Below are 576,716 nucleotides of genomic sequence, written 5' to 3' on the forward strand. Positions count from 1 at the left end.
GTGAATTTAAGGCATGGATGAAGAGTGCATTAGTCAATACACTAAGCTGTATCGCAGCCATACATACTATTGTCAGCTTGTACTCCAGCATTCAGGCACTTAGCTACAGAGGGCTCTGGAGAAATGACTTTTTATAACCATGTTTTGTCAAAGGGATGGAATATTGTCAGCACAGCTTGCAAGTGTCATTACTGGAAAATGTAGAGTATTTCTACAGCACCCTTCACTTAAACCCATCCACTGCAGTAAGAATTAATTCACTTTAAATTGACAAAAAAAAAAAAACAAAACAGAAAACAAATGGATTAAAGTAATATAAGACTTCCCAAGTCTTCAGCCTACGTGACCTAACAGTCTGTCAATCATATAGACATGTTCAAAAGGATCTAAGGCTCTAATGTCAATAAGACATCTATGGTAAATCCTGTTTGACCTTTCTGGGGGCAATGCACCTCACTCCCAGCTACAGCTGTGCAAGTCTTCCCCAGGAGACATATCCAGCCTCACTTTGCCCATCGCTTTGGGCCATGCTCTAACAGCTTTTCATAAATGTATTCCTGCTGTAGAAATAGCCCTTTAGGGCAGGACATAAAGAGCATCAGCTCCAGTCGGAGCTACAAGCAGAGCATAAAAAGCAGCCCATAACATCTCCTCCAGCCCTTGGGTTTGCCTTTGAGAACATGCCATCCAAAACCTGATCCAATCATAAATAAGCCCAAACTTGCTGAAGTGGAGAAATGTGGCCCGGAGCTGGAGGCACAGCCCCAGGGGAAAGCCTGTGGAGCCGCAACTGTGCCATGCAACATGGGATTGCAAGGTGGAATTTTGGGGTGTGGGGGATCTAGGGTGGTAAAGCCTTTCAGACCCCAAGAAGCTTTGGACCTGACAAGATCACAGGTACTTTATGCATCTCATGCAATTGTGGCAAAATATCTAGGACTGAGGAAAAGAAAACAGTCCCAGCTGAAAGCTGTACCTGTATGTAGAAAAGGATACATACATAAGGTTCTCCAGCCTGTGCAGATAGTAAATCCAGTGATGTTCCCTGTATACAGAGACTCTGATCACCAGATCCTTTTTCTGTGGGCATACTTTTTTCACACGGGACATCCCACAGGCTTCAGAGAGACAAGTCATTCTGATTTGAGATGGTGCCCCACTGCTGCTAGTGTGAACAAGTCAAAGGCAACAAATAATGATTCCAAGCCATCTTTTGGCCATCCCCGGCTGAAGCGAATGCCTGAATCATCTCATCTCACATTTTCACTGCTGTCAGCCCCCAGCCCTCACAGCAGAGCCAACGGAGTGACTCTGGTGCAAAAGTGGAGCGATAGCCGAGCCCCCAGGCCCCCCACGCACACGCTGTCGGAGGGAACTGGTACCAAGCTCCGCTGTGTAAACAACCAGGGCAAAGGAGAAGGAGGTGGTGGTGGTGGGGTTAAATATCTGCTCTCTTTTACAAGACCACCTACAAAATGTTGCAAAGACCCCGCAACAAAAATAATCTGCCACGATTCCAGTGTTAGGCAAAATATAAACAAGTTAAGTGCTCTGTTAAAGAGAACATCTGGGAAGTTGCAGGCTGTGCAGATGTTTTCACAAGTTGTTTTTTACAGAAAAGTAACCCTGCTAAGCTTCCTGCCTCTTCCATCTTGTCTCTCTTGACTGTGTTTATCAAGCCAAGATATAAACACATTAAAAAACCTTTAGAGGCCCGTCTTGCATTGTATTATTAATTTGGGATTGACTGAAGGTTGACAGCTGGTTTCAGTTTGACCCCTGGCTCTGTTAAAGTCACACCACACAAATAATTAACCAGTTTTATGTTGATTGGATTTTACATGCGTATTTGTATATACATACACACGGACACACGTCTATATGCAGTATTTTCCCAGAAACGACCGTTAGACTCAGCACCCAGATGACAGAGGGTGCACTGGGGCCCTGGGCATCCAGGAGGATGGGTGACCATTTTGGGAGTCCAGGGTGGGGAGGCAGGGGCTGGATGGATTTGCCAGAAGAGTTGCTGGATGAGGAAGATTTATTGCCTGGGGAGGTACAAGGGGTATGGTGCTTAAGGCAGCTTTTGTTTTAGCATCGGGCTCCTGCAGCACGGAAAGAATTTAGAATTTTTAGATTAAAAACTCAATTAGAATTTTTAGAAAAGGACTTGCCTTTTCATAATTCTGTAAGAAAAAAAATCTTCCATCATTAAAATATAAGAAGTAAATCAGAAAGGCTAATTGGAAGAGCAAATAGCAAGATCACAAAACACAAACATACCTATTCCTTCAAATACATGGGAAAATAAATTTGTCCACCAGGTCACTAGGAAGCAGAGCAATTAACCAAAGTGCTAATCTTATTGCTGAATAGGTATCTGATCCCTTTACACACTGGTCTTTTCTACAGAGGGTGCTGGAGGGGCTTGCTACACTCAGCTAATAAAAATCATGCACGAGAAGAACCTGAGGTGTTGAAAGAGGAGGTGCTGAAACAAATTAATAAACTAAGTCAGTGGACCCAGATGGTAAATACTAACAAGAACTGAATGAAGTGTTGGAGACCTCAGTGACTGAGCTAACAAAAACGTGCTCCCTCACTAAAACTGGTCCGCGTCCTGGAGGAGTAGCAAGCGGCGAAGTCTGGGACCATGTCTTCGAGCCAGCATCTGCAGTTGAGGAAGGTCTGGGTCAAGTGGCTCTGCCTCAGATCTGCTAAACTGGTTGAAATCCAAATTAAAAATAAAATTTTGAGACACCCGAACAGTGGTGGTGGGTGTAGTGACGTGCAGTGGGGTCTGCTGCTGGAAGACTGAGCCTCTCTGCTCTGGTCAGCGAGCTGGCCAGCAGCATGGCACCCCAGGCTGGTGGAAACGATGGTCACAGGCAGTGTAGGGTCTCAGTGTTGTGGTCGCACTGGCCCCACTATCCCCAGCAACAGCTTGAGGGAAACCGGGGAATTACTCTTGCTGAGCCAGAGGTGTAGCCAGGACTTCAGGGCTGGTGGCTGCTTTGGGTGCAGGTTGATATCACCATGGACATGGTCACCTCCATGGCATGGTGAAGACCTCAAGAAAACAGGAAATTGCCTGGCAGTGACACTGGGCAGACTAAGAGGTGGGAAAAGCAAGGGAAGAATAAAAAACCACAACTGTGGAAAGCATTTGAGATGCTTTATGGTATTTCACTACTGGTGATGTAAAAGTATTACTAGAAACACTATCAAGAGGTTGCATTTAATGCTTGGGTTTTTCCATTTTTTGCTCTTTATAGTGATGCTTCAAAAACCAGGTGTCATCAGAGCATTGCTGTTGGGACTGTGTGGTGAAACCTGGGAGCTAGTGTGGAGGAAGAGCAAAGGGGCTGCATGATGATGAGACGATTAGTGTAACTTGGAAAAATGAAACAAATAAATTTGTAATAAGCGAGACAGCAGCTACCTTCACACTATATTATTTGCTCTGCTCCTCCTTGGTCCAGAGCCTTCTAGGCTGTCAGCTTGGTAGGGATTTTCACCAGTCTAGGGGGAATGGGGAAGCCTCTGCTGTGTGGCCAACTCGAGGCGCCTTAAAATAAGTCTGATTTTCTGCCTGTGGCAGAAATATCTATTGGGATATAAGCTGGTTCCTCTGGAGAATTAAGGCATTAAAATAAATGAATGAATAAACAAATATTCATATAAATGTATGTATATAATGTTTTATTATCTATAATATGAATGTTTTATACACACTGTATAAAACTAATCTTTTTTTTACAGCCCCAGCCTGCCTTCCTCGGTGACCAGAAGGTACCCTCTGCAGCTTGGGCTCCTTTGCAGTCTACATGAGGTAGCAACAGTCATTCAGCCTTTGACACGTGCCCCGTGACAAGCTGGATCTTCAGGAATTCCCAGCTTCTCCGTGGCCAGGGCTGTGGGGAAGCTCTTGCTGGGCAACAGCACTGTGTCCCAGCCAGCTCCTTACATTTCGGTGAATGGCTCCTAGCACTGCAGGCTGCCGTGCTGGAAATTCAACCCGCGGAGCAATTGCCAGCCCCCCGTTTTACTGTGGCTGGCAAGAGACGAGAGGCATGTGGAGCACGAAGCTCTCAGCCTCCAAAGGCTGTGTAGCTCACACCTCCCCGCTGAGTGAAGCCAGGCCACCAGTAATGAAGTGGCAGAGATTAGCTGCAGCCTGGGAGGATGCAGAGTGGAGTGGGAGCTGCCAGCATGCGTGGGAGGGGACGATGCTGTGCCTGAGTCCCAAGCCGCCATGGGGACATGGCCTCCAAGGGGTATTGCACAGCACGGCTCTGCCTGTCGCATGCCTGCCACAGGCACCTGGAACCAGAAGATGTAGTGGGGCATAGGAGCGAGGCTTTTTGATAGCACCTTCCCAGTGTGAATTATGTTTGAACATGGCTCTCAAAATAAAATCCATTGCAGTTTTGTGTTGCAGAGCACACGGAGCCTGAGGTCTGTGCCCCGGCTTGTTGGGGGCGAAGCCAGTTCATAGGAGAAGGCAAAGGAAACACTGAAACTGCTTTGCTGCTGTTTGATGAACAACTTGTCAGAGCAGTGAGGAAACTCTAAAACCTGCATATTTGTCTCTTGATTTTCTCTCCTATCTCAATTCTGGAGCAATCACAGCTAGTCAGGGATTTCAGGGTGTGATGGCCACTTGTCAGCTCTGCATAATGGCCTGGTGACAAAGGGATCTGCCCATCTTTACCAGCCTCCTGACATTTTAAAAATTCACTGCACTCCTTTTCTCCCAAAGGGACAAGCAAGAATCAATTAAATTTGCAATCTGAAAGGGTAAATATCCCTTTCTCTCCAACCTAGGCATAGGAAGAAAAAACTGATTTCTGCCTTGTTGACTGCAGAAGGAAAAGAAAGATTTGTCTCTTTCTCTCTTTTATTTTATTCTGAGCTAGGTTAGGCAGTTTTGGATTTACCCTGGTGCAAAGCAAAGTATGATCAGAGGCTAAAGCAGAAGATTGATTTACAGTTGTGAACATCATTTATCCCCAGAGACACTGAGCAGTGGGACCTTTGGTTTGCAGAGACACGTGGCACTCCTGGCTCTGTTTCAGACTACATGCTTGACTGTCTCCTGAGTCCCATGTTTGCATAAACCCTCAAAACTCCAAGACAAATTCGAACAAATCCACACAGTTTGATCAGGTTTCATCATGCATCTTGGAGTTGTGCTGTGGATGTTCAAGAGATCACCAAATGATGTGGACTGCCTTGTTATCAGGGTCCCTTGCACATTTTACATAGTTGGGTTTGTTTGCATTCATCTTTTCTGTCAGCCTTGTGCCCAAAGATCAGATCTTGGCATCACTGGCCACGGACAATTACATTTCTTTTGCAAAATCTGGACAAGTTCACTTCAGTGTAGTTTTGCACCAGGGACAGAGACGGGAACTTTGCAGTAAACCTCACTGAACTGTGATATAAACTCAGAGGTTTTGATCTGGAGATGGAGGGACAGATCTACCCCAGTGCAGCTGATGAGGCGATACCTCTTGTGACCTGAAGAATTGCAGTGTGCTTAGTCTGGGCCACGTGCTATACCAATGGGTGACGATTGCTCTCTCTCTGTCCCCCTTCACCAGGGTGTCTGCAGCCAGCCTGTGAATTTCTGCATCCTTGGGGCCTGTGGGAAAATGCAGAGAAAAGTATTTCTCTTTAAATTGCAGCCATCTATAGAAAGGGACTGTGCAATTGTTTGTGCCGAGCACAAAAAGGGCTCAGAGCTGAGGACTGGCGCTTGGGGGCTGCTGCCACCGCTGGAACAATAACCAGTGGCAGCAAACAATGGCTTTTGTCAGCTAACAACGGTTAGTGGTAGGGATGGGGGCAAGCAGCCCGCACCTCTTGTCTTGCTCGCATTTTAGGGACACGGAGCAGAAGAGATCTCTTTGAAGGAATCAGTGAGGGCAAAATAACTTGGGAAATAAAGGGATTAAAAATTCTCAGTGTCACTCCTTCCAATCTACTTCTTTAATGGTATAAGTAAACTGATGGTAAAGCCCCAGATTTCCACCAGAGCCCTCAGCTTGCTGCTTCCAGGCAGCTCTGTCCACCACCTCCCAAAAAGTACATGTCTTTTCTAGTCTGGAGCATGTCCGTGAACCAGTTCATAGCTTGGCTCCACACAGATTTCTTGGTGAAGAAGTCAAGGTGGTTTCTTCAGGCGTCTTTGCCACTGCGGCAGGCTCTCCGGCCACCAGTGTTGGTTGCATCAGCAGGTTCGTGGAAGGTGACTGGAGCTTTGTTAAATATCCTCTTTAAAATCCATTTCAGTCCCGAGTCTGTGAGAAATCATGGCTCTGACCTCTGGGAAGCCGCACGATGGGTGAGATGGGAGGCAATAACTAACAGACAGGAAAGGGGACATTTGCACTAATATCCTACCGCTGCTATTTCGGGCAATGCAGGACCCCACTGGTAGCAAAGGGACCTGATTTGCATAATAATCTGTGTGCCTCCACACTTCCACCAGAACCATTTATTGCTTAATTGGATGTAGTAAAAATGGAGATATCAGCAGGTCGCATCGTTAGCCTTCCAGCCACTTACTCCCCATGGTGCCAGTCACAGCCCTCGCTGTCCTGTAAGGAGAAAATGCCAATGTAAAAACGCTGCACGCAGGGGACAGCCCCAGAAAGGCTTAATTCAAGCCAGTTCCTTCAGAGTGACCTGGGTGCAGTGGAAGGGGGCAAACAAGAGCCAAGCTGAACCTTTGCTCAAAACTCATCCCTGGTATCATGCTTGATTCCTCCTCTCCTTTTTATATGGCTTGTGCTTGCACTTTACCTCTCCAGCACCTCTTACGAGGCTCAATAGATGGACAGACACTGAGGAATATAAAACAGCTTCTCCAACGAGCTTCTTGGTAACTCTTCCCACTCTGTTTTCGTAAGTACTGTGAGATGGACAGCTTTGCCCATAAGCAGACCTTCTAAGGCTGGGAGACAGTTCCCACCCTGGCTGCACCCAGTACTTTCTCCACAAACTTAGGAAATCCTTTAAGCTAGCTGGGCCTCTTTCTCCCGTCCCTAACCCATGGAAGCTGCAAGATTTTACCATGTTTCCTCTACTAAAGAGACATAAAATCTACGAATGGAAGCTGCTAGAGTGGTATAACTTTGAGATCGGTCCAGCCCTAGATTGCAGGAAAGCTTGCAATCTGTTTCTCCAAACGGAAGGTAATCCATGCTATTGTTTTTGGGGATTCATCTTTCTTTTTAAAACACAGCCACAAAATGTCATGTGAATTTGAACCTAATCCTCAAAAAAAAAAAAAAATCATGTTTGCACAGCTGAGCAGAGACTCCACTGAAGATTAGTGGCGTGTTTCAAGCAGACTACAAGCACTGAACGGGGACTTGTCTTGTCCATGAAAAACACCTGCTTCTTTGAGGTTCCTCTGCCTGCTGTGAGAAAAGGGGTAAGCAGCAACCCTGCCTTAGAAAAGCATGACTCAGGAAAGCTTTTTCTGCTCCTGTAGCTGCTTTTCACATGTGTTGTATATTAAAAAGGATATGAGATTGATGCCGCCTTGTTCCCAATATAAAATGAAATTTTTATGTATTATTTTTATTGGATTCAGCAGATCCCCAGTTTTTGGCCAGGGTCATGTTGCATTAGGCACGGTACAAGCGCAGGGCTCAAGAGCTTATTGCGACCGTAAGGATGAAGGATACCACTTTGATTTCAGCATGGGTTTTAACGTCCTGCTAAGGAGCACAGTTAAGATTTGTAGCTGGGAAAACCATACACATGTGGCTTAACCCAACAAGAGGGAGAGGTAGTTTGATGTAGTCCAGGAGTTGTTTTCCACAATGTTTTGAGAAGGTGGCATGTCAAAGAAAAGCAGCAACTTCAGGCAGTGCCTGGCAAGCAGTTCTGGGGTGAAGACAGGCTGAAAAAGCCCAGTCAGATCAGTTAATTGCTGAGGCACCAGCATTTTTAGCTCCCATAAACTGTGTTCTTGCTGCTGTAACTGCAGAGACTGTTCACCTGCTCTCACAGTCTCAGGCCCTTTGGACACTTGCTGCCCCACAGGCTTCAGGGTATTGGGGGCTGTGAGGGTTGTGCTGCCGGGACAGCAGGGTTTACCCACAAGTACTGTGAGAGATAGAGAAGTGGGATAACTCTGCTGTTTGAGCTATATGAGAGGTGGGCACACTCCTTACTGTCCAAATAAAAAAAAAAAAAACAAAAAAAAAAACCAAAAAAAGTTTCAGCTGCATGTGCTCCTGGGTGTAAGGAGCACAGAGGCAGCAAGGAGTTGCATGGGCTGGTGAGGTTTTGAGAGGGTGGGAAACCTCAAGGCAGAGCCTGGCATGGGATGAGGGTGGGACAAGGTTGTCCCCATGCAGAGCATCACTAGCAACTCTAACATTGTCCCCAGCTGTCAGTGCTGGGAAGCAGCTGGCTGGGCATCAAGGGCACATCGGCCCCACTGCTGAGACACTGATCCCACAGCACTTTTGGGACAGGCACCATCACAGGCACAGGCAACCCTGTGGTCCTGGGGCCAGCCTGAGCCTGAGCTGCACCCATGGCCGGGCTGCTGACAACATCACTGTCCCTGGCGTGAGCTGCTTGCTCATTTTTTTGGCTTGAAGCACAGGAGGGAAGTGGGTCTGCCCACCAGACAGTTGTATCAGGGTGCTGCCCTGCAGATTCACCCCCTGCAAACATCATCAAGCCACAAGCAAGCTGGCTGTACTCTGGCAAGCAAATCATGTGCATAAAGGAACTAATTTACCCCCTTTCTGGGGTTAGGGGACCCTTCTACACCACCACACCTACAGTCCCTACACCCTTCCCTGACTCAAGTCCCAGGACATCAGCACATTCTGCCAGAAAGCTGGGGACAGAGCCAGGATGGAGCAGAGCCTGCCATGCCCTAGCCTGCCCCGGCTGTCACCCATCTCAGGCACCACCTGGGCCAGGCAGATGCTGTGCTGTGTTAGGCTGCATTAACCAAGTGTTTTAGCAACTTCTGGGGCCAGTGTAGCTCCTCGAGGAGAAAACCTCTGACCAATGAATCCCCAAAGCCTGCTTTTTCCAGTGATAAGTGCATGCTGTTTTCTTCGGCAGTTAATGCCTGTGAGGTGCTTGAGAGGGCTGGTGACTGTTGTGGCTGCTAAACAGGACCAGGGGAAACCTGCTTGTAAGGTACCTTGTGCTTCACCTACCGTTTCTTGCTTTTATTTCAGGGGCTCGGAGAGTTTGGTTGCTGGCTGTTACTACTGGATCTGTGATCAGCTGGTGATCTGCAGTCTCCGGGGAAAGGATTTCTAATGAGGATGGAGGCCCCAAGGCTACGATGTGAAACAGACTGCTGCAGCACAGCAGAGTAGATAAGATCAATAGGAAATGCAGATTGGCAACATGTTAGAAATATGACAGCTTCCACACACCCCCTGGGAAAAGGATTTTTAAATCTTTTAAAGGAGTAGCAGAAAGACTACATCTCATATAAATTTATATCTATTTACATATGTAGGTATGTGCATAGCAGTAAGAAGCAATCTGCCACCTCACCTCTAAAATATTTGCTGATGCTCAGGGAAAACTTTATCGGGCTGGTCAGGTTACTAAACCAGCTTTGTTTTCCTGCAGGAGACCTAAGCTGTACCGATCCACACCAAAGGAAGCCCTGACACAGAGCGGGAGACGCGTCCCGCAGAGCCCACCTCACCAGCACGGCAGGGCACTGCAGGGCTGCACGCCTGCTCGCTCCCCGGGGAGCATCGATGGATGCTGGAGGGGTCAGAGGCGAGAATTTGGGTCTTACCCACTACTTTTAATTCCTCAGCAGGTTACAGAGCACTTGGCAAGCCAGAAACTGTAAGTTGAAAGAGCAATGTATGAACAAGGAGCGAGGTGCCAGTTTTTAACAGCTGTGGTAAATAACTGCTGAAAGCATTCACTGAAGGATGGCATGAAGTTGCCACCACTTGAAGCCTGTATAATTCAAGAGCAGATCTTCTAAATCATCACTAAAATTCAGCCACACATTACTCAAGCTGGTGGAGTAAAAACTGAGGTGGAATTCCTGGGCTGTTTTACACAGATGGACTGACTAGGTCATTGTGATACTCTCCTGGGCTTTAAGATCTTTAGTCTGCTGCTGTAATGTACCAGAAATACCGCAAGGTGTAATTCAGGTGTTGGCATCTTATCACCTGGTCTATCAGCGCCTGCTTTCTGGCTGCCTGCTGTGTTAAAGGTGCAAGAGATACCACAAACTACCTGAAATGTATTTAAAGTCTTGTTCGTGCGCTCTGTCACCTCCTGCAATGAGTTCATTCCTGCTGGGAGGGAAGCTGCAACCTGCCTGAGGGCTGGGTGCAAGAAATAACTGCTACCCATAAATGCCTCCTTAGCAAAGGTGTTCCTTCTCAGCACAGCCCCATAGGAGGAGGGCCTGAGATCCTGTAAACTCCCACCTGACTGCAACTCCAGCCCACTACCAGGTGCACAAGGGGTGATTATCCATTTGGAGATACTCCTCCAGAAAAACAGGTTCAAGGAAACTTGCTGTCGTTCACACTGAAAAAATCCTTGTGCTCTGACACCAGAGCATGCCCCTGCAGAAGTGCAGGTTTTGGTTCTGCGAGGGGTGAGAGGAACAGAGCAAGGGGTTTTGCATCTTTCCCTGATACGAGCTGCAGATAACCTGGTACCTCCAAAGCCAGTTGCCACCGTCCCATTCCCTTGTCACCACATCGTGGGGTGTCACCACGTCGCGGGGTGTGCTCCCCTCGCTGTAGCTGAAGTCACGGTGATAGCCTGGACACCCTGTGGGAAGGAGATGGGCTGTACCCCATCACGGTCACCTGTACCTGCAAGGAAAGTTTGGGGCAGCTCAGCTCTGCAAGAAGCACAACCCACTCCTCTGTCTGCTTCGGGGTTGGAAAGGGTTAATCTGTAATTAACAGCAGCTGACGTAATTTTCATGATTATGTTATTACCAGTAAAGGAACTGATGTTTTGTCCTGTAACACACAACTATTGAGCTCCTATGTAGGGACTAGTGCTGCCAGCCTGCCTGGCATGGCTTCCCGCTCCCGGAGCCGAGAGCAGCTCCCCGGCGATGCCAGGCTCCCTGTCAGCTCCTGGCCAGCCACCTGAGCAGGGAGCTCACACTTGGCAAGCACCCTACACATGTCTGTCGCTTTTCCTAGCAGGAGCCGTGGTGATGTGTCCTGCAGCCCTGCAAGCCAAAAACTAAATGCACCAGACAGTATATTTGCAGCTAAAAATAACACCAAGCAATTTGCCTGAGAAAGGAGCCTGTCCCCCCTGCTCGGCAGCCAGATGACTTTGCTTCAATCACCCCAGCCAGAGCTGCCTTGCACAGTCCTTGTGCAAAACCGTTTCAAATATTATAGCATGGTAACATTGGCAGCAGAGTTTAACCTTCCGCAGAATGGAAGCTGTGAGTGCTAAATCCTGGCGCAGGGAAATGAGTCCAAAGCGCATTCCTTCAGCGAGGCGATGGAAATGTGACCACCAGCTCAGCTTTACATGTTTATGTCAAAGTTTACAGTATTAAGCAGGTTCTCATTCTGCAATCTCTGTTCATTTAGAATGTTTATGGTTGAGGGAATAGCGAGTGAAATGCCCATTCATTCATCAGATCACTGAATTGTCTCCTAAATATGTAATGATTATAATACATAGCACTTTGGCAGTATTTTTTTATCCCAGAATTTCAAAGCACTTCAATCAAACCTCCTAATGCTGCTGAGAAGTAGGGCCAGGAATACACCCTCACAGTTAAACATTACTGAGTTTGGAGTACATGATATATAGAGGTTAAAAATAACATTTTGTGAGTATAATACATGATCTTGATAATACACATAGAAATAATCCTGTTCACAGCTGGGCAAAGACCTGATGTTAGAACAAGGACAAGGCTGCCTCCTGCAACCTCACCATTTCCCATCTCTCAAAAGCAATGGGACCCAAGCTGTGTAAGCATCTCAGAAGAATCAGGGAAAGCTTGTTACTTTTATAACCTTTCAGGCACCAGTTGAATTTTGAGAGAGAGCAGAGGTTTTTATCTGCAGGCCACCTCCAGGGCATCCCACCAACTTGCCCTGTTGCTCCCCTGCTGCTTCCTCACCTGCTCGGCCAGGCAGAGGGGCACAGCGCTGGGGCGAGACAGGGCTGGATGGCCCAAGCTCCTCTGAGACTTTCTGGCTCCCAGAAGATTTCAGCTGATGTATGGAGGCAAAAAGGACAGGACAGATTGCATTGCCGGTGCAGCGCTGCCAGCTCTTGTCATGAGTCGTAGCCTGTTCTCCTCCAAGCCCTGCTATCCCCAGGGAACGGGTTATCCGAGACTCTCCCCACTCCCAGGAACAGCAGCACGGACCTAACTCACCCTGAAAAATAAGTAGCATGGAAATAGCAGACTCCTAGTACCTCCAGGACCATAAGCCAATTAAAAAGACACCTCTCCGTATGATTTTCAAGCGAGCTTTTTTAAATATATGGCATTGGCAATCCAGCTTTCACTACCAAGATGAAGGCAGACTTGATGTACAACTAACTCACAGATGTACTGAAACTATTTTTCTTTACCCTGACCCTCAGTCCTCAGCCAGATATAAATCCCCAGCTGTGAACCGATGGTATTTAATGTTCTCCCATAACTGGGCTGGAGCTTATCTCCTTCTGCAAGAGCAGCAGTGTGCAGGGTGCAGTGGTTTGCATTTGTCTCAAGAAAAATTGCCGGTATGGGAAGCAGTGAAGCCAAGGGACCAGGTAATTGTGCTTTTGGTGGAGTAAGTTAATGTTTGATGGACAGGTGATGGAGTAGGCTAATATTTGAACCTCTGGAGTTCTAACTTCAAACACCCGCCGAGATTTGAGTCAGCTCTGATCTGTTATGGCCACTTGCCACGTCAAAGGATTTCTACACAACGGGGCAGACTTCAGTCAGGCTGGCAGTGTCACCAGCCATCCCCGCCTGGCTCGTGGAGGGCACTGTGCCCCCAGTCACCTCACAGCCCCGTCCCAAAAACCAGCAGACTGTCCCAGGGCTGCTGTGACAGAGAAAGTGGGAGTGAATTGACTCCAACACGTGAGAAAGGGGCAGATCAGCCATGCTAAGAACGAGCTGGGGGGTCCCGGCGGTCCTGCTCAGTGCCCTATTTCTAAACCATTGATTTTCTCTGGTCGGAGGAGGTGGTTTGAAATAACAGTTCAGATGCGTGCCCCAAGGTAGGAATTAACTGAGCTGCACAGGGTTAGCAAAGTGCTCAGGGCAGAAAGGACTTTGGCATAGCAGTGTTACCCTTACTTTACTCATGCTTTTGTTTTTGAGGAAAAAAAGATGGTTTCAAACAAGGATTTCTAGGGTTCAGGGTTTCTCCTTGAATTTGCATTTGTTTGATCTATATTCCTCTGCTTCAGCACAAAGCCGGTCTAGTTTACTCCACGTTCTGCACCCCCATCTCTCGGGCTTTGATGAACTTCAGTCGGAATTAGCAACCAAAGCTCCAACTCACAGAGATCTGTTTACTCAGCCCAAATGATCATAAAACAGGGACATGCCTTCTGGGCTTTAGCCTCTTCTGGCCACTCTTGCTAGGAGAGTGTGCCAGCTCACCAGCTTCTTACTCTGCACTCAATACTTTTCTTGCACGGAGAGACCCCCAGGATGCACGGAGGGACAGCGGAGCGCTCCCTTGCATAGCTCCCAGCGGGGAACACTGCCAGAAGAGTCCAGAAACCAAGCTGGGATGTGGGACAGTTTGCACTGGGGTGAAAAGGATGGGTTTGGGGTTTTGCTGTTCTTATTGCGATGCTGCACTTAAACATGGCTTACTGAGAGAGCAGCATATGACCCATGTGTACCTTGTCACATTCAATAGACCTCATGTGAAAAGCTGAAAGCTCTCAATAGCAGCTGGGCCCCGGGGACCGGCGCAAGGCTGAGCTGCGTGAATTAAAGAACCAAGAGCAAAGCCCACAGCTCTTCTGACAGAGCCAGAACCCTGCCAAGAGTGCGGGGCTGCTCCGACCCTGCCCTTCTCTTCTGGCACCCACGGGACCGGACCTTCCCAATATGACTCTCATTGCTCCAGTGACTCCAGAGAAACTACAATAGTTTAAATCAACACTGTGTCTGGCCCTTTGTCTTAAATCTCCCACCCAGACTTGATTTTACAGACGCTCAGGGTCACGACAGAGTGCTCATCTATCACAGTCAGGTTGCTCCCCTCCTACCCTAAATCAAACAAGCCCAAGCGAGGGCAGCTCTTTTGTGGAAGGCTTTCTGGGCTGGTTCCCCCTTCTTCCCTCCCTAATTGTTCGTTAATGTACGTAAATGATTTAACCAAATAGAGGCTGGAGCTTTCCTCTGCCGTAGGAAGGGAACGCCGTTGGAGGAGGGGACGATCACACAAATAGATTTATCTGTTTCTGATTCTGGGTAAATATTTATTCTCCTTTCCCTTTCCTGCACCCTTCTCATCCACGGGAACAATGACAGATTCTCCCTGGCCATGGGGCAGCAGGGTAATATTATTGCTCCCATTTTACAGATACACAACTGGGGCAAAGGTGACTTAATCTCAAGCTGGGGAAAGTCAACGGTGCTTTTACCACCAAGTCTGAGGGACTTTGAACAGGAGCAGCTGGAGTAAACAGCCAGAGCCAGCCTGGCTGCGGGCAGGAGCTGAGCTCCCTGGCTGCATCACCAGGCATCCCGGGAAGTGCCGCTGTCCTCCCTTGGGGGCTGGGGCACCACCGGCCTGAGTCACCGTTCCTCTCCCTGACACGGCTCCTGCAGAGACCGACTTCAGCCCCTCTGACTTACCTTGACGAAGTGCTGGGAAGTTTCATTAATTCACATTTGCAAAGCCGATTTAGAGTGCTGCCTACAATGAATCCTTTGTAGCAAGAGCTACAAGCACTCAGCAAGATGCAGGGTGCAAATCACTGCCCTGTCTTTCCCCACCCCACCCCCTTTCCTTTTTCTTTTGCAAAAGAGAAAAAAATCGACGTTAGACTTTTCTTACAAAACAACAGACTACAGCCACCCTTTTTTCCTGGAATAATAATAATGCATTACGTTAGGTTAGTCAGTAATATTCACTAATCCGCAAGACATGTACTGCTGACCTCTGAGGTAATTTTGGATCATGCTCAAGCCAAATAAAGGCAGATTTGTGGCTGCAGGTGAGAGATCCTCTGAAAAACCATAAACGTAACCACAATGTCCTCTGGTTTGATGTGAACTCAGCCTGGCCTTCATCAGCTTTTCTGGCACTAGTCCAGAAGCAAGACAGATTAATGATTTAAGGGCATTACACTATGATATGATGTAACTCAGCACAGCGTGGTGGTTTTGTGAAGATAGTTAGCACTATGTAAGTACCCAGGGCAGCAAACTGTAGGCCACCCCTTCTGGATAGTACCTGGCTCCTTGGAAGGCATTACGGGCTCAACTGGAACCATTCATGGCATGATGTGTCCAGTGATCATAGGGGCATATAAACGTGCTCTTCTACAGGGCAGAAAACGCCCCTGTGAAACGATACACCCCATTTTCTGCCTCCTGAAGGGACAGCAGAATGGTTTGTGGCTTTGGTGGATGATGAATGGAGTCAAGGGAGAGCCGGGTGAGCCTGTGAGGGTGGTGGCAGTGCCCATGCCCATGCCATGATATGACACGCTGCATGCCCAGAGAGCAGCTTACAGCTCTGGCAGCACTGACCCAATGGCATGGCATCTTCTGTCAGCTCCCCAGCCATTGCTTTTTGGGCTTATTAGATACATCTACCAGAAGTCCACTTACCCATGCTGTAATCCCTTCTCTGGGCAAGGTCTGAAGCCCCCTGTGTTAATCTTGAGCCTGTACAGAAAATATTCCCCAGCCTGTTATGACTACAGGTCTGCTTGAGTGCTAATAAATCAGCACGGCTCCAGTGGAGTAACACAGAGCTTGAGGGAGTGCTGGGTGGGGAAATGTATATAAAAGGCAGTCCCAATCTTCCTTTAGCAGCCATTAATTACAGCCAGTGATGGGAATAGGAAACAGTGATCATGCTGGGATGCTGCTGCTTCCAGCTCAGTCAGGGGAAGGCTGAAACCTGAAGACAGAGAGGATAAGCACTGTGTAGTGGAGTGGGGAGATATGTGAAGTTTAAAAACAACCTCACCTTGAAATCAAGGGTTAATGCTTGTTTAAGTATTTGGTCTGTGAAGTGACATCAGTAAGGTGAGGCACAAGCCCCATCATTGTACGGCAGAGGGCCAGAAAAGCGGCACACATGGGAGCACATCAGTAAATGGTGCCAGTCCCGAGAGGCAACGTATTGACGCTGGCCAAGCAACACCCCGTTTCCTCCACTTGAAAAGGCACTTGTGTGCAACCGAAGTCAGCAAGGACTTTGCCAAGGAAAGCAGGTTTCCTGGCTCTGAAGCTGGGGCAAGGCACTCGGAGCAGGGTGCTGAGCTGAAGCAGGTGAGGGAGCCGGGAGGCAGTGAGGAGTCAGGCTGCTCTGCAGCTGGACATTCGAAACCCTTGGGAAAGATCCTTTTATATTCATCAAACAGCTCACAAAGGAGCTTAACCAGTGCCTCTACAGCGATTTGACACCAGTGGCACTGCGACTGTAATTATTAACAGGGAAGGAGAAGTGAATGGTGCAGCAGGCTTGAATAGCAGCACTCTCAGGAAAGTGCGTTCAAATCAGTGGTCAGATCATGGCCCCTGCTTCATTTAATCAACACCTGCTGGTGCATTTCCTCCCTCAACAAATAACTTTCTTCTCACCGAGGTCTAGGCCAAAGCACCTTCACCACCCAGCTGGAACAAATCAGGAGCACAGGTACAGCCTGTCCTGATGGCCCAGCGGCTCCTGGCTGAGCCACAATGCCTTCCTGGCACACCGCCTTCCTCCCACCAGGGTCACCCCGCTCCCACCAGCACTGAAACAAAGCTGTGTGACAGCAGAGGCTGACATCCAGCTCCAAAACTTGGCGTTATCCCATGATTGCTTTTCCTGACGTTCGTTCAGGCCAGCCACGGACTGGCTGCTTTCGTACAGGCAAATGTGTTATCAGCAAGGCAACTTGGTGCTTTCTCTGGTGTGGAGGATTTGTCTTTCCACCTCTGGTTCAGTAAATTTTCACGTTGGCTTCATCTGGTGTGACTCCACTATGGCTGGAGTGGTCCCACTGCCTCTGGACCTCTTTCCTGACCGCGGCTGCCTTTGCACAGCACGGGACACCAGACCTGAGTCTGCTGCCCTGGGAGAGTTTGGAGTCTGGAACCTCCTGAGATCTCTTAGCAGATTTATGCTTAAAATATCTCTGGGCTAAGAAGGTGTTAGGCCGTCTCAGAAGTGCTCTCTCCCCCATCTGCTTTTTCATGTAAAAACTAGAGGTGCCAAAATCTGCCGAGAGGACTGTAGAGGAGCGGCCAGGAAAGATGCCTGCAGTTGTCCCTCAGGCTCCTGCACAGACAGTGTTTCACAGATGTGAAGTCATGAGTACGGCCATAAACATTTTAAGACACACCTGCCAAATAGTTCTGGAGTTTTCTAGTCAGAGAAAACCTTGTGCATATGTCAAGGGAAAGAAAATCAGGAAGATCCTAATTTTGTGGGTGGATCCAGCGAATTTGCTTTCTCTATCTGTGATGAACACAGACTGTCACCTCCACCTTCTCCTATAAGCTCACTAACATTTATTTAGCAATGTAAACCACAAATTACCAGAATATTAAAGAGAATGTTTCTGTCATGCACATGCTCTACCATTCTTTTTTTTCAGTGTCTTTTCCTATCACACAAATGGGAGTTAAAACAGATGCACGCATGGGCTTCCACGCTCTGATTTCTCCCCTTTTAGGCATCGTTATGGCACCTCACCAAGTGCAGCCTTGCTCTGTGAGTTATGCTGGATTCACCTTACCCTTTGAGGCAAGACTGTCAGCACAGGTGGCTTACACACGCACACACACATCATGCACACATCCACACTTACTTCTCCATTCCTACAATGAGAAAGAGCAGCGAGGGAGCTGCCAGCAGGGATGGGATGGCTCCCATCTCCTTGCAGTGCAGGTGACCCCATCCCAACAAGGCTCCCGCACGCTCGCCTCACATCTCCACCCCAGTGCAGGTCTTCTCTAATAGCCTAACCCTGGTGCCTCATTCCACTAGACCTGTACACTTAATTATGGGAGTATTTGGGTCCTGAGACCTAGGTCTGTAAGCAGACAGATGCCCACCTCTAACAACCCAGCCCCTAGCTCTTGCCTTAATGTGATGGAGAGAATGCTCCTTCCCCCTGCATAATGCCCCATAGCTTGGGCCACCTGCATTTTTAATTACAACTGAGTAACCACCAGACCGGTGGTGGCTGGAGGAAATAGGACTCCTTAATCTTCCTGGTCTTAGGTTCGCTCATCCATAAAACGGGAACGGTCCCTCCTGGGAGCATCCTCCTGGAGCCCTTCCCTTGGGCAAGCTCGCACTGTGCTGGGCCAGCACAGGGCTCGGGGTCGGGGGGAGTCCATCTGTGGGGATGTAAGTGTCACCACCTTCTGCCGACTAAATGCCTTTCATTAGAACCTTGGCAAAAAAAGCCCTGAGATGCTTTAACCACATCTGAAGTGGTTCACATCCTGCTGGGCAGAGAAATGGGAAAATATAAGGAGTGCTGCAGCAGGCGCAGTGCTAGCACTGTAATTAAAAGGTAGGTCAGTATAATTACATCGGTCACGGGAATAAAAGAAAAACATACTACCTCCCTAACCTATGCTCTTGTTAGTGTTAGTTATACGGGCAACTACATCTTGCTGCTGATACAACTTATCCCCATGGAGGAGCAGCTTTAGCCTATGTCAGCAGGACAATCTGGATTTTATTTGCCAGGATGAGGCTGTATTTTCACCTGGATAGCCCAGCAAGCCCTTTTCACCATAAGCAAGCCCTCAAGCTGCTGGCTGTCACCTTGTAATGGTGAATAGCCTTAATACCTACCCTCTCCCTTCCTCGTGCGCGTGGCCATGCTGCAGGGCGGGGGGAAGGGGAAGAAAGGGTCTGTGAACTGTTTCCAAGCACCCAGCCTGAGGTTCAAGACTTTCCCTTCTACAGCTGAGGGTTAGGTTTCTTCACCCTTGTACTGTGGTTTGGCTGGCTCTCAGTGCTCCTTTCTCCAAGGGGTGCCCTTCATGGAAGCTTGGAGATCATCCAGCCTTGGCGGGCAGCCCGACCTGCTGCAGCCCCGCCAGCTGTGCCCATCCAGGCTGCAGCCCCCTTCCCAGAGGGGCTTGGAGACCCGAGCAGCGAGTGCCCATTTGTCCCCTCCTTGTTCTGGGGGATAAGGAGCTGATGACCTGGGCACTGCTCTGGACAGCATCCCCCCGCTCCCGCTCCCACCAGCTCATCTGGTCCCTGGCAGAAGCTGAACCCCTTTCAGTCACTGCCCCCCTTCCTCACCCACGGGTGAAGCTCAGCGTGAGGCTGGTGCTGTGGAGGTGCATACCTCCCGCTCCTCACCCCTGCTCAGAGGCAGGCAGCCCCCGCAGCCCTCCTGCTCGGACAAGGAAGCAGTGTCTAGACACAGATTAGGCAAACAGCTAAAGCACAAGACCAGAAACTGAGAAACCAAAAGAAAAAGAGCTCCCCAGCTCTGTCTGCCACCAGTTCCTATGAGATTTGGGGCAAGGAAGGGAGCATCTTTACGTCTTTGTCTTCCTCACCTGCCTAGTATGGGATAATATTTCCCTTTCTGGCAGGACTGTGGTCAGAGTTAATTAGCATTTGAAAAGGGCTTTGAAACTGAACTATTATGACTGGAATTAAATGAGTGGCTCGCAGGGTAGGGAAGCATTTCACTTCTTTTTCCCTGTGGGTAGAATACCCTCGAAAATATTGGGATTTCTTCAGATTTATTCATTATTCAAGCATCTAGTACGTATTAGGTGTCTAAAACAGAACTCAGTTTGGATATTCATTCCATGAAATATTGGATGGCAGGCACATGAAATCCAAGCTACATTGTCCAGACAAATAAATCACATGACACTGGGGCTCTTCCCCTACTGGCACCAGCTCTCCTGGTGTGACTGCCCAAGGACGGGCATTTAAAATCTGTTTTCCATGACTCCTCGCTCAGGATTTTGAAATGTACTCTAGGTCTGCCAGTAAAACAAGCTCTTGCAAGAGTCTCCAGCAAGCAAAGCAAGGGCCCTGAAACAAGTCTATGTAAAAATATCAAATGAATGTACTTTGTTTTGTCAGGCCATGATTCTGCAGGATGTTTTAAAGTATTAATTTGTAGTCTCATGATTAATTCCACTGAAGCAAGTGGAACTGTTTCTGGGCAGAATCAGGCAGATGCTTACATACCCTGCTGAATACGACTTCCAATAATTATTTCATCAGTCCACGTGCTCTCATACTGTATTTTAAAGACGTCCTGTGTATTGTTTCACTGTCTTCCCCTGTACACTCTAATGCCAATTGCTGCTGAGCCTACATTGGAAACACCACCTCTGCTACCCATGAAACACACATTAGTCTTTACAAAATGTGTTTTCCATTCCAAGAAATGTCCAGTAAATTAAAAAAAAAGTTACGGGGCACAGTTTTAAAGTCATGCTGGCTTGCAGGGGTGGTGGTTCTTAGCTCCATATCTCTCATTAACTTCAGTTGAAGTTGCCTGTCTACCTGTGCAGCTGTGGCATCACACTCTGAAAATTCTACTCAGAAAGAGGTGCCCTTTTAGAAACAGAGTTGTCAAGTTCCTGTGTAGACACAGCGGCTGGGATCGATGCAGAGCTTGCACATCCTGAGCCCACCTTGTCTGGATTCCATGGAGCTGGGTGGTGTTCCCCCAAGTGACTCCTGAATGTACACAGGTAAACCATGTGTATTTCAAATGAATAAGGACGTGACACAAGTATCTAGCAGATCCCATTTAGACAGGAGATTTCAGGTTAAATCCATCTACTAATCCAAACCTAGGGGTTTCTTTCCTTCGGCTGTACCATAGAAGATCAGTATCCGGCCAGTCTTCACTGGATAACAGGCTCCACCTCACCTAGGAGCAGTGCTGAACATGGCATAATCAGAAGATGCTTAGACTAAATGCATCCCCTCCCTGGCTTGATGTGTGTCTTTTTTGAGGCTTGGGGTAAGACACCCACCATAAACAGACATGGGCAAGCCCCACAGGTTGCAGCCACCAGCCTGCAGCCTTCACCCTGTGCTTGTGCGATGCCACACAGGGAAGAGGCCAGGAGGAAGATAGTGGTCAGGGCTCTGGACGGGTTGGCATGGTGGTCTGCAGGGTCACTACCTCACATTTCAATCTCTGACGTATTGATTGCAAAGGGACCTTTCCAAAGGCAAGCCCGGAGGTACGGCTGCACACCCAGGGGAAGGTGAAAGCCACGGGCACTGTGCCATAGCTACCTGTGGTGACTGCCTGCATTCATGGGTTGTGTCATAGCACAGCTGGATGAGAGGCTCCTTAGCTGGCTGAGCTACTTGCCCCATCAGTGAGCAGGTGGCCATGGGCATTCACCACAGAATAATGCAGAACATGGCAAATCCAATGCAGGACACTCATGTACTCAGCCCCTAAGCCTCCACCTGCCTTCATCTTTTCCCAATAATTTTCTTCTGAAGGGTTTCCATGGAGTTAGCAGAGCTGTCTTCTGAACTGTATCTAGGACTGGCGGCAGGAGAGCTGCTGATGGCTCTGTGTGAGTAGGGGCAAATGCCATCACCTGTCTGTGCCACAGCAATGAGGTCTGTAGGGCAAAGCAATGTTGGCTGCTGTGAATGGCAGCCCAGGAGGTGCCCAGGCTGGTGGTGGCCAGCTCCTGCGCTGGTTCTGCTACAGGAAGATGTCTGCAGCAGCCCAAATCTGCTTGGAGCAGCTGGCACAGCACAGGGATGCCACACGGCTCCCATCGCAAGAGCCACTAGTGAACCCCCTCTTTTTTATTTTGCTTTCTGCTGCCTGATCTTGGACCTGAGCCCCTGTGAAATGTCCTCTCTGCCAAAGTCTCTGCTTCCCCTAACAATGCTGCAGTGCTGAGCTGGATGGAAAGCAATGTGAACACCGAAGGAAAGTGGTACGAACAGCTGTGTCTGAGGCAGCTCCATCCCTGTTTAACTTTTCTTGGGGACATGTGCCTCCCACTTCAGCCTCAGAGGCAAAGATAGGTAGTCCCACTTTAAACCCATGGCTCCTCTGTTCCTCTGACTCGCAGGCTGGGTTGTACATGCCAGGGTGTGTTTTCTTCCCACTCCTTCTGAAGCTTGCTCCTGCTAGCAGTGACAGGAGTGCAAGCCTGCGTTATCCACGGGAGACCCAGCTGCTTGCTGTTAATGTTTAATGACAGCTCTGCAAGCTGGAGATATTCTCAGACTCTATTTTAGCTGGTCAGGTTTCATACAAACTGTTTTCAGCAAACACTGTAAATCTGCAGAGCATTAAGTTATTTAGTAACACTGGGCCAGATTCAGAGGAGACTAAAGAAAACTTGATGTGACTTAGTGCTTCCAAAGGCTTTCCTACATCCAGACAATATTTTTCACATATGCAAAACTCACTGTCTTTTGCTGCATGTGTATGCAACAGTCTGCACCGAAGGGTCAGAGCCGAATGGGACACAGACACCCTCCCCATCTCTCCCAGACAGGTTATTGCTCAGCCAGCATAGTCCTGCATGAGGAGTGGTATCATATGGTTTCCTAGAGTAAATTCATGCAGCTCCATTACGTTAAGCCAACTGATATCAGCAGAGAATTCAGACAGCTAATTTTTAACCTTCTCCAATTTCCCTTTGGCTCATGAAACCATTTCCTGCCCCGGGTCCCTCTGACAGTCCCCTGGTTCTCCTCCAAACATCTCTCCAGTGGAGAGACTAAGCTAGACATGAAGTGTAGGAAGCTCAGAGCTTAAGGTCATGCAAGCAGGATCTGAGGGACTCTGATGATCCTAAACTGGTATTACTTATATGCCCAGACTTTGAGGAGAAACAGGTCAGCTCAGCTCAGCTAGGAATTTGAACCCTTAGACCAAACTTCGCCTTCATTTAAATCTGGTTGGGGCTACAGAGGTATTGCAGCTCATGGGGAGTATGATGCCTCCACCCTCCACTTCTACCTTGACCACTGATCCGAGGTGCACAGATTTTCTGCAGCTATCATTGGCAACTCACACCCAAGACAGACAATTGTCACAGAGAACAACCGCCTGGAGATTTCAAAGCTCAGAATTTGGCCCTGGCTCCCCTGATGTTCTGTGAAGACCTTGAAAGACCCTGACGAGGTCGTTGCTTTGACTTTGTGAAGAAGGTGGCTGGTACAAAGATTTAGGGTGCTCTGTGTGCATGGGGCAGTACAAGGGAAAGCTGGGGTTTGCCAGCCCTGGGCACAGGCATGGCGGGGGGGGCCAGGCCGGTGCCTTTTGGGTGCAAGGACAAAATGGAGCAATGGCTGCCCAAGCCATGAAAACAAGTTTAAACCCTTTCCTCCCTTTTACCTTCCCTCCTTAAAACACTGAAGGCTAGCAAGTGCCTGCCAAGGCATGTTCCATCCCTAACTGGAGAGGGGGCTGAACGGTGATGTTCTGAATATGACGGGAGGAAGGGCAGTGACAAACCCCACGCAGGCAGGCTGTCTGCAACCACAAGTGCTCCTGGCCCCACATTGCTCCAGCAGCCAGGACCTTCGCTGTGCTCCTCATCAGCACTAACAGGGACAGGGTGTAACTCCCCACATCTCCTGTGGAGCTGCTCCCAGTGACGGGAAGAGAGAGGTCCTCTGCGCACACAGAGCTGCACGTGCTCAGCTGCCCGGTGCTCACATGTGCAAACCCATGCTGCACTATTGCGGGAACAAGCTGTGCCTGGAGGCTGCTTGTCCTGCTTGCTCCAGGGCACGCTGGAAGCGTGCAGGGCTGCCTCATCTCTGCTCTTTACAGACAGCAGGCAGCAAAGCATGAGGGTGGATTTCCATCTACCTGGAGCTGAACCCTTCAAAAGCCCAAGGGTGTTCTTTTTGTTTGGACGCAGAGTTCATAGGCTCAAACTTGTGCCTACTTCTGATTTTAGATCACAGCAAGGGAGAGGCTAACAAGCACGGTGCAGAAGGCAGGAGCTGGCTGGGGTGGGCAGTGGGAGGTTGGCATCATGGGGAAGCTTCTGTGGACGATGGTTTTAAGACTTATGTTCGGCCCCAAGTGAAGGTGCCCGTCTGTGTCAAGAATGCAGAGGATGCACCCAAAGTGTGCTGCTACTCCCAGTCTTCTTTTTCATTCCCTGAATCCTGTCTAAAAGCATCCCTTTTGCAGAACAAGATGCTCTCTGTTACACTAGGAGTGCTGTCAGCAGCCACTGTAAATAGCCATAATAATCTGTAAGGCAATGTACAGCTCTGATGTGCAAGTGGGATTCAAAGAAGCCTCGCTAACGGGATAACGCAGGCAGTATTTAAGCTGAGTTTCAAACTGATCGTAACGCTTCACTTGACAAATGTCTGGTTTTGAACTTTTTTAAGCCTTTAGGGCTTTAAGCAGAGAATATCAGTCTTCTGCAGAATAAATCCTTAATATTTTGGGCTTTCACTTAGGAAGAGGAAAAAAAAACCTAAGCAGAGAAGAAGCCAGAAAGAATATCTGATTTCATTGCTTTCATCATACAGCACAAGTTACCATTTATTTTCTCTCAGAAGCCAGGGGCATATCTTCCCTAAATATTTACCTATTTTCTTTCTAAGGGCATGTCTGCAGTGCAGTCATCGCACTGATTTGTGTTGTAGACATACCCACCTTACTTTTGATCTAATGCATCTAATACATCCAGGGTCTAATAGCAGGCTAATAAAACCAAGGTCTAGTAGTTACAGTGAGGTCAGGGTAGCCTGCAACATCTGCTGGGAATATCTTCCAGCCATTGCTCTGTGCCGAGCCAGGCACCCTAAAGTTGCACTGCACTGCATTGCAGGTCTTGCAGTGAAACTGAGGACAAGCGGGCTTCACCAGGCATGGAAGTTTGGCTGCAGGAAATCCTTCAGCCTCACAGCTCATTAATGCCTTTCCAAAATGGAGCTGCATCTGCCGGGTCTCTCTCTGCCTCTGTGTTTGCCTGACAGTCAACCCAGACAAGCAGAGGCTGTGCTGCCTCCAGTTCAGGAGCCTTTCAAGCCCCAGCTACGTCAAGCAGCCTGACCTGGCCTGACTTCAAAGCTGTCCCGGCTTTGAGCAGGGGTTGGTCTAAAGACTCCTGAGATGCCCCTCCCAACCAGAATGATCCTGCAATCCCATGATCCCAGCCCAGAGATACCCTTCTTGACTTCTTGAAGGGCTCTATCCATCTCTGTCCAAGCAACAACGAGAAGGCTTTGTACTCTGAGCATTTTCTGCCTCAGCATCAGAAACTGAAGGTGTGACTGTATCAAAGACATTGTTTTTCCTCCCCTCACTTTCCCACAGGCAAGCAGTATTGATCTCTCCATCCTGGAAAGGAAACTAAGGCATACTCAGGTGGCATAAGATGTCTCTCATTGGGGAAGTAAAAAAAGTCAGTTAGTGGATGATTGCAAGGCTCACGATGACTGTCTACCTTGATCAGTACTGTAGGCAGCCTCTGCCATATCTTAATTGAAATCGAACAGAGATTCCTGTTCAGGACACATTCACACGGTGACTGCAAACCCTGGTGCACACCCCACTTGTCCTCAGAACTGCTGATCACCTCAGCAATCTCCCTGCAGCCCTGCACAAGCAATGTTTTTAAATGTTTCTTGCAGTTCTTTGACCCTCATGTCTTCCTGAAGCTGTACCTGTATCTGGCTGTGCGCCATGCTGTGCAGGTAGTCTGAAAGCCTCCGTCTTCCAGCATACGCGGCCCAACCTGCAGGACGAGGCCTTGGGAGCTATAGCTCTGATCCCAGTACTGCCATTGCCTTGCTTTGTGTGAGCTGACTTACACCAGGCCCTCTCTGCCCTGCCCTCTGTAGAAGGTGGAAACCAGCAGCGACCAGCAGCGATGTGAGGATGGGAATGTGTGCCCTGAGCTGGAAGGTGCAAGAGAAGAGCACTCGGTGCATTGCAACAACCCCACCTCCTTACCCCCTCCTCCTGAGAGGACAGACCCAGCATTACTAAACCTCCTGCCTAGTTACGTTCCCTCCATCCCCCTGCATTCCAGTTGCACCCTGTCGCATTTTTTCCACTTCAGTCGCGTACCTGCTCCAAAGGCAGCCCCAGCCAGCCGTTCCACCACGCCGTCATCTTCCGATGACCTGCACTTCACGCAGAACTCCTGCTAGCCTTTTCTTTTCTTTCCACTAGGCACTCTTGCAGAAACTTTGGGGAATACTTAGCACTTAGCTGCCTAGACATCCTGGCCCTCCTGCCTCCGGGAGCTCCACAGCAGGTGCCCAGCAGATAAGCTGGGGCTGTGCTGCAGCTGCCAGCACTGCCCTGTGAGCTCAGCCTCCAGCGCTTCACCCCAATGGAGAGACAGAGATAAAGACTTCCACCACCCTCTAATTAATGTAGGGGAAGTTCTTCAGGAGCCTTAGAAGCCCTGTCTTCAGTGGTTTCCATGAAATTTAAGAACTTATTCACTTAGCTCTTTGTAAAATGGGGCTTGGGTACTCTTGGGAAATTGGCCTGCGGTCGCTTCCCAGACTTTGCAGTAGCTTCATCTGAAATGTCTTTACACGTGAGTGACATCTACATGTGAGCCAGACACCCTGGGCTCAGTTAATAGAGATAAACAGGCATTTACAGGAAACAATTCATCTTCTCCTATGGTAGATACCTAAAATAACCCACAGCAATCACAAAACAATTGCTTCCCTCTATAAACTATAAATTTAATCTGGAAAAGCAGCTCAGCCCTCGACACGCGTTGGAGGATTTGGTTGCCTGGTGCTTTTTGAGCTGCCCTACCTTATCAAACATTCGCGCGAGCAGGCAGGTATATACATATATGCACAGCAACCTGCAGGAGACAAATGCCCTTCCCACACGCCACCTGGAATCCAGGTGAAGGATCCTGGATTCACTATCCTGTTACCAAGAAGATGAGTATTGCTACTTTTGGGGTAGCTGGAATAATTTCCCTCCATTGCACCCCCTCATTTATGTCCTGTAACATAAATGGTCCATGCTGGAATAGTTGAAAATCAATAATTTGGCCCACAGCGCTACACAACAAAGCAATGATTAATAAAATAATAACTGAATTTGTTAGAAAGAAAGCAAATCGACTGAGTTACGTGGCATCATGGCAACTGCCAGCGCAACGTGTGGGGGTATCATGCCGGTTCTGCAGATAGCCACCCCAACCAGGAAGTGTGTGCAAGATGTCAGCTACAAGTATTACATCATCAGGAAAAAATCTCAATGGCTGATAATCGCCTGAGGGGAATGTCAGTGTTCCCAGCTTGGTGCAGAGAGAAGCCTTATAGGAATTAACTCTTTCCTAGGGGATTCACAACGCTAGATTTTACCAGTACTTCTTCCACCCTGTTTGTCTAAAATGAATCCTTATTCTCTTACTTTCCGTTTTTCTCTCTCACTCAAGTCATAAACAATGTGACTTTACAGTGACAGCTGTCTGTCACATCGGCTGCGTGACGGAGCATGTTTTCTCTTCCACCTCACTAGCAGATTTCTGGTTGGACACTGGATGTCCACCACACATGCCATTCCTGTAGAAGGCGATAAATGTTATCAGTTAAACACACCCCAGGCAGCCTCCCCGTTGCCTGGGGAGCAGCCTGTCGTCCTACATGAAGAAATACCCTCTGTGCATTGCCAAAATGACCCATCCTGTGGTAATACCCAAGGCGGTGTGAACATGGGTCTGTTTTACCTGAAATACGTTCTGGGAGATGCAATGATGAAATGGGTTTTTACCAACTCATCGACGACACACTATGGCTGGTTACTGCTGAGATTCAGGAACCAGTGCTGCAGGGATCGATGCCCTGCACAGCCCCATGCCTGGGCAGGGCAGATCCTTCCCAGCGACGAAATCCCCCCTTGTCTGAAGGAGAGGGAAGTGGTAGTGCCTTCCCCCGAGTTTCCACAGGCTCCAGGCAACCTCCAGTCTCATAAAAATGTCCTTTCCAGTCAAGGGGACAATGGATATTATATATTTCCTTCTCCTCCTTGACATTTTGTACATAGAGACGCTGTCCTCAGCCCTCAGCTGGTGCCAAGGCATCTCAGCTGTTCTTCACGCTGGATTGCTGTGGTTTGTGCCTGGAAACTGGAGTTCAAACAATTCCTGCTATTAATGATCTTGTTGAAAGTTCACCTTTGTGCCCTGGGCCAGGCTCACTGGGCAGCAGGAGGTCTCCTATAACCTCTTCCCTCCCACCTGCATTTTCTCAGTTGTTTTGCATCCCTCTTGTTCTCAGTCAGGTAGAACAGCAATTCCTAAGTACCTTGTTTCAGTTCACTCTTTTTTTCCTGATGCAGAACTATGCCGCTGCACCTCTCAGGCTCTCCAAGCCAACTTTGCATGGGCAGCACAGTCCACCTCCCCACTCCCATACACTACTGACTCTCTTTTTAAATTATCTTAAACCTTCAGACTATGTCCAGAAACTCACAGCTTCCCAGTTACTCAGTCTGGCACTGGCACGTTTTTTGCCCTTATACTCACACCGAGAGGCCCCCTAAACTTGTGCTTACTTCTTCTAGAGGTCTTCCTCACTTTTGTCCTCTTCATGACACCCTTCCCCTCCCCCCAGCTCCTGAAGACACTCTCTCCCTATTGCCCTGCATTTCTTTCCTGTGCGCTCAAATACTATTCCTCTCCTCAGCCCATACATGCCTCCCCCCTCTCAGCTCCTCAGCTGTTATCTCCTCCCAAGCTGTGCCATGCTGCAGCCACCGAGCAGAGGCTGGGGTGGTTGATTTCTCTTCCCTGCTCACTGCCACCGAGGCCAGACCTCACAGACACCTGGACACTGCGGGCCATCAGTCCTGACACAGGGGACGGGTCCCCTCAGCATCTCAGCACCCCCCTGCAACACCTTGCCTTCTTCCTTCCTTCCTTCCTTCCTTCTTTCTTTCATTCTTTTCTCTCTGTTTCCTTCCTTCCTTATTTCCATTTTTCCTTCCCTCCTTCCTTTCTTCTTTCTTTCCTTCTGTCTTGTTTCTCTTTCTTTTTCCTTTCCTTCCTTCCTTCCCTCCTTCCTTCCTTCTTTTTCTTTTTCTTCTTTCTTTCTTTCTTTCTTTCTTTCTTTCTTTCTTCCTTTCTTCCTTTCTTTCTTTTCTTCCTTTCTCCTTTCTCCCTTCCTTCCTTCTTTCTGTCCTTCCTTCCTTCATTCATTCATTCTTTCCTTCCTTTCTTCCTTCTCTCCTTCCTGCTCTCTTTCTTTTGTTTCTTTCTTTCTTTTTCTTCCTTTCCTTCCTTCCTTCTTTCCTTCTTTCTCTCAAATTCAATTCTTCTATTCTCCAGAGGAACTAAAGCCCCCCCCAGCACAAAGTACATACAGTGCTGCCCCTGGACATCTCAATTCAGAAAGCTTTGAGCTCCCATTGTTTGCAGTTCACAGAGTTCACCTGCATTTTAGTCTCCTCATCTATTAAAGAAAACAAAGTGGAAAGAAGAGAGAAGGAGAAATATGGCTGTAAAAGCAGCAGTTGGTCAGAGAGCCCGCACGTCCCTGGTACCAGTTGTGGTCCAATCAATCAGTCTCAAACAGCTCACTGGAGAATAACTGACCAACTTACCCAAATTTATTTTCTTTAATAACAGAATCCTCCTGTGACCCTGCGGTTACTGCTGACACAAAGCAATGCCCGCTTGAGCCCGATAGCTGTTCCCTTGCTCCCTTGTTTTCTTCTGCCATCGTCCCCTTGTTTTCTGCAGACAGCAGCTTTAAATCACTGCCGGCCACTTCTGCCTGCGAGGGCCGGGAGAGACTTTCCTGCACAGGTCACTCACTTGTGACTTGGGTATGTTTGCCCATGCATGCTCAGGGAGATGGTAGCTTTTTCCGTTTTCTCCTTGCTCAGTAAAATAAAGGCGAACATGCCTGGGGATGCCTGCTGACTGTTTGGGTGCTTGGCCCTGCAAGGGCTCTGAACGCTGTTCAGGTGATGCAGGGGCTGGACCATCCCACAGATACTTGGCTGCAAAGACAAAAGCGCTGTAAAACCTCCACACTCACACTCTGGCTGAGCAGCACTGCTAGCCAGGAGGCTCGTGTGCCCCAAGCAGCCAGTCATCCAAGTTAAACAAAGGAAAATGGAAACTTCAGGATTACAGGGCAGGTCTGCATTGTGGGCAGGGTCTCAGAGCACAACATCCTATGTAACACTTCTATTGCAAACTGTGATCCTTCTTTGGAGGGTGTTCAAAATCCTTGTGAGAAAGGTGGAAGCATGTTTTCTGGGAATTCTGGAAGAGAAATCCTGCTCAGCCCCCCAGGATGAACTATAAGGTCGGTTTTTGGAAGGTAAATGAAAGTTCTTTAAAGGGTAAATTAAGGTTTCTCAAAGCTGACATAAAACCCACATTGCTCTTAGTGGTAAAAAAAAGGTCTGTTGGATGGGAGGAATAAAAAAACTTAGAGACTGAAACCTGCCTTTTTCAAAGAAAGGCAGGTTGTTCTCCGTGTTTTATAAACTCAGAGGAGATGCTCCTACAGGCTTTATCCCAGGTTTGAACCCTGCAGTGCAACCTCAGCACACGAGTCCAGGTGCTGCGTTACCTTCTTGCAAAGACCTGGTCACCCTGGAGGAGTCTTCTACTGCTAGCTGGAAGGCTCAAGGCACTCTAAGAAAGCAGCACCCACCAGCTTTCCCTCGGGGAATCCCAGGTGCTGGGTGCAGGGCATGCCCACTGCCTCAGCCATCACCCTGGCAGGGCACAGCTCCTGTCCCAGAGCCCTCCCTGCCCCCATGCCACCCTCTGCTCTGAGCCACCCTGCGATGGCCACACGCCGTGGGAAGACCTCGTCCCCGGGGCAGGATTGTGGCAAGCTCCTGCCTGCCTGGGCACCCTGGGAAAGGGCAGGGCTCCCTGTGCAATGCTACTAGGACGTATGGCTTCCCCCAGCTCCTGCCTCCCTGCCAAATGCAGGTTTTCCCTGTGGAACCCAAAGCCTGTGTTATCACCAACCATACAGGTGGTCTCAGCAGGACGAGTTAGGGCAGGGGCTGCCGTGGCCGTGGTGCTGCCTGTTGCTGAAAGGGAAATTTCACATGTTGCTCACACACCTGGTCTTTCTGCTTGACAGCACTTCAAGGTTATACCTCAGATTCATCTTCGACTTAAGCTCCCACCTCTGAGAACAGATCTGCTGCCCAAGGATGGAGAGAGAGCATTTCACCCACCGAAGGAAAGAGAGGTTTTTGACACTTGACTTGTTTCATCTGGTGAGGGGGAAGGTCTGGGTTACATTTTCTGAGCATGTAGGTATAAACCAAATCTCCTGTTACAGTCCATTGGAAGAAGGATTTGACCCTGCTGAGACAGTAGGACCAAAATGCGGGTCAGCTTGGATGCTTCGCTTCAGTCAGGGGTTTTAAATCCTTCCCCTTTAAAAAGCTGCATTTTTGCTAAAGCTCACCGACTAATTACAAGAGGAAATATCTGCCCTACGCCTGTACTGGAGAGCAGATTCTGGGAAAGGAAAATCCACTCCAAAACTGTAGCGATAGCCCCACAAGGCAAAGTTTCAGCCCAAACCCAAACCCTTGCACGGTCCAGGCGAGGAGGTGCTTCCCCTGGGAGGGGAAGCCAGGGCTGAGCCCCTGCCCTGCCAAGGTTAAGCAAGACCAGAAGTGAGGAGGCAGAGCCGAAGAGCTGGAGTGCAGGGAGGGGAGGTCACTGGGGGTGCTGGGGAAGCCTGTAGTGAGGAAGCACGTGTAACCCACAGGTATTTCAGGTATTTCCAGGTGAGGCAATGCAGTCATCTTCTGTGCTGCGTGGGCAGGGTGTGTGCTGCAGAAAGCCCCGGGGGGGTCCTGGGTCACACGGTGCTGCAGGGACTGGGTGTAGCTGGGGCGGCACTGGGAGCAGGGAGCTCGGGAATTCATCCCTGTCCCCTGTGTAGTGTAGTCGTAATGCAGGGATCCAGGCAGTTTAGACTGGGCACATCCTGCTGACAGCTAAATATCCACAGTCCCTCCTGGGTTGGGCAGGACGGGGGTGTTTTTGCAGGACACGTGAGCGGGCAGGGCTGCAGGCGTTTTGCTCTCCTGGCAGGGCTGCTGCTGCCCACCCAGCGCTCTGCGAGTGGAGACCCATGGATCTGTCCATGGGGATGTCCTGTCATCCTGTGACACATGGAACAATGAATGGGCTTCAGGCTAAAAAGTTGTCACAGTCTGTGGACATATGTGTTTTTCCCAGTCGTTATCGTGTTTGCACCTGGATGCAAGCCAAAATGTATAAACCTTCCTGGGGACGTTAATTGGCTTCTAATTGCCTCTCCCTCAATATGGCAAGGGCCGCAGAGCTGATGCTGTTTGGCTTTTCATAGGTTTGCTCAGTACCCTAATCCTATGTGAAAACTATCTGGCACAAGTTCTGCAAGTCAGAATGGCAAAAGTATAATTAATTCCCTGTGAGAAGTGAAAACAGCCAATTTTCCACAGCGTCAGCTTGAACATCAACAAGTCATGGAAGTAATATGCAAAAAGCAGGCAACATTTGCACACAGACAGCAGATACACCAATTTTTTATGGGGCAGCAGTGCTTTATATGCTGCTGCATAAAAACGTCAATACAAACCTGAAGTGCTCTTCATTCCCTTTATGTATGCAGCTGAAAGTCTGGAACAGTCTATAAAGACAGCCTCCTTTTCTGATCGGTAAGTATCTCAACACAAGGAGTTTGTTGAGAATGTATGCTCACGTGACATTTTTTCTAGACACTACCATTTTGCAGACAGCTCCCCCCCAGATATTTCAGCGTGGAATGGTAATTATTTTTCCCTAACCAGGAGTAGGGATTTAAAAGTAAAACATTTCTGAAGCCCATGGCCATCCCTTCCACTACCTGAGGCTTTCTCTCCCTATAGCAGACTCCATGCTCATGTGCTGTCTTCCTTCCCACTTCATGGTCGCTCCCACCTTGCTGGTCAAGGTCTGGGCCCCTGGACCATTAGAAATTCATCTGCACAAAGTGCACCTGACTTAACAAACTTCAATAGCTCTAATAGAGGTCTTCATTCCTTTTTGATCCCCTCAAAACACATAGCAGTCATCACAGTCTGGCTGGCCTGGAGACCTGCTGGCATATCTGGAAGCCAGCTACAATGGTCCCTGTGGGCTAATCCTTGACCCTCCGACCGCTGGTTGCTCTGCATGGCTGATAACTTGATTTGGAGAGGACGGGTCTCCAAAGGAAAACCCGAGCTGTTGACACGCCGAGGAAGCCACGCTGCATTGCTTCTCGTAATGAGTGGTGTTGAAAAGCACCTCTCAAGTCTCCATCCCACTGTTTTGCTACAGGTGATTTGCAAAGCAAAGAGGAAAAGCAAGTTATGCTCAGATAGCGTCAAATACAACTTATTAACCGGGCCCTGGTGAGTATCCGGAACAGATGTTACAGATATACGTCTCACCTCTCCGAAACCCTCTTGACACTTCCTGCTACATTCTGGGCCAGCGGTGAAATTAAATATTAGCACTGAAGTCACAAAAGCCAGCATGTGCAAACAGTAAACTGAGATGTCCTATCTTTTTTTTTTTCTTTTTTCTTTTTTACCACTATACTTAGAATAATGACTAGGTAGCACAGGTGTAGGGTATATGTTGGCAAATGTGAATTCTTGGGTGCAACTACCCCACTACGTATTACAGTGACAGTGTTGGTGTTCACAGTGTCATTTTCTTTGACACTGCAAACCAACAATTTAAAATTAAAAGATCTAATAAAGAGGCTGTGTATGCACTATTTTCTTCTCCCCTACCTGCATATGGCCTTATTAGTGGGAATAACAGAGGGAGAAACCCATCTTCTCCCTTGCACCCCTTTTTACTTTACACTTTGCACATCCCAGAAGCTTCCTCACCGTCACAGGGACCGCTTCTTATGCCTCTCCTTGCTGAACAATTCTTAGCGAAAGGCCACGATAGCTCTTTGTGTATGTAAAATGTAGCAGAAATATTAAACCCAAGATCAAAGGCAGTTCTGTTCCTCAGATATTTTCCCTGACCCTTTAAACTGGCTAGGTGCAGAATGAATAATAAGGACCAGACTCTGCCATCAATTACTTGGAGTTAAATCTAGAGTGGGCTGTTGTAAATCAGCTGTCTTTGGAGTAACTGGGAGCAGATTTGGGACCTGAGTTGCAGGCCAAAGAACCAGAGCACAAAGGGAAAATCCCACCTCTCCCCCTCTTCGTTTCACCTAAACTCTCTGGCTCTCCACATAAGCAGCCCCATCTGCCTCCTGAGACAAGCACACAGCTAAGCCGTCCCAGGCTACCCAGCCAGAGCGATCCCGCCTTCAAGCAAAGCCAAAAGGATCACAGATAAATGAGGGTTTCTATTTAACTAATGTGGCAACATGCAGCCCCAAAGGACCAAACAACACCTAATTTTTATCAGCAGCTATAAAAAGTGGAGGGGAAAGGCTTGAACTGCTGGGGTGCAAAGCTTACTGGAGGAGAAATAAAACCAAAAGACTCAAGTGTTGAGTAAAAGGTGTTTGGAAGAACATTTACACAGCCAATTCTCTCTCTTTCTCTACCCATTTCATGACGTTTCTCCCCCTCACACAGGCCTAATGCTTTAATCTAACTAAATATTTGCAAATTGGCTCAAGACAATAGAGGAGAATAAGCAAAGTGATGCAAGTCATGATATACTTCTCATTACAGTGATAGCGTTTCACAAGATTAAAGGGGATTTCTTAGGCAATGGAGACAAATCCAGCACCAGCTTTATTGAGCAAAAGTCGCAGATGCTTCACCCGTTAACATGTGGTAGCGCAAAGCAGATTATCTCCTTTTCCAAATGAGCACCATCAGTGCTGCTATTCCATTTATTACGCATTTTCCCACTCAAGTGTTCGCTTTGGAAAGGCAACGTGGGCTGATTGTGGGGACCTGGGAAAGCCAATGGAAGAGCCTTTGAAGCAGAAGTCGCAGCCTGATTGCAGCACCTGGGGAAATTATGGGCAACATCGCTTTTGGGAGTAACTCTGCAAACCAGGATGAGAAAAGGAGAAGGAGGAGGGGGAAAGCAACACCAAGCCCTTCCATCACAGGGATTTTACAGGCCACGTGTCCTGAGAACCTCCACTCTGGTCCACCCACTGAGACAAAGCTATTTGTAAACACCAGATTGTGCTATCTTTTTGCCACCTTGATTGCTAATTAATCAGAAACAGAAGTGCCTGGGTGAGAACTACAAAGTGTCAGGGGAGAAAGAATGGGAATTTGTTCAGCGACTGCTGTTCTCGCTGTGGAAACACCCCTCCGAAACCAACAGACTGGGCTATGAAGCAAATGGGGGCTTGCGTTAAACCTGGGCCCTAGAATCTAGCATGCCCCAGCCCCAAACATCTTTTTTCCTGTTTATGACAGAAATGACAACTGTCAGGGCTGTGAAGGGCCCCAGCAGCCCCAGGGCACTGCTCGGCTGCAGCCTTGACTCTGCCCGCTGCCACATCCATTCCTCTCGCTGCGCCCCTCTCTCCTCTGCGGTCTTCTGCGCCCAAAGTGTAGATCAAAATTTCAAGCCTCATAAATGTTTAGACTCTCAGCTGCGCAGCAGTGTGACACAAAGGACCCATAAGGAAGCTGCTGTGGCATGTCGATTCCCTTTGAACTGTCGCAGATCGATGAGGATCTGGGGCTGCTTCCTGGTCGGCCAGCCCTGGTTCACGCCAGAAAGCTTGAACCAGCCAACACAGCCTCCAGTCAGAACAACCTGGTCCCAATTAGGACTGATCTGTGCCACTTTAAAGGGGTTTAGTGACTGCTTTAGCTGACCCTTCAGATGAAGAACTCCAAAAATCTGGACTGGATCCCAAAGAGTAACGGTGCTTATCGAGGCTTCCTTCTATCATCAGGCTTGCCAAGTGCCTCCTGTCCATTTCTCTTCATTATTTTGATGCTGCTGTCCCCAAAAGCATTGAATGTCACAGTTGCTTCTCTGGATTCACAGGGGTAAAATACGCGACCATCTCTGCAGGCTGCACCTTGCATCCTGACAGCAAGCTCCCAATGTGACAAGTGGGAGTTTCACCTCTTTAAAAATCAGGTTGGAGTCCAGCCTGCTCGCTTCTTTTGCATTTTCCTGGTAAAGGTAGCAGTTATAATAATGTCATACTCCATTTTTTTCTAACCTGGAGTAACAGTGTACCAAGCATCCCTGTTGCCTGAAGTCAAGCAACAGCAGATATACATTGCTGAAAGCCCAGGATCACAATCTCCCAGAAAATTAGGAATATTTTAAAATGACTAGGCCAAATCTGCTCTCTGTGATCCCACTACAAACATTACATGTGCACAAGTGCCTTTCACAACCAAATTTATTATGGGAACGTTTTCAATGTCACCTTGATAAAATTTACCGAGTTTCCATTCTAACTGCATAGATGACACATTCTGCACAAAATACTTGCCCAGTGAGTCAAAATCAGTTTTAAGTTATGCTTTAAAGAAGGACATGGAGACCCCTTTCTCAAAGTACTTTGGCAGGAGAATATTATTTTGGTTGTTGCTCTGCCTCCCACCTAAGGCACCTCAAGGATTTGTGCCCTCCTAAGAGCAAAACACAACTGAGGATTTATGCAATCAGACCTGGAATAAAATGATAAAGGTACTTGCTTTCCACTGGGTCAGTGATCAGCAAACCTGTTGAACAATAAGGTTGGCGTACTGCAGCCTTATGGTACTCCAGTCCAATAGGAATTTTCATTATCCATGTCCTCTAGATGGAGGGGATGATGAAGAAAGCAATAGCTTGACTTTTCATACTTGGTAAAATCACAGATCCATAGAAAAATTTGGATCAGAGGAACCGCTGGGCAGTTTCTCCTTCCCAGAGCAGTACTGCTCTCACAAAAAAAGACAGTTTCCCTTATGTTCACATGGAGGCTAGATGCTACAATAAAGAGTAACATAATGGACCATGTGGACAATACAGTCTGCTGGGAAAGTGCCAGTCTGCCTTTTCTGAAGGGAAATCCTTCTGGAATGCTGCTGCTGTTATAAGGGGTGAAGGCAAGCTTAGGAATAGCGGGGGTCCCAGGGACACAATATGGCTGGATTTCCAGAAAGCTTTTTACAATAGTCAAGACCAAAGCTTGTTGAAACACTGCCAATAAAATGCTGGGCATTACCAGGAAGGGTGCTGAAGAACAAAACATGGGGCTTAGACTTTGCCCGTGGCTCTGCTCTCTGTTCTTCAGGAGCGGGATGGTGAGGTCAGCAGAGACCCAGAGGGGCAGCAACTGAAATGATCAAGTGGATAGAGTGACTGTCCTATGAGGAGATACTAAAAAAAACTGGGATTCTTCAGCTGGGGCAGAAAAAAGCAAGTATGAGGGTGGTTTACAAACCAGAGAAGGCAGTAGAACAAGTCACACCACTGTTTAGCTGGTCATCTGGCCACCTATTTACCTGTAAACTGCTCTTTGCCACGTCCTACAATGCTGGAGCTAGGAAGCATGTGATGGAATGAACGGGAACTCAGTTTAAAAGAAAGAAAAACAAATACTTCTTTACGCAGTGGGTGTGGGACCTCTGGGGCTGGTGCATGCATCGGTGAGGGAGAAGGCAAATTCATGAATAAGAGCTCCATGCAGATACTGAAAAGACCAGGCAGGGATGTACCCACCAATGCCAGCCTTGTACAACTACAGGCCGGAGTCAGATGCTAGAAAACTGATTAATTTAAACTTTAAACACCCGAGGTTTCACATTACTTTGCATTTTTCTGCTTGAATCCCTGCGTATCTTCTCGGGTGTCAGCAGCCCAGGTTTTGACATCCTTCTGGGTTGCCCAGCCTAGACAAACATACGTGCTGCCGAAACTGTTTCCAGGAACACCTTCCTCTCCTTGCAATCTCTTATCTCCCAGAGGAGATTGTCAGAGGGTACTTCAAAGCCCTTTGAAAATGGCCAGGGCTCTGCCTGTAGCCCAGCAGAAGCCAACAGCGGCCGCGCCGGCAGGCGTTCAGTGCCGCCTTATCAGCACCGCAACAAGGAGCAGCAGGAGAGCCTTCACCCCCTTGCTATCGCCACCCCATCTTCTGTCTTGGCTCCGCGATATGCTGGCCGTCTTCCCTCCGGATTCACCCAGCTTGGTTGTGGTAGATTACAAAAATGAGGGGAAAGAAAAAGGAGTGGTTTTTTCTCAGCCCTGAGGAACGGGGAAGCCCGAAGCCTGCTGAGCTTGTAATTAAAATGTGGAAAGGCCATGACAGAGCTCAAAAGATGGAAGAATGGGACACAGGGAGCAGAAAAATGCTGAGCACCAGGCTTTGGGCAATGCGCCGTTTTGAATTAAAAATAAATGAGAAAATTGCCTATAGAGAGGGGAACGCGGGGGGAAAGGCAGCTGTGGAAAAAGAGGATGACTGGGGGTGGGGGGGCTATTGTTCGAGCGCTGTCCTCACCTCAGATAAATCTTGTTTGGCATTCCTCCACTGAGAGACCACGAGGTGCAGCGAGGCAGAGGAAAGCGGTGCAGCTGTTCCACGTGTTATCACCCCCGCTGAACCACGGAAGACCAAGCGCCTGCCAGGACAAAAGACAGGACTCCGCGCATGCAGTTCTCACTCCATCAGCAACTTGAAAATGGAAACGCAAAACATAAAAGCCACATTTCCGCCTGGAACTTGTTTTCTGCCGCTGTTAACAAGTAGCATCACCACAGGGGCCGGCATTAGGGACACAGGTGAGGTGGCCACAGAGGGCCCATGGCACACACACAGCCAGGGATGTCCCACCGTGACAGGGAAAGTAGCAGCTGTCTGAACAAGGGCCCTGCTTTATCCTATGTCTTATTTATCCCATCCATATTAACTCCATTAGGCCACTGCTGCTAAAATTACTATCCCAGAGAAGGATTTTAAAGAGATGTTTGGAGTTAACCAAATCAATTGTGGACCAGGAGTCAGAAAAATCAGCCAGGTACACAGGGAGATGGGTGATGACAACACACTTTTTAGAAAGGGTGAGCAAAATAATTTGCAAGAGGTGTTGGGTTGGGATTGCATAAGCCAAGTGATTAAGCCTGTCCTCTGATGAACGATAACCAAAGGACTCCTACACGACTGTGAGGCAGACACCGAAACTAGCTCCCTTGGGTAATGAATGGTTATGCACAGAAACGGCAGGCTAAAATATACAGGGGGCTTGAAGGAGGTGGGCTGGACCCAGGGGACCATCAAGATGAGCAAGACTTTGAGCAGCAGTAGAGGATCAATATTCGCCCCTCCCAGTGAAGTGGGGGGGAAAAGCCATGTAGAGGCAATGTCATTGCAAACACACCTGCAACTCCAGAAGCTTAACAGGGATCCCTGCTTGAGCCTTTGTCAGGCTAGATAAAGCTTTACAGGTCTGCAACTCTGCTGACCTTGGTGAAATGATCCCTCTTTTGCTTCCAAATAATAAGATCAGGATCCAACATAAATGTAAAGACCTAAAGAGCAACAGACACCTGGGGACACTCTTGCACCCACCACTAGCGTCTGAATCGGTGTCTGCTGCAGGTCTCCTCGCTCTGTGCCGAAGAGCTGGAGGATCTCCTCAGGAGGTTGCTGCAGTCCCCTGCAGATCAGCAGGGCTGCTCCTCAGGCTTCCACTAGACACATTTCCCTTGCCGAATTAAAAAAACAACTGGCCTGAATTAAAAAAGCTGGGGCTTTATGCTTTTTTTCGTACACATCAGATTTATCCATCCCATTAAAAGACTGGGAGGGGAAATAAATCAGTAACGCTGAAGAATACTCCACATCAAATGGTAAAATTCATTGAATTACACAACTGCCTGTTCCCCAGGTTATACCGTAGAGGACTGCACTGAATGGGTAACGAACAACTCTCATCACATTACGTCTTACCACTGGCTGCCAGCAATGTGGGAAGCTCCAGTTTCAGAAGGTCCTACTGGATCTTGGGGCCCCGCTCTTGGCCTGAAACCCATCCTGCTTTCAAAAACATCACATACATTAGGACAGTAGTGCTGGTTGATGCCAAAAGTCCACATCATCCCACGTCCTGCCCCTAGCCAGCACAGATGCTTGGGGAGAGAGTACAAGAACGGAGCAAACGCAGTGATATTTCCCTATAGTGTGCAGTGATCCTTCCCCCAGCTTCCAGCTATCTGCAGCTTTGACTCCCTAAAGGGTGTATTTTGGTGTTTAACAGCCCTCCTTGGGACTGTTCTTTTCCCCACAGCTTTCTCTGACTTTTCATCTGCTTATGCCCAAAGCAGGTAAAAGGAGTTTCTATCACTCCCCATTGCCCAAGAGTCCCTTTGCCAGTTTTTCTGAGACTTATTATGTCTCACTCTTTCCTGACGAGTTGGTTTTCCCGTCTCCCCACCTTGCCATATGCCAGGGCAACACTGAAGGCAAGAGCTGACAGAGGTCTCTTCTGCACAAACCTCCGGGCACGTCGATTACCTACTAGAGCTCAGAAAGGTTGCTCAATTGTAAGGGCACTCGCATGCTTCAGTAAGGTTCAGTGTTTAAGCATAATACATATGACAATATTAGGTCAGCTGCATGTGGTCGTGCAAAAGGGCCATCTCCTGCAGCAGCCTCGCCCTTTCTGTGGTCAGTAACTGATGTCTAGCAAGAAAATAAAAAGCAAAGTAAGAGTGTGGTGAAGTTTCCTTAGAGACACCCTTTCTCAAAACTGCTGCGTCTGTCAATGTCTCAGCTCCAGTCAACCCTCAGAGGTACGTCCAATGCACAAAATACAGGGGGATAAATGGTAAAGTTCAATGAAATAAAGAAAAAAGATCAATTTTTCCCAGAGCACTTTAATTTGATATGAAAGAAAACAAAATCCTCTCTTGGGAACTCCCATCCATCACAAAGCAGCAGTGATTTCAGCATTCCTGGAAAACCTTATGTACAGCAGAGCTTACTTCAGGACGCTCTTATCAGCCTCAGCTGCCAGCCCATCCAGTGTCTGAAGCAGGGCAGCCGAAGGAGCCTTTTGATCATAGCAGCGCACACATCCACAAAGTTACCCTGGCATAAAGATGACCTGGACGGTCTTAGCCCTCTCCAGATGTCGGGATGTGTAGGACAGCAGCCCGCCTCAGTAGAGAAGCAACACCCCACAAGTAGCAGAAGGACTTTTTTGCCGGGATTTGGCAATGGCAGACTCTGGGCTCTCACCTAGTGCAGCCCCTTTTCCTGCAAAGTCGGTGGGCGAAGGTGGGGTGACTCGGTCTCGAGCGAGTGCACCCAGAGCTCCCGCTGCCCAGTGCACAGACCCAGTGGAAGCGATTTTTCAAAGGCATCAGCGATGGCCATGCTGATTCACCCCAGCACTGCCCAGAACGGAGCCCGCGGGCAGCTCGGGCACATGGGCAATGTTGCCGTGCCACAGGCACGACTAGGGGAACAAGCCTCCCCACAGTCCCCAGTGTGTTGGTTAACAAAGCAGAAGAGAAGCCAAGATCTTGCTTCAGTGAGGAATCGACCAAGGGGGAAAAGGAACAGACATCAGTCTCCTTCCTCTGCTTCGTGCAGGCAGCATGCATTTCAATGGTTCAAAATGCATTGGCCGTATGACTTGGGAGACAGGTGGCACAGTATGCCAGCCCAGTGTGCCTGCTCCTCTCGCCTCCCAGAAAAACAAATGCAATGGTGACAGCTTACAAACCTTGGTCCAGAGCAAAGCTCCTTCTCTGGAGCGGTTTCATAGCAGGACCACTGGCTCTGCAGGGATGCCCAGGCATCTCGATGCTGCTCCCCACTCAGCGCCACTCCCTCAGGGCTACCATCATGGCACCAAAGGGCAGAAGGCCCCCGTGCCATGGCCACCCACGGGCTGCCCTGGGCACAAACAACTTCAAGCCTCGCACGCCTGGGCCCTAGCATGAGGGACAGGATCCAGAGAGCGGGTGACAAGACCCTTGGTGCCAAGAGGGAAACATTCCAAAAATGTCCTCTGGCTCCCCAGGGCATGTGTGGCACAACGTGTGGCAGGCAAAACGCCACCAGTCTCTGTGTCCCCCCGGCTGTCCCCTGCCAGGCTGTGCTTCTCTGCTGCTCGCCCCGCTTTTGGGGGCCAGGCACAACCAGCCTGCCCACACCTTGCAGGGCCACGGCAAGAGGCTGACGTGCTGCCAGGGAGGCAGAACCCCCCCATCGCACCTTTCCCATCCATGGGCATGGGGCAGCGCAGAGTAAAGTCTGTATTTTTTAACCCAAGGTCTTCTGCTGGGGCACGGGGAGCGCAGCCCTGGGCTGGCGGTGCGGCTGTCTCCTCCATGCTGGGTATCAGCACGGTGCACGGCCAAGGACTGCCCTCCAGCCTCCCCGAGCAGGCAGCAGAGGCAGACGCATACACAGGTCAGAATTTATTTCCAAATACCTCATTTATATCATTCTCACATGAAATATTTCTTTCGGAATATAGCCTACACTTAGAAAACAGAAGAGAGGTTGTTGGTGTTTTTTTTTTATAAGGCACATCAGATTATAGACTACATAGAGCCATCTCCCCCTCACTTGCACTCGTAAAATACTGGTGATTTTAAAAGTAATATTTCTAAAACCTAGACCCTGTGTAGCCCCGTGTAGAGCAGTATTCGTAAAGTTATTAGACCTCAGTTTACACACACCTAGTAAAGGGCTATAACAAGTTGTATATACATCACATTTTCAGAAACAGTCACAGCTGGCTACATTTAAAAGTAATGCTACCCCAGACTATGAAACAGGCTGCTTATAAAATATAACCTACTGCTTCCCGTACGGCGTGATGCAAAGCAATATGACCTTGCAGAAGAAATTTTGTTATTTTTGCAAATGGAAGCTGCACAGATTCAAGCCTGTCTCCTCCCCAAACCCACATTTTTGATTGACTGAGACCGTTTTACAGAGAAGCAAAGCACCCAGGAGAAATGTGGCTTTATGTTTTTCTCTGAGATGATGGTATGACTGCATATCTGAAATCGTGTCAAAGCATTCGAGAAAGAAATATAAAGGCTCAGATGTTAACTTCACAACCAGTAAACATTAAACCATTACCAACCAGATGCAATCAAGTTAAATGCATCCAGCTTCTGTGCTATGGAAACTGTTTTTCCAGGCTGTTCCAGTGCAGAAGCCAACACATTTTTACTGAATTAGGCCCTAGGTAAAGGTTTCCATCCCATTTTTGAGTTTTCAATGATGGAACATTACCCATTCTGCACTCCTTTCGCTGTAGAGGAGGAAAAAATACTGCTTGTGGAGCCTATGCCAATACAGCCCAGAATCCATTTACATAGTGTCATTTTCTTTTATGGGCCAGGAGGTAAACTGTGGTCAGCTTTATCAACTCAAATGGCTTCCACAGTTCTTTCTATCAGGCATTGATTCATTTCTGATGAAAAAAAGGTTCCGAAATTTCTGTCACTGCAGTTTAGTTTAAGACTACGAAAAAGGTCACTTCAAGGCTATGGCCAAAGGGGCAAAAAATAAAATATAATCCGATCTTGAAATATCTAGAGAAAAAAAAAAAAAAAAAGTAGTCAGGGCCATAAAAAGGCAGACAGACAGACAGCACAAACTAAATATCCTCTGCAGAATAAGTTAAAATACTGATTCTTGCAGAAAGTCATGTTATCCCTCCAGTCTCTGGAATTCGCCAGGCCTGGGACTAGGCTTAGTTTAGTAGGAACCAGATTTAATCAGAGAACAGGTCACACTCAGGTCTGCACTATGTTCATCACTCAGCTACATTTTAGGCACATTTCAGTTTATCTGTTGGACTGATCTGGGGGGAAAAAAATTATCAGGTAATTTTCTGGGGTGGACTCAGCCAATTTCACAACTATGAGCTTGGAGAAGATTTAACCACAAGTGACTGTTGCCTTTAGAAAGGAAACATTAACTCGGTTGAAAACAGCATTGTGAAGAGGACACAGCAGCCTCAGTTTCTAGAGTCCGGTTTGTTATAAATCTTGATCTGCCTGATTTGTTATTTGTTTAGCAGCCTTAAAAGGTAAGGAGGGGCATCCTGAAATTCTTGGCTGTAGACTTAAACCCAGATGTGGTTTATATGGTGCTGCAGGGATATTTGTTACATCTCTGTAAAAAAATTAAAAATTAAAAAAAAAATAAAAATCCTCCAACACAACAGCACGTACATTCCTTTCAGCTGAAACAGATGAACTGTCGTCACGTCTGCAAAAATACAGAGGAAATCGCCACTGCTCGAGGTAGCGAGGTAAAACTCGGTCGTGTTCTCAGGCTTCCACTCGGCTTCCTGGGAAGGGCAGGGGAAGGAGGACAGAAAGGACTTTCACGAAGTCAGGAGGTGACAAACGAGATGTCAGCTCCATAAGGGATTAGGTTCCCTCACCACATGCTGAAGGTATATTAATGACCTTTCCAGCCATGGCATTTGCGTATAGTTTACACCTCTTGCATACCCTTTTTAAAGCGATCCCTAAGAGCAACGGCTTGGGAAGACACAGAGGAGAGAGCAGGAGTGGGTTTTTAAAGCTACAAATGTCAGTTAGGAGGCACAGTGTTATTTTTCCCTTTGATCGTCCATGTTCAGAGCTCTACGTCTCCACCATTGCTCACGTGTTCCTCCTGTGAAGCCCTGGCAACAAAGGCCTCTGGTGTGCCCCTCCCTGTCACATACACCTTGCAACGCAAGAAGCTGAATCCTTTGGACAAATCCTTCCAGCCTCACAGACATGTGGTGCTTTTCTTCCTTAACAAGAGGTTTTAGTCACGGAACTGGATGCCAAACCTGATTTATAGCAATTATTTAACTAAGAATCCTTCCGCCACCCTCGAAAGGGCAACCGAGATATCCAGTAGCAACATATACACATACATACAGATCTACACTATACACTCGGGACGACACAGAATGAGATTTCAGCTAATATAGCCTCTATTTGATTTCCTCAGAGCAGCACTCAGGTCCTTGCAACCCCTATACAAAACAGCAGTATTTTTTCCACCAGGATTTGGAGAGGTTTTTCATCTTATCTGGAGTCCTACACTTGGATTTCTTTGGTTGCTGCTGGGTATCCGAGTACTGAATACCAGCCACGATGGCCGCATCAAAGACCTCCTTGAGGTTTTTCTGAGTCAAAGCAGAGCACTCGATGTAGGACGCAGCTTTTATTTCCTCGGCACAGAGCTTCGCAGCCTCCTCCGAGACCGGCTTTTCTTTGCACTTGTCCAGCTCGATGAGAACTTTGACATCCTCCCGGAGGTCCGACTGCGTCCCAACCAGGATAATGGGAGCCTTGGGGCAGTGGCATCGGATTTCGGGAACCCACTTCTCACTCACGTTCTGGAAGGACGAGGGGCTCACCACGCTGAAGCACAGCAAGAAGATGTCCGTATTGGTGTAGCACAGAGGCCTGAGCTTGTCGAATTCATCCTGCACAGAACGAAACCACGTTAGCACCCCACGGAAGAGCACATCGGCCCTGGAGGACTGGTATGCTCCCAGCTCCAGCCTGCCGCTGACCTTTGGAGAAGCTGAGGATCACCATCTCAAGAAGCACCTCAACACGAGCACCCAAACCACCCAACCAGATGTGTTATGAGCAGAAGTTGCCCATACCCAGCCCGAGGTCTCAGGGCTGCTAGCCAGCGGGCACCCTGCCACTGTCAAGCACACAGGGCAAAGGTGGTGGCTTTCCTCAGTAGCTGATGGTTTTCTGACTAACACCACAGCTTGTTTCGAGTGCCTAAATATTTCCTTCGCTCTTTATACACAGGCCTTCTGCTCTATTTCAGCAAAGGAGCGATGCTGCGGGAAGCAGGTTACGGCACATGAGCAATGAAGCCAAAAATCCAAGTGTGGGAGGGAGAAAGTACTTTCTACAGGTCCACCTCGTCCAGGGGTGAGTCAGTGAGCTGCTCCGATGAGGAGCAGCTGCGTACCTCAAAGCTGCTCTGTGAACACCCCTACCTCCAGATAGGGCAAGAGCGAAGCAGACAAGAAGCAGCAACCTCACCTTTCCTGGAATCCCTGACTACTTAACAACATCCTACAGGAACTGGGAATAATTTCCCTGCCATTGTGCCCAGGGATTTAAATCTGATGGCAGCAATAATGACTCACAATGTGCAGGCTTAACATGCCAATGGCACAGAGTGAGAGCTTTACCTTCCCCTCCCACCCATGCCACATCAAATAAACTGCAAACAGCCCTCCCAGTGCTACCTCTTACCCCCCCCCCCTCCTCCTTTTAGTGCAAACTCCAGCAAAGCAAGGCTCTTTTGCAGCTTCAGGAACTAGCCACAAGAAAGCCAAACACCTCCTGGTAACAAAGGCGTGCTGATCCTCAGCAAAGAATGCAGCAAGAAGCAAGGGTTAACTCCAGGCAGGCTGCTTTTATGCTGACAGCAGGATAAAACCAGAGTAACACTAGCAGCCTGAACAGGTAGGATTTGCCTCAGCGGCAGTGACATTTTAATTAAAACGGACCGTGTTCTGAAAGTGCAAAGAACACACACAGCTGAAAACATCTCTCTGGTACCAGCAGTTTACTGCTGAATTGCAAGTTCCACGTTAATTTTCCAGATGTGAAATTTTGCTTTAAAGCCTCTGGAGGCCCAGGATATGCAGTTTAAAGCCCCCTGGAAGCCTCAGAAGTCTTGTTCCGCTCAAATGCATTTCTTCCAGCAGTATCTCCAAGAGAGACAGCGATTTATAAAACACGAGTCAAGAAAGCAAGCTTCATTAGCTCTCTTGATTCTCAGATTAAGCCTCAGAGGAAGCCAGGCTCTCACCGCGTGGCTCAAGAGAAACCCCGCATTTACTGAGAGATGCTGCTCTGAAGGACAGGGCCGTTCACAGAAAGGCACCTTGCCATGTAATTGCCTCTTCTTGCTAAGTGAGAAACCTCAAAAGGGCTCGATTCAATGGGTTTGAAAGCCAAACCCAGATCTTAAGGGTTTCTGCCGAGATGAAACAGTGCCCTTTATATCCCAAGTACCCTCCTGCAGTTTCAATGGTAGGTGCGTGACCTGCAGGGACTCTGCACCTCTTTGGGCTAGTGATGCTGAAATACAACTTCCCTCTGCCTGGCATGCTTCTTTAGCTGCAGATTTCAGCAGCCATCTCACAGCAGCAGTTTTACCAAAGCATCCAGCTAGGTATCTTTTTATTTAGGATGACTTCTGTCAGTTTAGATAACCCCTTCATTTTTAAGGCAGCGACGCTACCACCCATTCCAGCTGCACTCGAGCAGCCAGAGCAAACATCTTAACACTTAGTGGCAGCGAAGGTAAGAGGTGACTTGCCCATCCCTCCCCTGCAGCTCGCAGCAGCGTTTCCACAGGCGCTGCCTATCCACAGGCTGTCACCCGATGGCAATTCCACCTGCCACACTCTGCATATGAATGCGCACAGCCAAGGCTGTTGCGGTGCAACCTGGCCTCTTCAGCAGGGCACAAAATCATGGGAAAATTCTGGCTGTTTCACCTCGTATTGTTACCCACAGAAGGCTGCTTGAAGGATTTTAGCTTCGTTTTTTAGGGCACACAGGAGCCCTACACTGCTGTCTAGGGTTGCACAGCCCTTCAAACCCCTTTCCTAAGTAGGGCGCCCAGCTACAACTCATCTAAATAGGTTTGTATGTTAAGGCTACTGAGATTTTTCAGCGTGGTTTTGCTGAAGGCGTGGACCCAGATCCACAAAGCTGTGCAGGAACCGAACTCCCAGTGCCTTCAAATGCCAGCAAGGTAACAAAATACTTTTAGCTGCTTTTGGCTATCCAGACTCAACCTCAGCCCCTGGCAAGCAGTGCTGCATGCTGCTCAGGGTGGTAGAAGCCAGGGGCTTGCAGAAAATATAAGGCGGTAAGAAATGTGCTTTTTTTATGTACCAGGCAAACTAGGAGCTGAGAGGCATCTGCCACCCTCAACGCTTCAGGACTTAAGATTACTGCAAACCTCGACTTTGGGGCGGCAGCACTTTTTAAGGGGGTGGGAACGGCAAATACGAAGTGTTCACAGGCAACTCCCAATAGGACTTTTTTCTCCCTCAAGCTTCTGCCCCTTTCAAAAACACAGTCTCTGTCTCCCGACACCTACAGCTGTGGATGCTTTGCATGAGTACATCCCAAACACTGTAATTCTTAAGCCCGCAGTTCTTTAGCAAAAATAAAGACAGTGACATCCACTCAAAGAGAAAACCAGGTGGCCCTTGAATCCCCAATATGTTCAGCCCTTCTAGTCGGGCTCAGGGAAACAGCAGCTTGAGCCAGCAGAGCAGCAGCCCGTGCCCAGCCCCTACACAGAACATCCCCCACCCTTCCACAGACAGCGGGCAAAGCAGCGGGTTAAGCAGCAGTGAAAATTATAGCAGTTTAATAAGATGATCAAACACTGGGAATCCTTTCAAATCCATGAAGTCATTAGCAGGACTACTTTGCCCAACAACTTCTCCCCTCCCGCTGTCACTTAAATAAGTGGCTTCACTGACCTGACCAGCTGTGTCGCAGAGCTGAAGTCTCACCGGCTTGCCATCGACAGACACGACAGCTTTGGAGGGAAAGGAGGGAGGGGGAAAAAGTGTGGTGAGACCAACTTTACACGTTTTCCATTAAAAAAAAAAAAAAAAAAAGACAGAAAAAAAAAAGGAAATAAGATTTTCTATCCCTCAGCTCTCTTATCGTCTTCCCTTCAATTAGTTTAGAGTTCACAACTTAACAGCGCTGGCAGGGAACCCACCGCTAACACTCGGGCACACACAAGCCCCCGCGGCCCCTCCGACCCGCAGCGACGGGGCGGGCAGCGACCGCGCTCACCCCCCCGGCCGGCAGCGGGGGGGGGCAGCCAAGCCGGCCGGCTCCCGCTCCAGCCGCCAGGGCTCCAGACCGTCATCCCCCCGGCCGCCTCCAACACGGCCGGGACACAAAAAGCCCCCGCCGAACCGCCAGCACCTCCCGCTCCGCGCCGGTGAGGCAAGGCGAGGGCTGAAGGTTCCCTTTCGGGCGGCGCCCTGCCGGCCCGGAGCCGCGCGCTTTACACCGGGGAGCGCACGGTTAAAGCTCGGCTTTGGTTGCCCGGCCGGGCGCAGCACGAGCCGCCAGCCTGCCTCCGTTACACGGGAGATCGGCCGGTGCCGCCGGCTGCCGTCGGAGCCGACCAGCCCCGGTGCCGCCCGACCCGGGTCCTGCCCCACGCAGACACAGAACGCGGTAACGGCCCCGGGGAGCAGCACCGGCGGGACGCGCCGCTCCCCGCGGCGGCGGCACCCCCTCCCGCCGCCACGGTCCCCGCCGCCGGCCCTTACCGGAGAAGTTGTCGAAGGCGGTGGGGATGTACTCGGTGGGGTACCCGTTGGTGGTGTAGCTCACCACCAGGCTAGTCTTCCCCACGGCGCCGTCCCCCACCAGCACGCACTTGATGCTGCGCCGCGGCTCGCTCCCCGCTCCGGCCCCGGCTCCGGCCCCCGCCGCCGCCCCGGCCCCCGCCGCCCGGCAGCGGCCGCCCAGCGCCGCCCCCAGCGCCGCCGCCGCCCGGCCGCTGCGCACCCTGCGCGGGGGCACCGGCGGCACCTCGCAGCCGCCCGGCACCGGCTTGCTGATGTAGCCCGCCTCGCCCTCCTGCTGCGGCGGCATCCGCGCGGCCACGCAGAGCCCCGCCGGCCGGGGGGCGGTGCGCGGCCCGGGGCCGCCGGCCGGGGAGCGGCGGGGCGCGGCGGCGGCGGCGGCGGGCGGGCGGTGCGGGGCCCCGGCGGGCCGGCAGGCGCGGCGCGACCGCCGCGAAGCCAGCCCCGGCGCCGCTGACTCTTCCCGGGCGCGGGTGGCGGCGGCTCCCGGAGCGGGCGGCGGCGGGATCCCGGCTGCGCTGCGCTGCGCTGCGCTCGCCTCGCCCCGCGCTACCAAGTCCCGACCGCCGGCCCCGCGCCTCCGCGTGACATAGCGCCGCGCGGGGAGGAGCCGGCGCCGCACGGCACGGCACGGCCCGGCACTGCACGGCACGGCCCGGCACGGCACGGCAGGTGGCGCCACAGCGCTCCCACCGCCCGCCCCGACGGCCGCGGGCAGGCGGGCAGGGGGCGCGCCTCCGCCGCCGCGCGGGCACGCCCCTCATTGGCCAGCTCGCCCCGCCGCGCAGTGCGGCGACGAGCCGCGGCTCGCCATTGGCTGGCGCGGCGGGGGCGCGCCGCCCGCCCTGTCGGGGCCCCGCCCCCCGGCAGCGGCGCTTTCCCGGCAGGGCCCGCCGCCCGCCTCGGCACCGCGGAGCCGTGGGTCACCGGCGCGGGAGCGCGCAGCCGTGGCGACGGGTCGTGTTTGCCGTGGAAGTGGCGGGCGCACCTGCAGGCCCAGGGGGGGAGGGGCGGGGGGCTAACTGGGCCACGTGCCGTGGGAGAGGGAGGATGACGTTTTTAGCGCCGTGGGAAGTTTTGCCGTTGAGCACAGACGACGAGGGGCTGCTGAACAGTTTGGCTCTGCCCTAACTGGGATCATTATTAAGACGTTTCTTCCGGGGAGCTTGGCAGCACCGCACTGACACCGGCGGTGCCACCCGGAGAATCTGGGATACAGGTGTCCGTATCCTCGTTTTGCAGACAGCAAGTGCAGGTGCCCTCAACAACTTGCCCGGATCGGTGCTGCCGAGCCCGTGGAGGAGTCGGGATTTCAGTTCCCCATTTTCAGCACCTCTGAGTCCCTAGCGCTCTTTTCCCATTTCCCTCCCTGAAATGGAAACCCACACGATGCAGCTGGTTTCGTGCCGCAGCACACGCTGCAGCTGTCCCTGGTGCCCCGGCTGCCTGGCCCACGCTCACTGGAGGAGCTGGAAATGTCAGGCCTATGGGGCTGTCACCTTCCTGCCTCTACGAACCCTGGAGCCGCGTGGTCTGAGCACCAGAGGCCCTGCCAGGGCTTGTGCCTCACGGAAATCAGCACTTGGTACAGCTGATCTTGCTTTCCTACGTGCCCTGGCCTCTTCCATAGGAACAGCTGCTGTGGCTCTCCATGGGGCCGTGACACACCTGCACTTAGACAAGATGTTGGGCACCCCAAAGCGGGGCCAGAGCCAGGGCAGCTGGGGAGACCCCAGGTTGGATGCCCTGTGCATGCAGCTGACGTGGGGTGGGGGCGAAAGAAACAGCCCCCTGGACCCCTGCCCCGGGGCGGCAGCACTCTTCCAGTCCCTGCAAGGAGCACAGCCAGGCAGGGACGGAGCACAGGAGCCAGCAGAGCACAGGGGCTCAATGGTGACCCTCGTGCTCAAGACCCACAGGGGCCAGTGACCCTTCCGTGGGACTCCCCAGTTCTGCAGAATTTATGGGAATAAATGAACAAAGCCAGTGCTGTATGGAGTGAGCGCCAGAGAGAGACATTACAGGGCACCCAGCTACAACCAAGATGCATTTCCCCATCAGGTGCTTTCACATATTAATCTCCCTGTGCTGAAGCCTGAGAAGAGGAGATCACCCAGGCAGCTGAGCTTTGCCAGGATCGACCGCCAGAAGGACTGGAGTGGGAGCCTGCCTGTGCTCAGGCATGTACCACAATAACAGAAATGGCTTAATACGTACCTTTGGTTATTTTGGTGCAAGTCCTCATGGGGATGCCTAGGTTAGAACAAAAGTGTTCTATTTTAATTTAGTGTAATTATAGGCTGTCTACCTAGAAAAGCTGAATTGCTTTAACAATACTGTTACAACTGTCCCCACAGTATGGATGCAGTTGTGCCAGGATAATGCTAATATGTTTAATTTTTGTCAGGAAAGGGAAAAACATCATGTGTGTAGGGGCAGGCTCGCTTTATAAAACAGCTGTGGCTGTTTGAAAGGTTACCACCATGGTAACCTGTTGCCACACTGGTTCCTGGAGTTGCTCCCTCCATAGCAGAGCCCTAAAGCCTATGTGCTTCACAGCCACCTGGCTGCAAAGTCACAGAATTTGATCCAGTATTAGGCAGCTTCAGCCCAGCAGACGTGTCCCTGAAAGGGCTGAGAAGCCTTTGTGAGGCTGCTCTACTGTAATGGTTGAGGGGCCTCAGAGCGCCCTGTAGTGTGGTAACATCTTGAGCAGCGATGCTTTTTCAACAGTGAACAGTAGGAGTGATACAGATGACAAATCACACACCTGATCAAAATCAGGTACTGATCCCTGTACCAAAAATTGTTCGAGGTCCTTCTTTTCCTTCAATTGAGCCAAGAAGAAAATAGATAAATTGCAGAGACATGTGTCCCTTCTTCTGAATGAAAAACAGATCACTTCAGTGAAACTGGGAAGGTAGTCAGGATCTATGCAAGACAAGGAAGAACATCTTCAGTCGTTTCTGAAGAACTGCACGGAGCATGGACACTAGATGCTGTTATGTCTGATGCATTTGCTCCCTACTACTCTGTGCAGGGCGCAGAGCCACATTTTCAGTCCACTGTCTCATTTTTATTCTGTATGGTTCTGAATGTATACATAGCTGCATCTCTACACAAGACAGGGCAATGCGAATGAAAGGCATGTACGATGGGAAAAGGTATGGCTTTTAAGACTGTTTCCTTCTGAGAATTTATTCTTCAGGCTCTGAGCAGTGCCCAAGAAAGTTGTCTCCCACACACATGAGCTTTGATAGAAAGGCGTGTTGTGCCTGAGGAGCAGAGCTGTCAAAAGGAGTCTCCACCTCCATGCCCAGATGGTTGTTAGTCTTCTCCTGCCAGAGCCCAGCAGTCAGTAGTTTTCCATCTCTAGAAATCCAGAGGAACTTTCCACCTGGGGGAACAAGAAACTGGAGAAAAGTCAATAGACCAGTCTAGGTTCATACCACATTTATGCAAGGAAATAAATAAAAGGAATACTGTAATTAAGTTTTAACTATATTTTACTCTCAGCAGCATCCCATAAATTGGGTACCTTGTTAGTACTGTGGAATGGCATGTGATGCTGGAAGTCAGCATATGGTAAATACACTGACGGTAAATAGGGTAAGTACTGTGTGCTGGTTGGCTTTGGCCACCTTGGGCAGCGTGTCACAGCATGCTGAAATCATGACAGCAGACGAATTTCTGTCCGTTTTGGGCAGTGTGCCAAGTGAATGAAGCAGATGTACTGCAGTCTCTGACGCCAGGATGGAATATGACCCAGCTGAGGGCACAAGAATACCTGAGCAATGTCACCGCTTATCTGTAGTGACAAATGGCAAATCCATGGCCCGTTTCAATGCTGCAATAAGAGCTCATTAAGAGAAGAGATGCACAACCACAAGGAAAACTGCTGGAGGTGGGAGATGAGAGGGCGGGCAATATGCACTGGGTGACAACCCGTTTGAACGGCGTTGAAAGATGATGTGAGAAAGCTCTTCATGCAAATGCTGCAAGCAAAAAATGCCACATGCACATTTTTAAACACCTTCAGCAGACAAATACAGTCAATGCATTGAGCTAAGTAGGCTCCAGTGAGATAGCTATAACGGGTTGCATTGTTTCTGTGCTCGGGGAGGGGGGCGTGAGTGGATTCAGAGCTGCATGGTTGCCCTATACTGTAATGTACCCTACCAAATACAGTAGCCTTTTGTGTGAGAGGATGAGCTAACTGGTTGTTTTGCGGGGCGGGGGGGGGGGGGAAGCTGTTTGCACCACAGCAGCAAGTCAGAGCAGCTCCCGGGCAGCCGTGCTGGCGGTGGGGTGAAGGTGCATTGATGGAGGGATGCTGTAACAGATAGCCGAGAAGCTTTCAGCCTCAACCCTATCACATGCACACATCTTACAGGTTTGAACCCAATTGTTTTCAGAGCTCTGAGCTGGGGGATAAACAGGCTTAACTCCACGTAGGTCAACAGGGTGGCAGTTGTCTGTCTCGGGGCTGAATTTGGCACATTATCAACCAGTTCACAGAAAAGCTCTCACTCTATCTTACATGCTCGTGTTAGTCAAATATTATTCTTCAAGAAAAATGACAGAGAGAGGAAATTATTTTATCAAGACGTGAAGTAGGTCATTGTTATATCCTGGCTTATCATTTTCCCTACGATATAAAAAATACAAACTGGATGCTGGCCTTATAGAATGAAAGCTTTCTTCTTTTTTTTCTCAGTTGTAGAAACTTGAAAAGCCTGACACGGAGAGAGGCGAGGGAGTGAGGCAGCGCACCCCGAGCATGACGTGATACGCTGCTGCTTGTTCAAGGGAAGGGTACAGCCTGCTCTGCAAGGCTGTCGCCGAGATCCTGTTCTTTGTCAAGGAGACCAACCCCAAGGTCTAGAAATAACCCATCTGCGATGCACCCCTTCATTCTCCAAAGGACAGAATTGCAGCGACACGGCTGAGCTGGCCGGCGGCAGGGGAGGCAGGGAGAAAAGAAAGAGGAAGTTAGAGGGAGCAAAGAAAGGGCAACAACCTGGGAAAGAAGAGGCAGCTTGTATAAAGGATGCCTCTGACCTGCTCCGACTCCAGAGAAGTGCTTTTGAGGCTGTTCTTTGAAAACTAGGAGGCAAAAGGGCTAAAGAAGTACAAAATATTGCTTCTTTTATTATATATTTGATCTGTAATTAACATATACATATATATATACACATTTGCCAGGGCTTTTTTTAAAGAACATTTTCATGGCCCAAGATATCGATCTCAGGGAAGTTTTCACTACCTGGGGAAAGGCGTCAGTGAGCGGCACACATTATTAACACAATAAACTCTCACCACCCCTCCAGCTAAGTTCTGATTGAGAAGAGGCTCCCAAAAACTCACAGGCAAAAAGGATTATTGAGATAAACCTGAAAAAAAAACCAAACCCCAAAACAAAGCACAATTGCTTCCAGCCTCCCAAATTCCTAGTTAATTCAGAAAACAAATTAACCCTAACCTCCTATCTGCATTGCCTCTGCAGGGGAATCACGGTGGGAGGTGAGCCCTTTATCTCGCTTTCAAAATCCTTTTCAGCTGATCTGGGGTCACAGCTGCTGAGAAGTGCTGCATGTCCTGTATTTTGTGTGATGGTCACCAATTTGCCTGCTTGTCCTGTAAAGCCCCTCACTGCCCTAGGGCTGCCCCACACCCCTCCGGGTGCACTGGGGGCAGGAGCTCTTCCCAGGGCTCTCCCTGCCAGCCCTGAGTGGGGACCCCAGCAGGTCACCTGGGCACTGCTGGGGACAGGCTGGGTGAGATCCAGGTTGGTAAGAAAAATAGCAAAGATACTAGTTTTGACAAACTGGACGAAGGAACTGCCCATGCCCTGTGACATACCACGTTTCATTGCCCTCCTGCTTGCTAGGATTTATAACCTGCCATGCCATTTCTGCCCCAGGAGCCCCAGTTTACAGAGACAATCTGGAGAGAAGGAGGTAAATCAAGGACGAAGCTGGAGGAGAAGAAAATATGGTTGGGCAATGTGCTGCACATTGGTAGGGCTGGTGAGAGTGGCAAAGGAGAGAGCTGAGCAGGGAAAGGACAGCTTGCCTCTGAGGAGCCAGGGGCCGAGAAGCTAGCATTCAAAACAGGCACGGTATCTGCAGCTCAGATGCTCTTTGCCACACTGCCCATCAGCCCACATGTGAATCCCCTTACTAGTTCTCCTTAGCTCCCACAACCCCACCAGTTCCCCCAGGTGGATTCCCAAAACAGCTGTCAAAATCCTGGTCTGCGCCACGCTCCTGATCTCTAGGAGCTCTTTCTAGCAGCTGGGAAAAACTCTGCTTCCTACTACATAACCCCCTCCCTGTCAGGACAGACTCTGGGTAACTTTTCTGCCACAGCTTTCCTGACATTTGTTGCACCCCTGGGAATCGTGGAATCACAGAATCATTTGGGTTGGAAAAGCCCTTTGAGCTCATCAGGTCCGGCCGCTACCCCAGCCCTGCCAAGCCCAGCACTAACCCACGGCCCTCAGCACCGCGTCCACGCGGGCTCTAAACACCTCCAGGGATGGCGACGGCACCACCGCCCTGGGCAGCCTGTCCCAACGCTTCACCACCCTTCCCGGGAAGAAATTTTCCCAATGCCCAACCTAAACCTCCCCTGGCGCAACGTGAGGCCGTTTCCTCTCGTCCTGTCGCTCGTTATCCGGGAGAAGAGACCGACCCCCGCTGCCTACGGCCCCTGTCAGGTGGCTGCGGAGAGCGATCAGGTCCCCCCTGAGCCCCCTCCTCTCCAGGCCAACCCCCCCAGGTCCCTCAGCCGCCCCTCACAAGGCTGGTGCCCCAGCCCCTGCCCCAGCCCCCTGCCCGGCTCTGGACACGCTCCAGCCCCTCCACGTCCCCCTGCAGTGAGGGGCCCAAAGCTGAACACAGGGGTCCAGGGGCGGCCTCACCAGTGCCCAGCGCAGGGGGACGGGCACTGCCCTGGTCCTGCTGGCCACGCTGTCTCTGCTACAAGCCAGGATGTTCTTAGCCTTCTCCAAGTTCTTGCCCACCAGGCAGCTTCCCAGCCGCTCTTCCCCAAGCCTGTAGGATGGGATTGTTGTGACCCAAGTGCAGGACCCAGCACTTCTTGTTGAACCTAAAAAGAAGAAACCCTGAACCCTAGGAAGAACCGTCCTGGCTGCCTCTGCCAGTTCCTGCTCCAGCCCTGCTCTCATGCCTGCTGTGAGCACTCTCTTCTCCCATGCTTGAGCTGAGGTGACCTGCATTCATGGGCATCTTTGCATGACCCCACAGATAGATCTTCATGGCCTTCATGCCCAAGCCTAGACTGCAATCCATCATCTCCTGTGTACACTCCTACTCCAGTCTTCCGCATCGTAATCCGTGTTCCTGAAGTCATCTGTATCTCAGAGGTATTTTCTGTAGAGCAGATACATTTTCGCTTCTCAGCAAGCTAAAAGACCTCAATAATAGTTTTCCTCTCAGGATTATGCCAGGCATCTGTTTTGTTTTCACAATGGTTAGACACCCAGTGTCTTTTTGAATGGGGAACCCCAGCAGCCTGTGTGCACCGAAGTGCATCACCCCACTCTGTGCACCCCACCGGCAGGCTGTACCTGAGCCCCTCGTTTCGCCAGAGTTTCAGGCCTCCGGGCAGCTTCAAAGGGGAGCCGAGTTCCAAAGCAGCCTGTCAGACCTGGGGTTTCCTCCCCGAAATAGTGGCATGACAGATGTAAGGAGCCTGATCTCCCAGACCTGGAGAGGGGGAGCTGGGAGGTGCCAGGGGGACACCAGCTGCACAATGGGAGATGCACAGCTTGTGTCTGGACCAGGGAGTCCTCAGTGGCCAGACCTAAAAATGCTGATGCTTTTGCATATTGATAAGGTAAATGCAGGGATATCTCTGCATTTTGGATGCGGGGCTGTATTAAAAAATAAGTTCCCAGTTTACAAATGAGTTGTGACAGAGGATAATGCGATCAGACCTGGCTGGAGGACTGGGAAAAGGCAGCCAGAGCCTGGGCTGATGGGACAGAGCAGTGAGCACAGAGGGAGACAGTCAGCAATGAAGCAGGTGGAAGGAGGCAGGTTTTGCGTGCCTTAAACCCAAATTCAAACATTGCGAGAGGAGAGGGAATGCAAGGGAGTGGACAGTCCGTGTCTCCCCTAGGCATAGAGAACCAGGACACTGAACAACCTCATAATGCTGAACGGTGCTTGTAAAATATGCCCAGATAGAGCTGCTAGCCAGGGTGAACAGAGATCAGTACTCCCTGGAGAACTCTGCTGCCTCCCCACCACCATGGGATGTCCCCAGGGACACCTCTCCCTGGGCCATACATGTCCTTGCATGAGCTCACATTCCCTGGGGGGAGGGGGTGAGAGTAGCTTCCTAAGAGGGGACTTCTGTCCACAGTGCTGGGAGGTGAGTGGGGCAGAGAGACCTGTCTGCTCTGTAGGTACATGCTGACGCTTGCTTCTGCACTCACCCTCCCCAGTGAAGCTTGCCCCAGTCAGTGGATCTGTGCTGACCTGCCCCCTTGGACAGTCTGGCCTGTGCATTTTTAGTTGGTTACTCTTAAAATCTGAAAAACAATGATTAGTCCTATTCTCTTTATTCCTAATCTCTCTTGGAGCCGACCACTTCCTCTTGGTATCAAACTTGGAAAAAACCCATGGCCACTGCTGAAAAGGCTTTTCCCTTTCCACATTTAAAGATCTTTTCTGAAAGTAGTTGCTGGGATCTTTTTGGTGGGGATTAAAAAGCTTGGAACGAGTCAGCGCAAGTGTCAGTTTTATTGAAAGTGAGCAGGCTGTTCTTCCCTGATAGCTGCCTGACTCCGAGGGTGGATGTTGCAGGACAGCATCCACGGCTGGTTCTGGGGCAGCTTAGCAGAGGGGGGGAAGCCACAGCTTTTTCTGTGCTGCATGGTAACACAAAGGCTGGAAAGCAAAGAACATGATATTCTTGGTGCAGAGCAAAACTTGCTGTCCTAATCTGCACTGTCCTGGCTCAGGTGTTTGTACGTGCTCCCTGATCCCCAGCCTGGCTGAGCCGGCTCAGCGCTGAGTCCAGCCCACCACCCTGGAGCTGGCAGCCATAGCTGGGCAGGAGCAGGTACATCTCAGCACACTGTGCTTCACCCCACCAGAAATCTGCTTTGGGAGAGGAGCTGTAAGCAGGTTTGGGATACTGGAAAGCAGTTACCCAGGCATGATGCTTCTCTTCTTTTTCAGAGACAGGATGAAAACCTTCAGTTCCCAGGTTTTCAGGCCAGAACTTTTCAGCCACAATAGGTATACATAATCAGACATAGAAGCCAGCCACAATGTAAGTTATTTTCTCCCTTTCAAGCATCCCATCTCTACCTGTGAGTCCCTCGCTAACTATTTTGTTAGCAGCCAGAGTGTCGCCTGGTCAGTGTACAAGGCCGGGCTCAGGAAGCTGCCATTCTAGTCCCCGCTTTCCTGCTCACAAACTGCCCTCTGCCTGAGGATAGGGCTGGATTTAGAAAGAAAGAGATGCCAGAACAGTACCACTAACACAGCTCTACAAGGCAAACCCTTCCAGGGCGGTTTATTTTCACGCAAATGTGTTTTTACCAGCCTGGCTTAAAACCATTTTCTAAACAAAGTTAAGATTCCAAGGGGTCCTTTGCTGGGTAACCTTGCCAGACTAGTGTCCTCTCTTAGCTGGGGAGAAAGTAGGCAAAGCTCATGTGCCTAAAAACATCACTCTACAGGAAAACTTCTGTTGAGTGGAAAATGAGCCTCAGTTTATCGGTATATGAGAAGATACTTCTTAGATGTCTTGAAGTCCTCAGGTTAAAGATGTGAACAAGGGCAAAGCGTTACTGGTAGAAGATGTGTTCCTAGCTTAGACCCTACTTCTCCTGCAGCTGTACAGTTCTCCATATGTTTGAAAGGGAGTGCTAGAGCAAGAAAGATGAAAATGCTGAACCTCCCCAGCTCCAGCAGTTCAGGAGAGGGGTTTTCACAGAGAAGTGACCTAGGGGCTCTGAGCACCAGGCTCTGTTAGCTGTAAATACAAACCACTAAAAGGCACCAGAGCTTTCCCACTGGAGTAAAGGCATCGGGAGCAGGAGATTAATAGGTTGCCAGCTGTATCGGCATGATAAGCCAAGCAAGGACCCAGACGCTTTCAGTCCAAAGTGGATTGAGACCTCAGCAGGGACACATGGCAAATTAGCCAGAAGCCACAGATGGAAAACTGAGCAAGGCAGCACAGGCAAACATTTCTTATCTTTGCTTTACGTCAATAGAAATGGCATCGTAAAAGAGGCAGCGCAGCATTTGCTGGAGAGGAGGAGGAAAAAGTCCACAAGCTTTTTTGGCTGTACGTGTGGGTTTTAAAATGCTACTGTTTTCCTTAGAAACTTGTCATTGAAAATGAGCAGGCAACAATCACCCAGCGACTTCTTCCAGAAGGCTGGTTGGTTGCTTTTTTCAGAGGCTTTAGCCGGGCTGTGCTGGCAGGAATGCTGTCTGCCGCTGCTGCTGCACTCCAAAGGCAGGGAAAGTATGACCACTTAAACCAGCCCAAAACACAGCTGCGATAATTACCCCATCTACCCTGATTTGCCATGAAATGGGACTCAGGGGAGAGGCAGACCTCAGAAATCTGGGACTCTCTGCAAGGTGATGCTCTCCACAGCCATCTCCCCATTTCCCACAGCTCCTGCTTCTCCAGCAGCCCAGCCCGATTACCTCTGTCAGCTTTTGCTTTGCTTTCTGGTTTTATTGTTTTCTTTAATAGTAATTAACAGAAGGGTGGATGAGGCCCAGATTTCTTGTGTGAATTGGTTTTTGTCGGTGGTACTTTTCATTTTGCTGAGTTTTCTTTTTGCTTTTAAGCTGTTTTGATAATACAAGAAAAACATCATTCCTACCAGAGGCAGTACCAAGCAAGGAGAAGACTCAGCAAGGAGAACAGTAATTAAGCAAAGGCCATGAGCAGGTCTCACCTCCTCGGTGGAGTCCAATTTTGCAACCCCACCCTGTGTGGGTAAGGGGCCCTCGCTGCACCTCTGCTGTCTGTGCGCTGAAGCAGGGAAAGGCACAAATATTCCCACCACGCTGGAGGTGTGCAGGTGTCAGTGTGAGGTGAGCCGGGGAGAGCAAAAGGCTGGGATAAATACAGCTGAAGCCTCACAGCCTGGACCCATATGGCCCCTGGATCCATCCCTGCCCCACAGAGCCTCAGGCTGGCTACTGGCCAGAGCAAAGCTCCTTGCCGGGTTGTGGCCAGGCGTGGGCTCGCTGCAGGTGGGTGGCTTGGGGCAGGGCTGCCCATCACGCTGCCAGGGGGACCTGCAGCTCCTGACACCTCCCTCCTGCCACAAATCCTCACCCCAGGCACGCAGGGCTCTGCAGGGATGTTAGGCTTGTGCCTGGCAGCTGGCCGTGGAAACCTGAAGGCGCTCTGTCAAAAGGTCTGGTTGTGACTGTTCAGTTACCAAAATAATGGTATTGCTTACAAAATAAAAATATCTCAAAATGGGATGGTAGATAAACCAGTGCATTTTCATATAATGCCTTAATTAATGAGCAATTATCTGTATTTGAAGTCCCTGACACCATGGTGATGGGTGTGATCCAAGAGCAGAGACAGATGACCCAGTAGCTAAAAGACTGATCACCTCCCTGTTAACACAGGCATGGGGAAAATGACCATGGAAAATTCATGATGCTGAACTCCTCTCTTTTTCTCAGCAGAGGAACTTCAGGCAATGTGGCTGTTAAAGCGCTGAGCACCCTCTGCTCTTCCCGACCCTACCAATTTCCTCTACACAAACAACGTGTATGGATTTGATACATGGTCTCTGAGTGGCCCCAAGGCCTTGTACGTCCCAGTAAGCCAAAGTATACAGGGTAGAGGAGCCAGGTCCCTGCCTAAGCTTCTGCAGGTCCCTAAGGGTCAAGTTAAGCATAAGCCTGACCCTGTTCTCAGGACCAGACTTGCCCGGTGTGTGCTTTAAGCCGCCCAGTCTCACCAGGCTGAGTTTCACCTCAGCCGCAGAGCTCAGAGGAGGTGGCCCTGTCTTGCCCCATGTGGTCTCAGGCAGCTCAGCATCCCCACCAGACCTGAGGCAGGTCTCCTTGGCTGGCTCATCCTCACCGGCCCAAGGGGCTTCAAGCCCTGGGGATGGGGCAAGGGGGCTGGGAAACAAGCAGGCTGCGGGACCTGAAGGCTTCCCTGGAGCCACGTTGCCCTTTCGCTGTCCCCATGGGTCTGGTTTTCCCCAGACCCAGAGGCTGAGCAGCACTTCCCTGCCCCACAGGGACACTGGGATGAGTAAACCCATTAAAAGCTATGCAGTGCCGAGACACCAAGGCTACAGTTATAGAAATTAATAGGACAAGCCAGGGAATGTTTTCTGCCCCCGAGACCCATCAGCATGCCCAGCCATCCCCAGAGGAACAAGCTCTTGTCTCCCCGGCACAGGAGAGCTGTGCCCAAACCACCCGCTGGGAACCCTCCCTGGCCCACCCCGGCTCCTGAAACATGCCTGGGCATCAGCTGTGGGAGTATTTGCTTGGTCTGGGACAAAATCCTGCGAGGACAATGCCAACCATTTAACTGTACGGGTAGCCGCCTGGGCCTGTGCCATGCCTCCACTTTGTTTATTAGTTTATTAGTACCTTGCTGCTAGCCTACATGAGTAGAGACAGAGCGCCGGCCATTAACAAGGGCAATAAAGTGCCTAAGAGGGAAAAGTCCAAAGCATTTCACCTGGTTTTATAAGAAAAAGGTGCTTTCTCATCTGGGATTCAACCTCTTTTGTCCTGGTCACTGCAGGACTGGGTTTGGTTGATGCAGGTAGTGTGATTTTGTGTGCGGTGCCTAGCAGAGGGAGCCGTGGCTGCCATGCATCGCTGCCATCCCGGCAGATGCTGCTGCTGTTACGGATAATAATACGGCCAGGCTTAAGACAAGCCTGCCTTGCAGGGATGTAATGCTCCGAGCGGCCAGCTTACTGAAGGCAACAAAGAAATGATTATAGGGTCAGGGAAAAATAAGGAGAAAAAAAAAAGCTAAAAGAAAACAAAGAGCCATTGACAAGAGGCACAAATTAGTTACATCTCAAGTGTCATTCCCCATCTGATAAAACAAAAATGTCCAGAGCAACAATTAACAAAAAAATATAAGGGGTAGAATATCTCTGTTTAGCTCCAGGTACTGATTATACACAGAGCTCTTTTTTTTTTCTTTTTCTTTTTCTTTTTCTTTTTTTCTTTTTCTTTTTCTTTTTCTTTTTCTTTTTCTTTTTCTTTTTCTTTTTCTTTTTCTTTTTCTTTTTCTTTTTCTTTTTCTTTTTCTTTTTCTTTTTCTTTTTCTTTTTCTTTTTCTTTTTTTTCTCTCTTGCTTTGGGTTATCTTAGGTCTTGGTTAATGTGGAGCAGGTTGCATGTCAGGGGGGTGGGGGTGGGGGGTGGTCCCCTTCGGTTTGCAGGGAAGGGCAGCCCTGCGGAAGGGAAGCAAAGGAGTAAAGCGGGTGCAGAGGAAACAGGAATGTGCTTTGGCTGCTCCTGGATAACACAGCTCAGTGGTGGGAATGAGCTCTTGAGAAGGACTGAAAACTAGAGGCAAATCCAGCGGGTGGTTAAGGTTGGAAAGGCAGCACTGAATAAAACCAATGCACCAGAAAAGGAAAGGTGCGGAGACTGCCACTGCTGTGCTGTACTGGGGCGAATGGTCAGTGCCGGCTGTTGGGCAGGCAGCGAGGCGAAGGAGGGGTGGGCTGCCCCTGCCGAAGGGCCGTACCAACAGCTGGAGCTGGGCACAATTCGGCTTCGCCACACTGAAGAGAAAGGGAATTCAAGGCCAGGCTGGATGGGGCTTTGAGAAACCTGGTCTAGTGGAAAGCGTCCCTGTCCCATGGCAGCGGGGTTGGAAGTAGATGATCTTTAAGGTGTTTCCTGACAGTTGCTCTTCCAACCTCACTTTTGGAAAATGATCCAAGAACTGAGCAGTGCTCCACGGTGATTTTCTCTGACAACAGAAAGGAAACCAGACAAAGCCTGGGATACATTTCAGTGGTCTTGCTCCCTCTCCATAACATTTGTTTACAGGTGTGGAAGTAGATGCTCCTTGGTACATTCACTTTTTCTCCATGAATTTCACTGACCACCTCCTCTTGTCCCGTGGATGACCAGTGTGCCCCTGAAGCACAGCCTCAAAACCACAGGACTGGACATCCTCATGGGGAGCCCTTTTGGGTCCCTTCCCTGTGCAAGCGCGGTCGGCTGCCCAGCACCAGGCACTGCCTGTGGCCAGGGGGCTGCTCATCCCGATGAGCGAGGCACACACCGGTGCTGGTGCTGAGCAGAGCCCTGCCCCGCTCGTGCACCGGCTGCTGCCCAAGACCCTGCGAGAAGACATAGTCAAGAGCTGTCAGGAGTACAGCTAGATTCTGTTAAGTGCTGCCTGTCCTGGATTTGGGGTTGCTTTCTATCAGAGAAAGATCACAGGAAGAAGAAATGGCACTTGCCTCTTACAGTTTAGTGTTTGGAAGCAGCAGTTGTTCTTAGTTACATTACATAGTTTACATGTATCACACCATCTCTGTATGGTCTGGCTGGAAGCGTCCCCATTTGGTTTGCAGTGATTCCTCTTTCCTTCCCTGCTGGATCAACAGACTCAACTGGTACCCTCAAAATTGGTCTGATTTCCTTCTGCTTTTCACAGCATCATAGGTTATTCAGTCAAAGTTTGGCCAACAATCTTGTTGCCATGGCACAAAGCAGAAGGGAGCAGCCCTATCTTTACTGCTTTAGCTTTTGTAGTGCAAATAACTAATTTTTTTTTTTTGTCAGTAAACTGAGGAAACGTGAATTGAAGATGGACTAATAAAAATCTCATTTTTTTTTCCAATGCAGTAAGGACTGGATTCTGCAAACCCTCGTGCAGCTTGCTTCCCTGTTAACCCAAGCGTAAATATTCTGGTGTTCAAGGCCTCTCTCCCCTGACTGGAGTTCTTCTGCATGGCTTGTCCTTCAAAAGCCAAATGACGATAATAAATTGTCCTACGCAAACAAGGGACCTATTTCACCTTTTCACTACACTCATAAAAAAATGGCAATACTAAATACACTTAAAGATCAAAAGCCTGGTATGCAAAACAGGTCCTGTGCACCAAACTGATGGACTGCTTAAGGTTTTGTTGCTATGGTGCTGTTGCCTTGACAAGTTAAAATATCCCTTGTCAGCCTGCATGGGAGCCTAGACAGAAAAGTAACCATCAAAAAATACCCAAATGCTGTCTTTGACTATAGTCACTGAGCAGTTAATTTTATTTTAAGCTTTAATCACCCTTGACTTCATGTTTGGCTATTAACCCACCAACTGATCATTAACTATACAGACTGAATGACTGATTTCCAGAGGATTGGTCCAAAGCTGGGTTGGGTTTTGATTTTTTTTTTCTGAAGGACTTTAATATCTCCCACCAGCACACAGACAACCTATTGAATCCCCTGTAAAACTCCAGGGCTGAGCAGGGACGTACTTGCAGGTTATCTGCCTAGAAACACATTGCTCAGAGCTGATAAACTCACTGAGGCTCTATTCTGCTTTGCAATTTAACTCAAGCCTGGCTAAGCAGCAGGAGTAACCTGACTGAATTGTTGGGGGTCACAGCTTGAGGTCTTTAATCAACATTCCCAGCTTAATCAACAGGAGTTTAGCTGGCCTGAAATGCAAATCAGGATATTTTTGGTGTTTACCCTGGTGCTTGTCCTTTTCCTACCAGGACAACTGGTTATGGATAAATGTAGTGTTGCTGCATAAATGATCAAATGTCAATTGGATTTGGTATTTTTTACCCCCTCCAGCTTTAAAATGCCTACAGCTGAAAATTTTCTAGTGGCAACTTGCTCAGGCTGGTCTAAACATCTGCTAATAAATGAAAAGAGCAATTTTTCTTTCGTGAATAAACTCTTCTGACTCACAGTCCTTATCCTAAGCCACAAGACCATCCTTTCCTCCTGACTTAAGATCCGTAAGACCTAAGAAGCTGACTCTGACTCACTGGAGAAGGGCTGGGATTGGACTGTTTCTGCTATGTGCATCTTCCTTCCGAACACCGCACAGCCAGAAATAAGATGGGAGAAAACCTCCGCACGCTGGCCCTGATTTCTCTCTGGGAATCACCGAGGTTTTGATTGCTCCTTCTGGTATGAGAATGAATTCAGTTTGGATTTGTAAATAGCTGACTAACCACCCCTGTGCTGACAGGCACAAATGCCAGGAAATATGTAGTTAGTTCCACTGGTGCTGCATCTTTGAACTTTAATTGTAAGTACCTCTGTCATACCAGGGGAAGCAGAACAACACATCTGGAACTAAAAGCTTCCAGCTAGACTTTCCACACTAACTATTTCCAGCTTTTTTCCAGATAGGAGTTTTCAGCAAAATATTTTCTAATTGAAAGATACCGATTTCTTAAAACTATTATTTTTCTTGTGGGAGCTACAAAAGAAAACATGCCCAATATGTTTCTCAAATAAAAGTAAGAAGAAAAAGAAATTACAAATATCAAAGCATCACAGTTTTCCATTGTTGACATTTAGATTAGTGTTTTCTTTATTCAAATGCCTTCTACAATTTAAATGATTTTACTTTTAAGTGATCAAAAAAATCATCTTGAAAGTACTGAAATGAAATGTTCCCATTGACTTGAACTGCATTTTTATTGTTTGCCTGCACATATTTTCCATGGCTTGATTTTCTATCCTATTTTGTGACTTGAGGGACTTTTTCCATTTCAAGTACCTTCTCTCCGCCGAAAATAGTAACCAGATATTTTGTGCCTGAATAAAAAATTAGGATGAAGTTCCATCTAAGGCAGCCAACGTGCCTTTGGAACATGTTCACAGAGGATCAGCACACCTGTGCCATTGCTTCGGGTATACAGCAAGGCTCTGCTGTAAGTCAGGCAGGAGACGAGCGCTCCATCAGGTCAAACATCCTACTGGCCTCCTGCAAGGAGGGTGAGGCTCAGCAGGACAAGAAAGTGGATAGGAACAATCCATAAACTGGGAAAGAATCCTTTTTCTGCAAATATTTATTGAATTTTCCAGTTGCAGAAATGCAATCACGTCGATTCACAGTCAGCAGGATGAATGTCCTAGCGTAACAAAAGCGCCAGGTTTCCAGCATTCATTTCTAATGCTAAAATCTTGCAGAAAAATCTGTTATTGTGCATAGGGAGGGACTGTTCCTGATGGGGACAAAGCTCACAGTGAAGTACCAGGCTGTAACACCCCAAGAAGCAGCAGAGGCAGCTCTGCCTTCCTTTACTCACGTTGCATGCCTGCCTCCAGCCCTGCACAGCAGTGGGACCAGGAGTGCACTGGTAACTTGGGCTGCATCCTGCACGTTTGTAAAGCTGCGGCAAGCCCACACTAGAAAGACTTTTCCAGCTCCCAGGAATGAAATAGCACCTCTGCCAGTATGGGTTATAACAGGGCTTCAGGCAAAATGCCACAGTATAACTCCAGCCACCTCCACAGTCACAGTTGTCCTTCACCCTGAGGACTGAAATCACAATAAAACGTAGACCCACGAGCAGCAGCACTGTGCCAGCCATGCTTGCTGCATGGCCTGGGCTGGGATGCGGAGCTGCTCGGGATGCTGAGCTGCTGGGTGTGGGGCTGTGGGGGTGCTGAGCTGTGAAGCTTTGGGGCTCCGCTGCAGCTTGGCTGTCGCTGTGGCTGGTGTGCTGTGGGGATGCTGGGTGGTAGGGCTGCGGGACTGCAGGACTCCCGGGCCATAGGGCTGCAGGGATGCTGGGATGGTGGGATGCTGGGATTCAGGGATTCGGGGATTTGGGGCTGGGTGCTAGGCTGTGGGTCTGCAGGGCTGCAGAACTGGACATTTGGATGCAGGTCTGCTGGTGACTTGGCTGTGGGACTGCTGGGGCACTGAGCTGGGGCAATGTGAGGCTGCTGGGTGGTGGGCACATAGGAACGATGGGCTGGAGGGCTGCGGGCTGGCTCCGAGGCTGCAGGGTGCTGGGCGGGGGGCTGCGGGGCTGGGTGCGGGGCTGTGAGGCTGCTGGGCTGAAGGTGGGAGGGGGTGCGGGGCTGGGTGCGGGGCGGGTGCGGACCGACGGGGGGGCTGGGTGCGGGCCGGCGGGGTGGGGGGCTGGGTGCGGAGCAGGGTGCGGGGCTGTGTGCGCGCCTGGGTGCGGAGCGGAGTGCCGTGCGGGCCGGCGTGCGGGTTGCCGCAGCGGATGGCGCCCCCTGCTGTCAGTGCCGCCGCGGCGCCCGGCCACGGCCCGGGGGCCGGACGGGGCGGTGCCCGTGCCCGTGTCGGTGCCGGTGCCCGCGCCGCTGCCCGTGCCGGTGCCAGCCTGGCCCCCGGGGGAGCCTCTCCCGGCCGCACGCCGGTGTGGAGCCGGTGCAAAGTGCGGCGGCCGCCGCGCTCCCCGGGGAGCTGCCCGCTGCCGGTGCGGGGCCCCGCGCCGCCTCTTGGCCTTGGGGCCCGGCAGGCTACGGGGCCGCCCGCTCCCCCCGCCCCGGCAGCGGCCCCCTCTGCCCGTAGCTCCCGCACCTCCCCTGCCCCCCGCTCCGGCCCTAGCAGCGGCCTGAATGTGCAAAATCCCGACGTATCGCGGTTATTTCCCCCGCCTTTGCGCCTACAGCTGGCGACAAAGGAGCCTGCCTGTTCCGTGTGAGGTGTCCCGTGGTGTCAGCAGGTTACTGATTTACACCGTCAGTCACTGCTTAGAGATCACAGCACCACGCTCGGGGGTATTTGTCCACCCGCTGGCGTCACTCACAGGACACCAAACCTTGGCATCACCCTCGCTCCTAGCACGCTGCGGCCCTGTGCGTGGCAGAGCTGCCGGCAGGAATGGCACCCGGTGCCCTCAGCACCCCTCTTTTCCGAGCTGCCGGGCATCCCCATTAAGCAGCACCATGAAGTTGTGGATGGATCTGACTTTCCCCCCCTCGGGGACCACTGGGACATTTATACAAGCACCTCAAACTTCCCCAGCCCCCCACCATGGGGATGGGGTTTATTTACCTATTGTCCATTTTTGCTTCCTACCCTATAAAACCTCCACCATCAGAAATGTCCTGGTGTAAGTACAAACAGGCCATGCTGCACTCATTTCTTCATCTCCTCTTGGGTGAACTAAATAATTACTCACCTGGTTAACTACTTCTCATCAAATATAGACAGTGCCAGCCCCTAGGACACTGCGTGCAGTACAGCGAGTTTCACAGAGCTGTCCTGTACCACTTTGGCGGTGTTAGCGGCACAGCTAGAGCTCTAGGGGCAAGACCCAGTACAGCATGTTTCACAGCCCTCACATGCTCTGTGGACCACTTTGGGAGTCTTTTTAAGCAAGCAAAACCTGATGCTTGAACTGATCACGAACAGCAGGAGGAAAACACACCGGTTTTTATCCAATTTTAATTTGCAGACCCTAATATTTTCCAGCGGAGGTGCAGACCATCTGTCATGAATTTAAAGCAACAGACAACAGGGTTGATTTTCTTAGCTCCCTTTTCTCTACAGATAACCCACAGATCCCTGCAGGGCCTGCAGACAATAGGTTGCAAACTGTTGGCATTGATAGATGAGCTTCCTCCTCTTCCACACAGCCTGGAAAAGTGCTTGCTTGTCTCTTCCTTAAACAAATCAAATATTCCAACCCCAAACAATGCTAGAGCTAACAACGGAAACAGGGACCACTTTAGGACTTGAGGCTTCTACCTCCTGATCCTTTCCATCCCCACGCCTCTGCTCCAGCACCCGATTCTTAGATTTGCATTTACTAACAAAGTGCACAGACATGTGGATGTGTGTGTGCGTGCAGGCTCACAATGTTAACCAGAACATCGGAGCGAGCCATGGGACAAAAAAATCATTCCAAAGGCATCAGTGTTTCAAACTGTGGCCTTGATGCAGGGTTTGAGCTGTCAAGGTGGGGAATTAGTCTCCTTTACATCAGCAACAAAAAAAGTCACTTTCTGCCTTTCCTACTCCTGAGAGGCTCTTCTGCCTCAGCCAACCGCTATCCCCCGTATCAGCTCTCAGGGATGGAAGCCTGTCACAGGCAGAACCAAACACGTATAGCTGCAGCACCAGCAAGAATACAGATAAGAGAGAAGCAAGGACACATTCAGTGCTGTAGACTCCTGGAGGCAAGCTTGGCTTGCGGCTCCCATACGCATGTGCCAAGGTACTCATATCCACTGCAGTATGGACGTGTTCAAACCCTTGCACTGCAAAACACTGGAACTGTTTTAAGGGTGGGAAAGCATCTGGCTAGCAAACAAGCTTTGTGTGTTTGGGCCTGGCTCATTTAAAAACCTTGTTTCTTCTAGAATATTGGAAGTAATGAAAGTGCCTGCAGTAAAATACCCGATAAACCTCTCCTCCTCTATAGAGAGGGTAAATGCATGTCATTTTCCAATTAGCTCTTGCTCTAAGCAATTATGTTGATCAAATAATTGAATAAGTGACAGGAATGTGAATTCTGGAGACAGTTAATTTCTTCATCTGCCAGTTTATAGCTTGACTTGCATGAACACATAAACCAGACTAATGTGTTATTTATGACTTTGAAAATACAATTATAATAGTCAAACATGAAGAGCTGTGTGTGCAGAGAGGAAGGTTTCTGCTAGGAGATTATTATAATAGCATAATGAGGGAGTTTGTCATTTCTAGCCAGCATGTGGGACAGGAAGGATGTGTGGCTTGTGTTTGAAAAAGCAAACAAGGTTGGTGTCAGCATTAGCAGAGGAGGGGAACGGCCCTGACCTGAACGAGGGGCAGAGAGGCAGCTGAAGCCTTCCCCTCCTGTGAGACATCGTGTACACACTGCCCCAGGGGCTGTCCGTGAAGGCTAAACATCTCCCCAGCTTTCCCGGCCCTGCTACACGTACACCTCTCTCAAAGTGAAGCTGAGCATTGTTTTTGAGAGAGAACCAGGACTGTGACCCTTTGCATGGAGTTGGGTGCAAAACAGACAAATGAGGTGTTTCCTGCTTGGGCTTTGTCTGGGATGAGTACCAGGATACTCTGGAAAAAGCTCCAGTCCAGCGTGCTCGACATCAAGGTACTGGAACAACCCTTGCGAACCTGGTCCTGACTTCCATCAAAAGCATGAATCCTGCTTGCAAGTTTTCTTCAGAAATAAGAATAATAACAGAAAAAAAAAAAAAAAAAAAAAAGAAAAAAAAAAAGCTCAGCAGGAAAACAAACCATTCGCTTTTCTCCTTAAAGCTCATCTTTAGATTGTCTTAACTGATTGTACCTTTTATCTAAACCCCCTCTAGCAACCTGGCCTACCATCTAACAGGAACTAATTAGCAGAGATATACAGTAATAAAAGTAGTGCACAGGCATGAGCCATCGCCTCGCAGGGCGTATTACCTGGTTGGGCACTATGCTGACTGCAGGGAGGAAATTTGTGCAATTAATTGCTTCCTGATTAAAGGCATTTGCAGTCTGGCCCTTAAACCTTCAAGGCCTAAAAACACAGACTGAGTTAAATACAGAATTTGCCCACAGTAGTCAAAAACATTGCCCCAGACAGCAGGATTCAGCGCTGTAATTTTGGTTGGGAATAAACACTCCCCTGTCTAAGCGTATTATACCCCAAGCCAAGTACGTAGAAAGTATTCCAGTCAAAACTAAAGGGCCACAGAAGGTCCTGCGTGGGTTTGAAACAGTTTCTAAACCAGTTTAGTTGAACCCGTACCATTTTCCTGTGAGGACACGATCTTACAGGAATTAATTACACAGAGTGTGAGGCAGCAGAGTCAGAAACCCCACAGGAGGTCTCAGGCTGGAAGGCTATTTAAATGGTAATAAACTTCAGGGGAAAACAAAAAATGGTGACTGATTACAGGCACACCGGGAGAGGGGCTATTTGGTGTGAAGATGCCAGGCAGGGGCGCAGGGGCCTTCTGCCTGCTGCGCACATCACTGGGCGCCCAGCAAACAAGACGGGGTTCAAACCCACCAGGAAGGAGGAGACCTATTCAGGCCCGGTGGGCAGCAGGAGAGGAGCGTGCAGGGTGGGGGGCTCTGGATTAGCCACAGGAGGCAGGACAGGGTGCAGCAGGAGGCTGGAACTGCTGCTCCTGGTGCCAGCCAGCACCAGTGTCAGGCTCAGGTGGAGCCACATCCTGGAACAGCAGCTGATCCAGCCTCACTGTGCACCGCTCCTTAGCATCACAGTTTTCCCAAGGGCGTTTCCTTGTGATGTGATGCGGTCCCAGGTATCACACCTGGTCAGATGAAGCAACTTTATTTCAGCATGTCCAACTGCATTATGGCTGCCTCCTGGGAAGATGCAACACTGGTGGTTTATGGAGCCTACTGCACCTGCTGAAGAAGGGGAAGGCTTTGTTTTGGGCCATGATTTGTCACAGTAGAGTTGAGGCGTCACAAAAACACACGCTTTGTTAGCTCATGTGCTGCTGTTGCTTTAGCATCACCCCCCTATTGCTTCTTTGCCAGTTGGTTTTTCGAAATTCAGAAGTTTACTGATGCTCCGCACATCAAAACCACTTTAACATCTAATTAGCTTTGAGTATAGGAGTGGGCCTCTCAAATTCAGGGCAACATTATGCCCTTCACTGTGTGCTTAAGCACCTTGCTGGGTGGAAGTTGGAGAGACAAAGATTAGAGACCTTTCCTTGCAAGCCTCTCAGCCCCTCTCCTCCCCACATACATTGTCATTAGCGATGGCAGCAGGGAGGTATATGGCCTGAATTACATTAAGACAGATGCACAGACTGTAATTTAACATGCAGTTTGGCCTCCTTCCTCCACAAAGCCGATCTGGCACCTCTGCTGGAGCAGTTACATTGTGGAGTGGGAAAAAAATCAATCCTGCCAATTGTTAGTCACGGGGAGGGGGGAAAAAGCAAACCAGAAGCTGCTTATCAGAGACCTGCATTTTGAGAGAAAAATTCCCCGGATCCTGAGGAAGGAAGGATTCTCTGCAGAGCTTCAAGTACTTTTCTGACAATCCCATCCTGCAGGAGCTGGGGCAGGGAGCTGGGCCCCTTCCTATTGTGAAAACTGTGTCTGGAGAACTGAAAATGGCCATAATAACAAGAGTCCCCAGGCTGCAGCAGTGCCGTAAAGCTGCGATTAAAAAAACCCAAAACAGGTTAGTTAACAAATCTGACTGGCACACAGACAGTTGTCTATGAATTGTGATTTTAGAAACAGTAGGAATGACTCAAAGCCCAGAGAACTTGAAATCTGGAAGTGTTTGAGGCAAAGTCTTCCCTCTGCCCACAGTCAGGCTGGGGAGTGTCTGAAGCCCGGATCCCAATTTTGCCCAAGTCTGCAGGTGTTCAGAATGCCTTGTATCACAAAGGATTTGGCTAACTCTCTCTCACTTTCATGATAATTTTGATTTTGTCTGGATCAGCTTTCTGGGAGGACAGAGAAAGAACTGAGTATGTTGGTGCAACTAGCCGAAGAGCTGCATGACTGATTTTTTTAAATTCACTTGAAATGATCATTAATCCAAGCATCTCCAAGGACTTCCCAAGCAGCAGTGAAGTTAACGCTACCTGCTTGTCTCCCTGGTCTACCTCCCTAGTGCAATACATTCAATAATCACATGCACATCTGAACAAGATTCCCAACAGCTGCAAGGCCAAATTATGTTTTGGGTAATCTAAGCCAGTGCCTGAGAGTCCAGCTCCTGCCATAACATGAAGAGTTTCATACATGCTTTTCGCTCCTGTACTGCTCTATGAGAACCAACTGAACGCAATCGTATCTGTTTGCACACGCTAGGGGATGCCTGTTTTCCCTGCGCTGAGGTGATGCTCACCAAAGCAAAGCTCTTGTGGGACCTCCGCTGGTAACCATGTGCCACCACAGCTCTCTTCGTCATTTGGGGAGCAAGGTTCTCTCCATCCTCCCATATTATCTTCTGTTTGGGCGAGACATGGGATGCTCAGGCCATGGAACAGAGTGCACCTGTGATCCAGCTACTGTATGGGGAGGGAGAGAGGGTAAATACTACGGGGTCACAGAAAGGTGATCTAAAATTGCCTGAAAGCTGTCCTGACCAGTCACATAAACCACTGGGAAGGGGAATACTGCTCAGGAGCCTGCACAGACCAGGCCTCTTCCTAGTAATTTCTCTCTGCTGCAGCAAACAGAGCACATCTGTAGAACAGAATCTAGTTCAACCTGTAACCCTGAAGTTAAGACCTGTATCACAGGGCACGTTGAAGCCACTGAAGTTGTATTAGCAAAGTTTCCTAAATACTCCAGAGACAATTACTCTGTGTCCGAGATGACTCAAATTCTGATCTATTACTCTAGTCAGCATCCCTTGTAATTATAAAGGGTGTAAATCTATTTTCACCACAGTTCGCAGTGTTTCTCCCTCTACCACCTTTCAGAGGTTGTAGAGATGTGAATGCATATCACAGCTCTTGAACCTCTGGGGAAAAAGATGTGTCTACAGGCAAAGCTCAAAAAGCTCCTCGACAGACAAGCCCCATTCTGGGTGTGATTTTCTTCAGAGAAAACAAACGGAGAGTTTGCAGAACGATGAATATTTTTAAGTAAAAGTAACCATAATAATAATCATCATCATCACCACCACCATACTATCATCTGTGCAGCAAAGGGAATGTAAAGAGCAATTAAGTTATGAGGATTGGTGGTGGGGACTTTCTGCATTACTGTGCTGGTGTGCAAAGCTGCATTACGACCATGAGCTCTCATTGGAATTTCAGGCCAATATTGAAGTAAAATGACGAGAGGTCACACAAGCTTGACTTTAAGAAGTCATTAAGCTGCACACTTTACACAAGACACTTGAAGCTGGGACAAGCGACTTTTCACATCCCTGCAGGGGCTTGCAGTCTAGCAGCATGTCTCTCAGGCGGAACAGAAATCACATGTTGGTACGTACCTTTAGAAAAAGTAGAAAGCTGAGATCCTCTGCAGGCATCCTGCAGAGGGTACAGAAACACAGCAGGAAAGGAAAACATGAAGAATTAAGAAATTAACTATACTAAAATTAGAAAACATAGAAAATAAGCACTACCAAGGAAGAAAAAGAGTTGACCCTAACATCTGAATTATTTGGTGCAGCATCTTCGTTCCCCAGCACGCTACAAAAACATCCTGAGCCACACTGCAAGGTAGCACAGCTTTAACGCCTGTGCCTGCCCATGGCATACTTAAGTTTCATCGGACAAAACTCCACCTAGTGATGAGATGGGCTCTACTGCACACTCAGCATCCAAGGGAAGTATGAATGGAAGCCAGTGACAAAATAATCTCTGCAATGTAACAAACCCTATAGCTACACTGCCCCCGTGTTGATACAGCCTCACCTACCTACCCCAAGTCCCCTTAGAGTACGGCCTCTGCTCCATTTGACTCAGATACAATGTTGAGAAACATTTGCTTCCAGCTTCAACTTATTCAGCCACATACCGACTTTGTAAGAATGTAACAGAAGTGACATCACCTGGCTGCCTCTTACCTTTCCCCCACAAACGACTGACCTGAAGCTTTATTAGTGGACTTGAACTTTGAACCAACGTCCTCTTCCTGATGATGATGTAATAAAAACAGAAATACATCACTAGTGTTGTATGTCCAAAAGTTTTAATACATGATCCTCACTGTTCAGAAAAGTTATTGCATTAAATTCTAATACATAAATTCATCTGAATTAGAAAAAAAAACCCAACCCACCTTCATTTTACACATTACAATTTTGTCACAGCAGCTAAAGAAAACCAGATTTTATATGCAATTGTCTCAGAAGAAAACGAAAAAAACCAACCCACTAGTCTTTGCTCAAATCAAGAAAACTGCTATTGTACTATTCAGTAGTTACTGCAAATTCCAACTTGAACACTATCCCCACAAGTATACAGCCCAGGAAAAGAAAAGTGCCATTCCAAATTACCATCTGCAAATCTGAAATTTATTGAACGATGACTCTCAGCATATGTTGAGTTTTCCTGTTAACTGAATTAACACACAAAGCATGATCAATTTAATTGCACACCATTTCCCTTAAGTTACTGTCTTTTATTATGACTTGAATAGATTCACAAGTTACAAAATACCAATGCTACCTACAGCAGTTTATATAAATCCACACCTGTGTCTGAATTGTGACAGGCACACAAACACGGTATTAGATCACCCAAATGAAAGGCCACATTCCCTGATCCTTTAAAACCAACATCCACAAAAGTCCCCTGCTCCATCGATAATGGCAGAGACAAAATGAGTAGGCCCTGCATGCTGTAAATATATCGATGAAAGGAGCGGTGACAGAGGTGTAACAGAGCACATGGCAGAATGACATTCTGTATTTCATCCTCTGATTAGTATAAAATGCGCTACACCAGCCTGCAGCAGAAGCGTGACGAGGGCTCTTTTCCTATTCAATCTTATCCCAGAGCTGGGAATCACGAAACTACAATTCAGCTTACACAAAATCCTCAAGCATCACAACAATCAAGAGCATTGAGCTGCAGTTCCATAGCTTACAAATAAATTACATAAGGCTCATCCATATTTAATACACTGCTTTCTTCTGCTGTAAAGAAAACAATAAAATATATCTGTCTTCAGAGGAAAAACACCCTCCCTTCTCCCTCTCCTCCAAAATACCTGTCATCATGGAGAGCTCTCACTTGTAATCCACTTGAAAGTATTTCTCAGATTAAGTAAGGCCAGGTTGCTACCTTCGCCCACTCTCAACGGATGACAGAGAATATATTACTTCGATATACTTCACTAGGTTCTGGTATTAAAAATAGTTAACTAGTGAAAAAAAGCCTGTGTGGCTCTCTATGGACATAACATGTTCACACAAGTTCTAATTCTCACTGTCCCTGTGCCTTAAAATAAAACTATAGCTATTTCAGTGGTTTTCAATCAGTTTTAGTTAAGAGTAATGAGTTACCCTTTAAAACCATTTTGTATGGGTTTTTCTTGTGATTTGCTAGCAAAGGGTCCAAACACTGGAAAGCAAGTGAGCAGAGACAGCAGGATGCTTTCCAAAATCTGTCAGTTCAAAAGGCATCCAAAGAGCAAGACAATAAAAACTGGCCACTACGGTGAAAACTGCACTGAACTAGCACCGTGAAAGTAAGCAGACATGAAGAAGCTCCAGTGTAAGCAGCAGTTACGCAGGATGTTTTACTAGCGGTATCTTTTGTTTGTTCAGGCAGTCACAAGGCATTCATTACCACGATACAAAATGCAAAAGCTTTCATTTGAAAGTGCAAGAGGACTAGGACACTCAATTATTCCAGTTAAGAACACTTATTGAGAGTCTAATACAAGATTACTTAGCTGTAACATGATTTCCTCACAACTAATGAAGTCTGCACCAAAGGGGAAGAAGTTTACACAGGTTAGAAGATGATGCTGACAGCCTTCTTTCAGCCAGCCTTCACACAGGACTTAGCTTACTTTATTTTCAAAGCCACACACTGAACGAGATAGCCATCACCATTCAATCCAAACTTACAGGCATTTGTGTAACCTTCCCTCATCTACATTAGAGTTCCCAATCAAACACAGCCCTTGTGTTTTCTGCAAAAAACATAGTTCTTCTTGGTTATTGCTGTATTACAGGGAATGACACTAATATTTGCAGGAGAGACAGAGCATGTGTTTTGAAGATCACATCATTTACAAAAAGCCACACACCCAGGCTCTTCATCCTGAGCTGCTTCTGTACAGCAAAACTTACATTCTGTTTCTTCCAAACTGAAAGTACCTTCAGACCCTCTCCCTGCCCTGCCCATTGCAAGACCATTTATGCCTCTTCACTATGGTTCTTACCAGTAGGTAATGGCCCATAATGCATTTATGACAGCACCTCAAGCAAGGGTGCACACTTCATCAAATGAATTTGACCCTAATGAAGTCCAGGAGAAAACAAGGAAAACCAGGAAGGTGAGCATAAAAGGGAAGGGAAGAAAGTTATTCTCACTTCTTCTCTGAAGGGAACAAATGTTTCTGACAGCAGAAGGTTTGTTTCCAGAGAGCTGTAATTTAAGCTGACAGGTTATTAAACAGAAGCAGCCCCTTCACCCAAACATAAAAACTCTGTACAAAAATCTTTTTTTATTTTAGATCTGCCTCTGAAGTGAATGAAGAGAATTTGAATGCCGGAGAAACTGAAGAGTCTGCATTGCTACCAAACAAATCAGACTGTGCAAATCTATGTTGTTTATCTGCAGTGCTGAGTCACATCTCGATGGTGGATGTGCCTCACCGAATACCACACCCTGGGAGGGTTTCGGCACTTCCCTCCTACCAGAATGCTGCCTTAAAAAAGAATTCCTACAGTGATGTCACGAGAAGTGATCATTTCCTGCCATACGGTGTACATATATTTAAGACTTCCGCAAACATTTGGCCAAAAATTGTATATCATAGTATTTCCCAAGTCACAAACACTACACAAGCCATTCTTACAGGATATTCTGCCTAAGGAAGTGTGACCTCGACCTTAATTCTCACTCCCCTACCCCCAATCCACCAAGAAAAGCATTGCATCCTTGCAGGCTTTGGTTGTAAATCTCCAGCTTCTGGAATGCAGCAGTTAAGACTTCTGCATTTTTCAGTGACTCGGCACCCCCCCACCCCACTCCCCTTAGTTCATATATTCAATGTACAACATTTTCATTAAGTGCTTTCACACTCTGTTCATCAGAACAGTTAGGTCACTTCACACCACAGAGGTGGTACTTTCTGGATTTACACGCATCAATCTTGAAGCATTTCTCAGATCCTGTAGCTGCTTGGCTGGCTTTCCAACTCCTTCCTCAAATCTTTTTTCCACAACAGGAAGGACAGTTTCATACAGGAAGGATGCATTCTGCCTAATGAATGCTTTTTTCTCAGGGTCCTGTTCACACCGTAAACTGTAATCAACATGCTGGACAGCCACTAGGATGATTTCCACGAGACTCTCCAAAAGAACCATATGCAACTCCGGAAAGTAAAGCTTTAACGCCTCCTCCAAGAAGGCCATAGTCTGCTTAGTGAAAGCTACCACAGTATAGCTAAGGTTGACCCAGCAGTCATCACCCGTGTATTGATCAAAATTGCCTACCCCACAGCTCCTCATCTCCTCCCTGAGTTTTCCCAGCGCCTCCGGAGTCATTAGGTTCATCCTTCTCCACATCTCCTCAGAATTGCGGTGCTTGGTGGCCTCAATGATGATATCCTTGTAGCTCTGTAAAGCACCTTTGATATCTTTCACCAGAAGGGCATGAATGATGAAGGTGAGATCCAGTCCGATCTCGCTAAGCTGCTTGCAGTGCTCTTTAGCTACCTTGGGAATTAACAAAAAGTGAAAGGTGTTACTAGTGTGCAGGCCCCCTTTACATCTTACACACTTACCAAATTTGTCATTCTCACAAAACGGGGAAGTGTTAGTCGGTTATTTCTCCTGCTTGAAGAAATTCCTTACTAATGAGAAATCCATAACTGAAAGATAAACCCTGCCTGTCAAAAATACGCTGGACAATGACATTACAACCCCACCCATGCACCCACCCACTTGTTTCCACCCGCACCCCCCACCTCCCTTATTAGCAGCTGAAAGAAACCATAACCTGAGAAAGTTAGTCTTGAAAAAAATTATGGAAATGTAGTCCAGGACAGGCTTGGAAAACAAACAGAAAGTCTTCAAATATTCATCATTCAGATGGAGCTTACGTAAATCTAAGGGCAGGGTTTTTCTTGCTGTGTATTTTCATCTTAATGTTTTCCTCTGTTAGAATGAAAACACCCAAACCAATCCCAAATGAATATTAACCTTTCAGCTAAGGAAACCTCTCTGGAGACCCACAACAACTGAACTAGGGTTAGAAAAGAGGATTTTATAAGCTGTGCAGCCTTTACTTTGGTTATCGTGTCACACCACCCTCTCTTCAGACCCTCTTACCTTGACGCACTCTGCCGCAGTTGACAAGCTCTCTTTACTATCAAATACTTGCTTACTGAAGGCATCTACAAACATCCTCATGGAGGAGCGGGCCCAGACAACAAAGGCCGAGTAGCAGCCATTGTTGCCAGCGAAGTCCGTCTCAAACTCTCTTGCTGTCTCCAGAAGGCTGGTGAAGAAGACATGGCAGAGCTTGTGGATGTAGAGCAGCGTGGCGCCCTCGATGCGCAGCTGTCGGATGGCTGTCTGCACCGCGGCCGCCCGGTTCTTCAAGAAGAGCTCACACGCCTTGGTGGACTGGCCCAAGCGAATGAGCTGGGACACGGCCCTGCGGGTGGCCCGTGGCCCTCCCCGCAGCGAGCGGTCTGGAGACAGCTCAAACACCAGCACGTCTGTAAGCTGCCGGACCCGCTCATCCACCTTGGCCCGCAGCTCCTTCACGGGCTGGCTCACGGGCTTGTCCCCCAGGTACTCGTTGAGTTTATCCAAGAGGTCCACCGCCCCCTCGAAGTCCCGCTGAGCGATGCAGACGTCCAGGTCCTCAGGCAGCTCCTGGATCCACTCCAGAGAGAGGTCGACCACCTCCTCCTCCTCAGAGTGCTCCTCTTCCTCCTCCTCCTCCTCCTCCTCAAAGGGGTTGGTGGACTCGGGGGGTGTCGGGGCAGGCCGGGGCAGAGCCTCCTGCTCCAGGCGTCGCTTCTCGCTGAGGGCCCGGTTGCGCTTGGTCTCCTCCAGCACCTCCAGCCACTCCTTCTTGATCTTGGCGTTCTCAGCCTGGAAGATGCGGCTCTCGGGGAACATGAGCAGCTTGAACATGTCCTTCATGGGTGGGTTGTCCTTGACGTTGACCACGGCCAGCCCGTCGAGGGGGTACAGTGCGTCGTAGCGGTAGGCGCCGCGGCGGTTGGGCAGGGCGGTGGCCACCAGCAGGCAGTCGTTCATGAGGAAGGCGTGCACCCGCTGGATCTGCGCCATGTGGTCGGCATCATACTCCACCAGGTCGCCGTTGTAGACCAGGTACTTGCCGGGGCTCTCGGGCAGGAGGTCGCGGCAGCCCTCCACCTTCTCCAGGAGGGTGGTGAGGGTGCGCTGCCGGCCCTCCTCGCTGGCCGCTGCCTCCTTGGCCGACAGCGGCAGGAAGGGGTCGGTGGAGGCGGCGCGGCGGGCGCCCAGCGCGGGGTCGTCGCGGTCGGCCTGCAGGAGCAGGGCCTGGGTGACGGCCTCCATGATGCCCTTCTGCTCGGTGAGGATGTGGCTGAGCTGGTACATCTCGCTCTCCAGGTAGCTGATCTCCCGCGCCGTCTCGATGAACTGCCGGTAGTTCTGGTAGACGTTGCGCTTCAGGCTCTGGGCCGTCTCCTCGCTCAGCGCCTGGATGCGCTGCCGGTGCTCCTGCAGGTCCCGGTCGCCGTCCGACTGCTGCGACAGCTGCTTCACGTACTCCCCCGCCGCGAAGCCCCCCGACTCCAGCTGCCGCCGCAGCCGGCTCCCGCCGCCTTCGCCCAGCGACAGCGCCATCGCCGCGCCCCCGCCCGCCGCGCCGCCGGGCGCCCGCCCAGCCGCCGCCGCCGCCGCCGCCGCCGCGGACACCGCGGCCGCGCCTGCGCACAGCGGCCCGTACGCCGCCTGCGCCAGCATCGCCCGCCGGCCGCGCATGCGCAGGCGGAGGCTGCCGGCCGCCGGCGGGGCGGGGTCACGCATGGCCGCGCCGCGCGCGTGCGCCGGGCTGGGAGGGGCAGCGCGCATGCGCCGTGGGCCCCGCCGGCCGGTCGGGCGGGTTTAGGGCCTGGCCGCCGGGGCGGGCCCGCAGTGGCTCTGCGCGGGATGGCGGCGGCGGAGGAGGAGGAGGACTTCGTGCTGGCGCTCCAGCTCCAGGCGCTGTGGGAAGCGGAGGATAAGGAGGCGGCGGCGGCGGCTTCTGCGTGCCCCGAGGCCTCGCCGGACCCTTCGCTCCTCCGCCCGCTGTCGGTGGTGGACGAGGCCTGGGAGCTGCTGGACCCCAGCCCCGACGTGCACGGCCTCTTCCTGCAGTTCAACGAGACGCTCTTCTGGGGGCGCCTGGCGGCCGTCGAGGTGTCGTGGAGCCCGCGCATGACCCTGTACGCTACCGGGGCGGGGAGCGGCGCCGGGTGGGCTCGCAGGGCAGCCCTGCGGGGGGGAGCGGGCCGGGGGGCGGCCTCCCTGCGGGCGTGACCCGGCCGGGGCGAGGGGCGGCAGGGGGCCGGGGGCGGCTGGAGCCGGGAGGCGCCGGGAGCGGGGGGGGCGGTGGGTTTCAGGAGCCGCCTGGCGCTGAGCGGCCCCCGGTGCTGGGCCAGAGCTGCGGGACAGGCTGTGAGCCGTCCCATAAGCAGCAACTGGATCCATCATCCAGCGGGTTTCGGGGCGGGGGAGGAAAATCTGTCATTTGTCCCTCAGGGCTGCTCCCAGCTCTGGCTTCGTGGCGCGGGATAGCAGTGGCGCAGCTTCTCTTCCAGATATCTGGATGTCCTGCTTTTCTGACATAGTTCATACCCCAGGTCGTGGGTTGATCACTGTCACTGTGTTGCCCTTCGTTTGTCGTCCTTGGCAGCCGTAAATGGCTTTTTGCATGATGCAGGCAAAACCGGAGAGATGTTGGCTTGGAATAAGTAACTTGGTCTTGAACTGTGTCTGTCGAACCTTGAACACACTCATAGTGCTGTCGGTTTTTTTGTTCTCGGTCTTTTGATAGTTTTGCAGCATGGCAGAGAGGCAGGTATGAAATTACAATGTTATATTAACAAGACTTAGAATAAACCAGGAAGGGGAATATACAGGAAATCTGAGATGAAAGAAAAAAACAGCTTTGAAGCCCAGGCTGCAGTGATGCCGCACACAGCTGATGCAATTGCTGCCTGCTGGAGTCCTGCCCCCCTCTTGTCCTCCAATGGTTGCAGTGTTCCTGAGGCACTTGAAAATATTTGGATACTGAACTGGTAGAGGACTAATTCGGTAACCCAAAAAACCCAAAACAACACAACTGCTTTCTGCTGGATTAGCATGCAGAAGTGATGATATGTAAAGGTTTAGTAAGAGCCAGAAGTTGGGGGTAGGGTGAGGAGTGAAATTGCAGCAACCAGTGGTTAAGTTGGTGTTAGCTGTTGTGAATCTCCAGCCTCTGTTTTACGTATTGTGTGCTCCATCAGGAGTTCTAATGAAAACAATCCTCTGCCTCCTAAACAAATCAGCTTGGAACAGTCCACTGTGATTTATTTTTTCATTTTTTCCCCCAGGATTGCTATCTTTGAATTAAGTGATTGCAAGAAATTGAATAAATCATAGTTTCACTTTTGCTAATCCTGTTGAGTTTTTCAAGTAACTGCTCAAAGTGTTCTTTCATGTGAGTTACCGAGCGTGTGTTGGAAAGGGATGGTGGTTTAACTTCAATTTTCAACTTTCTTCATGTACTGCTGAAGTAGCTTTTCATACTTGTTTTTTCCTGTGTCTCTTTCAGTTGTGCTGGAGTGTGTAGATATGAAGGAAAAGGTGGAATGTGTTCCATTCGTCTAAGTGAGCCACTCCTAAAGTTAAGGCCGAGGAAGGATCTCGTTGAGGTATTTGAAGACTGTTTGTGACTCTCCACATAAAATGTATTGCGTCTACCCTACCACTTTGTACAAACATTTTACATTTCATAGTGGGATTCTTGTAAAATAGCTTGTAAAACAGCTTGTAGAATAGCAGTAGCTTTATTATTACATTTGTGTTGCTTGTGTTGCAGTATCGTGGTAATATTTGGTTTATGTTTCTAAATGGGCAACTCTGAGTAGGAGTCTAAAGTAATTTGTTTATTTTACTGACTTTATAAAGAAAAAACCCTACTTTTTTATTCCTAAATTATCCTCTTAATATTAAGCCGAACATTTGCTGAAATCAGAATCAGAAAATGGCTGTAGTTTCATCTTCTAGGTCAAAAGGCCAACAACAGAAAATAAGAATATAGGATATGACAATAAACATAACTTTGTGCCTCTGTTGGGGCTGCTGCTTTGAGTTGGCTTAACATTTGGATTTTCGTAATGAACAAAATGTTGTACAGTTTCAACTTTCTCACAAGTGTCTTCCCCCCTCCCCCCCCCCCCCCCCCAGTGGCAGAGGGGATGGTCTCTTTAAAGGTCTGACTTAAGTTTGAGGATTATTTCTCCTTTTTGGATTGTCATTTATTGTAGTAATATTCTCCAGCATGTTTTGCTGGTATGGGAATAGAGGTAATTTGATTTGACAGGTAGAATAAGTATTATGTTTTTATGACCCAGACTGAACATATGAATGCCTGAAGATAAGATCAGTACCCAGATAAATGCAGAGGAGTGAAATACTCCCAGCTTAATCTTGAAACTGTATGTAATGCTTTTCGGTAAATAGGTAATGATTTGCATCGTTTCAGACATTGTTGCATGAAATGATCCATGCCCTGCTTTTTGTTACTAATAATGACAAAGATCGTGAATCTCATGGACCAGAGTTCTGCAAACACATGTGTCGCATTAATCGCTTGACTGGAGCCAATGTCACAGTAAGCATAATCCACTTAACCTAATTTAATAAAGATTTCTTCCTGATCTTTTTTTTTAGTATGCCTGGCGTGGTGTGAGTAATAAACTTACTCCTGTTGGACACTCCACGGTTGGTACCAATACAAATTTGCATCCAAGTGTATGCCAGTGCCATGGTTAATTTTGTTGGGGATGGTGGTGCAAACAGGTTGAGGAAGATGTGGTGAATTGTTAAGTCGTACAGTTTTCAAGTATATTCTCTGTAACTACTTTCCTTTAAACTTTTGTTTGAATTTGAAACAACTTAGGGACAGAATAGCTCCATGTTCAGAATAATATTTGGGAGCAGTCTCTTTTAGTTAAGATTCATGTGAGTAGAGGCTAATGGGTTGACGATATGATGTATCTGATACCATCAACTGAGATAATAACTGGAGGGAGATTACAATACCGGTATTTACAATGCATTCTAAACAGTATGTAATTTGGGGTGAAACTGTAGATAGATTTTGAAAGTGATTTTATTGCAGGTCAAACAAGATAAGCCATATTCCTACACATCCTGTCTTTTTTTAAGGCTTTATTTTAATGGTAGCTAAATGTTGATCAAGTTATACCCAAATTCAGCTCTTTTAACTGGTAATGTAAAAATCACAGCAGTAATGGAAGGAATTAAATGGTAATACATTTTAAAAAAAAATCGTAGAGCTATTCACATAAAATTAGAAACTTCCTGAATTACTGCTTGTTTGTTTTTTTTTTTAAACCTAGATTTACCATACTTTTCATGATGAGGTGGATTTGTACCGCCAGCACTGGTGGCGATGCAATGGCCCCTGTCAAAACAGAAAACCGTACTTTGGATATGTGAAACGTTCAACAAATAGAGCACCCTCGGCACGAGACTTTTGGTGGGTTAAGCATCAAGAGACGTGTGGAGGTACGTTCACAAAAGTAAAGGAGCCAGAGAACTTCTCAAAGAAATCCAAGGAGCGAACTGGGGCAGCAAAACTTCCGAAGTCCAAGTCAACTAACAAAGGTATGTAAAATAATTCTTTTTTTCTTTTCCAAACACTTCCTTGAACAAATACAGATCAACCACTAAGCTTTGCTTAGCCATTACTGTGATGTAGGCAAAGAACAGGGCCCATTTGTATTTGTGCATTTCTAGGCTTCTTCTCAATTGTTTGCAAAAGGTTTAGTTTGCTGCACTACTTCCAAGCAGCAGATTTTTCAGGTGAAGTACGTAAATACTAAGCCCTTGATTTATATATGAAAAAACTTACTAACTTTTCTTATTTTCTTCTCTCATTTTGCAGGCAAGACCCCAATGCATGATACACAAGATCTGGTGCCTTTTAGTGGAAAGGGTTATCGGCTTGGGGGAGACGGTGAACTCTCAGAAAAAAGCATAGATTTCAGCAGCAATGTTAGTTCACAGCATCGTTCAGCAGTAAGGACGATACCAATCCCTAAAAATGAGATAAAATTTGAAAAATCACCCCGTAATGGCATCTTCTTTCCACTTTACACTGATGACACCTGTGAGAAAATCAACTTAGCCTCAAAGCATGAGTTTCCCAAACCCTCTGTCGCTAATGCAAAAGCTTACAAGAATGTCAGTGGATCGCCTGTTAAAATTGCTGGTGTTGTGGAAGAAAAATCAAACCAACGTTCTGCAAATGGCAAGAGGGTTATGCCTTTTTCTAACAGGCCATCGAAACAGATTTGTCTTGAGCAGACAGCAACAGCTCAGGTTGCACCTGAGAAAAAACGCTCAGAATGTACTAATGCACTACAGCAATGGCCAAAAATGGAAGACAAAACTGCCTTTGAAAACTATTTCATTAAAAAAGGGAGTACTGATGTCACCTTAAGTGTAAATGCTCCTGTGAAAACCAAAGCTGCATCTACAGTGTCCTCTGCAAATTCCAGCACTGCTGTAAGGCAGAATGAAAAAGTCAGTTGTCCTGTTTGCCAGACTGAGGTTTTCAAGTCTGAAATAAATGAACACCTTGATTCTTGTCTTGCATAAAAACTTTCAGAAAGCTGTCTCAAAAAGATGAACCAGGGCTGAAAACATGGCTTGAAAACTGCTTTGCTTAAGGTTTGCAAACTGGAATTTAAAATACTGTCAGCACGCTGAACATCAAGTTGTGTGGAGTTATGCATCAGTGCTGACTGGGAAGCTAGCTGCTACTTGTGTTCCAAAGAATCAAATACTCAAGTTTTAGTTGGTGGATGGTTGTGCCAACATTGTTGCTGCATTATCTGGGTAATAAGAAAGTGGATACTTGCTGAACTGTGTAGTTTTGAGGCAGTTCTTAAAACTAAGACATTTTTAATCCTGCTAATTTGTCTTTGTTTTCAGGACCCCTTTGTGTGTGTGTTTTTTTTTTTTAAAGTGTCTTTGACCATTCTTAAAGTTAACCACCTATAATAGATAATTACACTGCAGTAAACAGAAGAATTCTTAAGTGGCATGTATTTTTAGAATAACAAATATTTTGCATAAGCCACAATTACACTCGGGTGGTTCTTCTCACCTGTGACCTTTTTGAAAAGATGGATGAGTGAGAATCTCAAATACGAGTTTTTGTCAAAAATGGGAGATGGACAGTCATCAAAAACATAGCAAAGCATCCATTTAGGATTAATGGGTAGATTGTTGCAGGAAGAGAGAAAATCCAGAAGGGTGATGAAGTGCTAGGAAATGAAGCGCAAGATACTTGGCAGATGAGAAGGCTGTACACTTAAGGGCTCAATTAAAAAAAAAAAAAATCATTTTGAGGAGTTTTTTTCAAAAAGGATTTAAAAATTAGGTACACTGTTAAAAGTTGGAGTGGTCAATTGGAAGCTGATGAACTTCAGTTTCGTGTGTCTTTTTGGTCCAGGGTCCCAGCTAGGTTCTCCACCCGCTTTTTTTGATGGCTTGCACAAACTGTTGAAAGTTCTCTCGTTTTCTAGCGTATAGGTATTATGTGCCTACGAGTAACTGACCCCCATATCCTGACACTAGTAAGTAAAAGTTGTGAGGAGTATTGGTAGCAATACTGGTAAAGACTGTTCTTGGCCATGTCATAAAAGCCTTTGTGATTTTTCACTTGATGCTGTTTTGACCTGTAAAGCACTGGAAGTTTAAATTGACGTTAGCTGACAGCCTTTATTTGGCTTCTTCTGGAAACCAGCCAGCTCGGTGGTTAGTATCCAGCAAGCTGCTCAGTTGAGTGCTAAAAACAATTATGCTGTGAAACGTTATTCTATATAAACCTTCTGAAATTTTAACAATTCTCTAGTTGCACTGAAAGTATTAACTGGTTAAAAAGTTAACAGCTTGTTTCCTTACTTGTAAAACTGATCATAAGTATTTTTGTTACCAAAAAATATAAATTCCAATATTGTTGCTACAACTGAAAATGGCTGTATTAGCCTGGGATGCACATGTATTTGCCTCTGTACAATCCATTACTTGCTGCTTCCTTTTAAAATTGGGAAATAAACTGCTGTGCAAATTTGGCAAATGATACACCAGTGTTTAAAAAGAGTTAAGGTGTTTTGTGAACACTGATGCTACAGATATTTAATGTTTGTTCTTGTATATTCTGAATAAATTGGTACTTAATTTTAAATTTTCATTAAGCAGTTATAAGTTTAAATTTTCACATGGCAGTTGTCACTGTCTTGTGTTACTCACCAGTGGGCTCACCTGTATATCTAAGAAGTCTGTTAATAAGTTCCTTTATTAACAATTTTCCTTCTTAGATTTCCCTGTAAAAACAGGTGTTGGTTGACTGCGTCAACCCCTGCCTTCTCCATCATATTTTTAGTAGTTTCACTTTTGTTGCATTTCTGTGGAAGACTTTACAAGTACTGTTTCTAAAACTTAATTTGACAAGTTCATTTTCCATACTTCCTTCTAAAAATGGCAGTATCTGGCAATGTTCCCAGTGAAACTTGACATTTACAAGGATGGTGTGACTCGGAGGTATTTGTACTGTCATGTTTTTAAGGTGAGGACTGGATTCACATCATGAATGGTCTCACATCATGAAGCAATTTTTTGAGAGCTATTTCCTTTACTATTGTTCTCGTCAGTTTCCTCACTTGTCTTTCCCACTGTAACCAATAAGAGTAATGGAGAAGGGAGGATTGTGGGTATTGTTAAATGAATTATTTTTTTTTCCTAATGTCTTCTTTTACATCAATAGTGTTCATTTGAACAACAAATAGAAAACAAATGGGGGAATTGACCTGTAGAATTCAGTGAGCAGTACAGCCTGTCGGGGCAGGCAGGTCGGGGAACTTAAGCTATAGGCAAGTCCTGTCTCAAATATACAAATGTCCTAAAATAGATCTGTTTCCAAAACAATTGAGCAGTTCTGGACCAGCTGTGGAAAAACATCACCTCTGCCCATGCGTGTTTTTACAATGAAGTAGTATGGTGCCAAGATCTCTTTTATACAGAGATAAATGTGACAAAGAGCAGGGTGGACAGGCTTTGCGGTTATTACCTATTGCAGGCTATTATTAACAGATCATGGCCTTGTTTTTCGAGGTATGTTACTGTGAATACTGTTTCTGTAAGATTTTGTTCTTGAATACAGTGTCCTTCCCACAGTTACAACAATGACTACCCGTATGTTTTTAAAATGGACCAGTACATTTGGGTGAAAGGTGAGAAATTTTGTCTTCTCTATCAGTTGACTTTGTCCTGAGTGAGTTTAGATACTGTCTGTGACAACACAAACAGACGTGATTCACTGATCTGTGAAATAAGTTGCCTGATTGAGAATGTAAGAAACAGGATAATATACCTCATTTCTGAGACAAATGGGATATGGGCAAGGTCAAATGTGCGCGTGCTGTTTGTGACTAGATTGTTGTGCAAACTGAGGGCAAAACCAATCCCATTCTGTGGTGACCTACTGGAATTGCTCGGAATGATTCGGATGATATTTAGGTAGTTTAACCTATAGAAGTGAGGGTTACTTGGCTGTTTCATCATTATAATAACAGGCTGCTCTTTGATTGCCTTGAAACTGTTATCAGGCAAGGAATCTTGAAGATAAACATTTCCATAAAGTAAAAAAAAAACAAACTTGAAAATATTTATCTAAGAAGTTTTTGTAATACTTGATGAGTTCTGATGAAAGAGTGGAAAGTAGAGTTTTCCTTTGGGCTAAGAAAAATTAATTTGTCTTGCAAGAAGATACGTAGTAGCAGTGTGCTTTATAACATGTTTTAAAAGTGATAATGTGCATTCCTTTACCATCTCCAGTAGTCCAACCACTGTTTGTTTTCACTTGGGGTATCTAGGTCGTGTGGGAAAAGTATTCTTACAGCAAGTCCAACCCTGATGCCTGTGCCTAAGCTGAGGAGCAGGCTATTTATGTCTCCGTGGAAGTACATTACTGAGGCAGGGCAGGTGCTGCGGCTCGGACTGTAGGAATTAGTTACCTGAGCCGCCTTTCTAGGAACGTTTCACAAGAGAACAACTACATGTTCATTTGGAACAGGCTGTTCTATCTGCCACTGGATCGGTGTTAGTAATAAAGCATACGAGGTAATAATATTTCATGAAATCAAAGGCTAGAGAGGGCTTAGTCGTAACTGGGTAACTCATGAATAATTCCTGAAATGCAGAGTAGCTGTTGAAGCTTCTCTTGCTGCAGCAGTAGGATGTGCTATGGAGTAAATGGCTTGTAAGGGTTTACTTCTTCCTCATGTGTTCTTCTAGAGTCCCTCGGTTCTGTGGTATTTTCCATGCACACAGCATCCCTATACATCCTTAAAGTAAAGCAAGTTCCACTGTACTGAAGGGTAACAGCGAGAAAGAAGGAAGGGTGAGTTTCTGAGAAAAGGTGAGACGGACATCTCTGCTGAAGCAGCTGGAGCAATTCATGGCGATGATGGGATGGTGCAGACTGCTCTGGCTGGAGAATGCCAGGAAACTGCCCCTACAGCTGTTTGCTTCAGCACTGCTCGATCCGCTTGGCCTCGAACACGGTGTCTGTGCATCAGCTGTCGCATTTCACCACCTTGAATGGAAAGGCCACTAAAAGTTCCCACCTTCTGTGGTTACATCTGACCTCTCTTCCCCTACGAGCATGTGATTGTTGCTGCCTGACCCAGCCGTAACAGCAGTGAGACAGCCACTCTCCAGCGCCTGCGCCTTACCTGCTCACCAGCATCCGTGAATTTCACACTCCAAACTAAAATACCCAAGTTCTTACTTGCATCTGGATTATTGCCACTGTTGGAGTGTTGAGTTTAAAGAAACAACTGTTCGCATATGACCATAAAGACTCTACGTTAAATTACCCTTCAAATGTGGTTTATGGGTACAGAGGCCGTGAAAGAGGCTTGCGTTTCGGTATGCGTGAAAATACACTCTGTGCGTTTTCCTGTACTTGTGTGTATGGCAAAAAAATACCAAGGCACCAGGCGGGGTGGAGCTTTGGGATTCTCCCACAGGCCATTAGGTGGCAATGCTTGCACTTAAGGAATACTTATTTCTTCCTCTTCCCAACCTGTGCAGGGAAGGAACAGAAAGTCCAGAATTAGCCGGCTGGTATCCCCCCCCAGGGCCGCGCTCCGGGCTGAAGGTGGATCAGCGGGAACACTGATGGACCACAGGCAGGGTAAAGGAGGGGGAGTGGAGGGGTGCGGGGGCAGGGCTGCCACTAGCTGGGATGCAAAGTCAGTTTACAAGGAACTAACGGGGTTTTCTGTGTTTCTTTCAGCTTTGCAGCAAGAGGGACTTAGAAGAGGAGGCAGTAGTTCCTTTTTCTAGTCCAAGGCTCAGTGAATAACACAAAAGGTACCTTTTTGTCATCTACACCTACCGCACCGCTTGCATCCGTTGTGTGAAGAATTGTTTTTCTGTCACTGCTTGGCATCAGCCCAGCTCTGCAAGAGAGGCAGGACAGAGCTGTAGGAAGTCAGAGCGGGCTGTAAACTGCAAAACTTCACTCCTGCGCCTCGGCTAAGCTGGGGAGCGGGAGCGGTGTGACAGGCCGAGGGATGGATAGCTGCTGCCAGGCCAGGCTGCTTTAAGACTGGATTAAGAAGGTGCAGCACCTTGGCCTGAATAGCTCGCCCTGTCTCAGGCCCATCCATCCCCTATCGTTCGCATCGCTGCATCCGCTCTTTTGGCCTAATAAATCTTAGACCTGACGTTTTATAAACCGCATAACAATGTTTGGAGGAGCAAAAACCAACAAGCCAAATATTTGGCTCCCCTATTGCTTAATTTAGAAGTGGCAAATACTTTATCTTTTTCTTGAAATGACATCAACCTTTGGACCATAATTTCTGTGTTGGCTGCAAGTGCTTTCCCTTCAGGGAGCTGTCACTGGTTGCACAGAAGGTCTGGGGTGAGCTGTGGGCTAGAGCTCAGTGAAGTCCCGGTGTCTGAGCTGTAGGAATATGGTTTAGTTGGGGTTTGTAATTCTAGTAGCTTCATTTGGCAACTTACTGATGGGAGGAACAGCCACGGAGCCTCTCTGCTCTTACTCTGCTTCCTCCCCACTGCTTTGCTCCCCTGCCTTTGCCTTCCCACTGACCACCCTGCTCTCTCCCCAGAGGCATCCCAGTAATTACCTGCTTTCTTCCCAGGAGGCTCTGCTCGGTGGGTGTGCTGCCACCCATTTGTAAGTGGGTTTTGATTGACCAGGAGAGCGTGGGTTGCGTTTTGAGAAAGGCATGAAGCAAAAAAGCCAGGCACATGCTTTCTGGGGGGGTTGCCCACCTGCAGACGCTGGTGCAGCCCCTGCAGCACTTGCCTGCAGCCAGTGCACGGCGAGACGCAGGCTGCCCTGAGGAAGCACCGGCCGCTTTGTTCAAGGGCAGCACTTCTCAGAAGCAAGAAATAATTCAACCAGAGCAGTTTATTTTTTACCAATTCAAATGCCCCTTCGTTTTGAGCACTGCATACCAAGTCCAGTGGTTTTGGCCTGTTTAACGTGTAACCTGGCACACACTTTCTATTTTACAGGCATTACTCCCAAGACCCAGGGGCTGTGCTATCCATAGAGCACAGCACATCTTATACTGGCTGTTTTTCAACCAACAGCAAGACGAACTTCCTGATGTGACAGAACCACACAACTTGGCACAGGCTGCTCCAGATAACGCAGTGGTAGAAGGATATGATACAAAATCAGGGCTGTTCTGGCAGATGGCAAACAGAAACGCATCCAAAGGGAAGAGTCATCCTGAGGATAAACACCCCAGGGACTTCAGAGAAGATGGCACCTGCACCAGGTGGGGTATGGAAAGCTGCGAGTAAGGGACTTCAGTCTTAAATCTGCTGTCTTCTGCAGGATATGTTGCTAAGAATTGAGTTAGTCCTTTGATTTGCATTTAGCAATACCTCTAAGAAATAACTTCATTACAGTGAGGGTGGTCGAACACAGGAACAGGTTGCCTGGAGATGTTGTGGAGCCTCCAGCCTTGAAGACACTCAAACCCCAAAGGTCCTGGGCAGTCAGCTCTGGGTGACCTTGCTCAAGGGCAGGGAAGCTGGACCAGACCACCTCCGGGAACCCCTTCCCACCACCATGGGTTTCTGCCTAACAACCCCACGAACACATCAGGACAGAGTGAAATTACAGCGGAGGGCAGTTAAGATCCATCTGCCTCCCCTTGCGCTGGCCCAGCCCAGGAGTGCTCGCACCACTTCTTACCATCAACTTATTTCCAGCTGCACATTTCTTCCTCACCCTGGAAGGTTTGGCAAGGGCAGCTCTCGTCACTGCCACCACCCAGACCGTGTCCATGAGGGGTGTGTTCCCCACCCCATGCATCAGAGCCTGGGGGACTTCGGGCAGGAGCTAGGGCCATGCTACAATACAAAGGGAGAAGACAGGCAGGAGGATGCCCTGCCATGATGGCCGGAGGAGCAGGTAGCTGGGTCACCACCTCTTCCAGCCTGCCCTGGAAAGGCAGGTTTTAATTGCTGCTTCCTTGCCAAGCCACAGTGGGGGCAGGGGGGTCGGGATTATCAGCCCTGCAGATGGCATGAATTAAATCTCAGACGTAATTAACTCTGAATGTACCTACAAGAAATCTAGAAGGCAGGAAAAGCATCTGATGACAGGAAAGGGGAGGTATTTCAGGCACTGCAAAACCCTAAGAGACTACTCAAGCTAGCTGGCAACATTTCCCAGGGGATCTGGCAGAGTTAAGGGGACACCACCTAAGAGGTGTTCCTGCTAACGTCTGGGCTGGTGCTCGGGTCTCGAAATTTGTTAAGCCAACTCAAAGCAGCAGCCTTGCCGGAGGCACAAGAAGCAATATGAAGTTATCTTTATCGTCATATCCTATATCCTTATTTTCTGCTGTTGAAATCTGGCAGTTTTGCCAAAGCAGACACCCATCTCAAGTGGTGCCACACCTGTGGAGCTGTTTGCAAGGCACTGTGGACACAAGTGTCCCCTGAAGGAATGAGACCTCAGTTTGGAGGAAAACACTGACAAGTTGCCTTGATGCAGCCTTCCTCTTAATCCCTTTACAGGCCCCAGGGATGTTCCCTTTCCCATGTCCCTCCCTGCAGCGGGGCACTCCCGCAGCACAGCACCGCTCTGCACCCTCAGCACCAGAGCCACGCATTGGGTCACGGCCAGCCCGTGCCCACCCTGCAGCAGGTCCTGAGGGCAACACTGCCTTAACTTCTTCGGGGAGAGGGGTTGGAGGCCTCTGCTGTTGGACAAGCATCCTCACCCAGCTCCGAGTTGTTAAATGACTGGTCTGGCCCAGCCCCGAGTGTATTTTCACCTGTGGCTGTGGATTTGTGTCAAAGTGATACCATTTTCAGGAGACTGACAAGGAGGTGTCCTGTTTGTGAATCCTGCACTGGTTTCCAGTCTCCTTGCATCTTTCCCTTTTCTTTCTTCAACAGAAAAACTACCCAAGCCTGGCGTGAAGCTGCTCCCGGGTGGTGCTAGCGTGGTTAATTACACTGACTCGGGCCTGCTGAAGGGCACGTCCCATGAGCTGCCACGGTTCAGCTGTGTCATGTATAATCCCCTCACCCCTGCCAAAAGAGGAGGAGCACCCTCAGCAATTCAAGATCAGTTTGCTTCCCCGAGACAGTCAGCAGCTTGTCACACTGAGCTTCTGCCAAGCAGCACCAGCTCAGGGCAGGCGGCAGCAGCCAGAGGCCACCACGCTGGCCATGGCTTGCTTGGCTGCTCCCCTCCAGGCATTTCTTGCAACTCTCAGCCAAGGGCTCAGGTAGCAGCATCCCACCTGGAAAGGCAGGCACCGGGCTGCTGCCAGCCTTTGCCTCGGAGCAAGAATTCCAAACATTTTCTTGAGCCAAGTATTTTATAATTTAATCCAATGCTCACACCAGGGTGTAGCACCAAAGCGGGCTGACAGCACTGGGGGAGCCAAGGCAGCCTGGCAGGGCACGAACGCGTGGGGTTAGCAAGGGGCAGGAGAGGAGCAGGAATGGCAGGGGAAGGTGCCAGGCAGGGCAGTAGCAGAGCTGTCGCTCTCAGTGCATTCTCGCACAAGGAAAAGAGAAAATTTGCAAACCCATGACAAGCCCTGGAGGTGTACCCAACCACCTCTCACCTCACCTGCTCCATCCCTGCACTGGTAGATGTTTAGTTACACATAAACCTGCCTCACGAGCATCTAAACAAGAGCTTACACCATCGTACTCAATAGCAAAAAAAGCCTCCCAACCAACCAAAACACACATCCTTTGATAGCTACAAGTTCAAATAACTTTTCTTTGTGCAGCACAACATCCTCCACCTAAAATAGAGCGATTTGTCTCTTTGTCATCTCCGGGACACCAACGACACGTTTTTCTGCCCGGACAGACGTCTTATCCTGGTGATGGCACCAGGGGGACCCAGCCACTCGCCCTTGCTCCCCGCTGGCCCTGGAAGCAGGCTGGCAGCACTCCCGCATCCCTGTGCCTGCAGTGCTCCCGCACCCCTGCCTCTCCCACAACAAGGACCACACAGCACCCCCTGCATCCTGCTGTTTTCCTGGCTTCAGAAGCCTAATTTTTACCGTAAAATACATGCGCTCCCTGGTTATGTCATTGCATAACATTGCATGGTTTATAAAGTTGCAGCAACTGTTAACTACATGCATTTCCTATTTGTGCTATTTTAAAGGTGGTTTTTTTTAAAAAAAAAAAAAACCCTAAACTTGTCATAGTGCAGGTGGGGAAAAATAAAAGTAAGCAAAGTAGTTTAGAAGTTGCTACCTACATCCCATTGAAAAGTTTAACATATAACAAAAATTTAGGACCACAGAGTTAACACAGCTTTTGCTTGTTCATTAAAATATGACTGCAGAACACATGCCCCGCACCATATCACTTACTGTTATGTCGTGGCTGGGGAAGGGGAAGCGAAGGGAAAATAAACATGCCCAGTGTGACAGCTCAAACCTTGCTCTTTGCTTCAGGAACATCATCAACTGGACTCCAATCTCAGAAAACAGATTCTGTTATTACCCATGGTCCTGATTGCCAAACATTAGTGTTCACAGTCACATTTTCCTTAGAGAAATATTTTCTCATTGATGTCCAAAGAGGCTGCCAAGTGCTCAAATAAAAAAAGAGTTCTTCTGAAATATCTTTCAGTTCCAGTAACTGAATGCTGCACTCACCAACAGCCAAGACTCTCCTTTTCAGGTTTAGGGGTGGTGGTAGCTAGTTTGTTGCTAGCTAGCGGTTTGGTGGGGTTTTTTGACACGTTCATTCCCATCATCACTGTATGGAAAAACTTTCCAAGATTGCAACAGCAATTAATCAAGCTCCAAAATTCTAGTTTCCTTGTTCTAACAACACTGCACCAGCTACTAAAAAGAAAATTAACTCTATCCCAGATGAAACCAGGACAGAGCTGCAATCATGTCTTCTGCTATAATGCAATCTTTATTAATAGCTTTACAAATCTTGCTTACATACAATAATGTAAGAAGGATACATTTACAACTTAAGTGACCTGCCTTAAGATAGTTCTGCTCGTTTCTTTGCTTGACTTTTTGTTTGACCCTTGCTTTCTTCAGGCAGTGAAATACTAGCTCACAACCCAATACAGTATTTAGATACTAAGCTTCCCGATTGGGAGTAGGAGTCAAATCTCTGCATTTTAGTTATTCCAGATTCTTCTTTTATTTAAAAGCAAAAATAAAATTGAACCACACCAGTCCTTGAAACGAGCCCAGGTCAGGAACCGGTTCCACCCTAGCAAACCACACTGACAGGCCCACAAGGAGCACTGGATCCACACGGCGAATATTTATAGAGATGAAATTTTACTTCCCATCTCCAACAGCATTTGAAAGAAATAATGGGTTTCTGGTTTAGACACTGCCCTGAAATAGCCTGTCAGCTGTGTGTGACACTGACAGGTTGTTGGTCCATCCGTGTGCTTTACATCCCTCCCCACCCTGATGCCAGGCATGCCCTGCAAACTTTTAGCCATGTGAAGGTGCTGGTACTGGGTTTATAGGCTAAAAGAGCCAGTCACCTTTTCAGCATTTATCACCATGTTATATGTAAGGTAGTTACAGTAAATTCCCCAAAAGAACCCATAAACCATTGCCAAGAGAAGTTTAATCCCAGGCTACATATTTATTAAGAAGGGGGGGGAAAAATCCCCAAAGTCCAACGAATTACAGCTGGAAGACAGACAAGGAAACCAACTCCTCGCTCAAGCAAAAAGTTAGGAACGTCTCATCTTCAGAGGTAAAAATAAGGCTATTTTGCAACACGCATCCATGAAGAGAAAGGATGGGCAGGATGCATCAACTGTCTTTCCTGAGGCAAACACATTGTGTATTCTTCCTCCTCACACTTCGTGTTCCTCCCCAAAGCAGACACCTACGATGGATTTTTACTTGGCACATCCTGTGTGTCCTATACGTGTTTTATCTTGGTCTCTTGGCCATCAGCCTCTTCCCATCCTACTTCACCGCTTCTGTTCAACTCCTCCCAGTCCTGCTAAGGACTTGAGTCTATCCCCAGTGGGTCGGTGTCTTGCATCTCATCTGCCCTGCCCTTTCAATTTTAGGGCCAACTCAGTCCCTGGCTCATCCGTTTGGAAGCTGTGGGCTTTCCCCTCCCCATTTCGGAAAGGGATAAATGTGCTGTATATTCACTCAACTTCAAAGATTTGGGGAAAAGATTGATGGCACTAAGTGGTAGCAAAAGTCAAGAGAGCAAATTCGCTGGAACTGGTTTTGTCTGGCAGGACAGAGGACCTTGAACCTGCTTCTGTCAGCTGCTGTCCGCCCCCACCAGACAGGGTCAGGCAACTTGGATTTAGCAGACCTTCCAAAGTGAACACAGCTCCTGCAGCAGTGTAACAGCACAGACTTCAGTGCATTTGCAGTAATTGCTTTGCATTCAAGCTTTACTTTACATTCACAGAAAAGCTGGGTATTTTGTATGAAAGCTGATGATGGGAGACCCAAGTTTCTGCAGCTCCATACACCACCACATCAATTAAAAAAAAAAAAAAAAAAAAAAAAAAAAAGCTGATGACATCCAAATCCAGTTAAGTCCCTTGAACTTCTTCAAAGTCTTTGCTGCTCGGTACTCATAAATTCCCACTAGGTATTTGCAAGCGTGTGCAGCTGTGTATCTGCATGCCTGCAGGCAGGGTACACACTCTAGGCTTCCAGGGTTTCGAGACTCTAAGCTTGCTATTGTCACAGCACAATTTTTTTTTTCCTCCCCTCCTCTTTAAAGCATTCAGCAAGCACAGAAATGGTACTTTCCAGTCTGATTATACTTAGCAGGATGACTTAGCAATGTGATCTTTCCACTCCTGACCTTCAAATGGTCAGCACAACCAGATGTTTTATTTAAGACAGAGGCTGTCAGCCAGCTTCCCCTCAGATTTGCAAGCCTCTTTCTTTCGAGAAACACCCAAGACAGACTTCATCTTTCCCTGGTGCAGTATTTGCCTTTACTATGCAAAACAATTCCCCTGCATATCACGCTCAACAATGTGATAATTAAAAAATAAAAATAAAAAATCAGGTCTACACAGGAGGGTTACAAGTGCTAGAAAGGCTGCTTCCTTGTTCCATGTAAAACAAAGACAGGGAAGAGGCTATTTCAAGAGAACATGTAAGAAGCAGGGAAAAAGCCTCAAAGCACTTTGGGATCAGCGCAGTGCTGCTGCACTTAGGTTTCAGCCTCACACAGTGGCAAGAACCATCACCTCAGAGCAGAACTGAGCACCACAAGTACCCAAGCTCCATGAAAGGTGCACTAAGGCTGGCAGACTAATCCGGAGATCCAGGTAATTCCTCCTGAACCAGCACAAGACAGCAAGCAACGCAGCGGGAGCTTCACAAGAGTTATAGCAATGACAGGAGCACAGCCAGCCAGATGTTCCCTTGATAACCATACAGTCATTACCAAGCTCATCAAAAAGATTATGGAAATTGTGTGGCACCTTGTATGGGTTGGCATCTGTAGACTCTACCATTTTTCTGCCATCTTCAAAGGGCTCATAATTCATTGGGAGCCATGTAAAACTGAAGAGCTACTGTTAGACTTTACAAATCCTGTTTGAAAAAGACTTTCATTTTCCACCTCACATACCTGTCACAGTGGTGAAAAAACCAGAGCTGCCTCTATGTCCATCATCACTCTTCAGCCAGCCTAAACTTGGTGATGTTTTTGAGGGAGAAAGTAATCATGAAAATGATCACACCCAGGCAACTGTAGGGAGTCTCAATTTAAAAAAAAAAAAAAAAAAAAAAGACACAAAAAAGCCCAAACCCAAACCAGATCCTACTCCAGAGCAGAAATAGCTCTGATAAAAAAAAAACCACCCAAATCCAAAAAAATCCACCCCACCCACACAAACCACATGCCCCTTTTACCAGGGGGCATTTATAAATTAGTTGGCTACAGAGCAGTTTTAAAAGTTACAAAGATTACAAACAACCACATCGTTTTCAAGAACCTTTATACATCATCTTTTTTAATTAGATTAGCTTTACAAGCAACTTGAGAGCTCTTTCATAATGAACACTGCTTTTCAAATTACACAACTTTATAGGCAACCTGTAAACGAATCCTGAATTTCTTTGCCTGCTATAGATAAAGGTCTCGTATTTCACAGCCAGCTAACATCATGAATAAAAATAGCATTATGAAGCTTTATCTTTAACCAGGACTAGACACATACAGATCATAAGACAGTTTAAAAAATAGTTTTAAAACAAGGACCTGCTTGGTGATGCTCAAGACTGAATATTCAACCGACGTGAAATGAATGGTTCCTAAAGGACATGGAAGAAATGGCTGACCTGATTTGTTGACCCTATTGTAACGACTTACATGGAGTGAAAAAATAAGCACTTTTTAAACCTGTCTGGCAAGCACAAACCTACAGTGTGATTAGAATTTGATACGCCGTGGAACTGCAAAAGTTTGAATTACAGAGGGGCTAAGATGAGTTTAAAGGCTTATGCTTACATTTCTAGAACAAAACCAACCAAACCTCCGTTAAAGCAGTACTAAAGAAGATGAAGTAGAAGAGGTGGCTTTTTTGCTTGTTTCACTGGTAGCCTAAATGCACTGCAGATCAGACAGTAATGAAGATTTGCACTCCTTGGCCAGGTTGGCAGAGGCACTTACAGTAAAGGTATCCTGTCTGTTTTTCTGGGAAGAAAAGAGGAAAGAGGAAGAGAACTGTAAAGGGCAAGAACTTACTAAAAAAAAAAAAGGAAAAGCAAAATCAAAACAAAACTGGGAATTCTGTTGGTTCTCCTAAATGATATACCAATACTGAATTTTCCCCCCTTCTGTCAGTTTGTTACTAAACAATTAGCTTTTTCATGTTTTACATGAACAATAGTAATCTTTTTAATAAAAAATTACTGAGCTTTCCATAGAAAAGGTCTCTAATTGAATACAAACTATACAGATGTTAAAATTGTCACAAGTTGTAATACATACAGAAATATTTCTGTACACTCACATTGTTTTGGCTAAGTAAGGAAGTAAGGGACAGATAGAAAACTGCAGCAGGGAAGCTGATCAACACAAACTCCTGTAAATATGAACATAGTTTGCTTTTGTTTTCTTAAGCTTTTAAAGCTCAGGGAAAAAAAAAAAAAAAAAAAAAAAGAAGAAAAAAAATCACTGTCCAAAACATCAATTTCTTAAAAATAAGAATATCAAAGTTTCTGCACATCTCACTTTTATTCTGTGATGTCCCCTCTCCGTGATAAAATGAAAACAATGTAAAAGAAAGTAAATGATTTCTTACTAAATATATACCTCAGTACTGATCAAAGGGCAGTGCCTCTTTGGGGAAATCCTTCAGCACAGTGAAAACCTAAAGATGTGTTGCACAAGGAGCCTACAGTGATGCACTTCAGCTTCAGTGTGCTGACCATCTCCTTGATACTATATAACAGATCAAGGCGTCAACTTACAGACTGCATGGGACATCAACATTTGAAAATAATAAAAAAAAAGTTAATTTTAGATATTCTATTAACTTACACACAAAGGAAAGGGGGGTGGCAAGTATTCTTTAGAAAAGGGAGAATGCTCAAAAATTTCTGTCAAGTACATAAGGAGGTTCTGGGTACCTCTAATAGCCTAGGAAAGCCCTTGTATATTCTTGTAACTTGATGGTATTTACCAGGTCCCCAAAGCCAATGATAGCAACCGATAGTGTCAAGTTCACTTAGTGCCAGTCACTTAAAAAAACCCAAGAAAACAAACAAACAAAAAACCCCTAAAACAAAAAACCAAACAAAAAAAAAACCCAAAGAAGAGACAGAAACTTCCCCTCTGTGGACTCAACATACAAAACCACAAACTGAATGTTACTAATAGCGAGATACTGATTTGCTTCTGTTAATAAGGTTCAAGAGGACATAGTCAAAAAAAACAATACAGCAGCAATCTTTAAAAGTTAAGATTAGTGTGAGATATGATATAAAACAATCAGGTCTTTAGCTGGTAATTAAAGTGCTCCTTTTCTGACTTAAGGTGTAAAGAAATTAAAGTGATTATCAGTTACTGGCAACCCTTACTTTAAATTAGGTCTTTCATGGCAGAGGAGAACAGTATGAACAGTTTTACAAAAATAGATCCATGTTATTTTGGAGAATACTGTAAATTTTTTTCTTTTTTTTTTTTCAGTTTTTCTTTTTTTTTTTTTTTTTTTTTTTAAGACTCAATTTTGATAAACTGTACCTGGTCATACAAAAATTACCCAAAATTCAAACTTTTACCATATAAAAAAAGGGAGAGATGAACTGGATTCAGCTGGATGACAGGTCTGGCAAAATATAAGGATGGGCAAATTCTATGTAGGGCACTTATTTATGTCCAGATGCATATGCTGTTTCTTACTGATTGCTTATCTTCTTCACATAAGCAGTCACAGGCCTGGAGTCACAATCACATAGTACAATGCTTCAGCAGTCAAAGAACCTTCTATTTGATGCAACATTGAAACACTGTTTGCTTCTTTATTAAAATGTTGGTTTGTTGTTGATTTTCCTTTATCTTGTTATTCACATTCAAAAGTTAATAGATAGCATCAAGATTTATCAGGGAGAACAGCAAGGGGAGTTGCTAAATCAAAGGCTTATAAAACGTCTTTCCCAACTGAGTCAGAAGGTTTATTAAGTTCAACCCTCACACCTTTTTCACCTGCAGAAATACGAGAAGGAAGTCAGAATTATTTTTCAGTATTTATCAAAGTACAATCCACAGAATTGCTATGCTGCTTTTCAGGTTAGTTCTAAGAGAGTACTTCAGAGATTGTCTAGTACGTATGATCTAGCAGTATAGATATTTTTGTATGCATGCTCTGTATCCTGTGCTGACTAAGATTAACGAGCTGTGGTTACTGATCATCTGCAAAAACAGGCATGTATTTGGCTGCCCAAGTAGATGACTGCATGCTTCACATCACGCATGCAGTTCTGAAGCTCATCATCTCAGCCTTTATAAAGGTAAGCTTTAAGAATGATCAACTGAGAATCTGAGAATATTGCCCATTATGCTGTATCGGAATATCCAGAATTTCTGGGTATTTACCTCTGTAAAGAAACTCTGAGGGAGTTTTAAAATGCAACATTCCATTTGACTCACTGCTAAAAAGTAAACAAAGCCACCAACCAACCCATACCTCTTCTGTCCTTTTTTCTAAAAATTTACCTACATAACCTCAGGTACCCTCGAATAAAAGTTTGACCATCAAAATATTAACAGATGTGGTACCTCATATTCAAGACAAATTCACACATACTCTGCATGGCTTTAGTTAGACTGACACTGAGCAAAAAATTAATAGTTTCCTATTTTATGACATTTTATTCTAAAATCTTACATTTTATTGTCAGTAGAAAATAAAGAGCATCTTGCACAGTTCTTGCTGCAGATACAGAGCAAGGAATAACGCAATTTTAAGTGCAAATGAAAATGAAATCACAACAATAAAATAATGAAAATAAGTAACAGGGCAAACTGCTACTGAAATTTAAACAACCCCTCCAACTCAGCCTTCTTTCCTTCCTTAAGTACCTGCAGTTTATGGGGACCCTGGAGAGGGAGGGGGGCTGGGGGGGAGCAGCACACAAGCCCACCCACTCACATCCCTGCACTCTGAGGGCAGCAGCTGCGCAGAGCCCAGCGGAACAGCTCTGGTCCGGCCAGGCTGGCTGCAGGGGCTGCGCAGTCCCACGCGTGGGACACGAATCCCGGCTTACAGACAGACACAGGCTTCCTGCGGGACCAGGCGGGCGTTATCCCGCATTCCCACTGCCTGCGAAGCCAGCAGCGGGACAGCCCAGTCGGACTGACGGACCGACTGTTTCTCTGCGAGCCTGGCCGGAGCCGCTGCTCTTACTGCTCCCGAAATGCATCAATTCCCCAGCTGCACCAAGGGGGGCTGAACTGAACTGCAGCTCTGGCAGCCACTGGATAGCTCTGGGGCGAGTTATGAGCTTCAGACGATGAACAGCAAATGAATGGAAACCTCATTCGTAAATGACCGGCACACGTCTTCAGCATCATCGGTTTCAGAGCTCTGGACAAAACTGTGGATAAACTGGCCCTGTGGATGTGTGTGCTTAGTGGTATACCTGATTTTGGTTTATTTTTAAACTGCTGTAACAAACACAAAATCGTGATGGCAATTACAAGCATGACAGAAGTCCTAGGCTATTTCTCCTCATAATGCTAATTTGAACAGGAAAATTAGATCAACTTCCTCTTGAGGGAGAAGCCAGTAAAGGAAAACAGATGCTAGATATGTGGAATTGGAAATGGAGGAAGTAACTCCATTCTCCGATGCCAGATTTTAATTTTAGACTTCTGTTTTTCCAATATAGAGACTCTGATCAAGTTAAGTTGTATTCACTTGCTGAATCACTATATTTGATCAAAACTATTTCCAGGGCTCTCGGTTCTGCAGTGCCCCAGTCTCTGGTGTGTTTACCCTCCGACACCTATTAGGGAGACAAGACTAGGGAGAAGCTGCATCCCCCATATAAAAATACTGAGCAGCCTCAGGTCTCAGAGGAAGCGTCAGCAGGACAAGGCACTGACCTGGATTTCCCAAGTCACTGTCTAGCATCAAAATCAGTGGGTCACCTTCCCTATAAAACCTGACTCCGCTTTTCTCCCGCTTTTTGTGCACAGGGTGGGCCAAGGAAACGAGGCTGGATGGCTTAGCTATTTTTTCAGAAAAAAAAAGAACACAGAAGATACTAACAAGAGATTACCTGTTAGATATTTTACTTTAGCTCGTGCTCTTTCATCTGCATCAAAATACCACACTGTTATTGCGTACCTAGGGAAACGGATGGAAAAAGAACTCCTGAACTACGAAGAAAACAAAACAGTGAGGCACTTGACATAAAACACAACCTAAACAAGGTGATACTTGTGCAGTCTGACAGAAGAAAGATTTCATAAAGCACAAAGCAAGCATGTCTTTTTTTTTTCATTAGTAGGTATTGTCTGAACAGTCACTGAAAGAGTGACATTGATGCTGTAAGTTTACCCTTCTTTTTCCCCAATGAGCTGCTACTAGGGTTCTTGCCAAGAACCTGTAACGCTGTCTGCATCACCTTGCCCTGTGACCTCATCTTTTACTTTACTTAAGTCTACTACTGAGTCACGCTGCAAGAACCTCTTCATTTGGACATTCGCCATAAGGGAAAGTTAACCACCCCTTCTTACACAGCTCCTCTGGTTTTCCACTGCCCGCAGAGGATTTAAATATGAAATGCCAGATACTAAGAGAAGACTTTAAGGAACTTCAGTAAATGGCATTTCGCTCCCTGACCCTGCTTGGAGCATAAAGGGGGAGGGGAGAGCGGTACAGCCTCTTGAAAGGCTCCAAGAGGATGCGCCAATGGCAGTTTCAAGTTACTTCTTGCAAAAGTACTTGTGTTATCTCACAGCTCCAGTCAATGTTCAGTGCTCCTGCCATCCAAACCTGTTGCAACATGGGCAACAGGAAATCTGGATCAACAACTCAACCATTTACCTATTAACTCTGTGTGGAAACGCCACTCAAGATGTGGGGGCAATGAATGCGAGTACCTTTAGCATCATCCACTGCCCTACACTGAGGGACAAAGGAGACACCAAATTCCCCCTGTGACTCAGACTGGGGGCAACTCCTCTACCACCCCAGAGAAAGAAAAGATTGGTCCATCATTGGTGGTTTCTGCCCCACAGACCTCTCCCAATTCCCAAACTAAATTGTGGTTTACCGCAAGTTTGAATACCACTATTTTCTAACACCTCCCTCCCAACAAGAGGGGAGGTAAAGGCTGCAGTACCTGGTCAATCTTCCAGTAACACAGGAAGGTGTCAGGACAAAGGGAAAGGAGGAGAGTGTAAAGTCATTACAGAGAAGTAATGAAGACAGCGCCCCTTGGCTAAGGTGGGGTCTGCTTATGGCTCTCTGTGCTGCTACCCAGTTCTGCCAAGTACACTATCAGAAACTTCTGGCGTTTCCAGTCCCCCCTCCTGCCTACCCAAGAGGATGTCTTCTCCTAAATAAGGGATCAGACATTAGTACCAACTCAGAAGCACAGCGAAAGCCTAATGAATCAGCAGAAAAGAACAGTCTTGTCACAATGCAACTCAAAGTGTATGTGGAAAGACCTGGGATCAGGTCATAATTCACAGTTTCACTTATTTCTTATTAAGATTTGCTCATGTCTTGATTAAAAAAGCATCATGCAATATATGGAGTCCATTAGTCCTACCTTGTAGCAAATGCTGGCTGTACTTCATGAGGGTTGCGGCGATCAGACCAGAAGAATAGCAGTCTATCGAATTTGGGTTCAATATCAGCGAATTGGGCTTTACCTTCTGGAAATATCCGAAGGATGCCTCCACTTACCTACAAATTAAGTATTTAAAACCAGTGCTTGAAAACAATGTCTCACCAAATATAGCATTTGAAAATATTTCAGACACTTGGAACCAAAACAAAAGCCTTTATCAGATACTACAGAAATTATGAATCTACGGCTTTTCTGTTGATACATTTAACAAAGTGTTTCACACATTTTTCAATAAGTAATTTCTGACTGCTTCCAAATATTAAACCTCCATTCACATTTAAGTAAACAGCTGTGGGTTTAGATCGGTTGGTTTTTTAGCCGCATTACCTACTTGAAAAAACAGACAAGACCGACTGATGTTACACAGGTGGCTAAAAATACGCTAGCAGATAAAACATTGTATTTCACATCCAAGTTTCACCCTTCCCCATTAACGAGATTGTTTTATTTAACAGCAGCACAAGTTTATCATGTTTCTGTAATGAAGATTAGGAAAGACTAGGAAGCTTCAAACTAAAGTTTGAATTTTTATTACTGTTGGTCAATGTAGATCTCTTCCAGGCTTTGAATATGCATGCCTAGAGAACAGCACAAGTAGGTGGGGTTAATTATTTTTAAGTCATATAACCTTCTTCCTAGTGATGGCATTGATGTAGTTAGATTTAACTATAGATAGCCACTGTAGGCCCTCATGGGAAAGTTGTAACTGTGCAAGTACTAACAAGGTAAGTTGATATAAATGACTGTTTTTTTTAATTGTGATCTAAATCAGCGAATGAGAAGTGATAATTCAAATCAACTTGTTTTCCTAAAGAAAATCTGAGCTTCTTTCTTTGCTAACCAATACACCTCGTAACATATTAATTTGTAATTTAAAATAGATTTTGCAGGAAATGCAATACCTTTGTTCATAAATCAAATATTCAGCTAGTAAATTTTTCAGCTATTGCAAAAATGCAATTTGCTTGACTTTGACACTCTGGTATGTATTCTTTTTTTTCCAGGAGAGAAACCATAAATAATCCAAAAATGCCCCAAAGGTACCTTTTAAGATGTTCTGCCCATCTAGCACACTTATATACAAAGATGCTATCACGGCAAATAAGGCTAGTAATTTATTTTCTAATTGAAGGATCAAATTTGACATTTCAAAAAGCAAGTCAGAAACAGAGAGCTTGAACTGCATCAATTTCTGACTCAGCTTTCCAATCTACCAATTTTGAGTATGTTATCAGTTTCCTTGTCTCATCCAGCTCTCAGAAGAAACAGACAGCACTCAAGAAAAGAAAAGAAATGAAAAAAAACCCAAGGAAAAAAAAAAAAAGCCCTCAAGCTACAACTTGCGTTATCTGTATCTGGTGCACTCAATTCACACGCAACTTCCTAACTACAACAGAAGTATTAGTAGTTTTATCTTTTCTTTTTCATATACAATGAGAATAAACTTCTCCATAGCTAGCTGCACAGCAATCAAGAAATAAACAAAGCTATCTTTGCATTACTCTCTCATGCTTTCAATACAGCCAGTTAGCTAGGTCCATTCTTTAAATCTAGCTAATGCCACTGAACCGTTAGAAAAATCCTTATTTAAAAGTTACTTTATCATAGTCACTATATCTATGGAGAATTTCACGTCACTGGTAGTAAATTCTTAGACCACTTGAACTGTATTATAAATCCTTAACTATTTTACACCCTGTATCTACAACGATACAGAGACTTGTGCTGCCTTGAACTATACTGATACAGCAGTAACTATAACACTTGGCTTATTTGAAACTGCTCCCAAGCTACAGCATCTTTCTCTTTAGAAGCAACTTAAGTAATCTAGTTGCACAAACAGTAAACTCAAGATTCAACATGAATAAAAGGAGAAATAAACTAAAAGCAGCTATCTTTCAAATAATCTTTATTTACTCTTTGTGTATGTATATGGGTGTTCACCATACAAATAATGTACGCGAAATTGACTAATTAGGTGTTTATGAAACTTTGGACAATAGCAGATACTTGTAAGAAACGTACACGAAAAACATGCAACTTTCCTTCAACCTCACAGTTAACATAATGTAAGAATGCAACTAAGGCACAGAAATAAGGACACAAAGACCTGTAGCAAAGGTGCACTAGGAAGTACAGGTTTAAAAAAAAAAAAAGTTATATAGGAAGAAATTATTGCATACCTTGGCATCCCAGTCTTTATTAAGATAATATATACACGTAACACATCTTCCGTCTCCATTTGGGTTATCAACATGGCGCACATATCCTGTTCCATTGCCTGGATAACAAGCCACCATAGCCTAGAGTCAAAGAATCAAACACGATAATTAATTTTATCTCTGTGTGTGGGAAGAAGTCTATGGTTTATCTGTATTAATTCCTAAGTAATTCATATATAAGCAACAGAAAAATTAAGATAGAAATAAGGGGAAAATAATTTTATCTGTGTTTCCTTTATAGTTAAAAAGTGGTTTAGATCCCAGAAGAAGTGGTTTTGATCCCAGATGTCTACAACAAAAGCATAAGACACACCGACAGGAACACTGTTAATTAAAGTATGGAAGGTGGGGCTGCTCCCATGTTGTGACTAATCATTCAGATTTCCCTCCCTTGAATGAAATACATGAGAAGAAAAATGTCTTGCGCATAATTAAGTAGCATGCACTTCTCCTTATGGTAAGAATACTTCTTTTCCAGACTCAAGTTCACAGACAGCGATCTTTTGGTTCAAAAATCTTTATTTCCATATATAGTCTACTAAAGGAAGCCGCAATTCTTTGGTAGCTCGTTCTAGGCAGAAATCAGAACACAGTATTTGCCAGAAGTTGCATTAACGACCAAGAGGTCATTAAAAAAACCCCTAAAAGTTAAGCCAAACTTCATTCACATGAGATGGAAACAACTACACTGTATGGAAAGTACTCAAAGCTACAAAATTCAAATATACTTATATTTTTGAGATTAGGCACTTCAGCTTCTCAATGCCTGTACTATAATCATAGCGTAGTCATCCTTATAGGTCTCACATTATGTAAACATACTACATGTATCAAGTAATGTGACCTAATATTTGGCAGTCATTACTTAGGAGTTTTGCTGCAGGAAGAAAAACCCACAAAAATCAAAACAGTGAGTTAGAGACCAAATAATGTAATAAGGGTTCTGTAATTTCCTTTCTTAGGGAGAAAAAAGGAACAAAAGTGAAGCTGGGCTGAAGAGGAAGATATTTGGTTTCCACTGAAAGCCAACCCTCTTGAAAAAAGTCCCACGTACACCCCATCCAAGCTCTCATGGAGCATAAACAGTGCTGAAAGGAGATCCAGGTCCAGTCCTGCAACAGCGTTCCTAATAACAGGGAAGTTTTAATTTAGGGGGTTTTGCTGAGAAGTACATGTAAATTAAACCCTGACATTAATTGTTGCTCAACATCTGTGTGAAACAGCTGCTAAAGCTCATTCAGAATGAAGAAAACATTGAGACCTGGTAACTAGAGCCATGTCACTTCTCGCTGACATCACAAGGAGGTAGTCTCAGATATGAAAAAGTCTTCAGGCATATAAATGACCTAAATATCTTTCACTCAGCTAAAACACTTAGTGTTAAAAGTTTAGGACAGTTCCCAGGTCTCTCTGGCCAACACAGGGTTTTTTTCAAGGGCATGCTTGGTTGCCGTCTGTTCGTCAAAAAGATAGTATTGCGATTAGAGAAGCATAAATCTGCAACCTATTGCTATAGTTTCCTTTATAAGGTACTGAAATGGGTGCCTGTTCTCTTTGCTGAAGGGAAATCAAGAAAGCAATCTTTAGCATCAACATTGCTGAAGAAAAAGAGGACCAGTCACACTTTTTGGAAAGCCTGGGGAAACACCAGCTGCCACCAACTTCATATAAAGTGCAGCCATATTCAAGGTCAAAAGCATTTCATACAATCACTTGAGTCTAAAATACTGTCAAAGTTTAAAAAAAGCCCTTGTTTTTGACTTCACAGTCTGCTATCAACGGCAAGAGACGAAAAACAGTTTTGCTGCGATAACTTACCTAATACGTATTTGTTATAACAGTATGAATGACTCAGCCTTTAGCGGCAAATTGGAAAGCAAACAAATTTGCAGATCAGCTCGTGTAGCATAATGTATGTTGCTTTTGCCAGTTAGTGTGCCAATTCTCCCTCCCCAGCGGAACTACGATAAGGAAAGTCACAAAACAATTTATGGGCCATGTGAAATACATGGCTTTGTGAGACAATATGAAGTGACTTTGTGTCCAACTGTCAGACACTGTAAGACCACCCACCCACTCAGAAAGGGAAAAAAAGTGACCCAGGTAAATAATGAAAGCCCATACTTTTGTTGTTTTAAAGTTTTACAGTGTAAATAAGCAAGCAAATAGGAGTGTGCGGAGCAGAGAGAAAATTCTGGGGTTGCAGGTTGTTTGGTTTTTTTAAAACACTGATCACAGCAGCCAAGAGAGCCAGGCATTTGAGACCAGAACATCCAAGATTCATTAACATTTTAGATTATGAACAATAAAGTTGTTGGCTCTCAAAAACCAAAGAGCTACCTGTCGCATCAGTCTTCCCATAAAAGTAATTGATGAATTCAACTCAAGGCATTACATAATTATTATTACAAAAATAAAGTTACTTGTATTTTCTTGACAGACAAGGAGGTCTCCCCTTTTGTGCTTCTTAGGCATTACAATTTTTAAGCGTTCAGTAATCTTAATTTCTGCAAAGAATGTATTTAAGTCACACACTGGATTTGTTCACCCACTGGATTCCTTCGCAAACACTTTTACTATTAACCTCCTTCAACTCCAGAGCAATCTCTTTTAGCCTGAGCACTCATGCCTAGCACATGAGCGCTGTCCTGAGATACCCTCTGGAATTTATGAGTAACCGAGAAAGCATGAAAGCGCCCTCCCCACTCCGCAATCCGCCCACCTGCGTCTATCAAACCCATGTACTCACAGGCTGAGGAAGCTGCTGATCACTCATCCACACACAGATGTTCTACCTGCAAATGTTTAACTCTGGAAAATTTACTTTAGGCCATCAGCCCAAACGAGCAACTTTAAGTTGTTAACGGAAGAACTAACTGCAACCACAGATCTTTTGCTAAGCATCGGCACCCTTAGCATGTCAGCTAATTAATTAACTTTCTAACTAACAATTAAATGCATGCAGGTGATATCAGAGGGAATAACCCACAGTCCATATGGTTTTGTTCACTATGTAAAGAGGCATCAGCAAAGACGCTCAGCCCTGGGAGGCACCAGCACATCAGTGCAGCCGAAAACGTGATTTCATTTGGGAGTAGCCTCGACCTCCTTTCAGAGAAGTATGACAGCCTCGCCCATACATAAAGAAGGAAGAAGACTTGCAGGTAAACAGACTGAAGCTTCTCCTTCTATCCTCTCCATCCCTCTCACAGCTGGACACCTGCAAGTTTAGATACTGTTCCTTAAAAAAGAAAAAAAAAAAAAGAAAAAAAAAAGGAAGCAATAATAGCAAACTCTTAGGAAAGAGGGGAAAATAAAAGTTACATGAAAATGTCCAATTCCTTAAGTGGGGGGGGGAAGCCCCAAACCACAAACATAAAACTGAAAGAGGACATGTGTTGTCATATTAATTTATTAATATAAAAGAACCGTATTGTTTAGCTCAAAGAAAGCTGCATCAGTCAAGGAGATGTCACTTTTGCTGTTTGCTGAAGGAACTGCAAATCTCTGTGAGCAAAACAAAATGTCTAAATGCAAGACCAATGACTTCCTACCAAAATTTATCAGATGCTCTCACAAAGACTTCATTGGAAATCCTTGGCGTGGGTCATCTGACAGATTATTCAAAGAAGGGAAAAAGCCACACCCCAAAGAAAAGAGGGGAAAAAAATGTGACCTATCGCTGTTTGGTCCATCTGTGATGTATATATAGCTCAAGAATTTGTTCATCCCTAACAAACGACAGTCCTGAGGAAACACATTTCAGTTCAAGCACATCAGCCTAAGATTTTTCACCAGGTGTACACAAAGTAACAATCAAATGGGAAGGAAAAAAGACTTGTATTGATACTACTTTGTGTGAGCAGCATCAAGATTACTGACTTAAACATGCAAATGTGGTACGGCTTGTCCTGGATTCCTAACCCTTCTGCAAATTCTTCACAAGCAGAGACAGAAACTTGCAACAGAAAGAAAATATCAACAGGGGGAAACTCCTGTCAGCCTTACCCAAAACAGAGGAAGCTGGAAGGGGCAAAATAAACTCTTTGGGACTGGGCTAATCCCAGTATTTCCATACTAACTTCCATCTCAGTAAAACTTTATGCTGATACCCCCATGATCTAGTAAGCAAGGCCAGAGAACCAAGCTTTCACACCAGTCGATGCTGAAACTAGCAAAGCTGGAGAGAAACATCACCTCCTAAAAAGATTCCCTGATAAAAAAAATCCATGCCTTGCAATCACCGTGAACTGCAGAACCTGCAAGAGGAAAGCAAACTACTACTTAATGGGCTTAAAAATTTAACAACACAGTAGCTGAGATGTCCCCAGGAGAGAACAGGAATCTGCAAATTTTAGTTAGAAGCTAACCTAAAGATGAGACTGACACATTGAAGCAGCTTTGAATCATTTCTCTTTAGCCCCTCTCTCCTACTACTGTATGACCACTACAGCCATTCAATTTGCCTATTAGCCAAGGAGTTAGGAGCTATCATTTTCTGCTGCGTTTTTCTCTGCAGATACAGTAAAACACTTAGCTGCAGATTAAAAGAATAAAACAAACAACCCCCAAAACCTCATCTACTTCAAATACCAGCTATGTGGATCATCTTCTGGCAAGCGCAGGGTAAGCTGCTCTTCTAGGAATACACAACAGAGGGCAGGGACGACGAGCGTGGGTCACCCCTCTCCTGTGGCTGCTGGCGGAGCGGAGCAGCAGCAGCAGCTCGAACAGGGAAGCAGGCTTGGCAAAGCCACCAGCTCTTGAGCTGCCAAAGGGAAGGCAAACCGAACTGAGGACAGAGATGAAAAATGCACTCAAGATAGGAAAGCAAAGGGGAAAAACTGAGAGTTGACATAGCTGCTTACGCTATAAATAGCATCAGCACGCGGCTCCGTACATGGGTCACATCTTCGTGGGCTTCCAGGGAGTTCAGAAACTAACGGTAATGTGACCTCCCTCACCCCTTCCCAGGGCTTTCAATGACATGGCCAGTACAAGATTTCTACCTGCTTCAATAGAACCGCATTCCATAAGCACAGAAAATCAAGCACCACACCACACCATCAGAAGTTCGACACAACAGATTAATACTTTTACTACATTGCTTATTTCTAACTTGCCCATCAGGTGCTGACTTCTCAGACTGAAGTTCAGAGAAACCTTTGCCAACCTAGCAGTTCAGTGGCAGGCTCTTCCAACTTCTCTTCAAATTAATACACTGCTCGACTCTTGTTTTCAGTTTTACATGACATTTACCTGCTTACAACCTTCACTTCACACATTCTAACAAACTGACACAAATCAGAAGGCGGAAACTTTCTTTCACGCTGGTTCAGTGGCCATGTCCAGCCCAGCACTGTGTTGCTAGGTAGGGCCTGGTGGCCAGAAGATCTCACGCTGTACAGAAATATAGGCCCCCCCCTCCAGGTAGCCAACAGCTTGTAGCTTATGATGTAAGCAGACGGAAGTGACACTGTAAACCTAGGCTATATAGTGTCGCGTCGTTCAGCAATAAAGGCCATTTGCCATCCACCACATTGGTGTCTGTGAGCTGATGGACCGCGCGGCCAGGGGTTGGCCGCCGTGCCGTTCCTGAACCAGGTCACCGCGCGCCTGTGAAGGCAACAAGTGGTGCCGAAACCCGGGAACATTCACCTGGAGTCAGGTGAACGGCGGCCGGAGCGGCAGGACCAGCCCGGCGGGGAGGACGCTCCCAGACCAGCCAAGAGGATGGAAGCTCTTGCAAAGGTCGCATTACAGCTGCATAGGCAGTGGGGTATTGACTGTAAGCCCAAAGATTTTACTCTCGCAGTTGCGAGACTTTTGGAGCTGGGGGTCATTGACCAGCCGGTGGATATACTCCACCCAGATGCGTGGGACAAATGCTCCCGCGCTTTCTGCGATGGAACGATGTCTACTGGTAGTGGGAAAAATCTGAAAGCGTGGGGGAAAGTCGTCCAGGCTCTCAAAAAAGCTAGATACGAGCAGGAGACCTGGAAGGCTGCCAGAGATTGTCTGTTAACCGCCCCGCGGGTGGGAATCGGGGCGGCTACGCAAACCTCACGCCCCCCCAGCTGAGGAGGGTTCCGTCGACCCTCAAAGCCGACAGAAAGGTGACAGAAAGGTGACGCGCCCACTCTGCGTCCAAAAGACTCTAACATCTTCAGCTCGCCCACAGAATCCTCGGCGAACTCCTTTTGGGGCAAACTGGCTGCAGAGGCCAGGGGTGCTGAGGCGAAAGCCGAGGCCGAGAACACACGGATTGAACCACCACCTTATGTGCCCCAAGATGTCTCCGAGCAGCAAGAAGAAGGGCGGGGCGAGACCGCCCCCGGCGGGAGCAGGGGGGGGGAGCGCTAGAGTTAACAAGCGCACACAGAGGGGAGAGGGAGGAGAATGGGAAGGAAAAGAGTGATTGGCATGACCAAAAAAGGGAAAAGATCACGAGCGAGGGGCAGAAAGCTAATCAGAATGACCCTCCCCAAAACCGTCCTTATAAGGCAGGCACCTCCCCAAGCGGAAGGCGGGGCAGGCAAAAAGGGAAAGAACCGCCCAATGACGCAAGAAAAGGGCGGGGCCGAAGCCCGACCACATCCCACCAACACCCGGAAGTGAGCAGTCAGTCGGACTCGTGACTCCGACTCTGACTCTGCATGGGAGAATTGGCTTGCAAATACAAAGACCAAAATATCACCACTCACGGGAAAAGAAAGACATAAGGGGACAGAAATTACTCTCACTGATTGGAGAAAAATACAAATTGCATGTGCCGATTGGGCCCCACCAGACACACTAGCATTCCCGGTCCGAGTGACGGACGGGGGACAGAGGGTTCATTCGCCCTTAAGCCCTAAGGATATACAAGCGATTGTTAAAGCAATCACGGACAAAGGACTCAATTCTGCCATGGTCTCCACCCTCACAGATGGGGTTTTTTGGGGAGATGATTTGCTCCCGTTCGATATAAAACAGACTTGTAGGTTGATTTTTGATGGGGCAGGGATGATTGTGTTTAAACAAGAATGGGAGGAGAACTGTGCGAGGCAGTTAGCCCGAGTAACCGGAGCGGATCATCCGCTACACGGCTCCAGTCTACAGCGGTTGATGGGTACAGACCCAACAATGATTACCCCCCAAGCACAAGCCCAGGGCCTGCGGGCCCATGAAGTTATGGCAACCACTCGTGCAGCTAGAGAGGCTATTTGCGTGACCTCTAGAGTTATTGCCAAGCCATCGCCATGGTCCACAATAAAACAAAAAGAAGGCGAGAGTTTTACACAGTTTGTAGATCGCCTCCAAGCAGCAGTCGATTCCTCGACCCTGCCCTCAGAGGCAAAAGGCCCAGTTGTCGCAGACTGTTTGCGGCAACAGTGTAATCTAAAAACCAAGGAAATCCTGCGATCGCTGCCACCTGGGTCAAGTCTCGCGGACATGAATAAACATGTAGTGAGCGAGGAACACCTGGCCCCAATCCAAGTGGCCGTTCGTGCACTGGCTAGCGTGATGATATGCCCCAAATGTGGCCAACCAGGCCATGCGATGATCAATTGCCCCCAATCGGGAGACCCGCCAATGGCGCTCCCCCCACAAAACCGATCTAAAGGACCGTGTTGGGCCTGTGGAAAGAGAGGGCACTTCGCGAAGGAATGCAGACTTAAAAAGCAGGGAAACGGGAAAGGGAGGGGGCCCCTGGGCCGCACACAGCCCTCTCCCACTTGGGATGTCAGGCGGCCCCATTACACCAACCCCAGACAGGGGGGGTCACTCCCGAACCCGTTGCCCCTGAGGGAAGCAACCAACTTTATGGCCCAGCCAACGACCCCACAAACCTGGCTTCCATCCCAGGGACAGCAGGGACCGCCCTGTGGGGACGAGACCCCTGGGTGGCCCTGGCAGTAAGGTGTGACAACCCGCCAGTGGTGTGGGGGATTTGTTCCCTCCATAATTCCCTACCATCAGTATCCCCTTTTTGATTGATACCGGAGCAGATGTTACAGTCATTCCTGAAACGAGCTGGCCCCCACATTGGAAATTGGAAGACGCCTCCACGGTGGGCAGAGTCGGGGGATTAACCCGAGCTGGGAAGAGTGCTCACTTGGTAGCAATCACGCTTCACACAGAAAAGGGACCAGAAAAGACCATTACCCTCTTCCCATACGTCATGTCAGGAGTCCCACCCCTGTTGGGAAGGGATGCCCTAGCCTTATTAAAAGCCAGAGTGACAAATTTACAGTGAGGGCCACTGCCGTACACCCACTTCCCCCAGTCAGACTGACACGGAAATCATCCGACCCAGTCTGGGTCGAGCAGTGGCCCCTGTCAAAGCCTCGAATGAATGCCCTTCCTGAGTTAGTTGACCGCGAACTACAACAAGGTCATATAGAGCCTTCCACTAGTCCATGGAACACCCCAGTCTTTGTAATACCCAAACGAGCAGGCGAGGGGTTTCATCTCCTCCATGACCTGCGCGAGGTAAACAAAAAAATCCAGCCAATGGGTCCCGTTCAAACATTGTTGCCCATGAACTCCATGGTTCCAGAGGGACAACCTTGTGCTGTCCTTGATATTAAAGATTGTTTTTTCTCAATACCTCTGCATGAGGCGGACAAGGAACGGTTTGCTTTTTCTGTAGTGTTTCCAAACAGCCAACGCCCCAACTTGCACTTCCAGTGGGAAGTGCTGCCCCAAGGAATGATCAATTCACCCACTATCTGTCAAATCACAGCGGATCGAGCACTGGCACCGGTTCGGCACAGTGACCCGACTGCGACTATCATTCAATACATGGATGATATCTTGATTGCCGCACCATCAGGCAATCAGGTAGACCATCTGGTGACAATAATTTCAGAAACCCTCAAGACAAACGGGTTTGAAATTGCGAGTGCAAAAATTAAAAGAGGACCCTGTGTAAGTTTCTTGGGAATGGGAATCACAAGTTCTTATATAACACCTCCTCAAATAAAAATCCGTTGAACCGTTAAAACACTCCATAATGTGCAACAGTTAGTGGGGTCTTTGCAATGGCTCCGCAATGTTGTCCTGATCCCTCCCGAAATCATGCCCCCCCCCGTACAATCTTTTGAAAGGGAAACACCCATGGGAACAAAAAACTCTGACGACAGAAGCAATAAGCTCTCTCGACTTTATCGAGCAACAAGTGTCATCAAACACGCTCGCCAGGTGGAACCCAGCTATACCACTTGATTTGTATGTGCATTTCACGGAAGGGGGGGGAGTAGGAGCGCTGGCCCAAGGCCCTCCTGAAAAAGCTCAGCCAATACAATGGGTAGTCCTGGGGAAAACGTCACGTGCTTTCTCTCCAAGAGTCGAGTGCCTCGGTAACCTCATCATGAAAGGCAGAAAACTCGCCCTAAGACATCTGGGCATTGAGCCAGCCAGAATATACCTGCCCTTTCGCAAACAGCTCCCAACACAATCAGTGGCAATGTCAGAATATCTAGCTATAGCCCTCGTCGGATTTGGGGGGGAAGTCCGGTATGCCACAAAGCCCCCCTGGACTCAAATGCTAGCTATTGTCGACATCGACCTCCCACGGAAAATCATGGACCGGCCCCAACAGGGACCAACGGTCTTCACAGACGCATCCTCAGCGACCTCAACTGCGGCAGCAGTATGGCAGTCGGGAGGAGAATGGCACTGTGTCAAAATGACTGATCATGCGATCTCCGTCCAACAGCTGGAAGCAGCAGCTGTCGTGCTGGCATGCGGTCTGTTCCCAACAGAACATCTCAACATAGTAACTGATTCAATGTTTGTGGCCAAGCTTTGCTTAGCCATGTCAGGGCCCGGCGTGTCAACATCCACAATAGCTCTGATGCTAGAAGAAGCACTTTTTTCCCCGAAAGGGCACTATATCGGTTATCCATGTCAACAGCCATAACCCAATCAAAGGGTTCTTCCAAATCGGCAACGACGAAGCAGACGCCGCTGCAAAAGGGTTGTGGACACTGAAAGATGCCCGCCAATTACATGAGTCCCTCCACATTGGAGCTAAAGCGTTAGCAAAGCGATGTGGGATCTCGGCCACTGACGCGAAACATATAGTAGCTACATGTCCCCACTGTCAAAAAGCACCATTGTGGTCTAGCGGAGTCAACCCCAGAGGTCTTAAAGCCTCTGAGGTGTGGCAGACAGATTTTACGCTCTGCCAATTGCTAAAACCTCGAGCATGGCTAGCAGTAACTGTAGACACATATAGCGGGGTGATCGTAGCGACACAACACCTTAAGACCGACGCTAAGGCAACCATCCAACATTGGCTAACAGCCATGGCGTGGCATCCCTAATCAGATCAAAACGGACAATGGTCCGAATTTTGTGTCTAAATCAGTCCAGGCATTCGCTCTGAAATGGGGTATTACTCTGATACACGGCATCCCATATAATAGTACAGGACAAGCCATAGTCGAACGGGCAAATCAAACTCTGAAATCTAAATTAGAGGTATTAGCAAAAACAGAAGGTTTTACCAACGTCATTCCCTCAAGGGACCAGGCACGCTTATTAGCAACAGCCCTATTAGCTTTAAACCAGTTCCCCAGGGGAGACGAGGTGAATAGCCCTGCCCAGAAGCACTGGGCCACTCGAGCGCTAGAAGAAGGCCCGTACGTCATGATCAGAAATGAGCTAGGAGAGTGGGAACAAGGGTGGAAATTAGTTCTGACAGGGCGAGGGTATGCTGCGGTCAGAAAAGATAATGGAATCAAATGGTGTCCACTTAAGTCTATCAAGCCAGACCTTCAGAATAAAAATCTCACAGTTTTCATTAGTTTATCTGCAGGACCGGATCATCGGACACCCCCGTAACCTGTATACCCTGGTGACAAGAGAAGACGACGAGTCGGCAAGCGGCCTGTCCGCATCTGAGGGCTCTGCACCGGTGGAGTCCAGACAACGGCGAAACAGCCCCCGCAAGGCGGGGCTGCGATGTTTTTGTGTGATCTCAATTTTGGGGTTCATAATGCCGTCTAGTGGCTTGTATGAACTTCAGCCGTGGGAATGGGTACTGGTGAGATGGGAGGACCAGAAGATACTACAAAATATTGTTACCCCGGGACCCCCTAGTTTCCAAGTATATCTCTGTGACCTAATCCTCTCAACCCCCTGTTTGAACACTGTAATGTATTACATGTGTCCCAGCTCTAACTCCGGCAAATCTTACTGTAACGTCCCTTATCAGTATTACTGTTCTCGCTGGGGCTGTGAAGCCATCGCATCTGGCTGGAAGGTAGCGAAACCAGACCCGTTTCTTAAGACCAGTTGGGGACCAACAGGCTGCACCCCTAGGAGACCAAGCGGGATGGGAAGGACAGTATGCCGTGGGAAATGTGACTGCCAATATATTTTCTTAAACGTAACCAATGAAAACGACCTAGGATGGACCATTGGCAAAACCTGGGGCATTAGATACTGGCAACCCGGCACAGACAGGGGGGGACTGTTTTTTATTAAAAAACAGGAAGTAAAAAGCAGAACAGCAATTGGCCCCAACGTCGTGATCAAAAGCGATAACCAGCAAAGAAAAGAAAACTTGCAGACTGCCATGCCCGCCCCAGCTGATCCCTTACTAACCAAGCAGATAGTTCCCTCAAGCCAACCTAACATGACCTCTCACCATTTACCCAACAAGCCATTTTTTAGCGTGTTAGATGCCACCTTCCGGTCGCTAAATCAGTCAAACCCGGATCTTATGAATTCTTGTTGGTTATGTTATGACATCTACCCCCCCTTCCACGAGGGTATTGCCCTCGATGCTTCCTTCAACTATTCATCAGATAGCAATCCAACCCAGTGTAGGTGGGATACACCATGGAAAGGAGTCACCTTGAATCAAGTCAGGGGCCTGGGCGTATGTATCGGTAATGTCACCCTAGCAAGCTGGGATAGTGCTGTCTGCGCAAGAACTGTTGCGGTTGAGAAGACCCGTAAATGGGCGATCCCATCCGCACCCGGAATGTGGACCTGCCATCAATCAGGAGTAACCCCCTGTGTGTCCCTCAAAATTTTTGACGATTCTGCTGACTTTTGTGTACAAATTCTGATTGTTCCTAGGATCCTATACCATCCAGAAGAAGAAATGTACCGCTACTGGGGAGAAGCCAATAGCAGGCTTCAAAAAAGAGAAGTACTGACAGCTGTAACAATAGCGACGCTGCTTGGTTTGGGAGCAGCCAGCACGGCCACGGGAGTGACCTCCCTAGTGACCCAGCCACGAGGCCTGTCTCAACTGCAAGCTGCCATCAATGAAGACTTACAAAAAATCGAGAAATCCATTACCTTTTTGGAGCAATCCCTCTCCTCACTATCAGAGGTTGTTTTGCAGAATAGACGGGGATTAGACCTCCTGTTTATGCAGCAAGGAGGCCTTTGTGCCGCCTTGAAAGAGGAATGTTGCTTCTATGCTGACCACATCGGAGTAGTTAGAGACTCGATGGCCAAATTGAGAGAGAGATTGGCTCAAAGAAAAAGAGACAGGGAAGCCCAACAAGGGTGGTTTGAATCATGGTTTAACCAATCTCCATGGCTAGCCACCCTGATATCCACCTTGGTAGGTCCGATTGCAATAATCCTGCTGACACTGATCTTCGGACCCTGTATATTAAACAGGCTCATGTCCTTTGTCAAGAGCCGGCTAGAAAGGGTCAACAACATGTTTGTAGAACACCAACAACTGCTTTAAAATCTGCTTGATCAGTATTTCCCCCGATTCGCCCTGGCTCTCCCCAAGTATCCCAAGCTACACTCCATTACCCCCAGTCGCTTCCCAAGTGCCAATTGCTCAATGTGCCTTATCTTTGTACTCTTTTTTAGAAATATTTTTATTATTCTAGCCTGTTTAGTTAAGCATAGGGGGAGGGGAAATGTTGCTAGGTAGGGCCTGGCGGCCAGAAGATCTCATGCTGTACGGAAACATAGGGCCCCCCTCCAGGTAGCCAACAGCTTGTAGCTTATGATGTAAGCAGACGGAAGTGACACTGTAAACCTAGGCTATATAGTGTCGCGTTGTTCAGCAATAAAGGCCATTTGCCATCCACCACATTGGTGTCTGTGAGCTGATGGACCGCGCGGCCAGGGGTCGGCTGCCGTGCCGTTCCTGAACCAGGTCACCGTGCGCCTGTGAAGGCAACAGCACTGGAGTTTGGATCCAAAGAGCCTGAACGTAACCAGGGTGCCACCAGCAAACAAGCGCTGGCATTTTTCACTGGAGCTACACCAAGTTTGGTACTCCCCCTTCACCATTCAATTCTAATTGCACTCGACAGCAAGATCACAAGAAGCTGATTTCACCGTATCATTCCTTTCGTTCATGCATGCACACAGGCTCTAAGAAATGTTCATGAGCTCTTGGATCGCTGAAGAAACGTGCATGTAAGTTTGGATATTTCATCAATTCTTTTAAATGGCAGAGGAAAAAACCCAGAACTGCAGTTGCCCAAGCCTGATATTCAGGAAATTACTGTGAACCTGCGATGTGCTCACACTTTGATGAGTACATCTAATAAACAACAACCTTAGATAGGATAGAGAACGTAAGATAAGAGAAGCTCCCTTGAAACGATCAAGCAAGAGGCATTAACATGGGGGGGGATGGTGGAGATTCTCGCCGTGGGCTGGGGACAGAACCCTACATGGAGGCTTTGACTGAGCCCTGAGGAAAGCAGCTTAGGGCATCACAGAAATGCATCTCAAAAGGTGAGCCACCGAGCAACTGAAACCAGTGTTACAGGCAGACATAACAGGAAGACCTAAAATACACTTCCTAACTCCCAGCTGAAGTCCTGCAGCCCCCACCACTACTAAACTGAGATAACGACATTTAAACATTAACAAGGTTCTCTCTGCTCTCCTGGACCTCACTTGGGAAGTCTCAAATCTCCAAAGGCAAAGAGAAGAGACTGCCAAGTCAGCTTACAAGCTTCAAGGGGAAAAAATAAAAGACTGTATCTTCTTTAATATTTAACACAGTGGCATTTTCCAGGCTGCTAGCCAAGCTAGGTAGGGCATGCCTATTCTCAAAATTGTGCCAGTTTAACCAAAAGGTGCTGGTTTAAAACTGAATCAGTGAAACTAGCGCAGGTACCCTTGCAGTCATTTAATCCTATGAATGCCTAGCTTCCACTAACTTAATCTAACTGCTTATTAGGAAAATAAAACTGGGCTCAAATCTAAAAAGTCTGCAGAAAATTGTGCACTGGCTTAAACAGGATATTAGAAAGAAAAACAAACAAACAAACAGCACATCCAAGCCATGCTAGTGCTTCAAAGCACTAATAGCTCCCCAAAGGTTCAACATGACACATTCTGATAGTTTTGATCTCAAAGTCTACTACAAACTTAAAAAAAAGGCAACAACCTAGAACAAACAAACAAGCAAAATCCCCCTGATATACCTAATAGAGGCCTCCCAAAGAAAGTAGCTAGATGAAAACCTCTGCCACCAAGGGCAGAAAGTTCTCTCTCAAAAGCCTAGGAACAAACACAACACTTGACTTTGTAGCTGACAAAGTTTTAAAGCATATTTTGATTTGTGTCAGCCTAAATCTGTCTACATTATGATTAAATAAGTCGACCAGTACACTTCAGATTCAAACAACTGTTGAATAATATAAAATGTGTTTGCAGAACTGGCTGGCCTCCATGGATAACTCCCCATTCCCTCCAAGACAAGCAGACCGGTGACTCACTGGTTTGGCGCTGTACAAAAATTTGACTTACAAAAAGTAAGTCAATCAACACAAATTTTAAGAGTCTATATTTAATTTAATGTCATAAATGCTTTGAAATTAATAATACCATTTAGAAAGTAAGTACCTTGAAACTATCTCCCCCGCAAGATGGGGCAGAACATTCTGCTCTCACATTAGACTAGTCAACTTACTAGTTTCATCACTAACCAACCATTCAGAAAGGCCACAGAGAAGCAACATCTTTAAAAACTAAGAATAATACAACACTAAAACCAACTTACAGTGGCTTGCTAAAATAGTAAGAAGCTAAAGCTCATTCAGCTACATCACTTAAAATATATTCTGACAGCAGTTTGTGCACACCAGATTTCCAGAGCCAGCCACATGACATCAGGCACACTGACGGATGACACACGAAAAAGCGTGGTTACCTATTTTAAGATCATTACACATGATCACTGAATTTGTTTAGCTGCGTGAGATCTACTGGATAAATTGAACTTACATTACCTTAAAAAATAAAGCATGCACATTAGCTCAAACTTCAAAGCTGGAGACTTTTTATACTTCTTAATACCACAAGAGACTGGGGAGGAAGAAACCCTAAGGATTAAAGATGGGCAAGGGGTAGTTGTTTTTTGTTTTTAAACAAAACCTTACTGTAATACCTGTGAAAGTGAATGGCTAAAAGATTTGCCATTTAAAGAATATCACTCATCACCACTACCATTCTCCTGCAAAACTACAGATACTGAGAAGCCTCGAACTTCTTCCCTATAGAAGACAAGAAACTGTATATGACAGTTTTGCTAAATACTAGATTATGTGTGTGTATATATATATATAAGTTATTTCATTACTTATTTAACACTGTAATGTTGTTTCTGCATTAAGGAGCAAAATAACCATAAAGTGACATTTAACTTGCAGGAAAGATATCTTTATATAAATCTGAATGTTGTGCAATTACACAGTAATAGGACTGCCTGTTTAGCACTACGGTTAACCAGGTACTTGTGTACTCTAAGTATCTTAAGCTTACTGCCATCTACATGAACATTTACTGAAGTCAAAGTCAAGGTCTCAGCTAGCACCTCTAGATTTTAACCAGTTTACTGTTTACAGATCTACTGCCATAAACAGTATGTTGAGGAAAATTATTTTTAAAGTAGTTTCTAATGGTATTTGCAAAGGGACATACACAATTCAGCCTGCCCACAGCTTTCCAAACTTGACAACGTACGCTATAGCATTCACTCCTACTATTAAGAGTCCAGACAATTATTTGGAATTATTTATAAATTAAAAAACCAAGTAACTATGCACTGAAATGCTAATAGACAAAGTGCTGCTTTAATTTATATTAACACTGCACCAAAGTCTGACTAAGGTTTAAAGCTAAATAGCAAGGAACAGCCTGTAACATGCTTTCAACTCACCTACCGTTTAAATCCAAGAAGTGCTGACTCTGCCCATACTGGTTTTTATGGGCTTTCACACATAAAACTTCCTTACAATCCCACCATCACACCGTAATAGGGCCTCTCTCCCAGCTAGTATAAATAACACTTAGGGTTTTTTGGTTTTAACCAGATCACCCAGTGTATCCAGTTCAAATGTAAGTAGGCATTATACAAATCTACTGGTGTTCCAGCTGTGTCAGGCTACCACCAGTGCCGGGGGAAAGCCTTGAGGAACAGCTGTGGCCATGCAGAGCTAAAGGCTGACCATAAACACTGGGAACAGACTGCTGACACCAGCACGCAAGTCAGAAAAGTGACTGGAAAACCCGCCCCTTCCACGTATGTCCCAGCATTTCAGGTTAGGGAGGCATTCTGCTGCAATGAGGAGGCTGTGCCAGCTCGGTGACACTCCTGGAGGAGGGTGGCTCAGGAATGCCGTCTATTTACTCCAAGAGTATGTGGCCACACGAGCACAAGAAAGATCTGAATGTACCCAACGCCGACTCCAGGCAGTGAGAAACACCTGAGGAAACTGCCCACCCTCTCCTAGCTGATACAAAAGCCCCATCTCCTCCTCAAACACCAATTCATCTGGCTCCACAGCCTGACAGCAACAAGATCATCGTTAGGTTAGGACCACTTGCAGAGAACAGAGAGCTCCCCGGTGCTGCTCCTACAGGCTTTTTCCCACACTCTTCATCAGTCACAGCCACTTACGCCCCAAGAGACCAGCATGATTGGAAATACACACCATCCTCATGCCTTGGGAAAAATAAGATGTGCCGCATTACCAACTACCAATTGATTAAAAGGAACTCACCTGGTTTGTTCCAAGTCTATTTATACTTGGCATTAGGAAACTGCTACGAAAACAACCCATCCAGGCAAAAAAGTTACCTACTGCCTTGCCACCATTTCAATAACAAAGATAGTATTTTATATATTCCATCAAATCATTCACCCTTCCTAAAAGGCAAGTAGGTTTCTCTACAGATTGGCCCTTTTCTGTGAATAATTAAACCTGTTCATGCTGTATGTCAAGGTCCTTGTGAATCAACATTGTTGACTGACTGTAACTTGATTCATGCTTAAAATGCTTTATACTTCAAACTTTCTAATTTTTGCATTAAAATTAATGTCTTGAGCAAGTTTTTATTAAACCTCCATTACAGATTGGAGAAAATGACAGGTAGTTGCTCCCCAAGGCCTCCTAACACCTGGCACAGACTCAGGAACAACACAGGAGTTCCTAGACTGGAGTCCTGACTTTGTCATTTTCCTTAGTGGAAATAGAAAACGGGAGTGGTCTCTTCTCATGAGCCAAAGGCTCATGTTAGTGTTAGAAGCAGGATGCTAACCTCAAATTCCGCATCCCCCAGTCTAAAAATCAAAAGGTAGTAGAAGCCAAACTCCACACAAAGTGATGGTGTAAGCAGAAATGCCGTGACAGTACAAAACATGACAGAAAGAAAGCCTTTCTGAATCAACTTATCACTGAGATTTTTCCCCTTTCCAAGTATTCAGAAGAGCACAGAACCAGGAAATCTCTCCCCAGCTGCTCACACAGAGAGGTCAGAAATCCTAACACCGGCTCAGTTAGCATGCTGCCAGTACTTACATACTCTTAAACGCGTTGCATTTAGTAAAAAAAGGAAGCACACCCCACGCAGAAATGACGGATTTCAAGACAGGACATGTATACCTCATTCTCTCATGTTTCTGCAGAAAGGTTTTTCTGTATGTCCCTAAAAGCCCAATCAGCAGGAACTTTTCCGGAGAACTGAAGGACAGTTAGGGTTTTACAATCCACTGTACTCACTGGGGAGAGACTGCAGGGATTAGCAATAGTCACCTAGATCAGAGGTGTCACGTTAGACCATGAGGACTGTTCCGTAAGACATGTTTATGCAACCTGCACACGAGATCTGCAGAGCGTAACCACAGTGGAAAGTACAGACGGACAGATGATGGAGAGCAAAATGAAAGGAAGATGAAGAAAGAGAAGCAGACACCAGAAGGAACAGCAGCACTGACATAAGTCTGCATTAGTGGAAGGGGGAAAATAATGCTGAGCACCATGAGAACGAAGGAACAAATGGAACAACAAGCAATTTTGCAAAATGCTAGATTCCAGATTTCTATACAAGAAACCAACTCCCCCTTCAAGTCAGCAGGCAATCACTGCAGATTTCAGGGTTGGCAGAAGCGTATTGTTCAGCCACAGACCGTATTTTAAAATGAAATTTCTACATCATTACCGAAAGTAAACAACAGAGCTTTGAAAACATGGATCTAGTATTGTACACTAACAGTGGGTAATAGCTTCTGAAGAGGAAACTGCATTTCAGGAAACTTTCCGTGGGCAGCCAGCTGATTTACTAACTTCTATTACATGTAGTAGATGACCCTAAAGATACTACAGATCCCAGAACTCTTTATGTCTTAAGTCTATATGTTGTCTTCACTTGATCCGAGATGTGCAACCAAAGAAGAGGAAAACCAATTCTGATGCTGGAGCAAGGCTGCAGAGAAGAACAGGGAGGAACAAGAGGAGTGGGTAAGCACCCGTGGATGACAGAGGCACCTGCCAAGCATACACTGTGGTAACGAAGGGAGCAGGTTCCACAGCACAGGTTTGAATTAAGACTGCCCTGCTACTAACCCCATGAAATCAAGCTGCAAGCACTAATGACTGAGATACCTCATCAGGCCTCAGCTGTAATTGCTTTTCTGTGGCCTCCAGTCCCTTAACCAACCGCACTACAAAACCCCTCTGACACTGGAGGTTGCTCTCAGCGCACAGAATCGCAACCGAAAACAAGAGAAATGCCACCGCTTCACACACAGCACGGTAGCGTGTGCTCACATCCACCCGCTGCGTGCAGAAGGTTGCTCGCATAATACGTCTCCCAGAAAAAACGTTCACATAGAGTGGCCTTGCAAAAAGCTAACTACCTCTGGGTTGTCTGTATCTGACAGCAGCTCTGCTCTCAAGCGTATCAACTGGTCCCCCAGCTTGGCACACACAGAAACCCTGAAGCGCCAGTAGTAAAAAGACTGTAATATATTTTATTCCCAGGGTCAACATAAGCAATCCTGTACCAGCAAGACAACTGAAAGTTACTCCAGAAAACAAAATTTATTTCTTCTGTAAACCCTTAATTAGGGGTTCCCAAGCCAACATAACCCTTCCTGGCAAATGAAGGGCAGATAATAAAATAAAGTGTAAGAGATTTCTCAAAGGGAGAAAACAAAGGGATTCCACCTTCACATCACTGGGAAATTCTGTTCCCCACAGGGCCCCTGAAAAATTCTATTGCTCCCTCTAGAAAGACGTACCAAACAGGGGGGGTAGGGGGGAAATTTGGAATTTTCCCTCATTCAAAGGCGATTTTTCTCTACGGATACTATGGGGCTATTACTAGTTGAACTGCAGAAGCTGAAGCCTCAGTGGTGAGGAAGGATCATTTGTTACTAGCTTTGTCTTTTAATAGGTATGTACCTTCGAAGTAGCAGGGTGTGAGCGTAGAAAGAGCAAAAGGCACAGTAAAAAGTGAAAGTCAAACACACCTCTGCAACATTCCTGTTGCTACATGAGAAGCCTAAACTCCAAGCTAGTCGATGGTGTCTTCACCTACATTGCCTGTGCTGCAGAGGAGTATTATTTTCCATGTTTACAAGGCTCTTTATAAAGTTATAGGACTAAACAGGTAAAAATAATGTATGTTTATCTTATTACCTATATAGCTTACAATATAATTTTGGCATAGCCTTTGGCTCATGAGAGAGACCACTCCCGTTTTCTATTTCCACTAAGGAAAATGACAAAGTCAGGACTCCAGTCTAGGAACTCCTGTGTTGTTCCTGAGTCTGTGCCAGGTGTTAGGAGGCCTTGGGGAGCAACTACCTGTCATTTTCTCCAATCTATAATGGAGGTTTAATAAAAACTTACTCAAGACATTAATTTTAATGCAAAAATTAGAAAGTTTGAAGTATAAAGCATTTTAAGCATGAATCTTACTTCCAAGGCATTCCAGAGTACTGGAACAGGCAAAGCAAAAAGCAATAAAATAGTAAACTGCAAGAAGAATGTCACTACGGACAACTCAACTCCTTTCAGTGAAAAATTAGGAGTTACCAGCAGGATCCCCACAGGACCTGTACTTTTCATACGTGACCTGGGAAAAGGGGGCGAGCAGCAGAGTGACAGTGTTTACATGCAATACTGAAATATGTTGCGTAATCCATCCTGGCCCTGACTGCAGAAAGGTGCACAGAAAGGTAAAACGATACCAAGTGCCTGTATAACAAAACGGCAGGTGAAATTCAGGAAAGAGTAAGTGCAAAGGAATACCTGCTCAAAAAAAAAAAAAAAAAAAATTGTCCTTATACACAGTGATGGCTTCTAAACTGGACAGCATCACTTCAGAAAAAGCTGTAGTAAATACAGGTTGTTCTCAGCACTGCAGCAGAGGCAACTGAAGTGTCATAAATCACTAGGCAGGGAAAGGTAACACAGAGTACATCACTATGCCGGCATACAAATTCATGATATACATTAAATACTGTGCTTCTGGCTGCCTTAGCTTAAAGTGGGGTTAGCAGAAACAGAAAAGCTGCAGAGAAGGGCAGCAGGAATGACCAGAGGTGTGGAACAGCACTGATCTGCAGAAATACTAAAAAGACTATAATTCTTCAGGTCAGGAAGGAAAGAGTGTCAGCTGAAAAATGTATGGAAGCAAATGCCAGACTTTTAAAACCATGGAAAGTAAAACTACTGGGAAATAAGTTTTCACAATACAGAGTCTAGGAGACACTGAAATCACCAGGCAGTAGGTCTTAAACAAAGGAAAGTTCCTCTTCCATCTAATCAAACTGCAGGATTCGTTGTTACAGGATGTTGCAGAGGCCAAAAGTACAAATGGCTTCTAAAACAGGATTACATAAATGAATGCAGTGGTCCAGATACAACTGCTAGCTCAGAGAGTTCCTGAACTGCCAGAAGGTGGATGGTATATAGGAACATCAGTTTATGTACATTTTGAAGCTTCATACAGACACCAATTATCGATTAGTTACAATAAATACTTAATGGTATAAACACAGATGACAAATACTTGTATGAAATGGAGACATCCGATAAGGAAGAACTCTCACCTACCAAACATGAGAAGGCAGAATTTTTAATTACTTTTTTTTTTTTTTTCCCTGTAAGACTGGATACACCTCAAAAATACATAGCTGTAGCCTACAATTCAGGGATGGTCTAGCATCTAGTTCATACAGAAGGCCACTTCAGATGAGCACAACTCCATCTGGCTTCAATTTGCAACTAGATATAGGGCATGGATGGTCAACCCGGCATCTTCCAGGAGGCATGCGGCTCTTTATCTCTCAAAAGCAGTCATGCAGAGGATAGCCCATCAACAGGGTGCCTGCAACTGCCGAATACACGGCAGAGAGCAACTGAGGCAAGCCTAGCCCTCTGCACCCCTGGAACCCGAGGACTCCAAGGGAGTACAGGCAAGAGGAAAGCGAGCAGCAGCACCAAGTACATGTGGAGAATGTAGATGAAAGAAAAACAGCTAGAAGTTAAATGGGGAGTAGGGATTGTAACTGAAGAGCTGCAGGCTTTTGATTTATACCACAGCCTGGCAAAAGATATGAACCTGACTCTTACCTGTTCAAAGGTTCCCTCCTCACACTTCTCTGGAACTGTTTTTAATGTTAGAGTGGGTGGCATTTTTTTAAAAGTAAAATATATCTACAACATACTGAAAATAATCTTGTCCAGATGTTTGTTAAAAAATTGCTACATAAAGTAAAAATATGGGAAATATTAAAGTAAAGCACTTTTTGGTAGTTTGTAGCTTTGAAACAGCGTATTTCACTTTTCTGTCCATCTAGCAAAGAAAGGATAGCTATCCCTGATGTACTATGCCCTCTCACTATAGAAGATGTCCCAAAATCATATATAACCTTAAAATAATTTTGGAGAGGAAGTATGAGCCCCCACACAGATAAATAATTGTTTTGGATTAAAATCTGGCTTAAATCAGTCTTCTGAAGCGTACACATGCTTTAGATCAGCAGCTACCCTAGGACAGTACTGCGTAACGGACATACGCACATACAAACTGTAGAACAGGCAACACGGGAGACAACAGTGAAGAGGCAGCAGCACAGACAGTAGTGCAAGTGATCATGTGGATGACCACAATGGATCCAAGCCAGGAATGTTTCAAACTGTACATTACTTACATGCATTACATATCTGACCACAATGTTCCTTTAAGAAGCAAATGACCGCTAGTAGGAGGACAGACTTCTGGTCACTTCACCCAGAGAAACAATAAGGAGGACTAAGACTACTGACTGTGCCTTTGCTAGAAAAAAAACCCTACTACTTTAACAGACTGCAAAAACTGGCTTGTTCTTTACCTCCGCCACTCCAAACTGCAGTATGTCTTTCTCCACAGGAGGGCTGAGGTGGGCAGGCACCTCTGGAGATCATCTGGTCCAGCCCCCTGCTCCAGCTGGGTCAGCCACAGCAGGTTGGGGGACCAGCAGCTGAGTTTCAAATATCTCCAAGGATGGAGACTCCACAACCACTCTGGCAACCTGCTCCTCCGTTTAATCACCCCCAAAATGAAAAAAGCACTTCTTATGTTTAAACGGAATTTCTTGCATTTCAGTGTGGCCACTGTCTCATCACTGGGCACCACCAAGAAGAGGCTGGCTCCCTCGTCTTTACCCCCCCTATCAAGTATCTGTAAGCACTGGTACAGTCCCCCCACACCTTCTCTTCTCCAACATAACAGCCCCAGCTCTCTCAGCCTCTCCCTGTACGACCTGAAAAAGCAAACCCACTGTTACAAAGAATTCTACTGACTGTCTGATGCTCTGTCACATACGGGCTACAGGAGACACAAATAAAGTTACACCAAACAGAGGTGCAATTAACCAACGTTATTTCACTGGGCATCACATAATATGCCAGCTGAAACTGAGTCAGTTTAAGATGCCCTTATCAACCGCCCACAGTTTCCCTTCTCACAGCAGCGAGGCTGTGTGCCAGCTGCCTGAGCAACAAAGCAGCAGTCGCTGGAACTGCAAGGGGCTGATGCCTCCAGCCCAGCGCAGACCACACACTACCAGAATACAGCCGAAGCTGTTGAGGGCGCTTGGCATCCATGGTGAGGGTGAACTGCTTTAACAAATGCTTGAACAGGGCAAGAGAGCAGCAATGAGAAAGGTATCTTATTAACCAACAGTCAGGTTAGGCTGTTATTGTAACTTTTTGTTTCATTTGACTAGGAACTTCAGGACTGTTCCAACTGTATAGCTGCAGCCCTCTGAACTACGCAAGCAGGAAGGTAACAGACCCTGGCACACCAGAAGGCCAGCAAGCCACTGCAAGAGTACACCCAGCAGAGATACCTACAGCCCCGGCCATTTCACCAAGAATGTAAAGCTATCAATAGAACAAAGTGATGTGAATTGACAATCCAACCTCCTCTCCTGTAACCATGTTTAAAATATTTTGATATAAAGACAGAAAAAACCCAACCCCAAACCAAGCAAATGCATATAAACCCCTCAACTCTTCAGCCAGTTTATGGCATTTTAAAACTTCTTACATTCATCTGACAACCAACGCAACAATTCCTCCACCCTGTTGGGACCAAAAGAGAGAACTGCTTCCTGAAATCCCTCACTGCGTTCACCTTTGTATCGTTTTCAACATAATGCGTGTTTTTGCAGAAACAAGGCAAGGCAGTCTCCGGCTCTGCTCTCACAGCAGCACGCTGGGGCCACATAGCAGCACTCCTCAGAGCTGTACAGCATTCCTACAGTCCAGAGCACCTTCATGGTCAAACTACGTGCTCTGAGCTGGTCTGACCCTAAATTAACATGTAAAATTAATCCTTGGGTATAAAATAGTCTTTTTCATTAGGCCCCGTTAATTACCCTTCAAGTACAGTCTTCATCTCTTCGTTAGAGCACTACGCTCATAATATACACATACCTGCCCTACCTTCGCACACAACGTCCATAGACATATGCAGGCACGCACATTTCTACCTGTTCTATTTAGAACATTATATTAAAAAAAAAACAACCCACAAACCAACAACAAAACTCTCAAGTAGTTTTAAGTTAAATACCAAAGAACAAGAAAGTCTTCAAGTGTAAGCAGCTGTTACGTGCATAAAAGCATTGCTCTATTTTTGACAGACACTGCCCTGGAACAGGGAGTGAATTCACTTTTGACTTGAAGTTTATGACTGCCACTTACCAGCTAATTCTGGCACAAGCCTGCCCTGAAAATATGCTTGATCAGCTATCGTTAACCAACAACCTTCAAAAACTGGAAGGAGTTTACAAGGATTTAATGAGCACCAAATGACTTTTTCAAAAGGCCACAAAGCCAGCATTAGTTCTCCTTTTGAAGGGTCTAAGTAGCAAGTCACAGATCTGAAAGACAAAAAGGGTATCAGAAATAATAACTACTCCATTCAGTAGTAGCTGTAAAGTCAAATAACTTTACTGTTCTGTTCACTGAAAATATTGCTTTCAAAATATTATATCCTTAGTGTAGTGTAAAAAACCTGCCAGTGAAGATCTTGATATATTATTGATAATTGATAATATTCTGAATCAGTTTATTTCCAAAAAACACTTGCACAGTCCTTGGATTGTCCGCAGTCACTCCCCTACTGTGAAGTAACAAAATATAGCAGCACAAGAGACAGGGAGCCCCACAAGCATCCCACTGAAGCACTAATTAACCAATCCACTCACAACAGTCCCAAACTGAATTCTGAAGTGAAAAACTGTTGCCTTTGTACAAGAGCTCTCCAAGGAGCCTAAAGAAAACCAATTTAGTTTCTGGATGGGCAAAAAATTTTTGCTCTAGACAGAGTATCCGTTTCCTTTTTATAAAATAAGCTTCCTTTCTGCTGCAGCAGAAAGCCTTCATTTCAGCTACTAAGCTAAATGTAGCTTACTAGCTACAAGTATACTGTGTGCATACGTACCCAACAGCACTCAGTACAAGACAACATGGTAACAACTAGAAAGACAGCGTTTTGGAAAATTCCAGTAGCAACCCAGCCTGTTCAAGCCAAAAGGTGCCAGGTACTATCCAGGATGGTCTAAGCACCAAAACTGAATTACAAACATCATGAATGCAGGTAAGTATCACAAAAGAGAATAATACGCTACCAGTTATTTGCAGGAAATAGCTGGTAACCTATTAAAAAATTAAACATCATCTAGAAAAAGGGAAAACACCTCTCAAACACCCAGTCAAGGTTACTGATATAACTAGCCCAGAGATTTGAGAACTGCTGTTCAGACAGTCCTATGACTTGGCAGGACATCACTTCCAAGGAATTTCAGTCCAAGAGGCCACTGGCAAGGGAAGGCAGCTCTTCCTCTCAAGCTGTACAGCTATGATGGGAAGCTGCCTGCTTGATTTTTGGGTGGTACTGAATTGAGCCCATTCTGCACAGGAGAGAGTGCATAGCACATCAAGGCAGCAACACAATCAGAAAATCATTGATACACCTGACAGGAAAAAAACAAATTAATTACCCACAGTGCACTGAACTCACTGATGTGCACAAACCTTAAGGCTACAGGTTCCTAATCTCCAGAACAGCAACAACTCAAGAACTGCAGTTGCATAGTAAAAAACAGCTGGGAAAAACCAAGCAACGAATCAAACCAGAATTCCATAGAGCTATCCTAATGCACCAGGGAACAGAGAGGAAACAGGACAGGAAAAGTGAAATAGTACTGAAATTGCCCATTTGAGATGGAGCCCCTGAAGCAGAATGAGCGCTGGATGCGGCACAAGGGGATGTGGCAGAACAGGGACCTTCCTTACCAGCAGCAGCCAGCAACAAACAGCAAGCTGCACCACAGCACTCATTGCAGAGGATGCCAGACCAGCTCTGCCTTGAAAAGAGAAAGCAAGAATGTCCTTGGTGCTGATAAATCTCTAGAATAATGGATAGGGACAGCCAACATGCATAAGTTGGGGGGGGGAAGGAACCAAGAAATAACCAGTTTTCATTCAGAGAAAATGTGGTTTTCCCTGTGCATGCTACATGGGATCACATGGTAGGCAGACCAGCAAAGCTTCTGTATAAAACTGTCACGGGGAAGAACCCTGAAGGACAGAAGAATGCCATTTCTGATGGCAAGAACTGGTCTCACGCTGAACATGGAAGAACAAAGAAAAGAAAAGTTAAGGAAAAAAAACAAAAACCAACACCATAGCTAGTAAAGATTTCTTAAACGGTGTTCAAATTTTCATGAGCAAAATTTTGGGATAATCAGTCCCTAAGTGTTAAACTAAGGCTGTAGTTTGGCAAACACTTTAAGTTGGCATAAATTTGCATTGCTGCTGAAAGAAAGTCTCACCATCTGCCAGTCCCTTGTGCCAGCACAAACATCCGAACACTGAACCAGGAGCACTTCTTTTGCCAGTTTATTTTTCAGATGGATCAGTTCCCCAAACCAGTTCACAAGATGGCCATGTAAATACAACCACTGGCAAAGAAGAGCAACTACTTCTCCAGCAGCGCCGGAGCACTACAAGACACAGATACAGAAGATACAGGGCTACGGAGAAATTTCTAGCAGTCACAAGTGGTGCTCTGCACCCTCACACACGCTATATTCATACCACACTTCAAAGTTAAGAGTTACCACACAGATGGCCCTCAGAAACCAGTAGGGGAATCTGCCAGAATCTCAGCAACGTTCACATTTTCATTTTCACTGGCCATAAACGAGTATCTTTTCTGGATGTTCTGCTTCTCGATCAAAAGATCATTTGCACTGGAGACAACAGACAGTCTTTTGATCTTCTGTTCCATTTGGGACCCAAAATGCCTGTATATAAGGAACTGGAACAGCTTGCCAGAGAAGTTGCGGATTCCCCATCCCTGGAAGTGCTCAAGGCCAGGCTGGACGGGGCTTTGAGCAACATGGTCTAGTGGAAGGTGCCCCTGCCCCATGGCAGGGGGGATGGAATGAGGTGACCTTTAAGGTCCCTTCCAACCCAAACCACTCTGTGGTAACAAATTAAACTGCGCTCATTACACATCAGGGCTCTACCCCCAACAGGGATGTAAGAACTGTGGGCTGCTGAGTATCCATGCACCACCATACAATCCTTCAATGACCAGCACGCTCGTCTAGAAGAAAACACCGTCATCAACAGAAACATCACTGTAAGGAAAATAACTGACAAGGACGAGCATTGGTCATATTCTGTATCAAGGTCAAGCAACTCAAATCCTTATTGGGAGACTGAGCCACACTTTCCCACAACTCAGTGACAACTTCAACCCTATACCATCACCCATTAGGAACCGATCATCAGATCAGTAAGTTTTCTACCAAGAAAGAAATTCAAGGCATGATAGTGAAACAAATCCCCGGAATGATACAGAAGGTTCTCTGTAACTGGGCATGTCACAAGCAATTTGACATGCTTTACAAACATTTTACCCCACTTCACAAACTTTCCTCAGCTCAGATCACCAGCTACACCTCTGGAGTCCTCTGATCAGTGGGAGACTCACACCAGCGGCAGCAGAGTCCCTCACTCGCCCCTGTGCTCACTGTCCTAACAGCATTTTGTCACCATCATCACTTCCCACACTACCTGCTTGGTTGCTGAGTCCTTATTCTCTCTCTCTTATTTTCATCTGTCTTCTTATGGCCACACACGCTCATGGTTGTATTTTGCAGAATAAGATACAGTGGAAAGAACATCCAGAAAACTTGCTCGGGTCTCCTGTATGCTATTTTTAAACAGCATCTGCAAAACTCAAGACTTTAACCTATCCTCCTCCCATATTCCCTTCTCAGTGCTACACAGCTGCCAACAGCTTCAGCTGTATCAGCTGATTACTGCTTCTTGGTGCCATTTCTCTTCCCTTGGAAAGATTAATCTGATGTGTTTGCAGGAAAACCGCAACATAAATAAATGGCCAGAGCAGAGAGCCTTTTCTTTCCAGCTTATAGAAAAGCTAACAGCAGGGTATCCACTCACTCTTCGAAGATTATTCTCTAAAGCAGCTTTACTAACTTTGAAAGAAGCTAATATAATAGGGTACACCTGGACTAGTTTGAATCCGGAGACCTCTAGGTCTTCAGAGAACTCGAGGATGCTCTAGTGTGCAGCATCATATTGAAAACTGATGAGCATCCAGGGAATTATAAGAAGCGGTTAAAGTACTCACAACCAGGCCAGTTTATTTTGAGATGGGAGGCTGGGACAAAGTAAGAGATGCGCAATTATGCAATTCAACAATTCCAAGAAAAGCAGTAAAACAGGCTTGCACAACGTGCAGCTAATCAATCATATTTTTAATCCACTGGTGGCTGAGAAGCAGTGGGCGCCAGTGGCCTACTGGAAGAGACAGGAGAGCATTAAAATGCAGCAATTTGAACTGTAGGTCTTTTCTAGCTATCACAAGAAGTGGGAATGAAGCAAAAACTAAAGGGATTTAACAATGACTGTCAAACTGTCTATTCAGTTTCCTACCAATAAAAGGCACAGGGTAGGGTTAGAAGCTGGGTGGAGCTGGGTGTGATGGAAGCAGAAGAAATAGCTGACAGATCAGATGTCTGTTTATACAGTGATTATTAGGAACCCAGTCCACAACAGGGATTTCCCAATGTTTTTGCAATACCAGTGAAGGAAGCAAACTTCAGATTTATATGAATCAGATTTAGATGATCAGCGGAGTTCAGAACTGGGGAAAGAGAAACCTAGCAAAAAAATCATAAAACTGCCCCCTCCCTTAACCCCTTCTCAGCCTCCATGAAGGAGATAAGAAAAAACCTTCTCGCCTAGGTAAGATTCAGGATGATTTAATTCCCTGGCTTTGATGAGCAGGTTTATACCTCCACTGGCTATCTAAAACAGGACAGCCAGGGAACAGAAACACATGCATGTACAAGTACAGTAACTGATAAGAGAAAAGGGGGGTGGGGGGGTGGGGAGTGTTAATTTTTGAGAAGAGATGGAAGAAGACATATCTAGAAAATAAAAGGAAGGAGAAAAGACACTGCAGTTCATGTATGCAAGTATGTGCCACCATCACCCAGAGAAAAGAAGGAAGCAGGGTCTGGAAAGAAAGAGACTAAAAGAACAAAAACAAGGAATGCAGTAAATCAGGACTTCTGAGATGAGCAAATAGTTAGCCATTCTCTTACACCTGCTGGTGTACTGACCACACACCTCAGAGGAGGTTGGCTAGTTTATACCTACTGCTATACAGATACGTTTCAGGCTGGAGAGTAATCTGCTAATGGTCAGACCTAAGCAGAACCACATCAGTTTAAGCAGATGAGTTCTAGGTAGCCTGGTTAGTCTAGAGAAAACCCCTAACAGAGACTTTCAAATGTAAAACCTCAGGTTTCTCACACAACATTTTACCTTATTTCATTTCCTCTACCTTAAGACACCGGAGAATGTAAATCAGTTTAAAACAGATTCCATTAAAACAATGTAGCTTTTTCCGTGGTCGATAGTTTTACAGGCTAAGAGATGCAGGGTTTACATCTCAAGACCCATTTATTTTCCCATTTTCATGCACTGCTTCTAGACACTTCGTAGTGATGGCAAGTTCAATGCCAACACCACCAACAGGTATACAAGTTCAGCCTTAACTAAATTTGAAGTGATAATCTATGTATCATCTCTTCCATTTTATCTATGGCTTTTTTTCCCCAACACCAAAAACAATTAGCCTTGATCAACAGCATCATTAAAACCTTTGATCAATAATTCATTTATTTCTGTAGAAGTACCCAGCTGCTAGTTAAATCACACAGAATAAAATGCTAAGACTCTATACATGTATTCAGTTATTTTTAAGTTCCATTAATGGAGGGTGGGAATTTCAGCACACTGTGAAGCGGATTTATTTATGATTCATCCCCTCTAATAGGATATGCTTGTTTACAGAGCTTGAAGTAGATCTGGTAAAGGTTAAAGATTCAAGAAAAGCTCCTGTGACTCCTGTGACATAATGCCAGCCCTTGCACAACATTCAAAAATAAAGTCAGTTTTCTAACAAGACGCTGCAGTGAACCCAACAACAGTATTTTAAATGACTGGCTGCAAGTGGTTTGGATTTTTTGCTTGGGTTTCATTTAAAAGGTCTAATAAAAAAAAATAATTTGAAGTTAGGCTTAAAACAAACAAAACAACACACCTTTAGAACTGTTAACACAAAACCACCTTCTTTTCAAATCTACAACACTGCACATCTGATTTTGAGGAAACAAACTCTTAAACTTCACCACCTCAGCTCTCCCCAGCACAGCTACATCCCTGACATCTATGAGCACAGCCCAATTCTAGCATGTCCCCTGTTGCAGAAGTGCTGTACCAGACTGCAATCATTTAATACTGTACCAACCCATCACCTCGTGCAGCTAGCACTGGTAGCTTTTTAGAAAGGGCAGGGGGATTCCCAAGGCCTGGAATTCTTTTGCAGGTTCAGATGCTGGGAAATGAAAGTCTCACCAGTGACGCTGCAAATTGGTTTATTTAGCACCTTCAGTAAAATGGTACACTATGTTCTCCGCACATCAACTACACAAACCACAGTATTGCAACATAAACATGCATAGTCAGGAGTATTAAAGTCATTCAGTAAGAGCTCAGTCGGTCACATGTGCTACCATTTTGACCATTTTGGTCCTATTACTTGAAATGAAACAAATAAGAATAAATATTACATGTAGATCGTTCATTTTCAAAAGTCTTTGCTGTGAAAACAAACCCAACATACCCATCAAGATTTGAAAGTAGACTGTATTTGACTAAAAGAACTAAGCAGCGGTCACCCTCAAAGTGCACTAACAGAAAAGCTCCAGGATAGCCTGTTACAGCTATTACAATGTCTGCACTGCACACCCCTCTATACTGCCAAGAATGAAACTATGCCGGGACTCCGGCAGCAACACAATCAAAATCAGAAGTCAGAAAAAGCAAGGGCAAGATGTACCGAAAAAAAATCCCTTCAGACAACCAAGAGGTGTCTGTGTGTTTATTTTACATCTTCCTTTCCCCCCCCTAAACAGCCAGGAGCCCTGAAGGGATGTACATAAGTTTCCACTGCCGGACTGCTCTCTCTCCCCAACACCTCCCCTCCCAGCCCTTCAATTCAACTTACTGTGGCATTAATGGCAAAGGTGCAGTTCTCTATAGGTGCAAAAGAGAAAAGGTGAAAGTCTCATCACTCCTATCGCTGCTGACTTTACAAATAAGCATGCCCAAACACTGATAAATCCCATGTTTCAACAGATCAAACTCTTCCACTGACTTGTTCATCTCTTCTCACCAACTGCTTCTGTTTATTCAACTCAGGGGTAAATCTGTGAGAGTGACTGTCAGCTCCATTCTGCTCCTGCGGAAACTTCCCTGTATCTCTACAAGCACGGACTTTTGTGGGGAGATAAAAGCAAGGGAAGGTGAGAAGACAGAAAGTAATGCATTTCTGTACCACCAAGGAGTAAAGCACTGCACTTTTACTGACCTGATCCCTGCACCTGCCCTGATGCCCTAAATACTGAGAAATTTCAGCAGTGGCTGAAAAACGAGTGGGGCTAAACAAACCATTGCTTTGCTGTTGCTCCACAAAAGAGCACAACAAGAAGAGAGATAAGATTTTTTCTCTCACAGTTAGCAAATGTATCGGTTACTACTTAGAAATGTAAGATAAGAGTAGTAACATGCGTGATTTGGGATTACAATTCCAAAAGTCCTTTCTAAAGCCCTGGCAAGTATTATTTACAGAAGCATACCGCTGCGCATAAAACCAGAAGCGGTATTCCTCTTCACTGCATAAAACTGAAGCCCAGCAAAGCCACTGATACGTTTAGAGTGTAAGTTCGAAGCACTTGGAGCCTTGAAGAGATTTAGGACTGTCTGAAACATAAATTGGCTTAGAAAGTCCAAGCTAACAGGGATCTAGGGGGAACCTAGACCACATCCCCGTTAGAAAGATTTTAGTGCAGTACTGGTTCAACTACAGGTATGTAAAGATCACATTTGCAAAAAACTGATTCCCACCCACTTTTCCTTATCACGGGAGTTTCCCGTGCCCCAAACAAATCCAAGGCTGTTTTTTGCCCTCCAGTTTCTCCCCTCCTCCCTCCCGCAGCTTCCCACCAGCTGAGAGCTGCAGCTGCAGCAACAACAGCCCGTCTGTGACAGTGCAACCGTCCCGGCGCGATGGATGCTACCAGCTCACCGGCTTCCTTATGTTTTAATAGAGGTAGCAAACTGTGAAGGGTGTTACGCCCCCCCCCCCTTTTTCTTTTTTAACTGGAAGAATACTGATGAATATTCATTACTAGTCCTTTATCAAGGGGGAGGATATTATTTAAAGAACTGGAAGAGAACTTCAAACTAGGCAAAGACACCGGGAAATTTTGCCTCGGTTGTCTGGACTCAAAGAGTGTGATTTTTGCAGAAAACAGACAGGACGGTAGTAAACCCCCCGGTGCCTCCCTGCAGCAGCGCTGCCCGCCGCGGCACTGCCCACGCCGCTCCCACTCAAGCCCCGCACCCGGCAGGCGTCCCCGGAGCCGGCACCCAGCAACCCCGGACCCACTCGTGCGGGGCTGCCGCTGCCCCGAGGCCGCCTTGCAGCCGGTGCCCAGCATACGGTACCCCCCGCTTTCTGGGGACAACAAGTATACCGCTTTCATTATTTTTTTTTTTTTTTTGGCGGAACGTGCGTTCCAGTATTCACCGCCTAGCGCATGAGCTTCCAGGTCAAGTGTTTTAACGAAACGCCGGGATATAAATGAGGTGGCTCCCCCTCCCCAGCAAACAAACCCTGTCACACCGCCGAGGTGGGGAGCGACCCCCGGATGCTGAGCGCGGCCGGCCCCGGGCCACACGCCCAGGCACACGCAGGGACGTGCGCACCCGCACGCACACCCGCAGGCAGCGCACACGGCCCCGCCGCCCCGCTCCCCCCCACCCCCCCGGCGGCAGCGGGGGGCACCGGGGGTCCCGGCTCTCGCACTCACTTTCGTCCTGCCGTTGATTTTGTAGTTGCCCAGCTTGCCGTTGCAGTGCCGGATGAGATCGTCCATGCTGTTCATGAGGAGCCGGATGGTCTGGCAGCCCGGCTCCTTGCCCTCCACCCAGGTGATCTTGTCGCCGCGGATGTCCTTGGACGAGTCGCTCTTCTGGCTGACGAGCTGCCCGTCGGTGAAGCGGCCGGTGTGGTGGAGGGCCCGCACCTCCTGGGCCACCAGCCCGCCCAGCTCCTTGCCGAGGAAGTCGTCCACCACGCAGATGCCGTGCTTGTTCATGCAGGGCACGATGTACTCCAGCGCCAGCCGCTGCGGCACCAGCGACTTGGTCTGCCCGTTGGGGCGCAGCGCGGCCCCGCCGGGCCCCGCCTGCACGCCGCCCGGGGACAGGTTCGACTTGTCCCGGTACAGCAGCACCGCCTCCCCGGACGGCGACGGGGTCTGGGCCGCGGCCGGGGCCTCCGCCTCAGCACCGGCGGCCGCGGCGGCGATGTAGTTGTTGGTCAGAGGGGCGGCCTCGGCGGAGGCCTCCGGGGACGGCGGCGCTGCGCCCTTCCCCGCCGCAGCCCACCCCGCCGCCCGGCTGCCCCCTCCGGCCGCGGCCCCGGCGCTGTGGGCGCGGGTCGGCGTGGGGTGCCCGCACCGGGGCTCGGCAGCGCCCCCTGCCGCGACCGTCGCCGCCGCCGCCGTCGCGCCGCCGCCGCGGCAGATGAGCTTGTGCTTCTTCCAGTCCTGGCGCTGGTGCTCCTTGCTGCAGTAGAAGGAGCTGCGGCAGCGCCCGCACCGCAGCAGGTTCTCCATCTTCCCGCACAGCTCGCAGTACTGCCGGTCCCGCTCGCTGCTGCAGCCGCTGCTGCCGCTCCCGCCGCCGCTGCTCTCGCCGCCGCCCTGGCCGGCCCCGCCGCCGCTGTCATTCGCCATGGCGCTGGTGGTGCCGCCGCAGCCCCGCTCCGCCGCCGAAGGGTTATGTAAGGAGGCGGGCGGGAGCGGCGCTAACGCGGGCCCCCGCCCGGCCGCGCGGGGAGGGAGCGCTCACTGCATCATGGCCGCCCGGCTCCGCCGCGGCCCCCGCCGCCCTCCGCCTCCGCCGGCCCGCGGCCTCCTTCGTGGCAGCCGGGCGCGGAGCTGCCGCGGGGGCCCGCGCCGCCCTCCCTGCGCCGCTAACGCCGCTAGCACCGCCTCATCGCCGCCCCGCCGGCGGCGGCGCGGCCGAGGGGCAGAGCGGCGGCGGGGGCAGCCGGCTGGCGCGGAGCGGGGAGGGGGGGGCGCTGCCTTCCGCTCCCCGCCGGCCTCTGCCCAGTGCGCGGGCCGGCGCGGCCGCCGCCTCTCCCCGCCGCGCCTCCGCCGCTGTGTCGGGGCGAGGAGGAGGCGCCACTCTCGCGGCTCGCTTTGCACGTACGCCACTTCCAGCCCGCCAGCGCCGCCGGCGCGTCAGGCGGGCGGGGCCGCGCCGCCAGGCGGGCGGGGCCGGACCGGGGCAGGCCGGGCCGTGGAGCCGAACGGTCCCGCCGCAGCCGCAGGGCCGGATCCCGGCGCTGGGAGTAGCGACGGGCCTCGGCCGGGGCGCCCCCGCGGCGGCGGGAGGGCGGGCGGGAGCGGCCCGCCGGGAAGCGCGGAGCCGCGCTGCCAGGGGCGGCGGGCACCCACAGACGGTGCTGGCGGCGCTGCCCGCGACACCCCGGGCGGACGGTGGGCCGCTGCTCCGCGGGCGGCCTTGCGCTGTCGCCAGCGGCGAGCGGCCGCCGCGGGGGGGGGCGGCGGCGGCGGCGGCACGGAGGGGCCCGGCGTGGCATAGAAGCCGGGCGCTGTGGCCATGAGTGACGGGGAGGGTGGCGGCAGCGCCCAGCCGCAGTGGAGGGCCGGGTGTCGTCGCTCTCGTAGGCCCCAGAATACCCCAGCCGGGTGGCTGGCGGGGCGGGGTGTGCGCTGGCTCCCGTTTAAATAACCTGTGGCTTGTGTGCCACCGAAGTCGCCGGTAAAAAAGGCCGGAGTCCGGCGGGTTAGAAGGGCAGAAAGCAGGAAGAAGGTGCAAGTGATGTGGCCGGCAAACGAGGCCTGGAGCCGGGGCCAGTGCTGTGATCAACATGGCACGCAGCCCCTGACAGGAAAAAGGAAGCGGGTATGGCAGAGCAGCGCCGGTGCAGGGACAAAGGTCCACACACAGTCACGTCGGCTGTCAGAAGCCGCATGAGGACCTGGACTCCTCCGAGGTGATGTGTAAGCTCCAGTCGGTCCGGCTTAACCGTGGCTTCGCTTGCTTGTGGGAGACGCTAGGACAGTGGAGTGTATTCTGCAGGTTCCTGCGATACAGCCCAACGTGGAGGCTGGAGCCTCAGAGCCTCGTGGTACGCTGGAGCAAGGCCTCCTCCCGGGCCGGGGGTCTCCTGCACACCCCACTCCCAGAACCATTGGGTGAACTGCCAGCATGTGTTTGCTCCGAGAGCAGGGCAGGTGAGAGGTAGCGCCTGCAGTTGGCTGTGCGCTGCCCGTAAGTTAAGCAAATCCATTCTGAAGTGTCCAAGAGTCCAAGAAGTGTCAAATACATGAGCCAATATACAGATCTGGAGGTAGGAAGGTGAAGTGAATCCTCTTGGTTGGTAACTCATAGGCTGCTGCAGGCTTTCACGTGATCTTGGATAAACCATTTTCTCTTTGCCACTGTGGGAGGGCAATAGTAGTGCTTTTGCTCCTCGCAGGCTGTTGGTGAGGCTTAAGACTGTGATATACTTGTATTATAGTGAGATGGCTTTATATACACAATTGAAATGGTTTAGTTCTTGCCATGTCTCTACATAGAACTGGATTTAAAATTAACCGACATAGCAGTAGGACTTGGAGGAATGTTAGGCACTGTGTGTACTATGTGAAGGGTGTTAAAAGGAGAAACAAAGTGTGCCAAGGATACAAACGCCTGTGGTGCATCTACAGAAGATGAGAAGGAGAAACAGGATGAATTTTTAGAAGGGCAAAAGGAGTAGCGAGAGGACAAGCTCATGAAAGCCCAAAGGATGAGATTTCAAGGTGAATGTGATCAGCAAGCTCCATGGTGAATTTAAAAAAAAATAGAAATGAACCAAATGAACTGGAAAAGCTGGGAACTAAAAACAGATGGGGTTGCAGATTAGTAATTTCTTTGTTCGTTGCTCTTACAGGGAGGAAAATACAGTGGTAGAGGCAGAAGGAAGTGGGTTAAAAACAGGTTTTAAGTCCAGGCATAAAGTGTACAGTTTTTTAATCTAGGTTTAATGACAGTTTTACTACTTTACCTACAGGTATATGAGGTATGTCAGCAACACTAGGCTAGGTATTCCTCTAGCTTGCTTTAAACTGAAATTAATGCAACTGAATTTGTTGGACTCGCAGCATTGTTAAACCAGGCTAAATGAGAAGAGAGTCGAGGCTGTTATTTCCAAAAACTTTGGAAATGCAAACAATGATATTCTGCTAGAAAGAAACTGAAGAGTTAAGACCTTTCGCACTTGTTGCATACTCCTTCAGCAAACAGCAGAGATGAAAGTCACAGGTTTGAAACTCAGTAGTCCAATTATGAAACAAATAAGAAAAGGACCAAGGTACAAATACAGTGCCTGGCTAAAACCTAATGATAATTATCAATTCATGGGCTAATTTGTCTTCAAAAGTCATTTGTTCTTTCCCTCTCCTTACCACATGTCTTTTGGGATGCAATTACAGGTCTTGGTCTTAGTTTTTACATTTGCTAATGTGCTGAGCTACTTCAGGTTGTTTTGACGTACTGTTCCCCTGCATGGTCAACAGAAGTACAGAGTTCAACAAAATTTATCTTCGGATGTATGGAGCATTTGCCATATTTTATGATTACAGCGCTTCACAGCAGCACAAAACAATTTAATGATGGCTGTTGTCCAGTGACAAAGCTGCAGAAAAGAGTGGTGGTGGTAAGGAAACTCTGGAAGACAATGAGTATTTATATTACAATGGTGTCTACAACATGCTAGAAATGTTTTCCAAGTATATAAAGACTCTATTCATTTCCAAAAGGCTTGTTCCTTAAAAGACAGAACAAGGGCAAAGCACGATAAAAAGCAACATAGGGTATACAAAGCAAAAGGACCAACACGGTGGTTGCTAAAACTGAGGGGGGATGGGACTTCCTCCTCTTATTTTTCTGCTGGTTACTCTTCATTTGCTCCCTAATGTGGCGTACCCAAGATGGCTAATTTCTTGTCTGTGTCAGTGAACATCGGACAAGAACTTGGCTGGTGACTAGGTAATGATGACATATACTGCTTTGCAGAGAATGCAGATGAAAAGTCTTTAAAGTGATACCAGTCACGATGAGGGTAAACTTAATGCAAGGTCATAGTTTTTTGTCACCACTGAGATAAGGATTTGATACGTTTATTAGAAATGAAAAAAAAAAAAGGGGGGGGGGGGAGGGAGTTGGCCAATGAATAACTTTTATGTTTTCATTAAGTAGTAATAACAGCAGCATTTATAATATGCTTTATGTATCTTGAGTACTACAGTGGTAAGATTGTATGAGCAACCGAAAAAGAATCTTTGAAGCCCAGGGAGAGGGGGGAATGCAGCATAACAAGAGTAGAGAAGTTTCATTCACAGAACAAAATCAGCTTAAAAATGAAGTTTAAATAAAAAGTAATCTCATCTTCAGATAGTTTTGCTGTGAACAGGAAAAAGTCCCTGGGACTCCAGGCTAAGTTTTTCACTGCTGCCAGAAGGCCACTTGGAAGCTACACATGCTCCTTACGGTGGTGGTAGTGTAAGGCATCAATCAGGCAGATATGTGTCCGTGACAGTGTCATGATTAAAATTTAGAACTTGGGGGCTTGTAGCATTTGCTCTTTTCCCTCCAGACCACTCCACCATGTTCTTCAGCCTGACTGCTCTTATTCCACTTAAACCATTATTCACTGATCTCTACAGCAGCATTTTTCAGGCTTGCTTTTCATACTAGCAAGTGAACTGTAACAGGTTTGCAGCTTTTCCAAATAAAACTAGAGAACTGTTTGTCTGAGTTGGATCCTCTGTTAAACTCACTTCCTTTCTAATCGGGACAAACTGTACAAACTCTATATCCACAAGGCTATGCAAGTGCTCCTCTATTGAATATGTGCTCTTTTCCTGAGGTACTCAGAGGGTTAGTGTGGTTTATTCAACTCCCAAATACCTCCCCTGCTCCCTGTTTCTGCAAAGTGAGGAAAGGATCGCTCACTAGAGGTGATCAGGAAGGTGTAGGGTTATTGACTAGCTGTGCTAGTCCCAGCCATTACGGAGGAGCACTTTCAAGGTCCAGGCATGGGCACTCTGATGTGCCAAGAGCTTGGTATGCTGCTGTCACAGTATGAAGTGGCACAGAGCTTTTGGGACAATGGCTCAGAAAATCAGGCTCAGAGCCCTGAAAATAATCGGCAGTTACCCTGGACCAGCTCCCATCCCGTTTAGTGCCTGTTGATGACATTGTAGTTTCCCTAAAAGGTTTTGCTGAAATTCAAGTAACAGAATAATGTAGTTGTTTATCACTGAATATCATAATGGTGTAATGTTTAAAGGGAAAACCTTTCATTATAATCTGGGATTATAAGGGTTGGGCTAAATTATAAGGAGAAGTATTCTCAATTACTTTGTAAAAACTTGTGTTTAATATTGTGGGATACCTCCAGGCTCTTCAGCTAAAATTGTTTTTGCAGTCCCTGAATCTGTCTGAAATTATATGTGTTTGCTTCTGTGGGAATATTGCCTATTTTTATTACACCAAAAATATGGTTAGTGTAGATCTAGAGAGATTTATGTGTGTTTTAATATTTGACTAGTTTAATAATTGTAGTCATATTTAAAGAAAAATTAATTATGCTAGTGAAGTACAAGAGTGTGTCTTTTTTTTTTTTTTTTTAAACTGAAAATGCTGCTACTAGATGTCTGTATCTGTAAAGCTAAATGCAGTGGAGCTTAGAAAATGCGCAATACTCACTCCAGTTTTGTCCTCATTTCAAACTTTGTACCATGGAAAGTTCAAAAGCTTTTTCCACATTGTTTGTGAGGTTTCTCCAGAGGGAGTATTTCAGGCTTTGGTTAGAAAAGAATTCCCCGTCTTGCTAAAGATTGACAATTATGTACATTTTTAGCCTGTAACTTAAGCAAGCCAGCAGGCCCTCGGGGTGCCTAAAGTGCAGTTATGAACAGAAAGTTACTTTTCAAGTACATTTTTTAAACACTATGTGAAATCCACTCACTGATACAGCGATAAGCAGTTTTGGAGGGGAAACACACCCCCCACCCCCCAAGATTCTTGTTTTATCTGTGTGTAGGTCAAATTTATCTGAACTGCTCCAGAAGCTTTTCTTTATTTTGGTGCAGATGAGTCTTCCAGCATGAGAACAAGGAGACTCCAATGTAAAGACAGGGACCCCAACATAAAGAAAGTGTCTCCAGTGCTTCGTAGGGCCACAATCATAACATGACCTTTTCACTTTGCATCTGGTATGTGCTTCCTGCCCCTGTGTCATCATGATTCAGCATCATGACATGCTGAAAGACCATCAAGGTGGAAACAATGCCGAGCAGTGTTACGATGATGTGGCCTGCCATGATTATTTTGTGTGTACCTGATCTACTGCACATCGTATTTTCTCTTTCCTCGTCTTCCAGCTGCCAGGCACGTAGTTCTCTTTTCTGCCAGTGCCTGGCCTTGTATTTGGAAAAAACCAGGGATGCCCTGGGGTATGGGCAAGAAGGACAGGTCACTCTGTGCCCCTTGGTTTGAGAAGCTTGAGAGCACCTTAGCCCATGCATTACAATATATCCTGCTATTTAATGAGTTACAGTGTCAGCTTTTTTTTTTTTTTTTTTCCCTGATTCCCTAGAAACTATTACCCAGAGCTCAAGAGTGGAACTTGGGAACTGTTCCTGAAGCCATAAAGATGTATTTGTTAAAAGACTGGACATTTGGACATCTTATCTTTGGGTAAAGATGCAGTTTCTTTTCCCTTTCTCCAGCTGGCTAGCACAATTCCTGGTATCTCTTAAGTTCTTTTTCTTATTCAGGCAGTTGAACCAGTAAGAGAGATTCTAAGAAAACAGTGAGCTTAAAACATTTGCTGCTACGAAAGGAGAAACCTGTCTCAGTAATTTAAGAGAGGAAGGAAAAGGTAATAGTGAGGGAGGTTTTGAGCTGATAAGAGTGACTAGGTGTTATTCCTCAATAAGATTTAGGGGGTTTATTTTATTTTTTTTTTAATGAGGCAATTTCTGGAGAAGAATGGGGGCAGGCTTCATTTTTGTTTGCTTTCCAAGTAGAACAATAGTGTCCTCCCCCTTTTCTTGAACAATGGGGATACAATATTATAGCTCATGTTTTGTTAAACTATCAAGATATCACATCTGTCCTGAAGAGCTCACCTTTGCCAGGGCTGCCTACAGACACGCACACAAGCGTTGTGAGCCTGAGCCCTGAAGAGCCGTTGCAATCTGGATGGACTCAGTACAACTCAGCACCATGTTGTCCTGCACTGCTCGTCCCCCCTTCTGCTAGGATGGTGCCTGTCCCCACACACCGCTCCGATGTGTATTGGGATGCAATGTCCTGCTGCTCTCCTGCCATTGTCCTCCTCAGCGTCTCCCCCATCCCGATGGCTTTGTGATGTCTTTTTGTGCATTTCCGTCCTTCCCAAAGACCCAGGCTTTTACGCCATGCCCTTCTGTTTGCCTTCAGTGCTTCTCTTGTGCCCTTCTGCAGAGCTTTCTTTGGCTGCAGTCCATTTAAGTCATGGTGTTGACTTGCTGCCCACCAAAAGAGGTGGTTCTGCTTCCTCCAGCAGCGTGCTTCTCAGCACCACGCTTGTCTAGCCCTTTGGTGAGTCAGTTCAAGAGAATAGTTTTCTGTTGGATTAACAAGTTGGATCTGCTTACCCAGTGGTTTGATGTGGTGCAAGAGAGGGTGTGGACCAGCAGAGCCAGGAGTCAGGGAGCGAAAAGCAGGACCACCCAAGTCAGAATGGTAAACTAACTCAGTCATGTCATGTAACTTTACCCTTTTTTACTCCATATTATATAACTTGACCCATTTCTACGTTCTCCCTAATGGAGAGAGACACCTTTCCTTTTGAAACTGTTGAGAGAATCAGCAAATGCAAAGTGCAGGTTATTCTATACCAAGACAGGGTAACGGCTAGCATCAGCTGATGCTGGTATCTGAGGATTCAGGGAGAGGCGTTTCAGGCTATTGATTCTGTGAACAGCATGCCAGGGAGTCACATTTTGTAAGCTGGTTTTTGTATTGGGGTTTTTGTTGGCGTTTTTATTTTTCAGGTTTTAGTAGTTGAAGGGTTCTGTCTGTTCATTAAAATAGTTCCTGAGATTTTAGAACTGAACAAATGCGGTATTAAAGACTGTGATATTGGTGCACACTCATGATTGTGTCCTGTGTCTTCTTGTTTCCTATGCCAACAAGCACAACCCTCTGTGCAAATACTTTCAGTCTAATACCAGAGTGAGATATTTCAGCATGTTTAAAGCACTTCCCAAGCAACTTATACCAAGGGCAGATATTTACTAAACCAGGAATGCTAGTAGTGGATATATAGTCATTTAAATTCCTGTATTAGTATGAGAAAAATTTTGTTGTCTCCCTGCATGATCTTAATTGACACTATTCATTTTGTCTCTTTCCGTGGACGTTCAGATGGCACAATGCTGTTAATGAATCCAGTAAAACAGAAGGCTGGAATTGTACACTGGAGAGCTTTTACAAAGCAGTACCTAAATATTAGGTCCTGGAAAATTAAACTTACAAGGAGTTCATGCAGGCACACAGCTGAATATGAATTATTAAAATCTTTGGTGTGTTCTCAGAGTGATAGTATGTGCTACCGAGCTGTAATTAGGGCTGGGTTGCATCTGAGTCTCACTATCATGCTGCATCAGTTTGTCACTGCTAGAATTGCTACCCCTGAACCTGTTCCTTTCTCACCCAGCTAGCTAATTAGTGACCTAGAGATAAGTTGGCATTTATTGGTACTAGGAGAAATGGCCTTTCATTTTTATGCAGAAGCGAAAAACAGGTCAGCAAGCAATTTACACATTCTTCATCCACCCACAGTGCAATGGAAGATGATAATGCTTATCTTGTCAGGAGGTGGATTTCACTTTTTTCCTTACTGTTTCGTTGGGCTTACATTTTCTCCTTGGCATTATTCTCTCTTTTTTGTTGCTGTTGGTTGAGGCTTTTTTGTTGGTTGGTTGATTTTGGGGGGTTAACCTCAGACTGTGTCTAATGCTAGGACCATGTTTGGGAGTTTTCATTAAAAGAATTCCTAGAAGAGTTCCTCAGATTACAGTTTCCTCACTGTGTGATATAGATAGAGCTTGAACTGGAAGGTATAGGCAGAGAATAGATAGACGCTTTGTCCTCACCTATTTACGTGTTGTTGAAATTTGGGTGGGAGGCAACGCTCCTCACTTGTGCAAACATATCCTCCAATAAAAGCCATGTGCTGTGGCAAAAGTAGTTAAGGGCTTGCTGGCCCCCCTCCTTTTTTTTTTTTTTTTTTAAATAAACAGCAATTTATCAATGTGAGAGGCCAAACACGGCTAGCTCATATACACACAAAGGCTTGTGTGTTTGTGGATATGCCCACTACGTGTGCCCAGCCTGGCTCCTACCTTATTTTAGCTAGGGTGACCATTTCTCCCCTATTTTAAGAAATATTCTGCATTTCATTTGTGACGAGTAAAAGAAATGCTGAATCATATCTTTGTGGAGCAACACTCAGCAGTGCATTTGTTAGCGGAGCCTTATTTTTGATTTAAAAATATCAGCCTCAAGAGACCGAATCTTTTAAGAAAAAAATACAGCATGAAGCTAAGAAGATTTCTCCCTCTCTGTTATCTTAAGATAGCACTGAATTGCAAATCTAGGATAAAAATCAACAGGGAACGTGGATTCATGTTGGAGAATCTGCCTTAAACCTCTGATTTTGCATTTGTAATCCAGATATGGATGAGGCATGTCAGGAAGAAAACTTCTTCGAAGGTTCATAAATGCCAACGTGTAACATCAAATGCTTGCCTGGTGCACTATATGTTTTACTGCAGTGGTTTACTGAATGCTATATGCAGGTCAAAGCTATGAAGCCAAGGTAGCAAGCTCATTTCTTTTTGTAAGCCTTCAGAGCAGCTAGATGAGAGCCCTTCCAGAAAGCTCTCTGGAAACTTTCATCCAGCCTCAGCCCTCTATAAATAGAGGAGGTCTGCATCCCCGAGGAGGTTTTGCAATGCTGTTCTGCAAGGGAGTGCTGAGCTCTGATGGAGGCAGTGGAAGGAGAGGTACATGGTGGGACCAGGAAGGGGACCGGGAAGGGGACTGGGATCTGCTTGAACGTGAGATAAGGTCTGTGGACAGGTTGCGAGGAGAATAGTTGAGATGGCAGGCTCTTCGCAAAAATGTGTGTCCATTAAATCCTACACAGAGAGTACTGCTGGCAGAGTGGAAAATGCAGCCACAGCGACCGTGAGCTGCAAATGACAAAGATACCTGATATTTCCCCGATCAGTCAAGAGACACTCCTGAAGAGATATGTCACTCCCCCAGGTGAATGGAGAAATGGTTTCACTGGTATCAGTGAAAATTGCAATAAATGTGTTAAGAATTACTGTAGTTTACCACATAGAAATTTTTAAATTGTTCTGATGGACTGTCGTGAGTGAGATAATAACGCTACAGAGTAATCACAAATATAACTCTGGAGTAAGTCTCAAGAGCAAAACACTTGGAACTTTGGTTCTAAAAAACATGTAAATATAGAAGAAAACCAGCTGACTACTACAGAAGCTAGAAAAGTCTGTCCTAGCACTCTCCATTTTCATGAACGTAGGTTCCTTGATTGTGACAGCAAGTTAAAAAGTGTTGTCTTCCAAATTTTGGCTACAGTGTATTTTCCAAGATTTATCTACAGTTTACATGTGGGGCAAAAATTTTGTCAGGGGTCAAGCTTCATGTATTATTTTCAAAAGAGATAACTTAAAAAATGGGATTGAAAAAGGAAAATTTTACTCACTCTGACTTCTGATAGCTCAGCCTCATGGTTAATATCAAAATCTCAGTTACTATACATTTGAAAGAGGAATACTTAATTAGCTGTTTGATTATTCTGGGGAAAAAATCTGTAAATACAAAAAAGAGGCTGAATTTTGACTAAGCACAGTAATTTGGAGCCAACAAGGCTAATTTGGGAGAACAGTCTGTTTACAGGAGAATGAAAAATGAAAGCAAACCTTTTTCCTGTTCACAGACTGCATATTGAACACACTGGGCTATAGATAAGTTATTATTTGATCTCAAAGACCTTTGATATGTAATCTTTAAATGTTTTTTTTCCTGCCAGATGAGTTTCAGAGTTAAGAAAGACCTTTATTTTGTTGTTACAAAAAATAATATGGAAATGATAATATAGGAACACTGAGCCATTGCCCTACAAGATTATCATCCCTCTGCCTTCCTGAAAGTGTCACGTAGATAACAATTTCTTTAAAGTTGAGGGAGATGTGCTTTCCATGCCAGAATAGTACTTCTTTCAGCATGCAAAATTTTTATAGTAGAGTTTTAAAATCAGAACAATATGATCTTCAATGGGCTAGAATGTATGATACAATGTGCTAATTGTAAGGTAAATTACAAGGAAAAAAACCCAAACCTGAAACTGATGACAAATTACTTGGTCATATGTATGGCTTTTAAGTACACTGTGAGAAAACATGTACAAATGGGAAGGGATTTCAAACAGTAGCATGCATTAGCTCGCAAACACTTCCCTTTGCTTTTTTATTACACTGAGTAAAATCATCCTAACCTATCCTAGCCTGCTTCAACCGAATGGTCTACTGCAATCTCAAAGGCCAGAGTGGAAAGAGTTCTCTTCATGTAAACAAACCTGTTTACACACACATGTGAAGAGTAGTCACTCCAATGTTGGTGTAATCCCTCTCAGCAGCTTCACAGGAGCCTTAAGGCTGTACTCTTGAAGTGGTGCACACGTCGCTGAGATGTGTACAGTGGTTTGCAGAATATTTTGCTAAGTACTGAAATACATTGTTTGTAAATTGGCCTGGCTGCATGCTGTCTGGTGTGAGAGTGTCTGAGAAGGACGGGAGAGGCCAGAACCTGTTTCCAAGTGGTTTATTGACTATTAAACTCTTATAGCCAGATAAAAGCAACAGCAAATAACTTGACGCATGTGTTACAACAGTGCTCAGTCTCACTTTCTCCCTCCCTGCATCATATTTCCTATCTAGGTCACTGTGCTGTGCGAGGCTGTTGGTTTACCAGATAATGTTTCCACACGTTGACCCAGACATGGTGATGACAGGCACGTTTTCAGGCTGTTTATGCAAACCACCAGTGTCCCGAACCTGCTCCTGGCACGTATTTTACCTTCCTTGCTGGTTTGATGCCTGGTATGGCTTGCCCAGCCTTATGGATGAAATTGGCTATACTGACATCTAAACAGCTTTGTAGATAAAGCCATCTTGCCGTCAGCCTGTCAAACATAAATTCCATCACTACCCTGCAACTGCTATGTAATTAAATGTTCTCCTGCTAGGCATACTCTGGTTTAACGAGTTTTATGAGTCATGGCAGCAACGGGAAAGGAGAGTCCCCAAAAACAAGAATGGGCACAAACACCCCGTTGATAATCATCTTATTTAGAGAGAGTAAGATTCTCAGTTATCCAGAGAAGCGAACACCAGGTCTCCTCGGATCCCTCGGCAGAGTATCTCACATGGATGCTCACTAAGGTACCCAGAGAAAGTGATTTTGCAGTTCTGAATTACATAAAACTTGGTAGTACAGCCGCCTGCAAGGAAGTGGTTTATTTTGAGTCTGTGGCATATTGGTTTGAGAGTGCTTGAGAAGGAAGAGGTGAGAACTTGCAAATTCTGCGCCCTTATATAAGCTCAACCCCAAACCCATCTATACCACAGGACATGTATTACATGTATGAGGAGAGCATGTCCCTCTCCTTTTCATTGCCAGGGCCCAGAAGTCAAGACCCAAAGGTTTAAAGCGGCACTGAAACAATTTCTCCCTAGCTGCAAGCGACTAGATGCATGAAAATCACTGGTGTAAGAAGGCAGCTCAGTGGCACCACTCTCTTAGAGCCCCGCTGAGGCATGGGCATGCATCACTGGGACCATCCACCCCCCCCTGCTTTCACACCTTGTTTCAGCAGGGAGGGACTGTGCCCCCAGCCATGTGCACAGGGTCCTGTGGCGTTGCTTGCCCCCTGGCTGGACCTACGTGCTAGCTGTAGAGAATTGCCAGGGCAGGGAAGAGGCTGTCAAGGAGCGTGTGGGGATGAGAAAAGGTTGGGCACAATTGGAGCTTCTCTGACCAGACTCACCGTCTCGGTATAGCTCACACCGAACACAACGAGCCATGGAAAGCAAATGTCAGCTGCCTTAGCTTCTGGGTGCGTGGGGAAGTCGCCACAGAGGTGCGTAAGCCAATCTTGGAAGTCCAGCTCTGTCGGCTGAAGAGATGCTGCTCTCCCCACACTCAGGCACAGGCACCCCCCGCCTGCTTTCCTTGACCCATTTACTATCAATGAACTAGATGTAAGCAGACCTTGTGTTTCAACTGCTTGAGCTAGCACGGCTCGCTTCGGCTCCCGAGAGCTGGAGGAAGCACATAGGAGCGGTTTTGCTGACAAACCTGGGAAAGCAGTGCTGGTTAACAGGAGAATGGTGAGGAGCCGGGGTGGGGTAGACTGGGGCATTAACCCTTCCACTACAGCTGGAAGAAGGCTTGGGTCTCCAGCCTGGTTGTGGCCATGCAGCTGCACACAGGCTCTGGCTGCCCAAGCAGGGCTTTCAGAAGGGCTGTTCCTTCCCTTCCTCTCCCCGTGCCACTCCAGAAGGTGCTGCAGCTGCCCCAGCAAGCCTGCCTGCTCCTCCCGCGGCTGCCCTTGCCTCTCCCAGGACTAAGCGCTGCGTCCTCACGCAGGGGCTAGCCAAAGCATGCTGAGCTGGTGCGTCTGGTGCTTGCAGCAACACACAGCATGAATGACAGGGCTCTGTGCTGTCCCCCCGATGGGACAAGAATCAGCCTCTGCTGCAGCCCCTCTACTTACCTTGCCCTTTTACCTTAAGCTCTTAATCTATCCGGGTCCTGTTGCAAATGCTGAATTAAACCCTTAATACCCCTGAGCAGGGTTGGAGAGTTAAATCAGATGAAAGATTAGGGTACCTGAGCGGGATACATGCTTGACTAAGGGTCCTGAGACTAAAACTAAAGTCCCAAAGTTCCCCAGTTAGCTGGCTATATCCCTGGTGGTGCCAAGACTTGCTAGGCAGCTGCCCGTTTGAGATGCCCGTCCCTGTTCATAGCCAGAGCTGCTGCTCTCTGGGCAGATTGGCACCTGCCTGTTCAGGACACCAGTCTCAATTTGGTGGGCATCCTAACCCACCAGCAGGAGTAAGTAGCACACAAAATACTTTGCAAAACCCTGCAAACCTGAGGAAGGTATCTGACCTGCAGCAAGCAGTGGGATTCACACAGCCTTCTGCTCCAGACACAGCTAGTTTCTTGCTTCTGCCCTTTTCAGTCCTCCAGGCAATTTCTGAGGTGGCCACCAAAGCACATGTTTGAGGTGCTGGCAGAAGAGCGAGGCCTGTGCAAGCAAGAAACATGGTCTGTACACGAGAAGCATGGGAGGTCTGGCACGCAGCACCTTCAGGTTGTACATCCCAGGAAAAATTTAAAAACCAGTAAATAAAACTGTCTGCTTGTTTTGGCTCAGGTGACTGGAGACTGAGACATGGTAGTGTGAGTTAGTATAATTTAATTTCCATTTCTCTGTCTTTTATAAGCTGTGAAGTTCACGGTAATTTTCTGTATCTCATACAACTTTCTCAATCTTCGCAAGCTTCAGTTCTGGTCTCTTGTTAAACCTTGATACAGCCTTGCTATTTTCAGATTTGCAGGCTATTTTTGGATAATACCTACAAGACATGGTCTTTTTTTAGCTAGCCTCACAGCCAAAACTGTGCCAGACTCTCCTTCTCTTACACCTTGGTTGCTGCAACATCCTTTCTCTGGTTGTGAGACCTATACACGTTTGCCCTGCATTTATTTATTCACAGGGCTGCTGCAAAAGTTGTTCTCTTTGCTTGCCATTTTGTCACCCCCTTCCACTGACCTTATCTCAGCAGAAGTACTCAACCCAATTTATAGAAGCCCATTTATATGTTGGCTGATGGCATTAATCTGTACGTGCAGATGGAGTTATTTGCACACACACAGCGGGTGGAACGATTTTGCTGTGCCTCAGGTTGCTGCAGGAAGGAGCGGGAGCCAAAGGCGTCCTGGTGCTGCGGCAGCCCTGAGCACCGCACACCCCTCAGGGCCCACCACGAATGAGCTAAAAGGTCACTGAATCACCACCAGCAGCTGTTTGTTTCTAACACCACCTTTCCTGGTGTCCCAAGGCCTCAGCGCTGGTGCATCGAGGATATGCACCACTCCCAAGCGTGTGCAAGAGTGAGGAGCCCTGGGGAAAGGTGGCTGCAGGGTGCCAGAATAGCTCTGCCACCCCCAGGGCAAATTCCCCCTGCCCACAGCCTAATTGCTGTGAGCTCCAAGTTGCCTCAAGAAACAGGTTGTCAAGGGGAGGCTTTAGGCCAAAGGACCCGATTTTCGTTCGTAAGATCTGTAGTGGGCCACTCGGAAGCAATCTGCGCATTCAGATAGCCCAGAGCCCCTTCTTCCCTGGTAGGTCACCTGCTAGGATCCTACACAGACCCTTTTTCCTTCACCAGCTCTCCTGCCTCTTCTGAGATGTTGTGCAAGTTATCTGGGGGCTTATTTAAGGAACAGTACTGCACTGATCTGCAGTTTTTCTAAGGTACATGCTATACGTAAGGAAATACTGTAAAGCTGCTCTCAACAAGCACAGATTGAGTTTCCTCTAATTTTAAACCATCAAACACAGCTGCTTGTCTTTGCTTTCAAAGCCTTCCAAGCCCATCTCCGTCCTCTCTGCGACAAAATACAAGGTGAAATCCCACCTTCAAGAAGATGCCCCATACTGCCTCATACTTAGATTTTATCCCTGCACCTTTGTGCTCCCTGTCACGCTGCCTTTCACTTTCAGGAGGTGCTCCCAATGAACCTCTGCTTCCCAAAAGCTCCTTAGACCCGTCCACAGCCAAACTGGCCATGGCAAGGCTGCTAGTGTCCCAGTGCCCCTCGGGCTGGCCAGGCAGTGATACCGCAATGCTGCTGCATTTACAAATAGGTATGACACTGAGTGGCATCCCACACAGAACACTGCTCAATTTCTCTGCGTACTGCAAACAAGTTTAACTTGGATCTTAGAAATTTAAATAGACATATAGAGGCTCTGGGTTCATGCAGATGGTTATACAGAGAGCTTAGGAAATGAGGAACCCAAGCGTGACAAAAATAATGAAAGAAAATGTTCTAAATCTTTTTGTGAATTATGTTCTCTTACTGTCATACAGAGTTTGCCTTGCAGGCTAATCTAGGGCATCAACCTACTTTATTTTGTTTAAAGACAGTAGTTTCTTTATTCCCCAAACCATATTCTAATGTTAGTATTTTACAAAATACAAAAATTTAGACATTTTAGCTTGTCTATGCTAGAAAATGGTACTGTTATAACAATGCAGAAGTAATCTTCCCCACCTATTGTGCAGACAGCATAAAGACATTTTATAATAGAACAGCAATTCCCAAATAAAAACTGGGGGAATTTTAGTGGTATAAGTCACCTCTCTATCATCCAAAGTAGGGCTTTTGCCAGTATAAACTAGTTTGGTTACAAAACATCACAGTTCTTACTACAATTATTGTACTAGGAAAACTAGTAGATCCAGACTGCCTACAAAAACATGGCTGCAGCAGCCACCAATATCCTGAGGACTTGTTGCGCCAAAGGGAGTCCAGTCGTAACTCTTGATTTCATTGAAAGTTATTCCAAGAATGACTTCGTCCCACTGGACTGGATTCCCTTTCATAACAAGAGCACAAAGTGCACTCCTAGTAAAATTACCTATTCCAGGAAATATGTAAAAAGTAAAAAAAAAATTTTTTTTTGTGGTTGGGGGAGGGACCACGGAGTGAAAATGAGTAATTTCTGTATTGCTGCAGGAATTCCGCCACTCCAGTAAGTATCCAACATCCCACCAGCATGCTGCCTTCCTTATTTTGCAGACTTGTGAGATTTTTGCAACTCCAGGTGGCCTCTTTTTCCCTTCTAGATAGCACAGCTGGGCCTCACAGTCAACACAACAGTTAACCAGCACCTTTTTTTAGCTTGATAAATATATCTGCATGAAGGCATTGCGTGGCACGTGTGAATCCAAGCGTGGCCAAGGTGCGGGCCAGGCAGTGCACAGCCCAGGGCTGAGGCACACCGGGCAGGAGGAGCTCGCTCCCTCCTCAGCACGTCAGCGGTGCAAATTTACAGCACGTAGGGCACGGCAGTGTTAATCCCGCTCAGCTACGCCATAGCCCAGCCCCATGCTCTGGTTTCCACCAGAGCTCTGGTAGCCTTGTGGGGGACATGCTAGGTTACCTGCGAATGGACAGCTTGGGGACATCCCGGGCACCTGGCCCCACGCTCAGCCTGGGCACTCCCCACTTCGTGAGGCTTATCTGAGCTCTCTTGCTATCTGCTCTGCTGTCTTGTGACTTTGCTGAGCCTGACAGAGAAATAAAAGCACCATCCTTCTTTCATCAGGGGAGATGGAGCTGGTTCAGGGCACTGAGGCAGCAAGACCCAGGGAACGCTAACGTGAGTCACAGTTGGGTCTCACCATTGGCAAAGTAAGCAGCTGGAAGGGTGGGAGCTTTGCTATGTATTTTAGCTACAGCAGAACTTGGGAAGCTGGAATGGGATGGTACAAAACTACTGTCCCTGCTCCCTCCTCTGCCATTACTCTCTCCTGCCATGGTAGTAAGACAGCATGCCCAGCTCTCCTAGGTGTTCTGCCAGCTCCCTGTTCCAGCTCAGCAATTTCCATCTTCCCTTGAGTGGTGTGAGCCAGTCCCAGTCCTGGCCTTTCATCCTTGGAGTGGCAAAAGTCAGCTTTGCCAGCTCAGCTGAGGAGCCCAGAGAAACGGCTTTGGCCAGACAGACCCAGCCAGGTGCCCTGGAGTGCAGTGGTCCCTGGATCAGCTCTACCAAGCGCTACGCACAGGCTTGGCATGTGTTGGTACCTTCACATGATCTACGCCAACCCATTTTACTTCATATTGCAGCAGCAGTGACTGGACCTCACCTAAGAGGATGGTAACATACTAAAACTCATTTAATCCAGGCCTTTGCACTTGTCAATCAGATGCTTTGCATGCAGCCGAATGGTGCTCAGACAGCATAGGCAGCATTGCCTACCTATGCAGTTTCATGGTTTTTTATGGTTGAGGGACGGACAAAGCTAGAGGGCTCTAGCTTTGACCATCATCGCTGTTCCCTCTTAGGTTTGGGACGCCTTTTAGAGATGTTGCTCTGTTGCCAGGGGGTGTGCAGCTCCGCAGGACGAATGACAAGGAGAGCCTGCTTCACAGGCTGGCTTCTGGCAGGTGTTTCACACGTGGTCAGCTTGGACCCGACTTTGCATTAAACATGACTCGGAATCTGTCCCTCACCGCACTGGGCACTGCCTAGGCCCATGCATCTGTACAAACTGCCACCATATGTGCCAACGACCCTGCTCCGGTATCAGAGGCTGTGTCATCTGGAGTGTTTTACTCCCATGGAGAATCATGCCTTGGGTTTCTTTTCACTCCCCTGCTTGGGTGAAGGGGAGTTTGTTTTAACAGGTCAGGTTGAAAACTTGGACAGTTTAGGAGCTGCTTCACATGCAGCTCAGCTGTCCCATCTCAGCATCCCGAGGAAGGGGAGAGTGGGCAGTGAGGCACGGACACCCTATGCTAAAGGACTCGGCCTGTGCGGATGAGTTAACCGCCTTTGCCTGCTTTTGTAAAATACTGCAAGGTTCGTGCATCTCACTATCTGCCCAATGCATGTATTACTCATTTGTTAAAAGCCTGCCAGTTATTCCCCTTCATCTGTAGCACGCAACTGCTGTTTATCCTAATTCAGCGTTTGGAAAAATCTTGTCACCCAAATTATATTAGCAGAAGGTAAAAGTAAGCACGGAGGAAACAAGGACAACTGCGTATATTCCATGTGGGTAGATTACTTGTTCTTTTCCTGTGGAACAACTGTGGATGTTTTTCTTACTTTAAAAGAAACAACAACGCCCCCGCCACCAACCAACCCCCAAACCTCTAGCTACCTACGAGCTTCAGCTACACAAGCCATACCCAGCTGTGTGCACGTAGCTGAGTGACGCCCCCCCCAGAGCAGGGCACATTCCAGTTGCTTGGGTCTTTGGGATTAGCTGTCCCTTTCATCAAGTTGGCTTGGACTACTGTTCCTGTTGATCATGCAATGCAAATCTTCCTGAGAAAGACTCTCAGGCTATTGATTACAAAAGATAGCCATTTCAACAACGATTACATGACAAAATCCAAACCCTCGATGTTGCAGGCAATTGTTGCCATAGATAGGAACTGTTTATTGATAACAGCCAGATATAAAATTATGCATCCTTTACACGAAGCAATGTTGATTATCTAGTGTAGCAAGATGAAAGTTATCATTTATGCCACTTGGGGAAAAGAGCTCTGCCAGAACGTGGGAGGACACACGTTATCTAACATCCTACCTAACTTGTAGTGGCTGAGAGCAACACGCAGGAGAATTAGGACATTTCTGCTTGTGAAACATCATGCCTGAGAAGCAGAAGGCTGTGAATTTATCCCCACCTCATTTTAGGTGTCTAAATGAAGCATTGGTGTCAGCAGCACAGTCGTCCTGGGCACCTCCTCAGAGAGAGACGCAGTTCAGATTTTAGGAGGGATGAATTGCTTTCTGCAGGCACTTCCCTCTCTCCACCACAGCAGCCAAGCTCCCCTCACCTGGGAGGAGTCCAGCTGCAGGGTGGCAGAAACACTGCCCGAAGGGAAGATACTGGTAGTTGTTTGGGGTCACTCTTAAGGAAGGGAAGGGGGAATGTCAAAAGGATTGGCTCAGGATTCCTCTGGTGGGGGCAGAGCCACAGCCAGCAGCAGTGTGTACAGCAGATCCTGTTTTCTCCAGCCCAGAGGTGTGCTCAGGAGGGAGGTTGTGCTGGGACAGTCCCCATGAGATAAGAACCTCCTGTGATGCCAACCCTGAAGCTACGCTGATTTACACTAGGATGAAAATAGCCCTCGGAGGTTTTACACTAGCGAAAGGTCAGCCAGACGGGGACAGCAGGGCCAACATATAAAGGAGCGGGTGAAATAGCAGCTTTTCTCCCTATGCACTGGAGCTCTGCTTTAAAGATAGACTTCTGAACTATTTATTGGGACAATTGTGCCAATTTCCTCTGCCTAGGAACAGGTTTACCTCTGAATGCCGTCACCATTAGAATAGGTATTGGACGGTTTTGAGGAGCCCTGGGCTCCGGCCAGGATTGTACTGTGCTAACGGAGATTAAAATACAGCCCTGTCCCATATCCCCTGCCTCACATGAGCTTGCTCACAGTGTGTTCCCTGCTAACACTTTCCATGAAAACCGGCCAGATCCCCTTATCAAAACCCATGGGACTCCTCGGTGCCAGCAGACCTTGCATCCACGTGAGCTGCACAGATGGACAAGTTCAGTGCACCTCCTTGATGCCAGCATGCGCAAAGGAAAAGTCAGCTTTTACTTTCCGAGCAGATGCCGCTTCCCTGTGGGGCAGGGGGACACCATGCAGGTACCCACTCCTCTGCCACAGAAAGCTGCTGCCAGCAAGGAGGTGGGTGAGCAAAGAGGAGGCGGCTTCAAGGAGGATTTGGAAAAGTTCCAGTTATTGCAAAGCCAGTACCATGCTGAAGAAAAAAGGCGGGTGGTTCAGTAAACCTGGCATGGCCAGCAGTGCCAGGGTGACAGAGGGCATTTTCCTGGCGGTTAGCCTTGAGCTTGGGGGGTGGTGTGTGTGCAGCTGCATGGCAAAGGAGTGGAAAGTGTGCGTTGCTATGAACACATGTAGAAAACTGGTCCCCAGGACATGATCAATGACTTTGGAGGTCCGAGGTGCTCCAGATGTGTTGATGCAATTGACAGCTCACAGTCCTACTGCCTGATCCACAGTCTCCTCTGCCCCTTCTTCCAAGAACCAGGCTTTGGAGTCCACAAATACCAAAGAGCACTTCTCTGATGTGCTTTAGCACTTGGCCATCCACCGTGGTCAACATACTGTTTTTAAAGCAGATGGGTCTGAGACAGGTCATATTAAACTTTTCAAAGTCCACGTTTCTTTCACCCAGTGAGCAAGGTGGCTGGCCCACTACGGTAATGTAGCCATATCATAGATAATAAACAGTAGCTGCATGCCTCCCCTTCCATCTCCTCTCTCCATAAGCCTGTATGCACCTTCCTGGCAACTGCACTGGTGGTGTGTTTTGGCCAGACCTGGCACTTGCTCTGGTAGGTCACCACAGCCACTTGTGCTGCCACAGCCAAGAGCATGGCATGCTGCAGCCCCAGGGCAGGGGCAGACAGCAGTGAAGTGGCAGCAGCAGAAATGCCACAGAGGGACTCAGCAACCTGCCTGCCACGGAGCCTGCTTTTTTCCCCGTTGCCTTGGTGGAGGAAGCACCTGGGCTGGAGAAATGAGCCATTTAGCTACTGCCTAAGATCAAAATGAAGAATGCCTTTGGAAAACCGGCAAGTATTAAGCAATGCCCGGGGCAGCTGGAGAAATAGATGTTTTGCACAGCACTGTGAGAAAAGGGAGCGACCTTCCTTGAGGGCTGGGAGACAGACATTTAAAGATTTGCCTCCCAGTCTGTGCAACCGGTGAGAGACCGGCTGTTGTAAGACCAGACTCCAGGAACACCTTCCTGGGACACCACTGGCAGCTGCTCTTAGGACGGGAGTGGGGACAGAGGTGGAAGCTGTTTCCTTGGAGCTCTGAGCCTGGCCTGGGTCACGGCAGGCAGCCGTGTGGTACAGGCTCTTTGGAAACTAAGTACACCTCACGCCGAAAACCAGCAACATTTGCTGCCGTCTTCCTCTGTGGAAAGCCTGTTTGGTCATGCCTCTAGTAACAAGGAACTTTCCTCTAATTTCAGGACTCAGTCTGTTGATGGCCACTTTGCACTCAAATATTTTTGGGTCACATTGTCCTTCAAGTGGAATAGTTTGTCTTTTACCTTCCTGTCCTCCCACGGTGTTTACGGAGAGAAATTATAAGGTCTCTCATTCTTTGCTTTGCTGAAATTCTTCCCGTGTCTTACAGGACAGGCTGTCTGTTCCCCATAATTTTCCTGGACATCTCTTCACAGCACCTATTTCAGTTTGAGGGCTTTCTGAACACAGAGCTAACTGGAATTGTATACAGTATTCCAGATGAAGTTTCTTGGTGCCTTTTTTACAATGCCATTAGCATAATTTCCACCTCTTTTCCGTCCAATTTTTACTACAGCGTTTGACTCTATTTATGTAACTTCATCTCTCAGTGATCTCTGCCTGTGATATCCATAACTTCTTGAGTACCAGAAACACCATCCAGCTTTCTGATGTTGACAGATTTCATCACACATCAGTCACGTTTCACAACACTCCTGTTTTTTTAATATCTAAACTGTCAGTAAAAATATTGAAAGCCCTAAGACCGGTCTTTGTGGAACCTTGTGGAACCCTCTCATTCCAGCATAGCACCTTTCCAAGGTTACTTATCTTCTTCCCTTCAGGCAGTTCCTCACCCATGTACAATTTGCCTACTAATCTCCATCTTCTCCAGTTTGCCTTTTAATCACGTAAGTAGTGGCACTGTATCAAATGCTTTACTGAAATCCAACAAGTAAGACCTACCATGCTTCCTCTGCCAAAAAGGTTGAGTTATCACATCTAGGAAAGATAATTGCTTAGTTTGACATGATCTGGTTTTGAAAGACCCATCTTGCATCTTATCCTGTTTCCCAGCTACTTATTACATGCAATTTGTAATTATTCATTCTTCTAAATTTGTTCTAAAGGTCTCAATACGCAGTTGGCAGGTATCTGGTGAGGACATGTTCCTTACACTTTCTCATAAATCAGGTATGGGATTTCTGTGTGACAGATCTAAATAATATGCTATGCCTACTTGTGCTTTCATCAGCTTTTAACATGGTCTGTTTTTATATCTTGATTTATCAGTCAGGTGAGTGCTTGCTCCTGAAGGTGTAGGCAGATTCACTGACCTTATTCCGATCCTTTTGTAGAGGTTTTATGTGTTTTCCTGTATTTTATACTTTAGTTCTCAGGTTGTGCACTGTGTGAGTGCTTTATGCCTTCGGGCTCTGGGGAGAACAGGTTGTAAAATTTGCAGAGTTGCTTGGTCGACTGAAGAATATAAAATTAGTGTTTGAAAGGGGAGAGCAAAACAGCCAGGGTAAATGCAGTGTTTCTCCTTGGAGTCACTCAGGTTCTCTGAGAGCTGCAGTGCTGCAGGAGCAACTCGGTGTCAGGGGAACACAGGAATTTGTTTTCATCAGAGAGATGCTTTCCCTGCCAAGCTGGCAGCAGCTGTAGGTGAAGCCTTAACAGGGAAGCACTTTCATAGTCCCTGTGCTAGGAGGGGAGTCCTCCATCAGTGACTGACAGAATACTGACCTTCACCTTCTGTTCCCTTTCCATCTCCCTTCTGTCATCTTCACCCCACCCCCACCCCCCACCCCCCGCCCCCCGCCTTGTTTAGGGAACTCTTGTCTGTTTGGAACTACAGTAATGTTCTTCACAGTAATGTTCTTCAGAAGCTCTCCAAACATCTCATCTTTATTCTCCAGTTACCAAGATGCTGGATGGCAGTGAACACATATACACCTGAGGATTTTGCACGTTGCAAATGCAGAATTCACAAGGTGAGAAAAACAAGTATTGTGTAACGCTCAGTTTTCTGGGACAGCAAAGATAAGGTTTCCTTCAGTCCTCAAGCTTGTTTCCCACAACCGTTCTAAGGATCACCTCCGCAGCCTGCTCTGAGTTACAGGAGATTCTGGAGGAAGTTAATTCCTAGCTTTCATCCTGCATCAAGCCTCCATAGTTCATGGGCGTAACATCCAGTGAGCGCTCTACCAGTTAACTGATCCACTGTGTTTCATTCACCACGGGGAGGGTATGGGGGGTGGAGAGATTCCCCCCTGCCCCGAGGTCAAGCATCTAACTTAACAACCCTAGTGGGGCACAGCCCAAGATAAGAGTTAGAGGGGATGCTGATGGCCAGCCTAGTGATAGCGTTTGCAATTTTGCAAGTGATCCTGGTGTTGGAGGGTGTGTTCCCCAGTCATGTGAGGAAACAGCAAAGAAAATACCTATTTGCAAGGGTGAAGGGGAGGTCAGTGACATGAGCATTGCAATTACTTGCTGGTATGGGGCCCCCCAGTGCTCTCTATACAGGAGAACAAAGGCACTAATAAACTGGAAAAATATAGCTATGGATTTAGAAATACACCAAAAGGTGCCTTCTGCCTTTTAAATTCCATTTCAAATTTCCTGCAAACGCACTAAAATTTCACTGCTATGGCTACTTATGGGATGGTTAAGGCACAATAATTCATATTTTCAAAGGTGCTGTCTACTTGTACTTGAGATATTATTGTTACATATCCAGTCTAATCCACTTCTTATGCTGCCAGGAATATAAGGCAGATGTCTGTCATCACCAACCAGTTCTACCCCACATCAGTCCCTTGAAGATGTTCAAATTGCTGACTGGCGATGTAGTTGCTTTAGTCATTATTCTATTTCCTCACGTTCCTCAGGATCTGTCTCTTCTTTCCTCTCCATGTTGAAACAGGGCTTGTTGAAGGACCTGGTTATCTGGCACTCTCAAAACATGGCCAAGGTCAATCTGTTTTCTCCACTGTGCTGTTTGTACAGCTGTGGGTAATCACGCAGGCTCTGAACCCTCAGCATTCCTTTTGCTCTCTGGCTGCTTTATGATCACTGTCCCCCGCAGGCATCCACATTGAAAGTGCTTTGATTTCTGAGGAATAGACATGTTCTTCTAAGACTTCAACTTGTACAGGTGTATGTGTAATGTATTTTTAATAATGGTGGCTCAAAAGAGCTTACAGGGAAGCTTAGCATTGATGCTGGTGACTTCCATAAGGGACATAGTCTTGTCATAGAAACAAAGATTCCACCCATTTTGATATCATATTCTTAGACCAGTGCGTAGAGCTGTGTGTGTCATGTATAGGTATCTGCAAAAGACCCCTGCTCCGAGCTTACTCTGTGTTGTGTATTACTCTTACATAGCCTGTGGTGAAATTAGAGACCATTGATAAAGGCATTTAGCATTAAAAAGGCATTAAGATTAACGTTTTAGTTGTTACAGTTTTCTAAACAAATATTGATTTTCTGGGATTTGTTGATATAGATTTTCCTGGAGGACAGGAAAATAAAAACGTCATGCTGACTTTTTAAAGATGAAGTTATAAATGCACATCAAACCTTTATTAGTTTGCTTTCTGGGGCCTTTGCACTGTGACAGAACTACAAAATGTTCAGTCTGTAATGAGCACAGTTGTATTATCACAGAATCATAGAACGGTTTGGGTTGGAAGGGACCTTAAAGATCATCTAGTTCCAACCCCCCTGCCACGGGCAGGGACACCTTCCACTAGAGCAGGTTGCTCAAAGCCCCGTCCAGCCTGGCCTTGAGCACTTCCAGGGATGGGGCATCCACAGCTTCTCTGGGTAGCCTGTTCCAGTGCCTCACCACCCTCACAGTGAAGAGTTTCTTCCTAATATCTGCTGTAAATCTACCCTCTTTCAGTTGAAAGCCGTTCCCCCTTGCCCTATTGCTACAGGCCCTTGTAAAAAGTCCCCCTCCAACCTTCAGGGCCCTGTTAGGTACCCACAGGCTGCTATAAGGTCTCCCCAGAGCCTTCTCTTCTCCAGGCTGAACAACCCCAAGTCTCTCAGGCTGTCTTCATAGGAGAGGCATTCCAGCCCTCTGATCATCTTCGTGGCCCTCCTCTTATGTTGGGGTCCCCAGAGCTGGATGCAGTGCTCCAGGTGGGGTGGCGTAGATCTAGCGGAGTAGAGGGAGAGAATCACCTCCCTTGACCTGCTGGCCACGCTTCTTTTGATGCAGCCCAGGATTTGATTGGCTTTCTGGGCTGCAAGCACACCGTGAGTTTTTTGTCCACCAGCATTCTCTAATCTTTCTCCTCAGGGCTGCTCTCAATCTGCTCTCTGCCCAGCCTGTATTGATACTGGGGGTTGCTCTGGCCCAGGACCTTGCACTTGGCCCTGTTGAACTTTGCGATGCTCGCTTGGGCCCACCTCTCAAACCTGTCAAGGTCCCTCTGGATGAGATTCCTTCCCTTCAGCGTGTCAACCACACCACACAGCTTGGTGTCATCAGCAAACTTGCTGAGTGGTGCAGTCGATCCTGCTGTCCATGTCACCAGCAACAATGTTGAACAGTACTGGTCCCAGTACAGATCCCTGAGAAATGCCACTTATCACCAGTCTCCACTTGGACATTGAGCCACTGACTAGAATGAGTGTGACCATACAGCCAGTTCCTTAACCACCAAAGTGGTCCACCCGTCAAATCCATGTCTCTCCAGTTTAGAGACAAGGATGCTGTGTGGGACAGTGTCAAAAGCTTTGCACAAGTCCAGGTAGATGACAACAGTCACGCTTCCCTGATGATGATTTCAGTTTTCCAGACTGAAGCTGATCACACAGCACAGCAGTCAGGGAGAGCAGGGCCAGAATTTTGGAGACACCTGGTCAAGTAACAGACTATGGCCAGGTCACAGCATTGGCATGTGTACGGTAGATTCAGCGAGGAGGTTTTCAGTCTTACCATCCCCAGCATCTTCAAGGTCATTACCCATGACATAAAATTGCATTCTTAAACTAATACCTCCTGACAAAATCTTCTCCAGCACATTTTCAATGGACAAAGATCCGCAGCACTACTGTACTCCATCTACTTGTCTTTAATGCTTTGTGCAGCTGCTATGCAGAGCCGCCTCAAACCCTTCCCCTGAGGCCCAGGATAAACATTCTGGTTTCTGTGACTGGACCAAACATCTTTATCCTTTTGGAGAGTATGAGAAGGCTCACGAGCCCCCTGTGGCACAGATGAAGCAGATAAAGTGTGTCAGTGGCATGGCAAAACATTGTTCGTAGAGCCCCTGGGTACAAAAAGGCAGGACTAACTCTGTATTAGCATTTAAGCCACAAGGTGAAACCTGGTCAGTACTGATCACTGTGACTCCGTGGAGCAGAAGAAACTTGGATAAAAGTAGCAGTTAGGTGTGGGAGGTATAAAGCTATGTGGGAAGGTAGATGGAAGACCACCAATACACTTCAACTCCAGCAACGGCTTCTTCAGTGCAGATCTGTAAGTGGCACCCCCTGCTCCTGACCCCTTGTAATATGGTTGGCATAAGTAATGTAATTTTATAAGGCAAATGGCCATTCTCTGTGACCAAGCCAGTCATGTATCAGTCCCTTTTACCTTCCTCATCAGGCCTGGAAGGTCCTGCGCACCAGGCAGATTTCCTCTCCCCCTCCCTATCAGCCAGCCTCAAAGTTCCTGACAAGGTTCCCAACTACTCCCTGCCTTACCAGCTTTTAAGGTTCCAGACACCTGGCCAAACAGGCTGTGATGACCCCATCACAGAACAGGGAAGTGTAGCAGCACACAGAGCACTGTCTATAAAATCAAGCAGTTACAAGTCCTAAGTAGGGCTTGGACCACAACTGCTGCTGAACAGCAAAACTCATGATCCCCAAATGGTCAGGGATGCCTTCACCGTCATCTGCTTCTGCCAAGAACTGAGTGAATGACTTGCATTCTTTTACATGTTTTGAGTCTATATGATGATTTTTATATTGATACTGCAAGGCAAATATTAAGACCAATCTGCAGAGGGTCCAGGTGATTAGGAATGATAAGGTAACCAGTACTACACTGACTGATCACAAAAATCCTGTGCTATTCTGGTCATAAAATCATATGCTATGCTGATCATAAAATTGTGTTACAAATTAGCTTTAATTGTAACTACAGCTTAGTGCAGTCATCATTCTGCACAGGATCCCCATAATGCTGGGCAACAAAACCCATTTCATGTAAAATCTCTCCTGGCCCAGCTGGGAATAAATCCTCTAGAAGTCCCATACAGATACCTCGTGCAGGCGTAGCTATTTTTGCAGCAAGGGAACCAGCTTTACTCTGGTGTAAATATATCAAATATCTCATTCTCCAATCTAATAAAAAGCAACATATGGCTCTTCAGCCCTGCATTGTGGAGGGGGTCTACTAAGCAGAGTGGTCAACCACAGAGAAAAACAGTCTGACAAAGTCAAAGAAGGTCCCTGAGACCAGCAGTACCAGCAGAGTGCGTGCTCAGGGGGGCACTTGTTAATCCTCGTTTTTTCCCCCATAATCACCGTAGCCTCTAGGCATGCACCAGCCCCTAATGTTAGCCTTGCAGAAGCCAGAGGGTTTTGCACTGAAGCATGTAGGAGGGATGGGTGTTTAGTTTGTTTCTTTATCCCGCAGAACAAGGGAAGCTTCTTGTTGGGGTTTGGAGTCTGTCACTGGGAGTGGTTAATATGAGGTGTGCACCATAGCTTACACGAAGAAGGTTCCCCTAACCTGTCATTTCTTGTGTGGGTGTGTTTTGCCCTGGAGCAACCTTAACTGCTTTTTAACAGAACTTTTTGGTGGGAATTGTTAGGAAAGCATTTCTCTAACTGCCTAAGCCTTGCTGTGTTTTTTTGGCCCTACCTATACCGCAGCATAAAATATTCTGTACATTGGGAATTCTCAAGACTTGATAGTCATCTCAATAGCACCCAATTTAAACAGCATTATTCCTGTTTTACATTGGCATGAATGAGGGTTTTCCATATATAATGTAATATTTTGCCTCTCTCAGATGTAGACACCAACAGTATTCTCAGACTCTTTCTTATAGAGGGTTAACTGCTGATGAACCAGATTAAGCCTTTTGCTAAGAGCCATTGTCACCAAACCGAAGCACTAAAGAGGACCAAGAGGGTGAAGGAGAATATGTATTTGGCACTGCTTACCCAGGCGGTACTGAGGGTCACAGGTACTGAAGAGCATCTGAGACTCTTCAAGGTTGGTAGGGTTCAGAGAAGAGACTTAGGTGTGCGTACAAAAAAAAAAAAAAAAGCAAAAAGCAAGTTCTGCTATTACACCATCGGCTTTACTATTTCTGATGAGAATTGCACCTTCAGGCTCCCTCACTTTTGTTACTCCCATAGCTGAAGGGAATGTTTTTGTTTTGATTTGTTTGCTGCTCTTACTCCACCAGCATCTCTTCCTAAACTGCAGCTAGCAACTTCAGCCCATACATTTTCTTTGTCCTGCCACTATTGCAGAAAATCACAGCATTTCATCGAGTGGACCAAACTGAAGCAGCTAGAAATACCGTATCACTTCAGTTAGAATTTGCAAGGGGCTCAGGCATGGAGAGGGGCATGGAAGAGACGAGGCAGAGAAGTTAGTCTCTGCACTTCGCTTCTACTGAATCAAGGGTGTTGGTGTTGATGTAGATGCAGAATAAAGATATTCTCACCTTGAATTCCTCCAAAGTAATTCTTTCATGTGGTTGCCTCAGTAGAATGAAATCTTTATGAAATAGCCAGCACACCCACCCAGACATAAACCAGGCACTAACTGTTCATGTTTAGAAACAAACTTTCCCCATGGGTTCATTATTCATAGGCGGTCACTTGCCAGTTTTCCCTTGCAAGATACAAACTAAACATTAGGAATAAAGGCAATGCACAGTTGGGTCTCTTTCCACACACACACACACACCCAGCTGGGTGTTGTAGCAAACCTTTAGGTTCTCTCTGTCCCTCTCTTTTCCACTTGCTCATTTACAAGTCAGCTAAATCGACAGGGCATTCCTAAAGTCTTCCTGCAGATCCACTCAAAGGCTGCACCATGGTGTATTAGCAGTTGGTGTCTTTGCTGCCTCTTCCAAGAGAAATCCCAAATGCTACTGGCTGAAAAACATTCGCAGCTTTCAAACATTATTCCAGGAAAAGAGGAAATCATCCTCCTGATCCACCCTGCCAAGACTAAGGGCATCTCTGTTGTCTGAGAAACATAACAGGTTGTTGTTACAACAACTCGAGACCAGCTGACCTCCCACTTCCTTTTGTCAACCAGCTGCAAAACTCCTTGGTCATGTAACAGTCTCAAATTGAACATCTGACCCCAGTTTATGCAATTCCCCTGTGACTGTTTCGTAAGCTTTTTGTCACTTCGCTCAATTGTTTGTTAAAAGCATTCACAGTTACATTGGCTAACGTGAACGTTTCAGTATGACAGATAACCCTATGGTTAAGCCCTCCATCCCCAAGGCAACCTCACAACCTTGCTCTAAAGACTACGTCATATCATGAGATAAAACGAAAACCAAAAGGTTACACAGAGATAATTGCAGCTCTAACTATCCATAGTGCTACTGCTTTATAGAGACTTTAGGAGACATTTCCAGGCTGGTTATTTAAACACAGGAGGGCATTGCAAAGACAGCATTTGTCTCTAAAGCTCTACAAGCCATACAGGTCCAGGAAGAGTACACTGTGAGCTCTGCCAGTAAACCCAGGCTCCTTGAAAAGCTTCCAAAGAGCTACACAGAAATGATTGAGGGCATAAAGATATGGTAATTTCATGTGTCTGCAAAATCACTTGGGCCCTACCTCTGTACAACTTCATTACTTGAAGCTGTAGGTGTTACAGCAGCTCCACTAGTGTGGTCCTTGAGTTGGACCCACCACCACTCCTATGTCTGCCCTTTACGGTGTTCAACTGAGTCGATATTAAACTTGGGCTTTTCCAGAGAAGGAAAGATTCATTCTCCACTCCCTTGAGCATCATTTCAAGGTAGTCTCTGCTGACAACACTGCAGCAGAGCAAAAGCCTCACTGAAGAATATTGTGTAGGAGTGTTACTAAAGTAGGTCATTGCCCAAAGCGGCAGGCTTCAGGGATAAAATGAAATAAGAAGTTCCTACCCCCGATGGTGGTTGTTTTCAGTTGGCTTGCCCACTCATAAAGGCACAGATGATATCTTGTCCACCTACTCATGCTCTGCCCTCACAACTGTGAGTCTTAAAAAACATTTTTTTTTTCCATATGAAAGTTACTGAGTTACTGGTCTTGTCTTAGGATCTGGAGCACAGTTGTATGCAACTCATATGCAACATCTCAGCGTGACCTTAAGTCTCTGAGGAAACCTTGTTGGTTTGTTAGTTTGTTTGGGGTTTTTGCCCTACCCTAAATCCTGGCACCTCCTTTCTCTTACTATTTTCTTCCTCAAAATGTTGTTATTCCTCCTTCACACTTGTGCAGCTGCCATTCTCTTCAGGAATAAAGAAAACATAACTGGGAGGGGGAAAGGTATAATTATCCACTAGAAGAAAGATACTGCAAATAACCTGTTGCCAAAGAAGTTTATCACTGCCACATTTAAATGGACTGCCTCAGAAAAAAAAAAAAACCACCCCAGTTTTTATTCACGACAACATCTTAGGGATGTCAAGCAAGTTGCTGAATATCTCTGGGCATGTGCAAAGTGTCCCTGAGTACAACAGAAATCAGTGGAAGACCAAGCCTCCACTCCCCACAATTGGCCGAGAAGTCTCCACTGCTGGGAAATATTCAAATGCTAGTGCTCTTTCCACCATCCTGTGACACTGACATAATCAAATCTACTCTACTTTTTGTCCAAATTGCTGCTGAAAACAGGGAAATAGCACAGTATTAAAAAAAAAAAAGTATATGTAGAAAAGCAATTTTGTACCTCTTCTAAACAAAAGGCTGTGCTTAAATGTGTGCAACGATAACACTGACACAAATAATTTCACGTTCTGATCTTGCTACATAGAAAGCAGAAAGCTCCTGTGCAGCTGGTAGGGCAACAATCAGCTGTTGCACAACTCAGTATGCAGATCAGGCCTGAGGAAGTTCTGCCAGGATCCTCTGTACTGTTTTTCAAACGTGATTAATATCTGTTTTCTTAGATTAGGAAATTGGAGAGAGGTTTTGTTATGCTTCTGAAAAATTTTGAACACTGCACAACAGAGTCATATGTTCTAGATATTTGGAAATACCAGGTTTTAGCAACTCCTGCTTGGCTGTCTAGAGACTGTTTAAAGCTCCTTGTCAAAGCTTAACTCCTCCACTATCTGACTTAGGTGATTTATTGTCCTCCTAAATCTGTCCACAGATTCATCTGGTATTCAAGTTTGCTATTAGCTGTATTTGTTTACTTGTTAAACACAAAGGCTTGAGCCAGGGCTAGTGTCCCTGCTGTGCTAGAACTACCAAAGGCCGGGCTCTACTAACATTGGCCTCTGAAGCATTCCCATCTCACAGCTGGGCTTATCTGGTTTCTAGTAAGGTGCAAGTTCCACCCAATTTTTTTTCCCTAGTCAGGATGTTTATAATCACTCCTGGAGGCTCTTTCCCTCTGTCAAATTGAATCGACCAATTGACCAACAGATTAAAAAATTATTAAGGGTGGGGAGGAAGGACTGACACACACGCACACCCACACACAAAAGCTGCAAGCACTCCGCCTTTGTGCTCATGTGAGCTGTTTCCTTGGGAATCCAGCTACTAAAACAGGCAACAGCTGTCTAGCAGCAGAGCAACAAGACTGATGATTTGCAAACTTTTTGGTTTTGGGATTTGCAACACCCATGCCTTTTTTAAACATGTTAGAGGAACATTATCAGGATGCAGTGTAGGAAAGAGAAGCACAAATAGTCCAGTGGGGCAAGATTTTTGTATTTATCACCATAAGAACTGAAGTGTCATCATGTGCCCTGGGTGGAGGGATATGTATTTACAGTGTGCATCCATCTCCCTTGTGCTCAATCCTGTGATGTCTCCTATGAACACTCACACTACATCTCTAGCAGAGGAATTTTTACCAGGCCTGACAAAATACAGGATGCAAATAACCTGCGTTCAGGAAGTGACAGTCCCAAACCAGGTCAGATTAGTAATCCACAGCCCCTCTCTCTCTGCCTGCAGGCCAGGGACCTCTATTCTCTGGCTCTGTGGCTGCTGCCTCCCCTGTGGAAGCAGCTACATCAGCTGCTTCTCAGATTTCTTTTCCAAGTATCAGGTGGCTTCACTATCAGACCTTTTTGGTATACAGTTAGCGTCTCCAGTTTCCAGGCCCTGTCTTGCTGTCAGTTAGCATCCTCTCTGGCCTCCTTCACCTGGTACACCTTATAGCTGGGTGCTGTGGGGCCCTCTCCATACTGGGCACTAAGGGGAATAGCATGTTCCTTGGTGTGGCTACTCTGGGCCATTGACGTGCTCCTGTTCACCTCATGTAGAAGGAAAGCACCATGGTCCTGATATGCCAGGGAAGAAAAGAGGCTGTAAGGAGGCAGAGAGTGGGTAGAGGGCCTGAGAGGGAAGGGAGGAGGGTGAGGGGAAGGTGACATGACAGTCACTTTCTGTGGGCCCAGACTGTGGAAAGTCACAGAATCACAGAATCATTCCGTTTGGAAAAGCCCTTTGAGCTCATCAGGTCCGGCCGCTACCCCAGCCCTGCCAAGCCCAGCACTAACCCACGGCCCTCAGCACCGCGTCCACGCGGGCTCTAAACACCTCCAGGGATGGCGACGGCACCACCGCCCTGGGCAGCCTGTCCCAACGCTTCACCACCCTTCCCGGGAAGAAATTTTCCCAATGCCCAACCTAAACCTCCCCTGGCGCAACGTGAGGCCGTTTCCTCTCGTCCTGTCGCTCGTTATCCGGGAGAAGAGACCGACCCCCGCTGCCTACGGCCCCTGTCAGGTGGCTGCGGAGAGCGATCAGGTCTCCCCTGAGCCCCCTCCTCTCCAGGCCAACCCCCCCAGGTCCCTCAGCCGCCCCTCACAAGGCTGGTGCCCCAGCCCCTGCCCCAGCCCCCTGCCCAGCTCTGGACATGCTCCAGCCCCTCCACGTCCCCCTGCAGTGAGGGGCCCAAAGCTGAACACAGGGGTCCAGGGGCGGCCTCACCGGTGCCCAGCGCAGGAGGATGATCGCCCCCCACTCCTCCTCCGCTCCACTGGCCGGGCAGGGCGCTGGCGGCACACGCCGGCTGTTAGCAAGGGCAGCGGGCAAGTACCACCGGGACGCCACCGCTCCGCCAGCCAGTCCCGGTCCGACCACTACATGTCCCGTCGTGCCGCGGGCGCGGCAGGCCCCACGGCGGGGCGGCAGGCTAGCTGCCCAGCCACTCGCCTGCTCGGAGCCCGGCCCGGCCCGCGGCGCTACCCCGCCCTCCCGGGCAGTAAGGCCCGGCATCGCCCTCCGCGCCGCTCGAGCCCCGCACCGCGCCTCCCGCGGCGGGCCGGCGCCCCGGCTGTGCGGCGCCCTGCTGTCAGGCACCCGCGCAGGCGCCCTACCGCGGCGGTGCGGCGGGGCCCTGGCGGCGGGCGGGGTGGAGGCGGGTTGCCGTCGCGGGGAACGCGGCCTGGCTCGGCGGCGGCACCGGGATGAGCGGCAAGGAAGGTGACGGCGGCGGCGCGCGTCCCCGTTCCCCCCTCCCTCCCCTCTCCGGTCCGGCGGCGGTGGGAGCCGGCGGCTCCCCGGTGCGCGGCGCGGCTGCGGCCGCCGCAGGAGGCAGACGCGTACCCCGGCCCTGACGGCGCGGAGCTGCCCGCCGCCGCCTGGTGCACAGCGGTATGGGCGGGCGCCTCTCGGGGCGGGCGGCCGATGCGCCTCCTGCCGCCGCCGCCGCCGAGGGGCGGTCCAGCCGCAGCCGGCCACGGCCGTGTGGGCCCACGGCGGCCGGTTCAGCCCCCGGAGCCGGCAGGAGGCGAAGGCGTGAGGAGCCAGAGCCCGCGAAAGCGGCGGCGGGGGCGGGGGAGCGGGAGCGCGCCTCCCCCGTGAGGCCGCGGTGCCCTGCGGCTGTCACTGATCTCTGCCCTTAGCTGAGGGGGGCTGCTTCATCAGGTGTTATCGTCCTGTCACTTGGGCTTTACAGATACGTCTGCAATTCTAGTTTTAGAAATCTTCATTCTCGGTGGTAAAGAGGCGGCCGGGCCGGTACAGCCAAAAGCGGGGTGTGTGTTAGGTCTGTGAAGCGGTTGTAGTGGTGCCATGGCGCTCGCCTGGGTGTTGGTTTGGCCTGGGCAGTCACAGAGGCCTCCCTTCGGAGCGGGCCTCCCTTCAGCCAGAAATCCGGCTCTGCCGCAAGGAAGCTGGCCTCTTTATTTTTCAAACTTAAGCCTAAGTTACAGTTCCTGCAGCTGGTGGGGTTCTCTGATACCCAAGTTGGTTATTCACTGGAACTTCTTCTCTATTTCTTGCATCCCCCCACCACACGCCTGTTTTTTCCTGTAGGTCATTATGATGTTCCCAACTTTAAGAATGCTGCAGGGAGTTTAATTCTGTGCACTATTTCAGGGGTTGTGTTTGTAATGTTTTCAACTTCTACAGGAAAAACAAAGCCCTGAACTCATGTCCTAACAGAAAAGAAGGAAAAAATGATTTTCAGTTTCCTCTTTTAGAAAGTAACTACGCCCACTTCTGGTTTTGGTTTTGGATAATAAACAATTAAACGGAAACATTTTAAAATCCAGTGTTCGTCTGTAACTTTTAAGTAGCTTCCTTTTGTTCTTCTTTTAAGGAAATTGAGAGAACTCCACATATTCAAAAAGGTATGCTTGCATGTAAGTTTGCCAGATTTTGGCCTCTGTTAGGAACACAAAGTGTACAGCTGTCACAAAAAGGAGGTAGTAAGGGGGAGGAATGGTTAAAACATGAATGACACAGTGGGTCAGTCCTAGATGAGGGAAGGACAAAAGGAAGAAGCAGTGTAAGGTACAAGTCAGTGGTAAAGTAAGGCAGTCCAAAAGAGATGAGTGCGAGGTGAGGGTTTGAAAGGGAAGGCTAAGGAAGAGGCGTATCAGGCCAGTTGAAGGGAACAGCTGTATTGGGGTGAAAACGAAGAAACTGGTTAATGGGCAGAGTGTAAGGACCCAAGATGCTGCACTGCAGGAGCTAAACCTGCATGCCTGGACAATGGTGGCCTACTTAAGTTATGCCTTGCTGCTTTTTCTGATTACTGAAGACTCTGAAGACTCATGACATAAATAATTACAGTAATGGAAAACGTAGTTTTAATGACTCCTGCTGAGCTGAATATTTAAAATAATTAAAAAAAAAAAAAAAAAAAGGGTGGGGGGGGAATAAAAGGTCTAATCCTGTAGGCCCTTGCTCACGCAAGGATTTCCATGCAGCCATTCCCTTACAGAAAGGAAACAGAAAAGAGTATGAAGACCTTACCACACACACACACACACAAAAAAAAAAAAAAAAAGACTTGGGATCTTACCACACACAGCCATTAGAAGCGGTAGGATTTTTTTCTAATTTTCACTAGGAATGTGGTGGAAAAAGTAGCATGCTAATGTGAAGATGATGTCAGTTGGTAATAAGGTTCATCCAGTTACCTTATTCTAGCCTGAAAATATGGCTACGGTCAGGGATGCTCTGGTGACAGTGTTCTGATCCTGCTTATGCTCTGGCAAAATTACTTCATTTTTAAATTTTTTTTTTTTTTGTGTATTTTTTATGAATAGGATCGGGTGGGTTCAGAAAACGAAAGCATGACAATTTTCCACATGGTCAGAGAAGAGAGGAAAAAGAGAATGTTAATTCATCTTCAGCTTTGATGACGTCTTTTAAATGTAAGTAAGCATTTGGAAAGCCAGATTATAATAATGTGGTATAGAAATTCTTAGGAAATTTTTTGGTATTTAGTGATGGAATAAACCAGCTTTCTCTGGGGGAGAAACTTGAAACTAGTTGGACTCCTTCATACATTTAGAGCTTGGTGTTTTGCTTTTTGTGCAGTGAAGTCCTGAGAGCGGGATTTTGTATAGCTCCACCTGACTTCTGACTTGCTCCCTTTTTCATCCTACCTGTGGTTCCCCCTCCCCACCCCATTTGAGCTGAACCTGATACTAAGCAAACTGCTTAAGTGTTCAGCCAGGTTACTGGGTTACTGTTACAGTTACTGGTAACTGCAAAGGTTACTGGGCCCTTTGGTGGCAGAAAACTAAGATCTGCAGGTGTAATGCAAAATCTGAGCCGTGGGGACAAGAGGAAGAGATGGCTTCCTCTGGGAGACTGAGAAGGCTCTTGGCTGTTGACCTTGGCTGTGGTGCATAGATCACTAAGTTACTTCAATGTAAATCTGGATGCATTGATTTGCCAGTTGGTAGCTGTTTATCCATGCTCTTTAAAAATAAGAGTTTAGCTAACTAATATAGACACTTACTTTAGTTTGAGTGCCTTTTCAAAATTAGCTTATGTTTCAGTTTCTTTGAATAAGCAAGTGTAAACTTCCCTCCAACCAAATTGTTTTTACAGGATTTTGCACAAAACCAGATGTAAACTCCAGTTAATCTAATTGAACTTTCTCATTAGACAAGGCTAAGTTGAGCTTCAGAAATGAGCAGTTTTGACAAAAGAAGGGAGATGTGATACGGGAAACAGATTAATTCTTGGTGTAAGATTTTCCCTGTCCCACATATTTTTTTATGAAGCTAAGGAGGATGAAGAATTAAGAGCTGGATGGCTGTTACAGATGGTCACTTCAGTATCATGTAATTTCCTTGCTTTCTTTAAAACAGATACTTCTTTTTTTCTGTGGAAGTCAGCTTGGCAGGTGATTAACTTTGACCCCTGAACTTTTATAATGAATAAAGTACGTGCACTTGCTCTTCAATTGAGTAGTGCAACTGTATTTTCAACTTTAATTTTTCACAGTTAAGCATATCAGTTTATTATAAGGTTGCCATTAATTCAAATTCAAAACAACACTTGTTTCCCTCTTTTCCCATGAGATCCAGTCAGCAGCGTTTGGTTAATTTCAGAAAAGATGTAAATGACTCAGTTTATTCAGCTTTTCAAAGGTGGACTCTTTGTATTGCACTAGTGCTCGTAAGCCCCACACAGAGATGCTGGTGGTCTTTGTCTCCATGTCAGAGCAAGTATTAAGCAAAGGTGAGCTCCGGATGGTTTATAATTGAGCAGGCTGTGCAAGATGGACCAGAGTGGTGCACTATTTCTACGTATGTTGCCCAAATCTAAACAACCTGATGTGTGACATTAAATGGTTATACACATGTTGCTCTTTTTAATCTCTTTGGGAAAAAAAAGTACTTGAATTGCCATAGTTATCTGTTGGCACCAGAGATTTCTTAACTAATGGGAAGTTGTCTTCTTTAATAATAATAATTAATCAAAACCCAAGGAGCATTTCTTTTGCTTAATACATTTTTTAATATGACAGCTCAGTGATACAGGGAGTGGACAGCATCTTGGTTTGTAAGGCTAAGATTTGTTAAGTGTCATTTTTAATGATCTGATTCTGCATCACCAAGATCAATAGAGTATTGAGTCTTGGCTTTCAGTGATGGATTAGACATTAAAGCAGAATGTGTGGAGGAAATGGCTTTGTGATCCTGATGCATGAGCCTGGAGAATCCCCTGAGTTCTAATCCTTTGCAGTTTAGGCAATAGTACAATAGGTATTCTTGCATTCTATTAGGCTAAAGATTACTGTATTTGTTGGTGTTTTAGTTCAGGTCACAAGACACTTCCTAGTAGTCCCTAACAGGCTTAAAGTCTAACATAAAAGCCACAACTGTCCGGAAGAGACTGGGGACATTGCTAATATCGTAGATTTTCAGAATAGTGAATTTCCTGGTAGATGAAATTTGTAAATGGACATTGGAAATGTCATATGTGACATCCTATGAAGGAAAGTACTGGTCACCTTCCCTCACGTTCCTGTTGGTATGACCTGAGGGTAAATTTCTTCTTGATGGTAATTTAGTGGTGAACTAGACTCTCAGAATTTGGAAGAGACACACCAATCAGACATGTGAAAGATTTAGAAGATTAGTAGGAGTATTTGTAATTTATCTTAGAGTTTCAGAAGAAGATTGGGGAGAACAGAACAAAGTAAGAGGAACCAAGTTTTTATCAAGGCAATGAGAAGTACAGTTATTTTTGTACCTTCATCTAAACTTAGCTTGCCAGGAAACTGCTACACTTTTTTAGAGGATATTCACTTGTCAGGCCCTTTAAAAATGTATCCTCTCAGCTAATTGTCCCCATTCTCACACAGATGTTTTAACTCAGTTACGCAGGAGGTGTGTTAGATTTCTTATAGGTATCTATTAATGGTTTATTTAGTGGAGTAATCATCTATAAAATGTTAATGGTATCTGTGAAACATTCATAATGTTTGACTGTGATAACCAGACACATATCCTCTCTTCTCTGCCTTCATTAGAGTTAGACAGAAGGAATGTACGTCTGTAAGACAGAAATCTTACTTTAAGTAATTGATCTCACTTTGCTTTAATACTTATAGTTCTTAGGGATATTAAAATACTTGACTATTGGCCATGTCTAGCTGGGATGTGAAATGAAAATTCTTTTTACTAAATGGTGCGTTTTTAACAGTGTATGTGCCTTAGCCAAATGCCTTGTTTGGTTGGTTTGGTTTAGACTGGCAAATCTTACTTACTAATGATTGTCGGGGTTTATTTTTTTAATTTATCTTGCTGAATTTGGGTGAAATTTTAAGTCTTGTTTCCTGAACAGCAGTATTGCAGAACACATTTTACTAGTTAAAAAAAGTATTTTACATTAAAGTTGTTTGGGCTGCCTTATTAAACAAAAGTAGTATCTTTGATTTTGCAGCTCAGGCAGGTGGTGGGAGGTGGTGGCCTTCACAGCTGTGCCCCATGCAGGAGCAGCTGCGCTGCCCACCTTGGGAAAAGACATTCCCAGGGAAAAGACTGGTGGGGCTGGGGCCCATAAACAGTCACTGTAGCACAGGCTCTCTGCTCTTCCTGTACACTATGTATATGTGATAACCATATTGATTGACTGCAGCATTTCAGCTGGAGCTTGACACCAGGCACGATAAATATGAACGACTTGTGAAGCTCAGTCGTGATATAACTATTGAAAGCAAAAGAACAATATTTCTGCTCCACAGGTTTACCAGGTGAGTCACATTGAGCATGAAAGTGTTCATGGAAACGTAGAAGCTGCATTGCAGTGTTTTCTGTATTTGTGATTAATAGGTGCAGTGTTCTGTTGAGAGGAATTTAATTAACTTCCCATGAACATCTTTAGGGTGGATGTGAGCTAATGAATGCACACTCCAGTTAGAGAATTAAAAGATGCTGGTTCAGGTTTCTCAGTTGGTTTTATTGATGTATTAAACAGCATCATAGTAGGTAACGGCAGGTGAGAGCTTTCCAGATTTCAGCAGGCTAGGCAAGAAGAGCATGCACTCTTCCTTCAGATTCGTTACCTCTGCAGTTACTTCACCATTTCAGTTTTTGCAGCCCTGCCCTAGGTCATCAATGCAAAGAGGAGGTGACCTGGGTTCTATTTATGTCAACTCATACTGCAGTCTAAGAGGCTTTTGTGTGAAGTTTTGAGCTTCTACATGTTTTGTGTTCTCATGAGCCTTCAAGCAATCTTTGTAAGCCACAGACAAACTAGAAGAATAACAAAGAAATTTGAAGCTTTGCATAGCCTGTTGCGTAAAATATTTACTATGTGTCAGACGTTGTTCTTAATGTGTTATAACTGTAACAGCTCTCCCGGTTCCTTCTATTTTTAATTTAATTTATTTTCTGTTGCCTATCAATGCATTTCTGCTGTAGTAGTGACTATTTATAGTTACCATAGTAGTAACAGTTATAAATAGGTATTATGAAGTTGCCCTCTTTTTAACTTGCTCCTGTTCTGCAAAGAGGAGGCATTGTGATAATTCTAGTAACTGCTACAGCCTTGACTGTAAATAGCTACTCCCACTGCAGGGGCTATGTATCTGGGAACTGGTAGAGGAAAGAACAACAACAAAAAACTCCTTTACTCCCTTTACTCTGATTTTTAGATTCCTGTTTTGTAAGACATTTCTGGTTTTGTGAGAGTGGAAGCTTTCCATGCTGTATTTTTATTTCCTTCTCCTTTGCTCTTTGCTATTATTGTGGCTTTAATTTCAGTAAACTTTAGTGCTTTTAAATGCTTTCTTGGGACCTGTCTATCAGTAGTTCCTTAAATAGACTGTAAACCAGTACACCATATAGGTTATTTGAGGGTGGGGAAGTTTAAAGGAAATTAGATAAACTAAACTTTAAATGCCAAGTACATACTATGTTTGTGAATAGATATTTCACCTGTTCCTGAATTGCATAGTTCATAATTACTTCCTAAAAAAAAAAGTAATCACATGTAGAGGTAGATCCTGTATTGTATTTTGCAATACTGTAATGTATTGCAAAATACTAATTTATTTTTTTTTAAGAGCTTGAGGGACTTCTGCAAAGATTGCTGATTTTCTGGCATCGTTTTTTGAAGCCTTTGCATGTATTTCTCATTGTTCTTATTTAAGCAATAATTAAAATTCTGGACTGGAATAAACATCATCTACCAGAACTGTGTTTGGCTGGTTGATTATTTTCATAATCTACAGAATTTAAGAATCTGCAGTATCAATGAAAGTTAAACTGTTTCTCTTTCCAATACTGGCTTTGCTTTTTCCTAAAGCCATTGAAAATGTATGGGTTAGTAAAGAAAATGTGTAATATTTTTTAACTGTTTGTTCACATTCTGAAAGCTGTTCTATGATTGCAGTGCTCCCAATGGGGAAGAAATACTAAATGAGTCTGAAGTCAAGCTCGATGCTGTCCGACGGAAGATTAAGCAGGTTGCACAAGAACTGATTGGAGAAGACATGTATCAGTTCCACAGAGCGATATCTCCAGGTAAATTATTTTGAAATAGGGGAAGTATGCAATTTTGCACTAAGCTCAGTTTCTCTTTATGCAGCAGTGGCTCCTCTTCATGCCACAGGTCTGAATTTGTCACATTTCTATGGTTTAAATCAGGACTCTGATTAATCTTTGTTGTTAGCAAAGTTAGCTCTCGTATTAGAGAGACTATTGCCCTACAGTCATCTTACCTTGCAGTTAAATGAAGAATTAAATGGGAGACTGCAAATGGAAAGATTTGCACCTTGATCTAAACTGAAGTTGGGAGTAGTTCTAACAGATGTACTGGATGGTGTGTGACAGAGAGGAGTATGTGCAACACACTCATTTACTCCACCTGAAGGGCTGTAATTTCTAGGAGGACAGTAGGAGCAACTTATCTTGTGAAACGACCCCATCTGGAGTTGACAAAGTTTATGAATTAAAATCCTTAGATTAGCATTTTCTTTCTTCTGAAGACTCAGAATGTGCTTTTGCCTCTTGTTACAAGCATTAAAGCAAAGTTTATATGTTTCAGTTGCATCTTTTTCTGCTCCTCTCTGTAAATAGCAGTCTTTACTAACATCCTTCAGATACTAAGTCCCAGTGTTTTCATGATTTTTGCTGTCAAATCATATTTCTTTGCTGAATTGTTGCTGACAATCTGAATCTTACCTAAAATTGTTATGCCTTGTTTAAAATAGGAAAATAGGTCACTGCTTCTTTGACATCTTGGACATGGCATAGAAGTGTCTTGTGTTTCGGTTTAAACATACTGGAGTCCTGTGTATCTTTCCATGTTCAGGCAAGATTTCTTCAGCTGAGGAGAGCTGAAGATTTTCCCTGAATGATTTAATTGTTTAAAAATGTCTGTAGGATTGATTTTATAAACCAGCAGCAAATACATCTGTGTAATTTACAGGGCAAACAGCTCACAGATTAACTTGTACAATTGTCTGGCACAAACTTAAGTTTAAGAGCGAGACAGCTCATAAGTGAAAGCTCAGTTTGGCACTTCTGAAACAGGAGGAGCTTGCCATGCTAGTCTTCAGTGGCTCTAATGCAATTTCACAGTCCTTACCTGTGGTGCATTGCATTGTTCAAATTAAATTTAAGTAGTTATTCTTAAAGAGCCACTTCATCTGTGTGTGTCTTGCTGCTATCTATAGCTTTGTACTGTAATGAGGCAATGAAAAGAAAGATAATTCAAAACTCTTAACACTGCAGATGACCTCAAAACTGTGAATAAAGCTAGTCCAAGTATCCTGACATGCTGAAAATGTGTTTTGGTTTTTATTTGAAGTGCTGCTTATAAAAGCTGAAAATGCTTGCATTCAGTTTCATGAACATTTTTGAAAGCTTCATTGAGACTTGGAAACCTTATCTGAATAACCCCTGAAGTTTGTAGTCCCATGAGAGTCATATAATGCTGTCTATAAAACAGCAGCATCTGAGGTCTTCTACCTCTTGAATCTTTATGAGACCTCATGATAGGAACTATCAGCCTTGCCATGTGAGCAAACTTGTTATGGTGTAACCAGTTACCCAGCATTAGCTGCTTCACCTGAATTGTCTCTTATTTTCTGAGCATGTGGCGCTGTGTGGGTAAATTCAAAGAGGCATACCTCTCTCTGTTTTTACTGAGGGGTAGCTTGCCTGGGATTAGCTTGCATTCAGCTCGGATATAAGAGCATGCCTACCTAGCAGAGAGATGGAAACCTACTGTGTGATAACTTCTGTGTGTACCTGTGTCGTACAAAGCAAGCGAGCAAACCTGATGCTAGGTTTCTACTTCCAGATTCTCTCCTGAGTAAAAAAAAATACTGGTTTTGGTTTTTAATCAGATTTGGAAAGTTAGATGTTTGTTTTTTGTATGAAAGATTTGTAAACTTAAGCTAGCCGTAGCAACCTGAAAACAAAGACATAAAGGAAAAATATTTGGTTCAGATTTTCTTTATGTATTTGGTAAATACTCATACATAGTCAACTACACTGGTTCTCCTGTATAATTGATTTCTGATTTGCATAGATACCTGTTAATATCAAAAGAGACCTGAATAAACTCTTCAGAAAACGACTGAAAATATGCTGTCAGAAACAATTCAGAATTTCTAAAACTTTTCCCCAGTGGTTTAAATCTCACCTTCTTAAAGCGACTAAGATGTATTTGTCCTGAATTACTATAGACCTCTAGTAGAGGAAGTTTTTAGGCCTGCTGCATGCGTATGATGACTCAGTGCATCCACAGCTGCAAAGTTTTTGGAATAGAATAGGCTATTTCAGATGGAAGGGACCTACAACAATCATGTAGTCCTTACCAGTCATCTGCCTAACTACTTCAGGGCTGACCAAAAGTTGAAGTGTGTTAAGAACATTGTCCAAATGCCTCTTAAATGCAGATAGGCTTGGGGCATCGACCTCCTCTCTAGGGAGCTTGTTCCAGTGTTTGATCAGCTTCTTGGTAAAGAAATGCATGCTTCCTAATGTACAGTCTAAACCACCTCTGATGCAGCTTTGAACTATTCCCATACATCCTATCATTGGGTACCAGGGAGAAGAGCTCAGCACCTCCCTCTCCACTTCTCCTCAGGAAGCTGTAGAGAGCAATGAGGCTGCCCCTCAGTCTCCTCCTTTGCAAACAAGACAAACCCAAGCTAGCTGCTCCTCACAGGACATTCTTTCCAGCCCTTTCACCAGCTTTGTTGCCCTTCTCTGGACACATTTAAGGACTTTCACATCCTTTTAAAACTGTGGGGCCCAGAACTGCACGCAGTTACATACACCACAACAGCACATCCCTAACACTTGCATGGGACTTGGAGTGAGATTGTCATAGAATTAAAGAATTTTCTTACCACAGTCTTAAGATAACTTAAGAGAATGAATCTTTCTGACCTCTCCAGGTAAAAAGAAAGGACGGCAAAGAGATATTAGTACACTAAATAATAAGAGGGTGGAGAAGTAGACTCTGCTGTCTGCCTTTCCAGCAATCAGGTGTGCAGTCTTTCAAACAAATGTCTGAACTTCTCGGGTTTGTGGATAGAACTGAAAGAGAGAAGTATGCAGTCACCGTTGCATTTCTGGAGTTTGAACTGGGAATGGCTGTACTTCTACCTTTTTCCTCTCTTCTAGTGACATGAGTAAGTGGCAAGTCTATGGAATCTCATCAGTTGTATAATACTGCCTGGCCCTGAGATCTCCCCATTGTTGCAGTCATTAGGTAGTTCTTATCTCGTTAAGAAGACTGTATATTAAATCCAGCTGAAATAAGTTGCCTTCATTCCATTTCTGTAGGTCATCCACAGTGTCTACTTAAATTCAGCTCTTCTATACGATGCTCCCCTGTGACCGAACTCAATGCCAGCTGGGGTTCATTGTGTGTGTTTTGTAAGGGCATGTGTTAGAATATACGTGTGTGTCACTGAGAAGACAAGGGAATGCTTTTAGGCATGGTTTAAATGAACTTGTCAAGTATGAAATGCAAACCTTTAACCAGAGCTTCACTCTTACCTTGTTCATTAAAGCCTCTGCTCTCCAGTTAGGTATGGGGGTGGCAACAAAAGGAATATGCAGGTGTAAAGACTTGTAGACTCTTGATCATGCTGAAGCTAGGATCAAGGAGGTGTGAGAGACGTGAAGATGCTTGATGTCAGGATTATGAAGCTGAGATAGAAAACCTAGAAACATGAAGAATGAGGGGACAGTTAGACGAACAGCAGCTGTGAGGGGGAATGCTTTATTCCCTCTGCCCTGCACTGTGATAAGAATTAAAAGCTTTGCTTTAAGTTTTGTTTTTTAGTGTTTAATTGATGCTTTGCTTTTTTCACAGTGGAAAAAGCTTGCATGCATTTTTGAAAATAAATGTAGCTAGGAGAAGTGTTAGATCTTCTGTCTATATATATTTCTTAGAGCTGTAAGTATTGACCTTCCTTTCACCTAGTTTTCAATTCCAATTTTGTATTCTAAAGAAAATCTGGAGAACTAGTTAAAAAGCTTTTTATGAACAAAAACATTGCCATTAAACTGCTTTTTTCTAAAAAAAGGGATAAAGAAACGCCTATGTCCCATATCTCAAAAGCAGCATGTCCAATTAACCTCAAACTTCCTAAAAATATTCTCCTTTGTCTTGAAACCAAACATGAAACATCCTCCTGTTCCCCACCCTACCTCTCGCAGAAAGAGTAAAATGGATCAAAACTGGGCTCATAATGGAAACCAGCGTAGCAGCCTTAGCTGGAGAGTCATGACTGTCTGCATAATAAAGCTGCCTAATACATATTTTATTCAGTATAACTGCTAGCCTATTAATAGAAGAGTGCTATGACTATAATGCTTGGGAATATTGTTTGCCACTTGTAATTGTTAAATGCTTTTTTTGGGGTTACTCCAAGCAGTTGTTCTTTTGACTTGAAGATAAAACAATTCTGGCAGAGCACTAAAGGAGTTTCATGCTTTCCCTCATTAAGAATAGTGCTAATGGCACGCAGGACGTTTCCCCAAAGGACACTTGCATGAGCTCAAACACTGAGTATAGCACTAATTGAACAACAACAAAAACTGATGACTGTTTTCTACACGTTTCTTAACAGTACAGATTGTCCCAGGGGATGATTAAACAAGCAAACAAAGAGATACTGAAATAATGAAGTCTTTTTTTAATGTAGAGTTCTTCATTTGTTATGTTAGAATGTTCTCCTTTGTTGATATTTTTAAAGCTTTACTATTTGTAATATAGAATTCCTGCTCCTTTGGCCCACTTTGCTGTGTATACCTTATATATCCTGTGAGGAAATGTGTACTGTTCCTTTAAAATTGTTGTGAGACTGTGCAAAAAAGGACTGAAGAAAGATTGTGTGAATTTATGAAGGGGAAGAAATTTTGGGGGATTTTATATATGTGTATATTTATGTGTTTGGGTATTTATATTCATATATATTTAAAATACTAAGGAAGATACCAATAGTATACAGGAAAGACCTGTACGAGCCGTAAAGACAAGAAAGAGGGTGCTCTGCAACATGTGCACGTGAGTCACAACCCCGCTCAACAGTGCAGGCTTGGGGAAGGGTGTCTGGGAAGCTGCCTGGTGGGAAAGGGCCTGGGGGTGCTGGTTGATGGACATCTGAACAGGAGCCAGCAGTGTGCCCAGGTGACCGAAAAGGCCAACAGGATCCTGGCTTGTAGCAGACACAGCGTGGCCAGCAGGACCAGGGCAGTGCCCGTCCCCCTGCGCTGGGCACTGGTGAGGCCGCCCCTGGACCCCTGTGTTCAGCTTTGCGCCCCTCACTGCAGGGGGACGTGGAGGGGCTGGAGCGTGTCCAGAGCCGGGCAGGGGGCTGGGGCAGGGGCTGGGGCACCAGCCTTGTGAGGGGCGGCTGAGGGACCTGGGGGGGTTGGCCTGGAGAGGAGGGGGCTCAGGGGAGACCTGATCGCTCTCCGCAGCCACCTGACAGGAGGTTGTTGTGAGGTGCCTGTCTGTCTCTTCCTCTAAGTTACAAGTGATAGGACAAGAGGAAATGACCTCAACTTGTGCCAGGAGGTTTAGATTTGATATTAAGAAAAATTCCTTCGCTGAAAGGGTGGTGAAGCATTGGAACAGTCTGCCAGTCAGGGAAGGTGGTGGAATCGACATCCCTGGAGGTATTTAGAAGATGCGTGGCACTTAAGGACATGGTTTATTGGTGGAGTTGACATGCTAGGTTGTCGGTTGGACTTGATCTCAGAGGTCTTTTCCAGCCTAAGCAGTTCTATGATTCTCTTAGCATTTATGTAATTCTAAGCATGTTATAAATCTGCTCCGTATAAATGCAAAACCTGTGCAATGCAGAGGGAAACTGAGACTTGCTTCATAGGTTGGCATTGTGTGGGATTGAATAGAGTACCTTTTAAGCATGATTTTGTTAAGTGCAATCTCTAGCTCTTCAAAGATTTACTCAGGGTTTTTGTCCCTTAACCATAAGGGTGTGTGAGAGAATTCTAAGGCTTTTGAGCTCTTAAACTATTTTCTGTAGGGCAGCTTGGCTGAAAATCCTCTTCGAGTGATAGTTTTAACTACATGTTGGTGTTTTTACAATGAGGTCATTAGATTCTGCTAGGAGTAAATATAGGTGTGATATTATCTTCACAGCTGATAACTGTACCTAAGACAAAATACGGAGTGAGAAGCCCATAATTATTCTGGGGCTTCTTCAGTAGTGCGGTATAGAGTGATGATAGGAGGTGCAACCAGAGCGTTGTTGGCTGACCTTTCTGTTTGCTGTGTGCCTGCGCGAGCAGCAGTGGTGAGTGCTGTAGTGTGCACAGAGAAGCTCATTAGCTCTTTATCATGTCTGCACTTGCTCTCAATAGGATTAGATGACGAGGCTGTAAAATGTCAGCACCTTGTCAAAACTATTGCTCTGTGACTGCTTCTGCCGCAGATGATGTGGGAAATTCTATGTAAAAGTTCAGCATTGACGCAGTCTAACACATAATTTATCTTGTGCAGGCTCTATTTGTGTTCTGAGAGAATGATATAATGGAGCTTATTTCTGTCTCCTGCCATTTAGAGTCACTTCAGGTGTGTAATCATACTGCAACAAACTGGATTGCTGGATTGGGCAAAGCCAGTTAAGTCTGCATGGATGAAAAGGAAATACTTTAATTGTATTAGAATACCATTTTTTAACTGCAGTATGTAGGACCACCAAGCATGATGCTGTAAAAAATGCTGTGGAGATGAGTGAGGTCTGTCCAAGCAGGTGGATTTAGATTACTGGTTATTTAAGTAATATTAGGGATTTTTTTGGTATTGTATGAAGGATTTGGATTAGAACACAAACTAAAGGAACTATCCATGTAATGATTTCTGTGTTAGCTGGTTTTTTGTTCTTAACTTATTCTGCTTGTTATGTAAAGAACATCTCATACTTGAGCTGTGCTAGCTACCTTTGTATTTGTAGACATCTGTGTATTTCTGAAATAATACCAAGGTGAAGAACTATTCTGCTTATTAGGAATAGTAGAAGCAGGACTTTTTTAACTATTCTGCTTGTTAGGAACAGTAGAAGTAGGACTTTTTTTTTTTTTTTTTCTTAAGAAAGTTTAAAACCTAATAAAAATAGGTGGCATATTTAATCATAGGTTGGCAATACGAAGGAAGAGCTTTTTACAGAATGAGGAAGGTATCATGAATTGTCTTTTCCTGGGTGAGACATGTACTTGAATACACCTAAAACTTGGAAGGAAAGCTATCCATGAAGGAAGCGGTCAGGTTTCTGCAAGATGGTGGGAAACTGTAATAACACAGGAACAGGATGTAACTGAAGAATTAATCTCTCTGCTGTAGTGGGTGAGAGGTAAAATGCCAGAAATGGAAACAAAGTTTCCTGATTATACTGGAAAATTAACAGAATTTGTAGTGAATAAACCAGTATTTATCAGATCTAATTTTGTTCATTTGTTTCTCTGTTTTGTTACTTTCTCTGTTTATGTTCTCACATCACCAAGTGAGCCAACAAACTTAGTCAAACCGATTTTCTTCACTCTGCAAGTTGATTATTTGGAACTTGATATTCAGCTGACTGCATTTTACTACCCTTGGCTTATTTCTGGTTCAGGCCTTTTTTCTAGGTTCTTCCAGGGAAAATGAAAAATCAGCAACTGCAAAACCTCTCATGTTTTACTTTCTGTTGCAGGGTTTTTATGTCCATACACAAAAACTTAAACTGGGAACATGAATGTGAATTCAGATGTAATCACAGAGGGCATGCAGTATGTCAGCTAATCCCTGAATGAGCCATTGAGTTCAATGTCGGCTGTAAATTCAGCAGGAGCTGTTCAGGGCAGTGTTAAGTCCGTAAGAAAAGCTATATACAGTCTTTTAAAGATGCTACTGTGGGTCAGGCCAAAGAAAGGTTGTCCTTTCCTAGTTCTAACTTAAGATCTAACTGTACTAGACAGTCTGAAACTAGTGACGTTTTTTGTCTTTTAATTCAGTTTCATAGCTAGCAAATGGAGGAGACCTTGTGCTCTCGCTCAGGAATTTTTTTTCAACTCTGCAGCTATTAACATTCAGTTATTCACAGACCAGAACTCTCCAGCCTTTACAGGACTCAAGTGCAGGTGGAACACGAGAGAAGACCAAGAAAAATCTAGGAACCGTTTTTGTTTGTTTGTTTAAAATCACACAGGATTGTGTCATAGAGGAACTCCATTCCAGGAAACAACTAGTATAACACATCATGATTAGGTTTTTGTTTTGCAGTCACGTGGTGAGAAAGTTGGTGAGTGGTGATGTACCTTTTTTACTATCTCACCAGATCCATATTTATGAAGATAAATGGCCACCACTGGTTCTTCTGACATGCTAGTGAGTTGGGGCTGTTGCATGGAAATGACATTGTCTTGAGGAGAACTTTCACTGGGGTTTGAACTGAAGAAGCTGTGTTTTGTTAGGTGCTCTTCCTTCTTTGATCATTTAACATCCTGGCTGAGTCAGAGCTTCCTTTCTTTGGTGGCTTGAACACAAAGCCTGAAGGCTGTAGTAGTGTAAAATTTGCCATCTAACTGAATGACTTTTAAAACTCTGTATCAATTATCAAGGCAGTTGGAGGTAGTCAAAGCGATCAGGAAGACTACTTGTCACAAGAATAACTTTGGTTTTTTTGTTTGTTTTTTACTCATGTAGTACAGTGACTGCTCTTCAGAACTGCTGCTTTTTTGGGGGAGAAATAAACAAACCCCAGAACAAACCCTTCAGAACAAAAAACTTTGTTACAAAATTATATCCCTCGGGTCTTCAAGTAGAAGCAAAATGAAAGCTTATGAATTTCTCATCCGCTATGAGTCGTCTGCAAAAAACCTAGTGTTTGTCATATGTACATATGTGTTTCTAGTAACAATAACAAAAAGGCTTGATTAAACTGTTCTCTGCAATGAGAGATTAGAATACTCCTTGCAGTTTTGTGCAGGGGTTTTGTGCCTGTTTGGGGAAATAATTTAACTCTCACAGGCACCTGTGCCTATTAAATAGGGAACCTGTATTGTCTGCAGTTAATGGGAAAACAGACTAATTTTGGGATTACCTTTTCCATAAAGTGGATGTACATTCAACGTTAAACAAAGTGCAAGCAATATTAACACTTCAGTCTCTGAAATGCATCACTTCAACACATGCAGCTAGAAGGGAAGATGAGCACAGATATGTCAAGTAGCAGTTGACTAATCACCAAAACATTCAGGGCTTAATATGAGAAGTTTGCATCAGTTCAATTATTGATATAATAGTAAACCAGTTTAGACAAATCACTGTTAGATGTAATGTACGTTCTTATTTATATTCCTTTAGTAATCAGTTCAAGGTTATTTAAAATACGTTTTTCTGACAGGTATTCATATCTGGCTTCATACTGACTCCTAAATTAATTTCAAAACTGGATTGATAAAATGAAGCAGTTTATTCATGTGGATGTGGACTTACCTGTGTTGTTTGTCTCCCCAGTTCCCTTAAAAATTCTTTTGACGTATTAGTGAATAGAATTATCTCTTTTTTCATTTGTAAGCTTTTATGGGCGTTTGTTCTAGTGCTTTTATTTGTATTTGTTAGTCCCATTTTATAAAATTAATCCCTGTGTGGAATTATTCTTTTAAGCCATTTTCACAACAGGATGTCCAGAGCATGCCTGCCTCTGAGGCTAGCTGGCTTCATGCTCTTTCAGTCTGCTGTTAAAAAATTAACCTTTGACTTCACACTCACAATCAACAAAGCAGTTGGATTGTTTCACAGCCTCAGTTTTAGTTTAATTACTTAAGTTTTTATAACTTGTGCCTGGGAAGAGACCTGTGAATCTAAGGAAGCATTGCCAAGTCTGTAGACAACTTAAATGGGAAAGGCCAAGTTGTGAATTGTCAGTTTCATCTTAACAGGATCCTGACTCTGAAGCAAAATTATTTAATTTGTGTATTAATCCTTTTCAATTTATTGCTTGTACTTGTTTCAGTTGATGTACCCAGTTAATTATTTGCTTACTTCACCAGTTCTCCCCTTCGCTGATCAATACACTTGTAGAAATGTGTTAAGTCTACCATCCTTCCCATATTTTGCAGAGCTTAGTAATAAGGGCTGTCTAGTTTAACTTTGGTTTTTCTCTATTTGGGATTTTCACAGAAATATGACTTCTTTTTTTTTTCTGGGTTGTGGGGGGTTCTGTGGGTTTTGGTGTGGGTTTTTGTTTGTTTGTTGGTTTTGGGGTTTGTTCTTAATGAGAATGTGACTTGCCAGCCTGAACATGATGATAAGATAGAGCTGTGGCTGCGTTGTTTTGATTTTGTAATGAATTTGCAAGTGGTTAGTTTCACATGACTTGCCCTGCAAATAATGTGCCCCACCCTTCATATAGTGATCTGGAGGAAACTTGCTGTGTATAGTTTCCTCCCATCTTCCTAGTGGCTGCTGTTGGTGTGTGATTCCTGCTGCATGGTTTAGGGGAGGAGCTGTGTAAAAGAACACAGGCTGTCATCTGCTTGTGTCCTAACCATCAGCGTAGGCTGCTCTGTGAGCAAAAAGATGCAGAGAAAGAGGAAGGAAAGAGAGGACAAAGGGATAGAAAGAACATGAGTTTGAGAAGAAATAGGAAAAGAAGCAGCTTATTCAGGAATATGGCAGGTAACATTGACGTTGCTAACCTTGAGAACTGAGAGGCATGAAATCCTTTTTAACCCGTTTTTAAACTGTTGAAAAGATACTTAAAGGAGGAAATGAAGTAAAAATTTTAGGAGGAAACTTTGACCTCTTGTTTGACCTGTTGTTCTGGATTAAAACTTCCATGCATGCATGCATGCATGCAGGTACATCTCGGGTGGAATTAGATTCTGTTTACCCTAACCTGACTCCTGCAATTAAAGTATATCTATTCTTTGATTTTTTTCTTTTTCTTTTTTTTTTTTTTTAATAGAACCATCTTTTCCTACCCCTTATGCACTCATTTGACCCTTTGAGTACTCCAATAACTTTTTTTTTGAAGAAAGCTGATTTCTTGCTGAGTTTCTTAGAGAAATTACTTAACAGTTCTTTCTTGGAGCTTGCATATGTAGATGAGGAGAAGTGTCTTAAATATCAAGTGATACAGCTGGCAAAAAAAAGTGCACAAACTTTTAGGCACAAAATCTCCTTTCATTCTCAGAAGATATCTCAGTGTAACTTTCTACTTCTTTTGTAGAAAATAAGTTTTTAAAATACAGAGTGAAGCTCTTACACTGAGTTACTGTAACTTGTCACTAGTGTCAGCTATTTATATAGAATAGATGTAATAAAGTATCAAAATACTTAATCATTTTGTTACCTTACTTCTGTAATTATAAGAAGTGGTAGTAGAAATAATACAGTGCTTTTAATTGGGGTTTTTGGTCCATGTACTAGGAATATTACATAAAAGGCAGTCTTACAAACTATTCCATTACTGGCAGCTCAATCAGTAAATAAGCCAATTTTGGAATAAATCCAAAACAAAAGCATAAGGGGAAAGGTATTGTTGGATGGTGTAGTGAAATGGGATGGGGTTTTTCACCTTGGGGATTATTTGCTGAAAATAGCGGATGTCCTACCATTAAGCTAAAATATAACATGTTTAAACATCCTTCTACCTGCACCTGGAAACACCTTATTTCAAGGTCTTGGGTCATTGAAGTGTCATGTTGTAGCTACTTCTGCAAGAAGGACTTTAAAAAAAAAAAAAAAGTCAAATATGAATGTTCTTTGCAAAGTAGTTGTTACCAGGATTTGTTACCGGTCTATTTGTAATGGTGACAACTTTAAATGAGGTTTTGTAGTAAATAGTGGGAGATCCCTAATTGTGAAAAGATGACAGTAAATGACAAACCAGACTGTGTGCACAACACTCACATGATGGTGTTAAACAGAAGGAGCAAGAAGAGTGGAACATGTCAGCTAGGGTGGGATGGTGGGAGGAAGCAAAAACTGTGTGCTTATACATACATATATATACACATATGCCTATATAAAAAAATACATAAAAATAAATGAATGGAAGAGCCAAACACTTCTCCTGGAAAAGGACAAAATGTGTGTGGAATAGTGGAGTGAGCTGAAACTGGAAGTTATGATTGATCGAGAAAGCTGTTTACTAAAAAGTTTGAGAGCCGATTTGATCTCTCTGAGAACTTGGGAAAACGCCAGGTTGATTCTTCATATGCGATAGTCTTCTCCACAGATAGTAGATTCTCACAGATGTTGTGTGAGTGCAGCTGTATCTGGTAGTGTACAGCTTGTCCACAGAAAAAGCCAAAATTTCGTAATGAATTACTGGCTGTGTTACATCACAGGGTAAGTCAGGAAGGGAATGGGTGATGAAATCTACCTCTCTGCAACTTCTGAAGTTATTTATCTTAGAAGATCCTGAGTAGCTCTTATCTAGTATTCTTCTATTGCTTGTGCCCAGAATGCTTTACCTGAATTCAGTTGATTAAATTATTGTATTTAATTGGTCTTGCAGCTCTGTGTCTGTGTTCCGACTTGTGAACAGTAGTGCTAAGTGTGGCTTTGGTTGCTGGATGCTTATTCTGCTTTTCCCGCTGCTGCTGTACAGAAGCACAAGAGGTGCAGGCTAAATTGCCATTTGAATTGCCTCTGCTCACCTTGCAAATACATATTTAAAAGGAAAAAAATGCAGGTCACTTATCACGCTTTTGTGACTGTATGTAGAAAGCCTTCTGCAACTGAATTTTCCCTGGAGGCTACCTCTAGTTTTTCGGAGGTATTTCCAACCTCTTCTGTTATTCACGTATGTGTTGTCATCTTTTTGATTTAGACTTTTTCTTTGATCCAGATGAAGTCTAAATTTGCTGCTTCTGCATATCTCCGTAGGCTGAGGTCCTGGCCCTGTAGAAGTCAGTTGAGGATTTAAAAATTATTCTAATGGAACTAAGATTCTATTTCTGGTACCCTTGGGTACCTCCACATTTTCTCACTTCATGGACTAGTAAAACTATTGTCTAATCCTGGCTCTCCTGCAGCCTGATACAGCCATGGCACCTCTTTGTTTCTCATGAAGTGAAGCCATCCCCTTAAAAAAGCTCAGAATGTCTCTACTGAGCCATCTCTGTCATATTACAGTCTGTTCTTTTGATTTCCTCCTTTGGTGCTTTCTCTGTCCATAGGTCAGATATACACGTGCATTGAGTTTGTCTTCAGGGCTTTTTTTAGCTTAGTCCTGCCATGGCTGTTTGTTCCAGGTTTGTTTCTGCTTTTTTTCCACCAACAGTGCCAACTTCAGCTTTCTGCTTATGAACTTTTCCCACATGCTTTCCCCAAATATGTGCTCTGCACATAAGAAAAAACTGACAGCCTGTGAATTTGCTGTCTGAACATTCAAGCTCTTTTTTAGATCTCACCTTAGCTATAACACATACAGAAAATCACCATCTGCTAAGTAGGTAGCGAGCGGTGATTGTGGCAGGTGGCTACAGATGGTGTACAAATTGGTACAAGCTACGTTTGTTATCCCATCTTTCATTTCCTTGCCAACACACCAGCTCCTTTTGTCCCCCTGCATTTTCAGAGTGAAAGTTCTTTTGGACAAAGCTGTTGTCCAGTATATTCCCCTTATTGGATATCACAGTCCTGTGTGTTTGATTTTGGGTTTTGTTTTATTGTTTTGCTTGTGGGCTTTTTGTTTGGTTTGTTTTTTTTTTTTTTTGGTGTGATTTGTAACAACAGATGCTTTGTCCTGAACGTGAATTTCACCTCACCTGCATGTTTTAAGGAGCCTGTTCACCAATTCCTGCAAAACGGAGAGGTGGGAAATTCAGTTTTAAGCAAGTATCTACTGTTGCTAGTAAGGTGAAACAAAGGAAACTTCTTTTTTGTAGGTGAGCTGCCTTGCTTTTGATTTATCTGCAGTCTTTTTCTCTGCACTGTGTCCTGTTTCTTTGTAAGCTTGTGAAATAGTAATCTGCACTCTCCACCATATGAATGCTGTATTTTAAAAGCTCCATTATCATGGAGTGGTTTGTGTTGGAAGGGACCTTTAAAGGTCATCTAGTTGAGCCCCCCTGCAATGAGCAGGGACGTTTTTGACTAGATCAAGTTGCTCAGAGCCCTGTCCAGCCTGATCTTGAATGTTTCCAGGGATGGGGGCATCTACCATCTCTCTGGGCAACCTTTCCAGTGTTTCAACACTCACTGTAAAAAATTTCTTCCTTATGTCTAGTCTGAATCTGCCCTCTGTTAGTTTAAAACCATTACCCCTTGTCCTGTTGCAACAGGCCCTACTAAAAAGTCTGTCCCCATCTTTCTTATAGGCCCCCTTTAAGTACTGAAAGGCTGCAGTAAGGTCTCCCTGGAGCCTTCTCCTCTCCAGGCTGAACAACCCCAGCTCTCTTGGCCTTTCTTCACAGGAGAGATGATCCATCCCTCATCATTTTTGTGGCCCTCCTCTGGACCTGCTCTAACAGGTCCATGTCTTTCCTGTGCTGAGGGCTCCAGGGCTGGATGCAATGCTCCAGGTGGGGTCTCACCAGCATGAAGCAGAGGGGCAGAATGACCTCCCTCGACCTGCTGGTCACCCTTCTTTTGATGCAGCCCAGCATACTGTTGGCTCTCTGGGTTGCAAGTGCACACTGTTGGCTCACATCCAGTTTTGCATCCACCAGCACCCTCAAGTTCTCCACAGGGCTGCTCTCAATCCCTGCATCCCCCAGCCTGCATTGATACCAGGGGTTGCCCTGACCCAGGTGCAGGACCTTGCACTCAGACTTGTTGAACTTTGTGAGGTTCGCTCAGGCCCACTTCTTAAGCATGTCCAGGTCCCTTTGGATGGGACTTCATCTCTCAGGCATGTCAACCACACCACAGCTTGGTGTCATCAGCCAACTTGCTGAGGGCGCACTCAATCCCACTGTCTGTGTTATTGATGAAGATATTAAACCAGTACTGGTCCCAATACAGACCCCTGGAGGGGCATTATGGGGAGCTGCTGTTCAGTATGTTTCTGAGAGTAACATGATGCTTTACACTGAAATTACAGAAGGTTCTGAATAATGAAAAATGCAGTTGGAATGAAAACTTGAAGATGTTTATCTACTGTGTTCTTGGTCTGGTTTTCATACTTAAGAAGCATGTTATGTTGGATTATCTTTCAATGTTATTTCTGGATTATCTTAGCTTTCACTTTTTGCTAGCAAACTTAAAATAGTCTCACTTAAAAGATTAAAAGTGAGCCTAGATCGCTGCTGGAAAGTTTGAATCATTAGTTAATTCTGTTTTTGCAGGACTTCAAGAATATGTTGAGGCCGTCTCATTTCAGTATTTTATCAAAACACGATCTTTGATTAGTGTTGAAGAGATCAACAAACAACTAATATTTACAGCAGAAGACAGAGAAGAAACAACAAACAAGGTAAAGAGTTTTTCTTTCCTCATGTAACAAACATCTTTCTGGGGTGGAAATGCAGTGAGTAGTCTTAGTCACATTTTTGGCATCTGATTAAATAAGGCCAGTTAGTGGAACGGTGTTAGATACACATATGGGCTTTCACTCACTTGTTCAAAACGTGCTTTTTATTCTGACAAGTCGTAAACTAAATCCATGGGATACAAGTTTATAAATTTCACGTCCTTTTTATGCAGAGCAAACTGAACTCCTTCTCGTAGGGGGAAAGATCCAGGATAGTGAAGTATCAGCAAAACATATGAGAGGAGGGGTATTTAGTGGCAGGGACTGCCTGTAAGACCTACTGGTGTATAGTGATGTAGCAGAAGTTGGGGGAGACAAGTGGATCCGGGGCAGGATGAACTCCATGAATGAAATCTTACTGCTGGTACTGAGCTAGTCACAAAAGGCACTGTATTTGGCTTCTGTTAAAATGCACTACATATGTCTGAGCTTGGTCGTTTGTAATTTTCCTGGAGTTGATCTTGATGCTTCCTCTCAGAGGACAAGCTTGTGTCCCATCGTACCTTAGCTCTAATACCATAGCTGCTGTTTCTTGACTTGCCCATACTTCTACCCTGCCCTAAATAGGACTTTTTGCATAGGGACATACTGCTGCCAGCGACCACAGCAAACCGGGTACAGTTTGATTGTTGATGAGGGACAAAAGGCGATTTTGTAGGAATGTACAGAAATGCATGTGCAGTGCACGTGCAGTGTACAGTAATGCACAGCACTACTGCTTTAGGTGAATTCCCAAGTCTGCTTCTGTTGAAGAGATTCTGCTGTAAAGCACTTCTTATTCTTTCTTCATTCTCTTGGTAAACTATTTGCAAAGAAGCCAAGTTTGTAGCTTAAGTTAATTTCTTCCTACTGAAGGCAAACCCATTGTGGCACACTTGTTTTATAAATGGTGAAGTTGTTAACCCCTGCATACATGCCTCTGACCAGATTTGTGAATTCGGGTGGATAGTATGTTATGGGAACAAGGGAACAGAAAGAAACCTGCGTTGTCTCCCATATTACCCATATTTTGGCAACAAAAAGTACTTGGATACAGGAGCAAACTTGTAACTTTGTGGTGAGTTTTCTTCATGAAGTATGTTGTTACTGTTTTAATAAGTTCAGCTGATATAAAATGGATCTGAGAGAGCTATACCCATCAGCGTCTGGTAGAAAATGGATTTTGAAAGTCAGGATACTATTACAAAATTGCATCATTTGTTTTCACAATGCAGACTCTTTTTGATTCTTCATTGCTTTGGTAGCTTTGGACAGACCATTTAGGGAAAATTCAAATCTATTAGGCTGCAATCCTTCAGCCAAAAAAACCCCAAAAGTAACTGCAAATAAATGTTGATACAAAGGTGTGATAATTCTGTTTGTAAATAGAGATGTTAGAGGCAAGGTACGTTTATCATGCTTGCTAGAATGGAAATCACATCTCCAGTAGAAATGATGCTTTTGTACCTTCCAGTATGCTGGAAGGAGGTTAGTACTCCTGAAAACAGACTGTGGAAGTGCCATGCAATGTAATTTTCCAGAATGTTTCCAATTACCAGTTATATTAGATAAGTTAGTGTGTATTTGAACCATTATAGACTGCTTTTTCATAGTTCCCTGTACTGGACTTTGTTCTGTTCTGTTCTCAGACCTCCAATTCCCATGATAAACAGCCTCATGTTTGGAGCCTGAAGGTAACACCTGTAGATTACCTGCTGGGAGTGGCAGACCTAACTGGAGAGCTGATGCGGCTGTGCATCAGCAGTGTTGGAAATGGTGACATAGACACGCCTTTTGAACTGAGCCAGTTCTTACGTCAGATTTATGATGGTTTTACTTTCATTGGCAACACTGGACCTTATGAAGTATCTAAGAAGTTGTATACCTTGAAACAGAGTCTGGCAAAAGTGGAGAATGCCTGCTACACGTTAAAAGTACGGGGATCTGAAATCCCAAAGCACATGCTGGCTGATGTGTTCTCCACCAAAACGGAGTTGATTGACCAAGAGGAGGGTCTTTCTTAAAGTAAGGAGACTGTTCCAACTCAGAAGTGAAGAGGACTTCGAGAAAGCTTTTTTGTTATGGTTTGTGGAGTTTTGACTCTTCTCAAAGCTTTTTAGGTAGAGACATTTTTAGTTTTATCTATGAGAAGATGGTTTGCAGTGGAAATTTGTAACCAAAAATACTTTTTATGATGTGCAAGAGAACAAATGTTTGACTTTGTCCTCTTGGTATGGAATCTCCTGTATTGCTCCTGTAATGTGTCTTCTTTCAGAACAACCAAAATTTACACTGCGCTCTACACCAGTGACTGTCTGTTGTGTGAGTCACCTGAAACTGTTACGGTTGCTGTTACCACTTTTCAGCGAGCCTAGCAGTGGGAAAAAAAGTGGTTAGGACCGTTATTTAGCATTATCATAGGTTTCTGCTGACTTGTTTCTGAGTATTTGGGTTCTATAGTCATGTTATACATAAAACAATGTTATGTGTAAGTTCATCCCTTGACTTGAAACTGAGGTCTCAAAGGTGCCATGTTTTCTCTGATTATGCTTTTGAGCGTAGAACTGAAGCTAAGTCAACTTTTCACCAATTGACAGTGAAGCTGATTGCACCAGGCAGTTACTACTGTGCACTCATTATTTTGGGGCTCTGTTTAAATTGAGCTCTGTTCAAGTTAACACTGGTACTTGACAGTTTTGACGTGAGCTAGAAAATCCACACACACGTTAAAGTGGAATGTATTGGTTTACATTTTTTGTAATGCAGTTTAATGCAGAATCTGACATCTTTCTGTTTGTAGACAAAAGCAGAAGACCTGCCAAGTGTGTTTAACGTGAATAATTTGGTGTTAGGACAATCAGGTTTTGGCCAAAACAACTACGGTGTGGTGTTGGAAGTCTGTTCTCCATTGTTTGTGCTGCCCTGAGGACCTCCAGTGTAGTTGAACTGGTTTGAGTGAAAAAGGGCTACCCAAGCTTTAAATATCTGTTAGCAGGAACTATATAATGTGCATGTTTCTATGGAAAGGAAATTGCAAACAGAAATAAGGCAGACATTCTGACTTCCACATTTATCTTTGAGGTGGGTATGTCACTATTGGCAAAAAATCAGGGCTTTCTGCCGGTGTCTGAAGTTATGAAAGTTTGATAATGTACGTTATGCTAAAGGAAAACAGATAAAACAACATGATCTTTAGACTCCAGGAAACAGGCCTCCCAACTGCAATTGAAAATACTGCATGTTTTTTATTTCCACTTCCATATGCTGTGATACTGCCAATATTTTTCCCATGAGCATGTCCTGAGTAGCTTGGATCATCAGATGTATGGATAGGAATGGGTAAATACATTTCTGTCACATTTTTCCATTGTTTCCACATAAAGCAGTATGTGGTGGGTTGAACAAGGAGCAGCTTTTTTTCCTATTGTTTAATACTGTTTTTTACAATAAATTCTGAAAAGTAGTCACTGTCTGTACGTTGGTCCTTTTGCCTGTCGGTCCCAGTGGTAAATAATGGTGTGGAGCTCCCACTGTGCAGGACTTGGCTTGGAAGTTTCACTCCATTCCTATATTCATACTTTGAGAGGCACTTTCTAATCTGGAATCTTTTTTCTCTTTATCCCTGAACTTCATTCTAGGAAGCCTAAAAGCTAGTTAGGATAGAAACTTCATGTGATGCTCTTAAATTAAAGAAATGCAGAGGATTTAGATGACAATACAAATTTAATGCTGGAATAAATCTATGTCAGTACCCACATTTTTACATCTCTGCTTGTTTTTTCTCTGCTTTTTTTCCCCGATTGGTGGAGAGGAGAGAAAGAAGGATACTTACTAATAAGGAATGGTTTTGGTTTTGTTTCTGCCCACCCTGAAATGTATGTGTTTAGTATTTCAGTTGATGCAGGTAAGAGTATAGTTCTGTGTCTTTTGGCACAGCTAAATTTACTGCAAGTTACTGCTTGCTGAGCGTGTGTGTGAAGTGAAAGCAGATACTATTAGAGGTATTGTGTGATATTGAACAGAGAGGTCTGTCTCTTGTCTGTCCCAGCAGCTATCTGGTGGAATTCAAAAATTTTCATGGCACAGTTTGAAAAGGGATGAGATGAACACCAGCACATGGCAGTGCTTGGCCAAGTGACGTTCTGCCACTAGCCACGGAATGAGCACACAGCGGCCACCACTTCAGTCACAGTCACCTGCTTTTGTACAGTCACTCATTAGAATTACAGATGCCTAAAAAGAATACTTTTTTTCCTAGCAACTTTTATAAGTAGAGGTGCTTTCAAAAAATACATCTTGGTCCTAATGATACTAAGATTCAAATTTTCTGGAAGGTAAGAGAACACTTGTAAATGACAGATGTGATTTCTAAACTTCAGGCTGCGGGCGCGTGATCAAGAGCTGTGAATAATTTCAAATAGGGAGCAAAGTGTATGTGTGGTGTATTAAACACCAGCACAGATGGGAAATAGCTAATGGCCTGCAAACCTCCTGCTCAAGGAAATATTTTCCCCCAAAACAATTACACTGTAGCTGTTTGAAAAGTGACAGACATTTATCAGCAAAACAAGCTGCTAAACAAGCAATGGCAATTTTCCCATTTCTTATCCCGTTACTCTGTGGAGCTATTGATACGCTTGGTCTACGGCCAGAACAGGACTACGTCATAGCAGATGTTTCACGAGGGCAGCTCTGCGTGCTAAAAATCATCTGCCTTTCTGGAATCTCCTTTCTCAGAAATGATTTTTCTTTATGAGTTTGCTTTTTTCCCTGACTATTAATTTGCAATGAGGAAAATAAACCAAACTGCATTTAGCTTTCCAGAACTGCTGAAGAAGTTATACAAGAGAAACTTCCTGTTGACAGGACACGTATGTCTGTCTACTTGGAGTCCTGCTTACTTGGATTTTCAGTAAGTTTATTGAACATCAAAAGCAAATAAATGAAAATAGGACCTTTTATAACATTTTAGCGTATTAGGCGTCTTATGGAATTCTATGGACCGGATTCTGGCGCTGCCCTCAAAGAGTTTGCAATTTAAGAGTAGGCAGAAGAGTAGCCAAGACAAACAAAAGGAAGATGGTAGAAAGCGGGGGCGGGGCGGGGGGGGGGGGGGGAGATGAAGTGACAGGATTTTTACTGGAAAACTCTGTGTGGTAGTAGGCTGGTTCACCGCTTCCCATTTCAGAAAAGAAACTTGTCAAAACTTCAGAAAGTCTGAAGTGTGACAGTAAAGGGTTAGCTGGGAAGGGTGAAGGCACTGGAGAGGCAAAATGGAAGGAAGTGAGGTAGAGACAAAGGGGGGAAGAGTGGCAAGGAGTGGGACAGCATGGAGGAAGAGCAGGCTGGGCTGCAAGATAGCGGGTGCACATGATAGGGTGGGACTGGGGAGGACGTGGCACAGGAAGAGCCCTGCAAGAACTTGGAAACAACACTTTGAAACCAGGTGACTCGGCTGTAAAAGACTTGGGGAGTTAACTGTAGGAACTGAATTTAAAATGACCCCAAGGTCTGCAAGGCATCTGGCTATCCTTGGGTCACAAACAAGGGGAACTTGATTTTCTGAGCAGCTGAGAACCTGCAGGTCCTGGACTGAGCAGGGTTTACAGGCTTCCAGCCGTGCTGTCGCAAATCAACAAGGGCTTGGTTCCCATCCCACCCACCTTCCCGCGCACGTTCCCTTCGCTCCCGTGTTGGTAGCCACAAACACTGATGCTTGAACTACCACCATTTGCAGCTGTTAGAGACATGGTTAGATACAGGTTTTAACGTAAAGGAATGCTTACGGTGACCACCGTTTTCCCTTCGTGTGCTGTTTACGTGTCCGTTTTGCTGTCACTGCTGCTTCAGCCCCTCTGTTTCTTCCCTTTCTTAGGCTGTACCGTTCTATTGAGCCATTGATGGTGTCCATCCCATGGTTCGGTTCTTTCCATGTTTAGCTGGAATCCTGGGGTAAAACATCTCCATGCAGGAAGAGAAATCAGTTGGTTTCTTAGGTAGGTTTGTCTACTTGCACTTCCACATTTGGGAGCAGTGCTTTGGCTGGGAGGGGAGAGGTCTGCTCTCCTCCTGCGCTCGGTTAAGGCCTGGTGCATACATCCTGCGGTGGCCGTGGTGCCGTGTGCCAGGGTGGAGGGGTGGGCAGATCTCACGTTGCTTTTGCAGGTGGGCAAACCTTAGTTATTTTGAGGTTTGCAATCATAACGAGCCAAGGTAATTTGCCTACAAACGTGAAGTTTCTTCTCCAGTTTTGAGGAAGTCTGGCTTTGAGGAGTATCAGTTCCCACCAGCTCCACCTCTTTCTACCTGACCCCTTGTCCCTTTGAAAGGCCTGTTTGCAGAGGGTAGGAGAGACTTGCCCATGACTTCTGGAGCCAGTCGGTGCCTCCCTGAACACTGGCCAAAAGTGGTGTGATGGCTCCTATCTCAGCTCCTCCCCCCCGGCCGGGCAGGCTGGCTCTGTTGTCCCTCCGGCCACCGCGGGGGGCTGAACTCTGAGCCTCCACTACTGGATTTTGCAGACCAGTGGCGTGTAGCTTCATTATTTTTATTTTTCCCTTTTCTTCCCCCAGTGGTGGTGTTTTCATGTCATGCAGATGTTCGTTCTTCCCAAAGAAAGAAGCTTTTGTGTTTGCTCTGCTCCTCCACAGCCGCAACAGGTCAGATGATCTCTTGAGCCCATCACAAACTGTTTCTGGTCAGTGCAGGTTTCATGGGGCTTCACCTGTTTTCAGGCACTTTTCCTACAGCCCTGAGCTTTCCCACAGGTTTGCGAGTCCTTTTTAATCTGGAAGGGTCCTACCACTTCCATTTAATTCTCCCTCAAGGTCCTCTCCGATGGCCCCACCGTGAAGAGCTGACAAAACCCATCTGGGAATAGCCCAGTTTTTTGGTTATAATGCGCTTTTGCACCCTTGGGGCCAGGAACCCGGTGGGTGAAGGATGCGCTTGAACGGTCCCGGGTGTTCCGAAGTCGCAGGAATATTGTTAAGCGCTGGCTGTCTCGTTTTAGGAGGGAGTGGGGGTCGCTTCTCTCCTTGCGGCAGGGACTGTCGGGTGTCCTGCCTTGTGGCACCTCACGGGGCACATCAGCCAGGGGCCGGCACTCAGACGGCTCCGCCAGCCTCCGGCCGATGCCCAGCTGCCAGCCGGGCTCCGTCACGGCCCGTGCCGGGGGATGCTCTGGGCGGCATCGCTTTTCCCGAGCCCTTCCCCGTGCATCCCGCTGCGCCTGCGCTGCGCCCCCCTCCCGGCCTGGGGCAGCGCGCGGGGGCCCGGGCAGGCGTGTGCTGACACCTCGTGGTGCGAAACGCTTCCTTCGCATCCCCCCCAGCCCTCCCCCCCCAGCCCGCCCTCCCCCCCCCGCCCTCCCTCCCCCCCCAGCCTTGGCAGCTCAGCCTTCACCCACCTAGCTGATGTGCTCTTGAAGAACTGCTGCTTTACAGGAGCGAAGCGATAATTAGCGAATAATTTAGATTCTTCTTTCTTAATTTGAGCTACCCGCACAGTGCCTTACCAACTTGCAATTACACTGATGTTCCTAAATCACCTGGGCTCGTTTGACATTCTTACCTCTCTATAAAACCTTTTTCTCGTCTAGTAAATGTTGGGGTAGAGTTTGCCTGGGTCCTGCTTCACAGAAGGGTTGCACGGGGAAAGGGGAGCCATGGGCGTTAGCAGCGAGACTTGAGTTTTGCAACTAAATCGTCATGCTCATTGTAAAGAACGTAAAAGGTTTAAACTCAGCCTTAACAGGGCCTGTGCTCTGCAGGAACTGATTAGGAAAAGCAGGGCAGCTATAGGCTTTCAATTTATTTCTTTTTTTTGAGATCTGCTATACTTAAAACTTCTCTGGTCCTGCCGCCTTAGTAAAATGATGCTGTTTGTCAGAGAACATACATTTGTTCTGCCACCTAGTGTCCAGCTCTAGAAATACTCAAGTTTTGGGTTTTTTTTTTGAGTTAAATGTTTGTTGTTTTCTCTTTAAGTTCCTATAAACACAATTAGTGACGTGGTGTAAGCTTAATTTTAAGACTTAGGTAGGTCTTCGATAGTAATACCACTCAGTGCCTTCTATTATTTAGAAATTTGGGGAATACCAGGGAATAGCATATTTTTATTTTATATCTCGTCGTGTGTGTGTGTATGGTGTTTTGAAAAAAAAAAAAAAGCCACGAGACTTTGACTAGACGTGTTCTTGCAGCCTTGTGAATTTTATTTTATATCTTGTCATGTGTGTGTGTATGGTGTTTTGAAAAAAAAAAAAAAAAAGCCATGAGACTTTGACTAGACATGTTCTTGCAGCCTTGTGAATTATACAAATAGTCTTATTTGAACTAGGACTTTTAAGGAGTAGCAGTGCTAATAAGGATTCATAAACTGGAGTCCTAAATTCCTTAATATATATTATAATCATGCTACTCATACAAGAAAATGCAAGCCTTTTTTAGCTGTTAGACTCCTGCTAGAAAATCAAATGCTTCTGCCTGTGTGAATGTGCCTGTGTACTTCCCTGCCGCGACTGTGGTTGCCACAGAAAACCCCCAGGTGGAAAGCGCGAGTGGCTTCAAACCCACAAGGGTTTTGACCGTAGCATGAAAGCAGCAGCTCTGCTGCGCTCTGTGAACAGAATGGGGCTGGGGTTGGTGTTTAAGCCCTGGGAGCTGAAGGTGAGTTGGTTCCTCTCATAGTCCTGGTCTGTCAGCTGTCCCTTGCCCTGTGCTGCTCAGGGGTGTCCCAGGCCAGGAGAGAGGCACGTACCACAGCAGAGGGCTGATGAAACACCGCAGTGGGCTTGTAAAGGGGGTAACACAGCCAGAGTTGTTAACTGGCTTGCCCCCATGGAAAGGCACCGATAATAATCACTTCTAAAATTGCATCAATAGAATTAGAAATGGTGGCGATGTCACCATGGAGATTTATTTCTTCTTCCAGAGGTCATTCAAGGGTAATTTAAGTGTCCTTGTACAGGGCCATTCATTACTGAGTACCTTCCACAGGGTACCCACCCTGGGACTGAAAGCCATCAAACAGCACAGATCTCCTGTTCTTACACCCACAGTTCCTGCTTGTCCTCCACCCAGTTCCAGCCTGATGGGCTGGCACACTGGAAACCATTGTGCAAGGCTGGTGTGTCTGGCCGTGTGGCTGCAGACATCTATCGCTACCCAGGCACTCTGCAATACAAAATTAGCCCTGTTTTACGTTATATTGTCACTGTCATATCTGAGCATCTTTGGCTTTTTGCAGCTTAGCTGGGGGCCAGATACCCCGTTAACGTAAACTGCTTTCTGGATTACAGCCACAGGAGGAAGGAGGTGCTGGTTTGTTTTAAAGCAGTTCCTTTGCCTGTGGAAGATCACAGGTTTTGGAGGGATTTCCGTCTTTTTCCACCACAGCTTAACAAAGACTGAGATTTCGTATGAACCTCTGAATGTATAGGAACCAACCTGCACTGAGTATAAAGGTGGGAGGGAGTTGGAGTCCTCGCAGCCTTTTGGATAAACTCAGGTGAGATTCCAGCTGGTGTCTTTGGTAAAAACACTTTGAAATCCCTAGCCCTGGCGGGGAAGTTAGTGGCATCCCTCACCTGCCAAAACTCAGCAGCTACATCCTGCAGCTCTGCCTCAGGTCAGAGCCCTCCCTGAAGCCATCTGAAGGAGCTCTGAGCTGAACTGGATGCTCCCTCTGGGCAGCAGGAAAACCTGGAGATAGGCAGCTAGGAAGGTGTCTTTGCACGTCGGCAGCAATCCCCTGGCCCACCTGTGGCCCTGCTTCTTTTCTGATTCTGGTCTCCTTTGCTTTTGGGAATCGCATTTTGCTGTAGGCTGTCACCACGGGGGTTTGCTGATGCAGCACCTGAAAACAGACTAACTGAGATATGAGTTCATACTTGCATTTTTGCTTTATTTCCTGCGCACTTCCCTCCCCGCTGCCCGCTGTACACACACAGAGCATACCCATAAAGATGTGGAGAAGGGGGTGAGCTCTGAGGTGAGAGAGTTTGCTCACGATGAGATAGCCGCTGTAGTAAGGACAACAGTTGACTGAAAAAGTGTGGAAGAGCATTGTGAGACTGCAAAGTGACAGGATGGGAAAACAGATTGAGTGTAGGCAGATGTGAAGCAATATGCATAGGGAAAAATAATCTCTGTGTACCCCCTTCAAGATCAAAATACTGGTGTTTTTTTTTTTTTCCCATGAAAATGTCACCTGTTTGTTAGCAGTTGAAAATGCCAGTCAAATGTTAGGAATTATTAGGAAAGGACTAGAAATAAAGATGAGGATATGCTGTATAAATGTCACCTTACCTTCTTTTGAGTGTGATTGATCCCTTATCTCAAAAAGGATATAGCGGAACTGGAAAAGGTCCAGAGAATGGCAAAAAGGATGACCAAAAGTAGAGAATAGTTCCTCTGTGAAAGGAAACTATGGAAGTCCAGTGGGCTGGAATCCTTCAGCCTGGAAAAAATGACATTAGGGAGGGTATAATAGAGGTCTCAGAGTTACGTGTGCCATAAAGAAGGTATGGAGCAGCCATTCGCTGTCTCTGCTAAGAACTGGATGCCATCGAGTGCAGCTGGCCACAGGCAGGCTCAGGGCAAGCACCAGGAGCTGCTGCCTCGCACCGTGGATGGAGAGCGGGGGAACCCCTCACCCCTGGGTGCTGCCCGAGCCGAAAGCTGAAGCGGTCTCAAGTGGGGGCTGGGCAAGCGCTTGGAGAGCGTGAGAGCCACTGCAGGGTACTGAGGTGACAAACCCAACCGAGCTGAGGAAGCCCCCGAGCCCCTTTTTGGCCCCAGTTTGTTTTGGGTGAGCGCTGCTTTTGGCAGGAGGGAGCTTTGGTCCTGCCCCACCTGTGTGAGCGCGGCACAGCTGGGCACCCCTCAGGGGCTGAGCGCGGCCACAGCACCCAGGGCCGTGCGTGCCCAGGGGAAAACTGCCTGTGCTCTGGGCTGCTGCTGGTGTTCTCCTTCTCCCGGGAGGGCGATGCAGGAGGTCTCCTGAGAGGCCTCTGTGCGGAGGCAGCCACAAACATGGAGAGGGAGGACACTGGCATACACTGCTGCGGCCATGCTTACGCTTGCACGTGTTTCAGCGCAGGAGAATAGAGTTGAAAAAAGGTTTCCTGGGTCATTGAAGCCGAACGCTCTCTACCAGAGCCAGCTACATCTTACGCCTTCCACCTCAAGCACCCCCAGCAAACCGGTTGGGTTTCTCCCGCAGGGCTCAGGGCTGGGAAGAGGACAGGGTAGCCGCAGCTCCTAAATACAGCAGGGCACAGCCCTGAGAAGCGGTGGGGATCCAGCCTGCGTCATGTAGCAACACACAGGAGAGACCACTCGGGCACCTCAACACAAAGATGCAGCTGGACGTGCTTCAGGCACAGCTCTACGGTGCAAATGGGACCATCACAGCATCCCCCAGGCTGGACCTGGGCTCTCGCCTCTCCACAAAACTCACACCGCTTGAGCTAACGCAGGTTGTGATGTCGAGGTCCTTAAATTGTTTGTCTCTGTTTGTAACAGGCTTGTATTGATTTAGATTAATTTGGTTACCTAAAAAAAAAAAAAAAAAAAAAAGGGTTGTGCTGATTGCTCTAAATGGATTAAATAGTGATTTTAGTTAAACTGATGGCAGGCTTGTGTGTAGACAGGGCCTGGAGCTTTGTAAGCTAATGACTTGGCAGTAATGATACGAGTTTTTTTAGACAGCCAAGACCAAGCTGTTGTTTTAAATATAAGACCATAAGTGTTACTATTCTAGTAAATGGTCCCCGAATGTGACAATTTTCCACTAACTTGGGCTCCTCCTGAATCCTGGAGGGTCTCTTTGCTAACTCTCACTTTTCTGGTAATAATTTGGCAAGTACTTTTACTCCAAATGGATTTCGGAATAAATCCACGTATATGTAAACCATGGGAAATTTCCATTTTTTTGGTAAGATTTTCTGATTTTTGTTCACCTTCCTAGCCTGATAATTTTCCACAGTTTTGGCAATGGAAAAAAAAGTATGTCTTCGCTTTTTAGAAAAACTCAGATAGAGGAAAAATGCAAATGAGCCCAGCTCCTGCCAACAGCAGGGACCTTTCCCCACAAGTGAGACCTGAGAGGAGGACAGGTCCAGAAGCAGCTATTTAATTTCTTCACCCAGAAAAGAGCAAGGCTGAGATTAGCTGTTGGCCATAAAATCTTTTGTGCCCATATCATCTCAATGGGAAGAAAGCACCATATCTGCACAAAGCCTTTCCCGCCTGCCTCTGAACCAGCCAACTGAGCTTCTGCCAAGTGAATCTGCCTTCACAGGTCTTTTCTCTAAGAGAAACTGCAAATTCCTTTTTGAGTCATCATTCTCTGTTGATGCTTTTGTCTCCCGGTTGAGACTGAAATTTGAAAAGAACCCAACTCCAGACCAGTGAGTCACTGAGCCTTGGTTATCTCTGATTTGCAAGGAAGCCTTCTGAGATACCGACTAAGCCTTAGCTCAGAAAACAACAGTCCAGCAGGTAGGCTGTGATCCCGTTCTGTCTTGGGCGGGTTTATGGAACCAGAAGCAGAAACTTGGTGGCAAGGATGAGGAGGAGACTTCATGCCTCAGAGGAGGAGAGGACAGGAGGAAGGAAAAGCTCAGGGCTACCAACAGGACAGTGACTGGAGACCAAGAATCTGAATTGCCTAGGGAAACAAGTACATGGTAACTTAGCGTGCACTAACATGGATTTTTGGCAAAGGGTTTTCTATACCACTAGTGCATGTTGAATCCGGGACTGCTTTCTGCATTCCTGGATCCTGGAAGTTGGATCCCAATAACCTGGAGAACGTGTAGAGGTGAAGCCGTGGGAGAGGGACAAGACACAAATCAGGCAAATCAGGGGTTAGAGCATTTCTAGAGGAGCTGGGTTACCCAGAAGGAGTAACAAACTGGTTCTTTGTCCAAGACACAGGCCAAAGAGATCAAGGGAATCAGCACCGTAAAAGCAAGTGGGTTGTGGTGACCCAACCGAAGCAGCTTGCTGGGGGTGGTGGTCAGTAAGGGCTAGGGAAGGGCAAAAGTACAGCCACAAGGCAGTCCCACAGCTTTAAACTCCAGCCTGCTTGTAACCCTGTGGCAATTAGCGCTGTGGAAGCCATCCACATCTTCACTGACCCCCTTTCCAGAGTGATCTGCCAGTGGATGAATGCCCTTTGGCCCCTCCTTCTGACCTGCAGCGTGTCCCCATCTGTTCGTGCAACCCCTGAGCCTGTGACTGCACTCATCCCTCCCACGTACATCCTCAGTGCCCATCACCAGGGTGTATCAGCGTCATGGGAGCACTGATGAACTGCCCTTATGTCAGGGAAAGGGAGCTGACACCACCGTGCAGTTAGAATAAGGACACAGACTGCGGCAAAGCAGAGCCCTAGACCCACACGCCTCCCGGACCATTCCCATTCATCATTCAGGGCGCAACAGCCAGCCCCCATAAATTAAACCTCCACCAGAAGCCTGGAGGTCTTCTCCACCTTGCATCTGGCTCTACAACCCTACTTAGCAAGGCTCAGGGGCTGATCATTGAGACATCTTACCCAGGTCTGGAGGCTTGGGGCAGAGGTATTTTTCGAATAATAATTAAGTATCATCTTTTTGCCTTGAACACCTGAAACGTAGGTGAACAAATAACCAAACCGACCAAAACATTTGCCCAGAGCTGATGGGCAGCTAGACTGGGAATAAGGCCATTTACCCTCTCCTGTTTGCCATCAGGTGGTGTCTGAGAGCTCCTTCTGGACAGCTTCAAAACTATTCCAGGCTCACAGCAGAAAACACTGCCCGTGAGGGATGCCCAGCCCTGGAACACAGCCCTCCCTGGGCTATGAGTCGTAAAATAAACTCTCTGGTCAGAACGGCTGGCTTTGGTACAAAAGACTACAAAGCTCACAATGAGTAAAAGAATATCCTACAAAATCCTTCTTCAGACTTCCCCGAGCCTCTTCCATGAAACAATTAGTGGATGCTCTTGTTTTGAACTCCGTGACTCACTCCTGTAAGGCAGTTGTGGCCTGTGATCGCTCAGTCGCTTCACGTTCGCAGGGAAACAGGCAATTGTGAGAATTTCCTCTCTCCCTCCCTGAGCCTCCCCTCGTAGCTCTGCAGCACGTTAGTGTCACCGCAATCTGGATGCTCGCATTCCAGATGTGCTGGCTCACCCTTCAGGCAACACTTCCTCAGTTTTAATGGGTGACCAAGAAGGTTCTCAAAGAGAAAATGCCTCTTAGTACATTTTACAGTGCTTTGTAATCCAGCTGCAAGTGCAGTCCTTTTATCAATGGTCTTAACAGTTAAGCTGTGGCTTGGCTCTACTAGAGTTTTATTTCTAATTTGGTATCTTTGCTGTGTGTGCGTATTTGTAAAAACTCCATTAAAGATAATAGACTCTATTAAAGCAATTACACTGGCTAATGTCTCCCACATTCTTTCCTATTAACCATATTTAACCTTACCAGCCAGCAGTATATTTACTGTTACGAACTAGTAAGTGATTTTTGATTGCTGGGTCTGCATAACATACACGTTTGTGCAACTTTCCAAGTACACGGTAGACATTTAACATGGAAAGACATTTAACAATTAAACCAAAAGTGTTTCCAGAGATTCCTAGAGCCCACAGAATATGTTTGGAGGCTTCTCTGTGCTTCGCTTGCCTTGGCCATGCTGTGATAATTTTGACGGCAGAGCATGGAAAAAGCCCTGAATAATTTGCCAACTTTTTCACAGCTAAAAGAGACTGAAAACAGAAAATTGAAAAATTCCTGCTGCTGGTACCACACACCAGAAACCCTGCCCTGTGTCCATTAAACAGGGCTGTACGTCTGTCAAAAGGAAAAGACTATTTCATTCTCTGGCTGCTGACTGCCAAGTGCTGAATTTCTGCTGTTCCCGGGAATGGCAGAGGGGTCTGTCGCAGGAGTGGCCCGGACGGAGCCACCCGCAGTGCCCTTCATGCAGGGTCCCCCCAGCCCCGGGGGTGGCTGAGTCAGTGACTCCCACAGCCGCGGGCAGCAGCTGCTCCTTGGTCAGGGCTCGGGGATGGGGGTTTCTCCGCGTGATGCTCAGGCTTCTTGCTTGTCTGCTTTTGACTTCCCTCTGCTTGATCTCTTCTTTCAGACCCTTTCCACCCCCGATCTCTTTGTTATTTCCCTTTGGCAGTTGCTTTCCCTCTTACCACTTGTCTTCATTTCTTTCAATTTCTTCCCATTTTCCTCTTTTAGCTTCCCTGTTCCGCTTGGTTTTCTCTCTTGCTTTCTGCCAAGCCACACGCACCACTTTCTCCCTTTCTCATCATTTTCTCAACGGCTGAATCACAGCATTTGTATGGCCCAGAGCCACCTCCCACAGCTCGGGGAGCTCAGCTGAGGAAGGTGACCTTCCTTGGCTCCCTCTGTAGTCAATGGGGAGAGACGGGAACCTCCAGAAGGTGACTCAGATTTTAAGGCTGTCGAAAGACCTTACAAAGAAGACTGATGTTCTGCCGTGGTCTGCCAGTAAGACAGATAAATAGCCTAACTTATGAGCTTTGAATTGGGAGCCAAAAGTTATTTAGGATTAAAATTCTGCTTTTGCACAGTCTTTTGGCACATGTCAGATGGATGGGGAGCACAAATCAGAGCATCTTCCCTCTATCCAGCATTGCCCTCTGTCCTGGTTTCAGCTGGGATGGAGTTAACTTTCTTCCTAGTAGCTAGTGCAGTGCTGTATTTTGGCTCTGATGTGAGAACAATGTTGACAAGTGCTGATGTTTTGACTTGTTGCTGGGTGATGTTTATACCCGGTCAAGGACTTCTGGGTTTCCTGGGCCCTGCTAGGGAGAGGGCTGGAGGGGCACTTGAAATGGGGAAGGGACACAGCCAGGACAGGTGACCCAAGCTAGCCAAAGAGGTATTCCATACCATGGGACGTCATGCTGAGTATATAAACTGGGGGAAGAAGAACGAAGGGGGGACATTTGGCATTATGGTGTTCGTCTTTATGAGTAAGCGTTACGCGTGATGGAGCCCGGCTTCCCCGGGGATGGCCGAGCACCTGCCTGCCCATGGGAAGTGGTGAATGGATCCCTTGCTTTGCTTTGCTTGCCTGTGTGGGTTTTGCTTTACCTATTAAATTGTTCTGATCTCAACCCTTGAGTTTTACATTCCTTTCCAATTCTTCTCCCCATCCCTCTGATGCATGGTGCTGGTTGCTGGCCAGGGTTAAATCACGACACCTCCCACGTGCCAAGCTTCTGCCTGCACCCTGATGGTCAGCACAAGTTGTGCCTGCAGCAGAGCAGCAGACCCACTGACAGAGCCTCCCAGCAGCTCTCCCCCACCCCAAAGTCCCATCTCTGTGCCACAGACAAAGCTTTTGGTCCGCCTTCAACAAGCCAAGTGAGCATTTTTGCTCCCGTTCCTTTTTTGCTCTAAAAATAAGTGTCATGTAAGGAATAAGGAAATAAAAGTGAAAAGGGAAGCAAAACTTTCATTCTCACCCAACCGTTCATAAGCAGAGTCGGCACAGCTTTTGTTTTGCTGGGAGAATGTCTCCCAGGGGCTAGGTTCAACATTTTGAATGGAGCCGTGTTTAGCCTTTTCCATAGCAAATCACACAGGAACCATGAACTGCAAATGCAGCCTTATCTCCATCCAGACATTTGTTCCCAAGGAGATTTTCCCAGTTTTCTGTGATCAGACCGAACAAATACAGGCAACACGCTAACAACCCTCCCAGAGTTTCTCCTAGGCACGCTCTGTTGTATACTGAAATTGCTGACAAGCTGTTACACGGTAAAGGCCTATGTAGAAATCTGGTCCTACAATCTGCCTGCGAGGTTTAGTCAGTGGCTTTCCCAAGATTTTGCCTCCAGCCTGGATCACGGCTTTTATTTCTTGCTGATCCAGGAATGCAAAAATCTGTCAAAGTGGCATGCTCCCTCCCCTTCCCTGTGTGTCTCTGCCCTCCCTTCCCTTTACACACTGGTGGGCACAAGAGGGTACGACCACCCTCCCATGAAAGTCCCTTGTCCCCAGGACAGGCTCAGTGGGATGCTCTTTCCCACCCTAACCCTTCTCTACAGGTCACTAGCAGAGGGAAAACTGTGTCCACGTCCACATTCTTTGGTCCGGATAGCTCTTGGGAGTATTTTTCATTAATTTTATTACTGGCTGCAGGACACAAGATAACAGAAAAGGGTCAGTCCTTGGCCTTGTGTCTGCCCAAGGTGCTGTTGCGCCGGTGGCTGCTGCAGTTGCTCTCTGCCCCGCCGGCTGCCGTTCTGTGTGCAGCTGACTTGGTGGCTTTGATAATCAAATTTTTATGAGCCTGTTAAATAAAATGCTGGCATTGAGCCACTGGCAAGTTGTAAAGCTGGCCAAATAATTAGAATAATAATTCACTCATACTGAACGTGGTCCATTTGAAGGTGGTGCTTATTTCCTGGATGGAAACGAATCTCTTCTGAGGATTTGGTTTAGGTTAGTTCACTGCATAGTTTACTTCAGACCCATAATTTTACCACTGATATGTAAAGTAGGTTCATAAATAGAGCAATAGAGCCTTGGCTGTGCTAGGAGGATAGGCTATGCACTAATGTAAATTCTAAATGTAGAGTTAGAAAACCTAACAAGGCCAGCTGGCAAACTTCCACGCATTATCTCACAATAATTGCTTCCAGCCAGTAGATATTTTTTGTACAGCAGAAGACAGGTTATTTATATTATATATTTATCCTAAAACTGTAATAACATCCTCTGGCAAAGGTATTATCTGATGGTCTCTGAAATGGAACCAGCTTTTCCTCTTTCCAGGCATTAACAAATGAAAATCTTTGTGTCATCTTATGGCATTTCCTGAATTGGAGAATAAAACGAGGAGGATTTTTAATTCATGCAGTTTATTTCTTAAAAAGTAAATCTATTTTTGACAACAAGGTTTCCCAGAATTGTTACATGTGGTTTGTATCATTGACCAGAGAAATATTTCCTTTATGATTCTAATCAGGCAGAAAAAACAGTACCACTAGCAGGACTGGCTCTGGGCTTAGCACAGTCAGAAAAATACCTGTGAACAAACAAGGCGTGTGAAGGTCACAGAAAAGAGTATGTTTTTTCCTGTCGCCTCAGAAATGCCTGAACACCTGCTATGTTGCCCATCCGCACATTCTCAGACAAGCACTACAGTAGTGAGGATGTGAAGCCAATTGGTTAGGAAGACTAATAAGGGTGTGTTTTAGAAATCTTAGGCAGAGACAAATCTTAGTGATGGGCCAGGCTCACTACTCGGTGTAGCTGTTCCATCTGCCAGTGATGACAAAGAACAAGTGTCATGGTTTAACCCCACACCAAGCCCCACAAAGCCGCTTGCTCGGTCCCCCCCCGTGGGATGGGGAGGAGAATCAGAAGAGTAAAAGGGAGAAAACTCATGGGCTGAGATAAAGACAGTTGAATGAGTAGAGCAAAAGCTGTGCACACAAGCAAAGCAAACCAAGGAATTCATTCCCCCCTTCCCACCAGCAGGCAGGTTCAGCCATCTCCAGGACAGCCGGGCTCTGTCATGTGTAACGATGACCTGGGGAGACAAGCACCATCGCTCTGAACACCACCCCCCTTCCTTCTTCTTCCCCCAGCTTTATATGCTGAGCGTGACATCATTTGGTAGGGGATACCCCTGGGGTCAGCTGGGGTCAGCTGTCCCGGCTGTGTCCCCTCCCAGCTCCCTGTGCCCCCCAGCCCACTCGCTGGTGGGGTGGGGTGAGGAGCAGAGGAGCCCTTGGCTCTGGGTAAGCCCTGCGCAGCGGCAGCCGAAACATCCCTGTGCTATCAACGCTGTTTCCAACACAAACCCAAACACACAGCCCATACTGGCTACTATGAAGAAAATTAACCCTACCCCAGCCCAAACCAGCACAATGAGAAAGCAGGAGGATGGTACCCACGATTTATGAAGATATCTCAGGTGCTTTCCAGTCCTTCGGTAAATTGGGAGGATGTCATGAATATTAAGAAATGGGTTGGCCTGAGCTGTCTGCTCCCTTCCCAGCACAGGTCTTGGCCAAGGGAGTCTCTGCCAGTGCCTGGGTCAGGGGACTGCTGGGTCCGGCAGAAGGTCAGGCTGTGCTAATGACAGGATCCTTCCCATAAGGAATGCTAGCCTCAGGGAATTCTAGGCAGGTTGGCTTAACCTGTGCCCTGGGCAAAGTCACTGAAAATAATGTAATTACTGGTAAAGAACCCAGTCAGTTGTGAACTGAAGACGCTGATGCAGTAAGTACAGAGGGCAGTAATGAAAACGAGCCTCGCCAGGCCTGAGGCTCAGGATTCATCGTTGATGAGAGCACAAGTTTGGTGGGTATGGGCCATCATGAAGGTAAGTTTTCTGTCAGTTATTTGAACAGTATCATACAACAGCCTGATATTTTTTTTTTTTTAAAAAGGTCCAATTATGTAAGATCAAAGTATTTAGTGCTATGAGATCTGGTGGATCAAAAAGGCACAGTTGTCCAAGAAGAACTGTTAAGGAATGGGAGTTACTGTAGTGAAGTCTGCATGGAGAAGTATAAGACTTATTGCTGTTTAATGTTTTTATCAATATCTGGGAGTAAACATAACATTTCTGCTAAGAAATTGGATAGTGCAAACACCGGCCAGGTGGCAAATAATGATGGAAAGTCACCTGGAGTGGCCAGGATTGCTCAGTAGAGAGCCCATCCAGGCAAGTGATGTCTTAGTACAGTCCTAAAATATCTAGTTAAATTAGACATCTAAAAAGCAGGAATACAGGCTGTACCTACAGGAGGTGAATTTCAGAGGGTAAGCACTGACTGGAACGCTTTGGAGAAGCCAGAACAGAGAAGCAACTCAGTATGAGCTCCCAGTGTGATGGAAGAAAAGGTGCTGACTGTCTTTGGATACACAATTGGTGAGAAGTGGGTAGTGATCAAAAGCCCCACATGAAACCATTGCTGGAATAGATATCCCACTGAAGCATTCCCACTGAAAAAAAAGCACTGAAGATTTTCCTGCTGGCACTTCAGAGAGTCACAGAAGTAATTCAAGAACTGGAAGAAAAAGGCCTTTCACCAGCTGCTGTAGAGTTCAATTTAGTTTATTCGAAGGAAGAAGATACCGGCCTTCGCCACCTAGGCTATGAACACTTACATGGGGGTAAAACCCCTGGGTGGGATTCAGTCACCTAAACATGGTCACTTACAGCATGTTTAGACTCCTTTGGGCAGAGGTAAGGATGGATGAGATGAATTCTCAAGGCCCTGCTCAGTCCTGCCTCTGAGAGTGCTGCATATGTGCCACAGCCTCAGGCACAGTGTGCACCCCCTGCACCGAGCCCTTCAGTCGTCCCGTGCCAGCGAGTTCCCCCAGCGGCTCTGCGAGCTCGGCACGTAACAGAAGAGTTGTTTTAGCAGAGCAGCAAAAATCCCCTGCAACTCCCGCTAACATAATCACGTGCAATCAGAGAATAACCTGCAGTTCCTGATGTAAACTCCAAGGACGGTCTCTGCACAGACACATGTGGATCAAGTTGAATTTGAAGCCAGACCCCATCCTCCAGCTGGACAGCCAATGCACTGGGTGTTCGGCCTCTGGACTGTGGTCCTGCTCTAGCACCCCCTGGATTTCTGGGATGCGGGGAACATGCTTTACATATTTGCACTTTTAATACCTTGTATTGATGTGTAATACATCATTTAAATGCTCCTACACATATAAGGTGTATTGGCATGAAAACGTGACAGAGCAAGGCAGCAGGAACTCATTGCCAAAGCTAACGTTCGAATGCTCTTCGGGGCTGGGTGTGTGACCAGCTCTGTGGGGCGCCGTACAGCCCAGGGCACCCCCTCCCCCTCAGCGCCCACCTCCTTCAGGCACAGCAGCCGTGTTGAACAGCTTTGGTTAAGTCGCAGGATCATTCCTCAGCCGGCGTTTTCGCCTGCATCACCGCCCCAGCAGGCCACCTGGTAGCCTGATGCAGTTAGCTGGGGACTGACAGGAGTGCGGGGAAGCCAGCAAGAGCCACCGAGTCCCAGTGCTGCAGGATGGGACAAGCTATTGCCACAGCTCCCTGAAGGTGGGAGGTGTTTGTGAGGGGCTCTGTGCCAGGTCACTGTGACTGTCCAGACCCCAGGCCTTCCCCTCTATGGGATCCACTCAATCCACATGGGGAAATGGATGTATACAATGGATGTATATACAATGATCATCTTACGGCTAAGATGACGTGTTAAAGGGGAAAGGTCTATTAAAATGAACGCTATAGCCAAATAATGACAAGTTCAAATCCAAATACACGCATTTTGTGAAAAAAAAATCCCCACAATAATGACGGTTCAATAGAAAATATCCTGTATCCAGATGTAAAAAGATGAATGCAATAATGGCTGCTTACTTAGTGGCTGTACTGTAATGTTTTAACCTCAATTTGTGAGAAGCGGTAGATACGGAAGACTGTGAGACAAATAAATTTGAGCCAATTTGGGATGTGGGGTGGGTAATATGGTAAAAAGTATAGCTGCTGAGGAAAATACGCCTATTCTGCTTTTTAAACCACCAGTGCTCCTGCTTTCATTTCTCCCAGTATTGTTCCTGGTTGATTTACTGACTTTAGAATTTTGGCTGGTCTACATTACTATGAGTAAACATCCCTAAAATCCATTTTTAAAGCCTGAAGAACAGCAACATGAATCCTCAGCTTGTTTGCTAGCGATCAAATGTCTCTAGAGAAACTAATTCTTTTCTTAGACTAATTTAAATTTATAGGAAGGCACTCAGTCAAAATAAACACCCAAAGGCTTAACTCTTTTGATTTGTATATCCACTGGATTAGGACTTCAAACATTTTTGAGTTATCTATACGATTCTTAATCTCATAAATATTTTGAACTGAGTGGTAATGAGCTCTCAGCTTTACTCTTGTTTTGAAGTCTGCCGTGACACCAGTTGAGTCACTGTCTTTGGAACAGGATCAGAAAATGATGCCAGTAAAGTCAACCAGCTGCTCCGTTACAGCTGTAGATGAACAGCAAAAAAGATGGTTCTGGAAAGTGAAATGTGTTCACCTGTAACAACAATCACATTAAAGTCTCACCAGTTTCTTCAGATTTGCATGTGTTTGTTTTAAAAAGTTGTTTAAACTTTTTCAACAAAATCCTGGCTCAGGTGAATCCTGTAGGAGTTCTGTGATTTAATAACTAGGAGTGGGATTTCTGCAGTAAGCACTCCGATTTGTTTTACTTATCTATTATGAAGATTACCTGTATGCTAATCACATCACAAAGCATGTTCCAGAGTTATTGTAAGTACCCACAGAGTAACTAAAGCACAATCTAATTCAGAACATTTCATTCTGGATAGGGCGTGATAGTGTATCTAAGATAAGCACCGATTAAAGCTGTGCAAAAAAATTTTGCTTCGGTTCTGTGGATGAGCTATATATATATATACTTCAAAGTTCTTTTCAGATAAACCCCAAATGCCCTGACTTTTACTGTGTTTTGATGGAAAACAATCCTGGGGGGATGAACTTCACCACTGAAAGTGAAATGAGTTCTTCTGGTTTTGGATATTTAACGTGAAAACAAAGGAGAAGTGGAAGAAGGTGTTAGTTATCCCTGCAAAAGATGTTACTGAGGGGAGAGAAAAGGCAGTGAGCTGAGCCCTGAGGGTGTGCAGGTGAAAAGGAGGCAGCTCAGAGGTGGCTCCAGCAGGACCAGGCAGTGGAAAAGTATCGGCCAGCTTCTGGCTTCTGCAGAAGGCAGCAATGTGGGGAGCTGGAGCTCATGGCCACAGCAAACCACTGAGCTGATCTGCCATCTCCCAGCCTCCTGGCCAGCCATGGTTATCGCCATCCCTCGTCCTGAGCTTTCTGGTGAGCTAAGGCAGCCCAGCCGGCTGCCCTGTCTCCCCACGGGCAAAGCCTCCACCTCTGGTCTGTGCCAGCCGGTGCTGCTGTTCTGCCCTCACCACCCTTCCTGGCCTCCCACCTTATGGCAACTTCCCCAGCCCATGCTGAAGCCATGCTTCAAAAGATGCCATGTAAATAGCTTTTAAAGTGAAGGAGAGATGATAAGAAGAAGCTTGAGAAAATCTGTATTAGAACATGAGGACATGAGCATGACGCTTATTTACTTTTCTGCTCTGTGATAGATGCTGCAGTGCCACATGCGAGCCTAGCTTAAAAAGATCAAGATGTCTTGATCCTGGAGAGATCAAAATAAATAGGTTTAACATGTCTTGGATTTCCTTCTTTTTATGCTAGGCAACCCCTTTTTTTCCCCCTCTGAATTTGACTTGAATTTGCAAGTAGAGTTGGCTTCCCTTCAGCGGCACGTTTTGGTGAATACGTTATTTACAACTGAAATAGAAAAGGTCTCTGGTGTAGCAATGATGGGGTAGAGGGCAAAAAACAAAGATGAATGCAAGAAGAAGAAAAGCCGAGTTTGCAGCTGAGCTATGAGACAAACCAGAGGTCGTAAGGGACAGAGCTACAGGAAATCTGTTCACTATGGCAGCAGGTGCAGGGGGGAGCTCTCATACGCTGATGTCAGTTGGGAGCGAAGGTACCACACAAAGCAGCAGCTATGTGTAGACAATGAGAAGCAGAGAGGGCAAGGAGTGGAAAACAGAGGGGGCAGTTTCGAGCTTGCATGAGGGCTCAGAAAGTTGTTTCAGAAGGAAAGAGACAGCAGCACTGCCTTCAGTACACAGGAGGGATTGTTAAAATTTAGCGGGATTTCTGATGCAGCCTGTAATGCTGTAGTTTCACAGTCGCTTTCAACTGGAGAAAGGTTTTTGGTGGTGGGGTGAGGAAAAAAAAAAAAGGTTTAAATCCAATCTGTTCCCAGTTTACTGTAGAGACAGAGAAATGCTCTTGCCAGGACAAAGCGGGCAGTAGCATGGGGGAAGGGAAGGCAGACACAACTGGAGAAGAAGTAGTGGAGGGAGCAGGCAGGACCATTTCTTTTGGCAGCTGTGCGTGTTTATGCTATCATAATGAAAAATGGAAATTAAGAAATAGCAAAACACTCCAGCTCCCTCCTATCTAATCTAAACCAGAAGACAGCCATACAGTGTCTGCTGTTAGGTATGCTCTTCCGTGTAAATTCTTACACCATCCATCTCACTCTAAACACCCAAGTACTGCCCAAAAGTGCACGAGGGCAAACTGTAGGTGGGTAGATTGTAAGCTCTGGATGTCTCACCATGTCATTTGGATCAGACCTTCCATGAAGGGCACAATTCAAACAGCATTAAAACCCAAGAATACTATTCTCACCTACTAGTATTTGCTTCAGAAGTCTATCTTCTTCCTGCACCATTTTCTCCAGGTATACTTCTCTGTACAAGCTATCTGCAATCTCCCTCCAACTCCCTTCCAATGGTCTGACAACTGAATGAGAGTGACTGTCCAAAACAGATTGCCATGTTCAACATATATATATATACACACATACATACACACATGTACATATTCACACGTACTGCTGATGATTTACCGAGGAAATGAATTACGGACCACTGAGTATTCTGTTGTTGTGGGACTTTTTTGTTAAATATACACATTGACGTGAGTCCACATGAGGTAAGGCAAAGCCACCTGAAGCAGAAGTGCTGAAGTTTAGGGTAAACGTTAATTCTCGAGTAGATTCGGAGCAAATGCAACCCCCACCCCGATTAACAGGGTTTCTTTCTGAGTACAGATCATGCCATGATTCTTTCCAATACTGATTTAGACAATAGTTACCTTTTGGTGGCTTTGGACTGACTAGCATCTCTAGAACCTCTGCTCTTCATATAAGCAGCTGAAACAAGTCTGCTGCTGATGCTGTTATTTGTGGTAGCATGAACAAAGGCTGGCTGCGAAGAGCTGCAGAAGGACCTTCCGAGGCTGAATGACTGAACAATCAAACAACAGATGAAATTCACTGTGTGTAAACTGAATTGGCACCTACCAGTAAGAACAATCCTAGCCTCTCATATAAGATGAAAAGCCCTGAGATGATCACTGCCACTGAGAAGGAAACCGTGGGATTAGTTACATACCAGAAAATACCAGCTAAGTGTGTGGCGGCAGTCAGAATAAACAATCCAGTGTTACAGACTCTTGGTAAAGGAACACAGAATACAACAGGAAACATGAACATGCCACCATAGCTAACCCTCACCCTTACACAGCCCCCCAATCCCAAAAAGCAGAAATAGAAAATTTTAGAGAGAGGCAACAAAGATAATAAAAAGTTTGGAGCAGCTTCTGTACAAGGGCAGTCTGAGTAGCTTAGCACCACGCAGTTTGGAAAAGGGATCACATGATGTGATAACACATATGGAAATCATCAGAGGCACAGACACGCTGGGAAAAATCTCTGTTTCTTCAAGCACAAAAATCCGGCAGCTCTCGGGCAGCGAGTCACAGGCAGGCTCAGAGCAAGTGGTGCCTCGCACCATGGATGGAGAGCGGGGGAACCCCTCACCCCTGGGTGCTGCCCAAGCCGAAAGCTGAAGCGCTCTCAAGTGGGGGCTGGGCAAGCGCTTGGAGAGCGTGAGAGCCACTGCAGGGTACTGAGGTGACAAACCCAACCGAGCTGAGGAAGCCCCCGAGCAGACATCGGTCAGAGGTTGGGGGCATCCAAAGGGGAAGTGTGTGTGCTGCCTTGTTCCTACTCTTGCTGAGGCAGCTGCCCTGGGTTTGCGTTGGAGGGAAGGTTGCACTAGATGGGTCTTTTGTCTGCACCAGCACAGCAGCCCTTTTACAACAGATTTCTCTTCATCTGACTGATGGGAGCTAGCACTGACATCATCTGAATCAGATGCAATACAGCAAGGCTGAAGGAAGAAGGAGAAGGCTGCGTGGCTGTTTTCGGTAGGCACAGCACAGCTGCTCACTCCCTTCTCTCACAAGTCAGGAAGGGCACAGGCTGGAACATGAGGCCAAAACTCCCTTAGCATGTCCTGTATTTCTTAGTAAATGGACTGAAACTAGAGAAGTTATCAGTTGTCAGATAAAGCTGGGCTTTCTTTTAGCAATTTTTATGAATGTGAGGAAAACTTCCCTGTGCACAGATGGTATTTTTAACTTACAATAGCATTTGCTGCACCTGAGCAGGCAGAAACATTTTTGATGACAGAGGTCATCCTGAAAAATGCTGATTTCATGTACATGGCTAATACAGTAGATATGATGATCCGTGATTGAAGCAGGTATTATTTTAGTAACGTTAATAAAAAGCTGTAGTCAGTGGACAGTCATAAGCTTATATAAGGCTCATAATTATGGGTATCAATAGAAATAAAGCTGTCAGTAGAGAAATACCAGGGATAGCAAAAGGCGATGCATGTGTTAACAAGGGAGGAGGATACACAAGAAGTGATGGAGGACTAAAATGACTTAAAACACAAAATAGAGAGGGGATTTTAGTGGAAATTCACGTTGTTGCAATGACATGAAGTTCAACGGGACAGCCTCAAGAAAGGTACAGTGATCTTAGAAAAAGAACTTGAAATTATTTGCTTTATATTGTGGGTTAACTCTGGTAAGCAGCTGAGCTCCATGAAACCACTTGCTCGCTCCCCACCGCCAGCGGGATGGGGGAGAGAACTAGAAAGGCAAAAGTGAGAAAACTTGTGGGTTGAGGTATAGACCGTTTAATAGGTAAAGCAAAAGCTGCATGCACAAGCAAAGCAAAACAAGGGATTCATTTGCTGTTTCCCATTGGCAGGCAGGTGTTTAGACGTTCCCTGGAAAGCAGGGCTGCGTCACGCTAAGGGTTACTTGGGAAAACAAATGCCCTTATTCTGAACATTCTCCCTTCCTCTTTCCCCCAACCTTTACTGATGAGCATGATATACCACATGGCCATGTGCCCTGGGATATCCCTTTGGTTGTTGGGGTCCCAGCTTGTGTACCCCCAGGCCATTCGAAGGCAGGGCAGCGTGAGAAACAGAAGGCGGTGCTGAGGCTGGAGTAAAGCATTGCTCAGCAGCAACTAAAACATCCCTGTCATCAACACCGGTCACAAATCCGAAACAGAGCTGAGCTGTCTGAGCCGCTATGAAGGAAATTGCCTCTATCCCAGCCAAAACCTGTACATACATATAAACGACAGCACCTTGCCGCAAAATGAGAATGTTCTGTTTGACATCGAGATGTCACACGACACAAAAGTAGGGAAAACACATCCAGGGCATTGGCTACTTAAAGCCCAGGAATGCCGTACTAATTGCACACGTGTGCGTACCATGGAGACATGGAACATGGTGCTGGAGCTGGGCTCACCAAAGGACACATGATGGCTCAAAGAACCCAGCAATGCACCGTACGGCTAAAGTTGCAAGCCAACTGATTCCCATAGTGTTTCGTGTGTGTGTGTGTGTGTATCTATCTATCTATCTATATCTCTATATCTCTATATATTTGGTGTAGCCACTGGCCAGTGACGCTGGGCCTGCAGCTGGGACACGCCAGGGAGGCCATACGCCTCCGTCCCCGTGGCAGAGGTGGCTCTGGGCTGCGCTGCTCCCTTCGGGCTGATGAGGACGGGGAGCCGGACCGGGATCACCTCCGCTTCCCTAAGGTAGCGCCGGCGTCCTGCAGACCTGGCGGCACAGGGGCGGAACAGCCTGAGCCCACCGCCTGCCTCGCCCTGCAGGCCCCTTGCTCCGAGGGCCTGTGCAGGGCCCCACGCCTGCGGCCCCGCGCCGAGGGCAGCCCCGCTCCCCCCTGCCACCCGCGCCTGGCCCACCCGCGGCCCGCCGCTTCCCCAGGGCGGCGGGGCTGCCTGCGGCCCGCCCCCGGCTGGGAGGGGCCGGCGCCACCGCCGCTTTCCGCCCCGCGGAGGGGGGGGGCCGGGATGTGGCGGCCGCAGCCCCGGCCGGGCGGGACCGGCAGGCGGCGCCGCGGCGGCGGGGGGGAGGCGGCGAGTCCAGGTGAGCGGGGGCGGCCGCAGGGTCCGCGGCTGCGGAGGGGGGCGCCGGGCCGGGCCGGGCCGGCGGCGTGAGGCGGGGAGAGGGAGCGGGAGGCTTCACCCGCCGTTACCCGCTTCCTTCTCCATCCCCGCGCCGGGGGCAGGTGCCCGGCCGGAGCGCCGGAACGGGTGCTGAGCGGCGGCCGTGGTGGGGAGAGGTAGCGCCCGGACGGGGCTGGGTCTGAGCCCGAGCCCGGGGCCGGCTGCGCTTCCCCCGGCTGGAGGGGCCGGGCAGCTCGGCTAGGCGCTGCCTTGGGCCGGCAGGGCCGGCAGCTCCGCGTGATGGGAGTCGTACTGAGTACGAGGGAATGTAGGGGTTTTTAGGTGAAAAAATATGCACCTTTCATTTCTCAGTCTGAAAGTTTTAGGATTCCTAAGTTTTGGTGGTTTTTTTTTTAAGTCCTCGGTGATGTTAGAGTACTTCTACTGTGAAATAAATGCTAAGAAAGCGTGTTACAATGCTGAAATGGCATAATTATTATTTTTATTAGCTCAAAAAATCCTTTAATTTACTTCAGCCAGTGTGAAAGCAGTTGTGTTGATAGAAAGGTGCAATCTATTTATTTATTTTTAAATAACCTATTGCAAAGAGGGAAGTAATGGTGCTCTTAGAACGAAGTCACCCATAGAGTATCTCCAAACTTGACTTAAAGGAAGGAAAAGGAAACTGCCATCTTAACAGAGAAGCTGTGTATATACTTGCATGAATAACTGATTTCTGTAATGTGGATGTGCTGCCCTGCTCCCCTGGCGCAGCAGCCACCAGCCAGCTCCAGCTGGGGCTGCCCACCTTTCAGCGCCTGTGCTGGCGCAAGGCTGGAGCTGTGGAGAACTCCTGGAAAAAAACCCAGAACCCTTCGCCTTTCCTGGGGGACCTGGGGAAGAAAGGCTTGTCGCTCGCCCAGCGCATCCTCTGCCTTTTGGGTTGATCGGGATATGTGGTTCTCCAAGCTCCGTTAGTCCAGCAAGGCTTTCTGCAAACACTTCTGTTGTCCTTGCCAGAGGTTTAATGGAAAACAGCTCATTCATGTTTTGGTAATCCATGCAAATCTTTGTGTACAAGTGCTTGAAGTAACTTTCTTCTATGCTTCTGGATAGTGATTTAAGAGCTCTGCAGTGAAGTGCTTTTGTAATAAAGGCTTTTACAAAATGTGCTGCAGAATCATACACCAGCAAGCACTACTGGTAATTAAAAGTAAATGAGAGTTTTCAAAGAGATGAGCAAAGTACACTGGGATGCATTATGTCTGGTTTTGTCCTTTTGTATTTGCTCATTTACATGCTAATTTGCAATTGGCCTTACAGAACTCATGAAAATGGGAGAAGTTCTACTTTATTAAACTTTTCTTGTTGTTTAAATACTAATGTAACTTGAATAATGTTGTACAGGTATTCCCCCATCTCATTGTTGAAGTTGTGGTTCCTTCTAGGAAGGCATTGACAGTGGTTTTCCAGTTGAAGCTACAGTAGATTTTTTACTATTGAGAGGGCTTTTAGGCACTTGTGAAACTGAAAAGTAGGGATGTTTAAATATTTTATTAAAAAAGTCCCAAGTTTAGAGGTTTGTGGTTATTTAAAATGAAGTGGTCATGGTGGATGAAGGGAATGTAAATGAACTCCCAAATGCTTATGAGCAATGATTTGTACGCTTGGCATTAAGACCATGTCCAACTATGTATTTTTTTTCTTGCTTTCCAGTGCTTATACTATCAAAGTTTTTTTGTGTATAGTGCTTTGAGATTGGACAGTGAAAATAACGTGTTCTCATACATGATACTGATGATGATTACAGTGCAGCAGCACTATGAAGAGCGGTCAGGGGCAAGCATTGTATTGCCGCTGGCTTCCTCCCTCTTCAAATTTAGATAAATCAGCCTTTGTTCTTTTCAGTAAAGTGAAGTCAAAAGTTTGGGCCTAAGCTGCTGCTGCTGGAATTGTAGTGGGGCTGTGCAAAAAAAAAGGATTTATTAGCACCAGGATAAATTAATTGTGATGAACAGGAAGACAGAAAGAACTGCAAACAATGTTTTGTACTCGCAAAAGCGAAAACCCTAAAGGTTAATTCTGACTTTGTTCACAAATTAGGCACACTTGGTTAGGCTTTTTTTTCTCACCATAACTTGGGCCTCCAACAGCTACTGAACCACCTGACCTTTCAAATGAGATTTACTGGAGTGTGTAACACCTCCCGAGCACTCCTCAGGAGTTACGATTTTTTTTCATTTTAGCATTAGATTTACTTGAGCAAACATTCTTTCTAATTGAGTGGCAGACAGGCTGTGGCCTTTTCTGGTTTCAGCCATAACACATATTAACGACTCCAGTGGAAAGGGGTTTTCTTACCTCCAGCCTCAAAGGTGAACAGAAAGGAACCTGCAGAGTTGCCATAGTGATTTCCAAGTTCATCCGTAGCATCTTGCGTCTTTTTTTCCAGAGAGCAGCCCTTTCATGCTGTGTCACTTAGATTAGGATTGAGCCCAAGGTATGTTGTAATACTATTCAATATTCTTGAAGGAAAACTGCTGCAAAAACCTTATGTATTTGGGATGAATGTGCCCTTTGTAAATCAGCAGTCACAAGAGGAAAAACTTGGCCCTCTTGACACTGAACAAAGACTATTCTGCCTATGTCAAGCGTGGTTGTATCCTTATTTGGAGGTGTTTGCTTAATTCTGCAGCATGTTAACTATTTAACACTCAATTTAAGTTTCTTTTTTCTTCTCTTCTAGCATATAGGCATGGATTCCATTAACTGCTCACCTGAAAAATGCTTTCAGGGAGAAATATTTCTGTATTGAGCCTCCTAACTGCTGCTGTGGAAGCTGAGATCTGCTATTGACATACTTTGTTTGTTAAACATGAGTTTTCTGTATGGAAATTGAATTAGCTATTGACATGGAGTTACTTCCCTATTTATTGATGCTGAGAATCTGAAGTGGCTTAATGACTAATCTAAAGTCTGCAGGCAGAGGGGTGAGATCATGTGCTTGCCTCAAGTAGGGTTTCTTTGTTCAGTGCGATTCCTTTGGGGCATGCAGAACTTGGAGTCTGTCTCCCCTTTGTACATACTGTACAATGCTGCTGTCTCTGTTTCAGACCCTCCATCTTATAGCCACACTTCCTTCCAGCACCTCTTATTATCTCTATGTGATAAATTACTAATTGCAACCTTGCTGCCTAATGAGTGTGATTGGTGGCACTTTCTATTCTTTCTCACTCCTCTCCTTCCTTTCCTTCCTCTCGTGTTGCCTTACGAATAGGTGTGCTAGTTGTTTGACCCCGGTGTCAGAGTAAATGGTCCAGTTACTTTGCTCTTTTTGCCTTCTGTTAATATGTTTGTTTGTAACAACAAGTGTAAAAAAAAAAAAGTTAGATTTTTACATTAAGTAGTAAATATTTACTACATCAACAGCTGTGTGCTCAGAATTAGGGATGGAAAATGCATTTCCTTAATAGCGCTTAGCTAGCTCCTTTTTTTTTTTTTCTCCAAAGTTGTATGCATTACCTGTATTTATAGATCGGATCAAACAGCACCTGAGTCAGATCTGCAATGGTAACAGTAATTTTCTAAACAGTGTATGCATGTTGAGATGGTATCATCTCCTTGGAAAAGAGCAATGTGGGAGAAGTGGCTCCTTGAAACTGAGAACAGAATGAATGTCTGTGTGTAAACTTTCCCTGTTCTCTGCAATGGCAGGAGTGTTGGTTGTTTGGAGGGGTTTAGTGGGCTCTGGTTGAAAGGTTTCTTTTGCTGCACTGAGAGGTCAGTGGGCCAGGAAAACATTGCAGATGAAAATCTCTTAGTAGAGTGACTTTGAGGTAGCCTGTGGAGTGAAAAGTCAAGAGGTTGATGGTGAGTATTGTGAAACTGAGTAACAATGGAAAGGTTAGTATCTGTGGGAAAGGCAGGAACTGGGATGGGAGCTGGTATCATTAGATTTTCTGAACTGTTTGGCAGATATCTGTAACTGTGTGAGGTGATGCATGTGGCATTGGCATAGCTCTTCAAGAACTTGCTAAATTCTGGATAATAATAATGGAAAATTAGAATCAAATGATAGTGTGATGTTTTCAATGTGTCTGTAGATAATGAAGTTTGATAATGGCTTCACAACTGTGCTGATTGATGGGATGAACAGAGTAGTCCCTAGCTCAGCTCATCTATCTGGCAGCACTTTGAGTTTAAATCAGCAGTCAGGCCCTTGGGTCTGAAAAGTATGTTTTGAGCATTGAAGGAAACCATTCTTAGAGTCTTCTTGTTTTGTTTTTGGAAAACTGTAAGTCTCCAGAGAGCTTGAGAAGTGGAAGGACAGTTTTTTCCTGCTGGTAAAGTGTTTTCTTGCTGTTTCAGAGGGATACCAAAAGTATTTCTTTTCCCATCTTTAATGATATGATGGTAAGCATCATTTCCACCAACATACCAGCTTAGTTTTATGGATTATCAGTACTGCAGATATACAGGCACCTGGAGTGGTGCTGCTGAAGACTATTTGCAAGGTCAAATGCTTATAGCTGCAGGCTTTTTTCTTATGTTATGGCTGCCTAATTCTTGTGGTTTGGTTGTTCCCCTTTGCCCCCACACAAATGTTTTACTTCAGGGAAACACGCTGGGGTTCCAAGGAAGGAGTGTCACTGAGCCTGTTCAGTGTGCTAAATCCAGGCAGCCTCAGCCCTGGGAAGTATCTCTTTGTTGTGAGGGCTAAGCTGATCCTATCAGGAAGGGTTTGTTTTTACTTGTTGGAGAGCATGGCTTTGGGGACAAGACTTTTCCCCTCTTTGTTAGGGTTTTGGCGGGGAGTGGTTACTGAGGCAGGGATGAGATTGAATTTCACGTGCTGGGCTAAGATCCAGGTGCTTCCTGTTGCTGATGGCCCATGGAGACCCAGGTGATGGGGGAATGGGCAGCACAGCTGTTTGCTGGGGCTTGGCTGTTCCCATTTATTGGGAATTTATTTATTAACTTGTCAGTATTTGCACTAATAGCTTAGGCTGTGAGCTTGAGCCTCAGCTCAGGAGCTCAGCTGTGAATGTGTTGTGTTCCCAGCTCCGCTCTTGAGGAGTGATAGGCACAGCAATCTCAGCAGTGCAGGACAGGCAGCTGCTGAGTTTGGTGGTGTCTTGTGTTGCTTTGGGAAGATTTCTTTAATTTTAACATCTTTGTGGTTGCTGTGTCCCCAGTGGGAGTGACACGGAAGGGGTGCTGACATCTGTGCATCAGCAGCGGTGTGGAGTCTCAGGGGCATGAGGTGTTCTTGGATGCCCTGGATTGTCCCAGGCTATGCTGCCACTGTGGTGGGACAGCACTGTTTTGGCAGGGCACCGTGCTGAAACTGCTCCTGTTCTGTCTGGAGCCCTTGTTTAGGAGAGCAGTATGTTTTTATTTGCTTAGAGCAGTGAAAATCTTGAGGGAACTGTCATTGAAATTGTGTGAGGAGGGCCTGGTCACTGTTGCCTGGAGTGCAGCACCAGTGCAGCTGATGGTCCACATGGCTTTGCTCCCAAACTGGTTAATAATCAACAGGCATCGTGTTTCCCCTTTCCCAGGGGAACTTGAATGTGGCCATGGTGAAACAGCTGCTGTCGTGTTCTCATGCTTGTGGTCTGCCAGGGTCTTGAACAGACTTGGCCATGAAAAGAGCTGCTCCAGTTAATGGTTCCTTCTGAGCGGTGCATCAGTGCTGGCTGTCTGCCTCCTGTGAGAATGAAGATGGGGGTGGGGAGAATCCTGCTTTGTCGGGGGGTCTCAGGTTGCTGTAAGGTAAGAAAAACCAGCTCCTCCTCCTTTTTTATGCAGAGAGCATGGTATGTTTTACCTGTTCTTTTAGCAGATTAAGAATATTCCTGCGATGGTGCCAGCTTTTGCCAATGACAGAATTTTCCATGGGATCATCTGCTCCAGGGCCAAGTTAGGAACAATTTCCAGTTAGCCAAGGAGGTATTCTCTGCCTGTCTTGAGTACAGTTACGATGCTTAGTTTTCTGGAAGTACATTTGTTACTATCGTTTTCTCTATGAGGTAGGACTGGGATCTAATAACCAGTGTTGCTGTTTTTGGAAGAACAATCCATAGGACTTCTGATTGCCCTTTGTGAAATCTGCTGGCTTGCCCTGTTCTTCAAGGCTTTCTGTTTATCCCCTAGAGTACAGTTGGGAAGATTTTTAGTCTTTGGTCTGACTAGGCTGTGTATGTTCATGCCATTCACGTTCCAGACTAATTGCATTTAATTTTAAAATAGTTTAGCTTTGTTACAACTAGTGCTAACCGTGTGTAGCAACACTTACGCTGTGTTTCTGGTGAGCTTGGTGTGGCGCTGGATTTCTTGATGGGGGTCCAGACCTTTCTACTCAATCTGGACACACATGCTTCTGTTTCTGCTTTCTGTGCTGCCAGGTGTTGGTGAAACTCTGTACTTTGCCTAGGCATTAAGTGTGGCCCGAGTAAGTTTAGGTTGGCTGTGGCTTTAATATTGAAAGGCCAATATGACTGGTCAGTGCAAGCTGTATGAGAAGTACGTGGGGTTTGCTGTCTTTCTTCCAGGTCTCTTCTTAGGAGCAATTGTTCCACATGTTAGCTGTCTAAAAATGATCTCTAATGAGTTGAAAATGGTGATATAAAATATGAGGGAAGTTTTTAAAGGAGGATTATATTCAGGGAGCTAAGCAGGGTATAATAGTAGTAGTAATAACAATAAAACCCCAAACAGACCAGGAGAAGACAGTGCAGAGAACAGCTTAAGGCTGTTCTGAGGAATTCAGTGTAGCAGCCTGTGTACATATCATAAGCACCAATGTTGTAAAGTAGTGGGAGAAGAAAGTGACCAGGCCCAGAAATCCCTCAAATTCTAAATAAAATCAAGAAGGAAAATAAGAGTTGTAGAAATAACTGTGTCTGTAAACTCAGTTATATAGAACATATATGTCTGTGGCACAGTTATGGCTGCCTGATACTGCTGTGTGGCAGTGTTCAGGTTTGCCTTTTTCCATGCCCATATTATAATCAGACTTCATGGACAGGGTAGAGTAGAGGCAGTATTCCCTGGGCAGAGGTGGTCTTCCTCCTTTCTTTACCAGGAAATTTGTGACAGAGGCCGGTTTTGTTGTAGCTGTTCAGAGGTGATGTTACAGTGTGGTTTTTTCTTTTTTTTTTTTTTTTTTTTTTTTTGTGTGTGTGTGATGCCCTTGACACCATTTAAGGGATTATGTTTTTGAAAGGCAAGTGTCTACAGACAGTTATAGTCTCACAGATGGCTCCACCTTGTCCTCCAATTGGCAAGCAGCCTAGGAAAAGATATCAAAATAACTTTTAATATAGCAAACTGAATAATGCCTTGAGAGAAATGCTCTCCAATGTTTGTACAGGCAATAAAAAAGCCTCCGTAATAAACATTTTGTGAAATAACTGTAGTAGATCAAAGTGACATTTAAGCAATGCTCATGAGCACCATTTAATCACTAGCTAACTACTAAAGGTCTGCTGCTGTGCAACAATAGAGTTCCTATGTTGTTGTGCCTTACTGCATCTGTCTTGCTTAAAGCACTGACCATCATTGAAGGTTGTGATTTCTCTGTGTGTGTGTGTGCTTAAATGCTGGTTGAGAACGCATTTATTTCAAGTACTGAACTTTATTCTTAATTTTGTTGATAGAAATCAGCTGTTTCCAGCTTCCAGGATGTGATGAAACTATTGTTTACCAATTCCCTTGTGACTCCTTTGTGGAATTAAAATGGATAAATTGCTTTCTTGCAAAGTTGGATGCATCTTCACAGATGAAAGTCTTGAACTTTTGCTCTGTGTAGATAAGTAGTGGGATACTCCAAATCCCTATACATGTATTTAAGGCTTAGAGGTATAACATGATAGTTCGGGTTGGACGGCACCTCAGGAGGTCTCTGGTCCAACTCCCTGCTAAAAGCAGGGCTGACACTGAGGTTGCCAAGTGCTTTATCCTGTTGGGTCTTGAAAACATCCAAGGACTGCACAGTCTCTCTAGGCAGCCTGCTCCGCTGCTTGGCTGCGCTCCAGGTGAAAAAGTTTTTATTTGTATGCAGTCTGAACCTTTCTTTTTTTCAAGTTATGCCTATGTCTTGTCCTGCTCCTGTGCATGGATTGCTGTTATCCTCACTATTGGCATGTAGCATCTTAGGAAACATTGTTGCTAGCAGAGTGTAATCGGATGGTTTTTATAACATCTTTAAATGTTTTAGAGTAGCATACTTGGCATTCCTTGATTTACTTTCCTTCCTATAGTGTAAAATAGCATTGCATGCATTGGAATTTACTGTTGCTGCAAATATATTTTTATACCCAAAGAGGGCATTCTAACCTTAAAGATGTTATTAGTTCTGCCTTCATGGCTTTCTCTGGTACAGAAGTCCTTGCTTATGACTCAGACTTCAAGGTAATTTAAGTTTAAAACATTTCATATATTTTTGTTCTGTAAAGCACTATGACATTTTTATTGTACAGAAATGAAAACCCATGTGTCTTCTCTGTATCTCTCAGTTTTATTGGCACTTCTTTGTTTTTGTAAGGCTATTCATACAAGATGTTCCTGCTCACTGAGAGGTGGAGGGGGATGCTTTGTAGGTTGTAAAACTTCTGCAAGTACCTTCAAAATACTGTGAATTTTTCTTTCCCCCTAGTGAGGAGAGGATTTAAAAGGCTTCCAACTTAAAGGCAGCACAGTTTCACTTGGGAATTAAAGGAGCCTGTCAATGAACTTCTATGTCTGGACTATCCTAATGGACTTACTTGACACAGATATTTAACAAACATACTTTCCTGTAACAGATCTGTGGATTTGTATAGACTTGTTTAGATTTGGAGTACAAAAACTTAGGCAGGCACAAGTCATATTATAGATAAGTTAAGGAGCCATCTAAATGTGATGTTTGCATTTGCTTCAAATTTCTGGTGAAAATGTGAGTTAAACCTGAAGTTTCCAATGACATTTCAGTGTACAGAATCCCACACAGAATAACATTATTGCACAATCTGCCATATGGGGGACCCATGACTTTAAGGTTTAGTAGTTTTGAGCCTATTAGGATTCTGTCTTAATCTACCTAAAATTCTACCTAAATGCTGCTTTCAAATTCTCCAATCTTTTCCATGAAGACAGGAGTTCTAAAGGTACAAAGCCTTAGGTGTATTCTTATAGTGAAAATACTTTTTTTTTTTTTTTTTTTTTTTTTCTTCCCCCGAGATGTCTTTTGGGAGTCTTGTGTAAGTCCTTAGTTCTGCCTTGGGTGTGCATTGTGACTATGGGCAAGTTGTATAGCTTCTCACATGGTCTGCTTTAACCCTAACGAATGCAGCAGATTACTGCAGTACCTCAGGACTGATGGATCAAATGTCTCTGAAAAAGCATTGCTTTCCCTGAAAGGAAGCTGCAGCAGTTTGTACTGCTATTTTTAAATAATAATACTTGTTAGGAGTACTGTGGGTGAACCTGAAAGAAGCAGGGGAAGGAATCTGTTGCTACAACACTAGTACTACCTGGGGGCCTGTCCCATACGACTGAAAGGGACAGGCAAATGTGAGCTACCTTGCACAGGACCTTGCTAGTCCTGGATCCTAAATTTGGGTTTTCTAAAGCAAGTAATATTTTTTTTTAAAAAAAAGTATTGGAAATAATGAATTAACGATCTATATTTATTCTGGAAAACAATTTAAATGACACTCTAATGTTTTCCTCTGCCAAGCTTTTTGTTACTGAAGTGGATCTTCTCAGGTGTGTGTGGTTGACACCATATGGTACAATCTGCATCTTTTTTATACATTTAAAATGCTAAGCTGAATCCAGAATATGTTGACCTGAAAAATGGTTTAATTGGCTTATTCAAGACAATCTTCTTTTACTAAAGAGAATATTTTTGCAAGGTCATTCTGATTTTTGTTACTTCTATTTGTTACTTGTTTACTTCTATTGTTTTTTAACTTGAAGTATTTTTGCTTAAGACTTTGTTTCATTACAGTATCACACAGAGTCCTTGGCACCCAAAAAACATCTGCAAGCTCTCTCATAAGGGTACGATTTCTTTGAAGATTAATATGGTGCTTTAATTTACTTGGGTAATAAAATCAGACAGGTAAGGTTCAGTGAAAGGTGACAGATCCTATGGCCTTGTACTGAAGTGAATACAAATAGCATGTGGCAGAAATGAGTTTTAAAAAACCTCTGGCAAAAATCTGTGCTTTTGTTGAGCATCATAGGCATATGTTAATAAGCGTAACCTGTATTATTAGGTAATATATGTCAGCCCAGGGAGACTGTCAGAGTAAATTGTGGCAGGTAATTGTCTTGATTTCTTAGACGTGAATAGCAGTGATTTACAGTCACGGGAAAGAAGCTCTTACAAGAGTGTTTTCATTGAAATGATCTCAAAGGGGATGAATGGAGCTAGTGTGCCTTTAGAGTGGGGTTTGGTTTAGATGCTCATACAAACTGTGTGTGTGTGCTGTGAAAGAGTAACAGGAGCCCAGAGAACTGGCTGAAGTCCTGATAGCTGAAAGGCTGAGCACCTGGAGCCAGGCAATGAAATCAGTAGGCACAGCTGAAGTGGGGTTGGGCTCCTTTTAAATGCACCTGGAGAAGCCTAGAAACTTCGGAGCCCTGCTGATGGGGAGTGTGAAGCAGGGAAGGCTCCCACCTGGAAAAGGCTGGGGTGATCTGACGGGGCTGGGGAGCTAGAAAGCCTGGAAGTTCACGTGAGGAGGATTGTTGAAGTAAGTTGAGATGCACTTGTTTGCCCTTGTAAAGGGGATGCTGTTACAGGGCGGGGGGAGGCTTGTGCACATCGGGGTTGTGACAAAAAGGATAAACTGAAAAGGACCAAAGAGGTGGTACCGAGGGGCAATATTGGGGAAAAAGAGTATTTCTGTGTGGCTTTGAACATTATTTGGGAGCTTTGTGGATGGCTATCACTCTAGACTATGTAAAGTGTGACCCATGCAGAGTTCAGTTAAAGGTCCAGAGCAGCAATGGGAAGGATTCCTGGTTCAACTGTCTTTTTAACTTTTTTTTGAAGATAAATTAGCAGTTGGTTTGTGACAACTAATTGGGGACCAAGAAGAGAAATGCAGTGGAAGCTGGTGGATAAGAAGGCAGGGTTTGATAGGAGTGTTGGAAAGCATGTGCAGGGTTGGGATGGAGACAGAAATGAGTGACAAAGTAGATTTGTCAGTGTTGATGATGTCCTCCCTCAGCCTGGGGTCTGACTGCCTGCTGCTTCGTGACTGTATCCTGTGATCCTTGTCTGACCTTTAGTGGTCACAGCTTTCAAATGTGTGTGAAGATAGGGCTTTGGTCTAGTTGCATCTTCAGTCTCCAAAAATGGTACAAGCCACGTAGGGTAACTCGGCTCCTGTCAGGAGCTGAGTAGGCAGTTGCTCGGATCTCATGTGAGTTGTCACTCCAGGAGTCTGGTTATGGAGGCAGTGTTCCTGCAATACCTGTTGACATGGGTGGGAAATGCCAAGTTTGGTCTTTAATGCCAGGGCTCTTATCTGAGGAGGTCTGGACCGATAGCTGTCTAGAGGTGGTGGGTGTCGTCTTTGAGTGCTCCCCAGCCCTTCCTTAAGGTCATCTCGTCCTCTGTATCAGATGACATCATCACTGTGCTGGCACATCTGTGAAATTCTGTAATTCAATATGGTTACCTTCTAGAGAGAAACTATTCTTTCCTGGAATGTTAGTTTTCTGGTTTTATTGTTGGGTGTTCTTATTTTTAAAGATATCTAACTTGCTGTAGGCAGAATGACTTCTGTCCCACCTTATCTAGAAGGAGCTGTGATTTCTGTTGGAAGAGAGGTGTTTTTGCCCATGGTTAGTGTTCTGCTGCAATTTCCGCAATACCTGCTATAGTACTTCTTTCATAGCTTGTTCATAAAATAATCTTAGAAATTCACCTGAACCATCTACTTTTCTATGCCGGAGGAGAAGGATATAGGTTTTGTGTTCTCAGGCCCATTAAAACAAATGTCCAACTTCTGGTTTGTCTGCCTACGGCCTTGACTAAGGGTTGTAAGGGTCAAGCCAGATTCTCACTAAAGATCTCAAAAGGGATTTCATGTGCATCTTTCCTGCTTACCAGAGTAGGTCTCCAAGGGAGCTGCACTCTACTTGCTGGAGCGCAAAGGTTGACCCCTCACAGGCTATAACACCTACAGATTGATGATGCTGGACTTGCATTAGCTGAAGCTGTCTGTGTAACAGTTGAGGGTAGGAAAGCAGTGCTGCAGTCTGTGCCTCGTACGTTCAGCTGAGAGTCTTCATATTGCCACTCGGAGTGGTGGTTTGTTGTCATTCAGCAAAAGCACAATGCACGCAATCACTGCTGCAAAGAGCAGAGGGTACCTGAGTACAGAAATTTTGTGGGAGCATAAAGAGTTGCAGGGGGTCACGCAAAGCCCTGAGGTTTTCTTTTTGAAGGAGCAGGGTGAGGGACCAGCACTGCTGGTTTGCCTGCCTCCTTGCTACAGGGGTTCTGTGTCCCATGCATTGCCCTAACTGAAGTTTGTGTGCATGTCCGGCTTTTGCAGTAGCTTGTATTTAAGCTGCATCCTGAAGTGCTGTGCTTTCTGTGGGAAGTTATTGCTCAGCTTTCCTGATGGTCTGGAGCTCTGTTCCATCTCCATTGTTGTCTAGACAGCAGTGGCATCACGTCCTGACAGCCTGACTGGGGCTCTAAGGTAAACTTCCTTCAGCAGGCAAAGGAGGAGCATTTGTCCTGGGACTTTGATATTAAATTGTAAAGCTAAAAGCATTCTGACTTCTCACCCTTGGCAATATAGGAACTGCCACGTTGTTTTATTTTCATTATATGTGATCACTACTGAGCTGTTGAAAGAAAATTACTTTCTATTTCAGTAAACTCAATTCTGGTTTCAGACTGACTGTGCATCAGATGCTTAATTTGGAACCCACTCTCTTGGTGAAATTAAAAATTCAAATCTCCAAGCTGGAGCACTCAAACTGTGCTTGAATTGGAAATTGACTGCTGTCAATGTGCTCTCACACTTCACTTTTTCTTTTCTTTTTTTTTTTTTTTTTTTTCCCCCCTTTTCCTCCCTCCCCTCCCCCCCGATGAGTTTTATATTAGAGTCTTGCTGTAGATGATCTGACTGAGCAGAAGTAGTGGGAATCCACACTGTCACTCCATAGACAGAGTGATGAAAAGACAAGTGTGGTGTGTTAAATAGAGCATTCTTGAAAAGGACTGCTGTGTACTAATTTCATAGTTTCGTGCATATTTGGTGAAATAATTTTATGTGATATGACTGCAAACCCATTAAGTGTCATTTGCAAATTAATTTAGGGCCTAACCAAACTTCCCAGTTTCTATGCAGAATCGTTGCTCACCTACTTCTGTGTAATATTTAAAGCTTTTTCAAATCTTGACTGAAAGAACCAGAGCGTTCTCTCCATTTGAGAAATTTGCATAGGCTGCTGCTACAGACTTCTGCACTGAAACTGGGAACAAAAGTTTTTTTCCCCAGGAAGAATAACACCAAACCTTAAAAAAAAAACCAACAAAAAACCAACCACAAAACTCCCAAAATAAGCATTGCCTGTGTATTGTGAGTGTTCTTGGTAGACTTGGAACTTGTGTGTCCTCCTCCCTCTTTGGAAAGTGGATGAATTATTCTCAATTATTTGTAAATTTAAAAGAATTATACAGGTTTAAGACAAACCAGGCTGGATATTTGTGGGGAGGCTAACTGTCTTCTGTTACTGACTGCACTGAAGGCATCCAGTGTTGGTACTGGCTTGTTTTCCCAGACCTGCTTGGATCCTTCCCCAGGATGTTTGCTGTCTACGAGGTGGTCCTTGGGATGCGTCGCAGAGCTGGATGTAGGGGAGATGATGCCTGGGGAGCCTGAGGAGGCAACTGTTACGTTAGGCGGTTGGGTATATGAGTCTGGCTGTTCCAGTTAGCCTAGGCTGATAGCAGTAGGTTGGGTGAAATACCTGAGAGAGCTGTATGACGAGGTTTGGAGACTGATGGGGTTGAAGCTCGTCGACCCGAGATGTATTTTGAATGTGAGATGTAGTAACAGCCAGAGAATGAGATGTGTGCTGAGTGTCTGTAACGTGATTACACCGAAATTTATTGCAAAGGTCTGGGGCTTCCCTGTTTCTTTTTTTTTTCCTCTTGGGACTTCATAACAGTAGCTGACTGCATGAAAACAAAACTGAAAAGAGCAGAAATGTCATTTTTTTTTTTTTTTTTTTTACAGTATTGTGCTATTGAAGTGTTTTTGCTTTACTGAGACAGCATGCAGTCACCTGGCTGTTCTAGAATGAATCTGACCATTTGCTTTTCTGGCCAACAAAATGGATTTTCTTGTAACGCTGCAGTGAAGAAGTTGTGTGTTGTGATTTTCATTCAGCTTGGAGGAATGCATTTTCTGTAATAGTTAAGCTTTGAGCCTCCAGTTGCCAGCCATAGGGTGTTGGTTAGTGATCAAGTAGGCCCTCACAGTGCAACTGCATGCTTTCACAAACCGGATGCTTATTGTATCTTTACATTTGAAAAGATCAGAAAGATTCATTTTTTTTTTTTTTTTGTTGCATCAAGGCACTTAGGCCCTGATTCAGCAAGGCACTTGCTTGAAAAAAAAGCCCATTTTTGTGTGTAGTAATGCGCTGTTGAATACTGATGGATGCAGATGTGTTTTAAACTCTTTGTAATATTGAACACAATTATAATTATGTAATTAAGGGTGCTTCCCTTATTCCCCCTGACTAAATAGGTGATTGTTACTGACATGGGAAAAGTTTGATATTTATCAGCTTACTTCTTAATGGATTCTTTATTTTCTTTCTTAGTGTTAAGGCAAAACCAGGTTAAAACAATTTTTTGTTTCTTGGGGGCGGGGGGGGGAGTTGATGGGCATATTGAAACTAGTATTAGCTAATGTGATTCTTACTCTAGAGAGAGGTGCTGCAACTTAATCAGGTGGCCTAAAATGAACTATTGCATTAAGGAGGTAAGTGGCTCAAATCTAACAACTCAATGAAATGGGCATTATGGTAATGAGTCAATAAAAATACAGTTACTTAAACACTGTCTAAGGAAGACCCCTCTGACTTCTAAAATGCACAACTCTTTGAAGTGTTTTCTAATGGCGAATAGAAACTAACATGCATTTAATGACTTCAGAGAATACTTTATACATAATGTCTTGGAAATTTAACAGTTGAATAACTGAACCCAGCCTGCGACCTTAGAAATCACAGGAACCCTTGGTGAGGAATTAATTTGTAAATGGTATCAAATATAATGAGGCTCAGCCATTGCTTGTCCTCTATAGATACACTTTATAAAATGCTGGATAAATCAACATATAGTTAACATTCAATAAGTAAGATTAAAAAGCTAAATGAGACATTTGCATTTTAAGAGTTATAAAAATTTTTATTCAAAAGCAACTTTCTTTGAGAACTTGCTTGTCTAAAGAAACGGTGTACATTCAGATCAGTACAGTCTTATTTTGAGTATTTAGTGGTATCTTTGAAATTCAGCAAATAAGTCAAGATATAACTGATTAGGAACCTGCAATATTTTATGTATTTTTATGGCATGGAAACTGAACAGTCGTCGTTATTGTCATGACAGATTGATCGATCCCTGGAAATGGTTTAATTTTTGTTCTGATAGGTTAAACATTTATGTGTGTGTGTCTCTAAGTATTTTTATTTTCATCTCACTTACTTTGTGTGGTTTAATGCAGGTGTTTAAGGCTTCCTTAACGGGAGCAGCACTACAGAAATTGCTTAGAGCAGTGCTTTGATAGTTGGCTTTGGATATGACCAAGTATCTTTTCCTCCACGCCACAGTCACTGCTCACAAATGCTTTGAAGGTAAATTTGTAATTCTAATAAAAATCAACTGTGTGTAATACAGGTGTATTCAGATAGTTGAGCTCTCTTTGAAACTGCATGTGTAACTTATCAGTTACTTTCAGGGAGAACTTAATGAGCTCACAAGTGTTCTACATTATGTGTTTAAAGCAGGGGTGAGGAGGTAATTGCTTCAGACTTTCTGTACCAATCTAAAATCCTAGTGCACTTCACAAAAATATAGGGTAGTTAACGCCTGTACATCCACAGATACTACTAGAGCACCTGATAAAACAACCCTGAATTGCAACTTCCGTGGCTGAAAACAAAGTCTGATCACTTAAAATAAGATGACTGTTCTGCTGTCCTTCAGCATCAGGCTGGGTACTAGAGAATGTGCTCTTTCCATCAGTGGGAAGTGCTCTTTGGCTTCATCTTCCCTCTTTTATTTTACTGGTGCAACTAGGATGTGAACAGCATTGCTGGTCATTGCTTTACAGAAATAGACTCTCTCCCCCCTGCCCCCCCCTTTTTTTTCTTCCCTCTCCCCTCCTCTCTCCTGTGCTCTGGCTCTGAGCTGTTACTTTTTATGAAATGTTGGTCATCAGAAAGAATTGTTATGGTGAAAGAATTGTTATAATAAAATTATTTCTGGGTTTTCATAAATTGGATTTGAAGCAATTTGCACAGTATCTGACTCTAGAATATGCGTTGCATCATCTTCTAGGATTGTAACATTTTAAAAAGAGTTGATTTGTAATATTACAATTGAAAGGCCCTTCTTCCATTTGTGACTCTTCTTTTTCTAAGCGTGTCTCATACAATGCATGACACACTATAATATAGGGTGTTTTTAATTACCTTCAGTTGTTTCACAGTGTTCCAAGGTACCAGTTTGATGGTTTTGTAGTTAATTGCCATCAGTTACTTTATGTGCCTGAAACTGGGGGAATTATAAGAAAAAATGTGAGGCCTGTCTTTTTTTAACAAGCTAGCTGATTCGGTTCGGTGTAGTGTCTGTGTCTGACGTGCAGACAAAGCAAGTTATAGTTGGAAGGCTACGCGGGAAAACAAAGTCTCTGTAACTGAATTTCAGATCTGTGATGATAAACAACCCAAATTATTCTAATCGGCAGGAAAGGGACATGGCAGAAGGGTAAATGGCATGCAAACAGTATACCCAGAGCCTAGTAATATCCTGGCTGGATTCTGTGATGGCTGAAGGCACTGCGACTGCTCTCTAGCTGGACCTGGGAGCCAGGCTGCAGTTGCCTCCTCCCTTCCGTATCCTTTGGGGAAAGCGTGGCTGTTTGAGTTGGCATACTGCTCCCAGCTCTGTGTCCACTCCTTCTCTGCCTTGTGCTCAGGTGCAGCTACACTGGGGCTAAGGAGCTGTAACCCCCTCCTTGTAGCATCCTCTGAGTGGTTTGTGGCTTGGACTATCATCTTGAGTATAATTCAGGCAGTGGTGCCCCTCTGGTAGCCAAGTGAGGGACTCATGCTGCTGGACTTGCCAGGAGGCAGATCTGGAGTCCATGAAGAGCTGAATGGCAAACCTATCTAGAGGAGACCTGTAAATGCTGGGAGGATCGAAGAGATGTGTGGGTTTTGTGTTGGACTCGTTCAGGATCCTGGAATTGTACCACTTTGGCTTCAATAACTTTTAGAATTGCATCCAGTTCTCACTTGGTGTAAATATCCAACATAGTCCAATTTAAACCTTACTTAATTAGCTTAGTTTAAACTTGGTGTTTAAAGAACTGTAATTGTCTGTTGACTTGAAAAATTCATAGTGGTTTAGTGAGATCGATTTTAAACTGATTTTAATTAAACCAAAGAACCTTTTCCATTTTTACAGATAAGGCCAGTGACTAGCCTTTGCAAATGGCAGTAAAGTATATCCAGTCTTAGAATGACTTTTTTTTTCTGCATGAAATGGTTTCTTCTGCTGAAGGCAAATTTAGGCTGTTATTTTGTATATAAACTAAAAGAATTAAATTTGAAAGAACATTTCATTCAGTTTTTGTTCCCTTACTCCAAGAGAGGTTCCTATTTGTTAAGACTTCTATTAAATTACTCCCAGTACAGCATTTCACTGTCTTTTCATAGTAGACAGGCTGATGGACTCTGACCTTTTTTATTTCTGATTTCTGTGATGCTTTTTTCTCTGACAAAAGGGAATGTAAGAGACAGCTGGGGTATTCTAATTTATGGTGATAGGAGGCAGAATACAGAAGCTTAACTGCAGTCCCATGGTGAGATGTGCCACTATTATAGTAGGTGGAAAATGTATAAATTGCTTTTGTGAAGGTTATTTGGAGAGAGTGTAGTGAATGTTGGGAAAAGTCGCCTGGGAAGTTTCAGGTCTAATGCTTAAATTTTCGTATAGGATGTTGCTGTAGTGAGGTGTGTACAAGACTTGCGTTACAAGTTGCTTGAGGAGTTCAGATTATGCCTACATTTATTAATGTAAAAATTGGTAAAGGTTTGTGATAATAGAGATAAGTGTATTGCATGTAACGGAAAAATAAAGAAATATGTTTTTGGAAGAGCTCTGCATGGGTGATGAGAATATTTCGAACACCTGAGATTCTAGCAATTGATTCTCTTTCAGTGAGTAGGGCAGCTAACCGAGGGCATAATTCAGCTAGTCACTAGATGCCTTTGAAGGGTATTTCTGGCAAACAGGTCTGGTCAGTGTGGTTTTGTGTTACAAGCTCTGCACCATCATCCATTTTGTATTCTCATTGATTGTGTGCAGGATAGATGGATGGAATACCTTTCAACAAGCAGTAAATCTGTTAGAAACTGAAAGTAATCTTTCACCCATAATTTTTTTTTTAATAGAAGTGTACAGAAAACTAAGACAAGATTACACATTCCAATATCCTACTTTTAATGTTTGTTGTGGTTTTTTTATCTTGGTTCTTTCTGTTCTGCTCTGCAAAGAGCAAATTTATCTTGTCATCTATGTAAGGAAGGTGTATGTGGGTTAATAGAGCTATTGAGCAAAGGCCCTTTCTTAATGGTATTAATATTATCATAATGCTAGCAAGCATATGGTGACATAAGTTTTCTGGGACTCCTGGTCCTGCATGCAAAATGTTAACTTTAAATTTTGGACAATAGGCAGTACAGTACATCTAAATGACAACTTATAAAGTATCTCATTAGACTGACATCTGCAGCCATGGAGTGTTACAGAGTGGCATCTGTTCTGGAAGCAGAACCTGCATCACTTGCTCATACTAATAAAACGTGGAGATGAACATAGGAAACCGGGCACGAGCAGCGACAGATTACGCACAAAGTTTCTTTGTGAGTGTGGTTCTCAAAATGCAGATTCAGTCTCATCTTAGATGTGCTTGTAAGTCTCAGAATTCTCCTGGTTCAGAGAGACATAAGCAAGGTCTGTGCTTTAGTGTGCTGCTAAGCAAATGAGAATGAAAAAGCACAGGGTGGTGTTATGAATAGGGAAGATGATGTGTTTCATTGTACCCAGGTTTGTGTCCTGATGGATGCAATTGTGTTAGCGAGCTCTCTTAAAAGCAGGTACAAACTCTTTAGAAAGTGAATGAATGTAGACAGTGTTCTCAGCCACACCTTTTCTCCTCTATCTGCAGTGTGGTCAGCATCTCTGTTTTGTTGAAATGGAAAGTGATGTACTGCTTGAAATTCATGAAACAATTATTTTCAGATGCTAAATCCACTAAGCCTAGAAAACTGCAGAAGCACTTTAATGGTTTTTTTTTTTTTTTTCCCCCTTCCCCCAGATGGTCAGGAGCACTTAATGCCTGCAGGCTCTCTTTGTAAAAAGAAACTGGCAAAAAGACCTGGATACATGAGGCCAGAAGCTCAGCGACAGATAGAGTTTCAGTCCCTGGGTGCCTGCAAAGTGTTGAGCCCAGAAGAACTCAAACATGGCAGGCAGAATTGTGGAGAGTTGGGGAACTGCTCTCTATACCGACGATGCCAAAATAACTTTGAATTCTTATACTGTAGCGCAGCAAGTAGTGCCATAGTTCCTGCTGATGGGGTAACAACATTGGCCACTACTGAAAATATGCCAGCATGCTGCAAAAATCTTTCATGTTGCAAGAGTCCACGGTCAGAAAACACAGCGAGCGTCGTTTACCCTGCTGCAGCAACAAACAAAAAAGGTGTTCCTGCTGTTTGCTGTGCATGGCAGAAAAGCCATGGCACTGAAGTGAGCAAGCTCCCAAACGTATATACTTTGGATCAGACAGAAATGAATAACAACTCTGAATATCAAAACAGAGATGTTGTTTCTTGTTCTGTTGGTGCACGTGATAGCTTTAGTTCAAATTTCAGCTTCATACAGCTCTCCCTGAACTTGGCCTCTGGAGTAAGTGATGCTGAAGGCAAGTCAGCCATTGAGGAAGCCGAGTATGTTCTGCATCCCAGCACTGCAGGAAATTTGCAGAAGCCAGCAGAGATGGTGCAAACTCATGGGCACTTGGGAGCTTTGCATTGCTTCTCCAGGCCTAGGGAGGATTTGGAGTATGAAAATGAGACCACAGCAAATGATAAACTACAGGACTGCGAGACTGTCTATCTCTCGGATACAGATGCAACATTTTCATGTTCTACAGACTCCTCGGATGCAGCATCTGCTGGCTCTTCTGTCACCTCAGGCTATGAAAGTAGCTTTACTGTTAGCGACCATAACTGGGATACTTTGATGAAAAAATATGAACCAGTGCTACAGGACTGCCTGCTGGGCAACCGCAGTACATTAAAGGTTAGTAATCTCACTTCATCTTTGATTCCTCCTCCAGCCCTCAAAACATTTGTATTTATAGTGCCGAAGTCAAGGTTGATGTAGGAGTTGGGATATTAATGGCTTTAATGGCATTTGTTCATAAGAGGTTTACAGGAATACTCTGCATGATAAAAGAACTGCTTTTGTTTTCTTTTTGGTTCTTTAAACAAAAAAGGTGATGTTGCAGTACCCTACTCCTATGTTCCACCGAAACTGTGATCTTCTCACTTCTAATATGTTGAATTCAGAAACTGATGTGTGACAACTACAGGTTTTTTTCCACAGGTTGCTGTTTCCTCTGCAGTTTGGACTGTATGTAGTACAAAATTTGGGGGTGGTAAGAACTCTTTTCTTGAGGCACCATGATTTAACAACACCAAACTTTGTAATTGGAAATGTTAAGCCAAAGGTTTCTTGGGAGTGAAGCGCCTGTATGAGAGTAGCCTTTTATCTAGTAGATGGGCTCTCTCTGCTCAAAGGAAAACAGGAGTTAAGCCTTTGCTCTAACTCCAGCTAGGGATTGAACCTTTTATTTTTTTTGCCTGCCACTCCAGAGGAGTATTGAGTTGGTGAGTCAGGAGTCTTCCTTTTTGTACATGTGTATACCTACCACATATACAGGTAGTCTCATTCACTTTGCTCTCTGCGGGAGACAGGTGGGGAAACTTTAAGAAGGATCAATTACGGTTTGTTATACAGTTTTTGGGATGTCATGGTGGGCATCAGAGGGAAACCATTCTGAGCCAAGTAGTGGCTTTATTGTACATGCAGGAAGCAGTACTCCAAAGATTAACATGGATTGCATAAATTTGTTCAACATGCACTAAATGAGTGGTGAGGTTTTTCTGGTGTGGGGTTTTATATTGCGTGAGGGTTTTTCCTTGTGTGTGTGGGTTTTTTGTTTGTTTGTTTTGTTGTTTTTTTGTTTTTTTGGGGAGTTGGTTTGTTTTTTTTTTTTTTAGTATCTCACTAGTGCCTCGAGTTTCTGGGATGTCTTTTAGAAACCCAGGTTCTTGTGACTTCTGAGCTCAGACGTACCTGCTGAGATGCACTGTATTGTCTTTAGGCCTGATGAAACAACCTGCTCTGGGGAGACTTTGCACAGCCCTGTTGTCTGGGTGAGACAGAAGGTCAAGAAACTTTTATTCTTACTTTACTCCCATGATACCTGACCTAGGCTTATGGTGCTCTCTAATACTTTTCATAAAGGATGCATATACGACTCAAATTAGGTTCTCCTATTCACAGACTTCACACACATTGACATGGAGCACTTTCTTTGGCTTCATCCCTGAAATGACAACGTACTCATAGTCTAGGATGGTTAGGGAAATTAATTTGCTGCGTATTTGGGAATATGTAACACAATCAAAATAACAAATTATTTTTCTGTCTTTTCAGTAATCTTATTTGATAGACACAAGAGAAACATTGCTATCTTTAATTTATGTATTCATTAATTCATTGAATTGAGAATTGGAAATTTGTGCCCTCAGATGTCTTTGCCCTTGGTAAAGCCAGTTGTGTATGTCTAATTTGAAGCACCTTCCTATTGTAAGTCTTAAGTCTCAAACTTTTCAGAAAGGAACAAAGGCAACTGTAGTCAAGAAAAGGAGATGATAGCAAAGTTGTTAAAAATTATGCCTTTTCTGTACTTATTAAAAAAAAAACAAACCACTGGTCATCACATGGTACAGATATAGGACATGCCATGCTGAGGCAGCTCTTTGATTAGTTAAGCTCCAAACATCCTACCAGCCTGCAGATAGAAAGCACTTTACTGTGACAGCATCAGACAGTTTGCCGTGGGCATGCCTGGGCTGTGGTACCCAAGCAGACTTTAAATGACCTGCCACTGTGAGCACATGATGGAATAAACTCTGCAAAGAGCAGCAGAGCAGCAGTCTCAGTATAGATGGTTGTTATACATCACATATATGAAAAAAGTGTCATTTGAATCATTCCCACTCCAGGCTTCTTTAAAGCTATCAAAAATATGGCATAAAATACAGAAAATAATTTATGGTGAGGATTCAGAGCTCCTCCCTTCAATACGTTACACATTCCTCACCAGCCTCAGAGAAGAAAACGTTGTAGTATCAAGTGAAGAGCAAAATAAAATAAAGCCTTGAGGAAAGTGGACTATATACAATGTTGGTTTTTATTTGTTTTTCTTTCCTCTGGGGCATTTTATATCCTATTATTAATCAAGCATTTTTTCATTTTTTTTCTGGCTTTATTTTTTATAGTTCTTTTCTGACTAGTCCACTTTCACATACCATATTTAGAAGGGATACCATTAATTTAAATGTCTTGCCTAATTTTTGTGTTGATTGCGTAGTCATGGTAAGTGAGTGTTTCTATTAAGTTGTTGACTGGCTGTACCTATTTTTCCCTATGTAATTTAGAGTTTAAATATAGGGATTTCAAGAGTTTCAGGGAGGAGTGAGATCTTTTGTAAATGCAGAATATTGAAAGTATAATTCCTTTTTTTTCCTTTTCTTTTTTTTTTTTAGAAAATTATTCCCCAGGCATTTTCAGACTATGGGCTATAAGAATATAAGCTGCTGCTTTTTCCAGGCTTACCTTTTTTCAGTGCTGTTAATGGAATGCTTCAGTCTTGTAACTGTAGCCATGTTAGGCTGTGGCTAGCATGGCAATGAGGAGAGGGCTGCCTACCTTCTAACCAAATTCTTCTAACAATAAAAACTTGTAAAGGCCTTTGAATGCACACCTAGTCTTACGATTGTTTAGTAAATTCAGAACTGTGGTCCAGACCCTTCATGTTAACAAACAGAAGCAGTAACTTTCGAAATAAAATTTTATTATGATAAGTGTTTCTTTTTGGATGTGAAAGGGCACGGTATGTGGTATAGGTGTTTGCGGTGTTTTTCTTTTTTCCCCATCTAGCATTTCTAGTGTGAACGCTTCTGAAAATGTAAGCATCAACCTTGTGTAGATAAGCCTAAATTATATTTTAGTGAAACTTCATTGGCTGCATATGAACACAATTTTCTGTGCCATAACATGAGTATTCCTGTTCCAGAATACTCATACTGTATTTCTCTTTTTAATTACAGAAGAAAATGTGGTTTGCATGTGGAAATTCTGGATTTCTTCTGTGCAAAACTCTCATAGGCAAAAAGTTGTTAGAATGGGCTCGAGAACACAGTTTAGTACAATGTGATCAGAAGTAGATGTCATGCTGTTAGAATCCTCTAATTATCATTACTTTGATTTATTCAAAGGGTGAAAACTATCCTACAATCGCATGATCTCTTCTGCTTTTCAAGAAATATTGTTTGTTATTCTCTGTATGTGTTTGGACTGAAGCCATGCTTGGCTCAAGTAGCTGCAGTTCAGCTGCCTTCAAATTGGTCTGTCTGTCTAACAAATGTTGGGCTTAACTTTAAAAACTGGGCCATTCTAGTGATGTAGTAATCAATTAAATTTATATTATGTAGAGGTTAATAGTCTAAATAGTTTTAAATGCAACTTCTTAATTAATTTTTTTTTCTTTGCCTAGATAAAATCCTTGATCTTACGGCTTCAGAGACTTCAAGAAAAAGCAATAGAGGAAGATGACTATGATAGAGGTGAGAGTTGCTCCCTGCTACCTCCCCACTGGTTCATGCTGCTTTTTTTTTCCTTTTTCCTCCTCCTTCTATTAATTTTATATTTGCTATGTAGGTGTGGAAGTTTAGTTCAATCAACTGTATTGTTTATTCTGTTACATGGCAGGAAACAACTTAAAGAAATAATTAGGTCAGCAGCAGGTAGCAACAGTTTCTATTTTCTTGAGCCACATCACCATGTGGGAAGGTTGAAATCCAAATAGCCACCATCTGGATCAGCTGTTTTGAAGCAGCATGACTTTAGAAAATGCAGAAATGAATGAAAGCTTTGAAAGGAAAAAGGACAGGCACTGGCTGATGGCAGTCTGATTGGTTGCTTGCCACATTTAGTCATGACACTACAGCAGGGTTCAAACACAGAAATGAGGTCAGTAGCTATTATAAATGTGAATGATACCGTCCTGGGGGATTAACTTGGTGTCCACCGAGCTGAATTAAAACCAACTATAGAATATGGTGATGATACAGCTGCTGGCAACTTTCTGTACTTGAATAGTGCTTTTCCTTCCATATGACTTAGCACTTCTGATAAGCTCTGTGTGTATGCACGTTAATAATTGCAGCATATATTAACACACATATCTGTTTTCTTATTCTTTCCTGTTATGGTAGTCTGTGTTTAGGTACTCATATTTTGCAAGTCTTGAGGCTCTAGATTAAATTCTTCCCACTAGATCTGTCTTTGTTTGCAGGGCTTCCCAACTGTTACAGTAAAATCTGCGTGGGTACTTCAGAGAATAAGGCTGGGAAAAGATAGTTCCTTTCCTGCCATTTTTTTATTCTCAGCCTTTAGGGGTTGGGAAATGGTCAGACTTGTGGTTTGCCTTTCAAACTGAATGTGTGAAGCTTTGCAGTTGTACCATGGCTCTGCTTCCTTGCTCCCAAAGGTGTCTCCTGAACTGATTAAAATGTGTCTTGGTAGTGTGTAGGGAATAGCTGTGCAGCCCTTTTGCAAGAGTGCTTCTGTTAGCCTCTTAAATGTTTGCCTACATATAAGAGGATACTGTCACAAGTCATTCTTTTAGTGTGGCGTCTCGCAGTGGGGAAAATCTTTGGGTATGTTAGAAGTTGAGGATGTTGTAGATATTCATGGGTTTAATCTCTGTCAAATAGACATTATTGATGTTTATGCTTTACATGTGTAACACTCATAACTCTTCTTTTTTTAAGTGTCTGTGGGTTGAGCTCCCGGTTGGAGACTTCCTGCCAGCTGTGCACCCGGTGTGTGTGGTTCCCACAGATTCCAGCTGGGATTCTCTGGGCAGTCAGCCACTTCAGCAGCAGCATTTTAGTCTATCAGGTGTGACATCTGCATGTGATGCCACATAGTTGTTGACCACAGTGGAAAACGGTAGACTTTTCTAACCTCACACAGAAAGCTCTTGTAGTTTTTTGGGGTGCTAGTCTTGTACTGTCAAACCAGGACTATCTTTCTGCTGACCACCACTTTATCCCTTACTCTTTTTGACTTCCACCCTAGTTATCCTCCATGCTACCTGCCTGATGGATTGCAGTCTTGCATTCGTTCCCCTCAGGAAAATGGTCTGGCTGAAATGTGATTTCACCAGGTGCTCACAGCACAGCTTACAGGGAGCGAAAGTGGCACCAGTACAAAGGTGCAGAGGAGCATCCGCAGGTGGGATTGCTGTTTTCCATGCTAAGTCTGTAGGAAGAAAACATTTGTCTTGGTATGGGACTAGATACTTAAGTGCTTGAGAAGCTTTGCCTTGGGTTCCTCCATCCCTTTGAAAATGAACTCCGCACAGAGGTTCTCAGAAAATGCCATGCTCCATGCATCCTTAATTTTATCACTTCCTAATTTTTGAGTCCTTGACCCAGTTTCTGTCATACTGGTCTTTGTTCCTCTTCCAGTACAACTGTCAGCCATGGGGTTTTTCTTCGTGTGACTACTTTTCATTATTTTTGTAGTATCTGAACTGGCTTCCTTAGTTTTTCTTTTGTGGAACACGGGCAGCGTAGCTTCAGGGAAAGACTCACATCGAGAAGGTACAGTGCTGCAAGAAGAATTAGAGCCGTGACCTCCCCTCCTCCTCTGGCAGTAGCAAACTTTTCCACCTTTGCTTTTAGAGCTGTGCCACTCTTTCTGGTGGAGAACAAAGTCTTGCCTGGCATGAAATGAAGTTTAAAAGCCTATTAAAGAGCTTACAGATTGGCCCAGTACCAATTTCTCTTCAAGTGAAATCTGTAATTAGCCTTCTTTTAAAGGGATCTTATTGCCAAATATTGCTAGCAGGGAACGGAATTGCTAAACATGCAGAGCTGTGATGGGGGACATAAATGGAGCTGCATTATCAGGGAATGGGAGAAAGAGACAACGGTGTGTGTGGAGGGTTGAGGACATTTTAAGTATAATGCTAAGAAAAAAAATCACTGTCCCTGTAATTTGTGGGATGATTTTGAGTATAGAGTGAATCCTCTGTTAAGAGCGGAACTGTTGTGACCCAGAGATGGTGGTAGGGCTGTGTGCAGTGATACCATGGGTCTTGCTGATTTGGGAGCACTGCAGGTGAAGGGGAGATGTAGTATAATGTGAGTAGCTGTGAAATGCCCTGTTATGTAGTAGAGGGGAAGGAGAGCAGGTAGAGGAGAGGTACAGATGGCTGTACTCCCAAATGGAAAATTAAATTGTCAATAAACATGTTATTGTGCGTAACTGTGTTGTCACTTCAGCGGTAGAGGCTCTTCTCCAGCTTTAACCATAGGCCATTCAGCCTTGCAGGAGAGGACTCAGTTTTTAACAGCAGCTCAGTGGGAGGGAGGTGTGTTAGTACTTGAAGCTCCTCAGAGTGCTCGGCACTGGTTTCTGCTGTCTGACACTGCAACCGTAGCACCTTAAGGAAAGGCAAGCATCTGCTGTCTGACGTTGCTACTTCCCTGCTCTCCAGAGATTTTTCAAAGCTTCCGTAGTTTGTAGCAACTTTGGAAACTGAAGTGTAAGTGAAGCGGTGGCCCTACAGAGAGGGGAAGGTAATGCACTGTGGTTTTGGTTGTGCCAATGAGACCAGGAAATGGCACAGGAATAAAGGTAAGTTTTCCCCACTACAAAGCCATGAACAAGTACCTTGTTGCAAACAGGTCAGGAATAAGGATATATTTATTTTTCCCTTTGCAGAAACACAGAACAGATGCATGCTGCTTGGGTCTGTTAGAGAACATGTGTGTTTCATGTTAATTAATTAGCATTTATTTCCAGAATAGGTGGTTGATTTTTTTTTTTTTTTTTAAGGGATATTTGGAAGCACAGCCCTCTGTTCTTGTTTAGGAAAGAAGTTAATGCCTATTTAAATCTTCAGCTTGTTTCTTCCTAGTTTTTCCATTCTTCAGATGAATCCATTTGCTCTGTCTTCCACCCCCCCTTGAGCCTGGGAGACATACAGCAGAAATGGCTTTTGCCATTGCTGGTTTACCTGTGCTGTGCTGCCTTAAAGACCTGCCTTGGTGTGATTAGGGTGTTGGTGTAGAGGCGCTTCTAGCAGTCATTCAAGCCACTACAGTTTCTTCCTATACTTTCTGGCATTGCCATGTGTATGGCGGGGGTATGTTTGTTCTGAGAGCATCAGCGGGCAGCCTGGGGCACGGGGTTGCCCTCCTGTCCCATGTTTGGGCTCATCTGATAGAGGTCACCAAGCACGGTGCCGCAAGACCTGCAGGTTGCTCTCTCTTCATACTGTAACCATCATGGGTTGCATCAAATGCAGCTGTTCCTTGGCTGTGAAGTGTTTGTGTGAAATGCCTAATTCAATAAGACGAATCTTCTCAGTCCTAGTTTAATTTTAAATAGGAACCATTAGTATGTTAAATGTTGTACTGTTTGTTCTGTGTTTGTAGGTGATGAAATACCAGGAAGTAGCTTATTTTTTTCTGTATTTACTTGTAGTCTCCTCTTGATGGCCACATTACTGTATATTTTCAAAGCAGGTTCAGTACCATGGGAATATCATAACAGTGTTTTGCCTTGCATAGCATATAGTAAAAATTGGTCTGTTCTCCAAGGATCACTTGGAGTGTTGTCATGGCTCATTATTCATGATGGAGTTTGACAGCTCCAAGGTTAAACACACTGCTGAATACAGGAGGTTAAAAAAAAAAAAAAACGCCACAAAAAGCAGCATATTTCTGTGTCTGTGGGAGTTCTACTTCCAGTGGAAGCCAGTGTATTTTGCTCAGTACAAATCCATTGCCCAAACATTTAAAGAATCCTTTCCTGTTCTTTGCTGCTTGAACTTCTCAGCCTCTCCTGGTGCAAGGGGCAAATGGATTGGTAACCAAGTGTCATTGGACTGAATTTTGCTATTGAGCTCCACTACTGGTTCACATGCCATCTTGTTACTCAGAAGTAAGTTTCTGCAGAGCTACTGACTTTTTTAGATCTTGTTTTTAAAATTCTTGCATGCAGGAATATGAGCGTATGGATTCGTTGCTTGCAGCTGGTAGGGAATGGTAACTTCCCTGTGCAATCAGATTATATCCAGAGTTGGGGTTCTCCGGTGAAGGTTGTTGAGTAGATCAGAACAACTCCTTGTCAGTCCAACATGGCAGCTAGAATACAAAAAAAAAAAAATACATTTGTTATGGCAAAACCTATCCTGTCTTGGCAATGAAAATTCATGCTGTATATACATCTATTATCATGTGAGCCTTCAGTTATTTTAGTTAAGGTCTCAAAGCTTGAGCTATGTGAATTGGTACCTGCCATGGACTTGCGCGCTGTGTGCTCTGCTCTGCAGAAAAATAGTGTTTGAACGTTGTTGGTTTGGTTTTTTTTTCTAATTTTTTCTCTTTGCCTCATGCTCTTTGTGACCTCTTCATACCAATTGTCCTTTCTATGTTTCAGAATCCGCAGGGCAGGGACAGAACAGTGTGCTGTGTAGGAGCTGGGGTCTCATTTTGCACATTTTGCATTAATCACGAGTGTAGGAAGGGAAAGACTTCGTAGCAATTAGCCTCCCATACATTTACACGTAAAATGATAGTGTGCAATGTTAGGTAATGTCTGGGTTGAGAATATTATTTAAATGGTATTCAAAGGGGGGTCTTGGCCACTTCTTGTGGTGGAACTTGCTGAATTATGCAATAACCCCAAAGTTCTGGCCAGATGTATAGCTGTCTGGTCTTTCAAAATTTTTTTGCAGTTTAAACTGCAAAAATATTTTTCCAGTTTAAATGCTATTTCTAGTCATAGCTTTTAAACACTTGAACCAATTTGATCTTCAGGGGAATGGGTGGTGTGTTTTGTATTGTTTCTGGAAGAGCTATTTGCAGATGAGGGTTGGATAGAATTCCTGCTTTACTATACTTCCATTATTTGGAACTAAAATGCTTGCTTGGCAGATGGTTGTTATAACAAGACACAGAAATGAAGGCAAGTTAGCTTCTTTCTGGGCGAGGACAGTGAATTTGAGAGAAGCTACATCTGGAAATAACTCAAAGAACATGTTACTTTGGATTGTACTTGTTTTAGGATGACATGTACCTGTGGAAATAAAATCCGTAAACCTAGCTGTTTATTTGAGTGGAGCTCTATATCCAAGGCTACTGATTAAAGAAAAGGTGGTGAATGCTGGAGCAGCAGAGCTTCTGTGACATGGGAGACTTCCCGTTAGCTTGTAACTTGCAGTTGCAGGCTATTGAGTTTGAAATGGGTTCAGGGTGGAGGGGACAAATAGGAGTTTCTGTTGTGCTGTACTGTTAGAGCCTTGTTCTATCACAAGCTTGTAGAAGCTTCCTGAAATCTGTGGGTAAGCGTTTTTAGGTTCAACTTTTCATTTTTGTAACTTTCCAGTAAAGCTATTAAGAGGATGGGGGTAAGGGCTTGTACAAATTCTGAAAACCAAATCTTCCTTGCATGGGTTTTGTTTATCCTATCTTTGACAGACTCAAATAGCTTCCACAAAAGGGTTTGGGTCGTTAAGGAAAGTTTAGTGCTTATGCAAAGAATAAATTAGACTTAATTTTCCTTGTACTTGGAGGCAGCACAAGTGGCAACTCTTCTACCTTGACTGTTTTTCTCTAAGATACCAGTCTCAAATGAAAAGATAGAACTGTTTTAGTCTGTATCCATTTTCTACTTGGTGCTAGCTGAAGCTGTGGACTTAAAGTTGAACAACAAGATGCTGTTGTTCAAATGTTTGGTCTTGGCTTTTGTCTGCTAGCAGCAGTAACAACATCACGATTTCTTTTTATGCGGTTTATGTGGGCTATTGTTTTTTGGCTTTTGTTTTTTTTTTAAATCACAAAATTGGGATGGGAGTTGAGTCAGTCGCAATGTAAAGGTATGAAACTCCTTATCTTGCTGTCAGGTAGATAGCTGGGAAACTGTCAGGTGCTTCTTTAATACTAAAATAATACAGTAATGGCCAATATTTGAGAGGGAGATCTGGTATACGTTTCTGGGTAATTTTGCTTGTTGTGTTTACTTGTTACATGTGTGTAGCACATGCATCTTCAGCAATTTCTTGAAACGCTTTTGATGTGAATCCTCATTTTAGCCAGTTCAGTTTGCCATGTCAAGGTGTGTCTTTGAGGTAGAACAGGTTCTTGCTATTGGTCTGCTTATGCCCACATATTAAAAACGCAGTTGTGTTTTCTGCATCTTTTAATTCCTTAGCTGAGTATTGGAGAGGAAGCTACTGTAGTCATGCAGCATTTCGCTTAGACTGTGCAGCCTAAATATTTTTAGGAAGTGGTAGTATTTTGTGGGATTCTACTATGCTTTCTTATTTTAATCTTGGCCAGCGTGAAGAGGTTCAGCTACATCTTGTGTTTCTGGAAGCTGCTTGACAAAAAGAAAATTGCTGAAGTTTTGGCATACCATGTGCTTGGAAGCTTTCTCTACTCCTGGCCATCTGCTGTCTAAAACTGACACTGCGGGCTACCCCTCCTATGATAGTCAGGCTCTGTTTCTCAGTCCATGATGCAGCCAAGCTGTTCCCAGACAGCCTGGCTAGTCTTTTACAAACAAACAAGCAATGAAAAAATCGGAACAAAATAAGCCATTATGGATAATTTAAGATCTTACTTGCTGAATTGCAGTTTGAAGCATAGAGCTCTGATGGGTGTAACTCGGGAGAAGTGTTGATGTGTTATCTGGACAGTACCCACCGAGTGAGTGACATGGCTCTCCTGCTACCCAGCCCATCTGCTTACTTTGCACTTGCAAAATCATGCGGCTGAATTTTATATTCAGGACAGACTTATCTTTCCCTTGCTCTTTAGAAGTATTAATTCCACATAAGAAAATTGTCTCTCATTTGCAGTGTGACCACTGGAGACGGTGTGTCTATTAATTCAACCAACAACTAGAAATTGATTTTGCTGCCTTTGTCTTATACTTAGGACATAAATGTTTTGGAGAAGCAGGGGGACACCTGCTCTTCTTAATTATTGTCTGCTTAATAAATGTCTGGGCATGGACAGAAACTTCTAGATGGCATGGTAATGCAACTTCTGTGTAATTGGAGATTAAAAAGGTGCTGAATGACTGTGACTACCATTTGAAAGCAAACACAAGTGTCTTCCAGCGCAGGTCCTCTGTGGGGAGCTGATAGTGCTCCTTGCTGATTGCTGGGTGGTTTCTGGTCAGATTCCTTAATAGGATGCTTTTATTGGAGACACCTCCCGTTGCTTGCCAGATGCCTCTGCAAAAGGGGATTGCCTCAAGTCAATTAACTTTTCTCCTGAGGTTTCCCTTCTGTCCTCCCTGTCCGTGTGCCCAGACCCAACTGCCCGTGCTGTGAGCACATGGGGTGTGTTTATAGTTCTGCAGGCACGGCTGCCCTCTCCAGTGCTTCCCTGCCCTGCCTTCAGAGTATGCAAGCTTTTGTGTGTTCCCTTCTTATCTTTAGCCTGTGGAAGGTAAAAGTAGCAAATGTGCTGTTTTATGGACATATTTAGTTCTCTTAGGACAGCGATAGGGTTGTGGCAATGAGCTTTAATCAAAAAGTTGAAGAGGGGAATTTTCAAATTCCTAGCACTTTTATACAGTAACATGCTTTGGATAAAAAGTTACTGAGTGTAGGAAACGTTGATTGCGGGAGCATCCAAACCAATGCCAGGTAATGTGAGTTTTAAACTTCTGCTGTTGCAGTATCTAAACTTCAAACATTCTTGTTTCTAGTTTCTGCCTCTGCCTGAAGAAGCTTTCAAAAGGCATGTTGCAAGGAGGTGGTAAATGATGTATCTTGAAAAACTAGTGTACGTGAGGCATACTGAGTGAAAGCACACAGAAGACAGGCTTAAATTTCACATGCATAACAATATAAAATTAATATTTAAGTACTTTTGAATAAATGCGTTTTATAAAATTTTGTCTAGCTCTAGGCTTTCAGTTGTGCAAAAGATGTGGGAAATTTTCCTTTTCTCCCTGTTGTGTTGTGAGTCAGTCAGAATAAGGTTAGTCTTGGACTGTAGGCACAGATGTTGACTTTCAGGAGTTAAATACACTGATTTCTGAGGGTGGTATTTTGCAGGGCCGTCATGACTTCCAGACAAGGTTTATCACAGGGAAATATCTTTAGGAGTGTGACCATAATCGGACAAGCTTTTGGACACGCCAACTTGAGGAAGGGCTTGTATGTCTGAAAGTTTGTCTCATTGTTCCAGCTTGAGTAGTTGCCCTGGCCTGACTTGTTAGTGGGACAAGGCTCATTCTACCTATTTCATGGTGGTGTAGTAAAATGCATTACAAGCAAGGGTGTGGTACTGTGATGTATGTGAGGGGAAAAGCCAGTTCTGGCTTTGCTTTACAAACTGGTAGACTCTGTGCTTACCATTGAAAACTTCACAGTAAGAATATCAGAGTTGCTTCTCTAAAAATGTCAGCTTGGTTCTTTGTATAACTTCAAGTAAGTGACAAGTTTTATGCTTCATTAGATCTGAATAACCAAGAGAACTTGTAGGTAACTAAAATCACTAACTAGGAAGAGTGTTTATGGAAAAAAAAAAAATACCGATACCATTAGAAAACTGGAAATTCAAAAGCAAGTAGTTGGAAATTTCCCATTGTGCATACCAATAACAGTAAAATAAATCTTGCTGGAATTAAAAATATTCTTAGACTTCTGGATGAATTATTATTAGCAAACAAAGTTCTCAGGTGTAGCAAGTACTAAGGAAACTATTTTGTTTTCAGCTAGCAGGTGTCTTGGAAAACACTCTTTAAAGTTAGTTGTAAGACCACTTAAATTTGAAAAACTAAACCAAAAATATTTGTAGATTGCGTACATAATTTGGCTGCTGAATTTCTTCTGAAGGCACAGGTGAAAAAGGTGAATATCTCTTGATGGTGTGACTTTTTCATTTTTAGTTTTCCTTACAGAGGCAAAGATCAGCCATGCAGTCACACCAATGATCTGCCACTTTCAGAATTGTACATATTTTGAAATGAATTCTTGAACCTAATTGTTTACCTGCTGTTGGAGTAAATTATTTTTAGTCCGAAGAGTTTTATAGTTGTAAAGTGTATGATTAAAAAGACCTCAAACAATACAACCTGTAAATGTATTTTTTTCTTGTGTTGTCAAATGCATATGAAATGCTTTAATGTATTTTTTGTTTTATAAAGGAAATGTTAAAGGTGGTTTGTTATTTTCATGTTTCACCAATTAAACTTTCCTCTCTTCATGTCTGGTTCTCCTGTGAAATTCTTATCTCTAGCCATAAACACTAATGGAATTAATTTTTCAGGAAAAATGCAAGGCAACCCTCTAAATATGTACAGACATACTGTGTTATCCACTGAGGGTGTATTCCCTAACAGTATGTCACTTAGCAATGTGATGGATAGCAAAACATTTTGTCCCCATAACAATGAATATAAGCGGGGCTTTTTACACATGTTATAAATTCATAGGGACAGTGTAGAGAACATGGCAGATGAAGTTGCATAAAAAGGACCACCAGCCTCATCAGGTGGAGGATATGCTTGGTTTCTGGAATGAATTGCCGTTCTGAGGGTTCTCTTCTGTTTCAGCTCTGAGACTGCATACCCAGCATTGCGCTTTTCTGTCTTTTAATTGGGTTTATTCTGAATCCTTTCAGAAAGGTTATGAAAATGTTGCCTCCTTCTGAATGGTTACAAGAATGCTTCCAGTTGAAGATTTGCATAAAGCGTTCAGTCCCAGGTGAAGCAGTTGAGAGCTTTAAGAATGGCACCTCTTTCCTAAAAGCCAGCATTTCTCTCAGCTGACCATACTGATGTTCCCCTTGTGCCTCTTCATCTTCCACATCATATGTACAGTCCCTGTGAACTTGAACTGTACGTATTCAAGTCCCCGCATGCATCCCCCCCTGCATTACATCAGTTCTTACAGGGACAAAAATTGTGGTGTTGTCTGCTCACCAGAGCCATTTCATCTGTGAGACTGATGGCAGCTTGTGGAACAAGATATTAAGTGACTGCTGATGAAATCCTAATATAATGGAGAGAAATGGCAGAGGCAGTAGGGTCTTGCAGTACAACATAAACCATGCTTGGCTGCTTCTGAATAATTTTACAAACCGTTGGTTTATCGCTGCGCGGTTTTCTCATTCTGTATTAGTTGGCTGTGGTACTGTATTGAGGGATTTGATTATGCTTTGCCTGGGCCTGGTGATGAGCAAACTTGGGGTAGACCTGAGCACCCAGGCCCTTTTTAGAAAAGAGAGGAGGCCGGTCTAGGTGAGAGCTATAGGTCTGTGGACGTGTATGTGCTGGAGAAGATGGAAGGATTTGAGCATCTTTTAGGGTTATAGGAAGAGAGAAAATTCTTCAGCCAGGAAAGTATGGCTTAACACTGAAGTTTAGATCTGTGGGTTGAGTGAAGTCCTATGCATAGCTCACCACTGGATGGAGGTGGCAGCTTATTTCTGTCTGTAAATAAAGCCTAAATTATGAGTAGAGATCACAGCTAGGCTTGAGGAAGGGAAGGGATGAAGTTGAGTTGTAGGAAATCATCAGTACAGTTGAATTTTGTGGATGCAAAGAAGTTCAAGAAGCTTTAAGACTGCAATGAAGACAGCTCAAATAGCTGAGGGTGTGGTTCTGCCCACAAAATTATTCAAATGTTTTACAAAAAAACCCCGTTGATGTCTTCTCTTTTTTTTTTTTTTTTTATGTTTTGACCTTCACCTCTTTAGTCTGAAGGGTATGGGTGACTTCTAGTACTGGCAAATAGTCTGGTGTTGCAGTGAAATGACTTTTGGCTGCTGCTCTGCACTGGGCTGACGGTGTGCTCCTTTCATTATGAACCCCGCGCAACAGCGAGAACTTTCTCAGTGTGAGTTACCTGAATTTAAATAACTCTCTTAATGATGAACATATAGGTATACCAGGAGAGAAGCTTCCTGGTATATGCTATAATGTAGTGCAAAGCCTACCAGTAGAGTTTACTGCTGAAAAATCCTCATCTATCAAATACCATTCAAGGGAAACCATTTCTCAATCCTTAATCTGAGCAAGAGTCAAACCGGTGAACTGGAAGCAGAAAGCTCAATAGTGCATTAGTAATTCTACTGAAGTCTTGTGTTTACAGGTTTGAGAAAGTAGCTGTGGTGGCTTAAGGGTGCTACACTGATTCTGACCTTCTCCAAATACCTACAAGTGCTGTCTGCTACTCTGTACTCAGAGGCCAAATGTCACGATTTGTTGCCCAAGTTCACAGAGAATCTGCTGTCCTGTCCTTTCAAAGAACAAACAAAAGGAATAAAACAAAAAAGCTCTTTTAAGCACACAGCAATTAAAATCAAACCCAAATTTGTGTTGAAGTGCAGGAGTGTTGATTTGAAATATTTTAATTATGACTTTTCCTTGCTGGAGAAAACACTCATGAGCAAGAACCAAAATCGCTCCAGTCACAGGTAGGCTTCAACAGCTGGTTATTTTGGTGCCATCTAACCAGTAACAAGAATGAAAACAGTGAGGAGGTCTGAACAAAGAGATTCCAGTTGTGCTACATCACCAGCCTTGCCGGACTAAGGACAGGAAGAGTCAAGATGTATGTGTGTTTTAAAATATTTTTTTTTTTCCATAATACATCAAACCAACAAAATCTACCAGGGAAAGACGTGCTGAAGAGGAGAAAGAATGAGAAATATTTTTTGGGGGGAGGGGGAAATCTGAAGTAGAATTATTCCAAAATTAAAGTTTAATACTGTTTGAGCACTCTGCCTGTGGAAGCACTGCTACTGGAATAGCTTTCTGCTATAATTTTTCTACCATCACAAGTCTGTTCATGTCTGCCTGTAAGTAAGTCTTCTGAGACTTGTGCAGTTTTATATTTTCTGTCTCTGGTGCTTTTTTCCCACCTGTAACTGCAGGACTTGTAATGATGCATACACAGGATCCAGTAGGATGCTGTTATTTCATTTAAAGACTCTTATGTTTCTTTTGGACATCTTCAAAAACAGTCATTCAATTCCAAATAAGGAGGAGAAGAGAAATCTGGCAGAGGAACAAGAATCTTCATTCCCCGCTATGACCTGTATTTGTGCTATTATCAAATATCTTATTTTTTTTCATTTATGTGCTACTTCGCTGGTTGGTTGAACCTGCCCGTTATGGTATACAAGAGGTGTTTGTCTCTTCCCTCTTCTTGCTTTCAAAATACTTAGGCTCTGCTTATCTATAGGTGTTGTACTGGCTAACCCATTCAGTCTGAGTATTTAGAGGTAGCCTTACATGCTCAGCAAAACTATTTCATTGTTACTACATCTCTTGGAAGGGGGAAAAAAGGGGGGGGGAAAGCCCTTTCCTTTTAAATCAAGCAAAGAGGAGGCAAGGCTGCATGTCTGTGTGTGAATGACTAATGCCTCCTGGTGTAAACAAACAGGAGTTATTCAGAAATAGTGTGGGCAGCAAAGCAGCTGAGCTGTATTTGACTTACTTTCTTCTTTTGTGGCACACTTATTTGTTAAATGCAGGAAAGAAATAGCTCTTTATGTCAAAAAAAAAGAAAGTGAAATTAAGCTTTTTTTTTTTGCTTGTTGACTGTCCTGAAAAATGCTGCTTTTTCTCAGATGAGGGGAAAAAAATAATTCAATTCCTACCCAAACCAGAGCTCAGTTATGTGATGGCTATAGGAGGTGCAGGTCAGGTAAGGGCTGGAGTCATTTGGGGGGATAACGCAGCAGGCCTGGTTCTTATGGACAGGCATCCCCTGGGTTGTAGCTTTAAGGAAGCAAACTTGGGCTTTGACTTCAACAAGCCTGTGGCGAGAGGTTTCTTGTGCCTCCATGCATGCTTCTATGGGGACGGTGCTATTAGTGGTGTCAGCCACGTTTCCTGGTCTCCCTTGTGTGCAAGCAACAGTGTTGTGTCTCCTGTCTCTGGAGTCAGAGGCCAAGTGTGCCTCACATGCTGTGCCTGCTTTAATTTGTCTAGAAGCCCCTTTTCACTGCTTTAATTTTATAGGGTATAATTGCTTAATAGAAACTTCCTTGCAGAGTGCCTCTAATGTCATTCATAGTGAACGCCGTTAAAAGCAACTAATAACGAACTGAATGGTTGCCTACAGAATCAATTTTTATTTCAGAAGTTGGGAGGGACGGAAAATGATTGCTCCAGAGAAGCTTACCCTCCTTGCTCCTGAAAGCTTTCCTGTCTCTCCCTTTCCTAAGGGGCAGCCTTTCCTCTATTTCTGTTGGGAGAGTGAACTTTTGTGCTCCCAGTTCTCTGCTCTGGAGTTCAACGTGCTGCCTGGCCTTCTCTGCACTTACCCAAGTTATTTCTTTCTGTAACAGGTGTGGGCAGGTCAGTGGCTTGTGTCCCTTCCTCGCTGCTGGAGCTGGGATCCTAAAAGCTGGGGGTGTACTTAGGCAAGATGGACGTGATTTTTTTTTTTTTCATTTCTTTCATCTAAGAGAGATGCTTGTGGGGTTCATTTTTCTTTGTAGGAAGATCTAGGCAGTTGTTGTTTGGATGGTTGGTTGTTCAGGTATGTATAGTTGATGCCTTTTAGTTCTAAGGATTGTCGTCTTTTTCACGCTTGTTTGTATGATCTTAATTTCTTTTCCTCCATCCATTACAAAGATACACTGTATGTCTGCCTAAAATTACCAAGGTCCATTTTGAATATTCAAGACTTATCTGTCATGTAATGCAACAGTACACGCTTTTCCTAGTATCTCCAGTGCCTACCTAAAAGAGCTATTGCTAAATGTGACCTGTGATGCAGGATTTCTTGAAGTACCCTTGGGAAAGCAAAGAAAGCATTTATACAGCCCTGGTAGACAACCAGAAAGGCTACCTATACCAAAGTACACTGGATAACCTTTGGAAAAATCAAAAAACCAGTATGAAATACTAGACTCTTTTTTTCAATTCTCATCTGCAGGCCAATTGACTCTTGGACAGCTGGAGGTCTTTTTTGAAGTGATGTATAGTGCACAAACCTATCATCTCAGCTTCCAAGCAGGCAGACAGAATATACCGGGGCAAGCTAAAGGTCACAAAAATACCAATCGCATCCTCTATGCAAAGATGTTTAAAGCAACAACCTGAACCAACTTGCAGAGGAGAGATACAGAGAAGCTGGATCTTCTTTGATGTTAATATTCTGCTCAGCTAAGATTAACTAACTGCCACAGATTTCTTTTGAAGGTTAGGATGAAGCTGTGGCAATGCTTATTTCTAGTCAGAGAATGTTCTTCTTGGGAGCTCAGGGTAAGGTCAGAAAGTTGAGTGTTTGATCACTGCCAGCTCTCACGAAACTTGTGACTGTCCTGCTTCCTTCTATCAGTGAGGAGGCCTCTTGGGCCTCAAATACCTGTTTAAGAAACATCTTGTACGCTTGGGGTATGTTTAGCAGTATTGTGATATGTTCAGTGCCGTACTGCCTGTGCATGGTCTCTGTGCAGGTGATGCTCTTGTCGTGCTTGTTTTTCAGTCATTATTTAAGCAGCCTCTTTCTTCCTTATTGCTCAGCTGCTTCCAAGCATAGGCAGCTGCTTGCTACTGAAATCTGTGGAAATGACCGTAATGAGAAAGGGAGTATTAATTACCAGGATAATCCCAGTGGGAAGTACGGATCTGTCAGAACTGCTATTCCCAGGTGGATTTTGTTCTCCGGAGTTTTGCACTTGTTCATTCAGAAATACACTGCTTGGGGTTGCTTCCTGGCAGCAGGGCTAACAAATGGCTATTTCTTTACTGCCTTAACTTTGGCCATGAAGAGTTGCCAGGGCTCCTACCATGCAAATTCAGCTCCAGCAGATGCTGTTTTAAAAAAATGAAGATTTCCAGTCTTTCAGGCATGGGAACTGTGTGCGAAGAAGAGTGCATCCTGCAGGCACGGGATGGTATGAAGAACTTCAGTGACTGCAAGGCAGGGAGCTTGCTTTCCCGTGTCTCCTACTGGGTTAAACTTGCCCTTTGCTGTCTTGGTCTGTTGGGAGTGAGAGAACAGGATTGCACTTCTGGCTCCCTCTTTGCCTGTACCTTTTGTCCTTGGTCCTGCCGAAGCTTCCTATTTTGGAAGAACAGTGGGATTGGTGGTTTTTTGGCTTTGGTATTTTTTTGGTTTCCTAAAAAGGAAATATTTACATTGAATCATATACGTCTTGCTTTTTTTTTTTTTCACCTCAAGAGATGTTGAATGATGCATTAAATATCTGACCTCAAGTACTCTGCTTTTCTTCTAGCCTTCTTGGTTCTTCCTGTTCTTTCTCTGCCTTGCTGCACGCTGCCTGCTGTCATCTGTTGCATTTTCTGCCATACTTTCTACTGTAGCTGGCAACATTTGCACCTTCATAATAATTTCCATCACTGTTCTTTTCTCGCCTTCTTCCTCTGTTTCTATTAGTCCTGTGCAGTCACTCTTCCTGCCCCCAATATCTCCAGGGAATTCCCAGGCTACCTTTAGTATTAGGAGTGGAGCACCTGTATTGAGCTATCCTGGGATATTGCCCATGGATGTGGCTCCTGAAGCTCACATATATCTCCGTTTCTTCCTTTCCAAGTTATTGCCTGGAGCTAAAGCTGCTGCTGGTCCGATTGCTTCCATAGTCCTGATGTGACTGCAGGCATGCTGGCAGCCTGCGGGGCTGGGGTTCAGCTGGAATGGCCCCTTGCTCTAACCACACTGGCTGAGCTTCGCACTCTGCCCTGGTGAGAACCTCGTGGCCAGCCACCAACAAGGTTTTGATCCTGTTCCAGTCTTTTTGCCAGAATTTTAGGAAGTCTGTACTCGTTTCACAGCTAGGGTTCATTGTTAATGGATTTAGGTAAATAAGCTAAAGTCTTGGTTATATGTGAAGAAAATAAAGCCAAGCTAGGAAAGCATAAGAAGCTGTAGTGCTAGAGGATGTCTTAATATCTAAATATCTTAATCTTTTCTTTAGAAAATAAGTAATTTAATGTTAAATATAAGGACAGATGATAGTTTGTTTTGTTCCCAAAGGAAGATTTGTGAAACTGGATGCAGTGACCCCGAATGTCTGAATTGGACAAGAGATAATCTTGCTACTTAAAAAATATTTTATTTCTAACTTTTTAGGAGTTTTATGTTAATTCTCTTGACTAATAACAGTGGAGGAAGAAGTTGAATATAAGTTTGAATGATGACAGTGCAAATTTTGCAGCATCAGGGAAAATTTCTGTAGAGTTTATTTGAAAAAATAAAAAAGGCTTTTGATCATCAGTGAAGCTCAGTAACAGGTATAATGTAGGAGACAAGGTAATTTGTACAGAGGGAGTTATTCTATGCAAGTTTTCTAAAAGAACATCATTCAGACCTTACTTTCTTTGAAACTATGCAAAAACTTTGTTGCATTTTTTATTATCCCCTTTCATGTATTTGACACAAAATGTTGTACCTGATTGCACTGTCTGCTTAAACCTGTTTTAAAAAGTATTTCTGGAAAAGGTTTTGGAAACAGCACAATGGAGTTTTGTGTGAGGGTTTATTTCTTAATGTTCAAGCGTAATTGCGTTAAGTATAAGGTATGTCAGCCTGGTAATTCCTGGAACCTGTTGAAGAGATCCATAGGATTTCCCGGCACCAGAACCATGTGCAGCATTCCAGAGGCTGGCAGGCTGCCCCCATAGGCCTTTCTCTCCATCCTTTGAAATGCTGAAACATCCACTTGTCACTGCTGCAGGCAGGCTTCTGTGCTGGCTGGATCTGAGTCTGATCTAGTCTGGCAATTCTTGTCGCTTCAAGACTGTTTTTGTTTCTTCTGCTGGTGTAATATGCTCATGTTTTGTTGTATGTACTTCTGTGCTGCTGGATTGTGCTTGGAAAGGTATAAGGTATTGTCCGTAAACTTTTCTTTCTAGTCCTTTATAAAAAAAAAAACCAACAAAAAAACCCCAAACAAAAACCCAAACAAAAACCCCCAAAACCAAAAAAACAAAACCCCCAACAAAACAAAAAAAACTCCAAACATTTTTCTCCTGCAACTTAGGCTTGTGTAACCACTCCAGCCAGCAAATAGGCTGTGCACCTGAGAATCCCACTGACTCCAGTGGATGTAAGGTTCTTTATATTTAGATTATGTTTTTTTTAAGCTTTCATGCCTTCAGGTAGGAGACAGCTGGCCATGGGCAAATTTTATTTACACAGTAATGCATCTATTTGATGAAGTTTCCAAGTAAACATAAATAGCATCCTCCAGAATGGGGTCGGGGGGGAATATACTGTGTTAATGCAGTTAGAGTTAAAGCATCCACATCTCAAGAGGCATTCCTCAAACAGTGCTTCGTTAACCTAAAAGTAAAAGACTCTAAAATGATATTTCCTGTCCTGTTACTGAACAACTAGAAGACAGAGATCTTTGGGACTAATTTTGTTTTCTTCTGCATGTGCTTTACTGCAGCTGCTTGCAGCCTAACAGTGTGATCCTGCCATCATTCGTGGTGCTTATCACTGAAGAAACCGTTTTGGCTTTCTAAGGTTGATGGTGGTGTTACCTAGTATCTTTGGATAACTAGTTGAATTTGGCACACTCGGGAAACGTGCCAGAGGGTGAAATGAGCATCATTCCCATTCTTGCATGTGGCAGTGAAGAGGTCTGTGAAGAATGTCACCCTGTCCCTTGGCCAGCTTCCGGTTCCCCTTCCCTGTGGAAATGAAAACATATGAAAGGAGCTATATGTTACTATGCTATGCCCCCCCCCCCCCCCCCCTTTTTTTTTTTTTTTTTTAAATGGGGCAATAATGCTTTGAAAGATAGGTATGTGGCTTCAGATACCTATACTGTGTCTCTTACAATACTTATTGACAGGGTGGCCTGGTTATGTTGTTGATGATGTTGTTTCCATTAATCTGATTCTGGAGGCATTCAGGTGATCAATGTTTATTTTGTGTCTTAGGGACAGAGTTGCAGCTGTTTCTGGTTGACTTTTTATTGTTTCTTCTTGGTTTAGTCTAAAGGTTGCTTAGGACGCATACAGTTTTTGGTTGTCTACAACTGGCATGTGGGAAATCTAGTAAGACCTAAGCAACTTTGCAGCAAATCCAGAAGCCCGGTGCTTACAATCAGTGTTGATTGCACGCTATGGTGAGAAAGGTCCTGGGGTTTCTTTGTTTTTAGGGTCCAGAGTATAAAGTATTACTATTGCTCTTCCCAGTAACTGCAAGATTTCTTTCAAATTTACTTGGATGATACGGCTTCTGAATCTCACGTGTAGTGTTCAGTTTTTAATCTTTCATTAATAATGGAAACTATACGGAGTTGTACCTGAATTGTGCTAGGATTGACGTAGTGAGACGAGGTGAACCTGAACATGTTCCTTCCCCTGCTCGTCCATCATTGCACAACAGAACCCAGGCTTCTTTGGGTGATGAGAGTCACACATCTGCATAAGTCAGGTGGTTGTTGACTTAACCTTAGGATTTCAGCTCCAACGTTAAAGTGGCTTAATGCTAACTTCTGTATTTGTATATGCTAATTTTATATTTTACAACACAGTGATGTTTCAAATAATAGAGTGATACTTTGTGATGAGAAAGAGAATTAATTATTATACTGGGATAGGGAGCTGAAAGGATAAGGAAAAAAACCCCAACAAAAACCATATTTCCTTTTGTGTGTTTTTTGTTGTGTGTTTTTTTTTTTTTTAAGACTATGTGATCATATTTGCTTTTTGCTACTGTAACTGTAGGCAAGCTACTTTGGTCTGCTTCAGATGAGCTGTCCCTGAAATGGGTATGTTGTGACTTGCCATGCTAAAGTCTTTAGAGTTTTAATTGAAGACTGTAAAGCCCACTGAGCTCCTCCTGTCATGACTGGAGCTTCGGAGTTGTAAGGTGTAACTGTCAATAAATGCTGCCATTTGTTATTAATAAATTCTGTTTTTATGGAAAAGTTTTCCTTGTGTAACTTTATGTATTATAATTATTGTACTTCTGAAAGCTGTAGATCCTGTAGGTTAAGCTGTTACTGTGTAGGCTGCAAGAAAGTGACAGTAATATTTGTCTTGGGGGAAAAAAATGAAGGACTTGAATTGCTTTTTTTTCTCTGTCATGTAGATTGCGACAAAGTTATTTTCTGTAGTAGCAATTACTGGATGGAGTGACCTTTACCAATTTATTACATTGATGTAGTGGAAGGGACATTTTTTTCCACTTGACCTTTATGCAATGTGTCGGCTTGTCCTGTAGCACCAAATGAGTTGCAGTTGACAGGTTTGATGGAATGCTAACTTGACAGGAGCTTATTGTTTGGAAGAAGATATGTGTTGAAATGAGGAGCCTCTAGTAAATAACATGATAAAAGTTGTTTAAATATCTTCCATCACTAAGGAACAATTTGCTTAGAAACAGCTGCTGCCCAAACTACAATTTGAACACTGGCTAACTGAGGTTCTAGCAAAAGTCATCAGTGGTATTTCAGAGTAAAATCTGGTGGTTTAACTTTTCTTTTCTTTTTGTTGTTCTGTAAGCAAGTAACAACGCTTTCCTGTATTTTAACCTTGCTTCTTGTATTAGCACGTCTATAAAAGGAAGAGGAATAGGAGTCAGGTAAACAGTTTTCAGTATATGACAAGGAGGACTCATCTCCCAAGAGGATGGGAGGGGGTGGATGCGCGTATGTATGCACACACGCTCCACCCAAAAGTGTACATACATGTATGTGTGTGTGTATGAGTAGCTTCTTTGATTACTTATTAAGGTATTAAAGAAATAATGGTCAGACATGGTTCTGGGAAGAGGGAAGATCTGGTTGTGGGGAGGAACGGGGAGCTATGAGCACACACTAGGGTGAGGGCAGATGGAGAACGGTAAAGGAGGGCCAGGCCATCCCTGCCCCACTGCTGGAGCCGGGAGGCGCAGAGATCAGCTTCTCTTCAGATTTGTTCAAATAAAGCAAGGAGAGAGGATTATGCTTTTTGAGGAGAAATTTAAAAGCAAACAACAAAAGTGGGTTATTTCAAGCGTTTTGTTATAATCCAGTATTGCTTTCTGCCCTGCTTGAAGGTTCTGATACTTCCTGTAAATAAAATAATTCCACTTACAAAATGGATAAGAGAGAGTTCTAGTGGAACCCAGCACCTATCTGAGGCTATTCAAGTAATAAATTATCATGGCTTTTTAAAACTACCGAGCAGCAGGACTGATAAAAGAGCAGCAAATACCATCTGTCTGATCTACATATTTTACTGCATTTCTTCTCAAGCTGTCCAGTTGAGGTAAAGTAAAAAGGAGTTGAGTGGCTGTGGGAGGGGAAAACAGCTCAGCTATCTCAGCTATCTTCTGTTGCATTTGCAGGAGGTATTTGCAAGGGGTGGGGTTGGGGGTGGGTGGGAAATGCTCATAGAGATTGCTGTTTAGGCACATTAATGCAATCCTTCCTTGTTATTTCAAAGATAATCTGCTCAATTTCAATAGAAGGGGATGCTGCTGAACAGAATCAAGGTGAGAGGCTGGATAAAATGTTTATTTTGCTATGGTAGAACAGGTTTGTTGGGTGTACTGGCATAGAGTGAAATTCATAGCAAGATTCACTACTGAAGCAATACTGTTTAACTGTGACTCATGAAGAAAGTAGAGATTAGCTGTGAAGCTGTATGCTAGTAACTTATTTCTTGCAGTGTTCTCACGTGCAGTTAACATGCTACAGAAGATAGGCTTTAGTGGCTTAAATGCATTTATTTTATGTGCTTGCAGATGTGTAGGAAGCTCAGCTGCAGGGCTGGAAGTAGAGCCTGCATCTGGTGAGCTGCAAGTCTGGGGTCTACACCAGGATCAAACTTGAAAGGGGTCCCGTCTTCTGTATGTGGTGGGTTCATATAAAATGGCAAATCCCTTGTCCTTTCTGGAGCACCTGCTTTTCTGAACCCTTTCTGGAGAGCATGGCGATAGCCAAACCCCTCTCCCTGAGCTTGGTTTCTAGCAGGTGCTCCTGCCCTTGGCTCTACAGGCCAAGTCCCACCAGAGTCCCACTCTTGCTCCTCTTTCCTCTTCCCTTCTGGCTCAGATTCTCACCAGGCTCTCAGTCAGTGCAGATATTGGTCTGGCAGCTTTAATTTCCAGCCTGCGGAGGCTCTGATGAGCGGGTAGAGAGGCTGCTGGAGGCCCTGAAACTTCAGGGGCTCAGGCTGGAAGAAGGCAGGGAGCCCCTATATCAAATTTTAAAGTCTTGTAGCTTGATGCGTGGAGACCAGTGAAGGTGCCTTGGCACTGCTGCACCCCACTCGGGTTGGACGTGTGAGAGGCTCTTCTGTGGATCAGCATGCAGGAGGAGGTCGGGCTTCTTCACAGTGGCTGTCGTTGGGTGGGCTCTGCAGTTCCTGTGCGAACGCAGTCCAGCCAAGCTTCTGACTGCATTTGGTGGTATATGGGATGTTGTCTTATTCATAATTGCTTCGCTGAAAGGGGACCGAAGCAGAATTCAAGGGCTGTGGAACCTGCTTAGGGAGCCTTTTGGTCTTCTCCCCCCTGACCTCTGCCGATATCCTCTGCCCTGCGTGCTTGAGGGGCAATTCTTACACCTGAAACTGCCAGGAGCTCTGAGCTGGGACAGTGGGAACAGCTGCAGAGGCAGATTAAAAGAATATAATAAATGTGAAAAAGAGTGTATGTAAAAGGGAGGAAGGTAGGGCAACAATGATTGATTTTTTTTTTTTTTTTTTTTTTTTTTTTTTTTTTAAAAATAAGAGGCTCCAGGATATCCCTTCTGTTCAAATAGGAAAGAGATGCTGGGCTTTATCTGCTTTTGAAATTTGAAAATTAAGAGGTGGCTGCAGGAGTTAGTAGTCTTTTATAGGGAACACAGTCCTGTAAAAGAACAAAAGGGCACCAACTTTTAAGAAAAGGTCAAATTATGAAAGGGATAATACAAGGTTTCTTATGCAAGAAGCAGTTCAGATTGTGTAATTACAGCAATCCTTTTATCTGAAGATCTCACACAGGTGTTAATTAAACCTAATGAGGCCCCTGTGGCACAATTGTTACTGTCTACATTTTTACAGACAGAGGACCTAGAAGCTGAAAGAAATGGGGTTATTTGTCCGAGATCATGTAGCAGCACTGTAGAATTGGTGCTCATGAGAGAATACACAGAGTGTGACTTGAAGTCACCTGGCACAGCTATGGGCAGAACCTTTTCCATGAAACCATGCTGTATATCCCTACTGTCTTCACCCCCCGCCCCCCCCCCAAAAAAAAAAAAAAAAAAAAAAAAGTAGGTAAAAAGTAGGTACATGCAGATGCAGAAAAAGAAACCATACATTAAGAAAAATCATTCTTTCTAGATGGACCGTCTTGGTTAAGCCTGTAACTGTTCCTGGTATTTTTTCTGTTTAATTTTTTTCTAACGCTATGCCTAGGATTTGCAGGTTCCTGTGATATGTTGGCTAGCATTCAGTGTTTTGAGAACCTTATGGGAATTAGCAATAAGGAAAATATATCTACATTGGTGAGGTTTTTGTATGTTAATTCTTTCATGTGTTCATGTCAATCTTTCCAGTGCAGAGCAGACATTGTTTTGTGAGCTCCCTACAGGGAAATCAAACAACTCTTGCCGTTGTTTTTCTTCCTATACTCTTGAGCTGTTAATTCCACAAGAAATTCTGTAAAAGTACTGGTGGATGGATGGGGATGGGGAAACAGCATTTTGAGATCGTCTTATGGTGCTTTGTTTGTAGGATGTTGGACTTCTGAGCAAGTCATTTAAGCTTCTTGTCTGTTTCTGACCATACCCTATATAATGTGGGTGGCTGCCTGCCTTGAATTTAGTTATTTTATTCTTTTTCCCTGGCAGTAGAATGTGGGCAGCTCCAAGACGAAGCTTGTCAAAATTGCCACCCTTGTTATCTCTGGAAGCCTCCATAATGGGCTGAACATGGTGGACTCTACCACTGCCATGATGCATTGGTGTGGATCTGTTTCAGAGAAGTGGTACTCCTGAGTTGTGCAGTCTGTTGGCACATTGTTGTCCTACTGTGCAGACTGGATCATTTAGAAATGATATGATATAAATATCATATATAAAATAAATGAAAAGATATAAAAAACCACCACTGTGTTGTGGTGGTCTCAGGTGTTTCAAGGTGTTCCCCACGAGCAGAACACACAGCTACTGTTCCAAGGGAAGCGTGGTGTATCTGCTCATCTTCCATAACAGAGACCTGCAGACCATGAAAGGAGAAGTAGCAAACGAAAGGGATTTTTAGAGTAATAACCTGCTGGACTTTTTTTTTTTTTTAGTTTTTCAATGGCCTAAATGAACAGGTTTACAGCTTTTACATTTGATATTATTTTTTTCTCCCTTGCAGGGCTGTAGGATCCAGCTACAGTTGTCACTGCCCAAAATTATTTAAATTGTTTTGTGTTTACCCTATGTCTGCTTCGCTACCAAAAGCAGTCTTGGGAAAGCAGTGTTGAAGATGGTAGTTACAGGAACATGCAGGAGCTTAGTATTTGTATAAGTAAGCCAAATAAATGTGTAGGTCAAATAAAATAAAGCTTTTTAGTTGTCTGCTTTGTGTCTCAGCGTCCCGCCAAAAGTTAACTTCATTCTAACCTTTGGTTGCAGTCTGGAGTGTAGTGGGGGAAATGGGAGTCTCTATATCTGGCAGTGTAATTCAAAGTCCAGCAGAAATCTAGGAGGAACTCAAATCACTTTTGGGAGAGAAGAAGCATCTGAAGAAGCAGATGCTAACTAGAGTTGGTGGGAAGGGAAGAGGGTGAAGGAGCAGCAGCAGGGTAGGGGGAAAGTGGGGTGTAAGGGCACCTGTGAGTTGCTGAGGAGAAGGGAATTGGATGGGGAGGGCAGGAAATAACTCACCAGATATTAACAGCCAGCAACTCTGCTGTGTTTAAATTATTTCCTTTGCTATTGAGTTTGGATTCCTTGAGCTGGTGGAAATTATTGGATTGACTAGATATAGGAATTTTTTTACAATGAGGGTGGTGAAACGCTGGACCAGGTTGCCCAGAGAGGTTGTAGATGCCCCACCTCTGGAAACATTTGAGGTCAGGTTGAAGTAGGCTCTGAGCAACCTGATCTAGGTGAAGATGTCTCTGCTCAATGCAGGAGGGTTGGACTAGATGATCTTTACAAGTCCCTCCCAACCCAAACCATTCTGTGTGTCTGTGAAATTTTAAAATTTGTGGATTGATTTTGACTTACAGCAGGCAAAATAGTCCGAGAATAAATTGCAAATATTTTAAACTGTTCTCCCTTATTGCTTGCTTCCTTAGAATATGACTTTTCCTGGATGAAATAGAACAGCGCAACTTCTGGGTGCTGGAACAGTGATTATGGTGGAATCTGGAAAAGTGGCTAGACTGAACTATACCAGCATCTTTAGTAGTTTTTAAACAGTCTTTGGTTTTGCATCTACTGATCCAGGGTGCTTGGGAAGGGTTTCAGCTGAATTCAAGGGTGAAGTTTTAATTCTTGAAGGACATTGGGGATAAGGGAGGAACAGTGGAAGAGGAAATTAGATGTATATAGTTGAGATCAGGTAGGCTACTAAATGTGAGAGTGGAGACCTGGAATACAAGAAAACATTGAACACTATTGTAGGAACTCATGAAGGGGAGCAAGAGAGGAAGAAAAAAAAAATCTTAAAATCTGGTAGTTTTTTTTTTTGGGGTTTTTTTTTTTTGTTTGTTTTTTAACCAAAAGCAAAATTCTTATGTCCAGGTATTCATCCATAATGAATGGATGTACTGTTTTCAGCTCTGTTACCACAAACGCTTCCTTTATCTTATCCCTCCCCTCTTGTTTCTAGAGCAAAACTTCAGGTTTCCTAGTGGAGTTCCTCATTGCAGTTTTCAGAGCCATTGGTTTGGAGTTGTGTGCAGTTATATTCCCTTTATAGTTCTGTGTAATATCTATTCTATAACAAAGAATATTTGATGCCTTTTTATCAGCATGTCTCGCCACAGAAGGAAGATAATACTGTCTAATTGCATTTTGGTTTTGGTGGTGCAGATCTGTAGCTGTTGGCTTAAGCAGAACAGCAAGCAAGTTTCTTCACATATTATAGTCCTTGGGGAACATTGCACAATTTAATATACACCACACTTCAAAATCTGTGCTGTTTTCTTTCAGACTTTAACTTAAAGCAGCTCTGCACCTACTCAGTGGTGTTTCTTAGCCTAGACTTTGTGCTGCTTTGTTGTGCATTTTTACAGCACTGCTTTTAAAAAAAATGAAGATAAACCCTTGCGAAACACTACTTATATTATCTATGCTAGTTTTGTACTTCTATCACAAAAAAAATAATAATCTTTCAAACAGTGTGCTCTAGGATGGTATTCTCAATATATTTAGGTTAGGCAGTAACAAAGGAGCCTTTGTTTGACAGCTGGAACAAAGCACTTTAGATTCACAATATGTGCTTAAATAGAAGCTTGGTACAAAAAAATTCCAACATAATCAGACTGTCTCTAGTCATAAAATTCTTGATATAAGAGCCCAGATATAATCAGATTTTTAAAAATTCTTGTTAGAGTATTTAGAACTTGCTTTGTAAAAATGACTGGTATATCACAATACAATGCAATTAGTTGTAGAGTATTGCATTGTTTCGTTTATTTGTGAACTTACTTCAGTTAATGTACTGGCCTGTCTTGTAATCAACCCATGGCATTTATTCAGAGGCAGTGAAGAAAGGCAGATGTTGGTTTAGAGATTCCTGGAGCAAGGAAAGGGGCGTAGTGAACTGGGATTGAATCATCCGCAGTGGACATTAATATACAGCTGACATTTGTTCATGTATGTGAGCTGTGCTGATTGGAAACCTTTACCAAAGCTCTTCCTCTACCATCTCCAGTAAAAGAAAGAGCTGTATTGTAAGCCAAGGAGCATTGCATTGATTTCTGCTAGCTTCCTTGTCTTGTGGGGTCTTTTTAAGAGTAGAATTTAATTCACAATAGGCATCTATGCCATTGTGCTGCATAGCCTTGCTTTTTTAAAAATGCAGATTCAGCCTGGAATCAGCAGTACATGTTTTTCTTTATTTCTGTACAATTTCATATGTAGTGACAGTACTGTCAGCACTGCTTACAGAGTAATGTTGATATCAAATAAAGTGCACCAGCAATCAGCTTGTTTTTTCCTTTAATGTATCTTTTGATGTTACTGTAAATTATTTTTATTGCAAAGTCATATTGGAAATGTAGGCATCTCAGTGGTTTTGTTAAAACTTGATGTTTATGAATGACTATGAAAAGCGAAGAGTCAACAGGGCGCTGTTCCTTTTGTATTGTGAATTGATTAAAGAGAAATGATGTCTCCAAAAAAACACCTACACATTAAAAGTCTGGTGGTGGTTGAAGGAATTTACAAATGCAGCAGATCTGAAGATAAGGACTATGTGGGATAGACACTGTATGGATTGTACCTTTTATTTTTGTGCAATTACAAAGAGAAGGGGTTGCCACATACAGAAAACTGTCCACTATTTCAGCAACTGTTATGCACATCAGGCACTTAAAAAAATGTAATTACTCTGCATTTAAAGAAATTATGAAAGTGTTTAGTTTATGCTGTAGTGAAAAATACTTAGGAGGCTCTTACTATTAAAAACTTTGCTATCAAAAATACTGTAAAAACTTAAATGTTTTTCAGAAGTCTTATATTAAGAGAAGTAGAGATTAAGCTGCCTCTAGTACACTGAAATTATTATACATAATTTTCACCTGTATTGTACATCTGATGCTTTGTCCTCAGTCTCTTTTGCTGTCATTTGTTTTATTGATTGTAAATCTTTCGCAGTAGGATTTTATTTTTTTTTGTTCTTTTGCTCTTGTCTGAGCCTAATACAGTTGGAGCCTCCAGTGGCAAATAATAACTACTTTGCTTGCAGGATGGTCATGTTACAGGGAATTGTAATGTAGGTTTATCCCCGTAGTCCTGGTGTGACTTAAACTCAGCCCTGAAAGAACAGCTGTGAGGACAGTTCAGCCTACATCATTGCGAGGTGATAAGGAGAAGGAAACATAGGAAAGCAATTTTTTTCTAATGTCGGCCAAGTAATTAATCACCAAAGTCAGGACTGATGTTTCCTGCCAGGCTCTCACCTCTCTCCTTTCCCCAGAGATGTGCTGCAAGAACCTTTCTGGCTTTTGTGGCTTCTTGCTCATCTTCCTGCTGATGTTGAAAGTAACTGTATCTACATCCTCAGAAAACCCACAGAGTCCTACTGCTTGTGGCCATAAATTGTTGCTCCGTTTAACTGTTACTGTTAAGAGACAGAGAACGTGTAGCAGATCTGCGTGGCAATCTGTCAGCAGTGTTGCTACTACTGATGTTCCACAAAATCGGGGCGCTGCTCAAAGTTTCTGCTGATAGTCTACGCTAGGCTTGTACTAGAGCCTTTTGGGTGAGCAAGTTTCATATACAGCATGGACATTTCAGTGTTAAGATGTATACTGTAGGTTGGAAACTTGGTGACGTGCTTTGGGGGAACATTTGTCAAACCTCTGAAGAATTTAGCTTTTTGTTCAAAGCCTAAATGAGCGCTCTTACATGCAATATGGGGGGGTGGGAGATCAGATCTGCCAGTGTGTCAAGCTTTTTTTAATAAAAAAGTGTAACAGCTAAAACATGTCTGTTCTTGGTTGTTTGTTTGGGTTTTTTTAGCTTCCAGACTTCCCAGCTGTGCTGCAGCACTGACATTCAGTACATGACATTCGGAAATGTTATATATGTTTTAAGGAAGCAGCAATTTCCTGGCTTGTACCTGGTATGGACTGGTGGTGGTGGTGGGAATGCAGAGCTTGCTGGGAGGCAGACAGCCTGCTTGAGCAGTCCTTGTCAGAAATCCTTCAGACATTGTTCTCCATTGCTCCTCTCACAGGAGCTATTCAGAGTACCAGGTCTCCTTCCCTTTCCTCCCCTGCCCAATTTGTGTACTGGTGTCTTGCTAGGAAAGAAAAAGGAGTGGAGAGATGGTAGACAGCTGATGTTGCCTGCAGCTTGTAGCATCAAATGTGACATCATGTCATCGCTGTGTTGGCTACTCTGATGCCTTGCGTCTGGCTGGGAATGCAGGAGACCTATTTTTTTTGTACTTGTCAGGTTACTAGTCTTTTAACTTTAAATTGCACAGGAATCGGAGGGCACCATGGATCTAGCATCTCAGCAGGGTAGGGTAACGCAGGAATTATAGAAGGGTTTGTTGCCTGTAGTAAGAGTGCCAAATAACTGAGGAATACACACAAAACAAAGAATTACGGAGCTGTAGCACTCTCTACAGATTTTTGGCCCTCCTGATTTAGCGTGAATTCTGTAGCAGTTGCTTCTGACTCCAGAGGATGTTCAGCAGCCAGGAGAGTTTGGTTTGCTCAGCTATTCTTCAAGGTAGTCTTGATAGTTCAGGAGCACAGCTGGAATGCTGAATTTCACAAAATTGTCCTTTTGGTTGGAGTGGAGAAAAATAAGTGGTAGGTGAGTGGAGTAATTTCACTTGTATTTTGTTCTAGCCTTTTATGAACTGAACGTGAATGTTTGGTTGTGGTACCCAGGGGTTTATAGCCTTGCCTGGAAAGCTTTAGCTTCTGCTTACTGGCTTTTCCAGGAGCTACTTTTTCCACTGGCTGCTGGGAGTATTGTAAGGACCCTGGCCCATTGAGCATTTTAGTTTGGATTAGGTGTGCAAGCCTTTGAAGGGAATCTCCCAGTTGTTCTGTTTACTGTGCTTTGCTTTGCAGTGTAGAGCAGTCTTGGGGGGCATGGGCTGGTTTTCGTTCAGGTGGAGTAAAGTCTGAAGATGTGCTCTACAGGTGTGCCAGAGGGGCTCAAACTACCAACTGGCCTTCGACTACACTAAATCTAGAAGTAAGACCCTCTGAACTGCAGATGTTGGGGCCTCGGTACTGAACTGTTTTACTCCACGGATGTGCACCTTTTAGTCCATGTAGTGGGGTGGGCATAGCTCTGGGGTACAGCTGCTGCTCCTTCACTTCAGTGGGCTCTCCCAGTGTCTGCCCCCAGCCCTACACCTTTTGGAGCCAGCCTTGCCTGCGTGTGCAGTTTGACTCTGCACTGGATTTATTTTGCTGGCTGCCATATGCAAGGTTGAATGGAAGGTAGGAAATGTTTTGCTCTGTACCAGTGACCTGACCATGACAGGAGGAAGTGAGGGAAAGGGGGAGTTGTTTACAGGTTTCTGGAGCAGGACCAAATGACTTTCACTAGCTGAAGAAACACTTTCTTAATGTCCAGCAATTTGTAGAATATCTTGATTGATCATCTTCCCACCTATCAGCAAAGAACAGACATAAATAAACATAAATATATGTAATACGTAGCTAATGAGACCGTGACAATTTTCTTAAGTTTTTAAAAAATGATGATAAATAGTTCTGATAAAGTTGAACCTTGCCATCAAGGGGATAAAGCCAATATCAGAATATGTGGATGTTCTCATATACTTGATTAAAATTATGTAAATTGCTTCTTTTGTTCAAAGCTGTTACAAAACATGGTCTTTGGAGACAATGCAGTTCTCTGGCTGCTAACTGAGAACAGCAGTTGGTCAGCATCTTCCAGGCCTGTGCTCTGGGTTGACTTTAAATTGAGTGGGATGTCTGAAGTGTACCAGGCAGTAATGGATCGGGATGGACAGCAATTTAAGGGTTAATTTTTGCTGTTTGCACTGAAGTAGAAGCTTCTTCTAGGGTGTCTGTGGGACTGCTGCAAGGCAGCAAGCTAGCAACAGAACACAGTGAAATAAAAAGCTGGTAAAGAAAATTAAGTCTTATTCCAAATGCTTGTCTGTAAAACAGTATGTATTGAATACATTAAAGTTCCTTCACTTAAGAACTTCATCAAAGTGGAGGGGTTACTTTTTGCATGCAAGCTGTGTTTTAAATGACTTACATTGATGTGAAGTATGGGACAGAGCAACAACATATTAAGCCTTTGTGTGTGGTGGAGGTATCTGAGTGCCTGTGGTTTCTTTTGGTGTTTCAGTCTGTCGGTGAGCTGTGGGATTCTGTGAAGGTCTTTTCTCTGTTGCGGTAACATGCTTAAAAGACTAAAATGAAGGCAAAAGAAGGTGGTCTCCCTGAGTCTGATGGCTTACAAATAGCAAAGGCCGCCTGCATCTGCTATTTGGCTGAAAAATCCTGGAAAATCTGGTGGGGAGGGATCTCAGGAGAAGACATTTGATCTTGCTGGCCTCAGTCTTAAAAACTATGCTGGAGCTATTCCTGAGTGATGTTCATCTGACCTGAAAACCAATGTTGGTGACTTCCTCTGTCCCAAGCAGTTCGTTTTAGTGCTTTACTGTATCTAATGTTTTTCTTTGTGTCCTTTGGCTCAACTCAGGTTTTTTGCTGAGGACTCAAATTGTGAGAAGAAGTGAAAAGCCCTGTTTTACCACTTTTTTTTTTTTTTTTTTTCAGCGCGTAATAGCACAGAAAATTACTCCCCTCACTCCTTACCTCCACTAGATCGAACAACCCTGTGCATTGCCCTCTTTTTCACACGTCCTATTTGCTAGACTTCTGATCACTTCCATTACTTCTGCTTAATCCAGATCTCTGGTGAGCTGCAGGGCTGAAAGCTGGACTGAATTGAGCCTTATTTGCATGGTTCCCCGCTCTGCAGCTGGCACTGAGGTGCCTGGATCTCTTCCTTTCCAGAAGAGCCCCAAAGCAGCGTGCAGCAGTGTTCAGCTCCATGCTGCTGGAGTCTCTTGAGACGTAACCCTAAACTGCAATGCTGAAAGGATTAAAAAAATCATTTGGTGCTGAGAGATAACAAGCGGATATGGGCATCAATAGCACTTATAAAATGCCAGTGGAACAAATTATTTAGAAACGTCTGTTAGTAGAAACTAATTGAATACTGTGTAGCAGGATGCAGCCAAGGATTAATGAGAGAGGGAATGAATAGGCATGTGGATCCTCTCATCTGTTTTCCTTCCCAAAATAGCCTGTTTCTAGGGCCAGGATGGGTAGGACTAGAACGCTGAAACAATTGGACGCACAAACACCGTGTGAGCATAATTACGCTGAAGAAAAATGACAGCGTCGTTAAATTGGGTGTAGAGGGCTGCTGCGACTCCCGCGTGGGTAACGCAGGAAGCCTGATGGTGAATGGCTTGAGAAAAAGGAGGCGTTTCCACTCGTTCAGGTGTTATGTGGTCACTGGTCGCAATCCAGCCCTTACTCTTCTGGTCGTAACAGTGGTATTTCTGACTGCATTTGGAATTCCACACGAAATGCAAATGCTGATAGGTTTTTCTGGTCAAAGTATGGGCTCAGGAATCTCACCTGGGCCCAAATTCCAGTCTCCTTGTGGTGATCGGGATAGGGAAAATGTCTTCAGCTCTGCTCCCTGGGAAACGTGCCACAGATGTAGTTTACCTCTGCTGCTGGAAAGGTGTTTCTCCTTTGCAGGAGGAGCATGCATGCATGTACCTGTGGTTGTTGGGGGAAGGGCTGGACCCTGTGGTAACTTAGATGATGATCATTTCAGCTAGAGCCTTCTGGCAGCATTTTGCACCCTAATAATAGCAAAACCATGAGTTTAACTGCCCTAGAACAGTCTGTTGGCCTAGGGAGAAGATCTAGTCTCATTAGTTTGTTCTGTGTCTTTATTCCACCCCATCGGCACAGAAGCAGAAGGGAAATCAGTACTAATGATAGATTATTGTAAAACTGGATCACTTCACTAAACCAGCAAATGTAAACAACCCCTCTTCTTAAAACCCCTCAGAGGATAAAGAAAGCAATAAGCAGTAAAAAGCATGCACAGATGGATGTTCTGATAGTAACACGTTGTATTGAAAATGTTGGAAGGGAAGGAATGCTAATCATGCAGAATTGTAGGCAGTGAGGTCAGGAGGAAAGCACCGTTCTGTAAAGGTTTTCCATTTGTGGGGTAGCTCAATATATCCTCGAAGGCGTTCTGGCTTCGGCCAGCCAGGCTTGTTACCTGTCACGTATGTGATTTTGCTAGTATACTGGCACTGTAGAGAATACATGTACTGAAATAATAATTAAAAATGGAACTGCGTTCCTTTGTTTTCAACACAAGGACATAAAATAAATAAGAACTAACTTACAGAGAGAAGAATTCAAGAAATGTGTAGGTATTATGTTACGGTAGAGTCAAAGCAATCTCTTAAGAACCATTGTTGTTTTTGTTTAAATTTGAAAGTAAATATTTTTGTTGGATGATAAAGTAAGCATAACTTGGGAGAGCCTGGCATGAGTTAATTGTTAAATTGCTGTAATTCCATGTGCATCTTCTGATGAAATATATTGTTGAGATACCATGTGTATGTGTTCATTTCTTGACCTAATAACAATACGATTTTTTAAAAAAGGTTAGACTTCAAATGTGTAATTGCCATCTAAGATTGTTTTAAAAGTGAAGCAGCGAAGAGTAGGAGTTTTCTTAGAATTGAATTCAGAGCTGTTACTCTAGGAAAAAAGCACAGATGATAACTTTGAGCCAATTCTTTGGAGCCTTACCAAATTAAAACTCTGTGAAAGTTCTGGGAAGCTGGCAGTTTTGTCCTTGTCATAGAAGAAAGTAGCTTAGCATCCTGGTTATCTGATGTTTTCCATTATAGTCTTAGTAATTCATCCTTGAGCAAAACAGACTAATATATTTTACCAAAAAGGGAAGAACTGTCTGTGAGGTGGTCTTTACTTTTTGTTGATTGACCTTTTTTCTCCTTCAGGTAAAATGGAACCTTTTTGTTACTGCTAATTAACTTTTTTTTTTTCCCCAAATTTGATTTCTAGCTGATAAATTTAGACGGAAACTGGAAGAACTGGAGAAAGAGAAAAATTCTTTAAAGTTTCAGCTTCCTTCAAGGCATCCTTCAGTTAGGAGTTTTTTGGATAGGTTTGTTACCCAAGTTCAAGCAGCATTGCGCTGGGCTGCCGATCATCAGTAAGTTTGTTGATTTCTTATTATGTAAAATGGTACTTCTGTTTTTTTCAAAATGCACACTACAATTTATGAATAATATTAATAAAAAGTTTTAAAGACCATTTAACATATCAATATAGAACTTGTTTGTGAAAATCCCCCCTGTCCCCCCACCTTTTTTTCTTTCTGCTATTCTTTCAGGACAACACTGAAAAACAGTGATCACAAACTGGTGTATTAAATGGAACTTATCTCACTGATGTTGAGTGGGAATGGAATTGAATCCTTGACACAGCAGCTTGAGCGTACAACAGCAAGGCAGCTTGAGCAATGGTTCCCTGTGGAGTTAATTCTGATGCTCTTTTCCAGGCAATGAAAAGATATATTTAAATATAAAGTAAAAACAGATTCATTTTTTATATGAATAGATCTTTGGGAGCTTCCTTTTATGCATCACTTGTTAGGTGGCAGTAATGTACTCAGCATTGTACAAAGTCACAGAAATAAATTCTCAACCTTCTCTTGAAGGGATAACAACTTCAAAGACTGGGGGAATGCAAGATGTGTTGGATGACCCAAGGGAGGTAGTTAGTTTAGGAAGAAAACGTTGTCTCAATTTCTAGGTCTGTCTTCAGCTATGCTGTGGTTACTGTTGTTAGAAGAAAGAGGATTCTTTGTAGATATTGGAAGCTATTCTCAAATGCAGTAACACAAATGAAAGAAGGAAAACCTGTTTTCTGGCAGCTTGTACATAAAAAGGCTGCAGTGTGCTAGTCAGTACGTTTGGGTGTAATTTTTTAGACATGAAAATTGGATAAAATCAGTACAGATAATAGGATTTTATTGCAGAGTTTGAAACTTTTAAGGGTACTTTTAGCCTCTATTTATAGTATTTAGTAACGAGGCAGGTTTAAAACAAACTGCCCTCCCTCAGAGCTGTCTCTTCCTACCTTCTAAAGCCCTAAGAAGCCATTTTACCATTCCTTGAAGATTAGGATACAGCATTCTATATTTTGTCATTAAGATGTGTTTGATTTATGCCTTAATTTGTAACGATAACTTTTGCTTTAGAGGTGGTGTTGCCTTTGGTGTCATAGAAATTGAGTCACTAAAGCATCCTTGAAATACATAGTCTGCTTAATTTTTTTTCCTATATGTGTAGATAATCTATTTTTTATATAATATATATACTGTTCTTTGGATGATAGTATCTGCAACTCTGCACAGGTCTGAGAGCAGTGTACTCTTCAGTGTCACATGAATATACTCTTCATTTTTCTGCCTTGTGCACACTCCTTTCTTTGTGTTTGAGTTTGACTGTTGTTGTGATGCCCTTTCTTTTCCTGGCTTGATTCTTGTAGCCTTTTACACTGCTTTATCTGTGGTCTGACTCTCTTGTTGATGTAGCAAACATACCCTTTGTCTTCAATACTGGTGTTTAAAATTTTTCTGCTTCCAACAGTATTTTTAGATAGTACAGGGTGGAAAACATGAGCATTTCTTCAAGGAAAATTTGTAGGCTTCAGTTTTATTTTAGTTTCCAATTTCAATTGGAACAAAACCAGTATACCCAAGATTTCTTTTTTCACCTGGAAAACTGAAAAGATGATCAGACTAGCCCCAGAAGACCAGATCATTGCAGTTTTACTGTAGTTAAGACAGTCTCATCTTTTTGCAAATAAAGAACTTTTGAAATGAAAAGTGTGTATGGCAGGTAGTTTAATACATAATAGTGAAATTCATGCCCCAGTTTGGTTTTATTTGTTTATTTGAGATGAGATTTTAGGTGAGTGCATTCGGTGTTGACACAGGATATTGGGGGCAGGTGGTAGGAGCCCAGGGTTGGTTATGTTTAGCTTAGGAACAATGCCGTGTATGTGCGAGCACCTAGGTTTGGTGAGATCAGAGATCTTATTTCTGTTTCCTCAGTACCAAGAAGGCAGACGTACATGGGGATTTCAGAGGAGCTTCTGAGAATAACCTATGTCTGTTGTGGAATGTTTCTGAAATCTTGATGGGCCACTCAGAAATTTCTATTGCATACAGCTGTTGGAGAGGTGCAGCTCTGGCTAAAAGCGGCTTCAGAGCTGCTGAGAAGTGTGGTCTGTTGGAGCCACAGCAATCTATAATGATTGTAAGGCACATACACAGTGATGGCCTAGCACCTCATTATATGGATGTCTCTTTGATCTGTTTTTTTGTTACAAAAATATGGTTGCACTGTCATTATGTCTATTTTGTTTAAATATTAATGCCATTTATTTTAGTACCAGGGTTTTATTTTGCTTTTTCAGTACGTTCTTCAGCCCACAGGGAGGGATGCATGTCTTCTGACGGTCCTGCAGAAGAGACTGGAACCTCTTGTTCCACACGCTTGTTAAACAGCTGTGCATGAAATCATAATTGTGTGATTAATCATGCTTAAACCAGACTTGCAATGCATGTTTTGTATGTGGCATGGAATTATTTGCTTTGCAAGATTACAATGAGAAGTCATGCTTCAAAAACATTCTTTGTTTTAAACAAGATATTGAAATGCATTTCTGCCCTTTATGTGGAAGTGCACGCGCTTGTCTCTAGAGGTGAACACAGAAATACAACTGGCCTTGCAAGCATGCGTGCCTCTGTGCAGGAATGTGCAAGACAAAATAGGTTTGCGTTGCTTGTAGGTGCATTTTGAGAGACTGATTATAGACTTGACACTCCATGCACTGGTTGCCTTGGGGTCCAATCATGCAAAGATTTTACAGCTGAGGGTTGTACTGACCACTGTGAGGATTCCCGCTGACTGTGATTTTGAAAGAACTCGCTGTGCAAAAGAAAAGTAAAATTTGGCATCATGGAGCAAACACTCCAGATGATCTCTAATGTAGTCTCCAAAAGCTGACAGAAGCTGCAAAAATGGCTTTGGCAAGTTTCTAAACTTCTGTCTAAGAGAGATTTTTCTCTATATTGATAGAAATTACATGCCTTAGTTTTGTCTCTTTCAAGGCAGTGATGGATAAATTTCTGAAATATGAAAAAGCTGGGGGAAGCCTGAAGCTATACAAGTTTTCCTTTTTCCTTCTTCAGCGTGTTGTAAAAACAGTGTAAATGTTTGAGATAATAAAGGAAGATATGCCAAGGAAAAATCTCTTGTTCTCTAACTGTATCTGCTTAAAATGTAATCATTCTGGTGATGGTATGTTATGACTCTGAAGGTAACATGTAGTATTCTGTTCTATTTAATCTTTGAGATGTCGATACCTGGTGCTAATGCTGATTTTTAGCTTTTGTAATTTTTTTTTTCAAAGGGTTAGACATGAAGAAACCCAGCTTTGGCATGAAAACGAGCATAAACTTTTGAGATCCACTTACCAGGAGAGGATGCAGTTTTTGGCCACAAAACGAAACCAACTTTTTCAAGAAAAGAAATGGTTACAGGTAACAGGATTGCAAAGTTGTCCATAAGAACCAGTGCTGTGTAGTGAAAAAGCTTGTAAGCTGTCACACAGATTTAAATAAATTTATTATAATAGTGACTTTGCTTCTGTGCAGCAATTAGAGCCTTGGCTGTGGTCCAGTTGATAATCTAAGTGATGATTGGAGATGGCAGCCACAGGAGTTGTGTTAATCTCATTATGGAGAAGCAGAACTGGAAGGCTTGGTGGCTGGTGTGCATGCTTTAACTTTCCTCATTATCTTTTAAAGTGTTCCTTTTATGTTCTAACTGGCCATTTTAATATTTCAATGATTTTCAGAAATTTTTGTTTGCAGACAAGGTTTTCATCCATTTCTGGTTAGCACTGACTAGAAATACACAATTCACCAGCTTTTGTTCCTGCAAGATGATTGATACATTTCATAAGGATGAAGGAATCGTCACAGAGCAGTTGGCATTTGCCAACAATAACTTTACACTGACACGTGATGTCACAACGTGGTAATTTGGCAAATGGAATGTTTTTAAGATGGCTTCTGTCCAATTTTAAATCTGCAAGCCTTTTAAGCAAAATTCAGCTCTTTCTTTTCACTAGCCTTCAAAAATCTGCTTACTGTCTAGTACAAGTCTTTCCTCCACCTCCTTTTAAACCTTGGTGATCACGCTCAGCAATGTGATATCCTAGCTAGTAGGTCTAGTTTTCTTTTTTTCTGTGGTCTTGCCTTGAAATCTCATTATTTTCGATATTTTTCTTCCTTTGGTGGATCCAATAGTATAACCATCTGCGTGTTTGTCTACACATAAATATATATAAAACCTAGAAGGAAATAGAGAAAAGCATCTTAGATGGCCATTGCAAAATCTTATTTAGATGAAGTGTCTTTTCTATCCTAGTCATCACCTTTGTATGGTTTAGATTTATTTCATCAACACATAAGAGGAGACAGTGTAGTTCAACGTTATTGGTGTCCAGAAAACTATTTTTGGTGACCTAGATATCCAGCCAACCATCTCAAGATATTCAACTGAAAACTGCTGCACTTAAAACATTAGTGGATGTGGAGTCTTTATACTTGCTCCAGGTGAATCTTTATTTTTATGTAGTTATACTAGGGACAAATGAGCCAAGTTGCTGTACTGGCATACTATTTATGAGCATTTGATCAAAATCATTGTGAATTTGAGGTTCTGGAGAAGGCTGGACTATGCGGTTTGATAGCTCCCAGCATCCCTTAAGGATTGCTTCTGCCCAAAATCTGACATGATCTGAAGTCATTGTTACTAATTTTTTCTTTTTCCTCAGCCCTACTTTTCTTTCCTTTCCTTTTGCTTCTGCCCTCTCTCCTTTTGGTTCTGCATTTGTATTCAGGGATTTGAGAGCCTGTGACAGTATGTAAAATTTACATATTAAGGTTTCTGCCGCAGTCCGTACTTCATGGAGAACACCAGTCCATAAGTGAAGCTGGAGGTTTTCAACCAGTACTGATTAACTGTCGTGTTAGAAATCTCAGCTTAAACTGAAACCCACAAAGTAAAACTCCAGCTTATGTTTAGTGAGCCGAGTATCATCTGCTGCTCCGTGCTGGGACTGTAAGTCCTTTTTATCTGTCCCTGGAGGCTGACCAAGAGCACATTAAAGGCTTCTTGTAGTTTCTGGAAAAGGATGTGGGAGAATTCCAGTTTACTGACTAAAATTTCCATTCTCCCAAGAATGCCTGTGAACTATTCCTGAGCAGAACAGCTTTCTCTCTGCGAATGCAGATTGTGTGCTTCTGGTATCTATTTCTGTTGTAAAAACATTTCAGTACTAAAAGTGTGTTTGTAAAACCAAATTCTGTTCATCTCCCTCTCTGTTCCCATGTAGGTTGCTTATTGCGGTGATTGCAATTACTACGTTTTTCACAGAATATGAAGGTCTTTGTATTAAGTAGAGCCTATTAAGATTTTGGCAGCATTCCCAAACCAGTAACACAGAGACAGAATTGTCCTTTGTGCGTGCTAAAAGACTGATTTGAGACTGAAAGAAACAAAACTGATGGTTTTGGCCTGCTGACCTTTCTGTCCTTGACAAATGCCTGTGGGTTGAAACGTGGGCCACTCTGTTCTCTTGTCACTAAATCTAAAACCAAAAAAGGAGGAAAATAATTGATGAATCTAGTGTTCAGCAGTAATATAAGTTGAAATTTTTGAGCCAGTCAACCTTTTAACATGCAAGAGCTGTTTCTTCTGGTTGTTTTTTTTAGGTGATACTCAGGGAGCTTGTTGCAGTACAGCAAGCCTGAAAGCGTGACAAAGTGAGCATTTAGTGAACTAAAATTCACTTAAATTACATTGAAAATCTTAAAAGAATGTTAAGGTTTCGAACTGAAGCACTCCAAAACCAAAGAAATGCTGAAGTTAGTTATCTGTGCATATTATGTATGTTTTATGAGAATCTTTAATTGTGTGAGCATGCCTGTTTTGTTGTTTTTTTTTTTTCCCCTTGGATTCCTGCCTCATACATTGCTGAAGATGGAAAGTGCTTGTTCAGGTATTCAGAGTACCGTTTTATCTTCATTACTCAGTATTTGGCCCCAGCACCCTTTTACTGTATGCCACTCAAACTCCCTTTTGGATGCAGATTTATTAATTTGTGAATGGGCTTCTTTTACAGCATTGAACAACATGGCATCTAAGTGATTCAAACCCACTTAATTTTATCTCCGTAATGTTGCTTTGGATGAAGAGAGATTCTTACTGCCATTTCACAGACAGAATGAAGGAGTGAATTGCTATAAAAAGCTATATGGTAGTTTCTAATGTTGGTTATAATGCCTAGTTAGCCCTGAAAAATTTTTGTTTGTGGGTGGGGTTTTTTGGAGGTTTTTTCCCGTTTTTTTTTTTTTTTTTTTCTGGACTGAATGTGGTCAGAGGATGGAATTATGAGCTTTGTTTTCTCTTGAGAATCTATAGATAGCACTTCAGAAACCCCTCTTGTTAGTTGTATGGAAAATGGTGAACATTCAGTCTGCGGAGATAATAGTTTACGTTGCTTGCAAAGTTTCACAGAGATGGTAAGAAATGTAGAAATGCAATAAAATTCTCCAGTATGGTATTAAACTACTTTGATAGGAAGTAGTTCTCTGTGTGTGTGTGTGTGTGTTGTTTGGTTTTCGTTTTGCTTTTTTCCCCTTACTTTTCAAATTCTGGGACAAATGAGCCAAGGGCCACTTATTAAATAACTTTATTAACTCACCAACCCAGACTCCTTCACAAAGTGCTTTTTCCTTGGGTGCAAGCGATCTGTTTTCAAGGAAAAATTAGACTGTGCTCTTGCAAGAGACATCAGTATTGTAACGCATGGGGTTTGAACTTCTGGCAAGAGTACAACTGACCTTGAAGCTCTGGTCATTTTAAGCCAGGGTAGGATTTTGTGCTGTTAATCAAAATTAAATATTAATAATCAAAAGGACTAGCCAGACAGTGATTCACCACCTGCATCCCGTGCCTAATGTTTGATTGGAAGCCTAGAGGGATTATTGCAGGAATATTCTGCAGGAGGACAGAGAGATGGTTGTTCAGATAGCTACCAGTCTGTAGCAAGATTCTGTTGTCATGGTTGAACTGTGAGGTTTTGGGTTTTTTGGAGGAGTTTTTAACTTGGAAATACCCACGTATTTTAAAGGTAAAATGTGTCTGACAGTTGCTGTTGGAAGAGGAACCTGAAATTTAGTGTTGAAATGTAAAGTAGGGAGTTTCCAACTGTGGAAGCACTACATTTTCTAAGTACAAAAGGTATAAGAATTTTTGTATGTCAACAAAAAGAATGTCTTCTCGTTTAATATTGGTGCTAAATTGGACCACCTTAATTCATGTTACTTCTGAGACTTGTACTGAGACTTCTTCTAGGGGTGGAGGGATTTCTTTACAGGGTTCATAGTAAACTCATGTTTCTTTTCTATGCAGAAGGAAATTGAAGACCTCCGAGCAAGACTGGCCATGTTAGAAACAAAAGATCAACAGCTGAGAAGAGAAATTGAAGAGCAAGATCGACTTATTCAGTCACAGGACTGTGAACTGACTGCTTTGCTTGGCTGTGTTTCTCTGAGAGAACTACAGGAAGTAAGCAAGGCTGTGGATGACACTTTGGCATCCTCCTATCAACTTCCATTCAGTCTGGATCTTCCGGGGACAATAAAGAGGTATTTAAATTTCAGTATCTTGCCAGTGGTGCAGTCTTGTATCTTCCCCAATGTACTGTTGAAATGGCTGTCAGCGGTGTTCTTCATAATTGTGCCAGCTAATTAGCTGGATTCAGACACTTTAAAATTTTCAAAGAACAGATGTAAGTTCTAATATTAATATGCTTCCTCAGGAAGTAAGGCTTTGTAGTTATTTGGAAGTCTTGCACTTAGTATTTTTTTTATGATAGAGCCACCTACAGAAAGCATATGTATCCATCAGTTGTTAATACCTATTGTCACTTTAAACTATTTCTTGTTAACTGGTGGAATTTTTTTGCCCAGCTTGGTAGTGCAGTAATTAAAACATATGTCTCACAGCCTGGAAGTGTGTTCTAGGCACCATCCAAATAAATATTAGAGATGCTTCTTGCTTCAGTGAACTTCTAGTCGTGATAAAGACTGATGTGATGAGTGTTAGGCTCAGACCGTGAACTGGAGGTAGTGAGGGAGGGGATGCAACATGAAGACTTTTGGGACATCTACAGTTAAATGCATAGCATATGGTTCCTTTAAATGGAAAAGTTGCTGCTTTTGGTAACCTTTTGGAAATAACCTCATCTTTATTGACAAAAGCAATAGAAGCGCTCGGGGCCTAAACCATACTGGCAGTCAATGGGACATTGGTAATGGAACTTTGAAAGTGTGTTACTGCTGTGTCACCAGGACAAAATAAAATTTGTATTTATCTGAACTTGCATTTCTTCCAGATAAGCAATAACTATGTTGCTTGCAATTTTTTTTCTCCCTTCATGTTTATTGAATTTAGTTTGGTTATATTAACATTCATGAGAAATTGCTGCTCATGTGTGCTAATTTATACCAGTTTTTTTAAACTCAGCAGAACATTTCATAGAGGACGTACTGCTCTCTTCTGAGATTTGTTTAAAATTTTAAATTAGGTTATGGGAAGTAGTTTCTTGAATTAAGTTTAATTTGTTTTAACAGTGTCTTATACCTGTGTTTCTGAGATTGAGGAATGACAGGTCTCAAGCAGTCTGTTGAGAACCCGTGCTTTGATTTGAGTTTTCTCTTAGTATTGGATTTGCTTATGAAAGAATATTCAGATTTATTTTTTTTCCTCTCACATTGCTGATGCAACATTTGAGTTGCACTTAAGTCTTTGGGAAATTATTTAAAGATAAATTAACTTTGAGCGAGTTCCTCCTGAACCAGTACCGAGTTCTTTGCTCACTAGCACCATGAATAACACGATTACTTGAGGGAAAACAGGTGTTTATTTGAAGTGGGTTCAGAACTTCAATGAAGATTTAGAATTAGTTTCTTTCCTTTCTGTTAATTTTTAAAAGATGCCTTGAATGGAAGCTTTCTGGTTTTGTTCTGTTTGCTGATCAGCTTCATGTCACCAGGGCCAATGATGAGATGCTTTTTCTCTCTTTACTGTAGCTGGAGTTCCCCTGTTGCAAATTCGTAAAGCTAAATGCTGGTTTGGGCTGCACAAGCATGCACGCTTAGGCAGGCATCTGTGACAGCCTTTGGGAGCAGTTTATCTCTCCTGTATCAGGTTGTAGTTGGGTGCTCTTGTCAAACCCCAAGGCTTTTTCTGACCAGAACTAATGGCAATGATGCAGATGCCCGCCTGTGGCATGGTCACGTGGAAGCCAGAGTCCTTGGTTCAGAACATGGAAGCTCTGCATTTAGGTCTTCTGCAGCCTGACTGGATCTGAACCTATAGCCTCACCTGCCAGGGACTTCAGTGTCCTAGCAGGGAGAATGCTCCATTGCAGTTTTTAAGCTGGGACTTAATGTGTCCAGGAATGCAAACCCAGAAATCTAGTAAAAGGCCAGAAGGCTAACAGGCAAGAGGAGACCTGATTCTGGGAGGTGAAAGCAGAGAGGATTAATGGTTATAGATGAGAGAGAGACCTGGTGGTCATAGTTGTTCGGGGAGTTGGCAGCTGTCCATCAACAAATTGCTAGATTTCTTTTTTCTCCTTCTTCCCAAATTAAAAGCTAAGTGAGCTGGCAGGTGCTGTCAAACCTGGCTGGTGCAGCCTTTTCAAGAAGCAAGGCACCGCTCACTGTCTCTTCAGCAGCTTTTTTCTTCTCTGTAGGAGATGGTGGTGCTCTTTGGATAAAAAATGCTCTGTAGGTGTTTTCTCTACATGATGTGGCTTCTTGGTCTGATATGTCCCATGCAAAATCTGCACAAGTGTTGTACATGCTGTGCCTGCTGCTCTACTGGAAAATGCACAAGCTGTTGGGAGCACAGACTAAAATCTTCAGTCCAGCAGTGTGACTCAACCACTTGACATTATCATGTGGCCTCTTCCTTGTCTTTGGTTTTCTAATCTCTTCCCCCAAATCGTTTGCTACTTTAGGTAGCAGAAAGGATCAGAGAGCTGTGCTTGAGTGATGGTCAGCAGAGAAATTTCCAGCATGGGTTCTCTGCCACTTCTTGCTTTCAGGGCAGGCTATATATCCAGTAGGGCTGAGGGTAAGAAAATGCCCCTGCAATGGTTGCAGTTATCTTACTGTGAAACTGAACAGTGATGGGAGTCTTCAAGCTGTGCAGTCCGTCATACCTCTAGTGATCTGATGTCTGCATCCAGTCATGTTCTGTTCTCTCTTTCCGTAAGATGGAAAAGCAGTAAGATGTCTGGTGTGGATGTACTTCCTGTGTGCCTGCGGGCATCCCTTACATTGTCATACAATTATAGAGTAATTTAGGAGGTCATCTTGTCAAACTCCTGCTCAAAGCAGGGCCACAATTTCCAAGTGAGATTAGGTCACTCAGGACCCATCTGTCGGAGTTTTACATGTCTCTAAGGGTGGAGTTTTTGCAGCCTTGCTAGGCATCCTACATTTCACCACCCTTACTGTGAACTCTTTTTTTTAACCCCCCATCTCATATCTAGCCAGAATTTCTATCATTGCAATCTGCATTGGATTATCCTAAATCAGTACTTGTGAAAGGCAATTGTATATTAGTTAGCAGGTTAAAATACTTGATGAAGCCAGTTCAGTATATTAGTTTTACATTCCAAAGTCTTAGGATATTTAATGTGAAAGAGGTTTTTCTGGAAATGCACATTTTATTTTATGAATCGTTGCAGAGAAAAAAAATTTTCAAGTCTTCTAAAATTAAGGCTATCTGTGTGAGAAATAAAGCCATTGCTCATGCACATATACTAACGATCAGTGTTTATGTCAAAGTCGTTCAATATTGATGGGCTGTAAATTACAAGCTCCTGGCTATTGGGTTGCAAGATACTAAGTATTATTTTAACGGCGTTGTACTAGTCAGTAAAGTACTGCTATAATGTGCTTTTGCATAATTATTTGTAGGGTACATGAATTGCATTCAGCACTGGAATAACACATGGCTGATGTGAAGCATCTCTTAAGACAGTCTGTGCTATAATGAATCATATTGAGTGACTTGCAGTTCACTATAAAATACAAATTATTTTGCTTTTCTTCGTTTAAATGCTATTAAGTAGCAACTTACTAAAGCAAACTTCAGGGAACATGAGAAAACATCTTAAATGAAGACTAATTGCCCAGAGAGAAGCGTGCGGAAGCAAGAGAGCAAGTCAATGTAACGTTGGGTTGAGCTCGTTTCTAAGCTTATTTTTCTTGTCAAACATTGTTATTTTCAGGAAGATTAATAATCGTTTGTTTTGTCTTGTTTATCTTTGGTATGTGGTGGACTTCTTGAAAACAAAAAGCCTTTGTCAGTAACTATAGCATGCTTTTGAGTGTGAACGATTGGGAAATGTTAAACACGTTACCCTGGGCTCTTTCTTGTGGGCTGGTGGAAGCTGAGGTTAAAACTTGGCTGGTTGATGTGCAGACAAATATACTCACTTGTGTTTTGACAGGGATTCTCATCGAGGTTGAGACCACAGACTGTGGTCCTTTTGCTCATCCAGACAGGCCTACTTGCTTTTGGTAACCTGAAGGATGTAATCGTTACTATAAAGTGAGGAAATGGCAGTGCAAAAGCTTAGTTTGCCTGTGTGGGGTTGTGTGGAGATGTGTTTAAAAGGTGGGAGCACCAGGTGTTGTGCGCACCACGACGCATGTTAGTGTTTTAACTGAGGATGGCATATTGAAATCAGAGGAAAATAGGTCTGAGTGTTTCAGTGTGAAGAACTTTCTCCTGGAGATTACAAAAGGTAATAAAATATTTCATTTCCATATCCTCTACTGAAGGGGACACCATTTCAGAAATATACATTTTAAATTAATGTATCTTGAATTTTGTAGTCATAAAATAAGATCATGTTAATTATTTGCCTTACTCTCTTTAGTACCTGTTGGTTCCTTTTTTTTTTTTTTTTGTTTCTTTTCATTTCACAATGAAAACCAGGGAAGTCTGTTATACTTCTGTTCATATTTAGCTTCATTTAGCATTTTCTCTTTTGGTTTTATCCATATCTAGAGATGCATGTGACTGTGCAGCATATCATCCTTAAAATAAATTGCACAGTTCCATCTGAACTATTGTCTGGGCACTGGATGCTTGTTGAAGGAAATAAATTCAATTAAATATCTTTCAAAATATTTGAATACTCTACCTCTTCTTCCACTCTTCCCATGGAACAATTTTTAATTAGGAGGAATTTGTTCTACAGCGAGTGTGTGGGTTCTTCTGAAGATACGGAAATTCTCTTTTCTGTATATTAGTTATTGTAGTACTGTTGTGGCCAGAGTCACAAGGAACTGAACTTGAAGTTTTATGCAACCAGTTCACTCTGCTTTAGTGATGCCTGGAGCTCATTTGACAAAGCTTAATTCAAAGTGAAATACAAATGCTCCGGGGTTTGAAAACTTTATTAGTTGGAATATACTCAGAGCATTCAACAACTTCAGTTGAGGCCAAAGCCTGATAAAAGCAAAAAAGGTGGGTTTCTTTAGAGAAGTTGGTTTACTTGAGAAAAGTTAGAAAAGAACATTTATACATAGTTTCACGTATTAATTTAGGAAGTGGCATTCAGAATGGGCTCTCATGTACTGTCATTAGGAGAGAAGATGTTGTAAACGTTTTGTTGTTCTTCAAAGTGTATGTCCACATTAAATTTCTGGTCAAATTAGTGGTTAGCAAGCTGTGTGAAATTACTGAAGTAGTCTGAATGCAGCCATATTTATTCGTATCAGCCTTTCAACAAAAATCTTAGCTTTAAAGAACTGTATTTAGAAGAAGCAAAATTGTATCCTATCCTTTCAAAAAGATATCTGTTGTTTGCTAGATAACATGCAGTCTACCCAGGAAAGTTTCATTTAAATACATGGTTTGAAGTTTTCTTTGGCTATTTCTGTGAAAATGCATACATATTAAAAAATATCCTCTGGGAATAAGAAGGTAGCACGAATATGAAGAGCAGAGGGATGAAATGGCTTTATAGCATCAAAAAGTTTCTGCTGCAGTGCTTGGGCTGCTAATGTTCCTACTGTTTGCTGGGCTTGTGTGTAGGACAGCAGAGAACTGAATTGTACTTTTAATGCCAGATGGTCTCGGAGTTTTTACTTCTGGGTTTACTACTTGGTTTTTTGGGTGGTTTGGAGCTTTTTTGTTGTCTTCACTTTTTCCCAATTTCACCACCTTAGCGGTGCTTAATTACAAGTAGAAAGTGATGTTGGTAGGTAGGTTAGAGGAAAAATAATCTAAACTTTTTTTTTTTTTTTTTTTAGAAAGATCTTTCTGAATATTTTCAGGAGAGACTGCTCTGCTTGGTTTTGAGTCAGACCATGAAGACCCCAGTGGTTTAGCAGACATCTAAGCACATTGCATTGTTATGGAACTTCTGGCCTCATTTGGTGCTGGGGAGGTTTTAGCTGTTCCTGGGACTGGCTGTACATAGAATTGTTTTCAGCAAGTCACTGTTGCTTTCATTTTCCCAGGCAACTTAATTTACTTATGGGTCTTTCACTTGGTGGGTGATTTTCACATGCTGCATCATCAGGTGTCTGCCTTGGGAGGATGTCAGCAATCCTGCGCTGCTCCCTTAGCAGAAAGGCTTTCTGCCCTTCTGACGAGACTTTCCCCCTCCTGCCATCAGTTGTCAGCACCTGACAGCCACTTGCCTTCCCAGATAGTGTTGTATTTCACAGATGGTGGTGTAAGCATGGGTGTTGTGTGCATGTGTGTCTGGTCTCTATAAGATTCTTGCTTCTGTGCTGTGTGAGAGGATAAAGCTTCTGGGCTCTGTCCTCTGTACTCTTCCCTATTTTGTGCATGATCTGTTGTCTTTTTCTCCTTAAAAATACATCTTTCAAACACACAGCACACTATCTGTCCACATGGTGTTGCTGTAAAATATCAAAAGTCCAGGGAAAGGATAATATTAAAAGGGAGTGCAAGTAAGAAAAATAGGTGAGAGAAGAGAGCTTTTCCACCTTTGTTTCACTTTTACAGATATGCATGATGAAATGAGTGTCTTGAGCTGTCAGATGCACAGGCAAAACAGGTAACTTGTGTAGTGGCCACCGCAGCTAAGGCTTCGTCACCAGGTAATAGGAGTGAAGAAGAGAGAGCTCTCGGTCACCTCGCTAGTTCAGTTATTTTAGCTTTGTAGGTCTTCAGGAATTGAAAAAAGGTGTTTGCGTGTGAAATACACCACGTGAAGAAGTGCTGCACAGCCCCAGAAACAGCTCTCCCTGTTGTTTACTTCTGTCGCAGTCATCAGGTCTGGACATGAGTCTTTAAGGTTTCAGTTCCTCCCCAGGCCTGTCCATGTTGACTTAATTTCAGTCAGTGATAAATCATCTTCCATGACAAAAGCACAATGCACAGGTCGCTTTGAGTATTTGCCTTACTGCCTGGACTTAGGGCCGTTTCATGCTGCTCTGATCTACTTTTTTTAAAGCTTAACACAGAGTTTTAAAACTGTTCTCTATGGTAGGAAATGTGTCTCTCTGTGCCACGGGCTGAATGAAAATACAATTTGGGTTCTTAAAATATAGCCAATACCACTGCTGCTACTATAGCTAGGTGTAGTGAAGATGGTATGGTGCCCTGTTTACTTAATTGTAGTTCTCTTGTTTAATGATCAATTGATCCATTCTATTCTGTGTGCTACAGCTTCACAAACCCTGGGGCAGTGAGCTTGCAGCAGAGGAGCAGAGCCAGAGGATGTTCCCCATCACTTGGGGAGGACTCAGCCCTGGAAATTCCCTGGACTTTCTGCCTTTGGAGTGACTGGCTGCACAGCCAGCTTCCTCTGCCACAAGGGACTTTTTGAGGAGAAACTCCCAATTTTGTGTCAAATGTCACAACCCAACCTGAGCTTTGATAATAGGATTGTCTCGTTTTCAGCTAGTCCCACGGCTGGGTTTGTGTTTGAGAAGGCCATCATCTTGGCTTTCTCAAATTTGGCTGCAGGTTTTTGTGAGATGCTAAGACGAGTCATAGGTGAGGGAAGAGGTCTGCCTCTTCCTTTGTGATGTGACTGATTAGGAGGCTCAGCTTTCTTTTTGTAGATAGATAGGTGTTTTCCTCTCTGTTTTTGTCTACCTAGGATCAATTTCATTCCCTTGTTCTCTGCCTAGGATTGAAGGGTGGATTCCTTGGGCAAGTGGCTTTTGCTTCTTTTTTTTCCTCACTGGTGGGAGCAACTCCAGAAGAAACTGTGTACTGAAAGCCTGGCATGCCACACGGTGTATGTATGTGCTTTAGCACGTGAAGTGAATTTGCTTCCTACAAGGGTGCAAACAAAAGTCATCAGACAAGAGCTGGCAGAGTTTGAAATAGTGGCAGAGGACTTCTTGAGTTGCCTATGTCTGAGCAGAGTGCTTTGTTCTGTAGCTCAGCAGTTCATAGTGACTTTGATCCCACCGGGATCCTTGCTGTAGGGAGGAAGAAGAGCTTCTGGTGAATTCTGCTCCCACGCTGTAGGTACTGGCCTTGCTTGGGAAGAACACGAGGGGTTGGAAACAGCAGGGAGAGTGTAACTTGGAGGACAGAGACACTCCTAGGAACCTGAAGTATTTTTGAACGATCTTAGAGGCAGTTTTTGTCCTTCCAGGCAGCATTATTATAGAAAGAAAAAGTCCCAGCAGAAAGATGAGTACAAACTGCTTTAGCACCCATGTGTGCGGTGTAATGAGGAATCTGATTTTCCCTGCTGAGCATCTGGTTCCCCCTGCTTGCCTGAACAGCACCCAGTGGGATATAGCATCCTATAAAGTCTGGGCCACTTATGTACTGATTCCTCTGGGTATGCATATGATGAGTTTTATTTCTCTTTAGGGAAATATGGCCAGTTGTCCCAATCGAGTTATGATACTGAATTATTTTGTTTATAGTAAAGAGAAGCATATAATATCAATGTCCAGGGACAGACTCTTTCAGTCAGTGAAATACAATGGATGTTAATCCTAGGAGAATGATTTCAGCTGCTGTGGGCAAGATCTAGTTTTTGTGCACTCCAGGCAGATGTAGCAGAAGAATGGGGGTCTCCTGAACATATCAGAAAATCTCAGGAAAATGTTTGGATGTGATGAACTGCTGCCGCAGATAACTGTTTGATTGTGCCTTTGTTTTCAGTCCGATGTTCCTGTTTCACGTAGCAGCTGGAACAACTGCCACAAATGACAGAAAGGTGGTGGGAAATACAGCACCATGTGCATGGTTGGTTGAAACAGCCAGTTCGGCTGTCTGAATGGTGTGTTACAGGACCAGAAGATTCCTCAATCCGTGGCAATGAAAATTCAGCTTGGGTTTGTCGTTAAAGATGCCAGTAGCATCTCCAAGTGTCTGTGAAGGGGTTGTTTCTGTTGGAGTGATTTTAGGCAAAAACCCCAGCTAGCATACTATACAGACTGTGGTGCTACCTCAGACCTCCTATTGTGGGCATTAAAAAAAAAAATAGATCTTAATCATTCTTAGAAAAAATTGAGAAGCATCATCTAATGCCCTGATTTTTCTGCAAGCCTCCTGTAATTCAGGCTAGTGTCTGACAGCACTGCAGCAAATAAGGAGTGTCTCAATTTCGAGTTCTTGTGTATGTAAGAGCTTCTGGGCAGAGTGATGAGTTGTTATGGTCCACTTCAGGTAAGTATAGCTCTTTGAGAGTTGACAAAGACAAGTGCAGTCACCCAGCGACACAGGAGTCAATGGGAAACCTTATTGGTAAGCTGAGGTTTTACGAAGACATTGGGAAAGTATACTTCTGGTTCTGCCTCTTGATAAATTCTGAGTGGGGGAGCACATGTATTGAAGGAATCCTTGACATAGCATAACAATGAAGATATACTGCCCTGCAAAAAGATCGCTAGAAAAAGAGCAAATTGTTGGAGCAAAATCAGCTCTCTGATGGTTCAGAGCTAGGTACATAATTTTGGGTTCTTATTCATATTCCTTGGAGAACTTTGTAGATTGAAATGTGCAGAAGATCCAATGCTCCAGTACCGTAAAGTACATCTCTTGATAATTTTTGCCTCAGATTAATTTTTGAGGTTGGAAGCTTTCCAAGGTGACACTTTGCATTTTTCTTCTAATTCAAGTGACTAGTCCTTGCAACTGCCACAAATTTAATTTTCAGTATGAATTAAACACAACTTTTCCCTCTTATTTAGTGTCAAAGTCCATGCCTCAAGAGCACTGACAGGTTTAGATAGAGAAATTGGATTTTTACCACATCAGTTTAGCACCAGTTATGTGTTTTTAGCATTGTTTAACCAGCTCTGTCATCTTACAGAATTTTTCTGTGGGTTGCATTGTCTAAGGAAAAATCAGTGTTTGGAACCCCCTGACTTACGTTTAAAGGATGATTTTGCTTTGCAGCACAGAGAGATGCTACTGTGAAAATCTCATTGTTTAAAGTCCTGTGGATCATTGCACAAAGATGAAGAGGAACTTACGTGCTTGACTGAAAAATTGCTTTCCTGGTATGGTAATATGCAGATGTGTCACCCAGTCAGGCTTATGAACATATCACATACAATGAAAATCTTGTTATCTAATGTCTTGCTTGTTTAGGTAGAATCAAACTTTGTGGTAGAAAGTTTATAAAGAAAACAAAAAGTGCTGTTTCACCCTAGTGCATTTAATGCAATCTAGCTCTGAACGTTCTTCATAGAGCAGAAGTGTAGGACCAGCAGCACCCTTGTAGGTCTTGTCCTTGTAAAAAATCTCACATGGTATCTATAATAATGAATCTGTTGATTTTACTAAAAACTTTAGTTATAAGTATGTTTTCTTATTTATTCTTTTAGTCCTGCTTGTACATGTGTAGCTTAAAGCTGCCTCTTGTTAAGTATAGTTTTCTTCAAAAGCTTTTTTTCTGATTTGTCTTCAAAGCTTTCTGAGATATGCACATTAAAGGAACCATAAAAGTACAAGAAAGTTATTGATTGTTTGATTTGATTTTTGTATTGTTGATTTCTTCCTTAAAGGCCCAGCGAAGTCCATAGACTTAAGGTTTTTGGTGGCTTTTTGTTGGATTTTTGCCTTGATGTAGACTGTAGCAGGTGTTTACAACAAATGTTCCCCAAGTAGTACTTCTGATTTCTTTTGCAAAGGAATGGACAAAGGCTTTTTTGGGAAGGTCAGCTTCTGTTTGCTGTTAACAGTAAGATTACAAGTGTAGGGCTTGGTTTATATATTTTCATCTTTTAAGAGAGTACAGTTTCTTGTGACTTCAGAATCAGAGAAGGAGTCATGTTAGAAGGCTGAAAGTTGGAGAAGTCATGCTCTGTGCAGGCTGTGACCATTAGGAGAAAGTTATCCTTTACAGGCAATCTCATTGCTCCGAGCCAAATTCAGATGTACTAAAAACTGTTTAAATTTGCCGATAGTCAAGAAAATATTATTTAATAGTATTTTCTAGAAGGGAATACATATTCGTATGAATTGAGGTTTCAGCCCATCGTGCCTTCTCACATGCATACAATCTGAGTGTAGGTTTCTAGGCTGTTGCTCTTGAATTAGAAATTCAAGTATAGATAATTTTAATTTGTTCTGACTCGTGCTTAGTTTTAAAGAAACAAAAGTGCTTTTTGCTGAAGCACTGTGTTGTAGTGTGGAGTCAGGGAGTGAAATAACAGAATAATCTTTCAGGTGACAGTAATGTAAGGAAAAATATTTGCTGTTAAAGGCTTTCCTTTTGTCTTTCATTCTATTCAGGCAGAGGTCAGAGATGGCTGCTCACTTTCTGTATGAAAATAAAAATTTCCAGTACAGAATTTATTTATTTATTTTACATTGGTACCACGTGTGTGGTATGTTCTATTGTGCAGTTATAGAAACTCCATTCTGACTAAATTTTTTTGTCACCGTATATATGTATTTTGCCATTAATACAGGAACTGTTTCTGCTAAAGCAGTATGTATTTATATATCCTGAATGTAGAGAATAGCATGACTTGCCTTTTGCCCATTTTCATTCTTTGAATTTTTTCTTAGGAAGCAAAACATAAATACACAATAGCCTGGTATGCAAAGGGAAGTATGCTAGCAAAGTGGAAGGAAAGACATTCAGAAACGTGCCTTCCTTTAGCAGAAAGCTATTCTTCCCAGTATTGTGCTAGTCAGCCTTCCTCTGAACAAAGCCACTTCCACAGTGTCTGTAATTCCTGCATGTAAATCATAACTACTTAGAATATTTTCTAATTCTTCTAAATTAAAGGCTTCTGTACCATTATCTGTTATATACATTCAGTGTCCTCTGTAGTCATGTGGGAAGCCTGTGACAGAGTGAGGAATGTGTGAACCAGACCACTCGCTTCCAAGTCTTCCTTCTGTCCCCTATTGCGTTGAACTGGCTTGCTTTATTTTTCCAGCACACCATTCCTGATTATGAACATCATTGTCTCAGCAGATTCCAACTGTGTTATTACAATTCAACATACTCAGTACCTGTTTTTCTTTGAGGGCACTAAAATGAGGTATTTAAAAGGCACTGACTTGCTTGAAGTATTTGGATCTTAAAATTTTTCCGTAGTCTGGTGTCACCTGCCAAGTCAGCCTCAGCTCCTGAATGTGCAGCATTCCTACATACTTCTGCAGCTCTCCAGCTGAAGTCTGTGTTTTGCCAAAGTATTACTTCATTCGTCATGCAGAAAGGGTAATTCCTCAGCTCCTGCTTTCCTCTTCTGGTCTAGCACGTATACAATGAGGCCCTAGCATGTAGCAAGTCTACGTTCCTTTTCTTCTCTCCTTGTTATGGATCCTAATGTGCGTAAATCCATTGCAAGCCATTTAATTGATAGGCCTACGTAGCCATCTGTGTGCATGAAGAAATTACACATGAGATATAGATTGCTGTCCGTTCTGGCAGTGTTTAAAAACCTTTCTTTTCCTGTGTTTAGTCAGTTAAATTTGCGTTAATTGAATTCCTGTCTTATTCTAGTCCTTCCATCAGCTGGGTCAAGAACTTTTGCTTTCTCTGTGATGGAGTTCGCTTATATTGAATTTGAGAAGTAAGTTCTAAATGGTCATTATAATAGATTGCAGAGACACTGAGGACAAGCAGTCAAATTCTTGATTAGCTGTTCTTCCAGAGAAGAATAGCAATGAGTCAAAACTATGAATGTCTTCCCAGGCAAGAATTTAGTGTTGTTCCTCAAGGAGCTCTTTTTGAAGCCATTTTCCCTGGCAGTAATAGGTAAAGCAACTTTTAAGCAGACAGAATAGCCCTCTTAAAATGAAATATAATGTTCCAGGGTGGTGATAAAATACTACTTCTGGTTCAAGTCACATGTAACAGATCATGGCTGTTAAAGGCCTTTGTTGGTAGAATGAATTGGTATTGACTGTTTGGTTTCTCTTGCGGGTCATTAGCTTGTCAATTAATTGGAAAGCTTGTGAGGGGCATCTCTGTGACGGTGTTTTGTGGTAGAAGATGCCAACCTGGGAATAAACTTAGTTAAAAGCTGTTCATAGTTGGTAACTGTGTCTAGTTTGTACACAGTTTTGATTGCTGTGTGTGAATTGTATGATGGGATAGTCTTTAAAAAGGTATTGCTCTGAAGGCTAACAAGGTTTTGACATAGGATGCTGCTGTGAAATTTATACCATAAATAATACAAATACACATGTGAGAGCCTGCATGAACGCTGTAACTGTAACAAAAGGTTTCTTTAGATTCAAGCCTGTGCTTAATGCGGCTATCGCTAGCTTGAGTCAAAATGATGATTTACTGATGAGATTCTTTATTGATATGTGTCACGTTAATATAAAATTCTCTTAAAACTGTATTTCTGCAAAATTCTCTTAAAACTGTAGTCCTGCTGTCAGTGAAATGGCAGTGTGCGATTCCTTATGTATTTTTCAGTGACTTGATAGAAGCTCATAAAAAGAAATCTGGGTATAAAGTGTTTTTTCCCCACTCAGCACCTGGACCTGGAAGTCCACATGGGCTTGTGCATCCTTGTTAGCAATACGAACTCTGCAACTGGGTCTTAGTTTGTAATGCTGTTTTGGATACATGGTTTAAAAAGATATTTTTTTTTAAAAAAAGATCTCTCTTCCTGTTAGCTGTGTGAGTTCTGCAGAGGAGCGAAACGTTGTATGAACCTGGCGGGGGCTTCTGAGAGGAAAGTAAACAGATAAGAAGAAAGGCAGACAGAAGAGATTTGTTAAATAGGGGTGCCATCTTTATGCTGTTGTTCTTCTGGCTATAACTGCACTTTACATTTTATTGTGGCCTGAGTCTTTAGAGTGGAGTTTGATGAGGCAGTTTCAGAACAATTGGGTCAGTCACCCATTATTCATTCAATTACACACCACAGCCTTGCTGCTCCTTGTTGACATCTGTACAAAGCCCAGCTCTTTTTTACATAACCTGACCAGCTCAGACACCGATTGTGGGAGATGCTGAAAGTCACGGAGCTCCAGAGCCTGAGAAAAGAAATGGCTAAATAGTTCATTCCCTCTGGCATGCCCAGAGGCAAGCAGGAAGCAGAGTATGTCGTCATTATACATGTAATATTTTGTGTTTTGCCCATATCTTGCTGTAGAAAAGGGAGAAAGTAGAGAAAAGTGGGAAATGTTGTTAAACCTATTTTCCATAGCCAGCTGCATTTGTTTGTTGCCTTACACAACACAACAAGTGTTGCCTTACGTTGTCTTGATCTGTTTCTGAGTGGACTGTCTTGTCTGGAGCTGGAGGGACCTCTGCGCTGTGGTGGTAATGAGGTGACTGGCCTTGCTGGGCTGTCGATTGAAAAGGTGTGTGCTCTGTGAAGCAGGGTATGAGGGAAAGCAATGAAAATAGTTCTCTCGTTAGCACCGTTAAATGATGCACTGGACAGCTGAATTCTGCCTCTGAGGCTGTCTCACTGCTGCGTGCGGCTGGGTGAGATGGTCCAGCCAGCCTTTCTGTACGTGGTCACTGAGTGCAAGTCCAGCTTCGTGAGCTTTGGGGTTCAGACTTAAATAAGTGCTGACTCTTGAAGCAGTGCAGTACTTGGAAAATATGAAGGAGCAAGTTTTTAACAGAAAACTGAAATGAATAGAGGTAGGCAGCAGGGACTGTGTGCATGTCAAAACGGGCACTCAGTCTTAACGTGCTTTCTGAATAACAGTGACTTGCATTTCTTCCATTTGTAAAATGAATACAATGCTGCCTTATCTTGTGAGAGTATCATTGAAATAAATCTGGTGATGTTTCTGAGATGTTTGGATGCTTCAGTGCCAAACACTGAAGCAAAGCTGAGATATAAATTAATAGTTCTTTATTTGGGGAGAATATTAGCGGTAGGTTGTGAAAGAAGTACAATTTTTATAACACAGCTAAAAGGAAAAATTGAAATGCCACTGGTGGGGAGTGCTGACTGTCATGTACACTGAATTGAGGTGTCTGATGGAAAATAAAATAGTGTGTGATAAAGTAATTGAACACTGTATAAAAGTGTATGTCTACTAAGCAGGAGGAGGAAAGTACTGAAGTTGCCAAAGTAATCTATGTACTAACTCCTAATGTTTGATTTGACTTGGCTTTTTGAACTTTATGATAAAAATGTAACTTGTGAATTTATTTACAAGCACCAAAGGCACAGGTTCAAATTAGGTTTTGTAATATCAAAGTAGAAAATCCACCTGTTTTTATATGTGGAAGAAAACCTTGAATTTGTTCATATAAGCATGGGCAATGCCTCAGTTTCAGCTCACTGATTCAGTTTGGTACAAATATTTTGTAGGTTTTTATGAAAATAAACAGAGCAGTTATATTTCATATAAAATTACTGTGGTGATAAGTGACTGCAGTTGAACTTTTCCTGGCAGAGTTGGAAACTGGGTTATAAGAGGATAGTTAACTGCAAACACTTTGTGTCAGAAACACCTTTGTGTTGGATGTTTGGATGGTAGCCTAGCAAAGCACCAGTCCTGGACACTACTGGGAACTTCTAAGATATGGTTACACAAGTAATCATAATTGTGTTTCAGATGGTAAGTAAAACATGTATAAACTCATTAATTAAGAACTGTAAAGCTAGTGTACGAACCATTTTGCAAACAAACAGGATTAAGTGGGTAGAAATTGGGTGGAAAAAAGGTTGGTTAGTCACTAGCATCACTGAAACAAAATATGCAGATTTTTTTTCTTGGTATTGGCTCTTTTGCATTAGTATGAGTCATCTTAAAGCCTATGTGTTTCCATATAAAAATGTGTCTTGTGTAGCAGACCGCGATGAGCAGAGAAGGTCAACTTTATTTTATTTTATTTTAATCCCTTCTAGCCTTCAGGAAAAAGAACAATCATTCAGCCTGTCCATTAAAGAAACTACTGCCAAGGTAAGTGCACATGAGTTTTCAGTTCTTCAGAATATTTGGGTTAGCAGATAATAGTATTGTCTGTGTTTAGAAAGTTGATTTTGTGTTGTTTCTTCTAAACAGATTTTGCATGTAAATATTTTCAAACATACAGTCTAAGCCCCTTCCCCCAGCTTTTATATGTGGGCAAGCTACAGAGATTATGCCTAAGGAAGCAGATGGAGTAATCTATTGTTTCTCGGTTTATGTTTACTAGTGATCAGTCTTCTTGCTCGTCTCCATTTAGGAACAGACTCCTCAGGTTTGTGAAATGAAAGTGATCTCTAGTCACAGCTGAACATTTTCAGTCTTAATACAGAGGCTCTTACTTTCTGAGCTGACTGGTTTTGTTGGTGTGAAGGAAGAGCATGAATGAAGTGCCTCTTTTCCCTGCCCTTTCACTAATAATAAACTAGCAATCTCATTCTCATCTCCCTTTAAAAATACAAAGAAAAGTGATGTGGCCTATTTAGCATACCTTTTGTTTCTAACCAGAGATGTCAATACTTTTCCTTTAATTTTCTTATTTCTCATGGCTTTCTTCCAAGAAAGAGAATACTAAAGTTTTCTTTTTATTTCAGAATGGCTCAGTGAGCCACAGAGCATCTTTGCTCCATGAGTGCTCTAGAAAACAAGGTCTATTAATGGTAGCTAATTCATATAAGTCCATATGGAACAGAGTGGAAAATATTTCTGGGTTTTGGTCACTAATGAATTTATGCTGTGAAATAAGTTTATTTTTCATGTTTTTTAATACCACTCACAAAAATCAGTGAAAATTTTATCTTTATAATCTGTTCTTCCTAATAATCTTGACCAATGCTTTTAGCATGCTCTGTTAAATAGGTGATATAAAGACTACATCTTAATACCCCTCCCTCCTTCTCTCCTACTTTATTTTGAGCTCATTCTCCTCTATTCCTTGCTTATGTACACATCTTGGCAAAAATTAGTATAGACTATTATAACATGATGCTTCCGCCTATATTTTTTAAATCTCTGTGAGTAAAGTATCAAGGAAAAGATTGTAACTGACCTATAGCTTATCTGCTAAAATGAGTGAGATATTTGGTACCTCAGAGTGATGTGTTGTTTCAAGCTATCTGCAAGCTAAAACATAGATTACAGGTTTTGCCTTCTCCCCTGAAAATATTTGCCTCTTGAAGTTTTATTTTAGAACTGTAGTATCTAGAGACTTTTTCAATAGGAGCTAAAGCATTAGGTAACAGTTGAGAAGTCTGTGAGGTAGAATTCCACAGCCTGTTTGTTTCTTTAAACTTTCAATAGATAAAATATTATTTTAATTTCATTCCATTCCTATGTGATGGCTTTTATTTATTAGAGAAGGTAAATAGAAAGCACGTAGTGAGACTCTCAAAATAATTTATTATTTTATTTATTCAGATTGTCTCGTGCTATTATTTTCTTTTCAAACTGAATAGAGCTGGTCTTTGAAATACTGTATGGGGAAAACACTACTTGGTCAAAGGTCTCTTCTTTCCCCCTGTGTCACTAGTATTTATATGGCCTTTTCTGCCTCATCTGTTTTGTTTTCAGCAGAGGTTTTAAAAGCTAAGATTCACCTGCTAGTGAAGGGAACAATCTTCCTTATTCACCACCTTCCTTGAGAAATTAGTATCTGCTTTTGCTACTGGCAGGATTGTGCTGCATGGGAGATCCAGGTGGACTGTCCTTTTCTTCAGGCAGTGTAAAGAGAATTTATCTTTTCCAAGGTGCTGTTGTAAAGAAAGGTGAAGGTTAGTCAGCTTATTTTTTCTTGAGATGGCTGGAGAAAAAGTAAATTTCAGTGCTTTAGTGTCTTTGGCCCTGTTTGTGCTGCTTTAGATTAACATTGTATGCTGGAAAGATGGAAGAGGATGACAATGGGCAAATATGCTTTTGATATTTGCTGCTTTTCATCTTGATTCCACATATCTTGGCTAACCACAGAATCCTGCTGGTTTCAGATAGGCTGCTTTGAGTAGTGTTTATGTGTCTGAACACAGATTTGTAAGGTATATTCCTAAACAAGAGCCTTTTTTTTTCTCTTTCTTTTTTTTTCTTCCTGAAAGTCTGCTTTAAAAAAAACTCTGCAAACCACTGAAGATAATTTTTAAACAAATACAGTAATATTTGGATGTAAAGAACTTCCCTGAAATTGAAAGGGAGTTTCTTAGACATGGAGGTTGTTGGTCCATGGGCTGCAGCGGAGCTGGTCACTGGGAACAGGGAAAGGGGATTGCTGGGGCCACAGGCGCTTGCAGTCAGGCTGGTTGGAGGAGGATGGTGCATTCACTGGGAGCAAAGGAGGGTGCTGGCTTTGTGAATGTTCATCATTGTCAGCTAAGAAATAACCTTTCCTTAGTGGCTGAATAAGCTACTGTAATGAATAATGGTAGCTGTTATTAAGATAAAATCATTAGAAAAAATTATTTGAATTGGAGCTTGTAGAGTAGAAGTGATGTAACACAGAAGCAGTGCTGTTAGTTTAGAGGATATTATATTATTTTTGCCTCTCCCAGTCGCTCATTAAGCTATGTTGAACTATGCCATGTGATAGCTCTGAAGATTAATGCTGTTCATTTATCTACAGAATACACGTGACATAGATAGAAGCAGGCGCTTGGTAACGTACTTATCTCATATTCCAGAAGAATCACCTCTGTGAGTTAAGAGGAACTGCCTTTAAGCCTGTGGTCCCTGTGTTTGGTCTGTTAATAGAGAGTGCCAGTGAGCTTCCTTCTGACAGTAGTCCTTACAAAGTGGACAGTGTTCACTAGAAACTGATTAAACCTCCCAGCTTATTTTGCATAATTGCCAAACAGCTGTCTAGTGGTAATGACTTTAAGTTACTACCAGCATGGGATATATTCATGCAGTTTTCCTGGAGCTGAAAAATTCCCCATCTAATTGCAATTCACTGAGCCATTCAGTACCCCTGAAGAGAGAGCACTGCTTAGAAAGAAGTCATTAAAAACTTCCAGATTTATTTTGGAAAGGTGAGACAGAAATGGCCTTTGGGTTCTTTGAGCACGTTTATTTGACTCTGACAGGTTTGGGTTTTTAAAAATATTTTAAGCGAATTAGTAGGCAAGTCACTTAGAAGGAGGCATTGAAACAAAGCGAAATTTCTGGGAATTGAAAAAGTGTAGTAGGTGCAGAAATGATGATATATATATGATTTAAAATTAATAAGAAGACACTGAAATTTTTAGATAGTAGCAGCTACTGCTTGGAGGATAGTTCTGTTGGCTCAAGAAAACAGTATGACCCGTTCATGAATAACAGATGCTCTTAGTTAAAGCAAGAGGCTACTATCCATTTAAAATAATTTACAGTTAGTGTAATGTCTGCATTACTATATTTTAATTGTACAAACAGACAAGCTATTACAGCTGCAAGGCCTTTGCTCTTAAAAAGTGAAGTGATAGCTGTGCTTCTATTAAGCATGGTAGATACACTTGTTTTTAAGGGGGAGAAAAAAAGTCAAGGAGGGCAGGGAAAATTTCCTCTGGAGATTTCATTTCACATCTCATCTCTTCCCAACTGGCCTGTACCTCTCTTGACTATTGCGTTACCCTTCATTCCAATGAATGCAATGTTTTCTCAAGTGTCAGCTACAATTTTAAGCAAGTGTTTGATGTCTGCCTTCACAACAAGGGATTTGCATTAGTTTGATGATGGATTTTTTTTGTTTGTTCATTTTGCTTTCCTTCACAAATGGTGCAACATGGAGTAAGAACCAACATCTCTGAATATGTGGGAATTGTATGAATTGTATATGCTGTATAAGATCCTACTGAGGGGTAGTATACTTAAATGTAAAGTACAGAAACAGTTCAACTTCCTTTCTTTTTTTCTCTCCTGTCTTTCTCCATGTTTTTAATGCCAATCCTGATTCATTGCTGAAGGAACTTCCAGTTAAAAAGATAAAAAAGAGAGGAAGTCAGAAACCTGAACCGTAGTCAGCAGTGTGTCCCATTTGTGAAATGTACAGTATTGAGCCTTATTTGTTGCTTGTGCAGAGAATTGACGATGGCTGCTTTGTCTTTTTTGAGTTAAGATGTGCAGCACAGTATATTTTGTGTAAAAATCACTGTACATCCTGTGTTACAGCATTTTGAACTGCAAATGTTGGCTTATTTACATTCCACTCCAGGCATCACTGCTGATGCTGAAATTGTACAGAATTTGTAAGATGGCCTTTCTTTTATGTGCAGTAGTGAAACAGGGCCTGCCTCATGCAGGTAGTTAATGCTAATACTGTTCCCTATTTTTATAAAAGGATGTGTGACAATGCCTGAATATTTTGATTTGTGTTGCATATTTCTCTGAAGACATCACTTTTTATTAAGCTTCTTTACCTTGCTGTAAGATGTTATGTTGTGTCTGTAAACCAAGAACATTTGAAGCCCCGTTTAAGTTGCCTTATACTTTTCATGAATGAATTATATATCATTGCTGTCTGCTTCAATCTAGGTTTGCACGAGTCAGAAACTCTGCAGTACTTTGAGGAGGAAAGTGAGTGATATTGAAGCTCAACTACCAGCTCTACTTGAAGCCAAAATGCTGGCTGTTTCAGGTAAGTTTTAAGTGATGAGAAGGACGAACGCTGATGAGTGGTGTGTTAGCAGTTGCTGACCTTTCCCTAAGAAGTCTCAGCTATGAAAAGTTGTTGATGTGCACTTGTATAGATCTCTTGGAAGTATAGATCCTTCACACCAGGCTGTGTCATTCCTTGTGTGAAGTACTTCAGGCCCCTCTCTGTCATTAGGAACTACTGGCAAAGTGAAAGGTAGTAAACATGCAAAGAATGTGGTACTTTTCCATACATGCAATTGATAAACAATTATCAATAGCTGTTCCTGGACCTAACAAGTTATATGCCTATAGCTCTCTAGCTACAAGCATAAATTTACAACAAAAGTATACTAATTACAAATGTGGCTTTAAATGACACTTTAAAATGGAATACAATAATTGGCAGCTTCTGCTGTTCAGGTCATTAAACAACTAATGTTGGCAGCAAAAGAGCGATTTGGTCCTTGGAGCACTCGTGCATGTTATTTACAACCAGTAAAACATTGAAATGTGATTACAGAGTCTGATACATAACAGCTTTACATGCCACTTGCTTGGGATTACTACACTGTTCACTAAGGAAAAAAGGCAAAGCACAGTTCTGTCTCTTCAGTTTGAAGAGGTGTGTTTTCTAATTCAGCAAATTGTTTGCAGATGTGTTACGTAAGTGTCTCTTTGCTAGACACCTGCCTCAGAGGGGAAGCTGAACAGGAGAGAATGGAGACTTGGATACAAGGAATCTTCTAGTGTTACACCAAGTAAAGAAAGGCTAGGGTTTTTTTAATACATGTCGAGATGATGTGTTGCAACTATCTGTTGGTGATTTACCTTCTGAATTAGATAGACGAATCTAGTACCAGCACACGTGATTTTTTTTTTTTTTTAAATGGAACCTTGTGGAGTATCACATGGTTTGTTTGCCAGAAGCTGATAACGCCAGGCTTGAGTGAAATCCTAAAGGAAATTCAGGGCCGGATCTTGTGTTGGTGCTGAGCATGCTCATTTTCCTTGCTTCTCATAACACCTTTTTGAAATGGAAGCCCTCTTTATTTCTCTGTGTCCCTCTGTGAGAGGTAAGCTCAGCAATCACCCTTCTCTGCCTGTGGGCTGTTTGAAAGTGGGTAATTTTCTTGCTTTCAGAAATGAGGACAAAGTTTTCCCCAGCCATTTTATAACTTTCTTGAGAGCAAAATAGCCATAAACTGGATAGCCAGAAAAGGTATACCTCAGTCTGACACTTTGAGAGAGTAAATGACAACTCGAGGATGATTTCCAAAACATTCATAACAATATTTTGTACCTGTTAGCTCTTGAAAGAGGTTGCTTGTTTCAGGAATGAATTCAGAAGACAATTTAATTCTGATGTTTCTATAAACTGTTTTCACAGTACTGCGACTATGATTGCTTTTCTCTGCTTTTTAAGAAGTAGCGGTGCCATTTCTTAGTACTGCTAAGCGCTGTTTCTTTTTTATTCTTACTCTGAAAAACTCTTACTTCAGAGAATTTTAATGACTGTGAATGGTACAGTCCTATGTTATTACTAAGGCAGAATTCTGGAAGGAACGGGTTGAAAGTAGAGGGCAAAAAGTAATTTGGTGACAGTGGATACTGTAGTGTCTTTACCTCATTGTAAGATATCACAGCCTTACGGGATGGTCAGGGTTGGAAGGGACCTCAGTCCAACCCTCCACTAAAGTGGTTTCAGCTAGAGCAGGTTGCACAGAGTTGCGTCCATGTGGGTTTTGAATGTCTTCAGAGGAGACTGCACAGCCTCTCTGGGCAGCCTGTGCCAGCACTCTGGCACCCTCAAGGAAAAGAACTTCTTCCTCATATTCAGATGGAACTGCCCGTGTTTTGGCTTGTGCCCATTGCCCCTTGTCCTGTCGTTGGGCTCCACTGCAAGGAGCCTGGCCCCATCCTCCTGACACCCGGCCCTGAGATCTTTGTAGACATTGGTAAGATCCCCCTCAGCCTTCTCCTCTCCAGGCTGAACAGGCCCAGCTCCCTCAGCCTCTCCTCATGAGGCAGATGCTCCAGCCCCCTCATCACCTCCGTAGCCCTCCGCCGGACCCTGCCCAGCAGTTCCCAGTCTCCCTTGACCTGGGGAGCCCAGCCCTGGACACGGCGCCCCAGGTGCGGCCTCCCCAGGGCAGAGCCGAGGGGCAGGATCACCTCCCTGCACCTGCTGGCCACGCTCCCCCTCACGCACCCCGGGGTCCCGCTGGCCCCTCGGCCACCAGGGCTCACTGCTGGCTCACGGGCGACTTGCTGCCCACCAGAACCCCCAGGTCCCCTCCGCAGAGCTGCCCCCCAGCAGGGCAGCCCCAGCCCGTACCGGTGCGTGGGGCTGCTCCTCCCCAGGGGCAGGACCCTGCTCTTGCCTGTGCTGAACCCCACGAGGTTCCTCTCCGCCAGCTCTCCAGCCTGCCCAGGCCTCGCTGAAGGGCAGCGCAGCCTGCGGGTGTATCGGCCGCTCCCCCCGGCTTCGTGTCACCTGCCCACGTGCTGAGGGCACGCTCTGTCCCCGCGTCCCGGTCACTGATGGGCAAGTTGAACAGGACCGGACCCAGCACTGACCCCTGGGGAACACTGTGGGCCACAGGCCTCCAGCTGAACCCTGCGCCGCTGGTCACAACCCTCCGGGCTCTGCCCTTCAGCCACACACATTTAGTTGATGTGATGGCACTTATGTTAAATGCAGAGTAGTATGCAGAGGATGCAGGGGAAATACAGGAATTAAAAAAACCAATCAGCTCTCAGAAGACCTAAATGTAAAAAACCCAACCAACCAACCAAAAAAACCCACCCCAAAACCCCTGAAAAAAATAGAAATATTTTAGTGTTAGAGCATGAAGTGATAAAATCAGAAAAGCCAGGATGCGGAATGAATTGCATCTAGCAGAGAAGCAAGTCAGGAAGAGAAGATTTGGTAAATGCAGAAAAAGAAAGAGGAAGGAAGAGATAAAAATAGATTTTTTAAATTTTTTTTTATGCTTTAACAAGGTGAAAACAGTGAGCAGTGGATAATACAGTGAGGGCTGCATTACTTGGTTTCTGTGTATTCCTGTGTTAGACATAAATGAATGACACCTCTTAAATAAAGCATAGTTAGGAAGTAGGTCTTAACCTTTAAGATACTGTAGGTACATATCCCCTGAACTGTCAGGCAGCTAACAGAATGTTAATGAACAGTTTGAATATATGAAATTGTTAGAAGGTGGGAGGAATTTTGGTTGAGTAATATCAATTATTTAAGGACAGCCTTGGAATAGCATGAAATTCAGATGGAATTATAGTGTATATATAAATATGCAGTAATAAGAAAGTTTGGTGGTCGTGGTTAGAAGTTTTTGTTTAGTCTGGAAGCATCAGGCAGGGATAAATGTCTGATATTTCTGCTTTTTTACCTTGGCAGTTAGATCACTTATTCACACAATTTCCTCGTACAACAATACGAATGGATACTGAGAACAACTAACAGATGTTGCATCATTTTTGTTTAGCTTAGCATTTTCCTTGAGGAAGCAGCCTAGAGTTAAGTGATTTTGGAACTGTGCCAAAGCGAAAAGGTAACTGAATGTATTTGCACACATCTGGATTCGTGTATCCCAAAAGTTAACTTAGATGAACTTAAGAATATAATTACTAAGTGATACATTAGTTTTCAGAGCGTATGTGTGATGACTTGGAAAGCATGATGCATGCCTCAGACTTTAATGGGTACCTTCAGATAACATTCACCTTCTACATGAACTGTACTTTCTGTTTCAAACATGCCAACTTACAGTATTGATGTATTTGCACCAGAAGACATAAGAATATAGCCAATCTTGTTTTTTGAAAGGAAAATACCACAATAGATGCAATGTAAGCAAAGCAATTCTATTAGTCTTGTCAATGCAATAGCTTGGATTTTAAGAATGTATAGTAAATGATACTGTAAAGACATAAGAGATGATGCTATGTATGTAAATGTCTGTCCTCCCTATTATTTCATCCTTGGAAGAAATATAAAATTAAATTTGGAGGAGAAAGAAAGGAGGTTTGTGAATCTCTGGATTATTGAGGGCTATAGAATGAATACAGTAGATTGATTAAATCCTGGTGAGATTTCATATGGAAAACCAAAACCAACAACCCATATTTAAATGTTCAAGGGATATTTCTATCAACAGTTACAATTCAGATCCTTTATATCAACAACTCTCTTCTGATTGGCATTTGTCTGTTGTGATAAATAGCTTGCAGTTAATACTCCTGAGATGTTGGTCCAGATTTTTTCTCCAAACATAATTAGTAGAATCTTATTATATTGTTCATGGTTTTTAAGTCAGTAGCTTTAGCTAATTATAGCTAACAAGTATACCTGTTTGCATGAGATGTGACTGTTGACATACACATTTGTAAATACTTACTGATGAAATCTTATGGTTTAGCATCTAGTAATTTTTTTTAATTATTAAAACAAAACGCCTTAATGTCAGTGCTTAGAAACCTGCATGTGAGTATTATAACAGTTGCTTCTTACAGTAGCTCTTGACATGCTTATAAAAATTTTTTTTATCTGTTTTGGGAAGAACATGGCAATAGAAGATACTCTGTTTTTTCTGTTAGCATTGTGTGTATATGTAGCATGAAATTTTTTGGGGGAATAAATTGCAGCTGAAGTAATCCTAAGCCAGAAAATTTAAGTAGGATGATATGTAAGTAAGTGTGAATGTAACTGTAGAAATAGTATTAAAATTTATTTTCCTACTTTGGGTTGTTTTGCACGAGAGCAAATCGTATCAGGAATGGTCTGTTTCTCATTTTTCCTTAGCAAGAAAATAATTTGGCAATAGGAAGGAGGATCTAAACTAAAATGAATTTTTAGTCATCCTTTTGCCTGTTTCTATATTTGAATAAAGAGATTGTTTTATATACTTTACAATGTCTTCTTAGACTCTATGAGATTTCATTTTTTTCCCCTCTTGAAAACGTGTAATAGCATGGGACTAGATCGCCAGAAAATGGCTAGCAGGGAGCTAAGCGAAAGTGAGTGAAATATTGAATTCATTATGTAGTTATCAGAGATGCATGTCATTAACTTTCCTTATGTCTTTGCAAATACAAATTAGATCCAAACACAGAAGTCAGAATGAGGTGACTTGTAAGTAGTTAAAAAAAAATAATTCTGATCTTAAAACTGTTTATGCCAGTAAGAGATCATGTGTCATCATCCTATAATTAGCACTAGCTTTATTTCATTAAATACCTGCAAGTGAGAGGTGCTTGGAAATAGTGTTGTGGGATGATTTCCAGCAGTACAGTGAAAAGGTTTTTTCCCCTTGTTAGTGTAGAAGTGTGGTTTGTAAATAGCATGACACAAATACTACATACTGTATTTTCGCAAAACGTAATGCCAGTACTGTTGCCTCTTTGTCTGCTCTTTGATGCTCATTTAGGGCAAGTTCTGCAGGGCACAGGAAGCAATTGTAACAAAAAAGCCACCCCCCCCCCCCCACCCCCCCTTCCAGCTTTGGTGCCAAGCATTCCTGTTGGGAATGAGTATGTTTGAGAGGGGACAGGGTCTGGAAGATGCCAGTGCATGCTGCAGGACATTTTCAGCCATACATCTGTGTATTTTGGTAATGTGGATGTCTAGTTTCCATGCCTGTGCTGTATTCTGTCAGTCCATGCAGAAATATATATGTGGGCGTAAAGTTCTCAACGTGGTGTTGAGATCTTCCCCAGACACGCCATATACAGCTCTTTATTTATCTTTCATTGGAAGGCAATGGTGCTTCTGTTTGTTTGGAGGGATATTTTTTTCCCCTGTTTTTTTCCTGTCTCTGAGAACTGTTGTTTGGTAACAGTTGGAGAAGTCTGCTAATCTTAGAGGCAAAAATACCAATACTTATTTTTTTTTCTTTTAGTCAAAGTTTTTTGATGAATTCATGCCTGATGTAGGTCTGTGTCTTGTCAGATGATACAGCTGGTTCCCTGCTTTCTGATTCTTGCTTTCAGCAGTGGTCTGGGCTGATGGCTGAGGCGTAGTGAGACTAATTCTTGTTCATGCCTGTATTGCAATGTCTGGCTTCAGCATACAATGCTGTGTATTGCCATGTCTTCCCACAATGGTCACTTTATGTTCTGTGAAGTAAAATTTGCCACCGTGTATTGGTGCAAGTGATGTACTTTTTGGCAAGCCTGTTAACTCATTTAAAAAAGAATGCTGGTGGTCCCCCCAAACCAATCCCCAAACAGCCACGCAGAACTCAGACAGCTATGCTGTTTGTCTTTTTATCTCATTTCCAAATGAGACTGCTGGATGTTACTGGATTTCAGTGAATTTCAAGGATAATTTGTTGTAGCTGAAGTACCAGCATGATACGTGACCAGGCAGCAGAAAGTCATTGCTTCTGTTGCAGAAAGCAGCTGGCCATGTAACAACTTCTCTTTCTCTGTCCTGTTACCTGAGCTGCTGTTCCTGGAGTAGGGCAGGAGGTTGGGCAATCTCTTGGGCAGTTCCTTTTCTGGGGTGTTGTGCTCAAAGGAGAAACGTTAGATGGGGAGAGCTGCGAAGGGAGGGTGCTCACCCCATGGAAAGGCTGGGCTTCTGGTCTGGAGGGGATGCAAGAAAACCCCTGTGCAGTCTGTGGAAGGGAGCAGTGATGTCCAGAGAGCCAAGGTGACAAACCTCTGAACCTCAGTGCGTGCACTTTTGGTGCCTAAACCTAGGTGGCATGGATATTTCTCTCCCTGATCCTTCTCTGGTTTTCTTTCCTGATCTGGTGGGTAAAAAGGGGGTTGATGATTTCATGCAGCCCTCAAGATCATGGAGGTCGGGTCTGGGCTGTTTCCTTACTCTCAGCATGTCCCTTCCCAGTGGCAGCGAGTGGAGGGAAAGGCAGGAGAGAGGGCAGAGGTGAAAGAACCGGAGACTGAAAGGCATAAGGTGAATGGGAGCTGGGAGGAAGGGGGAGGTGATGATGCAGGGAAGCCTGTGTGCACACGTCTGTACCGTTGGGTGACCTTGGAGTCACTTCAATTTGGGCATCCTTTACCATGTTGGTAGAGAATGTTACATGACTTACAACAACTATTTACTGTCTAATGCATGTAGTAAATTGCTGTGACTAACATGCTACTGGGCTGGACTTGTCACTCCCAGTGCAGGCACTTGAGAGCATCTGGTGGCCCAGCAGACACCAGTAGCTATTGCTCCTTGGAACAGGTTTTGTCTCCGTATTGCTGAATTGCCATCTTCCAAACCTCTGCCTTTTTCTTCAGCCTTGTTGTGCCTTTTTTCATTGATAATTTTCACTTGAGCCTTTGAGTTGTTATTACTGATTTAAAATTTTATTATTGTTGGGATCTCCCACCCCCCACCCTTCTTTTTTTCTTTTTCTTATTTTGACTCCTAGGATTGCTCTGTGGTGACTCACAGTCCAGGTACAAGAGGCTTTCTATGGCAGAGAACCTCCTCCACATATTTGTCTGTGAGGTCTCTTGCCTGCTTCTAGATGGATTTTCTTACTTTACCTTTCGGGATCACATCAATCATTCAGTTGCATTATGCTTCATAAAAGTGTTGGCATGTGTTATTGCTTTAAAACAATAATTGTGATTCAAAAATGCTGGAATTCTGTTCAGTGTTTCAGGAGATGGTAGGCTGTACCTCATTTGCTATTTGTTTTTTTCAGATGTGCAAACACACTGGCATTGATTCCAAAATCCTGCATTTCTGTCATGTTTTTAGCTTTTTCTCTTTGTGAGCAGCTGAATGATATTTATTTTCTTCAATTTCTTCTCTGGTGTTGGAATCAGTTTGTATTGTCATTAATCACAGGATGGAGGATTTTCAGCTTTGAATTCCAGTGCCATTGATAAATACCATGGTAGCAAATGCCCTAAGCTAAAATGTAAATTTTCACTTTCTTATGTATTATTAAAGGTAGTGTTAGTCTGTGAAGAATTAACTTAGAGATAATGATAAAGAATGACCAGCCTATTCTTTCTTATATTCAAGCCAGCATCTGGTATGTATGTTTTACTGTTAATGCAAAAATTGCTCCTTTGCTTGTACTACAATGAATGTAGTTTATCAATAGAGATGGGACTTAGCTCTGCTTCAGGTACAAATAATGGAAACTATAAGTGTATATAATTTTGGCCATAAATATGAAGAAAAAGTGAGAGTAAAAAACTTGTGGTTGATTAACTTTGTCGTATATTTTAAATGGGAAATATTTAGTAAAGCTTAAATAATAATTGTGGTGGTTTGTTTTTTTTTTTTACAAAATGAGTCAGACTTTAAACCATATTTTTTAGTCAATTTATTGCTGGCAAATGGTATCAAAATAATGATATGTTAGTTTGAGGCTACTAAATGGGCAACAGTCTGCCCAATGGAGTAAAATGTGACAATGAGCTGTTATAATAGGCATGAGTTTGTGGCATGTAACTATCTATAGAGAAGATACACTTGATATACAGAGTACTATTTAGCTGTAGCCATACAAGTAAAATTTTGGGAAGAGAGGAAAATAAAGTAAATATACTACTTATGTTTACAGTGAGTAAAAGCAATTATATAGATATTTTGAGCCTGAGGATATGGGTTGCTTTGCTGGGTTTGGCTGGTATTTTGGGGTATTCATTTCTGGCTGCTGGAGCTTACCTGATGTCGCTATCTGTAGAGAGCAGGTTATGAAGGATGCACGCAAGAAGTGCCCTAGAGGGCAAGATTAAGGAAGAAGTTTAAACTGGGTTTTTGTTGCTGTCTTTTGAGATAATGGTAATGTTCAACCTCTCAAAGTGAAGTGTGCATGCTCAAGTCCTTGTGACTGTGTACTGCAAGCATGTTATTCAGCTGTTCAGAGCACTGGGTACTTTGAATTAGCTGGAAAGAGAAAATATGACTCTTTAGTGCTGTACTTGAAGTATAATCAGTTTGGCTGAGTTAATGTGAATGATTTCATATTGTATTATAACCCCAATTGTACTTCAAATGGTTATTCCCCCCCCCCCCCCCCCCCCCCCCCGCCTCCCAATATCTAAGCACTGTGGATTCCATGTATTTATTCCAGTTGAAATGGAATAGATTTAAGATTCTGATAGAGCAACAGAATTTCTATCCTGGGCATTTATTAACAGTTTTCTGAATTTGTGGTTTTCCCCATTTAGTGTACCAATTTGTGCCCACTGTGTTTATATGAACATGTTTGGAGTGGCTAAAATTGCACATCACTAGTAAGTGTCACTGCAAGACAGGAGGAAGGATGGGAAAAGTGGCATTTCACCCTTCAGTGCCCTTTGTAGAATCTCTGTCTCATGTCTTGGTTTACATCAGATGCTCAGCTTTGGTCTTAGACCATTAATTCCTTAGTTTTTCTGTCTCTGAACAGTTTTTCTGAGTGAGCAGTCCTATTAGCTTCTGTGATTTTTGAGTTTTCTGGAAAGAGTTAGGACTGACTTTATTTATCTCATATTCCCCAATTAGAACTTTCTCAGCAGTATGGCTATATAAAACATAACACAGAGTGGTGGATGAAGTAATAGTTACTATGTTAACTTTAGGCAAAATACTTATTTAATCATCAAAAAGAGGAATTTTAACATTTTCAGGATATTAGCAGAATAAAACATTTTGACACGTCTGCTGAATATTTCGACAGCATCCAATGTGACTTAGTCTCTTAACAAACTCGCTCCCCCAGGAGGATGTGTTCTTTAATGCTGGCAGCTAGGGATTATATATTAATTTTTAAACTGCTTCCTAAATGCCATAAGAAGGTTGATTATTTTGGTTGCTGTGATTGAGGTCAGGAGCTTACTGATGGCACTTGTGCATGAATTTGTATGTGCTCCTCTGAATTTTCACTGCAGACTTTGAGATATTTCTGCTGTTATGGGGAACTGCATCAGGCAGTTTTGTTTTGGCTTTTGGGCATATATGTGATGCTATTTCCTTATAGCCTCAGTTTTGATATAAACTTCCCCTCTGGGAATTAAGATCCATTCAGTATGTATAAAACTTTCATATGTAATATCATACTTTTTTCATTGCTGTCTTCGAAATATAAGAGCAGGCTCCAGATTCTAATGAAGAATCTCTTGCCTTCATGTTTTATTAAGGCTCTTGTGCTATGATGCTTGGGATGAGTTCAGGTGAATGAAGGTGGACTCTTTAATTTGTAGGTCATTGTTGCCTTCAAAACATCTGAATATCTGCCATTTTCCCACTGATTTTGTCTTGCTCATCTTGTCACTGTGTTTTGCCCATTTGGAAACATGTGACAGATTAATGTAATAAAGTTTGTGCTGTTGCTTCCCAATAAATGCATTGGTAAGCCACGAGATCCTACTTGTTTGTCAAGCATATTTATAGTTATTTAGTCATATAATTCTTTGTAAGATGGAACTGGCAAACAAGGATTTAGCTGAGAATTAGAAATGAGGGGAGTTTTGAAGTCTTAAAAAGAAACAATAGGTTAGCTTTAAGTGAGAAAAGGATCTTGACTAAAGCTACCATATAGTGTTAGGACTAAATTAAAAAAAAAACAAACCAGCACAACCCAAACAATCGAACAAAACCAAGCAAGACAATTGTACTTAGCAATGTTCAATCTGTAAACCTGACTTTTTCAACAGAGTCTTTTCCAAAATTTTGGAAGCTGCAGTATCCCTTTGGCACACCCGTCCTCATATGGCCACTTGAGTTTGCAGCAGCATCTTTCCTTCAGGAGGATGGTTGTAGTTATCTGCTGAAAGTGCTTCTGTTCGCTCTTGCACTCTGGAGGAACAGCCTTTCTCAGCAGCTGGCAGTGGTTTGCCATCTTCCAACCGGTGTGAATACTTGGTGTCCTGTTCTTGCTTCCCTGTCCTGCAGGAAATGAACAGCAGCCAAACCATTCCTATGTAAGACTTTGTGACCAACACTTTTGAGACACCAAGTGAAAAGGATGTAATGCCAAATTTCAGGATACTCTTATGTGGACTGGATGTTTTGGATTATGTCTTAATTTTCTAAAATAAACTTTTTAATTGATCAGTTGTGGCTAAGCAGCAGTTTATTATTTTCCTGAAACAAAAGCCAAAGGACACCTTTATATCTGAATAATGCTGGTGGTGTTATAAATTTAATTCAGGAATCTAAAGTAATTGCACATACTTCAGAAGCTGATGAGATTGGACCTGGATGTGCTTTATGTTAGTGTTTGCTTCAAGGCTAAGCGCCTTTACTTACTAGATGCCTTTACTTATTAGATCATACCACCACAGTTTGGCTAAGTTAGGATGATGCTAGAGTTTAGATCTTGTGCTAAGGATCTTTTGTGTTGTATTGGGCAAGTCTACATGGAAATTATTTTTGTCAAGTATTCTTTAAAGTGGACTTTCTGTAGGTTTTTGTGTTTGGGTTTTTTTTTTTTTTTTAATAACCTGCCAAGTAGTTGAATCATTGAAAAGACACAGGTAGAGCCATATAAATGTAACACTATAATAGTTACTGCACTGCTATTTAAAAATAATTCAATAGCTGAGCATCTCACTGTCATTGCAATTTATTTTTTCTCTGAATTAAGGAAATATTCCTCTCCAGCTTCTTATAAGAACAGTTTTCAGAAAGGTTAAGTGGGCAAATGTTACTGGGCTACACTGTAATGTAAACTGGTTGGGAACTGAACTTTTGACTCTGGATCCATGTCCAAAGGAGCCAAACATTTTTAAAAAGTCCAGAGCAGTGTGAGCTGGTGATACTGAGGTTATTCTGCCCCTCTCTCAGGTTTCACGGCTCGGGGAGAGCCAGGAGTGGAGCTGTGACTCCTAAATACATTCTCTCAGAAAAACATCTCCTGGTGGTGTTTGCATGGGGTGCAAGTCATGTAAGAAACGAATGCAGTGGGTTACTTACAAGCACCAGAAGGTTGTTTATGACGAAAAACAGGGTAGTGCTGCTTTGTTTAAGGAGGAAACACTTCAGGGTCTAGCAGATTGATAGCATCTATTTCAAAAGTGTGGTGAGTTGATGTGCTCCTCCAAAAGAAGAAAATGGCCTGACAGATCACACTGCAGTGAGCAGTATGACATTTTCTGAAGTGTGGACCCTTAAAGAACAGATTTTCTCCAAAAATTTAAACTGTATCAATAAGTAAAAAAAAAAAAAAGGAGTATTTCTGGGTGTAAAAGGTTGAATCTGCTACAATTACAATTCTTTCTGTAGTATATTAATGAAATGGATGCTTGGCAGTTTTTTTCTTTTTTTTAAATTCCAAAATAGTCTTTCAGTTCCTCTTGGGAAGTATAGTTGCTTAATTTCCCTTGTTTGCTGTGTAACCTACTGATGTTGCAAAGTGTCCACTTCATTGTCTCTTTCCTTTCTCGTCCCCCTGCTCCCACAAAACATGCAGGAAGTAATTTTGGTACTGCGAAGGATCTTGCAGAAGAAATAAGATCATTAACATCTGAGAAGGAGGGGCTGGAAGGACTTCTCAGTGAACTGTTGATTCTGAGTGCCAGAAATGTCCGAAAACTAGAGAGAATTAAAGATGATTACACCAGACTGAAAGAAGAACTTGAACAAGGAGAGACTGCCTTTGGTAAGTAGTTCATAGCCTGTTACAGCTTTTGCTCGGTCATGAGCTCCTAGGAGCCTCCTGGGTTTGATGAATCACACTGCGTGTCACAAAACATGCTGATTATTCTGAGGAAAGTTTGACCAGGACCTAGATAAGCAATATGCTGAATGTTCTTTCAGCTCTTTCCACTGGAGGTGGGGGAGGCTGAGGGGAGAAGGGGTATCGCAGCAATACACAGCTTCTTGAAAGCCCGGTTCTCCAAAACTTTATTTTCTAAGCCCACTTTTGTAATAGTGATGATGCTGCTGCTTATGTATTCACATACAGGGAAACATACAGTGGTTTTGTGTGGGAGCAGTAGATGTGGCTACCTGTGACAACAGCAACATATTTAGTATATATAACTAAATATTTAATATATATGTAACATATTTGGTGATGGATCTTGAAGGTATGAGGTGCAAGGCATGCCTGGTTCTGACGCAAGAGTTATCTGAATGAATTTATGTTTGCTGGGGGGCTTAAACAGCTTGCCAAATGCAGCTCTTGTGCTTGGATTGTAGTGTCATGGTGGAATTGGGGAAGTTCTCTGCAGTTACTGGGAATGCTACTGACAAGTTAATAAATTGCAAAGTTGTTCCTAGACTTGGCTTATTCTTTCCTGTATCCCCTGTCCTGAAGTTAAGCAGTTAAAGTGGCCTTGCTGCTTGATTAAATGAAAAGGCTGAGTAACATTTAGTTGACTACAAGTGTACAGTTACTATAGTTACCTCTAAACAGCTGAGTATAAATCTGAGAGCTACTTTAAATCTAGGGGTTTGAAATGCCTTTTCTTCTCAGGATCTTATGAGCAATAGATTGGGATAAGAACTTGCTTTTTTGGAATCTATATTAAAATACTAAAAATGATTCCTCCAATTAGTGCATTGTGACCCAAACCCACAAATGCACATCAGGCAATGCTTCCTCGTTGCCTGGATTTGCAAGTGAGTTGAAGGAGGGTTCTGACCTTCTAATCTGTCCATTTTGTTGCTCCTTTGTTTCTAGGACAATTAAATTGCCTATAATACACATGTACTTCTCGTTCTGTGTCTTTCTTAAGCAGGGTTTTAAACAAAACCTGTGCAAGGCTGTTGCTGAAGCAACAGAATTGGTAGCAGTTCATAGACTCCTTTTTCCCCTTTCACACTTATGTAGCTGTGATGGGGTGTTTTCTTGTTCTGACCTCTACTGTCACACAAGTTATGACAATAAATTGCAAAAAACTGGGTGTTTACTATGTAGATTGTTCTTTTATTGTGATTCTGTAGGCATAAGGAGAAATTTGTCCTTGTGTAAAATAAAACTCTATCAAGCAGATACTAGTCACAGATACTAAAATGAAATCTGAGATCTTTCCTTTTCCTCATCCTTGCCCCCTTTTGTATGTGATCTACATCTTTTTCTCCTTTAACAAATGGCAACTCACTTTGGTTTGACAACACTAGCATGAGTTTTGATACCAAAATATTTAACTGAATATAAGCCTTCTGATAACACTCTGGAAAACAGTTATACAGCTTGTGTCTTGGAGATGGCATCCACTTTTACAAACCAGTTTTTATTTTGTACAGCACTTTTCTGTTTGGAGAATAAAGCATAAATATTGGAATACAATTTTGTTACCATTTTTTTTTTTGCTGTTGTCTGAAAGAACTGGAGATCTGTTGGCTTTGTTGGGTTGGGGTAGCTGAGCTGACTTGCTGCGTGGCTTCAGGCTTTGTGTTCATTTACACCAGTAAAATCTATGTTGCTGCTGAGAAAGGATGGTTTTGCCTTTTCCTTGTGTTCCTGCCCCATCCCATACGCCAGCTGGGTGCTGACCAGAAACGTGATGTGAGCTGGGCATTAGCACGCCCATGAGACCCACCAGTCTGTGGTGGGAACGCCAGCGTCAGCGTGAGGGATGCCCCAGGGGTGTGGGGCTTGTTATACAGGGGGTGAGTCTGTGTCTGTGTGTGGGTGGTGTTGACCCATTAGTTTTTGTGATGGTGTGATTTTGGTAGTGTTGTCTGGCAGGAAAATGCCTCCTAAAATACTTCTGTTCCTTGAGCTAGTAGTGCAAACATAGGCTCAGCCTCTCTGTGCCGTGGGTAAAATTAGTGTGAATGATACCATTGCCTGGTGCAGCCCGTTCTGGGTCAGTTTGACTTCTCCCTCTTATAGCTACAAGCCAGGGAGAGAAATCATTTCTCCATCTTACTCTACTAGCTGAGGATGTTACTGTCCTCTGGCCTTTGTTACTAGCTGTCTGCCCAGAGTTCATTAGGGAGCCCTTCTGGCCATGCTAACTTAGAGCAAAACCGATGAGGGCTAGGCTGGCTGATCTGTGTCCTGGCATGTAGGAGCCTATGATTCCTCTTTGCAGCATGGTTATACTATGCTTTGGCTCAACTTACAGAGATGTATGTCTGTCCATAAACTAAACATAGGTTGCTGAAAGTAATGCAGAGAAAGCGGTCCCTTATGCTCGTTAAAGTCAGTGGATTTGAGTGTCTTTCACTGTAGAAAGGAGATGCTTAGTTTTTCTTTGGGAAAGGTAGTGGATCAATGTTGTCTCCTCTGATTCTTGCTTTTTTGTTGTTTCCAAGGCATAATCTACTTTCTCTGCATCAGGAGCCCTTCCCTCTTTCTTTCTTTCTTTTTTTTTTTTTTTTTTTTAATATAGCACCTTAAAACCTTCTGCACAGGTATTCGTACACATGACTGTTTCTAAATCATCTGCCACTTTAACTGTTATATTTCATGCCTGTGAACTTCTTTAAAACTTATTTTGAATTTATTTTTTTTTAACTGGAGATAATCCTGCTTTGTCTGGAAACATTAAACAAAAAAAAATTGAAATGCTAAAATGTGTGTATGTTTGTCTTTGTCGTGTGTATAAATTGGTCACCTATTTTTTACTTCATTAATAATTGTTGATTTCTCACAGTAATGCAGATATAAGGAAGCAGACGTCAAGGGAAGAGACTTAATCACACAATAATCAGAGCTGGAATTTTAAATAGGACACATCATTAGCATGTTAATGAATTTTCTCACTCTGTGCCAGCTGCCCAAGTATAAAAGATATTGCAGATGTAGTGCAAAAATCAGGCTTGGCTTACTGTGCTGAGAGCTGTCAGTGCTCCCTATAAAGGAGATTTGACAAAAATCCTTTCATATTTTTAGAGATGCTCAAAAATGTGTTTTCCCATTGGATAATAGAAGCATCGACAAGTAGACTATATATTAGCATTTTAGGATGAATAGTACTGATTTGCCCTTTAGACAGTAACTTTCTTCTGGGGGCTTCACTTCATCAGAACACTTCTATAAATGTGATCAATTGTTATTGCCGTTTTACAGATAGGAAAGCCAGAGACTCGGGGGTCATGTAATTTTACCTGAAATGGTGGTGAAACAGTTTCCTGATTGATGCTCTAGTAACAATCATGATTGAATTAATCACTTGCAGTAAACAGATTTGAAATCAAATGATACTCTCTGTGACCTTTACATTCTTCTAGACTGCAGGTATTTCTATAACCTGAGATGTTCTGGGAAAATCACTGAAGGTCTTTGTGCTTTACTGTTGAGCAGACCTGCCTTATAAAGTCAGAAGTTTCTGCCATGGTGAGAAAGAGAACTGCTTTGCAGCCCAAAACAACCAAACCCATCTTCCAGACCAGTGAAGCTTAATTACTTGCCTGTCTGCCAGACTGCTGGATTGTGCTTATAAATCCTGGCCTTGGGTTGATTGGCATTTGTAACCCAGGGCTGGAAATGAAAACTACCCTCTTGTCTCAGTTTCCTCATTACCAGTACTGACGGGCAAGTTTTCCTGCCTCATTTGCTGAATTCCTTTTCTGGCTGCACTCAGCCATTTTCTGCCCCTATTACACTTTTGGGAAAGCGTCTCCTGGTAAATAATGTATGTATGCACAAAACTAGGGGGGACTGTATTTCATGATCTAAATTGCTAGGTTGTGCTTGCCAAGTCATCTTAAGTAGAATCTCTATACTGACTTAATTTCTAGAGGAAATATAAAATAAAAGCTATCATGCACATTAAAATAGCTTTTTTTACCCTTTTAAAAAAAAAATGTTTGGAGGCTGTCATTTCAGTTTCTACTGCTCAACTTGCATTGACGTTATTGAGTTTTGTTGTCTTACACATGGCTTGTCTAAGACCTACAACTCTTACCAGCCTGCTTGTAGAGTGAAGCTTTCTGGAACTGAACAGATATATTTATTAAATAACAAATTAGATGTAGCAGGAGGGTTTCTTAGGAAGCTGGAATTTAATTTTAACGCTCAGTTTTTCTTTCTCTAGTTCAATGTGCATACTGTGAACGCTTGCACAGGATATCATAGCATTTTGTTCTTTAACAAAAGAGAAACCTACCCAAGTCCATTGTTTGTTTGTTTGTTTTTTTTTTTTTTTTTTTTAAATGTGTGATTTGGCTTAGCTATTTAAGAACAAAATGTGTTCAGAATGTATGTCGAAGAACCTGGTCTTTTTACAGTCATGACTCAAAAAGCTGCATATTTGGCTGTTATGGAGGATGCAATTAATTAGTGTAAGCTTACCATCATGTGGACAGCAGAAACCACTAGTGGTGCTGCTTAAAGTAATACTGGCTTTGCATACTGAAATATTTATGAAAAGCAGGTTCTGTACTTCATACGCAATTGTATAGGATGTGATTTACCAAACTGTTAATGACCACTTACTGCAAAGCATGTTTAGTCTCTTTCAAAGACACATTTTTATTGACAGCTTCAGCACTGAAAGCCTTATAATAGAAGCATATGCAATGTGCTTCCTGCTGGGAAACCTTTTTTTTTTTTTGTAGTTTAAATATTTGTTTTTAATAATAGTTGTTATACAAAAGCTTCTCTATGTCTCTTTGTAACTGATTTTTATAATGCTTTTTGAAAGTGCCTAAAGATTATTGAAAACTTTATACCGATTTTAATTATTTCAGAAACTACCAACTCACTGTCTGCCCATGACTTGAGAAAAGCGATCCCATGTTTTGCTTTACTGATTCTTTTTTTTGGGTGGTGGTTTTAATTTTGTTCCTCGGTGATGGTTTTTCTATCCCATATAGGCTTTCCATATTGTTTCCACGGTTCATCCTGTGTCTGAGTGATTATCTGATTCTAAACTGAAAAGCTGAACCTTTTGATTGCTTCTGTTTAAATAAATCATTAAAGGAGAACCACATAGTGTGTAACAGATGGGTTTCCATGAGGAAGAAGCTGTTCTGAGTCTCATTGTGTGTCCACTTCTAATTTGTGCAAGGTCATTACGTTCTGCATGTCATACCTATATGAAATGCTTGTTGTCATTCAAGTGAGTGGTGAAATGGAACAGATTATTGCTTATGTCTACGGCCATCTCTGTTTAAACAGTGATCTTGTCAAATTTGGCCAACATTCACTCTGTTTAGCTTTCACAAAAAGTATAAACCCCTCAGTGGTGATGCAGGAATGGGACTGACACTGCAGCTGGTAGCATCTTTTATTCTGAGCTGACATTTAGCTCATGCTCCAAAGTGGTGCTCAGCAGCCTTCTGTCGGGCAGCATGTAAAAGCCAGGTCCACATAAAGAAATAAAAAAAAAAGAAAAAAAAGAAACAAGCAACAAACAAAGAAGCCCAACCTTGCAGATCTCCTTTTGTGTTGTCATGGCCAAATTCAGCATGAGTAATTGCACTCTGCTCATCAGTATTCTCTCTGCTGTTTCATTTGAAAAACTGGTATTTCTGCGTTTGCTTGGACTTGTACTGTTACGCATATTGCGTGCTTCTCTGCATTGTAAGCATGATGCTCATTTTCTTGGGTTTTTAAGGCACTTGGGATCTTTTATGTTAAGCATACCCATATACATCTTTTGATCTTACAGTTCTGTAACTGTAGTCACTGCATTTTGAATTGCTACCAAGATTTGAGGATAAATTCAGACTAATGGTTTTCATTCTGTCATGTTTCCACAAAATCTATATAAAATAAGTGAAAACATTTTAAGTAACATAATCTCTGCTAAATAATATTTAATTGTAAGTCGTTGAGGGTTTTGTATTATGGAATTGACTTTTTTGATAAATACTATCTGTACAATTTAACAACATATAAAGAGTAAGTTCTGCTAAGCATTTCCTATAACTGAAATGTGTAATATATTTTTACTTTAGGCATCAGTTTTTGTCAGGATTGAAAAGATTGGAAACCAGTCTGTTTTAGCATAATTAAGTTTGCCATATGTCTTAAGTCACTTGTAATTGTGATTATAAAGGTCATCTTGTCTAGTGTTGTTCATTTAAATATGTAAAATACTTTTATTTTCACTTGGAGGACAGAGGTTTAGTTTATACAAATGCAGTGAAAGTATTAAATTTAATCTGCCCATTCTGTATAATTAGGTGCAAATACCTGTAATGCAGGAGATTCAAAGTATGTGTTCAGGCAACTTGAACTGACGCAGTAGCTTGGTTCAAAGCCCACAGATATCTATGGGGGTCTTGATCAGGCCACTTCTCTGTTGATGCTCAAAGATGAGCTTCTCTCTCTTTCTTCTGAGATCTGATGGTATTAACTTTATTGAAATGTTTTACATACCGGTGTAATACTCTTTCTTTGTAGACAGCAGTATGACCTAACAATGTGCAGAATGACTCCTGAAATGACCACGTACTGGTTTTGCAGTTGTAGAGGTGGTTATGTACTAGGTGCAAGAAACAGAGCTCGGTCTCTTCAGGAAAAATGATGATCCCATCCTTAACTAGGATAAGCAGTAGAGGCATCAAGGTTTTCAAAGTTGTAGTGCCACAGAAATACAGAGTGGCTCTGTTGGGATGATGGAAGTGCAATTTGATGGTGAAAAGTGTTACTGAACAGCCTTCTGCTGCAATGAGATGGGCAACCTCAACCCCATAATGCAGCAGATGTACTTTAATGCGCTGGTGGACGTGCAAGCAAGCAAGCAGAAAGTTCTGATAGTGTGCCAGGCAACTTCTTCCCTTACATCTGAAATGCTATTGCCAGCTATTGTGCATTAAACTTTTGGGGCATGTGCAATACCAAATTATTCCCGGTTTTCCATCTCTGCCTCTAGGTTTCTGCATTGCTCTGCGTTTTTAGTTCAGCTGCTCCAGCTGATTGAGTGGCAACAGGATAAATATGAAGCAACAAAGATGAGTGAATCTGGAATAAATTTGGAAGTGTATACTACCAATTTTAATCATTCCTCATTAGATTCTCATTCTGCAGCTGCATCTTCTGTGATACTGGTCTCAGATTGAACTTTCACTTTTTTTTTTTTTTAATGACTAAAGCTAGTTTCAGAAGGAATGAGTTGTTAAGATGCCAGAAGGCTAGGATTAAAAAATAGTGCTGGTAGGCTCGTTGGACAGATGGGACAGGTTCCTGTATGCAATTAAAACTACTTTAGCATGACAGTAGCCCTGGTGATGACCAACAAATCTTCTTTAAGATTTGCCACTTCTGGAGTTGGAGCAGATAGTACTGTCATGCTATCGAACTTTCTATGTTATTGCATTGTGAAGTGTGCTTTTTCCTGGTGGTTTCTACATGTTGTATGAAGAGAATTCAAGTTTTGGCGGAAAGATAAAGTTGTGTTTGACTGGAGCTGCTCAGAGGCAGGCAGAAAGGTGGAGCCTATCTGAGGATGGTGGGGTGCTCAGAAGATGAACATAGAACTGCTGGCATAGGTAGTTAGACTTGACAGATAGGATCAAATTACTTTTCAAAGAAAGGTAAATACTGCTTTCCTCGTCTCACAGATGAGGTAGAGGAGACACTCAACTGGTTTTGTGGTTCTGTTCACTTTGCCATTTCATATAGATGCTGCCTGTATGCATTTGGTCAGGACCTGTTGGATGGCATTGTGCTTGACAACTTGATCCTGAAACAATAACAGGATGGAAGTATGAGAACACTGTTCGGCCTCTTAAAAACTTGAAATTTTATTGAAAAAGTCAGTAAACTGTGGGCCTAGCATTCACAGGTTTCTTTATTTTAAGTTCTATTCATTTTGGTTTTTATTCGCAGAGTCATACACCAGGGTTTTGCTTTGTCTTCTTGATTATTTTTTTTTTTTTTTTGTGTGTCATTGTTCAAGTTACGTTAACTTGGCATGATACTTTCAGGTCCCAAAAATGTGCAAAGGGCTCTTTAGGTTGACATGCCTCTTTTACTTTCTTTTGAGGATAAGTGTAGAGAGGGACAGGATATTTAAGGAATAGCTTCTGTTTGTTTTCTAGTAGCCCTTCAGTGAAACCAATCTCAGGCAGTTATCCTTCCAAAGAGTCAGGCTTTCTGCAGATTGAATATGAATATAATACAGCATTTTACATTCAGTTGATGTTTTGGTTTTTATGTAATTTTTTTAGCTGTAAGCAATCAAATGTTGTTTTGCGTCATTTGGGATCACTGATGTAAAATCGATGTCCTAGAATAGGATTATACTGCAGCAGAACTGGAGAGTGAAGATAATGTTTAACTTTTTAGTTACAGGTGTTTTTTTCAGGTGTATGTATTTTGATTCAAAATCTTAACACATGAATACTTTTCCACGCAAATGTTTTCATTAAAGTGTTTTGGCAGTATCCTCAAGTTACAGCATACGAGTCATACTGAGTGCATGCAGCTCGTAAAGAATTGTACCTCCTTACGTTGATGGTAAATTAACCTCAGTGACTGAATGAAAAGTCAGATAATTTTCTTAGGCGTTACCTTTCATCTTTCCTTTGATACTGACTGGCAATATTCAGGTACAGGATCTGGGAGTACAAACAGCTAAGCAAAAGAGACCCCTGGGACACTATTCCATTTGGAATACAAGGTGCCCGTCATGAAATGCAGGTTTTTTTCCAGTTTTTGTTCCTGTTGATTGTCAGGTACAGAGTCTTTCTTTCTTGTGGTTATTGGTTTAAGGTTTTCTGTGAGGTATTCGCAAATGCAGTAGTAGAGATACAAGCTAAATAAAGGTTTCTGTAATTAAGATACTGGAAAATAGGGACATTATCACCCTCAACTGACTTTTCACTTAATAATTATATACTTAAAATGGTTGAAATGACTGTCTGCTGTGTAGCTTGTTACTTGAATCACCACAGGGTTCCAAGCGTGCTGCAGGCTTTATACCCACAGATACACGGATGTGTAACCAAATCTGGAGTAATGGAAAATATTTATCGAAAGATGGGGAAGGTATAATATCTGATGATAAAAACAGAATAAACCCACTGAACTTGTAGTCCCCTCTAAAGCAGCTGTTTTTTTTCTCCAAAATTATTTTAATGCTGCATGCATTATCCTAAAGAAGGCTTTGCAATAGAAAACCTCTTCCAATTCACATCTTTTACCAAGATACAAAACTGGAAATACAGTGAATTTAAATGAAGGAAAGAGATTATTTGTTCTGACTATGATTCCCCAGAGCAGACGTATTTACAGTTCTTGGGGTTTTTTCTCTAAGCTTTTTGTCTTTTTCTGTGCTTCCATTAAGCCTGAACTGATTACTCTGAGGCAATAGAAATCTTATTATTTAGAGCAGAGTTAAGTACCTTGTCTCCCCTGTTCAGGAATGGAAAGTTTTCATCCAAGAATTTTCTTCTTCCCTCTGCCCTTGGAGAGATAACCTGGAGTAAAAGACAGAAAACCAAAGAATTACTAATGCCTGAAGTCAGGAGCTGGAATTCTGTATCCTTCAGTTTGATTTCTCTTCTCACCGGAGCAGGAACAGAGAGAGTTTGCTCATGTTTCAGTTCATTTGTGCCACGGTTTCCTTGTATGAGTGGAGGTAATGGCTGCTTCTGTTACAATTTTGTGAGGTCTGTGGTCCACAGACTCGATACTTAAGCGCAGGAGATGGTAGCAGCAGACAATAGTGTAAGACCAGGGTTCTTACTGCCTATAATTGCACAGAATCTGTGGTCCATGTGCAGCAGGTGCTAGTGATTAGTATTTCTGATTACCTGCCAGATTTCAACTGATAGGCTGAGGTCATGTAAGAAATGTAAGAAATACATCAAACTAGGTATGTGAAAGACTACTCTTTTGTTGTAGTTGTGTTCGAACCCTGGTTTTTTTTCTTTATTAAAAAAATATCGTAGTAGTCAGAATAGAATTAAAACTTTGAATGTTGCTAACTGAAAAAAAGATTCAATCATCATATTTGCAGAAGATATGTTTAGTTTGATGTGCATGTTGAAGGCTTGGGTAAAGATAAACAGGCAGTGTTTGCCAAACTGCATAAGATTAAACAGTTCATTACCTGTTGGAATTATCAGCTGGAAGGCACGCTGCATAATTTGGACTGCAACCTTTATACACTTTTGGCTGGATTACACCTCTTATCTAGTGAGGTGCACTGAAATATAATTAACAATGCGAGCTGGAAATGACAGGTTGAAACTGTGTGGATTTTTGTGCAGATAAACAGTCCTGTATCTCGACTAGAATTCATAGTAACATTTTCTCTACTAATTCTTTTCCCCAGTTCTTGTATTCTGAAACATTGTACAGAGAAAAATTACCTGTGCTCTGTGCCAGAGAAAAGCGAACAGGCACCAGCCATATCTCCTGTGGGCTTGACTCTAAGAACCTTTGGAAAATGTTAAACCCTGCAAAAAAACAGCAGGAATTGCAGATCTTTTGTATTCTTGATTTTGAATGTTTTGTTTGAGAATTTTGAAAATACATGGAGGCAAAAATTTTGATCCTTTGATATCAGTAAGAGTTTTGTCTTCAGTTTCAGCAGAGTTCAGGGTTTCACCTGTGGCATTCTGCTATACTGAAGCAGCATCGTCTGTTTCTGATCTGAGGCGCTTGGATGCCGGTCCTCTTTCTTTGATGGAAGTGTGGTCCACATAAGAAAGAGCATAATTTGCTTAGGAGTTCTTTTAACTAGGAAATCCTTCAGCTTTGTTATAAAGTGATACATTGTGCAGTTGGTAGGCCTCTCCTGTTAAAGAAGAAACAAGTATTTCATTTTGTAGCTTTTAGGCTAAAAGCTAATTATGTTGATTTTAGTTCAATGAATTTATAGCCCTTTGACTTTTGCAATGAGTTTTTTATTTTAGGACAGCGTTTCTCTGTAGTTAGAACAATATATATATTTTTTTTTTACGAGACAGAGCATTTGCAGTGTGATGTTTTCAAAAGAATTACTTGCAGCACTTATTCTTTATACTGCAGTAAAAGAATGACCTGAATGAAATGTATTGCTGTTGTATTTTCAGGTTTCCAGTATATGATCTTGTGGGTATATAAATGTTCTTGTTAATTCTCAGCTAGTGATCAAAATAAAAATGTGTATGCCCCAGCAGAAAATGTTAAGACTCTGATATGAAGTTCATTCCTTCTATTCAGTACCTGTGAAAAAAAGGGGTGTAAGTACTGGTGTGACATACCATCATTCATTACCTCATGAAATCGTCAGCCACTTTCTTAGATGGGAAGGTGTTATTCCAGTGGGAGAGGTGGCCTCTAAATGAGCCTTAGACACTGGCTGAAATATCTGAAATGGTATTGTCCTTTTCAGGACCTTAGATGGCATACAAAGGCATCAATGTGAATATTCGTTAACTTAGCCCTTTTTTCTCCATGTACTTTCTGTTTACGTGCTAAGTAATGACAGTCTTGAGAAAACTTAAATAACAACTTTAAAGAGGGACACAGCTATTCCTACAACCTGCTGGTGCTGAACAGGGCTTTCAACAGTTTCTGCCAGTACTTGGCATAGTCTTCTGGTAGCCAAAAAAGCCTGGATGGTGTGTCAGTGTCGTAGCCTAAAGATACTTCATGAGCAAGTTGGCCAGTACTCAAAAAGATTTTGCCTACAACCTGTCTGCAGTATGGGTTATAGACCAGAGGAAACTGAAAAATAAAGCCCGTGTATCTGGGTAGTTTTTGCCAATGAGTCTGGTTAAAACCAGTTGCTGGTATGAGCCCTATTGTGCCGTTGCAGGCAGCCTGGGACGGTGTTGTACTTCTGTTCTGGTAGGTAAGAGCATTCTCCATTGCCTGGAGTTCATCCTGAGTGGAATGTGAACATATTTGCACAGATCACAGAATTGGTTTGGACAGCGGTTAGAAGAAAAAAAGAAATTTTAGATCGTCATGTGAGCTAGTGGAATGGAATCAGTTCTTGCAAAAATTGGAGAGAATTTGTAGAGTAGTTGTGGGAGATTAAAGGGAGAGAATTTGTAGAGTATTTGTGGGAGATTAAAGGGTTGGGAGACAGACCTAGTTGTTGGAAGGCTCAAGATGCTTAGTGCTTCATCAACAGAAGTGTGAGATCATGGGGTGGCAGTCTGCAGCTGCCTGCTTGGAGACCAGAACTCTAGTGGAAAGATCTCTCTGGTGGCGCACAAAAGCAGAAGGGATCATTTCTAATGGCTAGCAATTGAAGCTTGACAACTCTAGATTAAAAGATGAGTTCTTCACCTTTTAACTGGCAGGGCAGTTAGCTTTTGCCAGAGTTCAGCAAAGATTGTTGCAAATTCCAAGCAACTGTTTGGGTTTTTTTACACCTAGTTCCAGCTGGAATGAATTCAGAGAAATTGTACTGCCTATATTTTGCAGATGATGAGGATGAGGGAATGCAATAACCTCTGTTAGATTTGCATTCTGGAACTATTGTTTTATCAATATAATGATAACTAGAGAAGCAATTCCTATATTGGCATTTTTTTAGATTAATGAAGCCCAATGCAGAATGTTATTAACGTTTTCTATTGGTGTTACAATTCACTAGGTTCTGCAGTAACTCCCAGTTCTCTTCCTTCCCCTTTTTTCTTTCATTTTTAATTTACTGTCTCCCAATACTTTTTTCAATCTTTACGTGTTTTATTTCCTTGTGCAGTTTATGCCATATGAAATTGTTTTCTTACAATTCAATAATTCATTGAAGTTTTATTCAGCTGCGCTCCTAATCACGTGGAGCACAATTTCACACCTTTTCCAGGGCAGTGCACCATTCACCAAGACCACTTTCTTTACCTGATTTATTTATTCTTAAAAGAAGCTGCCATGCCCAAGTCTTCTCTGACTTGTTTAATTCCTCAAAGGCACAGTATGTAGGTGTTACTTCATTCTTATGCTGCTTGCATTTTGCCTCTCGTGGTGACCCCTGCTGAGGTTACTTATGTAGCATATGAGTGGATTGGTTAGGGAAATGGAGACCGCAGGAAAACACGGGAACACTCCAAAAGCATAGAGCATTTTACAAGCTGGCTGCCTGACCTTGAAAACCAATATTCACTGTCTAAATGGGAAGATGTATTCACAGTTTTGCAGGATAAAGTACCAGGGTACCAGGATCTTTTCCTGTGTTAGAATACTTTGTCACAGTACTGAAATGCTGAACTGCAGCTGAGAACCATCAGGGTATATGTTTATTAAGTTAATTTTGCTTCTGTAGCATCCCCCTGTGTAGGATGCCAGGCATTTTATGCCTTTCAAAGAAATATAAAGAAGCAAGAAAACCTCCATCTTTTAAAATTCTCTTGGGTTTTGGGAGTTGCTTTAAAAGTTCTGATCCCCCAGTCTTTGGCATTCCTATGTTTATTTTATACTCTCTTTCTATCATTAAGCTTTCTGTGAACCATGTGCTTTAATACTTACCCATCTCTGATAAATGCCATACATCTCTGCAGCAGAAGAAGTTTTAACCTCTAAAATCTGAGCATTAAGTTGTCTACAACTTTTCCTTTTTTCTTAGTTGTTCTTCCTGCTTAGGTTTACTTTGATTGTAAGCCTTAACTCCAGTTACATGTATTTTCCCTTTATTTATATTTTACTTTTATCTTTCCTTATCTATGTTCAAACCTTTTGCATTTTCTATAGTCCTTTTATTTGCATCCGTGTGTGTGCAAAATAATTTCATTTAATTTATTATGCTGTTCTCTCATTTGTTAGTTTTTCTGATGCAAATGGTTCCTGACATAAACTGCACAGACTTTGCTGTTTTACTATTCTGTAAATTATTTGTTACCTTTATTTTTCCCCAGTTTAACTGAGCTATCCACATTTGATGCTTAACATTACTACTTTTTAAAAAACGTGGCAGGCTGGTTCCTTGTTTCAATCCACATGTAACAAACCTGAGTTACAGAAAGATTCTTCATTCTACTTGCATGATTTATGGGCTTGGATAGTTAGATGGTTGCTCTAAAAATTGCCAGTACTTGCTGACAAGTATTTTTACAGCCTACAAGTTTAGTAGAAGAGAATAAGCCAAATGGGAAGCTATTTCTGCTTCTTTCTTCTGTGTGCAGAGATCTTCTCCTCACTACTCCAAGAAATTTCTTCAGGCTGTATTTTACTATTTGTGCAGTGTAAACCAGCAGGGACTAACCGACTGTATTTCACTCCCTCCTCCTAGCAGCAACGTATCTGGAATTCTCAAAGCAGAAAGAAACCCATCTCGTAGTGCTCTGTACTGCCAGATCCTTTTCCTGTCCCAGGTCAGGTAGATGCTGTGATGAAGTGCCTTCACGCAAAATTCTGCTTTCCTCTGCTATAAGGTGGTCTGCCCTTGTTAATGATAACTGGGCTAGAGGCAGCACTCGGTGCAGCTCTCAGGTACAGTTTCCTTATCGCAAACCTGCTATTTTTGTTACCCTGCCCATTATCCCTGTTTGATGTGGTGCTTAAAAGGGTTTGTGGCTGGCTGGTCCTGGCTCAGTTGTGCCACTGCACATCAAACGTGTGTTCCCTTCGGCAGTGTTTTCCAGGTTTCCCATCTGTTCTTTCAGTTCCCTGTTTGAAAAAGGACCATCTTGAGCTGTGATGAAGTACTAAGCTCTCAAGGTAGAGTGTGATGATCCCACAGAGGAGTATTTTCTCTTATGTTAAGCATCGGGGTGCTCAAGATGACTTGGCATTGGAACAATTCTTTCTTTCTTTCTGTCCTTATTTCCTCGATGGAGTTTTGCTGCTGAACAAGTAGAACTGGTGATAAACTTTATACCCAAGATATTTCTGGAAATTACATTAGCCATAAAGTTTAAAAAGGCAAAAAAAGATATATTCCTTGAAACAACCTACCTAAAATGATTATGTAATGAAGAATTCTGCTTCAGTACATAGAGTATTCTTCAGGGAATAGTCTGAGTCTGACTATTGCGAGCTTTTAATGTTATGAAGTGAGTAAAAAGCATGGTAATAGAAGAACTGCTGTCCAAGAATAACTCTGTAATAAGAGGTTAGGTAGGAGATGTTATCTGACTGTTTAGCAGTCGAAGGTCACTAGCACAGGCAGAACTCATTTAGCTTTTGTTCCCCATCCTTACTGTAGGTGATTACTTCCTTCACACAATATTTTTGTTATTTTGGCACACTGTGTGACTGACAGCAACCTCTTTAACTCTTCCCAGCTTTGGCAACCACCAGCCTCTGTGAAATGACAGTCTCTCTGTAGGTTTTGATAAGGCGTTCTTTAAAAGAGAGCTTAATCTGCCATCATTTATTTTATTAAATTGAAATATGTTCTTGCTGCCCCCTTTGCTGCGAGTTATTGCTTCAACAATCACAGGCCCATCTGATTTACTGTAAACAGTTATAACTGCAGAGCAGGTATGTGGGCCGTAAATCGGTTGGAAAACGGGAGCAATTTGCTAGCGGAGAGAAAGTAACATTAAGTTAAGCTATTGTAGCATTCACTGGAGTCTTGTATCATCAGCTACGCCAGCTTAGCTAAATATTACAAGAAGCTTTATGCCAGTTGTTGTTTTGCCGCTTACTTGGTGCCTGCCTTATCAGAGAGCACCAAGGTGGGACGTGGCTGCCTGGCAGGGTGTGGGACTGCCTGGGCTCCCTGAGACGGGTGGGAAATCAGCTGCGGTGATGGAAGAGGGAAGGGGCCGTTCTTCCACTGTCCTGAGGGGGCAGCTGTGATCTGGATACTGCAAATAATTTATTTTTCATTTTGTCTAATGAACTGGAAAATTGAGGGAGGAGAAAAAAAAGCTTCAGTGGGAGAAATCGTGCAGGTGCAGGGAGGAGGCATCAAAACTGGGGATTCATTTGAAGAGAAGGTACTGTAGATTGGAAGAAGCTCGTGATTTAGTAATGCATGAAATGTTTCTTTCAGCCAAAAGCAAAGCTTTAGTCTCCTCCCCTTGCAAACCTCCAGAATCAGGTGAATTCTGTTTTTTTTTTTTTTCCCCTTAAGAGGTGGGAGTTCAGTGGCCCAGTGGTTAGGGCGCTGTCTTGGTGTGCAGTATCTGGATTTAGTTTTTCCTGTGTCTGGGATTTGAATCCACCTGACCTGCAGGACAGGGGCAAAGCTGGAGAGGGGTGGTGTGTCCCAAGTAGCTGAATGTGCTCTGGAGGAGGGATTGTGCTATCACCTCTGTGTCCCGACTGCCATGCTAGAGCTTTCTCCTTTTAGGGGTTGTAAAACTCATCCTGTTTTATCATTCGTTGCTTTTGCTAGTGCCAACTGTCTCTGGAACCATGGGAAGTTGTAATTATGCGATTATATGATTTATTGCTTGCACTCAGCAGCCGCTCTGCGTTGCTGTTTCTGTTACTTCTGAATTGGATCCATTTATAAGTTTGATATTCTTACAAACATCGTGTAAATATAATTACAGGTAGTGTTACGTTATTGGCCAATCTCATTTGGGAAAAAATTAATTTCAATTTTAAAGTTTTTTTCAAGAACGCTTTAATTCCGAGGAAAGCCTCATGTTTGCAGAGTTTTGTTCGGGGTGTGGGTTAAAGAGTCACGATTTTTCTACCACACTTGCTGCAGGGTTTTGCCCAGTGAGGGGAAGCACCGTGCTCATTAAGGCAGCAAATGTCAAATTTTACATTTAAAAAAAAAAAAAGGAGAAAGCTTTTTAACATTCTGTATTTTCTACATAATACCATTTATCCTCGCCTCCAAACGTGCCTTTTGACCTTGGTGAAAGGCTGTAATTAATCCGCAATTAAAGCAACGCGAGCCTTGCGGCGGCGGCAAGCCGCCTGTGCCGCCAGGGGGCGCCATTGCCGCGCCCGGCCGGGCTGAGCCGCAGCGGGCAGCCGGGGCGGCCGCCGAACACCTGGTTTCAGATGGTTGTTGCGGGTTTTGAATTGCGTTTGGTTCTGCCCGAGCGCACACCCGGCTGCAACGTTCCAGGTGGCTGTCGTCTTAACGATAGATGAGAATTAAGAATGGTAATAGGGGATATTTTATTTAAATCCACTTCTTTATCTTTCATTACTTATTCACATTCTATTATACCCTGGTGCTAGGTTCAGAACACTTGAGGACTTAACAAGGGGAAAAATAACCATTTAAATTTGGGTCTTCTGTCAGCACCTGCCCTGATGGTAAGTTTTTAAAGCAGTAGTGCAGCACGGAAGAGCTGGAGCTGTTTCGCGTGGGGGAGGAGGCCTCCTCACTAACTTAAAAAATTTGTTCAAGTTGCACTTCCAGACAAAGAGTTAATCCCGAAAGAGGAAAAGACCAACTTTACGTAATTGAGAAAGTATCACAAACAGGTACTCGCAGACCTCCTGTGTCCTGCTGAAGCCCTGCCACTGAGCGGAACCTTCTTCATTATGCTAATGATAGACTCTTAAAATTATCACGGGAGCAGAGAGGGAGCATGGCACCGTGTATTTCGTGCTGCTTCTGCTGCTGCCTAATGGAATAATGATATTCTGCATTTCCTAGATGCCTGTTCAAAAACAAGAGCACCACAAAGTGTTTCTTTATTTCACTGTTTTTCACTTTATTTCACACACAAAAAAAGACATTTTTTCTTGTAGATGCTGAATGGAAAGGGGCACAGTGTACAGGATGCAGAGTAAGTAGAAGTGGTGAGAAAATTTTTCGTGAAAATTTTTTTGTGAAAACTTGGCCAAGTCTTTTGATTAGTTGAGGCATTGCAGAATGTTTTGCTGAGACTTCTGACTCAAGCAAAGGATGCGAGACAGACAATACAGTGGTCTGGGAAACGAGATATCCGTGTACAGGTCCACGTGTGGCTTCATTCAGAGCTATCTTGGATGCTGATTTCTTCACAGAATAAGGTATGGAGGAGTAGAGCGGTCACGCTGAGCCTCTACCCTTGTCTCTGCACTAGATTTCCTAGGGTGGATGGATCCACTTGCAAACAGATACTTTGAGAGGATTAATGTTTCTTGAGACAGTGACCAGACGAGTCTGGGCATTGTCTGACCTGACTTCAACATACCAGAATGCTGCTTTGAAACTGAATTATTACCCCTGGTCAGTGCTGGTGATGCTACAACATGTAATGAAGCCAAACTGTAAAATGTGTGTGTTGTCATGAGTGACTGAGCTGCACAAAGTGCTTTTTCATAGAGGACGAATCTCCTCAAATGTCACTACAGGGGGGATACAAGCAGGTCCATTGACACTGCTATAGATTTGTTTCTGTGTAGCCACAGTGTGCATAAAATTAGCCTTGTGTCCATGATAATTTTTACTGACTGAAGTGGAAGCACCATTTTCCTTTGTTGCTTGTGGGACCTGAGCTTGCTGAGAGAGTTTATTTGGTTCGTAACAGCTGTGTTTAGTTTCAGGACAGCCAAATGCTTCATATATTTGCTAGTGAAAGGCAGGCCCTTCCATGTGTTGATTTCTATCTTCAGGATGAAGTCTTCACTCACAGCAGATTTAGGAGTTGTTGGTAGTCTAGATAAAATGAGTTGTGGGTTGCTGTCCGCTTCCCTACAGCTACAGCACAACCTGTTGTACGTAGTAGTTTATACCTTGATGGGAATTGCACGTGAGAACAAGTGCTGCGTTATCAGCATGGCACTTACATTCTTTTAGGCTTGTTCCGCGAAAGTCAGGATTTGGGTTCATTGGAATAGTGAAATGGAATCAGGCAGGGGGATGGTGTAACTGCGAGTACTAACGCTCACATTGTGTGCACACGGACTTTAGAGTGTCAGATTTAACGTCTTTGTAATCCATTAAGATGACATATGTTGTTAATGATTTTAATAGTCCTCAAGTGTCTGTCTCTTGACTACTTAATACAAATTTTTGATTTTTAGGATCTGTGGTATAAATGCAATTCTGGTTTCCATGAGTGTTATTGCTCACCTGTATCTTGATATGACCATGCAACATACCATGCTAATATTGTGTCAGACTTACTGTGTTGCTAAAAGTATTATCCATCAGTCTGAACTAGAACCCAGTGACAGTGTGTTAACACTAAAAAAATACGTGGATCTGTATCAACAGGTAACCTAAAAATATCAGTAATTTGCCAAACGTGTATGGTTTGGGAAAAACCTTCCCTTTCAATATAGTTACTCTCTTGTAGATGACACAAACAGCTGATGGTTGCTGGTAAATCTAGTGTAGCGTGTTCTTAGCAAGGTAGTGGATATATAGAAGGAAACAGCCTGTAACAAAAATATGGATTCTTTTTTACTTAGTATGCACTACCTGCGTGTTTTTGGAGCTCCGCAGAATTGCAGGATGCGCATGTGTAGCTAAAAGCCTCATCAGACTGATCGAAACATTTATAAAACACTCCTGATCAATGGAGTGAAGACAACATGAAATATGTTTCGAGGGAGTTATTATTATCTGTGAGAATCAATACAAATCTTGCAGGCGAATTACTGTTTCAGAATATGATTTGTTATGTTGAGGTATGCAGCCATTTTCCTTTCAGTGCTAGTGTTTAGCTATTTGTTTAGCAGTAAGAGGAAAATGTGAATTTCATAGTCAGCCATACTGAGATGGGTTTTTTCCTTTCATTTTAATTTTTTATGAGTTCACTTTACTAATTCTACTGTGTGGGAGATGGGAAAACCTGCCGTTGGACTTCTAGTTGGGCTGCATTGCTCTCTGGACTTCTCTCTTGTTTTTCTTTGGAGACGAACACCAGGTATAAGATAAAAAGTGGATGGTTTTATTGAATGCAGGTTTCTGGACCCCTTTATGTGCGTTTAAAATGACAACTAAGAATGAGAATAGCTTTTGAAAGCTAAGTCATCATCACCCAACTATTCCCAAAATACCATGTAAGAGAATTTCAAAATGGTGTGTGGGATCTAGAGCCTCTGTTTTTTGAACCCAGACCCTTGCAGTCAGCAGTTTCTCTTCCCATGGGTTTGTGTGACTTCTTTACGTTTCTTTATAAAAAGGACTTCTCACCAAACTGTTTTTCTGTTGAGCTTTGAGCACAGCTTTGTTTGGTCTGTGTATGTTGGGACACATCTTTGTCTTCTATCCAGAAAGGTTATCTAGGTGGAAAGAAGTTAATTTAGGCAATTGTCCTTAAAAGACCACTCTAATTGATGTCTGTGCATGCATACAGTTAATCTAGCGTGTCCAGAATGACTACCCCACTTGTGCCCTAGTGTCTCCAGTTCGTGCTGAGACTGGGCAAGGGCAGGAATAAGAAGCCAAATGTCTGTTACGTGTGATTACTAGAACGTGTATGTCCACAACCCTGCCTGTATACGTACAAGTAGTTTTGTCTGTTTGGAATGCAAATTATTGAAGTTGCAATAGCATGCAAAACTGGTTTGTTTTGTGGGGTCCCCCCCACCCCAGAACCTAATTCTACAGATTTGGCTATTTTTGAACTTGCCTTTCCCAAGAGAAACAGCAGGTACTTCAGCATGGATGTCTGTAGGTGAGCTTATGGACCTTGGCAAACAACAAGATTTCTACCAGAATGGTAGAAACCAGGATTTGTCCTTCTGTATCTCAATTTTGAATGCGCTGTGAACACAACTAAAAACAATTTGTGAAGATCAGTTTAGAGAAAAAAAAATTAATCGACCCTCAATTACAGTGTGACCCCTGAAACACTTGGCTATGGGTTTTTATGGAGATGGTGGGAACTTCTGGCATCAGGATGAAATGAGGGAGTTGGGCGTGAATGGGATGGAAACCTTAAAGAGTGATGCAAAAAGAGGCTGGGAGTCTCTTACAAGAAATCTTAGGAAGCAGGTTACTGTGTGATAGTCCCTGTTTCAGCTGGGTTTGATTCTCCAGAACCATGATGCAAAGCAAAGTTGCTGTGGAAGCTGCTGTGCCAACAGCACTCTTTCATAGTTTGCCCAAGTAGTTTCTTTTGTGTAAAGATTTATGAAAGTCATTCCAAGAGTTGTGTTACTGTTTTGCTGTCAGATATGAATGAGATTAAAGCTGTGAAAGAGATCACTGGAATTCAGCATATGATTAAACTTCTCCTCTTGAAAAATTTTATGACAAAAATGCTTTTGGGGAGGAGTTTATGGAGTGTTCAGAGCTTAGGCCCAATAACTACTGTGACTTACAAACTGTCTTAGCATGTAATATAATATGTGCATACAAGACATTAAATTGTAAAGTTTTGAGTCCAGCTAAAAATGTTGGTTTGATCTTCACGGTAAGTTTCAAGGGCTGCAAAATCTTGTGGAAAACGCTTGTTAGTATTCATTGGTTTTGCCCAGAGGACTCCATTGAACCGTTGATTTCTGACTTTTTGTCATTTTAATCATGAAGGTGGTGTGATAGCTCAGAACTTGAAAGGGCTAAATTGTGTGTGGAGGGTCTCTGAGGCTGTCAAAACAGCAGTGTTAGTAGTGAGGGGTTTTTAGGCACTGCATAGGGCTCATTGGTTTCCCGTTGTCTCTGAATTGTCTTCTGGTTTTTGCAAGAACATGCATTTACTGACAGCGGAACAGATAGCATCTCTTTTTTTCCATGCTGCTGGTTACTACCTCCTTCTACCACCAGTAGGCTTTGGTTTAGCTTCCCTCATGATAAAAATTGAGTTCATGTTAAAAGCAGCAGTTGCACGTCGCTTTGCAGACCAGAGAGCCCTGAACAGTGTTCAATTTCCTTGTTTAATTCTAAAAGTTTGTGAATTGAAAGCAATGGCATTCACAGGGAGAACTTTTCAGTTGTATGTTGTCTGTAGTATCTTAACACCTTACACAGTTGCTGCCACTTCTCTTTTCCTTCACCCATCTTCCCTCCCGGTGATTTTTTTTTTTGTGTCCCTTATTTCCCCTGATGATCAACTCACTCAGACACCGATGACAGTCTTTGGGTTTTCAACTAATTTCTAAAGAAAGAATCAAAAAATTGCTTTGGGAATCTTGCAACAAGGTTAGGTTTTCCATTGCAATCCCAATCTCAGATTTGTTTGATGGGATTTGTTGCAGTTATTCCTTACTTCTTGTTGTGGTATCAGTATGCTAAATATTTTTTGTTTCACTGCAATTAGCGTATATTTAAGGCACCCTAAAAAAGTATTTTAAAACGTTAGGGAAAGAAATGCCCTCCAAAATTGTCCCAAAAGATAACAGTAGCATAGGTAAACATTTAAAATTGTTGGAAGGGTGGCTTTAAATTTCCTTTTTAGTCTAAATCAAACAGTAGCATAGGTAACCATTCAAAATTATGTTGGAAGGGTGGCTTTAAATTTCCTTTTTAGTCTAAATTATTTAGAAGATCAGCTACTCTGTAGCTTTCTGAGTGGTTGTTACCACAAATGTCTGAGGCAGTTGCAGGGTGATGTGAAAGGTTCAATTAGGTTTGACAAAACTGAATGTGAGGTTAGAAGTTGTTCAGCCGAGTTTCTAATTTTTCTGGCAGCCACATAACCACTGTAGATTGAATTTCTAGCTAATGTTGCAGAAATACTATTAAAAATACTTAAAATCACTTGAGACGAGAAAAATTCTCCTGTCCTCCTTTATTTAGAGCTTGTTTCTCACCACTATTACAAAATCTGTCATTGTGTTTGGTTTTGCCCCTGATTTTTAGGAGTTCCAAAAAAATTATCTGCCTGCAAGTGCTACTTGACAGCTGAGGTGGTGAAGGTGGCAGCAAGCTAGTGTGGGATGCTGTTGTGTGTCTTGAGAGCCTCCCATTGCTTGGCTTGTCCAGTGGAGTAAATTATTCCCAGTGCTGATGTCCCATGGACTGAAACTTGAATTTAGGCTGTTTAATGACATAAGTGATTATAAAAATGAGATTTACGTCTTATTTTCTATATATTGCTTCCAATATCTTTTTAGACAGTTGGTTTTTTTTAAATCTTGGATCATTAACTGTTTAATGAAATGAGTAAAAAAATGTATTTTTGCATCTCAGTGAAGTCTTGCAATATTATTTTTTTAAAGTGTAGTTCTCATACTAAATGAAAACTTGACAGGAAAAATTTCTTTGAACAGAAAAAGTCCCAAGTTTACCGTCAAAACCTGGGATTCATTTGATCGAGTGTTAAAGATTACGAAACTGAGCCAGAGAAATGCAGTTTTCTGAATATGTATTTTAAATTCTTTTAGCTAATGTTACCCTTGGAAAGGGAAGCTACAATGCAAATGTTTTTGAAGTTAACAACTCTGTAAACGCACGCAGTGTTTGAAGGCTGTGGCAAATGAGGTGGGAGTGTTCATCTCCCTCGCTGTACTACTTTAATGTAAATTACTTTCCTGAATATCCATTTTGCATACAGGGAGCGGTACACAACAGATGCTTCATACACTTATGCTAGGATCATTTGAAAAACAAAGCGCCTCTGTAAAACCTGTCCCTTCCTTGGCCATCAGCATTTCATTTGGCGCTGGCATTGCTTCTCAAAAAGATTCGTCTAAGAGTAGCACAGGCAGCGCCTCTATCCAAATCCAAACGTTCAAGATGATGGAGAGCAGGGTAGTTAGTGGTATGTGATTCCAAGCTGGAGTTTATAACCATGAGGAGTCTGTAATATATTAATATATATGGATGAAATAGTAAATACGAAAATGATTAAGTTTGTCAGAAGAGTATCCAGGTATGCCGTGCCAGGCTGCCAGCAATAACTTGATCCCATTGATCTTATAAATAATCTGTGGCTTGTTATGTTTTAATTCAGAACACCTTAAAGGGCATCAGATCAATATATAACTATGTACATCCCTATATGCTCGTTCAAAAATTAACTTTGGCAGATACTAAAATGGAGAGCAGACTCATTGGCTCCTCAGATGGGACCTGCTTCTACAAAAGTTTCTCATGAGCCAAAGTAATGTCAATAAATAGCGAGCTCTGGATGAAACATTTGCTTGAGAAATAGAGAAGTACACTGATATAGGTTGTTTTAAATGTACCCCTAGTGATGAATTGTTACTTGAGAAGTGGTGCTTGACTGTGTTTTTAAAGATGGTATCATGCTGCATACAAATTGTCTGTATATGTCTTCTAAAGGGGGTCCTTCCTCATGAGTGCTAAATTTTTTCTTCCTTTTCTAAATAATTCGTGTCCTTCTTGTCACTGCTTCCTGCCAATATCCGTACGTATCCAAATGATAGGGGTTTTTTGGTTTTTGTGTGGTGGTTTGTTTTTTTTTTTTGAGTATTCTGAGGCATGTTCTGTGTTTGTAAAGTTGGGGTTTGTTGGTGTGTGGTTTTTTTGGTTGTGGTGTTTGTTTTTTTGTTTCTTTGTTGTTTTTTTCCCTGAGAGACATTGGAGTTATTCTTCTGCTGGGATGTATGTGAAGACTCCCAGCTCCATTGCTAATGTAAAGGTTCATCCCCTGAAAATAACACTGCACGGTATGTGCGAGCACAGACTTCTTCCCTCCCTTGGAACTGGTTATTATTTGTTGAGCGCTGTCAACACACTTGGCGCTGTGTAATATAAAGAAAAAGAAGGATGGGATTTCTGCCCCAAAGGGTTTGCAGTCTGTTAGATGCACAAAACAGATTAGATAATGCTAAATATGGCACCGGTCAGATGCACAGATTAGTCTGAAAATGCCACAGATCTTTTTAATATAACTTCCTCCTTTGATGGATGTAGTCTGTGTTTTAATGAAAGTATAAAAATACTTGTCTTCCCCAAAGATTTTACAAAAAGCTACATCTGAATAACTGACAGGTAGGATCTATCATGCCAGGCTTAAGCTTATTGCTAAACCAAAATATCTGATAAAAATGGTTTGCCTACTGGCAAGGAATTAATTGGATTTCATACTTTGAGTCCTTTCTTTCCCTCCATCATTATTATCATGGAGTTACAGGAGGCAGAGATACAAAAGACCTATTAAGTCATCCAGGCGATAGACTTCTGAAAGCCTGCCTTCTATTACCATTCTTTTCTTCTTGAGAGTCAGACCTTTCTTAATTTCATCTTGTTATTCCTAATTGTATCTAGCTTTTGCCATACTAAATAATTAATTTTCGTTATTGGCATACGTATCCTGCAAATATTTACAGGCTGTTACTGTGTCCCCTGGAAAGTTGTTCCTTAGCTCAACCTTTATGCAGTTAACACTTGGTGTCTTGATGTAATCAATCTCTTTAATCTCCACTTATCATTTTTGTTGCTTCTCTAATAACTCTCTCTAATGTGTTATCTTTCTGGTAATGAGGTGTCCAGAGCTGAATGCAATATTTCACACGTGCCTGCACCAGAGCTCTGTGGAGGGGGACTTTCAGCTCTCTGCTCCAGGAATTGATGCATCTGCAAACGTGGACAAAACCCCTTGAGCTTTACTGTGCTATATTGTGTAGCGAACAGGAGACAGATTGATTCAGATGACAACGGCTTTGTATCGTTTCAGGTGATAAAGTGATATTATGTATGTTTTTCCGTGCAAGCGTGAATGGGGTCGTCTAGATTTTTCTCTCTGCAGGAATGAACTATGTTCGCCGAAAAGATTTGTTTCTTTTATCCCCTCTTTATAATGTAGACAGTTAAAAGCTGAACAGACCAGTGAGGTTAAAATAACACCAAGGTGATTGGCAGTGCCCTGCCGCTGCTCTCTCCTTTGAACATCTGCCGGCACCCTCAGTGGGGGGAATGGTTGGGACAAGAGGGATTTCTGCTGACTCATTATGGTTTATTAACACCAAATTGAATATATTGCCACTAGAGATGTCCCTGGGGAAGTGGCAGCTAGAAAAACCTGTGCTTTGTAGGTGTGCCTGATTTGCTTGTGATTAAAATAAATAAATCCTCACACTGGAAAGGGTGGGGGGTTGCAATCAGGATACGCAGCCTTGGGAAGGATAAAGGAAGAGTGCTCTTGCGTTATTTTGAGGTGTGTTGAGGGAATTGCAGCTGTGGTTCATATCCTCTGCGTAGCAGAAGATGTGAGAGGGTAGAAGGGTGCTGGGGAGGTGCAGCCTGCCCTGGCGGAGTGCTCCGGGCCGGTGCCCCATACAGCTCAGCACTGCATCGGGCTGCTGTGAAGAGCTAAGCTGGCTATGACATGTTAAATACATTTTTCATCCTCAGCTGCTTGTGCTCAGAAAGGAACTGAGTCCACTTAAAATTTTATCGGGAAAGTGCAGCTGCTAGTCTGAAGGGGGGATTGGACTCCAAGCACCTGGGATCCCAGTTTGTTTGAAAGTGAACCTTTGACATCACCTTATCTTTCCTGCTTCTCCTGCAGGAGCTATGAGGTCATTTTCTGTTTCAGTTGACTGATTCAGCTCAGTGGCTGGTTTATTGGACGCTGAGAAACTGAGTTAAACTAGTACAAAACTTGTTTCCCCTCTTCCGGTCTGCAAATAAAAGCTGTGTTTGGACACACAGGTCTGCCGGGGCTGTAATCTTGGTAGAATTTGGGATCCCAAACTGATTGTGTTCACTCCCTAACTTCAGACAATGTTTCCTTTTGATCAACTTAAAATAAAATTTTAGGTAAACCTAGCTTCCTTCGTATGTACACAAGTCATTGGAAGTAATTGATTTAGTGAATTAATACCATTTTGCAGCGTTCTTTTTGTGCCTTATAGAAAGAACTCACTTTCATTCAAGCTGAGCTTAGTATAAATATATTAAAATCATTATGGAAACCTAGTTTGCTATTTTCTAATAAATATGAAGATAATAAAGGTAAACCTCTGGTAGGCTATAATGACATACAGCATGATTTGGTTGTGGATGAACCTATTTTAATGATTGCTATCCAAAGAGAATCACCATCTTTTGAAGATTAGCTAAAAAGTAGAAGTGCGGATTAAGACTGATTTAAAGCCAGGCTTTGTTCTAGTTTTAATCCAAGATTAAAACTGTCCCAGAGAACACCATCGTAGTTTTGTTTGTGCTCTAGTTGTATTTTTGGTCCCTGCATTCCTGTGCAAGGCCCATGGTCTTGGGTGACTGGCAGGATAAATTGTTCTTGTACTGTTCACTTCAGCACATAAACGTTGGTGAAGACTGCCTGACTGGTCCCTAGACTGGCAAGCCATGGTCCTTGGTGGCTCTGCTTTGGGGTAGTTTGTTCCCAGTGTCTGGGTTAGGATCACAGTATCTGAGACAGTTGCTCTTCAGTGTTTAGTGCTGTCCTTCAAGTACCTTGCTGGAGACAGGTCCTGGTTTTGAGCGGGAGACATGCTAGGATGCTCCCAGTGTTTTATTTTACTCTTCATTTGGAGTAAGCCTGAATCTCCTGATAGTACAAAAGGAAATCAGGCCTCCCAGCTGTACCTAGTTGTTTTTTTTTGTTGTAGGTGATCATAATCCACCACATATGAGTAGGCTTGTATTGCTCCCAACACTCTGGCATGTTGAGAACAACGGAGAGGAACAAAGGACAAAACCGCTTGCGTCAATACAGTCTAAAGTTTTAGATTATTCCTTAGCTTTTCAGCCTTGCATATACAGAATGTAAAAACAATGTGTTGAAGCAATGTAGGCAATCATCAGCCTTCAACTGCAAAGTGTCTTCTACTTCCATGCTTTATTCAGTGCATCTTACTGGGGGATATGCTGATACATGCTAAGGGAAAAGGAGTCTGAATTAAATTAACTGAAGAAGAATGAATGCTTTGCAAGCAGTGTGGCATCATTCTTCCAAGTTTCTAAGGGTTTTTTAAAGCACAAATTAATTAGTCTCTCAGCTCCTCTGAGGTAAAGATCCTCCCACGCAGGGCTGAAGCCAGGAGAGACTGTTACATCGTTTAGTCTGACTTTGCCCTTAGCGTGTGCCAGGCAAGTGCTCTCTTAATATCTCTCACAGATAACCTAATGTGGCATTTCCTACTGGTCTTTAATAAGTTTATTGAGGACTTGATCTGAAAGAACTGGGTGCTGCAAGGCAGATTGCTGGCTTCTAGGTGCTAGACCCTCTCTTGTGTGGTGCAGCACACTGTCATGTATATGGGCATCCTAGACAGTGCTTGGGGAGAATTAGTGCCTCGAATGGGGATCTGCAGCAACTGCTGAGAGCTAGCCACTAAGAAAAGTTAAGGAGAGAGACCAGTCCCCAGCTTCGTGTCTCTCTAGAGCTTCAGTATTTAGCTCAGACCTTCAGGGAAATGTTTGTTTCCATTTGAGTTCATAGCCTGCAGCCTTCTCCTGAAGACAGGACAAAGTGATTTATATTTTCTTTTTCTCCCCCAAAACCCTAAGCGAAGCTGGTTGTCCTTTAAAGTATAGGCAGTATTTAATTTCTCTTATCACTTGGAAGGAAAGAAACTGGTAGATTTCACTTCATTGGAGAATATCCAGACTGCCAGGGAGGGAAAGGGAGCCTGCATTTACTGCCAGTCCTCTTTGTCTCTGACTGAGAGGATAGGCGATAGTATTTCCTGATGATCCTTTTCCCCTCTAATGAGCAATGGTACATTTTGTTTGACTAGACTGATACCTGAGAGAGACATTGAGCATGCATCATGCTCTTGCCAAAACAGGGATACTAACGCCGGGAGGCTTTAGCTGGTGGTGGAACTCAAAGGTTAGTGAACTCAGAGGCATGTTGAGTGGTTTAGATGACCAACAAATTACCAAGATGATATATTCTGTGTCCTCAGAGAGCTTGTGGAATAGGTTACATTTCAGCGGAGATGAAAATGTTTGAAATGAGTCCTTTTATATTTTGCAATGAACTGACTCCTCTTGGTTAGGAAGACCAAACAATGTGTTGTGTCAAATCTCTTGCACAGATGGCTTTCTACAAGTCTTCAATGCCACAGGTTTCCTAAGTCCTTAATTACTTCCAATTTAACACTTACGTCTTCTAAAACATCAAGCAAATACTAGAAACAAAAAGGAGTAACATAAAGGATGCAGTTGCAAAAAGTTAGTTTCCCCTAGACTTGTTCTTGAAAATATTTTTCAAATTTGTTTCTAAAGCAAAACCTTTGCCCATCAGTCTCTACTGAAACATCATCAAGTCTTACAGTACAAAGGACTGGTAAATTACTTTTGAATCTATTCCCTTCTTGCCAACTGGAAGTCAGTGCTGTCTTGTCGTTTTTGCTAAGATAGCATTGTGTTTCATATGTGGCTGCTCTAACATCCTATCTGCAAATTACTGCAGAAATTACGGAATAAATTAGAATTATAATGTAGAAAAATATACCCTGTGAAGAGGACACTTTTAATGTAAGACACAGGACTTTTAGCACAAGGCTTGTCTTCACCTCTCTTGGGAGTTGAAGTTACTGTATTCTCAAGAAAAACAGTTAAACTACGTGGCAAAACAACTTAGCTATAGTGGTGGAGGTGGAGAGATGGAGGTTTGTCTTAACCACATCTCCTGTCCTGAGGAGAGTTTTGTTTCAGTTGGGGATGTCTTAGTGACTGAGCAAAGAAGTCATGGCTTTTAAAAGGTCCAGTATGATTTGGAAGCTGAAGTCATAAATGCTGAAGAGTTTTGGCTCTTCTGAGCATCTCTTTGGATGTTAGTAGAGGTTAGACTCCCTAGTACCTATGTCACTTAAATGAGAATGAGGCATCCTGTGGAAATTCTTAACCTTGGTTTTCATTCCTTGAATTGCTACATTTCACTTCTGTCCCTTTTAATAACTTTTTTTTAAACACTGTTGGTTGGAATGACTTTGAGGCTCCCTTCCAGTACCAGTCCCATTTTCCCCTGCTTTCTCGTTTTTTCCTCTGGGCAAGCAGGCAGTTCTTACAATTAAGAAATGGGGACTTTTGGGATGTGGGATAATTACAACATCATTTTTTGGGATGATGCCAACTGATACTTCAGGAGCTTTCCAAGTCTGAAAATGTTGTTACCATTGTATCAAAAATCAGCATCTAATTATTTTTTCCTTCCCCTTTATTATTGTGCCATTTGAATTGTCACATAACGATTTTATAGTGTTCCAGAAGAGGCAAAATGTGTAATTCTTTTATTCGTGATAACTTAAACAATATGGTTCTGTTGAAGTTTGCTGATCCCTGCTGCTTATTCTCTTGCTGAATTCCAGTGCATGATACATAAGAGTGGTGTGGTGGAAATACTAACACCATTGTAAGTGAAGGATTCTGACTTCAGAAGGTAAGTGACCAATTGCAGTCAGTTAATTCCGTAAGAAATTAAAAATCAGCACTTGCAAAATGATCTCTTAAAAGAGTAGCTGTTATGATCGGTAGGAGAGTGTTTCCAAACAGGTCAAGCTTCCTGTTAGACACTGAAGTCTAACATTGAGTCACTCTTCCATAATAGCTATACTTGGATTTTTTCCCTATGCTTATCCCCCCCTGCCCCGCCACCAACTATAGCTTGAAAACTTGTGCTGCTCGTTTTAGCTACTTAATATGTGGCTTAGGGAAGCATGTTCAGATCAATCACTCCTGAAGAGAAACAAGGTTAGGGAGATCTCAGTGAAATATTTGTTTCACGTCTGATAGGTCTTTTACTGTTCTAATAATTGGGCAATAAAGTGACTTCTAATACGCTGGTGACTGCTTTGCTATCACTTCAAAACGGATGTATCAATTATCATCTCATGCTTTACTTTTAATGGTCAGATCAGCCTCTGCACCACTGTTTTAGTTTGTTTTTACTGTACCCTTTTTAGTCGTTCTGGGTGGCATATTTCAGATGAAGTTGCCTGATTGAATCTCTTTGGGGAAATCAGAGGAGGAGGAGATTAGAATTGAATTGTTAGTGCAAAAACATGCTTTCCTAAGTTACTGAGAGAACTATTTTTGGGATGCTTATTGCTGCAGCATGTATGGATATGAATGTATTGATTATGTACCAAGAATTTTTTTGCATACTTTCCCTGTTTTTTTCCACAAAATATATCTATTTGTACTTATGTATATTTTGGTTTTCCTTTTGAATGCTTTATTTTCATCCTTAATTCTTAATGCTGTCACTCTTAGGCAGCAGCAACAGTAGGATTTTTTTGCTTTCACTCCCTTGTTGCACAGCTTGGCGTAGATGCATTTTGAGTTATCCTTCAGTGAACAAGTACAGGCCACTTCTTTCACACAAAAAATGCTGAATGAATCATCCTGCTTTCCTCCCTCTTCCTTTTTTCCCCCAGCATACTTGTATTGCCTGGAAAATGGCCTTGCTGTGAAGTTTTGCAGAAGTCCATTATATAACCTCCAAGCCTGGGTTGCCTCAGCATTCTGCAGTGAACTTGCCATGGTTGCTTTTATTTTTCCTCCAGTTTGCTGTGATAATAGTTTTCGGTACCTTTTGTGGTATCGTCTTCATCTATCTGGAACAACAGAAGGGGTAGTAACAGATGAAGCTGTTGTGGGGATTCAGATTATGTGGTAGGTGAAACCCATGTTATTTGCATGCCCTGGTGACAGCGAAGTAAAGAATAGTAACACTTCTCTTTTTTTAACCTTTTGGTGTTTCCCTTATGTTCAGGGGAAATTTCCCTGCTTCTCTCCTGGGAAATTGCTGTGTGCAGCTCCGGTGTGAAGACTTTTTAAGCGTTTGATTACATTGATTAGTTAAGCAGAATTCTTGTCCACAGCAAGAATCCATTTTCCATCTTTGTTGTTCATCACTGTCAATTTTGCCTAATTAAAGTCCCCTCAATTTTTAAAGACCTGTCTCAAGTCACCGATTTTACTAGGAGCATTTGTTTGAATCACCCACTTCTTACTCTTGAGATTTATCTGTTGGTGCATGCAATAACGTTAATAGTAATAACCTAAAAAATAGAGAAACTTGGAACTTCTCCAGGTTTAGACAGCATTAAAGCACCTGAGTTATAACTTTTTATACTTTTGAGATGTCTTTCCTGTTTACTTTTATGCTGAAATATCTTGGAGGTACTTTCTGTTTGTTTAGGCTAGTAGATGTAATCCTTACCTTGGTAAACCAAGGCACGATGTTCTAGTATTGCATTTTATCCTGTCAGTCCTGCATCCTGGTTGCTTCCCTCACATCAGCATCTGTGCCCCTGAGAGAAGTAACTACCAACAGCTGCTGATGTTGCCCCGTTTCGAGCTGTCTGCCCTCTTGCCCTAACCCTCCATTGCCTTACTCTCTTCTGAACTTCCCATGTGCTGTTAAAAAAAAGAAAAAAAGCAAACAAAACAAAACAGTAGCCTGACACTTCAGTCCCTATGAAGAGTAATTAATTTCTGCTGGTCTCTCTAATATTTTTGGTAAAATGTGCGAGCAGAGTGAGAATTACTTGGAAGATGATGCAGGCTGTTTCTTTCAAATAAGGAATTTTTTTGGTGTTTTTTAAAAAAAACACAACAGTGACTATAATCTGAAGTATGATTAATAACAAATTAAGCATGAAAGAATCCTGTGCACCAGCACAAAAGCTTTGTGATGAGTATAATGTTCGTACTGCAGCATTATCCCCTAGTACATGGTAATTATTAAATTTCAAAGTATCTGAAAGGGAAGATGGAGCAACTGTGTTTCTAATGAATCTGTAATGAGTTCTAAGGCTGGGTAACCATGTGGAGTTGAGGGATTTGCATAATAATTACTATGACTGGACTAAAACTATAGAGCTGTAGAGCTCTTCTCCAGAAGAAATAGAAATTGCCTTAAAATTTAGTGAAAATTCAGCTTTTGTAGCTTGGCCAGCAATACTGCAACTGTAACTAAGGAAAAAGAATTATAAGGGTGGTGAAGTGATGGCACTTCATTCGTGCATGTGTGAAAGTGTGCCTGAAAGCAATAGATTTTATGGCCTGTATAATCGCAAAGAAAGAAATTCGAATTTTACACTAATTGGATCTCCTTCGGCCAATATTAGGATTCAGAAGAATTGAGTAACTGAGAAGTGTAGAGTGTAGGTAAAAGCCTTAACACACTGGTAAATGGAGACAGTTCTTTTTTTAGTATGAGGATCACAAATAAAGGAGATTTTTTTTAAATTTCAGTTGCAGGAGGGAGGTCTTTGCTTAGCTCTGAGGAGTTGCATGCTAACGTTGGTGGGTTTCTTTTGTTCAGTTTTGCTTTCTACTTAGATTCTTACAGTGTACGGTGAATGGTCCAAAACTGCATTCTTTGATTTTCTGTAACATGGCAAGAAAGAGGTCACATTTTCTATTTTGACTAGGACTAGAGGATTCTGAGGGCTCTGAAACTGTGAACTGGAAATTCTGATTTTCTTTCAATACTGACTTTGAATTTATATTTCAAAAATACAGTTGCACAGGTTTGGGTTTTTTTAGGCAGCCAGTGTTTTACAACAAAATGAGTTCATCTGTATGCTGCCTGTCTTGGTTTATTCCGTCTTGTATTTTGTCAGAACCCTGTTTTTACTTAGTAAAAGTGTAGCATTTTCTTGCTGTTATTAAAGGGCAGCATTAAAACAAACCCTGTTTCATCTCCAAAGGGTGTGATGGGTGAACACTTGGTATGCAATATTATGCTTGTGATTCAAAGCACTGTGCTGACCTGATCACTTGCAATCACAACTGTGACTACAAAAATAAAGCCTTTATTATTTTTCTCTTTGGTTTCCTTTCTCCTTCTGCTCCATCAAATTTCTGCTGCTTGGCCTCATCTCATAGCCAGGCTGGTTGCCTTTCTGTCACGATACTTTCTGCTCTGGTTTTGCCATAACACTTGCTACTGGTAAACGCACAAACTTTCTGTGGCTTCACTGGTCTGATTACATTTCTCCAGATAATGCTCCCTAGAGTGTTCTCTGCCTCCTGATGTTGTATGACTCATGTGTGTCTGCATTTTTCTGATCTGACCCCAGGTGACATTGTTGGATGTGAGGTGCTCTGACAGTACAGTCGGTTCCTGGGAAAAGTTGGCAGACAGCGAGGGAAACTTGCCGAGATTCACTCCCACCCCAAAATCCTCCCCAGTCTGTAAGGATGTGTAGGGCTCTCTCTACACTCAGTTGTAGGCCTCTTACAGAGTGAGCTCCTTGTGAAGGGGTAGTTGGACATATAGTAGAAGTAGGTTAACCATTACCCACACCTCCCAGAATGTGTTCTTGTGTCTTAGGTTTGTTCCAATACCAACGCTGGCCTAAAAAATAAAGGGGAATGGGGGTGAGGTGGGGTCAGGGAGAAAGGAAGAAAAAATCCAAAGAGATCTAGCTGTGGGATAGTGGATGTTGTCCAGCAGCGTGGAAGCAATCACTGACATGTTATAAAAGTCTGTGTGGTCAGGTAGTTCCTCACTAGGTGTGTATCAGGTATTCTCACATTTCATTAATTTTCTTTGCCTTCCAGAGGTATGTAAGTCAGGCCTTTTCTTTTTTCCTGTACCCTAGATGTGAACATACCATGGTGATTCATTAGACTTAGGCTGGTGAAGGATTGAGGACAGCAGCTACCAACAGTGCTCGGAGCAGTTTGTGTGTCTGAGGTCAGCAAAACCAGCCAGCTCACCTCAGCCACCGACTGCAGGCTGATCATAGAATCACAGAATCATTTAGGTTACAAAAGACATTTAAGATCATCAAGTCCAACCACTAACCCAGCCCTGCCAAGCCCACCACTAAGCCACATCCCTCAGCACCACATCTACATATTTTTTATACACCTCCAGGGATGGTGATTCCACCACCTCCCTGGGCAGCCTGTTCTGACTTCTCCTTGTTGAACCTCATACAACTGGTATCAGCTCAGTCTGCCCAGATCCCTCTGTAGGGCCTTCCCACCTTCAAGCAGATCAACATTCCTCCCCAGCTTGGTGTTGTGTGCACTTACTGAAGGTGCACTCTATCTCCTTGTCCAGATCCTTGATAAAGATATTAAGTAGAACTGGCCCAAGTGCTGGACCCTGGGGAACACCACTTGTGAGTGGCCACTCGCTGGCTTTAACTCCATTCACCACCACTCTTTGGGCTCAGCCATCCAGCCAGCTTTTAACCCAGCATGGAGCACACCTATCCAAGCCATGAGCAGCCAGTTTCTCCAGGAGAATGGTGTGGGGAGACAGTGTCAAAGGCTTTACTAAGGTCTTAGGTAGATGACATCCACAGCCTTTCCCTCATCCACTAGCTGGATCATCTTGTCATAGTGGGAGATCAGGTTCATCAGGCAGGACTTGCCTTTCATAATGCCATGCTGGCTGGGCCTGGTCCCCCAGCTGTCCTGCATGTGCCTTGTGATGGCACACAAGATGATCTGCTCCATAACTTTCCCTGGCACCGAGGTCAGGATGACAGGCCTGTAGTTCTCTGGAGCCTCCTTCCGGCCCTTCTTATGGATGGGCATCACACTGGCTAACCTCCAGTCTGCTGGGACCTCTTTGATCTGCCAGGACTGTTGATAAATGATTGAAAGTGGTTTGGTGAGCACTTCCACCAGCTCCTTCAGTACCCTTGGGTGGATCCCATCTGGCCCCACAGACTTGTGCATGTTTAAGTGGAGCAGCAGGTCACTGAAAGTTTCCTCCTGGACTGTGGGGACTTCGTTCTGCTCCTCATTCCTGTCTTCCAGCTCAGGGGTACCCGGTCTTGCTATTAAAGACTGAGGCAAAGAAGGCATTAAGTACCTCAACTTTTTCCTCATCCTTTGTGGTAAAGTTCCTCCCTGTCCCCCCTCCCCGTTAAAGGATGCAGATTATCCTTAGCCCTCCTTTTATTTCTAACATACTTGTAAAAACATTTTTTGTTCTCTTTTACAGCAGTGGCCAGCCTGAGTTCTAGCTGGGCTTTCACCTTTCTAGTTTTCTCCCTGCATAACCTCTCAACATTGTTACAGTCCTCCAGAATTGCCTGCCCCTTCTTCCAAAGGTGGTAAATTCTTTTTTCCCTGAGTTTCAACCAGAGTTCTCTGTTCAGCCCAGCTGGTGGTCTTCCACACCAGCTCGTCTTTCAGCACATGGGGACAGCCTGCTCCTGTGCCTGTAAGAATTCCTTCTTGGAGAATGTCCAGCCTTCCTGGACCCCTGGACCATTCAGGACTGCCTCCCAAGTGACTCTGTGAGTTAGTCTCCTAAAGAGGCCAAAGTTTCCCTCCGGAAGTCTGCAATAGCTTGTCACAGTGTGAGATGTATGTTGTCCTTCATGCTGTCTTGTTATCATGGTCAGCCTGTTACAAAGATGCTGCGAATTCCATTTCTGTCCCTCCCATAGCTCCAGCCAGAAATCTTGAGGTTGAACAAGGTCAACATTGCATACGGTGTCAGAGAGCACATGGGCTGGCACCGTGCTTATCTCAATCTCATGATCCTAGGACTACTCAGAGGGAGCTGTCATTTCCTTAAAACCTGAAATTCCTGACACACGCTGTCTTCAGATGGATGAATCTTTTTTTCTTTTTTGGAAGCTCATTCCCCTGTTTCAAGCCTGGAGTAGCCTGTGTCCAGGCAAGGTGATTTGAAATCGCAAAAAAAAAATAATAATTCAAATTGATGTGCCTCTACTGCTGAGCTAAATTGATCTGTTAGTAGTGTCCAGAACAGTGCATGGCTTATTAAGAAAAGAAAGTCTGATTGATAAACTTATTTTCTTGAAGAATAATCTGCCTTCTTTGAAGTAGCCTTGCTTTTGAATCATTACCATGACATTATTTGTGTGCGTGTCTGTACTCCAAAAACATTGTTTTCCTTTAAAATGTAGTCTCTAACAAGCTTTATCAAATACTCCTTGCTGAAGTGCAGCTTTAGGAATGTTTTGAGATTGAAATGGATATGTTTCCTGCGAGTAAATGGTAGTGTTTTGAAACTGCCCGTCACAGTTTTTAGTTTATCTCAATTGAAAACAATCCAGAGATTAGCAAGCAATGATTTTTGTTGCTAATTCCCATATCAAAGCTGTTTGTGTTAACTAGATAAAAAACATTCTGAGGCAATATGCGCAAAGGCTTGTTTATCAGCCAGAAGGATGAAGTTATCCTCACTTGACCTGAATTTTTTTCTTTGCTTTGTGCTTTTTCTGGATGCTTCTAAAACATTTGAATGGAAAAATAATTGATATTTGAACTGCACTAGCATAATTTTATCTACCTGTTTTGTGGTTTATTGCTTAATTTAAAACAAATCTGTAAGAAGTAAAGATAACATTAATAACATAGTGCTGTTCTTTCAAAAAAACAGATTAATGCTACTGAGACCCATACATTTTTTAAGTTTCAGAGAACAGTCACACAGTGGTGAGTTCCTACTTCTTAAAATTATTATAAACTTAAATCCGTCTATGATTACTTGCATGAGAGTGGCGCAAAGGGTATTACACAAGAAAACTATTGCCATAGTTTTGCTGTCTCATTTGGGCCAATGCTGTGTGTCCCAGTTGAGCCGCAGAACCAGTACATTTTGTGTTTGACTTCCCCTTCCAACAGGTTGTCATTAGGAGGAGTTCAGCCCTCCGACCCCTTGTTCTGTCCTTGTTACATCTTCTTGTGCCAGTTACCTACTGTGAACCGTGAATGCTCATCAGAGTTGAAGCAGTAGGCTTCCAGACTTTGTCTAGGAGTTTTATCCAGGTGGACAAAGGAGCTGTGATTGAGGCAAAGAGATTTTTTGCTGTTTTTTCCCGGTGGCAGTACTGTGAGCACTATCTATTTGAACTCCTTGATTCAATCTGCAATGCCTCACCCCATGGGTAATTTGTTCCGGCGTTCTCTATGTCAAATCTGATACGATCTTCATGGAAGAGATGAAAGAGTCCTTTTAAATCCTGAAATGAAAAGATTTTGTTTCTATAAAAATTTAGCATTTTTCTCTTTGCTCCTGACTACAATTTAAAAAGGATGCAGTCTTTAATTGTCATTATATTTATGCACTATGCTGGTGTTTTGGGGCTATTTTCAAGCACAGCTTTAGTAACATCACTGAATGCTATGGGCAGTTGCTGAACTCAAAATCCGTTATTATTGGAGAAAAGGTTTAATTGCTCAGGAAGAGCAATTAAAAGGAGGTTTTGGGGTTGTAGTTTTGTTCCCCAAGAGCTGGAAGTGTGGAGAACTGATGATCTTGGCAGGTGACCAGGATAAAGGATTGAAAAAATAACACCATCAGTGAGAGAATTAGTAACTGAGCTTACTGAAAATGAATGTCAGGGGGTAGGTTCTTTTTGTTGTTTGTTTTTTGGCGTGGGGGTGGGGTGGGGGTTGGATAGGTAATTTTTTTTTTTTTTTTCCCAATTATTTCTTTAAGTGTGCATGTGCCTGCTCTGGAAGGAGAGCTTTCTGTCTCTTATGAGGAATACCACACCTAGATAATGCAAGTGCTTGAAACTTGTATCTTAGACTTGATTTGTGGGTTTTTGGAAAGATTTTGGTGTTTTTAAGGTAAGTCAGTTGTGAAGACACTTGCTTCTGCCAGCGTGGGTCCCCCCTGCTCCTTGTGTTTTGTGTTACATTGATTCTTGAAGATGTTCTAGTTTTCTTTTTGTCTCTTTGTTCCACTGATAAGTCAATAAATGTTTCAACTTAGCTAAAGCTGATCAGAACAGAAGTAAGTTTTTTAAGGGGCTTTTTGAGGGATCTCGTGATTTTTTGATTAACTCTACTAGAAAGTCTGAAAACATTGTGCTTGGTTGGAAGAATTTCTGTTAAAATTATGAAGGGAAATGTGAAAACCGGTAACAATAGGAAGAAATCTAAACAAAAGCATGGAATTGAAATATCATTTGATATGTGCTTGGACTGGGTGCTTGCTATTATGCCCTGTGGAAGATGAGTTGTGTTGATGCAGCGCTAGAAACAGCTGTTCACACTGAGACTGGCCACTTCAGTATGTGAGAGCATAGCAGTGTTGAGGTGGAAGCATAGTAATCCAGTTGAAACACAATTTTGCAGATATTATTTATAGCGGCTATTCTTTCAAAGGCACAGAGACCTTAATGTCTGTGCAGAACAGACAGGGAAGTTTGTTTTGTGCCAGGGGATCTTCCCATTCCTGTTTTGCTGTCTTCCCCCTTCTCTTCCAACAGCTATCTCTGGGATTCAAAACAAAGCACCCTGGTACCTCCTAACTCCTCTCTCTGCAGCAGTTCTTGTGCTTATGATTTACAACATTCCTCCTTCCCTACCAGCTCACCTTACCTGCAAACGTTCTGCATGTGGATTCTGGGTTAAGGTGAATGCTGACACTGCCACTATGGGAGCATGGACAGTTGATGCAGATACTTAAAGCTGTAGCTGCAGGTAGGTGAAAGACCTTTGGTAACAGTCATTTGAAGAAGGGTGAATGGAAGAGGAACAGAGCAGGTCAAAAGCAGAGCCCTGCTGAGAGGATGAGAGCAGTGAGTTTGTGTCCGTGTTACGTACCAGCAGATTAGCTTTTTGCTTTGACCTCGGCAAGTTATATCCTCCCTTGGAGGAGAGTTTGAGGACCCCCTTGGCAGGCGACAACGTCACAGTCAGTCGGCAGAGCTGCTGCCCAGGGGGCCCTGCCCTCCACGAACTGTTGGCATGTCTCGGGTCTCCTTTGTTGAGGGGCGCTGTATCCTTATGCAGGAGGCTGGAAAGCAATCTCCCTGGCTGCTGACTCTTTCTAGTATTGAGGATATCCCCACTGAGCTTCTGAATCATTCTGATCCTTCAGGTTGACATGATGATCTGGCCCATCGCCTGTGGTGAAATGTGTGTTGGCAGGATGCAGCGTATCCTCTGTCACAGCTGAGGGGTGGGATTTGGTTTTACCTCAGTGATGCTTTTAGAAATGGAACACCAGAAGTAGCTGTAATTTTGGTTATGTATTTAATAGACTTAGGCCGGAGGCGTGTTGAAGCAGCATGTAGTTTGGAGCAACAAACTGAGCAGTTGGATGCTTGGATTCAGGTCCCATCTCTGTCTCATATTCTCTTGGCTGATGCTGACGCAGTACCCATGTCTTTCTGGGTCTGCTCATGTAGCTGTAAAATGGTGAAACAGTTCCTCCCTCTGTGAACATCACTTAGTTTTTTTGGATCCGGCAGCAAGTGGGGCTTATTTAAAGGCAGGACCTTGAGCAGTTCCTTGGCACAGAAGCTTCCACGCGGAGGAGGGTAATGTGCAGCCGTCATCTGGAGGCTGCTGGGTGGGCATCGTCTGATCCTGGCAGAAGCATGAGAACTGCTCTTTTTTTGCCAGGAGGTCATTCCCAAAGGGGTCTTCTATTAACTATCCTGAGCAGCCCAGAAGGTATTTCATCCACGCACTGTTTTAGACAAAAATGAGAATTCTCACTTTGTTTCAGCAGTTGCAGTGGACAAAGTGCACTTACAAGAGGCTGAGATTTGCCCTTAAATACAGTCCAGACATACAAGCTGTCACTCTGAAGCTTCTTGATCTGAAATAGTTGTGGTTCCCGTCAGCTAGAATTCCCATTGTGGTGGCCAAAGTACATTGCTGCCTCCGAGTTTTTTGTAAATTTTTTTTTCCTGAAATAGGCTTTTTTGAAAGTGAAGGATATTTTTTTTTTTACTTTTCTCTCTGTTGTCCATCTGGTCCCTTCCTCCACATCTGGAATGCCATGATTATCCAATCCACAGCACCAGAGATAATTTAAGAGTCTTAAAAAACCAGCAGAAGTTTGTGGAAAGGATTTATAGCCTATTAGGGTGCCTGTATGTTTTTCCTCAATCTAAAGAACCTTTGCATCATTGTGTTATTTCTATGGATGAAATTGCCCTCGGGGAAAACTGAAGTCCATCATAAAAATGTACTTGAGAGTAGTGTTCCTTTCTTAGAAATCACTGTAAATGAAAGATGCAGTATCAGTAAACACTGCAACTCCAGAGACTGTTTCTTGGACCGTTTAGGTCAAACCAACAACTATTCTTCAAATAAGTGACAAAGTAGGATAATGAGTTTTATTTTTGTTATAAATGAGATGAGTTATATCTGCGTTTTATTTCCCCTGCCCCGATAGAAAGCAGATTACGTTAACACCTTTCAGAACTGATGAAGCCTCAAAATCAGTACAAATCAAGTACAAGAAACCCAGTGTCATTTACTGCCTTTATTGCTAATTTCTTAGCTAAGGAGGCCAGGAGAGAAAAGGTTCATCAAAGATGATTCTTACTAGACTACAAGGTGATTTTTATGGCAGGGTGACAGAAGCCATTACAGAAGGGCCTCTTTCTGTTCTCCTTTGTGTGGTCTGCCTCTCCGCTCCTCCTTGCAGCGTGCAAGCTCAGCAGGTCTGCCCTGCCATCCGAATCTGGGTAAGTCATTACATGCCTGGCTGCCTGCAGAAGGCTGGCGTGCCCCAGGAGCTCAGGGCAGTGGGTCAGAAGGTGGCAATGTTCACTCTCTGTAGGGCTCGAGTCCTGCCAGGGTGCTGTGAGCTGGAGACCATTCCCTGGGGTGGCTGCTGCATAGTATGCTCCTGGTACTGAACCTTCATGAATGAGAAATTCCTGTTTTCCAAGTAGAAAATGGATGACTACAGTCATCAAGGCAGAATGGAAACAGTTTTGAGAAAAGCTTCTCAAGCCACAGAGAATGGATTTTAAGAAATCATTAAGAAGTCCAGGAGGAAGAGGTGGTGACTTCAGGCAGTAGGAGTTGAAGTGTCGGGGTTTTCTGAAATGGCCATACCTGTCCCCCTGTTGTCTGTTTGACCAGTTCAGCTGGCCAATAACAGATCATCCGCCTTGGTGGGAGAGCAAGTGTTTTTTTTTTAAAAAAAAAAGTTAAAAAAAAATACAAAAACGTTAGTATGTTAATGCTTTTCAGAGAATCATAGCTGTCCAAATGCCACAGAACTTGCCACAATAATGTATTTTGAGCAAAGATGCAATGCCAGAAATCAAGGTTTGGCAGCTGTATTTTCCTTTACTGACATGCTCCACTTTGTTTTAGTGAAGCAATGCTCGCTTCCTGCTGCTGATTGCACTGTTTTGCCCTGTTTAAGTATCTTCTGGGCAAGACCAAGGAGAATGAAGCTATTAAAAAAAAAAAAAATAGTCTGAGGTTCTCTGGGATCATTTGGAATGAGTCATTATTAAGCAGTTCTGCCTCACAACTTTTTAGAAAGTGAGTATTTAATTGCTGCTACTCAAATGCATTTTCTTAGGGAGTGTTTCCCCTTTGGACATCTCCTTTCTCTTTAGGTAGTTTAGTTTTAAAAATGCTGAAAATTGGAATAGTGCACAATTAGGAATAATAGTTACACCACTCATTAGGGGAAGTGATAGCAGACTGACGGTCTCACACGAAACACAGAGAAAGCAGAGAGAAGCTTTATTTTCCCCCCATTCTGTGCTTGCCCTGACCCTGAGTGGATGCATCTTGGAAGAAAAGCCCAACACAAATTCCCATACATTTGTGTGTCTGTATATGTTAAAGAGGAACTTTTAATTGATGTTTCTTTGGGAACATAGAAATGCAGAATGACAGAAAAACTTTCTCCCCCTTCCCGAAGTATTTGACTGTTTCTCTGCCTCTTTAATGGATAAAAAATGTGACGGAAGAAAGATTAGCCATCAAGACCCTGATGGAAAGGAACAACAAATTGAAAAGAACAGCTGTAATTGAAATAAGGAAAGAAAATAAATCATGAGTTGGTTTTAAAAGATTTGGAGAATTCAAATTCAGCTGAATAGTCCTTTAAAGACAAAAAGACAGAATTTTCTTCACAGTAGATCTTACTGAATCTTGCAGTAATATGTTGCTTCCCTGCCTCTACAGATTCATTTGTGCTTGTAGTCTAATCCTTCTAAGGCTAATCTAAGCCTTCCTGTGCTACTAAATAGGTGGATGTAATAAGCAGTCTATTGATTTGTGTTACTCTACCTAGTTTCAGAAGCACTTATTATACCAAATAGCTTTTACTTTGCGGGGCACTCTAGCTCATCTGTTTTTGCTGCTGAGTTTTCATGCAATAGTAAGCATCTTACAGTGCTTACTTTCTGAAATATGCCTTTTGTTTGCTTGGATTTTGACAATATATTAATTTTCTTTCAATTTACATATGGTTTCTGATCTTTCATGTGTTACTGTCTTCCATATAAAGCATTTTTTGCCCAGCTGAGTATTCATAAGTCCTTGCCAGCTATTTATAATTCGCTGAAAGCCTATTTTCTGTTTCACACTTCAGTTTGCATTGCAGGTAGAGTGGAATCTGTTATGTATGTGTGCTGTTTTCTCCCCAAAAGCGTGCCCAGTGTCTCATGCAGGCAAATCCCTTCATTCTCACCACTTCATCCACCAGGAAGTTACAGGTATTTAGATGGTCATGCTCATGGACCTGGAAGCATTTCGCAGAAGTACTTGACTCAAACATCCAGATTAATTTTCCAGTGTCTTTTTTTGTTGTTGTTGTTCGTTTGTTTTGGTTTTTTTTTTTAACCTTTCTACCTGCTTCTGCATATATCACAGTTATTTCTTCCAGGGCTTGTCAGAAGCTTTGGTGAGTTCAGCCCTATAGGCCCATTAGGCAGTTGCCAAACAGGTGTGTATATGTGGTACAAATAAAGGAATTCTAAATACTAATGATGAAATTCTCCTCTGTTACAGCTATATCCATCTTAGTATATAAAGAATGACCATTTTTATGCAGTTTGCTATGAAACCTGTCCCTTGAATGATTTATTTTGTGTAATCTGAAATCCCGTGATTTGGTTTAAGATTGCATATTTTTTGAAGTCACCTAGCTGTTATTTCAAATACATTTCTGCAGAGAATAACGATGTATTATGGGTTAACGTTTACTGAATAAGCAGCTTTATAAGGCAGTTGTTTAGCTAAAATTTCAGAAGCTAACTGTAAAATGATCCAAGGAATGACTCTTGAGATCATCATTGGCTGGGCAGAGGTACAGCCCATGTGCTGTGCTGACTTGGTAGCTTGATAAGACCGACTTGAATTGACAATTGACCAGCGGGTTTAGGCCAGCAACTGACTCGACCAAAATAATATTCTTTGGCCCTTTATTTTTATGTGACATCCTTTGGCTTCATCAGAGTTGTAATCCCGAGGTAGAACTTCATTAGGGTACCCCTTCTCCTGTTGTGTCTGTATGCTTCAGTTCCAGCAGTTTGATCCAAAGATGCTGTATGTGGTCTCTGAATTTCATTAAGTTCACTAACTACTTCCACAGGGTGGGTGTGTGTATATGTATATATATGTGTATGCTGTTTGTCCAAGAGGTATGTAGTCCAACAGTACTTGTTACTTAATTTGTTGTGTGCCTCCTTCTGTCATTGTTAAAGTGTGACTTTCTGGTCTGTGGCTGCAGGCTTGATGGTGCTAGATTTATCTCTGGTAGAAACTAAATAGCTTTTCTGTGTGAGCTACATTTCATGTGAGCAATATATTCTGTTAAATTCCCAGATCCTCCGTGTCTTCCTCATCCTCACCTGTTCTTTTAATTTGGATGGTGAAGAAAGTGTCTCTATGGGATTCTGAGGATTTCCACACATCCTGCAAGTTAATTTCTCCCCCTCTTTATAACGAGCCAGTATTGCTTATTAGGCATCAGGGTCAAAGTCATCACACCACTCTGCTGTGAGCTGAGGCATTCTGGTTTCTCCCAGAAGTGAAACCAGACTTCTTTCGAGAGGCACTTAGCCCAAGAAGGCAGAGGATTTCCTAGAATTTTAATCATACCCCTTATGTTTTCACCCAAACTAATGTGCTTTAGAGCTGTGCTAATTGACCTGATGTTCTGGTTTTAGATTTGTGGTAGTAACCCTCAGAGCTAATTTACGCAACGTGCTTTGAACTGAACTTGGTAATGCAAATATAATGTCCTATTAGCAAACTATGAATGGTTCCTACTGGGATTTGTACAATGATTCTGAGCTCATTATTACTGTCATTCAATACTGTGGATGAGTAGAGGAAAAATAATTAAACAAAATAGTACTTTAAATCCCAAAAGGAATGTAAAATCAACAAAGTTGAAAACCCAGAAGTCTTAACTTGTGTTTAATATATACACTCTGTGGAAAGGGAGGGGGAAGCACGGGTACGTGTTAAACACTCAGCATAGCTGCCCAACCTAATTGGATGGAAAAATTGATACCCAGTGAATCATGTATTTCCCCCAAATGATTCCACATTTCTCTGAGTTTAAGACTGATAATGTTACATGGAAAATGGTATAAGAAGTATTTTCTTCTAATCCTCCTTTAAATATAAGTCATCTTCCAAAAGTGTTGCCTGGGGATTTAGCTGTGTGACTCCTACTGATATCACTGGAAGTTTCACGGCTGAAATGCACAAACAGCGCTTTGAAAAAGCTTCTTGCCAACGCTGTGGAAGCATTGCTGTGTGAGCATTTCTCATTTCTACAGCTTCGCCTGGTGTGAGCAACAAAATCTATGGGAGACCTTAAAGTTCAGAAAACTGTTGAATGTTCCTCAAGTTTGCAAAAACACGCAAGCTTGTTGCAAGCAAGTCCACTTCTGTTAGACTGTGGGCATTTTGGCCTAATTTTTAAAATGCAATTGGGAAAACAAAGCAAACAAAAAAGGACAGGCAAACCACTCTGTTCAACTGACATATCAGTCAGTCAGCCAAGCAAAGAGGCAGCAGCTTAATTGAAAAAATATTGTCCAATATGATGCTCTACAGCACTTGGCTCTACTCAGACTTGAACAAAGTGCCCTAGAAAGTGGGCTGTAATGTGCTCGATAGCTGCAAACCAGCTCAGGCCAATGGAGTTTCCCTTGGGCTCAGTTCTTCCAGCAGCACTTTTCGACCTGCTCTTCATTATGACTTTTTTTTTTTTTCTTCCCTATTTGACTCCATCCGCTTCTCTTTCTGGCACTACTCCAGTCTGTTCCAGGGCAGACTGTGTCTCATACTGCTAATTGTCCAGTAATCAAACTGGATACCTGAGCAGGAGACCCAAGCCATCCTCTCTATGTTCAGGCTGTAGGAGTGGTGGAAAATTTTACTCCCTAGGCATCACAGCTCAAATTTGATGTGGTCCAACTGGTGGCTTGCAGACAATTCCCTCTATCTGGCCACCGATTGATGAGAAATGGGTGGATGTTGTCTGAAGAGCTGATTAGTTTCTCCTGAGAGTGGCCAGAAGAGTTATTGCTGCTCTTGCACCTTAGTGAGAAGAGAAGATTGAAAGAGGAGGCATAAAATCCTAATTTTGTGTGTTTTGGAGCAGCCTTGTAATACTGCTAGTGCTGTTGCTATGGATTTTGAGATGTCCTGAAGGTTTGGACTTTGACTTTTACTGGACTTGGACTTCTAGCTCATGTCTTCAAAACTTAAGAAATGGAAACTTTCCAGGGGCCACTTGAAAAATCATTTGGGTCATGAAGATTAGATCAACTAAGCATGTGAATTCATAGCTAAAGAACATTTGTATTAGAAAATGTTAAATTAAGCTACTGTAGAAAGAGTCTGCATGAGCCATTGGGAAGTTCTTCCACATCACCAGAATGACCAGTAAATTGTCCACGAACTACTGACTTGGGAGTCCTTACTAAATTGTGCTAAACGTTTTCTTTTCTGGCAGTAACTGGAGCACTGCAAGTTTGGTATGGAGAGCAAACCCAGAATTAAAATTCCCTGTAGTAGTGAATGATTTACAGCTTAAGTGGAAGAGCAAAGGTGACAAGAACTGAAAAAGAGGAATCTGAAAGGCAGAGGAGTGAAAAGAAAAAGAATGGAGGAGAAAAGACACAAACAATGTAGACTTAGGAGTTGGGGAGGGAGGCAGCTAGGGTAATATGGCAGTCAAAATGTAAAAAATTAAAATAAAATCATAATCAAAAGTAAAGAAAAAGTGTCAGCTCCACCAGATATGGTTATTTTCAGCAGAGGGAAAAAAAAAACAAACAATGCACTGAAGCTTTGAAGAATGAATCCACTCATCTTGCTTACAGTATAGCAATGCTGGGACTCCATGCGAAGGGCAAGGTCTTTAATTCTCTTCTTTTATGGACATTACTCAAAAAGAGGTCTAGGGGCTTAATTCAAATCAAAGATTTTTCCATTGATACTGAAACTGCTTCAATTTAGGAAGAGATTTTGGACTAGTAATAAGGCTGTTTTATCATCATCTCTCTAAGCAAAGTATGAATTGAGTCTCTTTTTTGCCAAAAAAAAAAGGATACAGGGTGCTGAAATATTTTATAGTTTATCCTGATAAGCGAAAAATGCAGATTTATGTTTGGCTCTGGTGACAGAAGAGGGTATCAAGGGAAAAAAGACTTGAAATATTGAGTAACATAGGTGGAAATTACATGGTAATCTGCAGTGTAGCAGGTTTTGTCTTCCATTGGAATGCCATTGGCATCCCTTGTTTTATTGTGCAGTTGAAAGTGGTGTGTGCAACTCATTTATAAAATGTACTTTATCATCTTATGGGAAATCTTATGCCTTTGTTGAGACCACCTTAACTTAGAGATATTAAAGCTGTTGCTTTCAAGAGCTCTATTGTAGTAGAGTTTTGCACTAGAAAGTTAATAAGAAAGCTAACAAAGACTTTATAGTGTTAGCAATATTTTTAAGTCAGCCAATTAAATTAATGATCCTATCTTGAAAGCAGTTCAAAAAACGTCTGCCCACTCAACAGTGTGCACTTGTCTGTGACTCTGCCCTTTAGGGTGCTCAGGATTTGTATGAGCACTTAGTGTAACACACACAGTCTTGTAGCTACATCTGTTTTGCTCAGCTGCTGTAATTTTCCCAATTACATTTTGTAAGTCTCTGCTCTAGCTTTGTATGTTAGTAGCAGAGAGGCTTTTAAGGCATCACTGCATGTTCATGGTCAAAAGCATCATGTTTACATTGATATATCAAGTATAGCTAAATATTACCGATGGGTTTAATGAAACTCATGAGCAGTGGTGCGCAGGTAGCATAATGCCAGGAGGAGGAGGAGGAAATGGCTAGGGCAAAGATTATTAGGGATTAAGGAAAGCGGTGTATTAAGGTTGTCTGCTTTACTCCATGTGACTGGAATGGCTACAGAACAGGCTCTGCTCGGCCTCTCTGCAGGGGAGCTTCACATTTTTTACTCGTTTAGAAGCGCTGTAATTGCACATACAGAAAAGGTGCCTGGTATAGCTAACAGTGGCCAAGTGGTTTACAAAGGGTTTCTGAAAACTGCAGTGTGTGGGAATATGTGGGACACTTTGCTTATCTGTACTGCTGCTCATTGTCAGCTATTTTTCAGAAAAGAAATTGCTGCTTCTCTGTAGTTTGAAGACTTGTTCTAGATCCTTGGAGAGAACAGCAGTGCAAAAACGCAGGTTAGTGCTATTTGCAGTTACCGTTTGTAAGCCTTGGTACAGGAAGTCACTGCTTTATTTGATGTCATTTCAAGGTTGTTAAAAAATAGCTTGCAATGCTGAATATTCTCCTTTCTCATCTCTATTGCAATTTGTGTTACTTCTAACCTTCGGCATATACCTTTGAGCTCTTCTTTGCTTTCTTTAAAATAATCTGAAGGACTGATGTCGTAGCAGCCACTTGTTCTACTGGAGTGAAGATAAGCGTGTGTCATTTTCCTTTGTTAGTGGTAACATTGGCCTTTTTTTAACACTTTTTTTCCTTTTTTGTTGATTTTCAAAGCTCTTATGCTTGCCCTTAGCTCTCCTTTTCATCTCTTTTAGTAGCCAGATTCTATGGCAGCATATGGCAGCAAATTCCAGTTGTTTTTTTTTGGGGGGGGGGCTGTGTTGCAGTGCTGTATTTTTGTTCCATAAAGGAATTTTGAGCACAAGCATCTTCTGCATTAGATAATTGTATTAGTTGAAGTACAAAATATCCTCTGGCTGAGGGCTGTCTTTCTGTACGTGCCTAGGTTCTTGCTAATTTGTATAACCTGACTAGCAACACGTTGAGCTGGAGAAAAGATAACTAGCAATATTAAGACTAGCATGAAATTTTGCAGAGTTCTTTTGAAAGAAAAGTTCTGGAGGGGTTGGAGAGGTTCAAAGAAATCTTTGACCATCTTTCTTTTGTGAACTTAAATTAAAAAGCCGAAGTAGGTTACTAATTTAATATAGTGGGTTACTAATTTAATATAAATTTTTGGTTGCAATTCAGGGACTAAAACATTAGGAGTAATAGTTAGTACCTGAAAGTTCAGCAGAACAATTAAGTTGGGGAACTTGAACCATCTACTGGATGTTTTAGAAGCCTTGATATTGCTGAATGGCTGTGACATATGTCCGATGGTCTATGCATCATCCCTACTAGCTAGCCACAAGGTATCCTGTTAAGCCAGAAATTGAATTGCAATTTTACTTGTCTTACTGTTTGTCTCCTCAGACAAAAAAAAGTTTGAACTGTTCCTCCTTTTCATAACACAGGTATTAGGTGTTGTCAGTGATTGTCATGGAGCTTACCCGCTCTATAAAGGCTGATTGTTCTCTGTTGTTTGCCTTGGATAGCTATATAAATGGCTCATTCTGGTCTTTTTGTTTAATCTAACAGTGTTAAAATAAATCTTACTTTCAGGAAAAACTTGTGGCAAGTTCAGTAACCAGTTTGAACTCTTTTGGTGCCCATGCACATGTTGAGTCTGGTTGCCTTGTTAGCTTGTGTAATGGTTTCCAGATGATCTCTTGTGACTGCTGACAATCCACAGAGGGCAAGCTGGATGCATGGCTCTCCTTGATGTTCAGGCGTTGCTTTGAGAGAAGAAATGAGAAAAAAGAAAAGTTTTGGGTTGGTTTTTTTTGGGGAGGGAGGGGGCGGGATCTGAACAGATGGTTAGCAGAGGATTGAAGTAATAGGTTGCAAACAGGCAGAGAGGAAAACCAGGCAAGAGAACACACAAAGAAAAATGTAAGCCTTCCCCTTCATTTATCCCTAGTTGCTCAAGGAAGAATGGAAGAGAAATGGGAATGAAAGTGAAGGAAACTTTCCACGTGTTTTTTTGGAATGGGTCTGATGTTTTCAATGCTAAGGTGCATTGATAAATTATAAATTACTGTGTATTGTTCTGTGTAAACAGTGACTTGGGTGGCTGCAGAGGAGCTTGCAAAACAGGAGGGTCCTATCCATGGGATGGGGTGGGAGAGTAAAACAAGCCTCGCCTTGCCTGTAGGAGAGTTCAGGGGCCTCTCCCCCGAGGATGTTCTCAGTGTGTATCTCCAGCATCCTTCCAGAAGTGACGCTATACAGTCACTCTGGAGCTAACAGCTGTGCATGGTTCCACATCTTAACTCATTCTAAATAAAGTAAAACCCGTCTGTAATGAAGAAAACCTTTCTGGGGGAAGCTGGCTTATTGATGTCAGCAGTGTAAAACAGAGAGATGCTTTGGGTTGGAGTTAAGAGTTCCCTGCAGTGAGAATATTGCCATCCGGTAGGTACCAAGCGTCTGAAGAAGCAGGAATGTTTTTCTCCAGGTCTGCAGCCAATTTAAAGCTCTGTTTGGTGCACCCCAAACATATGTAGCTTTTGAATCATCTGTGGAAAAGTAACCAAACCTGTGATGGGGGTTCTGCACCTGGCCTGTGGTTACTGTGGAGGTGGCATGTGCAGGAGAGAAGTTTAAGTTGGAAGGCTTGGAGGCTGCTCCCAGACCTGGGGCTGGATAGATGGGTGGTCTTGCGCTACTCCCTTTATAATCCTCCCTACACTTTATAGAGCCTCTTAAAGGTTCGGGGCAGGTCTGTTGCCATGTAACTTCAGTGCCCTGGTCACTGCTGGGCCGACACTTCGCCTACTGCCCCTTTAATTTAGAAACAGCCTGCTTTTTTTGATACTGCATAATAAAAAAATGTGTATAATTTTAGCTGAGGGGGTTTTTTTGTTTGTTTTTTTAAAGGTAGATTATTTGCTGAAAGTATTTAGCAAGTAATTTGCCTCCTTCCCCCTGCTGTGTCCCACATATAGCACAGGAGGAACTACCGTGTGTCAGGCTCGCCAGATTTTACAGAAATCTGAAAGAAGCGTAGCAACCCTGTGAAAGTACGGTAATTCTCTTCAATTTTGGCAATTTAATCATCACAGAGCTTGAAGGGTCACCTGTCTCTTTGGATGAAATATACCACATACAATGAAGAAGGTTCAGGAGGTAGATTCTGGGAATGTCTGTTTCTCAAATGGGCCTTTTTATGTGGGGCCGTTTCTCCCCATCCCTCCCCCTTATGCTCTGCAAACCTTTTACGCCATGCCCAGAGAGGCAGAATTGTAAGTTGTTACAGGCAGAGCTGCTGGCACCTCCTGTCATTTCCCTTTATAAGTCTAGTTTTCTGGTTTTTATTTCTTTGCCAAACTGTTCATGCTGAGACTTTCTATACCTTATATCTGCCCTGACATCTAACTTGAGGGCAGCAAGTGGCTTTTCTGTTAAAATCAGTAATTTCTATACAGTATGTATTTTTAGCTGTATTTTTTTATGTCAAAGGCAAGATATCACTTGACTCATTGCAGGCTCAAATTCATTGTTGTAACAAGGCCTACAAATTAAGCCAGCTGTAAATATGTTGAGAGCCTTGGAGGCAGAGAAACAAGCAGATGGAGCATGTTCTTTGTCTGATTTGCTATGTGCAAAACGCTGCTGTCTCTCCAAATGAACTGGTACTTGGCCTTTCTGGGGTCTCCTAAAGAGAGGAAGCTGATTGTCTTGGGTATTGCAGTGCCCACCCACTCCCAGCATGTCTAGAGGTTAGACTGAACCCTTCCTCCTGTTCAGGGTGTACCCACGTGTTGGAAAGAAAGTTAACAGTAGTCCTTCTGTATCAGCAACCCCAAAGGGAACTTCCTGAGGAAGCTGAATTGTTCACTCTGTACTTTTCCTCTTTTCCTGTTTCAGTGCAGCATGAGTGGGAAAATGCTCTTCTGTCCTGTGTTCTGCCAGTTTTGTATTTCTTCGTTACTCTTCATATATTTTTACAGAGACTGAGAGTATGAAGTAGCAGTATAATATATTTTAAGTGTACAAGTGGGCAAAGTATTTTAAGACAGTGATGCTCAAGCTAGAACCTTTAATTGGTTGTTCATATATATCAGAGGAGTTGACCATCTAGCACTGGAGAGGCAACTGAAGCTGATGGCGGAAATCCTCGTATGGACAAGATGCAACGTACTGCATCCCTCTGAGAGCTGTGAAAGCAGTGGAGTGGCATTTGGCAATAGATCCCTGAAAGCCCCCTGTCCTCTTGTGGGATGGAATTATGATAAGCTCAACATTCCCAAATCACCCAACAGTTGCTGCAGACTCTCCTCTATCCAGAGGGATTAAGGCTGTCTAGCAGCCCCGCTTCATTCACACAGCTCAGTGCCAGCAGAACTGCTGTGTTTGAATGTGCTGGTGGCATGTCACTGTAAAGCACAGCTTTGCATTTGTGTGACAGGACACTATCCTGGTTGCCAGGTCAGCTGTTTTCAGAAGGAAGAAAAAAAATATCTTGTGGTTGAGTTATGGAATCATCCCCACTTAGCCAAATAATGTCTTCAACTCCATCAAGTAAGATTGAGTTATGTCTTTAAATGCGTGGCTTTAATTTCATAGATGTTCAGTACCAATTTTTTTTTCCAGTTCACCTTCATGTAAACTTCCTATTCAAGGAATAGCCAATCTAGACTTCTAAATTTTGGCGACCTCATCTCTGGTGGCAGTAATTTACTCAGGCTCATTTTGTGTTATTCTGCAGTGATATTTAGGATTAGCACGTTCCTTTAGGACAAACCACAACTGCTGGAAGAGATAGTGAGTAACTATGTATGTCAGGATTTACTTCATTACGAGAAGACAGTCAGTGAACCAGCATAGAATTTGGTTGATTGACCTCACCCAGAGTGTGAGCTTTTTTTGAGTATTCACACGTCTCTATCAAGGCACCTGTTTTCCTCTCTTTAATCCTGGCCTTTCCTTTTCTTTCTGCTTGAGTTCCCTGGCAATAATGCTCTAGAGAGAGGCTGTTGTTCTTTAAGCAGAGCTTGTTCTTTGGGTTTTTCCCCTGCCTGTCTGCAAGATGCAGAATTCCTTGCCATTCTGTAATCCAAAATCTTGTTACTCGGGCTTGATAAATCATCTTGACATGTAGTTGGGCAGCTGAGGTGTCATCTCTGAAGTTTGACTGGCTTTTCAAGTTAACCTTTAATTATATCGAAGCCATTCTGCAGTTTTTCAGACCCCAACTTCACACATTAGTGCAGCACATCTTCCGTGACAGAAAAGATCAGATACTTTCAACTGATCACGTTCTGCTTTCACTTTTCTCTTAGCCTTAATAATAATTTCTACATTTAAAAAATAGAATAGTGACACGACAAGCAACCTGTCAACCTTGTTCACACCTAATTCTGTCCTCAGAGTTTACTCTGGGTGGATCAATGCACGTCTGTGCAGTTACTTCTGGTTTCATATTCTTCTTAAGAGCCAAACCTCATCCTAGATCCTTAAATCAGGTAAAAATCTCATTGAAACCGGTGGGAGTTTTGCTTTGTCTGACTAATAAAGTATTTGAGGAGGAGTGTAATGCTTATGGATCGGAGAGGCTAATTGTACAGGCTTCAGGTTGGTTGTGCAGGCAGGTAATGTCTGGCAGTTCTTTTCATGCTGGGTCTAGATCTACTAGCAGTCATTGGCTGTTCCAACCTTTAATTTTGTGTGAAAAGATGTGTCGGTATTCACCCCCACCCCAAAACAAATAAATAAATAAAGAAATTGCTTTTTAGACCAGAAGGCAAAAAATTAACTTTTGACTTTGTATTTCTGGAACTCATTTTGTGGCTTACTTGTCTGGTAGAGATCTACAACCTGTGGGCTAGCGCTTAAAAATTACTGTGATATTGGCTACCAATTTTTTGAGACACCTGCTTCAGTTTTGAAGACTTGTTCTCCTGAAGTGCCAAGCATCCGCATCTGGCGCTTTCATGTGGGCACTGGGTTCAAGGTGTCTCCAGTCAGATACTCAGTTTTAGAAAGCTTTTGAAAATATTGATCATAGAATCCAAGGCATGTGTTGTGGTCTGTAGGTCTTTGTAAGCTCAGTTTGTGTGGATTAAGACCGGAGAATAAAAATGATGATACATCTTCATGTACAGGCTCACATAGTATTTGTAAGTAATAGAAAGCATTACACCAGTGGGGCTGCTTTCAGAAGAGGAACACACGATATTATTTTAAAAGACTGCTATATACGTTTAATTATTGGAAGATATTTATACAGCTTCTAAAATGGCAGATTTATTCTCTGTAACATCTAAAAGGCCAGCACAGGAGCTCACGACTGCCCTTCAGTGCCGCCTGACCAGGACTGATTCTAATCTGGACTTTGTTTGCTGCTGTAAGGAGGAAGAAAAATATATGATAAAATAAGAGAAAGAAATGCTGAATCACTTTTCTTCAATTAAGGCTTCACAAGAAAAGTCTATTTTTAATCTTAGCAAATACCCTGGTGTCTGATCTTCTGTGAGTATTTATACTTCTTTATTTTAATAACTCCCCTCAAGGCCAATATGAGCTAAGCATGTAAATCCCCAGAGAACTGAAGAAAAAAGCAATCGCATTCACTTAAATGTAAAAATAAACCATTTGGCATGTTTATGCAGAAAAGCATCTCATAAATTATCATTACTTTTTTTTTCCCCCTCTGTCATCTAGTACTTTCTTAGCTTGATTGAAGACACACAGAGCTTCCTGTTTGCATCTTTCTGCTTTGAAGTGACGGTGAATAGATTCATTAAATTAGAACAAAAAAAAATCTGCTAATTTGTTGCTTGTCTTCTCTTTCAAATGGATGATCTAAAAGGCTGAAAGTATTGTAGTTGTTGCAGTGCTGCTTGCAGTTTGTTGCAAGGGAAGTAACCTCCATCAGGTTTTAAAGCAGTGTTTTCCTTCCAGCAAAATCTCCAGGTCACAGCTCTTCCAATTACATGCAAAAGAAGACAAAGCTAGTCTGGGGAGCTTTCTCTTTCAGCAGCAAAGTTTGCATTTCTTTTAATGTAGTTAAAACATTTGACAGGAGAGAGTAGGGTTTAGTGATGTGAGGTGATTTCCAAATGAGTGTTAGCTTTTTGCTGACCTACTTTTGACTAGTGGTTTATTCTTGTCCATTACTTTTTGTCATTGAATAATGCTGATGTATTAAGCTGTGTGCTTCAAGGGCATTGCAAAATTGTGTGTAGGGGCAGGACTGAACTGTGAAAGTGTGAATTACTCTATCAGATCATACCCAATTAAAAAGTGACAAGCACAGCAGGAGAAATTGAAAGCAAGGTTTATCTTTCATGTAACATAAGAAGTCACTATATCGGTTAGAAACAAAGTGAGTGTGAAACAGATTCTCCACCTTTCCTCATCCCTCTACAAAAATTAATAATATCTGCTGACTTTATTATCTGGAAGAATAAGCCCCTGAGTTGTAACAGCTCACGTTGAAGGATATTATGGCAATGGCAAGAGAAGGGGAAGTACGGCAGCCATACATCTTTAAGCTATCTGCTATCAAAGCATGCGCTGGACCTCAGGTCAGTTCATTGGGGATTGACGGACAGGGAGTTTGGAAAGAGTGATGGTAGTTTATATAAAGCTGTAGTGTGTCATTAAAGGAGGACTTGCAGACTTGCAGGCGCTCTGCAGTTCTGCAGGAAGCGTAGGAATAAAAGCATGGTAAGGAAACAGAACTTTGACTGAGCCCTGCAGTTGTTATAGAACTGCTACAAGCTAAGGAAACTTATTTACTCTCCAGTACCATTGCAAAAATCCTTATATAACCTTTTGTGTGACATTCACCAGCACTCTTCTAATGGTGAGATGGGTCTGTGAATGTATAAATGAATGCAGTTTTCTATGTACACTATAATCTTCCAGAATCCTGGTAGGTCAAGGCGATGTATTGCAGAACCTGTCTGATGTTGAACCTGGGTTAAAGATGTTATGGACAAAATTGTGGTGCTTTCCAGAGTACTAGGGTTTTGGTGTGTGTTTGGTTTGTTTGGTTTGTTTTGGGTTTGGTTTGTTTTTGGTAGGTTTTTTGGGATGTTGTGGTTTGGTTTTGTTTTTGGTTTTTTTCCTAATTCGATAAACTCTCATAAAATAAAGAAAAAAACAAAAGTAAACCAGCTTTGCAAAATGTGTCCTGTATTTGCTATTGGGATGCGGACTGCCTCAGTGATGTGTGACTGCTGTGTGACCAGGTGAACACCCCCTTCTGCAGACAGTCAATGTTGGGTTGACCCTGATGTTTGCTGCTAATGGCATTACCTAAGGGGTTGCCGTTAGTGAACTCCTGCGTATGTGTGTATGAACACAGCTTTACTACAGCTGATTTTGTTAATGCCAGGTTTTCAGATTAGGCTTTAGTGTGTGACATTCTACTTTATTAAGAAAAAAATTACAAAAAATAAGAGGGGAAAGTGAGAAATACACAAAGAACTTGATATGTGTAAGCTGTGTTTGGAGGCATTGTATTGTAGGGAAGATGGGGGAGAAAGATGAGTAAATTTATAGGGTACCTGATCCATGCAGCAAGCTTTGCCTGTAAAAACAGTGATGCTATGTAGAATGCATGTTCATACAAAATATATTTAATTGTTTTACAACAAATTAAGAATTTAAAAGTAACCAACTGATTTACACTCCTACTAGACTTGGGGTTGGCAAGCATCTGTTAGGGAGGGGGAAAAATGTTATCATAATGTGAAAATTGTTATCCTTTAGAAGTCTCTGTTTTCCTGGAAGGGGATTTACCTTTTCCCCCATTTGTACCCATGATGGAGTACCAAGGGTCATCCAAAAGAACGGCTTTATTATTGCGTGTTACGGTAGGTAGTTTATGGGGGGTTCTTCCAAGTGAAGAAGGGACTCATATGCAGGCAATATCTAGGTGCCAAGTTTAAAAACAAACAAATAAAAACCCCAAACCACAAAAAAAAAAAAAAAAAAAAAAAAATCACATAATGATCTTGAATGGTAGTTCTTTCCATTCTGTAGTGTTTTGGTTCTATCAGAAGTTTAATACAGAATTCATAACATTTTAAAGGGCTTTTGTGCATGGACTGACAAATTGCTTGTTTCTCCTGAGGTAAAGGTGAGGACCTAGCTGTGTGGATTTTCTTTTTTTCTTTTTCTTGGTTTTTTTTTTTCTCCTTTTTGTCAGGAGGAAACTGGTATAAACTGTGCCTCTGTTAATCTCACAGTTTTTCTGGCACAACCAAGAGGTTAATGCATTAATTACTGGTTATATTAGTGCAATACAGATACAATAGACTTTTAAGGGGAAAAAAAGGGATAAAACACCCACGCTGTAATTTGAATGTGGAAAAGATTAATGGAATATCTCATTTCTAATTGATATGTGTAAAATTTGTGGGTAAGAGATGAGTTGGTTTAAAAAGAAAATACAAAACTATACAGTTACACCATTGTCTAACTTTGACTTCGATTTTGCAGTGACCAGTGTAAAAGAAAATGCTGAAAAGTACATGGAGATGCTGGAGGATAAACTACATAGGTAAGGATGTAACCTTTGAAACCTTTTTTTGAAACCATGGAAACCTTTGAAAATTAAAAAATGCTTTTTAACGCAGCACTGATAGGCATAAAAGCGTCAGGGAATGTTTTGGAACTTGCATTAGAATAATACCAAAAAATAATTCAAAGCTGGAAAAGCCCACAAGTGTTGTTATGAAGACCTCTGTCTGTGGCTGTGTTCAGCAGCTTTGCCACCAGCCTGCCAATGGATGCAGGTAAAAGCAAGAATGGCTGCGCTGTCTAGACTGCTCTGGAGCAGTGGTGGTACAGCCAGAGAAAAGGGACCATGGGTGCAGTTGGTGTGCATATCTCCAGCTCCGCCTGCGGGTGCTGTGATCAGCGGGGTGAGCTCTTTGAACACCCAGAAGCCCTGGGGATGTGAGAGCTGGCTGAAAAATCACCCCTCTGTTCCTATGCAAAACCCAGCTTTGAGCTGAGCCAAGGAATCCTTTACCAAAATTCTGGGCATCTTCTACAACCAGTGACTCTTATATAACAGTTTTGAAAGAATGCCATGTTGGGGGATTGTGGAAAGCAAATAGAAACCAAGACAATAATGGAGATATTTTAAGAACTGAATCCTAATGCAGAATTTACTTATTTGTATGCCTTTTTTTTTTTTTTTAATTGGTAAACAAATGCTAGCGTTTATATTTCCTTCTCTTGCTGTGTGACGGGGGCTTTAGATCAACTCTCAAATTTTAGGCTCCTCCCTGAAATACAGTTAGCAAATGTTGTAGTGCTGTTGTAATGGAATCTTCTATGTTAGTGGACTTTGCCTTGCACAAGAATATTTGCATTGGAAAAGGCTTTTGTAGGCTGTAATTGGAGTTTGTGTCTTAATAAAACACAACTTGCCAAATTAGCACCACTTCCATTTCTATGAGTGATCAAGTATAATTAATAAACTTGTTGCACTCTTTTTTTTTTTGTTTTGTTGTATTGATAAAGAAAGGGTTGTAGATCTTTAGATTTGCGCACTCATACTGTTAAATATAGAAGTATTTCTTTTGCATAACTCTTTAAATTTAAAAGTAGTTCAGAGCTGGTTGAAAAATGATGAAAACAAACCTTGAAGATCGAGCTGTGTGTCTTGTGTGCTGCCTGACCTCCTCTTAATAACATTTATATTCCACATACTCCAATCCATAAGTGTAAGACAAGTCTTAGGAATATTCTGTGGGTTGTCTTTTTGAAAACCCTGCTTTTTATTAAAAAATAAAATATAAGGTATAACAAGATGTATTGATGTTTCTAGGCTGTATGGATTTAACTGACATACCAGGCTCCCAGAAGGAAGTAAATTTCTCTTTAAGTATTAAATAATTTGAGAATCTATATAGTTCTTTTTCTCCTTCTGAGGATTTGTCACACAGAATTTGCAGCTCTGGTTCATTTTATTTATGCTTTTTTAGTGCTTTTTGAGTTGTCTACGTGGACTTTTCTGCATCAGTACCTTAAGTTGCAACACATTTTTATGTGTTTTGATAGGTGTTGTTAATGAGCTTGCAGCTTTTTTTTCCCCTCTTCTTGCTGTTTGGGAGAAAGTTCCATGCTGAATTGCTGGTATTCAACCTGCTTCTGTGGGGAGTATCGTTTCAGGGGGAGGATTACAAGTTAAACCCTCTTTTTGGCACTGCTTTGTATTTTAGAAGCGTTTTATTATGAACAGTATTCGACCATTTCAAACTTCCCATAGCAGATGTAAGAGTTGTGGAATATTGTAATATAATTTGTTGCTTTTGTCTGCAAGGGTTGGTTTTCCTCAGTACCACATAGGCCTGTTTCAGTCTAGATTCTCCACTGCAGCCAGGCTACAGGCTTCAGACTTTTGCTGTTAAGGTAAGTGTTCTTCCCAGCATATGTTGAAGACCCAGATACATGAAGTCCAAGTATATTGCTGCAACCGTACTGGTGCACTTAACACGCACTTCAGAGCTTGCCATCAGCTTCTCTAACAGACTATTGCAGTGTTGCCAAACTTGCAATATTTTCCTTCCTGCCCTTAAGAATTAATAAAAAAACCCAAAACAACCCCCCAACAACAACAATCCCTAAAACTCACCAAATAAACCCAACAAAAAAACTCCCCCAAAAAATCCACTGCAGTGCTGGCCAAGCCTGGGGATCACAGAATCACAGAATGCTTTGGGTTGGGAGGGATCTTAAAGATCATCCAGTTTCAACCCCTCTGCCATGGGCAGGGGCACCTTCCACTAGAGCAGGTTCAACAGGGCTGTGGATGCCCCATCCCTGGGCAGCCTGTTCCAGTGCCTCACCACCCTCACAGTGAAGAATTTATCCCTAGTATCTAATATAAATCTACCCTCTTTCAGTTGAGAGCTGTTCCCCCTTGCCCTATCGCTACAGGCCCTTGTGACAAGTCCCTCTCCAGCCTTCTGGCCGGGCCCCTTAGGTACCGACAGGCTGCTGTAAGGTCTCCTCAGAGCCTTCTCTTCTCCAGGCTGAACAACCCCAAGTCTCTCAGCCTGTCTTAATAGGAGAGGCATTCCAGCCCTCTGATCATCTTCGTGGCCCTCCTCTGGACCCGCTCCAGCAGGTCCATGTCCTTCTCATGCTGGGGGCCCCAGAGCTGGATGCAGTGCTCCAGGTGGGGTCCCATGAGAGCGGAGCAGAGGGGGAGAATCACCTCCCTCGACCTGCCGGCCACGCATCTTTTGATGCAGCCCAGCACACGGTCAGCTTTCTGGGCTGCAGGCACACCTTGCTGGGCCGTGTTGAGCTTCTCATCAACCAGCACCCCCAAGCCTTTCTCCCCAGGGCTGCTCTCAATCCATTCTCTGCCCAGCCTGTATTTGTGCTCGGGATTGCCCCCACCCACATGCAGGACTTTGTACCTGGCCTTGTTGAAGTTCATTAGGTTCACATGGACCCACCTCTGAAGCCTGTCAAGGTCCCTCCATGTGGGATCCCTTCCCTCCAGCGTGCCAACCACCCCAACAGCTTGGTGTCATTGGCAAACTTGCTGAGTGGGGGTGCCCTCGATCCCAGTGCCCATGTTGCCGACAAAGATATTAAACAGCACTAGTGCCAGTACCAACCCCTGAGGAACACCAGATAGGAAAGATTCAGTCCTGAACCAGTGACAGTTTTTCAATATGTGCAAACGGTTTTATTCTAAAAATAGTTTATCCCAAGTAATTAAGGACTAAGAATTTCTTTTAACGTTGGTGGGTAGAGAAAATCTCTAGTGATTTTACCAGAAAGAAGTCTCTAAGATACTACAGCTTTAAAATCTTTTTATATTTATGCTAATAAAGTGGCTATAGATACTTGTTTTTTAAAGGTTCTTTGGACTTTAAGTAATTAACTACACCTGCTTTACAGCTTCAGTAATTAAAAAAAGTAAGTAAGAGCCCAAGAGGCTTTTTTTTCCCCTCCTCTCTCCTCTTAGAGAAGTAACTTGACAGACTTTTTCGCTTTTTTTGGGTCTTCATATATATGCTCAGATTACTCCTTAATATAGATATATATCCTAACTTAAAGAAAGACTCTCTAAGGAAAGTTTAAAAAATAAGTTTTATATTTACATTGTAGACAGAGGTAGAATTTACATCTGGCTCATTGATGCACTTTTTTTGGATGCCTTGGAAAACAATAGAGGATCAAGTCTGTGCAGCATTAATTCAAATAAGCTTCTAAAGTTAAAATAATTTTGGTAGGTAATGTTTCAAATAGAAATAACCTAGATTCAAAACCCTTCAATGTAAAATACAGCTTCACATATGGTAGAACTGTCAGAAATGTAATTTTTGATCACTTTTATAGTAGAAGAGAATTAATGAAGAAAACTCAGACCAAAACAGCTTTAATAAAGATTCAGGCTAAAGTATCAATTTTATAAATTAAAAAGTTGTGTCGCGTCGTGTTCCACGCCCCCCCCCCCCCTTTTTTTTTTTTTTTCCTCTTTTGTTTAGTCTCTTAAGACAAGTTTGGAACATATCCTTCTTCTAAATTTTTTTTGTTCCTTTTTTGGAGGTGGGGGAGGGAACCTAGCTTATTCACTGGAGTGCCTTTTTTTTGTTTGTTTAAACAAATGCAGTACTTTTGACTGCACCCTACAAAATGCGTCTGTTCTCAAGTAGCATAATAAAATGTTAATCTGTTTGGTTAAGAACAGTACTCTTAATAGCCTTGTACATACAGAAAAAAAGGGAAAATATGCATTGACAAAACAGGAAATATGTCCAGTATCTGATAATTTCACCCCAAAGACGACTAACCACCCATTAAGTATACAGATTATGTGACGTTGTTTTTTCCTTTTAAAATATAGCTTGTTTTCTGAGCAGGGGATTGACAGTTGTTGAGGACAGTGTCCTTCAAGAAAAGAATAAATAAATAGCACATGTAATAACCCTTCAGCCTGTCTCTTTTTCAGTCACCAATATACATCAAGCCACGGCTAGAGTTTATATATTAAATTACTAGCTGCTCTTTTGAGACTGTAAACACCATTGCCATGTCTTCCATGGTAGCCCTTGCAAATCACTTACATTTTGTTAGTAAACAGGAGATGTGCAAAAGTGATTATAGTTAGGATTATGAAACTGTGTTCAGTGAAGACGTCTGCCTGAATAGCTGTAGTGCAAGAAATTTTGCTCGGATAAATTCAGCTCATCACTTGAGCCATTCAAGAAGAGAAGTTTAGTATAGTTGTCTGATCTAGCTCATTGAGAGTCAGCTGAGCATCTTCTTGTGACACCCTTGTTCTTTAACAGAAAGTGTATTTCTTCATCCCACTTCTTTCCATTCCAAGGGAGGGATCTGCTGGGGCTTTGTATCATTACTGCGACTAAAGCAGGCTTCGACAATTTAACTCTAAGAACCACCAAGTTCTGTCATAAATGAGCTTAAGTCATGTAAATGGTTGAGGGTCATGAATTTAGCCTGGAAAAGAGAGCTATAAAGCCATAAGAGCAGAAGATTTGGGTTGGGATTTTGTGCTTAAATGCTGTCTCCTAAATCAATGCTTAAATAAAAGCAGCTGGATTTTGCAAAATGTGGAGTATCAATAAACACCTTTAAAATCAGTGGAGAGTACCATGTTACTTTTATTTAGGTACTTAGATGTGAGAATCCAAGTCTAAACTGTGGTTTGTAAATATGCACTTGTTTTTGAAGAAACCAAAGAAATAGTCTCTTTTGAAACGAGCAGAAAACCGTTTATATGTATTTCTGCATGAAAAATCATCATAATCTGAGTTTTTTGCTAGTTCTTACATATCTCAATGAAAGTCATGTGACCTGCGCAATTGTGTCTGTCACAATTTATGTGTTCCCTGCATCTCCTTATATCTCTGTCCTTGCTTCAGTCTATTTCCCTTCTGTTGCAGAGGGAGCTGTGAGAATGCGTGTGCATGGAAAGATTGATCTGTCTGAGCACTGTATTTGGTAGCTGAAGAAATGAAAACAAGAGTGTGGAACAAGGTAAAATTAAAAAAAATAATTATCTTTCAGACCACTGCCCTGGCAGAAGCTAGTAAATGTTCCACAGTAAATACAATTACCTTATAAAATGCTTTGCAAAATCAGGAATTTGATTACATCACTGAAACATGCAGCCAAAGGCTTTTTAGCTCAGTCTTGCCTTTGGAGACACTGCTGTGCTGTTCTTGTAGTAGTAGAAGGAAATAAGCCATTTTATTTTAAAATAAGAACATTTTTTTTATACTTTCCTTTCTGTACTTTTTTTTTAAATACTCCTTTATACCAAAGAAAAATAAGGTTAAATTAATGGTGCAAATCAGCTTTATGAGATTTAGGATGAAATAACAATGCTTTTATTTTTCAAGCATCCATCTGCTAGATATCCGTAGAAGCATATTTGGGATACATGGCCCTTGTGAAACTTATTAGAAACTGATCATCTGTGAAAGTTTGCACTCCTAAGCAGATGGAGTAAATGTGGCAGAATTGTTAGAAGAGAGCGTTATCTTCAGATTTCATTTTGTGTGCTGGGAATGATTTGACATTTGCCCTAAGAACTAGGGGTTTTGGCTTACCACGTATTTCCTGAGTGGCGTTACATGTTAATGTGAAAGTTATGCCTGAACCATAGCTTGACCAATTAATGATAGATATGGTATTTAATGAAGGAGCATCTTAGAAGCAAAAATACATCTTAAGGGGGAGGAAGGCAGAGAGCAAATGAAACATCAGGAGAAACCAAAGATCCTGGGACCATCGTTCATCCTTCTGCATGTACTCAGGGTGTGTGAGGGCCAGACCTGTCATGGAGAATTGAACCCTGAGGCAGCAGAAACCGCAGAAGGAGCTGCCTTTATTGCTAATTAAACAATGAGGCATTTAAGTGTTTCTTGAGACTGAAATGATTTTCTGCAGCAAGGTTGGGTCCCTGTATCCAACTGGAGCTTTTTAGCCTCCTGCGTCCACCCAAAGTCCTGCCTGGAGTCCGATGCCATGCTGTTGAGGAGCAACAAAACCTGCAAGTTGTCCAAACCTGCAAGTACAAGCTTGCAAATATCAAGTGTTTTAATGACAAAGCCCCTCTGTGGCCATCTACAGACCCTTACCTTCTGTAAGGGTAAGGTTCCACCTCGGGCTGCTGGTGTTCTGCACGTCGTGGTGTTGAAAGCCTGGAGGAGGACTGTGCTAAGGCTGCTGAGTAAGGCTTTCCAAAAAGCTTTTCCCTCTCGTATACGCAGCAGCGCAGACATGCCTGGGAGTACCAGATGGCCTGCAGTAATTTTGTGTGACCTGTGACCTGCCTCGGTTGCACTGAGGGTCATTTCAGCTGCTGGTAGTGTCTTAGGAGTGCACAGATAGGACTGAAATACCATCTTTGCCTACCTCCCCCCAAGACTGTGTGTGTTCTAGTGCGCTTCCAAGAGAGCACACAGCCCCTGTCCCTTGCTGGATAATGATCTGATCTTATTTTGCTTACCAACAGTTCTGCTGCAGGAGTGTTAAATGCAGGTTAGACAAAATATTAGATCTTTCTAGTGACTCATTTAGTCCCTTTTTTCTTCCCAGCTGGTCTAAGTCATACGCAGCTGTGAGAACATTAGCTCTGAAATTGTGAGCAGCAGACACTTTATATGCGGCGGTGCATTCCTTTGTATCTCATGGCCCACATGGTGATGGCTTCTAAATCCCTTATCATAACTGCCTCAGGATGGAAACAATTTTTTTGTACCAGCCGAGGTAAAGATGACATTTCTTGAGCTGAGGGAATTTAATGTGATTGTACTGTTCTCCAGGCCTCGAAAGATTATGCCGTGACTTCCATTCATCACAAAAACGGGGCTTTTTAGTGGCTTTTTCTAATTCCCAGATAAGAATCATGAAATTATTTTGGGGGAATAATATTGTTAAAGAATAACTGGTGACAATTACACAGAGGTGTTTTATTGAGCTATTTTCTCTGCTCTTCTGCAAGAATGGGAAAACAAATAAATACACCTGCTAGTAAGATGCGATATTGCAATGACTGTGCTTTACTGTTGTTGCATGATTCAGCACCTGGTAACTGGGCAAATGTACGTAAAATCTTTCTTCTTTTAATCGACTCTCTTTTGCTGTTTGTCTTGGTTCCTTTTTTGTTCAACAGCGTTTGTTTTCATCTTAATGGTGGCTTTTTATGACTCACGGACACGCAGTACAGGAAATGTAGTGGAGCCTTGCTCTTGCTAGGTAAGGTATGCTCATCTGCGCTGCTCCTCATTCACTGAGGTGAAGGGAATTGTGTGTGATTAGGACAACTTGCATTTACTGAAGAAGCAGAAGTTGAGCTCAGGGTGTGCTTTACCTGATCTCATACACCTCTGATTTATTTTTTTTTAAGCTTTTCAATCAAATGTCACTTGGCTAGCTCAGAACAAATGTGGCTGCGACCTAGTTGCTCCGTCTGCTAGGCCATGCATGCATTCTGTATCAGAAACTTGTGGTTCTCTCAGGCAGGCAGTGTTTTTAATGCGTTTGAAGATGTGATCTTCACTAAGCTCCATCCCTTCAGACAAGATGTCTGATGTCCTGAGGGTCCCATGCCATAAGAGGACAAGTCAGGATTAATTGCCATCACATCACATTTCAGTTCTCATGACAATGAACAGTTAAAATAGTTGCTCTCTTCCCTTATTATTCATCCTGTTAGCTTACGTACTAAGTCTCCTTTAAAACTTACTAGGTTTCAGCAATGTTTCTGGGAGCAGAGCTGGGTATGAATGCTCTGAATAGCACAGCACACTGAAGGGACAGTGTTTCATACTGCTGATGGTCTCAAAGCTGGTCTAAGATGCTCTTGGAGCACAAGCAAAAAGGCTGAGTGTCCTTGCGGGTGCATAGCTCGCTGTCTCATCTCGTTATGGCTTCTCTGCTGTTCCTGTCTGTATGGGATACTTCTTTTTTTTTTTTTGATACAACATCAGTTATATAGGGGTGGTTTCCCAAAGTGTGTTGTTTGCCTGTGACTTCAAGCTGTTCCTTATGGGTGACCCTTACCTCTCTGGAAAAGTGCTGTTGGGTGGCAGTGAAATCACTTGTGTTGCCTGCCCTTGCAACAAAGGGCCACAGGACTAAGTCTGGTGTGATTATCTTAAATACTGAAAATGGAGAACACAATTAGAAGTTGATGCTACTGGAAGTGGATATGGTAAATAACTTGCAAGATTTGCAAAACTGGAAGAAATTTTTGCGCACTTCTGGGACATCTGAAGGTGTTCTGCCTTAACCATGGTTTGCTGCTCTTTAGAGTAAAACAGTCCCTTCTGAACATACTGTGAGGTTTTATCATGCTGATGGGTTCCCATAAAACCTTTAACCAGCATCCCCAACAAAAACTTGTCTGGTTTCAGTAGTCTTGAAAAAGGATTGCAGTGTCACCAAACCCATACGGAGATGATCAAACACTTCACTTTGGAGAATCAGTTCGCCTTGTTGTGAGCAACACATTCGCTTTGTTTCAGTTGTCTTATTCTTCAGTTTACATGAGAGGCAATGTCAAAAAAGTAGCGTTATTGTTTCTTAAAGGCTCACGTTTTCCTGATATTCTTTTCTAGCCTGAAAACATCAACTGATGTCATAGCACTTACTTTGCTGTGGAAAGGTGATGATATCATGAATTCAAGGATTATCACTTCAGCTGTGTAACTGGTAACAAGAACATAGGAACCTGTGAACAAACCCAGCATTTTAAATAGATTTTTGTAGGGGAGGGAAAAATTGGCAAGATCCCACTGATCTTTTGTTTTAGTATTATTGTAGTGAGGGAGGTTTATTTGCCCAAAATATTCATGAATAAAGGGAGCTGTGAGTAATGAAAAGCGAAATACTAAGTGTGGTAGTTAATAAATTACAGGTGAATTTGGGTTTTTGGTTGCTGTGTTGGCCCAGCCTTATTTGAGAGATACATCCTCTTTTTTCAATAGTTTTGGAAACTTAATTTTCACAATGGTGCATCCAATTAACAAAAAGGAAAAACTTAAGTATCCTTTCTTGCTCTATTTCTTTTTTTCCCCCTCTGCTTTAAATGTTTGCCTGCTTTCTTGTTTGCTGTTCTTTAATTGCTCTATCTTGAAAGAGAGAGGGCTTTTTGATTCTCCTCTTGGTCTTTCCTTTTTGTGGCTTCTCTGTCTCCTTTCATTCCACTTGTCTCATTTCCACTTTGTAAATTTTATTCTTATCTTCTTTCTTTTGTTTCCAACTTTATTCCTTAGCACACCTGTTTTTATGTGCCTCCTCTCTGTATATCATGGGGCAGGGGGGTTGGGGAAGCTGGATAGTAGGAATATGAGAAAGCACTTGATTTACAAGAATATGTTCTCAGCTTTTAAACACAGCAGGTGGTTTTTTTCAAGGTAACTTAGACTTGCATGACCACGATACAGGTTCTCATTAAATGTTCTTATTGTCTTCACAGTCATTTGTGTTGTATTTGAAAATGTTTGCAATGTCCTGAAAGAGTATTGTATCTTGGAAGCTCTTAGTAAATTTAAATTTAAATAATCTCACAAGAAATTTGATGGTATTGTTTAATGGAAATGGACTAGCCTAGATTAACTGGGTCTGGAGGAAAGAGGAGAATCTTTGCTGTTCCTTATGTTTCTGGATGTGGGAAGTGTAGCTAATGCCCACAGGGGATGGAAATTGAAATCAACTCTGGAAGTGCAGCAGATTAGAATTTGTAATCGTTCCTCTGCAGTGTAATGCACATTTCATCCTCAGGGTGATCTGGTGCCATGTGCTAGTGGAGATCCTCTGACAGACAAACTCGTGGCTTGTGCCAGGGTGCAGCTTCTGCTTCCCATCCTGCAACCTGTGTCTGTCAGCTCTGGCAGAACTAATATTTATACCCATCTATAGATGAAATGCATGTTCAATGAGCAGTAAAAATGGAGGGCAAAGAATGCAATCTGTTTCTTCCACCAAGAGAAGAAATATAAAAACAAACAAAAACCTCCCTTATTTCTTCTTCTGTCTGTGGCCTCCACAAGGTAGGAGACGATTGCATTGTTGGAACCCATATGTGACATAGCAAGGATCTTCTGGGTCTGCAGTGATACAACGAGTGCTTGCTGCAAGGGGAGGAGGACTGTGTCTTAATTCCTGAGGGACCATCTGCTGGCTGAAGCTGTGGAGGGAGATTTTTGCAGAAAGGGAGGGATGTGATGGGGAGGATTTTGTGTCCAGCAGGTGTCTCTGGGAAGGGGACATAAACCAAAATTTACTTTTCCACTTTAAGTCCTAGTAGAGTTACTGTTGCACCGATGTATATTTGGTATATGTTGTGCCCTGAGCGTTTTTTAATGACTGTTTGGCTTCTATGTGAGAAGATAAAAAGTGAAGAAGGGCACAAGAATTACAGGCTTAGCAGTTGCTGTTGTCTTTTTTTCTTTTCTTGGCATTTTGCCTGTTCAGGGATGCTGGATCACAAATATTGATTTCTTTTTTTTCCTTTTTAATTGGGAGGTGGGGGAACTGTGGCACATGACTGTGCTGTTTTATGAGAAGTAGGGGAAAGCTCTGTTCTTTTTAGATTTAAAAATGTTAGATTTAATCTCAGCATTGAAACTAGATCTGCTTAGAAAAAAAAAAAAAGGTCACATTTTGGGCCAATTTCCACTATCTTTTAAAGCTTTAGAAAAAGCAAAGTACATGGTCACTCAGCCTTTAGTAGCTCTCTGTCCACATTAATTCAGGTTTTGTCTAGGCTAGGGCTTTTTCGAAGTTACTGAATTAAGTTCAGTAGTTAGTGTGCAGCATTGGCAAAGGCAAGGTGACAGGGGATTTTGCAGCTTATTCACGGACAAGCTTGCCTGCCTGCCTGCCCCGCTTGCCTCCAGGGTCTTTGTCTTCCATTCACTTTATACTCAGCATAGCAAAAATCATCAGAGGGCAAGGCTGAGTCTCCCCTTCTAAAAACAGAAAGTATTGCCCTTGCTTAAAAAGAAAATGTGGTGAAAGTTCATAGCTTCTCTAGCTGTTTAGTAATTCTGATTTTGTTAGGAACTTTTCTTATTCTGCATGCCTTTTTCTTACGCTGCATTGTTCTGGTGCTGGTCAGTCACGCCTGAAAAGCTAAAGTTCAACACTTCACTGAAACTCATTAACGTCACAGTAGTCCTCTCCACTGCAGACTCTTGCCTCATCAAGAATAAGTAATTCTACATCACTTTGCTGCTTTAGTGTGCTGAGATTTCCCTGTTTTGGGGCAGAAACAATGTTTTCCTTGTGTTTTTTTTCAATCACTTGTGCTTTTCCTTGTGTTCTCATCTTTTTCAATTTGATTGAATTACATGAATTTTATTAAGAGTTTGAAATTCGTATTCCTCAATTTTTTGGTTTGTTATTGTCGATGCAGAGAGGATCCCATTTTGTTAACAGTGAATGTCTAACATGACTGACAGCCGTCATGCTGCTTCTTCTTCCTTGAGAGTAGATACATTGGTTTTGATTTGGAAACCTACACAGTTTTTCTCATAGATAGCTACGCTAACATCTATTTGCATTAATGAAGGGAAGGTTGATACTATGAGCTTTGGTGATTGCTTCTAATAGTTTTCCATTTCCTATGCAAAAATTCTTTTGCTGGGAGATAGTTCTGTCTCACAGCTCCATGGTGCTTCAGAAAGAGTGTTCAGCCACTGGCCTCATCCTAGGATTTTCAGGGGATGTTTGCAGATAAGTTCCAAGACTGTCAATGTGAGAATGCATTTGCAGTGTGCTATAGCTGGGAGGAGTTACCTTTGGATACTCTGTCAAGCCAAAGGACAGTGGTTTCATCGTCCCATCCAGATAACAGAGAAAATTAGTGCAGCAGGAGGTCCTAGAGTTATTTGTAGGTGTTTACTAAGAGTGTAGTGTCAGGTGAGAAGCACTTTAGAAACTAGGGACTGAGTTTGAAAAATTGGTAAAATGACATCAGCTTAAGCAGATGACTGCTTCCAGTAATTTTGTGGGGCTTTTCCCAGCCTTTTATTTTCACTGAGGATAAGGTGAGTGCATCATGCAAAGTGCTTCTCTTTGGCCACCAGCATCGCTGGGCCTTGCCCAGCTCTGCCCTGCTGTTGCCTTCCCCGTAAGCTGATGTAATGCAAACCTTCACCTACCTTAGTTGTGGAGATATGACTATGTGAGGAGGGGGAGGGATGTGCAAAGCTGTCACCTCTGTGTCCACAGCATTAAGCTTTTGCTCTCTTACCAGGTCCCCTTGTTGTCTGTGTGTAGGTGAATTTACATAATGAGAAAGACTTGATCCCTTCTGCACTTGGCAAGAAAATTGTTCAGAGGTAGATGTGTATTTTCCTACTGCTGCTGTTTCTGAGTGCGTCCCTGAAAACAAGACATGAAACCATTTGTGCATTTCTCAGAAGTTTTGTCATCTCTCTTGAGCAGGATTGCTATCAACAGTAGTAATGGGTATAGAGCAATCAAAGAAGATGAGGATAGATGTCTGATGTCGTCTGCCTGCTGTCTGGCAGTGCCGCTAAATACTCCCGTCCTCTGGATGATACTTTCCACAAAGTCCTGACTGGCCAATTAGATAAAAGCATCATGATAATTAAACAAGTAGAAAATAAATAAAATATCACCACCTGTATAGCATGAGTATGAAGATGTCGGATAGCTCTATCTTGCATGCCACTGGGACAGTCTTTCCCACTAGCATTTGGAAGCATTTATTACTTAGTGTACTTACTACTGGGAATGTACTCTGCCCATCTGGGAAGGCACACAGGTCCTGGCAATTTAAAGTTTGTGGTAAAGTTCGCAGCGCAGGGTTCGTGGTAGCTGACAGCGTCCAACCAGGAAGGATCTGTAGACCCTGCCCTTTCCCTCTTGCTCTTCTTGAGCTAAAGCGGGATTTGGCTCCTGACCTCATTTGACCCTGCAGCTACAGTGGGTCATATCGTGCCCTTGGATGTTTCAGAGGAATTCCGTAAGCACACGGCTATTGACATCAGTACTTGGCCAGCGCTTTCCTTTTTCCAGGTGTGTCTTCCTGGTTACAAAGGTTGAATTTCAAGGTAAATTCCCACATGATGACAATATGTCATCTCTCCCAATTGTATCTCTCCTAAAAGGGCATTTTTTTTTGCCCTGTTGTTTTTATCATTATGTATGCCTAATTCCCGCTCAGTCAGTAGTACACAGGATGGTTCACATTCCCAAATTCACATGACACTGAAAGTCTAAAACTGTTATTCTTTGAGAGCAGGGAATATATTATAAACTGTTGAATTTTATATCAGAGAACAGAGGTGAATGAAAATGATGGGAGAATTGTAAATACCTTCTATATGCTTCCTAACACTTGTGGTCAGAGACTGCAATAAACAATAAGAGATCAGGCTCATTATTCTAATTGCTTTGCAACAAGAAAGCATTCTTCTCTTGGTATAAATAGCCATTGCTGCTATTGCAGCAGTGTGAATTTGTGGCAGCTGAGAATGTGGCCTCAATGCAAATCCCGTGCTTTCTTCCCGTGGCATACTTTTGGAAACAAATGTATTTTGTTGGATTAGAATTGATTGTGACTTTAAAAGCTGCTGAATTGCTTCAGTTTCAGTGGAAGTTACTAGAAGTTGAATCCTTTGTGGGGTTCAAGCTCGTGAAAGTATTTAGGCTTGTGCAGCAGCTCAGCTGTTTGAGCAGGGCTTAGATGAATAGATAGTTCCTGAGATGCATGCTTTCCAAAATCAGGGCTTAATTCACACCTCTCCTTTAAATCTGATTTGGGATCAAATATTAAGTAGTGCAGAAAAAAGATCTCATTCCGGGAATTCCCATCCAGTCACACACACCCCCCCTCCAACTCAACAGTTTAATGACATTGTGGGGCTTTGTTGTTATTGTAGGAGCCAAAGGCAAGCAGGGTGCAGACTGAGTTATCAGAGTTAGTACCGAACTTGAAGGTGCTTTATCAAATTATGAATGAGGTGAATGATAAACAAGGGTTGGAAAGCTGGCTTTATGTGGACTGCTTCATAAGAAGAATTCCCCGGTAGCTTTCTCCTCATCTATCAAAGTTAAGTTTTTTACTCTTAGAATAGATTACTTATAATAGATGTTTCAGTGGAGGTAGGGGCAGAGGGCCATTACTCTATTCCTTTTTTTTAAACAGGAATAAATAGCCTTGAAAGCAGGTAGTAAATTTTTACATTGTAGATTAGGTCATATAGTAAAAATAAACTCTACAATAAGTGTGGGGACAAAATTGTGCAGTAAATTCTTATGACAAGATGCCTGCCTTCTTCCCTTGTAAATTACTTAATTTTCTGCATTCAACATGTCGGTCCCATTCCTACATCCACCTTGCATTAAGAATCAAAGTGAAAACCATCAGCTGCAGCAGTCTATCATTTTGTGTTTCCAGTGGAGATAATTTAAGTATAAAACAGTGACATTGAATATTGATAGAAGATGACAGGCTGTGATTAAAGTTTTGTGCTGGGTAAAGCAAATGGCTGGAGGATTGAAGAGAAAACAACAAAAATATGGTTCAGTATTGTGTGGTATCTTGTTTTTTAATAAGACTAATCAAATGTCCATTATTGGTTTTAAGCACTAGAAAAATTGTTCTTCTTCCTTGTTTTGGACAGGCCTTTCAGGAAAGAAAAAGCAGACATAAAATATGTACATTTCACATAAAATACAAGGTGGTAGTTTTGTCCTTAGGATGCTGATATCAGGGTTTTTTTTTTCTATGGACAAGAGAAAGATGTCATGATTCTTAGCAGATTTAGATTTCAGTTTAGAGTCTAATCCTTCAGTATCCTGAATGCAGTAGGTAGCGTTTTACTGAATTGAAGAACTTGTGGATAATGAGCATAGCTGGTAGGCTTAATTTTTTTAAAACATTTGGCAGAAAATTCTGTCAGATCCATTTTTCTGTTTACTGAGATCATTGTGAGGGGCCATGTATTTTTACAGTAATATTATTTCTTATTTTTTGTTGTTAGGTTATTTCTAAGAAAAATTCTGAATGTCTTAATGGGAAGGAGTTTTTAAAGAAATGTTTTATGAAGTTGAAAGGTCTGAGAAGCTTTCTTAGGAATGTTAGAATCCATCCATCATAATAGAATGTGTTTATCCATTTTTTCTTAATCATGCAATTTATAGAATTGGTGTTGTAACCTCATTATGCATATATACAACATGCCCAAAACAGATTAAAAATATTAATGTGAGAATGTAATGACTCTTCATGTGAGAAATATTTGGATGTGTTACATAAAAAATTAGATTTTCTTTGGGGGGTGGGGGTAGGAGTGGGGAGTGTGGAATTTATGGGAGAGTGTACAACTTAGATCTGGTTCATCACCTTATTAACATTTATTATTATGTTATTGCTTCCTTAAGTCAAAATCTGTGGAACTAGAGAGAAAACTGGAATTCTGGAAGGAGATCAGATATGATCGTCCTACTTCCAGTTGGTCTTGGGTGATTTACTTCCAGCCCTCCCACTTAATGCACAGTTTGTCTTGCCTTCTGCATTTAAGGCTGTATTCTCAATCACGTATCTCAGCTGCTGATGGAAATCATTCAGCTACAAATCCAGAGGAGGAAACTGCTTGCACTCACAGTTCCCCTATGCTTACCCCACTTTGACAATTTGGTGTGCAGATTTGAAAACTCTGTCCCTCATTTTGTAGTACTGTGAAATACATAATGGTTACATGGTACATTGGTTTTGTTTCAATGTCACTACCATTACGCTAAAAGGAAAGTATTTATACAGGCTAAAAAGGCTTATTTCCTTCATATATGTGCATCTTCACATCCATCCATCCATCCATCTTCATGTACTATGAAGTCCTTCACACAAGGATAAAACAATACAATTAAAATTGTTTATAAATAGAACACAGTACATATAAACATAATGTTTAATTTAGCTGTTCTCAGCTAGTTAATTGTATAGTGCAGCATACGCTTACTCTGTGCATGGGCTTTCAGAGGTTCTTTATCTGAAGTACCTGGAGCTACCACAAGTAATAAAATGGCAATGTTACCTGCTAGGTAACAGCACAGGAGGAGGGAGAATATAGAGGCAGGGAAGAAAAGAGTTAGGTTTTTCAAATGAAAGGAGTCTGAAGACCTGTGGAGGTTGTCCCTCTGGCCAGACCTGCAGAAATAGTGTCCCTGGAGTGAAAGTTCAGACAGGGGTAAAGAGAGATGTGAGAGAAGCAAGGTCCATGCAGCAGGCAGCAGCAGCCTGAAGGAGACTGTGCAGCGTTTCAGTGGCATTTTCCCTTCCAAAGTAGTTTTGTTACACTTCAGTTCCATTCTTTAAGTGTTTTTTATACTGTGCCTAGGGTGTCTACAGTGTTCAGACAAGCTGGTGTCTGCTCATATCTGGGGTTCTCCTCAAGGTCTTGTCTGAAATTTGGTGAGTATGGGCAAGGAGGGAATTGAACTGTTGGTCTTTCTTTTGCTCACAAAGCCAAGAAGTGATAGCTCCTAATCCCAACATAACCTAAAAGGCTGTGGTGGGTGTTCCCTAGCAATATTATAGAGGTTAGATCACTCAACAGAGGCACAGGATACCTGGCTCCAGGTACTCTGCCTACTGCATCTCCAGGTATACTCTACCCTGCTGCCTCCCTGAGTAGAGGAGGATGCCATAGCCACCACACTGAGGGCTGGGATGGGGGCTCTGCTCACATGTTTCCTCAAATCTGTCCCTTTATGTGCATTTGCCTCTGCTCCTGTGCTGCTGTAGGAAGCAGAGTCACTGCTACCACCTGTTCTTCCAGCTGCATGAAAGTAGCATCCATGTCTCTGTGCTGCACTATGGTGTCCTTGTCTGGGTGTTCTGGATGTCTTTTGGATAGGACTGCTGTGCAGAGGACATACCTGTGGCTTAATAAGGTTTAGATATTAGAAAAGTCAGCCCCGAGCAAAATTTTTAGATGTTGAAGATGTAGGTGTCTAGAAGTTTGATGGGGATTGTGATGATGGCTTTCTTGTGGTTCTGGTCCAGAGTATTCTCCAGTAGCTCAAACATCACATTTAAAGAGGATCATCTACTTGCTGCTTTCTAGATTTTATTGTATGCTTTGAAGGGAGAAGGCAAGGTCAGAGATGCAAATAGCTTGTGCCAGAGAAAAGTACTGCAAGCTTCTCACTTTGCCTAGGAGTTGTAGCTGGTCTCCAAGGTTAGAGCACGTTGTCATCTGAGAGGGGAGTGTGGAGTCTCCTGACCTTCTAGGAGTGAGTCTTGTTTTTACATGGAGAAATGCAGTAACAGGGCTGAACAGCAAACGAGTGTTGTCAGTGAGCTTTGAAATAAGGGAGTATGAAGAATGTCTCCCGTAGTGGGGAGCAACTGTATGGTCAGAACAACATGAGGTCAGTTCATGAGATTTTTTAGCTCCCGAGGAGTTTGGAGAGAAGAGGCACAATGCAAGGAATTTAATTGTGAAACTGAGGTTGTATGAAAGGGTTTATAGGATTAGGGAGACCCACAAGAAGAAGAAACCAAAAGGTTTTGATTTCAGATGTTTAGAAAAGGTGACTTTCTAGTTTGCAGGCAAAGGGGAAAAAAAAAGTTTTGCTGTTCGGATAAAGTCCAGGTTTTCTTTGTCCCTTTTCCTGTACCTTCTCTCTTCTCTCTTTTATGCTCATCAGCTGAGAGCTGTGGTCTGATGAACCCTAGCTGTACCTTCTCCCGTATCACTCTGCTGATGCATACCAGCCAGGTGGGGAAAACGCGTTATGTGCCTCCCTGTCCTTAGACTCTCATGTGAGCCACTGGTAGGAACACTGTAGTCCTTGGTTGGTTCAACAGCTTGATTGTAGGCATCTTAAAATATGGCAGCTGAGGTTAAAGATCAAAAACTGATAAGGCTGGAACCCTTTTTTTATGAAGGAGAGAAGCCAAACATATTCCTGAAGTACTACATACTTGTTAAATGTAAGAAGGGTTATTAATGCATGACTGTACGTTAATATGATAAATCAAATCAGAGGCGTGGATTTTTGCTAAAGGAATATGGTTGCCTGCCTTCCTGTAAGTGTTATTATTACTCCATACTGTTTTTTTTACTTGCTGCCTTTGTTCACTGCATGGCTGTTGCCTTAAGAAAAAGCAACAAAGACATAACTAGATGTAGAGTAAGAAGAACTAGTTCCTTCCCTGTGGTGCGAAATATAAATAGAAGTGAGTGACCAAAATATAGAGAAACTTTCCCCAGTTTGTACAATAGATCAACAAAGAATGGGGGTAGAGAGCAAAGTCTTTTGATTCACGTTGCCGTTTTCTGCAAGCCTCAAAACTTTCCAGTCATTTTAATTGTTGTAACGAAAACCCCTGTTGTTTCTGCCAGACTATTTTTGCTGCATTTTATTTGCTTTCTTGTCAGAGAAAACTGCCTTTAGGGTCAGTGCAGCAGTGTTAACACGTTTGCCAGGTACTGGGAAAAGGTAAGTACGTGCTTCCCTGAATGTGTGGCTCACCTCTTAGAAGGCAGTTGTCTAGAGTATTTCTTCTCGGTGGTGGTTAATCTCCCCTCATAAGTTAGCTTTTGTTTATACACTTTCTAAATGGGTGTCTTACTATGTAACCTTTTAGCTTCGGTCTTGCTCTCTTGTCTTTCAAGATGTGGCTTCTTACAGGGGTTTCCCTTAAAATAAACATCATCATCATCTATCAACACACAGTGTTGACCTCGGGGTGTTATAAACCACTTTTAACAATTCGCTCACCAAGGGGCATTCCTGAAAACTAGAGATGATGAGATTTACAAGTATTGACATCTCACTAGGTTGATTCCAAGTTTCTTTTGAGGAGATTTGAGATTTTTGGAGACTTTGTTTTGTTTTGGTTGTTTTTGTTTTGTTTTTTAAAATGGGGTTTAATATAAAAGCTTTTGGCTATTTTTACACGGGCATGTTTTCATTTAGGCTGTAATGTTCAGGAACTGAATGTGCCTTTTTGTATGTATGCAGAGTCCTCAATAGGAAAGTTGTGTTCTCGTAGTTCCAGTTAGCACTATAAATAGCTTTAGAATAATGTGCTGAGAGCCACATAGAGAGCCCTCGTTGATGTCTCTGGGAATCTTGGGAAAAGTCAGCGAAGCAGTGTTCTTTGGGCTTCAAGGAAAGAGAGAGAATCCTTGCTGTATATGTTTCCCGATGTGAATTTCACCCAGCGTTAGGTGTAGTTTCAAGATAGCCTCTAGTTTCCTTGTACCCTCTGGTCTTTGGTGGTGTTTCTTAGAAAACAACTTGAGACTTGGTAAAGGCATCTGCAGTTACAATTTGAGTTGCCACTTTATGACGAGAACTGAAGGATAAACCTCTCTGTTCCACATTCATTTCCTCCTAACCATAAACAGCTCTTTCTCTGACAGCTTTTTCATCATCATCAACTTGACCTAATCCGGAATTCTCCGTGCTGCGTCCTTTTGTGTTGCTGTGGATGTCTCAGTCATTCCTCAAGTCAACTTAGGCCTGCTTTTGTAGATTCTTTCTGCATAGTATCCTTGAGATAAGACCCGTCCTAGCTATCTATCGAGTTAAAAAATTACCCTGGTCGAATCTTGCATCTCCCTTACTTCAACATCCATTTCCCTGGCCATGACTTGACAAAAGCAGTCTTGCCCTATTCTCATCCATTTAAAGTGCTGTTGCCACTGCAATGACTGGTAGTGACTGTCGCTCCCCCCCCCCCCTTCTGTGTTTCTGATCATTTCACTTTCTTTGCTTTTCTCCATTGGTTCCCTCTATCCTGACACATCAAACATAACTACTAGCCTTCAATGTCAAGGCTGCTCACAATCTTTTACCACCTGCTCAGTCTTTTATTTTTTTTTTTATTTATATTGAAAGACTGACTTCCATCTGCAGATGTTAAACCACATCGGTATCAATCACTTGCCCATTATGTTTTTATATTAGCGTCTTTTGCCCTTCTTATGTGATTCCTTCATGGAGGGATGGAGATCTTAGATATCCACTGACCTGTTTCATTGGCCTCCTTGAAGTCCTTAAAATGCTCATTCACTGTGCTACCTCAGTGTGCTTGACAGTGATTAGACTAATTAGTTACCGATGTAACTAATTAAACTATTGCAGTATGACATGCCATATTCAGTCCACTGTTGTCTCTGTTTATTTGAACATCCTCATCTGTGTCCTAGCTCTTGCTGCTTGTTTTAAACTTAAAAGCCGTTCTTTTTTTGTAATCATTGTAATCTGTTTGGGGTTTGTACAAAGCCTGGCACTTTGGACTCGTGAGCACTCTGGCACTTGGAAGTTCACAGTCAGTAGGAGATTTAGCTATGCTTTGTTGTTGCTGGCTATGTATAAATACTTGATGGGTTGTAATTTGTTGTGCATTCCAGCAAATTGTTCCTGTCGGCTCCATTGAGCTTCCCACATATGTCACTTTGATAATAATGTACAGACAGGTGTATAACACCTAGAGTTTGATACATCATAAAATATTTATGAGTATAGGAATAATGTAAAATCTAATCCAATCTTGATCCATCAGTTTGAAAAGTTGCATACCTTGAAAAAATTCCCTGTGTTTAGTACAGGCATCCACATACTTTTGGCTTCATGGAGACTGCAAATACACTCTTAGTGTGGATTGAACATGAGTAAACCAAACTCTGAAATTCAATTAAGCTTGATTTACACTTGTTGTAAAAGCTAAAGATTTTTGCATTTGGGGGACAATATAATTTTTAATAATTATTTGGAATGTGTTTCGCTATCAGCTATTTGCAGCTTTCAAGTAATTTTCATTCAAAAAATGTGTTTGAAAAAATGCTTCTAGGCACTGAGTTTCAAAATACAGCCGAAAAGATGCAGAGTCCTCGGACTTAGGTATGTTCTAAATATCCAAGTATGTGTCTGTTCACTGATTTCATTTGAAAAGGTCAGCATAGCATCTTAGAATCTGAGTTCAAGATGTATCAGGCTTCTACAGATACAACGGTAAAACACAGATACCCTTAAAATAAAAGCAAGCTATTAGTGGTATGTTCCGTAATTGCTGATTACTAAAACAGGTGTAAAACTTAGACGCTGCCAAAAGCATGTTGACCGATGAGTTGGAGTTGTGGCCGCATAACAGCATCCCAGGCACCATTATGCTGTATTTTATATATGCTATTCATCTTCTCCACTGTAAATACTGCATACATCACTATCTCTGCCCTAGTTTTGTCAATAGAGCTCTTCATTAAATTGAATAGCCAAAACAGGCTAGCCGCTGGAAATTATGATTTAGATCTCTGGTGTATTTTCTGAACCTTTAATAATAAGCCATATATAGCTGCAAACAGACTTTTCCAAAAAGCGAGTAAATGGGCTTATGTATGTCTGCAGGGAAATGTTTTGACTGTGTAACCATGATGATGTGACTGATGAGTACAGAAACAGTTGGGGTTATTTTATTTTTCTGGCATGGTAAGTGAAATGCTACCTGGATAGAACACAGAAGTGTAACCCAGTGAAGATTTTTTTGCTTTCTAATCAGTCATACCCTGAAGTCTTTGAGGGAGATCAACTTGTGGACCTCATGCTGCATTCTGCCTTCAGTAAACTTACATATACTGACTCTAAGCACAGATGAAATAGCTTACCTTTTGGAGCTTTATTTTGCTCTCAGTCTCAAAATATTGCAGTGTGATTTTTACAGCTTGGCATCTTGTAGAGTTTGTAGAGTTAAAAACGTACCTTTGTTAGGTTAATGAATTCATTGTGAGCAGTGTAGCTCCTTTATCCTTTGTTTAGAATAAAAGATAAGCTGGTCTTTAATTTAGTCAGAAAAGTTGAAATCAAACTTATTTTCCTTCTTTTAGTCACTCTGCTTACAGTTACAGAGTAAATTATATAATGTGAAAAGCACTGTGAAAAAAAATATTGCCATTTTTAGATATTAGCATTGAAATCTGTCTGGAAGTGTGTATTGCCGTGGGAATTGGTGCTTCCAAGTCCCATCCCAGGCTCTGCCACCGATCTGCTGTATTTTAGCAGGCAACTTAATCTTTTTGGTTCCTTGGAGACAACATGTATTAAATGGAATTGTGACCACATCTCTTATGAGCAGTGTGATGTTAGTATTCAGTGTCTTTGTTTTGAAAAACTATCTGTGCCTAGAATGCCCATTTACATTAGGTGAAAATACCCATTGGACAGATCTCAGGAGCAGTATCTGTAATGGACATGGACATCTCCGAGAGATGATCAATGGATTAAAAAATGAAGAAGTTTGGTATTTTGAATTTCCAAATACTTTTGGTTTTTTCTTTGGTGGCATAACAAAGTAGAAAAAAACCAAAGCAAATTAGCGAGAGAGAAGGACAATGTTCAAAAGTATAAGGCAGAAGGAAAGAAAGGGTATTATAGTTTAAGCTAATTTCAACTCATTGACCAGAGCTGAAAAAGCACAATTCAGTCTTAACAGGAAACTTAGTGTACCTATTTTCCAAAAGTTAGAGGTGATTTAATGCAGTAAACAGTGTGATTGTTCATGCATGATCTTCTACATCAAATTCAGGAAAAACACGTGACTGCTCGTAGGCTGACAGTCCTGTGTATCTGATAGCACGAAGGAAGCCCTGGGTGTGATCACAAGACCTCTGGACTTGTGTTTGATCAGGGGAAGGTCACACGTAGCCAGTGTATGCCGTACAGTTGGAAGCAACATCTTACCACAAAAGTATTTTATGGTATCAGCTTTGCAATAAGGCCGTAATTTTGCTGCTCTTCAGTTTGAAATAGCTTGTGTTATCTCTGTGGAAGCATTTGAGCTGCTGTTGCTTTTTCATTGTTTTTATTTTCCTTGTATTTCCTATCTAATAACAAGCAGCCATCCCAAAAGTTACTTGAAATAGCAACTATTCTCCCTGAACTGCAGTTTTATTTTCTTTTGGCTTTTATTTCAGCTGTGGGAGCCAGCTACTCCAAAGAGTGTGGGAAGCTGACTTGGAGGCCTGTCAGCTGTTGATCCGAGGGTTTCAACTGAAAGAAACCAGTTGTGTTTTTGAGGAAGAGGAGAACCAAATGGATGAGATTGAGACGACTGCTGATGGCCCGTCTGAGTCTGAGAAAAGAAAAGAAGGTTGCTTTCCAAAGGGCGCAGAGTGGGGCACTGTTCCCTGCCCCAAACACAGCGAGCTAAACGAGGTATCTGAAATAGTCTACAGCTGCATTTCAAGCAATAATGCTGGTTTTCCTTTTGAGAGGAGTTGAGTCTGGGTGATGGGTCAGCAGGGTAGGTTAAGTATGAACTTAACATCTGGCCTCCAATATGCAACATGAATAAAATAGCTCATTAGCTTCTCAGAAGCCCTTCAACCCTTTTTCCTTTCACCATCAGTCTTTTTAATATGTGGAAATTATTCAGGCAATAAATACAGAATGTACATCAGGATTAAAAGGAAAAACGATTATGTATTTAACAGAAACTATCAGCTGTTCCTCATCTCACTGACAAGTTACACTCTGAGTTAGTTTTGGTGACTTGTATTCCTGGATCTGAGTTAGCTTGAACTGGGGAGAGAGTAAGTTTTCTTCCCCCAGTGAAATGGTCAAAGGCTTCCTAGCTCAGATGCTGGTAGGCTTCCAGCATCCAACAAATAAAAGGAGGAAAAAAAATCATGAGACTTAAAAGGTTTGTCAAATTTCTTTTAATTTTCTGCTCTGGAATGCCATACTTGTTTGAAAAATGTGCAGCTACCTAATAATCTTTTAACTGCACTGCCAAGGTAAACAAGTTGTTAAAAAGCTTCATCATCCCGCAGCACCACTGTGACAAAAAGACCCTTCAGCAGGAGTTGACAAAAATTAAAAGTGTACTTAATTGTACCTGATGTTAAGAGCCATTGAACTGTGTGTTACATTGAAAGCTGATGCTTGATTTTGCATTCATACTGGCTGAGATTTGGTGGAAAGCAGGCCCTTAACTTACTCTAAAATCTCCTCTTTTTAGTAAAATTCTGTTTTTAAATTGAGCTTCAATAGCAACTTGCAGCCTTTTCCTATGGAAAAAGTTTTACAGACTGAATCCACATAGAGAACATTTTTATTGGAAATGGTCAGCTGTGGCTTTGATTTCCCACCCCCTACATTTTTTTTGATTCCCTCTCTTACTGTATTCCTGATGAGTCCACTGAAGTAATACGAGGAGTTCTGTTATGGGAAGCTGTGCTGCCCTTTCCAAAGTGCAGCTTAGAAGCTCTGAAGGGTTTGGGGGTTTGTGGCTGTTTCTGTAGCACTTGAGATTTGTGCTGTAGATGATCATCTGTGTCACCCCTGCAAGTCCAGGTCGTTTCCCTGGAAAACAGCATTGCTATCCTTGAATGACATCTAAGCAGCTGAAGTGAGGTGACTTTTGGTTCTGGAGAGAGGTGCAGGACTCAAGAGGGACAGGCTCCTCCTGTGTTTAATGGAAAAGGAAAGCATATCTGCAGTGCTTCCATTAGGCTTCTCCTTTTGAACTTGCTTTTTGATAATTTCCTGTCTATGTTGACCATAGGGGGAACTTAGGGAGCCTACCCCCTAACTTCAGCTCTTCATCTAGGTGCTTAAACTTCGTGGTGTAAATGTCTTTGCCTGGGATCTGGCCTGTCCTGCTATTCTGCATCAACTCCACTGAGAATATACCAAAATCCAGTAGCTGATCTGTAAATAGGAACATGAAAATGCCTGTCAGTGAAGGACCTGTGGAGGTATTCCTGACTCTGTGCCCACAGTGCTCCTAGGACTGACAAACTTGAAAGCAAAGAAGAAGCAGTTTTCTTAGTGTAAGACCATTCATTTTCCAGCTTTTAGAAGGAGTTGAGCAACACGGATGTTTTATCGTGGCTTACTCAACTAGCCTTTCTCTGCTTCGGTGCTGCCTGCAGCTTTGGCCAGTGAGGCCAAGGTAATGCCTCAGTGATGACTGAACCCATTGCAACCATAAAAAACCCCAACATAGAGACTATATTCTGGTTCTGGCATTAGGGTTTGCTTTTATACTTTCAGGAGCTGGGATTTTTAACTTGTAGGGTATAGAATTTTTACCCAAATGAGTACACTTCAGGTAGTAAGGCTGAGGATCTCAGTGACAGGCAGTATCTCAACTTTTAGAGAAGAGCTATAGCATAACGTTCCCTAACATCTCGTAGTTCATCACAAGGCAGAATATAAAAACAATCAGAAAACCTGACACATGACAGATCGTGCTGACTTCCACTTTTGAACATGTTGAAGTGCAAGGGACAATACGTCTTGACCTGTAAACGGGCTTAGTTGAAAGACAACTACTTCTGTAGCATTTAAGTGCTACAAGTGTTATATGGTATTGTATTTTTTTATTTAAAACTAATGTCATGCTTGTGGGGAAAAAAAAAAGGGGGTGGTGGTGGCTTTTAGTCTCTAAATTTATCCATCCACATGGCTTTCATGGAAAAACTTATTGTTGTCCATTACTAGTGAACCTTTCTGTAGCCATGTATCAGCGAGTGGGGATATGTAATAGAAAAGCATGTGTCTGTCAGAATACTTGGTCTGATATTATTCCACAAGGCTGTGGTGTCCCTGTGAGAGGAGTAGCTCGATGCGGTTCCCATATTTCCAGAATGACTGTTCTCTTCAGCTGTGTCCCCTCTGTTCCCCATTGAGCAACTCCTCGGGTGCTGTTGGTCACTGAAGCAGAAGGAAGGAGTGGTGTTCTTTGTATTTAGAGGTTACTGAATTACTTGCTCCAAAACAATATAGGAAAGGGTAATAATAGCATGTGTATTATATATGCCTCGGAAGGTACGTTTCGTTCCCAGGTGATTGATTTCCTTTATGTTGAAATGCCATAAATGAAGCTCTCCAGTTATTTATCATGTTGTGTCTGGCTAAGTATCTGGATATTGGTTTTGTTGATGTATGCTACAAATACTGCTTTCTCACATGTCACTGTCTTGCTGTATAGCTTTCATTAGAAAACAAAGAACAAATAAGAAACATAACAATAGAAATAAGAAAAGCAAACCAGATGAATGGAAAGAACCCTTCACTTAGATGCTCAGATACTGCTTTGCAGAGGGTACATTTTTAATTTTTAATTAAATATCCTCACTAGATCATAAAATATGGCATGTTCTGGTATAAAATATGTAAAGTATAAATTCTTTGAAAGTTCAGATATTTTACTGTCATGTGCGACCACAGGTTTATTAACTGTCAACAGTTATTTTATAGTCTTCGTAATGGTGTTTTCTAAGACAGTACAGATTTCCCACCCCCCCAGTTTATTTACATGGTAGACTCTGGCATCCCAAAATAATCCGGTAAATTACGTTTCGTTTATAACACTGACTGTTAACCAGGGAAGACAATCACATGCTTTGGCATCTCAGCTTGTTGAGGCCAGAAAAAATCATCCTGTGGAACACACTGAGTTATTTAAAAATTAAGATGTATTCCTTTTAATTACAGATAACTCATTATAGTATTTTTACAAAATGTGGAAGCAAAGTTACAGACAATATTACTGGCCTCAGTCATGTGAAAGTCAGCTTGTTGTCTAATGTATTTGATACAGATTTTTGAATTTTCATATAAGTGTGTACGCTCCAGCTGGTAGCTATCTTGATGAAATTAGGGTGCCCCATCACTGCAGTTACAGTTAGTCTTTCCATGGCTAATTGGGCATGATTTTCTCCCAAGTCTCTGAGGAATTAAAGACGGGTTCCAGTTTTCATCCCAGAAATGTTCCATGCTTATTATTTTGCCCAGGTGACATGGCAGTGAGGTGGAAGCTGCTGTGATGATCATTATTACATAGTTAGATACATACCTGAGTGATTTCTAAAATACACAGTAACACTTCATTTCTCTTCAGACATTAACGCCTGCTTGTTCCATTTCTTGTGATATCTTGCTCTTTTTATTTTTATTTGCCTGTTGATTATGTGTAAGCAAACCCTTTTTGTAACACCAGGAACACGAATGATAACTAATAAGCAGAGAGATGTGTGTGTGCTGGGACCTCCTTAACATCAAGTATCTTAATGAACATGAGTATGTGTGCAGCTGCAGGCTTGAATTTCTGACCTATCCTTTTTTCTTCTTCTTCTGCTATCTGGCATGCTGTGCAGTGCTCCCTCTTAATCACTATGAAGGAAAGCAACACCTACTAGATTTCAAGAAAATTGAGGTGATTAAAGTTACAAGGTAAAACCCAAAATTTGGTAGTGTTACCTTTTGTAAGTCAGTATTTGTGATAGTTATACCACCGGAATTCTTTGTAGGTCATTTTTCACTTTTTCACCATAAAAGCGGCAGAGAACAGGGGTGAGAGTAAGGGCTGCTGTTTTTTCCTCACCTCTGGCTACTTCAGTTTTGCCATCTGGGATGATGTTTCAGGGTCTGTTTTAGAGCACTGTGGTGCTGGGAAGATGTTCTGTAATTGCAAGGCCTTCATGTGATTCACTTTTTTTAAGATACTGAATCTTATAGAACAGTTCTGAGTGATACTAAGTGGACAATCCTGAAGAAAAAAAATAATGAATATTTAATGTATTGTCTGTCATTAAAACAAAGTCATCACAGGATATGAGACAACATTTTTCAGAATTTAGCAATAGCAAGCACCAAGAAAGCCTGTGTCAGCAGGCTGTACCTTATTACTGGGCATTGAGATAGCCAGTGGTCCAGGAGGCAAATGTGCAATGTGTAAAGGACAAAGCCTTTAGAAAGCTAAATCAACTGTACATTCATTCGAGTTTTAATTAAACGTTGTATTTGTAGAGCTTCAAAAATAATTTGGAAACTTTAAATTTAATCTTCGTTTTAAATGTCAGCATTAAGCGTCAGTAAAAGTCAGCATTTGAGTGTTTTTTGTATTGATCCAAGCTGGAAGGGATTTCTGTAGCAACAGGCAGCAGGGCTTGTACACAACGGTCACATCATTGTTGTATGTTCACATGCGTTGTTGTGCAGTGCAGCGTGCCGCTTGGCTGTATGTGATACTGTTGTGTAGTATCTGCTGGTAAAAATGTGATCTCTTTAGCCAGAGGTCGTAGCATCTCAGTACACTTGATGCTTACATGTATTTAGCAGTAAAAATATCATTAGAAAATTAATATTACAGGTAAAAGAAATCTAAGCAACCACTTTTCAGATAAATTACTGAAAATAGTACCCAGTAATAATAATAATAATAATAATGATCTTAGGGCAGCATAATGATTTTGCACTTCATTGTTTATATGTATGGACATAGCTATGATACTAAATATCGCCCTATCAAATCAATATCCTTATCTCAGCTTATTTAAAGATTTTCAATACTGTTATGTGTGATAAGAACTAACGATTTTCCAATAACGTCAACATCAAATTTCTTTGCTCTTCAGCCGATCAACGAAATGTTGGCTAATTTCTTATAGACTTTACAGATGAAGCAAGTTTTGAAAGAGGAACTGACTGTAGTTAGCATGTGTTACCAATACAAAACATCAGTGGGGTCTCTTGTTTCTTCTGCCCAAAATCACTTACAGGGTTTTGTGCCGAAAAAAATTCTGTGCACTCTTGAATGGTGTATGGATCCATAAGACAGAAAAACTTGTCTCAGTCTATAGTTAGTCTCTTAGTCTGAGGCAGTATTCCATGTGGGTTTTAACTGGGAAGTCAAAGGCAGGCTTTAATAAAATGTATTCAAATTTAGCTTTAAATATTGTGTGGCTGCCACTGCTCCATTATAAATGCAATTGAAATGTTTCATGCATGTGAAGCAAAATGATGTAACTGTTCAGCTTATATAACTTCTTAATGTGCTATATGTTTTTTTTAAGCTCCATTGAAATCTTATTGTTTATATAGCATGTATCTACCATATACTTAATAATTTATCTCTAACAGGTTATAGAAGACATTTCATTTGGAGCAGAGGGTCATTTATCTGAGGTAAGTGTTTTCTAGGCAGTATAAAGCAGTGATCTTGGCCAGGCTTCTGGATCTCAATTAGAACTAATGACACTTGTTTTTATAGTATTACCTTCAAGTATAAATTGCTAGAATGTGCGAGCACTTAGAAAAGCAGCATAGGCACAACTAGAGTGGGCCCATTCCTTTTTTTCCCATTGATTGATAATGGCAAAATTGCCGTGTGTTTCAGAGATCTTCTAGTTGAATCCTGTACTAGTGCTTTTAATACATACCAACAACAGGATGAATATGTTGGGGAAAAGTAGGACCGACGATATTTAGCCAACCTCACTGTAGCACTGTCATGATGCTTAGGAATAGAACAAAATCATGATGCTTTACTTGGTTCCTTGTACCACTAAAAATACCTTTGAATTTACTTTTGAATTGTAGCACAATACAGGGTAATAGGAATTCCATTTGAATAAAAATACTGGATGTTTGTAATTTTACACTGTTTTCATAAGTAAAAAAGATGTCAGATCCTAGTCTATGTACTTAAGAAAGTCTAGGATACTTGAGTAACATGAGATGTATTTCCTAGGAGAGTAAGTGATTAGAAAAATCTGCGTACATACAAACTAAAAATTCAGGTAATATATGTGTAAGGAGAGTTATACAGGTTCTAAGAGCTGTGTGGATTCAGTCTGGTCCATTTTTATGGTGTGCCTTGGGTTGCAACTTACATATTAAGGAAATTTAGTATCCAAGCATTGTGTCCAGCCAGCAAATTAATTACAAAGGTAAGTAACCCCTAGTTCACCTTCCATAATAGCAGAAATGCCACCTGTCAAGTACGGGTGACAAGCGCTGAGCCAAGCAAATACTAAATAAATATATAAATAAAAATTGCAGTTTGGGATAGTTATTCAGATGAGGCATTTCTTTAGATACCCACCAATGAATCCAAAGACTGTGGAGCAGCCAGAATGCTCCAGGAAAGATAATCTAACTGCAAGACCAAGCTCAGATTGTTGACCTTGTGTGCAAGGGAACTGTGACATGAGAGCGCGCCTAGGATAGACTGCATAGCTCTGTGTGAGTTCAGCATAAATAAAAACCTTGAGAGCGAAGGTGAACTTTGCAGAAAATGCAAATAGCCTTTCTTAGCAGTAAACTTTGTTGTGAATTAAAGGAAAACTGTGCAGGTGCTTGTGTCCACAAGATGGCATGAAATAGGGTCAGGTAGTCTCCCAGGATAAAGGTAGCAAAAAGCCCTGCTCCCAGCAGGGTAAAATGCTTAGGGCATGTTGGTAGTGATAGCTGCCAAGACAGCAGGATATTTGCTGGAAACTAAAAAAATTGCGTATGGTCTGAAGCAAAGCAGATAGAGTACAGCTGCATGCTTATGTCCAGCAGTGACCTCCGCTGAAAGCTGTAGCACAGCCTAGCTCTTGACTGAAGTTGTTCTTCTGCTTAACAGGAGATGTATCCAGAGCATGTGAGCGCGATGTGTGTGCTGAGTTTACAAATGCACCAGAGCTCATGGGCGTAGAGGGCTGCCGCTGTGGAAGTATCCACTAAGAGCTTAATATGCTACGAGTCCTCACAAACAGAGGAACTTTGCCCTTTTGAATTTTTGAGGAAAAACGTGCATAAAGAGAATAGAGAGCAATGACACAAATAGAGGAAATGGAAATTTGTTAGAAAGCCAGGCTCTTACCACACCGCTGCCACAGCTGGATTAATGTTGACTTGTAGACAGCGCTATAAAAACTCCATGAAACTGTCAGCACCCTGTACCATGGCAAAGCTTTGCCTAAATGTTCCTTTGAAGCCCTGGTCCCCTAATCCACTCTTGTCAGTCTCCCTGCTGCCTGCAGGAGAGCACCCTGTTAGTCATTCCAGATTGTTGCATCTTAGTGACTCGGGAGCAGAGATGGAGTGAACAATGCTAGGAACCACCTATAAATGATACCCGGCTATGCTGACTCCTAGCACAGCAGGGTGTGGACACCAAAAACCAGTCTGGGGCTTTTGTTTCTTTTCCAGGTCCTGGCCCACTGTGAATTTTATTGCTAAGTCAGTAAATGTCCTCATCCTCCCACAGCGGGAACTGGAATTGTCCCAGTTTAATTAAATGAGCCAGTGAAGTAGTGTGCACTCATTTTAGGAAGTCTGCACTCAGGAAAGATCTTCAGTCTGCTGGAGATGAGAACGGGAGGACTGCTGTCACCCAGACCACAGCAGGCTGCTGGATGGCAGTGGAAAGCTCTATTCCTGCGTAGATGTTTTTCGAAGGACACTCCTACATAGCTGGAAGATACATGAGGGGAAGAACTGCCAACAGCAGGCTGTAATTTTGATGAGTAATTTAACAGTCCCATGTGGTGTTGTATCCCTGTGGAGGAGGGAAGGGGATCAGTGCAAGCAAAGGGAGTGTGGGATAAGCGTCTGGTGGCAGGGAGGAGGTAGGTCACAGTTGTGAAACAGCTGTCTGGAAAGCTTTATGCCTGAATCGTTGCATATGAGAAACCAAGGAGCATGTTGTAGTGCTGCAGTCTCCTAAATATGTGTAAACAGGCTGATGGAACAAGCTAGCAGTCTGTAAGTGGAAGGTGGTAAGGGCAAAAGTAATTGGGAAACAACCTTGATCCCTCTTCCGAGAAAAGGTAGATAACCACCTTCATGAAAGGGAAACCTCACCGAAACAAAATCAGGGCAGCAGCAGGTGAGGTTCTGTGGGACAGACTTTGTAGGAGGAGGAACCAGCAGATGATCTTTGGTCCCCTCTAGAAGACTTCATGTTTCTAGTACAGTGCCATCTTCTTTTGGTGCAGAAAAGGCAGACTACGCATCTGTCAGCAACTCTTCAGTTTACCAAAAGAATTCTGAAAAGGAAAGGACAAAAATGTTCCTAAGGATGACCCTAAAAGGGTACTGCACAGTGTAAAAGTGAAGCAGCAGGACCATCGAACACACTAAGCTACTGTAGAACAAAAGACATGCAAAATGGCTAGGGAGTTCAGGGATAAGCTGTGTGTAAGGGGTAGGTGGAAGAAAACGTGAGTTTTCTAACAAGAGAGGTGAAGGAGAAAATAATGAAACTAGAGCAGCGGGCAGAAATATTTTTTTTCTTCCTTTCTTTGGTTTTAGTCTTTCTAAAAATGATAAACTATGTCCATGTTTGTAGTGCTCTTAAGTATTCAGTACAAGGTAGCAAGAGACAAATGTAGTAACGGATCCTAAGGCAAGTGAGATGTACTCAAGTCAGGCTAGACTGATGAAATTTCTTCTGAGTGCATAGGAGCCAAGAAAAACAATCTCCAAACCATTAACAAGCTGCTTTGAAAACTCCTGAAGTCCTAGGGGATCGGTAAAAGGCAGACTTGGTATTTGTCTTTAAAAAGGAGGTAGGCTAGGAGTTTATGTGCCAGTCAACATAATTTCAATTAGGATTAGAATTCCAAATGCTCTTGATAGATTGAAAGAATAGCCTGAAATCAATAAGATGGGATACGTTGAAAGACAGGTGCAAATTACACTTGAGGAAGAAAAAAGTCAAATTTATGTATACAGATGGTAAATAGCAGCTAAGATGACAATACTGCAGAAGCAGGATCTAGGGTTATAGTGGACTGCAGATAGAGTGGGATTCATTACCTTCATCCTGTTGCAAGAAAGGGCAAATGTCATTTGCAGCCTCATTAATGGGAATGTCAGTTGTAAGACAGAAATAATTACTGTGCTTAGCTGAGAATGTCAGAGCCTCCAGAGGACTACAGCGCTGGTTTGGGCACCTCGCTCTGTAAAAGGCAGGAACACACTGAAGAAAAGAAGGAAAGGAATAGAAATAAAAGGTTTAGAAATCCTGGTCTGGTTGAAAGTCAAGGTCTTCAATCACATAAAAAATAATGATAAGGAGGACATTAGTTATCGTTGTGTGCTGTATAAGGGTAAAATGCAACGTAACCACCTTGGTTTGTAGCAAGGGAAGTTTGCGGTAGGAAAACTTGCTCACTGCAAGGGCAGTTCGGCTCTGCAGCAGGCTCTACCCTGCCACCAGAACCACAAAATCCCGGTCAGCTGCCAGGGGCTGTGTAGGCTGACACCAGCTGAGGACAGCCACAGCAGGTCACCGAGCAGCCTTTGGTGGTCCCTGGTTGCTTCCTGGTCAGCCTTGCCACGATGCTAAGCTGGTGTCGGTCAGGAGTAACACGCATTATTTTCAGAGTAAGAGACCAGACCTGTTCTCAGTGGCCATTTTACTTTCCTCATTTACAATACCTGCCCAGGACAATGCACACAGGGCAGGACATCTGGGATGCAGAGCAGGGGCAAATGCTTCCTCCACCTGCACGTTGGACACTTTGTGGCCATCTAGCTCATACCTGAGGGCACGTGCACTTAGCCTGCTTGCAACTGAAGCATCTGCTCAAGCAGCGCAAACATATGGTTGGTTGCATTTTGTTTCTGGACTGATTTAAGAGATGCCCTGGCCTGATGATTAGGAGTTTCCAGTGCTCACAATTTCCATTAACTTCTGCAAGGGGTGAGGGTCTGCCAACAGTAACTCACTGTTCTAAACCTTGTGCCATAATATGAAGTATCTGTCTGCAAGGGCAACTTTTTTAGTTGTTATGTTATTTTGAATTACTTTAACTATTACAGGAGAGAACAGATTTAGTACAGCTGAAAGAAATCTGGCTTTGATGTTCTGCAGAAGGTCTTCTAAGGCTTTTATCTTATTTGGGTTATGATATTGCTAGTTGGAATTAAGGCAACACCTTTTTACGAAAGTTCCTCTGTAGGAAGGTTGACTTTTATGGATATATCTGGGAATCCTGCTTCTCAACACAACCAGCAAAGACTCTAATAGAGACATTAATCTCTAATAGAGTTAGATGTAGCTACTACAGTACTGATTCTTCTCCATAAAATTGCTGAACTAGATCCAAGAGAACACAGAAAGTGTTTGCAATGGAAAAGCTCATCAAACATTTTCCTTGAGTAATGCTGTCAAGGAGCTGTTGCTCATAGGTGACTAAAGTGACTTGTAAAAGCATAAAATGAAATGCATAAGGCTAAAGTGCTAGGGAAGCTATTCCCTCGGCTCTTAATTCAGTATGCTGATGTTCCAGCTGTGCATCAGCTGGAACCGTGTTCTTTCTTCCTTCTTGCATCAGACTCATTTCTGGAAGAGAATGAGAATTTCTACTTTGCATGAGGAAGCAGAATTTCACCCTAAAAAATAACAAATCACACCCACATTTGTGCTGTTTTTACCTGCTTAGGGATGTGGATTGGGGGGTGAGCAGAAATCCCAACTAGTTACATCCCCTGTTCACAGGAAAATCCGTAAAGCAATATTGCATCTCAGCTCTTCCCTGACTTCCACAGTCTCTCCTAGCTGCTTCCTGAAAGTGCTGTTAGTGCAAAAATAACCAAAGAAGTCTAAAGCATTGACATAATTGACAAGCTTGGATGAGTTGTATTTGATTAATATGTTGAGCTGGAGGCAGAGTCCACTCTCTTCTCAGAGATGTTGATCAGTGTAAAGTGCCACTTTCCAACCGAGAGCTGTTCTGAAGAGTTCGTGTGTCACTGACAGCGGTTTCCCTGCCTGCATACACAAATGTCAAATAAAAATGTTACCAGTGATGTTACTAGGCATGAAAGGCACTGAGAGAAATCTTTCCTATCTACTTCTCTGGGTTATTGAAGTTTTTTCAAATGAGGGCCTGGGGGCAGAAGCTGTGGAATTGGTTGAATGTTTAGAATTATTCTTGTATATTTTTGAGAACAGTATATTCTCCTTCCCATTTAATTTATAGCTGTTGCTGATGTTAAACTACAGTTAGAGTTCTCTGCATGACCGCATCTTTCCAATCCAAAATAAGAAAGGCCATATATATATATATGTGTGTATATGTTCTGGAAGATCATAATTTATATGGTGATCCTCCTGCATATTTCAAATGATGCCTGCAAGTAAGCTCCTGGGAGATGATGCTTGTCTAAACTATGGAGGAACTTCTCATTTCAACTAAAAAGGTAGTTGTGTCATGTAGGTGCAAAACCAATTTGCCTGTACACTATTATTGCTGTATTAAAGAGGAATTAAGCTGCAAAATACCTACTAGGAGTTTAAGATTAATAGACTATAACTCATACCTTGTGGAGCAATTTTAGTTACACTGCAATGCAACCATAGCCATATAGTTATGATTAAATGGTTTCAAGTATTTAAAGACCTAAACAAGTTTGATCCAATTTTTACTTAATTTCCCTGCCTCCCCATATTGTAAAAAATCTACATTAAGCACGTTTTCCTAGTACTCATTGTTCATGTATCTTAATTTCCAAAGTAAACAGGATATTTGTTACATTTTTAGACGATTCATTATGTACCCAAAATGTGAAGAATATACACTTAAAGGAAGTGCGAAGGAAGAATACACTTAATTTTTCTCACATGAGGTAGAATGGACATTTTACTTGAAGTGAGAATCTAAATATTCAGTTGACAAAGGAATTAAAGCCAGTGAGTTAAAAACTGTAGTCTCTTATTTTTAAGCCTGTTTAGTGTGAGACAAGTAGAGCCCTTGGCTGGAACTGCAGGACGGTAGAAGCTACTAGCCAAAGCTCAGAACCCCAAAGTACAGGTTAGCACTGATGCACAGCACCATGAGGTGCCTTTGCTACAGAATGAGCGTTTACCTGAAGTCCTAGGGTCCTGGGGGCTTCTTCACTGGGTTCCTGCCTTCCATCCTTCCTGGGACCTTTCTTTACTTGGCTGTCAAGTTTTCTTTTAAAGGGGAAAAGAAAATGTCAATTGTGAAATCAGATTACGCCGCCGTATGCCACTAAACATAGTCACCCAGCTGCGCTGCAACTGTGGATTGCAGGCTGTAGTTGGATTTTATCTGGGGGTTTCAGCATCTGTGCATATTAGAGCAAGGCCACTGCAACTTGGAGTCTGTTTTGCCAACCAGGTATCTAAGTGCTGTCTCCAGCATCTTTCAACCCACCTGAAGTTCGGTGAGGGGGTAGGTCTAAAAGGCCTGGTTTGCCCTGTACGTTCACTGACACAGTGACTAGGGAAAATTTTTCGACTGTGGATCTTTACGGCAGGGCTAGACAAATCCAGCCGGTGTGCTGATCATTTAGATTAGCTGCTCACTGAACTCCTTGTATTTGCATATATGAGACTGGAAACATGAGGGCAATTTTAAAAGTGGAAGAAATGGATCTTCTCTTACAGCAACTGATGATAATGCTGGTTGGGCAACCGATTATCTGGATAAATGTTCCTGCTATTAACAGTACCCTAAAAAAGAAAGGGATACCCTACTATAATGCATATCTTTATAATGCTTTTAATATTTAAATATAATTAATGGCACAGGTATTCAGGAGTGTGCTGTAACACATACTTCTTTTGCTTGCTGTCTGTAGTAACTGATGATTTCAAATCAGTATGAGAAGTGTCATTTTTTTGACAGCATGAATATGATCCAATAATCTCATATATTAATAGTTCTTGATAAAAGCAGTGACTGGATCAGATTAAAGTATTCAATAACTTGATGTTATTAGAGCAAGAATCGGCTTTTTATGTGTCACTATAAGATACTAGTTCTTCAGGATCTGTACAGGACTAATTAATTTTGTCAAAGTACACAGTCTGCAGAAAGAGTCTGGTTTGAAAACTTCACTTTTGGCTTTTTTCTGTCAGAGCAATACTTGGGAGTTTGTGCATTAATTAAAGTCGTTCTTCAGTTAACTGTTCAATGGTTGTATAGCACTGAGTGGTTTTTGCCTTGTTTTTCTTGCATTGGGGATGACGGTTTTGTGAAGACCTGATTTTCTTACATGTAACTGTTAGAGAAAAATCAGTGTTCAGAGGTGGAGCTTTCTCTAGACAGTCGTAATTTTAGATGTGCTTTCAGAATACTAGGTTTTTGCAATTTACTCAGTCTTCTAGCCCAAGACCTAAGTTCTTTTAGACAACTGTCATCGGTTCTCGCATGCGTGTCACAGAATGATTCCCTAAAAGCTTTCTGTTGATATAAATTGCCAGGGTTATCCCACTCCTTAACAGCATATGGAGTCCTGCTGGTGTACTGAATAAATGATTTAGCAGCTGGATGGAAGACTTGTTCCTCATCTTCTGTCCCTGGTCTTGAGAAAAGGACGTTCCTAGCGGCTGTAGAGAGAATGTGAACCTTCTCCTCCCCTGTTCACATTTTAAAAACAACGGGTCATTTTTCTGTCTGTAAATGCTGTGGAGTGCTGCTGTAATTCTGGTGTTTGATAATGGCTCTGAAGGCGGCTGCTCCGGTCTTGTGCGCGGCGGCAGGGATTCAGCCAGCTGGTTCTCACGTGCCTCTCTGTGTCTGAGCTGCCGGTGTTTTGCGATACAACCTCTCTCAGCCAGCTCGCTCATCCAGGGCTCGAGCTGCAGCTGGCTGTGCACCCCTGCGATCTGCTGGATAGCCACGTCTGGCAGGAGCCCTAGGAAAGCAGAAGGGCCAAAGCGCTGTGCTGTAACAGGGGATGTGCCAGCAAACAGAGCTTTTCTGACGTTTGACTCTGTGCATGCACTGTGTGTCACGAAGCGTAAGGACGGCACAGAACAGAGGTCTGGTAAACGTGTTCACCAAAAATCAGGTTGGTCCACAATGGGCAGCGTTCCAACAAGTATTAGCATGATTTCTTTGAAAGGCCTTTGACTGAAGGCTTGATTTCTCTTAAACAACCAATGATGGCTGCTATTATAGCAACAGATCAGTACAAAGGACCCAAAGTATTATTTTTTTTTTTTAAAGGAGAAAAACTTTCTGAAGATTGTATATGGGTGCATGTGCAGCTGGCTTTAGGGACAGGTGCACAGACTGAAGAAAAATCCACTTTTCTGGACACCAGCTGGTGAATTACTCCAGTTTTTTCAACATGGTTCCAGCAGAACTTCTTGGCATCATACTCTTTTCCTTACAGATAAGCCATGTCATTCACTATAAACAGCACTACGATGCCTTGGGAGGGAGAGGAGAGGCGAGGCTTGTCTCAGTGCTGCACAAATTAGTTGATTTTTTTTCCCCTCCTCTTGTATTTGCTGCTTATTTGTGTAATTTCTCAAAGAAGTACTCAATACAAAATATAAAAGATACAAATTAGCCTTCTGCGTATATCTGAAAGCAGACTAACTTATGGGAAGGACTTTGCAACTGGTTTGAAATACTCAGCTTAAAATAAAAAAGTGTTTTTCTCTAGAAGTTCTAAGTAGAGAAGTATTATTTTTGAAAATTTAGTCTTGTTTTGTGATAACACAGTAAAAAAGTGTAGTTTTATCCTGTAATCTCTAACACTTTGATGCATTTTCTCTGATCAGTTGAGCAAAGTCCCAAAGTATTCTAGCCAGATTTTTCCTCAAAAAAGTAAGTACATTTTGTGTTTATAAGAGATACCGAAAACGATGCTGCTTGAAATATTTAAATGGCCTAAAAGTGTAAATCATATTTACATGAAAAACTTGAAATTTAGGAACCTAAATGGTGTAGTCAGTGTGTGATTTCCCTCCCCTGCTGTGGTGAGACAACAGGGAAGAGGGAGAGCAGTTCAGTCTTCACACCTCTTTAATCATCTGCTGAAAGTGAGATCATGACTTTTTTCTGCTGGGAAATAGACTGAGACCACAAGCTCATTCCATTTCATATAAATCACTAATTTATTATATAGTAACAACTTTTTGTTTCTCTAACGGGAATTTGCTTTCAGGCAATGTCTTAGCACTGCAAAGTACCATATCCTCTTACTAATATTTTATTTTGCCCTTAATTTGATGCAAATTTGATGTAGAAAAGTGCAGTGAGCAGCAAACATGCTTTCTTTTCTTTTTCAACTTCCTGTAGGAGTTCTTCATATTTTCTGCCGAGTTGGGAGAAAAATGTGAAGCAATAAGTGAGAAATTGGTGCATCTGGAAGATCAACTGCAAAGTTCAGCCTGCCAAGTTGATGAAGGAGTTCTTCATATCCTTTCTGATATAGCTATAGATACGTATCAATCTCTGTAAGTATGTATGTGAAATACTTGCCTTTCAGATTCACGTGGAATGCTAGTTCTTAATGTAGATTAAGTACGTTAAGAAGGGGAGAATTGATTGTCTTGCTGAAGTGGGCATTTTTGTTGTAGCAAGTTTTGCTACAGTGCATTTTTACTGTGGTCTGATGCAACTTTAATTGATTTAAACAGAAGTTAGTTCTTCTTGTGATTAGGCACTGAAAAGCCTTTATTCTACTGTTACAATCCTTTTCTTTGTAGTGCTTGTGTAAGGAAATACCTAGTGTACCCAAAGCTGCATGTATACAAGCATCCATGCACCTGCATTTCCCAACACGATTTAGCTAAATTAAGTGCTACATCATTGACTCAGACTGTGTATATTGTCAGATGTGGTTTGGGTTTTTTTTTTTCCTTTAAAAAAAGTGGGCAGCAGATGTGTCATGTGGCATCCTATGCAATTTAATCTGCCTCTAACACTCAGTGCAAGTAACCAGATGAGATGTTGTCTTATAAAGCGCCCTTATCTCTTTCTGTGCTTCATCTGTCATTCAGTATCTGATTGAAGATTGCTTAACCTTTATGAGGCATTTGTTGGGCCTACATCTGTGGGCATTTTTTAGAGTTTAAGAGCACAGAGTATTGTTTCACTTGTAATTTTCATAGAAAAACCAGTGAGTCTAAGGAGGATGAGAGTACTTAGGTGGTTAGGTTTTACTGGAGAAGAGGTGTCAGGCAATGGCGTAATAAAGATTAATAAATTCAGGTTGGAGAGATTAGCAGAGGAGCCTTTACAGAGAGATACCTGAAAGGTCAGTTGAGTTGATGAAGGTGCTGGGAAGGATTCGGTTCCTCCTCAGCTGAGGCAGGTGTCCTGCAGGAGTTTAAAGAAAGGATAATAAATGCACTGTGTGGAAATACCACTGTGTTTTAGGTAATTACGCATCTATCGCCAGGTTGTTGCAAAACTCCTATTGTAGAAACTTGTTTTTTTAAAAAGGTATCAGAATGATAAACTTTAAAGGGGGGTGGGAGGAAGGTGCTTGGGGGGTTGTATCAGAGAGGAGAAATCCAGTCACTAATTTGTTACTACTTCAAATCTTTCTTTCTTTTCTAAGCATTTCAATGTAAAAAACCCCAATATTTTCTTGTATTTACCTCAAGTCACTTTGCAATATTCTTTTAATTATATTTACAGCATGCATGCTTGGTTGCAATTGTGTTTCTCCAATGCTGTTTGTGAGCATTCTTTCCAGAGCTATATGGATGCGTGTCCTGTGTGTGTGCAGAGCATCTAATTCCTTCCTCCCTTATGTATATTTGCTCTCAAGTGAGTTTTTCTCACTGACCCTAGTAGAAGAACACTGAGGGTTGGAGTTACCGGTTCTTTGCAGTGGGCGTAAGTTCATATTCAAACCAGTCAGGTCTGACCATAGTTCCAGTTTGCTCAGTAAGGTGAAATAAGCTGAAAACCTGCTTTTTTGATTCCTGAAGAAAATACACTACAGGTATGTAAAATAGTAGTATTTGTATTTATTACGGAGCGTGCGTATTTCTTTGAAGCTGGTTAAACTGCGAGAGTGAACTGAAAAAAATAAAATTTAATCACTGGAAGTTTGAGAAGAGTTGTAGGTTAGTCTCGTTCTGAGCCACAGTTGTCTGACATGGACCTGATTTCCTTTATCAGTGAAATTCAGCTCACGTTATCTATATACAGAAAGGCACACTGTGTGATACCCTGGTCCTAGCCAGACCATCAGTCACAAAATAAGAAGCCATGTTTAAAACATAGGGACACACAGAGAAGCAGTTCAGCAATTCAGCTACCCCTCATTAACATTCAGTTGCTATTTCAGAGGTAGTCCAGATCAATGTGCATAAAATGTTACCATCTGGTACATGTAATCGCTGTGCTATGCTTCAAAAAGGAATAAGAAAAATAGCTGCTACAGAGTTACAGACCTGTAGATTGGTTTTTTTTTTTAATAAAAACTGCTCAGTGCCTATAAAATAAACTTTCGGTCTTAGTAACTTGCCTGTATTGCAGGAGCTAGCACTGAGATTGGTGCCAATAATTAGCCACGGTAGAAGAATTTATGATTAATAGATGGATCTATTGTTTGCACAGTAGCTTACTTGGTTTTGACTAAAACAATTTCTTATCCCAAATGTTGGACAATTATGCAGTCTTCATTAAAAATCTGTAGAAGTCTAAAAGCAGGAGCTTAAAGAGCTGGAATTGTACTGAAAGCAGAGTAAATTTTTCAAACTCTTGTTTGCTGGTTGTTTTTGCCCTTGCCCTCATCCCCTAAAAAATGGCCTTACATGTGAATATTACAAACTGTATTAGGTCAGAAATCTTACTGGGGGCTGCACAGACGTAGATTAGTCCTGTCTTCTGATTATTAAAAGACTTTTAAAGACTCCACTGACAAAAATAAATTTGTGATGCTCTCAAGCCATTTGCCAATGTTTAGTGTGTGTCATAGCTTTGATTAATAATTAAGTTTGTATTAGAAGAAAAATCCCAGATGTCATTGTTTTTCATTCTACGTTTTGATGGCATAGCACACTTAAATCAACCATGCTGTTGCTTGTAATTGCCAGCACGACCTGAACAAAGGAGAAATCCAGTGATATTTCTTGATCCTAGGCATAGACCCACTTAGAATTCTCATTTATTATTGAAGCGTTTCACAGCAAATATTAAACTGTACTTTTGCATAAAAAGCATCAGACAGTGGTGGTGGGGGGAGAGCTCCTCTGCAGCGTTATGACATAGTTGCTAAAATCTATGTAGTATAACCAAATAAACCCACAAAACATTCAATTATGGTTAATCATTGGCAAGTGTATGAAAACAGTCCACATCATTAATTGGAAAACCCAAAAGATGAGAGGTGCCTCATTCCAGTGTCTGCAGAGCTGATGAGAGGTGTTACTTTCCTGACAGTAAAGGCCTGGAATCCCCACTAAAATTAGATGGAGCCTACATTGCAATTTCACAGTCATTTTTGTTCTTAATTAGCAGTTGCATTTTGATAGACAATTTGAATGCATGTAATGGTTCCTCCTGGTGAAAATGCTTTTGTTGGAAGAAAACCTGGCTGGACTATTATTATAAAAGCAATCTCCATTCCTCTCCCTAAAATGGGCATTTGAAACAGTTATTTTGAAAATAGAATTTTGTGCCTAAACATTCATTAGGCGTTGCAGGTCACTTTGCTAATCCTTCACCTTTATCATGTGGCAGGCTCTCGTACAAGTCTTGCTTTACACAGGCATAGGTTTTCGACAGAAGCAGGAGTGTCGGAATTAGACCTGACTGTACCTCACTGAGGAATCTCAGCCTGGGTGAACCTGTAAGAAATGTTGGGATCCCACAAGAGCGAGAGGCGGCAGTGGTGCCCTCTTTGATTTTGTTTTGGGTGACAGGAGGGTGAGCCCTTCCTAGTGTGTGTCACATGGAGAGAACGTGGTTCCCCTGGTGGTGTTAGTGCCGTGATGGAGGTAGGTCAGTGTATTTCCACTCACGTGCTGCAGCTCCTTTGCCTTCCATTTTCTGCTGGAACAAGTGATCTGGAGACAGCTGATATCCAGACCACTGAAGTGATCCATTTTCCAAAACATTGCAGTCATTCTGTTGGGGTTTTGGGTTTAGTAATTCTTGAGGGGTGTGTTTTTTTGGGTTTTATGTGGGAGGGGTATTGCTGGTTTGCAGAAATGTGTTTGTGGATGTGAAGGAAGGAGACAGTAATGGAGGAGGGAAATGGGAAATTTCTGATCTGGTTTCAGTACCACAAATACCCCTGTATTTTGCAAGGACAAGTGATGGACTTCCCAAGGCTGTCTTGCTGTGGACTACATAGACCTCATGCAGGAGCAACAGGGACTTGCTTAGCGTCTCTCCTTCGCTCCCAAGTGTGCACTTCTAGAAAGCCAAAACCCAGGTCATTCCAAATAAACATTGAATTGTCTTACCTTTTCTCTGGTCCTTTGGCACGTGGCCTGTATGATCACAGAATCATTTAGTTGAAAGTGACCTCTTGAGATCATCTAGTCCAACCCTCTGCTCAAATAGGGTCACCTAGAGCAGGTTGCTCAGGATCACGCACAACCTCTCTGTGCAACGCCTGTTTGACCACCCTCATTTAAAAGAGAACACAAGTTTCCTTGTATTCAGATTCAGTTTCCTATTTTGGAACTTCTGCTCTGCCTGTTGCTTCTTGTTCTCAGTGGACACTAGTAAGAAGAGTCTGGCTCCCTCTTCTTCATTCCCACCCTTCAGCTATTTATATACATTGTTAAGATCCCCCTGTGCCTTCCCTCCTCCAAGTTGCAAAGTCCTAGCTCTCTCAGCATCTCCTCCTATAAAGGATGCTCCTGTCTCTTATACCAGCCCTTTGCTGTCTTGCTCCAGTAAGTCCTTATCTTTCTTTACTATGCACCTCAGAACTGGACCCTATACTGCAGGTGGGACCACACCAGTGCTGGGCATAGTGGAAGAAGGATCAGCTCCCTCCACCTGCTGGCAATGCTTTTCTTAATGTAGCCCAGGAAGCTGTTGGCTTTGCCACAAGACATGTTGCTGTCCACCGTGACCTCAAGGTCCTTTCCTGCAGAGCTAGATGTAGCGGGACATCTAGCTGAGCTTCTGTCTCCAGCCACTGTAATGTTCAGCTGTTAAAAACAAGCAGAATAGTTACCCAGGTAAAAAAAAAAAAAAACCAAACCAACAAAATACACCCCCTTCTGATTATATCTGTTCTTCAAGATTTAATTTCTTCTTCAGATGTCCAAAATCCCATAGTCCCTTAGCTCTGCAGTAGCCCTTCTGTCTTACAATATATTCTTAGTTACTAACCTTGCCTACAAGAGGGCAACTGGTTTGTAATATCTACCTTTTGTCTCTTTTCTCTAAACCTCTATGCTGAGAGAACAGAAGATACATTGATGAGCCCATTTTTTCCCAAAAATTTGGTAAGTCTGCAGTAATTAGATCTGCTTTTTGTCTCCTTGTAAATGACAGATTCTGTCATGGTGCTCTGGTTTTTTCAAGAGAGGATGCCAAATAGGTGAAAAGCTTCAACCAGGACAATGTTAGAGGTGCAGCGTGGTTGCGTACTACGGATCGTGTTTTGTGAAGCTGTTCCCAAGTGCTTTAATTTACTGCTTATAAGACATTGGAGAGATTTTGCCAGTTTTTCACAGGAAGACAGCAGGACCAGAAAATGTTCCTAGTCGAAACTTGTTTTGGCTCCTGCCTTTGATACTGGCTCAATATTTGCAGCACTGGTTAGAGAATTCAAGCATGAAGGACGTGTTTGCACGTGGACCCATGCAAAACTTAAGTTTTTGTTGTTTTTTTTATTTTCAAAATGGGTGAAGCTGTTTATTCAGACATAACCTCTGTATATGGACAGAGATTCCATGCTCAGCAGTGTAACATGTAATTTTTCCTAGCCATAAAGGCTTGTTTCACAGTTACTGGTTGATAGCTGGTTATGGTATTATTTAGGAGGTTATTGAAACTTATTGTAGTTAGACTATGTTTTATATATAGAGAGAGACTATAACCATCCTCCTTGTTGCTTTCTGTTGGTTTAGAGTTTCTTTCCCTGTCTTCGTTTTCTTCCATCCTTCAAGATTTTTCATCCACTGGCAGTGAAATGATTTAATTTTGGCTTTTTTCTCTACCTGAAAAGAACTTGGTAATTGCTTGGGATATTACAAATAACAGCATGCAGTCAGAGACTGCGCATCAGAAGTAATTACATTTCAGAGGCTTCATGGTGTTCATAAACTGAAGAGTTTCTGTTTTACCAGTTAAGCTTTCAGCAGAGCCTCGTGATGAAGTTGCAGAGGGGTGGACAGTCCAGGATGGCTTAGAAGAGGATAGTAATGTTTCTTACTTCAGAGAAGATGCAAAGCATAATTCATTTGTTCTTGTGCAGTGCTTTGAGACCCTAGGATAGGAGAAGTCTTGTGTCTACTGCTATTGCTTGTAATCAGAAACAGAATCCCTTTGGATTAATAGAGCTGTCCAGAAATTAGAAGTATGCATGAATACTCCTGGTGAACATATTAAGAGTAAAACATCATAGTAAATGTATGTAAATACACAAAGATGAAATGCTGTGGAACTGGTAACAGAATCAAAAGCATCCAAAAGGCTTTTCAAAGGCATAGTTGTAACTGCCCGCAATAGCAGTGATTTGTATAGCTTTCCCATGGTCCTCTCTAGCCTCAGTTTTTCAAAAGCAGCAGCTCACTTTTTTACATTCACATAACCTGAGGGTGTCTTTTTCTTTTTGTTTTGTTCGTTTGTCATTGCATTGACATCAGGGTCGAGTAAAACAACATTTCGTAATGGCTGAGCTCTGTAAAGGATAAAACCCATCCTTGTGCATTATTCTTCCTGGGCGTTGTGTTTTTGAAATTGAGTTGTTTCAGTGTCAGCCTGTTTCATATCCCTTGAAGTGAGTTTCTGGCTCTCTCAGAGATCATTTGATGACTTACTGCTAGAAATGAACTTCTCTCTCCCTTGACCTGCTTGGGTTAGCCTTTTGGGGTCCTTGCCCTTCAGCCATACCTGTACAGGAGCCTCAGTGTGGATGGGAGGGACACCAGGGCTTGTTCGTGTAGATCTGGTCATTGGGCTGGACCTTCAGCAGGCTCTGACTTGTCTCGTCCTTGCTTTGCTCTCCATATAGTGTAAGTTGTGGAAGAGAAGATAAGGTGGTTTGTCTCACTGAGCTCCACCCAGTCCCTCACGCTTGATTCAACAACAGATAGTTTCACTGATGTAAGATTATCAGCAGAAAGGCCAGTGTACTGATGGTACAAACCATGCTTATTCCCAGGAGAGACTGGTCATCCGAACAAAAAGCTGTACTGCCTAGGAAACCTGGCTACTTAAAAACTTGTGCATGTCTCAACAGTTGCCACCATCTCCGTGCATGTCCTACCTTCATCTGCCGGTCCGTTCACTGCTGTGCCCCTCCTGTTGTTGCCAGCACCTGACACCTTCCCTCTGTCATCCTGGAGCCTGGGCAAAGAACGAAGTGGAAGGACTCCTAAGAGGCCAAGCCGTTAGCCATCTCAGTTCTTCCCAAGTGCCCTGCGGGAAACCTGAACTAGAAAATGGCAAATAAAACATGAAAACCTCTCCTTTCTTAACCAAATGAAGCATTCTTACTGAATTATCAGATGCTTTTCAGGTGGCCTTGTTCCTTTTAATGCATGACAGCGCAGCCTTGCTCCTGCTAATCTTTTTGCTTTTCAGCTTGTTCAAAGCATTCACTATGGAGCCTGGTATAGCTTTATATTTGTTTTCTGCACTATAATTATACTGATAATTCAGCTAAGATTAAAGCCTCCTGGAGGTAAGTAGAGCAGAAACACTTTCTCTGCTATAAGGTAATTTTACTACTTACCTAGATTCCCACCCCGCCTTGAATAGCGCACGTTGCTGAGCCTGCTAACGCCACGCAAGCTGTGGTCGCTTGGTTTCTGTCTCAGGCTGCTCCTGTTGCCTTCACCTGGGCTCTGATCCACCCAGGTCTGTGTCTATGGCTTAAAAATCCACCTTCTGCCCAGCAGGGAACTCAGAGCTAGTGCTGCTGCTTCCATGGTACCATTCCTTCATCTCCTTTCTTCCCACGAGAACAGTAACCCCCATCCCCTCCCTTCTTTAAAGTGCTAAATAATGCCACTTGAGAACTTCAGTTTGCCTGGATTTTAAAAAAAAAAAAAAAAAAAAAAAAAAAAGCAAGTGTGAGAAATGTATTAATATTTAATCCAAACAATTTGCAAGAACTTGAAGCTACAGTTAGATAGCCATGGCCATCTGTTGTGAGCAGCAGAACAAGAGTTTATTTAATAACTTGGAAAGAAAAAAGGGACTGCCAATCACCTATAGATTTATTCCTTAATAAAGCTTGCACAGTCTTTGCAGAGGGAGATCCAGGTGGTGAAGGAGACACTCCAGACCGTGCTGGTGCAACTTCAGCCAGCCAGGGAGACAGGAGAAGAAAAGGCTGGAGACTTCCTCTGTGACAGCTGGTGTCCAGGAAAACAAGACTTGAAGGAATAATGAGCAGGAAGAGCTGGTAGGATGACATTAATTCACAAAGGGCTGCTTTTAGTAACTGAATACTGTTTTACCAAGCCTCAGGGATCTCTTCTCTCCCTGCATAACTAATAACTAAATCAATTATGGAGAAACAGAGCCTGGAGGTCTATCATCAGAAGTATTCTACACAGCCTCACATGTTTTGGCACAGATCGGGCGACAGCTTTCAGAGCAGAGCAGCCCCTGTAAATGTGTAGATTACAAATTGATACATTTCATTTCAAGTGAGTCTGCAAAGTTGCCTTTAATGTCAGTGAAATGTTCTCCTTGAAGACTCATAAGCAATATCTGTCTTCCTTACAGATTTAGTTTTTTCCTTGATTTAAAAATGTAGCATTAAAGCTGGAACATCTAGTATTTCTTGAAAAATAGCTGTAAGAATAGTAAGAACTGTTGGGGTTTTTTTCCCTTTGGCTTTAACAGCTTTCTTACACTGAAAGGATGAAATTCAAGCTAACCAAGTTCTTTCAACTGAAATTTGGGCCTCGTTTACTCTGTGGCATACGAGTACAGTGGAGGTAACTAACAGCAGCCCCTATAGCAGTAGTTAACTCGCTTCATTTAGGTATTAATATAAACTTGCTTTAGTATTACAGGGGTTGTAAAGCACAAAAAAATTACTATGTTGGTGATTTGTGTTCCTTATATTTAAATATTGTATGAGCAGTAAGTCATTTAAGTCTCCTTGTAAAGTTTATTACTACTATTATATTGCTTTGATCTTCCTTATAAACTTCAGAAAGAACGCAGATTTTTTTTTTGCAGTAGACATGTGTATATATACATACTTAAAAACATATTTTTATAGGAAACAAAAGCAATATTCAACTGAAGCCAGCTAATATGAATGACTTATATTTAGATCATTCTTCAAAACAGTTAATGCCTTCAGGAATTCATCATGTACTTTTACTTGGATACTAGTACGTCTCTGATGTCACAAAAAAATCTGCTTCTGCCATTTGTTGCAAAGAGAGAGAATTAAAAAAAAATATTTTTGAGCCAGTAGCCTTACAATGTCTTACAACTCAGTACTGTACTTTTTTATATTATTTTTCTGACATTTTTAGAATGATATTTTTCTGCTGCTTCAATTATTCGCTTTGTAACCACATTGTGAAGGTTTTTACAAATGTTGAAAGTCATCGGACTACTAGCCCCCCAAGATCGTGTTCGTTTTCTGTGTATGTTTTGATTCTAGTTGAAGCTTCTACCTCAATGTTAAGTACATCAGGAGGGAGGGGGGGAAGCACCAGGCAGCTGAGACATACCACAGGATTATAACTGCATCCAGGAATGTACGCTTGTCAATCCAGGGGAGCAGAGCAGAGGTGGTTTCTGTAGTCATCAGATCCTCAGGGTGGAATTACAGCCCTGTAATTCAAAACATGGTTGACTCTTCTCATTGTGTAATAGATGGGCCAGTACCTGTGCTGTGGTAAAGACTCTTGAATCTTCACCTTGCGTGGACTCCACTACTCTGTTCCCCATCCCCAGTCTCAGATGGAGATCTCTTGCTGCTCTGTTTGGCAAGTTCCATTCTCCAAGCTTCTCTGGACAGTCCCTGTTCAATACCTACCTCCCCATAGTAGTTTTGGCACTTTTTGAAACTCTTCCAAGCTGCTGAGCAAGGCATTTGTCTCCATCTCAAGGCAGCTTGGGCGGCAGCCTGTGGCACCCTGACATTCAGCCCCTGCACAGGACCGGCTTCCCCCTGGGACAGCCTGGCTGGACACACGTAGCGTGGCTGCTACAAAGTGCTCATGGAAACCCACATGAGCTCAGGTAAACAGAAAAGCACGGACATTGACAAGACAGAGCTCTTACAGCCATTTCCTTAAGACCTGTAGAAGGTCCTTGGTTAACACCACAGAGGGCCCAGGTACTGACTTTCCAGCAGTGAAGAGCAGTTGTATAGGACGATGAGGACGCTCCCAGAGATGAAGGCCAGTACGCTAAGGTTGTATGACCCACCTCTCCCCACACAGAGGGGTGTGTGGAGTTTTGTCCTTTGAGTAAGTAGTGCTGCACTGTGAATAGCTGGTGGGCTAAGTGCCTTAGAGCCAGGGTCAGCCACAGCCGAGTTGGGAGTTCTGCCTCCTTGCGAGGGCTCACAACAGGGGTAGTAACCAACCATCGCAGGGGCGGGAGAACCCCTCTTCTCATGAGCAAGCTTTCTTGACATTCCTATTCAATTTAAAAAAAAACTGTATGGCTTTTGTGTTCTACAGCTTCAGAGCACCACTGCATTTTAATAAAAACTCAACTTACGCAAGCACTCTAATAAGACACTGAACTCCTGAGGAGAAGGAAAACTGAATCAGTCATCATTCTTGTCATATTTGTATCTGTTAACATTTATTTTATACATAATGGGGACTACTACTACTTTAATTTATTATTCCATTAACTTCACTGTTTGTTGTGGAAAGTTAGAGCCAGTAATCATTCCTTTTCTCAGACATGCTGAATAATAAGCATACTAAAAAAAAAAAAAGTATACTATGCAATATATCAGCTGCCTTTTATCTGTGGATAGAAAACTTTCAAATAAAGTATGTTTTTAACTAATCCAGTATCTGTTTGCATTCCGCGCAGCATACAAGATTTTAGAAATTTCATCCTGGGGAGGCAGCGCACATGAGGATGGGGGGAGAGGAAAGGAGAAACCATGTGTGTGACCATCATTGTGCTGTTGACAGCACTGTTTCGTCTGCTTGGGAAATTCTGTAATGCCTTCCGGAAACAGTCTAAAGATGCATTCAAGACTACAGTCTCACAGCAAAATTGTAGCTATTTTCAGTGTGAAAGGGAGAGAAAGATCACGCAGTGAGCTATACAGATAGCTAAAACCCGCGCTTCAGTCCTGACATGGCTGAACCAGTCTGGCTGTGCAACCGAGTCCTTCCTGCCTGCCCCCCTCCATTCCTCACCTATGGAGAAGGGTTGAGGGAAGGGAGGTGTGACTGTGCGCTGGCTACAGCCATATCTGAGGTGAGTCATGCTCCTGCACACCCTCACTGCCATAAAGACAGGTAGGAGAGCACCTGTGGTGTCACAAGGACCAGTTTCACACATACTTGCTAGGACTGTCACCTCCAGGTGACTGGTGCTTGCCACCAGGTGGAGGTGGTGCTTCCCACCACCTACAGACAATTAATCTTACCAGAAATAAGCCCCTTTCCCACCTTGGATGTGTGCTGTGCTTGTCCAAAACCCCAGCCCTCCAAGGTTTGAAGAGTACACACAGAGGCATATAGGCTTTGTGTGCAGAAACCTTTGCCACTGAAATAGGATCATAGAACCGTTCAGGTTGGAAAAGACATTTGAGGTCATCGAGTACAACGACAATCCCAGCACTGCCAAGTCCATCACTAAACCATGTCCCCCAGCACCACATCTACACATCCTGTTAAATACCTGCAAGGATGAGGACTTCACCACCGCCCTGGGCAGCCTGTCCCAGCGCTTCACCACCCTTCCCGGGAAGAAATTTTCCCGATACCCAACCTAAACCTCCCCTGGCGCAACGTGAGGCCGTTTCCTCTCGTCCTGTCGCTCGTTATCCGGGAGAAGAGACCGACCCCCGCTGCCTACGGCCCCTGTCAGGTGGCTGCGGAGAGCGATCAGGTCCCCCCTGAGCCCCCTCCTCTCCAGGCCAACCCCCCCAGGTCCCTCAGCCGCCCCTCACAAGGCTGGTGCCCCAGCCCCTGCCCCAGCCCCATTGGTTTTCCAAAGCACATGCAACGGGCTGCTCGAGGAGAGCTGCACCATGAGGAAGCATTTCACCTCAGTCAGTCCATTACATGTGCTTTGGAGGAGGAGGAGTTGTTTGTGTTCAATATACACACATGCACCCTGTGTACAAACATATTCTCAAGGGACTAAAGAAGAAAGCAAGGAGGGGACAGCACCCCCACGGCGGCATGTGTAGCTCCAGCCTAATATTTCTTTTCACAACCAATTAGCTAATCCATTCTTTCTAAAGTGTGACAGCTCAGGCTTTTGCTATCACTACATGTTAAATCAAGATAAGCACATCTTTTCTAGAGCACTGGAGAAGGCAGTTCAGTAATGGGTCCCAGATAGGCAGTAGCGCTGGAGAGAGCTCCAGGGTGAGATTAGAATAAGCCTCGTGTATCCTCTTAGTTTGCTATCCTATTAGAAATGAGACTGGGACCAAGAGATATTTTTTTTTTAGTCTCTGAGATTAACATGCTACGAAGAAGCTCTGAAATATTATGCACATGTGGATATTTCTCTGCACGGTTAAGGAAGATAATGCAAGTTTCTGGAGAGATATTAAAGAAGAAAAAAAAAAAAAAGAAAAAAAAAGAAAAAGGGGTCTGTGAATATAGGAGACTCTGAACTGGAAAAGCAGCCAAGCCAGAAGCCACAGTAAAGCATTTCTCTCAAATTTCTAATGAAGGCTGGAATATGAGGCCTGGGAAAAGAACATCTGGGGCCGAGTGAGTAAGGAAATGTCTGACTTCTTCACATGCACGGCATTCAGTCACTCCCCTTGTTTTCTTGTCTGGAAGAGCAGTGTCCTAGGGAAGGGGGTGTTGAGGCATTGTCAAAGACACACACAAAGTCAATACATCACCAGGCTATTTGTTCTTATAATCGCCTGCAAAGTTGAACAAATAGTTTATAATAATAAGCAGCTGTACAGGAATACTGTGTGGAGAAAGAGAGAGAATATTAAAATAATCAGAGTCACAGCTAGGAGACACATGATAGATCTCACTGGATAAATGGAAAATTAAAAGACCTTTCTACAGTGACAATCCAATTTACAAGAAAACCTTCAAATCTATTACTTTTCTGACAATGAGACTGTGAAATAAATGAAGCACCTCTAGATTTTCTTGCCAAGTAGGCTCAAGATTTTAAGTCTATCAGCTCAATCCCAAGACCTAAAGCTTTGTGCCCTCTCTCCGGCTTCCCTGTAGAAGCAGCCCCAGTGCAAGACTCAGCAGCAGCAGCCTGGAGCCAGGCACAGCTCCACGCAGGAGCTCCCCCAGGGCACTGGGAGTCAGTGACACACAGACTGGGTTAGACGTGCCAGGGCCAACCCGTTTCACTCCTTGGCAGGTGGGAGAGGTGACAGGGTTGCATTCATCTCACTATTTCTGTGCTCTTCTAGAAACTTAAACATTTTCTTACCGTTTTTTTGCTTTAAAGTTTCTTTTCAGAAAGTTCCTTATGCATCCCTTCATGACCTGGAATTTGAAAGGACCAGGACTGTTTAATTTTACCTGGCTCAAATACCGTGAGGTCAAGCAATGAGACATATTTGTTCTTAGCTATCGTCTGATGGGTTTGGATCACAGTTCACTCCTTTCCTTTCAAGAATGTGAGCTCCTGGAGCAGCAGCTGGCGGGTTGACCAGGCTCTTTCCCCCACTTAGATGGGCAATGCTGAAGATGGCACTGCCATCCACACACGGACCTGACAAGGCTTCACGAGCACTGCCAACTCCGCTGTCCCCACAAAGTAAAAGCAGACAACATTTCAGGAAAAGAAGTACAAGAACAGTTGGAGATTAAGAAAAACTAACTTCCTTACACAGAAGACCAGCAAAGCTCAGTACAAATAACTTAGCCAACTAAAGACCGAAAGGTGACCCACTCACATCCTTTAGTATTTACATGGGGAAAGATTTCTGATGCCTGCTGGCTGCTTCACCTAGCAGAATCAGCCACAACAAAAAAATAAGACATTTCTAGCAGGGACAGGAATTGACTATTGGAGCAAGAAAGGTAGTCTCTCAAAGTTAAAACACGGTTGGGATTTTTTGTGCTTTTTTTCTCCTCCCCCCCTCGAAGTTGTGAAGAAAGCCCTCCTGCATCCCAGATGTAGTAGACTCTATTCAGAAAAAGCCACAAGGCAGGTCCATATGGCCTGCATGATACCATATGGTACTGAGGAATAGTCACATTGCTTTACCTTAAATACAGGCATTTTCGTTAATGGCTTTAAAGAAAAAAAAAAAAAAAACCCAACAAACGAAACACAGAAAGAAGAAATGCTTTGATAAACTTGTTTAGCCACAGAGGTGGAGGACAGGGCAGCTGGGTGTCTGTTAATTGGAAATGGCTATTTACCTACTCTATGATCTTGACCTTAGCTCAAAAGGGCAAGTGAGAGCCAAGCATTAAGGAAGGGCTTATTGTAAATCGCCCCTGGATTTCACGACTGAAACAATTACAAAATGGTTTGGAGCTCGACTAGGCAGAAGCCTAAGGTTTTGAGCCAAATTTCCTCCCTCCTAGAGGCACGCAGGTTAAACAGGGCTGGGGACACGTTTCACAGTGCAGCACCAGGCAGGATGGGGAGATGCTGATACCAGACTCGGTGGCTGGGGAACCCAGGCAGTGCTGCAGCACTCACTGTGCCCAGCCCGAGAGGCAGCACTGCACAGCATCCTCTGCAAAAGGGGGAAACCCAACCGGCACCGCAGCCATCGGACACTGCTTGTCTTGGCTGATGGTTCTGGCATTTGATCTACCTATTGCCACTTGTTTTCATTAAATGAGAAGAAAAAGGTGAAGAGCACCCTGCCTCTTACAGCCATACGTGATTAGTCACTGCTAATTTTCTATAATGAGTTGTAGCAAATGAGGCCAGTCTCTCTCCATTAATCCTGATGGAAAACATTTCTTCTTTGCCATCCCATCAAGAACCCCAAATTCTTTGAGTGAATATGTGCTACAGCTGTACCAAACCCCCAACTGTCCTTGAAACTTCTCTCTAGCATCATGAACAGAAGGCAGCAACACAGAGCAGCTCTTCCAGCCCAATAATACTCCTTGGTTATGACATGGGAACAGTAAGGCATCACCAGCTTTATTTCCTTCTTTCTACTGTTTATGTTTTTTATTGTCCTGAATTGGAAATGTAGTATTGATTGGGTCTGCTTAAATGTCAGTGCTTAACAATCCTATTAAAATACAGAAGGTCTTCTGTAGTGGGAAAAAAAAATAAAAAATGGAAGAGCAATGTTGTCTCCTGAAAGATAAATAAATCACCAGGCCTGGTTAACGTCTCCTCTTCCACAGCCTTAGTTCTCAGGCTTTAGAAAGTTCTTCCCAGAATATACATTGGGGCCAGGGGGACAATCATTCAGCAATTTCTTTATTCATTTTCCCTATAAATTGGTAACAGAGCCTGCTTATTTTTCACAACATACATTGGTAAGCTTCAAGTTTTGCCTTTACAACTGCTAATGGTTACTGGACCATTTATTATGGGAGGTGGTATTTAGCTCTAGGAGTTGAATCAATAGGATAAAATAATCCAAACTCCTGTGTACACAGTCCTCTACAGCGACGTGGCTGATGTCTCATGGACAGGAGCTCCCTGGGTGCTTATTGTCCCCTCCAGTCAGTCTGTCCCTGGATAGGGGGGCAGACACATGTTCCCCCGCATTCAGCCCTTTAACACGTGGCTTTGTGTGTCCTAAATAGTGCACAGATTTGAAAGAAAGGAGCAAACATTATACTGGAATTCAAGGATTATTTTTTTCCCCCACACTGTTGGTCATCTTTTCATTTCATCTCTCCTCTTAGATTTCCCTGCACAGCATCCTGCCCCTGCCAGGGGCTGGCACCTCAGCTGTGAGACAGGGTGGTTGTGGCAGCCCTCAACCCTGCGCTCCGTAAGCGTGCACGGGCACACACGCTCAGTCTGAGGGGATAAACAGAGCCCAGATGCTTCACCCTGACTCCTTTGCATTGAAGCCTGCCAAAAACCTGATGGCTCAGGGGAGGCAGGCATGCCCGCCAGGGATTAAGGATGCCCAGAGGTCAGCTCAGAGAAAGCTGTGTGCAGCGGAGTCTGGCACACGTCTGCCCTCTCAGAGGTTGAGACCAGCCTGGCACAGAGCAGACATGCTTGTCTCTAACCACACACCCAAAGTGTCTGCAAGTCTTCTCCCTATCCCTGCAAAGCACTGACAAACCACCACCAGATAGGCAAGAAAGTTTAGTTCCACCAACCGAAGCGGGATGCAGAAGGTGCGTTTGGGGCAGGCAGGGGCTCGCCCCAGCCCTTCCCGTGAGGGAGGAAGAGCTGCGTGACCCTGCCGGCACCGCACACGCCTGAGTACCCAGCTCAGGCTCTCACGGGGGCTTGTCAGCTGCAGTAACACATCCACACACCTTCTTACCCATCTTGGCAAGGGCCAAGCAAACTCATCTGCCTGGAGATACAACAAAACCACATTCAAGAGTCAAGAACAGGTTGATTCTCCATCTGGCCCTACCAAAGCTCAGCTGTGTGATCACAGGCTTTCTGCACCTCGCTGTACCAGGCTCAGCTCTATGAATACATCAGCCCTGCACGGTGACTGTGCAGCTCAGTTACTAGTCTTAAAGGACTTTTGAGAAATGGGAGAGGTGAACCTCTCATACCTGATAGGCAGCTCCAAGCTATCCCCAAATAACTAGTAGTGCTGCCCTCACTGAAGGGAGATGAAAGGGCAGAGGTCCTTGTCCCTCAGGGCTTTTAGGCACATCAATGATTTTGAGGCTATAAACCTGAGTCCGTAGGAAATTATACCAGTGCCTTTACTATAAAAAACATGGCATGCTGTCAAGGCTGTCCAAGCTGAGCTTTCTAGTCAGTCTTGCTTTACTAATGCTAGGATAAAATCCACATGCCTCTCTATTCTTGCCAAGCTCAACACTCACTGGTTGGCAGCCAGGTCTCCTGGGAACCCCCTACGCAAGGATGCACTGTGCATCTGGCACAGGATGCCCATCAGACCCTTTTTTTGGTCTATGTCTCTTCTGACTTTGGACACCAGTTTGATTTTGAAAATGCCTACAAGTGCTTCAATGAGGTTTGAAGTAATTGAAAAAACATCATGGTCATCTGCCGTTAGGCAGGGATTTGCATAACCCTGGGTCGATGAAGAGGAAATTAAATGCATAACACATCTTCTATAAAACATGTGGCATAGGAACAGAAAGACTGTGACTACACAAACTGCAAAATTCAGCACCCATTAGAAGTCTAGTCTTTCCTTATGTCTTGGTGACAAGACTTCAACCATATGCTTTTGTTAACCTCTCTCAGCGTGTCACTGAATGCAACTTAATTCTCACCCAGAGGGAACAAGTTGCTCCAGCAGGAGCCCCAAGTACAACAAACACCAGTACTGCAACCCCCAGCCACTGGCCAAGGGGTTACAGTGCTAGCATGAAGTCTCACCAGGTGGAACACCTTCCCACATGCTATTTTTGGGTAAAAAGAGGACTTTACTACTACCATTCAGATGGTGGAATGATGTTTCTCTGCATCTGGGAGAGACCTGGATGGATTTTCAGCAGACAGCGTTCATATGGGTGAGTCCAGGAAGCAGCTCCACTTCCTGCAGCATCAGCTGCTCCCCAAGAGCCTGATGCTGATTTTCAGCTGCTCTTTCCACCTGCTGATGCCCTCTGGAGACCTTGCCTCCTTCTTCAGTTTCCCCTTGCAGATATACAGCCTCTCTAAGAGTGTAAGAGTTTATAGCTGTCAAAGGGAAGGCTTCTCCTTCACCTCAATACACACATCCCCACCCTGCCCTCTCCTAGGCTAAACATCGAGTTTTGAACCAAACCCCACCTGCCCTTCCAGGCATGGTAGGCAATCTGACAGCTTTCAAACGTAAGAGGCAAAAAAAGCCCAGAAAGCAAACTGCACGGCTTTGTTGAGAGTTTCAGATCTGCCAAGTGTTCCCTGCCACTTCTAATCACAAGTCAAAGTAATCCTCTAAGAGGTTTTGCTGGAGGGAGCATTACAGTGTGCAGGATCGTGCAGAGTTCTCCAAGGAGAGTCACAAAGCAATACCAGGAAAAAAAAAATGAGGCAAGAGGCACACCACCGACATGATTCCCAAATTCTGCTCTCAAAGTGTTAGGGAAACCTGAGATTAGACAGATATTCACACAGAATTCTCGTAATGGCAGCCAGTAAGTGCATTTCATTTCTGAATTGCACCTTTACAACCAGAACCAACCCAAACATAAGATTTAAGCACAACAAACAATTTACTGTCCGCTTTTGGAGTAACAGCTGAGCTGCTTAAGGAAATCTTAACCTAAGGTAACAACAAGATAAAGAGCTCTGACGTCTGCAGCCACATTCCTACAGCATCCGAACTCTGCTTGGCCTCTTCGTGTCTCTCTCCCCCCTTTGAAACTGGTATAAGGCAGTCTTCTCTTAGTTCGTCCGTTTTGTGCTCATAAAACAACAGGAATGCTGACATGTGTCACTGGAACTGCACCAGAAGGTAGGTATTGCAGAAGTACAGTACGAGCCTGGCTTCTCCAGCTCAGGGACAGATGCGAAGCTTTCAGAGGGTGATAGCAACTTGCTCTTCTTGCAATAAAGAGGAAACAGACTCAGGCCAGACACTATAGAATTGCTACAGTTACCCACAAGTCTAACACTTTTCATCCCATGAGGCAGGAGATGCAAGGTAGGTCCTTTCAAAGGCCACAGTTTAGCATAGTTTGTTTCATGGGTCCCTCTATATAAGGGCTTGTAAGACCCTGGAGCCCATCGTGTATTTCAAGGTGGCAGCATTTCCATCATTGGATTTGCGAAGGAAAATACTACCTTGCTTAGATTTTATTTTTTTTTCACCTCTCATCCAAAACCTGTTGTGAACATTTTCCCTTCAGCTGTAAGTCTACAAAAGGGCGTGGGAGCTGTTCTAATGTAATGATGCTGCACAACTGTTTTAAAAGAGAAAAGGAAAGATGTAGTCCTAGTTTCTAGCCACAATAAGGGAATAAAATGTAAATCAGCAATGCTAAAGATCATTTGGGAAGAAAAAAGGTATTTACTTTTCCAAAACAAGCTCTGTCTTTAGCCATCTGTCATAAAACATTGACAGCCACAAAATGGTACAGACTCATCCTCTCAGCAGCCTTACCATGACAGAGATGGTTATATATGAATATGTAATGCCTGCCCACACTGGTCCACAACATGAGTTACTAGCATCACTATATTAACAGCAAGACAGTGCAGAAGATGATGCAAGGAATAGGACATGCACCATGTAGATTAATAGTAACAATAATATTTTTTTAAAAAGAACAAAAAAAACCCCATCCTTCTTAGTGAAAAGAGGAGGTGAGGTAAGGAGTTCAACCACCATCTCCTCACACACTTGGAATTAACAGCAATATTATTCATTCCAGACTATTCTGTGTGGAACAAATGTCACGCTTTACGCCAAACCAAGGGCAGTAACTTCTTTCTTTAAATTCACAGGATCTGCAGCGTTGCAAACCTAGTATAAAATAGCCAAGCAGCTTCATTTACCCAAGTTCACTGACCAAGATATAAAAACCTGTGCCCAAGTGTGAAGCTAATCCAGATAGACAAGAGTCCCCCACCGTTTGCCTGGCACAGTGAGCTCATGCTGAAAGTGTTTCCTCCACATACCACTCGTTTCCATCCTGCACCCCACATAGAAGACACCTTTCTTACTCCTTGCATATCCTCTAGCCCAGCTGATAAATTTAATAACATGCACTTGCCAAGCAGCAGCCCACTCCAAGGCAGCAAAGAAACCCCCCATGCCCACCCACTTGGGGACAGGAGTAAGGAGCTCACTGTTCCCACCACTGGCTTTAATCAGCTTCACACTGAGGGGAAGGGATGGATCCACCACTGCTGATCTACCAAAACCAAACCAAGAAGCATTGAACGTGGATCTCAGCAAACATCAGCTCACGGAGAGATGTACCATGCTTCGTGCAGTAATCGGGGCAGAGATTATCTAGAGGAGGGCAAGATAATCAGGACTGGCTGGCAGACCCCTGCAAGTCTGTCTTTGGAAGGCACAATATCCCCGGTTAATCCTCAGGGTCATTCCTCCTTTGCCACCTCTCAGCCCTTTGGTACTGCTTATTCCTATCTGCACATGCAAGACCCTGTTTTCATCATGACATGGGTTAATTAACTGATTCTGACACAGTAATCACCCAGTAAAATTAGGTCTACGCTTTCTTTTTTAACACACAAATGCTGTGGGTTTTGTGCCAGGGAAGCTTCAGGCAGTGACCAGGCACACGCTGGATGGCCGTGCTGCACCTCAGCGTGCCCTGTTTGCACAGCTCCGCGATGCTGGAGAGCTGCTGTACATGCAGTGACAGTGTTCTGTGTCAGATGCAAAGGGACATGGCAGGACCAAGGAAAAGTCCGTATCTGCTCCAAATCACTCCACCGGTGTATCCCAGACATCCTATTGAGCCAGATCATGTTTTAACACATGGGACATGTTTTGTATGAGAGCTCTGGCCTGTCCCTATCTGTGTCATATGATGATTAACAAGTTTCAGAGTAGCTTTCTGACAGTCACAGAGCCTATAAGCCTGTTTTGACTCAGTAGCCACGTCATGGGTGGTGGTGCCAAATAGTCTGCAGACAAGGTGTAACAGCTCTATCAAGCCCCACTGAACCAGGGAACAGGATGCACATCCCCAGGAGTGCTGGCGGAGCAGCATCTCACGTGCCATTTTGAACGACAGATAGCAGTTTACTCTGCAAATGCTACCGAGTATTTAAATATCAAGTGCTCTTCATGAACATGATATTTCTCCTTGCCTACCCCGCGATTCCCCACCCTCAGTGCCATATTGCCCTCCTCTCCAGCTTGAAGACTTCTTAATGAAGTTTCAGTACTTAATTCTCTGGTGAGCAGCGGATAGTGTCTGTTCTTCAATATTACCCATCCTCTGCCCCGTGCAAATGCACTGCGTGGCTAAAACTCAGAGAATGTTTTATTTTGGGAAGATTCTTCTAAACTTTGTCATGATGGAGAATATTGACTGTCTTGGAGCAAGCCAGGACCAAAAGACCAGTATCCACTTTAACACCCATCAGTCCACATACCCTGAGTTAGGGAGTGTGGCTATTGGGAAGCCGTTAATCTGGACCAGCATCCGCTGTATGAGCCAGCGCGGGTACATCTCTCTCTGCCCTCCTGCTATACCCCTTGCTAGAGGTACTGCATCCCAGTGCCACTGAAATTAATAGCAGTTTACAACAGCTAGTGTCTGGGATAGGCTGGCCATGCTGCAGATCAGCTCCTGACTTGTAGCCTGACAAAGGACCTTTGGGAAGCCTGGGGAACGTCCTAAGGACCCATCCACATTTACAGAGGAACACACAAAGCTTGCCGAGAGAAATCCTGTTATTAGCCACGATGAAGATGCCTCCATCTCATAGCAGATGGCAGCATCACATGCTGAAGCATTTTTAAAAGTGCTTTATGTGCCAGGAAGCAGTCACATCAGGTTAGCAGTTCACAAGCACACTGGAGTTCAGAAATTCATTTACTGCTGTTCCAACACTTCCCAAATGGCACTTTTGAGCCCTGCTGCCCCTCCATGACTATATTGCTATTTCCCTGCCCCCAGTGGCTGGAAGATTCATTTTATGTGTTTTCTCCTCCACCATGGATTCCTACAAACATGTAACAATCAGAAAGACTCTGCAGGCTGGGTTACTCCACAGCACAACTCATCTGCCTTGCCTGCTTGTTGGTTGTTTTTTTTTTTTAAAAAAAAAAAAAGAAAACATATTGAATAGATCCAGGGTCCAACAAGTTATAGTCGCAGAAGCCACAGTAATTTGACCTCCACAGGTCGGCTTCAGTCCACGTTAGTAATGTAAACTCTGTAACACAAAACAGTCCAGATTAATACTGAGCTGCTGTTACCAGCTGATGTCATCTCACTGCTGTTCCCCAGTTAAGCAAGAAGTGTTCAATACTACAGGTGTTAAACGTTGACGTCACAAGCCCCTCCAGCATCCTCTGTTTCAGGAGGCATGGAGCATGCTCAACAGCTTAGTGGAAGTGTCAGTTACCTCAGCTGTGCCCTGATCCTTTGAGGCTGATTATTTTAAATTTATCTTTCCATCCCATTTAATAATGTGTAAGGTGTTCCAACTTGGCCACAACCTCCTTTGAGGACAGGTTGCAGGTGAATATTTAAGTAGTCACATTCCTCAATAGCATCTGTAGTTTTTAAAGGCTTGGATGAGCATATGAAATAGTGTTCGCTCTGTCCCAGCAGAGGCATTAGCAAGTTATGTCAGATAAAACATTTTTAAAAGGGTACTGTCAGGAGTATCTGAGCAATTACCAAAGCTAAGAGGGAGAGCTAAGATTCAAACCGTGAAATGCCAGCAAGCAGCCCGAGCTGAGCTGTCTCCTGTGGGCACTGGGGCCCTGGAATTGCAGCCTTAAGCCAGAGAATGAGAAACATTAGAAGTCAAATAGATGAAGCTGGGGTGAGTTTATTCTCAAAGGTGAGCAATTTAAACCGTGATCTGTGATTTTAAGATTGCTGGCATTTGCATAACCAACATCACAGTAAGATAATAAGAACACGTGAGTAAATTCTTGGCTTTTATTTAAATAAGCCTCTGATTATGCTGTACCTTAAGGCAAGTTTAAAGGGTAGTAAGGTTTTCCTGCCTCCTAAATGCACAACTGAGGCTACAGTCCCCAAAAGACAAACTGTCACTATCAACCAGAACCAAACTGTGGGAGGGCAGCACCACCTTACTAGAAAGGTCCTACCGGAGTTAAAGGAAGAAAAGCCACCAGACATGTACTAGCACATCACAAAGCAGTGCCTGATATTTCTCTGTTCCTCTAGCCCAACATGGCCAGGTCCCATGGGTTACAAATTCATGGATTAGTATAATCCATACAAATGTAATTACAGGTCTTTGCGGCTCTTAGCAAGCTCTGCATACTGGCTATGTGCAGAACAACAAGTACTTCTCTAATCTCATTTTCTGATTCCCCCTCCTAAAAGCACATCACCAAGCTCTCCTTTATCCAGCCTGAAGTTTGGTGCTTTTGATCTGTCAGGATTGAAGACTGTATAAATAAGAATAAGCACCGAAGCTTATTTTTCTTATCTTTTCCTCCACATCGCTTTTAGTCTGTGCGGCCACAAGAAAACATTCAGGGCAGACATCAGGCACCGAGGTCTGTAGCCCCAGTCAGGTTTTAACTACAAGCCTGTCCCAGACTCAGCACAGACACCGTGCTCCTCTCAGGCTAAGGGCCACGTGTGGATATACCTGGCAAGACCTGGACACTGGGACTCCTGCTGTAACAGAGGTGGGTGTAGCTGGCCCATGCCATGGCTGTACCAGGCAGGACTGCCTCCTTGCTCTTCCCTCCTGTCTCAAATGCCATGTGCAATGGCTTGCTGATGGCACTGCAAACACGAGAGCACAGGCGCAGCAGAACGAGCACCCCACTCCTCTTCTACCATCTGCTTTTCCAGAAGGAATGGGTCTCCCTGGAGGACACTATCATCTGAAACCTTCCAGTGGCCAGTGCAAGATCCAGACAAGCTTGTGATACACCTGCCTCTGGCCCTACATGCATCTAGTTTCTGTACCTAAAACTCCTGTGGGGTTTTCAGGTGCCACAGCTAACCCAGGGTCTTCCTTGTAGGACCTGCCACTTGCTCCTGGAACAAGCACACTGGATTCCACTATCCTTGTATTTCCTCCACCAAATCCATTTCACTCCCTCCACTTAAGCCCTGGCCTGATGTTTGGGTGCTCCCAGTGCTGAAGAGGAAGCTGAGACTTGTGTGCTCCATCACACCGCTGCAGAAGGGAGAACGCCGTTTAAATTGGCAGCTCTCCGTCACTCTGGTACTTAGTTACTTTGGGAAAGCAGAGGAGAAAAGCAAGCTCCAGGGGCAATTCGGCATCTTTTTTACCCACCGGCTCTGCAGGACGCCTGTGGAGGCCATGACAAGCTACTGAGCACCAGTTCACCCCAGAGGCTGCTTGAGGAACAGGCAATTAAAGAACAGCAGTCGGGGGAAGTTTCCAGCCTGTCACCCATATCACTCTCCCAGACGTGCACGTGGGGGTTTGAACGCTGCTGAAGGATGCCCTTGCTGACAGCCCCAGGTCCCGGTGCTCCCAGAGCAGATGGGGAGCTGGTGTGGCTCCCCCTCGCGCAGCCAGCAAGCCCCATCCCCTTGCTGTGGGGACACCTTGGAGGGACACGGGCAGAGCTGGCTTTCTCTGACCTATTATGTTAATGGCCCCTGTGATGGAGACAGACAAGAACTATACCAGTTAATAGCAATTATAATGAGGGAGAGAAAGAATTCCTTTTCCAGTTGAGGTCGATAACAAGGCTCCCATGGGTACCTATGGGAAGGGGATTAGGACTGTTACAGGAAATTAAGACGTACGCAGAAGAGTGTCACAGGAACCCTGGAGAGGAGTTTTGAAGTTCCTGTAGCCTGGTGAGAAATGATTCACTTATTTTCCCAGATGGATTTTAGGAGAAGAGGCAGAGTTGCGCGTACAGAAGAAATGCCATGCATTCACTGGGAATAAGTAAGCCACAAATGTTACTTGCTCTGCTTTAAATCTCTTCTCCATACTCCAAGGGACGTAATTGCAGATAGCATTCCCCCCTTCCCCTCCAGCTAATAAACACCTCACTTGCAGTGAGCTTCACTTGAAATAAAAGCTAGGGAGCCAGCAAAATCTAGTCTTATTCCCTACCAGCTTGTGTGATGCAGAGTGTTTCTTTAGCACAGACTCACAGCTGGGACATGGGGACAGCAGAGCTGCCCTAGCAGAACCAGAGCTGCGGCCCAGTCACACAGATACCAGTAGCTCTAAAACCTCAGCTCAGAACAGGGCTTTCAGGGCATGCTGCACAGGAACAAAACTGCTTCTGAAGCACTAGCATTTTCTGCCAGGAGAGGGGTTTTAGTTTCAACAAGCTATGGCACACTCTCTGGTTTGAGGAGGGTTTGCCCCTTCCCAGTCTCTGCTGGCCTTCCCAGTTTGGAGTCAGGGCTTCGCTTCTTACTCCAGCAACCTCAATGGTCATTAAAACAAATTCAGTGCCAGCCTGACTGCACTGCTTTCAGCCCGCTCAGCCCCACAGGCAGCATCCCCAGCTCAGGGCTTGTCCCCCCAGCCCACGTGCTTACCCTCCCTTGGCACACAGATGGCCAGCTGCTGTGCCAGCGCACACAAGTTCCGATTTTGCTTCCTGATGTGAACACACGCATTTAGGACAGAAACCAACCAGCCTGCCTTACTACACCGAGCAGCCAGGTCCCAAACAGCTGATGCTGCATTATCAGCAAGGACAGCGTTTGAGTACTGGCTCATCAGCTACTGGTCTCCGAGCCATTCAGGGCAAACCGAACTGAAAACGCTCCTGGCCTCTGAAGAGCAGCTCCTTTTCCAGCTCGAGACTTACCTCCATTCACTCTTCCAACACCTGAAGAATGTTTGCTTTCCCCTTTGAAGCAGGGCTTTGCTGTTTTGAAAAGTAGGTGTTGGGTGCCAATTTTCCAGGTAGCTAGGCTAGGACAACCATATAGCTCAGTTTAAGGCACAGTAGTGCAGTTTGTCCAATGATGATGAGCTTAACACTTCTGCCCAACAGCACAGTGAAGCAGGTAGCATTTATAGACCCGGGAGCACCAGAGAGTGCACTGATGCTCTGGGCTGCTACCACCTTCCGAATTCTGCATGGACAACAGAAACCCACGGACAGAAACTCACTCAGACAGTAGCATTTCAAGTGAGAATGCAGGACCTCCTTTTTCCTGCATGGCAGCTCCTCACCCTCCACACCCCTGGCTGACAAAAGTAACAGCATGACCACTGCGCTGGAGTAAAGACTCTGCTTCTCTTTTATTTGTGGAATTGGGGCTGCATAGGCAAAATAAAAGATAATAGGAAAAATGCTCCCCCCACCCCTTCAAACAGCAGTAAAAATCTGTGATTAGATTTTCTCAGCTACATCTTACTAGCATCTGAGATCCTGTTGCTTAAATGGACAATAGCTATGTTTCTTCGATACTGTCTCCTCCTGTTTGGCATCAAGGAGCCCAAAAAGCTGTGCTAGTTTTCCAAGGAGAGGAGTGCTCAGGCTTCCCACCAGTTTTTGTGGAAGCTGCAGATGCTATGACATGTGAAGACTAGGATCTTTCAGGTCAGGTGCTTACATACATGCTTTGAGTCAAGTTTGTTCAGTTCAGTGACAACCTGGATCAGGGCTCAGGTGGTCAACAAGGAAGGGAGGAACAAAACAAGTGCAGGGCAGAAAAAGTCTTGGCAGTCCCTGGAGGAGCCATCCCCCAGAAATGCTGGGAAGAACAGGCGAGTGGAGCTCAAGCTCCCATTTTTTGACCATTCAGTGCCACACTGAAAACATTGGCATTTTTAAGAACTATTTAACAGAAAATACTCAATGAATTAGCGATGGCGAAATCCTGCAAGTGCCTGCAACCTTTTAATCTGACTTTGAATCCCATCAGATTGAATTCCCAGGTATTGTTACACTTGCATGTGGCACCCGGAAAAGAACTTCCATTATAGACTTTTGTTCCATCTCAAAAGTAATCTCCTATATTTTCTCTTTTATTGTAGTTACAGTGAAAAGGGATCCTTTGGAGTTTTTCTGAAACACTGACATCAAAGCCCATCTAAGATTAGCAAAGTACGTGCTTTCTATATAGCTTTAAGGACTCTGGCAAGCTTCTCCCTTATTTAGCTGTTATATTCAGCTCTCAAACACAGAGTAGTCTTACTCATCTATAGATATCAGGGCAGATAGATAGAGGAAAGCAGAAAGGATACAGGGGATGAGCAATTCTCTACCCTACAGAATAGCAGTAGCTTTCAAGAGCTCCCACCCATCCCAGCCATACACAAAAAATGCAGCTGGTGAGCGGGGGGTGGGGTGGGGAAAAAGTGCATTTATGGCATGTAGGGCCAAGGCAATATGGCCTTCTCCCCCTTCCTCTTCTGGCTCCGTCACAGATAGAGCATCTGCAACAAATTAATTTCCCTTGGTGCGCTGCAGCCCCCTTGGCTGCACACAGACCGCGCACTCAGCATCTGCTGCCTTTCCTCACAAGTTCACGGCATGCTTTCAGCCAGTCGTCACAGCGCCTACAGCTGCGGACTTTCCAAGCCTTTTACAACTGGATAAAAGATGGATCTTCAAACCCAAAGTCAAGACAAGACCAATATGTTAATTTTCGTACATCATCCAAATGAAGAATTGGACCTGGCTCTTCTTACAAGAAAAGATGGGTACAAAACTTTAAAGGACCCCCATCCCTTCAAAACCCATAGCATGGTGTCTTCCTAAGGAGGCTGGATGGTTAAATCCCTACTGTAGAACACTTTTACTGAACATGCTTCTCTATCATCTCAAACCTGAGGTAGGATGTAACCGATTTCAACATAGTACATATTTTTGCTACCATAGACAGCAGCTACGAGTAACAAAGGAGCAATAGTTTTGAAAGTGCGCACTAGAAACTCACTAAAAGCACTGTTACATAAAGTTTTCTTTTTCCTCTTTAGGAAAAAAAAAACCCCAACCAAAAAACAAAAAAACAAAGAGTAGCTTAAAGCACGAATTTCAGAGGGAGTGACAACCTTTGAAGACCCATTTGCATGCAAGGTACAAAGCTCAGGTGAACCAGGTGTAAACAGGAAAGGGACACAAGAGCTATAAAATACAGAACCACCAGAGACTGATGTGAGTTACAGCAAGAACAACCAGAAATTGCTTTTCACCCCTTAAATTTATACTTCTCAAATTTTCCTGATGCAGACAGCGCCTTCCTCCTTCGTTAGCACCTCCTGTTTGGTTTCCTCTGTTCTCAGCTCAAAGGATCACCCAAGTACACCCTGTAAACACGCTCCAGCTGGGAATTAACTCATCCAGCACTACGTGCCAGATGGATGAGTTTTCCTTTTCCAGGAGAAGGGACACTGTTCTGCACATCATCGTGCCATCATCACTGGGAGGTGGCTGCAGACTCCTGAAGGCAGGAAAGCAGCTAGTGAAGGACAGGGGAAGAGGACCAAAGACTAAAACCAGAGTGCTCACTTGCTGAAAGGGCATGGTGGCGTGCAGCAGCCCTCTGGAGACCAGGGCTGTGAGCCCAAACCCATGGGCAGGAAGAATTGCCTCTAATACCCAGCCTCTCACCAAGCCAACTGATGTTCTTGGGCATTACACCAGCCGGCCTCCATAACCTACCTGTCAGGACCCCCTTGTTGTGGCCCTGTCCCCCGGTGGGTGTGGGCCCAGGGCTTGGCATGCCACCCCCAGGCTGCTGGGGCAGGCCATGGGACATGCCCTTCCCTCTGCTTCTGTTCTGCCCACAGGCTCAGCTTTCACCATTGGTAATTGCTGCTCACAGTTTGCTCCAGGCTGTGGTTACAGAACACCAGTAGGACTTATACCTTTTTCATTTACTTTAGCCCAAAATAAATGAAGAAACCTGGACAGGAAAGCCCAAACATTAAACTAAGGGTCTGGGATATCAATCATGGGTTTTCCTCTAACAAGCCCAAGAATCACAGCGCTCCTTTAGCACACGCAGAACTGTAGCTCCCACAGTTAAAAACCTCTCTACTGTCTAAATTCTTCCTCCATGCACTTTCTGTTCCTTCGCAACTGTTTCTGCAGCACAACCTGGCATAAATGAGGCAGTACTGATAGAAAACTTTGCTAGATAAGGAGAAGAGGTGCTTCATCCTCCTTTCCCAGGTCAAGAGGTAACCCTGTGCCGATGTTCGTGCTCTTACGACTGCAGAGAAGCTCATGGTGAACAATTGAGAACAAAAAAATGACAACCAAACCCCAAAACCTAAAGGTACACCACCAGCAGTATTGCCATTTACAAGGTACGTACACGTGACAATTCATGCAGAATGAGAGAGGCAGCAGATAGCATTTTAAATTTCACTGGTAATACAGATGTAAATTGGCATAGCTTTAATGGCTTTCATCTGTCACCTAATGCTTCAGCTTATATCAGTGAAGGCTCCAACTTCTCTTTTTAATGACATTTATTGTGTTCCATATTCATTTTTGCTGCACACTAGGAATTGATATCTGGGGGAAAGCTAGTAGGGCCAAGCTCCAAGCGGGGGGAGAAATAAAAAGATAAATCCAGCAATAAAAACACATCTCCTTGGGGTAATGCTCTGAGCAACAGGGCTTTCTGTTAAGGAGGATCCCCAGCAGCTAAGCACTGAGGCGCAGGATTTGCTTGCAGGTTTACAGGATGCCAACACTTGCTCAAACCAACCTGCACAGGTGAACATCTCCAAAGACTGCTCCCTACTTGGCCAGAGCAGTTCAGCAGGGGCCAGAGCATGCCCTGCCCTGCCTGTGCTGCAGCACGCTGTCCCACAGTGGCGCAGGAGCATCAAGCAGCAAACCAGCATGTCGAGAAGCTACAGAGGAGGCTGGGATAGAGGTAGTGACATGCTTGAAGTGCCAAATCATCCCTGCTCCTCCCTGTTACTCATTGCCCTTCAGGAGAGCTTTCTGCTTTGCTGGTACTTGCTGCTCTCACCCAGAGGCAAGAGCCAAGTACCTATCATCTTTGAGGGAGTTGATGGCTTTCTCTTCTCCACTGACAAGAGCACCTAGGTACAGGCTCCTATAAACTGCTTTGATGGACCAGGATGAAGGAATTGGTGCTGACAGAATAAGAGCCACTGGCCAAAACAAAGTTCAGCTCAGACTGGGGCTGAGCTGCCTTTCAAGCCTGGTTAACCACAAATATGAATGACAAAGCCTTGCCTTCCTGTGCACCTTCTGCCTCCCCCCAGGTCCTGTGAGAGCTGGGAGTGAACGTAGATGAGAGACCATCTTTGACTAGTTCTAGAGTTGAGGAGGAGCCAGAAAACACTGGAAGCAGATGCTCTTAATGGCAAATATTTTTTCCTAGAAGTTTCCCAACCACCCAGTGACACTGCCTACCTGAAACACTGTCTGAGCGATCGGAATATGGCTATTGAAAGCTGGGCAGGAAATATTTTTCCTATACTATGAAAAGGAGCCTTCCTTTTGTATCTCTCCTAAAGAAATCATACTCTGTTAGTCTTTTTACTCAAGGAAAGGGAAGTGAAACAGAACAACACAAAACCCCAGCAATTAAGACACCACCTGTGCTTCCTCCCATAGCTGGTAGGCAAGCAATTGTGGAATTCCTCGGAGTACAGGGGAATCAGGTTCAAATTCTTGACACCCCCAGATCAGAAAGACTTTAGTCCTGCTCTTTCTATATCCTTGATAAATTGCATGGGTCTCTAGGCTGTTGATACTTCACTGACAATATTTTCAGGGGGGTTGGACAACCTGAAACACCCCCAGGATGGCAACCCGTCCGGAGCCTGGCACGCGCTGTTGGGTTGGGATGTGGAAGTTCACAGAGCACCTCTTGCGAGTAACTCAGAGCCATGGAAACTGCCAAAACAAAAACCAAAAGAGCCTTCCGCAGTGCTGACAAGACAATTCCACATTGCTTGTAAACCATGTCCTGGGTAATGAAGTGTGAGAAATCGTCAGACTTATGCAAAATACCTTGCATCTCATGAGGAAATAACTTATCAGAGACAGGTAAAAAAGTGCCCCAGCCTGTTATTCCCAGTGTATTTCAGTCCAAATGTATTCATCTTGCTTATGAAACCAGAGGGGGAGTTTCACACCACACAAATTCAGATATTCTTCCAGCTCACGCCTGGCTTTGTAAGCTGAAATAAGTGAACTTGGCAGACAGGACGAAACCAGTTTGGCAGCTTTGCATAGAGAAACAGTTGCATTGATAGGCAGGAGCTTTTGAAAGAGCAGAGACAGACACCCAAGGTGTACAGCTACCATTATAACCAAGGTGTTTTGGAAACGCTTCTGAAACTGCTGACCTAGAAGAGGAGTGCTGGAAATCATTTGTCATGTTGCTTTGTAGTGTACGGGAAATCTGATAAGGCAGGACTTCCCTGTATGCTTTTTTCCCCTCATTTACTCACACAAGTGGAAAGCCAGGAATATCCTGGAGCAAGGACTTCTGTAGGTGGTCCCATATAGTGCTCGAGTAATTGTCACTTTTGCCTTAGACCTCTGCCTTATATTTTTTGCCTTGTCTTTTGAAGAGTAGCACTGAGGACAGCAGTGGATGCTTCAAAGCATAGGATGCTCCAGTACAGACAAGTTAACATCTCCAGGCAGAGGAAGAAATACCTTAGTGTTGTGGATAGCCTGATCCCAAGAACAGATTGAAATTCTTCGTTTAAGGGGGGAGGAATCTATTCTCAGTGTCTTCAACCAGCCTGTGAAGCATAAAGCCCTTTTACACAGAAACTGTCATACAGGCAATTATAAGAGGCAATAGATTTGACCTACGGATCAGAAACAATAGATTCATTTGTCCTCATCTACACTGAATCAGATTAGGGACAACATACCACAGCAAGAACTCAAACCGCAGGCTATCCTTTCCATCACAAAACTGAAATAAACTTGCTCATGCACACACAAAAAGTTTTATTTTATACAACTTGTGTAGATCCAGCTAAGACTGAATCAGAAAGTAAAGCAAGTATTTGTTCATCCATATCTTTGTTAATGAACGTATAAATCAAATTGTCTCATATCTATTATTTCTACTTAAAAAAATAAAAAGAAAAAAGTCACATCGTATGATTTTTGATCGGGGGTAACTAGCTACAGACCTTATTTTTGACTTGCAATGCTAATGGGAACGTAGAGTAGTTAAAGGCAGTGTCTGGGTAAAACTAGAATCATTCTTGATTAAAATCTGCAAAATCCTGATTTACATATGCTCAGCTGAGAAAAAAAAACATTTTCAAATGGGCAAGTTGAAGGTTGTTTATTCAGCCATCATGAAAGAGGTTAGAAAAACAGATTGTATTTTTATTATCTGTTCACAGGACCATTTACTAGAGCTCATTAAAATGTGAGTGCCCACAGTACCATGACTGAGCCTTGACTTCTTTCCCTTTGCCAGTTCATGCTATGTGAAAAGCCCTTCTGCCCATTTAAAACTGGGGAGTAAAAAAAGAATCCTTGGGTTTAATAAAGCAAAAATACCATTGACTCGTGGACTTAGGGTGCAAGTTTCCAGAGATTCTAAAAACCTGACAGATTCAATTATGTTAAAGTCACAGGCACTCAACCTCCCTGCAAAACTAGCACCTTAAACAGAATACCTAGAAGATAATCCGGTTTTAAAACCCCAGGTCAGGTACCTCTCCAGTCAGCCTTCCTGGTCACCATGTACATGGCTGTGGCAGTCTGAAGCCAGAAAGTTTGGCAGGTGTGTCCCTTGAGACTCAGGCTTCATCATCAAATGCTCAGCTGTTGCCCATCATCATCACTGGAAGCCAGGAGAGCCAACACCCCTCCCTGCCCACCTTGACCTACCACACCTGCAGCACATTTCCTTCACAAGCCAACCAATAACAATAGTCCCTTGAGTGTTTTTTTTTATTTATTTTTAAGATTGGTCTATCTTTCCTCCCCCCCTTTGGGGGTAGGCTAATTCTTTTGTTCAAGGCTTGTAGAGCATGGTCCCGCTAAAGGCTGTGGCAGATGGTGAAGATGCGCTATGGGAATGACAGCAAGGACAGCGGGATACACACGAGATCAACACCAAAGAGCGCTGAATAGCAGCAATACCGAATTGTGGCAGCATTTATCATTGTAGAAGGCAAGACATAAGGTTATCTCAAGGGATTAACTTTTTAAAATCCCACTAGGTCCTTACAACCATCACCCTGCAGTTTTGGCTATCGAGCCATTTTATTCCCTGTCCTTCAACCCAGCTGGTTTGTTGAGGGGGAGGCACTTTATTGCCTGTGTTGCTTGTTTCACTGTATAAAGAGCTGTCTCACACAGCACTAAGAACAGAAGAAGTAAGTGCTCTTAAAACTATGAAAAAATGGCAGGAAAATTGTCTACATAAAGCCACAGGGTAGAAATCATGGGCAGAGCAGAAACCAGGAGTTACCCTGGCCCTCAAGCACTGCTAATCCCTCTGGATGATGCTTAGCCCCACTTGCAGAAAAACTGAACAAAAGCCGTTTTCCTTTGCATGCCAATCATCTCCTTTACCAGATACTCTTAAATCCAACTTTATCCCCTGATTGCTGCAATTCTGCCACATTAAAACGATTCTCTGAAGTAACGCTGATTTATTCACAATACTGCTATTTAGCAGCCAGAGCATCAGAGCAATATGGTTATGTTTTGATTTCAATTCAGTTACCAGCAGAGTAGGAGCCACAGCACAAAGCCGAGATATGCACAGCACAGCTGCGGCAGCAGCCACACACCAGCAGCTCAATGCATCCCTTTTCCCAAATTAAAGCCTTTCTGGAAATGCCCCTTGGCCGATCCATGGGGGCTCAAATGATTTGTGCAGGTGGACCCCCGGGTAAGAAAGGGCAGTTTCACTTTCTGAGAAACAGATCGAGACCCCTCCTCACCCACAGGGACAAGACTGGTTTCTGGCAGCAGCACCAGCTGGAGGGGCTGTAGGAGCCCAGGTTTGAGGAAAGGGGAAATACCACGTCCCAGGAGGACACAGGCTTTTCCCATGAAACAGGTTTAAAAGCAGAGATTAAAGAACAGATCAAAAGCAGCAGTTCTTTTTTCAGGGGAGAAAGGAGTCACCTCAGGCCAAAGCTCTTCCCACAGACCCATTTCAGCATGGCTGGGACCAGCCCCTCTGAGCAAAGGGTCAAGAAAAGCCTAACCAGGAAAGATGACTCTCAGATTTAACTATACTGCAAAATTCATATATCACAGTATCAGAGCTTCAACAACCAAAGATACAATTACCTCCTCTAAAAGCAACACTTTGCAAAGGACCTGCCAATCAGACAGCTAAAGGGACGTGCAGATATGAATAAAAAAGACACAGATACTTTCAGCAGTCAGCTTTTACCGTGTTCTTTTCTGCTAGTTGTAACCATGCTATCGCATGAGGGCTTAACAGGTAGAAATCATCACTTACCAGTAATTTTTAGCAGAGGACTCTGAAGCTCAGTCCAGAAAACAGCTTCTGCTGCTCTCAGCACCTACAGCAGGCACCCAAAGGTGATCAGGACCCAGCTCACTGCTCAGCAGACTGACCTCCTTGCTCTGGGCTGTGTGGCCAAAGGACCCTTGCAGAGGCACCTCGTCATTAGGCACAGCTGATGAGCACTCACCACTGATGGCAGCTCCAGTGCTTGCATGTCATGAGATTAATTACAGCTTTGACTACCACACTGGAAAATTAAATTACCTCCTTCAGGTGTGCTGAATGAGCAGAAATGCCCCAACCCTTATGCACAGGGAGCACATGGAATTAAAAAAAACCAACCTTAAAACCCCCCAAATCCAAACCTTCCAAAAACTAGAAAGAGGATAACAGTAGCAGCCCAGGTTAATTAGTAGCTCAGTTTACCACTCTACCAAAGGTTTTGGTACTTGTCTTAATCCCATTTTTTTCAATGCCTCTGAGTGACCAAGGATTTAATTCTGCCTGTTCTAGATACTGCTTTTTATGCAGAATTGAAGGAGCTCACTGTTTTGGGAAGGTCTGCATTTTATCTGGAAGGATGAGATGCTTTTACTTAAAGCCTGCTAATGTGAGAAATCTGTAGCACCATGGAATTCATCAGTGCTACTTGAGGAAGTGGCTGTACTTCTTTATAGCCTCTCTGGAAAACTGCATTAGCTCTGATGGCTGCCCCAAAGCTGCTTCTGCAGTGCTGGGAGGCTGCTGCAGGCTACAGAGAGCAATCCCCTTGCTCCTCCTTTTCTCCCCTGTGCCTGGGAAAGGCCATTTTACTGTAACACTGAAGACTGCAGCTCTAGTTAGGGTGATACCTCAGGTTTTGTTACCTTCAGTTCAAAACTAACACTGTTGAAATTAAAGCATCCTGCCCTGCTGCCTCTTGGAGACAGAAATAAGACCAATGCTGCTAATTAGTTTCTGTTCTGGGGTCCCCAGGAGTTCTTGGGAGCTCAGCATCCTCTCTCAGGGGCCATCCCCAGCCAGCTCCCTGCTGGATTACAACATCTGATTTACAGGAGCAGTTGAAATCTCAAAGGGTTAACACAATTTTTTTATTTTACATCTAGGTTTCTGTGTGTCTCGTGCTCCATGTGACAGAATTCAGTGGTTTTTAATGGGTTAAAGGGTGTTTTCTCAGAGCAGGACTTTATAAACCTGTTGATTGTTGAAAGTAAATTCAACTAGGGAGCCACAGAAATTTCCCTTACCACATTTTTGGAGTTCTGAATTGCCATCTGGAGGAGCTGCCTGGCTGCGGGGGAGGCCAAGGGATCAAATTCAGACTGGACGTCTCACTTGGGAAGACTAAAGTTAGGTGGGAAGAATCTCAACCAAGACACTGCAACAGCTGCTGGGAGTATTTGTGGAGCAGCCACCAAATGAAATGTAACACGAGTTTTTTAATGGGTACACTGCTGGTTTTAGAAATTGAGCTTTCCAGCCCTGTTCTCCTTTTGGAATTCTTTTAACTGCAGGAGATGTGGGATGTACTTTGGTTCATCACCTCGAAGGAAAATAGGTGCTTAAATCCCAGTGATTTCAGCAGGAGCTGAGATTTTCCAACTGTGGGGCTTTGTAATCCATTTAGTTTCCATTTCTAGTGACTGATTTGTCTGCACACGTAACTAAGCATGAGATTTAAATTTTTACCTAAGGAACAAACTGGTAGACTCCATGATTTTTTTCAAGCAGGATGCCCTTAAATTTGGGGGGAATAAAAATATCCTCTCTTACGAGATGTGGATCCACCAGTGAATGGAAGGAGATGCTGCTCCTGGCATTGCCACCTGTGGTTGAGAGGACTGGTCCAGGCGGTGGGAGGCAGCAGTGGCTGGGTGCTGGGCAGTCCTCCTCTGGCACCCTGCAGCTAACCAGGCCATGACCTGCTCTACTGGGTCCCTTTTGTCGGCTGACACTGCCAAATGCAGCGTAAATTTGTAGATTTTTTTTTTTTCTATCATATCCTTTTCCATCCAGCCACACTTACCACTATTGCTGGATAGCAGCCATAAGTAAATTAACAGATTATGCTCTCTGTGAGCTCTGAAATTACTTACTGTTAGCGATCATTCTACACACCCTGTTCCTGCATTGATATCTAACAGGTTTGTATTCTGAATTATTTTTTTTCTATCTTATTCACTCTCGTGCATGCAGCTAAACAGAGCAATAAAAGTTAATTGACCAAATCGTTTTCTGTAAGCCACTTCTGTGTCCTGTGAACATGGGCTGTGCACAGCCCCAGAACACTGGATAGATTGCTGACACGGCTATATTCGTATTTGGGATGTACCTAGGTTATCGTGCTTATGCTGAACACTGTAATGTTCACACGTGAACCATCCTAGAAAGAGCTGTCATTTCCTAGACAGCATTTATTATAAGCATTAATATGACAGGTTTTTTTATTATTTAGAAATAAGGAAGAGGAAGAAAAGATCATTTAAACCACCCCTGAAGGATTAACATAACCTTTCCTAGGCAGTTATTTTCGTTGAATTTTCTTAAATGCCAAGAGGAAAAAAAAAAAAACAACAACCCAGAAAAAAAGATTAGGCATGGCACATTTGTGACAGTGGGTTAAAAGAGATCTTGGGCTGATCATTTAAGTTGCAAAATCAAACAACGTTGAGCTGTGAATTAAAAAAAATCTCAAAATTGGTAATTGCCTGAAATGTTACCTTTAGTCATTACTGGCATGAAACCAATGAATGGGGGTAGGAAAAAGTAGTTAGACAGTAACTTATCTTAGTAGAATGTCAAGTGTTCACCAGATATTTGGGGAAACTGTCAGGCACGGCATCATACAATTGCTGGATGTAGCTCTGCACAGATGTCTGTAGCATTCTGCTTATGATATAACATAATGTAACATAAAGTAACGTAACATCTTTATTTCCTGGACTACACCAGATCGAGCATGGCGTGGTGGTGGCCCTCATTTCCCAGTGCTTCTTACTAGGGGACGATGTGGGCACAGGATGGCAGAAACTCAGAGTCAGCTTCAAACGTGAATAGTAAAACAACAGCTACAGAAAGAGATGCTGTGTTGTAAACCATGACAAGTTGCACTCAGAAAGAAGCCCAGCTGGAGTTCAAATAAGACATGACTGAAGATTTGAAAAGACTTTTTGCTGGAAAACAGCTTGATCTTGCCTGAAAACACATACCAGACCACAGAAATTTCTATAAGCAAAAGGAAGAAACTGGCTGTGAGCAAAGTGATTAAACAACAGCTCCAAGGTTCGGTCACAAAAGTCTCAGCAGCATCTGAAGGCATTTGGGGGGCATGATACTCCTTGTTTTACAGAGCGCCAAGGAGAATGCCTTTAGACAGCAATGGAAATCCACGGTGTGCACGAGCAAAACTGGGCTCATTCTGGCACTTCAGGGCAAATCCTTTCGTTCTTGTCCACTCTCAGCTTCCAAGGTCCTACTTTCAGCTCCTTGAAGTGGTCTAACAGCTAAGCAGCTTGCTGCGTGCCAGAGCATGCTGGAGTCTGTCGTGCCACACATGGAGGTAAAGTGGGTTGGAGGCCCAGCTGACCCCTCTCAAACCACCAAACCTGTTGTCTTCAGGCTTGTCTTGTTAATTTTTGAGGATTCTCTGAGTTCTGTGAAAGTTTTCTGGCCCTCAGCTGCTGGAGCAAAGAGCAATGGTAGGAGCAGGAAGGTAGATAATGGAATGAGGAGGAAAGAGAGCTTTTATTTCCCTTCCCAATCAGGAAGACTGAGTGGATAAGGACAGATAGGAGCAGCCTCATGTTCACAAGCCCTGGTCCACATGGGAGACTTCAAGCACCCTGCTATCTGTTGGAAAGACAACACAGCAGGGCATAGGGAATCCAGAAGTTTTCTGGAATGCATTGACAATATCTTCCTTCTCCAAGTGATAGAGGAGCCAACAAGGAGAGGTGCTATGCTGGACCTTGTTCTCACCGACAAGGAGGGGCTAGTGAAGAATGTGGAGCTCAAGGACAACCTTGGCTGCAGTGACCATGAAATGGTGGAGTTCAAGATCCTTAGGGCAGCAAGGAGGGCATGCAGCAAGATCACTACCCTGCACTTCAGGAGAGCTGACTTTGGCCTCTTCATGGATCTGCTTAGTGTAGTATCATGCCCTGGAGGGAAGAGGGGCCCATGAAAGCTCATTAATATTCAAGGATCACCTCCTCTAAGCTCAGGAGCAATGCATCGAAACAAAGAGGAAGTCTGGCAAAAATGTCAGGAGGCCTGCATGGTTGAACAGGGAGCTCCTGGACAAAATCGAACACAAAAAGGAAGCCTACAGAGAGTGGAAACAAGGACAGATAGCCTGGGCGGAATACAGAGAAATTGTCTGAGCAGCCAGGGACCAGGTTAGGAAAGCTAAACTCCTGACAGAATTAAATCTGGCCAGAGACATCAAGGAAAACAAGAAAAGCTTCTATAGGTATATTGGTGACAAAAGGAAGACTAGGGAAAATGTGGGCCCTCTCTGGAAGGAAACAGACCTGGTTACCTGGGACACAGAGAAGGCTGAGGTACTCAATGACTTATTTTCTTTGGTCTTCACTGGCAAGTGCTCCAGCCACATCGCCCAAGTTGCAGAAGGCAAAGGCAGGGACTGGGAGAATGAAGAACCACCCACTGCAGGAGAAGATCAGGTCTGACCATATGAGGAACCTGAAGGTGCACAAGTCCATGAGATGTGATAAGATGCATCTGTGGGTCCTGAGGGAACTGGTGCATGAAGTGGCTAAGCCACTATCCATCATACTTGAGAAGTTGTGACAGTCCGATGAAGTTCCCACTGACTGGAAGGGGGGAAATGTAACCCCCATTTTAAAAAGGGAATAAGGAAGACCTGGGAAACTACAGGCTGGTGAGTCTCATCTCTGTGCCCAGCAAGATCATGGAGCAGATCCTCCTAGAAACTATGCTAAGGCACATGGAAAATAAGGAGGTGACTGGTGACAACGTGGCTTCACTAAGGGCAAATCGTGCCTCACAAATAGGGTTGCCTTCTGTGATGTGGTTACAGCATTGGTGAATGAGGGAAGAGCAACTGATGTCATCTACCTGGACTTGTGCAAAGCATTTGTCACTGTCCCACATAACCTTCTTCTCTAAACTGAAGACGCAGATTTGAAACATGAACTATTTGGTGGATAAGGAGTTGGCTGGATGGTCACACTCAAAGAGTTACAGTCAATGGCTTGATTTCCAAGTAGAGACAGTGTTCCTCAGGGGTTGGTACTGGCACTAGTGCTGTTTAATATCTTTATTGGCAACATGGGCACTGGGATCGAGGGCACCCCCACTCAGCAAGTTTGCCGATGACACCAAGCTGTGGGGGTGGTTGGCACGCTGGAGAGGGAAGGGATCCCACATGGAGGGACCTTGACAGGCTTCAGAGGTGGGTCCATGTGAACCTAATGAACTTCAACAAGGCCAGGTACAAAGTCCTGCATGTGGGTGGGGGCAATCCCGAGCACAAATACAGGCTGGGCAGAGAATGGATTGAGAGCAGCCCTGGGGAGAAAGGCTTGGGGGTGCTGGTTGATGAGAAGCTCAGCACGGCCCAGCAAGGTGTGCCTGCAGCCCAGAAAGCTGACTGTGTGCTGGTGACGTGCGGAATTAGACTCTATAACTCGAAAGTTATAAAGTAGGTATGTTTACTGCGCGCAGATGCACGGGGGATCCCTCCTCCACAAGCGTGCATGCCCGAAGTGACGAACCATCTCACATTTATACAATGAAACAAATGAATATTCAATTAACACCTATACATATTCGTTACCTAAACCCCGCTTCGTATGTTAATTAGCTTATCAGTCCGTTTCCTGGAATGTGGTGGTCTTGCAGGTTTGTAGGTGATTCATGTTCTTGTGACCATCTGATCCTCTCCAGCAAGGAGACTTAGCACTCCCTCCCTCTAGATAGCATTGGAATATCTCTCATCCTTTTCTCATTCTTTTTTAAATAGCCCCTTTGTTAGAGGAAGAAGGGCAGGCCTCTCCTCAAAACTGTAGGCGTCTCCTCAAGGCTGTGTGCCTATGTGACCAGACACTGCACCCATGACTAGTCACCATACCCACATTCCTGAGCAGACATGTACAATCACAATCGATGTCCATTGTCCCCATTTCACACTATTTCTCCATATCACTGGGTTGCATCAAAAGATGCGTGGCCGGCAGGTCGAGGGAGGTGATTCTCCCCCTCTGCTCCACTCTCATGGGACCCCACCTGGAGCACTGCATCCAGCTCTGGGGACCCCAGCATGAGAAGGACATGGACCTGCTGGAGCGGGTCCAGAGGAGGGCCACGAAGATGATCAGAGGGCTGGAATGCCTCTCCTATTAAGACAGGCTGAGAGACTTGGGGTTGTTCAGCCTGGAGAAGAGAAGGCTCTGGGGTGACCTTACAGCAGCCTGTCGGTACCTAACAGGCCCGGCCAGAAGGTTGGAGAGGGACTTGTCACAAGGGCCTGTAGTGATAGGGCAAGGGGGAACGGCTCTCAACTGAAAGAGGGTAGATTTATATTAGATACTAGGGATAAATTCTTCACTGTGAGGGTGGTGAGGCACTGGAACAGGCTGCCCAGGGATGGGGCATCCACAGCCCTGTTGAACCTGCTCTAGTGGAAGGTGCCCCTGCCCATGGCAGAGGGGTTGAAACTGGATGATCTTTAAGATCCCTCCCAACCCAAAGCATTCTATGATTCTATGATAAAATAAAGAATTGGCTGACTAGATAAACTAAACACACACACACACACACATACACTCAAGTATATTTGTCATTTGCATAAGATAAAATATAGGAGAAATTATCTCAAAAGTAGTTTAGCTTTTGTAAGCAGCTAAATTAAGGAAGCTGGATTAGGACTTGATTTTAAAGTGGATACTGGGTGGTCATGATATGATAGTATTTTTAATACCTAAAAACTGCTAAAATCTTTCCAAGCCATGAATTCCCCCAAAAAAAGTCTTGCTTTACATCGGAAGAAACATTGTGAAGCTGGTTTCTCCCCGTGCATCCCTCCAGTTAAAAGCACCATTTGAGGGCTGAGCCTTTCCAAGTGCAGGGAACACTTCAGCTAACCGGCTAAAGCATCTCCCTCTGGGCATCAACTCCATAAGGCTCAGTCAACATTAAAGCCTGCAGGCTCCAAGGTTGGGAAGCATGATTTAGGACACACCTTATATTGTTCTGGAAAATGAGAATTAGAAAAACCGGTTCCCTAATCTCCAGCCTGAAAGGCCAGTGAGGGAGCTGTGAGTCAGTGCAGGGATAGGAAGTGTTGCTGCCATTGGCTTCTTGGGACAGAGACCTGTCCTCTCCATGAGGACCGGTGTCATGGACTCTGTAGGAGGAAACAGATATTTCTGCCTGTCCCTTACAAGCTTCAGCTGCTGCGGCAGGCAGGGCATCACTCAGCCTTCAGCACAGGCTGCAAATTTGGTCACTGTAGCGCATTTTGAAACATGGAAAAATGCATGTTTAGAGTAAGCCCTGCTTTGAAAAACCACACTCAAGGCTCCCTGGAGAGATGTATCCCTTTGATTTTCAGTGGAGCCGAGCTGAAGGTTGTGGCGGGTTGGAGGTCTGGGCTTGCGCTGCCCACAGTACCCAAGATAGACCACGTTTGGGATGATCTACCTGTGAGGCTTCTTCTTCCATGAGGCTTTCAGAGGAGGGGAGTATCAAGGACTGGCCATTGCTGTTAGCCCTTTTTATAAACAGTGTTGAATGCTCTTATTTGCTATTTTTAATGATGCCACTTGTTCCGATGTGTTTACAATGTGAGCTCCCCAGTCCAGGGATTGTTGCCTTCTGGATGGGGCTTGACACTGCGGTTTTCCATGCAGGGCTGCAGCCGCAGGCACTGGAGCGACGCAGACTGTAACACCTGTAAGACTTGCCAGCGTGACGAGCACCTACCCGTTTACACAACGTGCCTTTGTACCTAGATGACATTGAATCAAATCCTCAGTGCACTCAAAGGGTGACTGGGATATCCCTGGTCATAGTTGCTTAATTGCTTTGCATGGCTTAGAACAGCAACTGCAACAAGCACAAACAAGCAAACCATCACAAGGGATGCTTCCTACCAGCTCCAGGCAGCATCTACCATCTTTCCATGGCATGTGTTTTTTGGGTTGGTTTTTTGTTTTGTTTTTTTTTTGGGGGGGGGGGGGGTGCGGCGAGGAGAAAAGAAGCATCTAGGTCAGGGTACGCTTTTAATAGGCAGGACTAGTGCAGGAAAGCCTTGTAATATGCTGCTAGTGACACGCTAGGCAGAAGTGACAGTAAGCTCATGGAAATATATGGAAATTTGACATCCCGCCTCTCCGTTGCCCTCCCCTCCCCACCCTCTGGTCTGTGTGACTTTGAATCTGCCTTGCAGAGCCCCTGCTGCGCGGAGGCTGTCCATCCATCTGGCAAGGTTACAAACACATTTCAGCGCTGTCTACAACGTGCCTGATGTAACCTCCTTTCTATAGCCTCTGCTCCCCTCCTCGCAATCTTTGTTTGACGTGGAGGAATGAAGCCCTGCGAAGCAAACCCAATGAACTATGAAGAATCGCAGGGCCCAAACTGCCACATCCCAAGAGGGGAGAAGGCGGCGGGAGGAGGGGGGGGGAGTGCAGAAGGAAGAAAGGGGAAATGAGGTGGAAGAAAGAGCTAAAAAATACAAAGAAGATCTTACAAAGGAGGGGTGGGGGAGAGAGGATAAGGAGAATGCCAGCAGAGATGGGCTGCGCCCTCACTACGGGGGTTTAACACTCGGTTATTACTTGCTTTGCAGCTATGTTCATCTGTCAAAATCTCAGATTCTGCCTGTCGAGATATTTACATTATGCTCACTCATGACAGCAGAGAGCCTGTCGCCAGCTTCCCTTCTCCTCTCCAGGGCTGTTAAGGAGGCAGAAAGCCTTTGTTTATTTGTCAGTTGTGATTTTATTTTTTTTTCCGACCAGGAGACTTTCCCTAGCCAGGTCACGGAGTGGGGGCCCACTATAGAAACCAGGCATGATGACATTGCAGGTGTTGGTCGTTGTTATGGCCATTGGGATGAGATGTTGAAGTTCCCGTATTAATCAAGAATTTCATTTACTTATTTAGCTAAGAGCTAAAGTGTTCATTTAGTTGTTCAGTAATTTATTTTGGTTTCTTTATGACACTGAGGCAAGCTATTTTGTATACATTAATCAGAAGTTCTATGGCCCATGACTTTAGGACATTTTATTAGAAATTAGGTAAGAAAAAATGGGAACAGTCAAATCTCGCTCTGATACGACTCCATGGAATAGCTGCTTATATATTGAGAGCCAGTGTACTGAATACAGATGATGTAAGTCAGAAGCATTTAAGACTGAAACAGACTCTTGGTTTTGTTTCTCTAAGAAAGACATTTAAATTGTCCTGGTAATTTATGGAGGAAGCCTAGGTCTTCGTAGCATGGTGCCTTTAAAGTTTTTCTGAAGAATCTGCAGGAGGAAAATTTACCTCAGGAAAAACAGAGCTTCCCTGGCATTTTATTGAGGGGCGGTGGGACGCTGGGACGCTGATGATGGCCTGGTCTCCAGCAGGCCAGCTTCTGCTCCTGGATGCAACTTGCAGGCACTGTTCCAATGCAGGTGCCACTCTAGGTGGTCATACACCTGTAGGAGGGGAACCAAATGTGTCAGCAACTAATACAGGGACATCTTTCCATTTCGCCATCTCATTTTTTTTCAAGAGCAAGTCACACTCTGACTTAGCCTCACTAAAAATATGCCTTTCAAAAACAAAATATTCCCCTGTGCCCCAGCTCCTGAGACAGTGGAGCTTCCTGACATGAGAGCTCACATGGGCCACCAGCAGCTTTCTATGGACTTTTGAAAAAAGACATTAATTTCTTTGACCTTCACTATTCGTGCATTGCGTTGCTCTTACTAAAAATGGACCAGCTAAAAAGGCAGGGAGAAGGGCTATATGGCTACTGCTTTTGCTTGTATTTAGGGCTTTGAAGGTGGTTTGAAAAGAAAGGCATGGGCTGTGCAACTCCACCAGGTCCGCGACCTTTGGAAAAGTGAGAGGTCACCTGGAGCCAGCGGAGCCATCTCCCTTGGTAACAGTTAGGTTCCTGCATTACAAAGGGGGCTAATATGGAAAACATTCCTCATCGGTTTTGCAGGGTTTTTTCCCTTTCTGTCTAACTGGAATCGGAGCTGAGTTTTGCTTATTCTCTGCTGAAGCACACAGGTTACTGCAAAGTCAAAATCTGCTTACAGAACTGTAGAGGAAGATCATGTAGCTGCTTGCAACCTTTCATATCTATTAAACTTAATCCAGTTTGCTAGGCAACAAGTAGGAGATGGGATCGCTTGTGTGCTGTATTACTCCACTTAAAGACCTTTTAACAATTTGCTATTGTTAGAAAAAAAATGCATGCCATCTGTATTAGTCACACTCTTCCTCCCAGGAACATAACCTTAATTGCTGCTGCTGGGTTTGTGTGTCTAATGTGTTTGGTCCCACCTATTTTGCTTGTGAACCTGTTATTTTCAATCACTGCCTTAAAAAAGAAGTACTTCATTATTGCTTCTTCACTAAATGCCATGATATTTATTTTCCTCTAGGCTGAAAGGACGAGCAGAGTGTTTAGACTGCTTTGTTTGGCATGGTAGCATCCCTGGTTTTCCCTGTTATTCACAATCTATAAATATAAATGGTTCAAAATTAAAAAAAAAAAAAAGAGTTACACTGGATCGTTCTCATTTGATGACTGGCTGAAATGGAAACCCTTGCTCTTGGAATGGGAGCTTGGGAAGGAACACAGTGGCAAATGCCCAACTGCAGCAGCTACGTGCTCGAGGGAGGTGCTCAGAAATAACCCCACTCACCTGCAAATCTGCAAGCTTCTCATATGTGCCTCACTGTGCTGCCCCGTGGTTCTTGGGAAGCTACTCAAAAAAGACGTGGCACCGTGATTCCTGCTGTGGGATGTACAGTGACAGGCTGGTTTTCTCTCCCTGCCTGCACCATACCATGGTCATGATGCCCAGCTTCTGCACCTCACTGTTGGGCTTCATTTTGTTTTCTTTCTAATTGTAGGATTGTCACTTTAGTGTGCAGCCTGAGCACACAGGGCAATTTTTCCCCCTGACTTGACATTTTTTATTATGGGTTTTCAGGTTTTGTTGACTTTGCCTATAAGGAGTGTTTTGAAAGACATTCATACTGCTGCCACATTGGCTGGGTCCTCGCTTTTCCTTTTTTTGCACTTAATAGGAACCGTGTATACAGACACCACAAAGATTAGTTGGCTGGCCATCCTGCGCTGTACAGAGAAAAAATGGCTGGAGAAGATTGCAAATTCTGTCATTCAATTACTTTTTTTCTGAAAGTATCCTGATTTACAGTGTTCCAATTAGAATTTTTTATCTTGCATAGCAGAGGTTTCCTACCTAACGGTCCCTTTCTTTCTGCCTACTGTGAGACAGAAGTAACTATCTGAAGAAAATTCATGTTTAATGCCAAATGCCAAAGGTCACAGGGGAAAAGGTTCTGGAGAGAAACTTTTGCTATCCCATAAGATGATGCTTCAGACTGTATTTTGCTTTGTTCCCAAAGATGCCAGCTTTGGACTCCATTTTCCATCAGGACTCTTTACAGCTTAAAGCCTGTTACAGTATCATTAAGAAGAATTTCTTTAGGCAGCTAGAACATTTAACATAGAATTCAGCAATACTGGTGCTTTTAACCTCATCCCATCCCAAAGGTGATAGAAGCCTAATTGCGCTCAACACAGGCATGTTTAAAGTCTCACTGTTTTCAAGAGTTCTGTTGAGTGAGGCTGAATATATTCTGCTTTTGTCCTAGTCAGGTGCTGAAAAGCATTGCTGAAAAGCATTATTAAGGTTGCCAAATTACATGCTCAAAAATACTGCAATTAGGAATGCATCATGTCTGAAATCGCCTTGCCCACATCTCTTTTCTTATTGTGGAGCCTATTGCAGTCCCTGCACCCGGTGGATTGTGTTCCCTTGATGGGCAGATATTCAATATTTTCTGTTTCAAATGCAGCCTTCTGCAAATGAAACCTACATTTCTGCACACTATACAGTCCCTTCTGAGAAAGCTGGGTTTTTCCTCAGCTGGCTGTCTGCCAGTTGAGCCCTACAGTCTTTGAACCTATCTCAAATATTGGTCCAAAACTCCCAAGCTGTTTTTCCTGGTACAGCCTTCCTGGCGAGCCCCATACCACCCCTCTTCCTTTGCGCTGTACCTGAGACAGTGAGGCATCCTCTGCTGTACCGCTTCCAGATCTGCAGCTGGGCTCCTGGCCTTGTGGTGCATCCCACGGGCCACCCACCTTCCTGTGGGCTGATTCACACCTCGGGACCTGCTGTATTTGTGGGTGACTGCACCACAGCAGCACTGTGAGGGGTGGAGGCTGCCTGATCCCCATTTCACAGCTGAGGCATAGAAAGGATGAGGGCAAAAGGTAGCACTGATTTCAGCACTTCATTCGAAGTGATGAGGGTGTGATGATTTGGGCATATTTGGCAATTTAGAGCATGAAACACACTCACTAACATTGTCCATTGTCAGCCTTTGCAGCTGGGAGAGCTCCAGCATCTCAAGTCAGGCACCAGAAAAATAGAAAAACACAGTATCAGTGATCACTGGTGCCAAATTTGGTTTAAGTCATGTGTCAAGCATGACACAGGATCTCTGATGATTTTAAGGACATAATTGGATTTTTCAGAGCAGTGATCAGTTGCTGCAACATTGAGCTAAGCTTGATTTCCTGTTCTTCAATGCCTAATTCACCCTGTACCTGCTGATTTCTACAACAGGTGAGTTTTTTCTCGTCCCCAGTGTTCCCCTCCTCATCAAATTCACTTTCCCTCCATCCCATCCCATCCCATCCCATCCCATCCCATCCCATCCCATCCCATCCCACTCCATCCCATCCCATTCCACCCCATCCCATCCCATCCCATCCCATCCCATCCCATCCCATCCCATCCCATCCCATCCCATTCCACCCCATCCCATCCCATCCCATCCCGTTCCATGCCATGCCATGCGATGCCATGCCATGCCATCCCATCTCATCTCAATTTCTGCTCCCCAGGTTTCTCTTTGTGTCGGTGCCTTTGCCCAAGCTGCCTTCTTTCTTCAGTCCCAGCATCCCCTTTCCCCAGGTCCTGGCAAGCCTCAGCCCTTCCCCAGTGTCCCTGCATCATCTGCAGGGCCATCGCTCCCCTCCCTAGCTCTGCTCCAGTTCCCTTTGTCAGCCCCATCTTTGCTTGGTGCCAGCTCTCCCTTCCTCTTCCCCTCCAGCCCAGCTTGCCCACTCCATCCCCCAGCTCCTTGCCTCAGATGGGGTCCGGGATGGGAACGGGGACAGCAGCCATCACACCAGCCACTTCTTATGATAAAGGCAATGTGGGATGAGCTGGTCCATGGCATACGGGGGTGGGATGACACCCTTGGCTTAGCACAGACCGCTGGCTTCAGCATCCGAGGTATTGCAGTGGGCCCAGGGCAGGACAGAGGCAGCTCCTAGCTGCTGTTAGCACCTTACAAAAGTCACAAGCTAAGGTGGTTACATGTACAGAAGTACAAGCTGTTTCCTGCTGTGCACTGTGAGAACTCAAAGGCTACTGCAAGAACAGTAGAAGTTGTCCCAATTTTCAGAAAATAGTAAAAGAGTTTTGCAAACTGAGAACCTATCAGAAGTGCAAGGGAAGGTGGAAGTACCTAGAGTAAAACACATGTTCTTTTTAAGATGTGGCCATTTGTTGCGTTTTTCCTTCTAGTTATTCTGCTAGTCAGAGATATTTTATCAATGATAAAAATAAAGCAGAAAGCAGAAAAAATGTGTAAGGTGATAAAACCAATAATATACAGGACTTACTATTTCAAATTACTTGAAAAATCTGCTTAAAATTATGAGCTACAAATAAACTTGTCTATGTGAATAAAGACCGCATTTGTCCCTCAGAAAACTGTGATCTCCTGCCCCTTTCATCTCCCCTCAGTTTGTACTGCGAGTTGACTGCACTGTACTTTACCTATGTTGTGTTTCTTTTTTCTCTTTCTGCTCTTGCCTCAGAATTGTTTCCCGATGTTTGCATGATTTTCCCCCTGCTATTCTCTCTGTAAATACTTTTTCCTCTTATTAAAATAGAAAAAACCCTCCGTCAAACCACGAATCACCCCATAGCAAAAAAAGCCCAAGCCATAAGCAGAAGGCTTTGCAAGAGTTGCCGGTTTTGAAAGACTGCCCATAAAGAGCCACCAAGAAGAACGGAGCAAGGTAATGAAATCACCACAACTGTGTGGAAAAAAGGAAGGAAGGTGATACAAGAGCATATATATTGAGGGAGCAGCCTGTGAGCATTTTCACCGACTTTCCTAATTTCACCTTAACAATTTTGTGAGGCAGAAGTTAAGCAACATTAGCTTCACATGGTCTTAAAACTTACTTGTGCCTCACCAGGCAAGCACTCCTCCTCTTAATAAAGCAAAGACTTCAGAGTACAGAGCTCCTTGCAAGACTGGTTTCCTGGTCAGGATCAGCCACTGATCATTTGCTGCACCAGGGCTGCAGGACTCTGACCAAGGTGTCCAGGTGGATAGTCCTGAGCGAGTCGAGACTTCAGTGGGCTCTGCTGCAAGCTGTTGCTAAGACACCTGCCTGCCTTCTGAAGTTCAAAATTTGGTGATGCTCCTACTGAAGGCTGGCTTGTGCTAAGAAAGATGCTGTGAACTGAAATACTGTAAAGGCAGGCAACTATTCTCTTCTGATAAAGGAGTTATGCCCAAGAAAAGGGTCATTAATCAAATGATGGGGATCTGTGAGGAGTTAAGCCACTACAACTGTTTAATGTATGAACAACAATCAGCACCCTGAGTCATTGCAAAGCCTTTTAAAACACTTTGAATATGCAAAGCATGCACTAACCGATACAGGGCTAGACCAGAACCTAATGTGCCTTCTGAATGAAACCGTCTGGCCTAGGAGGTCAGGAAATGACCAGAGATGAAGATGCATACATTGCTTCTCAGGTACCCCGCCGATGGTTACACCTGATAAGGATAGAGCAAAGCTCCTCAGGTCTTGGTGCTCCTTTCCCAACACAGGACTGCAGCAGTATCAGTGGCAACACCATCACTGCCTTTGCAACTCTGAAGTCTTGCCTTTTGTTTACAGGAGCACAGGGTGAGCACTAACTTGCCCTCATCTTTTTGGTAGGTAACACCAAAGGCAGGTGGCTTTTTAAATATTTGTGAAGATTAGAGCTGCAGTGCTGCAAACTTTCGTCTGTCACAGGTGCATTCAGGACAGTGAAAGCAAGTCATTTAATGGTACAAAGTCAATAAGCACAAGTTAATGTGTATTAAACTCCTGTGCAGATGCCTGCTTCTAGGAATAAAGTCATCCTCTAAAGAGGATTATGTTGCAGTGAAAATACAATACACATCTGAATGAGTCTACTCACCTGAGAATTTAATATACTCTACACTCTGTAATTTAAGTGCATTAACGTCATACATTGAGTTGAATCACCTTGTAGTAATTGACTGTGTCCCATGTTTAGATGGTCATGGTGTGCTCCATGTGCGTACCTGTGTGCTCTGTCCCTTCCTCCACTTCTGTGTCTTTTGAGGGAAGATCTTCAGAGTCAATGCCAGAACCCTCTTTTTCCACGTGCCTCTACGCTGCCTACCACTGATTCCGCATAGCCCCACGACACTGCAGAGGTACAGCCAATACATGTGGTGACCCTATTTCATATCAGTGATTTTGGGAAGCAAGTCAGAAGGTGGATACCATATGGTATCCAGCACACATTTTGTATATAGCACTTCCAAGCATACGGACTGGAGTTAAGGTCAAGCTTGGTGCCTGAGATGGCACGAGTCTACATAATGGCAGGTAGAGCACAGACACCCGCCCACGCTAGCTCCAAAACCAGAAGCCCTATCATCAAATCATTATGCTATCACTATTGCTATAGCTGATCAGTTCTGCTGACAGGCAAGACTAATTACCATAGGTGCAGCCCTGTTGTCTTCCAGCTATACTTCCTTAGGGAATCAAACTAACATTTGTTACTGCCAATAACCTGCAGTCCGTGTCATAAGGTCACCTAAGACCAGTCAATGGTAACCTGGGATTCCTGGCACCGTGCTCATGTGCAAAGCAAAGCATGGTAACCCCAAGATTGCCCCCGAGCATTCCCTAGACGTCAGCAGCAATGGTTTCCCTTCTTCATCAGTCCGGGTGCCATCTTTTGTAGCATTCCCAGTGACATAATTTCAACCTGCTGGACAAAACCAAGTCTCCTATGTGACCTTTTTGTTCTGGCATTCCCTTAGACATGATCAGACTTCCCCCCCCCCCCCCCCCCGATGATCTATTGATCTAATGTACTGCTGTTTTATTGAAATTCTCATGTTAATTCCACTCTCGTCTGGCGTCACAGAAACTTTTGCTTGCTCATGCAGTGTAAATTAGCTTCAGCTCAATTAACCTCTTGACATAAGTTGTTTTTTCCAATTTCTCTTCAGATTTGCTAGTTTTCCTTTAGACCATCAGCACTTGGCTCCTTTGGTGAACACTTTTCTGCACTGCAACACTGTGCTGTTTCAGCAGTGGCTGCTGCAGCACAAGGACGCAGAGCCACTTTACAGCAGTTTTCTGAGGAAGGCAGCTGGGTGCCCTGGTGCATGACAGCCCCTGGCCTCTTGGTCCAGAAACTCTTCCTTAGCTCAGTGAAAACAGAAATTAGAGAATGGAAGGGCACAAGAGCCAGGAGCACTGAAATGAAGCTTGTGAACTTGCATTTCCATTTCATGCCTACGCCTATATAAGAAGAATTTGTCCCAGTACTGTCAGGGTTAGGGGTGTACAAGATGCAGCATACGGAAGCAGTTTACCCTATTCATCTTCATTAGTTCCTTTCCTTTAAATTGCCCCTAATTCTACAAGGGGGGCTCCACTCATTATGGTCAAGAAGGGTATTACTGCATGTGAAGAATACACAGATTTCTAATGGTGAGCTGCTATTTAATTGAATTCAGTGAATGACAACACCATGACATTGCTAAGATTAATGACTCAATAATTTTTGAGACAAGGCAAAACGTGAAGTAAATTGATTGCATTAAAATTTTTTTTCCCCCTTGGAAACAGTACTGCATACCAGCTCAGCAGTGTCCTGGAGAGGAACGGTGAAGCCCAGCTACCCCTTTTCCGTTCAACTCTTGCCTTCTAACATCACTTTGGAGTAACTTTTAATGTAATTTCCTGGTTGCAGAGATGCAGGCTGACTTTAATTGAGCTGAGATCTCGACAGACCAAATGATTAATGCAGAGGGCTTTTTGGAGTGAAAACTTCAGTTATTATTAGATTATTCAAGAGAAGGAGAGAAGGTGTCAGACCATGGAATGAAGGACTGCAGTGACTGCACATCTTGCTTTTGAGAAAGTATGAATAGATCTTAATTTCTGCCATCTTGTTAGTAGCTTTTATTTACATAAAAATCAGTTCTTGCCTAAATACAATGTCAGATGTAACATCTTGTTTAAAAATTTGTTTGCAGACAATGAGATGGCTGCTACCTTCCTACATGTGGCGTAAGTTGAGATGGCTTTTCACATGGTGTCTGTGACAGTGTCTGTCAAGTGTCTCTGTAAAATGTAAAGAGCAGTGTTTGGTATTGCTCATCATCACCTGTAGTATAGCATTTCAGTTTTACAAGGTAGTCACCAAGGGGTTACAAATCTATCGGGAAGACTGGGCATTATTTTACAGGTGTAGTGGTTTGTTTGTCTGCAGAAGACAGTGACAAAGACAAGTATTCCAGAGCTAGGGTGTAGATTAAAAATGTTGATCAAGGGGTCTTGAGGAGGAGGGAAAACAGAAATAAGGCAGCTCTTTCTGTGATGCCATGTGGAGTCCAGAAACTAATCACAGGTGTCAAGAACAAAGTTTTCTCAAGTAAGCTATGTGAAAACTGGGGTGTTTGAGCTTTGGATGGCATAGAAATACAGTCTTAGCTTTTGTCCTCTACCCTTCCCTCCCCTGGGTGAATGGGGAGTCAGGGAGACAGTAGCCCTGACAGCCCTCTCTGGCAAATAAACTCCCTCTTATGTCAATAAAGGGAGGTTCTGGTGCCTCAGATAAGATGAAAGAAAAACAAAATGGCTGAGATCCACAAAGGATCTTTACCAGTGAGTATAGTCTTAACAGTGGGGGGTTTATTACTTTATCTGCTTGTATTCTGTTGCATTATTGCAAATACTTTTCCCTTAAGTTTTGTCTAACAGTTAAACTTACCCAGAGGTAAGTGACACATGATGGCATGTTCCTCAGCCAAAGTTCGGTGACCTATAGAGCAAGGATCGTGGTACGGGTGCCCTGCTTCCCAACACAGCCCTTTCAGGAAGGGAAGGCAGCTCAGGATCACAGAAGCTGTGATAGCCCATCCAGGATCTGCTTTCTCAGGGTTCACCAGCGAAGAAGGACCTTTTGGAAAGCAGGCCAGGAATCCCAGCCATCTGAAGGAGTATGCTAATGACCTGCCTCTCTTTTAGCCAGAGGGAAAAGTGCTTAACTATAGCCCATGGTCAGCAGAACTTGCTCCAGCAATGTTCTCCAGTGAGTCTAGAAGCAGCTCCAAGGCATGGGAGAAACAGGGAACACAGGGAGGGAGCAGAGTCAGCACTGGCCAAAGGCTCCCCAGGCACGCAGGGATCTATAAAACAGTTTTATTACTCCTCCTGCCACTGGGCAAATAGGCAGGATGAGGACAATGACTGTCCCTCTTAATAGGGCTGCTCCAGCCATAGCCACGGGCTAGTACACTCATAACTTCTCTTCTTGGCAGCGGCACCAGAAGCCAGCTTGGCTTCCCAGAGTGGTGGCACAGGTAGAGCAGGCAGAAGGGAAACCAACAGTAACCTGAACTAGAGGGGTTCAAATCACCTAGAGATGCTACTCCCTCCCACCTCCATCACAGCTGGCTCTGTGACTTTCCTACTCCACTTTGTCCCTTCTCTCCCATCCATTTGAGTTAAGGATTTTGGCAAGTGGTTGGTTGCCGAAGGAGAACTTCTCTAATGCATTCCTCATTAAAGTGGCACAAGTGGGCAGCACTTCAGGGAAGTCGTACACGATATATAGGACTCTGGGTTTTATTGTGAGACAAAAGGCAGGGATCTCATCAGAGTTACATTTGCCATCATTAATCAGAAGAAAAATATCCTTTAGCAGTGCTGACAGTTCCAGTTTTGCCTTCCTACTAGATTTAGACCAGATGTGACTCAAGTAACAAGACAGTTGTGGAAAAAATAACTATTCCTTCTTACTTTATAAGTGAGAAACCTGCAGATGCTCAGCTCCTAATTAAATAATGGTGATAGTGAAGTGTGCAGGTTGAATGTTGCCACATGCCTTCACTGACTTCAGCTCGGTCAACAGCTAGTTTAGATGGAGGGTTTCCATTTGGTCTTCACCCTGGGCCAGAGGTGGTTCAGACTTCTTCCCAGAGGCAGAATATGGACTCCTTGTGCCCTTCTAGGAAGGAGAGGCTGAATGACTTTCATCACAAGAATTTTGGGGGCTTGCAAAGGTAACTGAGTAACCCTTCTCTTTTCAGCGGTGGCAATTCCTCTCCCCATTTCCCACCTTCTCCTCCACAGAAGCAGCAGCAGCAGTGATTCTTCAGGACCCTGCCACTGCCATGGGGCCAGTCTTTTTGCTGCATGCTCATAGACACCTGGCACAAACACTCACTGTGATGACACCCAGTCCTGGCCATTCTCTTTGCCTTATTTCATGGTGCAGCTATGCTGGAAGGAGATGACTTTAGCTAAAGTCCCTTCTCCCTCTTCTTTTAGACCTTTGCTAAAAGTGGCATCACCTATTCAAAACATTGTCTGTGTTCCCTCTGAATGGGCCTGTACTTTTCAGGGCTTCACAGACACTGGAGCTTGTTTGGGGTTTTATATGTACCAGATTTCGTTGTGTCACAGCTCAGGATGGTAGACAAGCCAGTGTGGGAAGCTTGTGGTACTCCTATGGTACAAACAAACTGCAAACACATCTTAATCTGCTAAATTGGGTTGTCCTTTGCTTTGTGTCATCATGTAGAGCAGCAGATTCAGCAGCTCTCGGTGAGCCTTGTCATATCGTTTATCCAATGGGGAAAACCAGCACCTGTAGCATCCCTGGGTTGTATACACCATGAAGTCAGTAGAAATCTGAGGTAAACGCCGAGTACTGACTTATTTGAAGTCAGACATTGTTTTTAAATGTGCTGGTCTTACACTAATTGGACTAAGTGTGGGATTGAGCTTGCCAGTAAGAAAATGAAGCGAGTTTCAAGATGGTTTTATGAAGATTTCTGGCATCAACTTTCTTCTTGACAGTATCTGCAGGACTCAGATGCATGACGAGCATTTACACAGCCACAATAAATTCTATTTTTATTTGAGATAATTTGCATAATTTTTTCCAAGTTCCTGAAACAATAGGCACAATGTAATTGGCCTTCAAGGAGTCTCTGGATACATTACAGCTAACAAGTGATGGGGGCGTTGGTGCTATATGGTGTCTTTCATCCAAATAAGACAATGTTCCCAAACCACTGGGCAAATCCAATACAACTGTACACAGTCATGAATTGCCTGACAGAAATGTCTGTCCTGCAACCCATGAGGAAGTGTGGAGAGAAAGGGAGGAGGAGATGTGTCCCAGAGCAGTGGATCTGGGCTGTGCCTGGCAGCGTTATGAACACCCAGCAGAACGGGAAGCAATGGCTCATGCCAAAAAACTTCTTCCAGCTTTGAAGTAAAGCAGCAAAGGGCCAGCCCAGGATATGAGATCTGAGGCAAACACTGAAGTAGGTATTTCTTTCCTTGTTTGTGTTCAGTTAGACTGTAGATGAGGAGCGACGTGTGTTTGTGTGCGATGTGTGCACAGGTACAGCTCACTCAGCCATCACTAAACCACAATCTGCTCTGAAGTGGTAGACAGATGCCTCTAAACTGGAGGCATGTCTACACAAAAGGTTGGTGATCAGTACTTCACACAAATAAGCTATAAGGAAACAGAGACGTGTAAACTGTAATAATGTAACTGGAACTCACCCAGGATACCCAAGGCAGCAACCTTTCATTACTGCTGGCAAGATTGATGTGGGAGCTGGAAGAGCTCTACAAATGGCTAGGTGCTTATAGCTTGTTCGAAAGACTGCACCTCTGACAGTCCCCTGTCCCCTGGTGCTGTTATCGCACTGAGTGAAAAGGAGATAAAAAGGCCAACTGCTGACCTACTTCTCCTGGCACCTACATTTGCCCTGTGTCATCCCAGGGACTGAAAAAGTCCCAAACTCATCTCATTTGTGGCATTTAGCTGGGCTTTGACGCAAGGTTCAAAGGTAGGCTGTGGAAAAGGCAGAACTGTGAAATACAATGTGCTACAAATAAAATTACATAACCGAGGCTAGAGAATAACGGTGAATGATCAGGTAGCACCGAAATAATCATTTTACTACTTTGAATTACAACATATCAAGGGAATTGTCATTGAGTCCAGTTTTATTAATGCAACGCTTAACTGATCCAGAGGAGGCAAAATGCAAACTCCCTCCTGAATTAGTTTAACCAGTGTGAATTTGGGGGTAGACCAGACCTCAGTCAGAACAAAAGAGAAAATAATCCCCTTGTAATGCAGCATTTAACACCTAGCAGGCAGGTGATAATTGCTTCAGTCCAAGGGGATTAGCACATTGTAACCTCATTATAATGTAAAATGTAACTTCCCTATATGAGATTGTCTACACAAAAATTTATAGTGGCATAAACAAAGGTATGAATTCAAACAGATTTAGTTTTACTGGAATAATTCCTAGTGTGAATTTATTTCTTTGGAGAGAAAAAGGTGTTTTGTTTGTGTTGCTTGGGGTCCCCCCCCTTCTTTTTTCTCCTGCAGTTTAGTCAGTAATGCTTTAGAATTAATATATGATGAATCAAAAATTACCACTATTATTCCTGAACAAGAACATTCACACACACACAAAAAATCAGTCTGGTGTAAGCTATATTATTTAACTCTACAATTTTTAGCGATGTAACTCATAAAATCTTCCTGCATAAGCAAGCTTTAGGCAAAATGAAACTTGGCTTCAAACAGATGGTGCAGATCCATGATAGACTCGAACAGCCCTAGATTCATCCTGCCACTGCCCTCCGTGATGGCAGCAGCATTGCGGGGGCTGTATATCCAGACAGATCAGGTACTTTTAAAATAGTGTTACAAGTAAACAATGAAAAAAACCCAACCAACCAAACAAAAAAACTAACAACCCCCCCCAAAAAAAAGAAAGGGGGGAGAAAAAGAGGAAGGATTTCTCTTCTCCATTTTGGGGGAGGATCAGTCAGGGTAGGGAGCAAGACATGGCAGGTTGCCTCCACCTAGCAGGGGTTTAGACTGATGTCACTTGACTGCAAAACCACACAATATTTTTCTTACATCCTGAGTATGGTAACTTGAGCTGTCTAAAAGCCAGACACCCTGGTCTAACAGTCTTATAGGTTTTGGTTTTTTTTTTTCCTGTTGTCAATGGAGAGACACAAGCCTCACAGGCTCCTGACCTGCCTTAAGCACTTAGCTTGGTGGATCCTGTGTGTCTTCATTATTTAATGCTGGGTGAGATGAACCCCACCCTGACTGTTCAATGAACTATGCTGAAGCAGTTTGGTAAACGTCACTTTAAATACTGTGGGGTTTTTCAGAGTTCACCCAAAATGAGAGACGCTGGATGTCAGCCAAGTCCTCCACCACTTAATGACACCGGAGCATTCCTACACTAAGGAAGTATATGGTTTGGGGGGAGTCAGTTTTTATTAAGTAGCAAGCGTGCTTAATTGTATAGAGCCAAGTAGTAGTGCATTTAAGGAATGCTCATACACAGAAACACTAGAAAAACATCCATTCTTCCTAAAGCAAAATCATTTTCTGATCTCAGTGAGAATTTTGGCTTAATCGCTGGTACAGGATCAGATGCATGGAATGCTTGCGACATGAAAATATATGGAAAAAAAGAAAAGCAATTACCTGTGGTTCAGTACAGACTGAAGTCCTGCTGTGAGACAGCTAGTGCCTGAGTCAGCTGCCAGGGCCCCCTTCGCTGGCCTGGGTTATCCACAGCATGGCTGGAGCTGGCAGAGGGGCAAAATTCTCCAAGAGAGATGCATGGTGCTAAAAGCCTCAGCAATGGCTGCTGTTGTGGAACAGGTATAGTAAGGATTCCATGCCCGTCCAGCTACCCTTGTACTCTGGGGCTGCTCTGCTTTGTCTGCTGGTGCAATAAAATGCTAATGCTTTATTGTAGACAAGTCCTGAGGTGAGTTTCCAGATGACACCTTACTCTTGAGTGTATATCTGTTATTTATTCCATCAAGCCAGTTCAATAGCAAACAGCAAAACCTCATTTTATCAAGGACCCTGAACCAACATTAATTAAGCAAGCCCACCCTTGAAAATGTGTTGTGTTATGCTGATTTTATAAGTGGTCTAAGTGAAGAAAGGGGTTAAGAGGCTCTGTCCTGCAGCCACAACATGCAGGAATGGGGGAGTGCTGGTTGTGAGGGTCTTCTCATAGATAATGATGGTTATCAAGAGTTTTATCACACACTTCTTTCCATTTCTCTCTAAGGAGCAAGCCCCGATGAGGTCTCACCTGGCTGTTGTTTTATGCATAGCCAAGGTCAGAACAAAAAGTAAAATACGAAAATCTAATCTGCTCTGCTAATGCAAAATAACTTCCTCACACAGAGTTCAGCCACTCAGATATAACAGGCTAAAGATTGCTTTCAAAGGCTTAATTCAATTTCAGCAAGCTTGCTGGGAACTCCCAGGGAACAACACGGGCGCCTCCCTGCCTTTCCTGAAAGGGATACACGGCAGAGCTCTCTGGGATCAGCTTTTTGATTTCAGATGCACTCTTACAGACATCAGTCAGCTCAGCTGCATCCTTTACATTCAAATCAGCTGGGGATTTGGCCGCCTTATAAACAATGCATGTTGCCACTTACCAGACATTTACATATCAGAGAAGTCTAAGGAAAATTCTTCCATGTGCTGTAAGCTTTCTCTTAGCAAGTAGGAGTATACACAAGGGCACGCATTTTTTCTAAATAGGATTTCTATTATAGATAAGATAGCATGTAATAACCCAGCTATGTTTTGCCCTAAACAGGTACTCTAAGGCTCTTTGGCTCTTTTTGTCCATGGGTGATCAAAAGCATTTGTTAATTGTTCCATTAGCTTCTCTGCTTGCTGCAGTCAGTGGAGTCAGGCACGGAGGAGCATCTGAAATCCCAGGCTAGAGACCTGCCTCTTCAGCCTCTCTGAAGATACTGTTCCAAACACCCTACGTACAGATCTTTGCAGCTTCCTCTGAAGCAGGTGTCATTGCTAGTACAGAATGCTGGCTACTTAGATTAAGTTTTTGTCATATTTTCCACCCTGCTGTATATACTGCTGGTGCCAGTGGAAGCTTGTCATTTTGGGATACATGGGGTCAGCATTAAGGCCAGCATTACTACCTGGGAAGCCAGGGTGACAAGGCAGAAATTACTGTAAGCATAGAAAAGCAGTGGTATAAATTTATCAGTGCACTTCCTTACATTGGGAATGTAGTTGGGAGCGCCTCCTGATGCTCCTGTTTAAGATCTCACCAGGTCATTTTATGGACAAACACCTTCCTTTATAGCTGCACTACTTTCAGGTACTCAGGACTGACAAATTTTTCATACAAATTGTTAGTATCAGTACCCAGCAATAAACCATCTGTAAAAAGAAACATGTTTGATTTAATTAGAAGTATCTAATGGATGGGACTATCTAGAAAAAAGTCTTTTGCCAGGAAACAAACACTTATCTCCCTATACCAAGTGCAGTTAACAGTTTGCTAATTCTTTATAAGAGGCATTAATCTTTTTGTGCTTCTTCCCCCAAACAACTGGAAGAAATTGTTTCTTTTTAATTACTCTGCAGCATCTGTACTACATTATCCAGTTCAGCTGTAATAATAATAATACTTAGCACATACATATCATTTTATATCTTCATAGTGGCCTACAGCATTAATTAATGCATCCCAAAACATCCTGTACTTGAATTAAATAGGTACACTACTGAAGGTAAATATCTATTTCCGTTGCGCCTTCTATGGTATAATTTAAGATTACACAAACATAAAGGAAATCACATTCCTGTTATATGTCTAGGACCAAACTCAGGCTCTAGGATTTTTCCCTATTCTGTTTGCCTTCAGCTGTTGCTTGATTTAACTTTCCCATCCTGACGAGGAAAAGAGCTTTTCTGGGATAAAGTATGTACAATGCTCTTTTAGGAAACTGTAAACTGGAGGCAGTTCTCCAGCTTGGGAAAGGAGATAGAGAGTTATTTTTACTCTTAAATTCCTTCGGGGGAGAAAGGCACTCAATACAAGTGTGACAAGAGCCATACAAGTACATAGAGTGAGAGAGAGCAAGAGAAGGAAAGAAGTGATTAATGCAGCTCAGCTACACTACTAGCTAGAAGATGAACCTGAACCAGCAAAACTGACATTTTGACAGAAAAATTTCTTTCCAAGTATGGTCACTTTCAAGTTAAAGATACCAGAGGAGCTATTAACCCTGGTTTCAAACAACTCTGAAAATAGCCATCACCACCAGCTAGGAATGACGACTCTTCCTAAAGCAGAATGACTACATATAACCAATACCAATTGCTCTTCCCAAGCTGCCTGGTTTACTGAAATCATTCCCAGGCTCCTCTCAGGTCTTGCTGGAAGTGGTCTGTCTGCAGCCTGCCAGAAATCAGCTGAGTGGTGATGCCTCACTCACACACCAAGTGGGAAGGAGCTGGTCCCCCAAGAAAAATCATACAGGAGTCTCTGCACTGTGCCAGAGCCAGGACCCCAGGGTGCCGCATCCTTTCCCCTCCTGCTCTGCAGAGCTGCTAAGGGCAAAGCTGCCAAGCCATGCCCCTGCACAGCCCCAGACAGCAACACATACAGCTCCACTGCCAGTGCCAGCAACACTGGAAACTGTGGGACAAACAGGCATGTGCAAGTACAGCCAGGGGAAGGGTCATTTCTTCCTAACTCTTGATTTGAGTCTGGAGCAGATGCGCTGGCCGCCACCAGGCCTCATGGTGCAGACCAAACAACTCTGAAATTAATAGAATAGTGGGCGTGAAGAGAGAGTTTCATAGCTGATTTTGCTTTTGGTTATTTATTTCCATACATTTTTAGACAGACATGCCTAGAAAATTCAGGCAGCAAAGCCAGCTGTATTTCTAGGAAGGCTGTGTATTTTTATGCTTTGGGGTTTTTTGGGGGGGCATCTGTGAGACTGCAAATACAATTAGTAGATGTATCAAACTGCAGCTAAAAAAACATGAAACACTTTTCCACAGTGTGGACATTTCTCCTTAGGAGTTCTTCGTGACTCACTGTTCCTTTCAAGCAGGTTAATGTGCCTCTAAATTTCACCTGACAGAAAATGTATCACGGTGTCAGCTGCATTAGGGAATGACAAACACAGCCCCAACGGTGCTGCTGTTGGACACCTCGAGGTTGCTCTCTGCTGTTGGACACCTCGAGGTTGCTCTCAGTAAGCACAGGTGGAGGAAGTAACCTGCCTCGGTTCCCACAAAATAAAAGAGCATGGCCAGCTCAAGGACACACTAAGACAAATTTAGCCACTTGTAAAAGCACTCATTAATCTCTCTAAAATGAGCCTCCCAGGTTCTTGGAAGGGAGGGCATGTGGAGGTGGAATTTGTGTGACCTGCTTATAAGCAGAAAACCAACTTAGAAGCAGTGTCTGGCTTCTGAACAACTTCTGCCAGGTTGAAATCACCTTCCCCCAGCCCCTTGCCCATGGCAGGCACAGCCCGCACGGTCGCAGGGAGCTTGTTGGTTCCCACGAGCGGCTGGGTCGTGCTGACACGGGGCATGCTCTGCGGCGTGGGGACCCGCGTGCTGCAAAGGTGCTTATGTTTCTATTGATCAGGGGAGCTCCTAACAGCTTTACCCTGCTTTTGGGACCCAGCCTTGTATCTGTCTGCACCATGGATGTGCCAGTCTGCAAGGGAGTAGCTGGAGATATCCCAGTGTGTCTATAGACTGCTACTGCTGCTAAGTGAGAAGACCAATGATTTTAGCTTTGGCCATACCAACTTCAGGTTTTGTATTGAAAAAGACAAGTTCACTCCCTGTACGTATCCTAACTGGAATTAGGATCATATGCACCCCATCCAAAAATTGTGTTTATCTTTCTAGAAGTGGGATTTGCAAGCCACAAGATTTCTGATTCTTGTACTTCAGGTTCTTGGCTGTTATGACCAGGACCAGATACGGAATGATGCCATCTCCCGTACTGATGGTCTCGGGGACACGCTACACCAGTGACTGAAAAGTTGGAGTCATGGGTCTAGAATGAACCTGGATACAGAGGGGAATATTCCAGCTCTTGTCTTCTTTGGCTGCTCTGGGAGTTATTACAGCACAATTTGTTTGAGCTAAGACTAATGCCGCTAGCTTCCACTGAGAGATTTCAGTTCCCCTGCAGAGCTTGATTTACTTTCCTTGTTTTTTAAAAATCCCTTTTAAAAAAAAAAAGCCTGAAGAGTGAAAAAAATCTTCTAAAGCAATTGCAATCAGCTCCCATTTGTCTATCTATATATCTTTATCTATTCACTGATGCCTTTTTTGCATAGATCTCAAAGAAATGGATGGTGGATGCAGGGCAATGAGTGAATACCTCCAGCCAGACACTACGAAGGTTTAGAGTTAAAAAAAATCATGTCTAAGCAAACTGGTTTTGATCCAATGACAAAGGTCTCAATCAAACAGAGCAGATTGTCTGGACAACCCATCTGCACTGTTCTTGTTCTTCATCCCTCCTGATGCAACAGATGTCCAGCAGCTCAGCAGCAAAAATCCCCACCTGTGGTGCACCTCTCTAGATAAACCACCATGGGAGCTATGGTGGGTAATCCACCAGCTTCAGTCAGATTTGTGGTGAGTCTATTCCAAGAGTAATCTGAAAAATCTTTGAAATCTCTGGCTTTCTGGACTTCTTCAGAGTCCCTTCCTTCACGCTATAAACAAACACTGTAAAAAGATTTACTGGAACAATGGTATCCATCTGCTCCTATATCTCCACGAACCCACATTTCATAGGTTGAGATTAAGCAGATGGCCAGACAAGATAGCCAATAACTCAGCAGACATAGCTGTAGCATAAATAAAACCAGTGTGCAAAGGCAGTTAATGAGAAACGGGCTCGTTTCTCAAAATCCCTAAGTTCTCCCCAGAAGCCTGAGGGGTCTGTCTCTCTAGCTGCATTCCTCCTGACCCTACAACTGCCTTGGCACCCAGCCTTTTCTCTCCCCCAAACAATCAGACTGGCTTAAAAACCCCACAAAACAAAACAAAAGGTTGCATACTTTTAAAACTCGGTTTGTTGTTGTTGTTTTTGGGTTGGTTTTGGTGTTTGTTTTGGTTTTTTTCCTTTCTTCCCCTGAGACAATCAGAAATGTGTTTGTCGGAAAAAAAAAAAAAAAAAAAAAGAAATGAGAAAATAGTCCTAAACTCTTCAGGTAACCATTTGTTTCTACAGCTATGCTCTCATTAAATTATCAGCTATCACAAGACTATGGATGAAAGATAAGGGCTGGCAACATCGAGATGTCACATTAAATCACAGCCGGCAGGGGAAGGCTGGACAGGGCGGCTGCGAGCGAGTCCTTCAAGGGTGCCCACCGTGGGGAGGCTCTGCTCGTCCTTCAGGGTGCTGTGTTACACGCCGGGGACCCCTGCCTCAGAAGTGAGGGGATGGAGGTGCTGCAGCCCCTGTCAGACCCTGCGAGCCAAACCCATTTCTCACCAAGCTCAGCAAGGACACTGCAGGGCAAAAGAAGAAATCCTCTCTTCTTGCAGACTATGTGCAGTGCGATGCCTTCCAGCAAAGCTGCCCTGGCCTTGTCTCCCGCCTGCATGGTAGGAATGAAACAAGTTTAGAGACATGCTCATCTGTCCAGAAAGGATAGGGAGGATGGAGCAGGCAAGCTTACTTATCTGTCACCCACGATGTTTTTGTCCTGTTGGCAGAGGACTACACTTCTTCTTATGCAGCATAACATGACAATAAACGAACATTTAAAGATCTGAGGAAAAAAATAAATGCACTAGTGCTTGGAGCACATTTTAGTCCACTGCTAGTGAGGCCCTAAGAAGACGATGCCTATTTTTATATTTGTGCCTCAGGCGGGAGGCCAAGCCACCACTCGGAGGCAAGCACGGCACCAAGACCACTACCTTCCCATCTGCAAGTAGTGTACCCCACCCCACGTGCAGCCAAGGTGCTGCCTGCTGCTGTCTCTGACATGGGGTTTCTCCTTCTTGTGGTGGGGTAACTGTCTGTGGCTCCCCAGCATCGCCTATCAGAACCGAAGACATAAAGCCCATAGTTGTGCAAGGCTTTCACTCTGCCCACTGAACAGAAAGGGTTGGGGGCTACGGAGGAGTCAGAGAAAAGCCACTTCACAGCATCTTTGGTGGTTGTTGACTTGGATGTGTTTAGGTTACCATCTATCATTGCCTCTAAGGCCCCCAGCTCACGATTTCTCTCTGTTTCTCAGGGCATCGGTTTAACCCTCGTTGGCATCCCACTGCTCTCCACTCCATACACACTTCACCACAGAGCCATGGGATGGAGTCCTCCATAGCAAGCTTTGCCTTCAGGCCACCAAAGTGTTAAACTTCTAATGCGCTCACAGACTGGCTGTGCCTTTCCATCCCTTAGGGCAAGTTTGTATTGAGGTCCAGAAGCCACTCCCTCGGGCCACTCCAAAGGCCATTAAAGTTGGTGGAAAGGCATGTTGTAGGAAGTGACAGGATCAGGTGGGCAACAGCTTCATAATTGAAAGGACTTAAAATATTCACAATCAATTCGTCAGAGGTGGCAACTCATTAGCAGGCAACTGATTTTTGAGATGCTGCCAGCCCAGTCTTCAGATAGCTTCCCTAATTCCCAGTGTGTCAGCAAGGACAAGGTGCATTTGGCACTCCTGAAACAAGTCTCAGGAGCATCATAATGGTCAGCACCCAAAGGCATTGCAAGTTTGGAGTTTATGAAAGTCAGGGGTTGAACTCATTCCCAAAGCTTTGTCTCCAAAATGTTGGTGGAAGTGCTTTGCCACATACAAGTCAGATCCCTTTGTTGGAAGCCCTTGTGGTTACCCTTGCTGCTTTACTGAGCACATATTGTTACTATTTTTGAGAAACAGCCTCTCACTAAGCTCTTCCCCCAGTCTAAGAATAGGAGGTTTTCAGGGAAATGGCTTTATTGCAGAGTGGCCTTGATGCAAAAATGTAACTGTCCTGCTCAAGAGAGAGGGTTTCCAAGTTTGTTAAAAAATATATGCATTTGACAATTCTGCTGTAACGTATTATGAGTGTGAAATAGAATAGGGGGATTTTTGTGGTTTGACTTGCTTTTCTGCACTTATATATGGTAATTAAATGTAAAAAAATGCCAATTAAAAACAAACTTTGGCAAGAGATTAGTCAAAATATGTGCACTTGGATTTTTTAGGGGCTTGAGGGGGCATTCCTTTGACATTTGCTTTTAAAAAAATTGCCTTAAAATATGACACTTCAAAAGCAGCTGCATTGTGTGTTCACGAAGTGGTTTCCATATGCAGAGTTCATGTCAGATCTACAAACGTGTATGTGCCCAAATGACCGTAACCATTGGTAATAGGTTAAATAATTATTTGCATAGTGCCTTCTCAAGACTAGTGGATCTCTGTTGGTGCTTAGTTTATGAGGAACAATTAAAGACACAATATGAACCTTACCGGTAATAAATGCCCCTATCCAGTGCAGTGTGTCAAGGAATGAACTACTGCTGGCGCCATGAAAAAAGAAAAAAGCAATCTTATACAGCTGTCAAGATTTTCTGGCCTTTCTTACCTATTTCTGTGAATGCAATTGGGTCTTGACCTGGTTGTGTAACTTTTCTGTATCTCATCCTCTTCATTTTCAGAGTGGGGATAGTCACCTTTCTAACTGCTGTCCAATATAGCAAAGGGAAATGCACCAGGAGGGCAAGAAAATCATTACGGGAAAGGGTTGTTCATTGTCATACATAAAAATTGCCTGATTAGCTAGCACTGTTGTGAAATGGCAAAGTGCTCAGACGGAGAGAGAGCTCATCAAGCTTTTTTCTTATTGCAAAATACTGTTTAAAATAAGCTGAAGGTTCAGCTGTGCTACTGCAGGAACGGGTTGTGCCAGCCTGCTGTGCTTTGTTTCTGTCCTGTGAGCCTCTGCTCTCTCAGTAGGCAGCAGCCCCAGCTATGATCCATCCCTGCTCCTGCCAGAAGGCTCTTTCTAGAGACAGTCCCACACCTGCCTTGGGGACCACTCAGCTGCTGGGCCGTAACAGTTCCTCCTGCTAGAAAAAACGCAGCTTCTGAGAGCAAAACCATCTGCTCTGAGAAAACCCCTGCAGGAAAGCCAGGCAAGCGTGAGGTCTCATGGGGACCGGGACCGTTAGTGCAATATACAGTCATCACTCGAGACAATTAAGAAATCTGCTCACAGGAGAAGCGATGGTAAACACGGTGTTGTGTGCTACCTGGTGTTTATCATAGACATTCTGAATCTAAAAGATAAATAAACATGCAGTGTGTTAGCAGCAGTCAGGAAGCAGGTACAGAGCTGCGACTGATCAGGACGGAGGTCTGGTTCCATCAAGGACAAGGAGACCCACCTTGCTTGTGTCCATGAATTTACTCACTTGGGTGCCACGGTCCTTTCGCTAGCCTGCAGCACCCTTCCCCTGCTTGGTAGCTTACCCCAATGTTGAGGTATTCTCAGTTCAGCTCCTTTTATCCCCAGCTTTCCCTCTCCTCTGAACTCAACAGCTGAGATATCTGCTTTGAAGTTTGCAGTGCTTTGGGGTGGCGGGCGCTCTCCCTCTCCCTGCCCTGGGGGCTCCTGCCTTGCTGCCTCAGAGCAGGGTACAGGGTGAGCTGGGTGCCCTTTCCAAACTGAGCAGGTGAGCAGCCAAATCTTCCCTTCAGTGACCGGGGGCATTTGTGACTGGGAAGGGGATTTACCTCTTTCTGCTGGGCATGGGCAGAAGTGTAACTTTATGTCCCTCTCCCAGCCCCAGATCTGCGTGACCCAAATTTGTGAAGCATGATCCCCCCAAGCTGGCCCCAAATTCTTGAGTCACAGTTGTGATGCTGTTTCTCCCAGGTCGGCAGAGGCCACATGCCAGCACTGGGAGGTGGCAGGCTGGTGGATGTGTCCACCACCCCTGCTTCTCCCTCGTGTTTAGGACAAGCTGACGTCTGGTGGCACAGACACAGCCTCAGTGAACCAGCAACAGCTTATTTTAAGAAAGGTATTTTTTAAAAAAAGTTTTTAAGAAAAACTTATGTCTTCCTACCCAGCCCTGCCACCAAGGTGTTCACAGTCTGGTCTGGTCTGCATTGGTGGTGAGGGAATTAATGAGAATGTTGTATTTTTTTTGAAAAAAAGGCAAATAACTAGACATCTGCACTAGAATCATGCCTAGCAGTTTTATATCAAATATCAATATTAATATAAACATTAAGTATAAAATATAGTTAACACAGTAGAATCTTCCAGTCACTAACTGCAGGCCAGTGACCCCAGGCATCTCCAGAAATGAGGGTGAGAGGATGAGGATAGGGGGGAGGAAGAAAGAAAAACATTATTTGTAAAATAAGATTCAGACATTCCCGTAATTGAAAGAGGAACACAACCTGAACAGCCAATCATGGACATTAACACCCAGAGGAACACACTTATAAAGAAGATAATAAACAAATAAAGATGTAATTGTCCCCAACCATTTTTGGCATGTCTTCTTTGTGTTAAAGCCCAGAGGAGTAGATGGAGAATTTTTGTGGTAGTGCTTGTGAGGAATGTGTCGCAGTGCCAGGGGGAGGATTTTTCCATTCAGTTCCCTGCCACTCTCTTGGGAAGCACCAAAGAGGCACATTTTTTCCTAAACATATTTTTGCTTTGCTGGTTTTGGTGATGGTAGTGCTGCAGGAACAGTACCTTTTCCAGGTCGTGTTCTGAAGGCTGCGTTTCTCCTGGCTGAACCATCAAAGGTCCCTCAGGAGACAGCAATTGTCATAACCAACTGGAGGGAGCATCCATCTTGCCCAGGTCCCCATATCTGGCAGTCCCTGACGTGGGCTGCTTGGGGGGGATACAGCAGTAATCCTGTGGAAGGCAATTACAAACTGCCCTGCTCCACATTTCCTCTTCATCTTTCCTTGAAAATTGCCGTGGAAGGAGGCTTCCCACCTCTTCAAAATTCCGTTTCTTTATAACATTTACTTTCATCTTTTGGCGAAGAATTTCACAGGTCATGAGCCCATTCTTTGGGAAAGTACTTTTGTTTTGCCTTTGTACTAGTCGGTTCATCACTCATGTGGGACCAGATGCTGAACTAGGAGAGAGCAGTTTATAGCTTGTCCAAACTAAAACCTTTTTTTAAAACTCACCCTTTCAGGTCTTGTCAGCAGCTCCAGGCATCACCAGAGCATATTGAAAAGCAATTTGTGACATCTGCGTTCAGCAATTTAAGTCTGGGTCTTGCCACAAACAGCTTAAAATGGAAGAGCATTAAAAGGTTAAAAGGACAAAGCTGCACAGAGCAAGTTCTCCCCAGGGATCCAATATTAGTTGGTCGTGTGGTCCTGGAGATAGAGGGAGGTTAAGGAACAATTGCAGACATACCACTGAGCATGGCTGAGCAAGTCACTCCCCCGCTGCGATCCTAACTGGGCAAGAAAGAAGCTGAATCTCGAGAAAAACCAGCACTTCATCTTAGCTGAGCATCTTCACCTTTCCTGAGCAACTTAATTGTCTTTCCTGTAAACGAGAGCATGGTGAGGACAGCGCAAATGCATGGAGGGGCGACTTGACAGCTAAGCACAGAACACTGAGCTCCATCCCAGCTCTGTGGAAAAACACTACTGCCGTTCAGGATTTGGTCCCAAATAGCCATGCAGAAAATGAGAAGTGGCAGGCACAGCACCTGCACAGTGGTGGAGAGAGGAGCCCTCTCTCATCTCCCTTCTTTCTGCACCAGGCGTGCTTCCCTCGAGCCCCACACACAGCCCTTTAGGTGCAGGGCTACGGCTACACCGGCTGCCCACCAGCCTTGTCCCCCTGAGTGACACATGCTGCATGGAGCTTAGCACTTCCCGCTGAGCGTCCCCATCCTGGCCGATGTAGGTCCTCCATCCCACCAGCCTTCCCACCAACTCCAGCATCCACTCGGTCCCTGAAAAATGCCCGTCTCAGCAGAGCTCCCTGCAGTGCAGCGGGCCGGGGGGAGGCAGGGACCCCTTCCTGGGTGTGCTGTGCCTGCAGGGAGCAATGAAGCACTGCCCATAGCGGGGCAGTGATGGGAAACTTCATGACTCTGATTCCCTGCACAGAGGTGCAAGGGAAATCAGCACCTTTGGCTTTGTTCTTTTCCTCTTTCCTGTCATACTGCCACCGCTGAGCAGTTTAAATAGTTTAAGTGGTTTTTAAAGTGGATTTTACAGGCCAGGCTATGAACTTAATACACAACATTTAACAGAACTATGTCAGTTAAAATTCTGTTGCTATAATTCCATACTGAAATGTTCTTCTATGTTGTTTGACATCAAATCCAGGTCTTCTCTCTGGCATACAGGAACTAGAAAAGCAGGAAAGAAAACAACTCTGTATTAACAATCCAAACTAGGAAAACCCCACCTAACAGTCATAACATAAAAGAAAGAAACATCATCAGTCAGAGGCAAAGAGACTTGATTTTAAAACCCTGTCTGTGTCATTTGTAATACAGGTAGATAATTGACTTAAATATATGAGTGGAAGTCGTATTATTTCCACACCTGCAACTGAAAACAGTTTGTTCCCTACTGTGTTATATGTAACTGTGTTAACATCCTCAAGTTACATATAAACACATGGTAACAGACAGAAGACAAACTGAAGGATACCTGGCACAGGCTTGGAGTGTTCCTTCTGAAAGATGGGTTTCTGCAAAACCTGATTTCATGCCATGCATGCTAAGATCATCACGTGCTTACTAGCAGGTACAGTTGGGAGATAAAAATGAAGAGCACAGTGTAATATCAATAAAAGAAAAGTCCTTGTCCACCAACTGCCTGCAGAGACCGGCAAGAAGATCCCCGCACAAGAGCCAGCAAGGCGTTCAGCACTACTTAGATTTTTAGATTTCTTCTCTTTCCAGATATAATTTGTTCCACATGCTGTTTACCCACTGAATCTTCCAAACCATGTCTTGGCTAGAAGGCAAGTGATGACAGGTCATGGAAGAAGCAGAAGAATTTTGCAGCTTGTCTTGGCTGTACCAAATATGCCCTCATGCTTGGAAGAAATCAAACGCTTCGTGCCATTAACAAACTGTGGCAAGGCCAGAGAGTCTTTCCTCCCTGGCAGGGAGTGGAAAGATGCGCTGGTGCTATAAACAACGGGGAGTCACAGGGTGAGTTCAGTGCATTGACACTTATACTGGAGAAAACAAGGTGTGGGCTGGCTTTCTGAGGGCAGATGCTCCAGGGTACTTTACTCTGGATGGGTGGCAGGGGACAGGGAGAGATTGTTCTCCATGACCACTGTGTGTCACACATTTTTTTTACTGACTGCCTGGGAGCTGCCCTTGAAGCAACAACGGTGCCCTCATATTTCTTCAGTTTTCAAAATCACCCACAAACTTCTCTAGCAAATTCCTTGTCCTACAAGCCACTGGGGTGTCACTTGCTAAAGGTACACTCTGGGAAGTAGCTTGCACAGCTGACAGGTATGCAAGGTTTACCTCTTTCATCGTGGAAATTTCATAATTGTGCTAGGTATCAAAGCTTCACAGTCAGTAACATCTAAGTAACACCACCATGAAAATGCATGTTATAGCTCATGCTGCACAAACCTATTCTTTAATGCACAGGCATGAGGCAAACTCCCCCTCTTGCAACCTGTTGGTTCTCCGGAACATGCAAAGGGAAGGAACCATAAATCTCTGTCTCCACTGACTCCCCTGGGGAGTAGAAGAGCTATGTGCTTCCTTGGTAATATCTTCTCTGCTTCTCCGGGAACCATTGACGGAAAGCCCAAGATTTCACCTGTCTGGGATTGAAGCAGTGGAAGTGAAAGGCTAACAAAACAGGAGGAAAAACGTGACAGCTGGAGGCTGTGTGGCTCCAGTGCCCATGTCTCTGTCCCTGTGTGCACACATCTGGAATGGGCAGTACAAGCAACGGGACTGAGCCTGAGCGCGGACTCAATAGCAACTGAATAAATGAGCACGGATTTGCGTCAATCTGTTATTTTTGCTGTGGGACCCTGCTGAATTTATTTGACCTGGAAGTCACCGATCATCTTCCCAGCTGGGAACAGACCAGCAGTGCATGGTGTGATCTGTATAAAAATCTAAGCTACAATGGCCGAGAGGGAGAGAGAGAGAGGAATTTGTTGAGGTATATTTATGTGTCTGCATCAAAAGATCAAGTCTACAAAATCACTGGATTGTAATATCGGTATGATGTGTCTCTGTAGCTAAAGACAAATAGAGACAGAGGTGAAAAAATGCCTGTTGTGCCATGCAGTCCATCTAATTAATCTCCATGACAACGTATATCCATTTTATGCAATTTGTTTCCTAGTTTTTGGCTAGTTTTTTAATGTCCCAAGAAAAGGAGCTCTCCCCCCTTCCCATGAAAAGTTATTTCACAGATCATATTGTCCAGACTTGTGGTTTTTTGGTTTGGTTGGTTTTTTTTTTTTTTTTTTTTTTGGAAGTTCAGTCAAAATTTTAAACTTCCTGATTTCATCTCAGTGCTAATAGAAACATCATTCTTAATCTCACGTAATGCCTGAATCTTTCAAAAATCTGCAGATAACCATCCTTTTACTTTACTTCTTTTAATTAGTCTTTTCAGTGACAGAATTGCTTTGTCCTGCCTGAATTCTACCAGATTTTGCCTGGTAATACAACACAACAGTTCCTTAAATCCCAGCCATCAGCTCTTCTGTGGGTTTGTTTCCCATGGCAAGTCAGTGTCTGTGATTGCCTCTTGGCTGGCTAAAGGGTCTAGAATATCTTCGATTTTGTTGGAGTTCATCAGGATCTACTTTTTGGGAAAACTAAAATAATCCAGCATTTCAAAGGTGTTAGAATCCAGCCGTTTATTGATGTGAATGCTCTACTCGGTTACACCCCTTTGCCCAGCTATTTGACACGCACATCTCCCTTCCTGACTCAAAAGCTGTGAGTACGTTGGAGGTTGTCCAAAGGAGTAAGCTAACTCAATGCCCATGTTACCAGAACTTAGCACAGCCTTAACTCCCAGTCTTCACCTTTCAATTTATTTCCCTGGTAGGACTTACCGGTGCACTGAAATCCAGATGCAGTCATCCAGAATCCAGTTGTGTCACTTCTGAGAATAATTCATAAAAAAGTGTTTCTGGCCTAAAACCTGATAAAATTCCTGCCTTCTTCAAGATTGGCTCCTTATCAGGTTGTGATCGGCAGTTTGGAGTCAGTGTATCAGTATTTCCTTGCACGTGCCAGCATCAAAAGGAAAGTACGTGCCCCTGTCTCCAAATAAGAGACATTTTCCATATGTGTACTCTCCACTCTGTCCTGCTTAATGACTATACATTAAGATATTATGCAGGAAAGGTTGCAACATTTTGTAGCATATGTCTGCGCAAGCGAGAAGCATGTCTCACACCTGCTTCTTGGCTTTGGGACATTATTCCTCATAACTCTCTTACAGCCTGGCTGGCTTGCGATGCTGCAGGCTTTGAATGGCAAGCCGGGGCAGCAAAGCAAGCCTTTCCCTGCTTGGGGTGGCAAGCTATGTGAAAGCCAGCCATCCCTTCCCCATCTTGTGCTCATAGGGAAGGGCTGCTCTGCGAGGGGTAATGGCCAGCCCCCTTCGAAACAACGCTGCCAAACCACTTCCAAAGCAGGCTCAGAATTATTCGCATGGAAAAACACTTATGACTTACTTTCTCATTGGAAATTCAGAAAGCTGAAACAGAGACCATTTCCCTTTAAATAACATAAGCAACGCTGGAGCAGGATTACATCTGTCACAGATAAAAATGCTCTATTTATGCCTTATTGTAATCCATTCACTGGTTTATGGTCCTCACGTCCTTCAGGGAGTGTCGGAAACCCACACGGCGTTCCTGAGTGCTACATTTTGCATTTGGATCTCTGATTCTGTTGACAGATGTGTACAATCACACGCAGCAGTCAGACAACTCCCTCTTGACTCTGTATCGGAGGAAGAGTGAGAGGGCAAATTATTTCAGCTGAGGTCAGCATTAACTTAAGCTCAAAATAACTCCCTCCAGATCCACCTGTTTCAGACAGAAGCATGTGAATAAGTGGTGGTCTTTGGTGAATAACAGCCGCTTCCTGATTTCGCACACCATTTTGGGGCTCTGCCATCACAGATGTAGACAACACACATGTACTCAATTAAAAAAGAAAGACTGCAATCAGCCTGATAAATGAAAAAAAAAAAAAAAAAAACAAACAACCTACCAACCACCAGCCCCTCACTCTGCAAGAGTAATGTAATGGGTTAGTAAACACATATTTCCTGTTTTATGTATAAGCACTGAATATGTAAATACAGGCATGCTTTGGGGAAAAGATTATAAATTTATTGAGAACAATCCATTAAAATAAGAGACTGATGATTGCATTCATGTTAAATTAAACCAAGGTTTCTGAGAAGACACCCTTTAAACAAGAGAGTTGCCAGTTTCCCTTAGTTTGACTTGCTGAGAGTATTGCCTGCCTTCTTCCTTTTTTTAATGTATCAGAACATAGCTTCTTCTTTCATTCCTTATAATGGACCGTTCCTAATAAAGCTGAGGGGTTCCAAGGAAATGCAGTGAATCACTGATCCTCATTCCTCATTGCCTTGTGGTCCAAGATCCACCCGTCCTCCATGTCAGGGACTTCTTTTTTTTGACCATGTTCCACCCAACCTGGGGTCGAAGGGCTCCTGGCCTCACTGTACCCTGCTGAAGATATTGGGGAACGTCCAGAAACAGAATCCCGTTTTTGCCAGTCCCAGTTATCGATACTGCTGTGTACTGGCTGGTGTCTCCCAGGCTCTTTGCAACTGCTTCTCAGATGAAGTCACCTGGGGTTTAGGCAGAAGTTCTCAGAAGGGCTTGGGAAGCAAGAATGGGACTCTACTCTTGAAACCATCATAGTTCTTGAAACAACCCTTAAGTAGCATAAATATATTTTCCTTTACATCCACTTAAGCTGAAATTTAAACTCTCAAGAACTGGGAGATTTTCCCTGAGTAACCACAAAGCTTCTTATAGCTGGAGGCCAAAGCTGAGGGGAGGTACCATCATGTTAACCTCAGGCAACTTTGATATTTTTGTTGGCTGTGTCCTCAGAAAATAATGGTATTAGCAGCTCTGACTTAAAATAAGAGAGCTGCGGCTCGCTCACAGCAGGTAAACAATCTGTGCAATTGAGCACAAATCCTGGTAACAAGGCCTCCTTCCAATTAGGAAGCAACAAAACAAACTGCATCAGCAAAAATTCCTGCGAGGATATTCCTTAAGGCTTCTTTGTGCTCTTTATAAAACACAAACATTTTTACCGTGCGACACCCCCAAATTCATCAGCTGCTCACAGGAATACTTAAGCACTGCTTCTTTGTGAACCTGAGCAGAAAAGATTGCCTGGTGCTGTTGCAGCTAAACCCTGGGGTCAGAGCAAGAAGGACACATTTACACGGGAGAGGCATGGATGGACGTGCACAGACACAGAACTGCAGCCTCTCTGTGCAAGGGGTGTGCACCAGGCTGAGCTGCAACCTCTGGGTAGATATTTTAATTTCAGAAAGCTGTTTGAATGGAATGTACTTGAAAAACAAATGCGTTTTAAGAGCAGCCACAACACATATCAAATGGGGGTGACTTGGGTCTGAGACTGCACTGTCAGAAACATCCTACCCTTACTTCCCCTTCTGTCTGAACATGGAGGGCTGGCATCCAATGCTGCAGAGAGACAGGAGTGCTCCTAGAGATATCCAGAACACAGACTTTGAAGGTTTTTTTATCATCAATATCTACACAGTTCCCTAGCACAGACAATTGCATTGTTCGGCTGTCTCAGCCCTTTATTACATTGTCAGAGCTCCCTGGTCCACATGTGAGCCTCCCTGGTGACGGTGCATCCTCCGGGTCTGTGATCTCCATCTTCCCCAAGGTCCAACTCACAGCCATCAGCAGCATCTCTGTGCAGTGCACGTGCAAAGCAGTTGGGTCTCAACCTTGCACTGGAGTGGTGAGGAGGGAATGAAGGGAACCAAGGCTGAACCGAGGCCATGAATTACTGGACTTATGAAGAAACAGTCATTGACTGAATTTGAGGCTTATTCCTGACCTCTAGAAGGTCATCTATGAAGGACATTGACGACTCTTAGAAGAATTACTGAGAAACAATTTATTGAGGTAAGATGGGGTTTGAGGGATAAAATACACCATTGAACAAAGGTGAAAAAAAGACCAAAAAGATCAATTTATAAGGCAATACATCACTTGATGTCAGCGTTGTTAACACTGGAAAATACCTTTTTTTTTTTTTTTTTTACAATGTGCAGGCATGGTCACTTTTCCACTGCTCACCTGGACGCAAAGGGCACCGCCAGAAGAACAGCTCTTTCTGGGGAGGGGCTGGGGTGGAAGCTGGAGAGGGGCCATGGTGCAGTGATCTGGGAAAATGATTTCCCACTCTCTTGGTGTGGTCAGCCTAGAGACTCCCAGGCCAGAGATTTAGTGATGGACCAGGAAGAAGCAGTTTTCCTAGCAAAGGGTAGCAACACTGCCTCTGGGAGGCTGGAGTTCAGTGGCAGGGAACGGAGTTTGCCAAAAGCAGTTTTTAACAGCCAGTTTGGCTGTGATCTTGACAGCCATTTCTATCAAACCAGGCTGAAGCATCTCAAACACAAATCTGTCTAGGCAAGACATAAGATTTATAGCAATCTCTTGGAACTGTTTTGCAAATGCTTTGTGAACGGCTCTTTTGAGTTGCACATAACCTTCTTCAGTGGAGATATTGAGCATCATTCAAATGATGTAGCTGTCTGTGAACTGGGTAAATATGAGCTAATCTCCTTTCTGGTAGCAAAGGCCTTTACTGCAGCTCACAGTAGGAATGGTGCCTTCAGTTACAGTAATGATTCATGATTATGTTGAAAGTTGACAGCTCAGCATGCCTGTGTCTATGCCAGAAGTCTGCATGGGATGCCTGGACAGTAGCCCAGGTGGGGGAAGGACAACTACGGTTGGTCTGACTAAGAGACCCAGCCAAGTCCCCAGAATTCGTTGCAACCCAGATGGCACAGTAAGGCTGTTCCGGATCAATACTTGTGTTTAGCTATGGGTATCAGGCTCAGACACCTCTGCTGTGTCCGAATGATTGTCTCACAATATTAAAGAAGGCTGGACTGAGTGGGAGCTGTTCTGTATCAGCAAGATCTGCCCTTATGCAAACAGTGCGGCCGTGGTTTTTTCCCCAGAGTAATTAGCAGGTTCATAACCTTTAGCAGTGAAGCAGCAAGCAAAAAGGGAGTTCACGTGTATTTTCTGCAGGAAATTTGCCCTCCTGGAGGAAGACCCACTGGTAAGGGTGGAGCCCTTAGACGTTCAAGATTTTTCAGGAATGGGGCTAAAGTTCCTTTTAAACATGGGGTTTATCACCATGATCACCTGAGAATCCACCCTATGCGTATTCTGGACCTTCAGTGGTTGAAACTTGGGTTTTCCCACATACGGACAGGGGAAGTAGTTGCAGTTTATCTCAAGGCCGGTATCTATAGGTTGCAATGGTAACATAGAGGCCTCCAAAGGTGTTAGACAACAAGGAAGAATTATTTGAATGGTTCATCTCCTGAGCAGTTTTTAAAGCTAATGAAAAGATAATAATGTGAAAACAGAAAAATAAATAGGTGATATTGAGTGGTGGAAGGCTGAAAACAAGTGTTATGTTAAAGGATAGATGGAAGGCAGTCAGATATACGTCTGAGGTGTGAGGTGTGACTGCTGAAAACCCCACTAGCCTTCACAAGTTTTATGAAAGTGGGCTGTTGTAGAAAGTGAAATACTAGAGACATTTCTAAAGTCATAAACCAAGTCAAGGGCAAAGTTAAGAAAAAACCTCCAGGTTGTCTGATCTTCACCAAAACAGCAGCAGGGAACAAGAGTAATCCCTGGATGGAAGGCTCCAAGACAGCAACAGCACATGGAAGGACAAGGAAACAAAAGGGTACACGTCCAGAGCCTACAGCAAGAAGTGTCAGCCTGCTGCAAGAAAGGAAAGAATCAAAATCTATAAAAGGCTTTATTGAATAGGATGAAACAGATGCACCATCAGGAGTTAATAATAAAGGATTGTTGCAAACACATTTCATACTGTCGAGGGTCTCCACAATTTCCTTTGATTAAAAAGAGACTTTTGGTGGAGCAGTTCAGAATATTTCTGTTGAAAAATACTCAGTCATAAAAATATTCTAACAAAAGCATTTAGATTTGTGGGTGTGTGTATGCATGTGCATGCCTGTGCATTTTTGGACTGACATGGATGAAATTCTCCAGGAAACAAATCATAGGTTTTGAACTGATCTACTTTTCAACACTTGTGCTCATTCTACAGACTTTTATTGCTTTTCAAGGATTCCTCTTGTACAAGCAGATTAACTGTAACAGTTCTGCACTTTTAAAGGACTGTCCTCGTATGCTATAAGGATTATGTTCTACTGAAGATTTTTTGTGATTCTTTTTTGCTTTTATGGAGAATATTAAAAGAAAAGCATACAAGAGTTAAAACCTGTTTTGATTTTCACACAGATCTTTGTGCCTGGAAGCTGCTAGAGAATCGTCTGTTATGAAGAAAAAGAGGAAGCACCTTGTGTATTGCCCTTGGAAATTTCCACTGATACATACACAGCTATTTCTAATCGCACACGCTGCAGCCATGCAGTGGAAACATGAGTCCTCTCTTTCTTTTTCATAGGAATAATGGCAAGTGGATGACATGACTGAAATATATCAGTGACAGTCTTGCTATAACCGTGGTAGTATAAGGACATGGGTAAGCCAAGGTGTTTTTTAAGATCTGCCTTCACACATAAGCACCCCTGTTTTGTGCTCATGTCTTCCCCTGAGTTTTTTCTGAAAGCCACCCTGCCACGGCGAAGGGGCATTTAGGAGCTGTGGGAGCTGGGTACCTCACTCCTCTCACTAACTCTGAGACCTTTCCCCCCCAGGCTGTCTTTTATTAGACTAAATGGCATGGCTGGAAAAGATTAGACAAGGTTTCTAGCATATAACACCTTTTCTAGGTCTGAAACGCAGCAGCTGAATTCAGAACTAAAAGCAAACCTAACCTAGTTGCTCAGAATTTGGTCCCTCCATGTACTTTGCTCCCTTACCATAACATGCTTTCAGTCTTTTCTTCTAGCTGAAGTCAGCCGATACGATACTGAAGCCTGCAATATTTGCTTGAAAGAGTCTGTTCAAGGGCAGCATCTGGGAAAGGATGGGAAAAACAAGCAGGGCAAATTCACTGCTCTGGGAAGCGGGTAAAACTTAATTGGTGCCGACAGAGCTGAGCTATAGGCACAACACTGGCAAGGATCAAGGAAACAACTAAGTACTTAGGAAATAAGCACATAAATACTTAGGCAGGCATTATACATCATTCACTCTATTTATATATGTTTTAAAAGGGACACCCCTGCAACAAATAAAATGGTTACTGCGGGGCTTTTTTTCTCAGGATGCTTCCTTTGATTAACAACAGGGCTGGGATGGCTCAGCAGCCCACTGCTCTGCTTCTGTAAAAGCAAACCCCCAGACCCTCCCAGAATCTTCAAGCCTTCCTCTTTCTTAATGGGTTCCTGGCCTTTTAGATTTCTCCACACTTCCCCAATTAAAATGTTCCAGCCCTGGACGTGGGAAGCCATACACAGCTGCACACCCGGCTTTCCAGCCCGCCGCCGTGACGGCGGGAGCTGCTGGCCAAAACCTTGGAAACAGATTTTTAATTTAGATTTTTCGCCAAGTTGTGGCCTATTTTAAGCCTTTAAAACCACCCTGGATCTCATGCAGATCTTCGTTGCCTTGAAGTAAACTTGCAGCAGCAGCATGGTGGAGCTTCCCAGAGGCAGCCCTGGGTAAAAGATGGGGAGAGGGGATCAGGATCCTGCCCGTTGTTTTACTGTTTGCACAGAGGATAGAGTAGCTTCATTTTTTGTTCCAGGCTCTCAGCAGAGGCAGACCCTCTGCTGTTTTGTCAGTTTAATGGGAGTTTAATGTATCTTTTTCTTCTCCTCAGATGTGTTAACAGATACACAGATCTGCAGCTTTATAGCCAGATCCCTGAATGCATGTTCAAAGAAGATAAGGGTGCAAAGAGCTTTCCCTTGTCCTCTCCAGAACACGTCACAGGCTGTCCCAGCCTCCAGGGTGTCCCTGCTACGTACCCCGCTGGCCTGCAGGACCTCATGACCAGGCTGGGGAAGGAGGACCCAGGGGCCAGCCGTGCCGGTTCACCAGCTTAGTCTTGGCAAAGGGGCAGGCTCCCTTTTCCAGAGGTCTGTGAGCAGTCCTGTTGTAGGGCATCACAGCACTGTTATCAGCTCTTTCCCAGCAATCCATGGCATTTTGCACAAAGTAAGGTCCCCTTAGCCCAGTGCTCTGCATCTGGCAGCGTAAGAGGAGGCAGCAGGCAGGGGAACCACATGAGCCTGGCCATCTCTGGTCACGACAAGCATTTCCCGGTTAGCGATATGTTTGGTTGGGTAACGAGAAGGTTTTTGTGAAATCAGAGAAGCGAAATTCTGTGGGGAACTTTTAAAAATAGGAAGACCAAAGACTGAGCTGCTTTAAAATGTGGTTTAGGATGTGACTAAGCTTACGTGGCATAGTGACCTGTGAGGAGGGGACCCGGGTAGCTGGGCTGCAGCAGCCCTTGGCCGCCCCGTGCCCAGGTGAGCCAGCTTCTCCAGGGCAGATGGCAGAGCTGTCCCATCCTTCACCAGGGAATAGGATAGGCCAGGTCACACTGCCACAGCATAACAGGGCTCTTTGGACAAAAGCAGTCTCCTCACGGGAGGAAAAGTTCTTTGCCCCATCTTTTACACAGGGCAATCAGAGACATCAGACATTAACTTCCCTCTGTTGCTAGTGAGTGAGGTTAGGGTTTAGATCAGAGACCTAAGGAAGATGGTCTGAACATAAACTCTGCTCCTTTTCTTACCAGCACAAGCTTGCCTCAGCTCAAACAAGATCTTGGTACATAGTTGCTCTGTGCCTTAGTTCCCTGCAAAAGGAAATCTTACAACAAAGACAGGGAACTGCTGGGCAGGGTCCGGCGGAGGGCTATGGAGGTGATGAGGGGGCTGGAGCATCTCCCGTCTGAGGAGAGGCTGAGGGAGCTGGGCCTGTTCAGCCTGGAGAGGAGAAGGCTGAGGGGGATCTTACCAATGTCTACAAAGATCTCAAGGGAGAGCATCAAGAGAATGGGGTCCAGGCTCTTTTTAGTAGTGCTCAGGACAAGGAGTAACAGGAACAAGCTGAAACACAAGAAGTTCCTTCTGAATATAAGGAAAACTTCTTTACCTTGAGGGTGCCAGAGCACTGGAGAGGCTGCCCAGAGAGGCTGTGGAGTCTCCCCTGGAGACATTCAGGACCTGCCTGGAAGCGAGTCTGTGCCAACTGCTCTAGGAGAACCTGCTTTAGCAAGGAGTTGGACTAGATGATCTCCAAAGGTCCCTTCCAACCCTGATGACTGTGATTCTGTGCTTCTGTGACTGTGTTGAAGGCCTAAGACAGATATGAAGCATCACTCCTTTGCTCTGGGTGGGACTATTAATTGAGCTCATTTATGCAGCAAATATACAGTTTGCAGTTGGGCTGAGGTCTTGGGTGCCAGGCAGATGAAAATGCATTCAGCATTGTTCATTTTCAGTTACTATTCCTCTCCACTGTTAAAAAAGGCAGCATAGATCTAGAGTTCAAATATGAAGGCGCCTGATGACTAATACATAGCACTGGCCTGCAGACTGGGTGATTCTCTGCTGTCAGGCAGGGCTCTGGAGGCTGAGGCATTGCTATACTTGGTGACATGCTTTTCTCTATGCACAATGATTAAATGAAGATTGTGAATTAATTTGCTGCAGCAGTTTTATAAATCCCTCCTCAAACCTAACACTTACTAAGACTGTGTTCTTCTCAGTTGGACTCTCTTACGGTTGCGTCTTGACATTAGCGTATTATGTCACCCATCACTACAGGGAAAATGACAACAGCCAATTTATGCACACTGGAATGACATAAGCTAGTTATAAGGTGTCCACTGTGGTTCAGCATTTGCTGAACTGTTAACACATTTCTTTTCAGCTGACAATGCTCGCTGTAACTGGAAGTCTAATTGGAGTAAGAGACTTGCACAAATCTGCTGTCCTATAAAATCTGATTTTGAAATCAATGTGCAGTGCAGTCAGCTCCATTGATGCTCTTATTTCTTTTTTCATCAGTGTTTTTCTTTTAAATAGTGTGCTGTTTTATGTGTAATCAAAATCTATACAGAAAAAAAATCCAGGGGATGTGAATGACACGGTACAGCTGCACAGCAGCCTGGAAAGCTCTGCAGATCCAGGCAAGCAGACATCTCATGATCTCCTGACCTAGCAACCCTCCCAGTAATGAAGAAATGTGTAATAAAAGCTTTTGAAAGGAGTCAAGACTTGTGCACTGGAGGAAGCTTTGGTTAGGATGAGATTTTAACACAAATTTTCATGCAGCTTCTTCTCACCAGACCATAGCACTGCCTGACCATGCAGGGTAAGATTTCTGCTCAGTGACAGCCACTTGCTCACTCCCCCCTGTGGGGTGGCCTGTGGCCTTTCTCCTGTGGAGCTGCTTCTGGTCTGATTTGGGATTTGGCTGGAGGGGTGAAAAGGATGGGGCCTCAGGGTGGACTTTGGGAAAGGGACAGAGGGTGCTTGAAATGGACAGAAAATAGAAGCTGATAGCCAAGGGGAAGGAAGCAGAAAGGCAGCGTTGCAGGTTTGGAAGTCAGAGGTGAAGTCATCGAGGGATGTACAACACCAACTGACAGCTAGCAATAAATGCAGAAGCCCAAACAATATGGTTATTTTTAGCCAATAATTTTCAATGAAAAGAGATATGGCATCCTTCCAAAAGGACAGCTATAATCAGGGAGGAAGTCATTTCACAAACAAACATAAACAGAGTTCAGCTCTTCAGGCTAGGAGAAGTGAGGACCATGGTCCCTTCCGACCTTGAGATAACCTTGGGATAAGGTCCAGAGTGGGAGGGAAACAGCAGAAGTCAATGTGACTTGGCACTGGTCATCGCCAAGGGAATGTGGTATGTCAGACTCATTTCTAAAAATCCTGTCTCTGTCTGTCTCAATTATCAATGACTGAAGCGCAGGCAGCTCTTGTGCAGATTGCACAGGATGGGGAATGGGCACACAGTGGCTTCCCAAACCTGTTCTTTGGCCTTGCCAAGGTCTGTCCCCTCAAGTAAGGACCGCTTGTTCCTTCTTTCCTCCAAGGCATTAATCTCTTCAGAAAAAGATGGGAAATAGGCCAGTTTGGTCTTAATCTTTTTTCTTCTGCCTCCACCTTATGATCCAGGTTTCAGGAAGGGATGTAGCCCCCATCTCCATCATACAGCCACAGCCAGGTTATGTGGCAGACGATGCAGATACTGCAGACACTGGCCAGTAGTGGTAGGGAGGTTAAACTCCTACAGCACCCCAGAATATATATAACTGGTCTTTAATTAAACAGCCATTTGCCTTTTGGTCTTCATTTAGTGAATCAGCTGGGTGATAAAGGATTGATACAAAAGTTTACCGGCACAAACCTGTAAATTTAGCCTCTCTGAAACAGCAGTTACTTCCTTCTTGTGTGCAAGTTAGCTGCCAGTTTGCAGGGGCAAGCCCACTTGTATAAGGATATTAAGTTATAAACTCAAAAGAATTTTTACTGTGGAGTTACAGGACTGATCAGCTTTGCCACTTTGCATTCAGCAGTTCAAAAATCAAATGAAACACTGCTTGCTTGCTTTCTGGTTTCTGAAGAATACAATTTAAGAAATAAAACTATAAAAACGTATTGCATCTACAAAATAACCCATAGTCAATAATATCTATTCATACTTTATGCAAATTCATGCCCTAGATATGCAAATGTTAGTTCAGAAACTTGTTAGCAGGAGCTGCAATAGACAAATATACAGGCTATTGGCAGGAAAAGTACTTCCATTATTCATTTGTCACTGGTACCCAGGACTGTGATGTTATTCAAGGTAATGTACTGTCTCAAAATAAATCTTTTATCGCTACTCACTTCAGCAGCTGGAACTGGTGATGTATACAAACACATACAGATACAAGGCCAAAAGGCAGCCATTTCTTGCTGTAACTGCTCTATTGCAGCACAGTTTCATTTAAATGCTATACACTGTTCTTTTGAAGGGTTTTATCAAGCTAATGGTCAGATGTGTCTGCTGATTTACACACTGCTGATGTGTACAGTGCCTTATGTGCACAACATCTCATAAAGCACCTTGTGCAGAAAAGCAGTAATGGTGAGTGACTGACTGACTGGAAAAGGTGAAGGGATTTTGTGCTTCCCTATAGTCTGGACCACAAGAGTTACAACAACACCCAGAACAGAGAAGCAGCAAGATAATTAAATAAAAAACCCAAACCAAAACCAAATTATCTTTCTTCTGTAGACTGGACTGGTGCTAAGGTAAGCAAAAACTCCTTTTGTCCCTTCAGAGATGAAACAGTCTATGTTGTTTATAATCTTGATCTCAACTCAAGTCAATCTTATTTGAATCAATTCAGATTTTTCATCAATCTAGACACTGGAATTGACTTGAAAATAGACAAAAAGAAGAACAAAACTTTTCTGCTGAAGTTTTGCATAACAACAACACAGGAAATATAAACACACAATCACATTTAACTAAAATTCCTAGAAAAAACAGAGCAGCAACTTTGCCTCTGCTTAAGAGAGTATTTAAGTTTAAAACTTAGCTTTCAGAGTCTGTCCTTCTGTCTGAGACATGGTGGAGGTGAATTGGTGTGTGGTATCTGAAGCATAGCAAGGAAGACTTGTATGGTGTAGAAACTCAAGGAGATAGGAGGAACAAGGCAGAGAAAGATGGTTCCCATAGAGATTGGTTTACTTTTTTTTTCTAGTTAAGTGGTGCTGAAGGTACCAGTCTAAAACACTAAAATGGGAAGTACTAAATGCTTCCTAAAAAAATTTAGTGGAGATCTCACATAATTATGGGAAGTGAAAAGGGCATTTCTCGTATGCTTTGGGTCTAGTTCATAACACTGCACAGACTTTCAAATGCAGTAGTATTCCTTTACCATCTCCTCCTCCAAACAAAGGCTGAGTGAATAAATAGTAGTAAAGAGAATAAAGGAAGACTTTGGGAGAAAAAAAATATCTGTTTTTGAAGAGGAAAAGGACAACATTTGTGGGGCGTGAGGCACACAGAAGAGGCTGCTGCTCCCATAGTCATCATGGAACAGGAGGACCCTCCAAAGAAGTAGAGTTCGGCTCTAGTACATTCACTTAGGGGCTGGCGGTAGCAGGAGATGGAACTGTGCTTTGAGGAGGTGAAAGCAAGGCTGGCTTCGGGGGAGCCAGCTGCAAGCATGGGTGGGCGCATAAGCAGGCACAGGCGCTCCAGTGAAACATAGGGTACTGTGCAAATAGTGTTAAGGTGGGGCATGAGTGGGACCAGAGTGGCAAAGCACCTATAGTACTGAACATCTAGAAAAGGGGCGTTAGGACAGCTAAACTTTAGCTGTGTCGTGCTGCTCATGGCTAATGGGATTGCCTCCAGTGTGTAGCAGACCATTGCCCTGGCATCAGAATCCTGCGTACCCCAGTGGCTCACAGCAGGACTGCTGCCCTAGAGGGACATTAGGCGTGGGGACTCTCCAGGGGCTTTTGCCTGCTTCCTTGCAGCTCTCCAAAGTGCTGCCAAGCATGGCTGGTGCTGAGCCACAGCTCTGCCTGTTCCTTCCCCATGTCACCAGCTTGCACCAGTGTCTGCGTGCATCACAGCAAGGCTGCAGCCCCACAGCTGCTCCCCGTGAGCTCTCAAGGGTCTCCAGGATGGTGAACAGAGAAAGACATAATGGCCCAGACCACCATTTGCAAAATCAAATTCCTTCTGTGAGCCCTGTGTCTTGCAGGCCAACCTTGTGGCTGCCTCCCCTCCACCACCAGCACCTGTGTCAGTGGCTGTTCTCATATGGATGGACTGAGCGAGATAGCTTTAACAGCACCCCTTCCCTCCTGCTTCTGCCTGGCCAGGCCTGGTTTATGCAGGAGGGACAGAAAATGGCATTTAGATACGCACACGAGTTGGCTGGGGGCTACGATATGCAGTGTAGCATGCTTAAAATAATTGCATATGTGGTTCTTGGAAACTCACTCCTCTAGGGTTTGATTAACAAGAAATTCCTTGCTTCTCAAAAAGCTGATGAGGGAAGTTGGCAGAGATAGTGCAACTTTAATCCAGACAGGGGAAATACTGTCTTTTAAATTAATTTCACAGTTCCCATCATTTGCTGCAAAGACAGAAGCAACAGTTTGAGTCCATTTAGTAACAGTAAACCCCTTGTTTTTCTTGCCCAGTATTTCTTTCAATATATAGATGTTTGTTCTTCAAAAGCCTTTAAACACTATCTAGGACTCCATGTCAGTTGAAATCACTGTATTTATTGATCTTCTACATTTTAATCCACTGTTCACTAGAGTATGTAGACACCACGATTCAATAACCTAAGCAAGAAACAGCGTCATGGGATAAATTTGTGGTCCATCTTCTGATGAGTAAAACAAGATTGCCCGCTTTGACTAAAGAGTTGGTCCTGCCTGTTCTGCTGTGTGCCTGTATGAGCTGAAGACATCTGCTTCTCGTGCAGTGTGGCCACTTCTTCTGAAGGTGCACCCCAATGGTCTTGCTCCACCTCTGGTGATTGGGCCATAAGCAAAAGCTAAGGCAGCTGCTTCGGTTTTGGTCAGCACTGCAAAGTCTTTTCACACAAGCAGTAGGAACACTGTCTGTGCTGTGGGATGAATAACATTCTTTGGTCGTTTAGATTGCGGGCACTATCAAAATGAGTCAGATGAGATTTAGAATGGGAGAATTCCTGCATTTCAACATTAGGATTCTAAAATGGCATGTCAAATTCCTGTGGGGCAATACATTCCCAACAAGCTGTACAACATTGTTAGGAGCTTAACTTTCACTTGTCTAGTGCTGGTTGTTTGTTGTAGATGTGGAATGAGCTGAAAGGATGGTTACAGAAAACCAGAAGCAAACAACCAAATTTACATGCAAGTGGGAAGCCTCTCAAACCAGACAGTGCAGCAACCAGAGATCCCACACTGAGGTTTTAAGGTGTTTGCTAACATCTGTACAAACAAATGAACAAAATTACTCATCAGGGAGATCCACTGGGCTTCCTCGAAGCTTATGCATCATGTAGGCTTGGGTCATCTCTGCAGTGGGAGTTTCCCTGGAACAGGAGCAGGCTTGAGCACTTGCCTCTGTGCCTCACAGCAGTCACAGCAGCTAACAAACTCAGGCGGGGCTTGGCAGCCGAATAATTAATTCTTATTTTCTCCTGACCTACAGAAAAGTGCTGGCATGGAGGTGGAACTGATCTCTTCTGCTGAGGGGAGAGGGGATCCAGCTGTGGGTTCAGATGGCAGCTAAGACACCAGGCAGACTGGTGGGACTCTACTTCTGAGGCTGCCTTTCTCTCCCTTCCTGCAGTCTGGATGATTACCCAGGTTTTGTTTTGTTTTCTTTTCTCTCCAGCACTGTCCTTCCTCCTTCTTTCTCTCCCATGCCCCCTTACCTCACTGCTTGCCTCCCCTTCAGCCTCCCCCACAGTAAGACGTTTTGCCAATAGAAACTTTATAACATAAGGTGGCTGTGGGCCAGTAACACTCAAGGCATGTTTTGACTGAGCACCACCACCTTCTTCAACGGCACAAGCCCTCACACTTCCTCCAGGTAGTGACAGAAAGTCAGTGAGGGCATAGCTTTTCTCCTACCCCTGTGATGCTGTGTGGTACCCCAGTGTCTGCTCTGGCCTTGGCTGTGAGCTTCAGTGGGCAAGGTCGAGATAACTGAAACTCAGACTAGCACCACAGCCTCTCTTTTGGAAGCGCTTTTGCCACTTCTTGTCCACAGAGGTGAGTAACCGGGTGGTGGCATCCCAACAGGAGGAGCATGCTTGGAAACCTCGTGCTTCTGCTGGGCTGGGACAGAGGTGCTGAGAGTCCCCAGCCTCTGGGGAGAGTTGTGCAAACCCATTGCCCTTGAATGGGAGGAATGGAAAGGCTTCAGAAGAGCAGCAGAGGCTGTGAAACACCAGGAATATGAAGTGTTTCTGGGCCAGGTCAACACCAGCTCTACCAAAGAGCCACTCTTCAGAAGAAAAGTCAGGAGATTCCAAGTGATTTGCCCAGCAAACAAGAGCTTCACATCTTTCCAAGCAGGGATCCTACCATCTTCCAGTAGTCACAACAAGGAAAGGGGAGGGAAACTCCACTGCTGCTGCTAGTTCTTGTTTGCTCTGCCTGACAAAGATGCTTCAGTCTCAAGGTCCTTCAAACGCAGAGCAAAGGGAAAGTACATGCACATTTTTTGGGCTGGCATTGCTGCCACTGTTCAGTCTTCACTGGCCATTGTCCACTTCTGTGGTTCCTGTTCCTGTTAATACCCAAGCCATACAGTGATCTAGGAATCTCACGTCTCCTGAGACCCTTCCTTCCTTTGGTGGTAATGGGCTGTGGTAGCCATGTGTCAGTCTTCATGCTATGCAGGTCCTTGTTCTGGCTGCTCCTCATTTAATTTTTTGACACTCTTGACTCATTCACTTGCTTCATGGAAGCGGGGATAGCATTCTGCAGCACTTCTCCTGCAAATCCTGACCTTAACATGGCCTCTGTTTCAACTACATAGCAAAACCTGGCTAAAGTACTCACAGATCCCTTTGTGCTATTTCTGAAAACTTAACAAGTGCCTTATGTTTTCTTAGCAAAAAGCAGGATTTTTTCAGATAAAAAAACTGAGGAAAAAGAAAAGGAGCAGAAAGCAGATAAGCAGAGACAAAGCAGTTCCGTAAGCTTACTGTAAGTTTAGCATCAAAAGAGATAAAACTCTTCAAGCAGAAGATACAGATCTGTAAACAACTGGACACAGTAGCACCTGCACAGGTAAGTGCTGCTCAGTTTCAGATGCCCATGAGGGGCTATGCATGCTACTTGGGTCCTGCGCTTGGGTCACAGCAACCCCACACAGCCCTACAGACTGGGGCAGGGGGCTGGGAAGCTGCCTGGTGGGAAAGGGCCTGGGGGTGCTGGTTGATGGGCATCTGAACAGGAGCCAGCAGTGTGCCCAGGTGGCCAAGGCGGCCAACAGCATCCTGGCTTGTAGCAGACACAGCGTGGCCAGCAGGACCAGGGCAGTGCCCGTCCCCCTGCGCTGGGCACTGGTGAGGCCGCCCCTGGACCCCTGTGTTCAGCTTTGGGCCCCTCACTGCAGGGGGACGTGGAGGGGCTGGAGCGTGTCCAGAGCCGGGCAGGGGGCTGGGGCAGGGGCTGGGGCACCAGCCTTGTGAGGGGCGGCTGAGGGACCTGGGGGGGTTGGCCTGGAGAGGAGGGGGCTCAGGGGGACCTGATCGCTCTCCGCAGCCACCTGACAGGGGCCGTAGGCAGCGGGGGTCGGTCTCTTCTCCCAGATAACGAGCGACAGGACGAGAGGAAACGGCCTCACGTTGCGCCAGGGGAGGTTTAGGTTGGGTATCGGGAAAATTTCTTCAAGGGAAGGGTGGTGAAGCGTTGGGACAGGCTGTGCAGGGGAGTGGTTGTGTCCCCATCCCTGGAGGTATTTAAAAGAGATGTAGACGTGGTGCTGGGGGACATGGTTTAGTGCTGGACTTGGCAGGGCTGGGTTAATGGTTGGACTTGATGATCTTAAATGTCTTTTCTAACCTAAATGGTTCTATGATTCTATCCTCTGCCCACATTGTACCTTCTGCTAACATATTTTGCCTCTTTCCTGATGTCCTTTGCATTTTCTGGTGATTCCAGTGAACATAATCATGCACTCTGACCACCACAATATGCATCACCATGCATAATATCATGAAGAACCTCATATACATACACTATTTCTGTAGCCAGACCTGCTTAATAATATGAACTTAGTGTTTGATGGCTTCAGAAAGTTAGAAGCCATCAGGTTCAAATAAGTGACACATATTTGTGAGCCTAAAGGCTTTTTTTTGCTGCAGCATCCATTCCTGCTCCTTTGTTGCCCTGGCTTCAGACTGGCATCCCTTGTTCATGTTTATAACATTCAAGGTGAGCAAATGCAAACAAGCATTTCTGTGCTGTTTGTAAGAAGGACTTAAATGCATCGGGAACATCTTCAATGAGGAGAGAAAATGTGGGAGAGTATGGGCTTTCATGTGGCATCACACTAATTAAGGGATAAATGAATGCAGAGAAAATGGTATTGTGGGAAGCTGAGCTCTGAGCATATGCAAGTCCCTGGGCTCATCAGCAGCTTTCTATAATACGTCAGTCCTATATTACACGATCAGGAGGTGCTATAGGGAGCCCTGAGGTGTTTGGCTGGGCAGTACTGATGGCTGTTACCCTGACAAAATTATCTTGAGTGGGAAGAGTTTGCATTCCACAGTGCAGGGAAGGGAAGGCTTCCTGCATGAAGCATAGAGATCACAGAGAGTGAGAAACCTGATCATGGACTGAAGGGTTGGGACTGTGTTAAGGCTGGCCGCTGCCCTTAACCCTAACTGCTGAAAGAGTATTTCACCTTAAATACCCATCTTCAGATCAAATTCCTCATTCCCTGAAAATGTTAAGCCTCACATTCCCTCTCTCCATGCTGTCATGGGATGCACCTTCGGGATGCATTCACACATACGCTGCCCTCACAGCCAGTTGCTTTGCTAAAGCTAATACGGTTTACTCATGTGGCTGGATTTTTCCCAGGGCTGAAGCTCGTTTGATCAGAGCTACCTCTGCCTGATGCATCCTCATGCCATGCCCGTACATAACGAAAGCCTGCGAGGCACCTCCACAAGTAAATTTCTGCCTCTCCACAGACTTCATTTCTGAGGCATTTTTGGCTTTTTTTTAATGAATCTGAATCCTTGGCTCTCACTTTGATGACTGTTTAATCAGATAGTTCAACCTAAAATAAAAAGTCTCAAAAGGGCTCCAGAGGCAGCTCCCAATTAATTGTAATCCATCCACCTAAAACTTCTTCATGGTAATAAATTACCCTGTGCTGTTTATGGTATTATAAAATCTTAAATAAGAAAACGCAGATGTTAGTTTAAAATGAGAAAAGCAAGTCTAATGAACAGCTGTTAATCCAATCAATCCCCTCACTTAATTTACTGTTCAGGTTAGATATACACATCTGTAATCTGATGGATAATGCCTTACAGCAGACAGATATTTAGAATCCAGGAAATTCAGAATTTATATTGCATTAAAAAGAAAAAGAACACCAGGTAATGGAAAATATGTTGAAACTCCCAGCTTTTTCACAGAAAATGGATGTGGAAAATTCCAGAAATACTGAAATATCTTGGACTATTCAGAACAAGAAGTGTAGCCGGTTCTGCCCAAAATGAAAATTCATTGTAGTAAACTGCAGAGCAGCAGCATCCACTAGTACTTTATTTCTAGCCATATATACTGTGCCAAGAAAGACATTATTGCTAAATAACTCCAGATTTTCTCATATACGGTAGTCTTGTGTAATTGCATACATCCATTAATTTTGGCAAATGCTTTTCTTTCCTTTAAATAGGTGAGTAAAACCTGCCCTTTTGTTCATATTCTGTACTCAAGGTACATACACGTTAATGGATTTTGCACTTGGCTTGGTGAGTTTTCAGAGCAGCTTACCAGTAAGAAAAGAGTTAAAAAATCACAGTACATTAATTGCTCATAGACTGCAAAAGTGGTGTTGGTGCTGATGCAAGGGAAATGTTGTGCACACAACCTATCTCTTCTATTTGGAACTGATAAACCTGAAAAAAACCCGCAAACATACACACATGCACACACACACACAAATCCCTGCTGCTGCAAATTAAAACAGAAACTGCTTCTGTGTGCAGTTTCACTTCTCTGTGCAGCTGGGAGGATGAGGCCTAAGCATCGCTGTGGGCTGTCAGTCACTGAAACCTATCCCCCAGGGACTATAATTACCCAAACCCAACTGCTCAGTAAAGGGTACTAAAAGCAAAGGCTTCTGAATAATGCCATCCTCCTAATTACCTAAGGGTTTCTGTCTTCAAGAAACTGATCAATTCTCTTCTCAGAAACTCTAAAGCTAAAGTTCATGCCGTGCTAAGGGAACAGCTTGATGAATCTGATTGTGTTTGCTTTCCTTGGATATCTGTAGTGGCAAAAGCTGTTCTTCATCCTAGTGGTTCTGCCGGAGAAGAGCAAAGCCCCAGCTGGAGGGTGCTATATCTATATCTATATCTATATATATAGTTATCCAAACATCAGATGTGCTTTCGAAATATATCTATAAAGCATCTCAGCCTCTCGTGTCTGCAAATTTAGATGAAAAATCTCAGTAAGCTTTCCCGTGAAATTTCTGAATTGTCTGGTCCTTAACAGGCCAGAAGTTCCCCATGAACCACCTTGACTGCTGTGCAAAAGTGTGGCCCGTGTTTGAACCCTGCAGTACCCCTGACCTTTGGGAGCTCCTGCAGTGGCACATCCGTGTTTCATTAGGCTGTGGCTGGAAATGGATTCACTCATCAGGAATATGTGGCCTGTTATATCCCCGAGTCTGTCCCCTTTTCCTATTTGCTGTAAAAATGCAAGATCAGAAGGCCCTGAAATACTTTCTCTGCACCAGAGGTTTGTAATATTTCTAGTTGACGTGCCCCTTTCTTTTCCCTATGAATTTATCCCTTCTCGCATTCCTTCTATCTGCTGCCTGCTGTGGCCCGTCCTGATGCTCCGTACCCCAGCCTCTAGCCTCTCCCTCCAGATCTGACAAGTAACCTGTCATCTCCCCTGCAAAGAACACCCGTGATCCCCACTCTGCAGCAAAGGGACCCTCGCCCCCCCTCTCCCCAGCCCAGCCCAGCTACTGTTACCTGCTGCCTGGCAAGCTCCCACCTGCCTGCCCCTGCCCCGCACCCTGCTCTCTCCAGCTGCGGCCACCACAGAGGTGGATGGGGCCATGGCTGGAGTGACCTGTGTCCCCAGCCCTGCCCGAGCGATGGGTGCAACCCCTGCAGAACACCCTCTCGGCAGGCGCTGCGGAGGGAGAGGGGATGGGCACGGGGAGGGGGCAGGACCATACCCACACCCACGGGCAGTGCCATGACCACAGGTCACTCCATCCATGGCTCCATCCACCTCTGCCCTCCCACCCTCACTCCCCACACCCTGTTCCTGTGGTTCAAGGCAAACACCTCACTCCTCCTCCTGCTCTCCAGACAGCAAGGGCACCTGGGGCGCAGGGAGATAGAAGATGCCAGGACTGCTGGAGGCTCCAGGGCCACCATTCCCCCTCCCCAGCCCTGAAATCTGCCCTCAGCTTCAGCGCTGCGCCTCTCCCTTTCATGCAAACCGTTCCCAGTGGCTGGGTGATTCCTTAGCTGCTCGTCAGAACTGCGTCCCTACTTGCATGCCATTATTTATTTGTTATTCAAAGCATGTCGGCTTTGAATTTTTTATTCAAAGCATTCTTGCATCTGCTGTTTGCCTGGGCAAGTGAAGCCACAGAAGCAGGCCCGAACACATCAGTCGCAATGCTGAGACAGTTGTACTCTTCTAAGGAAACTCGCGCAGCGATAGATCTCCAGAATGAAACACTACCTCGTAATTAACATTCATTAGATGTATTTATGTCAGCGTGTAGCCCCAGACATATAGGTTGATGTTCAGCAAATGCATATGACTGTGCCTATACTAAACAGATGTTCAGTCGCTTCAACTCTTGAGTTAAAGTCAACTTCAATGGCAGTCCACATTTGCAGGTTGGCCTGGCTCATAAGAATGAGTCACATGCCATTTTTCAGCTGAAGGGATGGGATTTGATTCTGTTTCAGTGGAAAGATAACAGAGCTCTCATTGCCTTCCTTTGAGATTGACAAAAAGAAGAAAGGAAAAAAAGATTTTGTATGCCATGGCTAATCACTGCGCAAAGATTTGTTTCTGATAATCATAATTTTCATAAAACTAAAAAATAGGTGTATGAGTTTGGTTCAAGCTTTTGTAAAATGTTGTCTTCAGCTTCAAGAAAAATATATAATTTCAACTGAAAAAATATTTTTTCAGGCTTTTACAGGCAGAAGAAAAGAGGGTTTTATAATGGAAGTCCCAGAGCAACCTCAGCTAATGCTTTCTGTACCAAGGCGTGTTAGAAAGAGGAAAAGCTTGGGTTCTGCATACACACACCAAAAGCACATTTTTAACAAGCTGTTCTTTGTTGTACTGAATCACGCTGTTTATATGTTTTTCCCTCTACAAACAATTTTGTGTGCTTTAGACAGAGAAGGGAGGAACAAAGAAATAATAAAAAAAAATTAGTCAAAACAAAGCAAAGTATAAATGAACTCAGATTCATTCAACTGAGATAATCAACACATGCTGTACTTCAAAACTGTTGGAAAGGACAACAGAACGACTTCATTAGACAGTTGTATAAAAAACAGACCAAGTGAGGCAAAATACCTTGTGAAAACATAGAAAATATGTATCAGCCATTAGAGCTGGGTTTCCTTCCCTCTAGTACCTCCTGTCCAGAATGGGCAAAATGTGACATTTGGGTTGGAACTCCTAAAGGCTGGCAGAGAGGTAATCCATTTCATCTTACATCCTTCGCAACAGCCCTTTTCCCAAGTGTGTTCCCTCTTCTCACTACGCTGCTTAATTGGCATTTTTGATGCAGCACTGCAGACTCTGATGGTTTTCTGAAGACAATCACTGTTTTGGGCCTTAGGGAGCCCATAAGAAAGGCAAAGCACATTAAATCCCACAGATTTTGTCCTGAACCACTGCTGCCACATATTTCCCTCAGCAAAGAGGAGATTTCCCCTGGCAAAAAAAGAAGAGCTGTAGCTTGAAAACCTACTGAACCCAGTGATCTGCGAAGACAGGGATGACAGGGCAACATAGATGCTTCTGTCTGATGTTCCTGTGGATATATTGCTCTCCTTTGGTTATTCCTCAATTGCCAGGCCTTTCTGGAGGCACTGTGCCTTGAGAAGACATGGAGTCATTGACTCCTTCCTCTGTGATTGTCCACTAGCCACTAATTATAGAGATGCAGAACCGCAGAATGTTTTTAATGTGCATTTGACCAGCTTTAATTACCTTACAGAACTCACTCACAAGAAGGGGGATGTTTTCCTCTCGTCAGCAAGCTTGTTGCACATGTGCATGAAGGTCACACAAACCCCAAGGAGCTTATGGCCAAGAATGCAGTGAAGCATGAGATGGACTCCATCTCTGCACCCTTCGCTTGCCTACGCTGGCACAAAGTGGGAAGAAACACCTGGGTCTCACTGCTGTAATAAACAACAGCTTGCAAGTGGTGTGGCAACAGGATCCCTATATGAATTTGGAAAATACAAAGCAATAATGAGTAAGAGCCATATGTTTTCCTGTGTGAGAAGTGAAAAGGTGTGGAAGGAACCATGACCTGCAGAAAAATGATTAGTACAATGAGCTGTGCAATTTTTTATGTGGAACCCAAGGATATAGACCTGCTAGTCTGCCACAGAGGGGAACTGCTGTTCAGAGCTGCTATCAGGTGCTAAAGCTTACTAGGAAAACTACTTGATTTTTATAGATTTTATACAATTTTTATACATTTTACTTTAACTAGACTGGTACCTTTAAGGTAGTCCAGTACTTTAAAATACACTGCATTACACTGAGCGTGGGAAGGAAAACCTGCTACATGGATATAAGGTACCATTTAGCTGTAGCCTTGCTAGAAGCTGTGTGCAAGTCTGCTGCGCTGCTGTGCTGATACACCGTGGAAATCAGCTCACAGTTAGTTTAATAAGAGGACATCAGAGTCTGCTTGTGAGGGCAGGGAACACAGCAGATGGATCTGTGGAGTTGGTCATGCACAGACTTAGGAGGATGGAAACAAAAGCTGGGGGTTCTCAAAAGGTTTCGGCTGGCAGGTCTGACATCCTTTGGGCTCTGGACAGTCTTTATTTGAGCATGAAGGTTGGGGACATGCAGGCAACACAGGGTGCCCCTTGGTCAGCACTCTGTGCTGGGGATGCTCCATCCTTGCCCCAGTCAGCTGTCGAGGTCCCTAATCTTACCCCAGCACTTGGCCGCCATGAACTTTGCAGTTCAGCTGCACGTCAGGTTCATTGAGCAGGTTTCGGGGCACAGTGGGAAAAAGCTAGAGGTATACTTGGTATCATCAATCAGGTAGTACAGGGTGGGCTCTGGCTGTCCAGCAACATATGTTGAAAGAGAGGCTTTCTTTTATATTTAATCTTCCCTACATTGTGTTCTCCTTGGTCATCATTTTTTATCACACACCTACTTTACATTGGTTTAACTGGCTAAATATCCATATATTCAGCACATATGAATGTTACAATCACTAGCAATATCTTTATTCAGTTAGTGTCAGGACACTGGATATTTTATTTGGATATTTCCCCATCCACTCAGTTTCCTCCACAGACTACTTTGAGTACCTTGTGCAGACCTCAGCTGACAGACATTATTTTTCTGCTTGTTGGTCTATTATCAGTTGTGTTTTCAGGCTCCCTGATCTTGTCCTTACACAACTGCAAGAGTTAGATGTCACGTTTCTCAGGGCTCAGTAGCAGTGCTTTCACCAGCTGTGGCTACTTCTCCAGGTCACTTGCTGTGCTTCAAGACACAGTTGTTTATGTAGTGGTTAAAGACAGCATGGGATGACCGGGCACCACCTCTTCACAAGCAATCTAACGATCAGAAATAGATCTTCTATATGAACAAATCACCATTTAGATAGTACTGGTAGCTGATGTGGAAGGAAGGGTCATGAGAAACTGAACTGTCCAAGCAGATGGAAGCTGAAAACTGATGAAACTCAAAGTTGCTGAATACAAGTGTGGATTTATGTCATGTCCTTTGCACTCAAAAAGTAGAAAGGAGGAAACTAACTGAACACCCTCAGATGTCAGAGAAGAGAACTTGGGAATACCCCAACAGTTCCTAGACATGATGGTAGAAGACATATTCTGGAGTCAGGATTAAGAGCAGAGGTATACAAAGATCCAAATGGGGTTGCCATCTTGTCTGTGAAGTATTGACTTTTAGAAGTCGTAACATCAAACCTCTCCCTGACATTTGGGTGCTGTCCCATTTTCCATCCATAGGAAATGCTGGTGTATACATTCAGGTCACTGGTAAAGAAATGCAAGTGTGCACTGGGCCCTTGTCAGCCTGCCCTCAGGACTGAGTCTGCTGCGTGTCAGGAAGGCTAAGCATAACAGATGGGACTGGTGGATGGATAATTGCCAGTAATAGAAATCAAAGTAGGAGCTGTGTTCTTATGGCTGGATGAAAGACATATACATATACAGGCAGAACAACTTACAAACCTGCATGGCTGACAGAAATCCTGTATCTCTCACGCAACAAATTCCTCAAGCCCTCCCCAGGTGGATGGGGCTGTGGCTGCAGAACGTGTGTGCAAACATGTGGATTAGATTCTAAACCTGGCAAAAAGATAGGGTTTCTGGGTCAAATAGAAATTCACATTTTGAAAATGTGTATTTTGTGCCTCTTATTCTTGCCTCATCTGCTGTCCCTCATCTATCCTGCATTCACTTTTCCATTTATCTTACCCGTGCTTATTTAGTCTACATACACAGAGACAGAAATAAAGCACTCTGAAATCAATATAATGCATGGAAAGTTTCTGCTTGCGTGTATAAGATGTTTTTCCCAACTCTCTGGTTATTGAACTGTAACATCCATGGGTCAGGGACTGTCAGCTGATCTTGTACAAGGATACATCCATGGCTGGTCTTAAGACACTAGTACAATAAACATGAATAATGGTTAGGATGATACATCCTGCACAGTGTCACACAATTAGCTTCTCTTTGACCTACAGCAAATCAGTGACTTGAACTTGCGGTCTGGCCGCTTACTGTAGAGGGTCTTTGAGCTCTGCACCTTCAGGAAGCAAGGTTTGTTCCCTGAGCACCTCTGGGGCTCACACACCTCAGGACCTTCTCTACCCAGGGCATTAAAAACATGATGTCATCCTTAGGAAACAGTGGAGATGGAAAATGAAGCCAGATTCAAATATGCTTTGGCAAGTTTTTGTTGGCATTTTTTTGCAGTGTGGTGTAAAGTGCATTTTAGCTAGGTGGCTTTTATGCCTTCTTATAAGAGTAAGAAACAAATCTGTTTCTGACAATCCTGTGCAAGACTATGCCAAGTTTCCTGTGCTGAGACTCAGGGGAATGGGAATAGAAAATATTTTGTCAGGAGAAATACAAACAGTATCCTATGGTGTAACATTTGTGTCAGCTCTTGTCAGGGGGGTACTGCAGCTTCCCAGGGTCCGGGGAAACAAGTCACAGCAGGGTACAGTTGGAAGCATGTGAGTTGGGGTGGCTCTGTTGATTCTTTTTGCCAGTTGTTACCTTGCTCTGCTATGGGACTGGTGTCTGTCCCAAAGGAGATGGAAATCACTCTCTCTGAAGCAGAACATTTGCAAAAAGAAAATGTTTTCAGATGGGCCAAACCTCCCCTCCTTCCTAGCATGAGGAAGGGCAGTGCATGCCCTCTGGTCCCTGTGCTCCCAGGCTGTGGTGGAGGGGAGGTGGTGAGGGGGTTCTTGGGTGACCCATGATGCACAGAGGGGTGGCAGGGCTGTGCTCCTCCAGACAGAGACTTGCCCATGCACTGCGTAGATGTGTCTGCCTGGGTGTCACTTGTCCAGAACCAAGAGTGGTGGAGACTGCTGCAGCTGGGAGCAGAAGCCAGAGAGTCACAGGGCCCAGCCTTCCTTGGGACATCAGAAGAGAGGTCACCCTGGCCTTGTCCTTCATTGCTGTACATAACAGTTGGGAGCCTGAGCGCCTGTGTGAGGCAGAGGTACCCTCAGAGACTGTGGAGGTGAAAGGCAGCTCTGGATAGATAGCTCAAAGCAATTAAATGGTGGGTTTTGAGATGGGCTTGCATGTTTCCCTGTAGGGCAAGGCTGTTGTTGATAAGTGAAAATTAAATGTCTTTTGCTAATCCCCTCAGGGTGACGATACCTGTCAGAGGTATCCATAACTTGCACTCAAATCTCTCTCACTTCCTCCAGCTCTTGAAAATAATAGTTATCTTCAGCACCTCTGGGCTTGTGTACTGTCATTGAGCTGCAAGAGATCTGAAGCTGTCATCTACTCCTGCAAGATGGGAAGGAGGAAACAGAAGGAAAAATAAAATGAAAGAAAGAAGAGAAAAAAAAAACCAAACAGGAGCCCATGTAAAGTTTGTTGGTAAACTTTCCAAGGTGTGCTCTGTGTGGCCTCGCTGTGCAAGTTGTTCTACAGTCTCACTATTCCCAGTCCTGGAAAGCTTTTCATGCTATCTAATCTGCATCTTCCTTAAACTTATTACTTCTTGTCATACTCCTAATGGATTTTTACACTCATTATCCCATCCCATCCTGCAGCACCCTTCTACACAGCTGACAACTCCTAATGTGCTTTCTCATGCCCAGATCTAAATCTGCCCTCCTGTGCATTTCTGAATGACTGTGCTGTTATCTGTTGTACAGGGCATTAACAAAAGCACCAAATAGCACCAATGACAAGAAAGACCCTACCTCCCTTGGCTTGTCCTTCCATTTCTGGCCCAACAGAAGCCTTCCCAATCTTTTTTTCACTCCTCCCATAGAATGTTTTCCTGATTTCCTTATGAGAATCTGTATGATTTACTGCAAAAGGCTTTCTAAGCTGAGACATGAGACATTCATGCCTCGCCTCTGCAAAGCCCCAAACCCTGTTGCAGCAGGAAATTAGATCAGTTCAACACAATTTCCCCTTGACAGATCTACACCGATTCCTACACTTTTTTTTCTTCAACCCCGCCCCCCCTTTTTTTCCTTTTTTTTTTTTTTTTTTTTTTTCTTACAGGCATGTACAGATTATCTGGCTGACCAGTTGTTGCTGTATTCTAGCAACTGAACTGCCAACTCTGTCATCCCTGAGATCACCCTGGCCCTACCCAATTCAAACAAGTTGCATTGTTTACCTTTTGAACTGTCTTCTGGTACCTCTCCTGTTTTTCACAAGGTTAATGTTAATGAATCAGCTTTAATTAAACAGGACTTTAAAGAGGCTAGGATGAAAAATATGGAAATGGAAATATCATTCCTCTTGGTGAATTTTAACCTAGCCTAGGCAATTCACCTCAGATTCCTGCCTTGCATTACCTTCAGTCTCACTTCACACAAACTTGCATTTTCTCTACCTTTAGTTGAGTTTCATAGCATAAAGTTTCACCCCTAATCTAATCAGAGAAAAAAGGACAAAGAAGAGAGACTTTCTGACTTGGAGAGTGTTTTAGTTTTTCACTCTGTTGCTGAAGCTTTGGAGAATGGCTCCTGCAAAAGAAGGCTGCTGGGTAGAGGGTTCTGGTGCTTTCCCAGCCCCTCATACTACCAGAGAGCTGCCACAGTGTGGGACCATCATCTTCCATGGGACCTTGCAGACAGCCTGCCACTGCAATGCAAAGAGAGGCACACTTTGCACTCAGGGGGGTCTGTCGTGGACACAGGAAAAATAATAACGTAAAGTATCCAAAAAAAGAGGAAGGTTTAAGCCTTAATCTATGGCAGCAAAACTGAATCTCCAAAAAAGAGAAAAGACCCTTTCCTTACCGACATCAGATTAATTCACAGGTAATTCGTTGAGGTCACTGGCACTGCCCCTGGCAGAGCTGCTGCAAGGGCAAAGTTCCTGTGCAGATTTGGTTACAAAACATTTTCGGAAAGCGGGAAGTGGAGGCTAGGGCTCAGGTCAAACAACTGTCCTTGACTGTATTTTCTTGTCTAAAAGATGTGTCTGAAGTACAGACACAGCACAGGGAAAATCTATAAGTGAAGAATTTATAAAATAGGGGTTTAGTGGGGTTTCTTGATCTAGAGCTAAGAATAATCAGAGCTGCAGCCAAGGTGCCCAGACATATGAGTGGCAGTAATTAGTTTCATGCTGTGTTTAGAAGATAACATATTAGATGTAATCATCAACAGCTCATGAGACAACAGAGGACAGGTTCAAATAGCTGGTACATGGAGAAAGAAGTTACATCAGGGCAGGACTGTGTGAAAAAATCAGTTTTCCTTTTGCCTGGTACTTATTAGTGAAATATTTACAAAATATGCCCAAATTTGATGCAAAATTTGTTTTACCTATTGTGTGTGGAACATAAGCTTTCCTAGTGGAAGCAGTAAAAACTGCCAGTGCAAGGTTTAAGCTTCAGGCTCTTGACACTGTTTGCTCTTCCCAGACTTTTAAGTGTCTTGTTTTATAAAGAGCTAAATTGTTCATTTCTCTTCTGAGCGAGGATCTTCAGCCTGGGAGGTGCCCAGCTGGTTGTAGACAGGTGGTTACGACTGGTTTGAAGATCCACTTCCCTGCCTCACCCCCTCCTTCACTCTGTTCCCCAGCGTGGTGTGTGACACAGCAATGCCAGTGCTGTTCACACCAGCTCTGGGATGTTGAAGGGCATTAGCAAAGTAGGATTTGGATGAGAAGAGAAGGAAATAAGATTTTTTCCCCTGACCACAAGAGCAACACAGAAAGGACGGAGAAGGCAGCGTAGCAGGCCCTGTGTTTCTGAATGACTATTTGGAGTACAGCCGGAGGCAATCTCAGCTGGGTTTTCTGTGTCACAGTGGGCTCCTGTCTACCAGCCCTGCTCTTGGGAAAGCTCTGTCCGCGGCATGGCAGAGTGAGGAAGAAGGCAGCTCAGTACCAGCCAGGAATAGAAACTATTCTCACAAGTTGTTCAATAACCAGAAGGTGAAAGCCTGTTGGTGCAAGCAGGAGAGAGAGGCTAAAAAAAGCAGACGGAGTCAGTTATACAAGCTGGGATCATAAGGCTGCTGCTTCTCTGAGTGAATATAAAGTACCCTGATTATGGGTTTTGGAGTAGTAAGGCAGTAGTTTATTCAGGTTCACAATATTCTGCTCTTCTCACAGATCACTACGTAACCTTAATTACTTGGCAGGGTGAAAGAAACACTGATGCCTGAAGAGATGCTATGTGAACTGTACACACTTGAGAAGGCTTACTGCATGTTTGGAATGTACATGATGTACAGCTTTTTTTTCTTGCTAAATGGAAGAAACATTTCTGTTCCCAGCAGAAACCAGGCAGAAAGTTTTCCGCTTGTTCAGAAAAGATTATTTCCTCTGTAACGCAGGTAAGAAAGAGTTTGAAAGGCAATATTTACCTGATGTTGAATTAGTAGCAGGTATCAGCTCTGTACCTTGCATGAGGACTGCTATGCATCCCAGAAGGGGATTCCCAATAGCTGGTAGGCTGGACAGGGTCTACCTTCATGAACCACTGAGTTTCAGGCTTAGCTGGCTAACTATTATGCATAACTACTTAGCTGAGATGTCTTTCCTAGAAGTAACCCTATGAGCTTGAAGAAATGCATCTCAATTAATGGAAAAAGTAAGTTCCTGAGAGCATAGGAGTTATCTTCGTGTTACTTTGACATGCTCATTACCTTAGGCAGTACAGTAAAGAAAAAGCTGAAGGTCACTGCAAAGAAAGGAAGATTCCACCTGGAACAGTTTCTTTTGTCACTCTGAAATTAAGGCATTTTCTCCCTACTGGAGCATAAAGCTTCCTGGATTTTCAAATCAAAATGTCTTATATTTCATTGATACTTAGCTTATCTAATCTCTTAGATTTTTCTATTAAGAAGCGTGCTTATTGGGGTGTAATTGCATTACAGAATGATAGCAGGATGAGGCTGTTTTCTTGACCAAGAACTTCAGAAGACATCCAGCTGCTTTGGGATCATACAGTAGGGTCGCTAAGTGCACTTAGTTGGAGACACAGATGAAAAGCTCTGTTATCCATCATAGACTCATTTTCCAAATTGTTTTCTTCAATTGTAAAAATGTGATACATGCAATTTTATATAACACAAAACATGTGAATGAGTAACATTTTGTCTGGTTCTATAGTTTTTTGGGAAAACACTTTCCTTTTTCAGCTAAATGTTCCCAAATTCTTTCAATAGCTTCCTAAATTACCCTCACACTACTATTAGCAAAAATATCTCTATAGAAGACAAGGAAGAGCACAATATTGAGAAAGAAAATACAAAACATATGGAAAGAGCAACAAGGAAAATAGTCATGACCTTTTTATTTATACCAGACAAACTTTATGATATATGTTATATATACTCTATTTTATTAGTGCTCTGGGACATCTGCCAGTATACTAGCTTAGCCAATTAATAGGGAAAGCGATGACTACTCCTTAAACATCATTGTGATAACAAATTTTCCATTTAGCAAAACATACAGAAGGTGGGAAATCCCAAAGAGTGGGATTTAAACACAGTTAACTTGTAAATCAAGGGCCTGATTCATCATTGCATTGCTCCCATTTCATGTTGGAATACCTGTCGATCTCAACAGGTTTTTACAAACATAAAACCCAGACAAAGGTGTTGGTGAGTCAAGTGACCAAAACTTTTTGTTAAGTGTTTTTTTCTTAGTTCATTTAAGGTATTTCCAGATTGTTTTTCTGCCACAAGGAAATAGTCATTTAGCACTTGATCCTTCCCAGAACATATGTGACTTCCACAAGGACAGGTTATGATAAAAGCAAAGCAAGGTACCATGTATGAAGTACAGCAAACATATGAAAGATGCACAGCAGGCAAGTCATCCTGCCTGAAAATAGACATGAAGACTGAGAAGAAGATGCAAAATTAGTGCCTTACCTGAAATCAGTGAGTCGGGGTGCACGGCGGGGCTCAATTCTTCTGCTGAGTTTAGAGGCTGATGCCTCAAAAACACCATGATATCGTTTACATGTAGAACCTCAGCTTCGCACCCTCTGGTGAGCACGATGCACAGGTTTGGGAGAGAAATGCTGACAATCAGCATAGGAAGGTGCCAGGCTATTTTAATCTGAGACAACTGCCATTTAAAAGTTATGGCCAGCATCAAAGGAATGGGACAGCCACAGTTTTAGAAAGAAATTAAAGTAGACAGCATAGTGTGTGGAAAAAATTGCTATGCAAGAGTAATTTCAGTTTGCTACCAACAGTAGACCTTGCTTGGTATCTGCTGACAGTCCCCTTGACTTCCTCAGACAGCACAGTCCAGCTTTCCCCACCATGCTCTGGGAAACCCAAGCCATCAGGGACAGCCAGAGACTCGCTTTGGCAGGCATTCCAGGGACTGAGCAATGCTTAGGCATCTAAACACTTAAGGAGCGATTCCAGTGCTGAAACAGACTTCTGGTGCCTTTTGAAATGTCCTGCGGTACCCGAGACATCTTCCTTCATCAGACAGACATGACACAGAGGAGACCCTGGGAGAGTTGCACACTCTGTGGCAGTGCTGAAAGCCTGGCAGGGTGCCTGAGGCATTTTGAATGTCACCGGTACATGTGTTTGATGGCACCACCTTTGTCTAAACTATGCTGGGGAGCCAGTCCTCTCATATAGCACGTAGATGACAGCCATCCTGCTGCCTCAGGTTTCAGAGAGGCTGGTTCACATCTAGACGTTCCCATCACCTTCAGTTGAGTATGGAGTAGTTTAGAGCCATAGTTCAGATAGCCGGAATACTTGAGACCTCAATCCTTTACACTGCAGGGGAGCACCTCACTTGTGAAATAACTGTATTGACTTAAAGGATGATTTTCATGTAATTGTAGAATACTATGTTGGAAGGGACTCAAGGATCACCTGGTCCAACCTTTCTTGGCAGAAGCACGGTCTAGACAAGATGGCCCAGCACCCCGTCCAGCCAAATCTTAGAAGTGTCCAATGTTGAAGAATCCACCACTTCCCTGGGGAGATTAATTCAAAGGGCCAATTGCTCTCATCGTGAAAAGTTTTCCTCTTGTGTCCAACTGGAATCTTCTCAGGAGTAACTTGTACCCATTACCCCTCATCTTTTCTATGGGACTCCTTGTGAAAAGGAAGTCTCCATCTTCTTGGATTCTTCCGTATCCTTTAAATACTGGAACACGGGGATAAGGGCCCCCCTGAGCCGCCTTTTCTCAAGGCTGAACGAACCCCGTTCTCTCAGCCTTTCCTCTCACGGCAGGCTTCCCAGGCCTTTGGCCATCTTTGTGGCTCTTCTCTGGACTCGGTGCAGCCTGTCCCCATCTGTTTTATATAGCAGGGACCAAAACTGAACACAGTATTCCAGGTGTGGCTGACGAGTGCCGAGTAGAGCGGGATAATGGCTTCTTTCTCTCTACTTGTGATGCCCTTGGTGCTGCAGCCCAGCATCCTGACGGCTTGCTTTGCCGCAGCAGCGCACTGTTTGCTCATATTGAGCTTGCTGTCCACCAGGACCCCCAGGTCCCTGCCCACAGAGCTGCTCCCCAGACAGGTGGATCCCAGGCTGTGCTGCGCTCCTGGATTATGTTTTCCCAGGTGCAAGACCTTACCCTTGTCCTTGTTGAACTTCATGAGGTTCTTGTTAGCCTGTTCTTCCAGGCCATCCAGGTCTTCCTGCAGGGTAGCTCTCCCTTCCGAAGCATCCACTTCCCCACTCAGTTTGGCATTATTGGCAAACTTCATCAGGGCACACTTGATCCCATCATCCAGATCACTTATGAAGATATTAAAGCGTTGGGCCCAATACTGATCCCTGGGGGACCCCACTTCTGTCAGGTTGCCAGTTTGAAAAGAAGCTATTTGCCACCACCCTCTGAGTGCAGCCTGTTGGCCAGCTCCCCACTCACCACACGGGCCACTTTTTAGATCACAAAGCATCAGTTTCTCTAGGAGGAGGCTGTGAGAAACCATATCAAAAGCCTTGGAGAAACCTTGAATTTTTATGATGTATAATCTAGGAAAGACAACCTCAGTAATCTACGTCGGTTTCCAATTCTGAATTAAGCTTCCTCATTCAGATGAATTGAAATGGAAAGCAGGGGATGAGTTTTAATTTTATAGTTCTCTGGAGACAAGTGGTTCAGCCAGCATATAAAGTATTAAGTATACTGCTAACTAAACATTTAAGTGGACCCTATTGTGAGATTAAAAATGTCTCCAAGGAATGGTGTGACAAATGTCATAGGCAAACAGAAATATGCTGTGAAAAAGAAAGCACCTCTAGAATACTTGACATGAAAGAGGTTTTGAAGAACAGATGAGAGAAACACCTAGCAGAGACTACAGAGAAATAATTGATTCCACCATGAACTGGGAAGATAGATTCAATGGCATCTTACAGACTTCCTGTTACTTGATTAATTCCCATGAAAGCTTTCAATATACCATGACATTCTTGATAACTTTACAATTCCTTTGTCCTATGACTTCTACACAAGCTATTATGTTCACCTTCCTTTATTTCTTTCAATAGGTTTTTTCTTTTCCTTCTTTTAAAGTGCCAGACAGTATTTTCAGTAAATAACGTAAAGAAACACAGCTTAAATCAAGTTATCAAGTGATTAAAGCTTGCCTTTTTTTTTTAAATGAGAACAGAGTGGAAAATTAAATAGTATGCTCTGATGGTAGCTAATGTTTTTATTTAGTTAGGTGAACAAGTGCAAAGGAACATACATTCAAAATACTTTATAATTTAATATATGTAGGATGAAAAGCCATGAAAACCCTAAGTTACTTCACTCTACAGTGTGCTACCATGTGCTTCAATCCTTGTCTTTTTACTGTTGAGAACTGCACAGATTATGAACTGCCTCTGGCTCCGATTCTAATCTCACTTGTGCTAATGTAAATTCAAAATAACCACTCTGAAAGTCAGTTTAAAATGCTGTAATTGAGAGCAGGATTAAAGCTTTAAGGCCATTTTTTAAATAGGGATTGAGGTACCTGGTCTCTCAAATATCAGTTTAAATGAGATTAAAATTTGACTCTGAGGAATTTACTCTACTGTCAGTTACATGTTATGGTGACCTTGGTGGTGTTCAGTGCTTGGGTATTTCAAAGATAAAAGCCCAGTTTCTCTTCATACAATTTCTGACCTGCTGATGCAAGTGCTTACAAAACAGGTTTTGCCCCTTGCCTGGCATCATAAACATACATTCATTTTGGTTAAGCTTCTTAAACTTTGAAATCCTAATTGATACACATAATTGTATTTTCCCCCCTTACTGATACTAGATGTGTACCAAAACATGGCATCTTTGAATATTCCTTATTTTTTTTCAAGGAAAGCTCAGCATCCTACTGTTTTTCCTTATTTGATATTTGGATGAACATGTATTTCCTTTGCTTTGCCCTTTTTCTCTCTAATGAAACTTGTTGACCATGCAGAGATGTTCAATTAGTAGAAGCAGTGAGATTATTCATGGCAAATGAATTATCAAACAAGGCTATCTTTCTCTTCAATACTTCAGTACAGAACTTACATCTAAAATAATCTTTCATTATTTCTAAATGTTCTTGATAGATTAGGTGTGTTTGTTTCTGTCAGCAGTATTTTTGGAATTCATTTATTAGACCACAAGTTACTTATTTTCATTGCGCAGTGGTCATCTAACAATTTCTTCTCCTTATTTAGATGATTGTATTATTTTGAACCAGGAATTAAAAGGCAGCAGATGGGGATCCATAAAAATCAGTATATATCTGTCAAACTGTCTTGATAAAGTTCCATTTTGGTACAAAAATGTTTTTAATAACCACTTTCATATTAAATCATAAATTCCATTTTCAGTGCAGAATATTTGAAGCATCTGAAGTGCTTCTTTGCACGCAGAGATGTTGATACCTGGTCAACCTGCTTTGTGTGCTTCACCTGTTTTTCACAGCTGATGGGGGTGAGTGACTGTGGCTGCCAAGGGTCCTGGGGTGACTGGCCCCAGGGACTGAAGAGATGGGGATGAAGCAGATGCCTCTGTTGACATGGGGAATGTGGGACAGACCCATCCAGTGACATCATGGTGTTTACTGGCATGATTGTGGAGCTAGCTGCAGGTGACCCAGCTACCTTCCACCTGACATTACAAAGCCTGTTTTGTTTTCTCCCTGCCTGACAGACATAGAAAGTCAGGGGGATGCACGTATCTACTTTTAAAATAAAGATGGGCGATGTGAAGCTTCTGCTTTCTCTTTTTTACTGGTTGCTGACTTTTGCCTTGTTTTTGGCAAAAGATAACCACACTCCTCCTTTAAAAGCAGGCTGTTTCCCTTGTGTAACCCCATCTGTGTGCAAGGTGCCCTGCTGGCTCTGCTACAGGTGACTGACTTGAAACAGTAATTTTCATGCTGTTGGGTTTTTTCTGTATTTTTAATGGTGCAAGTTTGGACAAAAGCTTTTTTTAGTATTACTTAAAAAATAAATTAAAATTTATAGGAAAACAGGAGATAAAAAGTGAAGCAAAGCTACTGGGACATCAAAATTACTTCAGTTAATGCAAACTCTCTGGAGTTTGAGTCACACACCTGCTGTGGGCAAAAAGAAATGGTTTCAAGTCAGAGAATTTCAATCAAATTTATCACCAGTTAACATAAAACTCCAATTGCCGATTTCAGTATTGAGAAAAAAAACCCTAAACAAATAAACACTTATGGAAAACACTTCCGCTTCCCTCCAACACCTCTCCTCACCCTGCTGGTCTTGCATCCCCTTACCGCATATTACATGGCCCCCTCATTGAGGTGGTGATAGTGCAGGAGATGGGGTTTCCTACTCAACTGCATACCTCTGGGCAAGGCTCAGTTTGAAATGGAGACACCTGCATCTCAATGACTACATGCCCCAGGGTGTCCTAGATCCCACTGGGGTCAGTGGACAGCTGTGGTAGAGGTTCAGAGAGCTGAACATAGGCATCCGAGTGACTGAAAGGCACCACAGACCTCCACATATGGGACATGACCTATGGACTTGCAAAGTGAGTTGCAAAGGTGAGCCAAACTGGAACATCTGAAATGGCACAGGCTGCAGAAGTGTGGGCCGCTGAGCCCTAGTCCTTACAGGTGATGATGCCAACAGGTGACTCAGCTGACCAGCCACTAAGGGCCCAATTCAGCAGATGAAGTGTAGGGATCCAGTCCAGTGGCGCACAAGACCCAAGGAGGACACACAGCCTTCTGGAATATTCACTAGATGTTGTTTGGTATGATAAAGCATCTAAAATAATGCTGGATGTCTATACTGAACCAACTGAATAAATATTTAGATGGCTATTTTAGGATGCACTGAATCATTCCCTAGGCTTTGCTGGTTGTTTTGACTTAATTACCACTGGCTATAACAGGAGCTTGCAACAACAGACTGTACGCAGATGCCTGCTTGCGAATGTGGTTGTGAAATCCCACCCTTATTGCCTATACATGCCTATGTGGATGTTGAACGGGCAGACTGACTATTCACATGCCTAGTTAAATTGAAAACTAATTGGAGATCAGTGTGACCTGCGGGCAGAAATCAGAAGAGGAGCAAAGGAAACAGAACCTGAAAAACACAGTGCCTGGAAGAAGTGAATATACATGAGCGGGGAATCTTTGTCAAAAGAAATAAGAGCTCTGTAGCCTAAATTAATCTAGAAAACAGCACTGGTGGACAGAACACCCAGGAGCCACTCCAGGAACTAACAGAAAGGCTCAAAAGTGTAGGATATGGTTTTAGGTAGTGTTAAGATAACTGAAATATGTCCCACATCATCCAAATTCTAACACAGATATTAAAAAGTACGCACTAGTGAGGAACAGCAGAAATATATCATAAAACCAGAATCATTTAGGTTGGAAAAGACATTTAAAATCATCAAGTCTAACCATTAACCTGGAAGAAGCCAAGGGAGGAGAGAGCGCTATCCCAGATGTAGGAGAGACAAGGAGAGGCCCTGGGAGAAGCAGGAGGAAGGGGGCCTGGGTGAGGAGAGGCTGGCTGGAAGAGAAGCCCTGGATGAAGCAGACACAGCAGAGGCAAGCAGCAGGGTGGACTGGCCTGAAGAGGATGGAGAAACAGCACAGACGGTAGATGTTTTGAAACCTTGTGGGGGACTGGTGGCCACTCCAGGGCAAGGAGCGGGATCTACTTATTAAAGTTAACTTGGTATGTGCTGGTAAAAGCCTGGTTGCAGCCAGCTAGCTTTGGTAGTGCTGTGACAACCACCCACAAGTCCTTTCCTGTTCACAAACAACAGCTCCAGCAGGGCCCCTTCCCTAGCTGGCTCACTCACCTGCTGTGTCAAGAAGGTCCCTTCCACACACTCCAGGAAACTCCTAGACTGTTTCCTCTCAATTGTGTTATATATCCAGCAGACATCTGCTAAGTTGAAGTCTCCCATGAGAACAAGGGCCAGCAACTGTAAGACTTGTCCCAGCTGCTTATAGAATATTTTTTCTGCCTCTTCATTCTGGTTGAGTGGTCTGTAACAGACTCCAACCATGATAGCTGACTTCTTGGCCCTCCCCCTGATTCTTACCCATAAACACTCAACCCTGTTGTCAGCATCATTAAGCTCTAGATGATCAAAACACTCCCTAACTGTTGCTATTTTATCACCCCTCAAGGCAGCCTCAAAAAGAAGTTTTCCAGCATTTTGCCATGTCTGAACACTGGAGACATTTTTTGGCATAACTAGCACATCATTTACTTTGCACCATCCTAACAAAGTTCTTATTGCCTTGTTATGTTTACACTTCTTTTTTCAAATATACCTATAAGCATTGTTAAAGTGAAGTTTTCTTCTTCTGTAGCCATATCAATTAGTTTCCATCTACATTGGGTACCAAAAGTTGCAATTTGAGTTAAGATGAACAAATATTGCAATACACCCATATCAATTGGTTGCAACGGCTCACCTCTCACCATGTCTGTTATGGGTTGCAGGTTCTCCCACTTGTCTCAGGTATGTTGGGCACCAGTTGTTGTAGTGGGAGTCCAACTCAATCAGCCTCACATGGGGCACCAATTGCTGCAGCACAAACAAACTAGTAGGCTGCAACAAGGCTTTACTGTTGGTCAGCTTCTACTACCTGTACTGAACCACCTTCCTCCAGAGGCCAGACCACACTACCCCCACACTCCTCAGGGCTATTTATCCACTTAGCAGGAACGAGCTACAGCTGCACATCATCCATGTCAATCAACCCACTGCCTCTGGGGCAAGGCCACAGCTGCATGTTATCAATGCTGATCAACCCACTGCCTTCGTTCCTCTACACCTAACATGCAAGGCTACCAACCACGTCTCCTTCCTTGCCTGTCCTTTCTGAAGAGTTTATAGTCATCCATTGCAGCACTCCAGCTGTGCGAGTCATCCCACCATGTTTCCATGATGGAAACTATGTCATAGTTTTCCTGCTACACAAGGGCTTCCAGCTCCTTCTGTTTGTTGCCCACGCTGTGTGCACTGGTAAGGCTGCACCTATTGATCCTGCAACCTTTTTAGCGGGAGAAGTCCTGTTCCCTACGTGACCGCTCGGGCACCTCTGTGGTTTCTAGCACATCAATAACCTTTGTGTCTTTAGCTGCCACATGGATTTCCATCCCCTACCTCCATTGAGGTGGCAGACCAAAGGACCTTGTTAGCACACCGTCCCTGAAACATCGGCACGCTGCCCCCAGGCTTATCTCTAGCAATATCTAGAGATATCACATCTAGTTTAAAGCTCTTTCAATGAGCTCTGAAGAAAAATATCACGGGGAAGTACCATAATAATGCAAGAAATATGACTGAAAGAAATATGAAGAGAAAATATGGGAAAAAAGAATCTGTTTAAGTCAAACTCAGTTCAGAGAAGGACAGCTGAAGATGTTTTAGGAGAAAGGTGCTACGGGTGACTGGTGAATTCTTACAGTTAGAAATGTACAGACATTGCAATATTCCCAGATAACACTAATATTATTGTTACATTAGCCTGTAATGTTGCTTGTGATTTGATTATGTCTAATCAGTCTCTGTAAGTGGATAGGTTAAAAAAAGCTTCTAAGCACCTTTCTACATACATTACTGTTATTATTTCAAAATGGCAGACACTGATAAATAAAGGGGAGTAAATGGTGAAGTGGATTGGATTTACATCGAATTGGTAGTGAGCCCAGGGTCCCAAGTGTCAGGGAAACACAGAATTTCCTCAATCAACAGAACAAAATCTGTTTGGACCTTGAGCCTCCAGTGATGGAAAGAAGGTTGTATGGAAGGGTTTCTTATGGTTAGTTGCAGGGTATGAGGAAAAGGAGAGAGATGACAAAACAGCCTTCCGTAAATCAGAGTGAAGAAGTATTTTGTTTTTATGCTTTAATAAAATATTTTTCTTATACCACATTCTTCTCAAATTTTAATTTCTTTCTTGTCACTCTGCATGGTTTTAATTAATTAAAAACGAAAGAACAGAAGAATGAAGGGAGGCCATTTCTGAGAAGTGTTCTTGAGAGAGCTCTTAAGCCTTGTTTTCCATTTGTCACACTGCATATCAGGAAGCAAATGTGAATAAATGGCACCAGCAAGTGTCTGAGGAACCCTGCAAAGTGGAAACAACATTTTCCCAAGGCACTACATAGCTGCTAGTATAAGCCCTTTCATATCTCTCCCTGGACCCATCATGTGATACAAAAGGCTCAGGCAGATGGGAGGTGGAAGTGAGGAACTCATTCCCATGGCAGAAGGATGATGAGAGCTCATGGAGAAAAGAGTTTGACTTTCTTATGTGTTTTCTCCATGGTTCATGGAGATCTTCACAGAAACAGGTTTGCAAGAAGAACCTCAGATACATGGCATGAGCTTGTGAGGGATGCCAAAATGTCCAAGCCCAGAATATATATGCTCAACACTGGCTTGAGATTGCTGTACTCCCCTGTGCCAGGTTGCACAGATCCTCCCTGGTCACCATCCTCTACCGGACTGTTTGCCAGGGTTTTTTAATGAGGGAGAGGGAGAAAAGGTAAAATCTTTAGAGGTGGAAGCTGAAAAAAATCTTGTTAGAACTTGCAGCCTGCTCTGTGGTTTGAGGTACCAGGTTGTCTAGGAAGCCCGGAGGGGCAGATGCTCTCCCCTGCTTTGTATTTGTGCAGCACTTAGCAGTGAGGATGAGCACCTCTTATTTGGGACATTGGGAATAAGACAATACAATTGAGACTATTAACGGTTCCTCAGACAAATGCATCACCGCTTTAGTGGTTACTGGAGTCTAAAGTATATTTCAAATAAAAAATAGAAAAACACATCTCCAAAAAACGAGAAACCGATTTTGCTTTAAAAAATCTCAAGGGTAATTTGTTTCCTTTGCCTAAAGGAAATCTTTCAGCTATATTGTAATTTCTTATGTTATTAAGTGCTTTCCCCACTAATTATTACTATTTCTTCTCAGTTTGGACTTTAATTATAAAATATCAATTACAATTTCTGTATGTTTATTGGCTGGAATGGCTACCCCATCCAGCAATTATACGGAGTATTACACTGTTTTCAGGCTCAAGGCTCTATCTCTTGAAAAGGAAAAAAATAATATGAAAACATTCCAATCCTCCTGACTGACCACAGGAGATAATTCCTTCATACCAGTTTTGATAATAAACTATGAAAACTGACTTCTGAATATCAATTAAGGTGTTTTCCAAAGCAATTCTCCTGTTTTGCTAATTTTTTTAATGGTTATTTTTATGGAAATTATGGGGAACTATTAAAAAAGATAATTGCATAGCTTTCAGCATGGGAAAAAGATGAGATAGAACATTTTTATTACACAGATTTGAATATGTTCGATTCAGCTGTTTCACTGTTTCATCAAATGCAGCTTCCGGGGCCCAGCTATTGCCGCTGGGCTACACTGTCCAGGAAATGTCCAGATTCATATTCTAGGGATGAATGGCTAACAGAGCTCCAGGGCAGGTTTGTATTTTAAACAGCAGTCTGGCTTCATTATATAAAACCGCAGGGGTATAGCACCATTCACTTCAGAGGAGGTTTTTTGCATTTGCATTAAGAAAGAATATCATCCTTGTTGGCTGGTTTTTGCAGTGCTTGGGGTAAGTGTTGCACCTTAGGACTCTGGCTGTGATGGGACCACTCCTGCAGGAAAACAATTCAGTGTGAATAAGGGTGGCAGGAGTTAGTTCTAAATTGAATGAATGGAGGGTTGGAGTCCTCCATACAAACCTCAGAGCATTGCCTTTCCTTGCTGAGTCTGTGTATTTTCTGCCATGACACTATTAAGTACGTTCATTTCTAATTTACCCGGGCTGGTTTTGGTACAGTGTGGCTGATACAATTATGAATCTGTCTAGAGTAGGAAATAAATACAGGCACCGTCAGAGCCATGCTGGCTGGTGGGGATGGGTGGGGAAGGATCCCACCCTTGGTGGATTTTCCTGTGGCAATGGCTGGATGTGCCTTCCTCTTCCATCTTCCTGATCTCACACTATACATATTCACGCATGTTTTGCATCCAGCCTTTTTTTCCCCCAGTGCTTGTGTCCCGTGACTGCAGTGAGAACTTGCCCTCGTGTTATTCCTGCAGTTCCTGCCTTTCTACTCTGAAGGGCACCTCCCTGCGCAGCCCCTTTCCTCTCTTGTTGAGCTTTTGCTGCCTCACCAGCCAAGCTCCAGGTCTGTAACCAGTCAAGCTGGGGAGAGCTGTGATGAAGTGAGGCTAGGCTTTGCAGCCATGACCCTAATGAAGCCTTTGATGCCATGCCATGATCATTTCTGCCCTTCATCTTCCTCTTTCCCCTTCCTCAGCTAAGTACTTACTGTCTCATGACTTCTAACAGGTGGCCAGGAGTGCCTTTTCTCAGGCTCCCTGTTTATCCCTGCAAACGGGAACGCAGCCATGACTCCTGGCCCCTCCTGTTGGGGCTGAGTACTCTGCTGAGATCTCGAAACCTCACCTGTGCTCCTGCATCCTGCCTTGGGATTTGCCTTTGGCATTTCCTACAGAAGTCCCTAAACTCTGCTGGTCTACAAGCAGGGAGATGCCAAAGAGAAAAGGGTGGAAAGAAGGGACCCTCTGGATGATGAGGAAGAACAAAGAATTAAGTGGAAGTTTTGAGGAAGGAAATGAGAAGTTGGACTGAGCTGCAGAATTGGGAGGCTTGTAGTGTGGATGCCATTTTTATACCATACTGCCCAGCTCTTCCAACATACACCGAGACTTCCACTGCTTCTTGGGGTACCCAATAACATGAGTTTGTTAGTTATTAGCAGCTGAAAACAGAGAAAGCACTTGTAGGGTTTGTGCTGCAAAATATTTGCAGCTACTGCTTCAGCCAAGTATAAATTTTAATACACAATGTCATATGAAAACATTGGTATACACCAAACTTGGTAATCTGGAGCCACAGAGGGTTGGCAGAGAGCAGTGCTTATGTGAGAGAGGTTGGCTGAATATTCACTGTAACGGTGCAAGAGCTTGGGCGTTGCGAAGCTGATGGTCACGTTGCCTAGCAGGCGGTGGAGATGACAGACGGATTGCTCAACAAATGCCTATATATGGATGGTGACATTTCACCAAGCAGCTAGATGAGAAGTATTTGTGGACAAGAGCCACCCTTTCTACTCTGTGTTTGTACATCTCCTAGCACAGTGAAGTCCTGGGCTTTTTTTGTGGGTGGCAAAATGTTGCTGTGCTACAAATGAGTAACAAAAAGCACAGCAGGAGGAGGTGATTTGTAGGCTTTCCTGTTAACTGCATGAACGCATGTAGATGACAACATACATGATGATTGTATCACAGCTTCTTGGGTGTCTTTAGCATGGTTGCCAATTAGCCCTTTTCAGTGCCCGCGCTTGCCTTTAGGTGTCATGTTGTGATGGAAGCAGCAAGGTTCTGTTCGCCACCAGTCAGTCTGACACCACACCACTGTGAGCCATTCCAGGACCTGGCATGCTGCTGATGCATTAAGCGTACCCAGATGAATGGGACCACAACAAATGCCTCCACGATGTGAAATGCATAAATACTGAGCTGTATGTAGCACACAGCTGGAATCTGGTACTCTCATTGCTGTGCCCAGCTCGAGTGACAGACGTGAGAAATCTCTGTGCCTGGGCAAGTAACTGGCATTCTTATGATTGTTTGCAACATGCTGTTGAGGATGAACAAACGAGTGCGGGTGCAAACATGTTTCTGAGTTCATGACTGGACTGCACCCTTCGCAGACGTGTTCCTGCCTGAACTGAGACACAGCAGTAACTGCAGCATCTCCCCGTTGTTCCTGTCTATCACATTCACTGGCCCAGTGTTCATGGGTCATGGGAATAGCCGGATGAGTTACTGTGCTCCCTGGGTGCAGAGTGCCCCAATCTGTATATTGTAGTTTGCCATAACTAGTCACCTCACAGCTTTGTCCAGAGAAAACAGTGACTTCTAACAGCCTTCTACTGGCACTTCTACCCTTGACATTTTTTCCCCTTTCTACCTTTGTGCTGCTTCTCGTTGTTCCAGTCACACCGAATTCGATCTGCACAGGCACCTCAGCAGCCACAAACCCCAGTGTCTGAGTGCAATTGTGTTTTGCCTTCTATTCTTGGGAATAGTATGAATGGTATCCAAATCCTCTGCTCCCCTGCAGTCTGTCTTGTCTGACATCAGCTACCCTTTCAAACCACAGTCACAGAAATCACTGAGTCGTAAAAAATAGAGCTGGGAGGGTGTCCAGACTTCCCTAGACTATCCCTGGTTCCTTGAATAACCCTTTTGAAAACAGGCTTGCATCTGTTTGCCCATGCAGGGGCCTTGTTATCCTCAAAAATCTCTCTTACCTTGCACATAACTGTGTCTATGTGTGATTTAGTTCATGATCCCCTATAACTTTGTTTGCCAGTACATTTCTGGGACTCCTCACCCTCATTCTGATGATGAACCCAGACATTTGCCTGGGTTCTCCTGCTGAGGTGTGGCAAGCAGTTTGGAAAAGCTGCACCCAACCCAGAGAATCTGACATCAAGCTTCCTGATGATACTGCTCCACAAACATGACTGCAAAGCTAATCTTGAGGATTCACGTTTATGAACGAGAAAGCAACTAAGAACATAAAAGAAATTAAGAAATGCCGAGGAGGGTCAAAACCACAGACCCTCTTGCCCAGCACGCTGTTTGTGACAGTGGCTCTGGGAGGTGTTAATCTGGAAGATCATGTAAAGCTGGCCAGTTTCTGTGGTCCATTCCCCTTGTATTCCACCAGTATTCAGTCTCTATGATCAGAGTGGAAAAAAGCACTGTCTGTGAGGAGATCCATTTCTACACAAAACAGGGGGATCTAGGATTTATCTACTTTATGGGAGATGAGAAGTGCTCATCCGTCACTACTTCCAAATTAAGGATGACAGCGACTTCCAACTAATCATACCTGCTCCACTGGGAATGCATCATGTGCTACAGACAGACACATCTCAGACTCTCCCTCAGAAACAGACTTAACACTGTCTTAAAACTACTTAGGATTTTTCATTCCTATAAGGCTTCTCCGCTGCTGTAGTTGTCATCAACTTCTCTCTTATTTCCTTTCCAAATTTATGGCCAACAGCAGGTGTTGACCTATTCCTTTTTCGTATAGTCTTCCCTTACCCGTGTTTGCCAGCCCAGCATAGAAAGCAATCTTCCCCTTTCGGCTTTCACTTTGCTGGGCTAACTGAGGCAGGCTCTTGAAGTCTTTGTCTTTTTCTCTGGTTTATACGAATTACCCTTCCCTATGAATTACCCTTCCCTGCCCTTTCATCCAGTGAAGATTTATTCTTGTCTGGAATATTTTCCAAATTAGTCTGAATTCAGTTATGCCAGAGTTTAAGGGCTGGATGACGATGACACACTCATTTCACACAGGCTGTATCAAAAGACTCCAGAGAAATGGGTTTGCAGTTACTAGCTTTGGCTAGATTTGAATTATCAAGCCGTTTGACTCCAGTAAACAACATCAGTCCGATTTTTAGGTCACATCAAAATGGGCCAGTCAGGAATTCACAGTTAAAAAAGATATACCCAAGAGCAGAAACCCCAGACCGTCTCATGGGGATTCCCTCACCTTGGGTGGAAGTCTTGTGCAAACCACTGGGGCTTTTCTGATCTGTTTTTCTTAAGCTGCAGCTGCGTCCAGCTCTATGCAGAAAAACAAGATGACCTACTCCCTAAGGCCTGTCCCTTCGCAAGCCTCACCCTCTCCACCACTTCTGGATCCAACAGAGGACCAAAGCCATGGGGGTGGGTTCAGCTTTACAAGGTCATAACCGAACTATGGAAAATTTTTTTGGAAAGTTTTCAGTTTCAAGGATCAGATTTTGGCTAATGATCATTAATACTGTCAACCCAGAGATGTAAGCTCACATTCTGGGGATGTGTTCTCAACGCAAGGCTGTCTTGGCTGGAGAGAGCAGAAGAGGCAGTGCAGATCCTGGGGATTTTTTGATCATTTCTCTGTGGAATATTTTGGTGCTGCAGAGTCTGGAGCTGCAGTACTAGGCACTGTGGGGGCCTCACTTCAGCAGGACTGTGAGGGGATGACTACAGAAGCAGAAAAAAACCAACAAAAATCAGGAGTGGTGTTTTCTGAAGTAGAAAAAGTACCTCTTTGAAAAATGTTCTGCACAAAGATCAGAAAGGTCAGTCTTCATAAAATAAAACTCCTGTGTTTCCGGTAAGTGCCTGTTTACAGAAAGGTGCCCAGCTACACAAAAGCATACCACAGCTGGCTTTATCAGTGTGTGATAATACAACATGAAAGCAAAAAAGCAAAGGTAAACTTTTTTAAACAGAAAGTACCTGCTCCAGGAAGGTGTCTGTCATCACTGCCCTAAACCTCAGTTTCCAAAGGAGCAAGAAAGTTAAGTCAAAAGACTTACCACTGCTTTCAAAATCCCAACGCTTGAAGTCAGGGCTGTTTTTTTTATTTTTGTTTTGTCTGGAGATGCGAGTACAGTGTGGACAATAAGGTTACGCTAAAAAAATCTTTTTGTCAACATTTGGCATACAATCTTCCTTTTCTGCGTCCATTCTCCATTATGATACACCTCACACAACAGAGCCAGGAGTTCATCTTTGACTCTTTCCTTGAACAGCAACTATTAGTTTAATTTTATGGAAGCTCACTCACCTGAGAGTTTTCCCAGACCAATATAATCAGTCATCTGGGTATAGCATTTCAAAATGAAGCCACACCTGCATTTTCTGATTTCATCTGAAGAAAGGTAAGTAGCTATTAATGCTCCACCCACCTCCATTTAGAGCATATTTATCCCCATCCTCATTTCTGGTGCAGTTTATCCAAGCTTTAAGATATTGGGTTGGTCTTTGGTGCCTATGTATAAGAAAAGCTGGTTACTTTTCACGAGTTATAATACAAATTAAGAATCTTCCAAAACTTACAGGCTCAGAGTGTTTTAATGCCTGACCTGGAGGAACGAGCCGGGAGGGAGAAGTGTGGACTCTGCAAACCTACCATTTACTGTCCATTACAGGTGAGCAACAGAAGTTCTCTGTCCTTAGGAGCCTGGCAGCTTCCCTGAGAGCTCTGGTTATACACACATGTACATATGTGCCTGTGTGTGTATATATCTACATGTATGTATAGGTAGGTATGTATATGCATATTTATGTTAGAGAAAGAGGGAGAGAGAGAGATTCTGGTGCAGGGAGAGAAAGGGAAACTTCACCATTCCATAAGAGTTGTGTGTTTCAAAAGCCCTGTAAAAAGAACCTCCTGGAGTTTATAGCCTTCTATAAGGCTATAATATATATATAAAAATATGTATAAATATATAAGTCCACTTCTGGACTTTTCATGTATCGGGAAGATTTAAAAAAAACAACAAAAAATACACCGGTATTTGATCTCTCTTAAAGGATGTAATTACCAGATTAATGTCTACTTAAGAGATACATTACTGCTTCTTAATAGCAATGGTGTGGCAATTCTAATTACTTCTGTAGATCTTACACCACTTACTATTTTTGAACAGAACAATTAGTTTAATTGCACATTGTTTCCGAGGCAGCTGAGCACTCGTCTGGCTCTAAAGGCACACAAAGGTTAAAGTGTCTCAGCTGTCCGCTCCGGATGGACGGGAATGCCATACCCACCGGACGGGAACGCCGTACCCACCCGGTCAGTGCAGCCCCGGTGAGCTCATCAGCTGCTCCACCCAAAAACTGGCTGCGGAGCCCCAAAGCAGCTCGGTGCTTCCGAGCTCTCTGTGTAAAACATGGATGGGGAGCGAGGGCGAGGGAGAGGAAATGCTGTGTGGGAGCGGGTGAGCTCACTCCAGGGGCAGAGCATCTCTCAGTTCTGGTGATGATGGATTTGGCTGCTCTTGGGAACGCAATGGAAAAGCAACGCCTCATAGAGATGGCAGGGAAGCCTTTGTGCACACGCATGGGGAGAAAAGAAATCAAAATGTCTCTGCGGGTTTTTTGGGTAACAGATTCATAACTAGGAACTGGCTGGGATTCGTTGTGCTTTTGTAAGGCAGTGGTAGCCCTATCGAAGCTGAGAAAGGGTAAGAGGTAGGGCAAGGATAGATGGCATTCTGAGGTTTCATTTCCTAAAGGCAGAGATGACCAAAGGGAGCTGCATGAGGGCAGAGGATAGGCTTTTCGGGCTATGCTTCTGCAGCAAACATGAAGGATGGAACAGAGGCATGGAATAATTAAGTCCCTCAGAATGACAGTTCCTCATCTGGGACAGTAAAAGCCAAGGGGGAAGGTTGAGAAGGTCTGAGGTAGTAGAAAGCCCTGGGAGGGAGTTAGGGGATGTGTAGCTGGATGATGGCTTCAGGAGCAAAGGTGGGCTGTTGCGTGAGCACAACACAAGCTTTCCCACAAGCTTCAGAGATCAGCCAAGGAGGAGTATTTCTCACTCTCTGCTGCTCACATTTTACAGTCAGTGTTCATAACATTGCAGCTTGCAGGACTTAATCAAATATTTTAATTCCCATCCTCCATGGCTGTGAGTAAGGGTATGGGTTTTTTTTGAGAGCCCCTGGTTTATTTTCCCAGGTTTGTGGCAAACTTCAAACATGTGATAGGGTAATGGAATTGTGTAATTAGTCCTGAGTACAGCGATCACCTTAGACTCCAATTTACAAATCACTTACACCCTATTGCCATGCACTGGGGGAGAAAGGAGTCTGTGCATTGACCTTCCATGCTGTTCTGCAGTTGCTCAGTCTCATTGATCTCTCTGGAGGCTGTGGGGGACTTGATGGAAAAATCAGACTACTCCTGTAGGCACAGGTAAAGAGGCTGGAGAGCAGGTGTAGAGACCCACACGTCGTCCTGCATTCGGTGTGAATAAATGCCGTTCGCGGATGCTTACAGACTTTCCCATAAACATTCATTAAGCTTGTGTGAGTGGGTCTTATCAGAAGATCTCAGAAAGAAACGGGGTGTGTCCTCTCATACCAGTGGCAACCACTATAATGAAGTAATCAAGCAGGATGTGCAGTATGCCACAGGACCCGTCCACAGGTGCATTGCTGGATGTGAACACACAGGGTGTGCTGCAGCCCCCAGGACTCTGCTGTGCAAAGCTGTCGCTTCACAGCACACCATTCCAAAGAAACCAGCCTGGAGAAATAACCTAGCCTTGCCACACTGGCGTGCTCACAGGTCCTGTGAGTGGGTGTCCACACGAAGACCCTGTCACTGCTTCCATTACCAAAGCTCTGTTTCATCATAGCAGCGTGAAATGAGTCTTCCTATACTGTGCACATCTCTTCCCCCGTTCCATGCTGAGGTTACCCACAGTAACGTGTTAAGATGTGGGTAACATCTCTACCCATGCCCCTGCTCTGAGCTAGGGCTCCTACCTGCTTCCTGCTTGCCCTTTCTGAGCCAGCTTTTTTTGTCACTGCTGGTTGATTTTCCTATCAAAACAGCTGGTTATTTCTGAATAACGAGGAGTGAATGTCAGTGTAAGGAGGGTAGCTTTGCTGGGGCTTTGCTTGGCTGGGGAGTCCCTTACACGTGGTCCCTCTGCTCAGCCAGGCAGGCACTAGCTGCTTCCTAATCAGGGTGGCAAAGGGACCCCACAATTCAACTGGGCAGGAGCAAGTGAGGAAGAAGACAGGAGGACCTCAACACTTCAAAAGCCTGAGTGCCTTTTGAAGACATGAGGACACAGGAGCAAAGGCAGCTATTCACAGCTTTGGCATGGATCAGTTATTTCCATCACTGTCAGTTTGTTTGCTTTCTCAGTGTATCTGGTATGATGCAGCCAAGAATTCATTCTGCAGAGGTGCTGTCTTCTTCCTGTGCTCTGCAACACATCCTTGAAAGCACCCGCTTTCTACCACGTTGGGACCCTGTCAGCCCTCAACATCTCCTCCAGAATGCCTTGGACTCCTAGCTGGAGGAAGGATCCGTGAACTTTTTCCCTCCCAGTGCATCAGTCCTGCTGTTCAGGGCTGAACTGGGTGAGTACCTGGATGGTAGTTTCCCGCAAAGGGCAGTCTACAAGCTTTCAGAGAGGGCTTTCATGCTGGATCACTGTATCTTCAGATGGAAGAGGACAGAACATGACCCCAAAAAGGGCCAGAGGGGCAATGGTGACCCTGTCACCTGCATTCACAGGGAGCGGGTCCCAGGGGGCTGATGATCTTCTGCTGCCCTTCCTGTACCCTCTGAAATGAAGAGGTCATACCCCATCCAGAAGTTTCATCAGTTGAAGCATTTCTCTCATTTATTAAGCCACTTGCTTGTTTCATGGATTGCCATAGCAGAGCAGTGACAAGATGTCACTATGGACACCAAGGAGAGAGGCTGAAGGAGGCCAACGGCTCACAGACCTCCAGGGACCTGTGTGAAGGTGGACAGAGTGCCTGACTCCCTTGTAGGCTACTGGCAACAAAAATTTCTGATGGGCACGAGCTTTGCTGCCTTCCTGAGGCACCACAGCATGGAGCAGAGCCTTGTATTTCTCTTCAGTCAGTTGCTTCTGTTAGCAAACCTGCTGCAACAGAAACCCACTATGAGCCTTTTTTGATAACAAGGCTGCATTCCTACCTTCTGTGTTATTAATACTTTGGTAAAGATTACTTGTAATGTTTTTCACCTCTGTAATGTTCTATCTGGGGAATCTCAGAACATTTTGCAAACATTAATTAATTAGACTTGCAGCACCACTATTTACTAGCTAATTGTTTGCCTTGTTTTTAAAGATTAGTTTCTGCCTGCTATAGATGTTCCGTCTCCCACATCCAGAAGAACTTATGTCAGGACATGTGCAGCAGATGGATATGGTATTAAAATGCCCACATTTCCCAAATCCCTTGCCTGTACCGCAGCATCAGATTACATGCTTTACAAGAACAATCTAGTCCTAGAACTGAGATGCTCGGATACTCTAAGTACTGTATGTGTTGTAACAGCTGGCTTAAAAACCAAGGAAATTAATTGGTGGCTACATTCAGATGGGGGTTGTGATGGACAGAAAGGGATTTCACTCTCTGGAATGTATAAACCTTTTTTCCCTGGGCTTGTGTTGCCTAAATTTAAACTATATTTTCACTTCAGTCGACCTGTTATTATTGAGAATTTATAAGTTTTTTCGCAAGGAATACAATTTGAAAAGTTTGTATTCATACCTATCTGTTAACTATGTTTTTTTATAGACATCTTGTTTTTTCAGAAAACTCCATTTGTCTCCTTTGTGTTTGCAGACCCTCTGTTTACATGCTTCTTATATACACATTGTGATTTCTCTGACACTATTAAAAAAACCAGTCTGTTTCTCTAATTTTTTAGTATGTTCCTTTATTAGCATTCACCCTCCAAATTCAAAACCAGAACATTTTTGCAAGAAAGACACGAAGACTGCTGGAACTACTATATTTGGTTCTTGACTGCTCAGACCTTAAAGCAGTATCTTAAAGGCAATTCCTTTTGTAGTCCCAGGTTTTATTTTCTTCCCAATTCCTTTTGTGCATTTCTGCATTTCTGTGCTGAATCAATATAATGCCAGAAAATCTGAAAACAAACCCAAAAAACAGTTTATGGAATGATAAGTAAATCTGACACATATAATCTGAGACTAGGCTTTAAAAAACAGAATTACCAGTGTCTGACACAGAGGGAGAAAAGCACAGTGCTGCTGTTGCTATTGCTGTTGAAACCATTTCTTGTTTTTTCTACTTACCTTGAGTTTACCTAGGTTTTGCTGATGCCCTACTCCAGACAATTTCTGAGTGAAAGAAAAATCATCCAGTTTTTATGTCACTCGCTGTTTCCCAGCAAAGTAGCAAGTCCCCTCTTTCATCTTCCTCAAGACCAACTGTTTCTGAACAGCAAGTATTGCTGAAATTGATTTGCTCTAAATGAGTGTCATGGTTTAACCAGGACAATGAGAAAGTCATACTATAGAGGAACCAACATGCCACAGAAGGGCCACAAAGTTGAACTGTATTGGAATTCTGATTACTTTACCTTTTTTACATCCTTAACAACAGTTGGGGCAGTAGCAAGAGAGTCAGTCCTCTTACCCAAGCTCAGCAATACAATATCCCACAACAGCAGTAGGGTAATAGAAGTGCTGTGATGAATTGATGGGTTCATTAGTCTACAATCAATGGATAAGACTTCATAATGGAGTAGACCTCACAGGAGCCAAATACCAGCGCTTTAATTGCAGCAGGTGCTCAGTGCCAGGGCATGTATTAAAAAGAAAAATTAAATGTTTCACTGGAATAAAAAAAAAAACCCCACAACTGGAATCAAGTAGACTACAAGAACAAAGAACAAGTTGCCAAGAGAGAAAAGAAAGAAAAGACATTAACTACCATGCTCATTTCCAGCTTTGCAAACTGGAGCTGCATATGTGAAAGCCGAGTACTTTGTGTGTTGTGGTAATATCTGAATTATGCAATCTGAAATGTGCTTGTCCCCACAGCACCTTTGCCAGGCCAGGGGAGCTCTCCCACCACCTTTCACGTGCAGAGCAGTGACAGCACAGAGGCTCAAGTGTGTCCAGGCACTTCATCTCCGCTGGGCTGAGTGGGGAGCCAGCATGCAAGGGAAGGGTGGGAAGCTGTGGGAAGGGATGAGACGGAGCCCAGTCCTGCTGGCCCCCGCCTGCCCCTCAGCACAACACACTGCCCATTTGCAGGCACTGCCATTTTGGGAGCAGAACACGAAAATGAGTTGTCATGCTCCCTCTTCTGCAGAGATTTCAATTCTCTGTGCGGTCGTTCTCCTTCATGAGCTGTTCATGGCAGACAGAATTAGGTGGGATTTTAATGACCTGCACCCTCTTCCTTCCTCTACAGCTGGGCTTCTGTCCTCACCCCCAGGAGCCAATTTGCATCACAGCTCCCTTTGCACCAGGTGCACGCACAGTGGGACCTTCACCTCAGCAGGCAGTCACTGTAACACAGGCTCCAGGCAACTCTAACAGCAAAATATGCACCTTTTGCTCACTTGATGCAGGTGAATGACATGCCTCCTGAAGGTGTTCAGCCCCAGACCTCCACCAGTGTGGTGGAACCAAGTTGGAGAAAAAAGCGTCACATGGGTGGTACAGCACCAAGCTACAAGGAAATAAGTACTATCAGTTCAGGAGTTTGCAAGTTTGTGGTCTAAAAGATATGTTAATTATGAATAGAGAGGGGATCATTCTAGCATTTGGGGCATATTCTGTTCTGAGTTACTCAGTTTTGCCTCTGCTGAGGTTCTGGGGTGCCCAAATGCTGGTGTGGTCGGACCCAGATGGATAAACCTAGTCCAGATTTAAATCAGTCCCCCACACCACTTCAACAGAGGTTATGTAGTTTATAGGAGGGTTGCTTACTTCCTATGACACACAGTCGAGTTCCCAAAGAAATGTACAGTAAAACCATACTTTAAAAAGTTTAAATGATCAGGTTAACAGCAAGCATCCTTGGCGATGTCCCTTGCCGACAAAAATGTGGCTGAGTACAGTGCCTTAAATATAAATGCAAGAGAGGATATTTATATAAATAAGAGCAAACCTGTTTTAAAAAGACTATGATAAATATGCATATCTGTTAGGGTATCTACACACAAATCATCTTCTGCTTGTCTATACATACATGTGTGGAGACTAGCATGTTTATATTTAGAGAGATATGTGAGTATATATTTATGTATGAACAATATTACAGTGTATATGTGTGGGTTTCTTTCAGTGTATTTGTATATATCCATGCAGAAACATGCACATGCAATGTCTGAGATTCTGATACTTCTGAAGATGCCTGTTCCTGTGGTCATGATAATGTCTGCAGTGGAACTGCATACTGAGAATATTTTTGTAAGATTTAAGTTTTTCATGTTTCAGACTTCAGAGATCAGCGTCTGCTCAATTTACCATAAGCTGGCAATTTACCATACTAAAAGTGGAAGTGAGCTGCTTATGACTGATCGCTGTCTCCTCATGTGGTATGTCTACATGTCACACTCTTGTACCTCTTAGATCTGTCAGGTGTCTATGCCATCTACTCATCTGTGGGCACCCATACTCTGCTCAGGGATGAGAGGTTTGGCTCTTTTAGCAAGGAGGTTCCCGTGGATGCACATCTGCTGTCACCATGAGTAGAACAGGCACCCTGGATATAGTCAAGATTACAAGCTTCCTGATGAAGCATCTGAAGAGCCTGGTTTTGTAGCCTTTACGGCTTCATATGACTAAGGAACTGGAGAGCAGGACTTTTTTTTACTGCCGTGGGAAGAAAAAAAGGAGAACAAAGGTGGTGATGATCTGGGCAGAGAGGATTTACCCTGTTCTCTGCCACAGGGTCTCCTTTTCATCTTCAGAAAGTCACTTACACCAGCATTTTCAAAATGTGGCCACTGGTTCCTGGTACCCAATGTAGGACGACTCATTTCAGTACTCAGGTTTCAACACCTATCTTTGGCAGCCTGGTCTGAATAGTTTATCCTTAACACTCAGTGCTGCTTATAGTGTTAAGAAGGCTTTACATACACCTTCAAAGACAAGAAACAGTTTTAGTAAGAGTTTCTCGCCATGCACAGAGTAGCTGCTATCAGCAACTACTGTATTACTTTATATGCACTGTGCATACACCGAATATTATCCACTGCAAATTCCATTTTAGTGAGACTGCTGTGGGCGATTGTTCCTTTGTGCAAAGTGTCCTAGGAGAGCATGGCTATAGCTCACTATTGTCTCTTTCTTCCATTATTGCCAGAGTTCATTTTGTACTTCCTTGAGCTGATAGCTCCGTACCACCATTGGTCCAATACAGATAGGACAGAGAGTAAAAAAACCTTGGGACTGACTCTACTTTTTGTAGCATCCTACTGCATTTTATCAGTTCATTGTTAACTATAGCTGAAAGCACGGCCTAATGATATGCTGTTGTTAGAAAGTATGAGTCTGAATGTGCGAGGAATATCATAAAATAGAAATAAAAATAGGGGCAATAATATGAATGTTTCATCTGCTGTGAATCTGTTGAAAGATAATGGGTTGATATTGAACAGCCTAATGAGAATGAGTAAAATAGTATATCATATAAATAAAGGGAATAATTGCAAGGTGTACTAACAGGGGCTGGGGGTCTGAAATAAAGCAGGAGGCAGCTTCTGTCCAGCACCATAAGAAAATGGTGTTACATGACTTGCTTTCTGCATAGCCGACAGGAATTCTTTTCAGCAGCCCAGTATTACCAGCAAAGCCTCTCCCAGCAGCTGGATGTGGGTCAAAGGTAACAAGGATTTGCAGGACTGTGGCTGGGGAACTCATGGGCTGTTTAACATTCAGGAATAGGAATGAAGAGAGGGGAAGCCTTGGATACCAACAGCTAGAATGACAAAGTGGGAAAATCTTGATCTTTATTTTTTTGAGGACAGAAGTGGTAAGATTTTCATTAGAACACTACAAAACAAATTATATTTTACCAGCAGGACACTGCTTTAGTACTCTCAAGGTGGATGATAATAGGAGAATGAGCCCTAGAGACAAAAGAAAAGCTTCCTACAGGAAATTAAACCCAAGCTTTGCAAATAAGAACAATAGCCTACAATTCAGGTAAAACTACAGACACAAATGAATGAATACAAAATGAACATTAGCAGAGCCTGAAGCAGCGACACCTCAAAATACAAAGAGAGGAGAGTGGCTTCACAGCACCTACTGAAACGAATTCCTAACAATATGCATACTAATGAACCTGAAACGCCACTTAGTTTTTGCATCCATTATTCATTGTTCAGCTTTATAGGAAACACGGCCGTACAACGGAACGATTACAGGGAGCATCACTGGGAGTGGGATGATAACAGGGAGGAAACAGGAGCAGCATCTGTTCCTTCACCCCAGTCCCCTTGCATGAAAATTACCATAGCACTGGAAAAGGAAAAGGTTGCAGGAAGAGAAACCAGATGAGAGGTTCAAGATCTCTTTGAGCATTTCCACCCCCACCCCCCACCCCCCCACCCCCCCCCCGAAATCTATGGGATTGCTGTCCCTGAAGGAGCAGGAGTCAGGAGATGAAAAGAAACACCCTACAAGGGCCTGTGCTCTCCCTTAGCTGTCTGGGCATGTTTTTGGGGGCTGATACATTCTTCTGAAAGCAGAAACTGTCTCTTGATGATTAAAAAGCCTTATGTAAGAGAAACAATATAGATAACGAGCAAAGCCGGTTCAGGCAGCCAAATCTGTAAAAGCTCCTGGGTGCAGGGAAGCCAGAGGAAGGTGCTCAGAGAAAAACAGACGGAGGCAGCAGCGATAGCCTGGGTATCCTGTTTTAATGTGATTCCTGTCCCTTTATGTCTGTGCAGGTAAGGGCTTTCCTGAACCAGATTTCTCAGCTCCCTGCAGCACTGCAGGACGTGTTGAATCTGACCTGCTAATAAGTTTACAGCACCAGCCAAGACAGATCTATAATGCGTCCTTTCTAATGAACTGAGTCTTTTTTAGTCCTAGGCAAATTTGATGAAGAATTATTTAAATATATGATATATATTTCAAAGTTTCTTATGTTTTTCCTAAACTATGTGCCTTTCACATTTTATTTTCTAGGTATCCAGGGCCACAGCAAAAGCAGAGGGGCTGATGCTGACCTGCTGGAATAACAGATACCCTTTCTGCACTCCTCTGGCTTTGTTTGCACCCCTTTCAGCAGACTGCAGCTGGCTTGTTTTACTGCAGGCTGGCACATCACCAATGGGACAAATTTTAATACACGGAGAGCTTATTTTGCATAAATAAACTGGAAACAGAATGGCTGAGGTAGGAAGGGACCTCTGGAGGTCATTTGGCCCATCCTTCCACAAAAGATGCGGCACAGGCTTCTTCAGCTGTGAGGACCACAAGATTCCAGGCACTGTGTTAGTGTTTCCAAATCAATATACAGAATACGTTGCACATTCACATCTTTTTGACGTAAAATCTGTGGCTAAATTTCAAAATTTAACAGGGAGTATATGAATTTTTGCCCATCAAATTAAGAGAAATGGGACAGTACAGATTCATTGAAACCATAGAGGCTTTTGCTCACTTTTGCATTTAGTGCATCTTACAGCCTGAGAAAGCATAGCCTTGAGAGCTACACCTTCTGCAGGCACACTCTGAGGGTTCACTGAAATTACAGCATCCACTGGTATAGGCATCAGATTTAATAACCTACCAGATCTTTGTCACTGAAAGTGTTGGGCAATCAGATGTTATATTCACTGGAGTTCAAAGCTGTGCTGAAATGTCTGGAAAAGTTTTAAATTTTCATGAGATGGAAAAAATTTTTTACACACCTGGGTTATACTAGAGTGGTTTGTGGGTATTTCTCCAGGAGAACTGCTTCTACACCTGGATTTGATATTGTAAGTTCTTACTGAAAAGAAATTAAGGTAACTGGTTTTTACAATTCACACTTTAGAAAGCCAGTACATTGCAGGGAAAGGATTTTTTAGCTCTGCTGTGGTTCCCCCCCCCCCCCCCCCCCCCCCCCCCCCAACCTCAACAGGCTTTCCAGTTTTTGTTGTTGGAAAACCCATAATATTTTATTTGCACTACAGAAGGATTAAAAAAAAAATTGCACCTGAAACTTGATGTGAAAATTATCATGTCCAAGAGCTATATATCATCACTACTTTCTGTGAGAAGGTTTTGAGCAGTTTTACTTCTGAATTTTATTCCACTGCTCTAAACCATTGTCATGGAAAAGCGTTTGCAAAACTATGGCTTCAGTCACTTTTAATGAGTGAATTCCTGTTTTGTCTGATTTTCTCAGTAACAGGAAAAAAACAAAGAAGGTATATAATTCGTGTGGAAAACCCTGTTTTCTTAACTTAAGATATAGTCTGTCTGTCTGTCTCTGTGTGATAGTATGCTTACTCTCATGATGTCTGTATATTTATTTTAAATAAAAGACTAACAAAAAAACTCCTGACATCCCAAATATAGTATACTAGGAAGAGAGCAGAAGGTTCATCCTCAGGGGTTTTGTCTCTGCTTTGTCAATAAAAACCCTCAATGAAACCTGGATTCATAGCATGCAGATGTGTTGTTCATTATCTCTTTATGTATATAATGAATAAACCATAAAGTCCAGATAAAAGTATAAATATTTATATTCATGTACACATGCAGATGGGGTTGCAGTAGATCAGTATTATCTGCCCTACCTTGTGCTATCTTATTATTATTATTAAATGTGTAGGAGCTGAGGAACTATATCTTTTCCTTCCCTTCCCATTGCTACATTATGTTCAGATTTCTTGACACCTGCAACTACAGAGTTTGCATTCGTGTTGGCAGGGAGGAAGGAAAACTCAGCTACTTTGTTGGTGGAATCAAATCAGACCTAGATAGATGGGTTGGTAAAACATTTTTCAAAAATCCCATCAGTTTGGATTATAGTTATACTCAGAGAATGCCTGGGGATGCACTGTGCCAGTGAGCTCTGTCGTCTCTCCATGGACCACGGCTGCTCTCCGGGGAGACAGGCAGCCTGACGGCTGGGTTTGGGCGCCGCAGTGTGAGCCCCAGCTCTGCTACAGGCTGCCCGGGGGCTGCTTCATCTGCCTCCCCCGCTACCACAGTGGTGGTGTTACCTTGCCTATGTTGAATTTCAAGCAGGTTTATGTGTTCAGTTCCTAAAGCATGGGGCATTGGTTTTACCTGGGTCTCCTAGACTTACCGGCACATACTTTGGCATCAGGTGATGTGGTCAGAGATGGCTGAGTCTTTGATATCAATACTCCATTCTGCCAAATGTATACATTTCCAGGAAGCTTTGGGGAAATTCTGGTTCTACTGAAGCCAGTGACAAAACTTCATGCGGATCAGTGGGTTATAGATGCCTATTTTTGTTTGCAGGACTACCAGTGATGAACAAAACGTTTTTCCTTTTTGCTATTGGGTGTCATCTGAAAATCAGGGAAAGTAAGTGCAGCAGTGTGGAGCACCATCATGTCATTTTTCTACAACCAGTTTTTATCTCTCTCTGTCTTTTGATATTAATGTGGCACACAGCAAGTCATACTGAGTGTATTTTATCACCCCAATAGTGCCATCACAAGACCTGGCCTGATTAGACTGTAGCCTCTCTGTATATTGCCTTTGTGGGACATTGTCACTTGTCCACCCATGCATGAAGTTGGAACCCAAAACTCCAAGTGCTCCATCCCCACAGTTCTGGTCACACTTTTAAATATTGTTGATTAGAAATAAAAGCGGACTGCTACATGTAAGAGGTACTCTTACAGGACCACAGTTGATTGCTGTGTGTGATGTTTAGAAAATGACCAGGATTCCTTTTAGGAGGTAGCTCCATGGTGCTTAGTGATGGATAGCAAAACAGACTGTCACTAAAATGAAATTCAAATTATGCAGCAGGCCACAGCACAGCTGAGAACAAACATTAAGAAGGTCATTCTGATCTGATTTGTCAAGTTCATGCTTTTATTTTGGCTTTCTTGAAGCAGAAATCCAAATATTCTGATGGATGGTGGTTTAGGACCTCCTTGAGCACAAACTTGTAAGAAAATATTCCGGACAAATTGTAGTTTTGGGTTAAAATATCACACGCTGCCCATGATTTAATTCCTCCTCCATATTCATGTGCAGAACTTGAAAAATGATGATGTCTGTTCATCTGCTTCAATAACTACTTCTTCAGCTCTTGCTTATTTCCAGAGTTGTGAATACGCAGATGAAAAAAGACACACCGTTCCATTTATAACTACCAATTCCTTTGCTTCTGTCTTAAACAATTTGCAGAAAAAGTTTTCTCCAGTTTCATGACTGAGCCTGGAGCAAGAATAAAGGTGAAGGATGTGATGGAGAACGGCAGGCTTTTTTGAGGTTCTGGTGGTCACCTCTCAGTGCAGTCACACCGGCTGCCGCTCACCTCTAATAGACACCCCACCTCAGGGTCTCTGAGATGTTTGGGCAACCCTGCTGTAATATTACAGACTAGTGGTGGAAAGAAGACAATTAACACTGTTCCAACATAAATTCCATAGTGAATGCAAAACTTCCCTTCTTCCACTTTACCTCCTTTACATGCCTTTTTGATTGAAGTACCCATTTTCCATCACCTCCCCAAAATGACACCTTCACATTATGTCTTCGGAATATACTGCTCCCCACTTCCCTAGCACCCTCTCTTCCTACCCAGCCTCCCTCCCTAAGCACTCCCAAACCCCACTCCAGCTGCTGTGACACACCATTTTGCACAGCTGTTTTCCTCCCCCAGCCAACACCCAGACCCCCGCAGCTGCCTCTCTCCCCAGGCTCCTCTTCTCTACCTCCTGGGCACCCAGTCCTGCCTATTTGATTCTGGTTTATTCTGGGCTGGTTATACCACACTAAGCAGCATAATGCTTCACAGCGGTTCATTAAGCAATACAACCAACATCTGTCGTGTGCTTGCTTTCTCATCCTCCTCCCATAGGAAGGTGTGTGCGCGGCACAGTGTTCGCTTTTGAGATTTTTTTAACACTATATGTGTGTGTATATATATGTATATCTGTACATTTGTGTGTGTGCATACTTCTATGTGTAAATATGTATGTACATATACATATGTAAACATGCACGTACTTTGCCTTGCATTTATACAAAGGAAGGAAGCTGCACAGAAATGTACCTTGCCTGTAAGCACAGCAGGGAATGAGGACTGGGAATGTCGTCATTTTCTGGAGAAGCTTCTTACCCTCATTTTGTGCTAACCCTTGAGAAAGGTGTGTCACACACCAGACCGGGTTTTACCTTGGCTGCAGCAAGTTCCACTGGGCTGGAGGCACGGAGCATAGATTGCTGCCTTTGTCCCAGAGCTTTAGGCAGTCTTTCAGAGACTTAAATCCTTTCCCTGAAATCTGAAAAATTAAGGGCATCTGAGAACTTGGGTCCATATTAGATGGTGTGCAGAACTACCTGGCATATGGAGCAGGACTCACTCCACAGTAGCTAGAGATGCTGTTCCGTGCATTTGCCGTTGTTTCTCTGAAAGAGTGATATTTATACCTAGGTATTTTCAGGACCACATAGAGGATGAAAGAGTGCAAGCCCACTGATTTGGAAGCCTTTGGAGAACAGCTGCTTGGCAAAAGCAAGTACAGTATTTTTTCTGTGCAGTTCACCAATCACGCACTTATTAGAGTGGAATAATTTAAGACATCCCAGCTTCTACTCTTTCCTCTGTAATTTCTGCCGTTTTGCTATGCTCCATCCAAAGATATCTTCTTAGCTTCTTGCAATATGGATCTGTGCAAGTTCGACACCTCAGATGGCAACTCGTGTGCTCTAGAGCACTGAGAACAACCAAACCACTCTGGGCATGTGCATTTGCAACTAGTTGCGTGCAGGCAGGGGTGCGCTGCTCTGCACTGGTACACTGCCTCTCTCCGATCTAAGATTTGGTATTTGCAGCAGACCTCCGTCTGCCTTTGCGACGGTCAAAACCTACGAGTGGGGAATGAGCCCACCCACCTTCTCTCTGAAGACTGCCTCCCCAGATAGCAGGGGCAGGATCTGCAGGACCACGGTCCTTGCTTTTATTCTGGTGCGTGGGGAGGTGGCATGGGCTCCTTGGCACCCCTATGCCCCTGACACCTGGTGCCTGGAGTAGTGTTTTTCCATGGAATCATAAAAGTGGTGGTAGTCTGGGGTGTGCTGCAGGGTGAAGTTTGGGGCAAGCTTCCAGTGTGTGATTGAGGAGCTGGGCTGGAGAAAGACTGTTTTACATAGTTACAGCCCTGGGTATAAGCTTCTGTTTCACATTAACTATGCTTCTGATGGTCATATACAAAATGCCTCACTGTATAAGGATATTAAACACATTGTTATCATCAAGAATAAAATGGATCCATTTTAGTGAGACTGTATTAAACATATAGACTGTTCTCCCTTCCATACCCTTTACTCCATGCTGGATGATGACATGCTTATCTCTTAAAAATACCATAAGCTTGGACAGGACATATGAAATTTTCCGAAGTAGAAATAGGATAGGGAGGAAAGAAGGATTATCTCAAAAGTACAGTTTTGCACACAGGTCTGCTGTTATACAGTATCAAATGAAGCTAATCCTTCATTTTACATATATTCACTTGGCTTCATTTCTTAGAGCTCTGTTCTTCCATCAGATTTACAGGCTGGATCTTAGATAAGTTAGAGAAATGAAGGATATTCTCAGGCTGGAAAGTTCATCTGCTGCATGCTCCTGGACTCCCAGTAATACTTTCCTCTGGGTGCTTTACCATTGCTGCTGCGGGGTAAACGGATCTCAGGGAGGGGCTATGGTTTCATGGAAACAGGGTATTTTTAGTCCAACACCAGCTGAAATTTTGGCTGTTTCAAGTGTAAAATGCCTGAGGTGAAATAATTGCGGTGCAGCAGTTTCCTCAGATGTGGTGCCAGGAGCCACATCAATGGCTACGCTGCACTGAGCTGCATTGCTGCAGCCTCCTTGAAGTCACAGCCACAGCCGTGCCACCCACCGTCGCTGTGCCCCCATGGAGGGCATTCTTCCACATGTGGCAGCCCTGACCCCCGGCAGCTGCTGCCCTGGGCACCCCAGGAAGATGCTTACCTCATGCTCCCACCAGCAATACCTCCTTGAAGCCACGGTCTGATGCTGCCTAATGAGACCTGCATGTGAAGGAGGTGGGTTTGGACCCTGAATAGCATTAGTGAAGGTCCACGGGCTCCCTCTGGCCCTTTCTGCTTTTCAGGCAAACACGGTTGTATCAAAGAAACTATTTTAGGAGGGATCTTTTCCTTGTAAATGCAATTCAGTTTAAAGACTCCAAGCCAAACCATCCCAAGCTGCCCTCGAGCCTTGCCAGTCTGGGGTGGAGGAGGAAGCACTGTACCTTCACACAGGTTCAAACCAAAAATCGTGGGCACGTGAATTGGCAACGACTGGGGCCAGACGTTTCAAGCTTGATTGGATTTGTTTTTGCTTGTAGATTTCGTAGAGAGCAAAACCTGGTTTTGAAGAGAGTGGAGTTCAGCATTTTTAAAGCTGCAATCATTCAGCCAAGCATTAGATAGAAGCACATCTGAGCATCTCTGTGCCTTTCTAAATAAATTTTAAGAAATGCATTTTTTTAAAAAGTCCTGTAGGTGAACATGTGCTTTTCCATTGATAAAATCCGGAGGCTCCACATCTTGAATAACTTTGAATCAAGACATATGCATGCCTTTGATGATGCCTCAGTATAAAAAGCATGCAAAGTTAGTAAAACATGACGTGACTTAGAATTGCTGCTACAACTGGGAGCGTTTACTGGGGAAAATTGCAGATTCTGTTCCATCGAAACAGCAGACTGCAGCTGCCTCCAGAGACCTGGTGGAGATGATTCCTCCTTATTGCAGATTGTGTGGGCTAGAAGCCTTCTCCCCTCCTAAAACCCATGAGAGGCTCTGCCTCGACTTCTGACTCCTGATGAAAAGCAGCGTGCAGGAACCTCTGGAGGTGTCTCTGCCTTCCTGAACCCCTTCCGCAGGCTTCTGAGTGGCAGGGGGCAGTTGGACACAAGGGTCACAAACAACATTACAGACATTGCTTTGGTTAGCAGTAGGTAAACATCCCCATCCTCGCTGTACAGCTGTTCAGTGGGACTCCCAGCCTGGCTGCGGCAGCATCAGGGCTATAGCAATCAACCGCATCCACTTCTTCTGCAAGGAGGAGACTCTCCTAGGAGTCGAAGCATAGTGTCTGGCTAAGGAAAAGCCCACCCAGAGGCAGACTACAAGCAAAAAAATGATAGCTAGAGCTTTTTTGTACGGGCCAGGGCAGTACCTCCATGCTTCCGTCTTAGATTGGCTCTCCCAGGCACTCACCCCTGCTGTGCATGGGTTCACATGGCAGGGACCCTCCAAGTGCATGGGCTGGGATCGTTTGGGATGAAACACAACCAGAAGATGCACCCCAGTTGCTGAGGGGAGCTCAGCCTGCTCCAGAGTGACCCACTGCTGCAGAGGGAGCATGGCTTCTGGACACCAGCTCTGTCGCTCTGGGGTCTGTCCCTGCTGCCCGTGCTGGCCGGTGGGGCTGAGCACTGGAGGCAGCACCCTTTTGGTCAGCTGTCCTTTTTAGCTGAACCCTTCCTTATTTACTGTTTCCAAAGAAAATGATGCACAGGCAAATGTGTGCCAGAGAGACGGCACAGCAGAACTGGGAACAGAGCCCAGGCCATCTTTGCCTAGGACCAGACATCACTCAGTCACCTTCCCTTGTATCGGTTCAAGACACAAACCTCCACAGACACTAGCATTGACCCCATCAGGGACAGACCCCATCGGGCAGGGACACGGAGGCAGCCCCTGAGGTGTGCCTGCCATTCTGCTCCACCCAGCGGGGGCCAAGAAGGAGCAGGGTGGTTAATGGCTGCCTTTCTGACAGGGGAAAGAAAAGGGAAGAGAAAGACCGGGGGAAAACATCATCAGCTGAGCTCTACCATGAACTTCAGCCTGTTGTCCTAAAGACAGGTTTTGGACAGATTGGTAAAGGCTTACAGATACCAGTAGAAGGATTGTCTTTGTCCGCTTGTTCTTACAAAAGAAGTTTGTGGGGAAAAAATATATACTTTTCTTGTCCCCAGAGGCACTCACTATCTTTCACTATAGCTGTGTGGCAGGTTTGCAGATTTCATGAGCGGGACAGCTAGTCTGCTGTTAATTAGCTGTGTTCTTACTAATAGGCATAACAATCAAACAAAAGAAACAACAGGCAAGCCTTTGCACACTTTTCAAGAACTGCCCACAGCTCTAAAACTTGTGTTTATTGACAGCAGACCTTTAAGAGTGTGCACATATGTCTGTGTGGTTTCTAGCCATGCAGCACTTATTGTTGCATCTGTCTCTGTAAGTGCAGGACACAAAAAATACTGTATGAAATAGCCGTTTTTGAACCCTTCATAATAAACATCAGCTTTAATGGGCTGTTTTTCTTCACAAGGTCATTACTCTAGCAAATGCCCTCTGCTTTGATTTTCGGGTAGTGCAACAATACAGATTAACAATTACAAATAAACTGCCTGCTCAGAATGAACAAACAGTGCACTGATAACCCGCTTTAGATGATATCTGCGTTCGGTGTCACTCAGAGCCAGAGGATATAAGGAACACAGAATATGCGCCCCAGCTTCTTCTTGCTCATCTCTCCCACCCCAAACTTTCAGAGGAAATTCTCCAGTCTAACATTTTTGTGATTCCTGATAGAGGTTCATGGGAAGACAGGAGCCATTGTAGTGACAGCTTTCTACTCAGTACCATACATCACTGTCTCGAGCTATTCTTAGTGATGCTTGGAAAGCAGTCAGAGCAATCTGTGAAACTAGTCAGCGATACTGACAGCATCTCACCACAATTATGATGATGTATACAGTGCTAGCTAATAAACCTGGGGAAAAAAATACCAAAACAGAAGAACATACTCTCTTTTCCATTTTTTTCAGAGCCATTGGCATGAACGATTTCAGAGAAGGGAGGGAGGGAGGGAGGGAGTTAGGACTGAGGAAGGACACTGAAAAGGACACCAAAAAAATACCCGAACTAGAAAACCTCTCTTCAGACTCTCTTCTTATTCATTATAGATTAATTTGATTGCCAATAATTCTGACTCAATGAAATGAGAATTACTGAGCTAGATTTAAGAAAGCTTCAGTGGTTTCAGAAACAAGAAGAGAGAAAAAAATTAACCTTGTTATACAGGGGACTGAAGTTCTCAGTTACATATCCTTTGCCGATGTACACAAGTGAAAACTTCATGCTTGGCAACGGAACTGTGCTGACTTATGCCAATCGAGGCTTTGGCCTGGGTAAAGGAACCTGCTATTGCATTCCTTCCACTGCAAAGGTTTTCAGAGCTCCCCATCTCTCGTGATGCCCATTACAAACAGTTATGGTCAAACAATTATACTAAAACCTAGGCATAGAAAAACAAGTAAGCTACTGGCATGAAAAGAATGCAGGGGAGACATCAGTGAAAATATAGTAATGGTGAGGTCTATTAAATTGCTGAACGCTTGCTCAGGGAGCTGCAAAAGCAACATTATTTGAATCTTAGGACTTTGAGGGCCAAAAACATATATTACGGGGAGAAATAATCCTGCCCCTGTGTCATGAATAGGAGGACATCCAGTTTTTTGCACTGCTGACTTCTGCTGTGTGTGGAACAAGGCAGCTGGGAGAAGGATCAGTCAGCATGAGTGCTTAGTGAGCCTGATGCCCTTGCGCTGTCAGAGGTGGTTACAAGATGAGCAAGGCACAAGGAGGTTTTCGGTCCATGGCAGTAAGACCTGTGTTCTGATTAAAATGTAGGATTTTTCAAGTGGTTTGTAGCTGCCTAGGGGACAAAGGGGCTGCCCAGCAGAACTTTACTTTTCCTCCAGGGGACTCCATCAGCAGTGACTGGGAGCACAGTTCTCCCACTAAACCTACCTTTGCATCAGACTCACCACAAAAGCCCTCATCCTACTGCTGCCCCATGGGCACAGCGAGCATATCCTACACAATGTGTACAGACTGCAGTGAGAGCCAAGCATCTCCACAGGAGCTGATCTGATACTAGCAGCAAGCATTTCCCCGGTTCAGATCATTATTGTTTGCTGAAACACAAACAACAGGAGCTAAACAGAGAGCTTCCATTTGTGGGAATACAGTAGAGTCCTGACCCCATAAGTCTGGAGGGACTGGCTCAGCCCAGGCCCTGTGCATAAATTCTGTGGGATCTAACTGGCACAGAGGGCACTCAGTAGGCATGGGTAGAAACCCTGACACACAGCTTCTTTTCCAGACATCCTTGAAAGAAGCAACCAACAACAGTAAACTGATCCAACAGCCCTCTCTGGCACCACCGCAGGCACTGCGGGTGGGATCCAGAGACCCAAAGAGGATTTAAGTAGTCCAAAAGTGAGGAATTTAATGCAATCATATTAGCCAGACTCCCTCCATAGTGCATGGAGGGACACATGCACATCCAGAGGACACATCCATGGGCCTTGGATGTCTGCTGTGGTATTCACCTAAGCCACTCTTCAGAGGTGGCTTTCCACTGATGACTGCAGGGCCTGAATGACTGATTCAGAAGAGATGCCTTGTCTTATTTTTATCCAGCTAAAATCAGATGAAATTAATTCCATTCTCCTCTCATGCTCCAGTTCCCCAGAAAGGAATGTGAAGTTCATTGAAATCAGGCTAATTCCCATGATTTCTGAATCAAACCTAATGAGAGGGAGAGCGCAAGTGTTAGAAGAAAAGAAACTTCAGCAAAGGGCACAAGTGACTCCAAATGATGTTCACAGAATCACAGAATCACAGAATCACAGAATCATTCTGTTTGGAAAAGCCCTTTGAGCTCATCAGGTCCGGCCGCTACCCCAGCCCTGCCAAGCCCAGCACTAAACCACGGCCCTCAGCACCGCGTCCACGCGGGCTCTAAACACCTCCAGGGATGGCGACGGCACCACCGCCCTGGGCAGCCTGTCCCAACGCTTCACCACCCTTCCCGGGAAGAAATTTTCCCAATATTTAATCTAAACCTCCCCTGGAGAAACTTGAGGCTGTTTCCTTTTGTCCTGTCACTCGTTACCTGGGAGAAGAGACTGACCCCACCTGTCTACAACCTACCTCATCTTCCTACCCATAAATTTCTTCAAGTGTTAGGGGCAACAGCAACAAAAGGCATACAATTATTGGTATTACAGCAAAAGGCAGAGCCATTCACAATAAGGAGTTCATTTATTGTTACTCATATCAAGCACCATAGAGCCACAGCACAGTTAGAAGCCCTTCAGCTACACGAGGCCAAGAAAAACACCTTTCCTGGCTCACCTGGAAATCACGTTTAGCTTGGCTTTAAAAATTCTAGCTCCAAAAGTACTGTGAAATCAGTAAAAAGTTAAAGAGGAAAAGTAGCCGAATGCTTCTAAATACTCCAGTGACAACAGTTAAGCTCTGAGCAATGGCCTTGCCACTGCTCATCGTCCTGGTTCATCCATCTCGAATAAGTCTGGTGCTACATATCAACTTTTCCCTGGGCATGAGTAAGAGAAGCAGAAGAACAGCACAAACTGCCAACTCGGTGTGAGTCCTTCTGCCCTGGGCAAAGGTGGTGCAATCTTCCTGAAGATGTGACAGTTGCACAGGAATGCCCAGTTGCTTAGCAAACAGCACATGCCTTAATATGAAAAATGTGAAGATTCATTTCATTTTACTGCAGAGATGGCTCTAAACCAGCCGCTTTGTTGGAAGGCAAATGGGGATGTGTCTTCCCATTTGCATGATGGCATTATTTAAAAACGCTGCACCTGGACCCCGTTGTGCCAGCCACTGCACAAACAGAACAAAAAGCAGCCCCAGCAGGCAAACCAACTGCCAGGCAAGAAGCAACAACTATGCCAGTCCCACGAGGAAAGGCTGCATCACTGCGCACCAGCCTGCCAGGCGGGCTGCTGGGCTCACTGCTGGCCCTGCTGCTCTTGCGCCCGAGCAGGGGTGTGAGGGCAGGCTGGAAAGGGAAGAAATCAGGTAACTTTGCAAGTGTTTACAGGGAGCTTCTCCAGTGGGAGGGGAAGCACAGGAGAAAACAGGAACCCTCCAGCCACTTACCAAACGGGACCTGAAGATCGTGTTAGCAGCGCTGGTTCATTCCCACAGGCATGCTGCGGCTCTGCGGCGCACTGCACAGCGCAGCCCCAAGGCAGGATGATGTGGGTTAAGCATAGGGTGCTGTGCCTTAACATGCAGTTTCTCAGCCTTTGTGGTGGGTTTCAAAATTTGCTGCTAGCTTTTATGTTGAGTACAGTAGGGTGGTTTTTTTAGTCTACTGAGTTTTCAGTGTGTCTTTGTTCCTTGCCAGCTCTACACACACACGCGCACACACACGTATAGTGCAGCTCATCCTCCAACCAGAAAACCTATTTGAATATTTCTTGGAAGGGTCAGGAATGGAAATGGGAGATGAAGCACTCAAAGCAGAAAGCAAGGGTGTCACTACAGCTCACTACCGTGGCAGTATGGAGAGTGCAGCCTTGAGCAGTTAAACCACCTTGTACCACTGAATTAACGGCCAGTCCTGGCAGGCTACCCTCTCTGTGCTCTACACTCTCCTTCTCTTGGTGGCTACTAGTACAGGTGCAGCTAACAAGAAATCATTCCCAGAAATACGCTGGTTCTATTGTGACCAGTGAGCAACACTGGGAAAAGGAGGGTTTGGTTTCTAGAGAAACTTGCAAATCACAAAACAGGGGCATGAAAACAAAGGAAGCATCAGGCACCACTCTGTGGAGATAAGCCGATGATGCTCCTCATTAATGCTTTGTCTTGTCTTAAAGTTCAAGAGATACTGCAGCTTAACTTGCTTCCCTTGACTGGAATTCATCACTGCTAATAGAGCAGAGCCACAGGGTGAACTGTTAGACATGCACTGGCAAGAGCAAACTGTTACTGCATGAAAATCAGCCCACGTTAATGTCCTTGAAGAACCAAAGTCTGGGGGGAGGATGCGCTTCCCTGCTATGCCCAGGGGTTTTTTATTTACTAACTGGCTAGAGGGTCAACAGTTCTGTTTTTCTTGACTTTCCAGCATTACAGTTTGCCTTTACTGCCTTCTGTTCAGCTGCACCCACAGGAGAATGATGTAAAGGAGAAATCACAACACTGAAGCTTCTAAATCCCCAGGCAGGACGTTTTGGAATGTGTTTCCATGTGCATCCTTAGGAGAACTGTAATACATTTGAAGGAAGAATTTCTTCCCCTCAAAGAACAGAGCACTTGTGAAACGATTTTTGCAAGCTTTACTTTTTTGACACATCTAATCAGATGCAGTGTTAAGCCTGCAATCAGACATACACCAGGTGAGAAGCCTTTCCTGTGATCTGGGGATGTGTCGGAGCTTCAAACTGTGACGCCTTTGTTTCCCGTGTAGTTGCATTGCTGTGCTGCCAAGATTTCCACCGTGCCACACAATGGATCACCCGTTTTGTCCTTGCAGTTGCTGAAGCCTTTGTACAGCGAAGACGCGCTGTGCTCTCTCATCGAGACCTAACTTTTGTTCTTTCCACTTCTTTTCTTTCTTCCAAGTTGGGTCGTAAATCACTAAATAAGGCTGCCTGCTTGTTTATAAGAACTTTCCCTCCATAAATCAATGTGTCCTGCAGAAGTCAGCCAGTAGTGCTACAGGCAGTGAGTGGGGCTGAGCATTACGGTGCCGCAGGAGCTCAGGAACCGAGTGCTCGTGCTTATTTATGTACAATAAGTTCCCTTCCTCCCCTGAACGGAGTCTTCTGTGGCTTTCAAAGTAAGGTCGAGTGTTTTGCCAGGATTCCCCCTCTCCAGGATCTGAAACACCCTCAGAATATCTGAGTGTGTATAGTTTTATTCCAATCGCATGGCCTTTTTATACATTAAAAAAAATCTATGAAAAACATCAACACAAATACCAAGCATGCAAGCACTCCTCGAAAACCAACCTCAGTTTGTAAACTCATTCCCCACAGCTTGATGTTACAATATGGAATATGGACTCCTTGAATGCAGACATGTTTAAAGTGAAGAAAAGGAAACCGTGAAACCAAAGGATACATGCATAGAAACCTGATTTGCACATTTGTGATAGACTATAAACTCTTTTAGTGTCGTGAAGGCATAATAACATGTTTACCTTCAAAAAGCACTTAAATAGTATATCTGGAACAGTTTGTATGCTATGATTGATTACAAGGCTTTTCCTCTCACAAATACAGCATGTTATATGTAAAATATTTTTTTTTTTCATTCTAAAGACATGAAGTAATAATTTTATCTTAACATTATTTATTATTTTTAGGCCTAGCTGTTAAGCTGCAGACCAAACCTAGAGCTGCCAGCACTGTGCCTGCTGATGTGTTTGCCCAGCATACAGCTTCAAGTAAGGACAAGCAGCATGCAACTACAAGAAGAAAAGTCATCACACACATCCCCCCCCCCCCCCCCCCCGAATCTGCCACAAAAGTGACATCACAGGAGATAATCAAGCCAAAGGTTCAAAGATCTTAATCCTTATTTTTTCAAATCATAAGACATCTGCAGATACATTTGCAACTCTTCCTACAAACATCTGTGGATACATTTGCAACTCTTCCTACAAAAAAGACCGGGAGGTGAAATACAGTGTTGTAAAGCTCTACCACGGGTTGTTCAGTGCTGGTAGGACTATGCCTGACTGATTAAGAATTTTCTGAATTGCCTAGAGAAGGAAAAATGGACAAACCAGTAACATTTCTGTGGGCCCATGTGCCTCAGTCTCTCGGACATTGCAGCAAATCACAGTCATCCTTTCCATCTGTATTAAATTCAACCTCCTGCTCGGGGAGGATGAGTATGAAGGACAAGCAGAAGATTTTAAGTAATACAAGAGACAGTTCGTGCCTGACTTGGTGGAAAACATCAAAAACCGAGAAAAGGCCTGAAGACAGAAAGCGAAAGTAAGGACAGACTGGCATCACCGAGGAATTCCACCTCCAGTCATTCCTTACACCAAGGGAGATGAGACAGTTTTCTTTTTGTTACACAACAATATGCAAATCAACCTAACTAGCTACAAAACATGCTTTTATTGGATGCAAAATATTTCCTTTTATAAAACTTAAAGGAAATATTTAGGGAGAGACTCACAAAAGACAGCAGGTTTTTTTTCCCATCTCATTTAAGTTGTGATTTGCCATTAATTTACAGTTACAAATGATGGCTTTCTTACCTAATATTTTGGTAAGAAATTATTAATAGCATGCTTTGAAACAAGAAAATGTGTTAAAGTGCACATTATTTTTCAATACCCAGGAGATTTAGAACAGTTTTTGCAATAGAAACTCTACCTATTTTTTGTAATGGTTTATTTGTGTGCTAATCTCTTTAAGTGCTTCTGCTTTCTTTATTAACAAGTATTCACCCCCTCACAGTTTTGTGGTCTGGCAAGGAATGCAATCTTTTTTCAGCTGACCATGTGGAAATTGGTAAAATGATCCCCAAGCCAGGGTGTGCCTGTGTGTGTGTCAGGGAGAGAACACAGACTTTCTGCAGTGTCAGATGTACAGTGATTTCTGGAGTGATACAGCGGTGATTTAGAGATGCTGTTGATGTTTGCACCAAATTGAGAAAGCAGGATTGCGACCTAATGTTACTTTTCAGCCACATAAATCATCATCAGTGCCGATGAAATTATCAGACTGCATTCAAATGAGGGATGGAAAACTGACATTAGAGTTTATGTTTATAATTAAGCTTGACAAACAAATTTTAATCGTGCCAAGTGCAAAATGCCCAGTTCTGTCATCTTCACTGTGCACATATATCGCCTATCCAGATGCTCCAGATATACTTTGAGATTTACGTTCTCTGCCTACATATTCCTGTCAATTACAGCACAGATCACTCTTCAGTGAGATTTATTATCTTATTGTGTCACTGGGGCTTGGATAGCGAGGAATTATAATCTTACAAACTATTATGAAATGATTTCCACTCGTTGGGGCAAGTCATTTTCAGGAAGAGCGATTATTTCTTGTGGGTTTTCAGTGGCATTCAAAAGTTAGACAGAAGTTGGCCTCACGCTTGTGTGAGTATGGATCAGACCCAGAACCAGAGGGAGGTGTGCAGGATGAGTGCTCAGCTGCAGCGGTAAGATCATCTCATCTATGTCGAGAACTGTTGTAGAACAGCTGTTCTCATCTGGGCCTTTCTCCACATCGTCAGAAAAACAGCAGAATAAGACAGCTCAAATGTTCAAAGAGGTCATGAAGCTTTTGAGTCTTTAGAGGCAAACTTGCAAGCTTAGTGGTTTGCAGATATCTTTTTGGACAAATGCTTATTGCGTATTGTTGGAATAGAGTTGCTCAGGAAAGAGGAAAAAAAAATGTACTAAGCATTTTTATTGTTGGAAATGACAGCTGACAAGGCCGAAGCCTTCCATACATGGCTAGTTTTAGAAACAGCTCTGGCAGAGCACCGGCCTGGCTGAACCCTGCCTTGTTTTCCACCAGCTCCGCTGCCCACAAGGACTCTGCTCCCTCCCAAGACGAATGGCAGCCTCAGGGGTTTCACTCCAAATCCAGACAAAACCTGCTTTGGAAATACTGAAATCTCCTGGCAATGGGATTAACCTGTCAGCTCAGCTTCCACTGTTTGATCAGTGCTAGCAGAGTGGTTAGGTAAAAGCTTTAAATTACAATTCACATCCGAGCCCCACTTAGCTCAGTCCCTGGGCTTAGGGGAGTGCTTTGTGCTCCCCGTCGTAGATGGATTGAGGAAACAAACGTGCTGCCTTGAGTCAGGTGTCCAGGGTGGACATGGCAGAGGTGCCCAGGCACGTCCCTGAGCTTTGTGTCCTTGCTGGGTGGCTCTAGGCAGGGCCCTGCTGGGGCACAGAGCTTCACATTGTCCTACCAGGACTTCTCATTCTCCCAGCCAGCTACCCTGGGAGGCCCCAGCAGGGATAGGAGTCAACGATTTAGATATTCCTGTGTCTCAGATGGATGCTCCTAAGCAGGCATTATGCACCTCACCTAGGTCTCAAGATGTGTTTGACGAAGGAGGCTGGAACATCTATAGGGGCTTGATCCCCTCCTGTTTCCCATCATCCCAGGGAGTAGTAATGCATAGGTAGCTCTTAGGACATCTTTTAATCCATAATATTCATATAGGGCTTTGGCATCACTGACATCATTTTACAGTTGAGGAAAAACAAGGTTTGAGAACTGAAGTGAGTTTTTACCCAAGGTCACCCATGAGCCAGTGACAGGGGCAGAAGAGCTCCCGGTCCCCTGAATCCCAGGGCGGTACTCTGTGCAGAAGAGCACATCTCCCCCAAAACCAGTTCGGTGCAGACATCCAAGCCCTGCGCAGTCTGTCTGGGTTGCAAAGGGCAGAAGACAAACAGAGGATCTGCAAATTCCTGCTTTCCATTATATCTTTCTGAGGCGTGACTTGTGCCGGCATCAGCTTTCTTAAAGGGATCATAATCTAATAGAAAGGAGCAAAAAAGCTGATCTGGCTGCTGCTGGAAGATGATAATCCAGAAACAATTAGGTGTCTATCCACCCTTCTTTGTTAAGAGCATGAATAGCACATGTGGGGAACATATACTCAGATGGCTGCAAAAATGTATTGTCTATTTTTACGGATCTTTTATTTAAATCTTGCAAGTAGTAAGAAAGCAATTTTAATAAAAAATGCTATGCATAGAGGAATTGCTGCTTTTCATCAGAGAAGTGGCAAAGTGAAGAGTTTTCTTTATTTTTACTAATTTTCAATTTGATGCAGATGTGATTCCAATGCTAATTATGCCCCCCACTGTCTCTATGCTCCAGTGAAATGTGACTCCCTGATGTTTCTCATTGTCTTTTGTTTACAATTATAAGAAGTTGATGGAAATCATCTGGGTTTTGCTTCTGTACTGCTGTGGGATTTGTACAGCAGAAACCTGTCAAACTCATGACCTCTAGCACGAGGAACTGTGGCCAATTCCGGCTGCAGTCACAGCTGAAATCTTCCCATTGAACTGTTTCTCTCTCACCCCCTGCATATCTATGATGAAACAGTTCCTGAATCATGGAAGGATGATCTCAGAGTGAAGGGTAAACACTAGGATCTTCATGAGTGCATTTTGATGCCCAGTTTTGCTAAACACCCTTTTGCTCAAGGCTCTTTTTTCTTGTGCCTCAGTTTTCTCCTGAAAAAAATAAAAAAACAAAAAAAGAGATAATAATGAAGATGTGCTGTGAGCATGATTTCATTAATATTTCCAGTGCTTTAGGACAAGCTGGAGACTGGAGGGTTCTCTCAGCACCTACACGCTGTCTCCAGAACCAGGATCCATTAAATGAAAATGCCTCTTGTATAATTTGCTGGTGACCTGCTCATGACATTTCCTAGCCTGGGCCGTCTGTGAATGCATTTGCATTTGCTGGAATTGTATGGCTATATGAGGCATCTGTATTTTAGGGACAAGCAAAGTTTATGTTTTAGAAAGATAAATAATTGAGCTCACCCTTAATTATATATAATGTACCTAGGCAACTTGTACATACTCATGCAACAGCAATCTGTACTGGCAATGAAAGCATTACCAGGAACAGTCATCTGGATTTCAGTGCTATATAAAAACCATTAGACAAATACAGCTTGCTATCTAATGGGCTAATTCAATTCATTCTATTAGTCTGAAGTGAAATATGTGGTAAAAATAACAACTGTCAGATTGTCTGCTGCGCAGAGGAACAAGAGAAGGCTTTCCCCCTACTTTCTAGAGATTTTTGTCCTACTTTTCCTTAAAACCCACCCCTTTCCTATAGTCCTATAGTTCCTCCACTATTCCCAGTGTTTACCTTCTCCCAGCCAGGGTTCTTGGCTGGGTGAAGGCTGGCACACAGTGGTGGCAATGGTGCTGCTGATGCCAGTGCTGCAGGGCCAACACGTGTGCTGCTGGGCCAGGTGGTGGCTGCTCCTCTGGAGGGGTGGGAGCCCCAGGTACAGCTGTGTGATGCCACTATCCCAATGATTTTCACAGTGCGGTTGGGAGTTTCATGTCGCGGAGCTCTCTCTAATGCTTCATCAAATGTAGCTGAAAAAATATCTAAGGGAGTTAAAAGATTTTTTGGAGGGTAAATAATAGGCAGCTGTATAGGTGGAAAGACAGGTGGATACAGATACATGGGTGACTGCTGCAGTCTCATTTATCTGTTTTCTTAGGAAACCAAGCTAATATTGAGACAAAACTGTTTATAAATGCTAGTCAAATACATGCCAGCAAAGGAACATTTCTGAGTGGGAGATGCAAAAACCTTTGCTGTGAAGCTGAACTCTGCACAGGCTGGCAGAGACCTGTGATGGATGTGGTGGCGATGAACTCATGACGTGCCACCGGAGGTGGAGGGCAGAGCTGTACGGGGAGGTATGCTGCTTATCTGCACGGCACATGCAGGGAGATACTATGTGATCCACAAATTCTTGTGGTCTTCCCTGAGTTAGCTTCCTTGGATTCTCCATTAGCATGTCAGGAGTTGCCACAGATAATTGTCACAGAGACACCCCCATATTACTAGCTCAGCCGGTGGGTGTAGGGGGTCAGAAGGAAGCTGCTTGCCGCACTCGGAGCAGCTGCAGCCTGTGCCACACAAGGAATCCACCCAGGGCACAGGCGTGGCCGCCTGAGGGCACAGACTGATACAGACACCAAGGTAGAACTAGACCATCAGCATGGGAATCAATACCCAGAATCAAGGCTGGGGCTTAGGCACATTGCTCCACGGAAAGCGCATCTTGACATTCAGTCTGCTGGTTGTACACCCGGTGGTATAAACATATTTGTATGAAGTTTAGCAAGGGGAAAAACTGGAGAGTTGGCCACTGGGATTCCATAATGAAAATCTGTCTGAGCTCAGCATCTTTGGCCACTCCTGACTGGTCACTCTATGCAGAATATTAATATTAATATCTTCTAATAATAACAATGATGGTGTTGCTAACTGCATTTCATAGGTCCAGTTGGAAGCACAGATAGCCAGCTTGGGTATCAAAGCCCAAACTGGATAAAGCTTGCTTGGATTCCATCTTACTGGGAAAATGTGGCAGTCAAATTTGAAAGTAGACAGACGTTCAAATGACCCTCTGTTTTGGCATGTTCTTGCTTCAGAAGAAACCAGGGACTGAGCCAACATGATGAATGAATCACTTTAAATCACTAGAGGGTAAATCTGAAAAGATTGCAACTTCATGTTGCAACTTGCAATCACCCACATTTTTCCACTGCTACCCCCCCTGAGACTGGAGGCACAAACCTTAAATTCACTGGAGTTTCACACTGGCGATATGAGTTTAAGTGTAATGGATATTTGAGATTTAAGCTACTGTAAACAAGAAGAGAAAGTCAGACACCCACCATCTTAAACATACTAACATACGAATATTTTATGTTATTTTTTCCATGCACCATTTCACATGTGAAAGGCATTTTTTCATAACCTGAAGTTTATGGCTGTGCATTTCTGACAAATCTACATTTCCATACTGCTCTCCTGCCATTACAACCAGTTAGTAGCAATGAATGACCAGTTTGCTGCAACCACTAAACAGTTAGCAATCTCCTTGCAAGCATCAAGGATGTCAATGGTCCTTATACCCCAGCTGGTTCTTTTCACTTTAAAGCTGCCAGAAATGGTGGTAGGTGCAAACGGTTTTGTACATACTGCACCCCAGTCAGTGGTTTGAACTTCAGCAGCCCCGTCCCGCTTGCCTCTATAGCTTGCTTCACCAGGAATCGTGCTCATTGGAGCTAACTGTTTGGAGCCCCACAAATGTGAATATGAAGCATCTTCTATATCCAAAAGAGCACAGCAAGATGGGGGCTCCGCAGCTGTACCCTCTGCAGTCTGCAGGAAGGGAGGTGAAGTAAGGAGGCAGCTAGAAAAATCAGTTCTGTTAAAACAGGCACCCTGCTGTTGGTAACAATACCAACTATGTGACACTTGATGGAAAAGTGAGTTCCAGTAGCTCAAGCATTATCAACCCCTGCTGTGGTACCCACCTGCTGCTGCCCTCCTTCAGGCATTTGCACCTGCTGGTAGCTTGATGCTTTCCCCTGCAGTCCCCAGCACCTGCTGGCAGCCTGATGGGACCCTCTCCTGCCATGTTTGCCTTTCCTTTTAAAAAACATGCCCCTTTTCTGTTGGAAAGCAACCACTTAGGAGATGCTCACATCAGGGAGGTGACTCCAATTCCAGTTCTGAAGTCTCAACAACAGCTTTGTGTTCAAACTCTCCAGTTTTTGGGGTCTCTGGTGTTGCCTGACACTAGCATCCATCCCTCCAGGCAAAGCTCTCTGCTGCAGCCTGGGTAAGGCTCACAAAGTCTATTAAATTGCAAGAGGAGCCAAAGCTCAACCTAACCTCTTTTACAAACATGCGTGAAGTGGTGGAGCAGAGGTACCCTCTTCCACTGGTGAGTGGGCATGTGAACCCAGGCCATGCCTCCACGTGGGCACCCAAGCACTGGGAGCGCTCCGGGTGGCCACACAGCCAGCACAAAGTAAGAAAACTGGTGTGGAATGAATGTTCTTATAATTCATGGAAAGTTATTTTTTAATGAAGTTACTGAGCATCTGGGGGGACCCTTATTCCAGGAAAAGACAATGTCTTATTCTGTGATTTTGGGCAGGACTTCTCTGTGTCTCTATTAGTTCATTTGCAAACTTACAGTGCTCTAACAGGACAATGGTAATCTATATAATGCAGAGCATTTTAAAAAGACACTAAACACCGTGGTTCTCACTTGGCCAGTGGGCAAAAAGAGGCCCAGGGATTCTAAATGAATTGCCCAAGGTCAAACAGCAGCCCAGTGGCACATCTGGTATGCCAGATCTCCAAAGTCATGTAATAATCCTTAATTCAGGAGATAGTATTGCCTCCCTAAAGCCAATATAATGATATTCACTAATGAGGTTGTTAGGTTTAATTAAAGCTGGTAGAGTGCATTACATAGCAGGAATGAAATTATTGTTTCATTATTGCATATTATAATAATTACAGAATAGCTAGACTTCTGCATCAACCACAGAAAAAGATAACCCAAATTCTGTATCCTATAAAATTTTAGACACATTGCGTAGGAATTACAATGGACAAAAGCACTGATGATCTCAACATCATGCTTAAAAACTTGCTCAAAATCTTCTGGTTTATTAATCACTGAATTTTTAATAATGGTTTAAAATAAATGTAGTTAAGAATGAATTCACTACATTCATACATATACATAAGAATATTCTCTACAAAGACTGATTCCTTGAATCTCCAACTTATTACTGAGGGTCTGTTGTGCTATAACTACAGATACATGATAAAATACTTGGGGGTGGGGAGACTTCAAAATACTGGAATATGAGATATGGCATGTTTTCATTTTTTAATAAAAGATTGTACTTTTTTTCCAGCTGGAAAATGTAAACAGAATTTAAAGGAAAGCTGAAGATAAAACAGCTAAAATTGGAATAGAAGTTTTCTAAATTACTCTATTTGGGTCTGGTTAGACCTCCATTATAACTTTACAATTGTATTACCTTGGAGTGACATGTGTTCTCTTAACAGATGGATTTCCCTGAGGACCAGATTTTGATCTGGTATGTGTACTCTCTAAGAAGAAAAAATTTAATTTGCATAGGAAGATCTGCAGCCTTGGCTTATACTGAGAAACACCTTATTCCACAGAAACCCTGAAACTTTTTGTGCTGCTTTATGCAGGGTAGTGTGTCAGAATCAAATTCATAACTTAATAATTTAATAATTCCCTTATATTTTATCCCTGAAATTCTATCCATTAGACAGCAACAGTGTACAATACATTTGTTCACCTATTTTCTCCCTCTCCAAGACATTCAGTGTGATGACCATGATCTGAGGGATCAGAAACCATCACAGGGGTCTTGCTTCAGTGTAGCCACAGCAACAAAACAGAGTAATGCTGCTTGAACCATCTTGAAATTCAGTGGAAATGGCATGGAGGGAAGCAGCCAGACTAGTTTATAGCCAGCAGCCTGAGGAACATATAAATAGCACCAGTTTTTTTGGTTTCCCATCCCTTGCATATACAAGAAAACCAGGAACAAGCACAACAGTCATAAGGAGCACGCAAAAGAGTATTGCACAAGTCTCGTTTTTCTTATAGTAGCTAACAACACAGGCAATTAGAAACTGCAAAGACTACTTCTGCCCTGTGCACAGTCAGTGTTCACAAGCTTTGACCCTCTGCGGTAAGGGGACATCCTTAAAGCCTAAAAATACTTTCTGCATTCACTACCCTTTTTGTTCATCTCCTTTCCTCCTGTCTATACAGCAAATGGGGCAAGGCTTCCTATTTCTGTATGACTGCTCAGACTGTTCACAGCTGAGCCCCAGACATTTGTGGTTTGTTCTAGGCCCTCTCTTTTTAGCAGATCCCTTTATTCTCCAAACACATTAGATTGTTTCAGTCTTACACCGACTACGGTCAAATACCATGCAGACAGAAGCATTCATAGGCATGTGAATAAAGAATTCTGTTCATAATCCTGGGTACACGGAGTAACTGCCTGCTCGTGACAGATAAAGGTGTGTGCATGTGTGTGTCTAACTGCTGGGCTTGCTCCTGCAGGCACATCTTTAGGTGTACAATTTCCTACCAGCTGTCTTGAAAAGCCAGATCGAAAACCCAAGAACTGCAGCAGCAAACTCTCCACTGATTCTTGATAGCTCTGACTCAGAGACGGAATTTACAAAGGTAGCTTAAGAATATGCTGTAGTCTTCATTTTTCTGCAGAGAGGTGTACGCTCAATGTAGACCAGCATGTGGGACAGAAATATTCCATGAATACTAAATGTCTCAAAGCATTTCACAGAAACTGTGGAAAGCCAGGGAATGTCCTTCCAGCCCCTGAAAGGGGGCAGAAAGTGAGGCAGGGACTCCGTCTCCAACAAAAGGATGATGTGATGGTGCAACATTCAGGTGTACTCTCGCAATGTTTGAGCCTAGGCTCCCAAGTGGGATTCAGGTGTCTTACTGATGTTTTCAGCATCAGCACCCCAAAGCCAGAGTCTCAAAACCTGCCTGGATGTCTCAGTCCTGGCTGGTTTTGCAGGCTAATATCCCCTCCCAAAACCAGCACAGACAAGGCTAGTAAACACACCCTTGTGAGGCCAAAGTCCTCCTGGAATGATGAGAATTCCCTTTTACATGGTCACTCTCTTTGGTGACATGAGATCAGGGATTTGGGCAAGTGCACCCTCGCTTCCAGAGCAGTGCATGGCCACAGCTCTGCAGGGCTCCCCAAGCTGCATGGTGCTGAAGACCCCATGGTAGCACTGCCATTTTCCCCAATGAACCTGGTCAGGGGATCCACCAGGGACGTGGGAGGGTCAATGCCTGGTCCCATGGGTGTGTGAAACCCAGTGCAGACTTAGTATAGCTTCAAGATCCTGAAAGCATCCCATCCTTCTGAGTGGTGAGGTCAGATGAGGATTACCTGGTGAGATCCATGGTGCTGGGGGCTTTGGAAGCACGTTGTTTGTTCCTGGAAAGAGTGCTTCACAGGGAGACAAACACCACTGCTTTCCGCAGGAAAGGGTTGATCTAGCTCAGGCGCTGAGCTCGTGAATAAGCTTCGTGCCAGATCCAGCCCCTTTCCTTAGCGTTTGGTTTCCTACCACCTATTCCAGGCAGCACCTGATCGCTGTGCCAGCTTTCGCTAATCTCATTCACAGGTGCCTGCCTCACCCCACGAGCTCAGACCTCTCGTGGAGCTTCTTTTCCAGTGCGAGAAGCTGTGCCGTGGGCGCAGGGCAGGAGCAAAGCCCCAGCACTGTGCCGCAGACGGGGTGAGATGTAACCCCAGATAGAGCAGGGCTGGTGCTCAGCGCCGACCCTTGCCAGCTCTGTTCATCTCAACAGTGCATTCCCACAGGGCACCTGAGGTCACAGCACCCAGCCCAACCACCCGCTCCAGCCAAAATTTCCTTTCTGCTGAGGCGGCTCGGCCCGTCTGATGGATTCATGCATTTAATCCTATTACCTAAAGACAGGGAGCGGAGCCGTGTGTCACACTGAGCCAGGAAACACGGGGAGCTTCAGCAATTTGTGTTCATGCAGGAAATGTTTCTGCGCCAGTGGCAAAGCCACATCAACTCACAATCAAAGACAAGCTTCCAAGAACGATGAAGATAACATCTTGTTAGCAGCAAATACAGAGACTTAATTTAATTAATTATAATATAGCAGCTTTTCAAAACGTCTGAACAACCTTACTGGAAATGAAATACAATACAAAGGATAGGAAAAGCAAATCCGTAGGTGTAAAGCAGGGGAAGTTTCAGGTATCCACTCTTCTCTTATTCTGACTCTGTTGCTTCCCCTTACTTGCTCTCCTCTTACTTTCATCTTCTCCTGAAACTGATTGCATCATTACCAAGATGAAAGGGAGAGAGAGGGGGGAAATTCTGGAGAAGAGAGAGATCGCTTATAACTGTACACTGTTGGGGTAAGGTCTGTTTAGCTTCATACTAAGGCTGGTCTTGGTGAAAGTGTTGATCTATAACCTGGAGGAAAGCCTGGAAGGAAAGCAGGCTAAAGCAGGCAAAGAACGAGTAAAACAGCTTAATTGAGAGTGCGTGAGGAATGGAGGGATCTCAGATAGCTCCGACCTTTATGTGTTTTTAATGACTTATCTAGCCAGGTTATAGATGGAAAGCTGATCTAAACAAATGCCTTGCTGTTTTTCAAGGCTTCCTGGCTTCAGTCAGACAGGGAATTTGCAGAAAATAATCTTCTTACAGTATTTCTAGATAATTTTCATAGCTGGAGCCACAAGAAACCAGTCATATGTAAAGACCCACGTATATATGTGGCCATTTTCTAAGCTCAGAAATATCTTGAGCTTCATTTGAGCTCTAACTACACATCCATACTGGTTATTATGCTACCTGAGGGGTTCACCCTTCTGCATTTGTTTTTGCTTCCATCCTAAGACTGAGAAGAAAACTCTCCTGTCAGATTTAGACCTCGAATTTTCAATACCTTGTTCTTCAGCACCTGATTCTCATAAAAGGAGCAAATTGTTTCAGTGAAGATACACTGTGTAGTAAGGATACAAGAGGGAATTTAAATTCATGACAGCTGTGATACAAGAAATGTATTTTGCTTTTCTAGTTGGATTTCTTTTTCTCCTGAAAGCAAAAACAGCCAAATAAAATGCAGACAAAAATGTTTAGCTAGAACTGGACAACCAGCAGTTGTTTCTTGCAAGCTAAGCCTTCATCTACAGAAACTATTCAACAGAAACACAGAAAAAAACTTTTCTTATATATACTGCATAATACCTCCAGTACACCAATTTCTCGCAAGTGGGTGACTTTGCACATAAGAAAAAATTGTTAAGGCCACTGGGTGAATTCTGATTTGGATATTCTGCTCTTCTTTTCTACGCCGTGGAGCTAAATGGTGGCAATAATGAAGGAGAATACAAAAATATTACGACTATAACTTTGGATGGCACTTGTTTTTACAATGTTAACTGCATGCACTGTTTTCAGACCAACCTCAGGTAGATGGCTACATACTTATGAAATGTCACCAGACTAATGCTATCAGTACTAATTGGCCAAATAATGAACAATTGCAGAGCCTGTACTCTCAGCATGCCTGGAGGGTGACTCTTCCAAAGCAGAGTTAAGATACACTGCCAGGGCACCAGCTGCTTAGGAAAAAGTCTGCTTGGCTGTGCCGGCTCAGTATCTGAAGGGAAGAGTACAAACACCCAGGGCAATTCAGCACAGCCTCTCTCAGAAGATCTAAATTTATCTAAACAAATTTCGTAGGGGGGACTCTCACTGAGTTGCCGTCTCGAGGTGTAGAATCAGATACAAGTTTCTCACCATTGTTATTATTTCACATTTTTACACAAGGCTTCATGATTATTGGTTTGAAACATTAAAATGCAAATGATAGAGGAAGCAATACATATTTAAATGTACAGTGTCAGCTTGGTATAAAAGCTCTTCTGGAACAGGATGACACTATTTTCTTTAGTAACTTCTAAAAGTGGCAAAATAAAAACGAAAGGGGAAAAATAAAACTTCAGGTCTATTTGCACGCATGCTTTACTGGTCATGCTGAAAGAAAAAGCTTAGTAAGCTTGGAGAGGAGGGCAGGGGGAGAAAAATAGTCCTTAGTGTAAACGCAAACTGCAGCTAGCTCTGTGACTTCCCAGGCAGCACGAGGAGGAGGAGATGTGCCAGGAGTGTTAGATTTGAAACAAGGGTAACCTCCTCCCTACAGAAAAACAGAGAGGAGCTTTGACTTATCTTGTCTTTGTCACCTCTGGAATCAATATTCTCTTCACGTAAACACAAAGGAGAAAGGGTGAGGAAAGGACAAAACCAGGGCAGAATGCAGAAAGCCTTTCTGCCTCCTATCCCATCCTTGTGCGATGCCCTGTTATTCTCCAGATTTAACTTCTGGCTAAGGAGTGACAGAAGGTCCCTTATTCTCGTGATGCTTTTTTCAAAGCTTGCATGGTTACCAAGGCAATACAGAATGTTTCCCATTTTACTTTTTTAATACCACTTTCCCATTGCTGTGTTCTGTGTTTCCTGAACAGATAAAGCAAAATGTAAAAAGTGTGGAAGACATTTTTCATAGTCTGAAGCTGTAGCTCACAGCTGTGTGCCCATGCATTCCCCATTTTCACTCCAGACTCAACAGTAGGACCCCAGTGTTTAACGTTATATGTTAATGGGTAAAGAAGACAGGTGGCTGAGCTGTCGCTACAAGTCATTTCTTCCCCCTTTACTCACACTGCCCTAAAATATCCCTGCTGGCTCCACTTGCCTCCTCGGACACTGTTCTGCCTCCCACGGAAGGACTGCAGAATTGGACTCTGTTTTAGGAATAGCAGGTGTGAATACGGATTACAGACAGCCCCAAGAGGTAGGTCTGCATTTCTTCTCTAAACTCCATGAAGCTGAAGAGCATCCGGGTGCAGGCCTGGACCAGCTCTGTTATAGCACAGCACATCTTGATGAACTGACAAAGTCAGCAGAAAACCTAATTCAGGCCCCCCTCCTGTGTGCACCCCCACACAGAGACATACACACACAGAGGTGCAAACAATCCTTTTCAGGTAGAGCTTCAATAAGTTCCCAGAATTTAGCCTTAACATGTCGTCAGAAATGTTTTT

The 576,716-nt window shown here is 43.8% G+C and overlaps 5 protein-coding genes and 2 long non-coding RNA genes across 22 annotated transcripts; 2 read left to right on the plus strand and 5 right to left on the minus strand.

Annotated features, from left to right (window-relative positions):
• Positions 1-42,538: 42,538 nt before the first annotated feature.
• RHOU (ras homolog family member U) lies at positions 42,539-74,981 on the minus strand. 2 transcript variants are annotated; one of them, XM_080388899.1, is made up of 4 exons: positions 52,268-52,281; positions 49,459-51,750; positions 48,646-48,704; positions 42,539-45,588 (listed from the first exon to the last, which is right to left on the minus strand). In XM_080388899.1, the coding sequence occupies exons 2-4, from the start codon at positions 49,784-49,786 to the stop codon at positions 45,133-45,135; spliced, it is 843 nt and encodes a 280-aa protein (XP_080245025.1). In that variant the 5' UTR covers positions 49,787-51,750; positions 52,268-52,281; the 3' UTR covers positions 42,539-45,132. The 2 variants fall into 2 exon arrangements, with proteins under 2 accessions (XP_080245025.1, XP_080245024.1); XM_080388898.1 differs by having other exon boundaries at positions 49,459-74,981.
• A 122-nt stretch (positions 74,982-75,103) lies between these two features.
• Positions 75,104-81,280, minus strand: EXOC8 (exocyst complex component 8). The gene is made up of 2 exons (XM_080388877.1): positions 79,444-81,280; positions 75,104-78,828 (listed from the first exon to the last, which is right to left on the minus strand). Exons 1-2 carry the CDS (start codon positions 81,187-81,189, stop codon positions 78,220-78,222), a joined length of 2,355 nt encoding a protein of 784 aa, XP_080245003.1. The 5' UTR covers positions 81,190-81,280; the 3' UTR covers positions 75,104-78,219.
• Positions 81,281-95,112: 13,832 nt separating this feature from the next.
• EGLN1 (egl-9 family hypoxia inducible factor 1) lies at positions 95,113-142,172 on the minus strand. Of its 6 annotated transcripts, none has more exons than XR_013928362.1 (6): positions 140,769-142,167; positions 107,471-107,590; positions 105,207-105,343; positions 103,707-103,774; positions 101,326-101,628; positions 95,113-99,615 (listed from the first exon to the last, which is right to left on the minus strand). XR_013928362.1 is itself a non-coding variant. In XM_080388887.1 (5 exons), exons 1-5 carry the CDS (start codon positions 141,696-141,698, stop codon positions 101,564-101,566), a joined length of 1,320 nt encoding a protein of 439 aa, XP_080245013.1. In that variant the 5' UTR covers positions 141,699-142,167; the 3' UTR covers positions 95,113-101,563. The 6 variants fall into 6 exon arrangements, 3 of the variants coding, with proteins under 3 accessions (XP_080245013.1, XP_080245014.1, XP_080245015.1); XR_013928363.1 differs by having other exon boundaries at positions 101,205-101,628; XR_013928364.1 differs by having other exon boundaries at positions 95,113-97,284; positions 98,548-101,628.
• A 17,084-nt stretch (positions 142,173-159,256) lies between these two features.
• Positions 159,257-201,589, plus strand: TSNAX (translin associated factor X). Of its 3 annotated transcripts, XM_080388897.1 has the most exons (7): positions 175,345-175,412; positions 176,533-176,563; positions 177,488-177,595; positions 180,822-180,936; positions 182,580-182,710; positions 197,963-198,090; positions 199,776-201,589. In XM_080388897.1, exons 3-7 carry the CDS (start codon positions 177,580-177,582, stop codon positions 200,148-200,150), a joined length of 765 nt encoding a protein of 254 aa, XP_080245023.1. In that variant the 5' UTR covers positions 175,345-175,412; positions 176,533-176,563; positions 177,488-177,579; the 3' UTR covers positions 200,151-201,589. The 3 variants fall into 3 exon arrangements, with proteins under 3 accessions (XP_080245021.1, XP_080245022.1, XP_080245023.1); XM_080388896.1 differs by lacking the exon at positions 176,533-176,563 and having other exon boundaries at positions 175,265-175,412; XM_080388895.1 differs by lacking the exons at positions 177,488-177,595; positions 180,822-180,936; positions 182,580-182,710; positions 197,963-198,090; positions 199,776-201,589 and having other exon boundaries at positions 159,257-175,412; positions 176,533-176,564.
• On the minus strand, positions 185,916-197,953 carry LOC308064420. The gene is made up of 2 exons (XR_013928370.1): positions 189,751-197,953; positions 185,916-189,707 (listed from the first exon to the last, which is right to left on the minus strand). It is a non-coding gene; the product is annotated as an uncharacterized lncRNA (long non-coding RNA).
• A 153-nt stretch (positions 201,590-201,742) lies between the features above and the next one.
• On the plus strand, positions 201,743-431,745 carry DISC1 (DISC1 scaffold protein). Of its 8 annotated transcripts, XM_080388871.1 has the most exons (16): positions 201,743-203,038; positions 204,002-204,122; positions 204,292-224,008; positions 245,729-246,717; positions 250,265-250,334; positions 283,532-283,682; positions 286,955-287,084; positions 291,028-291,263; positions 306,951-307,005; positions 311,503-311,605; positions 323,997-324,185; positions 381,544-381,604; positions 405,012-405,252; positions 410,968-411,012; positions 420,888-420,998; positions 428,976-431,745. In XM_080388871.1, exons 4-16 carry the CDS (start codon positions 245,746-245,748, stop codon positions 429,129-429,131), a joined length of 2,520 nt encoding a protein of 839 aa, XP_080244997.1. In that variant the 5' UTR covers positions 201,743-203,038; positions 204,002-204,122; positions 204,292-224,008; positions 245,729-245,745; the 3' UTR covers positions 429,132-431,745. The 8 variants fall into 8 exon arrangements, with proteins under 8 accessions (XP_080244997.1, XP_080244996.1, XP_080244995.1 ...); XM_080388870.1 differs by having other exon boundaries at positions 201,743-204,470; positions 204,699-224,008; XM_080388869.1 differs by having other exon boundaries at positions 201,743-204,122.
• Positions 431,746-463,276: 31,531 nt separating this feature from the next.
• Positions 463,277-509,262, minus strand: LOC308064419. Its single transcript, XR_013928369.1, has 2 exons — positions 498,726-509,262; positions 463,277-493,531 (listed from the first exon to the last, which is right to left on the minus strand). It is a non-coding gene; the product is annotated as an uncharacterized lncRNA (long non-coding RNA).
• Between the last annotated feature and the right edge of the window lie 67,454 nt (positions 509,263-576,716).

The sequence above is a fragment of the Falco punctatus genome (genome assembly GCF_963210335.1).
Source record: "Falco punctatus genome assembly, chromosome: 5".
Lineage (NCBI taxonomy): Eukaryota > Metazoa > Chordata > Aves > Falconiformes > Falconidae > Falco > Falco punctatus.

Bases quoted from the DNA above. Each gene is read 5' to 3' on its own strand.
- RHOU (XM_080388898.1), bottom strand. From the start codon at position 49,786: ATGCCGCCGCAGCAGGAGGGCGAGGCGGGCTACATCAGCAAGCCGGTG. The intron at 48,705-49,458 runs GTAAGGGCCGGC...TTCCCTCCAAAG, and splicing joins CGCCTTCGACAACTTCTCCG to CTGTCGTGTCTGTCGATGGC. The intron at 45,589-48,645 runs GTCAGTGAAGCC...CGTTCTGTGCAG, and splicing joins TCTGCGACACAGCTGGTCAG to GATGAATTCGACAAGCTCAG.
- EXOC8 (XM_080388877.1), bottom strand. From the start codon at position 81,189: ATGCGCGCTGCCCCTCCCAGCCCGGCGCACGCGCGCGGCGCGGCCATG. The intron at 78,829-79,443 runs GTAAGAGGGTCT...TTAATTCCCAAG, and splicing joins CTGCGGCAGAGTGCGTCAAG to GTAGCTAAAGAGCACTGCAA.
- EGLN1 (XM_080388887.1), bottom strand. From the start codon at position 141,698: ATGGCGAATGACAGCGGCGGCGGGGCCGGCCAGGGCGGCGGCGAGAGC. The intron at 105,344-107,470 runs GTATGCAATAAT...CTTAATTTGTAG, and splicing joins ATAAAGACTGGGATGCCAAG to GTAAGTGGAGGCATCCTTCG. The intron at 103,775-105,206 runs GTAGGACTAATG...CCGTTTCCCTAG, and splicing joins CAGCCAGCATTTGCTACAAG to GTACGCAATAACAGTGTGGT.
- TSNAX (XM_080388895.1), top strand. From the start codon at position 174,357: ATGACAGTCACTTTCTGTGGGCCCAGACTGTGGAAAGTCACAGAATCA.
- DISC1 (XM_080388866.1), top strand. From the start codon at position 225,996: ATGTGGCGGCCGCAGCCCCGGCCGGGCGGGACCGGCAGGCGGCGCCGC. The intron at 324,186-381,543 runs GTAAGTAGTTCA...TCGATTTTGCAG, and splicing joins ACAAGGAGAGACTGCCTTTG to TGACCAGTGTAAAAGAAAAT. The intron at 381,605-405,011 runs GTAAGGATGTAA...CTTTTATTTCAG, and splicing joins CTGGAGGATAAACTACATAG to CTGTGGGAGCCAGCTACTCC.